This window comes from Desmodus rotundus, chromosome 6 (genome assembly GCF_022682495.2).
Source record: "Desmodus rotundus isolate HL8 chromosome 6, HLdesRot8A.1, whole genome shotgun sequence".
Classification (NCBI taxonomy): domain Eukaryota; kingdom Metazoa; phylum Chordata; class Mammalia; order Chiroptera; family Phyllostomidae; genus Desmodus; species Desmodus rotundus.
In genome coordinates, this window is record NC_071392.1 from 128,872,455 (window position 1) to 129,449,170 (window position 576,716).

Below are 576,716 nucleotides of genomic sequence, written 5' to 3' on the forward strand. Positions count from 1 at the left end.
AATAAGAAAATATGAGGAAGGTAGGGCAAAGGCCTCCTTTGCTCATAGCTATTGATCAGCTTCAGCTTGTCCCCTAGTCTTTCACATGTCTTCTAGGTATTTGGCGATATGACGATATGACCCTTTAGTCCTGGAGGCTTAGAGACCCGTTCATCACTAATCCAATACTTAAGATGTCATTTCTACTCCCAATTACTTTTCGGTGTGTGTTCTTGTCACAGAACATAAAGCTGCAAAAAAGCATTAAGGGAATTGTTAAGCAAGAGAATATGCCTGACACATGTTACACCATAGTGAAGCCAAGCAAAGCTTTTGAGTTGTTTCCACTGGGTGGCCAAAAGGTACTTTGAAAAGTCAGTCATGATTCTGACATGTCTGGACTAATCCTCCTATGTTATATATTCGAGGATGTAGAACAGATGGCCACCCAACATCAACAAAGACAATAAAGCACCCAAAAAGAATTCAGACATAAAAAACAGAAAGCATAAAAAAGTACTTTTGTTATTGACATTTTTTTGGAAAACCTTCAGGAAGTATAGTCTTGGGAAAAGTACCTTAGAAGGTAAATCCAGAGTGGAGTCATCTGAAATGATAATTAGAAATTCTAGTTTGTCTCTTTAAGACCACACTCTGTCTTTAAAAATGGGTTCTGAGTCCCAATGGACACTGCCTCCTGATGTCCACTTACTCAGTGATGGGCTTCTGTCCAGCTTAGCCACTTTTTGATCAATCCTGTAAGAACAGAAGACAGCTCTCCTTGGGACAACTTCATCATCGCTTTCCATTTTGAAGGTTTCATCAAAGCAAAGAAAACAAAGTTTTTTCTAGCTCATTACATTGAAGGTGACCTGAACAAAAAAAGAGAAAAAATACAATTCATGGGTTTTACTTTTACAAGCCCTCCTAAAATGGCCCAGGTCTTCCTGGGTAACCTTATCAATCACCACTGCTTGCCCAGGCTTGTGTTCTTGCTAGGGCTGTCTCATCAATTCCCCCGAACACATCTTGCAATTCCAACCAGAGTTTGCATTGTTCCCTTCCCATCTCTGTTCAAATGGTGTACATTGATCCCTTCCCATCTCTGTTCCAATAGTCTTCTGAGCTGGTTTGTGCCTAATACCTACCCCACTTTTGAGGCTCAGCTGATGTCCCATAATTCATGAAGCCCTGTTTCATCTTCTTCTCTGAACATCACCCCATTCCTCACAGTTATTTTCCTTTCAGGATTTTACCTGTGGCCATTCCCTTGGTTTCACAGCCATACTAGAGAATCCCTAGGGCAAGAAGTAGAACTTAATTTATATTTTAATCTTCCCAAGCACCTAGCAAAAAGTAGAGTTTATAAGAAGTATTCAGTAACGTTCCTTCAGTGGAAAGATGAAAACACTGAGGGTCTGAGAAGGGAACAAGTTTGCCCAAGAACAGAATTTAATAAATGACAAAGCCAGTAAGTATCCAAATCCATGTTATCCAACTCACAGCCCCATTTTTCACCCCATATAAAGTAGATTTATTTTTAAAATTTTAAAAATGCAATGAATCTACAGAGTTGGTTTAGGCAGTTAGAATAAGCAACGATAGTTCAATAGTTGTCCTTTATTGAACGCTTGCTATAAACCTGCACTATGCAAAATCCTCACAGCCCTTTTCTCCACCCCCTTCCATGCCTCAGCTTTATTACAGTATAAATGACAATTTAAAATTGCATATGTTTCAGGTGTACAACGTGACGTTTTGATACACATACATATTGTGAAATGTTTACCACTATCAAGCTAATTAACATCTATCACCTCATATAATTATCTTTTTTCCTTCCTTTTTTCTTTTTAGTGACAACAATTAAGATGTACTTTCTTAGCAAATTTCAAGAATATGATACAGTATTGTTAACTATAGTCACCATGCAGTAAATTATATATCCAGAAAGTTTTCATCCTGCACATCTGAAACTTTATACCCTTTGACCTATATCTCCCCATTTTCCCCACTCCCTACCCCTGATAACCACCATTCTACTCTCTGCTTCTAGAAGCCTGACTTTTTAAAAATATACATCATGCAGCATTTTCTTTCTCTGTCTTATTTCAGGAACATAACATCCTCCAGGTTCATCTAGGTTGTGATAAATTACAAGATTTCCTTTGTAATATATATAATCTCACATTAATATACATCTTTATATATAATCTCACATTTATAAATATATCTATTTAAATTACTATATATATAAAATCTCACATTTTCTTTGCACATTTATCTGTCAATGGACACTTAGGTTGTTTTCATATCTTAGCTATTGTGAGTAATGGTGCAGTTAACATGGGAGTCCAGATACCTCTTGGAGGTCCAGATTTCATTTCCTTTGGATATATATCCAGAAGTGAAATTACTGGATTACATGGCAGTTTTAATTTAACTTTTTGAGGAACTTCCATAGTGTTTTCCATAGGGGCTACACCAATTTACATTCCTACCCACAGCATACAAGTGTTCCCTTTTCTCCACACCTTTGCAACACTTGTTATCTTTTGTCTTTTTTTATAATACCTTTTATCTTGTATGAGGTGATATATCTTTATGGCTTTGATATGCATTTCCCTGACAATTAGTGATGTTGAGTACTTTTTTAATGTACTTGTTGGGCATTTGTCTTAATAACTACAAACTTTTCTGCTCCAGACATACTGTCTTGGCCCTCGGTTATACATGGGAGTTCCCCAGGTTACAAAAAGGATAGTGTCCCCAGGAACTTTGAATTCCTTCTGGGCTTAGCTGAAGTCCACTTTATTACAATTATTCTACAGACAATATAAACATAGTTGAGAATTTTAGATGACAATGAGGTTAAAAATAGAAACAAGATTAATAGCAAACATGGTAGAAAATAAATTCCTATAAAATGGATGGATGGATGGATGGATGAACAAATGGGTGAGTGAATGATAAAATGATGCCTTAAAGAAGAAGAACCATCTATGAGCCCCCAAATTATACTACCTAAGCTACTGTCTTCTTTGTTTTTCCATGAGGGCAAGCCTCCTCTAACTAAGTCTAAAATGATGACCTTCTATGAGCAGTGCTTTATTATTATAGCCAGCTCAGTACTGATCAATTATTCTATCTAAGATTTCTGTTGCAAGCTGGTACTGATGAGCAAAGCTTCATAATGCCTCATGGTATGTGTATGAATGCTCAGATTATAGGATAACAGGTTTACTAAACCCAGGCAGAGATTTCTACCAGAGGTCTATGATGCATTCCTCTGGTTCCCAGTGAGGCCCAGGTGGCTGGGGCAGCAAAATTCTGGGGTGCAGACACAAGGACTCCTTCCATTTCTGGACCCAAAGGAGAAAAGGCCCAAATCAGTCCTTCCTAATATTTCACTAAAGTTCTCAACCTCTAGAGACTTGGTGTATGAATTATCTATAGCTACAAAATAAGGCACCCAAAACTTTGTGGCTGAACAAAACCATTTATTTAGCTCATCATTCCATGGGTTGGAGATTTGAGCTGGGCTTAGTTGGCTGATTCTTCTGCTGGGCTCTCTCATGCATATGAAGTCAGCTGCCAGGTCACCCAGGAGATAGTTGATTTAGGATGATCTCTGCTGAGACAGCTTGTCTCTTCACATACCTCTCATCCTCCAGCAGGCTAGTTCAGGCTTGTTTGCATGGCTGCTCAGTAAGTCTCCAACAACCATAGGAGGGAGCAAGCACTAATGTCCAAGCACTTTTCAAGTCTCAGTCTGCATAGTTTGCTTTTGTTCCATTAGCCAAAGCAAGTTACATGGCTAAACCCAGGATCAGTATGGGAAGGCATTATCCATAGGTGTGCATACAAAAAGGCATGAAAAAATCAGGGTCAAATATGCCAACAACCTACCATAGTTGACGAACTTGATTTTCTAGCATATATTAAATATACTCATGCTCCCTCATTTCAGCTAATTTTTATGGGACATGGCCTGCAGTTCTTGCTTACCTCTTACTATCAAAATACTATCTTCTGATTGCCTAACGTATAGCAAGCATAATTGGAATCATTTTACATGTGTTAACATGACCCATTCAATAATCCCACAGGGCAGGTGTTATTGTATCCACTCCACAGATGAGAGGAACAAGGCTCAGACAGTGAAGTCTCTAGTCCAAGTCTGCCTCTATTCTGTAAATGGCAATTTTATCCGAGGCCAGTTTTTAAGCTCTTAAACATCAATTGTACAACCACCTCTTTCCATAAACCACTAAATGTTTTTTTTAATAATTTGGCAGATCCTTTTTCAATTATGAGGCATCAGGTGATTCATTAAAGAGGACAGTAATTACTATGCATTCATTGCCACAGGCAGATGTGTCTGCCTCCACAAGGTTCTTCCTCAAGGACCATGAAAGCCCAAAAGAGTGAAGACAATACAAAGGGCCAGAGCTGCCCTCAGGCCTCTGCCAAAATAGGGGCAGGTGAGCACATGGGACCCATGGAAGTCCAAACAGCTGTGGGTCTTCTGACAGTGTCAGGGATGCTGGGGGACTGCCTGAGGGTATAGCAGGACACTGAAAATAGAAAAGAGAAAAAAAGAGTCATTCCTTCATTTTCCAAGATGTAAAATCCAAACTCCTACAGTTTTCCTGCCTCAGAGAGCTCTGAAAAACTAACCAAGATTGGCAAAGAGCTTGGAAGGTAAAATTTTATGCCCTGGGACCACTCAGGGCTCTCATATCAGAATCCTAAAGAACTTTAGACTCTAAACTGCCTGAATCTGTCTGCAGAAAAGAAGCTACTGTTACATTAGTACCATTCTCTAAGGTGAGCCCTTGGGACCTCCCCTCTCTGCTCTGCCTATCCCAGCCTTGTGCTAGCAGTGGCCTACAAGCCATCAATCTCATAGCAGAGTCTAGAAATCAGACTGGTTGGCTCTATGGGAAAAAGGAGAATAAGCCTGCTGCCCTAATTCATTGCACTGACAAGGAGACTTTGATTAGCGCACTGCATCATGTAAGGTGTTTGACTTACAGCATTGTATTATATTTTTATTGCAGCCCTGGAAAAAAATATCAGGAAAGGGCAACCACCTGTTTTGGCAGATGAAGGTACAAATGTCAGTAAGCTCAGTGGGTAATTTGCCCAAGATAACTCGATGATTGGGTGACTGGATAAGAACCACAACCAGGTGCTTCCAACATTATAGTTTACGTTTTCTTTTGCTTTAAGTTTCCTCTTGTGGTTGGCCTTCCTTGGATGCCCTTCATTCTTGAATATTTGAAGGGAATGCATGTTTCTGTAAATCTAAGCATGCATCATTGGCCTCCTCACTTTAGTTCTGACAATCACAAATAAGACCCCCCCCCAAAATTGCTGCTGTGGCTGTGGGGCATCTGACACATGGGACACATCAGAATCAACACAGTAGCAATGACTTGCTTCTATTTTCAAGCATTTTCAACAATATTGTTGGATACCTCTGAAAGAATCACTGAGCAAATTGACCTGAAAGAAAGATTCAGTAAAAAGTGTTTAAGCCTCATTGATTTATTCCTGACACTCTAAAAGATTATGACATAAAACCCTCCAGTTGTCTTCCTGTGCACATAGGACAGTCACCAAGGTTGTCAGCATGTTCCACAAAATCTGCCACCATTTTCATGCAGTTTTTTGTTTATTTTCCCTACATCCTCAGCTTTGACCAACTGACTCCCAAAAGGTCTCCCCATTTCCCCTTTGTATGAACTTGACTTCCCATTTAGAATTCCCTATATCACCCTCTTAGGGAAATCCTGACTGTCCTCACAGTAAAGCCCAAAACAAACCTATCCCAACCACAGTCAGTGGTAACTCCATTGGTCTTGCGGCTTGGGCAAAAAAACCTGGAATCACTTTTGACTTTTTTCTCTCACACTCCACATTGGGTCCATCAGCGAACCCTTGGCTCTCCCTGATGGCCTAGCCACACTCACCACCCTCACTACCCTGCAGCTGGTCCAAGCATGAAGCCCCCTCAGGTTTTGTTGTTTGACATGATCACATGCTACATTTTGTGGTAGTTATTTTTCTACATTGGGTACTCTTTGATCACAGGACCATTTTATATATATATATAAAATATGTATAATAATGCTACTACTTCATGTGTGAATGGCAATTTATAGTTAACAAGCCTTTTAATTCTCAAATATTGTCTCCAACCATTTCACAGGTGAGGAAAGAGGCTCAGGGAAGTCACCTGTCACAGCTAAAGGCATAGATCTGTCAAGTGTCAGAGCAAGACCTCTGTTTACCAAGTCCCTTGCCTTATAATCAGCAAGCACTGGATAGTCACTGAAAATGTGTCTTTATCTTTTCCAAACAAGAGTGTCCCTTGGAAGGTAGACAGTCCACAATGTAAGCAGGCTTGAACCTTGAATCTATTTAGGTGCATATTCTAAAAATGTGCAGGAGGGCAATGTATTAAATTAATTAGCATGTTGAGCAGTCAAGATATTGGCAGAGGTTTTGTTTGCCTTGTTTTTTTAGACCCCTAAAAAGGCGCTGAACAATTTTTTCACCTCAGGAGTATTAATAATGGCTGAAAACTATTCAAATTTCCATCAACAGGCCAAAATATGAGTAAATTATGGTAGTGTCTCACAGTGGAATCTTACAAAGCATTCATTAATAATAAATATAAATGAACTACTACTACATGCAATAACATGGATGAATAGCACATACATAATGTTAAGTGAAAGAAAAACAAGATACAAAAGAATGTGTAATGTATGATTTCATTTCTATGAAGTCCAAGGGAAAAAATCAAATATATTGTAACAGATGTCAAAATAGTGGTTACCTCTGGATAGATGGGGAGGGTTACTGTTGATTATGAAAGGCTACAAGGGAGCATTCTGAGGTGGTAGGAATATTCTATATCAAGATTCGGAAAGCCATGGCCATGGGCCAGATCTGATCCATGGCCTGATTTTATAAATAAAGTTTTCTTGGAACACAACCACACCCATTATTTACGTATAGCAGTTCTACTTTCAAACTGTGATGGCAGAGTTGAGTGTTGCAGCGAAGACTGTATGGTCTGCAAAGCCTAAATTATTTATTATCTGCCCTCTAGAGAAAAAGTCTGCTGACTTCTGTTCTATCTCATGATCTGAATAGTAGCTACATGCATATTTACGTGTGAAAAACTTTATTGACCTATACACTGTCTATTACTACACTAAACACTAAACAAAGAAAGAAAGAAAAGAAAATGGAGGGAGGAAAGGAGAGAGAATGGATGGAAACTTTAAAAATACAGCAATATATCCTAGAGCAAGTCATTTGTAAAGGTCATGTCATGTATCATACTTGTGAATGAAAATAGATCCAACCTCCTCATGAATGAGAATCATATACTGAGCTACCAGGAAAGGGGAAGTAATGTTATTTCTATATGGGCTTATTCAAACAAGTCATCACAACCTTTTTTAGGTCACAGACACTGTTGTGGTATAACCTGAGCTTGACTCCTTGTTTTCCTGCTTCTTCAGTGCACAACCTTGAACAAGTAAATTTCCATCTGCAGTCTCAATTTCTTCATTTTTAAAATGTGTGTAAAATAATACCTACCTTAGTGTGTTATTAAAAAAATTAAACAGCATGAATGTATGTTAAGTGCTTAGGACAGTACCTGGAAAAAATCTTAGTAACTATAAATTAGAGACTATAATGAAAATGAACCATGCATGTTCTCACCACAAAAATAAACTCATTCTCATTCACAGGCTTTGAAACAAAATACAGGAGTCAGGATTGTCCCTTAAGCCCATGGTGGGCCCTAGTTCTTGCTGCTAAGGCATCATGAAGGCATGGCAGGCCCTATGCTGCCTCCAAACCCTTAAGAACACTCAGGGCCAACACACAGCATCCCATCTCACTGCAGACAACAATCAACAGCCCTGAGGGGGCCCTTGCTAGCCTCAAGGAAAACTAACATCTAATTGTACTGGCTTCAATGCTAACTTGCCAGGTAATGGGATCCAGGGAGAAATGCAGGGAAAGCACAGAATGGCACCTGCTGTGGGGTGAAGCCGATCCTTCACCTGGAGCCATGTCTGTGAGTGAGGAGTTGCAGACAGCAGAGCTGGCAGCAAGAATCCTGAGACTAGAGCAGCCAGGATAATGCTCCTCAAATTCATTCATCTCCATCGCCTTCAGGGACCCTTTGTCATTTCTGGAACACAGCTGGCCTCCCCAGAGGTACATTGTTTGTGAGAACCCAGGGCAGTCATGCACCAGACAGCTGGAGAAGGCCCAATCTCCACCAGACAGGTGCAGTGATGAATTCCTGGGTGTGGGCTCACAAACTTCTCCACACTGGCTTGGGGAAGCCATGAGCAGGTGCCTGCTGGTGCCTGCGCTGTTGGGAGAAGTGTGTTTGATGTTCCCTGGCACTGAGGAAAATCACATAGGAATGAGGCCACTTGTGGCTCCTGCAGCCAGGCCTCCCCAGCATCTGGATGAGGGACTGTACCAGGTGCTGTGTAAAGGCTGAGAATCTGACAAATTGCTGCCCAAGTGCAGGAGAGGGTGGGGGAAGTTTTGTGACTCCTCTGTGAAGTACAAAATTATCTCTTAAATTCTATTTCTCTAGCATGAATACAACCTGGGTCCCTTACTCTTTTCAGATGCCTTCTCCATATTTGAGCAGCAGAAATCAGATGAGCTTACCATCTCAGAGACTTTTTCTTGAAGGAGGAATTGTCTGTTTGTTTTATTGGGATTTGGGGGTCTTGTAAAAGTTATTCACTGCTGATGGATCTGCTTCCACAACCACTCAAGTTGTTGGCAGAATTCATTTCCTTACAGCCATAAAACAAGGCTGTTGGCTGAAAGCCACCCTCAATTTCCAAAGGTTTCTTGCCATATGGTCCTTTCCATAGGCCAAGTTGCACAACAAGGAAGCTTGCTTCTTCAAAATTATCAAAGGAGAAAGAGGGCAAGTCTAGTAGCAAGACATCACAGGGGTGACCTCTCATCACTTTGCCATAGTCTATTGGTTAGCAGTAAGTCACAGGTTCCACCCACATTCAAAAGGAGAGGATTATAAAAAACATGAGCACTGGGGGCAGAAATCATGGTGCCATCCTAAAGTCTGTTTATCACAGAGGATAAAAAGAAAAGCCCAAGTTTGGGAGCAATGAGGATCAAGAAGAAGTAATCATATATTCAGAGTCTTGAGATCAATGCATGCTGGTGTTATTGAACTTTGCCTTTAAGAGTAGGTAAGAAAAAGAAATAGCTTATGTATAAAGCTCTTCGAGTTTGTATTTGCAGTCTTCTGTGTCATTAAATATTCCCCCACATTCTGCAATGGAGCTTTATTTGACAGAGAAAAAGCTGGGATTCTGAAACGTTAAGTAACCTTCCCCAAGGTTACCTGCTGATAGATGACTAAGTTAGAATTGTTCTATAGGACTTCTATTTCTAAAGCCTACGTATTCTTGCAGTTAGGTTGAAAAGGTAAACCAACAGTGACATCAGCAGGAATAATGAAGTGAGAAACTCTAAAAAATTTTCTCCTCCATAAAAGCAATAAAAACACTGACCCTTCCAAACAATCAAAATAAACTTTTAAGAACTATAAAAATTAACCAAAGTCTTGCAACAATGTGGAGAGTCTTTATTCAAGATAAATGTCTAAATCTTGGTAAGAAGAGAAAGCTTTGTTTTGTTTCAACTTGTTCTGTACCGATGTCTCTCTCCCCAGCTCCATGGTAGCCTTAAAAACTAACATCCATGATCACAGTGAAAACCAGCAGCCTACAACTCACTGTAGGACAATACTCCCTAGATTGATCTACAGAATCAATATAATTTCTATCAAAACCCCATCTGCAATTTTTGCAAAGATTGACACACTGATCCTACAGTTGTCATGGAAATGAAAACTAAAACAAGCTTTAAAAGGAATAAAGTTGAAAGGTTCACACTTGCCAATTTTAAAACTTGTTATAAAGCAACAAAAATCAGGACTCTGTGATACTAGCATAAGGATAGACATATAGATCAATGGAATAGAGGTGACATTCCAAAAATAATTCTTGTGTTTATGGTCAATTGATTTTCAACAAGGATACAAAGGCATTTTAATAGAGAAAGAATGGTCTTTTCAACAAATGATATGGAGACAAATGGATATCCACATACAAAATAATGAAGTTGGATCCCTACCTCACATCATATAAAAACTATTAACTCAAAATGGATCAAAGACCTAAACATAAGAGCTGAAACTCTTAAGAAAAAACTCATAAAACTTGTGGTTGGATTAAGCAATGATTTCTTGGATATGACATAAAAAGAAAAAGAAACAATAGCAAAAGAAAAAAACAAATAAATTGAGCTTCATTAAAATTAGAAACTCTGTGCTTCAAAGGACATTAAGAAAGTGACTTCCAGCCGAGATGGAGGCCTAGGTAGATACACTTTGCCTCCTCGCACAACCAAAAGAAAGACAACAACAAATTTAAAAACAAAACATAACCAGAACTGCCAGAAAATCAAACTGTATGGAAATCCAAAAGCCAAGTAGTTAAAGAAGAAACATTCATCCAGACCCACAGGAGGGGCAGAGACTGACAGCCAGGGTGAAAAGGACTCGCAGCATGGCAGCAGCTGCTGGACCGGGCAAGGCAGCTGCTGGTGGAGCTACAGGTCCCACAATTGTGTGCACATAAACCAGGAGGCACAACTGGGGAGAAAGACAGACTGAGCAACCCAGCATTCCAGCATGGGGAAATAAAGCCTCAAAACCTCTGACTGAAAAAATCTATGGGGGTTGCAGTGGTGGAGAAAAACTCCCAGTCTCACAGGAGAGTTCATGGAGGATCCAAAAATGTACACAAACCTTCTCCCACCCCTGGGAATCAGTACCAGAAGGGCCCAATTTGCTTGTAGGTAGCCAAGGAAGTAACTGAAAGCCAGCCCAGAGCCGAGCAAGTGACATTGTTCCCTCTGGGACCCTTTCCCCACACACAGTGCCACAACTCAGCAACGTGGGTTGCCCTGCCCTTTTGAATACCTAAGGCTCCTCCTCTTACAACATAAGGGGTGTGTGGAAACAAGAAAATATGGCACAAATGAAAAAACAGATCAAAGCTCCAGAAAAAATACAACTAAGTGATGAAGAGATAGCCAACCTATCAAATGCAGAGTTCAAAACACTGGTAATCAGGATGCTCACAGAAATGGTTGAGTATGGTCACAAAATAGAGGAAAAAGTGAAGGCTGTGAAAAGTGAAAAAAAGGAAACCAACAGTGAAGGGAAAGAAACCAGGACTCAAATCAACAGTTTGGAGCAGAAGGAAGAAATAAACATTCAACTGGAACACAAAGTAGAAACAAGAATTTTTAAAAAGTCGGGGGGGTGGGCAGAGACTTAGGAACTCCAAGGCAACTTTAAATGTTACAACATCCAAATCATAGGGGTGCCAGATGGAGAAAAGGAGGAGCAGGAAATTGAAAACTTATTTGAAAACATAATGAAGGAGAACTTCTCTAATCTGGCAAAAGAAATAGACTTCCAGGAAGTCCAGGAAGCTCAGAGAGTCCCAAAGAAGTTGGATCCAAGGAAGAACACATCAAGACACATCATAATTCCATTACCCAAGATTCAAGATAAGGAGAGAATCTTAAAAGCAGGTAGAGGAAAGGAGAGAGTTACCTACAAAGGAGTTGCCATAAGACTATCAGCTAATTTCTACAAAGAAACCCTGCAGACAAGAAGGGTCTGGAAAGAAGTATTTGAAGTCATGAAAGGCAAGACCTATATCCAAGATTTCTCTATCCAGCAAAGCTATAATTTAGGGTAGATTAGAAGCAATGGAAGGGCAGATTAAGTGCTTCCCAGATAAAATCAAGTTAAAGGAATTCATCATCACCAAGCCCTTATTATATGAAATGTTAAAGGGACTTCTCTAAGAAATAGAAGAAAGTCAGAAACACTGAACAGTAAAATGACAACAAACTCACAACTATCAACAACCCATCCTAAACAAAAACAAAAACAAACTAAGCAAATAACTAGAATAGGAACAGAATCACAGAAATAGAAATCACATGGAAGGTTTTCAGTGGGGATCGAGAGGGGGGAGAATAGGAGAAGAGGTACATAGAATAAGTAGCATAAATGGTAGGTATAAAATAGACAGGGGGAGATTAAGAATAGTATAGGAAATGGAGAAGCCAAATAACTTACATGTATAACCCATGGACATGAACTAAGGTGGAGGAATGGTGGTGGGATGGGGGTGCAGGGCAGAGGGGAATAAAGGGGAGAAAAAATGGGACAACTGTAATAGCATAATCAATGAAATACATTTAAAAAGAGAGAGAGTGAAGAGACAACACACAGAATGGGAAAAATATTTGTATATCTGAGAAGAGACTTGTATTCACAATATATAAAGAACTCATGCAACTGAATAACAGAAAATCAAATAGCCCAATTTTTAAAAGGGATAAAGGTTTTAAATAGGAATATATACACATGACCAATAAGTATATTAAGTGATGCTCAACATAATTAGTCATTAAGGAAATGCAAATCAAAACCACAACAAGATACAACATTGTACACACTAAGATAGCTATAATCTAAAAGACAAATTGATGATAACAAATGCTAGAAAGAATGTGAATATACTGAACCCTTCACACACTGTAGGTGGGAAGGTGAAATGAAGCAGTTGCTGGGAGGATTGCCCGGCAGTTCCTCAAATAGTTAAAGATAAAGTTACCATGTAAAACAAAAACTCCACTCTTAAATGTACACCCCAGAGAATTGAAAACATGTTCATACATAAATGTGTACATAAATATTTGTATTAGCATTATTCATAATATTCAGAAGTGGAAACAATCCAAATTTCCATTAATTGATAAATAAGTAAACAAAATTTGGAATATTCAGACAATAGGATAACACTGAGCCATGTAAAAGATTGAAGTACTCATACATGCTACAACATGGATGAACCTTGAAAACATTTTCCTAAGTCAGTCATTTTTCAACCATTTTCATGTCATGGTACATATAAACTAATTACTAAAATTCTGTGGCACATCAAAAAATATATATACTTTTTGCTCTGACAAAAATAGGTATAATTTTTATTTATTCACACCAGACAACTATTGTTGTGTTCTTATTTTTTTTTGACAATCTAAGGGAAAAGAGCTCAGTGCCCCTGACTAAATAGTCAGTTATTGCACGTTTTAACCATTCTTTTGGCACACCAGTTGATAATTCCCATGCTAAATGAAAAAAGCCAGATCCAAAAGGCTACATGTTTCATAATTCCATTTATATGAAACATCCAAGACAAGCAAATCTACAGAGACACAAAACAGAGTAGTTGTCATCACAGGATGGGGCAGGGGAGGGAAGGAAGTGACTGCCATGGGTACTGCCACGGGTACAAGGTTCCTTTTGATGACAAAATGTTCTGGAATTAGGTAGTGGTAAAGGTTGTGCAACTTTGGTATCATACTGAAAACCACTGTATTGAGCACTTTTAAAGGGTAAATTGTAGGGTGTGTAAATTATATATCAATTTGTTAAATATTAATGAATTAATGAAAGGGAAAGAAACTTGAAGTGTGAGAAATAAAAAATCTTACAAATTTATCTTCTTCTTATTAGCATTCATATCTTTTCTGACATTGCTAATTAAATATTTGTCTGAATAGACCATAAGTGTACAGAACTCTATTCACAAATATTTAGAAGCATCTGACTGAAATGGGAGGACAGACGTCTCTACTTTTTAAAAGCTACCCAAGAAGCTTTTTGATGTACTTTTCATTGGGATATAAAATGATATAATCACTTTTTTGGCAGATTCTTCAAGTTCACTCTTAAATATTTACCTAAAAAGGAGTGAAGGACTGTGTCCACAAAGAGACTTATACAAAATTTTTCATAGAATCCCTAGGAAAAATAAGGCCAAATTGAAAATACTTTGTGTACATGAATGAGACTAGGTAAAGAAATTGTTATATATTCATGCAGTGGTACACCATTCAATGATAAAAAATGAATGAACTTTTACAACAATAAAATTGAATTTCACCAGCATTATATTGAGTAAAAGTCAGACCCAAGATAGTATCCACTGTATTGGACAAGCTAAATTAATTTACTGTGATAAGTTAGAAAGTGCTGGTCTCCAGGGGAAAAGACAATTGACTGGAAAGAAGCATACAGTAACCTTCTAGAATGACAAATAGGTTCTTTATTTTATTGTGGATGGTAGTAATACGATGATATGGAATAATCCAAATGTATCAACTGAACACTTATGAGCTAATACATTTTATTATATATGGTGTATATCTCAAGCAAAACTCTTACATGATGATACATGCTTTTCAAATCCTCACCCAAGAATATGTTTATTGATTTTAGAAGAAAAGAAGTGGGGGGAGAGAGAGAGAAAGAGAGAGAGAGAAGCATCAATTGATTGCCTCCTAAATGCACCCTAACCAGGGATAGAACCGACAACATAGGTAGATTCCCTGACTGGAAATAGAACCCTTAACCTTTTGGTGTATAGGACAACGTTCCAACCAATGGAACCACTTGGCCAGGGCCAGGGTGATTATAAGTTTGTTTGTTTTTTTATCAGATATTTCTGACGTGCAACCACATTGAAGAAACACCAATTTCACCAAAGAATTCTTTTGCCTTAAGTTTCAGGAGTATCCTACATAAAATTTTTTCTTCACCAACATTTTCTCCAAGGCTATAGTAATGAACTCTCAGTAGAATCGGCCTCAACAAACTTATGGAAGTTCCATTTTAAAGAATTAAGTAACATATTAATTTATTTTTTCCAATTTTATTGAGAAATAATTTACATACATCACTGTATAAATTTAAAGCACACAGCATGATGATTTGATTTATATATATTATGAAATGATGAGCACAATATGTTCAGCTAACATCCATTTCTCATAAGATACAATGTAAAGAATAGGAAAAAGAAAAGAATAAAAAAAAATATTCTCATTGTGTTGAGAATTCTTTGGTGTTACTCTCTTAACAGTTTTCATATATATCATACAGCAGTGTTAGCTATAATCATCATGTTGTACACTGGATCCCTAGTACTTATTTATCATATACCTGGAAGTCTGTACTTTTTGACCACCTTTTATAATTACAAATCCAGAATTCTTCTAAGCCTGTAATTTCAATAATCTGTCGCCTCAGGCCAGAGCCTGACTAAATTTCTAGCACAGACAGAGGATACAGCACAAGGACATGACTGATGTTTTAGGGAGCACTGACACTGTCTCCTTTATGACTATTGTTAGTGCACTTAGAGTGGAACGTGAGGTTATGTTTACAAGCTTGGCAGAAGAGAACATGAAAGTGTCTCAGCTAAAGCTGCTGGTTACATTTACTTAATGGAGAAGTTGGTGGTGCACACTGTGTGTGGAAGATTCCACTCTACATCAGAAAGCTCTCTATAATCTGCACGAGATACGTTTGTCAACAGAGGATTGCAGACAACCTCCCACACCGCAGAGCTGCCCTTGAAGGGAAAAGATTGAATAAGCACTGCAGATAAAACACGTCCCAGAGAGCTTGGAAACTATACACCAAGAGAATTTATAACCAACCCTGCAGCGCAAGTGACAACTTTAACCAAAAATACCGAATGACTGGAATGCTGAACAGCTAAACTTAAGAAGATGCAACACTCCCATTTTGAAACGTGAGGCACTAACACTTACTCACCCCAGTAACAATCGAACAGAGACTTTTGCTCTTGGTTTTCCCCCATGTAAAAGAAAAATTAAAAGAGTTCAAGTATGAGCCACTGGTATTACAATGCAGTAACTTCTAAGTGATATATATGAAGTCAACACAATGTATTTTCCAATAAAATATTAATAACTTTAATTTAGACCATACCATGTGGCAGGCATTGTTATAAGAGTTTTAAATATAGTGAATAATTTATTTCCTCAAACTAACCCTTTGAGTTCAGTACAGTTGTCATCAATGAATGTTCTGTAGTTAAGGAAACTGAGGCCCACATGTAGTTTAGTGACCCCCAAGGTCAGGCAGCTGGTAAGTGTTCAAGCTGGGTTTTAAATGGTGGTGTTCTCACAAATTTGGCTGCAAGTTGGAATCACCTAGAAAACTTAAAAAAAAATTCTGATGCTTGAGACCTACCCCAAGGTTCTGCTTTATCTGGTCCAGGGTGTGGCTGAGACATCTCAATTTTTAAACTCTCCCAGTGATTCTACCGACAAGCAGAGTTGAGAAACACTGTTCTGAACCCGATCTCGTCTCATAACTCTGACCTACTGCATTTTCTAAATTGTTGACTCACTCTAGTTTCTCTTCAGAATGCACAAATCTTCTGCCTTTTTCTAAATTGTTGACTCAAATTCTTCTAAAGCAGTTTTTCTTAATTCAGGATTTATGGACACCCAGGCTGCAAACATACCCAATACTTGGTATTTGGCATGTACAATTTGCTTGGTAAGATTATTGTATCAAACTCTTTGTAATAACCTTGACTCCAAAAAAGGTTAGGAACCACTCCAAAGGGTAATAAAAATCACAACATATTATAGCAAATGCTTCTTGAATATTTAATTGTTTTGTTGTTGTTTTAAATTCTCTACTTTAGTGACAGAAGAGCCAGAAAGTCACTTAGTTGTTTTCAGGAGAAAATCACAGAAAGAAACACAAAGATGTCTTTTTCTCCTAAAAGGGGAGTAGAACACTTAGAAGCAGACTGCATAGGTCTGTGGTCTAGAAAAGGGGGTAAGTGAGAGTTTACTGTGCTTGGGAGAGGAGAAGCTGCCATTCTCCTGAGAGGGCATGGAGTAAGAGGCTGCAGGTCCATGGGGGGCTGACAAGCAATCGACCTACTGACTTCCTACAGTTTTGGATATATTTAGGACTGGTAAGTTCAGCATTTTAAAACCAAGAAAGAGCATGCTTGCTGCAGCTGGACCTGATAGGGTAGATGACTGCCCCCTAAAGCCCCTTGCAGCTTGGGCCAGCATTGTCCTCCAGGCTGAGAAATTCTAAAAAAGGAAATGGAGCCAACCTGGTGTAACCAAGTGCTATCCAAAGATACTGGCAGACATAACACAGAGACTGTGAAACACCTCAGGTCTTCGGGAGGATTCATAAGGAAATAAAATAACTTCCTTTGGTGGCCCATCCAACTGCCAACCGCCAATTTTTGGCTGCCAGTCAATCAGCCTCCCAATAAAATAGAAACAAGAAGGACAGTGAGATTTCCTGTGGACATGCTGATTTGTAAGAACATAAGAATCAAGAGTTTGCTCTCCAGAGTACAATAACTCTAAAATCAGAAGTCCTATCTGCCACTGACAAGTGATGTCACTTTGAAAACATTCTTAGACTCTCTGAGCTCTCATCTGGGAAATGGGGTAATGATGTTATTTACCTCCTAAGGTTGTTAGGAACACTAATGACGATGCATATAGAGTGTTGCCAGTGTCTAGTACACAGCAAGCCCCCGACAAATGCTAGCTATTTCACCCTTCCCCTCCTGTGATAGAATAAAATTGCCACAAAGACTTTGTAGCTCCTCCATTAAACAGTGGGGTCTATTCCCTCACAACCTGACTCTAGGCTGGCTTTTTAACTTGCTTTGTTTTTATGTAACTTCTGAGTTTAAGGCTCACATGGTCATTCATTGTTTGCTTTTTCCTTTTAGAATACTGCTGTCTTGTGACAAAACCTGAGCTGACCTGTTCAAGATAGGTACCTTAGTGGCAAGTCAGCTCCACCCTGCCAGACATAGGAGGGAGGTCATCTCAGACCTTCCCACCCCGAGGGAACCTATGGATGACTGTAGCCACAGAGTGACCTCAGGCAACACCAGCAGAAGAACCACCTGGATGTACTAGGCCAGATGGGTGACCCACAGAATCGAGATAACAGAATAATTGTTGTTTAAGGCCACTAAATTTGGGGATGATTTTTTTATGCAGCCATGGATTACTGACACACCTTCCCCTTTTCTTGTTCAATACCAGTGAGTCTCTACGTCATTCAAATTCATTAGAAAGACTTGAGATCTAAGAGTTAGAAGACAATGGGAGAAGCCAGAATTTTCTAATAAGAGAAATTCAAATGCTTCCTGGCAGTTGCAGCAGACTGTTTCCACTAAAGAAATGGATGGATGTGTTTGCTTGGTTATCTTAAGTACGCTCAGTAACTTCCATCAATATCTCTGCAACTGACCATCATCCAAGCTGAAAAACAAAATGCAGAATTGAATGGAAAACAATCTATTTAATTGCACGGTACAGACATAACCTATAGATAACAGCAGTTTAAACAGCAAAATGCCAAGGTATCCCTTAGCACCACAAAAAAATGTGCACTGTGAAATTTCTATGTTAACCAATTAAAAATTCAAGCCCAGTTAAACCTATCTCACTCAGTTGTCTCATCAGGAATAATATAAATGGTCTCATTTATTAAGGAATTTGCATCAGACACTACCTAAATGCTTTATATGTAATTAGTCCTCCCAAGTAACCATGAGATGGAAGTACTCTTTTGTCCACTTTACAGATTAAAAAACTAAAATATGCCTCATTTAACTTACATCCCAAGATTCACAACTAACTGTTGCCTTAAGGAAAATATAAACTATCAGATTCTTTAATTAGAGCTCTTCATCACTTCTAAATACTTTGACCTAAAGGTCCAGATTAGAGGCTTTCAGGTTATTGAGCAATAAAAACACAGATGTTCACACTATACTTTCCATGAATAAGCTTGGAAATATGAGGTCTGTCTGAAAAAGCCCAGCCATTGTTAATATAATGAGAATGGTTTGCACAACATCAATGTAACCTGGCAGTCAAAGAGAGTAGCCTGGAATACATAGGTATGAACAATGACAACTTCATTGTACTAATCAGTGGAGCAGTAGTCACTGTTGAGTGAGCATGTGTACCGTGTGGCTGTCATGTTCAAAATGACTGAGCAAGTAGAGCAACAAATCAGCATCAAATTTTGTGTTAAGTTTGGACATCACTCTGTGGAAACTATTAGGATGATTCAGAAGGCCACAGCTATGGGCAACTGGTGACTGGCAGCTTCATCACAACAACATGTCCGCTCATGCATTGCATCTTGTAAAGAGTTTTTTGGTGAAACATCAAATCACCCAGGTGACTCAGCCCCTTTACAGACCAGATTTGGTGCCCTGCAATTTCTGGCTTTTCCCAAAACTAAAATCACCTTTGAAAGGGAAGAGGATTTTTTTTTAAGATTTTATTTATTATTTTTAGAGAGAGGGGAAGTGAGGGAGAAAGAGAGGGAGAGAAACATCAATGTGTGGTTGCCTCCTGCACACCCTCTACTAGGGACCTGGCCAGCAACCCAGGCATGTGCCCTGACTGGGAACTGAACCAGCAACCCTTTGATTCATAGGCCGGCACTCAACCACTGAGCCATACCAGCCAGGGCTGAAAGGGAAGAGATTTTAAACTGTCAGTGAGATTCAGGAAAATATGCTGGGATAGCTGATGGTGACTGGGAGATTTGTGTGAGGTCCCAAGGTGCCTACTTGGAAGAGGACTGAGGTGTCATTGTCCTATGTACAATATTTCTTATGTCTTATATCTTTTTCAATAAATGTCCCTATTTTTCATATTACATGCTGGATACCTTCTGGGCAGACCTCATTAACTCTAGGGCAACTTTTATGCCTCCGCCTTTCTGTCTAGAGACATTACCATACAAACTTCACTGTCAAATGGGTGGTAGTCTCTGTCTCCAACGTTTCTAACCTGTTTTAAGAGACAGAGGCTGAGATATGAAGGAAAGGATCCTTAAACAAGCAGTGTGCAAGCTCACAGGAGATCCCCTCCTGAAGATGAGACTGAACTGTATCCAGTGGATATCCCCAGAAACTCTGAGTACATGAGGATTTTCATTGGACCCTTGTTCTTTAAGGACTTGAGGGCCTCACCTTCCAGATCACTGTTCCTTAATCTTGACTGAGTGTTAGAATTAGTTGGGAATTCAACTGACTCAATTTTTTTTTAAATGTTTCAATTACAAATACATTCAATATTAATTTGTATTAGTTTCAGGTATACAGTATAGTGGTTAGATAACCATATACTTTAAAAAATGGGGCCCCCAATATTTCCAGTACCCACCTGGTTTTGTACAAAGTTATTGCAATGTTATTGACTATGTTCCCTGTGCTATACTTTATATCCCTGTGACTATTCTGTAACTACCAATTTGTACTTCTTAATCTCTTCACTTGTTTTACCCAGCCCCACAAACACCCTCCCCTCTGGCAACAATTAGTCTGATTTCTGTATCTAAGACAAACTGACTCATCTTTTCTCAACAATTCTTAATTAACCTATTCAAGTTTCTACTCCTGGTAATGTCCTAAGTCACTCTTACTCTATGGATTGGTTTTCCATTGGTAGAGAACCTACCCTTGGTATAAGTTTTGCCCTTGGAAGTGAGGAAAAGTGTGATTTTAAAAAAACATGGCTATGCTTGTAGACATGCTGTCTACTGAGAGATATGCACATTTCCTTAGAAACAACTGTGGACTTAGCAGGCAATGTCCTGTATATGATTGTACAAGATCCATTTTTCTACATCTTAGCCCACATTTATATGTTATGTGCACCTGAAGAACAAGAAATCCCATATTTTAGTAAGGAAGCTGAAAGTCATGGCTCCACTATGAATTAAAGGTCATTCTATGGGCTATATCCAAAATATGCTGTCTGTATCTAGCTTTAACTCGATCTCCTGGCATGGATCCTCCATCTCTAGAAATACTTTGCTCCAGATTAAATACAAGTTCTGCATTTAGCCATCCTTCAGACCCAACCATAAAACTTCACAATTATGCAAGCATCTATACATAATTGGGCCAGCCTTAATATATCCTATACATCTCAATTCATTATGGTAGACACCTAAGCTCTAATTAAGGGACACCAAAGTTCCAGTTAAGACCCATTGCCCAACAGTCATTGTCCATGCACAAGACTCTCCACCTAGTGCCTTAACATATCTAATACCAGACATTTAGGATGGTGCATGGAATTTTATGGGCACTTGCGAAATCATAAACCAGAGTGTTTCTCCATCTGCCTTCCTATCACACAGGGCCCCAAACAGAGTAGACACTCCATAAATATTTATCAAATTAAATACTATTGAACTACCATGCCACTAACTTCTTCACAAGCCAAAATTATGGTGCATTCACCAAGGTCCTGAACACAGGCACTGCAGTAGCCCCAGATACTTTAACAGAAGCAGCTGCCCCAAGCTAGAGTCCAGCCAGGCTCCATCCTCCCCAGATTCTAAGATAAAATCATTGCAGACTGTGAGCCCCTAATTTAGGCAACAGTATCTCTAAAATCTTTTTTTTTCAAAGTCTGGTAGCAACCCCAACTCACTCTCTTCACAGAGTAACCAAGAGAATAAATCGCATCTTAAAATGTCCATTTATATATCACTCACCATAGAACATTCATTCTGTCCCCTAGGAAACACCCACTTACCAGCGTGTTCTTGGATTTCCCAATATAGGTCAACTGTCTTGTAGAGATTTTTCCAGTCTATGAGGCTCCAACATCTCCATTTAAGAAGGTATTCAGAGATGTTAAGAACAACTTCTAAGACCACTCTGCTGATCTGCAGAAGCATCAGACCTGGCAACAAAGCCTTTTGACTCCTACTCAAAGGTCCTCTTGCCAATATCATAACTTGGCAAATTACCGCCTGGAAAGTGATTAAAATTTAAACTATGCAAGGGAGGAAAAAGATATGAAGTGTTTTTAGTTGTCATTTCCCCCTTTATCCTAGAAGAACACTATTCTAAACTGCTAGCTTTCCTAACTCTGGCAAGAAAGTGAGTCATCCCAGAATTTCTCCTCTTGTTTAAAGGAGAAAGGAACACATGCTTAGGTATCTAGTTTGAGTACAGGAAAATAAACAAGTTCAATATAGAAATGATCCATTTGATCAGAATTTCACCATGGAGAGCCTTTTTTTATTTTTATTTCACTGGCAAATGTTAAAAAGACCTAATATTTATCAAGTGCTTAACATGTGCCAGCCTTCTTATAAGTATTGTAGACATATGTACTCATTTTACCCTCAACATAACCAATGGTGTGGGTGCTGTCATTATCTCCTTTTTATATATGAGGAAACTGAGACATGGTATAGATTGTTTAACTAACCTAATAAAAATCATGCTACAAATTAGTGGTAACACTGAGATTCAAACTCAAGCTGTCTGGGTCCAGAGTAGTGCCTCACAGTGGCAAGGTTTCAACATGTCAGCGGTAATATTAAGGTCAAGACAGATGAATTGTTAGACACAGGATATATTGTTTCCCCTGGATGCATTTTGTCCTGGCAGCACAATCCAATATTTGATTACCAAAGTCTCATAGTCCTAAGACATGATTCATGGTGGCTTCCATCTGACAGAACAGATTTCACTGCCTTCCAGAAATATAGTCTGTAACAGGTTTTCTGAAGAACAGGATAGAAACTGCAGATGCACCCATTCTCTTCCTGCTGCCCACTTGTGATAAATTCAGCTGGTGCCATCTTGTCCTATGAACTTTTCCAGCTTGGAGTAGGACTGGGTGCCCACTCATAAAACCAACCCTAGTCACAGGCAGGCACCACTTCCATTTCCTGACACTTTTAAGCTTCACAGCTGAAGGCAGGTTTAGTTCTGTCATTGGTTATTAAATATATTGGTGACAACCAAGGAGAAAAAAGGCATCTTTCTGAAGGGAAATACTATAGAATAAGTAGAGGATTATCTTGAGAAATCATTGCTTCAGCATGGTATGGTAGACTGAAAAAAATTATCACAATTTGCAATTCTTCCAATCTTAATTGTCCATGTGACATGTTTTAGAACAATGGAACATTAGCAAGTGTGGCAAAAATTGAGGATTAAAGGGTAAATTGAGGCTTAACTTCTCTGTCTGTGCTTGAAACATTGAGAGCAGTATGTAAACAAGCCTGAGCTAGCCTGATAATATGAAGAATCTTGTGGAGGAACGGTGAGAGCCACCCCAGCCCATAGCCCCCAAACCATCAGACATGTGAGTAATGCCATTTTAGGTCAACCAGCTGTCAGAAGAGCCACCAACTGACCACAAATGCACAGTGGATCCCAGAGCAGCTAGTCTAATGCAGAAGAACCTCCTCTCCAACTCACAGAATTACTAACTAAATAAAATAGTTGATATTTTAAGCCACTAAGTTTTGGGGTGGTTTGTTACATAGCAAAAGCTGATACACAGGGCAAACCAAGGTAAGATAGTTTGAAAAACAAACTAACACAGTTCAAATAAAATCAATTTAACACATAAGCAAGAAATGAGAATGTAGCAAATTGTGTTTCTCTATACCTTGATATCATTAAAGTTTAGACATACATTTTCCAAAGCAGAAGAATGAAGTGATAGAAAATATTATAAAACAGAGCTTTCGTTGAAAGAACCATTGGTTTCTTTTGGAATAAAAAGATCAAGATCCTATATTCATCTTGCAGATTTTCAAAAGGTCGCCCAAGATATTCTAAGCAACACTACAGAGCATCTGTGACCTGTGGGACCTTTCCATTTGAAATATAAAAAACTCTTTTCAGCTTAACATTGAAACCTTTCATATTCTGTTGGGGTTTTTTTTTAAAACATTGCACCCTCATTCACATGATCATTCCACAAATATACATCATCAATGCATAGTACGTGTTAAAGCCCTGTGCTTCATGCTAGAGCAAAACCAGTCATGGTTTCAACCCTAATGAAGCTTACTTATCAGGGAGGGTATGAAAGTCTTCCCTTTAGAAATAATGCTTGAGCTGATGTCTCAAGGATGCATGGCATTAAGCGCATGAAATGTAAACACTTATATGGGCAGAGTGATCAACAAATGTAAAGGCCCAACATTGGGAGACAGAAAGTGAGCAAGAATGAGGGACTGAAAAAAACACCAAGATGCCTGTGTTAGTGAGTGATGAAAGCCACAACTCAAGAGAAACTTGGAATAGTATTGACTTCAGCTTAGGTAAGAAGGCCCACACTTAAGAAGTACCCACCTCTGGCAGGCTGGATCATTCCATGGGGCAAGGAACTTCTGGAGCTAAAGAGATGTTTCTCTAGCAGAGTCCATGCTCCCCTGATTTTAGACCACTTTTCAGGAAGAGAATGCACAGAATTTCTCCTTTAAAGAACACCCACCCTGCTTCTAAGGCCTGAGTGACCACTTTCCTTGGTCCATATTTTGGAGGGAGACCATGTTGTTGGCAAGGGACCTCTAGGTCTGAGAAGTGACCACAAGATATTTGTTGGTTGGGCTATGGGCAGATGTTGGGTGGGTGGGTGTGATGTCCATTCATGCTCAAACCTTGTTCAGTATGTTATGACATGGACTTACAAAGGAAACCTAGCTTTCTCAATAGTTATGAAGGTGTATTTGTCAAGATAGGTAGAAAGTATTTTACTTAGTAGCTATCTTGATTTATTATTGTTAAATATTTAGGCATTGGGCTTGTGGGCCTCCATTTTTTTTCTTGCCCAAGGACCCGCAGATGTTAGGCAGATTTGCTAGGTAGGTAGGTAGGTAGTGGCCAAAGAACAAAAATTCTTGCAGACCAGGACCTCTTACACTTTAATGTGCACATGAATTACATGGGGATCTTGCAAAAATGAAGGCACTGATTCTGCATCTGTAATAAGTTCTCAGAAGGTGCCTACGTTGCTGATTTGGAGGCCATAGTTTAAGTAGCAAGGCTGTAGAACATGTTAAGAAGTTTTATTTTTATTTTATTCTTATCCCAATAGCCCCTAGAAATTCTTAAGGGATTCCAAGCAACAGATTTTCTATTCTGGAAAGAGGAAAATAGCTGAGATGTGAAGAACAGATTAAAGGGCAAACAAATGTACTGACTAAATTGGACAGGACAGGAAGTAAACACATTTAAAGGCATTTGGGAGGTACAATCTGCAAGACTTATTAAATTGAATAAGGAAAGAAGAAAGACACATGACCCCAGAAAGGACAAAGTTCAAAAAAGTAAATGACTACATAAATGAATGAATGAATTGCCTCTCTGTCATTCTCTCAACAAAGGTTTCAGAATAGCAGGGCTTTAGTATAGTTTCCGTTGCATGCGATGTTAGAGAACTCAGAGGCATTACTCTGTCCCCTTACAGATAGTCATTTTCACCCAAATTACCTTTAACCTTTTTTTTCCCCACCAGACAGCTAAAATAATAGAAGTGATAGCACTTCTAATTGTAACCATACCATCTTTATTCATCTGCATTACTTTTGCATTTTTAAGTTTATTTTATTGATTATGCTATTACAGTTGTCTGATTATTTTCCCCTTTGCCCTCCTCCACCTGGTACCTCCATTCCCTTCAGCAATCTCCCCCTTAGTTCATGGCCATGGGTCATACATACAAGTTCTTAGGCTTCTCTTTTGCATACTAAAGTCATCTGAAAACTTTCTCCCTTTAATTCAGTGGTTATAAATGCCACATCTTCTCGAAGAGATTTTTCCAGTGCCCTAGTGATTAAACATAGAACTCCTACCCTTCTTTGTAGGCACATTCTGGATCCCTGAGAGCCCGAGCATCCCATAGGAAGATGTTCTCTCCCAGGGGGCTGCCCTCTCAAGAGAGGCTTATTTTCATCCATGTTGGGCTCTTGGGAATGTTTCCTGGCTTCAGAGAAACCTCCACTGTCTTTGGGACACAGAAGCAGCACTCAAGGTCCTACTGGGTTAATCACTCAGCTGTACTAGCTGCTGAAGTATGCTGTCCCAGGGGAGCCAGTGCTTGGAGAGAGCTGCACTCATCTCCAGCAACACAAGGCATATGGGGGTACGAAGCCTACAATGGCTTGCTGCTCTGCTACTCCCATTCCTGTCTTCTCCAGTGTTCTGCTGTGACTCACAAAAGGCATAAGAGGTAATACTTGGAGGAGTTTCCAGGTAAATTCAGGGAAGGTGTCTTAGCCTTCTCATAAATACCCAAGAAAAATTTAAATTCAATACACAGCTTTCTCAACCTCCTGTATCACATACTTCCTATTCTCTCAATGCAATGGTCCCAAATATGGCTGGCTTGATTTGCATACATTTCAAGAGTATCTTTATCTTTTTTATCTTTATTTATTGTCCTCTCCCTGTCCCACTTACTGCTTTAGAACTCTGTGTCAAATATTTATTATATGTTTACCTCCTGGCTTTAATGCACTTCATCACTCCCTTCCATGAAGCTCTTTACTTCATGAAAATTGTCACCTTACTATGTGCATGCTGTGCCTTCTACCTTCACAGTCACTGTGTGAAGCTACCAGCCTCCAATTTCATTCATGGGAGTCTTTGTTTCTCCCTCACTCTATAGAATCCTCAGAAGAAGGTAGTTGGGAGATTGCATTTACCTTGCCTGGTCACAATGATTAATATACAGGCCCAGATTCCTTGTGCTCAATGCCTCCTAATACAGTGTGGAGACTCAGGAGGCAGGCCATCAAGGAAGACAATGCATTAGCAATTCAGCAAGGAGTGCTGGGGCTGATGGCAAGCTGGAGAATACACATCCTGCTTAAATGGGACAGCCACCTCCCAGGTCCAGCTAATAATGTCATGTAGAAAGTTACTCTCATACCTTCCAGTTTTTCACCAGAAATTGGAAATCCAATTTTAATGTGAAATCTTCAGATTTTTTTATTCTGATTCAATTAATAAAAAATAATAAAATATCACATCTACAAGGTAGCAATTATGTCCTCCAATTTATAGTTCTTTGGGCTTCAAGCATCCCTTAAACACATTCCCACTTCCAGGTATTTGGAAATGTATTGTATTAGCTCACTTGGCACTTCTTACTCCTAACTTAATTCTCAGTTTTTCTTGACATGGAAAGAGGACAAATTTTAAAAGCTCAACATGTTCGTCTACATCTCCCAATATGTCTTCTATCAGATTGTAACATGAATACAGCAGGGCGAACTTGAGGCCTCTTTTTCCTTGTTAGGGCATCTAACAACAACAAAATCTGCCTTTAGAAGCTTGAAGAATAACATTTATCTTTGTTCTACATTACCTTAAAGGGCAGTGCAAAAGCATTAAAAAGAATATGGTGTTCTTCTTAAAACTAATGTTTAGATACTTATTTTTATACCCATTCAGCAGCTGCCAAGCATCTCTCCATCTCTCTCGCTGCTACATAATCCCAAAAACATTCATTTCTCCCTTTGAGTCCCTCTGCTCAGCAAATGACTCTCCTATTTGTGGGAGAATACATTGTTTTTTTTTTTCTCAAACAAATCAACACTTCCTTTTCTGGAATTGTGGCAAGAAAAATCACTCATATAGAATATGTGCTTTCTTCATTATTTAGATATGCTGCTATTCCTCCACACAACTATATGATCTCTGAGGAGATTGTCGCTGTCTCAAAATGCTTCACCATCATTCATAATCCCTGAGGCATTAGCCATGATCATGGCTCCCAGGAAATCTTCCTGACCTTGAGCTAATTCTCCTGAAATCTAGTTTGTTTAATGATTGATCTTATGATCGAGTTATCTAGTATTTAATCTCTCTCTCTGAATCTTTTCCACTCTCCATCCTTTTTTGAAATATTTTTGGCTTTATATCATTTTTAAACAAATTTGCCTATGGGCATTTCTGAATTACTCTTGTGTTTTAAATACCAAACTTGCACCATTCTGTAAATGTCCCCTGTGTGTATCTTTTGCTATTTTATGTGTAATTTAATATTTTAAGGTCATTTTAGCCAAGCATCTATAGGAGTATTTTTAATATATAATTGATAATTTATATTTAAGATTTCAGGAGTTCTGGCCAAGATGGAAGCATAGGTAGAAATGCTTCACTTCCTTGCACAACCAAAAGAGGGCTAACAATCAATTTAAAAACAATAAACAAACAGAAGTGCAGAAAATCAAACTTCATGGAACTCTGACAACCAAGGAGTTAAAGAAACATTCACCCAGACCAGTAGGAGGGGTGGAGCCGAGGGACAGGCAGCAAGTACAGAGAGGACACACAGCAAGTTGGTGGATCACACAGGTGAGGAGGGGCTGGCTGAACAGGAAACTAAAGATGCAAAGCTAGCTGTAAAATACTGCAGGGGTTGCAAAGGCGGGAGAAACTCCCAGTATCACAGAAGAGTTCATGGGAAAGTGAGGCTAGAGTGGAGCAAGTGAGCAGCATTGTTCCCTCTCTGTCCCCTCCCCCACTGACAGCACTACACAGCAAAGAGGGTTGCCCCGCCCTGATGAATGCCTAAGGCCCCATCCCCTTACAACATAACAGGTGCAGCGAAACAAAGAAATGTGGCCTAAATCAAAGAACAGATCAAAACTCCAGAAAAAGAGCTAAGCAACGAGGAGATACCCAACCTATCAGATGCGAGTTCAAAACACTGGTAATCAGGATGCTCACAGAATGGATTGAGCTTGGTCACAAAATTAAGGAACAAATGAAGGCTACTCAAAGAGAAATAAAGTAAAATGTACAGGGAACCAACAGTGAAGGGAAGGAAACCGGGACTCACATCAACAACTTGGAACAAAAGGAAGAAATAAACATCCAACTGTAACAGAATGAAGAAACAAGAATTCAAAAAAAATGAGGACAGGCTTAGGAACCTATGGGACAACTTTTAGTGCTCCAATATCAGAATCATAGGGGTGCCAGGAGGAGAAGAACAAGACCAAGAAGTTGAAAACTTATTTGAACAAATAATGAAGGAAAACTTCCCCAAACTGGCAAAGGAAATAGACTTCTAGGAAGTCGAGGAAGCTCAGAGAGTTCCAAAGAAATTTGACCCAAAGAGGAACATACCAAGGCACATCATCATTAAGTTACTCAAAATTAAAAATAAGGAGAGAATCTTAAAAGCAGGAAGAAGAAAGGAGAGAGTTACCTACAAAGGAGTGCCCATAAGACTATCAGCTGACTTCTACAAGGAAACCCTGCAGACAAGAAGGGTCTGGAAAGAAGTATTTGAAGTCATGAAAGGGAAGGGCCTATATCCAAGATTTCTCTATCCAGCAAAGCTATAATTTAGGGTAGATTAGAAGCAATGGAAGGGCAGATCAAGTGCTTCCCAGATAAAGTCAAGTTAAAGGAGTTCATCATTACCTAGCCCTTATTATATGAAATGTTAAAGGGACTTATCTAAGAAAAAGAAGAAGATCAAAAACTATGAACAATAAAATGACAACAAACTCATAACTATCAACAAGTGAAACTAAAAAAAAAACCAAACTAAGAAAACAACTAGAACAGGAACAGAGCCAGAGAAATGGAGATCACATGGAAAATTTTCAGTGGGGAGGGGGAGAGGAAGAATGTGGGGGGAAAGGTACAGGGAATAAGAAGCATAAATGGTAGGCATAAAATAGGGAGAGGTTAAGAATGGTATAGGAAACAGAGAAACCAAAGAATGTATATGTACAACCCATGAACATGAACTAAGGTGGGGGAAGGCTGGAGTGGTGGGTGTTGCAGGGAAGATGGGGGATAAAGGGGAGAGAAAAATTGGGAAAACTGTTATAGCATAATCAATAAAATATACTTAAAAACTAAAAATCTAAAAACAGGATTTTAAAAACTTTGTATTCTAGATGATCTGTAGGTAAAGTGATATACTATGGAACTTTCTACACTGCCAGGGGGCAGGGTAACTGTACTGCTGTGTGTACCCTGTCCCCTATACCAGCTCTGCTTACTGGCGTCCTCCCAGGCTGGCCCCCCTAGTCATAGGCACACCCAAGCTTCTCTCCACTGGAGGATATTTCTTGTGTCTTCTAAAAATACATTAACCTTGTGATCTGCATCACTCAAAGCTCTTTCTGGGAAACTTTACAGCTGTTGTGGAGAGCCTAACACTAAGTACAAAAAGTAGATAGGTTCTCCATCCTCAGCATGTAAATTATCCCATATAGCATGGATTTGATCCCCACCTCAATAGCTTAGAGCATGTGGCTTTGAGTAACTAGCTAACCTCTATGAACCTGTAGTCTAGAGGTTTCTTCATCATAAAATGAAAAGAATCATAACTACTCTCATAAAATTCTTGTGAGAATTTTTTTTAAAATCTATGTAACATGCTGATACACAGGGAAGCACTCAATGAGGGAGAAAGGGTAGCAAGACAAGGTGGTGTCATTATTATTCTACAGAAGAGAGCAGTGTCCTTGTCTAAAAATTACAAAAAACTACCCATATTGTGTGGACCTATGACCTTATTTAGATATATATATATATAATATATTATATGTGTATAATATAATTATATATATAAATCTTCTCTGGAAATATCCCCCAAAATCTATAAAAGCAATCTGTAAAATATTATTTATAATTCAATAAAAACTGTGGAAAAAAGTCAAACTTTAGCCCTGTTAATTATATTAATAAACTCTTTGCTCCACAGTCCATGTCCCTGGAAGTATTTTGGCCATGGTCTTGTCCAGGAGACCTCCTGAATTACTGAGTCCAGGTTATAAGTGCTTGTTCTTTCCTAGTTCCTTCAGCCAACATTTCACCTAACACACACATACACACACACACACAACTATTCTATTTCCATCTGCATCTGCCTCAGGCAACCCCTCTTAATTAAAAATTACAGGTAATAAAAGAAGATGTGAAAGGCCAGAAGCACCAATATGAGGCTTTTGCCCTAAGGAGATGGAACTTGAAAGTAAAAATGGAGAATATTAATGGGAAAAATACCCTGTTTTCAGAGATCTCATAATGCGAAGGGAAAATATGTTATGGACGGAGAAGATATGTTCTCTCTAAGCTGCCTTCAGATGCACCAATGCCATCTGGCCCCCTAGAAATCTTTAGAAACAGAGTTTTCAAAGCGTGAGGCTTCTTCTCCCCTGAGCCACCCCTAAAGCTGGATCTTTGTCATTTTCCCCTTAACCAAAGAAATTCACTGTCATTAAGCTTATTCCCACTCCTAACTCTCAAATTCAGCTTCTTACCAAATAAAATTTTTACCTGTCATTGAATATGCCCAATGACTGCTAAGTTTATTGCAACACCCAGTGCAATTACCATAAAATCACACTCTGCTTTTCCAAGCCAGAAGCTTCCAGGGTCCTCAACAGATACAGTGCTGCAGGCAAGACACCCACTGGGAGTAGAAATATGTCAGTCCTTCATGTAAGGCACAGGCAGCCTGCTGCTTGTCAGTTCACAGCCCACAGCAGCAGGTGGAGAGAAAAAAACATCCTGAACAGGGACTAAGGGGCCTGTGCTCTCTGCTGAGCCTTTCCACTAATTAGCATAAGTCACTTCCCACCCAGCTTCCTCCTCCCCAAAGCCAGAGCCTGTGCATGGAGATCTGAAGGTCCCTTCCAGTTTCACAGTATTCCTTAGTCTACATGACCACCAGATCCAGCTAGGCCCCAGAAGGTCAGTTCTCCACCACAAACACAATAGCTTGACCTCAATTTTTTTCTCAGTTCTTTGAAATTAATGCAAATGTTTTTCTTTTCAAAGTCCTTTTTCCTATCTGATTTTATCTTATTATGAAAGCAGGGGAATGGTAGGGGAAGGAAATGCAGACAACTGTAATTGAACAATAAAATAATTAAAAATAAATAAATAAAAGGGATTTTTACAAAAAAAGAGAAAGCATATGCTTACTCTTTTACTGTAAAAATATTCATACATAAGCAGAAGAAAACAGAAATCACTCACAAGGCCAAATTTTTTCAATCTATTTTATATATATATATGTATGTTCTGTATAGTATTGATAGCATTTTTCAACTTAATAATATATTGACACATTTCTTCTTATCTTACATTTCTTCTTATCTCACATTTCTTTTAATCTTTTTATATAATTTGAAAACTTAATTTTAATGGCTCTTCTAAAATTGTGCCATTACTTAATTTACCAATATAGACTTTTTCTTTTGTTTCTGTTTGAGTCACCCTGTCCTCTCTTCTTTGGGTAATATAACTAGTTGCTCTAAAGAATATTAATGCATTCATAAAATGTTCTTTACTCACTTGAAGCAGTTTTCAAATGGCTGCAAATTCTTTGAAACTCTTCTAGCTGAGAGGTTGAATGCGATTCCATTCCCCATAAATCTGGGCTAGATTTATGACTTACTTATAACTAAGAGAACAGGCAAAAATGATGCTGTGTGACTACTAAAGCTGGATCAGAAAAGAGCAACTCCCACCTGAGGATCTTGAAATACATGCTCTTAGGCTGATTGCTCTTAATATTATATTTTCTTGAATCTAGCCTCCATGCTATGTGGAAGCCTGAGCCACATGAAGAGGCCATGTGTAGGTGTTCAGCCAAAGCGGCAGACATATGAGTAGGGAAATCAATATGGAGATGATTCTCCAGCCCCACCTATCCAATCCCCAGATGTTTACATCGTCATCAGCCAGTCAAGTCTTCCCAGCTGAGTCCTCATGATAGGGAAGAGTTCTCCACTTTGCCATATTTAAATTCCTGGCCCACAGAATCTGTGAGCAAGTAAGAGCTGTTGATTTATACCCCAGTTCAGGTGGTTTACACCAGCAATAGTACCACAAAAGTGCCATAGACTAAAACCCACATGATTGGGAGGCACTATGGAAAAAACATTCTAAAGGACAGAGTTAGAACAGAAAAGTGGCTAAATAACTTCATCTTAACCTGCAGATGAAAGAAAAAGATGCAGTTTTAGGAGTAGTGACCCTTACACAATTCTGTTTGTCTCCTATGTAAATTCATCAGTAGCATTGTGTTTTTTGTTTGAAACAGATAATCATGAATGTTAAATTATAACTAAAGTTCTAAGAAAAAATGAGCACACAGAGAAAAATCACAATGAGTTAAGAAACAAAAATGATTTCAGTATCTCTATTTGGAAGGAGGATTGTGGCTTAAATGGGCAACATTGAAAAATGGTTTAGAGCAAAAGTTTGGAATTAGATTCACCTGCATTCAAATTATAACCCTATTACCTCCTCATCAATTCCCTCATCTCTAAAACAGGAAGAAGACCTCACTCACAAGGTTGCTGTGAGGATTTACAGGCATAATGAATGTCATGTAGTTGACATAGTGCCTGGCAGAATGGTGCTTGGTCAACTCTCATTGTTATTATTGCTGTTCTGTTATTGCCACTATTATTGTTAGAGTCATTCCAGCCTCACAGCTACTGTATATCTGACCCAAAGGACCATTTTATGATGCTGGCCACTTTGTAAGGGAGAGAGTTTATGGAGTACAGGGAAAGAAATAATGGGATTGGTGGATAGAAAAGTGAAAAGTAATAATGTTCAGTCCATGTAGAATATTAGGGTAGAGTCTTAAGGATTTACATTTAAGTCAGAAAGCCAGAGAACTTGAGTATGTTCCCCTTCTTTACTGCATTGGTGAGTTTTAAAGTAAACTCACTCACCCACCCATTGTTAGCAGATACATAAATATCATTATATGCAGGGATCCCTAGTAAGCAATTACAATGTACCTTGCAAGGGGGAAAAGTGTAAAAACAAAACAAAACAAAGCAAAAAAACTGTGGAAGGGGAATCTAACAATTCACCATCTCAGTGAATCTTTTAAAGAACTCTAAAAATATATTTTTATTATAATATTTATTTTACAGATGAGAAAACTAAGAAAATGGGGCTAAGAGGAGTATCCACACAGGGCTAGTAAGTAACAGAGCTGGACATTAGACTCTATGTCCTTCCCCTGTGCTGGGTTGGCAAGTGACGCATGTCACTGGAACTCCACCAGTTGCATGGCTTTTTTGCAGTGGGGCAAAGACACTAAGCCCTCACCAAAGGCTACCATGCTTTGAAGCCTCCCTTGCAATCACTTTGGCCCATGTGTCCAGAATTTTGAACTAAACTAACATAAATACTTCTTGTCTGAGGCAGTTAAGAGCTAGTGTGCTTCCACCATCTCTCTCTTCCTCTTGCAAAGGTACTATTGGGGAGCATGTGCTGAAATAGCAGAGCATCTGATGGAAGGAGCCGGGATGTCTGAGTGCCTGCTTGGAGGACAGCCTCTGCCAGTCCATCTCAGATCTTGCACAAGAGAGATCTTACAATCTTTATTATGTGAAGCCTCTGGAATTTCAGGGCTTATTTGTTACCCAGCAGAACCTCTGCTACCAGAAAAATAGAAAACCCAGTAAGTCTGTGCCCAGCATCATACTGGGTGGTGAGGGTAACTGGAATTGTAAGACATTTTCTGTTTTTGAGGAGCTAACAAAATTACTGAGCCATTATTCAAAATGAAGAGTTTTCCGAACAGATGGCCAAGCTGAGCCAGCAACTTAAGACCTTTAAATACCATTGACAAGCCCTGTCATCACATTTCAGAAGAGCTGTTACACAGTCACTGTTAGGTGGTGGCTGCCATTTGTAAGATGTTGCTGCAGGGTGAACTGGAAGGCCAGCACTGAATCTGGGCTCTTAAAATAACCTAAGTTCCCTGCGTCTCCTCCTGGAGCCCTCACATTTATCTTTTCTGATTCATGATTTTACTTCACTTCAGGCCTGTGATTGTAGTATCTCTCCTAGCACCTTTTGTCCAGACACCTAGTCAACAGTCTTTGCTTTATATCCCTCCTTTTGTCTTGGAGCTGATGTTTGCCCATGATGGCAGGTTTCAATCATGCTGTAACTCCTCTCTTGGCAACTAAGTTTTGGCACCATGTTCAGCATCCTGCTGGCTAAATGCTTGGTCACCTTAGTCGGCAGAAAGGGTCTGTTTCACCTCAACCAATACCTGTGTTTAAACTTTAGTAAGCCACCTACCTGATCTGGAAATCAGTCTGCTCATCTGTAAAGTGAAGATGTTAGACAAGATGGGCACCAAGGTGTCTCCTGGTTCAATAAAATAATCCCCAAAGTCACAGAAATAGTCAGCACCACAGAAGGGAGCAGACCCAAATTTCAACCCATTAGCCCTTTCCATTTGACACATTATAGGGCTCAGTGATTACATTCTATTTGACACATGGGAATTTCTCAGGATGGCCACTCAGAACCTGGGACAATTCCTGTTTCTTTCATAAATAGTGTTTGAAATCCTGGTCAGTGATTGAGAAAACATATACTCATAGCCTGACCTTTGATCAGCTCTGTTTTTTGCAGTTTTCTCCCTATTCAGAATATGCACTTTTATTCATTTACTTAATAAAATTTCATTGAGTGCCAACACTTCCAATGCTAGAGCTGGAGATACAAAATGAAGAAAATGTGATCCCTGAAGAATTTCTTCAGAAGACAAACCCACATTGAGGGGCACAATGGGAGCTATAAGATTGGGTCCTCAACTCATGGCTACTTAGAAAGAGCTCTTGGAGCTGAGTCTTAAGAAACAAGTAAGAATTCACCAACTCTCATATCCTTGTAAATTTCTTCATTCAATTTACTCTTCAAGGATAAATGGTCAGTTCTGCTCAGGAGAAAAAAAAAAAAAGGACATTGCTTTTCTTTCTCCATTGTCTGGTTCTCTCACCTGATGTTTGAGATGCTTGTCTTACCATAGACAAAATAGCATGTATCTACCAAGGGTGTCCAGCCTGCAGCCCATGGGCCACATGCAGCCCAGGATGGTTGAGAAATACGGCCCAACACAAAGTCGTGAATTTACTTAAAACAATATGAGATGTTTCTGTGATTATGGGTCAGAACACATTTAATGTGTGGCCCAAGACAACTCTTCTTCCAGTGTGGCACAGATATGCCAAAAGGTTGGGCACCTTTGATAGACCTTCAAAAGCCAAGATTTGAATCTTTGGTTTCCTCTGAGTAGTTTTGTATCCTGCTTTCTCCGGGGGAGTTAAACTCAGCTTTTCTATTTTTAAAAGTACAATCCCTGTGGATGAAATAACTTCCAAAAAGAATAATAGCAAGGGACAGTATTTCAAAATATTGTTCCTGTTAGAGTTAGGCCCAAATATCCATGCAGTAGCAATGTGCTCTTTTACTTACCCAAGGAACCAATCCCACATGCTAAAGAACTGGGAGGCACAAAACCAAAAATTTGAATCCTACTTTCTGTGAGAATGTTACGCAGGGTAATTTCCCAAAGTGAGTGATGTCCCCAGTGTGCTACCCATGGGCGTTGTGCTTCTCTCCTCCTCCTCTAAGCACTAATCCTCATTAAGGGTCTGAAGCAACCATTTATATTTTCAGTAATTTATTAATTTCTCAGGGCTATCTCTCAAAGAAGCTGCCCTCACTTCCATGGCTGTCTCGTATATAGCACCCAATGTTCCTCTGAAATAGCTATACCATTGTGATTCTTTGATTCTTAATTTTTCAAAGGAAACTTTTCATTTTTACTCACTATTGAGTCCTCATGCTTGGAACAACAGTGACTAAAACATTGTAAGGGCTCAAAAACTATCCTTGAGTAAATAATATTTGCAAATACAAGGATTTGTATTTGTAAAATCCTTAAGGAAAGCTTAGAGTTTGCCTCTCATCAGCCTGCCCCTGGATTCTGCCCTTAATGAAATAGTAAAAAATTCCAGCAAAAAGGCAGACGTTTTCTGATAGGATTAAGAGAGGAAGATATTATCTGTCAAATCCAAGTCATGAGAGTAAATACCTAAGAGGGTCTAGATCCAAAATGAACCCCAGAGAGTCAAGGAGCATATGGGATGTCACTCTTCATAACCAGGATGGACTGGGCAATGCCAAAAGGGTCAGAGACATGTTGCTGGCAATGGAAACAGGGGTTCTCATTCAAGGCAGTGGAAGGTGAGGGAGGAATGCAAAAAAGATAATTCAGAAACAAAATACTGGAAAGCTCACTTGAAGAGTCAGGAAAGTTGTTAAATCCCAGGGTAGGTATCCACAGTTATGCATCCAAGTCTCACCATGAATACAAGAGTCAGAATCTGGGAGGTGAGATCAGTCAAAACAAGGAAGGAGCTGTGTGGGAATGAGTGGACTGGGAGGGGATAGAGAAAGCCACAACAGAGCTTTGCCAGCACGACACCATTACAGCAGGACAGCAGGGGCTGCTGCCCTGGGCCCCATGCTTTACAGCAGCACTGGCCAAGAGAGCCACAAATGAGAGTCACACAGGAAATTCAAAGTTTTCTGTAACCACGTTTTAAGGAAAAAGAAGTAACTGCAACATATTTAATGAGATACTTTACTCTTTTTCTTTGCACTGTATCTTTAAAATTCAATACGCATTTTATAATTGACTCGTTTACCCATTTCAGTTTGGACTAGCCACACTGCAAGTACTCAAAAGCCACACATGGCTAGTGGCTGCCATTTTGGATAGCATAGCTTGAGGGGGCTCCACCCTGGTCCTCTTTTGGTTATATGCCTCACCCATGGGTGAAGAAACCTGTGACACCAAGGGGACCTGCTCACCCAGATCCCTCGCACCTCCTTCCAGGTCAAAGAACATATGTCTGAGACCTTCAAAGTCCCTGTCCAAAGGGTCCACAGCCCATTTGCAGGGTTTGCACAAACCCTTTTCCTGGGTCTATCACAGGGAAAGGTTTTCCCTTCTGAGAATAAACTTTACTGCTCCTCTGTTAGCTCCTAGACTTGAAGAGAACCAAAAGGATGGCCACTTGTGGAGAGGTATGGACAGAGAATGGACATGTGGGTTTAGAACAGAGTTGTGGTGGAAAAGATAAAAGAAGCTGGTCATTCTGTAGCTGAGAATTCATTGTTTGAAACTAAATTTGACAAGGTAGAATACACCATATTTTATTTAAGAATGTGTTAGCCTAATTTATAACTTTAAAATATTTAGCCATGGTATGTGAGCCTCCATTTTTACTCCTGCCCTGGACCCCACAAATGCTGGAAGCAAATTTAATCCTGAGTTTTTATTATTTACTGTAATATCTGGTATAAATTCTTATTTGTCTTTAGGAAAAATCTATGAGTAAAATGGCCCATCTTAAAAGATCATGGGTAAAACAAACTCCATGTAGCATGAAAGGAGAAATAAATTATTTAGCTTAAGGGTTTCAGGCTTAATTTTACTGAAGGTGGTATGGCCTCAAGAAGATGTAGTTATATCTCCTACACTGTGGACACTTCCCCAGTTACAATTAGCATAATTAATCACCCACTTCTCTTTGTTCACACAGAGTACTTTATTCAAAATTTAAATTTTACAGAGTATATTATGTGTCTATATTTTCTTCTGAAACACTTGTTCTTTATTTTTGAGAATCACAGATCATTTTGAAAATAGAAAGCCATGAGTCTTCTTCCCAGGAAAAAAATACAATATATGCACAATTGGGAATACAGTGTTAAGGAATTTATGAACTTGAGGTTAAAATCCCTGAGTTTGACTTGGCTACATCAGGGAAGGCACTGATTTCATTCTGTGTCATCTGTCTATCTAAATCAGAGTGAAAAGGCAACATCTTTCAGTTATATATTGCTGTATAACAAATTTGGTGGCTTAAAAGAAAAGCAACCTTTATTGGTCAGGATTTTTCTATTCCAGTAGGGCACAGTGGGGTTGGCTCTGCCCCAGGTGCATTGGCTTGGGCAGCTTGACTGGGGAATGGAGGAACCAAGAGGGCTTGCCTCACATGTCTGGTGCCTGCAACCAGCACCACAGAGGGCTGGCTCCTCTCCCTCTCTCTCTCTCATCTCATAGCCTCCAGGGCATCTCTCCACATGAACTCTCCAGCAAGATAGTCAAACTTCTTCATAATGATCCAAGGCTTCAAAAGGGAGCCTCTGCTTGTGTCATGCTTGCTAACAACCCATCAACTCAAACAAGTCATATGACCAAGCCTAGAGTCCATCTAGAGGGGAGCTAAACAAGGGTATGAATATCAGGATGTGTGATTCATTGGGGGTCACCAAATAAGCAGTTTACAACCCAGTCTTCCTGAAAAAAAGAAATGAACTATTATTAAAAGAGCAAACAACCCCTTATAGACACTCCACAATAAGGGAAGAGTATTTAATTCTTCCCACCATTTAGGCCTCAGATCAAAATCTTTCTCAGGGCATTTGATTGGATCATATCCTCCTGTTAGTCACTCTCCAAGAACTACATGTATTTCTTCCTAGATGCATATTATAGCTAGTAATTATGTGCAAATATCTTATTTCTTATCATCCAAACTAAATTTTGTGCTCTTTTAAGACAGCAGCCATAGGGCTTTGTTTACTATTACATACTAGGTCCTGGCCCAGAATCAGGCACATTGTAGGCTTCCATAAATATTTGAGGAAGGAAGGAAAGAAGGACGGAAGAAAGGGAGGGATGGAAAGAGGAAGGAAGGGAGGGAGGGACGGAAAGGAAAAGAAAATGAAAGGGAAAGGAAAGGAAATTCCATATGAGGTAAGTTACAGAAATTTAAGATATGATTTGTGTAACAGTAACATTCATTAGACAGTAGTATGTGCCAGATAATATGCTAAAGTAAATACCTCATTTAATCTCCAGCAACCCTATAAGAGTTAATATTACTCACTTCATTTGTGGATAAGGAGACTAAGATTTACAGTAGTTATGTGATTTGCCCAAGGCTGAAGAACCAACAAGCGGCAGAGTTTACTTTTGACACGTAGCAGCCTAACCTTAGAGCCCACACTCTTAACTGGTCTTAACAAGTATATCACTTCTAAGGACAAACTAATGTTTAGAAGCAAAAGGATAATAACTAAGAATGCAAACTAACTTGAGTGTCCTCTCAAGGACTTTCTAAGAAAAGATGAACACATAGTCAAAAGAAAATGAAAAAAATGCTTTGGCTTTTGAGAGAAAAAAAAAAGTTTCAAAAGGATGGTGGGGATCAAGCAGAAAAAATGGAGTGAAAAATGAAAGCATCGGGGAGATAATGAGGCAGAAAGAACTGACAGGGAGGGACACTGGTAGGTGGACCCAGATTTCATTAGACAGGAGGTGATGCAAACACCTCCCAGGAGGTGGGAAGAAGGATTACCTAGTTAAGGTATTAAAATTGGTTTTGCAAGAGGCAGCTCCCAAGATGAGTCATAATTTCAAAGATTATGGAAAATAGAAAATTTTATAGCAGGTGCAAATTTCTATTAACCATGAAATCCTCATCTGAGACTTCTGGTTTTCTGCTGCGGAGATAAAATATATTAATCTTTCTCTATAGAAAAGTCAAATAGCTAAAATGAGAAAAGATGGATAAAACCAAGCATTAGGTGGATACAGAACAATGGGATTCTCATACCCTCTTGGTGGTAGTGTCATCCAGTACAGCCACTGCAGAAAATGGTTAGCACCCATGGCAGCTGAGCATACATGTGTATGCTATGAACCAACAATGTCACTCCTGAGCATATACCCATCTGAACTGCTTCTGTATTCATCATAGATGTACTAGAATGCCTAGAAGAGCACTATTCATAATGGGCTCTGGCTAGGAGCCACTCAACTGCCCATCAACAGTAGCATGGATAAATCAATCATAGTTGTTCACACAGTGGAATACTACACAGTAATGAGCATGGACAACGTACAGTTACATTAAAAACTAAGGAAAAAGCTCACAAACATGAACATTAAAAAGTAAAAACAAAACAAGAGGCAAACTATGCTGGGAGAAGTCAGGATAGTGATTACCCTCATGCAGAGAGGGAGGAGTGCCTGGGGGGTTCTGAGGGAGACTTCTTGGATGATAGGTATACTTCTCTGTATGAATATTATACTTCAATAAAATTTTTCAGAGAAGTTATAGCCTTATTTAAAAAACAAGATAAATATCTTCAAGTACCTAAAACTGAATGGAAACACAAAGCAATGAAAGGAGCAGGGGACAGGAAAAGGAGCAGTGGAAGTCGGGTAGCAATCTTCCATCACAATCAGTTTAGGAAAAATGGCAGGGGTGGAAGGATCATTCTGGATGATTCTGAATGAACCCTATGGCCAAAGATCTTGGGAAAGTTCACATTCGTGTCTTTCAGTGTCATTGTTTCAAATCTATTCTAAGGAACAGAAAGGTACATTCCTCTCATTTCTTCCTCATGCCTTACACATGGTGAGTTCAGAGTTAATGTGTGGTAAATGAGTAATGAATAAACAGAATTAAGTTTTATTTTAAAGTTTGTGTCTTCAGTTAGACTCCTCTGGCATCTGTCTTTAAAAAATGTATATTTAGGTGATGCCCCCATGCAGTACCTGTAGCAGAGTACTGAAGTGAGACAAGGAAGGGAAAAAGCCAGTTCTGGGTTAGTTAATTAGATTTCCACTATGAACAACTAGGGCTCAATACCACTGGAGAGATCACAGTATGAACCACCTCAGAGTGGTCCCACCAACCTAAGGTGTGAGAAAGCTGGTGTATTCATCCTCTAGTTTGCATATATGTCCTTGGCTAAGGGTTATTCCCAGAGGGCTAATGCCTTGGTTTGTCTTGAGAGAATCACACATGCTTCCAATAGAGTATCTTGGAATGTATGGTGCTGAGGGGGAAAGGGAAGGGCAGAAAAAGCATCTGCAGCAGGTGGCCATAAAAAATCTTTATTGGAAACATAATTTTGTCCTCCTACGATGATGGATATGGACCTTGACTAAAGCATGGAGAGATAGAATTGAGGTTTAAGAGCTAAAAATAGAAATCATAAAAATCTCGGTAGGAAATAACTTGAAGACCCCCTTCCTTGGTCACTCTTTGATGCTTAAATACTTGCTCACACTGTTCACTCAATAAACACCCTGAAGTGACCCATCTCAGAAGCTTTAAGAATAACAATAACTGAAATCCACATTCCATGGTCCTCTTTACATCTCTGGAACTGCATAAGTAGTCCATTCTGAGGAGGAACATGGCCTGTTTTGTCTATGTCCTTATATGACTGAGAACATGAGCTACTATAATTTTCAACAATGAGACATTATACAAATCAGCTCTGTCTTCATTCTGAATCAATTAGAGGGTGGAAAGAATGCAAGATTCACTTTGAAATTTCCAGAAAAGTCATTCAGATGACTTTTAAGATTTTAAGATCAATATTTAGAAGATCTAAGCCTCAGCTACTTTGGAAGAAAAGAGACCCCCCCCAACCACCACCAGTGGTCTCATTAGGACTCTTCCCAACCATCCTGCTAATACTAATTCCATACTGACAGTGAAATACTGATGTAAAACTCAATGGTTTCTTAGTTAAGCATCAAAATTAGCTTATTAAGGTAAAGAGGGGAAGTTATACTGTTTCAGTGCTAAGTAATTTCAGATAATAAGTGAGATGATGAAAGAGGATTTTTAATGTATTATAACCCATAGAGGGCATTGAGACTGCTTGCATAGAAGTTTGGAAATGCCAGAGAAAGCACCCTCCCTCTTGCCCTTGCAATTAAAAAAAAAAGAAAAGAAAAGAAAAGAAACAGCAAAAACCTAGCTCCAAGCAAAGCCCATTTGGCTACAGTTTCCAGAGAGGAAGGCATCAAGGGCATAAAGATCTGGCAAGGGAAGATTATTTAGGGATGCTCTTTCATAACTGCTCCTTGGAGAAAAGCAAAGTCCTTGAACTACTTTTTAATTTGTGATATGGTAAAAACTTAAAGCCATCAAAGCTTTAACAAAATCTCTATTTTGAAAATATTATGACTGATTGTGAATCTAAAAATGGACAGTGTGAGAAATAACTGTGTATAGCTGTGTGTTATCAGCTTCTTACGGGACTGACCAAAGAGTAACAGTAAGGGTCATTATTTGTCACTACGTAATGGTGGCCAGCCAGCAGTGGGTACATAATAGGTTCTCAATAAACTATTCTAAGGTGTTTCCCATGGAGTTATATTAAAAAATCTGTATCTGGAAATAATTTTCAAACTTACCAAATTTGGAAAATGAGCTATACCTTTTTAAAAATTGAAATAGATATAACAGGAAACAGGAGTGACAGTTGCAAAATCCAGAAGCACATTGGTAATGCCACTGTTCAGGGCTGCCTCCTTGTGGTAGAGTAGGAGTATATTGCGATGGGAAGGAAATGGTTTAGAAGACATGACTTGCCCTGATAATCTACTTCTATTTCTTTGTCTTCATGCCCCATCTTGTGAGAAACTGCAAATGAGAGCATTTAAACTATGAGCAACATCCCCTTTCTTTTATTTTTCTTTTGTATTTAGCTTTTACACTAGCTGAACATAATTTTCCTATTATCTATAAACCTGTGATTTCTGAAAGTTTATAGACATTCAATCAGTTTCACGCAAAAGATCTGAAAAACGTGAGATGATAAGTGCAAGGTGAGTAAGATCTGGGTAGTCTCCCTGCTTTCTTCCTCCTCAGGGGAGTTGGACTCAAAGCTGTTATTTTGTTTTTTGTTTAGTTGGTTGATTGGTTGTTTTCTTACCTCAGTGCTTTCTCAGACTTCTGAATTTCCTTGTCTGTTACACAGAGCACAGGACTCAGTGAACAGCTAAAATCCCTTTTGTCTTAATTTATTTCACCTTTTTCCCTGGATACAGTGCTGGCTTTTTGTGCATTACTTTGTTGTGTAACTGACTTGTTGTAGGTGGGCATTAGTAGAGGCAAGTAGTGGAGAAAAGGACCTAAATGATAATAACATAGTGTCAGTTATATTAATGGACCAAAAAGAAAAAAAGGATCTAAGGTCGTCAGAGGTTTTCCCTTTGGCCATTTGCGTAGGTTGCATTGTTAAAGATGGCCACAGTGATATCTCCCACCTATTGCTCTTCTTGCGATAGGACTATGACACGCCTCCCATCGTGATGTGAGGTCCATACCTTCTCTTGCTGAGTTGGAGCTTATGACTTCTGAGTGTAAGTTATAAAAGGCCAGACAGCATTCTAGTGGGACACTGGCTTGGAGTCTTAAGCTGCCATGTAAGCAGTCTAACTGTCCTGAGTGGCCATGCTGTGAGGAAGTCCAAAACAACCCTTGCAGAGACCACACAAATGGAGAAAGACCTGACAACCACCAGCTGTGTCAGGCCCTTTTCCTGCTATAGCCACTTTCTACCCACGACCGCTGGACGCCTGAGACAGAGTCACCCAGCTATGCCCTTCCTGAACTCCTGCCCCTCAAAAACTGTGAAAGACAATTAAATGATTGTTGTTGTTTTAAGTCACTAAGTTTTGGAGTGATTTGTTACCCAAAAATAGCTATGTGGAACATTCTCCATATCTGAGAAAGCTTGACAATACCAAATTGAAGAGAAAATAGCCACCACATAAGACTGTGTTCATGTCACAATATTTTCTTAATGATAAATATTGTACATTTTTGAAAATATGGATATGATTCATCAACCACGTAATTTTAGTTCTTCTCAATTAATTAATTTATTTCCAAAGCCTTGGGTTGTAAAACCATTTTAGGGATATGAACCTAACATAACTAAACTTGATAGACCCAACAAACTGAGTTGTGATCTTGGTGTGTACGGAGGAAATCACTTTCATTCAGTCTGCCAGACATTCATGAACATGGCAACATATTATATAATTGATTTGCAACAAGAGTTATTCCCAGTTTTGACATTCTGATTGGATAAAAGATTAACTCAACAGGGAATTGGTTACATGAGTCAGATGAACTTGACTCACCCTAATCTGCATAGTACAAGGTAAAAGAACATAGCTGACATGTCAATTTCACAGTGAAAGGGGTTTAGTAATGTCCCTGATAAGAACATAGGACTCGAATGAAGAGAAGTTAACTTCTTCAAAGCCAAGTCCTTCAGCACATGGCTTTTTGCATTACTCAGAGACTTCTTGGCATAAAATGCACCTCATTCAGGTAAGCTGCCATATAGTGTGAGATGAAGGGAGTATATCAGTTATCTTTGGCTGTTACACAAACTATCCCAAAACTGAGTGACTTAAAATAATAACCATTTTATTTGTATTTTTAAAGATTATTTATTTTTTTAGTTTTAGAGAGAAGGGAGAGTAGGGAGAAAGAGAGGGAGAGAAACATCAATACATGGTTGCCTCTGACATGCCCCCCACTGGGGAACTGGCCTACAACCCAGGCATGTGCCCTCACTGGGAATTGAACTAGTGAACCTTTGGTTCAAAGGTTGGTGCTTAATCCTCTGAGCCACACCAGCCAGGGCACAATAACCATTTTATTAGTTTATGATTCTGTGGGTTAGTCAACAGTTCTGGTCTGGGTTGTATTAGTTATGTCTGTTCCATTCTCATGTGTCTACAGTCAATCAGCAGGTTGGTTGGTGACTAGAGGATCTAGGGTGGCTTCTCTCACTGCTTAGCAGTTGGCAGGCTGTAGGTCAACTGGGTTACTTTTGTTCTTTTCCTTATGGTCTCTCATCCTATAACAGGATAGCAGGCCAGGTAACATAGGGCCTCAAGGTTCCAGATGTAGCAAAAGAGAGCAAACCCTAAAGCAAACCCTTCAAGCTTCTGTTAAGTCCCATTGGGCAAAAAAAAAAAAAAAAAAAAAATCACACATCTAACCCCAGATTCAAGGCGTGAAGTACACATCCCACCTCTTCATGAGAAGAGTAGCAAAATCTCATTGCAAGGAGGTATGCATTCAGGGAAAGGAAGAATTCAGGCCATTTTTGCAATCTGCTATAAGGAGCTGGTCATGGTCAAATGATAAACCCCCAGCAAAAATCTGAGAAGCTCAGCTTTCATTCATTCAACAGGAGCCACAGAAAGGAAATGAGAAGAAAACCAACAATCCCTCCATACTTTCTCAATCTCTAACAGCCTGTCATCTTCAAAAAGGACCAGAGTATTTAGTTCTAGACAGTTGGCTCTGAGATACAGAGCATAATATATTTTTAAACACATAACGATACTGATTCAATGTAACAGTTATTATAGATTATAAAATGAGAAGTTAGGAAAAGGCCCCTTGGAAATAAGATTAGAGATGACATTTAAACTCTGCAGTTTCACTGGGCCTGGGAAAAGAAACACAGAAGAAAATTTTACTTAACTTTCACCCTCCTAATGAACATTATGAGGACAAATATTCTGTTCACATGTACCCTTTTAGCACATGGTTAATTTGTTAAGTCCAAATGGACAGGTAAAGAGATCCCCTTTATCTTCATTAAACCCAATGAGAATGAATAGCAAACTACAGCATCATTAATCTGACCTGATGGGTTTTATCAAAGGGTCCAGAAAGCCCAGACGCCTTTAGGGTTGGTTGGGTTAGGGTTTATTCAACTCTTGTCAGCTCTTACCCCGATCTATAGACTCAGATAAGCCATGATTAGCTTCCTAGTGCATGTAGCAGAGAAAAACATGGGTGCACACAAGGACACAAGAGCATGCACACACACAGATTGATCAACCAGCATGACAACCGGAATAGAGGTATAAGAGACACAAGGAAGAAGCAGGTGATAGTGTTCTCTCTCTGGCAACAATGACTGGATATGGATCCATAGGAGACATCAGATATAGTGGTTAAAAGCAAGAAATTTCAAGCATGCTGCCTGGATTTGAATCTTAGTTCTCCCACTTTCTGGCTGGGTGATCCTGGGCAGGTTACTTAACCTCATTATAACTCAGTATTTTCATCTGTTAAAACAAACAATAGCAAAACTCATGAAGTTATCATGAAGGTTAAGTAAGTTAATATTCTTAAAGTGCTTTGATTAATGCCATTCCCGGAGGTAGCACTATGTAATAATTACTGAAGGGCAGCATGAAACTGTTGAGTGGCTTTGCACCCTGAACTGCTTTGGAGCACAGGTGTCAAAGTGTGGCTGAAAGTTGGGGATGTGGTCCTCTTCCAGCCCCAACACTGAGTCTTCAGCAATGCTGGAATGTACTAGAAGCTTTGGTATCATTCTTCTTTAACAAAGACCTTGAAATGAGTGTGGGAGTAAAGGAAAAGGCAGGAATGGGGTTTTTCCAGGCACCATCACTAACAGAAGACAGACAGTGAGGATGATGAATCATGTTACAACAGCTGAGACAACAGTCAGAGATGGCTTTGTGAGTACACATGAGAGACCCTTTATGGACCTCCCAGAAATGATATACTAGTTGTAACTAGATGGTTGGCTTATGGATTCATTAGGACGTGTCTTTATTCACATTTCTGGCAATTGATGCTGACTTTCATCTGGGATCAACTAGAGCACCCATACACAGCCTCTCCATTGGTCTGATCTTCCTCACAACATTGCAACCTCAGAGTATTCAAACATCCTCCATAGCTATAGGGAACCAATCCACTTGGCATGGCAAACGTAGCCCAGCCCTATTGGAAAACTGACAGGTGCAAGTCAGCACACAGGAGCCAAACCCACGGATTGGTTTTCCCATGAGAAACCAGGCCTGCATTATACCTAGACTGCTTTGAGGCTTGCTCTTGCTAAAACTCCCTCACCCGAAGTTGAAGCAGCAAATACTTACTGCATATCTTTAAAGTAACTTCCTAAAGTCTGTGATAATTCTCCCAAGGACTGAGTAGTAACCAGACCAATCACTCTTATTGTTCCCTTGCATTCACAACATTTTTTCTTTTAATCTGTAAGAAGTAATCAGTAAATCCTTTCCTTTGTTATCTGTAAAAAGTAATCACCTAAAGCAAACCTGAGTGTAATGAATGAAAACCTTCTTTAATGTATGCTATTAGAAAGTCAATAAAAGACTGTCAAGGCAAGGTTCGAGGGGCTCTCTCTCTCAGAGAGTGGCTGTGCTGACCCTTTTTCTCCACAGGACTTCTGTAGTCTGTGTGAAGTTGTTCATTGCATCCACAACACATGGACCCCGCTGGATGGAGTCTGCATCACATAGCAGCTCAGCCTTCCAAAAGCAGGTGCCCCAGCTAGCAAGGTAGAAGCTGCATCACTCTCATGACCTAGCCCCATAAACCACTCAACATTTCTTCTGCTCCTTTCCACCCATTACTAATGAGAAACAAGTTTTCTTCGTTCCAAAGGAAGTGAATATAGACTGCACATCACAATGGATGAAGTGTTGGGGTCACATTGTAGAAAAACACATGTGATGGGAGCTATTGTTATAACTAAAATGCTAATCAGCAGCATGGCATATAAAGTGAGAAGATATTTATTTTAACTTTATCTAGATGAGTAAATGATCTACTTAGCCTACACAATCTTTGTCTTTTTCTATGGAAATATTACAAAGAACAATACTGATATTATGTTGTCATTTGTGCTTTTTTATGTGCTTTGTTAGAGAACAGAATTTGGAACCTAGAAGTCAATTGTGTCTTTTGAAGCATAGCAATTCTATATGGTAAAATGTTGACTGAACTTGTTATATTAGTAAAATTGGCTTAGTAAGCACAAAAAGAAATGTATAGGCTCTCGTGGCCAGGAAAGATGCTGAATAGCTCACACAACTGAAATAAAGACATATGTGACTCAGAATCTCCAGAACAATAACTGAGTTATTAGTTCTGCTAGCAATACTCCCTCTCTCTGCCATCTCTCATCTTTTCTTGTCTCTTTCCTTTTCCTATGTTGTCCTTGTTTCCTACTAAGCACATGGGACCTTCTCTGTGAAACTGAGAAATGACCAACCAGTAACCATACTATAAGGTAGACCTTTTTCAATGTCAATGTGTCTGTTCTAAGGAAAGACTGATTGTCTTTGCTCAGGTCCCATGACCTTGCTTGGAATTTCTCCTGATGGGGGGTGATGGCTCCTCTATCTATAATTGAGATCTCTCACTGATACCACGAAGAGCAAAGATGAAAGATGAAGCATCACACTTACCCTACCAGCCATGCCCAGATCCCTGACCCATGAAATACTGAGCAATAAAATAGTTGTTGTTTAAAGTCATTGAGCTGTGCAGTGGCTATGCATCAACAGAAAACTCACCCATGTTCTTGCTCCACTTGGAGGAATTGGGAAGGCCTACCAAGAGCTGGGCTATTGGAAGGATCAGAATGTGCTTTGTGTCATTATCACTGGGTACAGAACATTTCTCTCAGAAGACTAAAGCCGGAAGTGAATGAGTTGAGGGCTGGGCCATGCCATTCAAATTCAACCACCTTATCTGGTCCTAAAAACTTTTCCAGCAGCCCTTTGGGGTCAGAGGGCATCCCAGTTTTCTGAGAGCTACTGGCTGCCAATTTAGCAACTATTAATCTCTTTGACCTTTATTAATCTTCTTACTGAGCTTAACAAATGACAGTTAACAGAAAAATATTTAAATGTAAGGTTTGATTTCCCACTGGGTATAATTCTACAAACAAAGTTTCTATTGGATATTAATGGAAGCACTCAGGCTGCTAGACTAATTGTTTCTCATGTTAACACCTCCACTCTGAAAGTGATCAATTCTGCCATTGGTCTCCATGGCCTGAGGAGGATCTTCTGGCAGCTGAGGCATGTTACCTCATTATCTGGAGATCAATAAATCATTTGCCTAGGTACATTTTATGGTTGCCCAATACACCAGCATAATAAAAGTTTGTGTTAGGTAATGCTCCTTTTTATTATCAGAAATGAATTACCTCATGGGGCCAGCAGATATACAAATGCAGTGTGTCCTTCCACTAAGTGGAAGGTTTTTTTAATCAGCTTTCCATAAATGCAGAAAGCAAAAACAAAATAACAACATTCCAGGATTGCTCAGTATCAATATAAATTTATTTTACTGGATTCATTGTTGTTCTTCATTTAATAATAAACAATGTCATAGCAACCACGGCATACGATTAGGGCAGTATTAAATATAAACTCTAAACTTTCAATGTTTCTTCTGAGCCCAGAATGGGAGGCTTTCTGCAGGGCATGGTGAAATGTTCCCACTGGAGAAAGGTTCCATTTTTGTCCCTACTAGACCCTTGAATTCTTGTAAAACAACACATTGTGCTAATAAATATGTATAATAATACAAGCATTCATGTTCATCATAAAAGGGAATATTATACTTTGCTGAGTGGTACCATATTTAGTGACTTTGAAAGCTTATGTTTCATTTTTAACTTTTAAAGAAAATTCATCTCATAATGATTAAATGCTTACTGGGTACAAGGGATGGTCTCTTGATTTTCTCACTCTTTGAAGTCCTTGGACTAGGACCAGGACACTGGATATCTGGTTGGTGTGCTCCGCAAGGGTGAAGACTGACTCTTTATCTCTGCTCTGTCTCTAACACCAGGCAAACATTAGGCACTCAGTAAGTGCTTACAAATAAACAAACAATTTTTCCTGACACTGAGGTAAAGATATGGTAGGAAGCTTTCCTGGAAAAAAGACCCATAAATTGAGTCTGAAGAGATGGGTGGAGTTTAGTCCAGTAAGGGAAAATATGAGAAGAGCGTCCCAGACAAAGGGAGGAGGTGTGGACAGGGACAACAGGAGGCTGTAAACTCTGATGATCAGAGCATTGGGTCAGCGGTAGGCCAAGGACTGAAATGATGCCAGGGAAAAAGATACCAGCCAGGTCATAGAACACCATAGAGTGTGGGAATCATGGAGAGTTTTGAGGGCTATGAAGCAGAGAAGGGTCTTGGTTTGGTTCCTGATTTAGAAAGATTATTCAAGCTTCAGGATGGAGATGGATATCCAAAGGGTATGGCTAGCAAGGGGGAGATATTTCAAGTGGAGTGTGGGGCATCCTGAAACTCCTTCACTCCATGTGCATAGCACAGGCTGGCTTGGGAACTGCTTCCATGTCACCTGAGGCTCTCGGCAAGGTCAAACAACGTAGCTAAGGACACCTGTTTTTGAGGCATTTCAAGTCCTGGATACTGTGTTTTGAGAGAGCACTTTTTTCTGAAGTAGAGTATCACCCTCCTCTTCCCTTCCCTCTGTACCCATTAGTGGGTACAGCCAGGTGGGCAGGGCGGAGAAAGCAGATGAAGTGTCACCATCTCTTTTCCAGTTCCAACATTTCTGAGGACAATCTTCCCTAGGGGACAAGGAGTCTTGAGCATCTCCGAGAGGACACATCTTGGTTGGCATTTGCCAACCAAGAGCTTTGCACCAAACGAGGTGGAGGCAGCCACTTATTCCCTGATGATTGCCATTAGAAACAGATCCACCATCGCAGGTGTTCAGGCTCACAGACTTTCCCAGACTAAAGCACACAGTGAACTCACTTGAGTGCCAGGCATTGTTTTCAACCTGCTTTAAAGAGCACTATGGGTTTTGAAAAAAGAAAAGCCCAAACCTCGTATTGCTTTGTACACATCAGAAACTGCATACCTAATATGGCCATTTCCAGACTAGTCCATGAAAATAATACAATGTTCTGAAGAAATATTCAAGACATCAAAATTACTCAGAGTAGATGGAAGAAATGTCAGCAAGGACTCACTGAATCCTTTGAATTCAAGATACAGTTCTTATAGCAAAGGGAGCCTAATCGATTGGCCAGCTCCACCAAAAACCAAGACAAGGAAACACAATTGTTTAGTTGCAGATGGATTTAATTTTCACAGAAAGAAAAACTTACTGATAGGGAAGAAGCCTAAGAACTACAGCAGATTACAAAGAAAAACTTTTTCAAATTTATTTCTTGTGTAAATACAGACTGAGCACCCAATATGTGCTTAGCATTGCTCTGAGCTAAGGGAATTTATTCATGAGTAAAATAAAAATCCCTGCCCAAGTGGAGCTTACATTCCAGCATGGGATCTAAGGGAAGCCAAACCAATGAGGCTCAGATTGACTGAGAGCTGCCACACACCTGAGCTCAGTGTAGAGACAATGTATCGTGGAGACAATGCAGTTTGGGGACAATGCGTTGTGGGGACGGACAGCTAAGGTGATGAGGAGGACATGGCTTAACTACAGGAGAAACCAGGATGTGAATAAACCACTTGGCAGGTAGTGAAGGCAAGCCTGGAAATGAGGTTGCAAGTCTACAGCAGCAGAGGTGACTCAGATAAACTCTATGGCTGAGTCATCCAAGTGTGAAGTGCATGATCCCAGGTCTGATGGCTGAAGGTATATGAGGACCCTAGATATGGGTAAATGAGAGGACATGGTCTCAGAAGGCAGCAACACAAACCTTGTTTAAGGGAACTGTGGATGAATTGGTGAAATCCAAAATTGCTTACTGCCTTCTGCCTAGCCGAGGTGAGGTCATTCCTGGTGTCCAGCCTCTACTTAGAACCCTTTAGAAATGTAGTCTCCAAATTTCTCATCTCCAATATAAATCAAAACTCTGGCTCTGACTTTCCCTGGATGTCTAGCAATGGATTCATCCCAGGTCACCAGCAAGCTTAAAGGGGGCCCTATCTGAGAAGGTGCAGCTAATCCACCTGTGAGTGATAGAATTCAACCCTCTTGATGCACAAGCTTTCGAAAGAGATGCTTGCATGAGGCACAGTGACTAAAAGAAAAGCACAGAATGCCTTGTAAGTTCTCCAACTCCAGGCCCTCAATCCAGAAGGTGATGTGATTAATAACCATGGCTTCACAGTCCCCTTGGAGCAGAAGCAGGGGCTGCACTAGAGTGAGTTTCTCTCCAACCAGCCCTGGCAGCCTGGCCACTGCTGGACTTCACAGTTTCTTGTACTGCAGGAGAACACAGAGCTGGGTAGATCTCTACCAGTGCCTCCACAGATGTTCAAGAAGCAACTGTATTCACCCAACTCCTGGCTTGGCTCCACAACACTGCCACTTTTGTTCCTTGCTTCTTGATGTCAAAGGTGCAGGGGCAGTCCCTGACAGGTCAACAATCTATCATCCATACTCACAAAATCTCCTACTCTTCACAGATTCCTAATAAGGACCTATGGGTGTTATTGTTGTGCTTTAATACACATCCACCCAACATGAGACAACCTAAGACAAATCCCCATGAGATGCTTAATGAACTTTTCCCAGTAAGCAATACATGCTCCCATTTGAAATACCATGTAATTTCAAATAACACCGAACACCAAATGATACAAAGAATGCAATAGGAAGGCACATTAGAGATGGTTCTCCTTTTACAGAGGGGTAATCAGAGTCACAAGTGTTGTCAAAGTCCTTCTATAACGGGGCACATGGTAAATATTTTAGGCTTTGAGGACAAGAAGGTCTCTGTTAAAACTGTTCTGCTCTGTCATTATTGGAGTATTGACAACACAGAAACAACTGGGGGTGCTGTGTTTCCGTAAAACTTTACTGACAGAAAAAAAGCAGTGGGCCACACGTGGCTTGCAAGCAATAGTTTGATGTAGTACAATGAAATAGAGTAGGCAGAAAAAAGAACTAAGATGGCGGCGTAGGTAGACACACTGCGCCTCCTCGCACAACCAGAACTGACAGAAAATCGAACAGCAAGGAAGTCCGACACCAAGGAAATAAAAAATAAACATTCAACCAGACCAGTAGGAGGGGTGGAGACAGACAGCCGGGGCAGAGAGGACTCGCGTTGCCGAGGCAGGACCCAGACTGGCAGAGTGTGGGACCAACAGGGCAGGCAGTCTGACCACTAGCAGACCCTGCAGCCCCACATTCGCGCAGATAAACCAAGAGGGCTGGACTCAGAGTGGCAGAGAACGGGGCAGGCAGAGCAGCGGGCAGCACCCCGTGGCCCCACATTCGCGCACAGATAAACTGGACAAACGGCGGGGAGCAAAGCAGGCCGAGCAACCCAGGGCTCCAGCGCAGGGAAATAAAGCCTCAAACCTCTGAATGAAAACACCCGTGGGGGTTGGGGTGGCAGCAGGAGAGACTCCCAGCCTCACAGGAGAGGTCGTTGGAGAGACCCACAGGGGCCTAGGGCGTGCACAAGCCCACCCACTCGGGAACCAGCACCAGAGGGGCCCAGTTTGATTGTGGGTAGCCGAGTGAAAGATTGAAATCCGGTGGAGAGTGCAGCAGGCACAATTGCTCCCTCTCAGCCCCTCCCCCACGTATAGCATCACAGCGCAGTGACCAGCATTACCCCACCCCGGTGAACACCTAAGGCTCCGCCCCTTTAAGTAACAGATGTGCCAAGACAAAAAAAAAAAAAAAAGGCCCAAATGACAGAACAGTTCAAAGCTCCAGAAAAAATACAACTAAGCGAGGAAGAGATAGCCAACCTATTGGATGCACAGTTCAAAACACTGGTTATCAAGACGCTCACAGAATTGGTTGAATTTGTTCGAAAACCAGATGAAAAAATGAAGCCTATGCTAAGAGAAACAAAGGAAAATGTACAGGGAATCAATAGTGATGCGAAGGAAACTGGGACTCAAATCAACTGTGTGGACCAGAAGGAAGAAAGAAACATCCAACCAGAAAAGAATGAAGAAACAAGAATTCGAAAAAATGAGGAGGGGCTTAGGAACCTCCAGGACATCTTGAAACGTTCCAACATCCGAATTATAGGGGTGCCAGGAGGAGAAGAGGAAGAACAAAAAATTGAAAACTTATTTGAACAAATAATGAAGGAGAACTTCCCCAGTCTGGCAAAGGAAATAGACTTCCAGGAAGTCCAGGAAGCTCAGAGAGTCCCAAAGAAGCTGGACCCAAGGAGGAACACACCAAGGCAAATCATAATTACATTCCCCAAGATGGAACAGAAGGAGAGAATCTTAGAAGCAGCAAGAGAAAAGGAGACAGTTACCTACAAAGGGGTTCCCATAAGACTGTCAGCTGATTTCTCCAAAGAGACCTTACAGGCAAGAAGGGGCTGGAAAGAAGTATCCCAAGTCATGAAAGGCAGGACCTACATCCAAGATTACTGTATCCAGCAAAGCTATCATTTAGAATGGAAGGGAAGATAAAGTGCTTCTCAGATAAGGTCAAGTTAAAGAAGTTCATCATCACCAAGCCCTTATTACATGAAATGTTAAAGGGAGTTACCTAAGAAAAAGAAGATAAAAAATAGGAACAGTAAAAATGACAGCAAACTCACAGTTATTAACAACCACACCTAAAACAAAAACAAAAGAAAACTAGGCAAACAACTAGAACAGGAACGGAACCACAGAAATGGATCTCACATGGAGGGTTATCAACAGGGGAGTGGGAGGGGGAAGGGGAGGGAAGGTACAGAGAATAAGTAGCATAGATGATAGGTGGAAAATAAACAGGGGGAGGGTAAGAATAGTGTAGGAAATGTGGAAGCCAAAGAACTTATAAGTATGACCCGTGGACATGAACTATAGTGAGGGAATGTGGGAGGGAGGGGGTGGGCAGGATGGAGTGGAGTGGGGGGGAAATGGGACAACTGTAATAGCATAATCAATAAATATATTTATAAAAAAGAAATAGAGTACGCAGAAAGAGGAAAAAGCTTTCAGTAATTACAAATTTAAAGGATGGGAGTGTAGAAGGGGTAAAAGCCAGATTACAGTGGGTTAGAGTCATGATTACACATGCGTATATAAGCACACACACATATATTTCTGTGTGTACGCATGTGTACTGAAGTATTCCCATTTCTGGCAGTTGAGAAGATTGGATACACTAAATAAGGTTCCCAGTGAAAAAAACAATCTGATTGAAATAATGCTTCTCTGACCTGGACTGCAAGTAAGAAATGCTCAGAAGAACCCAGAAACAGAATGAAAGGAGAAACCCTGTGTGTGTGTGTGCAGCAAACTGTGAAACACATTGAGTTTCCCTTTGTCAGTTGCATAGGGCTCTGCAGAAAGGCCCAGAAGCCTCACCTGAACAGGGTGGAAACTAAATAGAAGCTTCTCTTCACTGTGTTTATTAGACAGCATTCACCTTAGGTATTCCATTGCTAAAAGGACTCACAAGACTCAGTTTATACTCATAAAACATCTGACAAAGAATTCAGGGCAGCAACACTGGATGTGCCTTGAAAGGGATCTGGAGACCATAGGCTGTGGTTTCTTTGTCCTCCCACAGTTGGTTTCACAGGAGAGCCTTGTCTCTACCAAGCATTGGTGTGAGCACAAGTGTGGGTGCATGTGAATATGTGAGTTCACATATGTGCATTTGTGTGCATGTGCATATGGACATGCATTTGTGCTTGGGGTACCTTGATACCGGGAATCCTATTCACCATAAGGTCTCTTATAGACACATTCTAGCTAAATGGCAAGTTTTAACCATTGAAATTCAACTACTCTCCTCAGCCTCTGCCAAAAGCAGGAACAAGTCATAAATCCAAATATTATTACTAAACAATGATGGCAGACCGCCACCTCATGTTCTGAAACAACTCACTGATCTGTGATTACATAACAGCAGTCACCGTTAGTGAACATATGCCAAAGCCCTGGCCAAGGATCAGTAGCACTGCAGATGAGCATGTGTTAGTACAGCCCAATGAAGGTGACCCCATGCTTACACCACCTCCAGCTGTGATTCTTTAGTGTTAGGAATGCCTATGTGGTCCAAGAAACCTCAAAAGATAATCTGACCTAATGTGGTCCCAAATTGATAGTGCCCAGGTAAGAGGCAGGACCAGATACAAACCCTTTATGGAGAAACTCAACTGCAACCAGAACTTCAAAGAACTCACCAGGTCAAGTTCAAGGGAAATTGAGCAGTTCACAGACAAGCTGCCACAAGTATGAACAATAGAGGGCAGAAACAGATCTCAAAGTATTCAGATACTCAAGTCATTAGGTCAAGTATAAAATGACTATTTTCCATGTTTAAAAAAGTAAATGAGAAATTTGCACATAGAAAAAAAGAATCATAATCGAAGGAATGCTCAAAACAACTTGAAAAAGGATGAAACAAAACTCAAAATGAAAACTATAATAATTGAAAATTTTGTAAAATAACTTAAATAAAACATTTGGCATACAGAAAAAGAGAATAAATGAAGATAGAATAGAATTATCCATTAGTTATCCCAAGGTGCAAAGGAATGGATCAAGTGAAAGAGAGAGGTGTGGTGAGCCATCTGCAGGGAAAAACTCAGGCACTCCCAGTGTTCTGCCAGTTCAGCCCAGTTTGCTAGATCTTCTGTTTTGTTTTCTTTGAGGTTTTAATAAAAAAACAAAAGTATCACTTTTTTGTGAAATCTCTTGATCTTTAAATTTTGGATAGAAATTCAGTTAAAACAAAACAAGTCTGTAGGCCTTGCAGCCAATGGTTGATCAATTTGTGACTTGCAAGTACTGAAGACAGGAAGAAGTACAAGTGTAGGTGAGGAGGGAGATAACCAATGGTGGGAAGTCATTACAGGACAGGAATGATTGAGCCTGGAATCCAGTTGAGCCATGGGCACTGAGTTGTCTTCCCTCCAAGACAAGAGAGACAGAGCTGCACATACATACCAGTTCATCTTAGTATGTCCCAACCACTTGAGAAGTTCAATCTGAGATCCTGCTGTTCTATGAACAAACTGCCCTGATCTTTAGGTAAGGACATTCAATCAGGGAGTTTCTGTAAAATGAAACTGAACCTTCATGTCCTTTGGGGACAGTAGACATACTAAGTACACAAAATATCAGTGTGCCGGATCTTATGTAGGTATGATAATATCAGGATTGTCAAAAAGAATCTTGGAAATAGAGCCTCTCTTGTTGCCAGGCAAGTTGACAGAAATTTCCTTCCAGTAAATTATCTTTAAATATTCACCAAAAACTTAATGGAACCTGGAAAAATGTAATAACAGAAAATATTTTCTGACACTGATTTCTGAAGGAAAACTATCTCTAGTTTAAGAAGACAAAGAACAGGAAAGCAACAATCAAGGTAGAAGAAAGAATGGGGAAGAAGTGAAAAGAAGGGATAGAATAATATCCTGATGTTTTGAAAGTCATTGAAAATTGGCAAGGTGTATTATGGGCCTCAAGTTTAAAAGTGATATTATTTACTGATGTCCTCAAAACTTCTGGCAAAAAGGTGAGATCTCACATCACTTCTCCACCAGCAAGGAGCATATCTTTGAAGCCACAATCAGCTTGCTGCCCTCTGTATACTGAGCATCCTCAATGGTGGGCAGCAAATGGGAGTGCAATAAAGGCAATTTCTATTTTCAGCCTAGACCTCCCTGTGGCTGGATGTTTATTTTGTACCCATTCTCAGCAGCCACTGACCTCTCTTGTCTGTTATTTCAAAGAACCGACACTCCGTGGGAAAAGGCCGTGTGCTGTGCTGAAGCCTTAAACTTGGGATAAGAATGCATATTTGATCAAGATCTATGTAAATTCCACCCACCAACAGAGTGAATATTTTCCTGTGCTTTGAAAGTACAGTTAACCTCTGTCTGTATTTGTGTTTCTACAAGTGGCAAAGCCTTCGTTTAATGTTTTTTATTACCCTTTTATATTCAACCTCTCCCATTTTAAATCCCTTCTTGAAAAAGTAATCTTTCCCCCAAACAGATACAGACCTTTACAACACACACAAAAGAAATCACAAAATAATTTTTGCGCCTTGTGTCCTATATGTGAGATGCTTTCAAGAGCATCATTGAGCCAAACAAAGACCAATCCTTGCCATTTATCTTGAATACTGTCTTGGGTACAGTTTGGAATCACATTTTGCTGGCAGAATTGTCAGCTTTTCATAAAATCTAAAATTTAAAAAAAATTGTAAGCATTTAAGTAGTAGTTTTAGCACATTAAAATTGTATAATAATATGGTAATCATTTTCACTTTAATCTGTCACATTAAGACAAAAAAATGTAGATTGCTTTTTTTTTCTTTGTCTGTGAAGCCTTGTTACTAGATTTTCCAGAGGGACAATAGGAACTATGTGGGGATCTTGTTAAAATGCAGATTCTGATTCAGGAGTTCTGAAATGGAGATAGAGGTAGAACTCTGTATTTCTAACATGCTGTTGATCCAAGGACCATCTTTGGAGAGGCAGAATGACTGGAGCAGTGGTTCCCAGCTTTGGTTTACCACGCAAATCCCCTGAGGAGCTGTAAAAGCACCGTGTTGCCCAATCCCACCCCAGAGATTCCAATCTAATTGACCAGAAGAGTGGCCTGGACATCAGAAGTATGTGAAAGCGCCCCAGGTGATTTCAAAGTGTAGCTTAGTGGTGAATAGTGGTCTAAGGCAGGATCCAGATGACAGACATTCCACATCCTCTACTGTGAACTCCTGCAGAGAGCTCTGTGGCTCTGACCTCTCCTTTCCATGAAAACTTTATAGCCAAATCATTAAGAAAGTGCACCATTGTTTACAATGCCATCAGTGTGCTTGAAATGAAATATGACCCCTGTGGAGTAAATGACCAGGCTCCCAACATAAAGAATTAGTACATTTGGGTCAGGGACTCCCATGGACACAATCTGAGTGGTCCAGTGTGAGAAGTTTCAGAGTCTTGCATTTTGATCTCATTCAAGCACCACATACCAAAACTCTGGGAGGAAGATAGTTTTCTGCATTATTCAGACAGAAAGACTGAGGCAAAGGTAAATTAAATACTTGAATAATTAGGAGCTAGTATAAGTCTGTGTTTCCCAAAGAGGAGCAGTATTCTATCTCCACCTTGCAGAATGACATAAGCACATTAAGTGCTTTGGCAAAGACTTAAGGAAGTCATGTTGGTGACGACTTCAGGGACAACTTGTGATTCTCAAAAAGCCCCAACGTTTGATCCAGCTGATTTTGAAGATGGGCAGTGTGGGTTATGCCCAGGCCTGGCTTAATGACCCACTAGGGTGTCTTCACACCTATGAAGAAAGATATGATGTGACTATCAAGGCCTAACATATGTTTAAAGGAGTACAAATACAATGAAAGCAATGTATTATAAAAAAAAAACAGATTTAGCTCAGGAGACAGGTAAAGAAAGAGATGCTAGATTCAGAACATTCCTTGAAAAAATTTAAACAGCCTTCAGGTTCTATTCCCCTGGCTTAGAATTGGTGATAGTGATACTCCTTCACTGATTGACTTGTAGAAAGCTGTCTCAGATCTACAGTTATAACCCATTATATTACTATCTGATGGCAACTGAAACCTAGGTTCTAGTGAATTTTTCTAATATAGTTGAACATCTACATGAAAAGTCATTATTTTCTTCCTTTATTTTTATATCCTCCCTGTGACCTCTAGGTAATTATCCATAAATACTATTGAATAATAAGATAAATCTGAGGACACCAAATAGTACTCTAGTGTCCAGAAAGGATCTAGCAGTTACAGACATGATAAGGTTCCTACTGCATACATCTCTGTTCTGTAATATTGATGTTGGTAAAATCAACTATTGCAAAAGGATTGACCCAATGAAGCATTCAAATTCAGGACTCATTGTGAAGGCCAAGTATAACCAATTATCATCAGCATGTGAATGTAGGTGGAGATCATGATATTGGGGTGAGCATTAATTTACAGTCAGACTTCAGTAAATCTATTCCATGTGTTTCTGAGTCTCCCAAGAGGAGTTCAAAAGCCCCAAAGTCCCATGTTGCTGTCCTGCCAGGTCTCACTCCCCTATGACATTGAGACAGTAAGTACCACTCTCTGCAATCTTGCCCACAGAGCACCAGGTTAATTGCATATTAGAGGGGTCCCCAAGACAGGGTGCTTGTATCCCAGTGTGTTCCGATATTTCAGCCTCTGTATCTAGAACCCAGGCATTCATGGGTCTCTCTGAAACAAACTATATATGTGAAGTCCAAGCCATCACATATATTTATAAAGTCTACTCTCCTACATCATCTCAGACTCTTTCAATCGCCCCTTTTTACGATGAGCTTTCTTCCAAGAGACTCCAAGTATTTAAATGTCAGTTATGCTCTCCAACGTGTTCACCAGTCATTCCCAAACCTTGGGACTCAAGCAGTGGGCACAACTGAGACTAAAACAAAGATCCATAATAGTAGAAAGTGTTTGGCCATAGAGCCAAAGAAATAGAGAAAATGTCATTTTTATTTAAAGTTCCTTTTTCAAAGTCTACAAGTACATGTTTAGGCTGACAAATGGTAGGGTATGCACTGAATCTGGCATTTGATATGAAGCCCAAAATTTTCAGAACAATAGGAATCTACAATGTGGTCTTGTTAAAGATATGACTGACATTAGAATAAACTCGCCAAATGGAAAAACCCAAATCAAATTATTATTCAAGTAAACAAATTGAAAATGAAGGCATTCCCAGATGCTTTTGACAAGGGGAAAATGGATTACTAAATCAAACATTTCATAAATAAATTAGCAAAACGCATTAGGTAACACTAACATTAATGATGCACACCAGGTTGCCAACGTTCTTAATCGAATCTTTTCAATCAAGGCCCTTATATTGTGAAAGGGTCGGCTCTTACAGACAGCTCATAACACAAAGCAAGTCTCTCCAATGACGTTTCTGCCATCACCAAATGTTTTTCTTCTGATCTGTCTCCAGGCCTAACATTTTTGCAAATTAACTGGATTACATTATCCTTGATGGCTTAAATTCAATTACCTAAATAACTAACCAGCCAACTCCTTTACTAAATTATCCACCTGCTGCCTGAACTTTTGGGTTTGACAACATGCTGGTTTCATTTCTATTTTGAAAAGTAAGTGTAGACCTTTATTTCTCCTGGAAAAAAAAAAACATAGACATTGTCTTTCCTTTTTAAATTACCTTAGGGATCATGAAAATCTTCATTGCAAAAGATTCAATAATACCAAAGTGTTCAGAAGCAAGGGCTGAATGATCTTCATCTCTCCATTCCCCCTCTCCTCCCAATGTTCTTACTCTGGTTTTATATAACCTCAAACAATGCCAGAATAGACATCTTCACTTTTGTGCAGATGTCTAGGTCAAAGGGAAGTTAGTTTTTATTTATGAAAATATTTTCATGTTTCCTTTCATAAAAGACTTCATAAGTTTACATTTCCTCCAACAGTGTATAAATATGCATGTTCCCCTTCACACACATCAAATTTCATATTACACATCATTTAGTTTTTTCTGTGTATAACAGATCAAAACAACTCATTATTTGTACTTATATTTCCCTGGTTACCTGAGATTGTACATCCTTTCATGTTTATTGGCCTCTTTTACACAAGTTTTAAACCTGATATATGAAGTTAGAACAGTCTTGCAAAATATAAACAAAAAAATCACAAGATTAAAAGCTGCCAAAATATGTATTGGTAGAAAACTTTCATGTATATATGAGGTCTGTCAGAAAAAAATGTGCAGCCATTGTTAATATAATGAGATCAGTTTGTGCGACATCAGTGTAACCTGGCAGCCAGGGAGAGAGGACTGGAACGCCCATGTGTGAATAATGATGACATCATTGTACTAGTCTGTGGGGGTGGTAGATGCCATTGAGTGAGCATGTGTACTGTGTGGTTCTCACATTCAAAATGACTGACTGAGTCAAGTAATGAATTTGCATCAAATTTTGCATAAAACTTGAACTTTCCTCAGCAGAAACTATTTGGATGATTCAGAAGGCTGTAGCTATGGGCAACTGGTGATTGGCAGTTTTATCACGAAATGTACCCACTCGCCCATTCGTGCATCACGTCTTGTGTAGTTTTTTGGCAAAATATCAAATCACCGAGATGACTCAGACCCTCTACAGCCCAGATTTGGCACCCTGTGACTTATGGCTTTTCCCAAAATTGAAATCACCTTTGAAAGGGAAGCGATTTCAGACCACAGATAAGGTTTAGGAAAAAACAACGAGGCAGCTGATGGCAATTGGGAGAACTGTGTGAGGTCCCAAGGTGCCTACTTTGAAGGGGAGTGAGGTGTAATTGACCTGTGTATAATTTTTCTTGTATCTTGTATCTTCTTCAAAAAATGTCTCTATTTTCCATATTACATGGCTGGATACCTTCTGGACAGTCCTCATGCATACATATACATCTATACACACGTATGCATATATAAATGTGTATATAAACACACATATATGAAAGACATATATATGCACACAATAAAACAAATAATCTACTTTTGTCCCCAAAAGTTCAAAACAATTTTATTATATTATTTATTCTAAATAGGTCTTTGTAGGGTATATACAAGATACACGTCATATAAGGCTATAATAAATAGTCTCATTTTCCAGATGCTAAAATTAGACCTAAGAATAAGTCTGTCAGTCTCATCAGAACAACTACAGTGCTGACCAGAAACGGGTCATCATTATGCTTACACACAGTTTATGCTGTAAGGAGACAACCCACACTATGTACTATGCTCTAAAGGAGACTTAGGTCTTGGCTCAGATGTCTTCATTTTAGAATCTATCCTAATGGTCTTTCCAAAGTGGAACCAGGTAAAAGCCTTGAGAGTAACAAAGCACATAGGGCTGTAGCTAACTTGACCTCCCAATAAACATTATCTTCCCCAACAACGGCATATTCTTCAATGTGGCAAAACTGCTAGGTCTTCTGTCTGGAGAAGAACTTATAGATTTACCTACTGTAGTCAGAATTCTACTGTAACCCCTGTTATACTGTGTGCACTGGGATAGAAAGCTAAGTGAATGATATTTCTACACCAGAAGTTCTTTGTTTTTAATTTTTTTTAATTTTTATTGTTGTTCACTTACAGTTGGCTCCATTTTTTCCCCATTGCTCCAACATGCTAAGAAAATGAAGTTGTTTTAATCAGCTCAGAATCCTGGGAAATTTAGATGTCATATACAATCATTTCAAGCTTATCTAATTCAAAGCCTTATTTCACAGAAAGTAAAACTCAGCAAGAGATAATGACTTGCTCAAGGTCATGCAGCTAGTTCATGTCAAAGATGAGTCACAAAACTCCCAGTGATTCCACTATGTTCTATGCTATGCTGCCTTTCTGTCAGTCAGGGGTTCCTGACTGTCAAAGAATGAAGTTAATAAGCTTCTGGTTAAAGATGACACATGATTCATACTCTTTTAAGACTCCCTTCCTCCCAAAACTCTACTAAAGCTACAGTAAGAACATATGAGAAGACAACAGAAATGAAATATTGGAATCTCACAAGTAGATGAATCAGTGTTATTTAACTCTAAAAATCTGAATTCGCAGCCAAGGAGAACTTTAAATACATTGCAGAACTCCCAAAAATGTTTAAGAATTACTTGCATCAAGTTCCTTTGGAGTGGGAAGGTATTTGTGTATTATAGAAAAAGAGAATTTCTTGGGAGTTTACTTAAGGGGCGGTTAGAGCCCAGACCCCTTCCATATGCCCGTGCAATAAAACCACTGCCCTCCCTCACTGCAATGGAAGAATGGGGGCAATAACTGAGAATTATTGTTTATAGATATTGAATAGCAGTCTTGACTGCAGAGCCAAGGGTTGATGAGCCCAGATCCAGAGCTAATAATATTAACTATAATATTAACTATTAATATTAACCAGTAATGTTAACTATAATATCGATAATATTAACTATTAATAATAATTAATATTTGATTAGCTATTAATAGCTATTAACTAAATAACTAATAATTAACTAATATTGTTATACTATTAACTATTGTTTTGATGATATTAACTATTAATATTAACTATTGTTTTCTTAAATTGTTTTTTCATGTATTGACTCTCAAATTAAATATGACACACATTAACAGTGAGAACCAGAACTACCCCTGCTGTAGATCCACCTGGGTACCTCAACAACACCCCTTCTGATGACTTTGACTTAATCAAAAGGAGGTTACCTTAGGTGAACCTGACTTAAATAGAGGAGCCTTAAAAGTAGGTGAAGCATCAGAGAGACATTCTCTTGCTGGACTGAGAGAAAGTAAGCAGCCATGCTATGAACTGCCCATAGGGCCCTGTGGTAAGGAATTGTGAGAGGACTGCACAGTGGTCCCAATGATAGTAGCAAGAATGAGGCCTCAATCCTATATCCACAAGGAATTAAATTCTACCAACAAGCAGTAACCTTGGCAGAGGATCCTGAGCCTCAGGTAAGAACCATTACCCTGGTCAATACCTTTACTCAGCCTGCTTGAGCAGAGGAACTAGCCAACCCATACCTGGACTCCTAAAGCGTGAAAACTTAGAAAGTGAATTTGGGTCAACTTAAGTTACTGTTTGTGGTAATTTGCAATGCAACAGTAGAAAACCAGTACCTTTGGGTAGTATCAATGGGAAAAAAAAATGGCCAAGAAAGAATAAGGAGGAAGTAGACCATAGGCCAAGTCCACTGTTACTTCAGCAGGAGTGAATTTTTCATCTTATATTCTTCCTATTTATTCCTCTACTTCTAATTGGAGAGGAAACTACTTTCCCCATTTTCCTGACTCAAATTAGAAACAGGCTTTGAACTTAATTCTCTCAGCAGAGAAGGGGAAAGTTCTGGCCAGGCTCTCATCACATTAACTCTGGGGTGACAGTGGGCTCATTGAAAAGTGACCAGAGTGAAGGCAGAGTGCTTGAGACAATCTGATCCTAAAGTGAAAATGGTCAGAAAAATGAGTCGGAATCATTCTCTCAAAAGTGAAAAGTCAAAGGTAAAAAGAATAAAACAAGGAGCTTTGATTATAGACACACCAAAGCCAAGAGCTGAAAATAGAGATCCAAAGCAAAGGATGCCCTGTGCCATTTCTGGTAAAAGCCATGGCACAGTGGGCACAATGGAGGTTAGCAGGTGAGTAGTCTGTGTATATGCCAGGACATTGTAAAAGTATAGAGTAAAGAGATGCACAATTAATGTGGGCCTTCACCAAGTGCTAGCACACAGGTTTGGGAAGCCTCTGAGTCAAGCCCACATTAGCTTCTCTGGAAAGCTTCTAACAGTCTACTTTGGAATTTGTGTGGGGAAGTGGGCCACAAACGGTCCATACACCTTGGCTGGGACCAGTTGTATGTTGGAAACCCCCTCAGAAGCCACCCAGCTTAAGGTAGAGACACATTGATGGAGGTCTGGATCTCCAAAGAAAGTCTCAAATGGAATCATTATAAAGACAATTCATGATTTTAGATGTCTCATGTTGTATGACAATTTGTCCTATTATAAGAACAGTAAAATAAAAGACCCAAAACATTTTAGCACAGGTTCACCCTTTTCACAGCCCATGCTAAAGTCTAAAAGTTGGGAGGTTCTTTAGTGAGCATCTGTCTCAATACCCCTACACATATAAAGTTCAAAGATGCTATGTGACTCTGGAAGAACCTAATACTTATCTTCAAATATCAAAACACCACTATAAGACAAAGTGACAAAGAAAGGACTGAGTTGAAATTTCCAGCACTGTGTTCATGAGTGGTGTGAGCTCAGGCACCACTTCTCCAGTGATCACTTCACTTCTCTGAACTAAAGTTTTACCATCTGCAAAATGGATATAATGAATACAAACATAGGGTTGCTATGAAAATGAACAATGCAGTCATGGACCCATAGCATAGTACATGACATATAACTTTTTTGTACATTTTCTTATGAGTCTTAGGAGCACCTGTTCTTCCCTCTCTACTCTTTGGACCCATTTCCCAGAATCTTCTTAGAGGAAACCAAAATTAATCAGTTTTTAAACCTGTAGTTCTAAATCCTGAATCCTAGAACAAACCCAACACACTCATGAGACCCAGTATACAATACCACTGGTGTTCCTTTTGTCCCACACAGCCTCCCGGCCTTGTGCGAAAACTTGTAGTCTGGCCTGCAGAGTACATCAGGGAAGATCAAAGCCCCAAGGCCCAGTCCTGAACACAGTCAAAGGAAAGCTTCCTTGAAAGCATTCGATCGCTGGATTGTGGATGTTTCCAGCATGTTAAACTGGAATTGAAAAGTAACAATGGAAACAAGACTCAGGGCAACAAAATTGCAACCATTAAATTTTCATTATTTCAGAGCTTAGGACATGTTTATCACTATGGCACTTTTGATATCAGTGACTTTATAATGAACATATCTGTTGAAAATCAGCCCTATTCACAGCAATAGCTTAGTGCATAATGCAGGAATTTTAGAAATTGTTATCAAAATTATTTCACTATTAAAACTAAAGAAACTTTTAATTAAGTAAAGGAGCCTAAATGTTCTAGCATCACTCCCTTTTTTCAACAGGCTAAGAAATGTTCACAGCTGTCAGCTGATGCTTTCTTATTATGGCACCTTGGTGAAGCCAGCTGGGCCATCTTTTTCTTCAAAAGAAATTTGATACAGAAAGTTCCATGATTTAATTCATGTGTAGTAAATTCTGGTTTCTAGCTCATATCCCCCAGTCCTGAGTCATTTTCACAGTATTTCAATCCCCAGACCACCATCACACAATATATGCACACAAACACACATACATTGAATAAGAGAAACTCCTTGAATGTGTTTTGAAATTTTTGTTACCTCTTTTATATCCAAGAGCACTCCTTTGACTTGTCATCTGCTGGCTTTGCAGTTGGAAGACCCTCTTTTCATGTTGAGCTTTATTAGACAACAGACCCTGAAACAAGAATTTGAGTACAAATGGTTTTTTGGGGTATGTGGAGGGGTGACCTTGAAAATCACTGGTGGGAGTAGGTAATGATACAGATTGAAAGGCAGCCAATATAGGATTTTCTGATGAGCAGGTTACCACTGTGAACCACTGGGGCTCAATCCCACAGTTGACCTCTGGGAGTCTGTATAGAATACATCTCACAGAAGTTCCTCTTCTAAGGGGTGAAAGAGCTGAAGTATTTACCCACCAACTTCTTTTTGATCATTGATTCAAGTCAGCTGCAGGTAAATTTCTCTGCATTTCCGGCCTGCCTGCCCTCCACCTCCCACACCCCAGCCCCATACACACACAGACTAAGAGCACTTCTGCAGCCAGAAGAAGCCCTCAGGATTTTTCAGGGGCTAGCAATGGGAAGCCATCAGCATAGCATACACAGGAATGGTGAGTGGAAAGCAAAGGTGGGCAAGGGGCCTGACAATGTCTGCTTTGTGCTATATATAAACATCCTCCATTCCAGACTTTCTCAAGTGGACTTTCTATCACTGGTCATCTCTGCCCCAATAGTCAGGCCACTTAGAAATGAACCCTGGAAGCTGTCTGTAGAAGACCCTACCTGTGACCTGTCCTTGCACACAGTCCTGACCAGGGCCAGTGCTGGCAAAGAAAAAAGGGGCAGATGCAGACAGGCACCAAATCAGACTCAGTATATATAGTGGCTAAAAGCATGGATTCTGGTAGCCCACAGCCTAGAACGGAGTTCAGATCACCTATTTCTCACTTCAAAGTTATTTCAACACTGGACTATAATATTTTTCATGAGCCAACCCTGTCAGCCAGATTTCTAATAAATGCCCCCAAAAGGAGTACCAAGGACATGTCATATTAATACTAGATTTGTACAAACACAAAAACCCAGCAGTAGAGGCTTGGTGCTTGAAGAGCCTAGCCATGCAGCAAGAATTTTTTTTCCTGGAAGAACCTGTAGACCTTCTGGGAGGAATCTGTAAGGAATAAGCTCAATCTTGGCAGACTAAAAGCAATGGTAGAGATTTCCAGATTCATTATAGTCCCACAGACCACTAGCCAGGGAAGTGGAGCCATGTGGAATTGATTAGGCATAAGCAAGGCCCAGAAGATTTTAACTTAAAAACAATTTAATTATAAAAAGATAAAAAACAGACCTTGAAAGGGAAAAAAATGTGAGAAAATTCTTGAGTATGTGTGTCTTTAAAAAGAGACAATGAGAAAAAGGAAGGAAATAAATAGAAAGGTAGTAACTAAGTGAAAAGTTGAGTGAATGAGAGAAACAATAAAAGGGGGAAGGAGAGAAATAAATTGTCAGTTGAGATTTTTAAGAATGGTATGGGAAATGGAGAAGCCAAAGACCTTATATATATGACCCATGGACATGAACTAAGGTGGGGGAATGATGTTGGAAGATGGGGTACAGGGTGGAGAGGAATAAAGAGGAGAAAAAAATGGGACAACTGTAATAGCATAATCAATAAAATATATAGAACAATAATAATTCTGGTTGATTCAAATTTAAAATGACTCATTGGAATAGCAGTTCATAAAGCAGGGGGAAAAGAATTAAATAAGCAGGCCTCAGGAGAACAGAATGAGGCAGCCCCCCAGATCTAAGCATCAAGACAAAATGGGCCATCTCTTCAGGTGTCTGCCCTGAGTACTCATCATTTTCTATTGATACCCCGGGGAAACTCAAATTCACAAGAGAAAGGTTCTGGCCTATTTTTTTATCATATGACCTACCTTTCATTGAGGGGTGAGGAAGGAATCTTGACTAACAGTTTCACACAGACCATGTAGAATGGGCATGGTGGGGGGTCTTCATGATAATACTGAAACAAAGAGCAATAGAAGCCAGGCAGGCAGAAGCTTCAACTGTCCAGTACCAATAGGGAACCCAAAAGAGAAGAAAGTGGTGGTGCTCAAAGGCAGATAGGAGAACCACCTACAAACCTGGAAAATATTAGGAAACAGGAAGGAGAAGAGGTGGATGAAGAGAAAAAAAAGTTAGGAATGAAAGAAAATGATACAAAGGAGAGAAGCTAGATTTAAAACAAGAGGGACTTGGAGGAAGAGGGGTAGAGGGAGGGGAGGAGGAGGAAGAGAAGGAGAAGGTGAAGGAAGAAGGGGGAGGAGGAGAAGGAGGAGAAGAAATTCAGCTTCTGCATAAACTAGGAGCCAGACAAGGGGAAGGAAGAGAAGAAGTGATATGAAGATGGAGATGATGGCAAAGAATCACCTAGGGCTCACTCATGACTCTATGGATCTATGATGATGTTAATTCAGACATACTACTTCCTACGCCTGTGAAGTGGACAGCACGTAGGAGGAGTCCCCAGCCACCTCAAGAGAATGAGATTTGACATCCACTCCATTTGGCATGGACACCCACTAAGTGATTTGGCATGTGAAGGGTTAAAGGGACTTGGAGAATTCTCCTTGTTTATGCCTGAGCTGTGACCTTCATTGGAAAAGCAAAATATAATGGTGTCTCCCAGGGAGAACTGGCCCTTCTCCCTTGGAGATTAGTACCTTTTGATCTTTAGCTGTTTCCTTGGGAGTATTGGCTCTTGTCCCAGAGAGAACGGTTAGTTAGTCAAAATCACACAAGGCCCTTGGCATGTAACCACTTGTGCCAACATTTAATCATAGCTCCCAAAGTGAGACTTTGGAATCCCACCCTAGGGAAGGGCGCTTTGCTCAGAACTGTTCCCAGATGAACCCCGAATGCTGCTGTCTCTGGGATTCCCCAGCATCTGCGTTTGGGTGTTGGTGATTTCCTGTCTGGTGATGTATGCTCTTGATTCTTACTTTTCTCATTGCTCTCGCTTAATAAAGTGCTTAACTATTCACCTTTGACTTGGGGTCTTTATTGTCTGTGAATCCAAACCTCCAAATTAAGTAGCCACAATCTGATACGTGCCCCTTAGCAGCACAGCATGGACACCCACTAAGTGATGGTTGCTCTTGTCCCGGGTCTCTGTTTCTGGGACAATAGTAAATTATCCCAAAAGTTAGTAGCTTGAAACCACGTATTGCCTCTTACAGTTCTTGATTTGACTGGACTCGCTGTAGTTTTCACACGATGTGTTTCATGAAATTCAGTTAGGTGTCAGCTGGGGTTGCAGTCATCTCAAGGCTGTATTATGTATGGAAGGGGTACCAATGGGTACCAGTGAGTATGGAATGCTCAAGTTGATGCAGTCACATGACAGGCAGTTAATGCTGAGGTTTGGCTAAGGCTGTCAATTGAAATACCTCCATGTGGCCTGGGAGTTCCACAGCAAGGCACCTGGATTCTGCAAGGGAGTGTCTCAAAAGTGGACATACCAAGTGGCAGAAAGAAGCAGCTGTCAATCAATTTAAGCTAAACCTGAAGTTGGCACAACATCTTATCTTTTCTGGTGAAAGTGGACACAATAGAATTGCAGTGATGATCCAGTTCCATATTCTGCAAGGCTCAGATATACCATGGATCCCCTGGCCCTGCTTGTTGAGATCTCCCACATTCATTGCTACTAATATGGCAGAGATTCCTGTTTTTCTAATTCATATATGTATTCTTTTAATAGAATTGCTTGAGACTTGTGGAATTTTTTAAATCCTCAAATATCCTACTGGTAAATGCCATTATTTCAAAAAAAATAATGGACACTATTAAAGAGTTCTTATTATATACCAGACATTCACAATCTCATAAATCCTATAACAGTTTGAAAGGATTTAGAGAAGAAGAAACTGAATGGTTAGACAGAAGGGCCAATACTATGGAATTGGTTAGATAAATTATTCAAATTCAGGTCCAAGTGGCTGAACTGCATTTAAAACTCAGTGTATTTTCACTAATATGTTCCCTAGAGCAAGGGACATAAAGGAAAGAATAAACAAATGGGATCTCATCAAAATAAAAAGCTTCTGCATGGCTAAAGAAAACAGTATTAAAATAAAAAGAAAACCAACCGTATGGGAAAACACATTTGCCAATGATACCTCAGACAAGGGTTTAATCTCCAAAATATATAAAGAACTCACATGACTCCATTCTAAGAAGACAAGCAACCCAATTAAAAAATGGGCAAAGGACTTGAACAGACACTTCTCCAAGGAGGACATATGGAGGGTCCAGAGACATAGGAAAAGATGCTCAGCATCACTAGACATCAGAGAGATGCAAATTAAAAACACAATGAGATACCAACTGACACAAGTCAGAATGGCCATCATAACCAAAGCAACAAACAATAAGTGTTGGAGAGGTTGTGGAGAAAAGAGAACTCTAGTGCACTGTTGGTGGGATTGCAGACTGGTGCAACCACTATGGAAAACAGTATGGAATTTCCTCAGAAAACTAAAAATGGATCTGCCTTTTGACCTGGCAATTCCACTGCTAGGATTATATCCTAAGAACCCTGAAACACCAATCCAAAAGAATTTATGCACTCCAATGGTCATAGCAGCACAATTTACAATAGCCAAGTGCTGGAAGCAACCTAGCTGCCCATCAGTAAAAGAATGGATCAAAAAACTATGGTACATTTACACAATGGAATTCTATGCGGCAGAAAGAAAGAAAGAAGAAGCTCCTACTCTTTGTAACACCATGGATGGAACTGGAAAGCATTATGCTAAGCAAAATAAGCCAGGTGGTGAAAGACAAATACCATATGATCTCACCTTTAACAAGAACCTAATCAACAAAACAAACAAACAAGCAAAATATAACCAAAGACACTGAAATTGAGAAAAGGCCAACAATGACCAGAGCGGCGAGGGGAGGGAATTTCAGGGGAAAAGGGTGAAGGGTTTGTAGGAATAATTATAAAGGACACATGGACAATAATGTGAGGGGGGAATGGGAGGGAGGTGGGGAGGGCTGGGGGTTAGGCTGGGGGGGGGGAAAGGCAGAGAACTGTACTTGAACAACAATAAAATTAGAGAAAAAATAAAAATAAAATAACCCCTCAGTGTATCATATTACAAATCCCAAATCAGTCTGATTCTTCAACACCATTTTGCAGTGACCGGAGTCTTTCCTGCAGGAATGTGTACCATCTTCACTACCCTTCAGAGATGGACAGGGGATTAGGTGGAGAGTCCTACACCATCTTAGTATCACAGTGTTGCACTTGGTTCTGAATTAGAAGCCACTAGCTGATTTTCAGGTGGATTTCCAAAGGCCACCACTCAGGAGAGTTTGCCTCCCAGTGAACTCCTTCTTGTACGGGAGAATAATAAGAGGACTGCTATGTAGGCCAACCCTGAGGAAGTTCAGCTGTGGATTCTTAAAGAAAACCAGACAAAAGACTGTAAAGAACAGTCATCCTTTACTTTCTCTGAAAGCCATATGGACACACAGAAACCATCCCATCAGGAATGGCCTATAAAAACTGGGTCTAGGCTGAAACTCATTCCCAACAGTTTCTAGCCAAGACACTGAAAGAACTTGTTGGCAAATTAAACAAATATCAATTTACTTGGCAGGCTAAAAAAAAAAGTACAAAAGTTTGCTATTTCCAGAGGCAATGTACATTTATAAATCTCAGTATAAACAAGATTATGGACTTATCCTTAATTTTAATGGCTATAAAACAACCATTCTTTTGATTAATTTAAAATGCTAAAAAGTCAGTTTAGTACTGTACAATCTACAGATGTTTCCTGATTGCATTTGCTAGAGATATTTTGATAACAAACAGCAGAAATGGGTGATGGCTACCTTAGGCAAGAAGAAAATTCATTAGAGGGCTTAGCAGGCTCTCACTGGATTATGGGAGGAAAGGGAGGGGATGCTGAAGGACCTGGCTAAAATGGATGGAAGCAGATCCAAACAGTTTTAGTAGCCTGAGGTGCTTGGCAGCACCATGCCTAGAATAAAGGCACTCTAACCCTTTCATCCTTCTCTGCATCCTTTCAGACCAGATTCAAAATCCTAGGGGAAGGTTTGGTTAGTCATCCTTAAAGCCATCCCTTAAATTGCTGCCCCTTTTTCCTACTGATCCTGTTCCTTGGGGTTACCACAGTAGTAGGGGGATGCCATGAGGGAGAGAACAGGAAGATAATGGTAGAAGAAAGAGAGGGGGAGAGGTTGGGAGGGAAAGAAAGAAAAAAGAAAGATTTTTAAAAAGCAGAAAGAAGGAAGGAAGGGAAGGAAGAAAGGGAGGGAGGAAGGGGAGGTAAGAGGGTGGAATGGAGGGAGAGAGGAGGGTGGAAGGGAGGGAGAGAGGAGGGAGAAAGAGAAGTAAAAAAGAAAGAAAAGAAAGAGAGAGAGAGAGAGAGAGAGAGGGGGGAGGGAGGGAGGAAAAGGAGTGAGGGAGAAAGAGAAACAAAGAAAAAGAGAGAGGAAGAGAAAATCACATGAATGGCCAATACTAAGGGATAGGTTAGATAAATTATGTTACAAATATATAATAGAATATTATACAATTAAAAGTTATAGGAAAAATATTTAGTGTCTTTCGGTATAGTAACAAAGTAGGTTATCAAACAGTATGTTCAATTTAATCCCATTTTAAGAAGGAAAGAAGAGAGGGAAGGAGGGAGGGAGGGTAAATAAATAAGAACCCATATATGCATGAAAAAATTAATGATGGAAATTCAGTCATTTTTAGTTTCTTGTTTTAGCTCACTCTGTGATTTAAGTTTTTGCTTTTGAGAGGATGGCAAAAAGCAAAAGGACTTCCCAGGTTTCGAAATCCCCTCTCATCTCTACCCCCATGTCCATCGCAGCATTATTCACAATAGCCAAGATATGAGAAAAACCCTAAGTGTCAATAATAGTGCCCTTATTTCACTCAACATGTATTAACATATACATATGTAGACATGCATGCATATACACACAAAATGGAATATTATTCAGCCATTAAAAAACCCTGTGACAACATGGAAGGGTCTCAAGGGCCTTATGTTAGGTAAAATAAGTCAGACAGAGAAAAACAAATACCGTATGATATCATTTACATGTAAAATCTTAAAAAATAAATAAAACTCATAGATAGAACAGATTGGTAGTTGCCTGAGGTACAGGTAGGGAGTGGGTGAAATGGGTGAGGGGGTCAAAAGGTACAAACTTCCAGTCACAAGATAAATCCTGGGGATGCAATTAAAAATACACACACACGCAAAATCCTCCCTCCCCCCACCATGAATCTCTAAGTACAAAAAAGTATTACTGCCTTGTTCCACAGACGGCAAAGTTGAGGCTCAGAGAGGATATTCTCAGGAAGAATGACAAAGCAGAACTAAGAGAGGAAACTAGGGCCATAGTCTCCAAGTCTTGGCTCTGTTTTCCCCTCCTTTCTAGGACTGGCTGGAGTCACCTGGATGTGACCTTTGACAAAGGGGTTAAAATGGACAGTCAACACCCTTTTTATGAATCAGGCCAGCCTCCCCGTTTTCTTTAGTTTTGAGAGCTGCCTTTAAAGCACACTGAGCTTAGGCTTTTTCTCCTCTTTTTTTTGTGAGAGAAGGTGATTACAGTGGTATCGGACATCCTGAGTGTTGTATTGGAACTGCTGAACGTAATCTTTCACATGCCATTTTGAAATTATCTCTGTGTCTGAAAGGTCACTACTGCTGGCTAAATGGCATTGATTTCTAGGCATTTATAGATGTACATGACAACTCCTGAAAGGGGATTTCATGGATCGAGGAGCCGAGCCAATGGGATGCGAGTGGTATCTCCTCTGAGCAGAGTCATTATAAGAGAAAATAACCCTAGAGGCTTGCATCACCAGCAGATCTGAAATGGAGCCATACTTTCCTCAGATGACAGCTGTCATTGCAACATCCTCACAGCCCAGCCTTCCCCAGGCCACAGCTTAGGGGCTGACGTTAGGTCAACCAACACCAAGCTGCCCACAAGGTCCTGTTTGCAGCTCCTCTCTCCATGCACCCAAGTGGCTGGTACTTTATAATAGAACTCAAACCAGGTTTAGAGCTCTGTGGGGGTGGGGCTGGGGCTGAGACTAAAGCACACAGGGTCCACAGATGCTGCTTTTCACTGTGGATTTTAAAAGCTCTTAGAAAGAGCATTGGGGTTTCATTTAAATGCTTTTAACTTGAGATAATTCTGCCAGTGTAGAGTGCTCATGGTAATTTCAGATTTCAGCAAGTCAGATGAGCTATGACTTACGATTTCCTAGCATCAAATGCAATGCCATAAAGCCAGCAATGAGTCTGTCTCATGCCATCCCATGTGCCTTTGTTCAGTGGTCAGCCCTCATGCTCCACAATCTAGCACTTGATAGCTTCAGATCAAGCTGTGTGTGAGGACACAGTAGACTTTTATCCCAGAAAAAAGACCAGGTTAGAAGCCAAACCAAATGTGTATGCCAAATTAACCCAAAGAAATCTGTATCTCAGTAGAGATGACTCTTGCGTATTTTGTGGGTTTCTATGGCTTGCTCTTTTCCAAGGCATTTAGGTAAAGATTCTGAATTCTTTCCCACACAGTGTCAAGTTTTTCATAGGAATAAAATGAACATTGGATCCTGTGTCAGACCTGGATTGAAACACCAGCTCAACACCTACCAGCCACATCAGTTTAGAACTACTTAATCCAGTAGTTCTAAAAGTATCATTCAAGGTCACACTAATGACTAATGGAATGTGTGCTTGTGTATTTTTAAAAAAATTTTAATTGAATTTATTGGGGTGACATTGGTTAATAAAAGTATGCAGTTTTCAACTGTACAATTCTATAATACATCATCTGTATATTGTATTGTGTGTTTATCACCCAGCCTCAAGCCTCTGTCACCATTTCTCCCCCTTTACCCTCTCCCACTTCCCCCACCCCCTTCCCTCTGGTAATCGCCATACTGTTGTCTGTGTTTATGAGGATTTTTGTTTTACTTAATCCCTTAACCATTTTTACACACCTTCCCAAACCTCATTCATTCTGACAGCTGTCAGTCTGTTCTCTGTGTCTATGAATCTGTCTCTATTTTGTTTGTCTGTTTATTATGTTCACTAGATTCCCCACATGAGTAAAATGATATTGTATTTGTCTTTCTCTGACTGTCTTATTTCACTTAACACGATACTCTCCAGGTCCATCCATGCTGTGGCAAAAGGTAAGATTTCCTATTTTACAACGACAGTGATATTCCGTTGTATAAATGTACCACAGCTGTTTCATCCACTGATGGGCACTTCCAAATCTTAGCTATTATAAATAACACTGCAATGAACATAGGGGTGCATATATTCTTTCAAATTAGTGTTTCAGGATTCTTCAAATATATTCCCAGAAGTGGAATTGCTAGGTCATAAGGCAGTTCTATGTTTATTTTTTTGAGGAAACATCATACTGTATTCCACAGTGGCAGCACCAAAATCCATTCCCACCACCAGTGCACAAGAGTTCTCTTCTCCACATCCTTACAAATACTTATTGTTTGTTGATTTATTGATTGTAGCCATTGTGAAAGGTGTGAGATGACATCTCATTATGGTTTTAATTTGCATTATTCTGATGATTACTGACATCAAGCATCTTTTCATATGTCTGTTGGCCATCTTTACATATTCTTTGAAGAAGTATATATTCAAATCCTTTGCCCATTTTTAATTTGATTGTTTGTTTTCTTATAGTTAAGTTGTAAAAGTTCTTTATAAATTTTGGATATTAACCCCTCATCAAATGTATCATTGACAAATATCTTCTCCATTTAGTGAGTTGTCTTTTCATTTTGTTGATAGTTTCCTTTCCTGTGAAAAAATTTTTAGTTTGATGTACTCCCGTTTGTTTATTTTTTTCTTTCCCTTGCCAAAGGAGACATATCAGAATAAACATTATTAAGAGAAATGTCTGAGATTTTATTGCTTATGTTTTCTTCTAGTATTTTATGGTATCAAGTCTTACATTTCAGTCTTTAATGTATTTTTATTACATTATCAATTTTTTAATTTCTTGATTTTTAAAAATATATTTATTGATTATGCTATTACAGTTGTCCCATTTTCCCCCCTCACTCCACTCCATCCTGCCCACCCCCTCCCTCCCACATTCCCCCCCTATAGTTCATGTCCATGGGTCATACTTATAAGTTCTTTGGCTTCTACATTTCCTACACTATTCTTACCCTCCCCCTGTCTATTTTCCACCTATCGTTTATGCTGCTTATTCTCTGTACCTTCCCTCCCCTTCCCCCTCCCACTCCCCTGTTGATAACCCTCCATGTGAGATCCATTTCTGTGTTTCTGTTCCTGTTCTAGTTGTTTGCCTAGTTTTCTTTTGTTTTTGTTTTAGGTGTGGTCGTTAATACCTGTGAGTTTGCTGTCATTTTTACTGTTCCTATTTTTGATCTTCTTTTTCTTAGGTAAGTCCCTTTAACATTTCATATAATAAGGGCTTGGTGATGATGAACTTCTTTAACTTGACCTTATCTGAGAAGCACTTTATCTTCCCTTCCATTCTAAATGATAGCTTTGCTGGATACAGTAATCTTGGATGTAGGCCCTTGCCTTTCATGACTTGGAATACTTCTTGCCAGCCCCTTCTTGCCTGTAAGGTCTCTTTGGAGAAATCAGCTGACAGTCTTATGGGAACCCCTTTGTAGGTAACTGTCTCCTTTTCTCTTGCTGCTTCTAAGATTCTCTCCTTCTATTCCATCTTGGGGAATGTAATGATGATGTGCCTTGGTGTGTTCCTCCTTGGGTCCAGCTTCTTTGGGACTCTCTGAGCTTCCTGGACTTCCTGGAAGTCTATTTCCTTTGCCAGATGAGGGAAGTTATCCTTCATTATTTGTTCAAATAAGTTTTCATTTTTTTGTTCTTCCTGTTCTCCTTCTGGCACCCCTATAATTCGGATGTTGGAATGTTTCAAGATGTCCTGGAGGTTCCTAAGCCTCTCCTCATTTTTCCGAATTCCTGTTTCTTCATTCTTTTCTGGTTGGATGTTTCTTTCTTCTGGTCCACACCGTTGATTTGAGTCCCAGTTTCCTTTGCCTCACTATTGGTTCCCTGAACATTTTCCTTTGTCTCTCTTAGCATAGCCTTCATTTTTTCATCTAGTTTTCAACCAAATTCAACCAATTCTGTGAGTGTCCTTATTACCAGCGTTTTGAACTGTGTATCTGATAGGCTGGCTTTCTCTTCACTGCTTAGTTGTATTTTTTCTGGAGCTTTGAAGTGTTCTGTCACTTGGGCCATTTTTTTTTGTCTTGGTGTGCCTGTTACTTAAAGGGGTAGAGCTTTAGGTGTTCCCCGGGGCCGAGCCTTAGGTGTACACCGAGGCAGGGTAACGCTGATCACTGTGCTGTGATGCTGTACGTGGGGGAGGGGACGAGAGGGAGCAATGGCGCCAGCTCCACTCTCCACCGGATTTCAATCACTCCCTCCACTACCCACAAATTGGGCCCCTCTGATGCTGATTCCCATGTGGGTGGGCTTGTGCACACTCTAGGCCCCTGTGGGTCTCTCCAACAACCTCTCCTGTGAGGCTGGGAGTTTCTCCTGCTGCCGTCCCAACCCCCATGGGTGTTTTCAATCAGAGGTTTGAGGCTTTATTTCCCTGCGCTGGAGCCCTGGGTTGCGCAGTCTGCTTTGCTCCCCACTGTTTGTCCCGGTTTATCTATGCATGAATGTGGGGCCATGGGGTGCTACCCACCACACTGCCTGCCCCATTCTCCGCCACTCTGAGTCCGGCCCTCTCGGTTTATCTGTGCTCGAATGTAGGGCCGCAGGGTCTCCTAGTGGTCAGACTGCCTGCCCCGTTTGTCCCACACTCCGCCAGTCTCGGTCGCCAGTCTCAGTCCCGCCATGGCAACGCAAGTCCTCTCTGCCCCAGCTCCCTGTCTCCGCCCCTCCCTAGATGAATGTTTATTTTTTATCTCCTTGGTGTCGGACTTCCTTCCATACAGTTAGATTTTCTGTCAGTTCTGGTTGTGCGAGGAGGAGCAGTGTGTCTACCTACGCCTCCATCTTGGTTCTCAGTCTTTAATCTATTTTGAGTTCATTCTTGTGTGTGGTATAAGAAGGTGTTCTCTTTTTTTTTCTTTTTTGTTTTTTGCATATATCTGTCCAATTTTCACACCACCATTTATGGAATAGACTGTCTTTACCCCATTGTATGTTCTTTCCTCCTTTGTCAAATATTAATTGACCATAAAACTGTGAGATTATTTCTGGGCTCCCTATTCTGTTCCATTGATCTATAAGTCTGTTTTTATGCCATTACCATGCTGTTTTGAATACTATGGCCTTGTAGTGTAGTTTGAAAACAGATAGTGTGTTTCCTCCAACTTTGTTGTTTTTTTCCTCAAGATTACTTCAGCTATTCTGGGTCTTGGTGATTCCATACAAACTTTTGAAATATTTGTTCTAGTTCTGTGAAATACATCATTAGAATCTCGATAGGAATTGCACTGAATCTATAGATTGCTTTTGGTAGTATGGGCATTTTAATTATGTTAATTTTTTCAATCCATGAACATAGGATATGCTTCTACTTATTTGTATCTTCCTCAATTTCTTTCTTTCAGTATCCTATAACTTTCTGAATACAGATCTTTTACACCTTCATTAAATTTATTCCTAGGTATGTTATTCCTTTGATGCAATTGTAAATTGGATTGTTTTCTTAGTTTCCATTTTTGATAGTTTACTTTTTGTGTATAAAAATGTACCTGATTTCTGGATATTTATTTTGTATCTTCCTAGTTAACTAAATTCATTTATTAGTTTAAGTAGGTTTTGGTGGAATCTTTAAGGTTCTCTATATATAGTATATCATCTGCTAATAATGATTTTTCTTTTTTTTTAGTCAGCAGCTAGAAATGAGAGGCCAGAGGGAAAATAAAGTTAGGGCCCTCACCTTTACAATCTAACAAAGAACTTAATGCAGGAGGCTAGAAGCAAAGGAAAACTGGTCTCACCAATTAACTCAGCGGTCCTGAGCTAAGTTGATAAGATTTCCAGGTGTCCCAGGATTACAAGCAAATAGCACAGGAGGAGCGGAGAGCCCTTGCAACTGTGCTGAGAAAGGGAGCTTCTGCAATACTTTCACTAAGACAAAGAGTCTTTACTAACTGAGAAAGAGAGCCTTTGTAGGTGTACATTATTCCCAAAATTTAGAATGGAGAGAAGGGTACCTATGGAAACCAAGGCATAACTCCTGAACCCCAATAGTCAGTCTACTTGGATTAGCTAAGTACCCACTTGTAGCTTTGGCTCAAGTGTATAGAACAAACTTACTTAGAAATTTACTAACAACTTTATTTGCTATATATATGGGATACTCAGATGAGCTAAGTGCCTGCTTTCAGCTTTTGCTCAAGTGTATAAATAAACTTGCTATCTCATTTCCACTAAATGTGTTTGTCTCTCAGTTGAATTATTCTTTTGTATGGAGACAAGAACTGAGCCAGGGGAGGAAGCCTCTTGACTCAGGTCTCTCTCCCATCTATAACAGTTTTACTTCTTCCTTCCCAATATGGATGCCTTTTATTTCTTCTTGTCTGATTGCTATAGCTATGACTTCCAGTATTATGTTGAATAAGAGTGGTCAAAGCAGACATCCCTGTCTTGTTCCTGATCTTAAGGGAACCACTCATTATTTTAGCCTATTGATTATGATGTGGGCTCTATGTTTTTCATATATGGCCTTTATTATGTTGACTTGTGTTCCCTCTATTTCAACTTCCTGAGAGTTTTTATCATGAGTGGGGGCTGAATTTTATCAAATGCTTTTTCTCCATCTATTGACATGATCATGTGGTATTTATCCTTCATTTTATTTTTGTGGTGTATTACCTTTATTGGTTTGTAGATATTATTCCAAACTTGCATCACTAGAATAAATCCCACTTGATCATGGTGAATGATCTTTTTGATGTATTGCTGTATTCAGTTTGCTAATATTTTGTTGAGGATTTTAACATCTATGTTCATCGGGGATATTGGCCTATATTTTTTTTTTCTTTGCATCTTTATCTGGTTTTGGAATTAGGATAATGCTGGCCTCATAAAATAAGGTTGAGAGTCTTCCCTTCTCTTGAATTTTTGGAAATAGTTTGAGGAGAATAGGTGTTAATTTTTTCTTTGAATGTTTGGTAAAATTTACCTGTGAAGCCATCAGGACTTTTGTATGTTGGGAGTTGTTTTTTTTTTTTTTTTTTTTTAATTACAGCTTCAATTTCACTAGTTTTGGTCTGTTTATTCAGATTTTCTGATTCTTCCTGATTCAGTTTTGGAAGATTGTATGTTTCTAGGAATTTATCCATTTCATCCAGGTAGTCCAGTTTGTTGGCATATAGTTGTTCATAACATTTTCTTACAATCCTTTGTATTTCTGTCATGTCAGTTATTGTTATTTCTCTTTCATTTTTTATTTTATTTACCTGTGTCTAATATCTTTTTTCTTGATGAACCTGGCTAAAGCTTTGTCAATCCTTTTTAGCTTTTCAGGGTACCAGCTCTTGGTTTCATTGATTTTGTGTTGTATTTTTAGACTCTATTTTCTTTATTTCTGCTCTAATCTTTATTATTTCCTCCCTTCTACTCACATTGGGTTTTGTTGTTGTTGTTGTTGTTTTTCTGGTTTCTTTAAGTATAAAGTTAGATCATTTACTTGAGGTTTTTCTTGCTTATTGAGGTATGCCTGTAAGCAATGAATTTCCCACTTAGGATTGTTTTTGTTGTGTCCCACAGATCTATGGTTGTTTTGTTCTTGTTTTCATTTGATTAAAATTATCTTTTAATTTCTGCCTTGATGCCATTGTTAACCCATTCATTGTTTAGTGACATATTATTTAACCTCCATATGTTTGTGTGTTTTTCAGATGTTTTCTTGTGATTATTTCTCGTTTCAAACCATTGTGATCAGAGAACATGCTTGATATGATTTCAATCTTCTTAAATTTGAGACTTATTTTTTGTCTTGACACACAGTCTATCCTGCAATATGTTCCATGTGCACTTGAAAAAAATGTAAATTCTGCCATTTGGAAGTGAAATGCCCTGAAGACATTAATTAAATCCATCTGATATAGTGTGTCATTTAAGGCCACTGTTTTCTTGTTGACTTTCTGTCTGGAAGATCTATCCACTGATGTCAATGGAGTGTTAAAATCCCCTACTATGACTGTACTACTGTCAACCTCTCCCTTCGTGTCCACCAAGATTTGCTTTATATGTTTAGGTGCTCCTATGTTGGATGAGTAAAGGTTTACAAAGGTCATATCCTATTGTTAGATTGCTCCCTTTATCATTATACAGTGTCCTTGTTTGTCTCTTCTTATAGATATTGTTTCAAAGTTTATTTTGTCATATATAAGTATTGCTATCCCAACTTGTTTTTCATTTCCATTTTCATGAAATATATATTTTTTCATCCCTTTGCTTTTAGTCAGTTTGTTGTATCTTTCATTCTGAGGTGGGTCTCTTGTAGATAGCATATATATGAGTCTTGTTTTCTATCCAATCAGCTACCTATGTCTTTTGATTGGAACTTTTAATTTGTTTATATTTAAAGTAATTATTGATAGGTATGTGATTATTGCCATTTTTTCTTTACAACTGTGTTTCTCGGTTTATTTTTCTTCTTTTTCTTAAAGAAGGTCCTTTAACATTTCTTGTAATATTAGTTTGGTAATAATGAACTTATTTAGCTTTTTCTCGTCTGGGAAACTCTTTTATATCTCCTTCAATTTTAAATGATAGCTTTTCTGGGTAAAGTTTCTTGGTGGTATGTCCCTTCTTTTCATCACTTTGAACATTTTATGCCAATGCCTTCTGTCCTGAAATGTTTCTGTTGAGAAGTCAGTTGACAGTCTTATGGAAGCTCTCTTGTGGGTAAATAACTTTTTCTTGCTCATTTTAAGATTCTGTCTTTGTCTTTAACCTTTGCTATTTTAATTATGATGTGTCTTAGTGTGGTCTTCTTTGGGTTCATCCTGTTTGTTACTTTCTGCACTTCCAGGACTTTTGTGTCTTTTTCCCTTCACCAAGTTAGGGAAATTTTCAGTCATTACTTCTTGAAATATGTTCTTGATCTCTTGCTTTCTCTCTTCCCCTTCTGGTATCTCTATAATGTGAATGTTGTTATGCTTCATGTTGTCCTAAATGTCCTTCAACGATCTTAATTTTGTAAAAATTTTATCTCTTTTTGCTGATGAGATTGGGTTTTTTCCTGCTACATTGTATTCCAAACTGCTGGATCCATTTGATCCTCTGCTTCCTCCAACCTACTATTTATTCCTTTCAGTGAATTCTTGATTTTAGATATTGCATTCTTCATTTCTGATTGGCTCTTTTTTATTTTTTCTATTGTCATTTATCATGCTGTGGATGTTCTCATTAAGTTCCTTTGAGTTGTCACTAAGTTCTTAGAGCACCCTTATAACCATTTTTTGAACTTTAAATCTGGTAAATTGTTTGCCTCAATTTTATTTAACTCTTTTCCTGGAGACTTCTCTTATTCTTTTATTCTTGGGACATGTGTCTTTGTCTCCCCATTTTGGCTGCCTTTTTGTATTTGTTTCTATGTACTAGGTAGATGTGCTATGTCTCCCAGTCTTGTCAGGGTGGCCTTATGCAGTAGGTGTCCTGTGGAATCCAGGAGCAAAGTCTTTGTGATAACCTGGGCTGGGTGCTCCAGGAAAGTCCCTTCTGTGGGTTATGAGAGCCCTCCTGTTGTGATTGAGTCTTGATTGCTGTTGGCCTGTTTGTGACTGTGGTCAACCCTCAGGCTGGCTGACTGTGAGGATTGACCCTGTACAAGCTGATGTGCAGGTACTGACCATATGAAGCATAATTTGCCTCAGCAGGGTCTGCTGCCTGCCAACATCTCTCTTTGGATTTCCACTGGTGAAGCTCTGAAGTTGTCTGAAACTGGCCACTGGGTGTGTTGGTTCTGGGACCTCTTGTGAGGAACTCTGGTGCAGCTCAATATCAGATGCTGCCTGTCACTTACCCTGGGCAAACTGTTTGGAGCTAAAAATGGTCTAATCTTTGTGGTTGCCTCTGCTGGATCTGGGTGTGTATGACTGTGCAAGGACCAAGATGAGCACTAAGGCTGGCTTCCACCAGCACTGAGCCCAGGGGCAGATAAGCAAGAGAACAGGGCACCCTGAGATCCACCTCTACCTATCTCCACTTTACAATTAACTGTTGGTGTCAGTCACTGAAAACACCTCTGATAGTGCTGGAGTTGCATGAAGTAGGTTCTCAGTGAATCACCAGGTAGGGGCAAGTGGTGCTCACCAGACTGATACAGGTACAAAGTCAATGTGAGTGCTGGGTCTGAGGCCACTCAACAAAAGTCTCAGGGTATACCAAGTCTAGCTGCCACCTGCTGGATGCCTTTAGACCTTTGTGGTATGACAGGGTCTCAGGGAGTAATCAGGGTTAGTCCAGCAGTGTTTATCAGGCCCAAACAGGCCAAGATTTGGCCACATGAAGGGAGGACTCTGAACAAGTTTGGTGTACAAGGGAAAAATAGGCCTCATTCTAGGGCCACACAGCTCAGAGTGTCCAAGATTCTGCCAGGAGCCTGAACTTAGCCCAGTGAGGCCACTGTAAGTTGGGTGGTTGAAGCTAGTGGATTTCCTGTGAGGAGGAGGTGCCAGTCAGGCCTTAGAGAAGGCTGTGGGAGTAGCCCCCACCCCATAGCCAAATAAATCAGTCTGTCCCAGATTCTTCCCAGACCTCCTGGAGTGCCCATACTCGGCCAATCAGGGACACCAGGAGCCAGAGAGTGGAGCAACCAGGATCCCAAATGGTGGGTTAGCAGATCTCCCATGGTGCGGGGGGTAGGGGGGGCATTGGTAAGGTTCACAAGAAATTGTGGACTTGGCCCCTACCCCAAAGTCACGCAACTCAGTCATTGACACTCCCTAAGTCTACCCAGACCTTTACACCTTAGGGCACAAGTTTTCAGGGTGGGCAACAGGGAGTCCAAAGGGTAGGGCTATTACATCTCCCCAGAATGATGGCTTAATGAGGGGAGTGCTCCACCCAAGAAAGATAGTGTCTGCTGTATGGGAGAGGGACTCAGCACAGGGACCCTAGAGACTGTCCTTTCAGCTCTCCTCCCAGAACCACAAACCCCAGTCTATCCTTACTCAACTTTAGTCTGTTCCACCCTTCCTCCACAGGAGACAAGGCTGAGTGGCTGCTAATGAAATTTTGTGTGCTGGGTTACTGGATTTCCAACAGACTTCTGTCTCTCCTTGGCAGACAGAATTCCTGATGATTTTTACTATCTGATATTATGTGGGTGTTTCTCCCCAAATCTGGTGTTCTGGGATGGGATGCTCAGCATCAGGTTGAGACCCCATGTTCCTCAGGGGGAAGCTTTGCAGCTGAAATATCCCTCCATATTCTCAATTGCTGTACATGGGTCAGCCCTTTTCTCATCTCTGCCCTTCCTACCAGTCTTCATGTGGCTTCTACTATAAATCGTTGGTTATAAAATTTCTGTTCAGCTAGTTTTCAGTTGATTATTCAGGTTTATTGTACTTATTTTAGTTGTAATGGTCTTGGGAGGAGGTTCTTAGATCCCCTCTGTGCTTATTTATTCTTGAATTTAATAACCCACATAAACAAAAGCTCTTTGAGATCCTTGGCAAGTTTTGAGAGTGTTAGAGAACTGCTGATATAATATCTTTGTGCCTCTGCTTCCTAATATAACAACAGGGTGTTGTGACAATTAAATTAGATAAAGTACATGACTTGGGGAGCAACACACCAAAATCTATCCTTCCCTGCTCAAATACAGGTGTTTTCCCATCTTGTTCTGAGCACTCTACCCTTTGTGAGAGTGAGTTTCATGCCTGCTTAAAAACACCCATTACCACCTCGCTGCACTACCAGGAGCTTCACAGTCTCAGATTGAGAGCTCCAGAGAATTCCTCTTAGATCCAATTTCCTGCTTCAGCCTCCCATTCCTGGCTTCTTTGTGTGTCATTTCTATAGATATTAAGTGCACTAAATCTTATTCAAGTATCTGTTAGACTCCATAAAACCATACCCCTATAGGATGAACACAGGGACTTTCTTAAAATGAGTGATCAATTGTTCCATTAAATGGAGGTTCTATGACATCACACAGAGCTTGGAGAGAAATTTCTCAGTAGTGTTTCTGGGTCTCTCTCTTGGGCTAGGATTGTGAGGAGTGTAGGTGGATTTCTGGTGATTCTTGGAACTAGAGGAGAGATGGCTCCTAGAACCTGAGAGACCAGGAGCCTTACAGAAAGGACTCTCACATTGTCAGGTTTCTTCATACCCATTAAGCTCCAAATCCTCTGTATTAACTTCTCATTTCTTCTTCTTCAAAAAAATACAATGCCCTTATTTACCATTCTGTCATATCTCAGATTTTGGCATACCCACTTCATCTAATGAGAGTTTGACTCTGGCATCCTATATCAGATAAAATACATCAGGAAAAGTTCAGTGACAAACAAGAAGCTTCAATTCAATAGATATTTCCCAGGTTAGAATATCAGGATTAATTAGATGTTAGGAGTGACAGAAAAAGAGGAATTGATAATAACTTCAAAGACTCGGGCTTGGAATACTGACATGAGAGGTCATTTACTGAGACAAAGAATAGTGAAAAGACAGCTGAAATAGAAGGGGGAAAGGAGAGTAGTTGGAAATTCTGGTCTAAAGGTCAGGTGCAAGGTCACAAAATGGCAGTTGAATCTCACAGAGACCTGGCTATGCCTTTGAGACATTTCTGAAGCAAGCAGAGCAGACTTGTAGCTGAAACAATGATGCTGGCAGAAAGACAGCAATATATTTTTCTCTAGAGTCCCTGTTGTTGGTTCTTATTGTCAACTGTTTTTCACGCCTGCACTTCTGGTCTCTAACTCCATTTCCCCATTGGCCTTCAGAGCTGCTTTTGTAACCCCACACTTTGACTTTCCCCTTCAACTCCCCAATCATCTGTCTTCTCAGACTTTGTCTTCCTGAATCCACCTGGAGTGCTTTGAACACCTAAAGCAAATACCCCATAGCTAATTCTGCTGCTCAATTCAGCAAATGTTTTCATTCTTCGCACAATTCCAAGACCAGCCCAGGGAATTCTTCATTCTTCATTTGCCAAGTCCCTTTATTAGAAATAGAGAGCGATATGAGTTCACATAAAGTGAACTTGTAGAGCAAGAAGAAAGAAAGATACCAGGAGAATGAAAATGATAAAGCAGCCATTAGAAAACTTGAAAAACTCTTCTTTCTTCTGTGGTGAGCATTTTCAAGTACTGTTTTCAAGGTGATTATCATAAATAGCTAATTTGAAGAATTTGTCATTTTGGTGAATTTGGATTAGAGCTACATCTCTTGCCCTCAAAATTATTCAATTCATTGCAACAAATATTATTTCACTCAGAAGTAATATATAGCAAACATGCAATTATAACAACATAAAATATCTGCAACCTGTACATTAGTTTATCGGTTTTTAACAACTGTTTATATGAATAATCCTTTATTTCTCAGATGAATAGACAATTACTTGTAATTAACTATTGATTGAATTCACTATTCACTAAATTTTTGTTTACTAAATATTTTTGCAGGAAGATGAGAAATGATACTAGTTTGGAACAAATTCTGTTTTGTTTGTATCACTTGCAAGTTTTTCCTTGGTGGTAAGTAAACTAAAGATCTATGGTAGCTGAGTTTCCTTCTACATGATATTACAGTGTCAGAGGTATGATTTACCTATCAATTCTGACCTATGTGACAATTAGTAAATTTCCCAAAAATATACTAGTCAATAATCATCTTGAAATGGATGGAGGAGGTTGTACTAGTCAGGATAGGCTAGATTATGCTGCAATGGGAATCAATCCCCAGCTCTCAGTTGTTTGAACAGCAAAGTTTCATTTATGATTCAAGTTCATTACTTGTAGATGGAGGGTTTTGCTTCACATCACCTTCACTCAGAGACCCAGGCTGATCTCAGTAGTGGGAGGGAGAGATAGTATGAAGAACCATGACTCTTAATCCTAGAAGTAATATGTTATTCTGTGCACATTTTTTAACCCACAAATTACATAAATTGGCCTACACTCAACAGGGAATTGATAATAGAAAACTAAGTATTTGTGAACAGATGTAAAATTTAACAGAGCAGGAATAATGATGTCTTCATTTTATAACTCTAAGCTCATCAGCAAAATATTTTGCATGAAGACAAAAGCAAAGAGAGTAATATAACGTTCCCAGAATACACATTGAACATTGGAATTATATAATGTTAAGAACAAGTTATTAGTGTTTGAAAAAAGTCTCACAGTAGTTGTATTTATTTTGCTGCATAATAGCATCATTAAGAACCACTTGATCCCTGCATGGTGTTGCTCAGGGATTGAGCGCCAGCCTGCGAACCAAAGGGTTGCCGATTTGATTCCCAGTCCAGGACTCTTCTTCCTGGGTTGCGGGCCAGGTCCCCAGGAGGGGACATGTAAGAGGCAAGCACACATTCATGTTTTTCTCCCTCTCTTTCTCCTTCCCCTCTCTAAAAATAAATAAATAAAATCTTAAAAGAAAAAAAAGAACAATATATTTGGGGGGAAAGACCTTATGATTCATATCTTATTTATTAATAAGAGTCAAACACTCAAGTGACTTGCCCTAGAGCACACAACTAGTTTGCTGTGGCCTTTTCACTTCTATCCGAATAATCTTTGAAGTAGGAACCCTGCAAACACTGAATTTAAAAACCACAACAATCATAAAGGCACTATGTACAGGAGAACTTTTTATGTTAAAAATCATTCAGTGCTTCCTTATTCTATTTGTAAGTAATTGCCACTTATTCCAATAGGAATAAAATCACATCAACACTCAGAGACCCCATGTGCTTTGCTGTAAAGCTAGACAATCTAGACAGTTAAGAAATTGGTTGTGACTTTCCCTATAAGCTTATCCTTCAGGAAGACCTTAGGGTAAATCCTGAATATATGCTTAAACATATGATTTGAAGTCAAGTAGAAGGATTGGCAAATGTAGAGATACCTGAGAGAGACTTGTTCACCCCAGAGTTCTCCAATAACCAGGTACTCTTAATACTCCACAGAAGAAATGAAAGATGGAAAATTAATTACATAACAAAATATCTTGACCATGAACTTTGGCATAATTAATTTTCCTTCTGAGTTTGCTTAATAATCAAAAATAGAAATGTCAATTTGACATGCATTTTTTTCTCACAAGATCTTTTTTGTTGTAACCAATGACATATTTAAGAATCACAGGGAAATATAAAGAAAAACAATAATAATAAAGGAAATCTATGGGGAAAAGAACACCTTTACTATGTCTGAATAAGCATAATTGAGGATCTTTTAATTATGCTTTGATAACATGTTTGAACTTCAAAGACTGTGATTGAGAAAGAGCCAGTGAGAACTCATCCATGCGACATCCTTGGAAGCAATTATGGGTCATCTGGCTGTGAGACTCCTGAAGAGCAGAGGTACATTAGTAGATAAAGGACTCTTTGAAGGATCCTGCTACAAATATGATACCAGTGTAGGACTTTCTTCTTCACCATCTACTTAATGGTTACATTACTACATGTCCTGTGATGCAGTAGCTTACAGCTTCAAGCTTTGAGAGTTATCAGATTTTTCTTTAAATTGAGTTGAAATTTTCCCCACTATATTTCTTCTACCATTGTTCCTAGCTTTATCTTCTCAAATGGAAGAGAAAAAGCTGTGCCTTCTTTCATTAGCCTGTCAAATATTTTTAAGTAGTTTTCATGTTCCTATGCAGAACTTCATAAAACATAAACTGCATACTAAGAAGAACCTTATGAATACCTCAAATGTATGAAGGTACTTACGTAACCAGACCATGTGTCTGCTCTGCTCACCTACAAAAAGTATGTCCCTCTGAGATCACATATGCTGTCAGTTGTCAATAGTTGACACTACTTGTCTGGTACAGATTGTTACCCTGAAGAGAATTTCTGAAAAGAGAAAAAATAAACTGAAGGAAAACTGAGATTCTAAGGGAGCAACCCTTAATGAAATAATTTTAATCTCCTTCATGTTGGGAGTGAGAGTTTCCCTGCCATAACAATGATTGAGAAGTCTTTGCCATGTTGTTGTTTGTGCTACTGCCTTTTAGTTGTGTTTGAAACAATAAGAGGGCTAACCAGAGACATAAGCATATTATTTCTTGTTTAGCTTCTCTTTAATAATCATACAATTCAATGTAAAGTTAATCTGGACTTGGAAAGAGGTACAAAAATATGCAACCTAAACAACTATAGCAAATGATTACAGCCCAAAGATTATAGGATATAAGAACAACTAGAATGGAAGGTGTTCTCTTTCACTAAAGAAGGAATAATTTAGTGGTTAAAGTAAAGCGAAATAATAAATCTATAAAAGTTTCTTGCACTTAGCAAGAGTGATCTTCCTACTGTTTAATCTATCTTAGATCCAATGTATGTCATAAATTCCACAATATTCATACAAATGACCATATATTATACTTGCCATTCAGCAATCAGTCTTAACAGTTTAAGTGAAAAACCAGGAGCCATTTATGTCTATATTTTCTCATAAATAAAATTTCAAAACTCATGTGATTCAGCAAAGTTCTCATTAGAAAATTTCTTTCCATGGATGGACTTGCTACTAGAGTGGGTTAAGTCTTTTCCCTAGTGTGTGAATTTCTAGAATAATTCTGTGAAAGCATAATCCTTAAAATCAAATCCTTTCTCTCCAGTGCCAAAAACACTGACATTTTCTGCTGTCTTTTGGAACTTGGACTGAAAACAACTTGAAGAAGATATCACCCAAGTTCTTTCTCAAATGGTATGCTGAATTATACAAATGGGTTGACCATAGTTGGTAATGGGGACAGAGGGGACTGCCAAGACTTTGGCTCTGAGTAATGTCATCTGCAAAGCAAGGACCCAAACATTTTTTTGTATAGCAAATTTGAAAGTACATACATAAAAAATTCTAGAAGTATATTAGCACATTTTAGATTTCAATGATATCCCTCACATGAATGAATGATGAATTATTGAACACATAACAGTATTTTAAAATATCCTAGCATGGATTTAGAATCCATGGATGCACAGAATATCTTACCATCTCAGTACTTTCATTGTTTTACAGAATGCTTTCACTTAATAGGAGTTGATAATCTAAATTTTGTCCAATTTATAAGTGAGTACATTGAGGCACAAACATTGACCAACCTACTTGATCTCTCAGCAACACTCAAAACTACTCACCTCTCTCTCCTCCTGGAAATATTCTCTTAGTGTGACCAGGGCTCATTGGAAATAATATAGTCTCAATTCTTGTAGATATTTAACCATAAACTCTGCTTTGTCTGGGGAGACCTGCTGCTGAGCTTTACCCTGTATAGAGACATCAAAAGATAGAGAGAGAGGCAGGACTTTCTTGATTTTCATGACTTGGCACTATTTTAGTTTCTTCCCACCTCCCTGGCCCTTCTTTATCTCTGCTATAGATTCACTTTTCTCTCTCTGGTCATTTAATATTGGTATTTCTAAAAGTTGGGATATTAACTTTTTTATTTTCCCCCTATTCTCCCTTTATTATAATCTATAAAATTGAGCATTCCATAGTAATCCACAACAGTTGGAAGCACTGTAGTCACCCATTCCCACTAATTCCATCCTCACTCTGAAACAAGACTGGTTCTAGATCCAAAGATGATCAAGTTCACATGGTAAATAATGCCAGCCCAAACCTTCTGCTGGACCACAATCACTGTCTCTGGCAAGACCTGATGTCGAGCTATAATCCTTGGAGAAAAATGAGGAACAGAAAACCAGATTATTCCATACACCCATAGGACTTGTGGTTGTGACTGACAATTTTTCCACTCCCACAGACAAGTGATACATTAGTCTAAATGTTATCTTTGCCAGCTTAAGTCCTTCTCTCTGCCTGGCTGCTATTTTGCTTCAAAGAATATGAGACACAAAACTCATCTTTCTTGAGTTTTGTTTCCATTTAATGCCTTTTCTATTGAGTGTAAATTGTTTTGCTGTTTCTTTGTATGTCTAGTAATTTTAGATTGTATTTTGAGCATTGTGAATATTATAGTGTAGACACTGGATTCTGATGTTACTCCAAAGCGTTTTGTTTCTGTTGTTGTTTTATTGTTTTTGTTTTGGCTTAGCAGTCAACTCAAAACTCTATTCTCCATGTAGTGAGTGGAAGTTCAAGTCTTAGATCAGTTCTTTTTGTTGTTGTTGTTGTTCAGGTACAGTTGTCTCCATTTTCCCCACATCGCTCCTACCCCCACCCCACCCCACCCATCCCCTCCTCCCACCCTTGACCTACCCTTTGGCTTTATCCATGTGTCTTTAATATATATTCCTTGACTGCCATTCCCCTTTGTTCCCTGTTATTCTCCTCCCCCCTCCCCTCTGGTTACTGTGAGTTTGTTCTTTATTTCAAAGTCCCTGGTTATGTTTTGCTTGTTTGTTTGTTTTGTTGATTAGGTTCCACTTGTAGATGAGATCATATGGTATCTGTCTTTCACTACTTGGCTTATTTCACTTAACAAAATGCTCTCCAGTTCCATCCATGCTGTCACAAAGGGTAGGAGCTCCTTCTTTCTTTCTGCTGTGTAGTATTCCATCGTGTGAATATACCATAGTTCTTTTATCCACTCATTTAGTGGTGGGCAATTAGGTTGCTTGCAGCACTTAGCTATTGTAAATTGTGCTGCTATGAACATTGGGGTGCATAAGTTCTTTTGGACTGGTGTCTCAGGATTCTTAGGGTATAATCCCAGCAATGGAACTGCCAGGTCAAAAGGCAGTTCCATTTTTAATTTTCTGAGGAAATTCCATACTGTTTTCCACAGTGGCTGCACCAGTCTGCATTCCCACCAACAGTGTACTAGGGTTCCCTTTTCTCCACAACCTCACCAGAACTTCTTGTTTGTTGCTTTGTTTATGATGGCCATTCTGACTGGTGTGAAATGGTATGTCATTGTGGTTTTAATTTGCATCTCTCTGATGGCTAGTGATGCTGAGCATCTTTTCATATGTCTGTGGGCCCTCTATATGTCCTGCTTGGAGAAGTGTCTGTTCAGGTCCTTTGCCCATTTTTTATTTGGTTTGTTTATCTTCCTGGTGTGGAGTCATGTGAGTTCTTTATGTATTTTGGAGATCAGGCCCTTGTCTGAGGTATCATTGGCAAATATATTTTCCCATATGGTTGGTTCCCTTTTCATTTTGCTGATGTTTTCTTTAGGCATGCAGAAGCTTTTTATTTTGATGAAGTCCCATTTGTTTACTCTTTTCTTTATGTCCATTGCTCTAGGGGACATATTGGTGAAAATATTGCTGTGTGGAATATCTGAGATTTTCCTGCCTATGTTTTCCCCTAGGACTTTCATTGTGTCACAACTTATATTTAAGTCTTTCATCCATCTTGGGCTATTTTTGTGTGTGGTGTAAGTTGGTGGTTGAGTTTCATTTTTTTGCATGTAGCTATCCAGATCTCCCAACACCATTTGTTGAAGAGGGTATTTTTACTCCATTTTATGCTTCTACTCCCCTTTGTCTAATATTAACTGACCATAGAGACTTGGGTTTATTTCTGAGCTCTCTATTCTCTTCCATTGATCTATGTGTCTATTCTTATGCCTGTACCAGACTGTTTTGACTACCTCGGAGTTCTTTTAACCTTAGCTGGGATACTTGGATTCTGTCTTATGTATTCATGGTTGAGGGGCCAACAAGAAAAGTGTGATAAATTTATACAAAAATCTGGGTCTTCCCCTTTCTGGTTATCACCTTTTCATGATTCTCCTTCTCTTTACAGTTGCTGGGTAACCCTGTATTCTTTTATCCAGTTTCTCTATTCAGTAAGACTATGGGTTTTATCAAGTTTCAGCCTACCCACAAGGTGCTGCATGGTGCCTTTCCTCAGGTTAAAAGTTGTAAGAATACAGGACACTCACTTAGTGCTGGTCTTTTGTTCTAAGGATAGAACCCACTGCAGTTTCTGCCTGGTCTAGGTCATTTTCCCCCACCTTCAGTAAGTGTATTGTCCAGAATTGCTTCATTCATGTTAATTTCCCTAGAACTAGCTTCAAGCAAACCACAGGGTTTGAATCTCCAGTTCACTAGCTGTATTAGTTGTGTGACTCTGGGACAGTTTTTTTAAAGTATAAAATGAATATAATATCTATCTTATAAAATTATTATAAATAATTAGTAAGAGAGTGAATGTACCAGTCATACAGTAAATCTTAGTTTATTCTCATCTCAGCCTCCAAATGAGATCATAATTATCATATATGAACCATTCAATCTATCAGAATCATATGAGGAACTTTTGTTTGTTTATTTGTTTTTGGTTTTTAATGGAGTGTTGCAAGATTGGCAGAGAATATTCTGAAGTTGGTAAGGGATGGGGCTTGTATTTTTAAAGATCTTACTGCATGGACTATTTCTTAGACAGCTAAGCTATTTTGTTAATCTAATTGATGATGATATACTTTTCTTTCCTTTGCTGAAAATATTCAAAAAAAAAATCCTGAATAACAGTTACATTCTGTAAGTGAGTAATTTGCTATAGAAGTTCCAGTGCCTATTTAAGGAAGAAAAAAGTAGTACCATGAAACTATTCATAATAACACCAATAAATGCAATAGCATATAACTCCTTTTCGAGTTTTCCACAGGACTGAAATGCAAAGCCATAATAATATATACAAAAGTAACTTAAAGTTTAGAGTACATACACAAAGGTTTATTAAAAGAAGACCAAACTAATGTACAGTTGAGCGTGAGAACCAAATTATAAATAGATTTATAATTTTGAAATGTCATTTTCTTATATCATATGCATAATGCTCTGATGAAGACGCAGACATAAGTTAGGCATGATATAATTAATTAACTTTGGGGTTGCTTGTTAGTCATTGTCCATGAGGGAAAAATATAAGACAGTTCTTGTTCCAAGAGTGGATATTTCCTGAAAATGTTCTTCCTTTTCTGTCTGTTATCTTGAAATTCCCTTTACAATCTACATTCCTTGGCCACCAATAAGAGGATTAGTCATGCCTTCCAAAGTAGTTTAGTGTTCCCTATGCATTTAATTAAAGTGGGCCTCATTCCATTATACTTAAGAGCAAAATTATGCGTAAAGAACTCTCTTATAGACAGACATTGACAGCAAATGTCTCTCACCTGGGTCCTTAAAGTGAACCAGTCAGCTGCAAATTTCAGAATTTCTGGAATAACATAAATTCAAAGCTTTTTCTCCTGAAAACAGAAGTTTCAGCTCTTCCATGAGTGGGAAAGAAGTCAGAAGTGTTATGTCCTTGATACAATGTGGATCTCACACTTTCTAATAAGTTCCCACTTGCAAGTAATTTTTTTAAATGGGAAAAATATTAATTTCCCCCTGTAGTCAATAAACTTGCAAAGAGAGAAGTCAAACCAGAATGTTTCTCTTGCTCAGAGATGGACTTGGGTCATTAAACATGTTTTCATTAGACCGAAAGATCTCAGGACTTGTTACTGCTGTAAACATCAGAATGAATTATTTCATAAATGGGCTGACAATACTCTGGTCTGCAGCCAAGTTGCCTTTATGTAGCCTTTCTTGCAATAGCAAATATTTCAACCCTGAGCCATTTTATGCCCCCAAATACACTTATTGCCTGACTCCTTTCATAAGGACCCCAACACAGGATCACAAAACTCCTACCCCAGTGGTGTGCAGCTATAGCTACTCATTAGAATCACCTAGAAGTCATTTTTTAAAATTACATACTTGTTCCTTATTTTTAGAAATTCTAATTTGTCTAGAGCAGGCCCAGACAGTATTTTTTAAAAGCACTGAAGGTAATTCTGCAACCACTGTTCTGTCAACTCTTTCTCTGTCTGGGGCCTGCAAAAGTGAGCCTTTATGTGTTCCGAGAAGATAAAATCTTTTTTGCCTTTTTGGATTAATTTCCCTAAAGAATATTTTTTATTTATACTAAAGAGAATATCTCTCTTGCATCTACACCTTGGTTTCAAAATGGCAATAGACAATGTGTGAAAACAGGGATCAGAGTAGTAAAGCATGTGGGACAGGAATCCAAGCTCACCTCATTCCTGCTGCTACTGAGTTGTACATATAAGGGAGACCACCCCCCCCCAAAAAATGAAATTATCTTCTGAAGGGCAGGCCCCTCGTAGTACAGGCTTCACCTGCTAGGTGAGTGTTCTAGGAACCCATCTGTATCAGGCACCAGCTGGCATTGTTGTGAGAGGCTGCCCTCAGCTTCAGTGAACTTTATTTTTTAAGACAATGCATTTGCCCATTTCATGATGAGTGATTTATGACCACACTGAGTGTTCAGCAGTTTTTGGCCAAAAATGGCATGACCCCCATGACCAACCCTCCCCATTCACCTGATCTCTCCCCAAGCCACTTCTTTTCATTGCCTCAGATGAAAAAAGTCCTCAAAGGGAAACATTTTGCTGACATGGAAGAGGTGAAACAAAAAAACAGCAGAAGCACTAAAACGCATCAAAATCAACAAGTTAAAACTGTTTTGAACAATCGAAAAAATGTCTTAATTGGAGTATTGCATAAAGTGGAGAATACTTTGAAGGTAACTGAAGTTTAAATATGTAAGAATAAATACATAATTTTTAGCCCTGGCTGATGGGGCTCAGTGGATTGAGTGCTGGCCTGTGAACCAGAGGGTCACCAGTTCAATTTCCAGTCAGGGCACATGCCTGGGTTGTGGGCCAGGTCTCCAAAAGGGGCATGTGACAGGCAACTACACATTGATGTTTCTCTCCCTCTCTTTCTCCCTCCCTTCCCCTCTGTCTAAAAATACATACATACATATATACATACATACATAAAACCTTTTAAAAAAAGAATAGATACACAATTTTTTACAAATAAATTCCAGGTTCTTTGAGGTCCCCGCTCATATACTTCAAGATAGATGTCATGGGAAGGCAATAGTACAGAATGCTACTATCCTAGTGAGCATCAGAAGTAGTTTGGGGGCTGGTTGGGGGCTAGTTGAGAGGGAAAAGTTTAACAATAAAGAATGACTGTGGACGTTGGTGACCACATCCACTGTATGGGCCAAGTAACCAAGGGATTCTCTCAAGAGCTATCTCTAACTTGTTGCTTCTTCGATTGTAACAGAGTCAGCAAAACCTCAGGGTATTTCCATTCTCCCCCAGCTTCTTGGGTCCTTGCTCTAATGTACCATTGTGTCAAATCTGAGTTTCTCTTCTATCACCTGCATGTGCCTCACACATACACAAAATCTTTACCCTAAAGACTGAATTGGGTTTTACAGATGTTTCCTCACTGCTCCTCAAAAATGATGCAATAACAGTGTCATCTGTGAGGGCACCTGGGAAAGCACAAAGATAACATAAATGAGATTCATCTTGAACCATTGATAATACCAAGTATCAAAATTAGTTCTGATTCAAAGTTTACCTGAAATATCAAGATACAGCCAGGGAGTTCTCCCTCAGAAAGATCCAAGACTATCAATACAGCTCCCCAAATGTCTGTTCTGAATTAGGACTATTCTGGCTCAGGTTTCACATGTGAGGTTTACGTACAGCATCTTGTATATTACCTGAACAGAGGATGAATTTCAGTTATGGAAATCCTTCTTTTACACTTACCTATACCTTTATATCTATATTTTTATACCTTTCCAGTAATGGCATCTGGCATAACATAAATATAATGTAAATGAGATTCAGCATGAATAATTGATCAGAACCAGTACTAAGTCTACTTCTGATTCAATTTACAAGCAATAGAAAGACGTAGCAACCAACAAATTACAAAGCTTATAAAACATTTTCCAGTGAGCTCTGTTCCATCAATGCATAGATTTCAGGCTTATTTACAGTAAGTAATGGACACAGCTTAGTTATAACCTACTAAAAGTAGCTCACAAACAAGGATTCTCCTTCATCTTTCTGCTGGCAAATGTCATTGGTGGATTTTCCAGGAAGTCTGCTTTCTATTGCATTTGCAAGGGTTTTTGTCTGGTTAATCACTTTCTTTCCCAGAAGTCCCAAGTAAAGGCCAAAAATAAGTGGCAAGCTTGATTTTAACCCTTCCATTTTTAGTATTTATAAATTTTTTAAAATGCTTCCATACCCACTGTCATCTTTATATCCCAAGAAACCTCTGGAGCAGGCAGGGCAAGATTCTTCTTCTGAGTGGGAAAATTCAAACTCAGAAAAATTAAGTGAGTCATTCAGAATCTTAAAAGAAGTTGGGAACAAAACAACTTGAGAAATTCAGCTTTTGTTCCTTTATATTCTCTCTTATATTTTGCCTCATGGATCATGATTCTCAATCAAAAATACGTGAGTCACCCCTGAAACTTATATATATATATATATTATATATATAAAATATATATATATAAATATATATATTATATATATATTTAATATATATATATATATAAAGGCATAAAAACTCTCAGAAGCATCATTTTCAACAATGATCATTGGACAATATACTGTGCTACTGTAACTACTCAGAGCAACAAATCCTACAGCTCTGAGCTGTGTGGGTGATGGAGGTGCTGACAGATGTCTTTTTACCGGCTGCTTCCAGGGAGAAGGGAGCAGCCCTCAAGGTGGTAAAAATAATTGTGTGTTCTCTTATGCGCTTGTAACATTTCATCATTTTGCCTATGCAGCATGTTCTTCAGGACTAACTGTATTCATCTTTGAGTCTCTGGCACCTGGCATAAGGTGTCCTACATATAGAAGATATAGAGTAAATGTATTTGTTGGACTAAATCATCTATATTTGAAAACTCACAATAAGTTTCTGAAGCAGGCAGTTCAGAAATAATCTTCACTCTGCAAATGAGGGAAATGATGTTTAAGGAAATCAAATAGTATTTTCAAGTTTCCAGGTGGTATGTATCAAAATCAGGGCTGATCCCCACATCTCAATGATCTCAAAGAAGGTTATATACTCCTCTCCCCCTGGGCTGTGTGAATACTATTGTCAGTGCCGTCTTGTCTCTTCACATTGTTACTGAATAATCTCCTCATTGATTGGTAACATTTACTGCTAATAATCTCCAGTTCAATTCTTGTTATTCAAAATGCAGACCCTGAAAATCTTCTGTACCCTTGAGGTCAATGATGTTGCAGAGTGAGGAGTGAAAACTGGGCACTTAGTGTTGTTGGCACGGAATACCCATGTGTCTCGAATAAGTCCCCTAACTTAATAGGCCTCTATTTACTTAACTGTAAAAGAAAAGAGTTAGTTAGAAGGATTTGTCACTGTGACTGCTTTGAGTTCTCACCACCTCACCTAACTCTCCTCTTGCTATTTTATTACTGGGTTATGCACTTACTTAGGTGTGTCTGAAGACTAGAATTATATTTACCTTTATTTCCCATTCTCATGGTGAAGCAGTCTAACTTCAGGACCTATAAGATCCCCAGGTGAGATGCATGGCCATAATCTTCAACCACGTGCTGGATTAATCTGGAGTAGAGTAATGAACCTCATCTGGACTCGGGGCATGACTGACTCAGTGCTGAATCACTTCTATGCCTTTTTGATAGGTCTCCTTTAATAGAGAAATTGCGGGGGGGGGGGGGACCAGATGACACCTTTAATACAAATTTTACTTCAGGATAAGCCAGAAAACCTGGTACTCCTACTGACTAATGAATACCTGGTTAAAGTTCACCAAAGAGATAAACATCAAAGTATCACAAAATAAAAGTGAAAAAAAGAGGGAGGTAAGTGAAAAATGGAAAGAGAAAAGGGAAAGCAAAAAAAAAAAAAAAAGGAAGCAAGAAGAGAAAGAAAAAGTGTTGATGGAGGGCTAACCCTGGGCTAAGGATGTTATCCACGTTGACGCATGAGATTTTCACCAAAACACTGTGAAAAAGACCTCATTAGTAATATAAGGAGAACATGAGGAGAATAAGGCTCGGGGTGGTGGCAGACTTATATTGCTACAGGGACAGTCAGATAAGAGACATCAGTTAAGTATAAGAGGGGAAGTTGAGTGACAGGAGGGTAGCAGAATGTGGTGGACTAGAGAAGACTTGTACCAAAAAGAAAAAATTCCATATTTTTACCTAAAAATATGATATTGTTAGCTAAATCAAATACACCTCTTGGCCAAATTCAGCCATGAACTGTCAGGTCTTGACCTCTGATAAATGAAAGCTGCTATGTAGAGGAACCACACTCCAAACATGTGCTTTGGCCACATGGTGCTGCATTTTTCATCAGCAAAAGCCAAGATCAATTTCAAAATAAACCAAGGTTTATTTTATTTCTGTCCCTGTTTCTAGCCACCCAGTGGAGTCCACATTAACAAATCCTGGAAGTATTCCACCATGAACTTGCCCATACCCTCAGTAAGTATTGGGGAAAATGGATGTACAAGTATTATTTTTTATAATATTTCAGTGCTGGGTCAAGCATGACTGGGATAAGAAATCCAGCAGCCTTTTAGGAATTGTCTCTCTGCCCACTTAGCCCAATCATTAGGAATGCAGGGTGTGGTCTCCCAGGAATGCCATTGCCTGAAGTGACGGTTGCTTCCCATAACTACCATGACTCTACACCCTCGGATGACACAGCATGAGCCCAGACCGTTATCCAAATACACCCCAATCAGCCTATGACTTAGCCAAGAGCACTGGAGCCCTGTGACATGCCCTCCAGTGGTTCAATTTTTCAAAAATGCATGTGACTCAGGGATATATATTTACAGGAATGCTTTGCTTAGCTAAAAGGCAAACAAGAGATGCTTTCAGATAATTCAAGTTACAAAATCAAACTAACAAAAATATGCATAAGACATCCTGAAGAGCTCAAGAAATTATGATTTGAAATTTCAAGATGGCTGTGGAGTAGGTGAAAGCTACACTCACCTCCTCCTCCCTTTTGGATTTACAGCTAAATTATAGAGCAATCAACCTGGATAACCAACTGATGGACAGCTGAACAGGAATATTATAACCAAAAAATCTACAGTGGAAACCATATAGAGACTGGTAAGCAGAGAGGAGATGTGGAGAGGGCTGGACCCTGCACCCACGTGTGGTGACTGAGAAGCCAGAGGGATATCTCAGCTGCAAAATCACCCCCACAGGAATGTGAGGGCTCAGGTTCAGGATGGAATCCCCAACCTAGAACATCTGGCAGTGAAAATCAATAGGGATTCTGTCTGCCTGAAAGAGAAAGGAGTCTGCTAGAAATCCAGGTGCTCTCTCAAAGGGCCAATACAAAGGATCTTGCTTTCAAACACTCACCCAGGGCTCCAAAAGAGGGAAAGTGACTCAGGGCATACAGGAGTCATAAGAGAAGATATGGGAGACCCTGAGGAGAGATCTGAGGAACTGCCACTGAGGTTCCAGTCATGAGTACCTATCCCACACTGCTCTCAGGCACCATTTTCACGGGGTCAAGCACTCCTATTCTTACAGCACTGGCCTGGGTAGTGCACTAACCTGGACCTCTGACTACTGGTGACACTGCACTGCCAAGCTGACATCCTGCAGAAAGGTCTGTTGGCTGAACAAGAACAGTGACCTCTGATGAGCTCTCTTTCTGGACAGGCTCTAGGCAGACACTAAGGCAAGTCATTGAGCTGTGTGACTTTGGAAAGGGGGACAGTTTTACCCTTCTTCCTGTAGGATTTCCTGGCACCACACCAAACAGAACACTGTTTTGATCTGTGCTCCTGAGTCCCGGTGGACCACGCTGCTGAGCTTGCTCTGGGTTATCATTGCACTCAACCTGAACCTGCAGTGCACTCCTCCAGGGGAGCTAATGTAGGAGAATCTGACAGAGACTGAGTGGTATGGCTCTGGAATAGAAGCCACTTTCCCTCATTGAGTTCCTGTCCATGCTACCTCCAAGCAGGAGACTCACTAGCTCTGTCCTCCTGACCCTAGATGTCCCACCCTACTGAGCTTGCACCTTGTGGAATGGTCTGTGGGTTGCAGCCAGCCTGAGCACACTCTACAGTCTCTCTTAGGAAGGCTCTGGAGGAAGATCAGGCAACCTCAGAGAGTGGAGAAGTAGCTGACAGGTAATCAGACTTCAGGGAGCCTTCAACCTTTCACTGATCTGTCCCCAGCTAAGAGCTGGAGAAAACTGACCATTATACACAGTTTGGCACTTCTCATGCATTCTCAGGTTCAGTAGACACAAACAGGGCATAGCATGGTAGCTCCAGACAGGTAGCTCAAGGCTGGTTACAAGCAGTATCTGATATTGACCTGAACCAGACTCCTGCCCAAGAGGACCCAAAACCAACACAACCAGAGATGGGCTTCAGACTACACCAGAGCTTGACCCAACTAGCCACCTAAGCAGCACACACATAGAGGGATTCTGGCAGGCACCAAAACATGATGGGAACAACTCTTCCTTGGAGGGCAGCTCTCACACAGTGGCTCATAAATGGTGATCAAGGTCTATCCTAATGGTCAGCCACCCTGAGGGTTAATCCCACTAATGAATGGACAAACAGCATTCAAGACACAACTACAACATGAGGGTGCACACAGCCCACATGAGAAACATTCCTGGACAACCTAGCTCAGGTGATCTGGAAGATTGTGCCATTGAGCCACACAAAACACATACATCATAAAGCCATCACAAGTTTGGGAGGCATAGCACATCTACCTAAACACAGAGAAAACAAGAAAAGGAGACAAAATAGAGAGACAAAGAAATATGCCCCAAAAGAAAAAACAAGAGAAATCCCCAGAAAAAGAATTAAGTGAAAGGGAAGCAACCAAAATAATAGATGAGGAATTTAAAACAATAACTATATGGATGCTCAAAGACATTAGGGAAGGAATGAATGATATCAGTGAGAACTTAAACAAGGACCAGTAAGCATGAAAAAGGACATCGAAATTAAAAAAAAAAACTGTCAGAAATGAAGACTATAATATCTGAAATGAAGAACTCACTATAAGGAATCAACAACAGATTAGAGGAAACAGAAGATCAAATAAGCAATTTAGGAAATAAGATAACAGAAAACACCCAAGCAGAACAACAACAACAACAAAATACTTTAAAAAATGAGGAAAGTCTAAGGGACCTCTGAGACAACATAATAAGGGCACCAGAAGGAGAAGAGAGTGACCAAGGGATCAAAGTCCTGTTTGAAGAAATAATGGCTGAAAACTTCCCTAACCTGGTGAAGAAACACACACACACACACACACACAAATCAAGGAAGCACAGAGAATCCCAAACAAGGGGAACCCAAAGAAGCACACACCAAGATATACGATAATTAAAATGACAAAGTTTAAAGTTAAAAAGGACCTTAAGAGCAGCAAGACAAAGACTGTTAGTTACCCATAAGACTGTTAGCTGATTTCTCAACAGAAACATTTCAGGCCAGAAAGGAATGACATGAAATACCCAAAGTGATGAAAAGCAAGGACAAACATCAAGGCTATCATTTAAAATTAAAGACAAAATAAAGACCTTCCCAGACAAAAAAAAAAAAAGTTAAGAAATTCATTACCCCTAAACTAGTAATGTAAGAAATATCAAAGGACCTTCTTTAAGAAACAGAAAGAAAAAAAGAAATAGAAAGAGATAGGTATAAAAAAAAAAAAGAAAAGTGTCAAGGAGCGACCATTAAACATTGAAACATTAAAAAAAAAAAGAATAAAATAGCAATAAATGAGTACCCATCAATAACTTTAAATGTAAATGGATTAAATGCTCCAATCAGAAGATATAGGGTAGCAGAACAGATAAGAATGCATGACCCACATATATGCTGCCTACAACAGACCCACCTCAGAATGAAATATACACAGAGACCGAAATAAGGAATGAAAAAGATATCTCATGCAAATGGAAACAATAAAAATGCTGGGGAAGCAATGCTGATATCAGATAAAATAGACTTTGAAGCAAAAGCCATAACAAGAGACAAAGAACAACATTACATAGTACTAAAGGGCTCAATCCATCAAGAGGATACAACCCTTGCAAACATATATGCACCCAACATAGGAGCACATAAATATATAAAGAAAATCTTGGTGGACATAAAGAAAGAGGATGACAGTAATACTGCCATTTTAGAGGATTTTAACACTCCATTGGCATCAATGGGTAGATCTTCCAGACAAAACATCAATAGGGCAAAAGTGACCTTAAATGACACACTAGACAAGATGAATTTAATTGATATTTTCACAACATTTCATCCCAAAGCAGCATAATATATGTTATTTTCAAGTACACATGAAACAATCATTAGGATAGGCCACATGTTAGGACATAAAACCATCTTCTTGATAAATTCAAGAAGATTGAAATCTTATCAACTATCTTCTCTGACCACAATAATAAGAAACTAGAAAACGATTACAAAAAAACCCCTGATAAATATTCAATCAATTGGAAGGTAAATAACATGTTATTAAAAAGTGAATGGGTTAACAATAGGATCAAAAAGAAGTCAAAAGTTACCTTGAAACAAATAAAAATGAACACACAAAAACCCAAAGTCTTTGGGACACAGTGAAAGCAATACTAAGAGGGAAATTCATGGCATGACAGGCCTGCTTCGAGAAGCAACATAAATCTCAAATATACAAGCTAAATTTTTACCTTAAAAAAACTAAATAAAGAACAAAAAACAAAGCCCTGAGTAAGTAGAAGGGAAAAAATAATAAGAGTAGAGTGGAAATAGATGACATAGAAACTAAAAAGGAAGTACAAAAGATCAGTTAAACCAACAACTGATTCTTTGAAAAGATAAACAAGATTGACAAACATTTAACCAGACTCTTAAAGTAAAAAAGAGAAAGGACCCTAATAAATAAAATTGGAAATGAAAGTGGAGATGATGTAACAACTGACACCAATGAAATACAAAGGATTGTAAGAACATATTATGAACAACTAAATGCCAACAACCCAGACAACCTGGACAAAGAGGATAAATTCCTGGAAACATACAATCTTCCAGAACTGAATCAGGGAGAATCAGAAAATCTGAATAAACAGACTAAAATTAGTGAAATTGAAGCTGCAATAAAAAAAACCTCAAAAAACAAAAGTCCTGGCCCAGATGGCTTTACAGATGAATTTTACCAAACATTCAAATAAAAACTAACACCTATTCTCCCCAAACTATTTCCAAAAATTCAAGAGAAGGGAAGACTCTAAAGCTCATTTCATGAGGCCAGCATTATCCTAATTCCAAATCCAGATAAAAGACAAAGAAAGAAAATTATAGGCCAATATCCCTGATGAATATAGATGCTAAAATTCTCAACAAAATATTAGGATACCAAATCCAGCAATACATTAAAAAGATCATATACCATAATTAAGGGAGATTTATTCTGAGTATGAAAGGTATTTTCAAATCAATAAAGATGATATACCATGAAAACAAAATGAAGGATAACAACCATATAATCCTATCAATAGTTGCAAAATAACATTTGATAAAATCCAACACCCACTTGTGATACAAACTCTCAGGAAAATGGAAATAGAGAAAACATACCTTAACGTAATAAAGGCAATATATGGCAAACACACAGCCAACATCATATTAAATAAGCAAAAGCTAAAATGTTTCCCTTAAGTCAGGAACAAGACAGGGATGTCTGCTTTAACTTCTCTTATTCAACATAATACTAGAAGTGCTAACCACAGCAATCAGAAAGGAAGAAGAAATAAGCCATCCAAATTGGAAAGGCAGAAGTGAAAAATTATTTGCAGATGGTGTAATACTGTATATAGAGAACCCTAAAGATCCCACCAAAAGAATACTAGAACTGATCAATAAACTTAGTAAAGTAGCAGGATACAAAGTTAATATTCAGAAATCGATGACATTTTCATTTACCAACAATGAACTACCAGAGACACTAAGAAAACAACCCCATTTATAATTGCAACAATAAACAAGGTACCTAGGAATAAATTTAACCAAGGAAGTAAAAGACCTATACTCAAAAAATTATAAGCTACTGATGAAAAAAATTGAGAAAGATACAAATAAGTGGAAGCATATGCCATGTTTGTGGATAGGAAGAATTGACATCATTAAAATGTCCATACTACCCAAAGCAATCTATAGAGGCAATGAAATTCCTATTAAAATACCAATGGCACGTCTCACAGAACTAGAACAAATATTCCAAAAATGTATGTGGAACCACAAAAGAACCTGAATAGTCTCAGCAATATTGAGAAAGGAGAATGAAGTTGGAGGTGTTACACTACCTGATATTAAACTATACTACAAGTTCATTGTAATCAAAACAGCCTGGTACTGGCATAAGAATAGGCATATAGATCAATGGAACAGAATAGGAAGCCTAGAAATAAATCCATTCCTTTATGGTCAATTATATTTGACAAAAGAGGAAAACACATGTAATGGAGTAAAGATAGTTTATTCAATAAATAGTGTTGGGAAAATTGGACAGATACATGCCAAAAAAATTGAAACTAGACCACCACCTTATACGATAAACTCAAAATGGATCGAAGACTTAAATTCAAGTTGTGAAACCATAAAAATCTTAGAAGAAAACATAGGTGTTAATTTCTAGACATTTCTCATAACAATATTTTTTGATCCTTATATCTCCTCAGGCAAGGAAATCAAAAGAAATAATAAACAAATGGGACTACATCAAACTAAAAAGCTTTTGCACAGCAACAGAAACCATCAGCAAAATGAAAAGGGAACCCACTGAATGGGAGAACATATTCTCCAATGATATAACTGATAAATGGTTAATTTCTAAAATTTATTTAAGAATTTTACAATTCTACACCAAGAAAATCCAATTAAAAAATTGGCAAAGGAACTGAATTGACACTTCTTCAAAGAAGACATACAGTTGGCCAATATGCTCCACATCACTAATCATCAGAGATGCAAATTAAAACTGTAATGAGATATCTCCTCACACCTGTCAGAACAGTTATCATCAACAAATCAACAAACAAGTATTGGTGACGATTTTGAGAAAAGGAAACCCTCATGCACTGGTGGTGGGAATGCAGACTGGTACAGCTACTGTGGAAAGCAGTATGGAGTTACCTCAAAAAACTAAAAGTGAAACTGCCTTATGACCCAGTGATTCCACTTCTGGGAATATATCTGAAGAAACCCAAAACACTATTTTCAAATAATATATGCACCTCTATATTCATTACAGATTTTTTTATAATAACCAAGATTTGGAAGCAGCCTAAGTACCCATCAGCAGGTGATTGAATAAAAAAGCTGAAGTAGAACCGGGATGGCGGTGTGGGTGGACACACTGTGCCTCCTTGGCAAAGAGAACTGACAGAGGATCCAGCGGCAAGGAGGTCAGACACCAAGGAAATAAAAGATGAACATTCGTCCAGACCGGTAGGAGGGGTGGAGACAGGCAGCTGGGGCAGAGAGGACTCACGTGGCTATGGCGGGACCGAGACTGGCAGAGTGTGGGACGAATGGGGCAGGCAGTCTGGCCACTGGCAGACCCTGTGGCGCCACATTTGCACACAGATGGACCGGAGGAACAGCGGGGAGTGAAGCAGGCTGCGCAGCCCAGGGCTCCAGCTCGGGGAGATGGGGCCTCGAGCCTCTGGTTGGGGACGCCCGTGGGGGTTGGGGCAGCAGTGGGAGAGACTCCCGGCCTCGCGGGGGAGGTCGTTGGAGGGACCCACAGGGGCCTGGAGCGTGCACAGGCCCGCCCGCTCAGGAACCAGCACCAGGGGGGTTTTGTGGGTAGCAGAGTGAAAGATTGAAATCTGGTGGAGAGTGCAGCAGGCACAATTGCTCCCTCTCAGCCCCTCCCCCACGTATAGCGTCACAGCGCAGTGACCAGCCGTTACCCCACCCCGGGAACACCTAAGGATTCACCCCTTTAAGTAACAGATGTGCCAAGACAAAAAAAAAAAAAATGGCCCAAATGACAGAACACTTCAAAGCTCCAGAAAAAACACAACTAAGCGAGGAAGAGATAGCCAACCTATCGGATGCACAGTTCAAAACACTGGTTATCAAGATGCTCACAGAATTGGTTGAATTTGTTCGAACACCAGATGAAAAAATGAAGCCTATGCTAAGAGAAACAAAGGAAAATGTACAGGGAACCAATAGTGAGGCAAAGGAAACTGGGACTCAACGGTGTGGACCAGAAGGAAGAAAGAAACATCCAACCAGAAAAGAATGAAGAAACAAGAATTCGGAAAAATGAGGAGAGGCTTAGGAACCTCCAGGACATCTTGAAACGTTCCAACATCTGAATTATAGGGGTGCCAGAAGGAGAAGAGGAAGAACAAAAAATTGGAAAGTTATTTGAACAAATAATGAAGGAGAACTTCCCTCATCTGGCAAAGGAAATAGACTTCCAGGAAGTCCAGGAAGCTCAGAGAGTCCCAAAGAAGCTGGACCCAAGGAGGAACACACCAAGGCACATCATCATTACATTCCCCAAGATGGAACAGAAGGAGAGAATCTTAGAAGCAGCAAGAGAAAAGGAGACAGTTACCTACAAAGGAGTTCCCATAAGACTGTCAGCTGATTTCTCCAAAGAGACCTTACAGGCAAGAAGGGGCTGGCAAGAAGTATTCCAAGTCATGAAAGGCAAGGGCCTACATCCAAGATTACTGTATCCAGCAAAGCTATCATTTAGAATGGAAGGGAAGATAAAGTGCTTCTCAGATAAGGTCAAGTTAAAGAAGTTCATCACCACCAAGCCCTTATTATATGAAATGTTAAAGGGAGTTACCTAAGAAAAAGAAGATCAAAAATAGGAACAGTAAAAATGACAGCAAACTCACAGGTATTAATGACCACACCTAAAACAAAAACAAGAGCAAACTAGGCAAACAACTAGAACAGGAACAGAACCATAGAGATGGAGATCACATGGAGGATTGTCAATAGGGCAGTGGGAGGGGGAGAAGGGGGAAAAGGTACAGAGAATAAGTAGCATAGATGATAGGTGGAAAATAGACAGGGGGAGGGTAAGAATAGTGTAGGAAATGTAGAAGCCAAAGAACTTATATGTATGACCCATGGACATGAACTATAGGGGGGGGAATGTGGGAGGGAGGGGGTGGGTAGGATGGAGTGGAGTGAGGGGGAGGGGAATGGGACAACTGTAATAGCATAATCAATAAATAAATTTAAAAAGAAAAAAGAAAAGATGCTCAGCATCACTAGCCATCAGAGAAAAAAAAAAAAGCTGAAGTACATTTACACAGTGGAATACTATTTGGTCATAAGAAAGGGAATATTACCTTTTGCAACAACATGGATGGACCTAGAGAGTATTATGCTAACTGAAATAAGCAAGTTAGGGAAAGACACATACCATATGATTTCACTTATATGTGAAATCTAATGAACAAAATTAACAAACCTGCAAAATAGAAACAGATTCAACTACAGAGAACAAACTATCAGAGGGGAGGACCATTGGGGGACTGGGTGAAAAAGGTGAAAGGATTAAGCAAAAAATTTAAAAAACAGACCCAGATAACTGCTTGGTGACTACCAGAAGGCAAGAAAGGAGAGAGGAGGTGAAAGAGGGGAAGGGGTTGGTAGATAGTGACAAAAAGAGACTCATCTTTGGGTAGTGGGTGCACAATGCAGTGTGCAGATGGTGTTCTATAGAGTTGTACACTCAAAACCTGTATGGTTTTATTAACCAATGTCACCCTAATAAATTCAATAAAAAAGGAAACTAATAAATAATTTCAGATAATAATAAATGTTGTGAAGAAAAATAAAGCAAGATAAACTAAAAAAATAAAATAAAATTATGATATTATCCCAAAATTCCAGTCACACAAGTATTTGTGTGGTTACCCAAGTATACCCACAGTGGTGACTATCTATCTAGAGGTACCATTTACATATCATTTATTCATGATACATACATGTGTGTATTTATTTTTACTTGTTTGCTTATGCTCATTGGCAAGTTGGGAAGGAGGAGAGGGTCCTTCAAGTATCCTCTGGGGTGATTTCATTGTTCTTTGTCCCAACTGTGTAGCTGATGCTCAAAGCATCAGTGTCAACACATCTTTCTTTGATAGACTATGACTTTTGTCTTAGCTCTGTATACAGTGTGAAACTTATTATTCTTATATGATAGATTGGATTGTTGTTATACTCCTTCATGTCTTTTCCCACAATAAAATTATATGTCCACTTGCTTCATCACGTGGTTTTGGGAAACTTCCCACTACACTAGGCAGAGTATACTTCCTCACCTTCTTGGGCTTGGCCCAATGATTGCTTTGGCCAATGAAATCCTAGAAGATGAGAAAGAGACAGAGACTTTAAAAGTGCTGTCATGGTTTGGCCTGTGACCACCATGAGCAGAGCATGCCCAGAGATCCATTGCCCCTTCAGACTGGATCTCCGAATGAAGACACATGAGGAGACCTGAACCCCACTCATTTTGAAGCAAAGCCATCCATCTGACCCGAAGTCACCTAAGCAAGAAAATAAACCTCTGGTGTAACTAATAGACGTTTTGCTGTTAGTGTTATTGAAGTGATAGTGATTAACGCACATTTCCAGTAAACATACAATAAATAATATTATGAGGCCTCTGTTAGAGATTACAACCAAAAGCAATTGCTACCTAGAAGACAACAGGACACATGTAGAAAATGAATTTGGCCCTCAAACCAGCAGCCAAGCAATGCCTGTCTAAACATTAACTATCTGTAAGTCTGAAAGGTACAGAGCCCCACAAGAATATAAAAATTCACAAGTATGGGCCCCATATTTTGTGCTGTCATCATTGAGGAGGCTGTGGAAAGCACAACTCCAGTAAGAAATTGGAGCTTTTGTAATACAGGTCTTGCCTCCTGACTGCAGGCTCAAAAAAAGAAATGTTTAGTGAATAAGCAGTTTGCTATTGTTCAAGTATACATGGATATTATTGACATGCAACTGAATTTCCTGACCATTTCTTCCTACTTAACATAAGCAAAACTATTTGTAATTAAGCTATTAATTAAAACAGTTACAATTATTGATTACTTACTATGTGCTAGCCCTTACATCACGTACTTAGTATGCATTATTTCATTCAAAACCCACAGCAATTCTAGGAATTAGGGACAATTACAATTCCCATTTCACTAAAAAGGACATGAGGCTTAGAGGGGTTAATTTGTCCAAAGTTCTCATTTAGTTTGCATCAGAATTTTGATCTGGGTTATCTGAGTCCAAAGCAATCCCTATTTCTAGCAACTGCCCATCTTTTTGCCATCACTCATTTTAGGTAATTTCTTGGGCATCTAAGACCAGTGCTTGAGCTCTACCATGGCTCCCAAAGATTATCTACCCTTAGGCCCAACCACTTCTTTTGCAAGCAAATAACAATGGTGGGATAAAGACAACGGTTGCCTGACCTCTAGCTTTCAAAGGAAAAGCACACAAAAAAGTGTCACCTCACTATGCTATATCCCACTTTGCAATGTCTTGTTGGCGTGAAAGAGAACTGGGGTATAGAAGAAACAAATCCACCTATAGGAAAAGTGTCTTTATGGGTAATTCCATTGAGGCAAATTCATGGACCATTGGATTCAAATTTTACAAAAAAAAAAAAAAAAAGAAAAGAAAGAAAAAGAAATACACCTACTACGAAATTTGTACAATTCAACTGTATTCTTCCCTAAAGTTGCTGCTAAAGGTATCTTGGCTTTGACCAGCTCTTGGTCCCACAGGCAAAAAGTACTCCTGAAAACGAACAAAAGTATGGCAAAAACCATTAGCTTTTCTCCAAGTTTTCAGTATATCAATGCTTCCTCTTTGGAAATAGGCTCTGTGGGTGATGTAAACAACAGGGGTTGTGGAGTCAGATAGGACAGGCTGTTAGTCCCGGCTCAGCCATTTATTTGTGTGACCTCAGCCATTTATACATAGAGTGACTTCATCTCACTATAGGTTTTGGTTTTCCAACTTACAAGTCAGCGATAATGCCTTAAGTTAGGTTTCCCAGAAGCAAATCCAAAGATGAGGCTTTGTATTCTTAAGGAAGCACTCCCAAGGGAAACTGGAAATTGAATGAAGAAAGCAGAAGAAGAAAACGAAGGAAGCCAAGCAGGATTGTAACCTCAGGGAAAGGTCCTGCAAAGGGCAGCTTCAGCCTAATACTGAAGAGGTACTCTGGACTGTAAATTATGCCTTGGAGTTGGCCCTACCCAAAGGATCTGGGCTTTCATATTTTTGCATTTGTTTGTCATTGGATAGGGGATGTAGAAAGGAGGGTGAATGTAAATTCTGAGGCATTTGCAGTTCTGCAAAGCAAGCTACATTAGCCTGAGGGAAATCCTGTGAAAAACAGGTTCTTACTGTTGGAGGCAAGAGCGTACCCAAGCCTGGGCTGCACAAAATACAGAACAGGTGAAAAAGGATCCAAGGTGATCTGGGTGGAGAATCAGTATTTTTCACCACAAAAAGTAATACTTCTGGACTCCCAATTAAGATGAAGTTGTAGGTAGACATACTTTGCCTCCTTGTGTAACCACAAAAAGGATCATGATTAACCTCAAAATAAAAAACACCTAAAACTGCCAGAAAATCAAACTGTATGGAAGTCTGACAACCAAGGATTTAAAGAAGCCATCATATTCATCCAGACAGGTAGGAAGGGCAGAGTCAGGGAGCTGGGGTGGAGAGGATATGGTGTGGCAGTGCTGAGGTGGCAGTGGTGAGGTGGTAGCAGCAAGGACCTACAACCTAGATTACTCTATCCAGCAAAGCTATCATGGAGAATGGAAGGGCAGATAAAGTACTTCCCAGACAAGGTAAAGGTGAGGAATTCAGAATCACCAAGTCATTATTACATGAAATATTAAAGGGACTTATTTAAGAAAAAGATGAAAACCATGAACATTAAAATGACAACACGCTCACAACTATCAACAGCTCAATCTAAAAACACAAAAACAAAAACAAACTAAGCAAACAACTAGAACAGGAACAGAATCACAGAAATGGAGATTGCATTGAGGTTTACCAGATGGGAGGATGAGGGGGCACAATGGGGGAAAAGGTACAGGGATTAAGAAGCATAATTGGTGGGTACAAAATAGACAGGTGGGGGTTAAATAGTATAACCTAAGTTATACTATACTGGAGAAGCCAACGAACTTATATGCACAACCCATGGACATGAACTAAGGGTGGGGAATGCTGGAGGGAAGGGGGTAGTGGGTAGACAGGGGCAAAGGGGGAAAAATTGGGAAAACTGTAATAACATAATCAATAAAACATACTGAAAAACTAATACTGCTCTCGCTGGGTAGATAGATAGAAAGATAAGATATAGATAGAAGATAGAAAGATAAGATATAGATAGATAGTCTGTCACATAGAAGGCACTTAAATAATAATAATTATTATTATTGTTATTATTATCATTATGATTCTAATCTTGCCTGTAAAATCTTCTGGAGGATGGTTTCTCCAGGTTCACAGCTAGAAGTCTCGTCTATTCTACATTGTGAAGCCCAGGTGTTCCATTTGGCAGTCTAGTTGATGCCTAAATGCTGATTTCATATCATTAATTTACTCTAGTTGGCACCATGTCTGTTGCCCATTCTCACTATCCCTTTTAGGATCTCCTCTTCTCTGGCCAGAAAGACCCCACCTCCTGTCAGGTGGGATGTTTGTAAGGGAGGCTGGCAGCAGAGCACTAAGGTTTGAGCACTGTTATCTCTGTCTCAGCAATGTCACTGGGCCTCTGACAGGACGTTAGAAGCCCAAATCCCCTCTCTCATTAAATAAATCCTTGGCCTTTTTAAGTTTTGCCTATTCATCCTCCCTCCCCCCATCAAGGGCTTGGGATTTCTTGGAATGACCCACAGTCTATAAAAAGAGCTTCTTTTCTCTTTGTGCCTAAAATCCTACCCTAAGAGACTTTGTGCAGCCCTCCCTCCCTAGGAGCCTAGGACACCCATAGGAACAATGCGTTTTATTTAATTAATCTTCCTTAACAATCGCCTTTTTCTTGTGCCAGCCCAGTGAGCTCATCTATGAAGGAGGCTCCCCTCTGTGACTAATCCTCTATGTTAAAAGACTGTTCTTAGCTCCAAAGCTACCCTTTACATACATCAGCTCACAAGAGCTGCATCTTCTCACAGTGCCAGACAGCCCCCTTGGCCACACGACTGCAGGGTCTTATTTTCCAGGCTGCCATCATCCCTGAAATTAATCTAACAGGGCCCCTTTTACAAGCATGGCAGCAAATATCCAATTCAATTTGCTTTCACCCAAGATTTCCCAGGAGTCATACCAAATGAGATAATCAATGATGATTATAAGACTTGGCCTGCCTCACTGAGCCAAAGTGTTAAAAGGAGGGATAATTTCTGCTTCAGTGCTCACCTAAGGCAGGTGCTAATTCAGGCAGATCCATTACTGTTCTCAGCAGCTCCAAACCGTATGTGTTGCAATAATCACACTGAGTAGGTAAAGACGAGGTCTTCCTACCTAAGAAAAGAGATTTTGTTTTTGCTTCTCCTCCCACCCCAGAACAACAACAATAAAAATGTATAGAGCATCTGGAGCAATAATAAGTAGGCTGTTCGAACCAATGATGCCGAAGAGATTTAATTTAGACAGGGTAAACTTTCCGTCTCTCAGCTAGAGACTTGTCAATGCCTTTGCTACTAATCCAATCAAAAAAGTATTAAATTACTTGTTGCTGCCATCTTAACCCTGAGAAGACTGTTTTCTGCTTAGCTGATGGGTCTGAAAGACCACAACAGGGAATGGGGAGTGGGGGCAAATGGCTCAAAGGGACCAAGGCAATCCTCCAGATTCCCCACTCCCTTTCTTCCCTCTGCTAGTCCTATACTTGCTGGCTGGGTGTGGGGGCCCCTAGGCTCTGCACACTTTTCCAAGGCTGAGGCCCAAAGTGGGGATGTAGTTGTACATGAGTTACATTAGCTACCCATTGTTGTGTAAAAAAACTACCCCAAGCGTAGCAGCTGGAAACAGCAAACATATATAATCTCACAGTTCCTGTGGGTCAGGAATCCAGGATCATCTCAGCTGCCTGGTTCTGCCTGGAGGTCTCTTGCAAAGCTGCACTCAGGTGTTAGCCAGGCCAAGGTCCAGTCAAGTGCTGTCTTGGTGAGAGTCAGTCTCTGAGCTCGCTCACTCACAGGGCTATTGGTGGAAGGCCTCAGAAGACCAGCTTTCAAGTTCAGGAGTGTGGGGCTTTCCACCAGGCTGCCTACAAGCTGGCTTCTCCCAGAGGAAGTAACCCAAGTCTCTTTATAACCTGGTCTCTGAAGTGAGGTCACCTCACTTTGCTGTATTCCATTTGTGAGTATGTCTAGCTCCCACTCAAGTGAAGAGGATTACACAAGGGCATGGATACTAGGAAGCAGAGTCATTAGAGACCATCTCAGAGATGACTGTGACAGAAGGGAGACCTGCTTGCTCTCTTGGAGAGATCACCTGAGCATGAAAATGGAGGTGGGTTGTCCTGTTTGGCAAACTCCAAAGGGGCATTTATTTCTGTGGTGCCGAGTATAACCTCTGACTCTAGGGAAAAAGAAAGGGGTATCTGCATATGCATAGAACTGGCCTAGATGCTCAAGGTCAGAATGAGAGCTGGAAGCAGGGCCTGCCTTCACTGAAGGAAATGGGCTAAGGATGTGCACATTGGCCTAGGTGTTGCCTGGGTCGATTGTCTATCACCCCCAGTCAGCAGCTCACACAGGGCTGCAGGTGGGAACTACAGTGGAATAAAAGTTAAAGGAGAAGAGACAGAGAACCTGGACTCAGGAGGTCTGGTTGGTTGTCTCTTCCTCTGTGCAGGATGGTTACAGTCAAGGCTCAGCGAGTCACACCTTCCGGTGTCACAGCGTAATATACTGTTCCCCTCCCACACCGACTCTGGGCTTTCCCACAGACTAGCTTTGGCCAAATTAACAGGATGTAAGCATTCAATAGGTGCTGTCCACTTGGGCTTGCCATCCGGGAATGCTGCCCTGAGACCATCATGCCATGAAAACGACTCCTCTAAAGAAACTGCAATGAAAGGCCACCTGGCAGGAAGTTCCAGACATCCTGGCTGAGCCCAACACCAGCCAACCTGCCCCACCAGTAGGATGCAGACCCATGTGTTGTTTCAGACAAAATTGGCAGAGGACTGACCCAGTCAACTCACAGTGTGAAGAGTGATAAATTCTTGTTGTTTTAGGCCACTAAGTGTAGGGGAGATTTGTTACACAGAAATCATTAACTGATACACTCTCGTTACCGCCAGAACCATCAAACCTACCTGGGCAGGCAATGATGGAATTTGGAACAATTCCATGGTCCCAGAGACCCTCAAGCTAGAAATTAGCAAAGTAGCACCTACCCAAAAGCCTACTCTCTCTCTCTCTCTCTGTCTCTCCTTCTCTGTCTCTCTTTCTCAATCTCTCTTCCTTCTCTCTCTTCTCTCTGTTATGTCACGAAAGTAGCTAATATCAAATATCTGGTGGTCCTTTCATTGCCCAGAGGGTATCTGGACTTAGCAAAAATAGGTGAATTTCACCTTAGATAATTCTTTGACTTAAAGGAGGTTATTCTAAAAAATCACAAAGCAAGGCCCTTTCCAAAACGGCTTTCTGTGGGTCCAGAGAAAATTGGACACAGGACCATACTGTGTTCTGAAAAGGCATTATGGGGAAAGTAGGCCATCAATACATCCCATGTGTGATTCCCGTGGGCAATGCTCAGTGCAGAGGTTGTAGTGTTGTAAGGTCACCTGCCCACGTTGCTTACTCACAAAGGAAATTGTTTTCCATTTACCACCAGGTGAGCAGATGGGATCACTTGGATGACTCAAATGTCCTGGGATGCAGTCTGGCCATCCCTCTGTCTGTTGAGACTCACGTGCTATCTAAGCAACATGCCTATCACAAATAAACCCTTATCCATATTTCCTCGGGACCAAGCCTGCCCCCTGAATCAGTATGCAGAGAGAAACCCCACTGAGACAAGAGGGACAGCTCTGGCAACCTAGTCCACTGCCTGGTAAAATTCCAATCTCTTGTTGCTATCCAGCCCCAGTGTTGCGGCTCTGGGAAAATGTCATTGCTTTAATGCCACTCTCCCACATGGTAGAACAAGAATCCTATGTGTGTCCTGCGAAAACTTAAAGGTAAGAGGAATTTAGCCAGGTGGAGCTAGGGACAGTGTTCTAAGCACAGGAAACAGCCATTGCAAAGGCCCTAAGGGAGGGGTATGCCTGGTTCATCTGAAGAATATCCTGGAGGCCTGAGTAGCTGCAGCCATGTGAATGAGGGAGCACCTTTTAGGAAATGAGACTGAACTGGAAATGGGGGTGGTTGCAATTTGTGTGGGGTTTTGCTGAGCAGAATAAGAATTTCAGCTTTTATTCTGTGTAAGAAGGGAAACTCCTACAGGATTCTTGAGCAGAGAGGTGACATGGTCTGACTTAGGCTTAAAAAGGACTGATTTGACCACTCAATTAAGTGAAAAAGGGGCTGTAGGAAGGTGTGAGTGGAAACAGTTAAGAGACAACAATAATAATCCAAGTGAGAGATGTTGGGGACTTGGAACAGTGGGTGAAAAGTGGTCAGATTTGGAATGTATTATGAAGAGTATTTTCTAATAGATTTGAGGTGATGTGTGAAATGGGAAGACATGAGGAATCATGAGTAACTCCAAGACTTAGGATCTGAGCAACTAAAAGGGAGGACTTGCTGTTGGCTGAGGTGGGTTGGATCATGGGCCCTGCTTGGACAGGTTGAGTATGATGTTTCCGTTAATGGAGATGTTAGAAGCAGTGTGGTATTCGAATCTGGAACCCATGGAGAAAGTGTGGGTAGGGACATGAATTTGAAGAAATTAATAAACCTGAGTGCCTTCTTTTACTGTTTTGACTTTCCTCTTCTCCATAGCAATTGGGGTGAGGGAGAGGATACTAGCAAGATATTAGACCAGATGATTATCTATAATCCCTTTTGGTGCTATTACCAGTCATTTAGATAAAAGACAATGTCATGTTCCACACTCTAGCATTCTGACTCACTGGACTCCTCATTTCTGATTCCGTTTTCCATGTTCCTGCAAGACATCACTCTTTCAAACCAAGAGCGCAGGTGCAGCAGAGGAGCCAGCCTACAGCTGCAGGTGAGCAGCCCATCTTCCAGGGCCCCCAGCTCTGGCTGATGAGGGGCACTGTCAGCAAAGGAAGGCACAATGGTTCTATCATCAGACAGCAAAGGACAGGCGTGCAGCTACCCACCTTGCAAAAGAAGCCAGGGCCGCTCACCATGCAGAGGCACAGATGACTTTAATTCTTTCCAACACTGAGCAGGAAGCTCCTTGCAAGACTGCTTTAGAAGTGAGCAAGTATGTGTCCTGCCTGGATTGGCATCTTCTATTCCAGCATAATTATCAATAGGGTACCCTTTCACTCTAAAAATTATTCCATGCTGGAAATATCAGGGGGAACACCTTGTAAAGTATATGATTATCTAACCACTATGCTGTACACCTGAAACTAATACAAAATAGTATTGAATGTCAAATGTAATTTAAAATAATTATTTTTAAAAATAAAAACAAATGACCCCAGTTTGAATGATCTATTACATAGTTGCCTGTATTACAGCTTCCCTATAGACATTCTTTTCCAAATAGTCATTCCCTGATGACCCTGAATTTTCTGACTTTTGAGTAGTTATGAACTAATTCAATCTGCATGGACCAACCATGGAAATCTAGAAAAATTACTAAATTTTATTCTCCTTGCTTCCCTCACTTGGACAACAACCCAGGGAGCAATCTTTGCATATGACCCCCAACTTAGAAATCACAAGATCACTGTTGCTTTCAAGGCCCCTGGAATTACCTTCTTTGAGTCCAACCCTCCTAAGAGTCCTGAAGCTAACAGTGTCAATGGCTCAGGTCACCTCAGCAGTCATTAGGGCATAGAACCCTAGTCCCTGGTTCTACTTCCATTCATATCATTGTTCATCGGTAATCTTTCTTTTCACTCATGCAACAATACTTATCAGATTGATATTTCCTATGTGCAAAGCAAAATGGGAGCTACAGAAAAGAGTCATACATTAATTCTGCCCTTGGACTTGGTCTAGCACAAAACATAAATATGTGCATAAATCATGAAAGCTCGTTGTAGAAAGTGAAATACTGAAAAAAGATCCTGCTGTTCAGAAGGCAATCTGATGATATAAAATCCTCCTGTTTGTCAACCAACATTTTGTGCATTGATTATTTACTCTACAAATATTTGCTGAACTGCCATTTATCCAATGCCAGCCACTTCACATACTTTATCTCTTTTAATCTTCACAGCCATGGTCTGAGGTCAATATTATTTCAGCTTTGCAGATGGGAAGCCTGAGACTCAGGGAAGATGACCTGCTGGAGCTCACATGATTGCAGATCAAGAACTACAACCGGCACGGAGGACCAAGATGGCAGCGTAGGTAGACTGCCTACGCTGTCGACCTCCTCGCACTGCCCCTCCTCGCACAACCAGAACTGACAGAAAATCGAACGGAAGGAAGTCCGACACCAAGGAAATAAAAAAATAAACATTCATCCAGACCTGTAGGGGGGGCGGAGACGGGCAGCCGGGGCAGAGAGGACTCACGTTGCCATGGCGGGACCAAGACTGGCGGAGTGTGGGACGAAAGGGGCAGGCAGTCCGAGCACTAGCAGACCCTGCGGCCACACATTAGCGCAGATAAACCAAGAGGGCCAGACTCAGAATGGCAGAGAATGGGGCAGGCAAAGCGGCGGGTAGCACCCCGCAGCCCCACATTCATACACAGATAAACCGGACAAATGGTGGGGAGCAAAGCAGACCGAGCAACCCAGGGCTCCAGCACGGGGAAATAAAACCTCAAACCTCTAAATGAAAACACCCGTGGGTGTTGGGGCGGCAGCAGGAGAGACTCCCAGCCTCACAGGAGAAGTCGTTGGAGAGACCCACAGGGGCCTAGGGCGTGCACAAGCCCACCCACTCGGGAACCAGCACCAGAGGGGCCCAGTTTGATTGTGGGTAGCAGAGTGAAAGATTGAAATCCGGTGGAGAGTGCAGCAGGCACAATTGCTCCCTCTCAGCCCCTCCCCCACGTATAGCGTCACAGCACAGTGACCAGCGTTACCCCGCCCCGGTGAAAACCTAAGGCTCCGCCCCTTTAAGTAACAGACGCGCCAAGACAAAAAAGAAAAAAATGGCCTAAATGACAGAACACTTCAAAGCTCCAGAAAAAACACAACTAAGCGAGGAAGAGATAGCCAACCTATCGGATGCACAGTTCAAAACACTGGTTATCAAGACGCTCACAGAATTGGTTGAATTTGTTCGAACACCAGATGAAAAAATGAAGCCTATGCTAAGAGAAACAAAGGAAAATGTACAGGGAACCAATAGTGATGCAAGGGAAACTGGGACTCAAATCAACGGTGTGGACCAGAAGAAAGAAAGAAATATCCAACCAGAAAAGAATGAAGAAATAAGAATTCGGAAAAATGAGGAGAGGCTTAGGAACCTCCAGGACATCTTGAAACGTTCCAACATCCGAATTATAGGGATGCCAGAAGGAAGAACAAAAAACTGAAAACTTATTTGAACAAATAATGAAGGAGAACTTCCCCAGTCTGGCAAAGGAAATAGACTTCTAGGAAGTCCAGGAAGCTCAGAGAGTCCCAAAGAAGCTGGACCCAAGGAGGAACACACCAAGGCACATCATCATTACATTCCCCAAGATGGAACAGAAGGAGAGAATCTTAGAAGCAGCAAGAGAAAAGGAGACAGTTACCTACAAAGGAGTTCCCATAAGACTGTCAGCTGATTTCTCCAAAGAGACCTTACAGGCAAGAAGGGGCTGGCAAGAAGTATTCCAAGTCATGAAAGGCAAGGGCCTACATCCAAGATTACTGTATCCAGCAAAGCTATCATTTAGAATGGAAGGGAAGATAAAGTGCTTCTCAGATAAGGTCAAGTTAAAGAAGTTCATCATCACCAAGCCCTTATTATATGAAATGTTAAAGGGAGTTACCTAAGAAAAAGAAGATCAAAAATAGGAACAGTAAAAATGACAGCAAACTCACAGGTATTAACGACCACACCTAAAACAAAAACAAGAGCAAACTAGGCAAACAACTAGAACAGGAACAGAACCATAGAGATGGAGATCACATGGAGGGTTGTCAATAGGGGAGTGGGAGGGGGAGAGGAGGGGAAAGGTACAGAGAATAAGTAGCATAGATGATAGGTGGAAAATAGACAGGGGGAGGGTAAGAATAGTGTAGGAAATGTAGAAGCCAAAGAACTTGTAAGTATGACCCATGGACATGAACTAAAGGGGGCGAATGTGGGAGGGAGGGGGTGGGTAGGATGGAGTGGAGTGAGGGGGGAGAATGGGACAACTGTAATAGCATAATCAATAATATATTAAAAAAAAAAAAAGAACTAGAACCAAGGTCTGTATGCATGCTCTTTCCAGATGCTGTCTCCATGTAAGGCACCACTGAATCCTTCCTCAAGCTCTGCCAAATGTGACAGTCATTTCCTTGGAACACACAGCTGAGCCCTTGAGAAGGACACATGGCCACTTCCTCTCTGGCTGAAGACCAGGCCTCAGGCTAGAGTAAGGAGAGTGAGACCCTGGCTTCAGGCTCAGCAATGCCAAAAACCTCAATGATCAAGATAAATAATATTTTAATATAATATTTAAAATAAATCAAACTGACAAACTACTTGGGCTGACTGCCTTGTTTTGTAAATACAGTTTTATTACACTTCACATGTCAAAACAGGCCACATCCACTGGCATAGTGTGCCTGGTTTCATTTGTGGAAAAGAGACTTTCTTTTGCTTTTGTAGACTGGAAGGGAGAGCACCTGTCTTATAATAAGGGCCATGTGCGTTGGGTCCTGGACAATCACAAAGAGAGACACCAGAAGGCATATTACTCTATAATTTCTACTGAGAGCCAGAGCAATCCTGATGTGACTTTCAGACATGAACAGGAGGAAGTAGCCAGTGCCTGGGGAGCTGGGCGAGAGTACCGAGAGGCTGGAGGACAGTGCAGAGAGCTGAAGTTCCAATTCCCAGGAGGGATTAATTCTACTGTGTGGTATGCATGTAGAGGGACTTTGGGCCACATCTTCACCTACACCTCCTCCCCCATAAATGTGATGGAAGCTGTAGTTATTTTTAATTTAGAGACCTGCAACTGCCTGTGCTCCACCATACACATGCAGTTGCTCCAGCACCAGCACGGAGCAATTATTAATGAGAAAAGAGAGTGCTGGGGCCTCCCACAGACATTTTTAACTGTGGACATTATTGCTCAATTTTGAGCTGCACCCAGGGACTCGTAAAAGGAAGACATAATGCTTGTTTGTGGAACTTTTATAGCTAATTGACATTTTTTCAGTGCTCCCCTGACGGCTGTAGTTACTCCTGATTGGAAGGGTCATGGAAAGCATCAAGTAGTGCACTGTCTCCAGATGGGGCCATATTTATGATTTACCACTGGAAAGAAAGAATAAATAAAAGGCCATCAAAATAAAAACACGCAAAAGTGATAAAGAGGAGCTGAAGTGATTGGCAAAAGCAGTTTTCTTTGTGCAAAAATAATGCATGTTATTTTCATACTAATTGAAGATGTTTGACTATCTGAGACTGTCAGATTTCATTCCTTCATGAGAACATTTTCCTCCTTTCTATGTCTGTTCCTTGCTCAATGGAGAAAGGGGAACACAAGTGAATGTCTCCTTTCCCAGTCTTTGTCTCTTGGCACAGGTTCCCAGACTCTGTCCCTGGTGCAAGCAGAAGTCAGTGCATCAGATTTTGGCTGCTCTAAGTCAAATTCATGAGACAAACAATTAGAATCAAGCTGAGAAATGAAACCAGTACTAGGAATTTCACTTTCATCTCTGGACATATTTATGTACAGAGTACCCAGGATGATTAGTAACTAGGATAGCACAGGATACACCAACAGCAGTTGGGGATCACTTGGCATAAATGCCAGTTTCGGTTTGTAGAAATTGATAAATGTATGTATGGATACAATTACTCTAGGCTTCATTTTAATATTCTTGACACAAAAAAGTTACTGCTTCATGTGCAATGAGTTCATTTGAGAACATTATTTTCAGAATAGAACAATGTCCCAGATGGAGGTCACCCTATGCTAACCAAACATTCTGGTTGCATGGATGAATATCATATTTTGCCTATATGGAGGTCTCCCAGCTTATACATTTCCCAATTAAAATATATCTCATGACAAGTATAAAAATTCTGAAATGCAATGGAATGGCCATATTTAATATCCAATGTCCACAAATCAAAAACTTAGATACTTAAGGCATAAGGGAGTCTCTCTGGCATTTGCTTAAAACCTATGATCACTTACTTTAAATAAAGCTCAGATAATCTCAGAGATCATATTTCTAAGTCAAAATAGCAATTAAAGAGGAAGAGAGGTTACTAGAAGCAATCATAATGACAACAGAGAGAGATGACAGAGACCAACAGCCTGGCAGCAATGGGGGAAAGTTTTCACTCAAAATAATTAGACATAAGAATACAGTGAGCTCTATATAGGAAGTCTACTTAATGCAGATGTAAGGGCCCAGAGTAGCCTTGTGGACATCAGTGTCAAATTCCAGCCAGTATGCTAAGGAATGTTCTGGAGACATTTAGGAGAAAGTTTTGTTCTGGAGGTCTGTTTAAGAAGCAGGAAAGGACACATTGTAGAAAATATTCTAACTCAAAATGTTCATTATCTTTGATATTATTATTACTAATTGAGTGCAATTAAAAGATAAACCCTCTGTATTAGGCAGGACTCTTCTGTTCTCAGATAAGACAAATAAGACAGCTACTGAGTGAGCAACGGGCAGTGTAGATCGCTGGACAAAAGGGTAACTGACCTCCCAGGTGGGATGGAGTGGGTGGGTGGGAAATTTCGTCACACTACTCAGAATGATGTACAATTTAAAACTTATGACTCATTTATTTCTGAAAATTTCCATTTAATATTTTTGGACTGTGGTTGACTGCAGATAATTGAAATAACAGATAAGGTAGGAGTACTATACCAGTTCTTATGCAGCTTCCCAAAAGTATTCTCTATCTTTATGTGTATGGTGTTTATATTATATAGGCAAATATACATACATGTACACATTACATATAGTATATGGGCATGTATATGTAGATGAGATATATAGTACATTATAATATATATTTAAATATTCACAGCCCCACACAGTGGTAAGCAGTGTGGTCAACGGGCATTCCTCAGAGGGAGGTCTCATTTGAATTCACTATTTACCTATGTTACTAATTTTCTGTAAACATTTTTTCCAGTGTGTTTAGTTACATCCTTTATGATGCAAACACCACCTGCATCCTTTCACATCAACAGCACTGTCACATTCAGGCCCAGCTGGTCTAGATTCTCTTGTGCACTCTGTCTTCCCAGGCACATCCTCAGGGTAAGTTCCTGGACTGACCATCCACCTGTGAAGTACCTACAGTGCTGGTTTAGGAAGCTCACTGAGAAGAATGTGCTGGGTAACTCCGCTCATTGTGGCCTGTGTTTCTGGAGTCAAAATTCCCACCAATAATATATATTTGAAGAGTTCAAATCTCGGAAAAGGAAAAACAAGCTCAGCAGAGTTATCACAGACAACCAAGACTTTTCATCATTGGTGGGGGCCCAAGTTAAGCTTGCTGCCAAGTCCTGGGAATGACAGTGTTATACTTCTTTCCTCCGTGCTTGAAGAGCTTCCCCTCACCAGCAGCAGAGCCCAGCCTTGGGCACCTCAGGAGAACATCATTCAAAGGCCTGCATTAAAGTCAGGCTTTTTTCCAGGTATGAAGCAGGTTGAGCTCTGGAAGCAAATCAGGCCTCCGTGATGGGTTTTTGCTGGTGAGGCTGCAGTCCCTAGTTATGCAATCAAATACTAAGCTAGCTGTTGTTTGAAAGTATTTTTGCTCATGTAATTAAAACCCCTAATCAGCCAACTTTAAGAAAGAGAGGTTTTCAGGGATAACGTGGGTGGACTTGACTGAATCCATGGAAGGTACTATAAGTAAGGCTGAGATTTCTGAGAGAGAGAGGAAATCATATCTGTGGCAATAGCTTCAGTGAATCCTGTGGAATTCCAATCTTCTCATGGTCTCCCTTCATTAATGCTATCTTATGGATCTCAGACTTGCTTAGCCAGCCCACAATCACATCTATGTCTTCTTTGGGAGAGGATCTTAGCTTATTGAAACCACTCCAGTGGCCAGGATGCCTTAGCTAGTTCTGCACTGAGGGACTCCATGGGTCTGAGTTTTAAATTTTGTCCTTGGGTAGATCAATGAAGGGAACAAGCAGAAAGGAAAGGATAAATACGAAAAAGTAAACTTCAGGCTGAGCCAATCCTAAGCCTACTGAGGATAGAAAGTGAGGAAAGACAGATGACTCATTTCAGAGTTTGACTGACGGTAGGTCATATAAGACAGGATGAGCGAGTGTCTGGAGTTGAACTGGCACTTTGGGAGGACTTTGCACCAAGACACTCACTCCAGTGAGGACCTTCCCTCACCCCACCTCTGTCTCATTGTTTGTAAACCTAGGCCGTCCCTGCCTGTTGCTCCTCACAAACCTCTGGCTGAGAATCCCTTTCCAGGCCTCTGCTAAACTGCACCCTCCTCTCCTTCCAAGATCTGATTTCATGCTCCACTGTGCCATGACCGTCCTCCAGGTTGGGGCCATCTGGCTGCAGTTTGCTGTTTCCAGACTTCGAAGAAACCCAACTGTCTCCTTTCTTCCATTTCTGACAGACACACATGGGCATCTGCTGCATCTGGAATGTCTGTGAGCCCCTGGCTACAGACCTGCCCTTTGCTACCTGCTCTGGACCTTTATAGAACAAGAAATAACAACAATTTAAGAGCCTAGAAGTATCTCTTTATCTGAGGTTTTAGAGTAGCACAGCCAGGCTGTTTGTGTTGGAGCAAGGAAAGCTGATTAACCCCAAACTTGATTTTCCTTTTCTTCCAAACACTGAAAGGACCCAGGATTAGCCCCGTACCCAGTTTTAGGTAGCAGAGAACGTTGGAGTCACCCTTGTTTGGAACCACATTTAACACCCATGCATCGCACCTCTGTGGACACCAGGCTTTCTTTCTGTCTCTGCAGAAGCTGCCCCAGTGAGGCTCCCATCACCTGTGATCCCCTAATTTTTCTCATATCTGCTACTTCGGTCCCTCCAGTCCATTTCCAAGCAGTAGCCAGAGAATATTTTTACACCATTAGTCATCACTATCCCCCAGCCCCAAGCACAAAACACATACTAGTTCAACTCATTAACCACTGAAAAGGCCAGGCACTGAGCTAAGAGAACCAACAATGAACAGAAAAATGGGGTCCCTCCTCTCAGAAATCACCACATTAGAAGGAGTCAGGCAGTTGTTAAATGTCCTATATTTCCCACTAAATTTGGAATAAAGTTTCACCCCTCACTGGGGGCTTTTCTAACTTGACCCTAGCAGCCTCAGCATTCACCCTACCCCTCCCTGCAGACTCATCACACTGGCCCCACCGGCCCCTAATATCCCTAATACACTGATCCTTCTGTCCTGTGAGCATGCTGCTCCATGTGCCTGGAGAGTCCCTCTGTCACTTCCCCAGTGAATCACAGGCGTGTCCAGATGAGTTCCCATATATTGCTTCTAGAAGTCTTCCTAGAAAATGGTAGGACTGTGGAAAAAAACCTTTGGATTTCTTTTCCTATAAAAATCATGATGACCAAATCTGGGCCAATGGTTTTTTTTCTCACAAGATGGTAGAAACACTTCAGACATTCGCAGGGATAGGGCTGGAGAGGGAAGGAAGAAGGGAGGGAGGGAGAGAAGGGAGTATGAAAGGGAGAGGGGAGAGGGCTTCAGAGCCTGTGTCGTGGATGAGCCACCATCCTATCATCAATTTCACAACTCTTACTGAGCACCTGCTCTTTGTTGAATGAACCATGGAATGCTCCCTGCCATCTGATGCTGACAGGCTGGTGGGAGGAGACAGACAGACGTGCCATAGCCCAGGTCCCCATGCTAACCAGGCCCTGAGAGGCCTAAGCTCACCAATGGGATTTGGGAGACTGTTTGTTTTTGCTTTTCTCCCACAGATCTTTGTTATCTGTCTCTTTTACAAAGGAAAAAGAAACAAGCATGGTATGGAATAGTCACTCAGCCAACATGCTTTATAGAACAAATTGCTGAATCAGGCTTAATTTACATACGGTAAAATTCAACTCTTACAATGTACAGTTCTATGAGTTTTTACAAGCAGATAGTCATGTAACCACCTACACAATCAACATATACAAGTCCCCGCACCCCCAAACAGTCCCCTGAAAGTTGCGCTTTCATAGACAGCCCCACCCCTATCTCACTTACCTCCCAACCCTGACAACCACTGGTCTGTTTCCTTTCTGTGTGGGTTTGCCTTTTCAACCTTGTCATATAAATGGAATCATATAGTAATTATATTAAAGAATTATTACTGTTATTGTTTGACCTAATTCTATAATACTAATTTCCTAATTTCTTTTGCTGTATTTTCTTTGATTACCTCTACATCAGAAAATGATGTAACATCATCTTTAGAGAGGATAGAAAGATAGACTTTCCTTGGAGTCACAACTTAACACTGGACATGCCACATCTCGTGGGCAGTGATTTTGCCTAAAGGTGGGTCCTAGGAGAGCACTAGTTCTTTGATCACCCCAGAACCAGTCCTTAGGGCCTTGGCCTTGGCAGTGCTGGCCCAGCTCAGATAGATCCTCTCCTCCCCCAGCTCCACCACTCTGCGGCTGCAGTGGGTGATGGAGGCAGCGTACTGGCCCCACTAAAGTGCTGGCACAATCCCCAGGTTCGAGGGTGTGGAGTGATCCCCAAGCAGAGGCTGAGCTGCTGCACAGAACCCAGGGAGCTTAGAAGGAGCCTATGCATATTAAGAGGCTTAAGCTAAAACATCTTCCCAGAAAGCCTGTCTCTGCCTTTCAATTTCCCTTAGGATAGCAGGGGATTTTCAGAAAACAGCATTTCCCCCAGGCTTTAAAAGAAAGACACATTCCTCTGTTCATAACTCTTTGACACTGGGGTGCGAAGATGTCTCATCAGGCCATTCTGTGTGTTCTTAATGTGTTTTTGAAACATCACTTCACAGAAACATCACATCACTTTGAAACATCACAGAAAACAGGGAGGCACGACTCAAATTAGTAGATGCTGAACTAGAGATTTTTGTTATAAGGGTAGTGGAGGAGAAAGATGAACCGAAGTGCTTGAACAAATTACCTATATTTTGTCATTCCCAAGTGGATTTATGGCTAATTATAGAGATTGCTTGAAATATGTTTTATCTATTCAGACTTTCCTTTCTGATAAAACTCACTTTTATTTGAGTTCCCCTAAATTCATAGGTGTGGTTTTGGCTTGTCTCCACTGATAAGCTCTGTGACAGTGTACATCTCAGATGGCAAACTGTGACAACTCATACTCCTGGCACCTTTACAGAAGCAGCTTTCTTTGTGATCAGATACACTCACAACCACTTGTCATCCCCCACAACGAGGAGCCAGTGGTCTGTCATGGATTCCAGGAAATATAATGAAAACAAATGAAGTTCTTTGAGCTTCCGGGACAGCATTCATTTTAAAAGGAGGACAGACAAACACCAGACCAGCTATTGTGGGCTGGCAGGAGGGGTGAGATATAAGCGTAAGTAGGTATTAAATGTTCATTTTACTTCTTGAGGATTTTATGACGGCATTTAGATAAGTTTGAGCTCCAGAGCCAGAAAGCTTTTCTATGCCATCGAAGTCATTTCTTGTGATCTAGATTCTTTGGCCAGTTCTCTATCAGAACTCCTTTCTTACATGACTCCTCCACTTTCCAACCCGGTCCACTCCTCTTTGATCTACCTCCTGGCATAGATGAGCAGAAAAAAGCTCAAATGGGAAGACAACCTTGGAATCATGGCTTAGACCTGGCCTCCATATTAGAATAGTCGTCAGATAGATGGGCCAGCCAGAGCCTGGGGAGAGCAAGATCAAGATGACACCTGTCCCACTGATGCTCATGGGGTGTTAAATGTCCTCAGAAAATAGTTATTCCCAAGTTCTGAAGTTCAGAACATCCAGGAAAACAGCCGTTTCAGGTCTCTGGAGGCCATTGTCATGGTCCAGTGTCAGGAATGTTATGCCTGATCTTGCTTCACATGGGAAAAAGCACAAAGTAATTAAATTGCTCAGGTGAGTAGCACTTCAGATTACTCCAGCAGAAGGGATGAAGTTTCCCAACTCAAATAAAGAGTCCATGGGGAATAGAGGCAACTCCAATATAGATTAGTAAGGGTGCTATTGTCAGCCACAAAACCGCCACAAAACCACCACAAGAAACCACACATTTAATCAATAGCATATAACTTTGCGTCCTCAAACCTTTGACCATAAAGCTTACTCCCCTGCCAGATGCTCTAGAAACATCCTCATCTGTGCCTGGAAGGCCTGAACAGACTGTATCTCACCCTTATATAGTCATGAAATTATAGCAAATCCTCCTAAATCCATTTTCTTAGTCACCAAAACAATTTTCTTGGTTACATAAGGGAAGAATGCAAAACTAACTATTCCTTTGGTTGAGGGATGGCTGTCCTCAGATGTTTTGGTTCCTCGTGTTTGAGCAGTCTTTCAACAATTAATTTCATTTCCAGAGAACTAGCCTGTAGCAAAGCCCAGGAGATGCAGAATGATGCTTGTGGCACCATTTCCCACTGGATGAGCATTGTACTACGCAGGCCCCACATGGCCATGGCTGCTTTGAAAGAGAAGTTTTCAGTCTCTTGGGCCACCTAATAGAGTTTGGGACAAATTTTACCTTTGCAGGTAAGCTCCCAGACTGACTCCCAAGTTAGAGTGGCCTTGCCCAGTGATTGACATAGAGCAACTCAAGGACGTCCAGTGAAGGGTTGTGATAGGGGATGGGGGACATAGATTCTAGGTTGTTCTTCCAGAACTGATAGCTGATGAGTGTTAGGTCCAGGCTTGAACTGGAGCAAAAGCTCAATGTGCCAGTTTGTGAGCACTTCTCTCCCTATGCCAAAGCCCACTGTTCTCTGCTCCACTTTGGGATGTTAGGGCTGGGACTTTGCAAACAGATTTCTGCTTTGCCAGCTGTCCCCAGTTAGCCTCTGCTAATACAGGGCACTAGAGGGAGACCTCAAGGCTGGAGGAGAGAGATTTGTTCCTTCTGCTTTCTGTTCCTGTGAGCCTCATCCCAGCAACACTTTCTGCCTGCTTCCTCTTCCTAATTGGATTACTTCCTGTTCTTGTCAGCATCACCTCAGCCTTACTTCTTCCCCTTAGTGTCAACACCTCCCAGTAGCAGTAGCTCAGTCCAGTTTGCAGTTTTCCCAACGTTTGCCAACAAGCCTCGCTGAGGCCTCTCAGAGATGCCAGCACCTCAGAGGCCTGGGTCCCAGCCCATTTCCCCCATTTCTGATATAAAAGTTCTATGACCTTTCCCCCAGCTCAGAGAAAACAGCACTAGTACCAGTGTCCCCTACTCTTTGCAAGCTGAAGTTTTAGCCCTGTGGAAGCCTTTCTTGCATGCTTCTAAATTTTAATAATTCTAGCCTCTTCTCATGCTCCCCCAGCCCTCAGGGTGGCAGCTGCTTCCTGTAGTTCTACCTCATCACATATTTGAGTTCTCTTTTTACCCTTTTAGTTAACTATAATTATCTTTAATTCTCTTTATGAAAATAACTGGTATGATCACTATGTTGACTCCCCCCCCCCGCCACCCCCCACCCCGACTGATGCATTCAGTGTTTTCCTTCAATCCAGGCAGTGGATGGAGTTGTTAACATGGGACATTGAGACTCAGGCTGCAAATAGCTCTGTGACTTGAGTAAGACACAACATCCTTCAAGTGGCTTTGCCTTTAATAAAATTAAGAGATCAACTGAAATCAAGGATTGCAAACAGTAACCATGGGGAGTGTACAGACCACAGGTGTAATAGGTTTGCCTGGTACCTGGGCATAGGCTTCTACAGCACAAGCTGAATGTCCTTCATCCTCTCCATGCACGTCTGTACCGTTTGTCTAGCTCCCAAATGACCCTGGATCCACATTATTTCCAAGGCTCCTTCCAGCTTTGATATCCTTGCATCTCTAGCCAGATGAAAGTTGTTCTCCTGGTGACCTGCCGTGTTTTGCTGGGAGCTTGAAGAACGTCCCACCAGGAGGTTGAACTGACGTAATTTCTGCCCAGCCACGGGGCACAGGAAAAAATGCAAGAACTGCGCCTTCTTGTCTGGTCGCTATAGACTCACTGGGGGTACTAAAAGCATGTTAAAGTTGTGCTCTTTGGGGTCTGCATGGATCGTAACCCACTCCTCATCCACAACAGATGCTGACTTACAGGTGGGTTTGCCAGAACAGGTGGAGACTTCCTTTCTATGCTTTGAATGTGTTGCCTGGCTCAAGAAAGCAACAAGAGGCTTGGCTGCTGGTAGCCAAATGTTCATGGTTTTCTGAGAAACTAGCTGGCTCCTGCCATCCCCACGGGTCTCTGAGACTCTCAGCAGCTCCACACAGCTCACTGAGATCACAGCCACATGTGTAAGGAGGTGGCACAGGGAGATGGCATGGCACTTGGTAGAGGCAGAAGGAAGCCAAGTTACCTGGAGTCTTGCGCAACTAGAAGGCCCTAGATGTCCCACATCCTCTTTCTTCTGGCTTTAACTTTGTAGATTAGTTCCTGGACAAAAATTACTTAGGGAGACTGACTTTGAAGGATCCCTTTCTCCAGCAAAATAAACTCTTGCCACACACACACACACACACACACACCCCTGTCCTGACTCTGAGGAAGAAGGCCTCTGAGCCAGAACAGCTGAGGGGCAGCAGCAAGAGCAGCAGCAGCAAGAAAAAGGTTCCTGGGTCTGGCTGTTGAGATCCACAGTGCCTCCTGTGTAGCCAGGGTGCCCCCCTCCCCGGCCAGGGCAGCACAACCTGTCTCCCTCCACCTCTGCTGCATCTTCTCCTCACCTGAGATGTGTCCTGGCCCCTGTGGCCTCTTGCTTTTATAAGAAGTTATCATCCACTGCAGCCTATTGCTCCCTATTGGTGAGTGTTGTTGGTAGAGATCAAGGAGGACCCTTTCTGCTCACACCCAGCAGAGAGACAGTTCACTGTAGAGCCTAGTGAATTCATGCATGAACGGCAATTGTCCTTGTGAATGACAGCGTATTTCTTACCGACTGGAGCAGACTGAAATTTTGTGGAGGCCCTGGGTTAGAAGCATCAGTCTGAGTCACCAAATCAATAGAAATTGACCCGCATCACTGGACCACATTCTCTGGGTTGCTGAAGGGTTTTTGCTTTATTTTCCAACAAAGGGACTTCTATGTACATCCAAGGGATGGGTTACATGCTATAAATTTAAACTAAAAAAAAAAAAGCCCTTTATCCTGTGGAGGAGAGTAGAATGGTTATGTTCAGGCCCCCCAAATAGAGAGATGACTTGATGTGTAGTCCAGGCTGCAGGTCCTGGAATTCCCAGGCTTAAAGAGGACATGGTGTCCCTGTCTAAGTCGCAAAGTGAGCCCCACAACTAGCACGTAACTTCATGACATCTGTGCCTGTGTGGGACTCCCTGTTCTTCTGTTCCCAAAACAAGGGTTAGGTAGGAGCCCAAAGAGGCCACGAGCTTCACTTGGGCCTGCTGGCTAATGTAGTATGAGAATTTGGACATACCCCAGCTGGACTTTGGAGGGTCTGGGGGGATCATGCTTCTTGATGGCAAGGGACCCTGAAATTTCAGGACCCCAAACATAGCAAAGATCAAAGCTAAGAGTCATCCTCTAGATGGCACAGGACAGAACTCTTGACCCTGATCTTGTCCCTTGGTCAGTAATATTTAATCAGGTAGTCAGGTTCTTCCTGTTACATGGGATTTTAATGGGTGAGCCCTAGTTGTCACATGCTCTTAACTTCCTCCTTCCAAAAACAGTGGTAGCTGATGGGAAACATGATCCCATTTACAAAATTCTGGCCAGCAGCCTTCTAGGTGCCTTTTCAGCTGCTCCATCTCCCTCTGCACCCCGTCATTCCCCCAAAGTCCTCTTCATGTTATAGCTGCGATGGGCGTTTTCTCTCCTACACGCTTTCCTCAGCTTGGGGCAATCTCTGCCACCTTGGCCCTCATTTCTCAAGGCTCAGGTCTCAACTCAAGTGTCACTTGCTCCTGGAAACCTTGGAGCCTCCCAGATTAGATTATTTCTCCAGTATGTGCTCTCCCAGCACCCTCTGCTCTTCCTTGAAACATCACAATTTGCAGTCACACAATTGTGCAATCATTGGTCCCTCTCTGAGTGGAATGAGACCTCCCTCTGAAGAATGCCCACTGACCACACTGCTTACCACTGTGTGGGGCTGTCCTGTGTGTGACATAGAAAATTCTCATGAGGATGTGCTGAACAACTAAATGGTGAAGTGTGGGGTGCTGTAGAGCAGGGTGGTTCTCTAACAACCAGGAACAAGAAGAACACGGTGAGTTTGTTCTCCATTCTCTGAGCCATGTTCTCTCAGCGAGGGCCTCCACACAGCTTGTGGCCAGCAGAGTCACAATAATGGTCAGAGTTTATTCGGATCCTCCCTTCACCACCTCACTGCAGGAGGGGGCTGGAGCAGTGGCTGGGACATGACAGCAAACATCATCATCACCTATGAACTTTCTGAGGCTTATTCACTCTGCTCATTCCTCCAGGGGTACAGAGTAAGAGAGGGGCCAGTAGGGTGAAGGACAGCTTACCCTGGGTGCTATGAGGTGGGGAGGCCCTGTGTTGGTGGGGTGCATAGTGCGGGCTGGGCTACCTGGCACCAATATTCTGATCAGACTTGCACATGTGGGCACCATGTCCAGAACAGTGAGCCCGGTGGACTGCAAGCCCTTCAGATGAGGAATCACCCAAGAACACTGTGCTCCAGACCTGGAGGAGCACTGCACGCTTAGGCCATGAGTTCTTTACCAAAAAACCTACATGTGGGTGCCCCCAGGCTGCTGCCTTTGAATTGGAAGGCATGGAAAATCCTTTATAAATGTGAATGTGACCTTCCCCATATGCTTATAGATAGCTAGTATTTCAATAATCCTTTGCCACCGAAGGCTTGTGTCCTCTGTGAACCAGCTTTTCTTATATTCATTGAAATTATGACTTAAAACATTATACAAAAAAGGTCATTTAAGATAGTAAGCCACCTTCTCCTTTTCCATGGCTTCTACTTTGCTTTCCAGAGAAAAGCTAACAGAGTTTAGAATCAACCGAAGTACAAATATTAAAAAAGCTGGTAATCACCTCAAACTGGTATTAAAGTTCACTGTGATTCTTGTCTCAGATGATTCCCTGGCAGCTGTGAAGAAGCAGCTGCTGGCTTCCTCCTTCCCTCCCTCCCTCTCACCCTCCCTCCTAGCTGCCTGGCTGAGAGGGAGCAGGGGCGTCAGGAAGAGCAGACTGCAGACTGTTCCTTAGTGAGAAGCTCTCAGTCACAACTTTAAATGCTACTGAAAAGACACAGACACTTCTGCAAACATTAACTGTGCATAAGGTTTCATGACACTTTGAGGAAATAACTACTTTCAAGTAATGAAGATGTTTAATTATATTTTCATGGTTTTTTCCCCTCTACTTTTAAATTCTGCAGAAACATTTCTCTCTTTCTGGTGACCTGCTTTAATGGTACCAAATAGCGCAGTCATGCTAACCCCATGGCTTTGTACATTCTGCTGGTGCATTTTCCTCTATGCATTTCCAATTTTGTACCTAGTGCACTTCCTCATCTCCAAATTTTAAAGAGGGATGGCGTTTGCAAACATATCTACTTGTCTCTCTCTGAATGGGGACGATTCTGTCTTTTGAATGGAGAAGAAGCAAAACCAAATTGATGAATCTCAAACTCCCACAGAAGAGAGTCAGTTTTTGGAGGGGTAACCCTTAGGGAAAAAAGTCTCATTATTACACTTTCAAATAAAATGGTACCAAATGAGTATATCAAAGAAAGGACATTTGGTATTCAGTCATTTTGCAAGAGATTCACAGAAGAGAGAACTTAATAGAAAGGTGTGGGGTAACCTTAGGAGACAGAGCTTAAGTGTTTGTAATTCCTCAGTGAGAAGTGCATGCAAATGCTATTTAAAGAGAACAAGGATGAACTCATACCCTTGTACCCCTTCAGTTCAGTCAACTGCCTTTCTCTCCTGTCCCTCTCATCATTTAAAAATATGATAGTGTTCCCAAATTTAAGAAACAGCCATCTGAAGGTAACAGCCTGGACAACACCAACATTGTCCCACTAATTCCCAGGTACCACTGATTCATTTGAAATATGATAATGCTTTAGAATTTTATAAGAAATGTGTGGATTGGTTTCAACTTGGAAATAATTTTGTATGGGTGAAATTCAAAAGTTGGGCATCACAGAATCCTTTTCAATTAATGTATTATCATCAAACAAAGCACTCTAAACAGAGGAAAACAAAATAGTGAGGTCCTTTTCCTGCACGTGCAAAGAGCCCCGGCTTTAAAAGGAGGCATATACCAGTTTAACTTGTCAAGAATGAGTCTCCTTTGATGAATGGTCTTTAATTACTTTCCCTAAAACATAAATCGCCTGTCATGATAATTTAAACTGAAGCAGTTGATTTGGCTGTGGAGTTATTTACCCAAATTTCCTCAATCTTCTTATTTAAAATGGAAAAAAAATCTTTCCAGTAAAAAATCCAATTTGAATGACTCCTGCAGGTATGTGCAGGAATGTGGGAGGACCAGGGTCTCATGTGGCAGGAATGTTCCACTCTGGACTAATGACAACTCAAGGAATCATTTAAACATCTGTGAAAGTGTGTATTTAAAAACCTCTTGCCAACACCACTGTTTAGAAAGCGGGATGCTACTGAATATTCTTACGCTAGGCTGGAATTGTTACCTGGGTTGTCTGAGAGGCAAGGCTTGCCTTGTGGTAGGCTCAGAACAAGTAACCACAAGACATGTTATGCAATACTGCTCTCCCTCTCTGAGAGCAGTTAGAGGAGACAGTGGAGCATGCGTGGGACTGTGTGCTAAGGGAGATGTGTCCTCCAGGAGGAAAAATTGTGCCTTTAAAAGCTGAACCCAGAATACTAATGTGCCCCAGCACTGAGGCTGGGGACTGCAGCTCCAGAGCAGCTATACTTCTGAGTGCACAGATGTTCTAGGCTCTGAAAGCTTCTGCATGCTTCTGCCCAGACGCTGAAACACAAGCTGTCTAGAGCTCTCAGTAAGTAGGTTGGGGCCAAGGTGAGCAGAACTAGCTCTTTCTTCTTACTAATATAAATGGAAGTGGCTTGGGGCCTGGGTACCCTGTTCATGAATCTTGAAAGCATCTGTACATTAAGGGCCAGACAATCTTTTAGATGTCCATCATTAGGGAGCCAATATGACTTGGTTATTCCCTATTCACAGGCCCAAATTAATCACAGAAATGAATTCGAATCTAATTCAGAACCAGCATGGTCTGGGTGGAAGCCAGGCTGAAGGTTACTATACCACTGTGATTATAAACAAATTTGCTGCACATATTTTATTGTGTAAGCAAGACCTAGCAGGACATGTTGAAACGACTTAAAGAATTCTGTTAAATTGCTTCAAATTGTCCAATTCACTATAAATGTTGATAAACTGATGGCACCTCAGTCTGAACTGCCTAAACTGGTTGGCTTAACCTTTTTTATCTGATGCACTTGAAAGTAATAAAATACACATTTACTAATTTTCTTTCACCCCTTTGAGTGAGTTCAAATTACTGAAGCTCCAATTCTGTCATCCTGACTCTGTCACCTGTCTTATCTGCACTCCCCAAAAGGATTCCATTATTTGTTTAGATGAAACTTTTCATTGGCTTTTTGAGATTTCCTCATGCTTTATTCAGATTAAGGAAGCTGCCTTCAATTAGAAGTTTGTATTTCACATCCACATGCCAGTTATAGTCCCTGTAACTGAAGTACAGGCCCAACTGAAGCATTTACTTCCTCTGCTTGTAACCATGGGCTAGCATGGAACCCAGAGGTCATCCGATGCAACAGTTTCATTTTCAGATGGAGAAGACTGAGGCTCAGAGAAGTTAAATGACTCACCTGTAACTGACTTTACCCAGAGCCAGCTTGTACTTGAACTCTAAACTCAACACTAATTACTTAAGATGAGCGCTGGAATCAAAGGATCTTCTGATTCCTGCACTTTTCACAAACATATGTCTATTTATTCTTGCCAAGTTATTGTTGTACCCTGTGTAATTTTAATGAAATGCCTGCCATAAGCCTGGCCTCAAATACAGATCCAAAAGGGCAGGAGACAGATTATCTGGCCAGATGAGAAAACCATAAAACATTCAGTTCACTCAGCAAATGAGTGAAATTTAGCACTTTGGCTCCTTTTAAATAAATGACCCTATGGTTAATTATTATCTCCCAGCTCTTTTAATCCCTACGTCTAAAGTCTCCAATAGTAATTGCCCCCAAACCTATGCATGTAATCACAACTGCAGACCAAAGCTACTTTTTCTGTACCGAGTTAAAAAAATTCCTCATATTTTTCCAAGCTAAACTCTGATATCTAATTAGTGCAATAATAGTTTTCTCCTTATTGCGATAATTGCATCTTTAAATATATTTTCCAGGTTGGAGAGGTCTGTTTCGCAGGCATATTCTAGAAGACTGAATGTAAACATTTGTTACCCATTCATTTGTGACCCCTACCATTAAACTGCATCTTCTGCAATGCAAATGACGAATTATATATTTTGTGTTTTCCCAAGCACATTAGGTAAGTTTTTGAACAGACCTGTAGAGTTGATCATGTTGCACACTCACAGTAAACTGATCTACATGGTGGATTCCGTAACTTCATTTAATACTGACAGCTCAATTTAAATTTTGAAAAGCAAATACCTTTAATAAATTGGTGTGAACAATCATATACTTGATGAAACTACTGTACAGGAGTGTATACATATATAAACCTAAAGGCAGAATTATATACATTTCCATATATACCACATATATATTTTTTCTACTCACATTCTTCTCTTTAGTAAAGCAAAGCAGTTTTACTATACATAGATGTGCAATGCTACATCAAGTCCTGAGTGATTTAAGGGATCATTGATAAGCTACTGTGAATTCTAGTTTCTTAGCTAAAGATCCAGTAGATTCGATGACAATAATGTAAACAAAATTATGTTTAAAAATATGCCTTCAGCTGTGTGCTCGTTTTGTGCTTAGTGGAGAAAGCTTGAGAATGCACAGTAGACATTTTACATTTGGGAAAACTTCCTTGAATATTCAAGATTAAACAAATATCCTATTTGTATGGATTTATAGAAGTTTTAAGTGATGTCACCTACATCCAATTTGTCAGGCATGGAAAACTCCAGTCATGGTTAGACTGAGAATCTCTTTTGCAGAATATGAAATTCTGTGTAAACATCAGTGTTTGGGTATATACAAAAATTCTGATTCAAACAAGGGGAAAAAAATAGAACAGAATAATTTTAAATGTTTTTCTTGGGATATAGTCAGCAACATGGAAGGAATATAAAAAAATAAGAGTGTATTTTGGTGAAAGAGGAAACCAGATGAAAGTCATTTAAAGGAGGTCTCATGAGCCACCCACTTGGGACGGTCCCCTGTTGGCTTGTTTCAGAGAACCCAAGATAAGCAAGCCACATCCATCGTGCCACAGGGGATGAGTTCCACTGTGCAATGAGAAGGAAGCACTATGCAGAAAAGGCCACAATTCAACTGCAATGGGACAGTAACCGTTACCATTTGGAGTCACCGTCAGCAAGGAAAGCATCCCAGCTCCACACTCAGGCACTAGGTACGGACTGGTGAGGGTGGGCAGGCGTTGCAATCTGCCTGCAGCAGCAGGAGGCAGGCCCACCCCGCCTGGGAGGCTGCCCTGCACCAGAGGGCCCGCTTCCAGAGAAGGCACTGCATTGGGGGTTCCTGTTGCCCCAGCTCTACCCAGTCCCATAGCTGCTGTAGTCAAAGACTCCTTTCTTGAAGAATGGTGAGAACTCACAAATGGTGTGTTTTGAAAGAGTCAGCCCCACTTTGTTGATGTGTAGGGGAGATGTCGCAGATTGCAGCATCACGTTGAAAAAGTCCCTGAGGTATTTCTGAGGAAGAAACAAAGTTAAAAACATGGTCAAGACATTGTTGGGGAGAGTTGGGGAGGACAGCAAAAATGTCCAGGCACAACTTCCCATCCAGCTGTCATCATCATTAGAAATGGCATTTGTGAAATCTCCTTGACTGGCTTTGCTACCATCATTCGCACCAAGGACACAGGGCTGTGATGTCCATTCTGCAGGTGCAGGTGACACATGTCTTTGGCTCAGAGCTCTGACTCACAGCAACACAGCCTTCAGGCTTATCTGCAGACAGTGCCCAGAGGTGTTTGCACATGGCTCTGCTTTTCAGCAACATTGTCACTATTCAATATGCTATATTTTGAAAAAGCCATTTTCCCCAACTTACTCATTAAGTAGAAAGATGAATAAAAGGGCGGGGGGGGGGGGGGAAAGGCTAACTATCTGTACAACGCTAAACATGCTGCTGACTGATATTTTTAAATGAGACAGTCACTATCTGCTTTGGATCCTTCTTATAAATAAAGGAAAAGGAATACTGGGGACAAGAGGGTCAATTTCAAGTACTAATATTTATAGATCATTTTGCAAATCTTATGATCATTGAAGGAAATAAATTCTGACTAATTACTCTGAACCCTTCTCACTGCCCTCCAACCCTCACACATGTCTGTCACAGCATCATCTGCCTTTCCTGGTACCAAACAGCAAAGTATGGTCTGGGGCTAGGGTCCGAAGTACTGGGGATGAGATCAGATGCGGGTGCTGGCAGGATGTAGTAAAGGAAAAGAGGACATACAAAAACAGTTCCTGTATTTCAGGTCAGGCAAACCTGAGCCATAACAGAAAACAAGATGGATGGTGGCGAAGGGAGGGAATGGAGGAGAGGGTGTGCTTAGGACTAAAACATTATTACTGTCTCAGCTTCTTTAAAAACATAAACAGTCCTGTCACAAACTTAGAAATAAAACACAGTAACTACAGACTTTGATTAACAAAAAGAACTTGTCTAAGCAACATGGCCTAGGCCTATAGCAATGATTGCCCCATATAGGAGATAAGCAGCATTGTCTGCAGACAATGTTAATTGTCACTGTGGACAGGGTGGGGCGGGCAGGGTGCATCCAGTGTGGTGGCAGCGAGGGATACAGCTGCCATCCTACAATGTAAGGACAGAAACATTTGGCTCCGAATGTCAACTGCCTCAGCCAAGAAACCTTGACCAGAGGAAGCTGAATTCAGCTACCTCTGTGAAATGCCAACCTAAAATTTACTTCTGAAAGAAGACACTTTGCTCAAGGAAAATCTGTTAGCTACCTTCTTAAAAACAATTGCTAATAATTATTACTAAGGATTACTAATAATTAGCATTTATATAGTAACTACCAGTTTCTAAAAATCCTCTAACCTCTGATTTTTAGGAAGTATAACTGATGCACAAGAACTGCGCATTTTCCAAATGTGCAATCGGATGTGTCCTAGCACATGTGCACACCTGGGAAACCACTGTCAAAGCGAGATAAGGTGAGCAAGGCTAGGGATCAAGAGAGGGGATGTGTTTTTAACTCAGACTCTGTTTTCCTTGTTCAGTGTTCCTAACTTACTGGTCTCATGGAATCTCTCATGAGAGGTTTTTTTTTTTAAATTTATTTTTATTTATTTTTTAAAAATATATTTTATTGATTATGCTATTACAGTTGTCACATTTCCCCCCCTTCAATCCCCTCCACCCTGCACACCCCCTCCCTCCCACATTCGCCCCCTATAGTTCATGTCCGTGGGTCATACATGTAAGTTCTTTGGCTTTTACATTTCCTATACTATTCTTATCCTCCCTCTGTCCATTTTCTACCTACCATTTATGCTTCTTATTCTCTGTACCTTTCCCCCCTCCATCCCCCTCCCACTCCCCTGTTGATAACCTTCCATGTGATCTCCATTTCTCTGGTTCTGTGGTTCTGTTCCTGTTCTAGTTGTTTGCTTAGTTTGCTTTTGTTTTTTTTTTAGGTGTGATTGTTAATAACTGTGAGTTTGCTGTCATTTTACTCTCCCTATTTTTTATCTTCTTTTTCTTAGATAAAACCCTTTAACATTTCATAGAATAAGGGCTTGGTGATGATGAACTCCTTTAACTTGACCTTATCTGAGAAGCACTTTATCTGTCCTTTCATTCTAAATGATAGCTTTGCTGGATACAGTAATCTTGGATGTAGGTCCTTGCCTTTCATGACTTGGAATACTTCTTGCCAGCCCCTTCTTGCCTGTAAGGTCTCTTTGGAGAAATCAGCTGACAGTCTTATGGGAACTCCTTTGTAGGTAACTGTCTCCTTTTCTCTTGCTGCTTCTAAGATTCTCTCCTTCTGTGTAATCTTGGGTAATGTAATGATGATGTGCCTTGGTGTGTTCCTCCTTGGGTCCAGCTTCTTTGGGACTCTCTGAGCTTCCTGGACTTCCTGGAAGTCTATTTCCTTTGCCAGATTGGGGAAGTTCTCCTTGATTATTTGTTCAAATAAGTTTTCAGTTTCTTGCTCTTCCTCTTCTCCTTCTGGTACACCTATAATTCGGATGTTGGAATGTTTAAAGATGTCCTGGGGGTTCCTAGGCCTCTCCTCATTTTTCCGAATTCTTGTTTCTTCATTCTTTTCTGGTTGGATGTTTCTTTCTCCCTTCTGGTCCACCCCATTGATTTGAGTTCCAGTTTCCTTCCCATCACTATTGGTTCCCTGTACATTTTCCTTTGTTTCTCTTAGCAGCATAGCCTTCATTTTTTCATCTAATCTGTGACCAAATTCAACCAATTCTGTGAGCATCCTGATTACCAGTGTTTTGAACTGTGTATCTGATAGGCTGGCTATCTCTTCATCGCTTGGTTGTATTTTTTTCTGGAGGAGCTTTCATCTGTTCTTTCATTTGGGCCATTTTTTTTTTTGTCTTGGAGTGCCTGTGATGTAAAGGGGTGCAGCCTTAGGTATTCTCCAGGGTGGGGCAACCCACCTTGCTGCACTGTGATGCTGAATGTGGGGGAGGGGTCCAAGAGGGAGCAATGGTGCTTGCTCTGCTTTCCGTTGGTTTTCAGTCACTCCCCCTGCTACCCACAATCAAATTAGGCCCTTCTGGTGCTGATTTCCTGGATGGGTGAGTTTGTGTATGTTCTAGGACCCTGTGGGTCTCTCCAAGGAACTCTCCTGTGAGGATGAGAGTTTCTCCTGCTGGTGCCTCAATCCCCACAGGCGTTTGTAATCAGTGGTTTGAGGCTTTATTTCCCCACACTGGAACCTTGGGTTGCGTGGTCTGTTGCTGGTTCTGCCAGCCACCGCCTTGCTGTGGGTGCTCTCCACCTCTCCTACTGGTCTGGATGAATGTGTCTTCTTTATCTCCTTCGTTGTTGGACTTCCATACAGTTCGATTTTCTGTTAGTTCTGGTTGTTTTTTGTTTTTAAATTGTTGTTGTCCTTCTTTTGGTTGTGCGAGGAGGCACAATGTGTCTACTTACGCCTCCATCTTGGCTGGCAGTCTCATGAGAGTATTTTGAAATGGCCATCAGGTTGAGGTAAGAAGGTATCAAAACTAACTGCTGAAAAATAAGATCTTACTCCAGTACTTATTTGTATCAGAGAGGCAAAAGGGAACCTGACTTCAGCTTTTCTGGGGAAAGGGAGGCTGAAAATATCCACTTCACAGGGACCTGAATTCCATCCAACATAGTTTCTAGGAAATAACATAGATAACACCTGACCAGCCAAAGCTTGCAATGTGCACAACTAACTGTTTTTTGGAAGGGCAAGAGTGAAATGATTTAGAAGGAGGAAGATGAGGAGCTGGTCCACGGTGCTGCCAGAGCTGGGCGGCCATGCAGGTGTCATCTCAGTAGCTCCTACTAGGTCGGTTCCCAGTTCCTGCTTCAGGCCTCCCGTTGGCTACAGTACATGCAGACTAACGCTCATGGCAAACTTGCCTTCAAGATGAATTCTGACAGAATAGAAGGTATTTAAATCCAGGAACAGATGTTATGTCAACATTTGTCATAATTAGTTCACAAAGCAGAGGTCCCTTAAAGGACCAATAGAGCCTGAAGGGTATAATGAAAAAAGAAGTGAAAGTTAAAAATATAAAAGAAAAGAAAAAGAGAAGGGACTGGAGACACCTTCCCTGCCAGTGCACCACCATAAAAAGAGAACAGTAAACTAGCTGCAGGTAACGCCTTCTTCTTTATATACACTCATTAGCATGCCTCAGTGAAAATTCCAGATAGAAGGATCTGCTTCAGTTAATTGTAAACATTACAGGACAGTTTTTTTCTTTGCTTTGCTGAGTTCAGCAGCCTTGGCTCTCTTTATACAGAATGTTTCCTTGTTTAAAGACATGCTCTGAGTAGGAAATATTCTTTGCTGAGCCCTCAACATACTCAAATATATGAGGTGAGGTGAGCTGTGACCTTGGTTGGCTGTGTCCAGAACCACGTGCTTGAAATGGGCTGGGAAAACTCTTTCTGATGAATTACAAAACCAAAGGACTAGGCCCAGGGGTAGGGAGAGAAGACAGAACTAAAATTGCAAAAGTTTCTTGAGTTCACAGACAGCATCTCATTCTTCTCTGTAATACCATATCATCCCTGGCACACTGGCCCTCCGTACTCTCCCTCACAATCCCTCCCTCAAGGATCACTGCTATTCTGACCTCTTGAACTATCCATTAGCTTTGCCAGTTTTTGAACTTCATATAAATGGACTCACTCATATTAATGGAGCCAGTCACAAAAAATACACTCTTTTGTGTCTGGCTTCCACTGCTTACCACAGTGCTTGTGAGATTCACGCACAGTGTTTGGTAGAGCTGTACTTTGTTCATTGTCACTGCTGTGTGGTGTTCCACGTGCGAACATCCTACTGGCCGACTTTAGCACAGGGGCATGCAGCCATGACTGACTTGGTTCTTTTGCCTAAGCTCTTCCTCAATAATAAAATCTACTTCCATATAATGGTGTCTGGTGAGTCAAGTTTATTACTATTCCTCCAAAAAAAAAAAACACCTGTAGGGTTTTGGGCTCAGTCCAAGATCAGCCAATGTACTAGTACTCTATTATATATATTCAATATACACTGTAATCATATATAAAATACATACTTAAACATACACATATTTATATTAGTAATTTTTGTTGCCTGCACACACATTATTTTCCAAAGCACCTATAGCTGAAGGGAGAAAATGAAAGTTATTCTTGCCAAAGCCTTCCTTTTATTGTTAAACCAAAGACATCCTAGCCCTTCCTGGTCTGTGAAAGGTAAGTCCAGATGTGGCGCTGCTTCCCCAGGGCAGTACACTTTGTAACAGAGTGTTACAAAAATTGAAGAACATTAGGAGTTTAAGTGACTTATCACAGTTATAAGGACAAAGTAAGAAAAAGGTTTGTGAAATCCAATATCTAATTTGTTTCTTTCACATGGCATTTTCTCGATTAATAAAAGAGTAACAGCAGGCATATTTAAATATCAGTAGCCATTAGGGACCACAGAAGGCCTGCAACCCTTGCCCACTGAGTCTTTGCTTTGTTAGGCACTTTGGATCTGGGCCACTGAGAAAGGCAGTCATACCCCCTAAAGTTGTGCAACATATCAGCTCTGTCTCAGATACTTGGAGGATGAATGTCAGATTAAAACAAACCTCCTTCAACAAAATTGCAAATTGGGAAATGGAGTAGCAGAGAAGGAGGAGGTCTAGGAGAGGGCCTGTCAGACTGTGAGGGATGAAAGGAAAGGGAAGAGGCCAAGAGGACAGCAAGCCACAGAGAGCTGGGAGGTCTGGACGGAGAGGGCAAGAAAGGGTAGAGGGGAGAACAGAGGACATAGTTGAGAGAAGGAAACAGCACAATGTTGGAGATGAATGTCTATGAGTTTTTTGTTTATCAAGTTGGCAAAAAAGATTTAAGAATAAAAAAATATATTACACACTTATCTAGGTTATTTATTTTTTGCTGCTTGGATCAACACTGAAGTATAAGGTGTTTTCTTATCAATAATTTCAGAAAATCAAATTTAGATGGCTAATCTTTAAGGCACATTTCAGTACTGACGCTGTGTACCTTGCTGTCAAAAAATGCCTTTCTTGTACAGGCTGCAGGCATATTTTATATTTTATTTTTTTAAAAAGCCAATTATGTAGGTGCAGTGAGCAGGGGATAGAAGTAACTGGGAGAGATGGGCCCCATGGGCCTTTTCCAAACTGTTAAACTGGCATGTATGTGCCTTTAAAAATTCCCTCAACACAGACAAAATCTTGTAGGGACCACTACTTGTTAAAGGAGAGACCAAGAGACAACAACAAAAGGACAAGGGATACACAGATTGTCAGAGACACCCCGCACCAGGCTCCTGATCCCTTCTTTCCAAAGTGGCACTTTTTCTCCCTTTAGCACTTACCTGCCAAGATCCCTCCGAGTATTTCCTTAGGGCTGTCTCCCATGCGCACATACCAGGCTGACTAGCTCTCACCTCATCACTCTTACGAAGAGGCCATTTAGACGTGGAAGTTAAGAACAATCTAACAATAGCCAGGGGGGAGTGGGGACGGGACAGTGAGAAGAGGGGATTGCAGGAACTACTATAAAGTACACGTGGACAAAATCAAGGGGGAAGGTGGAGGTGGGGGAGGGAGGGAGGTTCAGTTGGGGTGGGGTGGAGGGATGGGGAGAAAAGGCATACAACTGTAACTGAATAACAATAAAAAAGAAAAGAAAAGAAAAGGCCATTTAACAAGGGCTTGCAATGTTCTGGGCATAGTGAGAACTTTCAATGGCGCATCTCATTTAATTACCACAACAACTTTGTAAGGTAGGGACTAGGCTTATCTTCATCTTCTAGATGAAGAAATTGAGGTCCAGTTGCTAAATAATGTCCCAAAGGTCACAGAGCACCGAAGTGGGAGTTCCAGGACTGGCACCCAGATCTCCTAACCCCAGAGGCTGGGTCTCTATCAGTAGGCTGCTGCCCACCTGGTCCGCCAGCCCCTCTTCCCCAGCTGGGCACCCCTCTCCTGAGCACTGCTCCCTCTCAATGGACAAGGTTGTCTACACTGGGCATCTCAGCTGCTCGGGTCAGATACACTGCCTTTCCTGGGACTGATGGTGCTCTCATGGAGAGGATACCAGGGGCACTGGGTCCTAGAGTTAATGTCCATACAAACACTGGCATCTTCTACGAGGTTACCCTCTTCCGCGCAGAGTGCTAGATAGCTCTGCTCATTCTCTGATTCCCTCCTCACAGTGCCTTGGTGGGCACTGGCCATTTTTTTGACTGCCCTTCCTCCATTTCCCTTCCCAAACAGCACTCAGATTCCCTTCTGAAAAAAATGTTTTTCCCTTCTTTAGGATTGGTCGCCTGGCTGACATAGGGCAGAGAACTGGTGAATTTTTCCCATTCATGTTCTGGGATGAGCATCTCATAGCCAGAGGTCAGGGATTCCTGCTGGGACCAAGGGTCTACTGGGGCAAGCCTCTTCCACATTGAGACGGTGGTGCCATAGAGCATTTTCAAGTGTAAGAAATTCAGCGGCCTCCCACAGTGGGGGGGCTTCAGGAGAGCCTTTGGTCTGCCCATTCCCAAGCCTAGGAGTTGATGAGCCCTTTTCCTACCCTGGGAGGCATCAGCCAGGAATCAGAAAAATACCTTCCATCTACACCACACCCAGGCTCCTGTGGGAGGCTAGTCTGCTGTCAGATCTAGGCATCTGCCCAGGGCACTCACCTCTTAGGAAGAGGTCAATACAAGGAGGCTCTTGTGAATAACTTTCCAATGGGTCAGCACATCCTAGTGGTCCATCCCAGTCAAGTGTAAAGCTGGAAGGATCCTGCCCCAACCCTGCTATACATACAGGCCAATCTTTAAAATTCCAACACCACTTCAAAACACAACTAAACATTACAAATCTTTTGAACCAAACACAGGCTAATATGGTCTATTGACTGTGTTAATGAGTTCTTAAAAATGAAACACACTCCCCACAGCAATCCAGGGTAATTCAGCCAGAATTTGGTCAATTATTTTAGAGTTTTAGCCTGATACCTCAATCAATACACTGCATTAGGGAAAAAAATGGAATATAATTTGCTGGTATATGCTATTTCATTTTAGACATTCTTGATGAAGGTCATTATATTAACATGACTCAAGGGTGACCTACAACAAAATTTCTGTTTTAGTTCTAGCTGAAAGGGAAAGTACTTAAGTTACTGGAACAACCTGGGTAAAAGCTGGCCTTTAGACAGCCTCTGCTGGGTTGTTCTTTTCACCTATGGAGCTTCTAGATGAAATTCTAATCAGGTCATAGGGACTGCCCATGCTGCATATAGTCCACCCAGGCACAACCCTGTGAGATTGGAGGGGACTCAAATGGTGTGTCCCCTCCCATCTTACAGTCATTTCCTTTCATGTCTGGGATCTGGAAAAGAGGAGGAGTATCTAAGACCAGCAAACAGTGTGAACAAGGAAGCAAGGCCAGCATGTGTAGAGCTCTGGGTGGGAACAGTGGGACATGAAGGAGAGTGTGGTGGGCCTAGGATCTGGATTTGGGTCTGCAGGCACTTTGTATAAAGCATTTCCTTGTTCATGAGCTTATATGACCCCTAAGATACACTGAGGAGGAGGAGGACAGGTATGGGTATACTTTGTTTGCAGATGCAGAAACTGAGATCTCAAGAGGCAGGACCTGGACGAAGTCAACAGTCTACAAGAGGCCAACAAAATGACTAATGCCTCATTCAGGAGAAAGTCAGGAGGGCCTATTATAATTCTCATAGTGCCACCCTTTGAGCATGAAATGTAACGTGTAAGTGTAAATGCAGCCCCTGTCTTTGGAGCTGTCCATGCCATCCTCAGGTAGGCTCTCAGAATTTACCTTGAATTTCAGTCAAGCACCCTGTGTATGTGTTCATGTGTGCACATGTGTGTATAGAAGATGTGGTTATGACAATAGGCCTCAGAAACATTAGAAAGACCTTACCTCCCCTTCCTTCTATTTCAATTAGCAGGGGGATAAAATCATGGTCATTTTATGTTATTAAAAAATTTCTGTTTTAATAGGGTACACGACTGTTGTGCAGCCTACTGCTTATTTCATCTGCAGCAATGTCACACTGGTTGTGTCACTCTAATGATTTTCCCCGCCATCTCACTGTCGAGGGACACTCGTTATTTTTCAAATTTTAACGTAAATCCTTAATTTAATTTAAAGTTACTGAAATTATTAAAATTATAATGGTCTTTAAAAATCAAATAGGTCTTTATCCACCTTTCCATTGTGACATACTGACAGGGAAGACGGTTCAACGGCATTCCTTGTTTCCAGAAGTCATTAGCCACAACGGCAGCTTAAGGACAAATGTCCATCTAATAAGACTTAGAGGTTTCTGTTACAGTGAAGCACTAGAAAAATTCATCATGGGCTGCTGGGCTCTAAAGAGAGATCAGGCTCAGATGGGGACACACTAGGATATTTCTAGACCTGAGAAAGGCGTGGTCATCACTGGCCATGTATCAGGAATTGACCCAGTAGAATCAATATTATTTTCTTGGTCAAGTTTTCCTCATTCTAAACTCTCACAAATTCTCATCTGAATTCCTCTCTCTGGCTGTTCAGGAATCCTAAAATTTGTCTCCACTAATCAGATATGCTAGATAGCTTTCCCAACATGCCCCAAATGTCCCCCACACTCTGACAAAATTAGAATGGTTTGATTCAAGCAGCTCTTTCATCCTGCACACAGTTACTGCACACTTGTGGTACATGAAGCACTGTGCCAGGCAGGCACCGGGTATCAGTGCTGAATAAAACAGACAGTGCATGCCCGGACAAGGTGCCTGGGCTGGCCCACATCCGTCTCCGTCTTGTTCAAAATCATTCTTATTGGTGCTTTGCTCCCAGCATCTAAATCCTACTTATGTTTTAAGGACTGAATAAAGGTTTGTTCTTTGTTGTTTCCTCTCTCTTCAGATTTCATTCATTCACCCAACAAGTATTTACTGAGAGCTTTCTACATGCTCTCAATAAGACCAATTCCTGTCCTGAGTAACTCACAGGCCTTTCGGAGAGATGTGGAGGTAAAGCAGCAATTAAAATATGGTTATAAGAAAACAGGAATGAGGTGATTTGGAGGACACAGAAAAAAGGCATCCAGGCTAGTCCTGGAAATTGGTGACTTTTAAGACCTGAGGGGTAAGTAAAGCTTCAAGTGGGAAGATACTGGAGAAGCCCTGTTCAAGCCAGTGGGAAGAGCATATAGGGAAGCAGAGCTTGGAGCACCACCAGGAGTCCAGCATGACTGGCCTGTGTACCAAGTGTGGACCACTGAGTGGGGTATGCATTCCTGGAACACACTGGTCATTGGATCAGCTCTCTACCAGTTCTCACACTGGGGTCCTCCCTGCGCCCTGGGGATCTCTCTTCTCCTAGACCAGAAGAGTACTACCAGGCCTTCTGGGTGGAGCCTGTTACTTGTCTTAACCAAGAGAATGCACTGGAGGTAATGCTGACAGTGAAGAAGTTGCCTTGCAGGTTCCAGTGCCCCAGCTGAGACCAGCCTCCAAAAAAGCTTTCTTTGGTTTCTATTTATAATTTATGACCACCCATAAATTACAGTACTTTTCCACTACATGCCAACCTCTCCCAAACTTTTTAGTATTTCTAATTAATAATTCTGTTTTAGCAGGTACTTCTTTTCTATCTATATCGTAGGTTTTAAAATAATACTCGAAATAACTAGTCATCAAAATATGGCATTTATGTCTTGATGTTATAGAGAATTCTGAAAGTTCCCAGTTAAAATTCATCAGGGTGAAATGTTTGTCCATGATTACAGAATCAGAACTATTCATTACAGCTATTCACAGAATCTTCTTTATGAGTTTAATGACATAAGCATATTGTATTGAATTATTATGGTACAGCATCAATTGGGCTCATAAATTTAATATACTCAGACTGGTTCAAATATTCTAATAAAATTCAGGAAGCTTTAAAAATTTTATAAGAGATGTGCATTTCAAGTCACATGATATTCAATTTTCATAGGTTGATGTTCCAGCTCAGGTTATTAAGTTATTCCAATGACTATGACTCAGTCTGGCTGACAAGCAAACTTAGGGTGGAACCCCAAAAACAAGCCACATGAGAAAGCCCCAATCTGCTTCAACTGTGAGGCTGATTGAGTGTTATCCACAGCACAAGTCAAGAGCAGTCCCATCTTTTTGGCTCATGGAAGAGAAGAGAGAAATTTAGTTTATGCTGCACATACATCAGCTAAAACAGAGTAGGCAAATAGCCTCCAGACAGTCTGATAGGCTCTGCTCTAAACTTCACTTGTTTGAAGCAAAATATGAGAGGACGCTCGGGAGAAGCCCAGGTCTTAGGGCTCGCCCCAGTTCTCTGACATTTGTTTATTGGACCCAGATAAGAGATGGATAATAGGCTAAACACAGATGCATAGCAACTCAACTTCCTCAGCCCTAAAGTGGAGGTCGGAAGAGAGTCCTGGAGGCATGCCCCACCATTGGAACCACCAGCTTGGTGTAGTCCAACTGCACTATGAGCTAGTTCCCAGGCACTCAGCACTGCAGCCACCATGCTGGGTGCAAGGGACATTACAGCACAGGGGTGCAAGGTAAGTCCTGGAACTCTGCATTGCAGCTTCTTCATTTGATTATATTGCAGTTTTAGGATTAGAAGATTAAATGAGCTCCTATAAAGTGCTTAGGGAAGATCCCAATTCACAGTATGTGTTCTATATAGCTTTTTCCTCAGGAAAATTAATCTGCAAATATGTTCATTTTTTCCATGTTTTAGTTGTTTAAAAACACATGAGCTTAAAATGTGGAAGTATTTAACTTGAATGTTCTCCCCCTTCAAAGGAAAGTAGAAGACAGCAAGAATTCCAAAGTCACCTCATATTAGATATTGACAGACCCTAAAGAGTTGCTTTAAAATAACTAACCTGTTTTTCAAAATGATGAATCATACTAAAAATCTAATCTATACCAGGTTAATCCATTATCCTTCAAAGCTCATTTTAAGATACATTTTGGATACTGAGATTCTCCATCTGGAGAAAAAAAAATTCTCTTTATTTCTAAGCTCATGATTCCTTCCTGTACTGTATAAACCTTCATTGAGGGTCCTGACATTTTGAGACAGAATGCCTGCTCCCAGTAAATGATTTGACTGACAGACTTTCAAATGAGAATCTTGCTGTGTGGTAACTCTTGGCTGTAATGTACTTAAACTCAAATTCAAAGAACCAGGTCCTGAAAAACCTGAGAATCAAGAAGTAGTTCATATTAATTACTGGATCACCAAATTTCCCTGTTAGTAGAACCAGGAACTGGATTCGGTGCAAACAAAGCTGCAAGGACCCTGATGATTGTTTAAATCACCAGCCATTCCTGTGGTTGAGCAGAATAATCCTTCCCTTTACTGTCTGACCTAAGATTGTTTGCACACGGCTGGCCTTGCACTGGGCCATCAGAATAGCATTCAAGGGCAAGAGGGTAAGCTCTTGAGACTCTAGGAGAAAAGACCCAGTGCCCCCTTTTGTTGTCTGGATCAGGGGCTCCTGATGATCCCTGTGGGACTATTTGCTTTGCAGATTATCCTCCTGCCTCGGGACTGATTCCCACTGTCCCCATACTACCCTACATCCCAGGGAGCCATGGTCATGCCCCAGGCTGATAAGAACTGTGGCCTCAAGTGGTGGGCCTGTGACCCCACCCCAGGGAGAGGATTAGCTGGGGATTTGGATCATCTGCACCAATGATCTCCTTCACTGGGGACAATGACCAAGACTGACTACATCAGGGAAGGTGAAGGCAGGGAGAAAAGCCAGATTAAAACTTCTCTAATATAACATCTCTAATTCTAAAAAAAGGATGAGGTAGGTGTAGATTTCATACCAGAAAATAAAAAATTCCTTCACCAAATATATTATCTACAGAATTAAGCAACTAAGTTAAAAAATATATACACTGAAAGCATACACTTCCTGCTCAGTACTTTGCTCACAAAAGACACTATCCCTTAGATGACTGATGTAATGAGTGGCTATTAGGTAATGTTAATAAATGGTGATGAACAATGAGAAGCATGAATTTTCCTTCCTTAGGATCTTACCTCATAGCAAAATTTCACAGTTTTATAGTGTCTCCTTTCTCCTGAACGAGGCAAATTTACTAAATTACTAGAAAGAAGGAAGTCTAGCAAATCTTAATTTATTCTTTAAAGCCAAATATTAGAAACTCTTAAAACTGTCCTGGCCCTCTCACATTCTGAGAAGTTGCTGTAGAAAAGAAGTGAAGAATGTAGCTGACTGGGCAGTTGATCAGACATGTGCTTCCTAGGATACTCGTGTCTGGCTGCATTAATACCAAATGAACCTGAAACTGTGTAAGCATCAGTCTTTCAGTTGTCCGAACTTTCAGCACCCATGGATGTTTTCAAGTGAAAGCCGGTAAAAGTACAGCAGAAAAAGCTAAAAAGAAATATTGGCAAAATGTGGACACAACAAAGATCTAAAAGATCAAAGGGAAATCCCACTAGCTAGGGGATCTTGGAAAATGATCTGAGGCATTAAATCAAGAAATAATGGGCTAATTTGATACCCACAGATTTGCCACAAGGAAACTGCCTTTCAAAGTAAGAAATGTCAGTTTATATTGGCTGAGCTATTATTTGGATATGCCCAGAGTCTTTCAAAGAAACTGCAAGTAAATGCAATTTTGTGAAGTGAAAGAGAAGCACTATAAATGGAAAAGAAAGGGTGAATCATTAGCGACATATAACAAGAGCATAAATGCCCCAGACTACGGAGGTAGTAGGAGCAGACCAGAGGCCTCTTGCTGCTCATAGCACTTACCCACAGAGCTCTGGGATGAAAGCCCTATGACCTGCTCTGTGGGCTCTGTGTCCAGTTGGCTAAACAAAATCCATTGAGAAAAGGCAGTGGCTTAATTTACTACCATTTTCAACTTTGATTAGCAAAGACTTTACTGATTTCATTATCAGTTTCCAAACTTTACCTATATGTAATATAATACAGGTGATCTCAATCAGAAAACAGATTAGAGAGTCTTAATTTTTCCGTTGCCTGGAATGAATATCATATACGTAAATGTAATGACATTGTAGTGAATTCTGAGAATAAAAGTAAGTCTATCTAAAAATGGATGGGAGCTTTACATGGGCAAACAAGAAAGATAAAAAGTTGTAAAGAATTGGAACAAACCTGTTTTTATCCATTTCCCACCAATATTGTCTCAAAGGGCTGCAACATATGCTCAGATTCATTACTGTTATGAAATATGTGATACATATAGAATAAAAAAGAACTAGCTGAATCCTGAAATGAAGATGTGCTTACAAAGTCCATAAAGGGCAGTATGAAGGTTCACTGGCAAAAGGCCACCAGGAGCACCTTTTATCTAAGAAAAGCACAATTTATTTGGGAAACAAATCTGAATAAGTGGGGTTAAGGGAATTGAAGACTTTTCAAGAAAGCTTAATTCATATTTACATGAGAAACAATGATTCCCAAATGTTGATATAAACAGTGAGCAGAGAACTTAGTGGGGATAGGACTGAGACTGTGGTTCTTAAAATATACAAATTCTCAAGAAGAATTTTGAACATGTCTTTCGGGCTGTTACAACAAGGGACGTGTATGAAGAGGAAGTGTACCAATATCAGTGGAAATGAATATAATTGATTACTTCAGGAAGCATGAAGCTAGGCCTTCAGGTTTAAAACAGCACTAGAAGATGCAAAAGTAACAAGTGCAATGTTAACACAACAGAAGAAAGAGTGAGGTGTACCATATAGTATGGGGCTTCTCAAACAATCTCGGGGAAGGAGTAATTAAGGGATGGAAGAAGGGAGTGGGGAAAGGGGGAGAGAGAGAGAAATGGAAAATAGAGGAGACAGAAAAATGATTGGAGAACCAGACCAGGAAGTTCAACACAAATTTTCAGAACAAAACAACAGAAAAAACCTCAAGAGAGGAAATCATCATGAAAACCTCCCAAAAGATGAAGGACATGAGAGAGACAGTGTATATGAAGTTGAACTGAGGGACTGCTTCCCACAGTAGACTGTGAAAGCTCAGAGCAATGGGGGCAGAGGGAATCAAAAGTGTTGAGATCCATACAAAGGATCAGGAATCAAAATGGCTTTGAACTGCTTAGCAGCACTGGAGTTAAAAGACAACGGAGTAATCCCTTTGAAATTCTGAAAGAAAATAATTCCCAACTAATATATTCTATCCAGCCAGTGTGTGGGTGAAGAAAGACATTTTCAGACATGCCTCTAGAAATTTCTCTCTTACACATCCTTTCTCAGGAAGCTGCTAGAGACGAGCTCCATCAAAATAAGGAAGAAAGAGGAAAACAGGGCACAGGAAGCAGGGGGAACAATTCAACAGAATGCAAGGGTGATGGAGAAGGGAGATCCAAGTAGACGTGACTCAGACTGACTAGAAGAGGCAAGACATTTCCAGGAGTTCATCAACAAGGCTGAATTCATGAAATACCTGATGCTCTGAATGTTTCCGGAAGAGATCTGTACAACTGACCAAGCATTTGAAGTTCAATTAGCAATCAGTAAGTATGTAATAAACTAAGCAAACAGACCTGTAGACCTGACATGTCGCATGTTTTAGGAGAGCAGTGAGGCTGTGGGTGCATGTGGGGGACCCCTGTTGACAGTAGGTTGTTAAGAGATAGCACCTCACGTTCAAGCAAAAATCAAAAGAAAGCAATATATTGAATGCAATTTCAGTTTGAAGAAAAAATACCAAAAGGTATTGAAAGGTCACTGCTGGGGAAAGGAAAATTGGAGGGTATAAACAGAGGGCAGGGACTCCTTTTCAGAAAGAACTAATAGGACTGTAAGACCATATCCATAATTGATATTTAAAAAATGTTCATGTATATGAACAAAACATTAGGTGTGCATGCACACACATCACCTCTTTCTCCCTTCCCCTTTCCTCCCCCCGCACCCCACAAAAATGGTCAGAAGGATATATGTCCAACCTGTAAGAGCAGTTACCCCATCTGAGGTCCTCTGAAAGCAGAGGCTGAGGAAGGTGATGTGAGGGTGATTCTGGACATAGAAGCAAAGGGGCAGAAAAGCAAGAGAAGGAGGGCCCAGTCAAGGCTGGAGGGAGCTGCCTGGACTTTGGAGAAGGCTTAGGGAGGAAAGCTGAGAAACCCCGTGGGACACTGCCAGCACACACTGCCACTGTCCATCAGGGTCATGGCCAGTATCGCTGTAGGTCAAGGGGCTGTGGAATAAATGCACCATTGGACAGGATTGGGGTTGGTGGTGATTAAGGGAATCCTAGCTTTAGCTGTAATGAGGGAGCCCTTTGCTTAGTGGTAACTGCTATACACTAGGAAGCCAGTATAATGGTGGAGTTAGTCTTTGCTCTGGGCTCTAGCTGCTTTGTTTCCTCCACAGTGTTCTTAGTATGTCTTTAGCATCTAATTTTCTGACAAGGTCTTTCTGATTCACAACAAGCTTACTCATTATTTTCCTTGGAAAAATAAGCATCTTTAAAGTATTTAAAATACAAGTTTTATTGCAACCTTAGGCAATAAGAACTCAGGTGAATGTGATTCACACACTGGGTCTTAGAGAATCCATCATCAAAATGATTCCAGGGCATTCAGAAGATAAAGAGCCACTGATAAGCTCCCAACTTTTAGCTAATACCACTCAGCCCAACTTGGCACCTCCATGGGGAGCAGGTCAGAATGGCTGCCAGTGCCAAGGTCCCCAGGGTCTCAGCTACGCTGCAGTCACTGCAAGGATCTCCTGCGTTTTATGTTTTTACAAGAGTGAATTCTTATTTTATTCTATTATACAATGGTTCTATGTATCTATATAATTATACTTAAAATATTGAATTATATCTATAATTGACATCTTAATCCATATCTATGCCATACACAGCTATAATCTACATTTATGTTAAACTTATATAACATAACTATATTTATAATTATAATTTTATCTATATAGTTTCTATAGAAATTACATCTACATAATTAAATATTATAATAGCATGCCTAGTCTTATTTTCTAATTAATATGTCATTGTGTCTCTCCTCTGCCAGTGAGTGTTTTACAAGACTGTGATTCTTTACAACAATGCCATCTGGAGGCTCTAGATGACTATGTGGCCGCCCGATAGTTCCAGGAAGGGACTAAGAACTTTGCTGACGGGCCATCTCTTTATCTTCACCCAGAACAATATGTGCACACTGGGGAAAAGAAAAAAATAGTAGGCTCTAGCCGAAATGAGCAACTATAACTGAATAAACACGAATTCTAGTAGAAATTAATGACACAAACACGACTATTGTATACATGACTCAAAATGGTCACTAATTCCAAAACTATTTTAATAACAGAGGTGCCAACGGAACATGGTCATTATTTTTTCTACCATCAACCATCACATCTTGTGTAGGGCTATTCTTTTTCCCTTTCAGCTGTATTTCTATCTGACACTAACCCCAGGGGCCCGGGAACTAATTAAGTGCTTCAGTTTAAAAGACCTTTCCTTCTTACCGGCATTGTGCAGCAGCATGAATGTGAGATGTAAGGGGTGGCAGAATGAGAAAATATTAAAATGGAATTTGATTAAGCAGAGTAAACAATAAGATCAATAGTGACTTGAAGCTAACATCTGTCTCTGAACAAGGCAGGCAGGCTACCTCCAGGTGTGGGCAACAGAGAAGTAAGCTCATACTGCACGCTCCTTTGTCTATGCCAGTTGTGACATCTACTTCTGTTTCAGAGGCAGTGAGACATTTCATAAAAGACAAATAGTGGTGCCTTGGTGTATCCAGGTAGAGAGGAGGAACAAGCCTCCAGCTGTTTAACACTGTGATGTTCCAGCTCCATTTCATTTTGCCTTTAAAAGTAAGCAAGCAAATAAACTGTTCTACACCTACTCCATAAACAGAACATGCACAGCTCTGAAGTCTCCCACCTTCTTCATCTGATGCTATTTCCATAAATAGGAAAGGGTTGAAGAATCTCTATTATGTATTTGTCAAGCCCCTAACACTCTGTAAATGAATATGGGAGCTGGGGAGAAAACAGATGTTACAGTTTTAACGCTAGGACTGCACATGAGGTTGGATGATAATTTGGCTTGATATTAGAATACCAAAAGCCAAAAAAATGGAAGAAGTACCACTGCTGCTATATCTTGGGTAAATAGAAATGGCTTCTGTCCTGGTTAATTTGTGTGTCAACTTGACTGGGCCACAGGATGCCTAGATACCTGCTGAAACATTATTCTAGTATGCCCATGAGAGTATTTTTGGTTGAGATTAACATTTGAGTCAATAGATTGAATAAAGCAGATTGACCTTCCTAATGTATCAGTTGAAGGCCTCAAGAACAAGGGAACTCCTCCTGCCTGACTGCTTTGAGCTGGGGCATCAGTCTTTTCTTGCTTTGGGTCTTGAATGAAAATATGGACTCTTCTTAGGTCTCAAGACTTACAGTTTTCAGATTGGAATTTATACTAACAGTTCTCCTTCAGACCATAGTTATTTGTTACCTGAAAACAGTCTGGTCATTGTCCTCCCTACCTCCTGTTTCCCCTGCTCCCACCCATTCTCTCTACAGTAGTACAATACTCATCCCTCCACTCCTCTGCTTAAAATACTCCATTGGCTCCTCACAGCGCTCTGAATCAGGTCCAAAGTCAGAGAGACAGTTTCAGGATCTGGCTTTTCCTTCCCTGTCTACCACCACAGTAGTTTGATCTTTCTTTCACATGCTTGCATGGGTCTCATCCTTGCCCTATTGAATCAGAATATAGTGGAAGAAGGTTTGAGCATCTGTATTTTCCAAAAAGCTGCTCAAGATAATTTCAGAGATGGATGAGACAGGTTTGGGAACCACTGCTTTGGGAATCATGCCCTCTGATAACCTCAAAGGTGGTTATTCATTTAGTTATGACAGTTCAGTTAGTTCGACTATTCATTTAGTTATGACAGTGGTGAGTAATTACTTATTGTCTCTGCTCCTACAGATCTGTGAGGTTTTTGATTGGTGCATGTAGGACAGGCTCAATCCAAGCATGGGAAGTGTTCCTGAGCATGAACAATGACTGTCATAGTCACTGGATTGCTTTAACAAAGACAGCAAAGACTACGGAGAGACCACCAGACAACACATGCTTCCTCTGAAATTTGAGAGAACGATAGCAGAACCTAAACAGTGTCTTGCCAAAAAAAAAAAAAAAAAAGAAAGAAAAGAAAATCAAACCTGAACTTGATTGACTCTTAATCTAACTACTGGTTTTTCAAAAATTCTGGACTAGAAGAGCATAGTGAATGACACTATGGGGATGCAATTAGCAAAATCCAAAGTGTGAGAATTGAATAGATAAATGACATAGTTTCATTGACAGAGGTTGAGAAAAAAAGAGGGAAGAGAAACCTATAGACTCTAATACTATATAGAGACACATCAACCAAACAATGCCATGTGTGGATATATTTGGGTCTTGATTCAAGCATATTAACTGAAAAAAGTGAAAAAATTGGTGTGGATTGAACACTGACAGAATATTTGTTTACATTGAGAGATTAGTTAATTTGGAGTGTGTGTGTTGGCGTGGAGAGAAGGAGAGAGAATTAATGGCATTGTGATTATGTTTTAAAAAATAAAGTCTTGCATTTTAAGAGATATAATCCTAAAATATTTATGGATAAAATAATGTCTGGTATTTGAAATCATCTCGTGTATGTGTGTGTGTACATGAAACAAGACTGGTCACATGCTGATTAAATGTTAAAGCCGGGTGATGTGGGAGGGTACATTGGGGTTTATTACATTATTCATTCTGGTTTTATATATAGTGTCATAAGAAATAAAGTAGAAAAAGAAGATACAGCTCATTGATTGCTGTATTATGATATCTCAAAGTTCTTTTAATGCACTGAAGTTCAGAAAGCTGGATATGGTTGTATAACCCTTTGCATAGTAGAAATTTGCTAGTACAATAACTGTGTTCTTTGATTCTAAGAATTCTTTTAACACCAGATATTAACCACTCCAACGGATTTAGGCAAAGGCAATTTCTCTTTTGAGCTAGAATGGGCTGCAAAGAACTGCTAAAGATGAGTCACTCAGTAGGAAGGAGAAGTGGGGACATGCCCTTAAATGAAGATGTTCTTCCCTTCTCCTTGGGAAATTCTAACCACATTTTGATGCTAAAGTTAATGTGCTCATGTCCTTTGGGCTCCTTGTACTAACTTGATAGAAGATCATTTCAACTTTTTGTCTGACAAAGAACTGAAGGGAATTTAGTTTCCGTATAGTATAAAGTTAAGTGGCAGAGGAAGGGGCAACTTACATTGAGATTTCTTAAGTGACCCTTGAAAAAATTTTTAGAAATTATACTGTGTAATTAAATGTAATAATGGGTCACTTAGATTACAGGTAATATACAAGATAGAAGAACATTAAGGTCCTTTGAACTAAACATCAGTGTGGAGAGGTCTTTGTAGTAATACGGAAAAGGATCTTTACAACTCTTTGTTGATTATATCAGGATTCCACCTAGCCTATAAGCTATTTTATGGTTACATGTGATTACAAGAGATTTCTTTCTTGGTTTCTGTGTTCAAATGTTTTAATTTGTAAAGAGAGTCTGCTGGGTGACTATTTCATTATTTTGAAGATTCTGAAAAGCATCAATTCATATAGACAGGCATCTGAAAATAAAAATGGTGCTTGGTAAAAACATAAAATAATGATTATCAAATTTTAGAGTAATGAGTGAGCTACTCTTAATGAAATATAAATACATATGCTTAGCAATGGAGAAACTATGTATAAAAAGTATCATCTGTTTAGGGGATTATTACCTTCATTTTAACAGTACTTTAACCTCATACTCGCAAGAAAAATGGGTAATAGTGTCAAACCTACTTACCCACCAATCTATCCATCCATTCTTCTTCCCTCCTTCTGTTTAGCAAAGCAATAAAGGGTCAATGGAAAAATAAGAGAATGTAGGGAGGGCAGAAGTGAAAGTGGAATGAAGAGAGACAAAGAGGAAAGGAAGGAGATTACAATGCCATGGTGACTACATGATGCCTTATTTTTAAATGATTTTTATGAACTATTTTTTAGGAGAAGTTATAGGGTCACAAAAATTGAGAAGAAGGTACAGGAATTTTTCCATATACATCCCTTCGTTCACTGTTAACATCCCACACCAGACTGTTGTATTTGTTATAATCAATGAAGCGACACTGACATATCATATAACCCAAAGTCTGTAGTTTACATGTGTAAGTTTTTGTGTGGACATGTTTTTACCTCATTCGGGTAAATACCAAGGAGTACAACTGCTAAACTGTATGGTAAGAGTGTGTTTAGTCTTGTAAGAAACTTGCAAACTGTCTTCCAAAGTGCCTTTCTCATTTCTGCATTCCCACCAGCAATGAATGAGAATTCTGTTGCTCCACATCCTCACCAGCACTTGTCCCTGGAATTTTGGATCTGGGTCATTCTAATAGGTGTGGAGAAGTACCTCACTGGTATTTTAATTTGCAGTTCCCTAATGGCATATGATGTTGGTGAGTATCTTTTGTATGCTTATTTGCCATCTCTATATGTTCTTTGGTGAGATGTCTGTTCAGGTCTTTTGCCAATTTTTTAATTTTTTAAAATTTTCTTATTGTTGAGCTTTTAAAAGTTCTTTTTATATTCTTAATAAGAGTTCTTTATCAGATGTGTCTTTTGTGAATATCCCCCCCCCCCAGATTATGGTTGGTCGTCTCATTTTCTCATCATTGTCTCTTGTGGAGCAGAAATTTTCAATTTTAATGAAGTCCACCTTATCAATTATTTTTTTCTTGGGTCATATCTTTAATGTTTTATCTAAAAAATCATCACCATACCCAAGGTCATCTAGGTTTTCTCCTCTGTTATCTTCTAGTTTTATAGTTTTACATTTTACATTTAGGTCTATGATCCATTTTGAGTTACTTCTCGTGAAATGTGTAAGTAAGGTCTATATCTAGATTCTCTTCTTTCTTTTTGGTATGTTAATGTCCAGTTGTTTCAACACATCATTTGTTGAAAAGATTATCTTTGCTCCATTGTATTGCCTTTGCTCCTTTGTCAAAGATCAGTGGGCTATGTTTATCTGGGTCTATTTGTGGGCTTCCTATTCTGTTCCATTGATTTGTCTCTTTGTTTAACAATAGCACATTGACTAGATTACTATAGCGTTATACTATGTATTAAAATTGGGTAATACCAGTCCTCCAACTTTGTTCTTTTCTTTTAATACTCCATTAGCTGTTCTTGATCTTTTGCTTTTTTCCCCCCCAAGAGCTGAAACGACATGTTTTGTGTGTGTGTGTTTAAATTTTTATTGTTATTCAATTACAGTGGTCTGCATTTTCTCCCCATCCCTCCACCCCACCTGAGCTGAACCCACCTCCCTCCCCCACTTCCACCCTCCCCCTTGATTTTGTCCATGTGTCCTTTATAGTAGTTCCTATAAACCCCTCTCCCCACTGTCACGTCCCCACTCCCCTCTGGCTGTTGTTAGATTGTTCTTAACTTCAATGTCTCTGGTTATATTTTGTTTGCTTTTTTCTTTTGTTGATTATGTTCCAGTTAAAGGTGAGATCGTATGATATTTGTCCCTCACCATCGGGCTTATTTCACTTAGCATAATGCTCTCCAGTTCCATCCATGCTGTTGCAAAGGGTGTAAGCTCCTTCTTTTGCTTTACTGTATAAAATTTAGAATCAGTTTGTCCATACTCACATAATAATTTGCTGGGATTTTGATTGGGATTGCAATGAATCTATAGATCAAGTTGGGAAAAACTGACATCTTGACAAGATTGAATCTTCCTATCCATGAACATGTAATATCTATTCATTTGTTTAGTTCTTTTTTTTTATTGAGTTTTATAGTTTTCCTCACATAGATCTTATATATATTTGGTAGATTCTACTTACTTAATTTTTGAGGGGACTAATATTAAATAGTACCGTGCTTTTAATTTCAAACTCTACTTGTTCATCGCTGGTATATAAGAAAATGATTGGTGATTATATGTTAATCTTGTATAGTGCAATCTTGAATTCCGGGGAGTTTCTTTGTAAATTATTTTGGATTTTCTACATAGGTATTCATGTCATCTGCAACACAGTTTTATTTTTCCTTTCGAATCAGTGTACTTTTAATTTCCTTTTCTTGTCTTATTGTATTAAATAGGGCTTTAAATGTTTAATTTTAACAGTATACTCTACATCACTATATAGCAACTGCCATATCATTTCTAGTGTTTGCTATGTACCTGGCACCTGTCTAATATTTTGTGTGAATTATCTCACTTAACCCTCACAGTCACTTTATGAATTGGGCATTGTTATTATCCCCATTTTTAGAGGAGGAAACTGATTCACTGAGAGGTTAAGTAACTTGTCCAAGGGCACCAGGTCAGTAAATAGCACAGCAAAGATTCATTATCAGGTCTGCTGGACTCTATAGTGTATGTTTGTAACCATTATCCTATATTAATTGAGGACGTATTATGGGCTATATCTTCTATTAGGTGTTTTTATACGCCATCCTCATTTGATCCCCTCAGCATCTCTGAAACTTAGTTTTTCTTATCCCTATTTTACGCTGATAATAATGAAGTTCAGAGTGGGTAACTTGCCCAAAGGCATACTGTGAAGTGGCAAATCTAGCATTTGAACCCACGTTTAAGTACATGCTCTCATTTAAAAATGTTTAGTATCAGAACAAATATGTGCTACCTGCTATTCAACACAGCTTTAAATGGTTGTTCACCAAACATTTATTAAGGACCCATTAAGGTCCAGATACCATTCTAGGCACTGAGGAAACAGAGATGAACAAGACAGCTGAAATACCTGTCCTCATAGAACTTATCTTTTAGTAAAATATAAAACACTTAAAAAAAACAAAACCAACCAACCAACAAACAAATAATTCTTTCCAACAAATTCTAAGTGCTTTAACCAAGAAATAATAGGGGCATCCTGGGGGCAGTCATGGGGTAGGACTGCTTCCCCTTGGGGGCAGGTCTCGGAGCAGACTATATTTGAGCTGAGGGCAGTGCACCAAGCTCAGAGATGTGTCAGCTGACTTAAATTACAATCAACAAAGTAATGAAGATCCTGGTTGCCAGCTTAGAGTTTTAGGTTGGGAGCACAATGATGGAGAATATTTTTTCCACTTTCCTGTGCATTGAGTGCCGGAGTTGTTAGCCATTACCCCACAGAGGATGCCATTTTGGAACAAAGAAGGTGGCGAAACGGCAGAGAGCAAAACTGTCTGAAGACATAGGGTGGGTGCTCCCCTTCCCCCTCCAGGCTTCCATGTGGGTTTGGCAGTTGTTACTCTCCTTGGAAACATTCGTTTTGATTTTGGTTTCTTCTTAAACCAGTAAACTGCTCATGAAAACCAAAGTGGGATGTTCCCTTCAGTTGGAGACTCACACTCTTTGATGTGCTCATAAAGCACCAAGTTACATCGATGCTGTAAGAATTTTTGTTGTATAAAGTGATTTTTTACTGGCAGTTTGTTTCTAGGGTTCATTCTTTCTCATACTTCCTGTTCCCCCTTTATGACATTGCTTCCTTCCATATAGTATGTAGCTTTCTCATGTTAATTCCAACAATTTCACAAAGTAGATAATTATTTCTGCCATTTAATAAGTAAGATGCTGAAGTTCAGGGAGGGAAACAACTTGCTAAGGTCACACAGACACTGGTATGTCATAGAGTGGAGTTCCAAACTCAGGTCTTACTCTAGAACCTTCCACATTGTTCCAGTAGCACACCGAGTTTCCTCTCTCCTTCCCGAATTCAGCCCAAGGATCACAGCATTTTCAGCTCCTCTGACTCCATGAAGCACCAAGATGGATGAGCCCCCAAACTCCAGCTCAATCTCCTCACTCAACTCCTCTAACACTTCTATAGTCACCTACTCCCTTCGAAAATGCTTTGCTACTGACAATGGTGAATATGGACTAATACAAATAACTAGATAACCTAAATGTACACATAAATATAAATAACCAGATAACCAGAAACAACATAAGTGAAGAAGAAAATGTTTCCTTCTTCTTAAGGTATTTAAGGTGAGGTATTTCTTAAATCTCTGCATGTTTGATAATGGTTCTATACCATTATCTATTTTGTCACATCTGCAGAGAGTAGATAGAATGTTAAACTAAGCACAGAACTGCTAGGTAAATTTCATACAGCCAAATGAATGAAAAAATTCAAAGACTTTTAACTCCCAAAATTAACTTTGAAACTGAAAGGTCTCAAACAGTAAAATGTATAAACCAAATGATTCTATTGTTGTAGATTTAAGGTTTGAAAGTAACATAAAGATAAAGTAGAATGAGACACTTGTTAGAAAAGCTACACTGTGTGTTATAGGAACCATAAGTCAGAAAAGTAACTCCTGGCAGGGGTAGGGGGCAGTCATGGAAGAGATATCAACATAGGCAGCTTATACTAATACCTATATTTGCCAGATAAGACATTTGATCTATTAAGACTTTATTTTGAAGACAACTCTTCATTTCATTTATTTCATTGTTCCCATGTAAAGAATACCACCTATAAATTCTGAGCATCCATTTACTTTAAGAAAAAGGAAAAAAATAGCTTTATTGTGGAAAAAAAAAAAGGGGGAATAAAAAGCAGCTGGGAGCTGTCCTGGTACTTGAAGCTAAGCTACAGTGTTTTCCTGCCAACCTTAAACAATTTCAAAGAATAGCCCACACCAAGCAAGGCTACTCTGTGACTGTGAAGAAGCATGACAAAAAAAAAAAAAAGCAAAAAAAAACCTCACTAAATAATCAAGTCTTAACACAGACAAAAACATGAATACGGCATAAACCATGACTATGACCAAATACCCCCTATTCTGGCTAACATGGGGCACTGCTACTTTTTTTTAATCAGTCATAGTTTTAACCTTATTGTATTCTTTTTGCCTTCTAGACAAGATTAAAATACCCAATCACAGAACTAGTCCAACATCCAGTCCAGAGCAAGCCCAGGTTCTCTGTAACACCTTGCTGAGATGACCCTATGATTCCCATGGTATGTGGTTCTCCCTTCATGAGTCAATAAATCTAACAGTGTTAAAAAAATTAGGTGTATTCCTGGGATTTTCCTGACAGGCGATGATACTTTTCTGTTTGTTCCCAGGCAGAAGCTCGGGGGAGCTGGGGACTCCATAGTGGACAGTCCTACAGTCAATGACCAGGGATCCATGCAAAGGTAATTAACCAGCTGTGAATAATAGCTCCACAAATGCAGAGGAGCTGTGCTCGCTTCATAATGATACTATGCCTCTAATCTTGGCCACCATGGACAAAAGCTCAATCTTGCTAAAATTATCAGAAAGCATTTCTGCTTTCCAAATTACAATTTTACAGGTGAATAAAAAGCTGGTACTAGAGCAAGAGATCCCTCGTATCTTCCAGAAATCACCATGAATAAGAATACTTACATAATGTTAGTGTCTTTGCCCTCAGAAATTGATGTGCCCAACTGAGAAACTCACATTGTTCCACTTTGCCTGTGGGTGGGTGGTGCTCTTTGCCTTTCCTTGATTCTTACAGCTCCCTGGCTGCTATTGTTGGCACCACCCCCACTACTACCATCTTTACTATCACCAGCTTACCACCTAACATTTTTGAGTGATTTTTCTCTGTGCATGGTCTCATTTAATCCTCAGGTCAACTCCAGGAGGTGGTGGTATTGCCGTTCCTCATTTTACAGGTAAGGAAACTGAAGCAGTGGTAGTAAATAATTGGAAAGGAGAAGAACCAGAATTTAAGATCAGAATGATGCTCCAAGGCCCACACTCTTACCTACCACATTCCTTTTTATCCTCTTTAATAATGTTTTAGCTCTTTGATGAAAATGGGGAAGAGAGAAAGAGGTGGCCTAGGGTTGCTGCGTGCTCTAGTACCTTCAAGAAAACTTCCTAGAAATTTCTCAGGTTCAGTAATTTCAGTTATTTCAGATAGGAAATAAATTTGCATAGAAATAATGTGACACTGAGCATAAAGATAGGCTTTAAAAATAAACAAAGTCATAAGCAATTGAGATTCAGAACCTCCGATATAAGGGACGTCACACCTGGGAAGTGTTGCTGTCATAATCCTCTGACCACCTGAGGGCAGGATCTGCCCACAACACACACACTTAACACCGAACTGGTTCCAGCCAATGACAGCGGCAGCAACAGGAAGACCTGCCCACATTAGAAATCTTCAAATATTCTATGGCGTGAATCTTTGATTTGAGCATGAGATGCAAATCGGAACAGGCCAGATTGTGGAAGAGCTGGCTCCAGGTATAAAGTTGGTTTGATGACTTTGTTTGGGTGGAGCTGATGCAAGTTTATCAATAAGAGCGCTGGAGGCCCGGTTTATACTCCTTCATTTACCATCATCTTGTTCTCACTCGCTCCTGCCTTTTATGGTGCAGCGAGCGCAACGCTACCGTCCTCGGGTCTCCACCCTGGACCACCACCACCACCACACATACAACTAATATTCCTCTCTTTAAAGTAAGAAAATTAATCTCCACGATATCTCGTGAGAGTTGGAAATTTCTGCTACTACCTATCATTTTTACAATCACTATTTTAACAGATTTAACTTGGAAAGTCCAAACGTGGTGTCTGTGTCTTTAACGTGAAACCATTTTATACTGTTTGGTGAAAAGATCAAACATAAGGTCAAAATCCTGGAAATATTTTAATAGTGAGGAAGACTAAAACAACTGAATGCTTAAAATACTGCTTTATATAGCTGACGCAAGGTGAGGAGGCTTATAATGTTGCACTTCTGGATTTTAAAAACTGTCAGAGAGCTACTATAAAGGACACATGGACAAAATCAAGGGGGAGGGTGGGGGTGGGGGAGGGAGGTAGGTTTGGCTGGGATGGGGTGGGGGGATGGGGAGAAAATGCAGACAACTGTAACTGAATAACAATAAAAATTAAAAAAAAAACTGTCAGAGAATTCCTTTTGAGCATATAGTATGTATACCAGTGTGTATCAGTGCAAATGTGTTCTAGTGAAAACCACCTTTCTGTATGTGTTTATGTATTAAGTTTTACCTCTGGATAATTTCATACAGGAGTTAAAACATTTTCTTCGAGAGAAATCAATGTCTATTTATATTCCATATAATGCCTAGTATTATCTTCAGCATGTCTTAGGAATTAAAGACATGTACAATGAATTAAATCAAATAGGAAGCTCAGGGAAAGTAATTTTGTTAATTTTCACATAAAATTGTGAAGCTGAATTATGCTTTCTCCTCGAAAAAACCATAATATTCTAAAATTGTCAATATTAGATGAGATACATTTAATTTAAAGTGTAAGTGCCTATTTCCATGAGGTGTAGAATCATTGTACGAAGGCCAATGCCACAGGCAAATAACAGTCACAGACAATAGAAAGGATCCTTGCATGGATACAGCCATTAACATAGGGCTGAGTTCATCAACAGTTGACAGCTAAGTGATTAGGTAGGAGATACTGAAAGAACAAACAAGGCACCAGGAATGAAAGACAGCCCTGAACTCTGCTCTGACGCCGGAAGCTGGAATAGAAGGACGTAAGTCACTCAAAGCTGTGCTCACAGACACACAGTACAAAAAACACCCAATCTGCTGTGGCACAGCTAGGTAGCTAGGAATGACAACGGTCTATTTTCTGTTGTTTGTAAACTTGTTTTTATATACTATTATTCTCCCTGTTTTCATTGTAGATAAGTCTAGATCACTGAGGCAGGTGAGGGTTAGGTAAAGAAAACCATCACTAGTTCTGTTGTTATTAAATTTCTTGCATGATACAATCAAACCATTAAGAAAATTTGAACAGCAGGCTCACCATGATAATCCTTCCCTTGCAGGCAAATTCTTCAGTTGGATAATAGGGTCATCCCATCTTACAGGATGACTTTTAGAAGCTTGCAGTGACCCATCCAGAATTCAGTCTTAGGAGTTCCAGGACCTCTTCAAATGTGTAACTTTATGGTTTAACTTAAATGCCTGCTTATAAGCATGGCCACACCCTGAAACGTGTCTGTCCTCAGAGCAGTTCTGTACTGAGGTTCTCAAAACTCTACAATGCCCCTCACAGCTTGCAATCTCTGAGTCTTCTGTTTCTCCATGTCCCTCACTTCTCCCCTTTGGCTCTCACTGGAATCTCCAGCCTCTGGAAGTTTTCCTAATCCCTGGTTCACCGGCATGAGGTGGACCTCATGGCTATCACTGGGAATGAGGATAATACTTAATTTTTATGTAGCACTTCACAATTCAGAAATGACTATCGTAGGCCTTCTCTTAGTTGATTTCACCTGCAAAAGGTCTTATTATTATTCCTCTTAAAGAAGCAGCAAAGGGGACTTTAAGAGGCCCCCTGAAAGCTTGCTGACACATTGTAGTGAGCTATTTGTAACCTTAAACTGTCTTGCCTAAATGCTGACAGTGGCAGGAGAGCAGCCAACAATTTAGGACTGCTTGTGACCTGTGACCGTGCCTCAGCACACACACTCAGCACACTAGATCCCAACTAAGTGAGCAATTCTATCCTGAAAAGAAACACATATTATCTGTAATATATAAAGTGGCCCACAATGTGTATTGGCAGGGAGGTCTTCAGAAAAACAAGTTATCTTGAACCAAAGTTCTACATGTAGCTGTCTCAGAAGACTAAGTTAAAGTCAATTTTTAAAAAAACACCTAACCATGACTAAAATAGGTATGTGTCTTTTTGCTTCCAATTATCTTGAAAAAGTAATGATGCAATACTATCTTCAGTTAATTAATTCAAGTTTTTTTTCAGCAAACTTCATACCTTCATCCTTTCTTCATACCATCTGTCTATGGTGAATATTTAGTTCTCACCCACAACCTGCTTCCTAACCCTCAGAATAAAAGTAGCTCGTTAAAAACCAGAAAAATGTTTGGCTAACCTACAGGGGGATAAGGACCTATTTTAAATAAATTGATATCATTACTTTATAATCTACTGCTGCCATCTTCTGTGTCAATGAAGCAGCACCTTCACATTCATGGAACAAGGTAATAGTGTTTAACAGGATCAGTTCCCACTGGTCAAACAGATGCAAATTTTCTATACACAGGGAAAGAAAAGCTTTATTCTGTTACCTCTAAGTGACTCCGCCTCTCAGCAATAACACGTTCATCTTTGTTTCCAAATAGTTTCTTTGGAGGGAATTCAAGGGTAGCAAGCTGAAACACATATTTTACAAGAGATGCATTAATATCACACCTGTGATCTCTGGGCCATTATTAACCTACTACATGGAATGTCTCTCATGGGGTGAAAAGATGGTAGGCCCTGCCTTGCTTTGCCACCAATCAGCTGTGTGACCTTGAACAGATCAGGCAAGGATCCACAACGGTCAGATGAGAAGGCAGGCAATGGGAACTCAGAGAAAGGACAGACACGAGTCTCAATTTTTTGTTTCAGACAATATTAGACTCTTTGCCAAATGATGTTTCACAACTTTTACTTTCAAAATACAAGTTTGTTCTTCTTTTTGCCTCCTTCTTATACCAGAACTGTTATTTTTGTGTTGAGATGAGAATTGGGAAACTCAACTTGCATAACCACCTAAACATTTTGTACAATAGTTCTAAGACCTTTGCTAAGGTTCCTTAAACATTCCATACAACCTTTTTCAACCACCACTGCAAATGAAGCCTGTCCCTGTAAAAAGAGGACTTCTCTTCAAACCTTTTCACCTCGTTTTCTAAAGAATAAAGGTTCAGGATTTGTTTTAGCCACGTCTTATGATTTCACAGTTATTTTCCTTATGCTTTTCTTCTTGGCAGTATAAGAATCATAATAAAAAGATAAGTTTTATTTTAGACTCCAAGGCAAGAATGAGCCTGCAATCTGGTAAAACCCTGACAAGTCAGTGTTGCTTTGGCTGAATGAGTGCTCAACGTCACTGCTGGTGTTGATGGAATCCAACATTTTCTTCCTTCCTCACCTTATGAGGTTCAGACAAATTGAGAGTCCAATGAACCATTATCGAGAAAAAATTAACAACCTTTCTCCCACATGATAGGTCCACAATATGCCACAAAATTCCTATTTTATACATATGCAGATCCCCTTGTACATTTAAATTTATATTGCCACAGTAGGAGTCAAAAATTAAGAACTAGCATCTGTACATACAGTACCGTATTTTTTGGACTATAAGATGCACTTTCCCCATCCAAATTTGGGAGGGAAGGGGGGAGTCCGTCTTATAGTCCAAATGTAGCTTACCTGGCTCGTGGAGGGGGGTGGGGTGTGTGGCAAGTGGGGTGGGGTCACAGGAGGCAGGAGCAGGACCACATTTTTTTGCTTCAAAAATTTTTTTCCTATTTTCCTCCTCTAAAACCTAGGTGCGTCTTACGGTCTGGTGTGTCATATAGTCCGAAAAATATGGTACTTTAAAAACAGTATTAAAGTAGAATATACATACCGAAAATGCACATATCCTAAGTGAATATAACTTGGTGAATTTTCAACATCTCAACACACTGTAACCACCCATATGGAGAAACAGAACATACCCAGCACCCTCAGGAAGTCCCACGTGCTCCCTCCCACCCCATAAAAAGATTGACTTCTAACAGCTTAGTTTAGTTTTTCCTATTTTTGAACTTCAGGTAATGGTAAATTACATGAAGTAAAATGCTGGGTCATGTGGTATGCAAGTGTTTGCATTTGAAATTATTAAATGGTTTTCCACAGCGGTTTTACTAAGGGACGCTCCCACCAGCAGTGACTGAGAGATCACACCAGATCCTCACCTACACTTGGAACTGCGGTCTTTTTCATCTTAGCAGTTCTGGTGGGTATGCAGTGATTTCTACTGTGGCTCCGATTGGCTTTACTCTAATGACTAATGATGTTGAGCATCTTTTCACATGCTCAATGATCATGTGTTTAGTTATTCTGAGGAAATGTCTATTCAATTCTTGCCCATTTTTTATTAGGGTAATCTGCCTTTTTCTTATTAAGATTCATTCTTCCTTTTAACTCTGCTCAGTGTCTTTGATTACTTTATAGTCCTTTTTTAAAGTTAACTGAAGTCAGGCAGATGCTTGCTTCTTTCATACTCTGAGGCTATTTCTACCAAAGCAGAAAAACCTTGTGTGGCAGGGTATATAGAGCCTCTAATCCTTTTCTTACCAATGTTCCAATTTCATTACTGGCATTCAACTTTAAAACCAGTGCGAGGTAAAGTAAAAGGCCATGGGTACTGAGGTAAGACAGACCTACGGTGGTTTGAATCTTGGACTGACTGCTGACTAGTTAACTACATATGTTTCTCTGAGCCTGACTATTCTCTGCTGAAAATAAGGCAGACAATAATACAAAACTTCACCAGGTTTCTGTGAAGATTTAGTGAAGCAATGTCAAATGGACCTTAGCTCCTATTATTTGTCAGAGATCTGGTAATGACTAAGAAAGCAGCATGCCGTATTTTCTTGTATCCTCTCCCCATCCCTGGAATGGTGATGTGGCTTCAGGGAGCAGAGTTTTCTGGAACCCTGGCCTCACGGGCACAAACACACTTTCCATATATTGCAGCTTAGAGAAGACAGGTAGGCCAGAGCTTGTCGTTTAGGCTTCATCCAGCCTCAATTTCATCCTGTACAAATGTTTCCCCACCTTGATGCAGTGATGCTAAAAGCTTGGCAAGTGTGCTTTCACATTGGTTGTTTTGTCATTTTCTTATGTGGCTTATGAGGTGATGTAGTTTCTGTTGGGGGAACTTTATAGTCACACTTGCACGCTCCATCAGAAATGGTGCACTAAAAGGACTTCAGGAAGCTGAACTGGGTGGGTACCAAGCATTTAAATATCCTCATAGTAGACAGTAGTATTGCATTCTGAGATGAAGGCTAATATTTTATGCTATTAATATTCACCCTGTGAAATAACTATGTAAAAATTATGTGTAATACTGTTGTTTACATTTTAGGAAGGAGAGGGCAACTTTAAATGGCTTTTAGGCACATAGGACTCCAATATTCAACCATCTAACTTTAGAAATGAACACAGGTCCAGAGTTAAGTGACTTAGAAAGGTTCAAAGTCATGGATGGCAGGGTAGACTCCAGACGAGGAATCAGAACTAACTCCAGGTAAAGGATGTCTGCTATGTATGGAAGAGCCTCTTCTGAAGTGCTTGGGATCAGGAATCAGATCAAAGCATCTGAAAAATGATACAGAGCTGCTAGGCGTGATCAACAATCCAACAAGAGCTGTCAGTGGAACCTCACTGAGGACCTGTACCCAACAAGAGAGTGACAGGGGTCAGCAACAGCAGCAGGAATAACAGGAAAAGGGATGAGCCCGGAGGCAGGCTCCCAGAAATCCCTCTTAGGACACATAAGATTAGTTAGTTCCTATCACCTTATACTTCCCATAATAAAAGAAAACAATAATGGTGGATATCCTTATATATAGTTGTACAGTTGAAGCAAGAGTGAAAAAAATGGGGCAAGTTGCAATGTGACCCATGATAGAAATGCATGCTACCGAGTGCACGTCCTAGTGGTGGGGACACGAACAAACTGAAATAGAAGGGCAAGGCCACGAGGCCTCCATCAAAGTAACTGTACTTACGTTGGAAACAGCTTTCCAACTCCCCTTTCTGACAGAATGGAAACTACCTCCATTTCTCCTTTTTAAAGATTCTTAAGAGTGCTATTTAGGCCTTGCTATCTATCAGCTCTTAAAATGAACAAAATGAAATTTCCAACTTTGTAAGTTAAAAATGGTTGAATATCAGTGATTTCATCTGCTTAAACCCTGTATCAAACGTAGACATTTTTAAGAAACCACCAGGGCAAAGATATATTTCTACCTGCTTTACCTGAAAAGTATAAATATTCTCATTTGATAGATTATCAGTTGGTTATATCTAAACCAATATTTGTTCAAAAGAACATTTATTAGAAAGCATTTAAAAATAACAACTAAAAATAACAAATTAAAAAATATATCTAATAGTGGAAGTTTGTAGTTGAGGAGCTGGGACTGCAGGAGAGGTGGCACAGGAAACCATCTAGGGACGAATAGTTGTTGACATAGCACAGAGTCACTCTCAGCCCTCTGACTCGGCCCATCTTCCAGAAAGAAAAGACCATCATAGTCTTTACCTGGTTTAGAGCAAAGAGGGCAGGAACTGCTGCTACATTCTTGAAATAGTAATATTATAAAAATTCTTAAAGAGTTTAGAAACCTGACATAGAAAGAGGCCTGAACTTTTTTCTCCCCACAAATGCAAAGCAACTGCTTCATTTACTTTAAATAGACAGCAAAAAACAATCCTCTGCAAGTTTCCAATCTGGATTGTGAATAATTTGAACTATAAAAATATTTTTTTTCAAATGGGCAATTTGCCAAGATCAGAAGGACCAATGGTCAGGACAAATAATGTGTTTACAGAGTCAAAATAAAAAAAAAATCTCTTCCATTTTGTTTAAAGTGTTCCTGTCTGAAAAGTACTATTTGCAACAAATTATGGACACAAGAGGCTCCCAGAGAGGGTGTTGCAGGACTGCCACTACCTTCTCCACTCATGTCCTACAGACTCCCACATCTTCCATGTAACTGCTTGGCTACTTTCTCAAGTGAACTGAAATTTTAAAATCAATTATATTACCTGGATATTTTCATTTCTTCTCAAATTCTTTATATTTACAAATTTTCATTTTTGTGGCCTCATTTTTTTAATCTAGCAGATGGTCTAGATTTGACTTCCATGAGATGTACTGACAGGCACAGTGAATTGCCATCTGTGGGTGGAGAATAGCCTCCTCTTTGATTTCCTTTGTAACCTCTGACAAAGGATATACACTGCCCTACATTTCTAAAAATTAAAGTTCCTGAAGTTCTATATTCTTCACAATAAATAAATTCTAAAGGGGCTCAGGTAAATATTTCTGATTCATATAAAGTTATCAAGATACTTGGCATTCATAAATGAGAACAATAATTTCTTTCTTTCTCTAAGATTTCATTCTCATAAAGAGCAAGCATCATACTTCCCCTTATAGCATTTGTCACATGTTGAAAAAATGTGATTCCAACAAAATAATCTTTCTACAAACCATAAAAATGGATGGAACAGCTCTGCCTAAAGATGATAGAGCTTTCTTTTCTTTCTCCCTTCATCTCCTTCAAAAGCACCAAAACAACAAAAGAGATGAAAAGCAAAGGGAACACCATCTCCAAAGTAGGAAATTGCTGCGGCCCCACATCACAGGCCAGGCAGCACCCAGGGAGGGCACCACGGGGACGGGATGAGATGGAGGCTTCTGAAAGCCTTGCTCACCTCACCTCCAGACCATAGCACCATGAGCCCAGGAGTTGTCCACTAAATTCAGCCTGTAGACTCTGAGGCCTTCCACTATGTTGTAATTAAAGATATTAAATCTGGGGACAAGGAAAATATAAGGACACCCTCAGCCGTAGGAGGAGGCTGTGATAGGAAGGACTCAGAGGAGCTCACGGTGTTAGAGGGAGAAAAGGCCAGAGGGCAACTATTGGCTTTAGAGCCACAGCCAGTAGTCCCACAGCCCTTTGGGCACCAAAAAATAAGAAAGAATGTGTCTCAAAATGAAGAAAACAAATGGTGGAGAAAAATTCAGAAAAATTCCAGGTAGAAGTTGAGGTATGTAGCAGCTTGCTGACTTTCTCCTCCCCAGTATCTGTCCCCTCCTTGGCCCCATGCCACACTGGTGTTTTCTCCCAACAACTAGTCCTCTTCACTTAAAGATGAAAAATAATAAGCAGCAACCCAAACTGGAACTTGAATAAAAAAGGTGTGGAGAGGAGAGCTGAATGAAACATAAGTAAAAGGCAGAAAAAGCACATGTATCATAAGAAAGACTGGTCAAAGACAGCCAGAAATAATTCAGACAAAAAATTATTCATAGTCTTGTAGAAATCACAAAAAATATTTCCAAAAAAGAGCCAAAATAAAAAGTGATACACAGGTTGAAAGAAGAAGGTACAAGGGGAAAAGGGGGTATGAAAGTGAGTTAGCTCTTAGAGAAATGGCTGATTCTAGCATTGGCACCGGAACATATAAAATAAGCCTGAAGCAACTACAGTGCCAGAAGTAAGGAAGTGTTCAAAACCAAAAGTGCCATGATGGGAATGTTACAAAGGAACACAGGTGACCACCCAAAGAGCTCCTAATAGCCAACCTATAACAATTTCAAAAACAAAGTTAAAGAATTATAATATTGGCCTATAAACCAAAACACAATGATTGGATAAACAACTGAATAAATAAAGAAATGAGGAAGGACAGACAAGCCTCCCGTGCAGAAAAATTCCAAATAAGTTATGAAGACACTTTGCCCTCAAGGAAATAGAACACATCTCCCTGTTACTAAAATGTGTGCTGTGCACAGTGACTGCCTCCAAAGAACACAGTATAGAAAGGCAGAAACCTGAAGAACCCTGAGCCCAATGATCAAGGTCAGTGTGGACAGTGGTAAGTCATACTGCTGTGCACGTATCCTTTACATGATGTGCTGAGAATGGCACTTTACTTACCTCTGTGGTCCTCCTTCCCCAAACCCATAATCCTAATCTAATTGTAAGGAAAACATCAGACAAATCCCAATTGAAGAAATTCTATAAAATACCTGATCAGCATTCCTCAAAACTGTCAAAGTCATCAAAAACAAGGAAAGCATGGGAAACTGTGCCAGTCAAGAGGAGGCCAAGGAAGCTAAGGCTAAGGACATAATGACTAAACGTAATGGTGTGCCTTGAATGGGAACTTGGAATAAAACACATCAGGTAAAAACTAAGGAAATCTAAAATATATACTTTAGTTAATAATAATGTATCAATAGTGGTTCACAATAATGTAGCAATCATTGTGACAAATGTACACACTAACATAAGTTGCTATTAAGAATAGCGGAAACTGGGTATTGGGTATGTGAATACTCTCTGAGCTAATGTCACTTTTTTTTTTTTCTGTAAATCTAAAACTATTGAAGTAGAACTTCTGGTTTCTGACCAGATACTTAAGGACCTTAGAAGCCACCACTCCTGTACTCACAACAGCAACACAGAAAGCTGAACAAACTAAAAATCAAGAACTCTTCCTAGATCCATCAGGGAATTGAGGTCACAGAGTAAACTACTATCCTAACACTAAAGAGGCAGACACAAGGAGGCAGAAAATCACAGCTCAGCAGGTGAAGAAGACCAAGCCGGAACCAATATTGGTAGGAAGGCTTTGAAGTGTAATTGATGAACTGCTAGAAGCTCACTGTGGACAAGTATGAGGGTTAAAAGCTGCGGGAGGGTAGCACTGGAGGGTGTTGGGGGTGTCTCCACACTTTCATGAGTTTTACCTCCAGAGTCGCACGAGATTCTCATTGTGAAGATGGGAGAGAAATCCCCTCAATTCTGGCGAGAGAAAAAAGTAACCTTTCTGAAATACATGTAGAGTTCTCTATTCTCCTTAACAAGGCCTGCCCTCAAGGGGAAACTGTTTTACCAAAATCTAACCACTTTGGACTTTACCAAAGCCTAACGGAACTGGGGGAAGTTAAATGCCCCACTCAGGCTCACTAAAAGACTGGGACCTATCACAGGCCTCTGGAGCACCCCTCCCCCCACACCTCACCACCACATTGCTACAGCTCCTGTATTATAGCTAAAAGGACTGACCCTTAGACTCTGCTGAAGAAGACTCTAGGAAACAGACTGACAGACAGAGAACAGAGAGGTTAGGGCTTGGGAAGCTGGGTTAAAAGGTTCAAGGAATTAAGATGTACAAATTGGCAGTTACAAAATAATCACGGGGGTGCAAAGTACAGCATAGGGAATATAGTCACTAATATTGTAATAACTATGTGCTAGATGGGTACTGGAAATATCAGGGGGAATACTTTGTAAAGCATGTGATTGTCTCCCTACTATGTTGTACAGATGAAACGAATATAAATTAACATTGAATGTAAAATATAATTGAAAAATAAAAGAAAAGAAAAGAAGTCTCCAGGAAAACCCAAAGACAACAGGGGAAACCAAAACAAGGGCAGTAGAGTAAATTTGAGCCTTTGATATTAAACTTACAGCAAACAGCAAACACAGCCTCTATTCTAGCCAATTAGACATAAAACCTCACACTCACAGGCCTGTATACCTCAATTCCTTTTACCCAATACATCAGGTCTGACTTTTAGCAATAAGTCATAAGGCACAGTGAAAGGCTAAAATATAATCTAAAACTTCCCTGGCTGGTGTGCTCAGTAGATTGAGTGCAGGCCTGTGAACCAAAGGGTCGCTGGTTAGGTTCTCAGTCAGGGCACATGCCTGGGTTGCTAGCCAGGTCCCCAGTAGGCGGTGTGTGTGAGGCAACCACACATTCATGTTTTTCTTCTTCACTTTCTACCTTCCTTCCCCTTTTTCTAGAAATAAATAAATAAAGTCTTTCATATATATATATATATATATATATACATACATATATATATATATATAAATAAATACATATATATAGTTCTAAAACTATTCTAAAAGAAACAAAGCTGATTGAAAAAAGAAAAACTAGTTACTACGAATGCCCCAGTAGACAGAACAAAACTAGAATGAAAGCAAGAACAGAGATTACATGCGGTATGTAGCACAGAGAAAATAACAACTCAAAATGAAATGTGCTTAGGGAAAGAAAGTGTGACCCCAAAGACATTTGTTTATACCAAAGCATCTTGAAAGTGTGCAGGCCACAGACAGACATTCTTAAGCAGGTAAGAACTCAGGTAAAGCACATCAAGGTGCATTTTTCAGAAACACACTATATAACCAAAACCAACCAGGAGACAGAACAATATAAAGATGTCAGGAAGAAGAAACCATGGGAAAGCCTCTATTTATACCACCACTAACATGGAATTATGTCTGATTTATGAATAAAAGAGTGTGAATGCTATATATCTGGACAGTGTAAAAATAATCATATAAAATAATAATATAATTAAAAATTGGGAGATGGGAGTAAAGGTTGCTAGTGTTACCTTTGTTAGGATAGTCAATCGATCATTTATAAAAGGAAAACACAATCGATAATTTGTAAAATGAAAACTAGCAACTAATATATACATGTTTTTTATAATCTTTTTCATAAGTCATATATTTTAGATATCTTAACGTAGATTGTGGTTAAGAAACATTCAACTTGAAGTTCAGCAATTTCTTTAGTGTTACTGTATATTCTTTCACTTCTGTTAAAGTAAATTAAATGTTTTTAATCAAAATAGCATATCTAGAATAAAAACAATGTTATGAAGCTATTTCAGTCTTTCTTCCTATTCTGCTTTTTCATATTTTAATTTTTTAAAAATTTATATATCCATCTATTTATCTGGGCCTATTCACTGAAGAACTTATAAATAATCGCCATTACCCTTGCCCGGTGGCTCAGCAGGTTGAAGCATCATGCCCTACACCATAGGGTTGTGGTTTCGATTCCCAGTCAGGGCACATACCTAGGTCAGGCACCTACGAGAGGCAACTGATCAATCAATGTGTGTCTCTCTCTCTCTCCTCTCTCTCTCCCTAAAATCACTAAGCATATACTCAAGGTGAGTATTAAAAAAATAATAATGTCCATTAAATAACAACATTAATTGTATTTAAAGAATGATTTTGGGTAATCTGTTTTCTTCTTATATTATGTGTAATTTTTATAAATGAGCATGCATCATTTTTATAGAAATAATAAAAAGTGATTATTCTTTTTACAAATCTAATGAAACAGTAAAATTAATACCATATGTCTTTTCATTTTAATAACCTGGGTTTGGGGCAATCATATTTCAAGTCTCAGCTCAGCAAAGAGCTGGTTGTATAATCTTAAACAATGAATAAAATCTCTCTAGTTTCTAGCTTTGTCATCTATTAAAATGAAGGAGTTGAACTAAAATGTTTAAGTTTCCTTTCAGCTCTAAAGTTCTGTAACTCAGGTACTGATGATTAAAATCTCCCTATACTGAGTTAGAAGAAGCCCTTTAGATACCATGGAGTTTATTTATTATCTTGGCTATATTGCTTTTGAGGCATGTACCTTACTTCCTGTAAAATCTTTACAGCATTCTTATTTGAAGGCAAAGATGTATAGAAGGAAAATAGAGCCCAATGTCATAATAAAACATTAACTTTCAAGAGGTTGCAGAACAGAAAAAGGACAGATACAAATGGGAATGCAATATATATGAGAAAACCCTTAAAATGATATCCTTTCCTGCTATAGCCATTACCTTTACAGCAAGAGTGGGAAATGATGCAAAGATATTTGAGCTTATGGGAAAATTGTACATTAAAATTAAAAGTGATGGTTGAGGTTAACTATATTGGGTATTTGTAGGAGACACAACAGGCCTAGAGAACACTGGAAGAAAATTTAACAACAGCTCTATGGTCTACTTTGTGTAATTATGAACTCTGATTCTGCAGAATAAAACACAGGAAAAAAATAAATGAGAAGTAAACTAGCACATTTTTTTGGCCTAAGAGAAACATAATGACAAGCTTATTCTGCAAATCAGTAAATAAAGCATATTCTAAGGATGAAAGAACTGAAATAAAAGCCATTAGAAAAATATAATCAATAATTTTGGGCTAATAATTTCCAATGAAATTTGTCAAATGTCTTTCTCTTTTTCAGTGCCTGTGAAGTCTAAAAACCCAAGTTCTTATTTTCTTTTGAGTATTCAACCAAATAAGCCTCTAATTTTTAGGTTGAACAAGAGGCCTATATGAATTATCAACAGAGTCACATAGGAGAATCAGTAGTTGCTTACAACTAGCATAGGCATTTTACAGAGTTATTTGTGAATCTCAGTTTTTGGAAAATGAAGGCATTGAGTATCCACCCATTTATCCATCAAGTTAGCTACCTATATGTACATTAGGAATATAGTCAGCATTCTCTACTGCTTTGTAATATTGCTTAATGATCTGAATGATCTCAGAGTGAAATTTCCACCTACAAGGTGGTTTTCCCTTTCCTGATTCCCAGTGAACTGATGTAGCCCAATAATCCTTTAAGAACAATCACACTCAAATCCTGACTTCAAGGTTTATTGCATTATAATAAGAAAGGTCAGCCAGTTGCTGTCATCAAGAAGATAAAACTAAATGTAATGGAAATGTTTGCTTTTTATTAGAAGCCTTTCTTTCCTGGCTTAGTCCACTTTTGTTAGTTAGACAGACCCCATATTAAGTCCAGGTGGTCTCAGAGGCAACGGACAGCATAGGTCCTAATAAATGACATTATTATTCCTTTGGATATAAGTAAGGACAGCCCTAATATAGAAAAGAAATTAAATTGAGTAATAAAAAGTCTTCCTTATCTTTTATGATTGTGTAACAATTAAACAGCTAAAATGAATATAAATCACTGAAAAAAAAAAGAACTATTAATAAGGTATGGAATCTTTACTAATGAAAACATTTGACTTCTGTTACCACCTGATAAAAGTGTACTTCATTGTCATTCCTCATTTACTAGGCATTTTCTTTAGTAGTGTGATACTTGACTGCCTAACGAGTACCCAGTTTTCAAAGATTAGAGGGAAAAATCCTCCATGGCACTCTAATCGCTCAAACCCACTGTAAACTCTTTTGCAAGTAGATGCACCTACATGATAACTGGCAGCATTTCAAACATCCACACCCTGCAGGTTTGTGCCTGTAAATTCCGGCCACTCCAGCTTTTGAGAAATGCAAATAATGAAAACTCATCAAAAGGCCGCCATAATTCTCACAGCTGACTCCATGGAAGCATTTCTGACTACTCAAAATTAATAGCAGCTCCCAAGGTCTTATAAGAACAGCTGTCACTGAGAAATACACTCCAAACAAATAAGCAATTCACCTCCAAGTTTGATTTGTTAGAGACATGAAGCAGCAACTCTTCAGGACAACCGAGGTGAATTATTAAAGGAGCACCTTTGATATGGCAACTTGAGTATACTACACAATATTTATGAACACCTGCTATGTGCCTAGCTCAGAGCTTGGTACACACTGGCCGCTCATTAAATATCTACTGAATGAGTGAGCAAGGCAGAATTCTTTGCTGGTGGTCCATGTGGAGCAGCCAGTGATTACAATTAGGACATACCACTGATGGAAGCTGCTGTCCTGTTGGCACTGAAGTGCTAAACTTAGAGTCATTGTAGGTGTAAAACCACAGTTGGAAATGTAGTTAGGACGGTACTGACTTCCTTATATTTAGTATAAAGGTTGCAACTTCTCTACATACAATGTCACTTCTCCCAAAGCTAGTGTCAATTTTATTTAGGCAAAAGCCAGTGAAAATAGATTAGAGGACATTCATGTATGTCACAACAATTTATTAAGGTAACATTTCAGATATGTGACAATTTAATATTGCATTTTAAAAGAATAATTATGCAGTTGAACTAATTAAAATGTTTGTATTTTCCATCTCTTACTATGATGCTAATTGTCTCTTTCAGAAACACAGAGATTACAGAAATCTGTCATTGTCATGACATTCAAAAGAAGGAACCCAATTTTTAGTTACTATCTGTGGGGTCTTGCTGTTCATTAGATTTGTATAGGGAATGTATTTGCTTCTCTTTGGTCTCATTTGGAGCACTCTGAAAACTACCCCCTCTGTTTTTTTTAATTTTTATTGTTGTTCAATTACAGTTGTCTGCATTTGCTCCCCATCCCTCCACCCCACCCCAGCCAAACCCACCTCCCTCCTCCACCTCCACCCTCCCCCTTGATTTTGTCCATGTGTCCTTTATAGTAAAACTACCCCCTCTTGAATGAAGTCACAGAGAGGGAGACTCAACCAAAAAGGACTATGAGTCAGGAGATGTGAACCTTGTCTATGCCCCCCAAATTGATGTGACTTTTAATAAAAATCTCTGTGTGTATATGATTTCTCTTTCTAAAACGAAAAACTGGACTATACACCTTTCAGTACTGATGTTTCATGGTGAGCAAATGGTTCCAAACCATTACTACTGAAGTTTCCTTGCTGGCTGCAGAGGAAAGCCTGACGCAGTCTATGTTGCACAGTTTTTGGTGATCAAAGAAACAATCTACTTGTTTTCATCATCTAGGTTTAAACTAGCCTGTTGTTAATTCTGTCAAGAGTATTTGTCCGTGGAAATCACCATCTAGATTTGGTGATATCTCATAATGAAAAATCAACTAATGCTCCCAAGGTGGATGCAAAAGAAATGGCAGGCAGTGTCTTAACCAGTGGTCCAGACAGTATCATTTTGGGGATACTTCTTCCCCAGCTCCATACTCTCAGGCCCCACACCAGATGTACTAAACCAGAATTTCCTAGTTTACGGCCTGCGTCCACATATCTTGGAGAAGCTTCCCAGCTAATTCTGATGCTTTTTTGCACCCCCATCCAGCCTTGAAAACAGTGATTTAAATACTATTTATCAAGTGGAGAGAACAGTGTGACACAAATCAAACCGTGAGATAGCTGGGCCTCTGATAACGTACCAGGTCAGGAAGCTGGTAGCTTTCTATTTTTGCCTACATAGCTGTTTGCTATTTAAAAATTCAAGCAGGCTGATGGCTTGATGCAGCTGAATTTATCTAAGGTTTACTGGATGTTCCTTGTGGCTATGGTTGGTAGCGTTATAATTTGGGTGGTGAGTGGATTTGCAATTTTTATATTAAATTTGGAATGTTGGTTACAAAACTGTTTTAAATGCATTTCAGTGATGGATGATAAAAAGCTGTCCAAGACAAATACAAGGCCAATGGCCAGTTTCTTTTATTTCCCTTTTCTGGTGCTGCTTTGGGGAAATTACTTGGAAAATAAAAAAAGATGAGAAATAGTTCTATCAGCACCAACTGAAAGTCTCATATACAAATTAAATAACCTCTTGCCTAATCATTTTCTTCAGTCTCACTGGTATTTACTGGGCACCAAGACACTGCCAGATGAGAGAGAGAAGAGCTGCTCTAACACAGCATCTTTCATGTTTTACTTGAAGGCTTTGAAAATCTTCTCCCCTCAGCTCTGCAGGAAGAAGGTAGCACCTCGGGATGAGGCTGATGGAGGCTGATCGTGTTTCAAACGCGGGGACTCTAATGACATCATAACCAAGTTATGATGCAGACTGGCTACGCGGCCTGTTCCACTCACCTATGTTCTCACCCCACATAGGTACTGAAAGTTCCTTTAGCATTTATTTTGTTTGTACATTTTAATACATAAAATATCCCATTGTCATGGTTTGTCCTCTTGACTCTAAGCAGACCAACACAAATCTGCTTCAGAATCCCTTAGCCAAGCTGATAAAAGGGCCCTCAACAATGGATTCCAATGCTTACCTGCTTTCACATTCCAGAGAGGGAAGGTGCCCCTTAGGTTCTAGCACTCAGGAGGGAGGGCTCCTTGTTAAACGCACTAAAATAAATTCCTCTAAAAATCTGACAGAGGTTGGCATCTCAAAACCTCTCATTACCCTCTGATCTTCAGCCCTATGTCCTACTTTATTAAACACATTCACAGCCTACTAGACACTCATTCAAAAGGGGAGGAGGGGGAACGGATATGCTAGGTTTTCATTGTTCATTCTGGTGGTTGAAGGGGATGTGGCTTTAAAACAGCGTTTCTTGTCAGTTCCTTGATGAGCTATGTTTTTGGCTTGATAGACTCTCTGAACTGGACTTCACAGACACTAACCATAAACAGTAACTCTGCCTCTTCCATTGAGAAAAGAAGACACAATGAGGCTTTGTACGTGAGCACATACCTTTACTGATACTCAAAAGGATCACACTGATTTTAACAGAGTCTTCACATAGGTAAAGAGCAGAGTGAAAATGATTTGCATGAGAAAATTTCAAAGATATGCTCTCCAGCAGATGCTGCACAACATTTCAGGGTACCTTCAATAACATAGTCTGTCTGAGGCTCTCACAGGTTCTACAAACTAGCTGTGGCACTATCATCTCATGGATGTGGAATTTCAAAACATAGGTTTTAATTCGATTAAGATTCCATACAAGGTCAATGAAGGGGGATGGAGAAGGAAAAATAGAGAAGAGATTATTTTGCACAATATATCAAGAAGACAAATTAATTCAAAACAAAATGGAAACCTACTTAGAATCCAGAAGAAACGGCTAAAATTAAAGAAAATAAATAAAAATAAAACACTAGTTTTAAAAATCTTGAATAGTGCAGCACATCTGGTGAGAGCTCAGCTCTCTTATACAATGACTCTGAAAACAGAATGAGCGTAACACTTACATGTGATCTAAGATCATGGGCAGCCAGTGAATTCTTCTTTAGTTTTACAGAGAACAAAGAATTTAGGGTTTTTTATTCTGAAATTTGTCACCATACAAAAATAATAAAGTAAATTTTTCTTTGGTTTCTGCCTTTCCCAGCCCTCACTCAGCTGCATGCCTGAGTTTCATGGAACACACTGGCTTCTTGCTCTTTTGATTCAAAACTCATTTCACTTGTAATAACCCTAAGTTCCTTCTATTTTCTTCACAAACATATGTTATATCTAATAATCGAGTTCTTCTTGTTTTAATTGGTTCACTACCCACGTGTATATAAAGTGTCCCTGAGAGGGTCTTCATTTGATATCATTCTCCTTAAGGAAACACCATAGTAAATAATTATGCAAATACTTATGAGTAAATAGGGAGATTAGAAGGTTTAACTAAATTGTGGTTAAGGAATTCTTAATACCTTCTCACTAATGGGGGTGAAGGTCCTACGGGTTTTCAGCCTACCCAGTTTCTGTGTGTTCTTTCTTATTCTTGGTTTTTTATAAATTAAATATTTAAGAATAGTTGAGCAATTATCAAATTGCTTCACAGAGATAGTCTGCACATATCAATCACAATACATGTAGATATCTTCAAGAATGTCCATAAACAAACAGTCGCAGGAAAAATATTTACAAAGTACCCACAGGGTATATCCATCATGAAGATTTTGGAAACCTGATAAGGTGATATGCCAACTTTGTTACTAGGCACCATTGCTCACAGTAAAATGATAAATTGATTAATTGTTTGTGGACTATCATAGGAAGCCATAGCTTTAGGCTTCTCTGAGTGAGGTGACTTGTAACTCAGTATGTACCTTATAGAGACTCTCAAAGTTCTAGCCGTGGAATTGTTCCCAAAGACACTGATTTTCTTGATGCATGGAATGCTCTCTCAGAGTAGTTCTCTAATCTGCCCCATGTAGCTCTCAACTCCTTGCACCTAAACTAATACCTGGGGGGAGGAGTAAAAAGAACAGCACTGGACAGCTGTGGGCACTGCTGAGGACAGCTGTGGGCAATGGTGGGGAGCAGTGATCTCTGTCCTAAATGCCTCCTGGTCACCTGATCTGAGAATGGTCTACAGAAGTCCTATGAGGCCAATTGCCTAGCTGACCTAAGAAAAGTACACTACACATGGTTACTTCTGAGGGTTAGATTAAATGAAACCTTCACACTCAATGCATGTATCTTTGAAAATTTTCAATCTGTTACCATAAATATGTAACTCATTATTTGAAAAAAAATGAAAGAAAAAAATCTCCATAAAAGGAACTGTGATAGCAATCCACCAAGGACACATGGGTAACATTCCAGAAGGAAATGTGAATGAACAGGTATAATTTTAGACAAAGTTCCAAAAGATCACAAGCTACAAGCAAAATTGAAGTTTTAAGTAGAACAAATATTCTCTATCTTGGCAAGTATATTACAAACTCTATATATTTTGTACTCAAGCGTGTTTTTTCAATATTTTTTCAGCTTGATTAAAATCTGGACTAGCACTTTTATGACTAGGCAAATTTAATATATATCATGAAAAAATTACCATCAACCATGTTGTTACCCTTGCAATTAAGAAAGCAAGAGTACTCTGTTTTCTACTTACACAGAAATAAAGAGCCCAGTTTGGTAAAGCAGTGAGGTAAATAAAATGTGTTCCCATTTGGCTATGAAACAGTTGTCCATGAGAGGAAATTTTCAGCATTCATCTATGAACCCTTTGCTCTCAGTTTTGTCTTTAACAAGTCCAGTGATTTCTAGGGTGCTCTCAGGCCAAAAGGACCATTTGGAAATAGTTGACTACATCAAGCAGATTAACATTATATAGAGAGCCTGTGATAGTATGCACAATAATAAGAGCAATCATAATTGGTGAATACCTAATAAACATATTATTGATCTCAACTGCCAATAAACACTTAGCAAGTGAGATTATGTGAAGTTAGGCTACACAAAAGAAAAATCAACTTTACAGGAAATAAAATATAGCTGATATTCAACCATATATAAGCTTCACCTTGAAAATGTTATATAGGCAATGTTGTTCTCTCACTGAAGTAAGATTTATCTAGATCTATGATAAGATGCTACTGTATATTTAAATATTTTTTCTTTCATTTTTATTTCTATATTACTGTTTAGAAACAGGAAACAGAATCAAACTTCCTGGGATTCTAAACTCACTTTTGCTCACCAACTGTGTGACTTGAGGCAAGTCTCTTGCTTCAATCACAGGGGAGCATGAATGTCAAAGCACAGCACCACACCCAGGGCACAGTGAGCACTCAGTAAATGCTGAAGAAATCAGAGTAGTGGCCACGCAGCCAAAAAGTCAGTGCATCAGCGCACCCCTCACAGTGTGTAATTAGCAGCTTCCCTTCCTACACGCAGTGTTTGTTGCAGGATCTTACACCACATGGTTTCAAATCACTACTCATATTATCTCTTCTTTTTCAAACATACACACACACACACACACATGTGTCTGTGGGTTCTCTTCCATAACTAGCTTTTTTGTTTTGTTTTGTTTTTATGAGAAACAAACTGTAAGTCACAAAGTTGGGCTCAACATGGAAAAGCGATTTTCAGTCTCTGTCATCATTCAGGGGTGTCCAACCTTTTGGCATCTCTGGGCCACACTGGAAGAAGAAGAGTTGTCTTGGGCCATACATCAAATACATTGTGAGACATAATCACACAAAAATATCTCATAACATTTTAAGTAAATTTACGATTTTGTGTTGGGCTGCATTCATAGCTATATCCTGGGCCACAGGTTGGACACCACTGAAAGAGTCTGTCTTCGAGAAAAGTGCATCTGTGAGAAGTCATCTATGAATAGAATGAAAATTCTAGCTGAGTTTCAATGCTCAGATCTTCCAGTGGCTTCCTACGGCACTAACAACAAAATTCACAACCCTGTATGATGATGATCAAGTCCCTACCTACTTCCCTGCCTTTATTTCTACCACACTTGCCACTTTTCACAGGATTTTTTGTTCTTGGAACTTGCCAAGCTTCCTTCCAACCGAGGGTCTCTGCATTTGCTGTTCCCTCTACTTAAGATGTGCTCACCTCCAGATTCTCATGCACAGCTCCTTTCCAACATTCAGATCTCAGCTCAAATTTCACCCCGCAGGAAGCCTCTCCAGGCCTGCCCCTTCTGAAGTGGCACACGGACCAGCTCTCCTGTCATGCTTTCACATTCACTGTTTTATTTTCTCCGTGGCACCAAACACTATCTAAAATTACCTTTATTATTATTATTATTTTTGTTTATTGCTCATTCTTTTTGCTTCCTGAGAGGAGGGAAAGTGGCTGTGTTGTTCACAATTATATTTACAGTGTAAAGATGCTCAATACATATTTATAAATGAATATATGAATGAAATCAGCTCAATTATTTTCATGTGAAGGTCACCTATCACCTAATTTCAGCAAGTGTGCAATGTTCTCTCTTTCTCCTTGAAAACGATTTTACATGTATAATTATCGCTGTTCATTATTTTTGCCTGGTACCAGGCAATCTCTTTGATTTATAGGTTCACATATTTATGAAACTTAAGAAAGTTTTCTTCTATCTTTAAAGATTGCTTCTATTTGTTCTGAAGTTTTCTTTAAAAACACCAATTAGCACTGTTGGTTATTACTTTGTAAACTCATTTAAATTCTCTTATCTGAGATTTCAACTAAAATGACATTTCTTCAAAGAGCCCAACCCTGAAATAAACTTACAGTAGAAGTGCTCAGCATTTTCTGCTCCATCACATTTCACTGATATTTTTCCTACAAAGTCAAACCTCACTTAACTGTCACATGGCATGCTTACCCTTTAGTGCTAGTTACTACAAGTTCCTTGTTTACTGTCAGTCTGTCCCCATATGAATTAAGATATATGAGAAGACATTTTTGCTCTTGTCCAGTACTGTATTACTAGAATCTAAAAATTGTGCCCACATAGAATGGTACTACACTGATCACACTGAAAGAACTAATATTAAAAAAACATGAGTTATTAATATATACTATATATCATATGTGCAATATATAACGTGTATGTGTGTCTATATGTATGTGTGTGTGTGTATTTATATATATATATATTTTTTATATATATATATATATATATATATATATATAAAATCCTGGTAACGTTTTTGGCCTTCTGTTTCACTTTTTTTCCACCTATTAGTGTAGGAACATAATATGTTAATATGAATATCTGTACAGCATTAAAATACTGAGGTAGTAACTTAAAACCAAGCAGTTAATGAACTGCAAAGCTCGCTTTAAAAACAAGTTGCTTTGCACATTTAATGCATACACAATACTCCCACTTTTTGTTTATTATTGTTTATTGTTTATCATTATTAACTTGGGGCATGAAGAGTACATTGCAGAAACGAACTTAACAACTTGACTTTGAAGAAGTTACTTCTGGAACTAAAGCCTCTTAGGAACACTGAACTGTAATTCATAGCCGAAGCCTCTTCAATTTTAAATATAATACTATTATGATAGCTTAACAACAGAATTCAGAGATAACTTAAATTTAACTGGACTCAAGATTTTTCTACACTTCAAGGGACCACTTTATTTACAAAAAGATATTTCTCTTTATATTGTGCATCAGATGAGAAAGAGTGGAAGGCATGGGAACATTAAGGAAATATTAGTTACTTAATGTAAATCAAATTAAGGTCACATATCTCACTAAATTACTTTTTAGGATGTCATAAGAAACTATAAAACAGCACTGAAAAGAAGGATTTAGGGAAAGCAGCCTAATTAGGCAGAGACTGTTGACTGTTTTGCAGTCAGTTCAACCCCAGATTCCCATAGAGCTATGCCTTGCAAGGTTTCCTTTAGTTGAAGTAAATTATTATTTAGTGAACTAATAATAATGATAATAATAATAATAATAATAATATAATACATTCTCTTAAAGGTATGCATTAATTTAAAGAATATTTTTCTTTGTTTAAAAGTATTTCAAAGACTGATCTTTGTCCAAAAAAACTACCAATGTATCACACCGGATCGCTGATCAAAGCATGAAATGCCCCCTTGCTTCTAAGAATGCCATATTTATTGTCTCCCCTCCATGTTTGATGGAAAATTAACTTTTATGACTTTACTTCTCATTAAGTAGAAGTCTAAGCATGAACATAGTCTTTTTTTAAGAGAAAAGAAAGGTAAATCTATAACAAGGAATTTATTACTACTTTATTTTAATACGTGTCACAGTTGAGAAGTTGTAAACTGATTACAATATTTATTTAAAATTTATCATAAAATTTATCAAAAAATTCATTTATTATCACTTTACTATGACTTTCAAAATCTTATACTCAGAAACTTCTTAAACTGTGTAGAATAGAAATGAAACAAAGGAGAAAAATTAAAAAGATATCTCTGACAGATGAGTAATTGAAATAAAACTTGGTGACACTTATAAGCTCATATCTAAAGGGGGGCATTGATAATGTAATAAACTTATTTACTTTATAAAACAAATGCTCTTAATTGGAGATAATTATTTCATAACTTACCTCCGCATACTTTAACTTCAATGTTTTATGCATTTCTCGAAAACGACTATAACGCCTGAACACAGTCCATGTTTCATCGAGGACAGTAATCTATTAACCAGGAAAATCAAAATAAATCAGTGTTAATTAGAGAAAAAAGTGACTACAATTGTTTTAAATAATTTAAAAATTAACGAAAAGTGATTAGCATGTAAAATTTCTCCAGGATTGAAGACAGTAGTCTAGCTTCATAAGTAAGACGTGTAAATAATAATTGCTCTCTACTTAAGCATGCATCTCTGGTTTTCAAATATGGTTAGAAGCAGCACTGTGACTATGTAAAGTGAGGGACTGATGGTTACCTCTCAATGGCTTGTGAAAGTATCCCTTAACCCTCCACTTGGGTCATAGAAAGAAAATCCCGCAGGGTGACCTCTCTGGGCAGTGATGTGCCCATATAAAATGTTGGTACAGGCCACCAGATGCCATCACAGTGGACAGGAGCGGGGAAAAGTGAAAGAAGAAAAGGCAGAGGAAAAAGAAAGATAGGAAGAGGAGGAAGGAGAAAGGAAATGTGGAGAAAGTAAAAAAAGGAAAAAAATCATTCTGCATCTCAATGATTTTTAATACTAAAACACAACAACATATTTTGCTTTATTTCAGAGGAAGAATTCTCAACCCAGCCTTTCACCCACAGATCCTGTTGAATGAGCTGATTGGGTGGAAACTCTGGTGCACATCATCTCACATACTGAGGTCACAGTGACAAGCAGAAGCTGATAGGCAATGCCAGCCTTAAGAATCACACAGCCTAAAGCACAGGATGGAGTCTCAAATTCCTATGCAGTTCCTACCTTTCTTCCGAGCTGCAGACCCAAGCACCCAAACCGGAGACATTATTTTTAGATGTCACATGGGAACCTCAAATTCAGTATCTAAAATCAGACTTGACATAGACTTGCTAGAGAATACCTAGACTATGCCATCTCAGTGCATTTCACTGCCTACCATGCTATGCCAGACAGATGCTGAAGCCATCTCTGTCCCCTCCTGCCCACTAGCGTGCTCACAGTAGAACAAGTGCCAGATTCCGCTCTCCTTTTACGTCCTAAACATTTCTTAGAGCTCTTCACCATCACCTACATCTTACTCTAAGCCATCAGGGCTCATGTGGCCTCTGCCAGGGTCCCTCCCAGTTGTCTGTATCACACTACCCCCTCCAATGCCTACTCTGCACAAATGACAGAGGAGCTTTAAAAACTTATATCTGATCAGTCCACCTCCACTCTTAAGACCCTTCCTAGTAGCTTCATACTGCTCCTAGAAAAAGACTCATCATATCTTTGGCCCTGGCCAGGTAGATCAGTTGATTAGAGCATCGTCCTGATATGACAAGGTTCTGGATTTGATCCAAGATCAGGGCACATACAAGAAGTAACCAAAGAATGGTTCCACCTATTTATATAGGTGGAATAACAAAATCAATGTTTCTCTCTCTCTCCCCTCCCCCCCTAAAATCAATAAATAAAAAAAGACTCACATTTTTAACCTTAAAGACCCCAATTTTTAACTTAACCACTGCCTGCAACAGCTTCACCTGAAGCCCTTCTCCCCCTAGGTGTCTTCCCTCATGCTGCATTCCCTGAATGAGATGACTCCTTTCCATCTCAAGACCTCTTCATGAGCTGAGTCCCTGTCTGGGAAATCTCACCCCACACTTTAGAGAAACACCCTTCTCAAGCACAATTATTCCACCTGGTTCTCCCGCATGTAAGCCACAGGGGACCACGGGAAAGTAGAAGCAGGAGTGGGGAGAATACACATGTGGATCATCTCAGGGAGGAGTGAGTCTGGAGTTTTAGCTATTCTCTGATTCACTCATTTCCCATAGTGGCAAATGAGATCATTTGGCGTATATAAGGAGGGGCATTTTTTATTTTCATCCTTCTGGTTCTGTATTCATTATTCACAATAACTGTTAAATCTGTGAATAATGTTGTTAAATTTGTGTTAAATTTAAATTGACAGGCTTCTTACACTTTCCTTTAAAAAGATATTTCTATCAGATTTACAAAAAATTAACTAAAAGTACAGGCATCTGCAGCTCTAAGTTTTTTTCAGCTGGTTTTGCAAGTCACTCAAGACTTAGGAACACTGCTGCTGGGAGATAAGCTGGGGGAGCCTTTCTCTCCAATTCTTTCCTCAATGGACCCCACTGAGGCACCCAAGCAAGGCCAGCACAGTCAGCAAGGGAGTGACAGCTTCCTCAGGGCAGGAGCACAGCAATATGCTGCCCTGGCTGGTCACAAACCAGGCGTCAAAAGGAGAACTGGAACAAGGGTGGCCATGGTGCAGCCTACTTGCTAGGAAAGCTCAGAAAATTAATGGAATCACACCCATGACCTAGGAGTAATAAGATGCAGGATGCTCATAGGTGAGACCATCCTGCACTGGGACTTTGGATTCCAGAAAATGTCACCCAAGACACCTAGGTCGCCCTCATCTCCCAGATTCTAATGGTCCCTTGAGCTTTCCTTCTTTCTCCTAAAATTCTTCCACTGTTCCTCATGAACTTATTGTCAATCACCAGGAAAATCCCTATCCTACTGTTGAAATTCCCAGGACTATGCCAAACCACAACCCTGGTTAAATCCAACTGTCTATGTACTTCCAATGTGGCTGAAGGAAAACACACTGCTGAAGGGACTGGTCTCATTTTAAAGACACAATCACTGTCTTCAGGTCAGCCTGGATGCCTCCCCACCAGTCATACCACATTTCCCAATTCCATTCACTCTTTTCTTAGATAATAGTATCTAAATAGTTTACTCTATCTTTCTTTTTAATCCCTCATCACTTCCTTCCCTGTTCTCACTATCAGCAGATAATTTAATCCCCAGTTCACAGAGGAAATAGAAGCAATCAACAGAACATTTCCACAAGTACCCCCAACCAAGTCTACTCATCCACCACCATGTGCCCTGTATCTCATCTTTTCTCCTGTTAGCAAACATGAGAGATGTACCAGTGCTCCTAGTTAAGGGCAGCCAACCTATTCCACTAGAGTTTATCACTCTTCCCTTCCGAAGGGTACTGTAATTAGCAATTTTCTCTTCTCTCCCAATACCAATTTATTCCATTCTCTACTAGATTATTCCCAACAGCATTTAAACAAGCTATTATTTCTTTCACTAAGCTCCATTTTGACTTCACTTTCCCTTCCAACTATCACTCCATTTTTTCCTTCCCATTATTCAAACCTCCTTGAGTTTATTCTTGATGTTGTTAATTTCTTTCCTCCCATTACCGCTTAAATGCAGTCTCATCTACTCAGCATTCCACTCACACTACTCTTACCTACTCTTAACAAGGTCACAAACAACCTCCATTTTGCTAAATCCACAGGCTCTTAGTCTTGATCTTACTCGATTGATCGACAGGATTTGGCGTAGTTGACAGCACCTCTTTTTAACATTTTTTTCATTTGAATTCCAGGTTGCTATATTCTCTTACCTGAATTCTCTTTGCTGAGATTTCTCCTCATGTCTCTGACCTCCAAACATCGAAGTGTCCCAGGGTTTAGTTCTTGAACATGTTTTATTTTTTACCTGCACTAACTCCTTTGGTGATGTTGTCCCATCCTGTAGCTTAAATTTTATTCTGATGACTCCCTGGATGCTTATATCTCTCCCTCGAACTCAGACTCATATATCCCACCACCTACTTGATATGTCTGCCACTTGGACATCTAATATGCACCTCAAATTATTCTCATTCAAGTCACTCCTCTTCCTGCTTCCCCATCATTATAAATGACAATACCATTTTTCTACTTGCTCGGCCCACTAACTTTGGGGTCATCCTTGATGCTCCTCTTTCTCCCATATCTCACATCCAATCGTTAGCAAATCCTTTCCACCAAATTTCACAATATGTATCATGAGAATTTGACCATTTCTCACTATCTCCACTGATAACATCCTGGTCTTAACCATCATCTTTTTCTCAGATTGTTTTTAAGAACCTTCTACTTGGTCTCCTGGCTTCTGCTTTTGTTCCCCTATTTTCCCCTCATTTTTTTGTCAACACAGCAGCCAAAGTGATATTAAAAGTTAAGTTAGATGAGGCTTTTTCTTTGCTCAAAAGGGACGTTGTCCTAAAGTGCCCCTTCGCACCCAGGGTACAAGTTCAAGTTCTTTGACTGACCTATAAGGATCTCTATGATCTGTCTCCTCTTTGTCTTCACTCCAACTACTCTCTCCCTTGCTCACTCTGGCTTCCTTACTTTTCTAGAATACATCAAACATGCTACACAGTAAGTGTGGCCTCAGAAACTTTGTATATATTTTTCATCTTTCTGACATGCTCTTTTCAAATGACTGGCTCACTCACTTCCTTCAAGTCGCTGTTCAAAAGTCACTTTCTCCCTGAAGCCTTCTTTGGATATACTATCTAAAATTGCACCCTCCTTTCCCCAACTCTACTAAATAGTTCTTATTACCTAACATAAATTATATATCTTGTTTTTTTGTATCTCTTTCTCATTAGAATGTAAACTCCAGGAGAGCTGGGATTTTTTGCTGGTTTTTCTCTGCACCTTAGAAGAGTACTTGACACACTATGGGCATCCTGAACAGAGAGTTTGGAAGATGGAGTCCCAAAGTGGACATGTCTTAAATAAACTCAGGCTACTTGTGGCAATAAGCCAGCAACACATTTTTTCATCTCTCTGGGTAGGAAAGCCCTCAGGAAGGCCTCAAGCAGAATTGGGGTGAACTGGACACCTAGGCTGTGGGGACTTTGGCCTGCAGCTCCACATCTGCAGTTTCTACAGATCGTTAATGTCGAACAATTTTTGAAATCTCTGATGAATGAAATGGCTTATCCAAATTTACCTCACAAATTTGGGTTTCATTCCTCTTTCCCAGAATAGTGTCTTTATAAGGAATATCAACTTTTCTACCACGTACATACCAAATTCTGGGGAGGACATGACACAGCTAAGTGATTTCCTGGGTGGTAGATATCAAGGGCATTTGGGTGCAAGATGATAAGAGAGCAAAAAGAAAATAAAATCTCTGAGAGAGCCCCCAAATAACCCAATATACTTCCTCTGCTTGACACTAGCCCCGTGCCTACACTGCGACATGGGAAGCTGCAGTGGTAGGGGTGAGGACCTGGGAGAAGACAGAGAAAGATGGCCCAACATGGAGAGGGCTATTCAAAGTTTCACAGGTGTATATTCCTTTGAACTTGACTTAATGAAGTCAGTAATCGTATCAGAGGGATCTTTGTTTTCACTGTGTGACCCTGGTAACTCCAGGAGTCACACCATTAATGGAGAGAGAGGGGACTCTCTTGAACTATTAACACAGTGTACATAAAAGTTCTCTGAAATGTTGAACATTGAAGGTCATTATTGGTATATTCCAGGGAATGATTTATTTTGTTGCCTCACATCTTACTTGATATTTTATTAAATTCACATTAATAAACTCGCATATAAATCTCAATGACTTCTGCCTTCAGTGTTTCAGTATTTCGTCTAAACCAGTGGCTCTCAAAGTGTGATGGCTGACCAGCAGCATCAGTTTCACTTGGGAACTTACTAAAATGCAAATTATAGGTCTTACCCCACTTACTTAATCAGAAACTCTTGGGTGGGACCCAGCAACTTTGATTTAGCAAACCCGCCAAGGAATTCTGATGCAGGTTAAATTCTGAGCAGCGATGCTACAAATCGGACATGGTCTCTTCCCAAGACTCCCACCCCCTCCCACGCAAACGCCCTTAGCATGGCATTCAGGGCCTTTTCCAGGCTGAGCTAACACTACCTTCCTAACCATAGCTCCCAGGGAATGAAAAAATCTCACACTTCAGGCAACTTGTCAACAAATCAATATGGTGTCTCCACTGATCTTCAGAAGGGTCTTTTGAACGTGAATACCCGGTCCTGACTGGAGAACACCTGCTTGGCCACAATTCCTCCATTGGCAGCATTCTCACTCCTACTCCTTTCTTCCTGGAAGAATCATCCCCGCCTCCAGGATTCATTAGCATGTATTTCACACTTTGATAAGAAGCACACATCACAGGATATTAATTACACAGTTAATGTTATATTAATTAATTTATATAACCAATACTAATTATATAAATGTCTCTGCGCCACAAGAGTTTAAGCCTTTAAGAGAATGAGCCTTTGGTACTAATTGAAGTGGAGGTGAGAGGACTCTAGTTGTAGAAATAAACATTTACTCAGCTGCCGCTGTGTGCTAGGCACAATACTAGATGTTGGCAGTTTTCTGAGAGACGTAGTTAAGATGATTTTGTTTTTTGAATCAGGTAAGGGTTCCAGGTTTAGCCCAGACCATTCAAAAGGGAGAACAAGGCCTGCTGCAACCTTGGTTCTACTTACTCTGTTCTGGTGATTTCCATGAGGTTCGCCTGAATCAGATTTTTGAATTAGTGACACAAAAGAATGATTTTTTTTAAACTACACTGAGAATACGGTGAATTCACTATATTATTAGTAACACAAGTCTACGGAGGCATAGGCAGATTTCCGAATTTTTCATCCTTAGATTTTTACCTGAGTTTGGGTTAAATACAAGGATTACAAAGGGTTGTACTTCCTACTTTATATATACAACATTTATATCTCCCCTTTGTCTGTCAACATGTAAACAAGACAAAGAACATGATGATGAATAGACCATCAGATAGATGATGCCATAGTGGGCAAGGCAACCACAGGTGTGATCTCCCCATAGGAAATGGTCAAACCCCTTCACTATAATAAGGAAAACTGCACACCTAGAGCTGGAGAAACAGTGCATATGAGGTTTGGAAAAACTACACATAAAGGAAAAATAGGTATCAAAGTCCTATTTTGCCCCAGATTAAAACTAGGCATGAAATGAGGGGTTGATGCAGAGAGCAGAGACAGAAGATCACTACAACAAATAAATCAGATCGAAATACTCTATTTTCTTCGATGCTGAGAATGCAGGGCATCATCACTACACATCTTTGAGGAGCAAATTCATTACTTCTCTCTCACGGAATGATTCTGCTGATACAAATCCATCTTTTCTGGGCCATAAAATGATCAAGCCCAACTTAAACACCATAAACTTATCCACAAGATGAACTGCATTTACTTATAAACAATTCTGAATTGAGTGCTTTCCACAAACTTATGTTATATACATATTTCGCTGGTTTAATGGATTGTCAATTTTAAGACCGTTTCTCAGTATATATTTGCTGTGTATATCTAGCTGTGTAAGGAGGAAAATCAACACTTTATATACAAAGAAAAATATTCTGGCCCTCATTTAAACAGTTACTTATAGAGTTCCCTTCAACAACACTTATTTTTTAACAACATTTGGAGGGATTATATCAAATATGTAAAAATAAATTTCCTTCTACTAAATAATAGTTTGGAGGAAATGGTCTAATATCAACCTAGTATATACTAAATAAAGAGTTATGTCAGATTTTTGCAAAATACAATCTTACGAAGCAACATAACTATGAACATGTTTGAGGAAACATGAAATATTTTTCAAATGTTTATATGTTTAGTAATATTCATTAATGCATTACATTTAATTAAAATTTCTTTAGACAACTGTTGCAAGTGGAACTACACTGGAAGTGATAGAAGAAGCCAGCACCCCATTAACCACAGTGATACCCCATAGATACCACAGACTGCCATTCAATTACTCCTGGCTCTGGTCAACCCCTAAAATGGCCAAATCTTTCTGGGGACAGACAACACTGACGATTTTGAATTTCCAACAGGCATGTTCAGCCTGCATGTGCTGAATCTGCTGTCTTTAGCTCACCTGCTCTCTTCTGATCACTCACCTACAGGCCCAGGCTGGATGCCAGGTCAGTCTTTCTGCCGCTGGGAGATAAGCACATCAAAACCCTAATTGCCTAGACCTTCTGGTCCCCATCAGAACAATCCCCCAAATCAGGCAGCAGCCTATGGTGTCAGCTTGCTTTCCTGCATGCTGCTCCTTAAGGAATAACCCCATCACCACTACCCATACCTGGAAAGGCAGACTGCATTTTTATGAAATTCATACTATTCCATCTCAGCAGGTTCACTCTCATTTGGAAATTCTTCCAAACTACATTCTCTCTGATGAGTATTTCCAAATGTTCTCAATTTCCAATCCTAGTGGACAATGATCTTGTTTCACTGAGAAGACTAGGGTCATTCACAACCAAATCCCTGAACATCCTTTCAGTCTATCTCAAAATGATGCTGTTTCAACATATGTTCTCCTCCTTCCTTCAAAACCTCTTCATCTTCCTTATTCACTTCTTCCTGAGAGGAGAATCCCTCCCCAGGTTTGGCCCCAGACTGTACTATTTCCTATTACCAATACATCATCTGTACCTGTCTGCCCTTGGGCCTCTGTCCTGGTGTTCCCATTGCCTAGAATGCCCTCTTTCTCTTTCATCTCCACCATCTTTCTCAGACAAACAAACATGTTAAATCTTCTTAACTGTCTCTTCATGACCCCTTTCCTCTGCACTGACCTAATTTTATCCATGTTTCTCTTCCCCTACTTAGTGGACCCCTGAGTACATGAACTGCTTATTCATATTTCTTATACCTTGGCTGTAAAAAAGAAGACAATTTTACCCTTTGTGACAGTATGATGGACCTGGAGAAATTATGCTAAGTGAAATAAGCCAATCAGAGAAAGACAAATACCACATGATTTCACTCATATGTGGAATCTATGAACTGAACTAACGAGGAAAATAGGGACAGACTCATGGAATGGATGGAGACCAGATGATAGCTAGTGGGGAAGGTGGGAGGGATTAAGCAAAAATGAAAGAAGGACTCATGCACGTGGACAACAGTGTGGTGATTGCTGGGGGGAGGGAGGTATAAGGGGACTAAATAGTAATGGAAAAAATACAATAAAGATTAAAAATATATAGTATTTAATATATATATATATATATACACACATACATGCAGGTACCAAATATTTGTTAAATAATAAATAAATGAATAATGGAGAGAGTAGGGCCCAAAGTCTCTTTTCAATAAATATTTTCTTACTTTGTTTTCCAATTCACTTTCTATCCTGAAATGTGGTCAGTAGAGTGACCTGCATTTTTGTCCTTTCCTGACTTATTAGTAATTGTTTAAAGTTTTTAAAATGTAGGTATTAGGGGAGAGGATAAAGAATTGTAGAACAAAGGAAGGAAAAAATGTTATTTGCCAAATTCCTTTTAGAGAGTCTGAAGAGATGCTGGTTAAACAATATGGGGGTAAAGTGAGTGCAGGTTGTGAAACTCCTAAAAAACACAGCAAGAAACAAAAGGCGGTCTCTAAATTGCCTTTAGAGGGTAGGTCTATTAACTTAAGAGCCTTTTGTTTCTAAGTGTCAAGGGCCTTTGTTTTTTTAATTAATTTTAAATAATAGCTGAATTACAATATACTAGTTTCATACTGATTCAACATTTATATACCTTATGATGTGATGATCACCATGATAAGCCTAGTAACTATCTGTCACTGCACACAGTTATTAAAATATTATTGACTGCATGCCCTATGCTGCAAATTACATCCCTGCAACTTATTTTATAACTATAAGTTTGTACCAGACCCTTCACCTTTTGTGCCCGTCTCCCTACTCCTCTTCTCTCTAGCAACCGTCAGTCTGATCTCTGTATCTATAAGTCTATTTGTTTTGTTTGTTCATTTGTTTTCTTTTTTTAGATTCTACATATAAGTAAAAATCATACAGCATTTGTCTTTCTCTGTCCAACTTATTCACTGAGCATAATACCTCTAGGTCCATCTATGTTGTCACAAATGGCAAGATTTCATTCTTTTTGGGGCTGAGTAATATTCCACTGAATATGAAATATACATATATATATCACATTTTCTTTACCTACTCATCTATCAATGGTCACCAAGGTTGTTTCCAGATCTTAGCTATTGTAAATAATGCTTCAATATGTGAAGGGTGAATATATCTTTTCGAATTAGTGTTTTCATTTTGGGGGGATAAATACTATATGCCATGGTCCTTTGGGTATTCAAGCTTGAGGACAAAAGCCAATGACATAAGCTGGAGCTGAATTCTTCCACTTGGCAAAGGAACTCCCAAAGGTTATCTGGGGCATGCTTGGGCTTTTAGGAGAACATGATTGCCTATTGGGGTATTTTCAGTCATTGCTATGAAATGCGCAATGTGCCTCCTTAGCTGGTTTCCCTAGGGACAGTTTAGAAAAGTTTATATACCTTTCTTTTGGGGAAATCCAAAGGAGTGCTGAGGTCTCAAGACAAGAGGAGACAAAGGAAAAGAGACTGTGTCAGTGACCATCCAGGGGTACTATTCCCTCATTCAAGGGAATAGCTGCCATTTGAATCACATCCAAGACCTGCCTAAAGTGTTCCTGAACCAAGCAGAAATCCCCCCCTCCCCCACTGCAGTGGGCTCCATGAACCAACAGCCCAACTAACTCAACAAATTCTGTCTCAGTGGCATGTGAGGGAAGGAGCTGGGTCCCTGCAGGAGAAGCACTGTGCAAGGACAGAGGAGTCTAAGTTCTGATGCTAGATCTGCCCCTGTCTGCGGGTATCATGGGTGGGAGGTGCATGGAGTTTGAAGAATGAAGATTCCTGAAAGTAGCAGACCCATGCAGATTTTCAGCTGTATTATCCACGCAACCACCCAGACATTCATCTGTGTAGATGCATCACCAACAAGCACAGAAAGTGCCTTCATCCTTTGGCATCTGAACCTGGTCTATATCTGGTGTGCCACAAAGAAAGGAATGCAGCCATTGACTACTGAGTCACACCATATGTTACAGAACTACAAAGTAATACGAGATCAAATAGGGCTTTCTAGCTGACTGAAATCTCAGCCTTCTACAGTAACTAGAATAACGGCTTCCCTATGCTTCAACTTCAGCACCTTCAAAATAGGGACACTGCTTATTTTAGCATACTTATTTAGAAGTTTGAAGGTGAATCTGAAAGAATGCACATAAACCCTAAGATTCTGATAAAATGGATGCCTTTCAAATCCAAGATGACTACTAATAAGTACTTCTCCCTTCCCCTAATACCTCTGTGAAGCAGGCGAGGAATACAGGGACTTATTCTACTCTGAAATTGTGGGATACTGTGAGAATGACAGCCTAAGCAATTTTCCTTCAAATTATCCAAATATCCAGCATAGCATGAAATGCAAACTCTCTACCAATCATCAGTGGAGAAGGAAATAATCAAAAGCTCAGGATTAAGGTAGACCTGGATCCCAACTTCAGTCCAGTCAGTAATAAGCTGTGTGACTTTGGTTAAATTTTGCAACTTCTCCAGGCCTAATTTTTTCATCTGTAAAAAGAACTCATGATACCTAACCTGCAGATGAACTAAAAAAAAAAAAAGTGAAGCAACCAGCAGAGTGCTTGGTGCTCAGTACATGCAACTCTTGGCACTGTGGTCATGTCCCTAAAAAGAGGTCTTGCATTATGCAGTAGGGAAAACAAGGGTGTCCATGGGCAGCAATTACACAAAGGGGAGTTTAAACAATTTTGTGATTTATTGTAAAAGAAATTTATTCTAGGAAGAATGTGAAACTCCCAAAATTATGAAATTAAGAAAAGTAAAATATTAATATATTCTCATAGAGGAAAACAAGATTGAAATGGAAATTCAAGTATGGCCACAAGGAAATAAATGACTGCTCTTCTTCTGTGCTTGTGACTCAATCTCTTTTCTTCTTCATCATTTCTCAAACGTGCAGCAATTACTTTGTGAAGATAAACACACTGCTCAGGTAAAAGTAATACAAAAGATTAGTTGCTTTGTGTGAAAACAGCGGAAAGGATTTTTGTTTCTTAATTTTTTTTCTGTGAAAGGTAATGCTCTCAAAGAGATGGGAAGGGTACTTAAAAAAAAAAAACTAAGGATAAAATATGATTCTTTGAGTCCCAATGTTATTTCTGTCACTCGTTATGTTTAAAAATAATACACAAACTGAGTATTTGAATCTAGATGGACCATGGCATATGCAACAGTCCATTTGTCTCAGCTATGCTAACACATGTGCAGGAATATAATCTATCAAGTTACTAATAAGCAGAGATTCAGAAGCCAAGACAGAGATCCTTTTGAACATGTATTTTACATCAAGTTGGGAGTATTTCTAAAAGATGTGTAACTGCACAGTTTAATTAACAGGCGGGAATGGCTCTCGTTTATGTTCTGCCTAATAAAAAGAAATTTCTCTGACTATAAATTTGATTGCCTTAACTCCCAAACTGCAAATTTTCTGGGCATTTCCTCTTCATGCTCTCTGGCAGATCTATCTGCCATCAAATTCTCAAGTTTTATCAAGGCCTTAGCAACAGCCCCAGTTTATGAAGTGCCTGTTACTTGGCCAAATTTAAGATAAGAAGTTAAAACACACACAAAAATAACAGCAACTTTTGAGAACAAGCAAGGATTTGGAAAAAGCTACCATGTCTAGGACAAAACTAAAATATGACCTCAACTTCTAAGAAGTGCAGAAACCTGTGACATTTACAATGTGCAAAATGAGTAAGGGAACCAGTATGGCTCAGAAGACGTAAGAGTTGACATGGACATTCGGTACCTGGATCTACTTACTGGCTGCATGGCCTTTGGCAAGTCACTCATAATTTATCTAATTCATTAAATGCAAGTGAAACCCCCATTTTGCTACATTTTGTGGAAATGTCTGGCAGAGTGCCTGAAAGAATGAAGGTGTTTGACAGATGTTAGTGTGCTCCCTGGAAAAGATGTTGCAAACTCAACTGCCTACAGAGATCAGTTGGGAAGGAGACTCTAGGAGGCCCTGTGACAGTAAGATAACAGGGAGCATAGCGGATGTCTGTGTATTATTTGAGCACATTCAATCCTGCTACAGAGGATGGATGAGGCTCGTATGAAGGGCTAAGCACAGCCAGTAAGTAAGCTGGAAGCTTATGCAGTAGAGGCAAATCTCACAGAGTGTGTCAGAACAGATAACAAGTAACCAAGCAGCTGTGAGACTCAACAGAATTCATGAAATTTGCTTAATTAAATATAGGCCTATAACCTATGAGATATGCCAAACACAGAGTGAATAAATATGATGGAACAGAATGCTACTTAGATATAGAAAGTATTAAGTCATGGTCAGGCCTACTCTGGGCTGACATTATGTCAACTCTGAATTAACGGCCCTTACTGACAAACAGCCTGGTCCCATGCTGGCCCCACATGTGCTCTACCCAAGAAATGCATGTGAGAACCAGACCTATTCAGCAGGCCACCAGCCAACCATGCTCCCATGGAATGAGCATGCGATGCTCTGGACACTGTGTCTGGCCAAGGCTCCTTGCTCAAATCTCCATCCTGGTAAGCACAGAGGGAAAGGCTGAGGTGGCAGAGAGAGGACAGGTGAGCACAGTGTGTCCCTGGGGTCAGGCAGTGTGCTCTGCTACCTTCCCTCCCCTCCCTTGGCTTCTCTGTGTTGGTTTAAACTGATTTAATCAAGAGCATCATCAGAGACTTCCTGTGGTCCATGAGTCCTTCTGTACAGTGCTTTTGGACTGTGTTTGAACCCACAGGCAGGTGACCTCCTCTGGGACAGGGAGCTCTGAGGTGTGTGACAAAGTGAGGCACAAGCCTGATGTGAATGAGCCGTTGCTCTGGCCAGTGCTGTCCTGTGGGCATGTTGGCCGGCGGTTCCCATGCTTTCTGACATTTTACAGAAACTTGGAAAATCTAAATTTCCATGTTAAATCTCCCAAGTTTTAAATGTTGACATCTTAATCAAAATTTTAAACACCTTTTCAGGCCAAATAATAAACATCATCCACTACCAGTTTGCTCCCTCTGCCTTAAGTTAAGAAATGCCACCAATCTTGGTACCATAGTCCCTATCATGTGCTCCTTCAGTTATAAAAACAAGATACCAAACTTTGAAGTTTTGCAAGTTACAGCCTCTCACTTTCAGGGGCTCCTTTGGTTAGGGAGGACCCTGCAGATCTGAGGGTGCTCAGCATCTCCCCCGCTCTGGGGCCACAATGACTGGAATTAGAAGGAAGGGCTTATTCCATATTTAAATTTGCATGACTGAAAAGAAAATGACCCCCACTACCTCAGGTACTCACAAATTATTGGGTTGGCCACAAAACTTTAGTTTTTTCCCTACAATGGCTCTAGTAGCACTTAATTTGTCTTTAACTTCCTTTGAAACAATTTTGTTAGATTGTATTGTGACAGCTGTCATACCACCATGCATTTAAAAACACTTATCAAAATTGGTGAATTTTTGTGTAGCCATTTTAATATTGAAGATGGAGGAAAATACACAACAATTTGGTACATTATGCTTTATTATTTCAAGAAAGGTAAAAACACAACTGAAACACAGAAAAAGATTTGTACAGTGTATGGAGACTGTGCTGTGACTGAGCAAATGTGTTAGAAGTGGTTTGCAAAGTTTCTTGTATTATTGACCTTTTCGCCAAATAATTCTTTGCTGTGAGGCTGTCTTATGCATTGGAAGATATTTAGGAACACCTCTGACCTCTACCCACTAGAAACCAATAACAGGAGATAGCCAATATACTCAAAATATCCAAATCAATAAAGTCATTGGTAAAAATGAAAAATGTCTTTATTTTACAGAAAAAACCAAAACAGACTTTTTTGCCAACCCAATATTTGCAGGTGGCCTGCAAGTTTGTACTGGAAAACTTCCTATAGGTTATACTTTCATTCTATCATTTGTTATCCTTGTTTTCTCTCTTTTCGAGCCCTGGCCAGGAGTTACAGCAAAATGAGGTAGCATTTGGGGGCAAAAGGAAGAGACTGTTACTATGGTATCTTTAACAAAAATCAGATGGTTAAAATCAGGACAGGTTGTGTTTCGGACGTCATATATTTGAAGTGAAATAGGTAGCCCTGGTTAGCAAGTGGTCCAAAGTGATTCTGGAGAAAAGGGCTGACGTCCTGTAACCACATGGGAAAAAGGAGCAACCTGCCAAGTACTGAACAGCATGAGGGGCATATAACTAGTGTGCCAGAAGACTCCTTAAGGGAGAGAACACTACAACATGTAGTCCCATGAGCAAGGGGCTGGAGAGTATCCAGGAGCTCAGGATAATGCCCAGAAGGTGAAGAGTGGGCAGAGGTCTACTCCTCTCTGCAGATACGCCAGGGTACAACTAAACTACACTCTGGTTGCTGGAGACTGCCAGAGCTGGGACGTGCATGTGTGTGCTGGTGTGTGTGTACATACTCACTGGTACATTGGAGGGCAGAATGGAAAAGGTGGGAGGGAGGTGGGGAGGTAGGAGGCAGCAGCTGTCTTAGACTGAGACACAGTCAAGAACCTTGATTTGCCCACATCTTCATTAGATGACTAGAGATCCAGCCACTGCCTGAGGAAGATGAGGAGCAACATAACTAACCAATGACTGAACCTGTCAGCATGGATAGAGCATGAGGAGCTCGTGGCAAGGAAGAAGGGGTGGAGGGGGGCTGTTTACAAAGGACACATGGTCACAAAATCCCTGACTCTAAACAGGCTACTTCCAGTGAGAACACCTTGTGGCAGGGCTTGCGTGGCTCGTGTTGATGAGTAACCTGTATTGGGTGACCATTACCAGGTAGGCCCTGCGTGAAGACTGGGAACTCAGTGCTGACGGACTGACAGGGCCCATGGAGTGTACATCAGTGGAGAAGACTAGCAATAAACATGACGACGACTGAAAAACAAACCACTGCGACTGCGGGCTGTGACAGCTGCTGAGGGAGAGTACACCAGGTGAGGGATGGAGGTGGTGGGGGACACGGCAGATGTCACCACTCTAGGAAGGATGGGAAGACAACCTGAAAAGATTACTTTCAGTTTTTCTGGGAATAAAAACTCTCCAGAAACAAAGTATTTGAAAATATATAAAAGTTGTTGGCTTGTTTCTTTATATTACCATGTTAATATGTAAATTAAAAGGCAGGGAATTTAAAACAGCGCTGGAAACATCAGCTTATTTCTATAACAAGACTATGACAGCCTCTACTATTAGCCTTAACCATAGAGTTCCTAGGTTGGTGTTTTGTATTATGCGGAAATGTAATTTAAAAATTAAATTCTACCCATTCTGGTCCTGAGTAACTGAAAATGGCAAGGAAAACACAGTGTAATTGATTTCACATACCAATCACTAAAAAGCACTTGAAGCAGGAATTTTAAAATGACTGTTATAGTCCAGTTAGCAGTATTACCTGCTGTGTAGGGTAGGCACATATTGTACAGGTACACTTTGCTGACCAACAGGTGACAGTAAATGACATTCAACACAGAAGGTGCTCTTCTCAGAGAGCAGCCAGACTGGCACAACCTGAGCTTCTCCTCTTGTGTCTGTCACTGGCTGGAAGGACCTTATCTCTTGAGGTGAAAATGCACACAGACCCAGAAGAGTGTGCTATTGGGATTTGCTAGAAGGCGTTACTGTAAGGACAGTGGGAATTGTGTCCTCCAAGGATCGGTAAAATAAATAGGGGAGGGGACAACATGGAGATGACAACTTTTGTATTGTCAAATAAGGACAATGAAACAAACTCCAATCTACAAATTGTGATTCATCCACACGTTAGGATGCAATTTAGCAATAAAAAGAAACAAATTACTGTTATACTCATCTATGTAGATGAATCTCCAAAACATCACATAAAATGGGAACAGCCAGATGCAAGAGAGAAAATGCTGCCTGTCCCATGTGCTTGGCACATGAGAACAGACACACCTGAGCTCTCCTTACAGAGAACAGATCCATGCTCGCTGGGAGGGGTGGGTGTGTGCGCCAGCTATAAAGGGGCACCAGAAACTTTCTGGAATGATCGAAAAGCTTGAAATCTTAATTGGTTATATGGGCGTATACACATGTCAAAACTCATCAAACTATACTTAAAATGTATGCATTTCATTGAATGCAAACCATGCCTCAACAGAGTTGATTTTTTAAAATGTGACAAAAAAAAGAAAAACCCTATGTGTTTATCTATTCTCACAGTTATTTCATAAAAATTATCTTTAATCCCTAAAGTAAAGAGGATATGACAGTCCTTTTGAGTTAAGTATCTTTCAGTTTAATGAAAAGCACTGTTTTTCTCATTTTAAAGCCCAGTGATGGAAACCTCCTCAGGATCCACCAGGAATTGGAAGATGAGCTTTTGAGAATCACTATTGTCTCATCTTTTCCTCCCAAATTCCATTCCCTGAGCCCTACCATGAACATTTCTTTAACATTCCTGAAACATGGCTTTCCATTACTTCATTCTGCAATGAACAGACCTCTGAAGCTAGCAGATTGAGGATTAAAATGAAAATGGCCAGGAAGAAGGAATGATTTAAATAACTAATAAATCCTTCTAGATAAAGGTGGGCAGCAAAGGACAGGAGGCAGAGGGAACCAGAAAGGTTTGGGAGAAGATGAAAGAAAGTGAAATCCAGAGCAGCCACACCTCTGTGTACTGTCTCTCCCCAGGCTCTCTTGGGCCTGCCCTCTAAGTTAGTGGAGACTCTACTGAGCGGGCCCTGTGTGTTGACAAGTCAGCCTAGTCCCTGAAATGAGCTGCCAGTGACTACCACCAACTTGCACAGTCAACAGGGTGTTAAGACCCTCCCCTGCTGGTCACAGAAGGCACAGTGCCTTGCTGAGTGCCTTCAGGGCCTCAGAAGACCATTAAGAGCTTCATGGGAAAATGGGGGAAAACAAAATTAGATATTTTAAGGAGAAGTCACAAAGATTTTTCAAAAGTATAAGATGCAATAACATATCTGTGTACATTAACAGCAGATTTTCCTTGTAAGAAGATCTAAGATGAAATAGAATGGACTCTTAGACTAATACTTTTTACCTTAGCCTTCTTAAAGCCACTGGCTCACCAAGAGAATAATTTAGGAGTAGACCAACTATCTCCTAAGTATGACTATTTGTTCTAGAAAACATTGCCTCTGCATGACATAATCAAATGATGGATGGAAAAAGTTGACATACTTAATTTTAAAGGTCAGAATGTTGAGGGGGAATGATAGAAAAGAAGCCCACAAAATATAAAACCATTAATAAAGACACAATTGAATACTAGAAGTCATTATTAGGGTTCTCAGGGTAAAATCTTGTTTTAATTAATTTATATCTAATATCAAACACTTATCCAGCACTTAGTACATGGCCGGAATTTTTCTAAGCACTTTATGTACCTAAGCTCATGCACCCCTCATACCAACCCGGCAGGGCAGGTTTCATTATTGCCATTTTACATAGAAGGTTGCCCGACTTATTGAGGTTACCTGGAGGAGACTGGAAGGGACATCAGTGCACCCAACACTACTCTAATAGCTAAACCTGTGCTGGAGCTCGGCCATTTTTGTTTGTTTTGTTCAGAGGAGGGACCGTGTATTCCTGTCATGTTTATTTTTAGTTCTGGACTCTGATACTTCCATGACTGGGTAGCCCCCAGAAAATGTGAGGCCCTCAGCACACCCGTGAATGCCTCAGGAGGCCCTGCTTACATGGGAACTAGGAATTCTCCAGGTAACTGCCAACAGTCTATTCCTGGTCCTAATGATTCAGCACCAGGGATAAGCATAACAAGGAAGTAGAACAATGATATGCTTTCAGAACTTCACCTTGGTAAGTTCAAAGAAAGCAAAACTCTCTGAATTTGGACTTAATATATTTTGAAGTAAAAGCCTAAATTCTGAAAGACCCCATAAAATTTTTTTGTATTTGGTTTCTCTAACTTGCCTTTACAGTAGCATCTTCACAATTTTGGCCAGATTTACATATAGCCTGGACTATTATCTGCTTGCCATTTTTATTTAAATCAACTTAGTTTCTCTTATTTTTTCTTTTTTAGATATAACTGACACACAACATTGTATTATTGGCAGGTATACAACATACTGATTAAATATCTGTATATATTGCAAGATGATTACCACATAAGCCTAGTTAATATCTGTCACCACACAGCTACAAATTTTTTTACTCTCTTAGCGACTTCCAAAATTTGGAATACAGAATTAATAACTATAGTCACTGTGCTGTCCATTACACGCCCCAGGACTTATTTATTTTATAACTGGAGCTCTTTGACTCCACCCATTTCTCTTCTCCCCACCTCAAGCCTCAGTTCCCTCTGGTAGCCACCAATCTGTTCTCTGTGTCTATGAGCTTGGGTTTTGGGTTGTTTTTTAGATTCCACATATAAATGAGATCATCCTAAATCAACTCAGTTTTAAACAATTAAGTATCTTTGTTATCCATGTCTTCAGTTTTAGGCATGACATTGATTTAATAGTTATATATTATTAGCACATTTATCTGTTAAAATAAAACAAATCTATGCACCAATTAAAATCACTGCATGTCCTCCAGTGCTGTGAGTTCTGTTTTGGGGAATTCAAATTTTGAGCTAGTAAAACCCAGTCTTTACCCTCTACTTAAAAACATGGATATAATACAAACACACATTCAGAAATTATTTTATGTATGTATAGACCATTACATATATGTACAAAAGGAACTCTACACACACACACTACACATGTATACACACACAATTTCAAATGGCTGAAAAAGGAAGTGACCAGCAAGGAGGCATTAAGTCAGGGGCAGTGAAAAGTACTGGATCAAGGACACAGTATAACATTAATCACCTGCACTGTTTCTCCATGAAGACTGAAAGAACATGCATGTCTAAAGGGAGGAATCACCTCAGGGCCAGGGGTTCCAGAGGCGCATTGGAGCAGGGAAGTGGGGAGGGCTGGCTTCAGGCTCCCTCCCTCAGCTTCCCCCAATAGCAGCTGCACAAAGGGCTCAGCTAAGAAGAAATTTGGAAATCACAGGTATTATCCAATTTCCTCATTTTACCTATGAGGAAACTGAGGCTCAGAGAAGCTAAAACACTTAGGGTCACTCAGTAAACCTCAGCAAAATCAGTGCCTAAAGAAGCCAGCATCCAGATCCCCAGTCTTGTGTTTATCTGACCAAGACAACTTCTGAGAACACCTTCTTGTAGCCATATATACTGGTGACTTTGGTGAATGTCAGTACCTCAATATTTAATGAAGTGCTATGAGTCAATGGAAACAGATTAGGAATGAGATGAAGTCATTATTTCGGAAAGCATGATGTAAGGAAACAGGCGTATCTCTTCTTGAAAAGTTGTATAAATTGAATAATGCCTAAAACAGATTAGGGAAGCTTCCTAAATAATGATCTTAGAAACAATAAAAACAGCAGTAGTAATAAGAGTAATAGCTATAAGTGTTTACCATATACCAGACACTAGATTCAATACTTTATATGTGCTGATATCCCTGTGACATAAATATTAATCCCATTTTTATAGACAGGAAACGTGAGCCCAAGCCCATGGGTAAGGTGACCAACTATCCTGGTTTGCCTGGCACTGCGGGGTTTTCCAGAGCATGCAACTTTCAGTGCCAGATGCAGGAAAATCCTGGGCCACCTGGGATGGTTGGTGGCTGCGCCTGTGGGGGCTGATGAATGATGGCAACTTGTATGTCTTCCTGACTCAGCAACCACCACTACCTTCTATGGGATAACTTCTCTCCACGTGCTACACAGTTGAGACTTTCACATACTGGTGTAAGGAAGGGTGTGACTGATATCTTACAAAATATGCACATAGAGCTCCTTCTCTTTTCACACACACACACACACACACAAAGACAAAGAAAAGCACTGCATAGCCTCAAACCTCCATTCCTCAAGAAGAGTGAAGAAGCGACACTTACCTTGACCTGAAACTCGAAATGCTCATCCTTTCCTTGCCCGCAGAGCACATAGCGTGGAATGCTAATTTTAATTGGGTCCTTCAGGTCATCTGGATTTGCTCCCAAAGAGCGAGAAACCATCCGCTATCAAAGGCACATCAGATGGGGAGAACAAAGAGAACCAAAATCACTCAATAGCAAATACCCTGCTTGGGCAGAGGAGAAAATGTGTTTCAAGTAGAGAAGAGAGCACCAAACCAGTAGTTTATTTAGAAAAATGATGATTGCCTTTGAAAGAAAAATGCTAAGTCTCTCTCATAACAGAAGACCAGTTCTTTAGGTATACCATTCCCAGGAGTTAGGGCAAAAGCACTTCAAACATTGTTTGCCTTTGAAGTTCCTTCCAATTTATAAGAACAAGTGAAGAAAGGGACAGATTACACATACTGACTTAAAAAAAAAATCAGTTTAAACCAGATTCCTTCCTGAAAAGTCTTTATCATCTGACTTCTTTTTTACTTCACAGACTATCAGATTGCTGTACATAATGCTCCAAAAGCTGGAAATTTTATTTAAATTTACTTCATTTTTAACTTCTAGGCATTTTTATAAGCCAGTGTAGCATTGAAAGCTCTTTAAATACCAATTAAAACAAATCCCAAGTATTTTCTTTCGGCTCCATTTGATTAATAATCTACTTGGCTCTGATAAATATTTATGGTCTGGATGGTGGGAAGCCAGAGGGTTTGAGGAAAAGGCATTATAAAAAAAATAAATCTTCAAAATGTATTCTCTTGAGAGTGAATGGGAGGAAATCTCTGAACAATCCTTATCATTTGTACTAACATGGGGCTTTAGAAATCATAAGAAAATGTTTTTCAAGCAATAGAGTAATAATTATAATCATAATTATAGTTGCATTTATTGAGTACTTACTATATACCAAACGATTCAGTTAACAGTTTATAAACATGGTTGTACCTAATCCTCACAATGCCCTATGAGGTATTAACCTTATTAACCTTATGTATCAGAGGAGAGCCCAAACTGAGAGTTTAAGTAACTTGATAGACGTAAGTGGTAGACCCAGCATTTGAACTCAGGCAAACCTAGAACTCAACTACATAACCACTATGCCATTCTGATATAGTGAAAAATAATTTCTTCCATCTCAGATAAATTTAGCTAATGAACACTTCAATATATGAAGAATTTAAGGTGAAAACTCTGCAATTATGGAGTGTAATCCACTATGGCTTCAAAAAAAACAAACAAAAAATTATGAGCAACACACTCCCTTTCTCTCAGAGAGAAAGCATTCCTGGATCCTTGGATCCTTGGTCAGGTATAACACAGCAGACCCAACCTAACTCTGTGAGTGTGTGTGTGTGAGAAAGAGAGAGAGAGAGAGAAAGCACTGATTTCCGAATGACACGGAGGTGTGTACTTTGTCTCAGATTACTGCTTTCATCTAGCTGATGGTGTAAAGATTTTGGCATAATATGACATTACAAAAGCCTTTTAGAGCATCTTAATTTTTCCCTGCATGGCTGGCCACCCAAAATAAGAACCATTAATTTTGTCACAATGGTGCACCTATTTAGCTGTCCCTGATGTCAAACCCATAGTGGAAATTCTTAAAAAGTGAGTTTCTCAACATGTGCATTGCCAAAACCTTTCAATTCACTGATAGTATATTTCAAAATTACTTTAAGTGGAAACATTTCCTGAAACATAAAATGTATTTTTTCTATTTAAAAGTGAAAAGGCAGAGAAATAATTTAGTGGTTTTACTTCTTTTCAAAGAACACATTTAACATAAGAAATGTTTTTGATCTACAAATGCCGTGAAGTTCTTGCTCTCCTGTTCTAAGCTCTGAAATCTGCTATGTCGTGCATAATAACTGTGTTTTTCAAGTAGGAACATAATCTCTTTTAAATCTGACACAATCACTTGGGAACTCAACTTGTTGTGTGTCTGTGCATGTGCATGCGTATGCGTGTGGGGTGTTGGATTGGGGCAGGGGGCGCATTGTAATTTGGAACAACTTCAGTGGAAGGGAATGCTGCCAAAGGGATTTTAAGCAACAACTAGTAACTGCTAGTACCAACTGAGAATTAAAGACCCACTTGCTCTAACTTAGGAGGAACCTGGATCCTCCCCACTGATTAGACCAGAGGCCAACACTGCAGCTGATCTGATGAGGAGCCATCTCTACAGTTACAGGCTCTTTTCCTAAGAGGTGAGAATAAACAAAAGGAAGAAGAAGAAACGCAATTAAGTAAATATAATTCCTTCAATCAACTAGGAACAGTGTGTTATAATGTGTTTTATGGGTTCTCAAAAAAGTTGTGGATGATCAACAAGGGTAACACGCTTGGTACTGAAACTCTGCTTCCTTGAAGCAATCACAGAAAATGGACATGGGATTCCATGTAGTGCTGAGTTCAAAGACTCAGAATCAAGTTCCGACTGGAGGACTTGGACTTTGTGCAACAACACTCTCCCACCCCTCTGCACCTCAGTTTCACTGTCTCTATGGGAAGGCGCACATTTACCAAATCCCAATCACATGGCAGGAACCCAACTACGAACAAGGCAGCGTCCTGCCCTGGAGGACTTGTGGGTAGAGACAGACTCTGACAAGTAAAGTGGTCATTCCAGCAGGATTAGAAAGTTGTGATAAGGACACTGAGTGAGAAAAACTATGGATGTGTACTTTGCTATTAAACATCATGACTTTTACTGAAGAACTGCAGTCAAAATGGCCCAGGTATACTGTTGACTAAGCAATGGATAATTAGCTTTATCTTTCTAAATGCCTTTCCTCATAGGCACCCTAGGGCATACATTCAGCACTGGTTATCTTTTATTGAGCACCAACTACGTGCTATGCAGAGAACCAAATCCTGGGAGTATAAGGTAACTTTTACTAAGTATCTGGAATTTCTAAGGCTTTCAGTTTTTTTCTTTAATTGCATTAAGTTTTGAAGAAACAATTGGTTTTTCCACTGTAGATAGATTACATTCTAAAGTTAGCGAATGCTACCTTAACTTTCTTTTTTTATAAGTCAACTTTCAAAGAGGCATAAGACTGTAACTGATGCTCTGGTTACTACATAGGCCTTTTAAGACTAGAAAGTTCTCTATTTCTAAGAATGTATGATTGTGAAATCCAACCCTAATGTAAAGAAAGTTGTGTGAAGCTCAGGGTCATATATCCTCTAAAGAAAAAATTCTGTGTAGTTGTGGCCAAGTGGTTAAGGCAATGGACTAGGAAAAAATCCCTGCCTTTAATACCTGGGTATACAGATTAAGCAGGAACCAGTTATCCGCGAGGAGCTGGATCTTATAATATTTATGCAGTTTGCCTATACCTAGGACAGCCCCTTACATACCAGCATCTGCATGTGTAGCTCAAGAATTGGTTCTAGGTGGGCTAAAAGAGATGCTGCCCCAGTCAGGATCAGACGGTGAAGTGTAACAAAATCCTTTGCTGAGATGAAGCATATTCCTCTTCATAATCTTACATGCTGGACACTCTAAATATTGTTAGAGTCCTCTTCTATCATCAGTGGCCACAGTTTGCTTCAATCTCACTGATTTCAAAGGAACTAAATAAAAAGTGCAGTGAAATGACAAACTTCAGATATAAAGAAGTGAAAAATAAAGCTAGAGATCTGAAGGCATTAGAGAATGAAAGTATAAACATGTAAAATAAAAATCAAACAAGTATGTGTTTACATCTAATCGCTGCTGCAATGTGAGTTTTAGAAGCTACTCTTTGAAGTCAACTGCACGGGAAATGTAGCTCTCAGGATATAGTATGAAACGCTCCTGACCTTTTCCCAAACCATGTTTATGTTGGGCAAGAAAGAAAACTAACATAACTGTCTCCTAAATTTATGTTTATTTGAAAGTTGCTATATCTTGAATATCTTGAGTTTTATACTAGGCAAGTAAAGTGTGCTGTATCATATTTTATCCTATTGTTGATGGAAGCTTTTAAGCTTCCATGTAATTATTTACTTTGGAATCAGTCACAGTTTCCCTACATGTAGCAAAGAAGAGTCTTAGACTTAAAGGTAAGCTGGGGACACATCGTAGAGGGAGCAAAGGAATAGGAAAGCCTGTATGTTCAGAGGCGTGTCTTACAGCAGATCCGGCAAAGGGAACCACATAGGACACTTCTGGGAATTTTAAATGAACTGTGGAGTGGTTCTATTTAGAAGTGAAAGGTCAAGGAAAAGCACATAATTAGTAACTTGGATTACATTTCTATACACAAGAAAAATTATCATTTAAGATACAAAGAAATATCTTTCAGAAGCTTTTAATGAAATAATGTTCTGTGTCCAGAAATGGGCTATTTTTCAGTTGTTGGGGAAACACTATAGTTGGGACAAAAAAAAAAGCAGGCAGAACACAGACTACGTTTTAAATATCCAGATTAGAATCTTCTCTTCCTACACAGGCTGTCTCCTTCAAAAGGGGAAGATTAAGAAAACTGGTAAGAAATGGCTTTAATATCCACTCAGATTACTGTCAGCAGTGCAGAGGGCATGGGACAGACCAATTCTCCAGGGAATCACCAGCATTTCTCCCTAACACTCTAATTATGTACTAGAAGGCTGAATGAGGTATATACTTTAACCATGTCAAGGTCAGACCTAAGAACTGTTGTCTGATAACCTAGAGCCAAATATCCAAGCTTTGCTTCTACAATACTGGTTTGTATCAGATTTAACAAAGTTATTTATTCTCCTTTCTCTTTTCCCAGCATAGCACGTATTTCAAATCCTTCCTATTTTCAACCATACACACCACAGTTACAGTTCTAATTAGGGCTACTATGTATCAAGTACCTACTATGCTGCAGCAGCTTGAAAACTGGCCTGGGGCAGATATGGTAAGGATCTGTTACATTGTCAAATGTAAGCTATGTTACAAGAAACCAGAAATAACGGTTATTTGTGTGAACAGGTACAAATTATGAATATGGTAAAAGGCCAAGATGTTTATATTTATCTTTAGAAGGTGAAGCCTGCCTATGCCATGAAGGAACGTTGTGCTAATACCAAACTATTTTGAAGGCTTAGTACATACAACTGAATTGGATTTTGCTATGACACTTGGCCACACATGCTACAGGTACACCCTGACCATCCCATTCAAGGTGAGGACTTAGTAGCCTGGCATGAAGAAATAATGCTAAATTTACCTTGTTTTGAAGCAAGTTTAGAATACTCATATCAGGAAGCAGAAATAAGGGTTTTCAAATAAAAAGTAGTTCTTTAATTTATATATGTATTTATATATATACGTGTGTGTGTGTAGACACACACACACAAACAGAAATATGGGATTTCAGAAATAGAGGATACATATATAGACACACACAAAATAAAGGTTTTTAAATAAGAGTATTTCTTTAATATATTTTACTTTACTGAACTTTAATATATTAAAGTATATTTAATATACTTTAAGGATAAATTACCCAGAAAATGATACCATGTTGGATGTAGATGCTTGTGGAATATCTTACTTATCCTAGTGGCCTCTGGGTAATCTAAAAGGTTTGGCTAACATTTCTAATCCATGATTCTTACCAGAATAGATTATTTCATCCACACAGATCTGAGTTGATCAACATTGTTTCAGGATTTGAAAACAGTGGGTATCTGATGAATGTTTCAACCTGAAACTATTAAAATTGTTGCCATTTATCTGTAGATTGCCAAAGACTAGTCCCTTTAATGGTCATCGTTTCTAGATAACTCATCATTAAATGGATAATTTAAAGTAGATTAAAAAATGGGCCTAGAATGACTGAGAACATGGAGATAGTGCTGTGTGGCTCTCATTACCAAATAAGATTATAGACAGTACAGAAGCCCCAGGAGGGAAAATCACGTGTCCTCCCTTCTAGTTCTACAATATCTTTCATTAACTAGGAAAGTGCCACTCATTTTCACTCATTGAGTTTTGCTGAGATCTAGTTTTGGTTCAAACTGTACTGAAGTCTAAGGTTCAAAGAAATGAAAGTGGGGAGTGGGGATTCTCTTCATCCGGTTTCCGTAGAATATACTGTTATGTAAGAAACAACAATGACCACATAAGATTATCTGTACTATATTCATGCTATGACTGTTTCCAGACTTTTCTTCCATAGGAATTAATAATGCAGAGAGCAGGGGGGAAAAAAAGACTGAAGTCCATACAAGGAAGCATGGAATTACAAAGAAACATGTAAAGCTTCAAGAAAAATAACTCTCATGAAAAGAATAATCTCGAATGTGTGGAAATTCCAAGAAAAAAAACTTATAAGTCAGAGAAGAATTAACATTTCTTCCAAATATTTGTTCCTAGTATAGTCATTTTTACTTTTAAAAAATCAATTAAAAAATTTACCAAAGTCAAGAATAACCATCATTAGAAAGTGACTTTGGCACTTTGGAAAGGCTATAGATGTTATGGAATACGATGTGGGTTTGAGTTCCAAATCTCAGTAAAGTGACCCTTTTTGAGTTAAATTCCCAAGTATGAAATGAAGATTGAGGGTAACAGGTCCTCCACCCCAGGAGGATCACTGTGGGCTCCCAAGGAACAATACATGAAAAGGAACTGCACACTGTAAGCCACAATACAAAGGGTGTTGGGATTAGTATCACTGTAATCCACTGCAGCTTCCGCAACGAAAGATTTTAACCATACTTTTTTTTAAAGCAGGAAAAATAATTTACAATGAATCTCTTTCCAGCCCACCAACTGGATTATTCAGTTCCATTCTTTGTAAAGGCTTTACAAAATTACAACGCTGCATCCTTAACAAGAGACCGGATGGTGGTGCTTTGGAAACTGTTGTGTAAGAAACAGCAGAGGGACTGAGGGTGGAACAGACCTCTTCTATTCGGCTACAGATGAGTGCCATGGCAGACTCTGAAGGCGGAGATCACAGTTGGTAAGATTATGGAAAGAATGGTCTAACCACGACAGCAGTTCCCGATGAATAAACCACTTCAGTGGTAGAGAGCGATCACCCCACCCATGGCCAAGTCAAGCAAAAGCTGAATTGAAAAGCAAGTTGAACTAGGTTAACTTTAAATGTCTTATAACATATGTTCTTCCTATGACTGCCTGTTTCTGTTAGGGGAAAGTCCTGAAGACGTATCTGAACTTTTATCTTCAGTGCCTTGGGAACCTTCACATAATACATCCATAGTAGAATGAATTACTGGTCCTAACTCTTGTCTCCCTTGCAGTAGTAGTATACAGTCTTAGTCACACTGTGGCTTCTTGATGGGTGGAGCGTATGCCTTCTCTTTGACTCTGGACTCAGTCGCGTGACTTGTGTTAGCCAATGTGGCATTAGCAGACATGAGGCATGGTTGACCTTTTCTGCTTCTGTCTTCATCTGTCTGTGTGGCCACTGTCTGCATGGCCACTCCCTCTTCAGCACAGAACATGAAATGAGACATGTGGAGCAGACCAACCCCAGCTGACCTCAAATGACCAGATTTTTAACAGCAGAGCTGCCTCAACCAATTCGTAAACCATCAATGAGAAATAAAAGGGTTTTTTTTTGCGTATGTCACTGAAACTTTAGGGGTTATTTGTTATTTGGCAATAGCTGACTGGTGTAACATGTGTTACAAAATATATTTTAAGGAATGATTCAGAATTGTCCAACTTTCATACTGGAGTCTATGTAAGTAAATTAAAATGACCTCATTAGAAACTAGTCACCAGTGAGACTGCTTGACCATCAAAGAAGTATTAATAAAAGTGTTCTAAACTATTTATCATTCAAAACATTAAGTCATCTAGGAAAAGAAATGTAAACAAAAATTACCATAATTACTATTGCTGGAAGACATAAGTATTCTCTCCAAAGGATTCACATGCATTTTTTAAAGTAATGAGAAAAGGGAGACAAAGTGTTTTGAAATGTTTTTCAACAAAGCCTAAATAAATTCATCCTACCCACCACAAGTCTGCAAAACAGGCAGCTGTGAGCAAAATGGAGTTTAATCAAATTCAGACAAAATCACTGTTTTAAAAGTATTCAGGGAGGTTTTATGCAGAATGCATTAACAAGCCCCACAATGTATATGTTTATTCCTATATTACAATGCAAAATGCCACATAAAGTATGTATAAGCCCTCCCCCCCAACCCCTGCCCAATGCAGGAACTCACTACAGTGGAGATGTCATTTTAAGCTGGATGCTGAGACCCATGCCAGCCCTGCTACAGTAGCTCCATGGGCTCAGAACTGAAAAATGAGCTGCTTCAGCCAGAGGGAGGCTGTTGGGATTGAAGCCACAGTGGGTAAGGGCACAGATACTACTCCACTGGCTTCTACAGGCATTATGACGACTTTAATACTTTTCAGGGACAGTAAATCAAATTTTCATATCAAAAACCATATTTGATCTCAAGGCAAAAGGTGTGTTTAGGTCATAGAAGTGACATGTAAAATTTGAATATCGGCGGCTACTTCTTTTATGTACTGACTCCCCGTGCAATCCTCATTGTGGCCTGCTTGGATCATAAAGCAGACTGAGAAGTCCCAATGAATCTTATGGTTTTTATTCAGTGCTTATATTTGCTGCATGCTCCATGTATGAACAATATTAAAGACCATAATTTATCACACAACAGAATTATGCTTTTTAACCGATGAGCACAAGAATGTCTGTTTAATATTTATCATTCTTTATCAAAATCTTGTACTACTTATGCATTACTTCCTTTCTAACCAGTGTCCCTACACAGGCATTTGAAATTCCTGTGCTCCTCATGATCATGAAGAGAAAATATTCAATAGGACAGTATTTTAAAAGCTGAAAAAAGTGAAACAAGTGAAAATGAATTAGGGGAAATATTATTAAGATATTAGAAGATTATCATGGTTTATTTTTTATTTTTTTCATGGTGAAAGATCTACTTGGCAAGAATGCGACAAACTAATTTTAATCATGTGCTCATCACAGACTCGAAAGCCTTCCTGTACAAGGCAATGGGGTGTGTACACGTCTGTATGTGTTGGGGGGAGGTGGAAATAATAAAAGCATGCTCCACCTAAAAGCATTTGGATTCTATGGCCTCAAAAAGCATCCACTTGGCCACCTCAAATAAGGCTGTAGCCACCAGAATGTGGATCCTCACGTACTCTCCAGTTTATTGCCTCCTCCTGTTCACTTCCCCAGAACCTGGGTAGAGGAATATTAATGTGGAAAATACAGCTTGTTGTTAGCTCTGACAAGGGAAAGAGGGAAGATCTGCATTTCTTGGCCAAAAGGAGATGGTAAGTACTGGATGCGGTAAGCTCTGACATTCTCCCTATCATCAATTAGGAACAGAAATGAAGAGGGAGCAGGCTACAACATTCACACTGACTGTTATCCAAAGATCTGACTAGAAAAGAAAATGACCCCTCCACACCAGGGGTAATACGAATGGCTTAAGGGAAAAGCTGATTTTGACTATGTACGTCATTCCGTGAGTAGCTACTGTTGTCAGATTGGCATGATCCCAGCTGGAAGGGGGCGCCATGTGGATGGAGCATTGGAGATGTCTGCCTCCTTCCGTCCAAGACTTGGGAATACAGCAGAGCACACAAACTTGAGAAACAGGAGCACACTGGTAGAGCAACCCTGGGTCAGATAACATGAAAAGTAGGCACAAAACACACAATCTGATTCCTTATTGAAATGTGAACACAGGTGGATAAAAGGGTCAAACAGAGGAAAGGGAAATTCTAGAGAGGCTAGTTTTAAGCCTCTAGCAGAGAAGGTGGGAAAGTGACTTTTGGATGGTACTTCTGAGGAGAGAAGACCTACCTGAAGCTGACATGGGCATGAATCCATGTCAGAAGGGAGGCCAGCAGAACACTTGGTCAGAGATTATGAGTGATGGGTTGGGAGAGAGGAAAGAGGACAGCCAGAGAAAAATGTTGAATGCCTTCTGAGGTGACCCTATATCTGATAAGACAACATACTGAAGCTGTCAGAAAAAAGACGTGGACATGAAGAGCATTCCTAGGACAGAAATACAGGAGCTCCGAGAAAGAACTGGTAGGAGGGGGCACATTGCATAGGGGGAGACAGTTGAAAATAAACCAACAGGTAAGAAGTTGAAATCACAAAGGTTGGAAAGGAATAGTCACAGAGTCAGGAAGAAGAAAGGAAAAGGCAATTAATTGAGAAGCCACCGCAGGGCAGGTAGTATCTTCATTCTACTTATTGCAGTGAGAGGAGGGCATCTGCAACCCCTGGGTCCTTTGGGAAGCTGGATGTATCACTGATGTGCTCTGTTACACAGCTGCCCTAGTCACAGCTAAAACGGAGGATGTCAATGAGGGTCACTGCCAGACTGGACACTTTTTTAGGCAGCACAATTAGTCTGCCAGAATCCAGCAGGCAGAGACAGGCTCTAACCCATACTCTAAGTCAACATGAAGCCAAACACAGTCAGAAATGCTTTAATCGCTTCACAAATAATGAGGCGGACCCAAATTCACAAGGCTAAGGTTCCAGAAATAAAGCAAGTGGTGATAAACACAGTTTATGAGCACTCTGCTATGACCTACTTTATTTTATTGTAGATATTTAATATATTTACATCTTTCATTTTAGAGGTCTGCATTTTTCCAGTTTCAAATCAATTCGTTACATGGAGATATTCATAGTCCTTGACTGCTTTCATAATGTTCGTTTTATTATAGATCTCAAAAAATATGCAGTGTTTTCATAAGTCTTCTCCCTAGAGCCTTGTCAAGTGTGAGATTAGCCACAGAGCCTCATCCTGAGAGTTGAGTGTCAGCTTCCACACCTCAGGGGCCACATTCCAATTGCCCTGAAGACACAATGAGTTGGTGAAAGGCTGGACATTCTGGGCTTCTCGAGAGTGCTCAGACAGACTATTTCCTGAATCTGATGGAACTTCCAGTTTTTGAAAGAAGACAAGTTGGACTGCTGGTAATGTTTTCTTCTCTGGAACAATGATGCACCTGAATTCACTTAAAGCACGAAATTTGATGACATCAAATTGTGCTCGTGGAGGAGGTGTGCTTAGGGACCGAATGTGTGGATAGAAAACTCGGTCTTCCCTCACAAGGGCGATGTGGGTGTTCAGAAGGACCAGTGACTGACAGGGGTCTTGGCCAGAATCATCTTCAACTCTGACCGTTGTATAGAGCAATAACTGAACCTCTGCCAGAGATGGGATGTTGCCTTCCATATTTGCATGAAGAAAGTAAATCATGTCAACCATGGTATCCTGGAATTTGGATGACAACCGAACTCCATTTGACAAAACTAAATCAGGGATTTCTGCTTTCCAGTCAAGAGACAGCTGCACCAGATCTTGCTGGAGCAAAGGATGACTAGTGCAGGCAGCAGCATCAGACTCAGGCATCAGGACACACAGGAGGTCATGGCATATTTGTTGACAGAGGTTTTTGTTATAACTAAATACAGTCAGCAGGAGACTCTCTGCAGAGCCCAGGAATCGAATGCTCTGCCCACCAAAGCCGATTTTAATCTCCTGTAGTTCAGAGAGAGGTAGAGCATGAAAAATGCCCATGGAGCTTGAGGGGTTATCTGACAGAACCAAAGCATACAATGTGGAAGGAAGCAGGAGCAAACACACTGGCTGGGGGTCAGGTTCTGTGCAGTTAGCAACAGCAAGCCAGTAAACGCCTCTGACTTCATGCATGCCACCCAAAAGTTCTGGTAAGAAACAAGCCAAATGCTCGAGAAAGTCTTTTAAAGGGCACTCCTGAAGTTTCAGCATTTGATCTGGGAATTGCACAAGGGCCTGCTTAAATGCAGAGATCCTTCCAGCATCTTCACATTCCAGGCGGACAACTGAACTCGGTGAGGGACCTGGTACCTCTGCAGCTATAGAGCCTGGTACTCTGTAAGGCACCTCTGCCCTCTTGCCGGCCCCTGCCTCCTGGCTGTTGCTGCTGCCAACCTGATCTTCTGCAGGAAAAGAATGAAATTCTGATGATACACAGTGTGACTTTAAGGGCATGTCCAGCAGTAAGTGTTTCACAAATGGCAGTCTTCTGATAAATGTTGTTACTTGAGAGGGGAGCCCACTGGGGTCCCATAGGTGTCCCACGTGCCTGGCTTGGCTGATCACCTTTGTGCCAGCCTGTAGCAGGTGACTGCTAGTATCTTTATAAAGGTTGGAGAACCTGTGGTAAAAGTATCCCAATCCACTGTTTCCTTCTGTCCTGATATTTATCAGCGACTCTGGAGAGCTAAGTTTTTTAGAAGCTAACTCTTTCTCAGTGTGCTGCTCTCTACAAAACTTTGAGGCTGGTGAATTCTGAAAAATGCTGGCAGATGCGCTCTCCTCACTTGAAACACTTTCAGAGAGAAGATAGCAGAGTAACTTGCTTTTCCTGGTCTGTTTATTTCCACTGTTTATAGACACTTCTTGGCATGTATGTTTCAGCGAAGTCCAGCTGGACTCAATTCCCAAATTGTGTTCATTTTTATGAGTCACTGGTTCACTGAAATCTTCTGAGTTAACCTGAAAATGTTTTGTATGACTGGTGCTGTTTTCATTAAGAAGAGGGATTTTAGACAGATTGAGACATGATGACTGAAAACCACCTATGTACTCAGGATGACTATATTTGCAATCACTGTCCTGCAGCACCTCAGGCATTGAGGGCTGATCCCTTCGCTGGCGGGTTCTCTCTCCTGATGCTGGACAGAAAGTTGTGGGGCCTGAGATGCTCCCAGCCATGGGATCCCTCTGGTGGTTGTTCTGATCCACCTCCCTCCTCTCTTCTCTGTTGGACGTGTCAGTGACATTTTTGGGCAGCAGCGGAGCAAGACACCCTTTCTGTTCAAGATGTCAAAAACAGTTGAAACAGGGGATGTGAGAGCAGCTTTTGTGATTCTTTGCAAATGAAGGTTTTGGCAGTCATTGGTTTCATTGTGTAGATTGATTCAGAGGTTAAATCAAAAGCCTAAGCCATCAGTATTGATTGATACATGATTTAAAATATAAATAATCAGATTCACAGATAGAACATCAATTTCCATATTATATATTTAAAAAATTGCCAAGTACTTTTACAGAAATACGTTCGATAGAATTGATCCACAGTATCCACTTCTTGGTCTAAAATTTCATTCACTCTAAGTTAAATCTTAAGACCTTTGGGTCAGTTTTCAAAAGGTCAAATTTAATTATAAAACTAAATATATGACCATATGTCCAAAATGTAAAAGTAATCAGGGTACAGTTAATGAAAATCAGACAGCAAGGCCAAAAGAAACTGACAAGCATTCTAACCTGAGTAATACTTCTCTCACCTCTTGATTTCTTGTATGACATTCCTCAATTTTATCTGGTTAGATTGCTATTACCATATCTACAAACCAGCACCAAGAAAGGCCAGGCACTACAGATGCAAAGAAATGAAAGGCAACACCCTGCTCTTCACAAGGCTATTGGCTAAAGAGATGGCTGTCCAGAGGAAGATGCCATTACTGGATGACTGGAGGGGGACACGGCCGTGGTCAGTCAGGTAAGCCTGCTGGGGAGCACCCCCTTTTTCATCGCTCACTCTCTGTTCAGTGATTTAGAAACTGCATCTGTAAGATTTATGTTGCCTTACTATTTTTTTTAAATTTAGTAATGAATGGGAAGGACAAGATCTTCAGTCGAGAATAAAAGTAAACCTTTACAAATCATATGCCCAAATAAACCTTGGTTTGACAATCCACTAGAGAAATAAGCTAATTGACCAAGAATTATTCCCTTTGTACTACTGCCAACTCAGTCTATAAAATAAGCAGGGTTTTTAAAACATCTAGAAGTACTGTTACATTTCCAAATCCCATACCTGATTCTGATTATACAATTCTGCTTTTTAAATGCAAACCAAGGGAAAGGATACTGTTACCAATGAAAAACTGGGCAAAGCGCCTCCACCAGTGCTACATGCCAGTCAAGTAAAGTCAAAGCAGTTTTCAACCTGCAGGATTCCATTTAATTTTTAGTCCATATAATAGCTTGCCTTCCCTATGAGCCATTAATCTCACTGGGACTTCAAAATTCTAATTATGCAACTAAACATTAAGAAATTTTAATCATATGATCATGCCATAATTTAAGGCAACCCTATCAATCTAAAAAGTCATTACCTACCTCATATTTTAGCTTACGTTGAATGGTACCATTGTGAAGTTTCTCATTATTCTGAAAAGAAAATAAAAAGCCCTTTATATTAAATTATAACATGTTCACAGAGGAGGAAACAACTAATTTGATTAGAAATGTTTATGGGAACAAAATTCTGAAGAAACATACTTGTCATTCAACAATGACAACCTTTCTATAGAATTTATATTCCATAGTAAACATGACTCTATCGATCCATCTCCCTGTAAGATAACTCAACTATTTATTCTGAATTTTAAAACTGCAAGAATAATATTAAAAGCAAGATGTCCTTAGGGCAATTTTTTTAAAATTTTTTATTGTTATTCAATTACAGTTGTCTGCATTTTCTCCCCATCCCTCCACCCCAGCAATTTTTAAATTTTCAGGATAGAAAGGCAATGCTTTTATTTTATTATTTTTTTATTTTTATTTTTTAAAGACTTTATTTATTTATTTTTAGAGTGAGAGGAAGGGAGGGAGAAAGAGAGGGAGAGAAACATCAATGTGTGGTTGCCTCTTGAGCAATGCTTTTATTTTGATAAAAATCAACTTGTCACAAATATGTATCTTCTCAAAGGCAAAATTATATTTCTACTTTGAATAACTTATCAAACAAATTAGTTATGGAAATTGGTTGTATTTTTTATATGTTTTTTCAATTACAGTTTACATTTTATATTTAATATGATTTTTGTATTAGTTTCAGGTGAAATTGGTTGTATTTTGGAGAAAACAAAAAAAATGTTACATGTAGAATTTTTATTTTTTAATATTTTTTTCAGTTGGGATTTTATTTTTAAAATCTTTATTGTATTTTTTCCATTGCCCTTTAGTCTCCTTATACTCCCCACCCCCAAGCAATCACCAACCACACTGTTGTCCATGTCCATGAGTCCTCTTTTCTTTGTGCTCAATCCCTCCATCCCCTAACCTCCCCCCACCCCCACAAGCTGTCATACTGCTCTCCATTTATGAGTTTGTTCCCATTTTCCTTGTTAGTTCAGTTTGTTCATTAGATTTCATATATGAGTGAAATCATATGGTATTTGTCTTTCTCTGACTGGCTTATTTCACTTAATATAATGTTCTCCAGGTATATTGATATAATTGCAAAAGGTAAAATTTTCTTTTTTATGGCCAAGTAGTATTAAATCAAACAAAGTAAGTAAAACATTTAAGAAACTTTATATCCACTTAAGAATTTCCCCCAGAACTTAAAAACTTTAAAATAAATAAAGTTACTTTTGAACGAATATTATATGGAAACTGTTAGGCTCCTCCCAAGCGATGCTTAATTTTTCTAGAACATTTGCATCTCAATTTCTCACTGAGACACAGTAACAAAAGATCCTGCATCCAGCACCACCACCACCAATAACTTATTGAAAAATCATCTTTAAAATGATTGTGTTACTTTGGTTTCTTCAGCTCACCTTCATCATAGTTGCAGATGTGTTGCTATTGTTACCAGTCACACGATGCAAAACCTGAAGACGTCTTTGGACTTCTTCTTCAATGTAAGCATTGACCCTGTGAAAGGTGGGGATGGGGGTACGTGAACACTTCTAACCACACAGAGCACTGGAGATACTTTTTTTTACTATGCCCTTCATAACACTAAACTTTCTCATTTTAAATGCCAAACAGAACAACAACTCTTGGACCTTAAACATTTTTTGACTTTCTAAGAAACCTAGCACCATTTTACTAGGCACTAGGTTTCTTAGTTTACTATCTGTGTTTTCTCCAAATGAAAGAGAGCTGGCCAGGTAACAGTACCTTGGGAATGGAAGGGAGACTAAGTGGTCCCCTGCTGGCAGGTAGGGGAGAATCACAGACCCTGGTTTCCCAAGGCTCCCCAGATGCCAGCCATGAGTCACTGACTCAGACCCAACACTTCATTCAATGAGCCCTGGTTTCCTCACACAGAAAACAGTGATAGTTTTTGCTTACATCACAAGGTCATTTAAGAAGATTAAAAGTAAAAAACAAGAAAAGAAGAAGCAAACGTAATCTCCATGAATCTTCACTATCTCAAAACAATGTCTTGCATTGTTCCTGCTCTGTCTCTTCTCTCCAACTGCGTTACCTACACCTGGCTAGGAAAGACCACATTCTGATGGTCTCTACCTTCCAGAATGCTTGTCACAGGGCCAAGGCACTGGAAACCAGAAACAGTTGACTTTTAAGGCAGTTGTCAACTGAATATTTCATACCTAATAGAATGTAGGTGAAATTGTATGAATACAACCACCCAGACAGAGAAACCAAGCAGACTGCAGAATTTTATTTCCATCTACAACATTTCTGAGGGCCAGAATGCTCAGATAGAAGTCTTAGTCAGCTCCAGGCAATCCTTCCCCCAGACACTGATTAGATGAATTAGTTAAAATGAACTGTTTTGCATGGTTTTATGTTACCACACTAAAAAAATCTGGTTTTACCTTTTAAGTACATGCATAGTCCTACAAATACTCTTTGTAGTACTGACCATGGTGAAATGATTTTCAGAAATGCTGGGTAAAGAAATTAATATTTTAGGTAAGATAGCCCAGAAGAACAGAGTTTACAGTAATAAAGTGCAGTATTTACCTTTCAGTATTGAAAATAAAGTCAAGTGCAACTGAACCTGAGTCAAGGCCACAACAAAGTTCTTTTACTTAACTTTTAAATTAGCCCCATACTAGACCTATCTGTAAAGGGCTACACAGGCTCATGCTATTCTGAGTACATGTTCATATCCAAATACATATCTCTATGTCATATCCATGACATAATGGGGTTGAAAAAATAAACAAGTTTCTTATAGACAAAGACCGATTGGGTCAATTTATCAGAGCGCTAAGCCACAGAGCATTTGACAATACCACCCAAGTTGAGAGTCATTTTACTATAGCAACACCAGATATACAGTTACATTATTCATGATCATCTTGAATATACTGGTAGAGTTTTTGTAATAGACTTCATCTATTTGTAATAAATGACTTCTATAAATTAACTGTCAGTATAGGTCCTTCTTCTTGGTACAACTCAATTAACTCTATTTCTTTGTCCCTCTCAACTTGGCCTTGCATCACTCCTTTCTGGCTGAGATGGTTTCCCAGGATCTTTTACTTCTACCTTCTCACACAAACTACTTGACCAGCATTCCTTGGATTTAGCTGGCCAGTACTCAGGTCTTCGGTTCCCTTTAAACGAAACTCAACCCACCACTGGCCAGGCAGCAGTTGATGGAGACAAAGCATATCTCAGGGTCATGAATTACTTGTCACTTTTAACAGACCCCTCCATATGTAAATTGGCCAATAAGAGGTACAGTGACTCTCTGAACCACATCAGAAATGTAGGCGTGGTATCATAATGTCTAGTACCTGGCATCCACCAGAGGAACCAGGTGAGATTTTTCAGCATTAGATGACAAGCTGGAAGAAGCAGCCTTTCCCTCCAAGGTACCAAAATGCCCTTTTTGAACTCCATCGACCTCATAGATCTTCTGCTTTAACTGCTGGATTTCATGTTCCAACCTACAGAGATGGAAATTACATGAAGTCACTCATTCACAGTATTTCCTGAGCATCATCACTGGTTGGGACATTGGTTTAGAAACCATGGGGAATTTAGACAAAAACTGTGCAAAGAGATTTACCTTCTAAAAGATGTTACATACCTAAAAGATAAGGTATAAGGTGACAATGGGCCACAAAAGTGGTTCAGATCAAGTGTTGTAGGCATCCAAAAATTGGAGACTTTTACCATCAAGGGCAAAGATGTTTCTACCGTGCTCCAAGCAAATCCTCCAAGCAAATTCTGAGCCCTCTACCCTGGCTTCAATAAAACAGTTGCTTACTACATATCAAGATCCCACTTAATATTTGTTTGACCAAAGAAATATAAGCTTGAAAGAAGTCTTTTTTAAAACCATCAATCTAGGAAAACCTTCAAGGACAAGGCAGTTCTAAGTTGAACCTTCAGAGGCCAGTAGGAATTTGGAGCTTTGGGGATGATGGTAGAGGGTTCTCCAGGTAGAGTAAGCAATACTAACACAGAAGCTAAGCCACAAAAACCAGAAATCCACTTTGGCTAAGCCAGAGAGTATAGAAAAGGCAAAAAGATGAGAGATGTAGAAAGCAGGCTGGCTGTCTCGAGAAACTCATATAAACCATAAACTGTGGAACCAAACTTTTATTTCTTATGATAAATAATATGTCTAACATGAGGTCATTTGTCTGTAAGGCTGCTTTCCCAATGACCCAGGGTACTTGAATCTGGAGACATCAGGCTACAGGACCAAGTTTGCCAGTGAACTTGGTCCCAAGGAACACAAGACTCATCTAGGGGATGCAGCCCACTTGGTGTGTGAACTAGGGCAAGTTAATGAAATCTGGGTCTCAATATCTTTAGGTATCAAATGAAATAGTAGATTAGTCTCTAAACTCATCCAGATCCAAAAATCAGGGATTCTAGCTTCAGATGTTAACACACTATAATACCACCAGCTCTCTGATGTCTCCAGCAGCAATTTGACTGCTCCACCCCAAACATGAAAGCCACTTTCTAAACTGTTGAAATGAGATTATGGGGTCACCAAGGGTAGTACTCATGGATTCCTTGGGAGGCAATGCCCTGCTTAATTCAGTGCTTCACCTGTGTACTGATTGGCAAGTCCTTATGGAGCATCCACTTGCAGAGCATACAATATTTTCAAAGGACAAGGCAATGTGCATAAAAGAGTGATGCTAGGGGCCAGGTGCTGGGGCCAACAACCCAGGAACAATATTAACAGAATCTCAGAGATCATAAGGAAAATGAGCCGAATAGAAGTAGGTAACTGCCAATGTTTATAATTAAGATGTTGCCCAGTGGAGCTGCTCAAAGACATCTTTCAGGGCTGGTGCCATGTAAATGACTCCACAGAGCAAAGGGGTTCAAGTGAAGCCTTGAAGGCTGAGCAGGATTTGTAGAAGGGGTTGCCGCACACGTGAAGAACCAGTCTGCCAGGGCAGCAACTCTGTGTCAACGGACAAGAGGTTCAGAGTTGGGAGGTAAGTAGACCTAGATTCAAGCTGTTGCTCTGCCACTTTCTGCTTGACACTTGTCCCCAATGGTTATATAACCATTAAGTAGAAAGAAAGACAAAATGGATTAAATTTTGTTCACAAAGCAACCAACAGGCAAAGCCAAGTTCAGTGCACTGCTGTCCAATCTGTTTCCACGTGAATTTAATATTGCACACTTGTGCATTTCATGAGTGGTCAACTCGGGCTGCTTGGCAGGCCCTGGCTTAGCCATGAGAACCTAGGGAGATAATAAAAAACTAAAATAAACCACAAGAGCATCACAGCCAGAGCAAAAAGCTCAGATTTGTTGGCATGAATTAGGTCTTAGAAAAGTCTACTCCATCAAAACACATGACGCTAAAAGCCTCCTTCGCATGGTTGCTGGAGGAATGCTGACATTGGGAAATCACTTCCATGGAAATCACGATACTGTATCCACTATAATAGAGTATTAATACTAACTGGCAAGGAGCAAAGCCAGATGATGAGAGCCAGGGACATCAAACTAAAAGCTTACACTGCGTTTTTACTGCACACTGCAGGATACAAATTGAAAACCTGCCCTCCACTACTTCAAATTTCCTGGGGCTGGAGTTTTGTCCTGCAATTTCATTTATATAACATACCTGCAATCATATTCTTAAACCTCCAACCTATTTCTCTGAAGTAATAGCATTACGGTTTTTGATTGTTACTTGTTGCTGCTTTGCCTGAGGGAATTACTAGAAAGTAATTGTAAGTAGAATCCACAGTATAAGCAGATCATTTGAAAGGAGGTTGTCCAGACCTTTTCAGTCAAGATAATGGGTGGAGGCTCCAGCAACACCTCAGAGTAGGCCTTGCCTGGACATTAGCATGGATCCCAGGCCTCTGCCAATGTTGAGCTGGGCTCCTACAGGCCAGATGACTAGTCTTTTGTTGCAGCCCCTAAAGAGGGGCTATGGGTGGGAGGAATGCTGGGGAGGGGGCGGCATTCCAGGCCCTCCAACCTGGGCTTACAGTTAAGATCTCAACTGAACAAAGGTCTGGAACTAAGATAATGCATAGACCCCTGGTCTCACCCTCCCCTCCCTATGAGGGTGAGGACACTGTGCCTCAAAGAAGAAAGATCCTGCCCAAAGTCAGCTTGGCAGAAAGGGCTGAACCAGCAATTAAGCCCCGTGCAGGACAAGTCAGGTGATGTACGCACACCAGGGGGCTCTCGGGTCTGAGAGTCTTGGCATTATGTCTCGAGGTTACCAGGAAAAGCATTCTCCAATTCATGTATTTATTCGTTTTGAGAACCTACTGTATGGGGAACAGTGATAGGGGATAGGGAAGGAGGAGAATATTCTCCCTTTATCATGAAAATAGTGCTACTTCCTAGTTTTATTTTTCATAACACCAACAGTAATATCAGTAAATAATCATCAAACATACTTGAACATACTACTGGGGGTTCAGAAACATATAGAGATTTCGTTTGGTTGTTTCTTTTTAAATATGGAATCCTGGGGCCTCCCCTCAAATACATACTGTGAATCATCAGGGTGGGAGAATTATGTTTCCTTCCATCTCGGGTGTGGAAATCAGTATCTGTGAAGGCAGTGGGGAGTGCTTTACTATAACTCAGGCTAGTCAGGGAGAAGATGCAAAGCCAATGATGAGGAAGGGGAGATGGAAAGAGAAGAGGGAGCTGAGTAGGGAGGAAGAAGAAAACAAAGAAGGAAGGAAGGAAGGAAGGAGAGAGGGAGGGAAGGAGGGAGGGGAGAACAAGGGGTGGAGAAGAGGGAAGAGGGAGTACAGAGGGAAATGGAAGGAAATGGAAGGGAGGAGATAGGCCAGGACAAAGAAAGGAGGAGGAGGAAGGACTCAAGGCTGTAAGTTTCCAGTCTCTCATATTTATCAAATATTAAAACATACACATTCCATAAGTCAATGAGGTAATGGACAAGGGCTTTGTTTTGATTTGTGTGGTCTTTCCAACTTTAGGCCAATGTTTCTAAAACAAGATTCCTAAGGAGGAAGTAAAGGATGTTTAGGGGTATTTTTCTCAGGCAAATAAGTATTTGCCTGTGTACTAGAGAATATAAAAGCTCAAAGAATTACTTTAAAAAAAGAGTGAGAGACTCGCTATGAGAGGCAGGAAATGCACAGTGTACTTGGCACCAGTGCTACACCGTGCTCTCCTTTCCCTTGCCTCACCTCTCCCGGTCCTTCTCCAGGGCCTCCTGCTCAGCTTCCAGGCTGGCCTGCAGCCCTGACTGCTCACTGCTGCTGCTGTTCAGAGTGGCCAGCTTTTGCCTCTGCTCTTCGATCTCCAGGCCCAGGGTGGAGCGCCTCTGCAGGGCTGAATGCCTCCTCTCCAGCCGGGCTACAGCCCACTCCAGAGCCTCCCTCTGCTGCTTCTCTCGGGATTCTAGAATCTCCTTTTCCTTTTTTCTCACTTTTTCTTCCTGCCGTGCAATGTTGGCAGTGAATTCGAAGGTGGCTTGGAGCTTCTGCAACTGGCTTGCATTGGCTTGGTACTGTGCAAGCTGTTCTTCTTTTTCTTCCATTTCTTTTTCTACTTGGTAAAGAGTGTTGTCTAGGCCAAGAGGGCCTCTGTCAAGGATTTCAAACGCTCTCCGCTTTTCTTCTAACAGAGTTGGCAAATGATTCTGCAGGAGGTACTGGAGCTGGCGTTCTTTATATTGCAGCCTGTACTCTGCTGGCTTTATTTTCTCTAAATCTTGAGTGACCTGGGTGACATATGTGACACTACCATCATTTTTTTCCAACAACCTAAATTCTTCTTCACTCTCAGATTTTAAACGCTCTAGGATTTCCTGTTCTTCTTCAACTTCTTTCTTCAGGAGGTCCTTCTGCTGTACCAGGTCCTTCTCCAGGTTGGCTAGCTTGACCAGCTGCCTTCTCTTGAACTCTAAGAAATGTAACTGAGCCCTTTCTAACTCCTCACCATCATCGTCACCCTCAGCCCGGGCTTCCTTCACCCGCAGAAGGGACTCGCGGATGCCTTCCAGGTCTCTCCTCTCCTCCTCCACCCGCTGCACCTCCCCTCGCCGGAGGAGCCGGATCATCTCCTGCTTCTCTCGGAGCTGCTCTTCAAGATGGGCCACCAGCATGACCTGCTCCTTTTCTTGCTCCTCCAGCCGCTTTTTCTCCAATTCAAGCTTGGCATATTGCTCATCCTTTTCCCTTTGGAGCCGGTCCAGTTCTTGAAATATCTGGATCTTCTCAGCCTTCTCATTGTTGTTGAGTTCCTGGAGCCGCTGCAGTTCTTCTTTGACCCGGAGAAAGCTCTCTTCTTCTTGTTTCCTCTTCTGCAGTTCAATTTCCTGCTGCTCCCTCAGTCTTTCCTCTTCAAATTTTTCCTTCTCTGCAAGCAGATCCTTCAGCCTGCTCTCAATGTGGAAGCTGCGGCGTTTGAGGCTCTCCTCCTGCTTGCGGATCTGGAGCTGGACGATTTCTGTCTCCTTGCGCTGACTCTCTACCTCTTGCTGCATCCGCTCCAGTTCTGCCTTATCTGATTTTTGCTTTTCCTCCATTTCTTCTATGAGTTTCCTGAAGTGCAAAATGTTGATTAATCATTATTTGATCACAGTGTTCAAATGTTTCTCTTTCCCCTGAAATGCTCTGAAAATGAATATACAATATATAAAGCCAAACCCTTCACTACAATAAAAATGAGGGAGAACTGTTTGCCTTTCCATTTCCAGTAGCAGGCTGTTTGATTTTTTTACTCTATAACTGTCCAACATATCATTTCATATCATTTGCCTAATCTCTCAAAGTAGCCTCTGATATCATTTCTTTGTAGAGTCTATAAGCATAATGTGTTATGAATGATATAATTTTAAAAGCCCCATGAGCTCAAAGAGAAAGAACCATGCCCAATTTAAATTTAAATGTGAATAATTTTATTCAGCCCAATGGCTAAAATGCAACAGAAATTCAGTTATGAGATGACATTAAATAAAAATGCTTATGCTGTCTTCAAATCATTGGGGTCAAATATCAAAGTCAAGATAATCGACAATTCATTGTTCCTGCTCAAATAACTACATGCTATTTAGCATTTAATCACTAGTTTAGGAAAAATGATAATCACCAAATGGCCCAAAATATTAGCTTATTAATACATAAAACTGAAAATAACAGTCTTCATTAGAATACTTAAATGCATGATCCCAGGGGTTGCATGTTATGTTTTGTCCAGGAGAACAAATGGTCTCCACTGGGTGCTAACTCAACATTTTGAGGTTGGTATGGCCTTCAAAGCAAGAACACATAGTGTGTAAGAGCACTGATACGTGGCTTCCCTCTCCTGACCCACCGAGGACCTATCTTACATGACGCTGGAAACTAATTCATTTGAAATATCTACAGTCCAGATTCTAGAAAATAAATATTCACTTTGTAGACTTTCTATGGCTTTAGTTTCTACTCCAATATCTTAGTCCATTCCTTGGACTATTAAATAGAACAGAAAAAAGGAAAAGGAAATTTTTTAATCAAATAATTGTATTCAGAACATATAAAAATTCTCCAAGTCAATAAAAAAATCAGACACACACACATGCACACAAAAAAATGAAGTGCAGAATACTAAGAAGTGGATTATAGAGGGTAATACAAATGGCCAACCAGCATAAGAAAAGATGTTTAAAAGGGGGGAGGCATAAGGAAGGGAAATTGTCATTCCTTCAGCTTTTTAAAAACTCAGCTGATATTTTTAAGAAAAATACATTTTTGAGTTAAGTTTAAACAAGCATATATTTGGTATATTAAATTTAATAAGTGTATTAAATCTGCCTACTAACTCAATTCCTCCTTTCTCACCAGTATTTGAAGATGAACTATTTGAAAAATTCAAACAAGAAGTAAAACTAACCAGCTACAGAAAAATGGCCTAGAGTCATTAGATGTGTGCATAACAGACCCAGAGCCAGAGGGAGGTACTGACACAGACACAGATGAAATCAGTCTAAGACACTAACACAACGACCCACAACTACAGCAGTGTTAAAACTCAGTAACCCATGTAGCTTACCTTTTGCTTTCTAATTTTTCAAGTTCTTCACGCTGTTGCCGCTCAAATTCAAGTCTAAATAAAATCAAATGAAAAGGAGTCACTTCTCTACAAAGCTTTCCTCTCTCTTAATCTTTGTATACATTTTATAAAGAGCATCAGTGACTCAAGTATGGTTTTTCATTACTATGAATTAGCAAGTTTAAAATGAATACTCTGCTCTATGACTATGATTAGAAATTAGACATTCTTTTATGGGTGCTTGAATTCAGACTAAATAAAAACATTTTACTGAAAGGAAAACAAACAAAACACCACTGTACTGAAAAAGCATAGTGAAAGGAGACTTCTAAATGAAAAGCATGTCTACTCCATGCAGTTTAGTGACTGATAAGTATATAAAAATGAAGAATCTCTACCTTAGACAGATGGGTCCTTTTATAGGGAAAAGACTGCCAGGGAGGTAGAGAGAGAAAGTACAGACATCAATTAAGAAAAGAATTAACTGAGGAAAATATTAGGAGAAAAGCAATAAGGTATACAAAAGCCAATAGCCAAGCACAAATTGATGTCTTTTTATAAATATTACATTTCCCAATAATCTCTTGAAGTGAACACTCTAAAACTCCAAAGAGTTAGCTGTAATGCACACTTCCCATGATAATTATAGTACTAATAATAGCTGAGTATGAGTAATAATTGCAAACAACAGTCAAATTCATATTTTCTACTTTGCAGATAGTTATGTGGCAGAAAGTTTGTCAAAAACCTCCTTAACTAGTAGTTACATGAGGCTACATAGATCAGAAACAGATTTACCACAATGGTAGCAAAATAAATGGGGCTGAGCCATTGGGAATTCTGAAAAAATAACTCACTAAAATGTTGATAACAAAAGCTGATTTTTTTGTCAAACACTAGATTAATTACTGCAAGATTTCACTATTTCTAATAAACAGCATGAACTGTAATTCACACATTTTCCTGTTGTGGTAGATGGCAGATACATCTAAAAAGTTGAACTATGAAAAAATTCACCATGAATTATTTCCTTGGATAATGTGCAAGTCCAAATTGAACACAGTTACCTTTACAATGAGCTAACAAATATTTCAAATAGATGTGTTACCAATTTAACTTGGTATAATATTGAGAATAAGATAGCTAATGGACTTTGTAAGCAGAAATGAGTGTTGTGCTTAGTGATTCACACGTTAGCTTACTTTATCTTCCTTGCATATCCTAAAGGTAGCAAATAGTATCTCCAGTTCACAGAATAGGAACCAAAGCTTGGATAAATGAATGAACTTGTTCAAGGTCATAAAGGTAAGATATGGTGGAGTCAGGATTTGAACCCACGACAGCCTGCTTCCAAAATATCTTCAATTAATGCATTTTTAAAGCAATGCTCAAATTTGTGATATGCAATAAAAGTATTAAATCCTTCTATTGAAACTTGTCATTTAGGGTTATATTTATTCTTCTATCAAATGAAAGTAATCTGTAGATTATAGGCACTACCATCCATGAGAAGTCAATGATACACACACACAAACACACATGGTTTTTGCCAGTTCCTGAGCCCAGTACATAAGTAATTCACTAAGTAGGCATAGGGCTCCATTAAAGTCAATATATAATCATTCTCTTTTATATAGCAATGAACAAACCTTGGGAATTTTTCCTAGTAGGTTATTTTTTAGACTTTGGTACAGTTTGATCTCTCTACAGATATTTATACAGTCAGAAAGAATCCCTGGATAAAACACGTTCAAACTCAGAGAATTTTCCTAATGGAATTATCTTTATTCTCCAGTTTTATTTTTTGTGAACAATAGCTCAATGTGACTATTAGTAGACACTGCTCTGACAATGTCACAAGTGCATGGTCATAAGGCAAACGCTATTCTGAAAGTTGGGAGAGCCAAGTTCAAATGAAAACCTATCACCTGAGGAGTGTTTACTATGTACAGGCACTGGGCGGGGCAATCGGCAAGCAATGCCCTCGCTCTGTTCCCCCGACCCCAGCAGGTTGACAGATTTCTCATCCTTATTTTATAGAACAGGAAACTGAGGTTCAGAGCATGTAAGTAGCAGAGGGAGAACTTGAATCCGAATTTGATACTAAAGTCTGTACTGCCAACAAATATAATTGTTGCTAACGAGTTGCATGGTCTCAGGAGGTCATAAATCTGAGTTTTAATACCTTCAATTCTCTAAAATGACACTCTGAGCATCCACTTTTTTAAATGAGCACAATGTCTAGCAATGGACTAGGCACAGAGAATTCAGAAGTCTATAAGGAAGATGTGGGCCCTGTACCCAGAGGGCTCCCAGTCTGTGACAGTCAAATAAACACAAGTGTGTCACGGGCCAGGCCTGAGGAGGGACACTGTTATACAGAGAAGGGTACTAACCTTAGAATTGGTAAGTATGTAGAATGAAGGAAAGCTACGTGAGAAAACCTGTATGTGAGCTGCACCGTTCTTCCTTGTGCATGATACAGAAACTCAAGAGAAGCTCAAAATAACCAAATCTTGGCTTGCTATGGGGGAAGTGGCAAGACATGAAGCTCAATAGGATACCAGAAGCTGGAGAGCGAAGGGCCTTGAAGTTACATTTAGAATTTTGAACATGACCCTAAAGATGATGATAGAAAAGTGTCTTGGAATAGGGTTGTTTAAAAATACATAGACCCTGTGTTCTGTAGAGAACAGGTGAGAGGGGGACAATATGAGTAACCAAAAAACAATTTAGGAAATTAGGAGGTTGTTGTGGTCATATAAGTAAGAGAGAATGGAGGCAGAAACTAAGATAATTAAGAAAAAGAAGATATTCTCTGATTTTCAGGAGGGTGGGTTGACAGAACTTGATAATTGGTTGCATTTTGTGGGGGTTGTGATGAGAAAGGAAGCTGACCCGCAGTTCTCTGGCAAGGTTACATACAAGGTGGGAAGGCGGTACACAGAGAAGCTGAGCTAAGAAGTAAGCAAGTGTGACCTCTTACAAATTCTAGTGGTTGTGAGACTGTAATGAATTATTTAACCTTAGATGCTTACTTTTTTATAGAAATTGAAGAAAACAACAAGCCTTACCTCAAAGGATTGTAGCCAGGATCAAATGAGATAACACATGCAAAATATCTGTAGACAATCTGCACATATTAGGCCCATAACAACTGCCTCTCCTTGTTATGATCCACTAAGATAAGGAGGAGCACCATGGATGGAGCCAGTTGGGGAAGGGGGAGAAGTAGCAGTGGTAGCTATAGTAGTGCTAGCACTCACAGTGGTGAAGGTGAGGGCAGTTAATTAACATCCACTGAAGATTCAGTCTATACCTTGTTCTGAATACTTTGTATTTAACTCTCATAATGGCCCTGTGTGATATATTTCCCGTATTACCTATGACAGAACCAATATTGATTCTGGTGCCCATAATTTCTTAATTTTATTTTATTGATTATGCTATTACAGTTTCCCAAATTTTCCCCCTTTGCCCTTCTCCAACCAGAAACTCCCACTCCCTCAGGCAATCACCACACCACTGTTCATGTCCATAGGTCATGCGTATAAGTTCTTTGGCTACTCCATTTCCTGTACTGTACTTTATATCTCCATGGCTATACTCTAACTAGCTAGTTGTACTTCTTAAACCCCTCACCTATTCAACCATTCCCCCACACCTCTTTCCCATCTACAAACATCAAAACACTATCTGTATCCATGATTCTATCTCTGTTCTTGTTTGCTTAGTTTGTTTTTTAGATTTAATTGTTGATAGATATGTATTTTTATTGCGATTTTATTGTTCACAGTTTTGATCTTTTTCTTAAGTCCCTTTAACATTTAATATAATAATGGGTTGGTGATGATAAACTCCTTTAGTTTTTCCTTGTCTGGGAAGCTCTTTATATGCCCTTCGATTCTAAATGATATATCTTCGCAGGGTAGAGCAACCTTAGCTGTAGGTCCCTGCTTTTCATGTCTGAATATTTCTTGCTAATCCCTTCTAGCCTGCAAAGTTTCTTTTGAGAAATCAGCTGACAGCCTTATGGGAACTCCCCTGTAGGTAACTAACTGCTTTTCTCTTACTGCTTTTAAGATTTTTCTTTATCTTTAAACTTTGGTACTTTAATTATGATGTGTCTTGGTCTGGGCCTCTTTCAATCCATCTTGTTTGGGACTCTGTGCTTCCTGGATTTGCACATCTATTTCCTTCACCAAATTAGGGAAGTTTTCTTTCATTATTTTTTCAAATAGATTTCCTATTTCTTGTTCTTTCTCTTTTCTTTCTGGAACCCCTATGATATGAATACTTCAAGTTGTCCCAGTGGCTGATTACACTATCCCCATTTTTTTTTGGATTATTTTTTCTTCTTGTTGTGGTGATTGGTTTTTGTTTCTTTATGTCCCAAATCTTTGATTTGATTCTTTGCTTCATCCACTCTACTGCTGTTTCCCTGTAAATTGTTCTTTATTTCAATTAGCGCAACCTTCATTTCTGACTGGATCTTTTTTTATGCTGTTGAGGTCCTCCCTAAGTTCCTTGAACATCCTTATAAACAGTGTTTTGAACACTGCATCTAATAGATTGCTTATCTCCATTTCATTTAGCTCTTTTCCTGGAGTTTTGATCTGTTCTTTCATTTGGGCCATGTTTCTTTGTCTCCTCATTTTGGCAGCTTCTTTGTGTTTATTTCTATGTACTGGGTAGAGCTGCTATGACTCCCTGTCTTGGTAGCTTGGCCTAGTGTAGTAGATGTCCTGTAGGTTCCAGTGGCACAGCCACCCTAAAATTCAAGCTGGGTACTCAAGGAGTCCCCTTTGTGTGTGCTGAGTACACCCTCCCCTTGTAGTTGAGCCTTGGTTGCTGTTGGCAGATCAATGGGAAGGATTTACCCAGGTCAGTCACCTATAAGGACTGGCTGTGACCACGGATCACCAACCTCCACCCTGTGTGGAGGACCAGCTGTGCAGGGGAAGGGTGGTGGTGCTCCAATGTGGTATGTAGCTGTGAGATGGGTACACAGGCTGTGGCATTTCCTGGGTGGTACAGGCCAAGGTCAGCCCCCACCTATGTTTTACCCAGGGCCACCCTGCATGAGCTATAAAGCAATCTGAGATGGCTGCTACTTTGCTGGTCTTGGAGATTCACAAGAAAAGCCAAGCTGTGAATTTAGTCTGGCTGCAGCTGATCCCATGCCTAGGACCACTTAGCAAGAGGTGTATGGTGGTTGGGGGCTCACTGAGGCCAGCTGTTGTTTCTTTGAGAAGATTTAGGAAGTTGTGAAGCATGAGTCAAGACCAGCCATTCATATGGAAAAGTCGCTCTTAACAGCTTGGATGGGCCAGTAAGCTGAGTGGGACAGAGGCTCAGGGGATCTCCAGGGCAAACCAAACAGTGTTAGCCAGGTTGATAAGAGTCTCAGATATGGCACCCACCTGCTGGCTTGTACAGCCCATAATTTTAATCTCTTCTCTATCCTGTTTAAGAAGGTAACCTCAACTTTATACATGTTGTATCTAATGATTCCAGAAGGCCATCCAAATTGAGTGTCCAAAAGGCAAGGGATACAAAGATCTGGCTGTCAGGCCATTTATCAAGGATAGAGATAAACTTGCAACTCACCAGCATCTAGACAGAAATTGAAAACACAAGAGTAGATGATGCTATCCAGGACATATGTATAGAATGAGAATAAAGGAGCTTAGTGTACAGTATGGAAGTCCACAGATAATGCAGCAACTGGCAGAGAAGGACAGTCCTTCCAACAAGGCAGGAATGAGCAGTTAAAGACAGAGAGAGAAGACCAAGAAAGGATAGGCATAAGGAAGCAGAGGAAAGGGGTGTTTCAAGAAAGAAGGAATTGGTAGCATGAAATGCTTCCGGAATGTCAATTAAGATAGAGCCCAAGGAGAACTCATTGAATTTAATAACATGGAGCTGCTCACCAGTGACTTTGGAGTAACCTTTGTGGGTTGGGGCCAGACTGCAGTGGGCTGAGGAGTAAATGGGAGGAAAGTAGAAACTGAGTATGTAGATAGGGTAGAGAGCTTTCCTAGTAATTTTAGTTACAAAGAGGAGGTAGTAGTTTTAGGAGGACGGATGCTCATTTTAGTAACTGAAAGAAATGTGTGTATTTGTTAATAAATCCTCATATATAAAACCAAAAGAAAGGGAGAATAAAAAAATTGGGGAGAGGCTATAGATACTTCAGGGGACCCTGATGTGTAGGAGAAGAAATGATGGACCAATGGCTAAGAGCAAGTGCTCTGGAATTAGCATAACCCAGATCAAATGCTGACTCCTCTGTGACTGTGGAACAAGTTCTCAACCTCTCTCGGCTTCAGTTTCCTTATCTAAAAATAGACTCAAATGACACTAGTCCCTATAGGGTAGAAGATCCAGTGAGAGGACAAACTGAGAAATCAGCTGTTAATAAATATTAGCTATGAATCCTACAGGGTCCATAGTACTAATAGAGGAAGGTAGCCTAAGAAAGGCAAAAGCACAGTTCAGCCACTGAAACGGGAGGAGAGGAAAGGATGAATGTAAAGCAGACATGAGATTTAATGGTGTTGTTCTCTTAGGACTTCTGTATTCTCTATGCGGTCAGAATCAAGGTCCTCTGCTAAGATTGAGGAGGAACAGTGGTGGGCTTAGAGGCTTAAAGAGCACAGAGATTATTTGTAACAGGTAAAGAGGCCACTGGGCAAGAGAACTGACAAGGAAAACAAGCAAAAAGGGGTGACTGGGGATCATTCAAACTTAGAGACCATCAATTTACAGAGGCACAAATCTCTGTGTTGATGTGTTTTTCTCTTAACAGCATTGAATTGAGATGCCTAGATGCATGGCTATAGTTTCAGGTCAGAAAGACAGTTCAGTGGTTATAGCTGGGACTCTGGCAAGGAGAATCAAAGGAACATCCAGCATTTAGGAAAAGGACGGCTCAAGTGTTGGGAATGAGGACTTGATTAAAAAGGTAAGCAAGTGGGGACAACACAAGACTTACAGGCAAAGGTAAGAAATCAAAGATGTTCCCAGAATGAGTTATCCACAGGGAGTCATAAAGTTAGGATTTAGAAAGATGGTAAAGCTTTGAAGGAAATGCCTGGAAAGCAAGTAGATGACAACTGTGAGGAGAGGCAAAGCATCGGAGAGGCAGATTACCAGACATGAAGAGATTAGGAGTGGTCTACAGGTCAGAGAAAGTGTGGCCTGACAGCAACCAGGGGAAGACCCAGGAGTCTCTGGGCTGATGGGCTCACTGGTTCCTCCCTGGGAGATTTCATTTCAGAACATGGGACTGGGATAGGGAAGGGAAAAGTATTTTGGATCAGTGGTAGCTGCCAACCTCAGATGTATGAGGCCACAGCTCTGATCCCTCCAAAACAGTAGCATCTATTGAAATGTAAAGTTCTGAGTCAAGAAAGTATAACTATGTTGTACCCTTGAAAGTAATATAAAATTGTATGTGAACTGCGATTGAAAAATTGAAAAAAATTATTAAAAAAAGAAATCAGAGATTCCCATTTTAATTCTTAATGAAGAAGTATTTCATTTCTGCTACCTGTTTTCTAAGTAAGAAAAATATCTGATTGCTTTCTACTGAAAGCAATATGCTCCTTGATAAATAACGACTCCCATTTCCTCAAAAATAGAGTAAAAAATAAATAAAACAAAATGAAAACCATAAGGATGCTCAGTCTTAACATAAAATAAAGTCCCAAACAGTCTGAGGAGAGTATTGCAATTAAAAAGTTAGGAACAATATTTTAAATATGAGCTGATAAGCTATTGTTGGTACTTTATAACTTCTGTAAAATATATATTTTCTAATCATACTTTAAAATGCCCGTCTTTCTATTATCAATGGTAATTATTTCAAATAACAAATCTCAATAGATTGTATAATATTAATGTGTTAATATCAAGGAAAAAATATCAACTGTATTTGTATTTTGATGTGGCTTCATTTTCCATAAGTGTCATTCACTATCTTACTTTACTGGAATTAACTTGGCCCCAAATGCTAATTTCCTAAATGTGACAGTTAAAAGGAAAACTACAAAAAGTTATAGTTTTCGCAGCTGTTTTTAGCATTTTAAAATGACATTTGGAACTACATATATTGTGTTGGTCCAACACAAAAAGCATAGCACACAAATGAGTTTTACAAGAAATGGCTGTTTTTGCATTAAAAGATATCTAGCATTTTTAGGTATAACTGCACATCATGCAATTTATATTCCTGTTATCATTGGAAGTGAAAATTAAAGGGGTGGAAATTTCTCAGTTTGCCCCATTGCACTGAAATTAAGACTATGATTAACAACAACAAAAATTAAATGCACTAAAAGCATAAATATCTGAGTCCTTGTGTTGTCCCAATGGTGACTAGTGTTATAACTCTGATGTCACTCCACTTTCTAAACGAAGAACAGTGTCTCCTCAAGTCCAGCCAACACCAGAGCCAGCAGCTTTAAGGAGGGTGGGCAAGAAGGTAATAGAAGCTGAGCTCCAGACCACAATATGACTGGAAAGGAGTTCTCACCTGGCAATGCAGGTGAGCTGAAGGTCAGGCAGTCCCTTACATGGAAAATTAAAGTGCATATGTGAACAGGCAAGGACAAAATTTCAGTCCGTGGGTAGGCCTGAATTTTTCCTATGTGACTCAGGTTGTAATCAAATACAGAAATGACTTCATGGGTGTGCAATCCATGAAGATGCACAGGATGCTGCATTTACTTGATGCTCTACTGTTGTCATCTTGAATTCTTAATATATGAACAAGAGGCCCCATATTTCATTATGTATTGAGCCCTGCTAATTATGTAGCTGGTCTGATTGAGTATATGTCGTCTTTTAAAGAACTCCCAGCCTCTTTTGGGGAGTGCTGGGTGACACTCCAGTCCAGATTCTGGTACAGGATAGATGGAAAGGAGCTAAGAAAGACCAGAAGTCAGTGTAAGATGGTTCATCTCTCCCTCATCCTTCATGAGGGATTAGGTTTGGACCACGATAGATTCTGTAATAGTTTAGACCAGAATGACTGACCTTCTTACCACCCTACCACCCTCAGAAACTTATGATCAGTCTCAAGTTCCCTTATGAATGAGTAAATCCCAAGGAACCTTAAAGACTAAAGAGAAAGTATGAATTTGGAGGCTGGAGTTTGCTCAGGTCCTCCCTGACCTTGAGAACCTTGACATTTTAATTGTTCTTTAAAGGCTGAGCAGAAAGCAGTTACTATCCCAAGGGAGGACCAGGAAAGCATGAAAGGAAGAAGTATCTGTTCATCTGGATGCCAACTCTTCACGGAAGGGCCTTGCAGTTGTTCCTATGTCCATCAGCTCCCATGTAAACTTTCATTAGAAAGCTAAGAATAGCTAGCTACTTTGTAGAGTCAGCTAGAAGTGCTACTCCACTCGCTGCCTGTCTCTCTCTTCCCCTCCCCCCAAATCATGGTGTAACACATCAGGTTATCTTATAGTAGAGTGAATTGCAAGCAAGTGTAATTCGAGGTGTGTGTATCAAGATGGGGGTCTCACAATGCAATTTAATCTAGCAGGTTGTGAAATTAAACCCCATTTAGGTAAAAGTCAGGGTTTATAACTTAAATATCCCTAGTACTCTGGGAGGGGTTTCCTAATAAACTTTCAAATCCCCGGTCTAAAGAGTACTCACTAAAGACTTTCCAGGAGCCAGTCTTAAGCCTTTTGTATTGTAAATGAAAGTGCTCAAAGAAACAAAGATCATTTTCTTAAAAATAGTAAAATTTGATACCAAAGCATTTTAATAGAGTTTCTCTTCAGCCTACTTCTCCTAACAGTGGTATAACTTGCTCTAATAAAGAGCCAGGAGTACATATTAAATCCAGGAAATGGAGACATACCTGATCAAGCCATAGGGTCACAGGCAGAATTACATGCAGACTCAAGAGATCATGCATTGAACTCAGCACACACCCCTACATCCTGCTCCCCACTCCCTTAACTTTACAGGACAGGAGATGGAGGCCAGAAGACTTTTAGAGAGAAGTCCAAGATGATTTCTTTAGAGGAGTCAGTAGTAAAGCCCACCTCCTCCTACCCCTCCTCCATCCTTACTTCAACTCTGAATTTCATCTTACCTCCTCAACCAAACCACGGTAACTTTTACCCCAGAAACAAGTTTCCAAAAGTTAAAGATTAATTCATCATCCCAAGTTGTACCTCTCCCTGTTGGACCAAACAGAACAGTGCAGCACAGGCAATCTTCCTGCCACCTCCTTCAGCGATGCATGCCACATACCCAACAAACCTTCAACAGCGCCTACTACGTATCCGACTCTGAGGGCAATACAGATGGACAAGGTGCATTTCAGTCTTAACAGTGAAGTAAGTGAAATCAAATACACATGTGTATCAATCACACAGAATGTGATGAGCCCACCATGAAACTTCCATTTTCAACTGGCAGTGAGGTGGAGGGAGGGTGTTTATAGCAGCAGAAAGAGAGGAGGCCTTCCAGAAGAGCTACTGTCTGAGCTGGGCATGGACAGATGGACCGAATAACAATGGAGAGAGTGGGGTAAATTGGGGGAAAATCTAGTGGAAAAAATAGGAGAAGGAAGACAAAAGATACAAGCAAAGGAAGCAGCAGAGAACCTTGTTTGGCCATTGTTTTGAATAAATAAAGGAAAATAGTAAGAAATAGAACCCAGACGTTAAACTGTACAGAATGTCAAAGGAGGCACTGTTCTGGGTAACATTGCCTTTCACTGCCCTAGGCAGTCCTCTGCACAAGGCATTGAGCGCAAGGCACGGGACCCAGTGAGTGGTTCACGCATTCACTAATTCTTCTGCTCAACAGATCACCAATATGCCAGGTATTGTACTGGGCATTTTGGTGCAGCAAAAGAGGCCTCCTGCCATCATAAACTTCCCATTATAGTGAGGGGAACAGCTAACTAACAATTGGTGTGTTTTGTGATAAGTGCTATGAAAAAGAATGAATCCAGGAAAGAGAGTGGGGAGAGGAAGGGATATTCAGAAAAAATATGAATGAAGGAAGAGGGTGACCATGAGGACATATCTGGTGGCAGTGTGAGGGAGAAGCCAGACCCATGACCAGGAGATGATGTGTATGGCATGCTGGGAACACAGCAAGGCCAGCATGGTGAGAGCTGATGGAACCAGGGGGGAGTGATGCTATGAGGACAATTTTGACCCAAGAAGGAGCCAGGGCCAAGACCACCTGGGACCCTACAGGTCACAGAATGCAGACAGAGCCCTGCCTTACTTGACTATATGTATACGGAGGGCCATCTGCAAGACACATAGTAAGTGTTCAACCAATGAATGTTATGGATAGTGCTCTGAAGTCAGTGAAATGAGGCTCAGGGCCAGACCAATGACACAGTCACAGAATAATTGAAGGAGGAGGAGATGGTGTCAATCAATGCAGTACTCTCTTTGCCTAAAGAAATAACAACTTCTGGCATTTCCCACCATCTCAAGATGAAAGCAATTAACTTCTACAAATGTAGAAAAAAAGAGGTAAGCCCCTCACCATGAACACCCCATCGTGGTACACAGCCTTCAGCCTTCACAGCTATACACATACACTCAACACTGAGAATCTACAACAGAATCTGTTTTGTAACCCAGATCATCAACTGTTGTTCTACAACATAGCATGATATTATGTAAGTCTATAATAGAGATGTTCCATGATTTATGTAAGCAATCTCATACTGTTGGAAATATACATGGTAGATGATTCTGACAAAACAGTTTGGTGGGATCTACACTGGGTAGCCCAAGGAGAAGTTAGTTAAAAATAAATAAATAAATAAAGGCTGTGCATATCTGTAGGCAGAGAGAACACAGAGACCAGAAAAGGGAAGTTTGAAGTTGCAAAAAAGACTTATAATGTACCATGCAGTTCCTCTGCCTTGAGGATACATGGTTGAAGGGAAGAGCTCACAAGTTTGCTTCACATATCTGTACTAATGATGATACCGCATGATGAAAGACAGAATGGCAACGTGCCCAACTGGCAATGCTTGATATGTGCGTCCACGTATGGGACTAAGGCTCAGTGGAGGTCTGGGAACACATTTTATACCTCCCTGGGCCCATCTGCCCCCTCCCAGGTCTGCACTGTCATGCTTTTTCTCTTCTAGAACTTCCAACCTTCCTTTCCCTTATTTCTCTCTCGGACCTCTCTTTCTTTATTCCTCTCCTTGTTGCAACTCCTGTCAAATAAAGAATTCAGGGGGGGTGTAGATTTAGGTTAGAAAATAACCAAGTGGGAAAGATTTGTGTAAGTGGATCAATTGCAATATAATCAACAATTTATGTGAAAAAGGAAATATTCCCAAAAAGTATTTAATGATTAAGCAAGAGTTACATTATGATATAAACACAGAAATAAGGTGTGTTCAATGGCATGGGGAAAAGTTCACAATAAAATGTTAAAAGAAAAAGCAAAATAAAGAACTGTACATCTAATGTGATCTTGATTTTATTTTTTAAATACTCTTTATAATGCATAATGACAATATATGATGTACAATTAAATATATACTATAAAATATAAGTAAATATTACAAATATAAACAAATAATTATTTCTTGGTGGAAGGACTATGAATACTTGTGATTACTTTATTCATTCCTGAATGTTTTATTTTTTTGCAATAAGCATTTAAATTTATAATGAGGCAAACTACCTGTTTCAAAATTGTTCTCAATCTACTGTGATTATAGCAACCATTTCACTTCCTTTTCACTTCTACGAATCTCTGGTTCATTTCCATTTATTTTCAACAACGATGATGATTAACTTTTAGAAGATCACCAGGTATGGGGATTGTTAATGGTGACAAAACATCTGATGTCACTGACATGGAACATAGCTATTCAAGGTTACAATTTTGGTCTGTGATAAAAGAAGTGGCTGGAAGTACCTCATCAGCGCACATTAATTTACACACACACACACTCAACAATTATTTTTCAAACCACCTACTTAGAAGTGGGGATACACTATTAAGAAAATCAGACCCACCCTGGCTGGTGTGGCTCAATGGATTGAGCACCAGCCTGCACACTAAAAGATCGCCAGTTCAATTCCTAGTCAGAGCACATGCTTGGGTTGCAGGCCAGATCCCCAGTTGGGAGGGTGTGAGAGGCAACCGATTGATATATCTCTCTTGTACATCGATATTTCTTTCCCTTTCTTTCTCCCTCCTTTCCTCTCTCTCTAAAAAGAAATGAATAAAATCTTTTAAAAAAAAGAATAAAGGAGGTCAGACCCTTTCAGTTCACCACAAAATATACAGACCTGGAGTTGACAAACAGTTGTGCCAACAGATGCAACTACCAACTATTTAAAGGGCTACCAAGGAAAAATAGAGGATGCTATGAATGAATAGCCAAGGAGATGAAATTTGGATTGGGGTTAGTAGGGCCTCTACGAGGAAGTGAGATTTGAACTGAGATTTCAGAGACTATGAAGGATTCAGGCATGTGATGTGCTGGTACACACCTGGATGAGTGTTCCAGGGGAAGGAAGCAGTGTGTTCAAAGACCTGAGAGCAAGAATGGAGAGGTAAACTGGAACCCGTGACTGAATCAGCAACAAGCTCTAATCAAATGAGTTAAAGTATAGAGGGCCTGTGGCATGTAATCAAGTTAATACAATATGTTACTTGAAAGGAAAATTGTGCTGTCATGTAGGACTCAAAGGAAAGCTGCTAACTATAACTACCGTGCCAATAACTACCATTCATCATTTCACTAGGAAAAGTCTCATTTCCTCAGTTGACCTTTACAATTCATCTTGAGACTGTGCAATTATAAAATGAGTGAAGCACAATACAAATCTAAAGTGATAGAATAAAAAAATTATTCCTTGAATTCTACAGCTCATCTTTCTTTCTACTTTGAAAACAGAAAACACAGGGAGCTCATTATTTTAAATGGCTCATAGTGAAATAATTTTCAAGGACAAAAAAAGAAAAAAGCAATGTCAGTAATTAACATTAATTTCTGATAATAGAAGGAAGAAACCCACTTCTTTCAGTTGCTTTCATCGCAAGTTCCCTATGACTGTGCATCTTAACAAGCTATTTAAGGCACTCTACAGCAACTGTAAAGTTAGTAAATGGTTCGTAAAAAAGCAAGACAACTGGGACAAAAAGCTGGAGAAGAAATCAGCCTTGCAGCAAAGCAAACTTTTAAAAAATAGTAAGACCCAATAAAATAAGCCAGCAGTGATAAACACAGTAAACAACCATTAATTAAAACACAGGCTAACTACCAAATCACCAGCAACATAAATATTGCCAGTCATGTGTGTGTGTGTGTGTGTGTGTAAAACCTTCATGTTCAAGGCCACCAAGAAAAAATAAAAAAGGATAAAACAATTTATAAAGTAGCAAAAGTGAGAGAGAGGAGGAGAGAACGTAAACCTAACAGGACACTACATTTATAGACAATGTGACCACTCCTCCCAAGACATACAGTCAAGACCATGACCTCATCCAAAAGTGCAAAATCTTATGAAGAGTATCACCAGCTATGACCAGACTCTGTTTCTGAAACCCTTTCTATGTTAGTATGAATCAAAAGGGTAAACTGAATTCAGTTAGATCACAATTATTAGATGTCTATCAAGTTCCAGGTATGAAGCTGGACACTGAGTAAATAACAAATTAGATTCTGTGCCTGTTCTCTGGAAGCTTATAGTCATCTATAATGAAGCTAAGACTCAATACAACAGAGGATGTAACCCTGTTATTGATGTCTTTTTACATTCTCCATAATGTGAAATATTCATCCTTTCAGCTGAAGGAAGGAAGGGAGAGAAGGGGGTGAGGAGAAATGGAAAGGGAGAGCATAAGGAAGAAATAGAGAAGGGGTGGAAGACAAAAAGGAAAATAAAACTTTTTTTACATATAATTATTGACAGTTGTGATTTGGGCCTTAGTTCCTTCCAGCTTTATATTCTGACATTCCATCCCTACCTTTAATCTGAAAGGACCAGGAAGGCTGAAGCTACCAACATGCAGCATTCTAGTAAGGCATGTAGCTCAGCACAGGACAAACAAGGTCTTTTAATGAAATTGGTGGTGATCAGGACGCCCAGGACACAGTTCTAGAGAAAGCCAGTGAAAACAAGATTCCCTGGTCTCTAGTTCCTGCAAACAGAGCTCAGAGCTGCAACAGGAGGGTATACTTCTATTGACACTGTCTATACTTCAAGAAGACTTATTTCCAGTTTGCAAGCAGATAGAAAGTCTCATACGTTATCAATGGGAACTGGTGGTGATATGTATAGCCACCCTATAGAACAATTTGTAAAAATTATCAAGACAGCCTTAAAACTATATGTACCTTCTAGCCTAGTAATTCCATTTCCACTTTATTTTTCTCCCCAGTGGAAGTAATCATGAGTAAACAAAGATATAGCTATATGTTCACCTCAACTGCTTGCGATAGCTCAAAACTAGATAACACAATACCTAACAATACAAGATAAGTTAAATAAGATACGGAATATTCATATAATGTACTACACATGGTTATCAAAATGATGTAGGAAAATATATATGAAAGAAAAAGATCTCTCAGTGTGGAAAACTCTTACAAGTCCAGTTTGAACCCATTTTCATGGAAGAACTCATAAACACAAACACACACACACAACACAGACACACGAGGTCTGTCTGGAAAAAGCGCAGCCATTGCTAATACAAGAACAGTTTCTGTGACATCCATGCAGCCTGGCAGCCAAGGACAGTGGACTGGAATGTGCATGCATGAACAATGATGACTTCACTGTATTAGTCAGTGGGAGTGGTAGACGCCAATGAATGAACATGTGTACTGTGTGGCTGTCACATTCAAAACAACTGAGTGAGTAGAGCAACAAATCTGCATCAAATTTTGCATTATACTTCGACATTCCTTCACAGAAACTATTCGGATGATTCAGAACACTGCAGCTATAGGCAACTGGTGATAGGCAGCTTCATCACAACAAAACGTAAGCTCATGCATCAATTCTCATGCAGAGTTTTTTGGTGAAACATCAAATCACCCAGGTAACTCAGCACCCCTAAAGCCCAGTCTGGAGCCCTGCAACTTCTGGCTTTTCCCAAAACTAAAATCACCTTTGAAAGGGAAGAGATTTCAGACCATCAATGAAATTTAGAAAAATACAATGAGGCAGCTGATGGTGATCAGGAGAACTGTGTGAGGTCCCAAGGTACCTAATTTGAAGGGGACTGAGGTGTCATTGTCCTATGTACAATGTTTCTTGTATCTTCTTCAATAAGTGTCTCTGTTTTTCATATTATATGGCTATCCTTCTGGACATGTGTATATGTGCATATGTGTGTGTGCACTATGGGGGGGGATGTAGGTAAAAGATAATACAGTAATTAATAAACAATAGTGAACTCTGTTTCATGTACTCACCAAAACCACATGCCTACTTTTGTCCTACCCTGTGTGTGTTTGCATATGCAGACAGAGAAAGTCTAAGAGAGATGTAATAGACAGAGGTACAGACTAGAATATACATGTTTAACTTTGCAGTAATTTCTTCTTTTTTGTTTGTGATTTCTAAAGTTTTCCATAATGAACACATTAAAATAAAAAGTTAGGTTAAATGTAATTATCCCTCCTTTGTCTTCATCCCCTGATGGCTGATGAATTCAGACCATCTTCAGAGTTAAGGGGCCATCTATAAGCACTGAGGTCTGTGCTGGCTGACCAAACACCATCTCAGACTATTACACTCCAAGACGCTGCTTGCATGCCTTACCGAATACGGGTCTGACTTTTCACTTTTGAGATGATTTTGGTCCAACTGAATTTGAAACCTGGGTGTTCCTCCTCTTCAGAATTTAATTATTCAGATACATCCATTTAAATGAGCTTGTCACTGCTTAGTATTTAAAAGGAAAATAGTGCACAAGTGAAAATGCCTTCCTTTATTTGCAAGACTGAAATGAACTTGGATTGTAGATTTGCTTAGAACACTTTCAAGAAGCTGTGAAAGCTTCCACATACTGCCAAATGAGCTACCTGTTTGCAGTCTCAGAGCAAGACAGAAGAGGCCCAAGCGGCGGGCCTGGTTTCTTCTCAAAGACACTCAGCTGATTGAGGAGGAATGTTTCCCCTGCAGCAAAATTATTTTCTGGCAAAGACCCTGCCTGGGCTCTTCTCCAAAGTGAAGCTAACTCTCAAAGAAGTCACCAGGCTGCATTGTCTCATCCAAAAATTTTCTGGCACCAAGTACCACACACATGTGTGTGTACAAATCCCAGTTTCCAGGGAGCTTGGGATGTAGACCAGGAGTGAGTTCCAAAACTATGTTAGAAACGAAACACCCAAATTTATGTGCCCAGATGGGCTGATAAAATGTTCTTGGGTAACATGGGTTTCACTTTTAAAAACTCCAACTCCTACTATAATTCAGAGCATGCTTTTTTCTTTTCCTTTTTTTTTTAAATTGCTCTTTTGAGATTTAGTAGGTTGCCTGCTAAACAAAGACAAAAAAAACAGTTGCTTTGAACATTGGGTCTTACTGGATACATTATTTTGTAAGGGAGACATAATTGTTTAAGAGTTTTTCTCTAGGAGGAACTGAGTACAGTAAATTTTTAGTCTATTGCAAAAACATGCTTGGGTGTATACAATACCAAAGAAACAAAAAGATATACTTTTTAATTCCCAATAGTTAAGAAAGCCACAGAACATGTATAAACTACATCTGTGTGAGTGAGAAACTGAAAAAGATAGGGAGCAGCCAACCTGGGGATACTAAAAGTGCACAGGACCCCTGTGAAGCGCAAGGCACCTGCAGACCTATGAGCTGACATCCTGTGTTCTAAGGGCACATCTGCTGGCCACACCACACCCCATAGCTCACTGCACCCACTGCGTGCAAGCCTCTGAGACTCAAAGACAGGAAGGAATGGTTCCTACTCACAGGAAGCCTGCTGGGAAAGCAGGCATAAGCATCAGTTAAATGAATTTTGAAAACCATATAGTAAGGGTATGCAAAAAATGCCAACCAGAGAATAAAGACAAAACCTTTATCTCAAAATGGAAATGCACATGACACCTCCTGAGGAGACAATTCCTATACTTAGCTTAAAAGATAAAGAGGATTGGCCCAGGGAAGATGAGTGGGTAGGTTTTATAGACGGTATTACAAGGTTGGTTTCATACATAGCCTTGACCTGGAGAGGGGTGTGAATGATCTGTTTCGTCCATATAAACCCAAGCACAAAGTTCAAGGTAGAAAGTGACAGGAGACCATGCTGGAGAACAAAATCATGGATGAGTGTGTTGGAGTGTGAAAGTCATCCCTTAGGTACTGAGGGGCCAAACCGGATGCTGGGAAGAGAAGGGGTTACCAAGAAGCTAAGGAGGTGTGATGAGCTCCACCTTCTGGCGCAAGACATCTTGGCTATTGTAGATATTCCTGCAATGAACACGGGAGTGCATATTATCTTTTGTTTCCTTCAGATAAATATCCAGAAGTGGAACTATTAGATCGTATGGGTTCCATTTTTAATTTTTTGAGGAAACTCCACACTCTTTTCTATAGTGGCTGCACCAGTCTACATTCCCACCAACAGTACATGAGGCTTCCCTTTCCTCCACATTCTCGTCAACACTTGTGATTTCTTGTCCTTTTGATGCCAGGCATTCTAGCAGGTGTAAGGTGACATCTCATTGAGGTTTTGATTTGTATTTTCCTGCTGAATAGTAATATTGAGAATCTTTTTGTGTGTGTATTGGCCATTTGTATGCCTTCTTTAGAAAAATGTCTATTCAGATCCTCTGCCCATTTTTCAAAAGAGTTTTTTTTTTTATATTGGCTTTGAGTTCTTTATAAATTTTGGATATTAACCCCCTTTTCTAGTAAATTATTTGCAAATATTCTGTCCCATCCCACAGGCTGCCTTTTCATTTTGTTGAAAATTTCCTTTGCTGTGCAGCACATTGGACATTTAAAGAAAAAAACCTTTCTTGCATGTTCTTCCAGAGTAATACACAGCAAAGTGCTCAGAGTAAAAAGGACCTACGGATTTACTTTGAGGCGAAGGGGAATGGGGACAGCAACAGGGGGAGAGCTGGGAGGAGAAGAGTCCCTATGGAGAGCCAATGTGAGGAGAAAAAAAATTCCCAAGGGATAGGGTGGGCAGTGATTTTCTATTAAAAGACTGCATGGGGAGGGGGGAGGGGCGGGGAGAAAATACAGACAACTGTAACTGAACGACAATAAAATAATTTTTAAAAATAAAGGAAATGTTAAGGTAAAAAAAAAAAAGACTGGAAAGCAGGCTGGTGCTTAGGAACCTAGGGCAAGAAAGGAAAGCAGCTGTTGAAATTCAAGAAGAATCCAGTATCTTTAGAGAAAAGTGGTCATAAGGGTTTAATTTTTTAAAAACAAGAAAGGTACTGCTACCATTTATTAAACAAATACTTTGCATTAAACAAATACTTTGCAATAATTAAGAAGGCTAAAAGCTAGTTGCCTGATAGGGGAGAATATTAAAAGCAGCAGCAGAAAGCTCTGAAACAAGTCTGAGTAGGAGGTGCCTCATCAATTGTTTTTTAATTCCTGTTTGTTACAACTGGTCCTAGAGAGGTGACATGGAAGATACGGGTTAAGGGACACCACGCCCTACACTTTTCACCAGAGCTAACCACCTGCTGATCACAGGATGGATGGACAGTGGGTGCTCTGTCAGAGGACTAACTACAAAGAGATGCAGCTTTCCTTACGTTAAAGACACCCCAGAGTAAACGAAGTTTGTCATGTGCTAAGACAATGTTCCATGTAATAGAACCAGAGGCATGGAAACATGGAACAGACTGACAGTGAGCAGAGAGGTGGGGAGAGGGGGATAATGGTGGAAAAAAGGGGAAGGGACTAGTCAAAGAACATGCATGAATGACCCAGGGACATGGACAACAGGGTGGGAATTGATGAGGAGCTTGGGGGTAGGATGGGCAGAAGAGGGCAAAGGGGAAAAAATTGGGACAACTGTAATAGAATAACAATGCTACTGGCATCCTGATTTCTGAGAAGCCTTACAAATGTCTTCCCTGTAAACTAAATCCTGCTCTGAGCTGACTCAGGCCCTGTATGTCTCATTCGGTGGAGCCCCAGCACAGGGCTGGACAAAGATGGGCCCTCAGCCACAGCGAATGGATGAGGAAAAAGTGATAGAACTTGTGAACATCTATTTGATTAAATGGGGAACCACCTGTATCCTGTTGACAGGCCACACAGGCCCCAGCCTTTTCCACAGGGCCTGTGGTGGCTGACAAGAGTTCTCAAACACACAGTCCCATACCAGAGACGGTTCACCTGGAGCCAGGTTTTTTAAGGTTGTACTCACTATGTTCTGTGCCTCTTGACAACCTGCTCTTTCTTCCCCTATACGTGTGTCTCAGCTGAGTAGTATGCAACCCTCAACCAATTATTTAAGCCAAAGAATAGAACACCTGTTCTGAGCACTGCCATCTTCTAGGTTCCTTCAACTGCTGCTTCAGTTCAAGCCTTTCCTGTTGTTTCCTCAGGGCCCGTGTTACTCAGTCACCAGAGTGATCCCCTCAGTGCAAAGATGACCATGACTCTCCTTGGCTAGAAACAGTTCTTGGGTTCCTACCATCAATTAAATTTTGAGATACATGTGAATGAGCTGGTTTAAATGAACTTGGCAGGGCTTGAGAGAGGTCATTACGCAACTGATCCATGTTAGATTTATGCTATTTGTTTACCACATTTATTAGGGAAACTAAATTTTGATATTTATTTCCTTCCTCCCTTCCTCCCTCTCTTTCTTTCTTTCTTTTTTTCTTTCTATATTTCCAAACACTATTTTCTCGATTGGACATTCATGAGAAAATGGAAAAAAAAAAGTGAAGATGAAGCACAATGAGGTATCACCTCAAACCCATTAGGACGGCTACTATCATTTTAAAAAAAGTAACACAAAACAAGAGTTGGCTAGGATATAGAAAAATTGGAACCCGTGTTCACTGTTGGTGGGAACGTCAAATGGTATAGCTGCTAGGGAAAACACTATGGCAGTTTCTAAAAAAATTAAAAACACAATTACCAAATGATCCAACAATTCCACTTCTGAGTATACACTCAAAAAATTGAAACCAGGGACCCAAACATTATTTGTACACCTATGTTCATAGCAGCATTATTCACAACAGCCAAGTGGTAGATAGAAGCAACCCAAGTATCCATTGACAGATGAACGGATAAACAAGGTTTGGTATAGACATACAATGAAATATTACCCTGCCTTAATAAAGGAGAGGAGAAGTTTTGATATACGCTACCACATGCATGAACTTTGAGGACATTATGCTGGGTAAAACAAGCTGGTCACAAAGAGACAAATACTGTCTAGTTTTACATCTACATGGGGTACCTAAAGTAGTCAAATTCCTAAGATACAAAGTGTAATGGGGATGGCCAGGGATCAGGTGAAGGAAGTTAGTGTTTGACAGGTATAGAGTTTCAGTTTTATAAGGTGAAAAGAGCTCTGGAGAAGATTAGTTGCACAACAATGTGAATGCACTTAACACTACTAAACTATATATCTAAAAACAGTTATGTTGAGGAAGGGTAGTCAAGGAACATGTATAAAGGAACCATGGACAAAACCCAAGGGGGGTAGGATTGAGGGTGGGAGTTGGAGGTGGGTGGGGTGGGGGGAAGCAGTGGTAGGAAAATGGAGACAACTATACTTGAACGACAATAAAAAAAGAAAAAGAGAAAACATAAATGAAATAAAACTTTTTAATTTTAAATCTTTTAAATTTCCACCTTTATTCTTTTTTATAATAACGTATTTATTTTATTTTAATAAATCTCCTTTGCTTTTAAAAAATAGTTATGTTCGTACATTTTTATACCACACATTTTTAAAAAGTAAAATAAGTTATGAGTACACAGAAAATAATTCTCTGTTGTATTTGTGGCCATACATTTAATCATAATCACAAATTCTGAACATGCTAACTGAAACTTCTAAAAACTGTAACATATACATGTAGCAAAAAGGTACCTATGGAACCTGACCTGAAATCTCTCTCTTCTAACCCATCCTGCCCAAACTCCAAAGTGTATGTCCCCAAAGAACAGCTCTGTCTGTTTATCAAAAGCGAACTATAGACATCCATGCTTGGCTTACAGTGTGCTCACAAGCCAGGCCTTAATGTGCAAATTCCTCTTATTTCTTCCCAACCCTCAGCACGACTCTCTCCGTCTAGCACTCATCCTGCTTGCTCATAAAAGATTCCTCCCCCAGACTATCTCCTCTTCAGCCTGCTGGTCCTCCTTGCAAATCCCGCAGCGCCCAGAATCCAGTTTATCTGTGAATCTTGCATAGCATTTTCAAGCACAGTGGAATTAAGTTGGGGCTCCTCAAGGGTGGGTGACCAGGAACAATTCTTTGGTTAGTATTCTTCTCTGCTTTATCATTATTATAGACTTCTAAAATCTTCATGTTGTAACTGCAGAAAAGAAAGTTCTAGACCACAGGCTTCCAAGAGGAAAGTTCCTTATAATCCCTACAATCCCCTCCAGAGCACCCTTCTCCTGACAGGGACTCTGGCTATTTACTATTCACTGTGTTGCTACAGCACTGCGAGTGAGCCGAGAAGGAGGAAACAGGTGAAGATGTTAGGACAGGAAAAATGCCTGGCTTCCCTAAGGTTTGAGGACAAGTGGGTTCCTGTGAATTGGGTTTATGAGATCATGAGTCCATGGTGCCCACAGGATGTGATCTCATTGCCAAGAAAAATTCTTTCTAGAAGTCCCTGGTTTTGTTACTCAGCACTTTACAAGACATGGCTACAGGAAGAGAATCCTTTCCCAGGCACAAATGCCACCATTCCCTTCCCCCCTGGACCTCCCGGGGGGGAAGAGCTGCTTCCCACACAGCTCTGTGCAGAGTCTCAGATGGCCTTGCCTTCACTCTAAATGGGTTCATGTGCATGTCAGTTTTCCTAGGCAGAGAACAGTGCACTTGACACTCACGGATGCTCCACACACAGAAGACTAAAAATGTGCTCTGGACTGTTAAAGCATCGCAGTCCAAGTTTTCCATCTTGAGAAACTAACATGCTCTTGTGTCTAAGCAGCTTATTATCCAGATTTAAATATCAAGTATTTAGTCAGGGTCCATAGTTCTCTCAATGTTCTCTCAGTTTTATTGCATGATGCTTAATTGAGGCCGAGGGTATTTACACCTGTAACATCAAAAAAGGTATAAAGAGCATCGCTACAGCTTTCTTTCTGCTTCCATCTGCCAGGTTGCTGAGGCAGTCAACTTCGCAAGGTGTCTGCTTCCTATAAATCAGAGTAGGAAATTTTTCTCCAATTATGTTTTAATTCATGGGCTATCATTCTCTGCAGCAGGTGGCAAGTTGATGGGAGTGTGATGTCAGGGAGATGAAGTATAAAGTAATTTTCATCTGAATTTTTACAAATGAGTATTGCAGGGGTGGCAGAGACAAAATATGTCTGTTAACGGAAGCCAGGTGAACAGGAGGCATAATGGTATCATCAAATGCCTCTAGAACCATCTCCTTAGCCAACTGTAATGCAAACTAAAAGGGACTGTTTCTCACTTGAATTCTCTGACTGCCTTGGTCTAATTTCTCATTTTGTCATGAGGCCCACTTCCTCTCTTTTGCTTGAGGATTCTGAACATGACCTTGGAATTATTCAAAAACTGCAGCATAATTTGGGAATTGACCCATGCCACAAAAATGCATTCCTTTGCACAAGATGCCATTTTCCAATATTTGGAATATTGATACTCAAATAAATTAGTAAAAAAACTTTCCAAAAAAGACCCACGTATCTCATTAAAATTTCATTCTTAACCTGTTTACTAAACATTTACTAGGCATATTTAATGAATGATACTTTAAGATACATAAATTAATAAGTCAAGCCTTTAAACTTGAAAAGCTTCCAATCTAACAGGAAAGACACATAAGCCAAACTCTTACCCAGATGCCAGCCCAAGCTGGTCCTCCCTGTGCTCCACATCGCAGATATGGACACACCACATACTAAGTTGTTTAAACCCAAAACCTGGACATCACTCTTGATTCCATGATACTCCCTGTCTATGGCTACCCCCCAGATCCAAGGCACTCTTGGACTAAGGATATCGCTATCTAAATGGTATCTTGCGTCTATGCCACTTTCTCCAAATGACATTCACCCTACCTCTAGTATGCACATCTTCAAGTTACTTTTCTTCTTAAGGACCTCAGATGCTTCCCCAGCACTCTTACAAGAGGCAACTCTTTCCAGTGGCCCACCAGGCCCTGCCCTAGCTGTCTAGACTCACCCTCAACCACTCTTCTTTGTGCTTACTATTCCCCTACTCTGGCCCTCTTTCCGCTTCTGATTTTGAAGCCATTGTGCTTGCTTTGTCCTCTGCCTGAAATTCTATCCTCTCTAGGCCTTCCTGTTGCTGGAGTGTCATCTTCTCTACACTCAAGTCTTAGATTAAATATCCCCACCATGGGGAAGCCTTCCCTAATCATTCCATCAAATACTGCCCCACTTATTTTATGTTAATTTCATCACTTTCTGTATTTATGTGTAAATTACCTGTAATTGCTTCTCTCCTCCAGCTAGTGTAAACTCACCTTTGTGGTTTTGCTGGCAACAGTGCCCCAGTGCTAGAACCTGCCTGCTTCACAGGAGGTGCTATGAAAGAACTTGTTGATTAATAGATGAGTGTCCACATGGACAAAACCAAGGGGGAGGGTGGAGGCAGGGGAGGGAGGTGGGTTTGGCTGGGGTAGGGTGGAGGGGTGGGGAGAAAATGCAGACAACTGTAATTGAACAACAATAAAAAAAAAGTTTAATTAAAAATAAATAAATAAATAAATAAATAAATAAATAGGCTTGGCCTAAAAATGAAGACAGAGCAAAAATAAATCAATAAACAAATTTTAAAAAATAGATGAGTGTCCATTACAAAGAACAAAATAAAGATGACAGAAATGCAGCAATGTGCCCTGAGGAAGGGACACATCTTTAAATTGGGAGATAATAAAAAATGGAAATAGCTTTCAGAGGGGAGGTGGTTTACACTAAGCTTTAAGGACAAGTGGGTGCATCTTAAAATGTATTTCGGGCTCTGAAACTAGCAGAGGATGAGCCCCAAAGGCATGGCTATTCCTGGTGAGTCTCAGCGATGAGCACAGCACCAGACACAGGGAGCGATGTGCCGAGAAGGGCACAGCTGGAGGAGAGCCCAGTGACATGGCAAAGGGCTGGAATTGTATTTTTTAGATCTTGGGAAGTCACTGCAAAGTTCTGAGGATGAACATAAGTGCACTCTGACCTATATTTTATGAACACTGAGGAAAACTATTTTTACATAAAAACAGCAAATGACAACAAAAAGTAGCATTGCTTTTCAGAGGACTACATATTCTCCTGGGTTAAGAGGAAGAAAGAAGGACTGAGATCCCGTCTTTAAATACAAGGGAAACAGGGGCCCGCAGTTTGTGACCCTGTGTCTCAGAGGGATAGGCTGACTGCAGTTTTTGGGTTTTCAAAGGCTCTGAACAGCCACATAATATTCCCAAATGGTTTCAAAGTAAAAGGTACCACCCTTAAGGATGATAAAACAAGACACCTAGATTCTAGGATTGGAACTGGGCCCTGGACTGGAAGATGACTCCAAGCAAGCACTCTTCATATCCCAGCACAATTAAATTGTCCCAAAGCATCAAACAGATGGATGATATTATGTAAACTGAAATTAACCTGAAGACCTGCATAATATATTAAAGTTAAACAAAGTGAGCATATAAATGATTCTCACTTTATATGTAGTGCATGGGGGTGCAGTACATGGGTCCCCTGATAATAGGGGAACACCCCCACAATCTTGACAACAGGTAGGATTGGTTGCAGGAAAGAGAGGAAGGCACAGCATTTAAGATACATTGTATAACAAAGGCAAATTAACAGCTGTGTCTTCCTGAAGGGAAGAAGGCTGCTCCCCGGGGAAAATGGTGTATGTGACTATGAGAACCTGCAGTGACTCATGACACAGCCAGGGGTGGATACCTGTGCATCACTGGGAACTCTTGCCCTGACTAAAGATGGCAGCCGAAAGAGGGTGAAAGACACTGTGGTAGGCACTAACACACCATAGGAAGTGTCACAAAGGAAGTTCTGAGTCGAGCATTTAAATTAGGATGGATGTAGGTCAGAATGTCAGTCAGACTCGCAGTCAGAGGAGGCTTGCCGAGAGGTCTGCAAAGAGATCTGCAGTGAGTCAGCCATGAGGTCTGTCTGCCTGGACGTCAGTCTGCAGAAGACGGCAACAGAGCTCATGGAGCTGTGGGGGCCTGCCTGGCCAAGCACAGATGCCAGAGATGTTCGGAGCTGAACTGTGACTGGGAATGCTGAGCTGCAGACTTCTGCATCTCTGAAGGACATATGGAGAAGTTGCTCTCTTGGTATAGGGACTCTAGGTACAGGACTTTAGAGCTTGGTGTAACCTCCCTCCCTCTGGGTTTCTGGCATTTGGACGTTCTGGGCCTCTGGCCCTGCTCCCTATGTGGATGGGAATGCTCGTGGGACCAGGAGAAGCAGGGCCCACCAGGAACTCAGACCCCACAGTGGGTCTGAGTGTCCACTGTGGCACTCAGGGCATGTAAGTCCACTCCCGGAAGCAGGGTCCCACACTGGAACATGTGCCTCCCTGGGCTCCAGCATCTGGGACAGTGTAACATGGCACATGGTTTCCTGAACTGCTCCATGGAGGCTGAGAGCACTGCACCCCAGATCCTGAAGGAGAGAGCTGCCGCGAGAGGATGGCAACTCTGAAACCCACAAGTGCACATTCCAGGGAGGATGGAGATCTGTTTTCGTGACCACTGATGGACAGATAAGGAAATGGGGGAATTTCTGGCCATGGTTTTGGCTTATAGCCTTTTCGGGAGCAAGGGAAGTTCTGGGTCTCATGGGAAAGGAGGGCTCTGAGCAGGAGTGCTCTCAGCCACGCCCCAAGGTTGGAAGCCTGTTAATAAAAAACTGTTTCCTTTAACACAAACCATTGAGTCATGTAAGCTCAAGGCACCAAGTGGCCAAGCCCCAGTTTGCACGGTTACAATTCAACTCAGTCACCATAAGAGGCAGTTGCTGAAACTACTGCAAGGAATTAAAGACTTACAACAAAGCATGTCTTCCAAAGTAACAGCAGACACTGCTCTGAGGGGCGTTTAAAATATGGCTTATTTCAAGACAGACTTACTTCAATAAGCACACCTCTCCTCAACTGACACAAGGGCGTCAATGGCTTGCTGTTACTTCCAGAAGGACTGGAAAGAGAGAGAGGCCCAGGAGCCTGCCGCACTGCCGGTGTTGCACTAACTGGCTTTTTTTTAAAACTCTAGCAAGGTGGGCTGCCGCTTACCTGTAACGTAAGAAATCTAGAGACATGGTCAAAGGCCCCTCTCAGGTTTAAACTCCTACGGCAATAAAGAAATTCCTTATAGGCCTGCCTGCTTTCCATGAATCAGAATACTGACTTGAGCTGAAGGAGGGCATTCCATTGCGCCCAGTGTTTGTGATGAGTGCTGAGACAGGGGACATGGGCAATGGAGCAGGCTGCAGGTCTGAATCAGCCCCATGGTGGGAGCATGGGTTAGAAATCAGAAAGACCTAGACTTACACCAGAGCACCAACCACAAAACTGCAGGCGAGCAAAGCAATATGAACATTCAAATGTTTCTCTGTAAAATGGGGATAGAGTCCTGAGAATTAAGAGATGGAAGTGAGGTGCTTAGCACAGTGCTTGGCATACAGTAACTACCAAATAAATGATAGCTCTAGGAGATGTTGGCAGTTTTATCTCATTTAGCTATTAGATTTACCTTCATTGTTTTACATATTTTCTTATAGAAACATAAACTTATGGAACCTCACAAAACTGGAAAGGTTCCCAAAGACCTTTCTTTCAGTTCCCTGTTTTAAGATATTTTCATTACCACTACCATTTCACTGATGAAACCATCAAGCTTACCTGAGTAAGGTAAGTTGCTTGCCCAAGGTCACCCAGCCATGAAGTTCACTGAAAACACTATTGTTGGTGTCCTCAGAGGCCCCCAGTCCTTGGGATTTGTGAACATAATTTCCTGGGCTAGGCTATGCCCAAAGAATCAAAGCTGTCACTGTTATTACAATAAATTTACAACATGAGAAGAAAGGGCCTCAGCCAAAGAGAGACTGCCCACTGAGTAATCAAAGCCCAACTCTCAAATATCAGTTATGGAAATAACAGTGAGTCTTGCAAAATCTCTTAGTAATGCTTATTATGCTGTTTAGCCAAAAAAAAAATCAAAATATGTAATCTTATTTATTTTGTGATTGTAAGTAAAATTAGGTACACCTATAGCCAGAGCTGGAAAGGAACCTGGAAAACTACTATGGCTGATCTGATTGCAAAAGGGTTACTTTTATCCAGTGATTTTAATGGAGTTGACCCAATACACATCACAACGGTGATGATCACAGGGCAGGAGAAGCTTGCTGCTCACTCACCCTGGGTTGTATAACATGACGGCGGAGAGGTTCTCACAGGACTTCGAGAGGTCAGTCATGGACAAGCTGAAGGAGGACAGAAGGCCACTCTAGGAGCAGACATAGGGCAACACAGTTACCTTAGCAGGTAGATACCTTCACTCATTCTCACTCAATGCTTTCAATGAGTGAGAATGAGTGAAGCACAGACATTTCTCATGCATACCAGCTGGTCTTTCTAAGGATGGCAAATCCAGGGCAGTCTCTACCCTAAGCCCTCAGCTAAAGACAGGAGGGACCGAGAATGCTTGAACTGGGAAAACCAACCAGCAACTGCACACCCTGCTGGTCTCCCTGACCATGCTGCATTCAAGTTGAGAGAAGGGGTCCTGACATCTCTGTCACCCTCATTCCCTGGCAGGAGCACTGTCCCATCATCAGCAATGTTTAGGTAGACTTACTGAGTGATGGAGATGGAGCAGGGAGAGGGAAGGGAAACCAAAAAATAAGAGTTGACCTGTTTTGCTTCCATGGAAAGCTATTAGCAAACATTTTCTGCAACTGTGTATCAAAATGGACCCTCCAGGGAAACCCTGGGCTGGAACAGATAAGAGGCTTCACTGGCCCGAAGGAGAAGGCTGAGGTTTTCAACTTTCTTGTTTCCCATCTACAGTACTGGCATCCTCAGGCAGTCCTTACAAATAGGCTAAGATGTGGGGCTATGTAACTCAGAGGTAACAGAGGCAAATGCATCCAGGTCGGCAGGTCAGGGCTATCACCCTGACACCCCACTCAGTGGCTAGGGAACAAGTTTGTCTTAGTTTCTCATCTCCATCACCTGTGAAATGGAGCTCGTCACAGCTGCTGCACAGATAAAGTAGAAAATATGGGGGAGTTCCCTGCAGTGCCTGGATCACAGAAACGCTAGCTGCAGTCTTCATTATCTTCCTCGGTCTAAGGACAGCACAATGTCCCTAGACAGATCTCTCTCCCTCTCACTTCTTCCCCAATTGTCCTAAGCTCACTCTCTGCTTCACACCCCAAGAAACAACCAAATAAACAAACAAAAAGTGAGCAAACTTTTGAACGAAAGTGATTCTGATATTGGGTTAACTCTTAACAGATGCTCATAAGTGGAAGTCACTCTCCACTTATGCCGTGACACCCAACTCCTGTGAGAGCAAAGAGTTGGAGAGAAGGGTCTAGAAGAAGCTAGTCTCCTTCTACTCTGAACTTTACTTGCTTACCCTCCCACTTCATTGGCCAATAATGTGCTATGAAACAAACTCCCCACAATCAATCCTGGCTACAGAACTTCTGTGGTTCTGTACTCCAGAAAATCAAACTTTTGGGGTCAGATGGAGATCCCCCTGGCCACAGCCCCATCCAGATCAGAGCTGGCTCCTGGCAACTGCATGCAGCTCACCTTCCTCTTCTCCCTGAGCTTGGCAGCTTCCTTTGGATGGTTGAAACGAAACATATTGGTTCTTCCTAAGAGTATCACAGCACCTAAGAGCACATAAAAATAGTAATGAGTTTACAGTACACAACCTGGTCAGTTGGTAACATCATAACATAGAATTTTATAGTTGAAATGCAATTTCCAGTGTACTATAAACCAATAATAATAAGGGAAAGATTTAGTCTCAAAAGTCTGCTTTCATAAGCCACTTTTAAATGTGCAAATACTTTTACTTCTATAGTCAAGCATCACAATGCTCATGTTACCCAAGGCAGAAGTAATGGATCCAAGCATTAAAATATGACATTTAAAACTTAATATATACATAATTATATTTTTGATTGTTGAGAAAAAAAGGAAATTAGTTCTTCAAAGATATCTAATACCTAGCAAAGCACATGGTCACAAATATAGGAAATATTTATTAATGCCAGTAAAAGTAGGAATCTCAAAGGAAAGTGCTTTCAAATGAAAACACAGTAAAATTGACAAAGTACTGGTAACTATTATTAAAATCTTCCTCAGAATGACAGAAAAGAAATTGTGTACATGTAGTGTCTTATTTCCATGTAGAAACCACTGCTTCTTGTTAATCCTGTTAAAATTGAGATGGTCAAATTAGACACACAAGAAAACCCCTTTTGGTTGGTTGGGATCCTGCTTATTCAGAAAATGACTGCACAAGGGGTAAAAGAAGTCAATGTAATGCCCAAGAGTAACAAAATCACTGGGGGTGGGCAGCAAATGTCCATGTGATTAAGCAAACACTTTCGAAGGTTGGAGCTGTCCAAAGCTGGCACAGGGGGCAGGGAAGAAGGTAAGCTACCTGCCACTGGACGCATCTAAGGGAAATGATATTCCAGAAGAGATTCACTATCTTATCTGGTCTTATCAACTCCTGAGAGTCTACTACGCCTCAGAATGACCCCCATATTCAATCTTTGCTCCGAAAAAGAATGCAACTGATTTGTGAAGATAAGACACACACACTAGAAGTCAACCATGAAGGATGTCATGTGATGAGGTGTCGAGCATCTATGAGACAAGTCCAGGCTGCAGTAGGTGGGGCAGATTTTTGCACCCAGAAACTAATAATCTGGATCTCCCTGGAGGGCTAGAGGGCAAAAGAGTTGTTACAATTTGGGGTAACCACAGGGAAGGGCTAAGACTTAGGAGAACAGGCCTGCTACATCTGGAGAGGGGAGGGAGCAAAGCCCACTCAAAATGCTGGACACCGGAAACAGCAGCAAGAATCCATATCAGACAAATGAAGAGAAATGGCCTGTGAGGATGTGGAGGGTCAGGATGAAGAATCTGCACCAAAGGTCAGAAACGGGCGGCCAGAACAAAGACGCAGCTCACATATGTGCTTTATGTTTTATGTGCGATGTTTAAATAAATTATTACTTGCCAGCAGTTCTCATATAAACATCTGAATTTATTTCTGGATTCCCTTCAAAAACTGGAAGACACAATATCAGTAAATCTGTGATGCCCCTTGGCAAAACTCCCCGGGCTCAATGGCTGCTTCCTTCAGACAGAGCGTGCTCCCTCTGGTGGAGCACAGTCACCCACCTCTTGCCTGCAGGTGAGAGCACCCCCCCAGGCAGCATCCTGGAGTTTCACACCAGTACATCGGCCTGCGCATTCTACATATTACCTCTGATTCTCAGAGATGTTTCAAATTCATTGCGGTTAAAGTCTAACAGGCTTAGATCATAACCAAGGCACAAGTGAAGGGTTGGTTCTGGTGGTAGTTATCACTTAGTGTAATGGAGTCAATACACACAGGGAGACAGTGTCAGGAGACTCAGAAGGGCAGCAGCAGACATTGTCCACTCTACAATCTACTTATTCCCTCATATAAAATTGCATTCATATAGTTTCAAATTATGGAAAAGCATCATTACCATAATCAAGAAAGGTATTTCCTGTGCCTTTTATGACTGGGACTCAGAACTGTGTGCTACACAGAAAGTCAAAAGCAAGCAGCCATGTCTAGCATACACGAGTATATATATATGAGTATATATATACTTAACACTCTTAAAGTAACATAAGAGATTAATAAGGCAATGGTATTCGAGGTGTTAACTACCTCTAATCCGACTCTTGTTTTTTCCTTAAATCAAATGCCCAGCCATACAAGTTGAAAATTGCTAAAATATGTTAATGGAAAAAATGGTATTTCACAGACATACTTCATATCATATTAAATCATTGAAAATAATATTGCCACCCGGGTCATTCATGTAAAAACCCCTTTAAGGAACTATAAAAGAAAACAAAACTACCCATGACCATTCCTGTTTCCATCTAAATGTGTAAACCACCTGGCACATAAAAGGGGCTCTGTTAAGTCTGGTTTTCTTCTACTTCCTCTACTGTATCCCTTTACCCAACAAACCTACTGACTTTACAAATTTGCTTCATTTGGACATGATGCTGCTGTTCATTCATTCATCCATTCAACAAATACTTAATGAGCACTTACCATATGCTAGTCATTGTGATAAGCACTGGGATACAGAGTTGAACAAGTCAGACATCTGCCTTGCCCTTATGAAGCTTATAAACATGTAGGAGAGAGAAGTAAATTATCAAAGAATTCCACAAATAAACGCAAAGCAGAAATAGAAGGAGAGCAACCCTGCCCACTGTTCCAAGAGTGCATTAGAAGGGGGTTGATTGCAGGAGAGGTTAGGAAAGGATGCCCTTAGGGAGCTGGTGCTTAAGACAAGCTCTGAACATCAGCAGGGGGTGGGGGGGATGAAAAAATGATGGTGATGATGATGATGATGATGATGAGTGATTGGAAGACAGCTGTATGTCCAGTAGAGGGAACAAGGGAGAACACTGAACAACCTAAGGCTTGAGACAGAGGGAACAGAAGACAGAGAATCTTTCAGGATATAGCAAAGCATCCCACCGTGCAATAGTGCAACGCGGAGACACTGAAGGGCTCTGTGCAGCAGCATTACATGATTAAGTGTCAGTTGCAGAAAGACCATTCTTTCCACTGTTGAAGAATTAATCAAAGATGGAACAAGCAGATGTGGATGAACAAGGTAGGAGGCCACTGTAATAGTGCAGGTCAAAGATGATGGTGGCTCAGAACTGGGGAGGAGGGATGGAGAAGAAGGGAGCTAAACAAATTAGGAAGGTGTTTAGGAAATACTGATCAACAGGACTAATGATGGGCTAGATGCAGCAACAGGGAGGTAAGGAAGGCTCATGGGGTTTGTTTGACCTGTCATAATTAGCTGGGTGGTAAGTTGTTCACACAGATTGAGGATACTAGAAAAGACCTAAGATTGGGTTAAAGGAAAAAGCATGATTTTGGTTTTAGAGACAATGAATTTGAGAAGCCTTTGGCAGGCAGAAATATAGGTCTGAAGCTCCAGAAGAAATGCCTAGGATACCTGTCAATCTATCTATCTACCAACCTCCCTACCAACTTACTCTCAGTCTATCTACCAACTACTTACCACCTACTTACATATGTACATATGACACAAACACACATATACACATATATGCATACATATCTACTTAATATCTCTGTATGTGTATATACACACATATATAGGTATCATACATGTGTATACATATCTGTATGTATATCATTCTTTATATATTTGAGAGTCATCTCTAATAAAAGAAGCCATGGGTGTGGGGAAGTCACCTTGAATACTGACTTTTAATGGCCAACTAGAGGAGGATGATTCTTCAAAGGAAACAGAGAAGGGGCCATCAGAAAGGGAGAAGGAAAACCTCAAAGCCAAGGGAAGGATTGGTCAAGGATACAGAATGCTTCAGAGAGGTCAGTCAAGATACAAGGATTGAAAAAGGCCATCAGGTATGGTGGCATGGAGGTAATGAGTGGCCTCAGAGTGAGCATTCTGAGTGCGGTCAGAAGCCAAATTGAAGGGGATGCAGAGTGACTGAGAGCTAAGTATCTGAGTGCAGGCAGACAACTCGTTCAAGAAATCTATGTACAAAGAAGAAGACAGAGTTGATAGCTGGATAAGGACAGTTCTCTGTTTTTGGTAAAAGGAGACTCATGAGTATATTTTAAAAAGAAATATGAGAGCTGAAGGAAAATAAGTGAATGGATGAACGAGAATGACGGACGGTGTGAAGTTTCTGTGTGACCCAGAGTGTGAGTCTTGCCTGAACTCTTGGTGTGGCCAAGGACAGGTCACTGCTTAACCCCTGCAGCATTCAGTCTCCTCATTTAGTCATCAAAATGGATACGGTTCCTTCAAGATCTGAAATTCTCTTTAACTATGAACTTGATCTGAGGTTAATGTGACTAATCACAGCAGGTGGACTTTTTGTGATGCACTTAATTTGTAACTTTTAGAGTATGCTTAAACCTTGAAATTTATGATGGCTTCTTTGAGATTACTTCAGGGCCTGTTAAAATACTGGAAAATAGACAAATTCCAGATGGTCTCAAAAAGGGAAATGACATTGTAAAAGGGTAGACAAAGACACTTGTTAACAACAACAAAAAAAGCTTCATTTAAATCTCAGTGAATGAAACTGCTGAAGGCTGGTTTCACATGAGACCTTCTATATTAATATTTTAGGTACACTGAAAAATATACATATCTAGAGATTTTTAAGATGTAGAGTGATAATCATCAATATCACTATTAATTACTTTTTCAAAATTTATGGGAGATATTCTAATTCTGCTATTACACAAATTTTTTTTTCTATTATAAATGCCATATAAATATTTCTGAGATGATGATGTATGAATATTTCATTCTGAGTTACAATTAATACAAACATAAAAGACAACTGTATTCTCAAAAGTGCATGGTCCCAAGCAGTGTGAGTGTAGAGGCCAAAAATGGAGCCCTTTGATAACTGTGCTTCAGCGCTCCACATTCTGAATCTCTTTTCTTTTTAAAGATTTTATTTATTCACTTTTAGAGAGGGTAAGGGAGGGAGAAAGAAAGGGGGAGAAACATGGATGTGTGATTCCCTCTCACACACCCCCTTCTGGGGACCTGGCCTACAACTCAGGCATGTGCCCTGACTGGGACTTGAACTGGCGACCCTTTGGTTCACAGGCTGGCACTCAATCCACTGAGCCACACCAGCCAGGGCTGAACTTAATTTATTTAGAATGCCACCCCCCATCTCCACTCCCCCACACACAGACAAGATATATCACACTGCCAAAGTATGTTCAGAGAAAGAGACATTTCCATTTTAGATACTATAGTCAGAAAAAAAAAAAAAAAAAGAGTTCTATCTGGGAACACATCACTCCCTAGAATGGTGCTGAATAAGAGGCTGGTGTAAGGTAGGATGGGTGAGGTTCTTATTTCGTCTCCTGACTCAAATGAAAAGAAACTTGCTTGTGTATGATATTTTCCTTCTGATTTAAAATGTCTTAAAAATATTTATATTAAAATAAGTTATGATGATGGTACCATTTTTGGGACCTGATAAAGAGAAAGGCTAATTTCAACTAATATATGCCAGCACTGAAGAACACAATAAGTAGTATGTTCTAGGGCCTTGAACTCTTGTGACACTGACTTTATTATTTATGACATCTAAATTACAGTAATTTTCTCTACATGGAGAAACTATATAATTTTTCCCTATCACTGGCTTTGGGCAGTGATAGAGAAGATTAAGGTTTGCCATGGTGTTGGTGGTGGGGAAGAAAATTTCCTGCGAATACTAATGAATTCAAACAAGGACACGTGGCTGGGGTTGATGGCTGGCTCAGACCAGACAGGCACCGGCATCAAGGGCGGCAGTCACCTGGATAGCAGTATGCCTCAGATCGTCAGCTAGCATTTGTGAATGACATAACGCACATGACAGCTCACCAAATAGATACATAGACCGTCCCTTCCTTTTCTACGTTTGGAATGCAAATATGGATTTACAATTTCCTGCTGTAGATAAATCACTTAAAGCCTGTTTAACCTTGGTATCATAAAAATTGCAAAATTAGATTATTGGACCCTGGAGAAGAAAGAAGAGATCTTCAGTCTTTGTTATTGAGGTTTCCAGCCAAATAACTCATCAAAAATTATTTGTCCAATTGTGTGAAACAGCTGAACTTGGAGCTTTATAAAATTTCAAGATGCTTCAGTTCCATCCCTAAAGAAATTTTTAGGGGTGTGTGTGTGTGTGTGTGTGTGTGTGTGTGTGTGTGTGTAAAAGTGCAGATGAGAGGGAGCTGATTTTTTTTTCTTCTTCAAGCATCAGAGGAGATACAAAAGAAAAGCATATAAGAACAGGTCTCATCCTTCTGAAAGTAAATGTAGAAAGTGTCTGAAGTAATTAGAGGGGATACCAGATAGTGGCCAATAAAATAAATTCAAAGGTACTGAATGGGAGGCATTACACTAACTGCTCAAGCTATTAGTAACTTGCTTTACTTCATTTTCTTTGTTACCAACAGTACTACTTATTCTGCTAGTAACAATCTCAAAGGTTCATTTCAAGCCTCCCCCACACTACTCACTCTCAATATTCCATTCTTGCTCCTAAAGTAGCTCTTTCAAAATGTGTCCCTTCTTCCTACGCTCCAACAGTCTCTTACCTTCATCATCCCCTTTTTTGTTCCTGTTCATCTCCAAGCCTCCAAGTGAGCTACCAAACACTGCACTATCCTTCACCTCTGCTACCACATTACCCATCCACTGAACAGGAGCACCTTCCACAGAAAATTCAGGCCACCAGTCTGGGATTCACGAGCCCACACACCTGCTATGATTCAGCAGGCTTGGTCTCCCACTGCTCCTGCTCTCCACCTCGGCTGCTTCCCAGTCCTTAGACATTTCTCCACAACACAGTTTGGTCGAAGCATATCTAAGACACTTTTTCAACATGTACCATTATGACAAATACATTTGTTCACTTCAGAATTCAACTTTGGGTAAATTAATCCTTTTTCAGCAGTCTAAAGCCACCCTATGAGAGGAGTTTTGGTTCCGCGTGAGATGAAATAAGTACACTTGACCCTGTCTCTCCCACCAAATGTTACCCACCATGCAGGCAGCAGGGATTTAAGGGACCTCAAAAGTAAACAGTAGCTGGTGGGTTGAAGAAGGCCAGCATCTGAAGCACCACTGAACCTGTGGTGAATTTACCTTTTTTTTTTTTTTTTTCCCTCCAGGATTCCCTGGCTTGGTCTAGGAGGAGGCCCAAAAGTTAACATCTGATGATGTCATGAGAGAACTTTAGGAGAAGCTCTTAAGTTCAGGTTCAAAGAGGGAGAAGGTCCTCTGGCAGCAACAATGGCAGCAGCAGGGGACCCACAGATGTCTCCACCTGTGAGGGAGGGAAAAATCCCTTTCTAATCACAGGAGCTATGGTCCCCAAGAGGGTGGGGTGGGGCAGACCTCTGTTGCTTTTCCCTCTCTCTGACCTTTCACTGATGGGCTCTGGACATGGGTACAAGTGCAGAAAGAACATGAGAAGTAGCATAAAGCTCCATAATTCTAGCTAGATGACAGAAAAACAAAAGCCCATCTGGAAGATGGTATAGAGGGAGAAGTTCAGGAAAGCATCCTCACAGAACTGTTTATGAATTCCTGGGACACGCCCAGCTCTGCAGGCATGAATCTGACATCCAAGAGCACATGACACCGTGGGGAACTGAACTAAGATGCAGACCACTGCTCAAGGCCAGACTGGCCGCCGGGTAGTGCATGCACAGGACCGACTGGAATAGCCTGCAAAGTCTTTGAAAACTGAATTGGCATTGGAACTAGATCAGAACCCACAGAGGCTGATTCTAACTTATGGTCTGAATCCAATCAGGTCAATTGCCTACTACAACAAACGAAATCAACATTTCCCATAAAATTTAAACAAGACCCAGAATCTCAAAACATGAGGTCAAAAACATTCAGGCAATCTAACATTACTCAGCATGTGAAGAACTGGGAAACTTTCAATTTGCACGGCAAAGAAAAAAAAATAGTCAACAGATGTTAACGCTGAAATCAGAGATGGAGTTATTTAAGGCTTTAAATCAGCTATTATAAAAGTGTTCAGACACTCTTGAAAGATAAAAACATTTCAACAAAGAAATAAAAGATATACGGAATCAAGTATTAGTAAACTAAAAAATATATTAACCACAATGAGCAAGAATGGAGATGTCAGAGAAAGAGATTCAAGGAACTTGGAAAAACATCAATTAAAATTATGGAAACTGAAAAGTGAAGGGGAAACAAGTTAACCAAAAAATAAAAATAAGTAAACAGAGCCTCAGAGACCTGTGAGACAATACTAATATTTAACAGTCATATAATTGAAGTCCCAGAAAAAAAGAGTATACTGCAGAAGAAAAGTTTAAACAACTAATGGCTGAAAATTTCCCAAATCTGGAGAAAGATGTACGTACAGATTAAAGAAGCTCAGAAAACCCCAAAGAGATAAAGGCCAAGAAACCTATGCTAAGACACCTTGTGAAGCCATCCTATGGGATGTAAAGCTGCAAATGAAATTTAAAAAGGAGCACAAAGATCATGAAAACTAGATGTGATGAACCATACAAGAAAAGAAAGGGTTAAAGAGATTGACAAAGGTTGTCTCATGTGCCAAAGTCTAGGGCACCAAGAAACTGACTTCAGCATAATTAGCTTTGGTCAGTTATTCTCATATTTGAATGTGCATCAGAATCGCTTGTAAAAAAAAAAAAAATAGACTGCAGGGCTCCATCCCTATTCAGTAGGTCTGATTCAGTAGGTCTAAGATGAGCATGTCAAAAACCTTCCAGGTAATGCTGATATTGCTGACCAGGGACACACTTTAAGAACTACTGACTTTGGGAATAGTCTTTAAGAATGGTTAGGGCTTTGACATTAGACAGTATCTACTGAAACATCCATATGTGAGCCAGATCTGCAGTCACAAATTTGAGTACAAAATCTAGTAAGTGTTTATGGGCAAGCACAGGTACATTAAATGGGGGGTTAGACATTGATATCTGCTGGCTTTCTGTAATGTGTAAAAGGCTGCTTCTGTTCCCTAGATGCCTTGGCTAAACTCCTGGGAGATTTATTTTCCTTTGTAGTTCCACTAAAATTCTTTTTTAATTTGCTTCTGACCAACTCAGACTAGAATTTCAGCACATTAAAATTTTATCAAAGGCTCGTCAGCTCCACTCCCCAGACAATCACCTGTCCCCTCTTTTTTGAGTACTTGAATAGATGCAAATCTATTTTGGCACTCAGGCATAACACATTCAAATGCACCTAAGTGTAAATTCCCCAGCTGTAGTTTCTGCAGCACTTCTAAAGAAGAAATGAGCATTCAATGGCTCTGAGAAACTAACAGGAAAACCAAAGGAATCCACTGATATGAATAGAAAAATCAATTACATTTAACAACTATCAGCTTTAAAATAACACATTACAGTAAAAATAATAATAATCAAAATGAGAGAGAATACTTCCTGGTCATTATAATCATAGGGAAAATCCTGAATTACTTTCTAAATTATAACTAACAGATTTTTTTACCATTTCATATTAAGTACATTAAAAAAGAGAGAAAAATCTAACATCTGAGTTTGTACCAAAAATTACTCAAGGACTATGGACTAGACACCACAGTCAAATTCACACTTTCTTCTCTAGCAACTGCCTCCTCTTTCTGTGAAATTGTACAATGAACTCGTTCTATGAAACAATATCATGGAGTCGCTAGTACCATGGGAGTGAAGAAAACTAAGTGTCAGAGAACAAGTCAATTAAAGAGCATGGTTAGATGAAAATGCTACATATCCCATGCACTGTTTCTGGATAAACTCAACAAAGGGGAGAAAAGTTTCATACAGTAGGCTTTAGGCAACATGCATCATATATGTGACCACGTTGAATTCTCACAGCATTAGCAAATGCTTTTCATGTTAGTGTTATTATCAGATAAAAACATTCCTGTAATTTAAGGCGAAGGAAGTACTGTTTATGCAGTCTGAAAGGAAGAAAGCTGTTAACTGATACAGGCACAAATTTCCCCCCAATGTTGACAATCTGCTAAATATTGATAAATCTCCTATTAGTTGACATTCACAAGCATCTTAAGTGATTTGGATAAAGAAGCGGTCATTACTACATGTGCTTTGTAATGGGGCAGCCCGAATAACACATTTCCAAATGAACAGTAATTTACTAATAAAAAGAAACATTTAAATGCCAAATATCAGCAATAAACTGGAAACTGGTTGTAAAAAGATAGGAAGCTGCTGGCAGTGCAGAGTGAATCAAGAATCCAGTCAAATGTAAAATTACAATGATTAGGTCCTTGTGACTGGGTAAACAACCGTCTGTATTCTCTGTCCTTGAAACCCTTACTTAAATTGCTTCATGAGTAAAAGGCCGAGGTAGCTTTTGGAGTAAAGATACAGTGCTTTGTGTAATCCTATTTCCCAATTATTATTGTTTAAATGAAGTCCATACACTTGATTTTTGCTTTAGTCTTTTTTCCCTTTAAAAAGTAAAACCTTACAGATAAGTAGAAAATTCTTTTGTAGACCTGCCTAATCAAAAACCAAAGGTTTTCTTTTCCAGAGGTTAACACTACACTGAAGTGTAAACCCAAGGTCATTGTTACCAATTTAATACCAATAGAAGTCCCTAATTTGGCATGCAGTGGGGGAGGGACTTTGTTCAGTGGAATCAGTTCAATTGTGATACATTCTGGCTATGGAATAGCACAGCTGTGAGACAGATCAATCGTGAAACAGCCTAGCTGTGGAACAGCTCCATCGAGGTGGCCCAGATGAGGAAGTTCCAGTGTTACTCCAGCGTCACAGCTCAGGTGGCACTGTTCAGCTCCACTGGTGGTTGCAGCCCATCTCCAGTGTTGCAGCTCCAACCAGGGAAAGGCAATTCAAAGGAAACTGTAAGTGTGCTTCACTGAGGCACAGGTGAAGCTGCCTTGTACAGAGAAGAGTTCCCGCCCGAAGCCCCTGATTGGTCTGTTTTAATGCAAATGAGGATTCCAAATCTTCACTAATTGATTAGACCAAAGAGCACCATCCTGACTGGTCCAAGTGGAGCTGTTGATTGGTCTGTGAAGATGTAAATAAGTATATAGCTGTGCAGCCCCGACTGGTCAGGGCAGGTCTTTAGCCCATTGGTTGATTTAAGAGCCTAAGAGCTCCTTTATATTGGTCAACTCAGACAGCAGGAGCACAATGCAGGAGGCTTGGTAGCTCAGTGCAGCTTTTCCCTGAAGCACAGAGAGCAGGAGAGCCCCTATTTAGCAATGACTACTATACTCTGTTAACATATTTGTGCCCTATTGGCCACCAGGAGTTCTTCACAGGCACTTAACATTCTCGAGGTCAATAGTAGGCATGTGGCAGTCCTACTCACATTTTTTATTTTCACTACATACAGGGGGCAGGGGGCAAAAGTAGGCTTACAGTTATTTGTATGGAAAATAATACAATTAATAAACAATAATGCAAGAATAAAATGTGTTTCACATACAACTGTAAACCTACTTTTGCCCAACCCTGTATTTTTGTTACCAGAAAAAAACTGTCTCTCATATTTTTTGTTTTAAAAAGATGTTCAAGTTCTCATTTTAATAAGGCTCAAAAACCAAGAAAGGTTAAGTTGAGAATTCTAATCTTTAATCTCAGAAGGACTGTACATGATTTTGTTTTGATGGAAATTTCAGACTTAAAAGTATGTGTATTAAAAGTCTTATGCTTCTCTTATGTAATACCTAGAAACATGAAGTCATCTTGCATTTCACTGGCCTAAAAGTTACAAATGCCATTTATACTCAGTGCGTGGTGTTTTAACGTTAGAACATAGCATTTTTATGTCAATTTTATTAACAGTGATAGTGAGAAAGCTGTTCGGTAGCAGAGCAGAATGCCAGAGGAAGTCGAGCCCATCAGACCTGCAAATCACGGCACTGTGGTAATAAAACAATTAAGAGTACCCCACAATGAGAGAAAATTCTGACAATTAACCTTGAATGCCAACTAGTACTACTACTTTCTTAGGACAAGTTGTATCTTCAATATAAAGTTCAAAAATTTAGTTCCAGTCATCACTAATTTGAACAGTCATATTTTTTTTTCAAATGGACTTTCAATTTTGGTAAAAGTTCAGGACAAAAACTACTTAATAAAAAATACTGCATGGGAAATATATTTATTATATATCTACCATGCCTCAAGCACAAGAGAATTCAAGACATAATCATACCTACACAAGCAGATGGCAATGAAACGAGCAATTTCTTCAAACTCAATAATCAATCATATTTTTTTCAGTGATAACCCCAATTTAAATATTAAATTCTAGGCAGTTCCCACATTAAACAGTGTGTGCTCTAAAAGTTCCTTTTTCAGTATGTTTGTAACTCAGGACTGATTTTCTCACAGAAACATCATTACGCATAACAGTTTCCAGGCAAATCCACAAGAGAAGTGTTTAACCCCTAACAGAGTAGGATGATCACTGTCTGTAACCCACTCAATTTTCTCAGCATCTAGTGGCCAGGGCTGCGGGTGGTCCAGAAGCTCCAGAGAAGCATGGCTGGAGTGGGGAAAGCACACAGAGGAAAGTCTGATGGCCAGAAAACACGGCCAGGTGCACCAGCAGCCAATGTTGCAGTTTGTGGGCTAGCTGTGATTCAGGCACTACTCACAGCAAAGAAGGGCCCCACATTAATCCCAACCGTAACTCCTCCTCTACTTCCACAAGAACACCAGACTGCAATTCTGGGTATCTGAGAAAACAATGCACAAGGCTCAGAAGTCCTAGAGTCCAATTACTGGATTTTGGGGGCCCCACCTTCCCCATATGGTTTTAAATTGATAATCTTAAAAGCCCTTTGTACTTAGAAAACCTGCAACAAACATTATAATGAAAATAATTATAGAATGAACGTTTTTTTCTCCCCATTTTTGAGCACTTAATATACATATATATAGCTGTGTTCAGAATTGTGTATACATGAATAAACACAGTGTTGATCAAGTACATGTATTAAATGCTTTCAGTCTTAGCAGAAGAAATAGATAAAAACTTAAATACAAAAAGACACATACAGAATAAAAAGAAGTCCCAAGATGAAATATATTTTTTAAATAAGAACAAACTGATTGTAGAACAAAATGACTCTAAAATTGTGTTGAAAAAATTAATAGTCATGAATAGAGAAAAAGGTCACTCAGATGAGAAAAAAATTAAAGCATGTTGTAACACAACAAGCTTTAAAACTGTGTGATACTGGTGCAAAATTAGAAATACCTAGGGCTAGAACAAAGTGAAAGCCAATAAGTATATATATATATATATATGCTATATGTGTTTTCATTTTTGGTAAACAAATTGCTTCAAAAGGGAGGTGGGTGTAGGGTACGAACACCTTATAATAAATGATATACTAATGTTGGGAAATTAAATTAGATCTATACTTTATATATCAGTGAACCCCAGATGTATTAAACAATTAAACATTTCAAACTGGAATCCTGGAAAACATAATTAAATCATGAATAAATAACAGAGAAAAAAGATTAAAATGCTTACTAGTTCCATGGCTGATTTTGAAACTATGAAAGAAATCCCAAAGAAAAATACAGTCAAGTAAAGCAAATAAATAGTAGACTTAAAAGATAACAAAATTATATTTAAACAGAAAACATAATATTGGGAAAATAGCTACATCAAATATGAAAAAGTGGTTATAAGGAGTTATAAGGTTACATGGAACACAGATTCAAATTAATCATGGAAAAAAATATGTGATTATTTCCCACAATTCTGGCAGACAATAGTGTAACTATTCTACTTATGTGTTAAGGATGACAATAAAAACCACCACAACCTCTTGTAAAAACCTGTAAAAATAAACACAGTCATCAAAATAAGGTCACCTCCCTGTGACCTGAGAGAGAAGAAGCCAGCACAGTGAGATCTACTGGACAAGATAACATGTCTCTAATCTTTCATCATGACACCTGCCCCACCCCTATTGGCTAGAAGAACAGTAGCAGGAACCTCCACTTGAGGTCCTAACAGAACAGACAGGTGGTCGGCTGCAATCTAGATCCAGTTACCTAATTCACAGGTGGTGCCATCTCTCAAATGTATACCCTCCAATCACCCATGTTTTCTGCGCTACAGTCTGTGTGTTCCCAAGCAGGGCTGCACTGAAGATCCCTACATTATGACCTCTTGTCTGCCAGCCAATTATGATAACTTTCTAGGTTCAGAGAAGAAAAACAGCCTCTCACTATGACTAACACTGCTGCCTGACAAGAACCAGCTTCTCCATCCAATATGGCCAGGGCCCTTGACCCAGCTGCATAAAAAAAACCAGGAAATAGTGCTTTGGTAGTGAACACTGAATGCTCACTGCATCCTCGGTTTGGGCTGGTCACCTGCTATTGCTGACCTCTGAACTTCCTGGCCAGCTCCAGGGCACTCACTATGTTTCCCAAGCTCAAATTACCTTGAAACTAAAAACTGAAGGTAAAAAAAAGATGGAGAGATCAAAGGATGGATGGATGGGTGGATGATGTGCAGGTGGGCACATAAGCTGCTTTTAGGATGTCTTTCATGGAACTTATGTACCTCTTATAAAAGCATGATTGTCCTGGTCCATGCTGTGTCCTTCGTTTTTGAGATAACTCTTTGCAACTGACTTCTGTTTATGATTTGGCTAACCCCATTAAACTGCATGTTTTCCAGTCCCCGTCTATCCAATTCCTATGTCAAAACAGGTATGTAACCATGAAAAACTGTAATTATAAATACTATATATAATATATAAAAACAGCTTAAAATATATTATCAACTTCTTTCTTTCTCTCTTGCATGAGTCAGTCCAAAAGCCATCAGGCTGGGCTGAGCAAAGTGGCATCTGCTTGAAAATGGTAGGCATGGGATGAGGAAGGGTTCTGCACTAAGAGAAGGGTAAGGGCACCCAGCACGAGTGCCACAGCCTGAGCAGGAAGAGGAGGGCCCCTGCATGAAGAGGGAGAAGCAGTGACAGGATACTAGCTACATAATGGGAGTCAGGTTTGTCACTGTCAGAAAAGGGAGCTACAAATAAGAAAAAGGAGAAAACTAGAATGAACTCTGCTACTGAGTTGAAATTAGAGGTGTTGGTGTGAAATTCCTTGTTAGTAATATAGGTAGTAAAATATATTTCAGTATACCAATATAAATAAAAATATAGTTATGAATGTTCACACACACATTTTCCTTAACTCTGTTGACTGACAGGACCCAGAGGCAAGGACACTTCAGTAGCAATGAGTACACCAAGTGCCCAGATCTTGGTTTCTAAATCCTGTTCTCTACTAAAAGAAGCCAGGGTCCTTGGAGAACTCACAATTCCAAGGAAGTGTAAGATGAGCCTGGGAAGTGTTCACAATGGGACAAGCAAAAAGGACAGAGAAACCAGCTTAAAAGGAACTCACATTGGCCAATCTGGGACACTCTGAACATCAAAATAAATGATAGAAATAAACCAAAACTTACCAAAGTAAATAGCAAGCCATAAGACCCTGTTGATTTAAATTAATTAATGGGTAAATAAATGGCAAAAAAGGAGATCTTTCTTAAAGTAAAAAGCCAACTTACTGTAAAAGTAGTTTTTAAAAAATTATAAAATATTGTTTTATAGTAAAGAGAAAATAAATGTAGAAAAAAGGAAATCACCATTCAGCATCCATTAAAATTTAAATCAGACCAAACAATCAATGGATTCTAAAAACTACTGATGATGAAAGTATGATAAATAGAATTTTTTAAATCTCAAAGTATTGTACCTTTCCACTATCTTTATTAATAAAAAAGGGAGAAAAGAGTAACTTCATGTATACAATTCTATAATACCTCATCTGTATATTGCATTGTGTTTACCATTCAAAGTCAAATTTCCTTCCATCACCATATATTTGACCCCCTTTACCCTTTACGACCTCCTCCCATACTCCTTTCCTGCTGGTAACCAACAAACTGTTGTCTGTGTCTATAAGTTTTTATTTGTTTATCTTGTTTGTTCATTTGTTGTTTTCGGTTTTATATCAAAAATGCAAGAAAGTGAGTAATTTCACAGTGAGGAAGTCTAGCAAGCTCCTCTTTAGTCAAATGGTCACAGAGAGCATCATTAGTAATGGCAAGAGACACTGTGTAATGGGACAGAAGAAAAGTACAGCACCATTTCTTCAATATCCCTGTCAAAATGCATGATACTAGTCTAATCATGAGACATCATCAGATAAATACTACATTTATGTAGAGGAACATTGTATAACATATCAGACCTGCAGTTGTCAAAATTGTCAAAATCATAAAAATCAAGGAAAGACTAAAGATTTCTTCCAGACTGAAAGAGACTAGAGGGACGTGCCAAACAAAGGCAACACAGGATGCCGGACTGAATACTGGACCCATAACAAACATTGTTGGGACAAAAGGTAAAGGGGAGCTGAGAATCAAATGGTAGAGATGTTTCTGGGTCAGTTTCCTAACTTGGATGGTTGGATGGCAGTTATATAGAAGACGCCACTGTTTAAAGAGTATTCACGGCTGGCAGGGCAGCAGGTCAGCAATTTACTTTCAAATGCTTCTGAAATTAAAAAAGTTTTTTGTACTATTCTTGCAACTTTTCAATAATACTTGAATTCTTTCAAAAAGAAAAGAGGATATGATTCCAGATCCTTTATGTTATAATTATAACTTTTCATTTAAAAATATAAATAAGGTGATAAAATTATTAAGAGGCCATTGTGTTAAGGTTTTGTATTTGAAGGCTACTCTTTAACTTAAAAAAAAAATCTTTTAAAGCCATATATCCTTTACAACATTAATTTGTAAAACAACTACATACATGTTCCTGTGTAATTCAATGAGATTATGGGGATCATAAAGAAGTTCTTCAGCAAAATAAAAGAGAAAACAGCATAATGAAGCAATTTCCCTCTTTTCATACTTAATCGGTAAATAATTCTAAGATGTACATGTTCCCCCAGTACAGAGCCAACTTGTTTTCTAGGAACACTATATACAACAAACACTGAAAACCAAAACCCAAATACCTTGATTTAGGTGTGTGGCCTCCATGATCTGAATACCATTCACAGAGCACTGAGACCCACTCAGGGGTATCAGAGTCACCGTCCCCCCGACATTTTCAAAAATACAGTGCTCACTCTCCAAGTCAAGGCCATGAAGAACTAAGTTGGAAAAAGAAGACAAAGAAATTTTTTTTCTTTGGTATCTAGTTCAATGATTCCTATCTTTACTTATTTTTCCATATTGCATACTTTTCCTTTTCCATGTAAATATTGTGAACATTTATGTTTAATGACAAAATTGAATTTCAGGTGTGCCATGGGCTGACAGAACTGAAGGAACCCCTTGAATGCTACCTTAAAGCATCTGAATATCACCTCTATAAGGAAATTAGTTCTGGGATGTTAATTTTCTTCATCTTTAGGAAAAAAAGTAATTGAGTAACTTGTCTTAACTGAATACCATTGAGCCACTCTGTTTGATCCTGAATAAATTTCCTTCATCAGCCAACCAAACTTCTCAGTAAAATGGAGGGAACAAAAGGGCTCCATGGGTCACTAACTTATTGTAACATCCATATTTACAGATCCTCTGTTCCAAATGCAGAAACCAAAGGTGAACCTGGCATGGCATGGATCTTGGCTGGTGCCAGGAAGTCTCTAGAAACCGTACCAGAATGCACACTGCCACAGCCTGTACCAATTCTGAGAGAACTTGACCTCACAGACCTCTCAGAGCATGTGGATGCTAAGATTTCCCTAATCACACGTGACCATCCTGAGTTATTCTTATTTAATGAATGGCCAGGCATGGAGGTGAATGCCTTTCAAATCAACCTACACAACTTTAGGCAAAGATCTTGGCCAGCTTCTCAGGAGTACAGACCAAATTTAGCTCCCGCTGTTCTCCACAGACCTGCACTACTGAACTTCTTTGCTCACAGAAAACGTGTTTTTACCACTCATCATTATTGATAGCAACCTCAAAGGTCAAACACATAATTTAACAATAGAAGAAGAGGCCTGATGCCTAGTTCTACTCAAAAATAATTAAACCTCAGGACTTCTTAGAATTGGTTTCAGCTCTCCCAGTTTCACAGCATATAGTAAATACATGTAGGAATTCACTAGGGCTAATATGCTAGGGTTGGTTTGATTAATAGTTTATACTTGGTGGGAAAACAAAGTTCATTGCCAGCAATTTCAAAAGCAGCTGAGAAGATACGATTCTTCCCACACCAATCCTCACCTTGCCACACACACATATACACACCACCACCACTGCCACAAATTCCTGAAGTTCTGCCTTTAAAGTCTGGCAGGTCCTCACCTGCTCAGGCAGAATCACTGGTTGTCTACGTGCCTCAGGAAGACTTTCTGGAAACCCAGGCAGTCGTACATGTGGACGCTGTGTATGTGTGCATTCTGTTTTCTTTTATCATCTTTGTGCAGTTTAAGTGTCCATATCCTTCCCATTAAGGGATCTTGTATCCTTTACCCGTGTCTGTTGACATATTTTATCAATCATTGCCCCATGTGACAAGAGTAGAGTGATTTAAATAAATATACTCTTAAAAGATGTGACAGACTATAGAATACATGTAGGGTGAGGGGAAAGGACTCAGAGTTTCATTTTATCCACTTAATTAAATGTCCTGTTTTATTAGAGTTCCACATTATAAAATATATATACTGATCAATATTGTATTTGAAAAAGTTTCCTTTTTTGTGATTACTTTATGTCTGTTATTCAAAAAAAGTTCTTCATTAAAAGATTTTTAAAATCATTGGGAAATCACTGGGAAGAGCAAACTGACAAAGATTCTTACCAATATCTTGTTCTGTTGAAGCATCTTCTCTACCAACATATGTCTGACCTTCCTGAATAGAAAAGACAAGTAATATTTATTAGTAAGGACATGAGAAGCAGACTGTTTCTCCATTTTTCATTTCAGTCCAAGCAACCTGATGACCTGATGAGCAATGTCCCAGGAAAGACCACAGATCAGGACAATTAGAGTTCAGAGGCTCTGAAACAACACCGCGTGTTGTCTGGAAAATGACAGCAGAACTCCTGGGGTTTACTGTCCAACAATGGGCATGCACCTATTTTGGCATGTATCATGATCTGCCTGTGACATTCCTGATCTTTGCTGAAGAGTTCCCCCCCAGTAGAGAGGGGTCTCTTTGTGTCTAAAGATATAGTTTATGGGAGCCCACAAAGTATGGTGCAATACCATGTTCCTTAAGCCACTGATCAGAGAGAGGATACTAAACTCAAGGTTACAGAAGCAACCACTGATGCTGATATGGAAATTCTCCTCTCTTGACATGAATAACCTGTTCAGGACCAGGTCCAATAATGTAGGCAGGAGACACAATTTCAAAATTAACACAAGGGCCCTGCCTGGTGAGGCTCAGCTGGTTGAAGCATTGTCCTGTACACCAAAAGGTTGAAGGTTCAATTCCCTGTCAGGTCACATACCTAGGTTGTGGGTTTGCATTCCAGTCAGGGTACACAAGGGAGGCAACCGATGAATGCTTCTCTGTCACAACAATGTTACTCTTTCTTTCTCTTTCTCTCTCTCTTTCTCCCCCATCTCCCTTCTCTCTCTAAAATCAATAAGCATATTAAAACAATTCTTTTTACATTAACGTGAGGGCCCAGGAAACTGTACACACAGCCAATCCAAGTACTTGTGACTTTTCTTCCTTAGTCTGTCTGCCTTTTTGTTCCTTATCCCCCTCTTACTGATTCTGTAAATTAGAAGGTAAAGTAAATGAACTTCATTTAGTTTTAGAATTCCATGAAAATGGGAACCTCTAACAGCACAGAATCACAATGTACTGTGAAAACCCCCACTGGGCCCCAGGACTCCTTGCATATCCCTTATTAATCTCTGTGTTCATGGACACAAAGGATTATAACAGACCTTGCTAGTGTCTAAAGGGAGAACTGAGAACAAAATTAGAATGTTCCACTTAGGCAGTGTTTACCTTCAAATGATATAAAATAATTCCAGTACTCAGAAGGTCGTCATCAATGCCAATCAAATGGGGCAGTTCAGAATCCAAAACGACACCAATCCCTTCTTTCCTAAGGGCTAGAGTTTGTTCCTGAAATCAAGAATGAAAGAAAAGGAAAAGGTTACTTTGAAGAAAGAGAACATTGTATTCGGTGTTCTTTTCTTTTATGGTAAGTAAAGTGACTCTGAAACATATAAAACTTCAACTAAAATGGATTAAACTTATTGTCTGATTTATACAACCTCTTTGAAACCAAGCTGAAACCTTGCCTTCTTAGGTTCTATAACCACCTGACTACAAAGGAATCTTTCCCCCTCTTCAAAACCTTTATTTCTCTTAATATCTAGATGTCTCCTGATTTGCTGGCTCTTCTCTCCAGTTACTATGGACAAACTGTGCACGTTCCTAAAATGACTACTGTCCTGTGCATTAGTTCCTCCTGCACCACAGCTACTTGACCCTCTGTCTCCTGCATCATCTTCTCCTATCTATGGATCACACAAATCTGCTTTAGATTTCCCACCAACCACTACCACCACCACTTCCCGTGGCCCAGTATCTCCCTCCAGCTATCACCAATTTCTCTCTGCCCCTTTAGTGAAAAGCACCTCTGGAGAGTTTCCTACACTTGTGATTCTCCAATTCCTCCCCTCCTGCTTTCTCTTGAACGCACTCCATGGAGATTTTACCTGCAATCTGTAAACTGACTGATTCTCAAATCTAAATCCCTAGGCAGACCTCAGTCTCTCTCTCTCTCCTCCCCCTGCATCTCACACACACACACACACACACACACACACACCTGCCTATCTTGACATTTCTGTGAGGATGGCAAACAGGAAGCTCAAACTTAACACACTGAATAACCAACCCTTATTTCCTCCTGCCTCCCAAACCTGCACATTATCCCTTCTCAGTGAATGCCAACCTTCCTTACAGTTACTAGAACCCAAAACCATGACTCTACTTTCTTTCTCTAAACCCTACATACTTAGTGTTGACTCCACCATCAAAACACACCCCTCATCTGATAGCATCAAGCCACCTGTGCCATACTCCTCCCTGGCCCCAACCTTTAGCATCTTTTACCTGGATCACCACAACTATCAATTATACTACCACTCAAGTCCCAGCTATGGTACATACTCTACTTGATGGCAAGAGGGATATTAGGGCAGGCCACTCTGCTCAGATCCCTTATGTGGCCTCCCATTTCACTGAGATAACAGCCAAATCTTTGTAACATTCTACAAAGCACTACATGATCGCATGCTTTGCCAACCTCTTGCTCTCATCTCCTGCCACTCTTCCCCTTGCTCACGCCTGTTAAGAAATCCACAAATCCTTGCTGTCCTCAAACTTGCCAGCTTACCCCCAACCTCAGGGCTTTTGTTTTTCCTCTTTTTTCCTTCTGATTTGGGGGTTGCTGTGTATTCTGGCATTGTCAATTCCTTCACTTCTCCAAGAGCAGGGTTTCTCTACCTTGGTACTACTGACATTGTGAACCAGATGATTCTTTGTTATGGGGGGGGGGGTATTTTGTGTACTGTAGGAGGTTCAGTGGCATCCCTAGCCTTTACCCACTAGATACCAGTAACATACTCCCTCCTCCCCAAGGTTGTGGAAAGCAAAAATGTCTGCAGACACCAGCAAATGTTCCTTGTGTGTGTGTGTGTGTGTGTGTGTGTGGTGTGTGTGTGGAGGGGGGCAGCAGTCTCAGTTTTAAAGAATTCCCTATATACATATATAACTTGGCCCTCACTTCCTCAGATCTCTGCTCAAAAGCCACCTTCTCCCATCACCCCATACAAAATAGTAATCACAAACCTCCCTTATCCTGAGTTTGTTTCTCTCCTCAGTAATTATCATCATATATGTTATATACAAATGTATTATACAAATACTACAAACAAGTGACTGATTTCATATCTGGCATACAGTGGCTCCTCAATTAATATTTTTCAAATAAATTAGTATTTAACTCTGCCTTGACCAGTATGGCTCAGTTGGTTGGGTATCATCCCAAAAAGCTAAAGGTTGCCGGCTTGATTCCCAGTCAGGGCACATGCCAGGGTTGAGGATTCAGTCCCTGGTTGGGGTGAGAACAAGAGGCAACCAATTGATGTTTCTCTCCCTTTCCTGTTCCCTCCCTCCCCCTCACTCTAAAAATAAAACCTTTAAAAATAAATAAACAAACTCTAATAGCTCCCACTCCAACTAGAATGATTTCAGAGAAATGCAGGAAGGAGGGTCAATGGCAGCCCCTCTAGGAAGAGACTTGCAGGCCTATGCCTTAATATCAGGCCCATTTGACCCAAGACAAAAAAAAAAGTCTATAAAATTAGGCTTCTGGCAAGTCCAAGGGAAAGTAGACATACTTTAGCAGAAGGCGAAAGGTGAAAATTCCATCCTTGTGGTTGGGCTGTGCTGAGTTCTCGCTGAGTCATACACGAGAGCATGACATTGTGCTCTGTGATTACTGGCATAGTGGGAACAATGGAGCAAGTTCCAAGCTACCAAGTAGGGCTCCTAGTCAGAGACACTCCTGGTGAATCCCTTCCCCACCCCACCTCAACAGTAAGATAGCAGTAAGCAAGGCACAGTTCTGGCACTCCAATGCCCAGCAACGTCTGAAACAAAATGGGTACCCCCTACATTCCTGGAATGGATAAATGTGTTTTATGTCATTTAAATACTAACACAATGTACAAAATCTGCCATTCTCTAAGTGAAGGATTCAGAACTTCACAGCCTTGCTGACAAGGAAGCTCCTATGAGGCTCTGGGGAAGGGCAGTGGAAACAGAAAAGTCCTTCAGGCCTTCATGACTGCAGGCATTTGAGTCTCAAAGGTGCACATACAGAGCTAAAGTCATGCCAGAGGGCAACAGAATGAAGTGGCAAAAAGGGATGTTAAGAAACAACATAAAAACTACCACCTGAAAGAAAGCAATTTAATTTAACAACCATTAAATAGATGCAGAGAAAATGGCCAATGCATAACTTAGGTTCAAGAAAAGGAAATGAAGTGTGTCATTGTTCTTCAATTACTCCTATCAGCCACGTTCACATCCCAGGGTTCAGAACCTCAGGCTTCCAGGTCGGAGCTTCAGTCATCTTGACTTGCTACACCAAGGCCCTTGCAAATTTTACTACAATTAGCACTCTAAATAAACCAACCCCTGCTCCTACCTCTGGAACATTGGTAGAAATCATGCTTTTTCTTCTGCCCAAGGCATTCAAGTATAAGTTAAAAGTATGCAATTTTTTAAGATACACACACACACACACACACACACATAAATACTACAGTGGAGAATTTAATCACATAGTTCCATTTCATAAAGCAATATCCTCACTGGAAGGCCTCACAGCTCAGAACTGTGCCAGTACTGCACACACATTAGACAGCCTCCTGGCAATGAACTATCCCAGGCCTCTAGGCCCGTGAGAAAAGGAGAGTGGCCATTCTCACAAGTCCAGAGACATATGTACTTTCTCCATAAAAGTGGACAATACCTCCCCCAGCCCCCACGAAAGGCAATATTTTAAACTCTAATAGTTCCCACTCAAATTTGAGAAATTATTTTGGACCACATCCCAGTCTAGTTTAATACCCTTTTTTTTAACCACTGAAAAAAATTTTTTTTACTTCCTTGAAATAAGTCTTACAGACTTTGAAATTCATAACTCCAGGGGCTTTAAGCCAAAGTATTGCCTGTCCCCACCAATTCCCAACACACTCACTACACACTAACATGTACCCACACATACATCCATACAAAGAATGGATAAAACCAGAATTAAGAGAAAGTTTTCCAGGATTGGGAGTGGGGTCACATGAATTTATGATTAAAGCTGCCCTAGAGCTCTATGACATTCAAGCTGCATTCACTACATGATATTATAAAAGTGTCACCTCATAAAACTAAAAACAAGGGTTTAAATCATTGCTCAAGTGAAAAAGTGATTTCAGACAAAAATATCTATCACATATAAAATATTTACTGAGTGGCATCACTGTTATACATAATTTATGAAACACTCCTTTCATAAGATGGAATATTTAAATGGCAGAGTTGACGATCCCTCCACCAACTCCAGGCACTCTGGGTCCGAAATAATGAAAGTGATAAAATATGTATAGCTGCACATATTTTGTATTGAAACAAATCTTTTGGCAATCAATATTTGCATCACAGGGAAACTATGGCCTGACTAAAAGTGTCAAAACATAGAATCAGCTTATTTTAAACATTATGCTCATTACATTTGCAAGTAATATGTTCAACATGTTTTTATTCAACCAGTGAATGTAAAACATGTGTCCAGTGCTAGGACAATTGCAGCATCACCTCCTGTAGATTCCAGAGGTTCAGGTGAGCTGAGGCAGGGCTGCCCAGATGGGAGGGAAGAAGGCCAACCACACATGGGCTTGGCTTACTGAAGTGTCCCATGTAACCACTACCCTCATTTATAAGATCCAGCAGGGATTCAACCTCTTAGTCACAATCATACCCTTTGTATCTAGCACTGTGTCTAACAAAACTCATTAGCTGTGCTAAAAAAAATAAAAATAAAAACACTATTTTTCTCTCTGAAGAAACTTACCTGAGAGCTAGATCTTGCTTGGGAAATACTGGGAAAACTTGGGCAATGTGTCTGTGCCACCTAAAGTAAAAGCTCTAGAAACTGAGTTTCCTCCTACTGTATTACACCAGGTACAAAGTAATCACTCAATAAGCACTGATTATTTGGCACTGTAGGGAGTAAGTGATTTTAAGTAAGTGGGGGGACAGCAAAGAATCACATATCAGAAGCTTCCCGTGGAATAGTCTACAGAGAATTATGTGTTTGAGTAACTAGTGGACTTTTGAAGTGATGCCTCACAGTATAGAGTGCACTTAATTTCAGCCAACTTGACTACAACACTTATCACAACAGAAGGAAGAATGCCACATTCTGAGCTTGGAGCCACATGCCCAGTGTGGGTGTGAGAGGGAGGGAGGAGGTCTGGTAGGCAGGAAGACTTTTAGAAAAAATAGAAGTATCCTCTAGCAAAACTATTTTTTTAATTTAAAAAAAATGCATGTGATTTTATCTGAATTTAACATTAGGAAAAATATTCACTGAATTTCAATGAAATGTTTTTTTCATTACAAGAGATATTTCCTAAAATATCCTTCTATGTTAAGACATTATGAAATATACTTAGAGGCTGCCAACACTGCATATTTTTTTCATACATGTTTTGGTCTTACATATCAGTACTCGAGTTTGTACATGTTTGAGAATATCTGCCTCCTGTCCTTATACCTGAATGATACAGGAGCTACATCAATTGGACCATGTACTATGTCATAACTTTCCTTTTCCCAGGAACTTTGAAGACATGGTGCCACTGTCTTCAGAACTTGAAAGCTGCTCTAAAGAAATATGAAGCTAGTCTTGACTTTTAATCCTGGAAGATAATCTGGTTTTCTGCCTGAAATTTTTGAAAAATAATTTTTTCTTTATATTTGAAATTCAATAGTTTAATTAGGACAGATCTCAGTATTAAACATTCTATATTCTAAATTTTCCTGGAAAACAATATATTCTTCTAACCTGAAGACTCAGTTCTTTTCTTTATTTTTCATTACATAAAAATTCATTTGTTTTTATATTCCATTTCCTGTTTTATTTGTTGACTATCAACTTTGTAGAAACCAATTATCCTTAAACACATTTTCTTTGTCTTCATTTTTCAGTTGGTGATTGCTTCAGTATCTTGATCATTTCATTTGTGTGCAGTGAGATTATCAAGTCTTTAACTTTTAGTAATTTGATTTCTATTGTTATCCTTGATAGTTCTAATTTTATTTATGAGTCCCGCAATAGATTTTGCTTTAGACATCAAAGTCTGTCTTTAGGTCTGTGATCTCTCTTTTTTTCATCTCATTCTGCTTTTGATTATTATCTTGCTTTGTCCATTGAATTCCTGTTTCTCATTAACTTGTTTCACAGAATGAAGCAATTGTAAGGAACTCCCTTCTATGCCTTGAGGTATGTTTTCATCTAGATCTGGATATTTTGTCTTTTGTATACTTTACTCCTTTTCTTGCACTCTGTCTGTCTGTCCATCTATCCATTTATCCATCCATCTACCACTAGGCTATGTTTATGTAACTGCCCTACTCTTTCTCTTCATCGTACTTATGCTTAGGTGTGTCTGCCCAGAGATTCTGTATACTCTAACACTGGATGGGCAAGTCCTTGACTCTTGTCCTGCCATATCTGTCATCTTGTTCAAAGACTGAATACTCTGCATTCTCTTCTCTAGCTAGATGGAATGACAGTGGGCCGACATACTAGAAAGCAGCCGACATACTAGAAAGACTTTGAGTTCCTAGGCTCTGCATCCACTACTGGGCTCCTTCCTTCTGCTTGGCAGGAGATCCCATTCTTGGGGGAAGGTTGCTCTCAGGAGTCTCATTCTTTCACCAGGCCTTCACTTACGGACACACTCTGCTCTGTGTTTCACAGCATTCTAGTTACCAACATCAGCCATTTCCAGGATTCCTCAATGCGAACAGCAAAATCAACTGGTTCCTCCCTGAAGAGGGCTTATGAATCCTCACTTATTCAGCTTCTAATGCACAAGCCTGAATAAACCCCCTTACAACCTTCCTCCCTCTTCCTCAGCGGCCAGCTCAAGACCTTTTCCATCTGCTTCCTATTAATGACTTCATGGTGGTGTTTCTGCTGCAGGATGGGATGTTTGTTTTGTTTTTTATTATCATCTCCTCATTTCTTTGAAATCTGTGATGTCATCTCCAACTGTCTCTTTAGCATCAATGTCAAGAATAGGATTTCAGCAAGCTACAAAAAAGGAAGAAAACAAGGTTTGGGGGATTTCTTAAGTAAAGATATGGAGATGGATACAGAGGGAACTGCTGGATATTCAGTTTAACTTACAAACTTGGAAAAATGGTCTGAAAAAACAGGCAGATTGATCACTATCTGATTCAGAAACAGGGAAGCCATTGAGAATTCTGAACAGGAAACGGTTGGTGCTTCAAAAGATGAATCTGGCAGGATGCACAGAAACAGAGGAAAAAGAGAGGTAGGATTAGAAAAGAAGTGGTAACTGGAGAGACACTGCTGAGGCAGATGGACTGCATGTGACCATTAGTTTAGACTGGTTCATCTTAAGTAGAGACATTCTTCACAACCATTTTACATACTCTTCTAAATAAGACATAAGAACATTAGAGAGGTTGCAAGACTTGCAAAAATATGATAAATATCCAAAGATTTTTATTGCTAGGGAAAAAAAATCCTGACTTTTCCAGTTATACTCTGTAGATAATTCAGCAAGTGGATACTGTTGACTTATTACTCACCAATTTGACTAGCAAGTGTTGTCAAGTAATTTACATGTTTCTTTTATCATATACAAATGATAACCAGTCATTTTTGACACAAACCAATTAGCTCTGAAATCCTGAAAATACAGCACAAGCTGGCATGCACCCAGAAGTGAAGCACTGTTTCCTGCACATTCTTTTGCACACAGAAAGAATCCTGCCTATCAAAAAGAGAAAGGAAATAGTTGCCAAGATTGCCAGGAAGTCAGTGTACCAGTCAACTGCCTCAACCACCATCCGGTCTTCTTCCCCGCTGTGCCCATGAAACCTGAGCAAGCTCTGATGAGAAGGAATAAGAATCTCCATCATATTCCTCCAGGAAGTAACTTTTTATTTTTGCTGTGTTCCCAGAGAGAATGATGAAATAAAGGAAAACAATATTTGCTGGCTAGCAACATATTCAATGTCTCTGCAAAGCTGATTGGTAACACGTAATCCTTCATGTGAGAGCTTTATTAATTATGCTCTTTGTATCATAATCAAATTTAAAAACACACACACAGAAAGAAGGGAAAGAACAGTCTGGAAATTAAAGACTGGAAATCTACCTAAACTAAAAAGATCTGACAGATAACACACACCTAGGTAGCAAGAGAGGACTAAGGATCAGCCATCAGAAGGAGGCCCCAGGAAGGAGGAGGATCAAGTGCGAAGACAAAATTAGAAATCCACAAGTTGGGGGGAAAAAAAGAATCAAGTGGGTAAACCTAGAAGCGACCATCGATCCTTTTCTTTGCCTCAAATCCCGTATCTATACCACCAGTGGGTCCATCAGCAGCTCTACATGCAAGACTGTCTGAATCATCCACAGCTTTCCATCTCCACTGCTACTGACCTGGTCTGGCTACCAACATCTCCTGCCTGGAGACTCTGAGGTGCCCAAATAGTTCTTCATGCTTCTTCCCTTACTGCCCTACAACCTATTCTCCATATGACAGCCAGAGTCATCCTTTCAAAACATTAAGAAGTCATGTATAAAACCCTACAATGCTTTCTCATGCATTTATATTGAAATGGCCCCACATCTACCTTAATCTGTACCCACCTACCTCTCCATTACTATCCCCCTCCACTCCCCACTTACACAACTCTCTAGCCACAGTGGCCTTCTCATTCCCACTGCAGGCCCTTTGCACATGCTGTTATCCCTGCCTGGGAAATTCTCCTCCTAAATCTTTGTGGTTTGCCCTGTCTCGTTAGTCAGCTCTTATTATACATGCTCTCTAGAGATCAAAGACATCAGTAAGACAGACAAGGTCCTTGCTCAGATAAAGTTTACATTCCCTCCACCTCTGTTCCAGCACATTCTACCACTCCACCTGGCTTACTGTTTTCAGTCTGTCTGCTTCTCAAAAGCAAACAGTGGGTCCAGGACAAGTAAGCCCAAGGATAAAGAGATTGGGATGAAGACATCAAAATCCGCCCCCAGGTCTACGACTGTCTCTTATCAGTCCTGATTTTACTTTCCTTGCTAGTCAAATCAGCTCTGAAATCACAAATGAATACTTAAAATGACCAGAATAAGTCAAGCTTTTAAGAGAATCTTCTGTAAAGGTAAAGATTGGGTTCTAAAAGACTATCATCATAAATAATTTAAGTATACAAACTATCTGTACCAAGAACCACAAAATTCACATCAGATTGGAACCTATTAATGATAAAAAGTGACTGACTTCTGATCAAGATAGAGGCATAGGTAAACACACTTCACCTCCTTGAGCAACTACTGAAAAGAATTACAACTAGACCTCAAAACAACTAACACACAGAGCTGTCAGAAAATTGAGCTGTATGGCAGTCTGACAACCAAGGATTTAAAGAAGCCACATTCATCCAGACAGGTAGGAACAGCAGTAATGGAAGGAGAGGCACAGAGACATGGTGTGGCACAGAGAGGCCAAACATTCACACGTGGAGGACAAAAACCAAGAGGGATACCTTGGGAGCTAGTGATCCCAGCCCCAAGCCAGACCACACAGCTCTGGGTTGCAGCACCAGGAAGATAAGTCCCCATAACTTCTGGCTATAAAAACCAGTGGAGGTTGGGGCAGTGGACAAAACTGCTGGATTTTCAGAAGGCTTGACTTAAAGGGCCCACAGGGACTTAAACTGTATGCAAACCAAGCCCCTCTGGGACTCAGCACCAGGGCAACAGCTGGAAGGGCACCAGCCGCACAGGGCCAGTGCCAGGCAAACCTCCAGAAGCCAAGCAGTGACGCTGTTCCCTCCCAGAGCCCTCCCCGCACAGAGAGTCACAAAGTGGTGAAGTGTATTGCCCTACCCTGGCGATTACCTAAGGCTCCACCACACAAAATTTATAGGGGCCTTTTCTACAATAGGCCATGCTACTAAGACAGGGAGTCAAAGCAGCTCTACCTAATACACAGAAACAAACACAGGGAGGCTGAAGAGACAAATAAATATGGCCTAAATGAAAGAACAGAAGAAAACCCCATGAAAAGTACTAAATGAAACACCAATAACCAACCTATCAGATGCAGAGTTCAAAACACCAGTGATCAGGATGTAACAGGGTACAGCCAAGAGGGGGGGCTCCAAATAGGGATTTGTAATGGGGTCCAGAGCTCAAGGTGTCCAGGAAATATTAGAAAAATATATACAGGATGTCCTCACCCCCACAAGCCAGAGCTGGGGGAAGGGACACAAGGAGTATGGCCATTCAGAGCTGTTTTATATAGCAACAGCTGTGCAGCTAACCTCTGGCATGGTCATTTAACATATCTATAACCTTTAACTGCTTTCATAGATATGTTAAATAGCTGTGGCCATGCTTTGAGTCAGGGGGATGGGAGTGACTTCCACCCAAGATGTAACTGGGAGGCAACTCCCCCTGGTTACAGCACCTGCATGAGAGCTTGGAGAAGACTGGCTCCACACCATGGGGCCACATCTGCCCAGACTTACTATGGCAGCCCAGTAAAGCTAGAAGAATACGGGAATGCTGGCAGGTGTAACTGATTGTAGGAGGAGTCGGAAATGGGGCTGCAGAGGAAGATTGGCATGGGGATTTAAACCCAGGCACAGCAGCCATACCCGGGGGAGAGGACCACGCGGCTTTGGCAGAGTGGGACCCCATGGCGGCGACACAGCCAGTGGTGATGAGAGCCTGAATCACAGACTTCTACTTCTTTTCCTGAGATACGGTACTCCGGACTGGGCAGAGGGAGAAGGAAGGACCGTGCGTGTTTGTGGGTATTCTAAAGGACTAGCAGTTTAATGAAGACATTAAGTCACTACTCTAAGTCTGCATAACTTTTAAATAAATAATTCCTTTCCTTTTCACCACTCTCTGGCATTGAGAGACATCTCTCCCTGGCGGCAAGCAAGGTGAACCTAGTAGGTGGGGGGACCCCCAGAGAGGAAGGGGGGTTCCTTTTGGTAATAGTATATTGTTCACCCTCCCCACTCCGGTCTGTTCTGTAACAAGGATGCTCAAAAAACTCATTAAATACAGCATAAAAACAAAAAAGACCCAGGAAGAAATGAAGGTTACCCTAAGTGAAATAAAGAAACCTCTACAGGGAACCAATAGTTGAGTGGATGAAGCCAGGATTCACATCAACAAATTTGGAACATAAGGAAGAAATAAGCATTCAACCAGAACATCAATTAGAAAAAATAATCCAAAACAACAAAGATAGTATCAGGTGCCTCTGGGATAACTCCAAACATACCAACATCCAAATCATAGGGAAGCCAGAAAGAGAAGAGGAAGAGCAAGACACTGAAAAACTTACTAGAAAAAATAATGAAAGAGAACTTCCATAATTTGCTGAAGGGAATAGACATACAAATCCAGGAAGCATTGAGAGTCCCCCAAAAGTTGGACCTAATGAAGATCACACGAAAACACATCATAATTAAAATGTCAAATGTTAAAGATAGAGAATCTTAAAAGCAGCAAAAGAAAAGGAGAGAGATACCTACAAAGGAGTTCCCATAAGACTGTCAGCTGATTTCTCAAAAGAAACTTTTCAGGCAAGAAGGGATTGGCAAGAAGTATTCAAAGTGAATAAAAGCAAGGACCTACAAACCTAGAATACTCTATCCAGCAAAGCTATCGTTTAGAATGGAAGGGTAGATTAAGTGCTTCCCAGACAAGGTAAAGCTAAGGGAGTTCATCATCACCAAGCCATAATTACATGAGATATTAAAGGGACTTAAATTTAAGAAAAAGAAGATCACAACTATGAACATTAAGACAGCAACAATGCCCTGACTTGTGTGGCTGAGTGGATTGAGAGCACCAGCCCTGTGAACCAAAAAGTCGCCAGTTCGATTCCCAGTTGGAACATGCCTGGGTTGTGGGCCAGGTCCCCAGTTGGGAGTGTATGAGAGCCAAATGATTGATGTATCTCTCACACATTGATATTTCTGTCCCTCTCTTTCTCCCTCCCTTCTCCTCTCTCTAAAAAGTAAAAAAATAAAATCTTTAAAACAATTTAAAAAAATAAAATGGCAACAAATTCACAACTATCAACAATTGAATATAAAAATACAAACTAAGCAAATGATCAGAACAGGAACAAAATTATAGATATGGAGATCACTTGGAGGGTTAATTGGGAAAGGTGAGGAGGAAGGGTGAGAATGGGTGGAAAAGTACAGAGATTGAAAAGCATAATTGGTAGGTACAAAATAGATAGGGGGATGTTAAGAATAGTATAGGAAATGGAGAAGTCAAAGAACTTATATGCGTGACCCATGGACATGAACTAAGGGAGGGTATTGCTGGAGGCAAGCAGGGTACCGGGCAGAGGGGGGCAAGGGGGAAAATTAGGACAACTGTAATAGCATAATCAATAAAATATATTTTTTTAATTAAGAAAGAAAACAATTTAAAAAATGATAAAAACTAAAGTAGGAACACAGAAGCCTTTGCATTTGTCCATTGCATTTTCCATGACTTTGAAACAATCCACATTTCAGTACCTGTGGTCAAAAGAAACACATTGAGAACAGATGGTGAACGGTCCCAGACTCACCAGGGCAGAAGCGGCAAGAGAAGAACCTGGCCTCTGACTACTCCATAGTACTAAGAAACCTAAATTTCCTGGCATATTGATAGTTGGCCCCTAAACAGTAAACAGAATTAATATTGTCCTTTTAATGAACAGAAACTCATGGGGTAGTTCAATTTCTACTACCCTCTCCACTGCAGAAACATCATTCTTTATTTAAATGCCACAAAGCTAACTGTTGGCAGGCAGTTCAGAAAAGATGCTGTGCGGATTTTACTGATGAAACAGTCCTCTCTGCCAGGAGAGCAAATCACCCAGATGTCTGTATTTAAATTATGCAAAATGCATAATACCTATTAAAGAAATTATGTGTGAAAATATGCAAGAGCAAATTTCCTCACATTAATATTTAACTAGACTTTTTAAGTAGAACAGGATCTTGTGATCACAAGTATTTTAGTATATTTGACCTAAATGAAAGCCCAAAATACTCAGGAGTTCGCGAGAAGGTTCTACAAGGGCATTTCTATATATTACAAACTTTAATATAAGGTAAGAAAGCAAAGTGAAAGGATTACTTTAGGTGGCATTTTGTAACCCAGAAAGCTTCAATCTGACATTGGCCTTAAACTTTGGTCTGTGAAGCTCACATACTCTTGTTTCTTACCCCCCAGAATGTCATGCTTATGTCCACCTCCCAGGCTTTGCTCAAGTGATCATGTGCAGTTGAGATAGCCCTCCAGTTCCTTCCTCTACCTGAATCTTGCCCACAATCCCTGCCCCCTGGGGAACACTTGGAGCCTACTTGGGTCCAGGTAGACTGTTCTTCTGTACTGGCCACAGTTACCTGGCCTATTCAGTCAAAAAAGGACTAGTATCTTTATATCCATATATTGCTTATTTCTCCCGCTAGACCTGTGGATCACCAAAGATTTTTAAAAATACCATGCCTGAGTTTCCTTGGGACCAAGGGAAGGAAAATGATTCCTGTCCATGGCCCTGACCGAGGAGGGGGCTTTGCTGCTGTTTCTCCTGAACATTTTTCTAAATAGGCATCCCTATAGGAGGGTATATCATCAGTTACTTGATAGAAGAGTCTCAGGTTGTCTATCAGAGCAAGGAGGAGTGGCATTTCCACATCTTCTACCTGCTTCTAGAAGGTGGCAAAGAGGAGCTCCTCGCTTACCTGGGATTGGAGCATCTCCCTCAGCTGTACAGATACCTCTCACAGGAGAGAGAAGATCTACACTAAACTCCTCCCAGGACCAAGCTGGAATTACAACTGAATTATAGAGAAATCATCCAGAATAAACAACTGAGCACTAGCTGGAGAGAAGCCTTACAATCACATATAGCAGAAGAAATGGCTTCACCACAGCATGACTGGAATGGAGTAAAGAGGAGATGCAAGAGGGCTGGCTGGGCTCATATGGGCGGCAGCTGAAGTGCCAGAAGAATATTTCAGTGGCCAGGGGGTTCCCTCTGAGAACTGTGGGATCTAAACCTCAAGCTGAGCTCCCCAGCCAACAGCACCAGAGCCCAAAAAGAACCCAGATAACATCCAGCTGCAAAAAAGCGAAAAGGTTTCTCTGCCAGAGACAGATAGCTGGAGTCACAAACAACCTTTGAAAGGGCCAATGCATAAAATTTCACTTCTAGCCACTTACCCTGGGCTCTGGTAAAGTGAGGGAGGGAGGACTACAGACATCTGAGGACAGACCAGGGCTGGTGGCTTTAGGGAGAGAACTGAGAGAGCAGCCACCAGGATCCTGGTACTGAGTCATTACCCCATACTGCAGGCGCCATCATGCTCAGGCCAACCACTTCACTCTGAGTGGCATCAGCCTGAGAGGAAGAAATAGTACTCTATTTCTTTTGCCCCCAGGAATTACTCTGCCTCTCCCAGTGGTGCTTAAGCTTGACAACTGATTGCAGAGTGACTGGATTAATAACTCAAGGAGTCAGACATAGACTGTGGATCCCTGGTAGTCTTAAACAGACTGTCCCATTCTAAGGCTAGAATGGAACACTATCTGACATCACCAGAGGCAGACCCAGAAAGAAAACAAAGTGGTAAATACTAGATGCTACCAAGATGAATTCCACCGCAGTCTTCTTCATGATTTGCAATATTTTCTCTCCTGCATAGCTTTTTAACACTCATTTCTTGTCCTTCAAGTTTGTGCATATTAAGTCACTAGATTTTATATTATAGTTTATTTCAATCTCATACTTTAATCCTCCCTTTGCTTACTCCATTTTACTTTCTCCTTTCCTCTTCTTATTTTCATTTTAAATTGTGTTTTCTCTTGCTACAACTTTTTTCCATTCTGCAATCTTACTATTTCTGCCCCCCACTCCAGCCTCCCAAATCCATTTTTCTTGTCACTGGTCAACTCATATTTTTTATCCTGCTCTTAAAATACCTTTGTTCTTTCTCTACCTTTATCAAACTTTGCTCATTGGTTGTGGATAGGTGTTGGTTGTTGCATTATTTCCATTTTATCTCTAGATCTTCATTATTTTGGATTTCAGATCTCAAATTTTACTGTTCCCCTCTCCTATTTCATTCTTCCTTCCACTTGCCCTTTCTTTTTTAAGTCTCAAATTTTAATTTTTCCCTGTCTTAGCCTAGTTTTTTTCCTCATTCTTAGTATTTCTTCTCCCTTTACCATTTCGAAATCACTTTCCTTTCCTCTAAACATCTCTTAGGCTTTTCTTTCTTTCTTTTTTCCCCTCTCATTCCCATCCCACCTATATTAATTTTAGCTCCTTTGTTGTTAATAGGGCTGTGATGGATATTTTTCTCCAATTTGGTTCCTATTTTTTTATTTATTTCATTTTTTCATTTTTCTTTCTCTCTTACTATATTTTTTTTAATTCTGTTTAAATCAAATACTCCATGCTTCCCTGCACCTCTACTTTCTTCATTCCTTTTTATTTATAATGTGAATTTTACTTTCCCTCTTTGCCTTGCCCCAATTCCCTACTCTTATTATTGATCTTCTCTCTACCCTCTCAAAATCATTTTTCTTTCAGTTAGTTATATCTCATATTCATTTCTCCATTCTTATAATAGTCTTAATCTCTTCACACCCTTATTAATACTGGCTTATTTGCTGTTTATAGTGTGATTGGTGGTAGGGGTTATTTTTACAGGTGTCTTTTTGTTTCCTGAGCTGTGTGGTTTCATTCTGGCAGCACATACACAACAGCATACAAAATGTGGTAGGTGGAGAGACAGTCAGCAAGCCAGAAGAAAGGACCCATCAAAGAATGACCCAACAATAATCAAAACCCAATTACAACCAGAGAGCCAACATAAATGGCATAACGGGCATCCCAGGAGCATCACGTTCAGGAGGGCAAGGAGACTGCACCACTGAATCTACAGTTCTACTATAGGAGGTCACACCACAAAGACAGGGAGTCAAAGCAGATCAATTGAAGAGGAGGAACAAACAAGAGTACCTGAAATGGGGAGACAAAGAAACAACTGCCAATCAAAAGGAATCCACAAAAAACATGCTAAATGAAATAGAGGCAAGTAAAGTATCAGACATTGAGTTCAAAATAATGGTTATAAGGAACCTAAATGAGCTCTGTGAGAACTACAGAAAACTACAGGGAAGTTACAAGGAACTTACTGTGAATTATATCAGCATGAAAAAGGACATAGAAACGATAAATAAGAACCAGGAGGAAATGAAGAATGTAATTTCTGAATTGAAGAACATAGTAGAAGGAATTAAAAGCAGGATCAATGATGCAGAGGATTGAATCAATGAGCTGGAGGACAAGGTAGAAAAAAATTCCCAGACAGAGCAACAAAATGAAAAAAGACTCAAAAAGAATGCAAAGGGTTTAAGGGCGCTACAGGACAATATGAAAGGTAATAATATCCGTATCACAGAGATACCAAAAGAAGAATAAAAAGGCATAGAAAACCCGTATCAAAAAGTAATGACAGAAATTTCCCCAACTTGATGAGAGAAAAAGCCATGCAAGGCCAGGAAGCACACAGGATCCCAATCAAGATGAATCCAAAGAGGCCCAATCCAGCACACATCATAATAAAAATGGCAAAATTTAAAGGAGAAAATATTAAAGGCAGCAAGAGACAGCTAGTAATATACAAGGAGCCCCAATAAGGCTATCAGCTGATTACTCAACAGAAACACTACAAGACAGAGAAGAATGGCAAGAAATACTCCAAGTAATGAAAAGCAAAGGCCTGAAACCAACACTACCCTACTCAGCAACACCCACCAACCTTTAAAATGGACAGTGAAAAAGGAGTTTCCCAGTCAAAAAAAAAAAAAAAAAATGGAGTAAAAGAACACATCTCCACCAAATCAGTATTACAAGACATGCTAAAGGGAATGCTTTCAGAAGATGAAGAAAAAGAGAGAGGAACACAAGAACAAAGGGGAAAAATGGCAATGAACAAGTGCCTATCAATAATAACCTTAAATGTAAATGGATTAAATGCTGCAATCAAAGATATAGAATAGGCCCTGGCTGGTGTGTCTCAGTGGATTGAGTACCGGCTTGCGAACCGAAGAGTCGCTAGATCGATTCCCAATCAGGGCACATGCCTGGGTTACGGACCAGGACCCCAGCTGGGAGTCCGTAAAAGGCAACCACACATTGATGTTTCTCTCCCTTTCTCCCTCCCTACTCCCTCTTTTTAAAATTAAATAAATAAAATCTTTTAAAAAAAGATACAGAATAGCTAAATGGGCAAGAAAACACAACCCATATATATGCTTTCTACAAGAGACCCACCTCAAAACAAAAGATCTACAGACTGAAAGTGAAGGGATGGAAACAAATATCCCAAGCTAATGGACAGGGAAAAAATACCAGGGTAGCAATACTTATATCAGAAGAAACAAATTTTTTTTAAAAAGCCCATAAAAAGAGACTAAGGATGAGAGTATGTAATATTTAAAGGAGCAATCCATCAAGAAGATATAACCGTTGTAAAACATACATGCACCAAATACAGGAGCATCAAATATATAAGGAAAATATTGGAGAACTTCAAAAAAGATACCGACAGCAACACACTCATAGTATGGGATTTTAACACCCCACTGTCAACAATAGACAGATCTTCCAAGAAAAAGTCTACAAAGATATTGTGGCATTGAACAATACTCTAGATCAAATGGTCTTAATTGATATAAACAGAATCTTTCACCCCAAAGAAGCAAAATATACATTCTTTTCAAATGTATATGGAACATTTTCAAATACAAACCTCACAGAACATCACAAAACAAGTCTCAACAAACTCAAGAAAATGGAAATCATATCAAGCATCTTCTTGGATCACAATGGCTTGAAACTAGAAACCAACCTCAAGGAAAAAACTCAAAACATTCAAATACATGGACACTGAATAACAAGCTATTAAATAATGTATGGGTTAACAATAAGATCAAGGATGAAATCAAAAATTATCTGGAAACAAATGTAAATGAACACACAAAACCCCAAAACTTATGGGACACAGTAAAGGCAGTCCTGAGAGGGAAGTTCATAGCAATACAAGACTACCTAAAAATGGTAGAAACATTTCAAATAAACAACCTAAACCTACATCTCAAGAACTAGAGGAACAACAACAAACAAAGCCCAGAGCAACTAGAAGGAAGGAAATAATCAAAATCAGAGCAGAATTAAATGAAATTGAGAGTAAAAGAACAATTCAAAGGATTAATAAATGCAGGAGCTGATTCTTTGAAAAGATAAACAAAATCAACTAGTCTTTAACCAGACTTATCAAGAAAAAAAGAGAGAGGACCCAAATAAATAAAATCAGAAATGAATGAGGAGAAATTACAACCAACACCACAGAAATACAAAGGATTGTAAGAAACTACTATAAACAACTATGTGCCAAGAAATTTGACAACTTGGGTGAAATGGACAAATTTCCATAAACATATAACCTTCCAAAACTGAATGAAGATGCAGCAGAAAGTCTGAATAGACTGAGATAACCATTAGTGAAACTGAAGCAGTGATCGAAAAACTCCCCGCACACAAAAGCCTGGACCAGAGTTTCACAGGCAAATTTTACCAAACATTTAGGGAAGAGCTCACTACTATCCTACTCAAACTATTTTTTAAAAAAACTAAGAACAGGGAAGACTCCAAAACTCTTTTTATGAGGCCAGTATCATCCTAATTCCTAAACCAGGTAAAGACACAAGAAAGAAAGAAAACTACAGGCCAATATCACTGATGAACACAGAAAATCCTCAATAAATATTGGCAAATCAGATCCACCAATACCTTAAAAAGATCATACACCATGACCAAGTGGGATTCATCCCAGGGATGCAAGGATGGTACAATATTCACAAATCAATAAACATAATACATCACATAAACAACAGCAAAGACAAAAATCACATGATCATATCAATAGATGCAGAAAAAGCATTTGATAAGATACAGTACCCATTTATGATAAAAACACTCAGCAAAGTGGGAATAGAGGGAGCACAACTCAACATAATAAAGGCCACATATGAGAATCCTACAGCCAACATCATGCTCAATGGGCAAACACCAAGAGCTTTCCCACTGAGATCAGGAACAAGACAAGGATGCCAGCTTTCACCACTTTTATTCAACATAGTATTGGAAGTCCTAGCTACAGTGATCAGACAAGAAAAAGAAATAAAAGGCATCGAAATTGGAAAGGAGGAAGTAAAACTGTCATAATTTACAGATGACATGATAGTGTACACAGAAAACCCCATAGGTTCCACCGAAAATTCCTCGACCTAATAAGTGAATTTGGCAAAATAGGATACAAAGTCACTATTTAGAAATCAAAGGTATTTTTGTATACCAACAATGAAATATCAGAAACAGAAACTAGGAAAAAAAATCCCTTTACTACAGCAACAAGAAAAATTAAGTGCCTAGGAATAAACTCAACAGACAAGGTAAAAGACATGTACTGGGAAAACCACACATCACTGAAAAAAGAAATAGAGAAAGATACACACAAATGGAAGCATAACCCATGTTCATGCATTGAAGATCCAACATCATTAAAATGTCCATACTACTCAAAGCAATCTATAGATTCAACACAATCCCTATTAAAATACTAATGACATATTTCCCAGATTTAGAACAAATATTTCAAAAATTTATATGGAACCATAAACAACCCCAAAAACATCAGCAATCTTGAGAAAGAACAAAGTAGGAGGGATCACAATACCTGATATTAAACTACACTACAAGGCCACTGTAATCAAAACAGTCTGGTACTGGCATAAGAACAAACACATAGATCAATGGAACATAATAGAGATCCCAGAAATAAACCCATGTCCTTATGGTCAATTAATATTTGTCAAAGGCAGGGCAAAAGCATAAAATGGAGTAAAAAATAGCCTCTTCAACAAATGGTGCTGGGAGATCTACAATGGTACATGCAAAAAAATGAAACTAGGCCATCAACTTACGCCATACACCAAAATAAACTCAAAAATTGATAAAAGCCTTAAACATAAGCCATGACACCATAAAAGTCCTAGAGGATAACATAGGCAGGAAAATTTCAGATATCCCACACAGCAATATTTTCACCTATATGGTTCCTGGAGCAAGGGACATAAAGAAAGAATAAACAAACGGGGCTATATCAAATTAGGGGCAGGGAAGAGCAATGGGGGAAAATTGGGACAACTGTAACAGAATAATAATAATATAAATAAATAAATAAATAAATAAAAATAAATAAAATATGCCATGCCTGAGCCCTGTACCAGTCCTTTAAATGAGCACCTCACGGCTAGGGCCCAGGCTTGGGTGTGATTTTAAGCTCCCAGGTTTTTTACATTCAGCATGGTGCTATAATTTTCTGTATCCTCCAAAGGACCAACACCTCTGTTCTGCTGGGTGCATTTTGAGGATGCTCAGAGGAATAAGTGCTACTGTTTATCAAACTGACCCTCCCCACCCTCCACTGAATTTCTCTTACAACTCATTCAACTAATACTTACTGAGCATTTTCTACTTGTCAAGTGCTAACCAGTCTATGTTAGGGATGTATCAATGAATAAAATCTACATTCCTTTATATATTATCTCTATCTCTATATTGTTCTCTCTAGATCTGAATCTATACCTATGTTACATGTAAAGATATATCCATATTATATAAGCATATCTATAGCACATCTATGTATCAACCTAACTTTAAACAGATTTATCTATTTCTACTTATCAATATTACAGATAGTAGTTATTATCACTAACATATATATCTTGCTACCCTCAATTAGCAAAATTAGAATTGCCCAGAAAAAAAGAGAACTGAAACAAAAAACCTGAAATTCACAACTAGCCTTTTTATTTAACCAAAAAGTTTCAAGATCTTGGTATATGATAGAGTTCCTCAAATAATACAAAAGTGGGCAAAATTAGGTTTACAGTTATAATACAAATAAATACAACAATTAATAAATAATAATAAAAGAATAAACTGTATTTCATGTGCTCACTACTATAAACCTACTTTTGCCCACTCCTGCATTTAATCCAACACAGTTCTTGCTCACAGACTCTCAGAATTGTAGCAAAAGTCAACTCCTCCAGGCCAGACTGGACACCAGTGAGCTACCAGTGTCTAGTCACAGATTGCACATCTTCCTCAGTTCCATCCAAACACTGAGCACAGTACTCCAGATAAGAACATACAGTGCCACAGAAAACAGTAACACAACTTTATATCAATGTCTTAAGAAAGGTTGTCTTCTCCCTTTGGGCAGTATAATGAATTAGCTTGACAACAGTTGTTCAAGGAAGTTGTTATCATCAGACGCACTTTACAAAGGCAATAGCCTGAGTCAGAGGGTGACCCCTCCCCACCTCAGCACACTGTTGTCCCACAGAGTCAGCACTCTGGAACAGGCCAGAATGAAGGAAAAGGGAGCTCTGTGCAGTGTTTTAGCTAGGCCTGCCAAAACAAAATACCAAGGATTAGGTGGTTTCAAAATAAAAATTTATTTTGTAAAGTTCCAGAGATTGTGATCCAAGTACAAGTTGTCTCTACCATCTCACTATGTGCTCACATTCCCTTTCCTCAGTGCACACATTCAATGGGAAAGAAAAAGAGTTCACTTTCTTCTACTTACAAGACCATCGGTCCTATTGGATTAGGGCCCCAAGCCTAATGACTTTATTTAACCTTAATTACCTTCTAAAGGCCCTGACTCCAAATACAGTCACATTGGGGGTCAGGGCTACAACATGAATTTCGGAGGCCAACAATTTAGTCATTGGTGTATGTATGTATGTGTATGTGTACTACAAACAGTATATGCTACTGAATACAGAATATATCATAAATACAATCAATAAATATAAGATAGGGAGAAAGACAAGAGAGAGACAGCCTGCCAGAGATATCTCATGCAATACTCAAGAATACGAAGAGATTATCTCTGGGAAATGTTTTTCCTTATGTTTCTTAACTTTCCAATTTTCTATAAAACAAACACTCATAATCAAAATAATACAGGTAATAAAGATTTTTAATATAAAGGGATATCCTTTCATATAATTTTTAAAAATTATTTCAGTTAATGTATTTCATTTTATTTTGTTTAAAATGTATTTTACTTATGTTAAGTACACCTCCATGTTTGAGTATTATTGTATCTCACATAACATTCTGAAAACGGAATGCTAAAATGATGAAACAAAAATGTATCAGACTAAATGAAAGCCCAGAGACTATTTCTCCAAAAGCCCGCAATTAAAAAAATTATATATATATATAAATATATATATATATATATATATATATATATATATATGCCCACAGCTAACATCACACTCAATGGCAAAAAGCAATAATTTTTTCCTCTAACATCAAGAATAAGAAAGGAATGCCCACTCTTTCCAGTTTTATTCAACATAGTACTGAAAGTCCTACTCAGTGCAATTAGGCAAGAAAAAGAAAAGTCATCCAAATAGAACAGCAAGAAGTAAAACTGTCTCTATTTGCAGATAACATATTATACATTAAAAACCCTAAAAACTCAAAGAACTTCGAATAAACAAATTTGGTAGTTTTAGGACATAAAACCAATATACAAAAATCTGTTACATCTCTATACACTAATTATAAACTATTAGAAAGAGAAATTAAGAAAATAGTCCCATTTCCAATTGCATCAAAAAGAATAAAATAACTAGGAATAAATTTAACCAAGGAAGTGAAGACCTGTATACTGAAAACTGTAAAACGTTGATAAAAGAAATTGAAAGAGACACAAATAAATGGAAAAACTCTCCATGCCATGAACTCAAAGAATAATATTGTTGAAATGCCTGTACTACCCAACACAATCTGCAGATTTAATACAATCCCTATCACAATTCCCATGGTATTATTCACAGAAATAGAACAAAGAATTCTAAAATTCATATGGAATTACAAAGAACCCCAAATAACCAAAGCAATCTTGAGGGGGGAAAAAAAAGCTGAAGGCATCACACTTCCTGACATCAAAATATATTACAAAGCTATAGCACTCAAAACAGCAGGATACCAGCAAAAAAACAGATACATAGATCAACAGAACCAAATTTAAAGCCCAGAAACAAACTCGTACATATATTGACAATTAATTTACCACAGCAGAGCTAAGAATACATAATGGGGAAAGGACAGACTCTTCAATAAATGGTTCTGAGAAAAATGAACAGCCAGCCATATGCAAAACAACAAAATTAGACTACCTTACATCATACACAAAATCAATGATAGGTGAATTAAAGACTTGAATGTAAGACCTGGAACTATAAACCTCTTAGAAGAAAACATAGGCAGTAAGCTCCTTGACACTGGTCTTTTTTTGTATTTGGCCCCAAATGCAAAGGCAACAAAAGCAAATCATTAAGTGAGACTATGTCAAACTGAAAAGCTTCAGCACAGAAAAGGAAACCAACAACAAAATGAAAATGCAACCCATATAATGGGGGGAAATATCTGTAAATTATACATCTAATAAGGAGATAATATCCAAAATTTGAGTATTTACATGTGTGTATGTGTATACGTATGTGTATATATACGGAACTCATATAAGTCAATTTTTAGAAGTTCAATTAAAAAATGGGCAGATGAACTGAATAGACATTTTTCCATAAAAGACATACAAATAAATAGCAGGTACATGAAAAGATGTTCAACATCACTCATCATCAGGAAAATGCAAATCAATACCACAATGAGAAACCACCTCACACCTGTTAGAACGGCTATTTTATTATCAAAAACACAAGAGATAAGTGTTGTGAAGAATGGGAAGGAAAGCAAACCCTTTTGCACTGTTGGTGGGAATTTAAATTGGTGTGGTTACTATGGAAAACAGCATAGAAGTTCCTCAAAAAGTTCAAAATGGAACTACCCTATAATACAGCAAGTTCACTTCTGGGTATATATCTGAAGGAAATTAAGTCACTGTCTTGAAGAGCTCTCTGCATCCCCATGTTCACTGCAGCATTATTTATGATGGCCAAGACATAGAAACAATCTAAGCATTCATCGACAGATGAATGGGTAAGGAAAATGTGGTATAAACATATATAATGAAATATTATTCACCCATAAAAAAGAAAATTTTGCCATTACAACAACATGGATGGGCCTTGAAGGCATTATGCTTAGTGAAATATGCCAGACAGAGAAAAACAAATATTGTCTGATCTCACATTGAAATAAAAAAAAAAAAAAAAAACTTCATAAATATGGAAAACAGACTGGTGGTTGCCAGAGAAGGTAGAATGAAATGGGGAAAAGTAGTCAAAAGGTACAAACTTTCACCTATAAAATAAATATGTTAACCAGATGCAACTTACAGTACAGTGCCTGAAGTTAACAATAATATATTGTATAATTCAAAGTTGGTGAGTAAATCTTAAAAGTTCATATTATAAGAAAAAAATTATAACTATGTGAAGTGGTGAATACTAACTAAATTTATTGTGTTCATCAATTTGCAATATGATGCAAATTTGTGTTCATGTGTGTGTGTGTGTGTGTGTTTCCATATATGAGAGGTCATTTCAACCAGGGACAAGAACTAATTTAAATATGCTTTTAAGTGAGCGATTTGAGTAACAAACAAAAGTCACAAATGGTTTAGAATTCCTACTGTTCTCAAATGTCACAACCAAGGAGCACTTTCAATGAGTCTTTCCTGAAAATGAAGACCATAAGGGCATGTCATGTTTTCCCACATGTCAGCATTTTTAATGGGGTGAGGTGCACCAGGTCCCTCTCCACAAAATCATGGGGTATTTCTCGGTGAAATGCGAGTCCAGAGCAACAACTCAGAGAGTACAGTCTGCAAACTCTTTGCCACTATTCTACCATAACTACAGAAATTAAATGCAAGTACTCAGAAATTTTAAGAGCAATTGGACAAAGTAATTTTATAACTTTGAGTCTAATAATACAATGCTGGGACTTGTTTTCTGTGTATCTCTTATGTGTCATTTTGTTATTCTAATAATTCATTTTAGTATATTTTACATACACAATGTCCAATGGATTTTTTTTAAAAAAAGAAAAAACAACCTGCGCCCTGGCCAGGTGGCTCAGTCGGTTAGGGCATCATCCCGTTCACAGAAAGATCATGGGTTCCATCCCCCAATCAGGGCACATACCTAGGCTGTGGTTTGGTCGCCAGTCATAGCGCTTAGGGATGCAACCAATCATGTTTTCCTCTTACATCAATCTTTCTCTCTCTCTAAAGTCAATAAACATATCCTTGGGTGGAGATTTTTAAAAAAGCAACACCCTGCATTGGACCACTGATGGTGTAGACTGCCTCCTTTTCCTGCCAGATTCTGCCAGAATGGACAGCCAGTGGGAAAGGAGAAGCCTGCTGTCACTGCCTTTATGTCACCAATGCCTCCTCATACAGGGTGGGAAATATGACACAGGGGAAAAAAGGCTGTCACCTTCCATAAAAACACAATTTACCCACAATTTACTGTGGATCAGTTATACATTGAAAAAATAATCAGGGATGTTAGAAGTCCCCTTCGTTATTAAAAGGTAAATTCAAAAGTTTACTAGAAACGATAAGGGCAATTCCATTGTGGTTTTAATGAGAAAAATGTCAAACATTTGGCTGATTCCAACTTCAACAACCCTGTGGTCCTTATCAAAACATCGGATCAGGGTTAGTTTGTACTTTAATTAATCCAATGAACCGCTGTCTGGCTTCAGTAGACGTTATTTAAATGTCACTGCACGCTGGGGGGTGCAACTGAGCCAATGGGGAGCTCTCCTGCACCATCTTGATTCCATTAATGCTTCCCTACAGGAATATTTTACATCTGCATCTCATACGCCATGATAATGTTGGCGATTTATGTCTTATTAACTCAATTAAAATACAAAAATGTTAAGTAATGGAAATCTGCAAAATCCAAACAATTCCTTAAAATAGACTATACTCTTAATTCAAAAAATATATAGGAGTATTTGTAATATAGCTCCCAGGCCTCAGCTACCTAAAAGGTCCAGGGACTCTAACTGCAAAACAGGGAAAATGTTGATCTAATTATTAGAGATGATACTGTTTAAATCCTAGGTTTTGTATCAGTTTAGGCTAAAAACATCAGTAGGCACACTAGGTAGAACAGTGGATTTTTCAAGACTTTACAGACTGAACAGTGTTCCTAAAATAAAACTTGCAGACAAATTCAAAAAAATATTCTGGTTCTCACAGTCTCAGCACAGTACAGATACTCAAACATGAAATGAATGCTCCCTTGCAAACTAAGTGAGGACTTTAAGTCCTTCAAATCATGGACTGTACTTGAAAACTGAAGAAGAAGAAGAAAGAGTTTAATACATATCTTTAGGAGTTGATCTGATTTACATTAGATACGGGCCACTTAGAACATCTTTTCATTTTTCTTCCCCTTGTTCTAAAAGACTTTACTATAACCTAAAATCTTTACCCAAAAATAAGACCGTCTAAGAAAAGTACAGGTAAACAGAATAGAGACTGATTCTGATGTGAAAAATACCTTATGTTTTTAATCGCCTTCCTGAATTGAGATCAGAGACCTACCACTGACCTCACTAATCATGGGAAAAGAGATAACGGGGTCCTACAGGGTGACCTGCAATTTCATTAGAAAAAGAAAAGGCATAATAGAAACTTACACTGAAAAGGGCCACTAAAAAGGTTCACCTCAAGCTAAAAGCTCTAATAAACCGTTCTGGCCCACGATGGTGAGGGGGAGCAAAGGTTGCCATGCCCAAATATGCTCTTTTGGGGATATTGATTATATTAAGCTAGTTATTTTAATAAACAGAAGACTCATAAAGAACCTTTGACTTTCACCCTAACTGAAAAGAATTTAAGACAGCTCTGCTCCAGAAAAGAAAGTATCATCACAGATAACTACAGTTTAATATGAACTAAGTGTGTCAGGGAGGAACCTAGCAAGGTCCCCCTCTCTGTGTCCCACGGTTAAAGATGACCTAGTAAACATCTGTTTGCCATCTCCATGTCAATTGTCTCCCTGCCCTTTGAAGTCTCAAACAGCCCCCCTCCTCCCAATTCTTCTTAGCTCAAGATGGTATATAAGCCTCAACTTGCCAGGGGTTGAAAATATGGAGCCCCTATATGAACATACATAATACATTTGGTTAGTTTTTTCCTATTAATCTGTCTTCTATCAGTTTGATTATTAGACCAGCCAGAAGAACTTAAAAGGCTAAAAAAAGCATTTTTCCTCCCCTACAATAGTAACTGCTAAAACCAGAGGCAGCTGTTCCACCCTCAACTGTTTCTTAATAGAAATACTAATGAAAACATAGAAAGAAATGCAAACTAACAAATACTTCGTGATTTGGAAATATGAGTGATAATGGGCCAGGTGCTAAGAGACATTTCTATCAATAAAACTGCAGACAGGTATGTGTCTATGAAAACAATAGCACGGTTAGATGGAAAGAGAGATTTCTACCCATGCCCCTCTATACCCCTGTTGCCTATTCTTTTCGGGGGCCCTCCTTTCTGAAGTAGCCTATGCTATTTCATCATCTCACCCCAACCATCCCCATTGCTAGTGTCCTTTGTGCATCAACTGTCACTCACAGCACGGATGGAAGCAATGAGCCACGGTACACTGTGTTTTGGCACATAAAGGACATAACAGAGAGAGGCAGAAGGAGGGAGAGCTAACCACACAGTGTCCTATAACAGACAGTTTTTCATGCTGCATTTATGCCAAGGTAAAAAAATTCAGATGTTTCTATTTATTATGAATAAATCTTCCTTTAACATAGTCCTATAAAAATACAATGGGAATGGACCATCTCTCTTTAGAAAAGCAAGCTGAGCTAGACTAATGACTGAAAGATACCAAGAATTTGACAAAGTTTAGTCTACTTAGACCAGTTCTTCAGCCTGTGACTGGCAAAGGAAGGTAAGCATTGTTGGAAACCAAAGAAAATCTCCAACCAGGTAAAAGCCACAAACAAGCACAACTATGAACATGAGTAACAATACCAACAACATTAAACAAACACCAACCAGCATCACTACCAACAAGCAAGACCAGTGGTCAACAATTTAAACAAATAACAGTAGTCCACAAGAGCCAACAATAGAGACTTTACAGGCAAAGTTATTTTTGCAATGCAAAATAAGAGGAATGGTGTATTCAAGATACCAGAAATAAAGTATCACTTATTAACAAAAGCTAATACAAGAAAATGTGACCTTTCGAGAAGTGAAAAAGAGAGATAAAACAGCTGAGATGTAAGTGCAAACTCAGAATTAAATTCTGTATTAGAAGAGAAAAGAACAAAATCTGCACTCCAAATAAGCAAATGAGGGAAGCATAGTACAAGCAGGAGATATAGCCATCGAATGCAGACTGTAAAGGATATAGGGATGAAAACTATGCAGGACAAGATGACCAATACAGAGGAAGGTAAATGGAAAATCAAAATTAAAGAAAAAGGGTACCTGAGAGGAAGAGAATAAATGAGAGAGAGAAGCTACAAAGACTCAAATGGAAAGAAGCTGGGAAAAGGCCAGCATCTGACAAGGAAAAAGAGTCTCTCTGACTAGAAAGGCAAAAGGAGAATTTTTAAATTTTAACTGAAAATTTTAAATTCAGTTAAAAATTTTTAATTAAAAAAATAAAATTAAAAATCTACAGGTATAAAAATAAAAAGGCGAAATACTTACAAAGAAAAACATTACGCTGTATTCTTCTTGGCAATATTGAACCAGAAAATAAGAAGTTACATTCATAGCTTTTTGAGGGGAAAAGATCAAGAGCAAAATAATTCTACACCCACATGGTTTTCCACTTGCAAAAGTAGCAAAGGCACCAAAAGACAGTCTTCAAACTTACTCTGAAAAGAATTACACTGAGATGATAAAACCAGAGATGATGTTAAACAAGAAACTTAAGAATGAAGGTGGGCATGGTGGTATGGTCTAAAATGAGTGGTAGGTAAGCACTGAAACCATTTCAAATTAAACACTATTCTTAATAATTGTTGGAAATAAAAGTTATAAAAATTAATGTAAATGTCAAAGTGGAGAGGAAAATTAAAATTTTTATTTATTTTTCTAGAGAGAAGGGAAGGGAGGAAGGGCGGGAGGGAGGGACAGAAACATCGGTCTGTTGCCTCTTGTACATACTCTGACCAAGGGGACCAAACCCGCAACCTAGGCATGTTCCCTGACAAGGAATCAAAACTGGCGCCTTTCACTTTGTGGGACAACGCCCAACTAACTGAGCCATACCAGTCGGGGTAGAAAATTAAATAATACTAATAATGGCATAGAGTAAAATGGATGGCAGAGGGGTGAAATAACTTCTAGAAAAATAGCAGCTGGAATTGAACTGAGTTCACATAATTTGGTTCAGCAAGTATTCATTTAGTAACTCTATGAGCAAGGAACCATGGGACATACAGGTGAACCAGATACATAGTTTTTAGGAGAGGAATTATGAGACTGAACAGCAAAAAAACTGAAGGAAGTTTAAATAATCAAGGGGAAGAAGAAAAAGATAATTTCTACCTTTCAGAAGAGCAAGTTTTATAATTGATAGATTGTGAAAGGCTGGCCCATAGCACAGGAAGGGCAAACATAATTTTTTTTTTTTTAATTCTAAATGTAATCCAGCCTACTTCAGTACTAATCTATGGTAAAGTTTACTTGTGTTTGAGTTTTAACCACTTCCTATTCCATAGATTTTTGCTAATCTAGATCACAAAGGAAATGAAGCTAGAAGGGACACACACACCTCGGTGTTGGTGTTCATACACCTTGGGACTGGCATCTCAACAGAAATAAACTTTACAAATAAGTTCCAACTCTACCATTCAACATTTGCACATAGAGCTCAAAGACTCACTAGGTTTCTTCCAGTTTAAAATATCAAATTGCTAGGTTATTGGCTTCAAGTTGGCAAAGTTCTAATGGAGAAGCTTTCCCAACATAAGATAAAGGAGAGCCACAGAGGACTGAGAACTATGTGACTGCATTTGCAAACACACACACACAGACGGACATACAACCCCTGCCCAACATGCTCTTCCTCTGCTCAAGTTCCCCACGGTACACATTTTTCCTGTCTGACTATTACAATCACGTGCTGTCTCACTCCCTGGGCCATGAGTCCTTCGACAACAAGGACAGCATCTCATTCTGGTTTGTAACCCCAGCAACTCACAGTGCCTGGTATATAGAAATGCTCAACAAATGATGTGGGGCTGAGCTGAGCTCTAAGTCAGAAGAGACAGGTGACACTTGGAAACAAATATATCATATTTCAGATCCATATTTTAATTGACAGGAGCTCAATTCTGAAGAGACTTGAATGTACCACTCCTTGGAGAGATAAATAGTAAAATGATGTGAGCAGGTTATATCTTATGGTGTTCCACCAAAGAATACTGCAATTTGTTTTGAGTGACAAGTAATATGTATGAATAGAATATGGGGCAGCATGGATAATGACAAGGTCATCTACATTCCTGCATATTTCACACAGGTTTGGTCAAAAAATCTTTTCCTCCACATTACATAGAAAATAAACTTGTCAGAATATATTCTGCAAGCTGCCTGCAAAGCTCACATAGGAAAAAAAAATACAAATGAAAAAGACTGAAATAGAGCAAGCCATTTAGCATCTCAAGTGGCTAATGTCTTTAAGGGAAAACATTTCCATAATTGTAAGTTCCTTATTTGGCCTTCTGATGGGAAACAGTTTTAGCAGCAAATGCAAGATGCTGCTAGACTTAGGAGACATAAAAACACATTTCGTAAGATAATGAGGAACAGAAAAAAAATGGGGCTCCCCAAGCCACCAAGAAAGTTTATAAAGCATACACAACTACACTTCTCTTAGTATTGAAAGTTTCACTAATGGTGATTCTTAATAAATCATAAATGACCCAAAATAGCTCTCCTAAATAATTTGAAAACTTCTTTCTTTAGATCACTATGTCATTTCCATTAAACTGAAACAAATATCACACTGTCCAAAAAATTTTATTTTTTAGAATATTTTAGCCAAGTTTATTTAAATCCCTCTCTTGTGAATTTAGCCAAACAGAGGACAAGAAAGAAAGTAATTATTAAAGAAATCTTATCTCATGTCCATACTCTCCAGTTCTGGCAAAGATTACATACCAAATGCATGTGAAACATTCCCACAGATGTCTGTAGAATGGAGTGAGAACCAAAATGGTTTAGTTAACTTTAACAGTCGATATTTTTAGAATCAGCTCATTACCTATTTTAAAAGAAATACCTAAGATCTGTCCAGATTCTGGTAGAAATATGAGGAGTGCTCACACTTGAATCCTCCCACTTCTCTGGAAAACCATACAAAGCAACTGGTTGAACAGACAAAACCTTTCATGATACCTGTTTCAAATGATGTGGAAATGTGAGGGTATACCACACCAGCAGAACTGATGGTAGGGGAAGTGACAACTGTGTGCAGGGGAAAGGATGCAACAGGGAAGAATGTGCAAGGGTGGAGAGTGAAGAACATTAGTACCACACCCAGAAAACACCAGCAAAAGGTATTCACCACAAGATGAAAAGGAGTTCACCCTTTGTGGGAAGTCTTCTGGGCAGGTCTGAGAATAAACAGGGTAGAGCCAGAAGCTCTGGGGAAGCTGTGAGAAAAGGCATGGAAAGCAAAAAAACTGCTTTTCCCAAAATCAGTAACAGAAGATATTCCATGCGAGAAACCAGGAAGGTTAAGTCCCCTACCCTGACAGGACCTGCTACTAGTAGATAATTCAGGAAAACACAAATAATTCAAACAGAAACAAACAAGTAAAATAACCATATTCACTGTAAGAAGCAAAAAATTATTTCTCAGTAGAACAAAATTCACCAGAAAATACAGCCACTAGCTAGAAATCTGCAATAAAACCTTCCAAGAATTCAAAGATATAACCAGACAGCAAACGGAGAGAAGAAAATGTACAGAAATCAGGAAGGATGATACAAAAACTAATAATTAAAAAAATGAACATTAAAGTAAAAAGAACACTAGGAAAAAACAGAGATCCCTGAAAGTACAGTCAAGGACACAAAAAAGAGAAAAGCTATGAAAATGAAACCAAGATAGGTAGGTAGGTAGGTAGGTAGGTAGGAAGGAAAGAAGGAAGGAAGGAAGGAAGAACAAAAGTTGATAGATGTAAAAAAGTAGTCAAAGGCTGCCCTGGCTGGGTAGCTCAGCTGATGAGAGCATCAGCCCACTATGGCAAGGTCGCAGGTTCGATCCCAGGTTCAATCCCTGTTAAGGATACACAATAAGAATTGAGTAAGAATTAATCATGAAAGCATCTATAAGTGGAACAACAAATTGGTATTTCTCTCTCTCTTTCTCTCCTTTCCCCTCTCTCTCTAAAAAATAAAAATGAAAATAAGTAGTCAAAGAAATATATATATATATATATATATATATATATTTCTCCATCCAAACAAGAAAACCAAAACAATAAAATAGATCAAATATTTGAAATCTAATGGAAGCACACATCCCTGAAATAAAGTATCACTCTCAACGAGGGGCTGGCAAAGTGGAACCCAGACGCTAAATCCAGTCATGTCCATTTGTATACGTATCATCTGTGGCTGCTTCCACACTACAACAGCAGAGCTGAGCAGCACAACACTCAGCAGCCTACAAAGCTGAAACTATACTCTCGTCCTTTACATAAAAAGTTTACTCATCCCTGCTCTAAACTGTGAACTGAAAGGCATACCACATGCCTGGAAACATCAAGACATTCCACTAGGAAAACCAACAGACTTTAAAGATGAAGAGTCTTTCAGGCAACCAGTCAAAAAACCAAGTCACTTATACAGGAAAATAAATCAGGTTAGCAATTGACTTTAACACCAACATTCAATGCCAGAAAGTAGTAGAGCTACTAGTACCTACAAAGAAAATATAAAGGAACAAGGTAGGCTGGCTTTCAGGGAGTATTTACCTGAGAGCTCTTCTGGAGAAAAGGACCAAAGAACAAGCACTGCCTAACCAAGAGATGAAACTTCAGCAAGGACTAACGAAGAGGCAGAAGTAGTATTTCACTGTAGAGTGGAGGTGTCAAGAGAAGCGGGGCTGGAGATAAGTGAGCAGTATGCACATGTTAATACACTGACAAGACAGCAGCAGCACAAGTCTGGCCACCTCACAGGTAACAGCTGAGGCAGAAAGGATGGCATTTTAAGCTGATAAATCTTAATTAAAAATAAAAGTTAAATGTTAAGAAATGTCACACAAATGACCAAAAGTGGAGGTGGAAGAGAAGAGGAGCTAGAAGAAGAAATTACAGGTTAATTTTATTGTTGTTCATTGCAGGGAAACAATAAATGTGACCTAAACTAATAAGAGTCTTTTGTGATTATACTGTCATAAAAATAAAAACTATTAACACAAAAATACAGACCTACCCCAAACATTGGAAGTATAAAAAAACATATTTCTAAGCAAACAAAGAGTATAGGGAACATCCTTTAAAATGCACGCAAATGCATACAGCCCTGGCTGCTGTGGTTCAGTGGATTGAGTGCCGGCCTTCGAATCGAAGGATTGCCAGTTCAATTCCCAGTCAGAGCACATGCCTGGGTTGCAGGCCAGGTTCCCAGTAGAGGGGTGCACAAGAGGCAAACACACATTGATGTTTTCTCCCTCCCTTTCTCCCTCCCTTCCCTCTCTCTAAAAATAAATAAATAAAATCATTAAAAAAGACTTGAACTCAAGACCTGAAACCATAAAATGCATACAGACATGCCTACATAAGCAAGTCATATGTCAGTATCACATAATGAAACCCATCTTATTGTTCATATCTGTAGGCATATATCTATATACCTGCTTAATTCAATGATTTTCAGAATAACAATGTAAAACACCTTTTTCTGTAAGGTACAAGAGACACACAAAATCCACCGGAAAGTTTCAAAATGAAGATAGAAACAGTGATATACAAGACTAATGCAAATCAAAGGAGTGTAGGGGTCATGACCTTGACATTGAACAATATAGAATCAAATCATGTAAACAGCGTGGCATAAGTGAGTGAACAGGCAAACAAAAGAGAAAGTCTAAAAGTTCAGAAACAGACCTAAATACATTTGGGAAGTTAACAAATGGTGGCATATCAAAACAGTCGGGTAAAGATCAATTTGTAGATATATGTGGTGTGACAACTGGATAGCCATTTAGAAAAAGATAAAGTTGGCCCCATACTTGACAAAATTTACACAGGATAAGCTAAATGTGGATCAAAGATTTAAATGCAAAATATAAAACTACATAGATGCTATGAAAAATAAAGTATACTCTTTTATAATCTCAAGTAAAGAAAGCCTTTCTAATTATGATTCAAAACTTTAATTTGAAAGAACATAAGCACCTCCATGTTCACTGCAGCATTATTCACAATCGCCAAGATACGGAAGCAGCCCAAGTGCCCATCAGTGGATGACTGGATAAAACTACGGGACATTTACACATGGAATACTATACTAATCAGCCATAAAAAAGAAGAAAATTTTACCCTTTGGACAGTACAGATGAACCTGGAGAACATTTCACTTAGTGTGAAATAAGCCAGTCAGAGAAAGACAAATACCATATGATTTCACTCATACATAGAATCTAATGAACAAACTGAACTAACAAGGAAAACGGGAACAGACTCATACGTGGAGAACAGGATGACAGTTGGTAGGGGGCGGGAGGCTAGAGGATGGATGGATTGAGCAAAAAAGGAAGAAGGACTCATGAATATGGACAACAGTGTGGTGATTGCTCAGGGGAGAGGGTATAAGGGGACTAAATGGTAACAGAAAAACAACACAACAAAGATAAAAATACAGAAAAATAAAATTAAAATTAAAAAAACCCAAAAGCCATAAAAGATTAATAAAACTGACTATAAAAGCTGTGTGACTATATTATATGCTTTTAACATATGTCCATACATACATTTATAAACACAAACATACATAATTTACATATAAACACATACAGAGATACAATGAAAACACCAGTTAAAATTGGAGGAAAATATTTGCAATGTATACTACTGAAAAGGATTAGAATATGAAGAGCCCTAGACAATTAGGGAAGAGAAATGATGAAAAAGCCAATAGAAAAATAAGAAATTTATAGAAAGATAATTCATAGGAAAGGAAATACAATTAACTGACCCTTAAATAAAGCCTTCTCTCACTTTCATTCATGAGAGAAGTACAAATCAAAACTACCATGATCCGTTTCCGATCTACCAGGCAAAATTTTACAGTTTGACAATATGTTCTGCTGAGAGTCTGTGGAGAAAGAAAAATGATGCAACACCTACAGGGAAGAATTTGGCAATGTTTTCCTCAATTACAGAATTCTTGTCCTTGACTCAGCAACTTCACGTCTAGAATTGTGTCCTATGAATTTGCAGGAAAAGTATGAAATGACTTTTAGACATACACACACACACGATCATTCAGTTATTGCTTACAGTGCTGTTTATGTGCCCAGCAATAGAGAAATCTTGGTGCAATCTATAGTAGAAACACTCTTATTCACACCATGATGCATCATACAATTGTAAGGAAAAAAAAAAAGAGGAAATCTCTAAGGAGAGTTAGAGGATATATTGGTAAGTGAATAAAAACAAGATATAGAACAATGTATATAATTTCTTGACTTATTTTTTGCAGCAAGTGTGAAGAATAAAAAAATATTCAAAAGCATATTCCCATTATTCATGTTTTCCAAAATAAAAACTTAAAAATAAACAAATGACTAATAAAATGGTTATCTATGCAGGCAAGAATAAAAGTAAGATTTATTTGTATATACCTTTCTATACTGGTATAGCTTGTAGAGCTGCATAAAAGTAATATATATAATATATCATCTACACATATAAACATATATACACATGTTTATGTATAACATGTAATATACAAATATATAGAATTTTAAATGCTAAAAGTGAAAACAAACTGAAATAAATGAATCCAAGCATTCATCAAAATGAAAGCAGCCACATAAACAGTTATTATTTCAGTGAGTTTATAGCACAGCACTTTTGACTACATATCCTCCTAAATAAAGAGAACTGAAGGAAAAAAAGTTAAAAATTTATTTTCAGCTTCATTCATTATTTTCATATTAGTTATTAGTAATACTGTTTGAAACAGCTTGCAAATATATTAAACATTATAATCTGTTAATTATCTTAGAAATCAAGATTTTCAGTTAAGAAAAAAGACATATAGTCGTATCAGAGCCCAATACAGGCAGGCCACCTCAAGATACACCACTATGGAATATTGATGACTTAAGTTTAGTTAAAAAGTTACCTGTTCTAAAGAAAACCCTAACCTCTGTCCTCCTAAAGGCAGGAGGTGAATCTCCCATGTGATAGGTGCCCTCCCTGCTCCTGAGGGTTAAGAGATAATCTTCCCACAAGAATTAAAAGAATGCAGAGTCCAAAGTCTGTATAAACAGATGTACTGCTTTTACTACACAAGCCCAGCCTCTACTTAGATTCCTTTCTTATGAGCACTAACTTTCTTTGCCTGTCAATTTCTCACGTATTTATTGTTTCTTTGTCTAAAAAGTATTTTTAAATGCCTGGTACTAACATTTCTTTGACTTTCATTTCATAATCTAAGTATCATATTACATTTCTCCCATGCTCACATATTAAGTTTGTTTTTCTCATGTTAATTAATCTTCTGCCAAGTTTATTATTTTATTATTAGTGTACCTGTAAGAACTAAAGAAGAGGAGAAGGTGGAGGGGGTCAAATCTTCCCCTACCTGACAGTTATGAAATCAAATAAGTTAAACAGAGATTGTATTCATGAAATGATTTAGAAACCACAGCACCTCAGCAACAACGAACACCTCAGTGTCCAGAGACTGATCTCTAATGCTGTTCCTTCTCTGATAGGAACTAGCTCTCCCAAAGAAATGGCTGACTTCAACTCTCAGATTAATGAAGGTTGTTCTGGCAGAAAGAAAGCTTTCAAAGACTGATAAGGTTGTATAGGGACACAGGTTGAAAAACAGCCTCTAAAAGTTGTGAGAGTCTGTACAACAAAAAGAATAATAATTGTAGTTAACTGAAACTCTGTATGCAGCAGGAAATTCCATGATTCTATAGTAATAATCAAAAAAGAAAAAGTTAGAAAATAAACCCTCATTTGTCATCATTTAAAGTAGCTATGAAACTCTTTACCTTAAATTATATGATAATTAAAGAAAAAAATTAAGCATTTATTCTGCCTTTTCAGAAGCTCTAACCAGACACTGGTGATAAGGTGAAACTCAACTTTACGAAAGAATTCTAGCTAACAAAGGAGGAAGGAAATGATGAAATAAGAATATCACTATTCTACAACTTCTAATAAAATCATTGATTCAGGCAAGAATTTATCAACTGTCATCAAAACCACAGATAAATACCTCATAGAAACTATTGTGACAACATATATTCTTTTTCTTTCCTTTTATTTATTTATTTATTTATTCATCTATCTATTTATTTATTTATTTTTAGAGAGAGAGGAAGGGAAAGAGAAAGAGAGGGAGCGAAATACCAATGCAAGAGAGAAACATAGATTGGCCACCTCTCACGTGTGCCCTGACTGGGGACCAAACCCACAACTCTGGCATGTGCCCAGACCAGGAATCAAACCAGCAACCCTCTACTTCCCGGTATGGTGCCCAACCAACTGAGCCACAATGGTCAGGGCACAACATATGTCCTTTATTATTTCTACTCCAGTATCCAAACAAGAGCCTGCAGACAAGAAAGATTTTTTTAAAAAACCCACTAAAATAAAGGGTAAAAACAAAACAAACAGACAGAAAAAACAGATCAAAGGACAGTAGGGTAAATAAAGTGAGAAAAGGCTACAAACCACCTGCCAAGAAGTCCTACATATACCGTATTTTGGACCATAAGACTCACCTAGGTTTTAGAGGAAGAAAATAGGAAAAAAAAAATTTGAACCAAAAAATGTGGTAAAATGTTTAATAACATCCTTTAACACAGAAATCCTTTTCTGCTTTGACATCTTTCCACAATTACGGTAGATTCAGCAGGAGACTATGGTACGCTATCATATCTTTCTACAACAAAACACAGTAATGACAGAACTATCAGCAGTGTGTCGTTCATGGTGATGGGGGCACTGTAGCTGAGAACATCAGTAGATGATGTGCTGTTATGGGGAGATCTGCTGCTGACACTGTTATGGGGGAGATCTGCTGCTGGAGGGCCACAGGTTGTGCAACACTCTTGTACGGGTACAGCAGTCTTGCACAACCTGTGTGGCTCTGCCGCTGTTGCCAATTACAGCTCCCATCATCCCAACCTGTCCAAGCATGATGGGAGTTGTAGTTTTGCAACAGCTGCAGGGCCACACTGACAGGTGACCCTGCTGTGGAATTTGCCTATGTTAATGTTAATGGGGGGCACACCAGTCACGTGATGGAGGCACGTTCAGGAGCCACAGGCTTTCTTCTCCTAACGTGCCTGCACCGCCTGTACCCTCTTCCCTAGTACTATAGTATGCCATACTGGGGACTCTGCTTCTGCCTCCCTTGCTTCATACCGCCGGGACACCCCCTCCTCCCAGCCCAGGGCCCGCAGCACTCCTGCTGCTGCTGGCTTCCTGCAGCAGCTACCCTGCTCCTGCCTAGTGAGACCCCATTCCGCCACCCACCACCCTGCCTCCCCTCCCAGCGAGCCAGGTAAGCTACATTCGGACTATAAGACGCACCCCCATTTTCCTCCCAAATTTGGGGGGGTGCGTCTTATAGTCCAAAAAGCATGGTACATTCCTTTAGGGTGGACAAACCTCTCACTCTAAAGGTGGCTGTCAATAAAAAGAGAGAGCATCCTTGTTTAGGTGATGCGCAGTGTCTGTATATTTAAAAACAAAACCTTTCCTCAACACAGTAGTGATCCTCTCTGATCCCAAGAGAATGCCCACATAGGTTCTCACAAAGAAGCAAGGACTAGGCCTTAACAACTCCTCAGATTAAACATGGCTACCTGCTTTCCAGGGCATGTCCTTCTGGTTAATGGGACGTTGACAAAGTTACTTCAACGGAAGCAATTCTACTGGGAGCTATTATGACCCAGTCCAGGCATGTAAATTCTGATAGTTATCTAATCTAGCAAAAGATGTCTGGGTATCTAAAATCCAACTCACCATATTTTACTCGTATAAACACATGGCAGCTTCACATTTCCTACGAAACACCCAATTTGGAATCCAGACCCCTCCAATGCTTAAATTCTCACATTCAAACCAATATTAAGGACTTTGCAGTACACTGCTTTTCTTTGAAACAAAAAAACGCAAGCCAGAAAGGGACAGAAAAGTTCTTACATGATCTTGCTAAAAATCGTCTCACTTTTTTCATATTCCAAACAAGGTACATGCATACACATTCATTCTGTATTTCAAAATATACAAAAATATACACACTTCATGTGCTCTTTAACCAATGTGCTGATGGAAGGTGAAACCCTCCAATGCCCATACACTAATCCCAAAGAGGAAGAAGAGAGGCACTAAAAAGATAGTTAATATCCTAAAATGTAAGTTATCTTAGCCAAATTACACAAATAAATGCACTTAAGACTGGACCTTACGTAACTTGACTTTGGAGACCATGATATTAAACACTATACTACCCCTCAACAAGCGCATTCTCCTCCATGCATCTTTTTTCTGTGTTTTTCCCCCACTCGGCTGGCTTCAGGAAGAACATAAAATGGACCTGAACTCACTTACCATTTTTAATGGCCTATGAATGCTGCAGAGTAGACAAGGCTCATTCAATCATGGTAGGACATGCCTCACCACACTGCTCTAGGCTTCAGGGGTACAACTGTCTATTTCTAAAGCCTCAGGGTCAGAGAAGATCTAGATGTCTGAAAATTCCATCCATGTATCAAATTGAGACAGAAACATAAATGAAGGTAATCCCCTTTCTCCATGCTATTCTCCAACTACTCTCATTCACAAGCTAGTCCAAGCAAGACAAAATGGGTTCAGGGTTAGCATCTCAGCAGCTCCTTACTCCTGCTGACAACACTGATAAACAGCCCTTTATTTTGGTACATGTCCTAGGAGAGCTTTGGTCAAATTCCACTTGTACGAAATGCCATGCATGTGTTTCCTTTATGTGGAAACAGAAACAAATAAATAAAAATGGGCAGACTGTGCCAGTAAAATGGTATTTCTGAATCTGTGTGCATTGCTGTCAAACAATAAACTATATATATTCTGAAAAGGACAGAAAACATGTAATGCTGCAAAAATTCTGTGAGCAGGATCTCAGCCCAGAAATCATACTTGTTGTTTACGTAATAATGAAAATTAAAACTCAATGGTTGACTTTACTCAAATGAAGTCACAGGCTTATGATGTAATGTCATCACAGCCCTTCATTTCTGTTCCAGGAGATGTTAAAGGCGGAAGAGGTGAGTCCTAAACATCCCCTGTCTTTTGAAGCCTTTACTGCCTCAACCCTGCAAAGCTTGACTGTGGTTTGTAATCCAATACTCAAAAGCTGGGCAGGTCATATGTGAATACTACCTAGCCTTGTATTGGATAGAAAACAAAGAAGACTATGAAATAATGCCATGAAATGCCTTTGCTTCATGGAATCTTGAAGCTTCCAGCTCAAGGTGTTTATACTCACAGTAAGGCCTCACCCAGATAAGGAACTGACCCTTGAAATGAATCAGAACCTGAAACAGGCATCATCACAACAGAGGAAAGCTCCTGCAAAGCCACGCCTGCATCACTGGTTCAAGGTCCCAGTAAGAAAGATGGATTGTGGGGTTTTTTTGGTGGGGGGAGAAAATATATACAACCTGCACTACCCAAGTAAAACACAACCAAGAGGAAACTAGAACAGAGTTTCTGGGGGTTGGGAGGAAATAGGTTTCCTTTGGCTTTGTGAAGCCCTACTTGTTTAATCAATCAAGAAATCCATCAACTATTCTGTCACACAAGATCAAAACAGTGTAGTTTTTCTGTGAGCCACTTTCCAAAAAGCAGCTGCTGTGGAAGCAGCCCACAAAGGCATTAATGGCTACAGAAGATGAATATCAATTAAAGAAATGACAGATGCAGCATAAACAACTGCTAAACAAGCAAGTCTGGCAAAGAAACAAGGACCACAGAAAATTAATATAGCTGCTTTATGTAAAATGTTGTATTAGGAATATCCTCACCTTCTCACAATTCTCACTTTTCCTATCAATTACTTGCTTTAGTCACTGGGCAATTGCTCATCCGAGGGTGAGCATGAAAAAAAGCAATTATTAAGAAAATAAATTCTATCATAAAAGTCAAAACTGGAAGCCGCTGTAGAAATTCATGTTCTAATAGCATTTCTGATAACAGTATTTGTTTAGTGGTCTTATGTGTATGGGTAGTATACGCTGGACTTTATTTTTCTCCAGAAAACTCCATCTTTCTAAATAAATGTGGCTTAATATTCTAAAACTGGTATGCAAATGTTTGAAACACAGGCTTAACAAAATGCCAAGTTCTAGCCAAGATACATTCAGAAAATAGCTTACATTAGTGGAATGAAAAATGAAGGAAGAAAGAGGTGCAGAGAGGGAAAATGGGAGAAAAGGAAGAAGGAAGGAAATGTATGTACAAACAATACATACACACAAACACACATCCTGATTAATAACTACTCTGCAGGAAAATCACAGATTAATTAGATGATTTCTGGAAAGTCCTTTGACTATTTGAAAGAAAGGTGCTATATAAATGGAAGGTATTAGTTTTCTTATTATTCTAAAAGGCATTTTCATGAACTTCTGGATGAAACATCATACAACTAATACACAGTCTGCTTTAACAATGAAAATTAATTAAATCAGAAGTCTTTTTAGATTTTTATTAAGCAAACACCAATTCTCCATTCACCAACTCTAATGTTTATATGAGTATCATTTTTTAATGAGTTCCTGGAGTCATGAATTCTTGACAAACTATTTTAATATAAATTTAATTACAGGCATACAGATATTACTGACTTCTGAGAATTACACCCTCATCACCAAGACTACTATGCACATATATTATACTATCTACCCTGAGTAATAAGAGAAGAACAAAATGTGGTCCCTGACCTCAAGAAGTTTGCAAATGTAAGAAGATGATAGATACATAAAATATTAAAAATATCCACAAATGTCAAAATTATTAACCAACAGTGTGGCATGGGGTGGGTGCCAGGTGTTCTCCACAAAAGAATTTTCCTAAAAGCCTTGGCCTTCTTTGATAAAGTTCTAAATCTAAATCGTTTTGTAAAATGGAATTATATTCGAGGGAAATGGAATAACACATTTTATTTTGCTGGCTCATGAGTTGAGTACACTCTCATCTACCCCTGGAACTCTGGGTTATCATTATGGCCTCAAATGACTCAAGTGTAACAGAACTCAGTCTGCAGAAGTCTGGGGCCCCTGAAGGTGGTGTGGCAGCTGCTTTCATCCTTACCAAGGAGCCATCAAAGTGCTTGGATTTGTTTAAATTATTCTGTCTCTTTTCAAATCAGCAGGTTGTCATTTATCCCTGCTATCTAGACCTGCTCCTCACACCTCCTACCTCACTTTAAATTGCTTTCTGCTAATCTCCTGTGGGCAAGGAAACTCAGAAACCCTAAAGATGTGTGCACAGAAGGGAATATCGTATAAGTTGCTGAAACGCGCCAAATACTTTCCAGACTTTCTTCGACATGTGACCTGTGCTGAAAGAGCCTGCCATGATTTAGTGCTCCTCTATTTTCTGGACAACTGAAACTGACAAATTCACGTATCTCACTACTCCACTCACAAATGTCTAACTAGTTTTAAAGAATAATGGTTCTTATCTCTCCTTACCCCCGAGCTCAGCCAACACCATTCCCCCAATGGGAGACTTATTTGACTTGTCCTTCCGACAACTCGGGGCCCATCCTGCTTAGCTCAGTCCTGCAGGGAAATCAGAGTGCTGCACAGAGCCAGGACCTTCAGAGGGCATCTCCCTGGGAGGCTCTTGTCTAGGACTCAGACAAGCTCTGACTTGTGCAGCTTCAGCCGCCAGGGAGCCATAATTACCTCCACGAAAGCTCAGCCCATTCCACATCCCCAATGGGAGGCTCATTTGACTTTCCCTCTGATTCCCAGAGGCACCGCCTGGCTAAGTCTGCTCCTACAGATGGGCCAGCTGGTTGCACCCAACCTGAACAGGCAGGGGCTCCTTCTGGGAGAGCGAGGGTCAGAGACCGGGCAGAGACTGAGTGGTATGGCTCTGGAGTAGAAGCCATATTACCCTCATTGAGTGCATGACTACACTACCCCCTAGCAGGACACCCACTAGCTCTGTCCTCCAAACCCCAGTCACTCCACTCTATCGAGTTCAAACCTTGTGGAAGTGTCTGTAGGTTGTGACCAGCCTGAGCTAACTCTAGAGTCTTTCTATGGGAAGCTCTCTAGGAAGACCAGGTAACCTCAGGGGTTGGTGAAGCTGCCAAAAGGTGGAGGCAGACCACAGGCTGCCTTGGACTTTTTAATGATTTATCCCAGGCTCAGAGCTGGAGGAAGCCGACCCCTATACACAGCTTGGCCCCTTCCATGCACACTCAGGACAGTAGAAATAAATAGTGAATTGAGTGGTAGCACCAAATAGGTAGCCCAAAGCCAGTACCAGGGAGCATCAGACAACGAGCTTTACTGGAACCCTGCCCAAGCGGACCAAGAACCAATATCCGTGGTGGACTTCAGACCACAACAGACCTGAAACCAACTAACCATATATGCAGCACACCCAAAGGCATATCCCAGCAGGTACCAGACCCTGCTGAAAACAACTCTGCCTCAGTGGAGGGCACAGTCGCCCCACTCATAAGTTCATACATTGTGATTAAGGTCAATCCTTAGAGTCAGCCAGCCTGCAGATTAACCCCACCCATAAATGAGCCAACAGCATTCAAGATTCAACTACAACGGGAGGGTGCACATAACCCACACGAGACATTTCCAGAGCACGTAGTTCAGGGGGTTTGGAAGACTGCCCCACTGAGCCCCACAAGACACCTACAACATAAAACCACAATAACGAGTTTGGGAGTGATAGTAGATCTACCTAATACACAGAAACCAAGACAAAACGGCAAATAAAAGGGGGGAGACAAAGAAACACGCCTCAAATGAAAGAACAAGAGAAAACCCAAGAAAAATAATTAAATAAAATAGAAGCAATCAAGATACCAGATGCAGACCTCAAAACAATGGTTTTAAGGATGCTCAAGAACCTTAGAGGAAGACTGGATGATCTCAGAGAACATAAAGAAAGAGATAGTAAGCATGAAAAAGTATATAAAAACCATTAAAAAGTACCAGTCAGAAATGAAGAATGCAATATCTGAAATGAGTAATACACAAAAAAGAATCAACAGCAGGTTAAACGAAGCAGAAGGTTGAATCAGCAATTTACATGACAAGATAACAGAAAAGACTAAAGAAAGCAGAGCAGCAAAAATAAATTATTAATTTTAAAAATGAGGAAAGTTTAAGGGACCTCTGGGACAACATCAAGTATCACAACATCTGCATCATAGGGGTACCAAAAGGAGAAAAGAGAGAGCAAGAGATGGAGAGCCTGTTTAAGGAAATAATGGTTGAAAACTTCCCTAACCTGGTAAAGGAAGAAGACACAAGTCAGGAAGTACACAGAGTCAAAATAGGATGAACCCAAAAATGCCCACGCAAAGAAACATCATAATTGAAATGGCAAAGGTTAAAGATAAAGAAAGAATCTTAAGCAACAAGAGGAAGTTACCTACAAGGGAGCTCCCAAAAGGCTGTCAGGTGATTTCTCAACAGAAACATTTGAGGCCAAAGGGATTGACATGAAATACCAAAAGTAATGAAAAGCAAGGAGCTACAACCAAGAATACTCTACACAGCAACACTATCATTTAAAATTGAAGGAGAAATAAAGAGATTCCCAGACATTAAAAAAAAAAGAAAACTATTAGATTTCATTACCATCAAACCCAAACCAGTATTACAAGAAATGTTAAATGGTCTTCTTTAAGAAGAAAGAGAGAGAGAGAGAGAGAGAGAAACATAAAAAATAAAATGGCAATAAAAAAGTACCTATCAATAATTACTTTAAATGTATACAAATTAAGTGCACCAATCAAAAGGCAAGTGGTAGCTGAATAAGAACACAGACACATATATATGCTGCCTCCAAAAGACCCACCTCACAACAAAAGACACTCACAGACTGAAAGTAAAGGGATAAAAGAAGATATTCCATGCAAATTGAAATGAAAAAAAAAAAAAAAAAAAAGCTGGGGTAGCAATACTGATATCAGACAAAACAGACTTCAAAAGAAAGGCCATAACAAGAGACAAAGAAAGACATTACATAATGCTAAACGATCAATACAACAAGAGATTATAACCCTTGTAAAAATACATGCACTAAACATAGGAGCATCTCTAAATATATAAAGAAAATCTTGGTGAATATAAAGGGAGAGATTCACAGTAATAAAGTAATAGTAGGGAATGTTAACATCCATGACATCAACACATAGATCTTCCAGTCAAAAAAATCCCCAAGGAAACAGTGGCCTTAAACAACATACTAGATCAGACTAATTTAACTGATATTTATAGAGCATTTTACCCCGAACCAGTAGAATACACCTTTTTTTCAAGTGCACATGCAAAATTTTCCAGGATAGATCACATGTTAGGACACAAAATAAGTCTCAAGAAATTCAAGAAGACTGAAATCATGTCAAGCACCTTCTCCGACCACAGAGGTATAAAACTAGAAATCAATTACAAGGAAAAAAAATTGAAAGGCACACAAATAGGTGGACACTAATCACATGTTACTAAACAAACAATGGGTCAAGAAACAAATCAAAAGTTACCTTGAGACAAATGAAAATAAGCACACAACAAACAAAAATATTTGGCACACAGTGAAAGCAGTTCTAAGAGAGAAAAAGCATAGCAACATGGGCCTACTTCAGAAAGCAAGAAAAATCTGAAATAAACTAACTTTACACCTAAAAGAAGTAAAAAAAAAAAAAAAGAGAGAGAGAGAGAGAGAAAGAAAAACAGACAAGGCCTAAATTAAGGAGAAGGAAGAAAATAAGATTACAGCAAAGATAAATGACATAGAGATGAAAAATATATATATAAAAGAGCAATAAAACCAAGAGCTGGTTCATTATAAGGATAAACAAGACTGACAAACCATTAATCAGTCTCATCAGGAGAAAAGAGGACCCAAATAAATAAAATTAGAAATGAAAGAGGAGAAATAACAATCAACACCACAGAAATACAAAGGATTGATAAGAAATATTACAAACAACTATATGCCAATTTGAACAAAATGGATAAATTCTTAGAAACATATAATTTTCCAAAACTGAATCAGGAAGAATCAGAAAATCTGAATAGACCAATTATAATTGATAAATTGAAGCAAAAATCAAAAAAAACTCCCAGAGAACAAAAGTCATGGATCAAATGACTTCACAGGTGAATTTTACCAAACATTTAAAGAACTAACACCTATGCTTCTCAAACCATTCACAAAAAATTCAAGAAGAAGGAAGCCTCCCACGCTCATTTTATGAGGCCAACATTATTCTAATTCCAAAACCAGATAAAGACACTACAAAGAAAGAAAATTACAGGTCAGTATCAGGCCTGGTATAGGCCAGTATAGGCCTGGTGAACAAGGATGCTAAAATCTTCAACTAAATATTAACAAACTGGATCCAACAATATTGCAAAAAGAACATGCACCATGATCATGCGGGATTTATTCCAGAGATTCGAGGTTGATACAATATTCACAAATCAATAAAAATGATACACCACATAAACAAATTGAATGATAAACATCACATGATCATATTAATAGTTGCAAAAAAGCATTTAATAAAATCAAGCATGCATTATGATAAAAATTCTAAGCAAAGTGGGATTAGAGGGAACATACGTCAAGAAAATAAAGGCCATATATGACAAACCCACAGCCAATACCATACTCAATGAGCAAAAACTAAAAGTGTTTCCTTTTAAATCAGGAACAAGAAAGGAATATCCACTTGCACCACTCCTATTCAACATAGTACTGGAAGTACTAGCCACAGCAATCAGAAGAAGAAATAAAAGGCACCCAAACTGGAAAAGAAGTTAAACTGTCATTATTTGCAGATGACATGATACTGTATATAGAAAACCCTAAAGACTCCACCAAAAAAACCGACTAAACCTGATCAATGAATTCAGTAAAGTAATGAAATACAAATGTAATATTCAGAAATTGATGGCATTTTTATACCATGAAAATGAACTATCAGAAAAGGAAACTAAGAAAACAATCCCATTTATAATTGCACCACCACCAACAACAAATAAAATAAGGTACCTAGAAATAAATTTAACCAAGGAAGTAAAATACCTGTATTCAGAAAATTATAGGATACTGAAGAAAGAAATTGAGAAGATACAAAAAAGTAGAAGCATATACCATGTTCATGGATAGGAAGAATTAACATCATTAAAATGTCCATACTATCCAAAAACAACCTACAGATTCAACACAATCCCTATCAAAATACCAATGGCATTTTTCACAGAACTACAACAAATATTCCAAACATTTATGTGGAACTGTGAAAGAGACCCCGAATAGCCACAGCAACCTTGAGATGTTGGAGGTATTATACTACCTGATATCAAACTATACTATAAGGCCATAATAATCAAAACAGCATGGTAATGGCATACAATAGGCATACAGATCAATGGAACAGAATAGAAAGCCCATAAATAAACCCACATCTTTATGGTCAACTAATATTTGACAAAGGAGGCAAAACATACAATGGGATAAAGAAAATCTATTCAATAAATGGCATTGGGAAAATTGGACAGATGCATGAAACTAGACCACCTATTTACACAGACACAGGAATAAACTCAAAATGGATTAAAGACTTAAATGTAAGCCACGAAACCATAAAAACCCTTAAAGAAAACTTAGATGATAATATCTGAGATATTTCTCATAGCAATATTTTTTCTGAACCTTATATCTCCTCAGGCAAGGGAAATAAAAGAAAAAAAATGAACAAATGGGACTAAATCAAACTAAAAAGCTTTAGGAAACCATCAACAAAATGAAAAGGGAACACACTGAATGGGAGAACATATTCTCCAATGATGTACCTTATAACGGGTTAATTTCCAAAATTTACACAACATGAAGTGAAGGGGTTTTAATCCAATATAACAAAGACAAAAAAAAGAGTTGTTTTCAGAAGTTAAGAAGGCACTTTGACATAAGAATAGAGTAAGTTGTATCAGGATATGTCACCATCCCGTCTGTCTTCGATTAGCTGTCTGTAGCTCAGCTGCTGAAGGGCCCTCTGGAGGCTTATGGATAAAAACAAGTGGAGAAGCAACAAAACAAAGGGGCATTTAGTCTATGAACACTGAGAGTGTGAGAACTACCATAAATTTCTTTCCAGGGAAGGCAATCTTTGGTGACCTTGAAACTCTCTGAAGACCTTTGGGGCATTAGTTCCTACCCTGGCCAAGGCTACTTGGCTTGGCAGTGGTAAGAAGCCCTTCACCAACCCCATGAAGAGATCAGCTGGCTGCCATAACTATCACCATCACCATCGCCTTCACCATCACAGCATCTTCATTCCCTAGCAATGAACTCTAGCAACTTGCATTTCACTTCAGCATCAGAAATCAGCGCACACTTCGTTAAAACTGTCTCTCCAAGTGCCTCCTCCTATAAAAAGATACACCTATAAATTTGGAGTTTACCTTTTTCATCTCCCCTTGCCTAGAACAATAGTGGAATTAATTGGTTTTTTGTCTGGAATATGATATTTATTTGTTTCATTAAGAGGTATTATCTTGTATGCTATTGGCTCATGAAATTATTATAATTCTCACAGCAAACCTGTGCTAAATAAATGGCTGGCAAACAAAAACACAGAATCTGAGTAAAACACTACCACCTCCCCCAAAACAAAATAGCAACAAAATTATGTCACTTCTGCTTAAAATAAATAAGAGTAAAATACCCATTTTACTCATCACTATGTATGAAAAGATTAAAAAATGTACAACATAGTACAAGTTCTGTCCAGAAAAAAATCCAGCAATTGTTAATACAATGAGAGCAGTTAGTGCCTGACACTGACATAACCTGGCAGCCAAGGAGAGTGGACTGGAATGCACATGCGTGAACAATGACAACTTCACTGTACTAGCCAGTGGGGGCGGTAGACACCATTGAGTGAGCATGTGTACTGTGTGGCTGTCACACTCAAAATGATTGAGTGAGTAGAGCAACAAATCTGCATCAAATTTTGCATTAAGCTTCAACAACCCTCCATGAGAACTATTCGAATAATTCAGAAGGCCACAGCTATGAGCAACTGTGACTGGCAGCTTCATCAAAACAACATGCCCGCTCATGCGTGCAGAGTTTTTGGGCCAAACATCAAATCACCCAGGTGACTCAGACCCAATACAGCTCAGACTTGGTGCACTGTGACTTCTATCTTTTCCCAACACTAAAATCACCTTTGAAAGGGAGAAGATTTCAGACTGTCAATGAGATTCAGGAAAGTATGACAGGGCAGGTGATCGTGATTGGGAGAACTGTTAAGGTCCCAAGGTACCTACCTGCTTTGAAGGGGATGGAGATGTCATTGTCCTATGTACAATGTTTCTTGTATCTTCTTCAATAAATGTCTCTAATTTTCATATTGTATGGCTGGATATTTCTGGACAGACCTCATTATATTGATCACAACAAATCCAAAGTAAAGGTAATTTATCATGTATATGTTAAAAAACCTAGAACACCAGTGACTGAAAACCACCATTGACTCAAGCCCACGTGGAGGACACAGTGAGGACAGCAAAGCTCTTCCTGAAAATTACAAATCTTAATAGAGTGCTGGCAAGTAATTCCCAATTTATACTTATAAATTCCAAATTGTAGTGACTTAATAAGTTACTAACAAGTAACAGTTAGGCATAAAAACAAAACCCAATAGAATTGTGCATGATATACTCAAAAAAATTAGAGAACATATCAATTTTTAGTAAGTTTCTGGCCTACTTTAGAACAAAGGGGGAATATTTGAGAATCACCGCCGAAAAGCATAAATCTCAAATTGAAAGTTTTCTAAGGACAGCAACTTTCAGAGGAGATTAAGCACGGACAGATTTCAGGAAACCAATTTCCAGATTTGTAGTTCGACATGTACCCTTTTCTACATGGATCTGCCCGAAAAGATGCCTGCAATTCCCAACCCCCTCCCTCAACTATGCTTTTCTTCCCCACATCCTCTTTCACAATTATTCTTCCATTTTACAGCAGAAAAACATACTTGCTATCCATCTTAATTTTTCTACAGTGCACTTAAGGTACTGAAAAAAGAGGAAGTTTGAATGTTTTGTTTAAACCTAATCCCTCCTTTCTCAAGGCATATGATGGAACTTGTCTTTCCCTATCTTACACAAACTTCTGTTAAAGGCAAACATAGTGATAGAATCTGGTACTCCGGACTATGGTGGGAAGCTCTGATCTTAGGAATGGAAAACAGAAATGACATAGATGCCACAGAAATAGATATTAACATCTTGTTTGAAATGAAAAATGAAGTCAGATATTTTTAAACAAAAGGCCTGATTTTTCTAACTGGAATGACAATAGTTGCAACTCCAGTTTTCACCACACACACAACTACAGACAAAAATACATTTAAACCCAGTAATATAAAAATGCATTCTCTACCTTTCCAGAGTATATGGAATTGTAAAAGGTGCCTTACAGTGAAAAAGCAACAGGTTTGACTGATAGTCTTCTGATAAGCTGAGATACAGCCTTTCAGGTAAACTTCCCAGACACTGGAAGCAAATGATTCTAACAAATGGGCAACAGTCTTTTTGGAACTCAGGTGGTTTCCAATTCTTGACTTTCAGCAAAACTGAAGGATGACCAAATCTCAGATTGGTGGTACACAGAATATTAAGGAGAATTTTTGATGACAGATCACCACATGACCTTTTGCTTATTACCTGGAACCATTCTGAAGAACTGAAGGGCACTGTTAAAGCAACTCTCCTTCCATTCCCATCAACTCATCTACATGACAGAAAGTTGTTGATCAAGGGCAAATTTTTGTCCCTTTATCAACGTCCCTGGGAACAACCACCAAATTGAGGGGGAAATTCCACACATTTTGTTAAATGATACATTTCTAACAGCATTTTTAATGTTTAATAATTAGTTATCAAAATGTGTAATACTTATGTTGCTTTCATAAAGTGTGGACCACTAACAACTGTAATTGTAATTCACTCTGGAAGAAATTTTCTTAATAATTACAGCCTCATGATTATAAGAAATATTTTAATTACATTTAAATTTATTTGCATGGTTTTAGTATAAAGGATTATGTAAGATGATCAAGAAAACTTCCAAGCATAAAGATATATTAAGCCAGAAAAAAATTTGAAGAGCAAATTGGATGTGCAAATTCACAGTAAAAAGAGAATGATGTAAAATTTCCAAAAGTTATAAAGAACTTTATTTTCACATGAATGATGATGGATTTAATCCCTGTGGTTTTAGATTCCACTGGATTAATTTACAAGACTTCTGTAAATTTTATTTTTAAATGTCAACATTTAGGCTCTGGCCTGGCAGCTCTGTTGATTAGAGCATCATCCCAATATGCCAAGGTTGCAGGTTTGATCCCTGGTCGGTACACATACAACAATCAACCAATGAATGCATAAATAAGTGGAACAACAAGTCGATGTCTCTCTCTCTCTCTGTCCCAAAATGAAATAAAATAAAATGTCAATATTTAAAAACCACCAAAAATCCCATCTTGTGTAGATGTTAAATGTGTGACAAAACACAGTTAGATACCAACTTAATTATGCACGAGAGTACAGTTTTGCAGAAGTTCTTTAGCAGATATGCAAGTAAAGAAGTCCGAAGGCCTCTGTCCTCCAGTTCCCAGCATGGCTGCAACTTAGGACAGGCATGCACTCCCTCCGAGATTCAGACTCAACCATTTCTCTGTGGCACACTGGCACCCACTGCTGTTCTTCAAATAAACTGGACTCTGTTTACACCTTCAGAATACTTGTATCCAAATTGCCTACCACAATGGCACAGGACAGTCATGCAAAAAGTGTTGGTTTTCAAAATGAAATAAAATGTCATTTACCAAAGGTTAGAGAGTAATCCCTTGTTCTCTGAGAACCTGCTCAAGCTGAACATTTATCAGACACAAGAGATTGGATGGGTTGAACTTTGGACTACATGAAAAGAGGACAGGAACTGAGCTTCAAACCACCATGAATTCTAGGAGTGACCTTTGATAAATCATTTAACTGTTGGATGCTTCATGCAGGTTTCCATCTACTTAAAAATAAATGTGGAAGAGATAAATACTCTTGCCCTATTGTAAAAGCTGCCTCAAATAGGTTAATATATGTCTGGAAAAGCATTTCTAGCTCCTAGAAGAAATGCTTAAACTGGGACAAGACACGATTTCAAGTACTCATTCATTCCAGTGTATTCTCTGCCTCCAGATAAAACCAGAACAAATGCCAAACAGAGATGAGGGCAGCACTAGTATTTAACCATAATAAATGGGAAATCAAGAAGTTCTTTAATAAAAAAGATTCTTTGTTAATGCCTCTCACTTCATAGGAGGTGGTCTGACAACCTCAGTCCATCACACAGCCTCTACCCATCACCAGTGAAAGCATTCCACACATCTCCCAAGTGCATGCAGCTATTTCTGAATACTTTTTTTATTTTAAATCATTTTAATAGATGTTATTTTAAAGCATGCAGCTGCATCTAGACACATTCCTATACATAAACACACATGCATATGCAAAGTCACTACATGAATTATTTTACATAGCTCAACATCTAAAGGTGAAGGAAAAAATTGATTTTAAGTTTCCAAGAAGCCAACACACACACTTATGTATGTGCATAACATTTATTTAATCATATTACAAATTAAGTTCTACATAGCCAAGGCTAAACAAAGTGATCTATCTTTTCTCTCACTTAAAAAAAATTCTAAGTGGAATTCTTAGTGAACAGACAATTAAATCATTCCACCTGCATTTCTCTTCCTTTTCTTTTTCTCTTCAACTTAAGGAATTTGTTTAAGATCACAATGATGGAAGCTCCGCAAGAGCAGAGCTCTGGTCTTTCTTGCTCCACATCCCCAGTGTCTAGGACCCTACCTAGAGCATAGCAGGCACACAGTAATTACTGCTAAACAGTGACACAACAATCCAAACAGAAAGGATGAGGTATCACCACACACTTTAGACCTGCAAAGTAGTTAAACTATAGTTTCACAGCTCAGCAGATTTAAGTGAAGTCAGTTTGGCTTATTTATATTGAAACATCAATTTTTCCAGATTTATGGAGATACTGTTGACATGTATGTAAGTTTAAGGGGTACAACTTGATGGTTTGACACTCACATATATTGCAAAATGCTTACCACAATAAAGTTAGTTAACACCTCTGTCCCCTCACATAATGCCTTTTCTTATATGTGGTGATAATATTCAAGAGGTACTCTCAACAACTTTCAAGTATATGATACAGCATTAATTATACTCACCATGCTGTACAGACATTAGATTCCCAGAACCTCGTCATCTTATCACTGGTAGTTTATGCCCTCTCTCCCAGTTCCCCAGCCCCATCTCACAGCCCCCAGCAACCACCATTGCACTTTCTACCAATGTGAGTTCAGCATTTTTAGATTCCACATATAAGTGAGAACATGGATATCTGTCTTTCTCTAACTTCTTTCACTTAGCATAATACTCTTAAGGTCCCCCCTACACTGTCAGAAAAAGCAGGATTTCCTTCTTTTTAATAGCTGAATAATATTCTGTTGTGTATATACACCACATTTCTTTTATCCATTCCTCCATAGACAGGCACTTAGGTTGTTCCCATGCGTTGGCTATGGTAAATAATGCTGCAATAAACATTGGGGTGCAGACACCTCTTCAAGACAGCGATGTCATTTCCTTCAAATATGGTAGTTCTATTTTTAATTTTGGGGAAAAACACCATACTGCTTTCCCTAGTGGCTACACCAATATACATTCCTACCAACAGTGCTTAGGGTTCCCTTTTCTCATATTTTTGTCAACACTAATCTCTTGTCCTTTGAATAACAGCTATTCTAACAGGGGTGAGGTAATAGCTCATTGTGATTTTGATTTGCAACTCCCTGATGATTTCAGTGATGTTGACCGAACACCTTTTCATATACCTACTGGCTATTTGTATGTCCTCTTTGGAAAAATGTCTATTCAAGACCTTTGCCCATTTTTTTGATGGGTTTTTTTTCGATTTTTTTTTTTTTTTTTTTTTTTTTGGCTATCAAGTGGTGTGAGTTCCTTACATATTTTGAGTATTAACACCTTACCAGATAGATGGTATGCAAACATTTTCTCCTATTAATTCTGTTCATTGTTTCTTTTGCTGTGCCAAAGTTTGTTACTGTTTTGTTTTTGGGTTTTGGGGGTTTTTTTTAGTTTTTAGTCCTGAAGCAGGGTGCAGCCAAGAGGAGGGCCCCAAGAAGGGATTTGTAATGGGGTCCAGGACTCAGGGTGTCCAGGAAATATTAGAAAAATATATGTAGGATGTCTTCACCCCCACAGGCCTGAGCCAAGGGGGATGGGACACATGGAACAGGGCCATTCAGAGTTGTTTTGGGTAGCAAGAGCTTTGCAGCTAACCCCTGGCACAGTCATTTAACATATCTATAACCTTTAACTGGTTTCATGGATGTGTTAAGTAGCTGTGGCCCTGCTTTGAGCCAGGGAGATGGGAGTGGCTTCCACCCAAGATGGGACTGGGAAGCAACTCCCCCTGGTTACAGGGCCTGCATGAGAGCTTGGAGATGATTGGCTCCAAGCCATGGGGCCACACCTGCCCAGACTTACTATGGCAGCCCAGTAAAGCTGGAAGAATACAGGGATGCTGGCAAGTGTAGCTGACTGTAGGAGGAGTCGGAAATGGGCTGCAAAGGAAGATGGGAACTGGGATTTAAACCTAGGCCCGGCAGCCATAGGTTTTAGGAGAGGAGGGGAGACCATGTGGCTCTGAAGGAAAGGAGAGACCATGTGGCTCTGAAGTAAAGAAGAGACCATGTGGCTCTGAAGGGAAGAGGAGAGACCATGTGGCTCTGAAGGGAAGGAGAGACCATGTGGCTCTGAAGTAAAGGAGAGAGACCATGTGGCTCTGAAGGGAAGAAGAGACCATGTGGCTCTGAAGGGAAGGAGAGACCATGTGGCTCTGAAGGGAAGAGAGACCATGTGGCTCTGAAGGGAAGAAGAGAGACCATGTGGCTCTGAAGGGAAGGAGAGACCATGTGGCTCTGAAGGGAAGAAGAGACCATGTGGCTCTGAAGGGAAGGAGAGACCACGCGGCTTCAAAGAGTAGGGAGGACCACAAGGTTATGGGGGAGAAAGAAGAGACCATGCAGCTCTGAAGGAAGGAGTGAACCACGAGGCTCTGAAGCAAGTAGATAGATAGAGGTCCATGTGGTTCTGAAGTGGGGAAAAGGACCACGCGGTTCTGAAGGAGAGTAAAGAGGACCACGAGGTTTTGGAGTGCTTCTTCTTGCCACGCGGCTTAGGCAGCAGGAGAGACTTTGTAGCCATAGAGAAAGGGGAGAAAGGACTCTTGCTGCTGGGCCATGAGAAGGTGCCACATGGCTTTGGATTAACTGGAGATCGCAGCAGCCACACAGCTGATGGTGCTGGGAGCCTGAATCACGGACTTCTACTTCTTTTCCTGAGACACGGTACCCCGGACTGGGCACAGGGAGAGGGAAGGACTGTGCATCTGTGGGTATTCTAGAGGACTTTAGTATCTTACTGAAGACATTAGGTCATTATTCTAAGTTTGTGTAACTTTTGAATAAACAATTCCTTTCCTTTTCACCAGTCTCTGGCATTGAGAGACGTCTTTCCTCTGGCGGCGGGCATTGCGAACCTAGCAGGTGGGCGTGGGGGGAAGGAACCTCCAGAGACAGAAAGGCGGAATCCTTTCTGTAATAATTTATCGTGAACCACCCCCACCCTCCTGCTCTGTAACAGTCCCACATTTATTTTTGCCTTTACTGCTTGCACTTTTGGTGTCACCTCCAAAAACTCACTGCCAAGACCACTGTAAAGAAGCTCTTTCCCTATGTTTTCTTCTAATAGTTTTACAGTTCATCTCTTACACTTAAGTCTTTGTTGGGAACTGCCCTGCCTGGTTTCAGAGACTATAACCCCTCATGGCTAAGGCTGAGTGAGAGATCTTGGGACCATAAGCCACTAAGGAGACAAAGCTTATCTCCCTGGCAGGAGCACTGCCTCTGCCCATTTTACTTCACCTGGCCTGGCCCCCAGTGCATGACCGGTTAGCCAATGATGGGTAAGATTCCTCAAGGGAGGAACGGCGTAAGACAGGCATGGTCACGAGGGGGCCCTCAGGGAAGGACTTGGGGGGGCTATGGAGAAAGGGGGTGATGGACCCTCACCCCTCGGCTTTGACATAGCCGGAGTCCTCATTCTGTATGCAAGAAGTCTCCAAATCTCTTGGCTGTCTTACTTCCCATGCTCGACCAGAGCCTGAAACAATGCTGGAGTTGGGTGCAGCCCTGTTATGGAAAGGGCGGGTTCCCCGGGGAAATCAGGCCTAAGAAAGAATGCATAAAATCCTGTGAAACCTGCTTTGCTAATACCCTCAATTTAAATGATAAGGGTCCAAGCATGAAATGAGCTTGTTTCCCCAAAGTTTTATGGTCCTTTAACTATCTGACCCTGACTCAAAATAAGCCCTCAGAGTTCTTTGAATGTTATCTATTTGATTATTACTGCCTGACAATGATTGATGAGCTTTCCATATACACCCTGTATTCCTATGCAAATTAAGCCAATGAAAGCCTGTCAAGGCAAGGGTCCAGGAGCTCTCCCCTTGAGCGAGTGGCTGTGTTGTCCCTTTTCCTCCACAGGACTTGGTAGTCCATGTGAACTTGTCTTGTCTCAGCCACAACACCACAGACACTGCTTGCCGATGACAGCGTCAAGTCTTTATTCCATTTTAATTTTTGTAAGTGGTATAAGATAAGAGTCTTATCTCATTCTTTTGCATGTGAATTTCCTGTTTTCCCAGCACCATTTTTATTAATGAGACTATCCTTTCCCCATTAATATTCTTGGCTCCCTTGTCAAACATTAGTTGATCATCCATGTGTGGGCTAATCTCTGGGCTCTCAAGTCCATTCCATTGGTCTATGTGCCAGTTTATAAGCCAGTACCATACTATGTTGATTAGTACAGCTTTGTAACAAAAGTATAAATTATTATAATGAGCAAACCATAACTAAACACAGATGAGTGGTTGAATGAGAAAGGGCTCTGGAATTAATTTCAAAAATAAAAAACAAACTGAGACCTAAATTCCAGTTTCTAGTCCACCACGTAAGGAGGTGAGATGTAACCACTTCATCCAAACAGGTAAAAAGCTGAAACAACTGAAAAATCAGTAACACTCCTAGGATCTACAGAGAAGTAAGGCCACAAGGCGAACTGCTGCCCCCCAAACTGGAGAGACAGACAAGTAAATACAGAGATCACAACCTACCAGAGCAGAAACCTATAAGAAAAGTGTCAATGTAGGAAAACCTAAATGGTAATTTGACAAACTACTGGAAGCTCAGTGTAGACAACTCTAATAGTTAAAAACTCCAGGGAGACTCAGCCTTAGGGGCATCTCCAAGTTTGTAGGTCTCTTCCAGGACTTCTACCAGCTCCTTATATTGAATATCAGAGAAAAATTCCCTTGTGCTTCTAGCAGGGGGTGGGAGAAAGTAGCCATTTGGAACTACGCCAGAGCATTTTGCTCTCTTTAATAAGGCCAGCCCTCAGGAGAAATTATTTGACCAGAGTCTCACCTGCTGGTTTTATCAGGGCCTAAACTATCTGGGGCAAGGGAAGTACCCAGTTCCAATTCACAAAACCATCATGTCCCACTTAAGGGGGTGTGGAGGTACTGACTGAGAAGAATTGTTACATTCAGTCCAGGGGCACAGGTTCACCAAAAAACTTGAGACTTAATCGTAGGACTACAGAATGCTTCCCCTCCTCCCAAACCTTACCATTACATTGCTAAAGGCCTACTTACCTCAGGTCCTCTTAATCTAGTACAACATGTCCACCTTTCAACTAAAAATTACAAACCATACAAAAAGGTAAAAACACAATATGAAGAGACTGAAAAAAGCATCAGAACCAGAGTCACATATGGCAGGAATGTTAGAATTACCAGATTAGGACTTTTTCAAAGTTATGATTAACATGTAAGAGCTTTAATTTAAAGAGTAAATAACATGCAAGAACCCTTCACAAAACATTAACTTCAAATGGATCCTAGATCCAAATGTAAAACGCAAAACTATAAAACTCTTATAACAAAGGAGAAAACCTACATGACTTTTGGTATGGTAACTTTTTAGATATAATATCAAAGGCACTATCAAAGAAAGAAATAATTGCTAAGTTGAATTTCATTAAAATTAAAAACTTCTGCTCTTCAAAAGACAATGTCAAGAGGATGAGAAAATCAGCCAGACTGGGAAAACACATTTGCACTCTTGGTGTTATATTGGGCTGGCCAGAAAATTTGTTTATTTTTTTCCATAAGATGACTCTAGTAGTGCTTAGTTGTCTTTAACCTCACTCAAAACAATTCTGTTAGATTATATTGTGACATCTATCACATCAGCTTGCATTAAAAAAAAAACTTAACAAAATTGATGAATTTTTTGCAGACATTTTAATATTGAAGATGGAAGACGATACACAACATTTTCAACATACTATGCTTTATTATTTCAAGAAAGCTAAACATGCAACTGAAACACTAAAACTAAAAAAAAAGATTTGTGCAGTGTATGGAGAAGGTGCTATGACTGATGGAACATGAAGGGCAGATAAAGTGCTTCCCTGACAAGGTAGAGCTAAAGGAGTTCATCATCACCAAGCCCTTATTATATGAAATGTTAAAGGGATTTATCTAAGAAAAAGATCAAAACTATGAACATTAAAATGGCAATAAATATATAACTATCAACAATTGAATCTAAAAAACAAACTAAGCAAACAAGCAGAACAGAAACAGAATTACAGATGTGGGGAACAATGGGATGGTGGCCAGTGGGGAGTGGGGTCTGGGGGAATGGGGGAAAAGGCACAGGGATTAAGAAGTACAAGTTGGTAGTTAGAGAATAGGCAGGGGGATATTAAGAGCAAGTATAGGAAATGGAGTTGCCAAAAAACTTACATGCATGACCCATGGACATGAACAAAAGAGGGGATCACTGGAGGGAGAGGAGGGGGCAAAGGGGGAAAAATTGGGACAATTGTAATAGCATAATCAATTTTTAAAAAGAATTTTTTTTAAAAGTTGTCTGTGAAGTTTCTTGGTACTTCTGACATTTTGGCCAAATAATTCCTTGCTGCGGGGCTGTCTTATGCATTGGAAGATGTATAGCAGCACCCCTGGCCTCTACCCACTAGAAGGCAATAGTGGGAGATAGCCAACATACTCGAAATATCCAAATCAATGAAGTTACTGGTGAAAATGAAAAATGTGTCTTTGATTTTACAGAAAAAAATGATGGGTAAGAGACTTTTTGACCAACCCGACATATTCCATGGGCTTTGATATGCACCTACCATTGTAGGATAGTTTCACTGCCCCAAAAACCCTGTGTGCTACCTACTCATCCTTCCTTCCCCCCCACCTAATCTCTGGCAACCACTGATCTCTTTACTATCTCCATAGATTTACCTTTTACGGAACACCATATAGTTGGTTTCTTACAGTATAGAGTATTGTCAGATCAGCTTTGTTAACTTAGTAATATGCGTATGGTTCCTAAAACAGTTCCTATCTGGTCCTTTACAGAAAGCTTGCCAACCTCTTTTTATGAGCACTGTGCAAAGCAGTTATATACATTACCTCTTTCTACACATTATTCCAGTGAGGTAAAAAAGATTATTATTATCCCTATTTTAATGAGGAGGAATCTGAGGCTTAACAGGATTAAGTAATTCAGCCAAAATCACAGATTGTCAAGCCAGGCTTCCACCCCAAACTCACTGGCTTCAGATGCTCTGAACCACCCAGCCCTACTGAGTGAGACCTAGGAGGATACTAATGTCACATAAGCAAAGAAATCTTCCTGGTGCAAAGGGGAATAATGGAAGCCGATCTCAGGAGCAGAGGGACTCCCACACATCCTGGAGAGACATCTCCTGAATTCCATTATACAACTGATGCCACAGTATTACCCTTCCCATGATAAAGCCATGCATACTTTTTTGCTCTTAACAAGCCAGTAGATCAAGCTAGAACCTCCCAGCAGATTGACCATCAGCCTACTAATTTAGCATTTTGCCCTTGCTAACCTATTTTAATCCATGGTCATGGATTGCAGTGACTGTTCTGATCCCTTCTCTAAGAACAGCCTAAGTCATTATCTCAGGGCACCTCAGTCCCTGAACTAAATAGACTTCAATGGGCCAACTTTAGAACCTATCCACAAATGAACAGCAATAACTCAATGGACAAAACCAAGCTCCAGATTCTGAGAAACTAAGTATCACATTCACTAGAATTTAGAGTGCAACTATCTTCTAAGATAACAGGTTTTTTTAAACAGAAAACTTTTCACTATTTTAATATCAAAAGACCAAAGGCAATCTAAAAATAATAAAAATCACTTTTGTTCAAAAGAATCCACTTAGGCTAAAAGTTTTCTTAAATTCTGAACACCAAAACTGAAAAGGAACATTTGGCTTAGAGCCAAACAGGAATCCCCAGAACTCAGTAAGTGTGAAGTGAGCAGCTCCCTCCTTTCACCCAATTTAGGGCCACAGAGCACAGGAGTATATCAAAGGCTCTCCTAATGTTCTTTTTAAAAAGTCCATTTAATTTTGTTTAACCCAGTATTTCTCAGACTTATTTGTACAAGGATTTTTTCCTCTCTCTCAAGAAACTGCATTAACACTGGAATAGTCTTGTCAACCAACAGTCCCGAAGTGTCTGCTATATGTCAAGCACGCAACTAAGGACTGGACCTAGAATCCAGGGAGGATTCATGTTAAACACATACTAACAAATTATTAACTGAATATCAGTGCGCCGTGAAAGAGATATGCAGGGGCTAGACAACACATTTTGGGAAATACTGTACAACAGAAGGACACTGGACAGGAAATCAGAAAATTATCTGGCCTAAACTTGGATACTGTCTCCTTATGTAATCCCAAAGATCCTCAGCGAGAGAACACTGCACGCAGGCTCAACTACTCCCAACTAAGACATAAAAGGGTTGAATAAGAGCAGCTCTAAGGCTCCATCCATTTTGAATATTCTATGTCATTATTTCAATATGAAATGAGAGAATGAGTAAGAAATTTCACTGCACTACTCAGACACTTCAAAAGACAAACTGATGGCTCCGATAATAAAACTGGACTGGAAAAATGTCTTCAGAATATATGTTTGGAATTTAAATTAGCTCTGAGTATTTTTCCTGAAGCAACAATGAAGCAGTAAAAGCTTTAAAGAGGAAATTAAGTGTTCCATGATTTGACCCAAGCTCCTTCTCCAGCCTTGGCACCTCCACCTTCCCACTTCCTTGCTCCAAAGTTCCCTCATTTTCCCCTGAAGCCCCAATGCACCAGGATAATGGAGTCTTCTGAGCATAGGACATTAGAGAGCCTATATTAACCAGGGCTCTCAACATCAACTCAGTTCTAAGGTTAGCTTCAAGGTCAAATCTTCTCTGAATCCCACCCCCCAACAGGCTCACTAGCATCTTTTCAAAGGCCTGACCTATTTGACCAAGTCTTCCTCTGTGTCTCTGCCAATCCTCAGACTGACTTCCAGTCAGCCTGGTGACTTACTAGCTGTGTGACAAGTTTCATTCCTACTCCAGCCTCCATTTCCCATAGTAGAATAACGAGAGTCCACATGGCAGGGTTGTTATGAGGTTCTAATGAATTAAAATATGTAAAGTGCTCAGAATAGTGCCCAGTGTACAGCAAGTGCTTATAGTCAAGACAGTCTTCTGCTTTCTCTTTCTTCCTTGTGAACAGAAAACCAAGTGAAGAAACCATTTCCTAGCCCTCGGGGCAGCCAGAAGAGGCCATGTGACACAGCTTTGCAATAAGATACAGGCCGAAGTTATTGAGCTGAGCAAACTCAGGAACATACACCCCTCTGCCATGCCCCATTTTTCTTGACTGAATCTCAGAGTGATCACATGGTTGCAGAAACCGTGTAGATACCATAAGGGAAAGACCAAGAAAATTATACAGAACCCAGCTCTGGCAACTATGAACCACACTAAACCCATGCCATCAGCAGCTTAGCTCTGTAGTTCTTATCCAGAGGGGGGGGATTGGGAGGGAGGACAACTCTTAACTGGCTTAAGGTACCTTTTCTCAGGTTGCTGTTATCTGCAGCCAGATGCATCCCTGATACAGTCACCTCTTAAAATTATTAACCTAGCACCTGTAACAATTTATTTCAATATTTGTTTAAAGTTTGGTTTCCCTAGCAGATGAAAAGTGTCTTATTCACATTCATATAACACCTCTCACCAAGCAGGAGCTCAAAAATGTTAAAATGAATGAATGAAGGGACAGTAATGGCCATCACAGTTTGTCTCTAGTTCCTTCATAAGAAAAAAAAACAGATTTTTTTCCTTCTCTAAACTGACTACATGTTAGATTACCTAGTATTTATAAAGTCCCAATTGAGTGCCTCAAGCTTGTTATTTAACAAGCCCTTAAATAACATCTTCACTACTTTCAGTTGCTCTCACAAGGACTCATTTAATCTGCATAACAAGCCAATGAGCCAGGTGCTGTTATCTCCATTTTGCAAACGAGGAAGCTGAAGCACGTAGAGGTTAAATAAGCCACCCAAGGTCACATAGTGAGAAGCCTGCAGAGCTGGGACGCTAATTCAAGGGTTCCAGAGTTCACACCCTTAACTGTTGTTCTTAGCCTCTCAGTCACCAACAGGGGCAGTACCTTCTTTTTCCTATTTCTACATAAATGAGGAAAAAGCTGGAAGAAAATTCCATCTGAATATCCACGCAGTCTTGGCTCCACAAACCAGCAGACACCAACGAAGAGAACTCTGCATCCACTATAGCAAGATCCGAAGTTATATATAATAAGGGTACAGCCAAAGGGGGCCCCAAATAGGGGTTTGTAATGGGGTCCAGAACTCAGGGTGTTCAGAAAATATTAGAGAAAAAAATATATGATGTTCTTACTCCCACCAGTCTGAACTGGGGGAAGGGACACATGGAGCAGGGCCATTCAGAGCTGTTTTGTACAGCAACAGCTTTGCAGCTAACCTCTGGCATGGTCATTTAACATATCTACAAGTTTTAACTGGTTTCATGGATATGTTAAATAGCTGTGGTCATGCTTTGAGCCAGAGGGATGGGAGTGACTTCAACCCAAGATGTAACTGGGAAGCAACTCCCCCTGGTTGGTTACAGCACCTGCGTGAGAGCTTGGAGATGACTGGCTCCACGCCATGGGGCCACGCCTGCCCTGACTTATTGCAGCTCAGTAAAGCTGGAAGAATACAGGAATGTTGGCAGGTGTAACTGATTGTAGGAGGAGTCGGAAATGGGGCTGCAGAGGAAGACTGGCAGGGGGATTTAAACCCAGGCGCAGCAGCCATAATAGAGAGAACCACGCGGCTTTGGCAGAGGAGGTTGGGACCACACGGCTTTGGGGTGCTCCCTTTTGCCACGTGGCTTAGGAAGCAGGAGAGACTTTGCCGGGAAGAAAAGGGGTGAACGGACTCTTGCTGGTGGGCCATGAGAAGGTGCCACATGGCTCTGGATTAACTAGAGATCGCAGTGGTGACACAGCTGATGGTGCCAGGAGCCTGAATCACAAACTTCTACTTTTTTTCCTGAGATACAGTACCCCAGACTGGGCAGAGGGAGAAGGAAGGACTGTGTGCATCTGTGGGTATTCTAAAGGACTTTAGTATTTTAATGAAGACATTAAGTCATTAATTACTCTAAGTCTGTATAACTTTTAAATAAATAATTCCTTTCCTTTTCACCAATCTCTGGCATTGAGAGACATCTCTCCCTGGAGGCAGGCAAGGTGAACCTAGTAGGTGGGGGGGACCCCCAGAGAAAAAGGGGAGGTCCTTTTGGTAATAGTATATCATTTGCCCCCCCCAGGTCTGTTCTGTAACAGTTACGTTGATGAAACAGGTATCAAATGTACAATTGGCGATAGAAAAAGACAAAAACTGTGTATTTTAATTCTCTTAAGAACTTCTAGAGTTAGAAATGAGGAAAACGTAAGGTAAAACAAGAAATGACATAACAAGAAAAGTCTTTTAATTAGCAAATATAAGTGAATTATAAAGAAAGCTTTCTTTTCTAGTGTCAAGCTAATCAAAATGACCACCTAAGACCCAGATTACAAAAACTCTTTAGCTGTAAGGTTTTATCCAGGTATTCTGCTCTCCAAGAACTTTTTTTAAGATTTATTTTTAGAGAGAGGAGAAAGGAGAGAGAAAGAAAGAGACAGAAACATCGACATTTGAGAGAAGCATTGATGTGTGAGAGAAACATGGATTGGTTGCCTCTCTCTTGCCCCCAACTGGGGACCTGGCCCGCAACCCAGGCATGTGCCCTGACTGGGAATTGAACCAGCAACCTTTTGGTTCGCAGGCCACACAAGCTAGGGCTCCAAGAACTATTTTTAAAACTGAGGAAAGAACCTCCAGAAACATGAAGGTACATTTACATCTTTCAGCAGCAATTGTCAAGTTGCTGCAAGAAAACATTGCATTTAGTAAATTCTTCACAATTTCTCTCTCACACAGATTCAGCATCCAGAAATCGGAAACTAGGCCCAAGCCCACTTTAGCAATACTTGTCATGTCCTTTCAGACAACTTCACTGCCAAGGACCCTAGAATTAAATATAGGCAGGGTCTGTTTTCTCTATCTGCAGTGACATCTAGTGCTGAGAAACTAAAACACACCCTACTGCACATTTATTCCAATTATTACATTATCTGCATATTATAAAATAGAAATATATAAACTGTAAAATATGCGACATTTCTAATAATTGGAAGTGCAAAATGTCAACTTTAAAATATTTCATAAGATTAACCCATTCAAAGATATATTTGTTTGGTTGAGGTAAAGCAATCATTTTGTCCTCCAATTTTTTTGTTTGTTTTAAGCACAAACATATCTTTATTAACAGTAGACTGAGATATTAGGAGATTCTGCAGACATTAAAATACTTCCCCTTAAATTTAACCAAAAAGCACTCTGGCTTAATAGAATCATAAATACAAGCCATTTATACAAAACTAACTTTCAAAATGTGTGAAGGAGAATAATTTAAATGTAGATAAGCTCATTATTGAATGGTTTGCTGATTTAAGTATGCCATGGCTAAATCTTATCTCCAAATTTTACATATTAAAAGCATATTCTAAAAGATGCAGGCTAGCCATAGTCTCTTCAAAATAAAGTACCATTTTGGTGCTAAGAATATGGATGTTTGGAAACCATTTTAAAAGAGAAGTAAGGTAGAAAGAGCATTACATTGGGAGTGAGAAAAACAGAATCCAGCCCTAATTCTACCTGTAGAGCTTTGAGTCCAAGTCCTTTTATTTCTTAAGTTTCAATTTCCTCATTAAAAAAAGTGGGTTGGGACAAGGAAAGAATTTAGCCAAAATTCTTTCTTGAGTTCCTTGTTCTAACAGTCTGTGCTATGAACAAATCAACTTTTAAGATCTCTTTGAGCATTTCTTTTTACACTCCTTATACCCATACAGCACTCTGAGGAGAAAAGTGCTAAGGACAAGACTGGGGCAACAAAGGAGACTGAATTGAAATGGTGTGAAGTACACAAAAACCTCTTTAAGATATTTACTGTAATTTTCAGACAGTAAGACGCACCTACGTTTTAGAGGAGTCAAATAGGAAAAATTTTTTTGAAGCAAAAAATCTGGTAAAATATTTAGTAACATAAATACCCCCCCCAGCAAGCCATGTATGGTACATTCGGACTATAAGATGCACCCTCATTTTCCTCCCAAATTTGGGGGGTAGTGTGTCTAATAATCTGAAAAATATGGTAATTAGATAATGACTCCTGGTCTGGATCAGACAAATTAAATCACATCCACCTTGACCTTGTACTTTCTAAACCTCAAGTATTATGTAAAGCCTTTTAATAAAGATGTTCAGAAATAATGTAATTTAAGTAGTGGGCTTTGTTGCTAAACCAGGATATTCATGAACATTCTGGTTAGGAGAGGTTTTGCCACCGAAGTCAGTCTAGGTCTTATTTAGTTTACAGGGAATGTTCACTGCAAAGGTTTTCTAAGATGAGGAAAGACATCTAAGTAATTTTAAATGTGCCTGGAGTTTTCTACTACATTTTGACCTAGCTAAAATAAACAACTATGGCTTAGAACAGCTAAGAGATTTGGGGGGCGGGCAGGGGTGGGGAGGGGAAGGGGAGGAGGAAATCAGCAGAATGAATAATCCAACTCAACAAAGAAATTAACTGAGGTTAAACTGAACCCAAAAGACCCACCAGATTTGGGCGGGCTCCAGATCACTGCACTGGTATGCCCCGAGAATCTCAAAGTCCCCTCGGGCTTTGTGGAGAGCTGGTAACTGAGGGAATGTCGACTCTCCAGAATGACTGGGGGGGCCAGCTCCTGCATAAACAAAGTTGGAGCAAACTGCAGGAGCGCCCGATGACTGCGGACATTTAAACACTGGAACAGCTCACCTGTGGACAAAGTCTAAGGTGAAGTCACTTGGAGAATGAGCCTAATTAGAAATAATGAAAAGTTTTTTTATACCATCAAGAAATTCAAAATAGAACCACAGTGTAATACCACTACACACCCAATGCAAATGGCTAAAATGAAAAAAAGACAGAAAACTGTTAGTGAGCAAATGTTAGTGAGGAAAAGCAGCCAGTGGGCCTCTCATCCATGGCAGGTGAGAGTGTAAACAGTCCACTTTGGAAAACTATTTTCCGTTTCTACTAAAGCTGAATGCACACCTGCTCTATGGCCCAGCAATTCTACTCCTTGGTACAGACCCAAAAGAAATGTGTACACAAATTCACAATGTGTACACACTGTTCTAGAATAAAAATAAATACAACTATGTGCAAAAGCATAGATGGATCTCACAAACACAAGGAACAAATAAAGCCAGTCATAAAAAAATACATTCTGTATAATTCTATATGTATCAAGTTTAAAAGTAAAATAAAGCTATGTCTCTAGCAATCAGGGAAGACATCTCCCTTAGAAGACGGAGTAGAAGGGGATAAAGCAGGGACCCTTCAGGGGCTGATAATGTTCTGTTTCTTCACCTGTACGGTTAGTTTGTGAAAATCAAGCAGTACACTCGTGATTTCTATAATGTTCTGTATGTATGTCATACATAAGTGCCATGACTGAGAACAGGCTCCTAAGGCATATTCAAAAATGAAGAATGTCACATACACACATGCACACAAAAAGTCCAGCAACAGGAGACAAAAAGAAAGTAGTCACTGAAGACCCCTGAAGACAGAGAAACAGGGAGGGTCCCCCTACCCAAGATGGGGGCCCATGAGATGACTATGCAGCCTCTTGTGGAAGAACCCAAGTCCTTCTCAAATAGAAGGAATCCTTAGAGCTCACATAGACCAGCCCACCCCATTTACCATATTTTGCCATATGTAATGCACAGCCCACATTTTTGTACCAAACTTTCAGGAAAAATATTTTTTGTTTTAATTTTTTAATTCAATTTTCTATTTATTTATATTTAGAAACAAAACCAATTATTGTATTCCAGGATATTATTTTGCATATGGGTATCATTACTGCTTTCTAGAATTGCACTTGTAATGCATAATCATAAATAAAAGAATTAAAAACATTTATGTAGGTATAGAATTGGTACTACCCATGTATAAATGCACATCCTTATTTTTCCCTCAAAAATTTGGGCAAAAACATGCACATTTTACACGGCAAAATATGGTATGATTGGAAAACCTGAGACACAGAGAGAGAGGGTATGCGACTTGCTCAAAGTCAAGCAGCTAGCTGGGGATAAATCCAAGTATAAAGCCACATCATCTCAGTTAATATGACTTAAATAATTATTACAAAATCAAGTTATTTCAAAAGAACAAATTAAGTAACCACCCCAAATGGGAACAAACTAAAGAGAAAAACAGGGCTTTTGCCAACCTCATTCCAGTGAGATAGGCAGTGGAAAGGTGAGGTGATGCACACCGCATTCAGAGAGAGAAGGGGCCCCTCAGAGAGAGGAAGAGAGAAGGCAACCTGGGAACACAGCACACCGCAGATGAAATGTAACCAACTATCACTGTATCTCCACACGCCCCTTCTTCAAATGCAGCACTCAGTGATACCTTGCATGTCTGGACCACTTTTCCTTGCCAATGAGCACATTTTAGATCTGTTTTATAAATAACCATCATTGTCGTAAAGAGCAATAGAACAATTACATAAAAGCAAGTCTCATATGAAGTAAAATGCTACCTACAAAGATAGACAAGCACACACAGCTGGTTAGATACATTTGAAAAATAAAATCTGTAAGGTGTCCAGAGAAGTCATCAATATAAAAACAAATGCTAATAACATATTAAGGGGAAAAAATGATATCCAAGGAAATAACCATGACTCTGCTTAAGAAAAAGACTAGAAGCAAGCCAAAGCAAGAAATGACTAAGCCCAACCTTGGTGGAAATTTAAAAATCAGAATCATTATTAAAGAAAGCATTGCCAAACACAAAAAGGAAACTTGGGCCACTATTCCAGAGAAAGCAATCTTGCCTCAACATTTACAGAGATAACAGAGCAGATGGTGCTTTAACAGTGGCCATCATCTATTTTGGTTTTTAAAACACTGATGAACTACCAGATTCACTGCAAATCACAGTCGCTTTTAAGACCACTTTTTGCATCAATCTTGATAAGATGAAAAGCAAAAAAGACAAAGGTCAGAAAAAGACAAAATAAAAGCCAATGCAGTTGAACATGGGGAAAAAAGCGAGGTCAGTTTCAAACAATTAACTAGACAAGATTGTGGGGTCATGAGCCCAGAACTCCAGACAGAGTTCGAATTCTGACCTCACCTCTTCCTTCCTTAACTGTGTGCCCTGCTGGCCCCAGTTTCCTTGTCCGTAAAGTGAAAAAAATAATATACCCCCAAGGCTGCTGAATGGGTCAAATTAATACATATAACACTCAAAAAATCTGTGCAGTGCACCTGGCTACTGAGCACTTGAAAAGTGGCTAATGGAATGGGAAACTTAGCTTTTAACTTTATTGATTTAAATATTTAAACTACAGTCAAGTTACTGGAAACCTTCTAAATATATTTGGAACAAACACAACTAGTATGAGAATCTACTTTTCAACTGTAAATTTTATAAAATCAAAATACAGATCAAGTGTACCTGATGCTAACTGAGCATCTAGTTGAGATGCAAGGTAAAAGTAAAATTCATACCGTGTCAAATACTTTTTAAGAAAAAAATATTATAAAACATCTCATTAACAATTTGGTATTGATTATATATCAAAATCATATTTTTTTACATAATGGGTTCAGTAAATTATACTGTTAATATTAACTCAGCTATTTCTTTTTAGTTTTTTAATGTGGCTACTAGAAAGTTTCAAATCCCATATTTGGCTTGCATTACATTTCTATTAAACAGTGCTGACTTAAAACAATGCCCAGCACATAGCAGGAGTGCAAAAATATTATCCATTACTATCCTTATTCATATAATTATTATTGATTGTGGGATACAAAGCAGTCGGGGAGAAGGGGGATCCAAAAGCAGTTAAAACATAACTGTGGACCTCAGATTTTAGCAAAGGAAAACCAGACAGACCATAACAGTTTTATAGGACACAAATTATTAAATATCTAGCTATGGGAAGAAAAAGAGCACTTACAGGAAAAACATCCACAAAGAATGTATTAAACTTATTGAAACCTTTGATATTGCCATTCTAAAAACCTACAGAGATAAGAATTTATTTGTGTTAATCACCCAATTAGACTAGATCCAGACGAAAATAGAAAAGAAATATTACATGAGGTACCGCATAGACTGAAGGCAAAGAACAGCTGTTTGGGGATGGGCAGTTTTCATGCTGCTGGGCCCAGACCTGATCCATGGGGTGAGGGGACCTCACCTTGTTCCCTTGGCCCAGCTCACACTGACAGACAGCTGGGTGGGGAGTAAAGGATGTTTGGATAAGGGATACAATGGTCATAAAGATGTGGCAGACATATGCAGGAGAAAAGCAAGTCGGGCAAACTCTTATCAGGATAAGAGCCTGAAAAAGGGGCCTAGTGAATGCATATACCCAACAAAACAGGTTCACGAATGTTCACAGAAGCACTATTCATAACAATACAAATGGAGATAACCAACAGTAGAATGGATAAGAAGAGTGTGGTATCGTCACATAAAACACGAAACTACTGCTAAACAAAGCATAGATGAATCTTGGATACGACCCGATGCACAAAAAAAGACAGACAAAAATAGAACATACTGCATGATTCCATTGGTATGAAGTTCAAAAAAAGGCAAAACTCATCCACATAATAGATGTCAGAGCAGTGGCTACTTCTGGGAGAGGTGGGCAGGAAGTAACTGTCTGAAGAGACATAACGGGTACCCTCTGGGAAGCAGGAAATATTTGTATCTTGATCTGTGGGTTACATGTGTGTATACACAGGTAAAAATTGATGAATACACTTCAGATTTGCCCTTGTTTACATATGTTCACTGAGCTGCACACTTCATATTTGCACACTTAGTGTATATTGAACTTCAATTTAAAAAATAAATTCAAATTGTGTTTTAAAAGGTCCTATAACACTCTATTTAACCAAAAAATATATATGAGTGTATTCAGGTAAAATTTCTTTTCAAACGCTATCACTCAATGTCTCCAAATGCTTGCATAAATATACAATTTGGGGACTATAAAACATTGTAAGAAGTTATGGGCACCATTTCTGTGTGTTTGTTTGTTTTTCTGGGAGCATATGACCACGCAATAAAATGTCAACATAGGTTTTCAGGGTTGATGTTCCACATGCTCTAGAGCTGTGGGTCCCAACTCTTGTGAGGTTCAGGGTACTTATTTAAAAACAGAGATTTGGGGGTGCCAACCTAATAATTCTCCTTCCATGAGTCTGCAGAGGCCAGAAAATGGTCTTTTCAAAAATGTCCCCAAGTGATTCTGAGTGGAAACCACTACTATATGGATAATCAGCTTCTATGCCTTGCAGAGTAACTGATATTTAAGTGGTTTTGGATGAGAATTGGACTTAGCATCATAAAGAAGTGTCATAGCAAGTTCTGTTGCTTGATTTCAGCCCAATCTGCTGGGAATACAAGTGTAATTTGTACTTTATAGCAAGGACAAAAGGCTGAAATATAATATATTAGTATATAGTGTATTGGAAAATGACCATATTCAGTGATATCTGTGATATCAAGGAGAAAGTACAGCTATTTCAAACTAACTCCTCTCATCAATGAGACACACAGCTTGCTCAGGAAAGCTGTCTTCAGCGGGTAAAGCTGCTACAAAGCATTGCATAAGATGTTAGAAATTTACAGCCATCTTCCCCCTTGCAAATATCAGAAAACCCTGGTAATAAATATCCCCATGCAATATTTTTTGTGGATATTTCTTTTCCAACAGATACCCACTTTCTAATTATACTCTTACAGATGCATACTTCTTAAAACTATCACTTAGTTTCTAAGAGACTTGGAACTCTGTTGTCTGGAGTTAAGAGAAACTACTGTTATCCTTAAATAATACAAAGGCAAAATCAACCAGGATGCTAAGAAAAAGTAATTTCAGACCTGCTGTTGTGTTACAATGGACGGCAATGCCAAACTCATTGCTCATAGTAACTGTTGCTAGGTACACTGGACTGAGAAACTCCACGCTAAAGGGGTCAATTGGAAATTAAGCCAAATTCAAAACTACATGCAAAAAGCTGGAGAAGAGAACACACCCACATTTAGAGTGAATTTTAAAATATAATCAATTTTAAAGGAGAAAAAGAAAAAGCATTTACATACATGGGATTCATTGTGTGCCATCTTTCAATTCTAACACCAGAAAAGAGCGATTTCTCCTGTATAGAATGTTCACACGACAATACACATATAGCTGGACCTTTTATAAAATTTTCCAACTGAATATAAGAATTGAGTCATAAAGGAAATATTCAAAAATATTTTCTCTTAAATAAAAGAATGCTTCAATTAATTTGCATTTCCTGTTTGCCTTGAATGTATCTTACACTACAGGAAGTGACCAGGTTCCACGTCTGGGGTGGAAATGTGGGTGTCTCCGAGACTCACCTGCATGCCCTCAACCCTAAAGTGCACAGTGGCTGTGGCAAATGCACCAGACCTCACCCAGCTCAAAAGGTAGGCCCTGGTTCGTCTTAGCAAATTAGGGTAATCTACTCCCCATCAAAGTGACCGGTTTAGATAGCCCAGTGACTAGTGTAGGCTAGTCAGCACAGGGCCTGAGGGATTGGTTCAGAAATGCGCCAATCAGTGCAAACTTGAGATTTTGCTGAGGACTAAAACACAGGCTCTTTGAATTTAGATGGTGAAGGGAAGCAGTTTGCCACCCGAAATGTATCCCAGAGTTTGCCTTTTGGGTGACTGATTTTTAAGCTAGTTATTAAGGAACAGAAAACTTAGAAACAACCTTTGACACCCCCCCCTTTACCTGCTAAAGGAATTTAGATAGAGGACCTGCTCCAGGAAGGGAGATATCACAGATAATTCCAAGTTTAATATAAACTAGGGTGTGGATACAGAAGAACCTAGCAAAGCCCATTTGTTCAAAGTCCCTTATATGTCCCATTATTAAAGATGGCCCAACAAACATTTATTTACCAAACCTTTGCTTTTCTGTCTCCATGTGAATTACCTACTTGCCTCTGAGGTGCTAAACCACAACCCCCGCCCCTGCTCCTTAGCTCCAGATGGCATACAAGCCTCAACTGCTCCTTGAGTTTCATATCTTATGGCACCCCTAAATGTACAGCTATCAAATAAACTTTGGACATTTGTTCCTGTTAATCTGCCTCATGTTAATTTGATTATTAGCCCAGCTAGAAGAACTTAGAAGGTGGGAGGAATGTTATTTTTCGCCCCCCCACAATGGGGCAATAGGTAAATATAAGCAATAATTGCTTCTCTCACTTTGCCATTCTGAAAGCAGAATGCCTGAAGCTGAAGTCAATATACCACAAGGACAAAACCAAGAACAATCCCAGGGAACCAAACCAGAACCAGTGTCCTGATGAAACCATGCCCAAATCCCACCACACCTCCACACCATTACTCCTCTGTCAGTTACTAAACCCCTTTACCATTAAATCCAGCTTGGAATTGGGTTTTGTTATTTGAAATTAACAAACAAATATAAAATGCTATGTGATAACAGGTCTTAGAAGTAATGACATGTTGTAACTGCATAAACCTATACTTTTTAAGAGATTTCATACACATATTTTCTGGATTCTTCTGCCCAATTGGGAAGACACATATTACTGTCTACCCAGTTTTACATGTAAGAGGATGGATTCAGAGAAAACAAAATTAGGTCTCTTATGTGTGGAATCTGAAAAAACAACACAATTAAAAAAAAAAACAAAACCCTGAGCTCATAAATATGTCCTAAGAAACATCTAAACCTGGAGAATTTTTACAAGTTTATTTGAGGCAAATTGACAACATATGCCAGGAGCAAGATCTCAAATGTTCTGGAGAATAACAGAAGATTCTTTTGAAGCTTCTTTTATGCCTTTGAATTAAGGGAAAGTAAGGAAGATTACATGGAGGTGGTAAAAAGCAAATCAGGAAGTAGTAGATGACAGAGTAGTTAACATTACGTGTTCTCCTGGGGGTAGTTACAGCTTATTGCAAAGGTATGTTAACCTATATTCACAGAAATAATGAAGACTTTGCCTGAGGCAAATATAAGCCTTTACCAAGGAAAAAAGATACATGCCTGGGGTGTGCCTATTCACCATGACCTGCCCAGGTAGGAATTTATAATCAGATCACTGTGTGAGATTACTCTCCACACAACCCTTTTTTTTAATCCACAGACACAGAAAATAGATAAGTGGTTGTCAGAGGCAGGGGTGAAATGGATGAAGTTGGTCAAAACTGACAAAATTCAAGTTTTGCCCTGCCCTGGTGGCTCAGTTGGTCGGAGCGTCATCCTGTACACCAAAGGTCACAGGTTTACTTTCCAGTCAGGGCACATACTAGGTTGTGCTTTTGATCCTTGATCAAGGAGTGTATGGGAAGCAACCAACTAATGTTTCTCTCTCTCTCCCTTTCTCCCTGCCTCTCTCTCTAAAATCAATAAACATATCCTCAAGTGAGGATTAAAGTAAAGTTTTTTTGAAGGTACAAAATTCAAGTTTTAAAATAAGTAAGTCATAGGCATACAGTGTAAAGTATGGTGACTATAGTTAATATTGTATGGGATAAGTTGCTAAGAAAGTAGATATAAAAAGTTCTTATTACTTGCCCTAGCTGGTGTGGCTCAGTGGACTGAATGCCAGCCTGTGAACCAGAAGGTCGCAGGTTCAATACCCAGTCAGGGCACATGCCTGGGTTGCAGGCCAGGTCCCTGGTTGAGGCATTTGAGAGGCAACTTATGGATGTTCCTCTTGTACATCTGTGTTTCTCTCCCCCTCTTTCTCCCTCCCTCCCCCTTCTCTAAAAATAAATAAAATCTTTAAAAAAAAAGTTCTCATCACAAGAAAAAAAATTTTTGTTAACTATGTATGGTGAAGGATGTTAACTAGATATACTGTGGTCAACATTTTGCAATACATACTGTGGACAAAAAGGGGCCACATACTAAACCTGACAAGCTCAGGGGAGGCCTGTACAGTGGCCTTACAAACTCAGAGACAGAAAGTAACCACATAGGATGGTTTGAAGTTAAAACTTTATAACTAAAAGCAAGTCATGGTGGGTAGTACTGTCCTAGGCCAGCATCTTCCTTGACAAAGGTTAATCTTTACCTAAACAGCCTGTCTATTGTCTTTTGGCATCTCAGATAACATACCTTTGGAAGGTCTGTGTAATCCCTTTTCCCAGACCCTTCAGGGCACAACCTTCCACCACGGCTCAAAACCAGGGAACCCCTCACTGTTATCTTGATCCCCCGAATGAATTCCATCTCTATGTGCTATAAATAAGCTATCCTATGCCTACCAGTGTAAAAGAAGTACTTGTCTCTTCATTTTCCTCAGTATCCAATCCCAGATGTTGCCCTGCTTTGCTTTCTCCTGCCTCACTAATCTATCACCGATGAACTTCATGTAACCCTCTTTATTCCTCCTCCTCTGATGGTAATGTATAAAATAAGGTGCAAAACTGCCATTCTCTGGAGCGTTTTCTTAATCCATTAAGATTTTGCCTTCCAGCAACTGACATCAATTTGGCTCAAATAAACTCATAAAAATTCTTACAGGTTGGGACATTTCTTACATTGACAATACATGTATCAAATCATTGGGTTGTATACCTAAAACTAACATAATGTTATATATCAGTTATACCTCAATAAAAAATTAAGAAATAAAAAATGAATAACATTACTGTAACGCTTAAAACCCTGACTATGTGCTGGACACAGGTTTAAATACAGGTACTCATTTCTCACCTTAGATGATAGGTACTATTATGTTCTACATGTCACTGTGAGGTTCTGAGAAACAAAAAGGTCAATGTGACCAAGGTCAGCGTAACACACAGGCAAAAATCATAGGCTAGGCAGGGCAGAAATCATCACCGGGCTCCCAGGCTCACTCCACCACCCACTCCTCTCCAAACTCACAACTCTCAGAACTCCTCCAAGGTGAGCTAAATGTGTTTCTGGTCAACATGAACAATAAACTGACTGCACCATGAAAAGGTCACTTTACAAGCTTCCCTGACAACGAACCCAAGTTCCTACAGTTTAGCATACCCGGTGTCAGGTGTACATAAAGCAAACTTCCTTATGAGCAGGCAATCTTTTCCTCCCTGACCGTGGCAATAAATATGCAGTAAGAGCCATCGGCGCACATGCCTCACTGCAGATCAGAAGGAAAATCCCATATGCATTCAAAATAATTTATTGCATTGTACTAACATTTAGCAGGGTGCATTTGACTTCTTTCTGAGCCTTTTGCCCCAGAAACATTATTCAAGAGAAAGAACCAACATATACTTGCAATGCCTTTATTTATGAGTGGTTCCCTCAAAATGAAAACTGCCGTGGAAAACATGGTAGGCTTGGCATTATTAACATCATCAGAGCCGGTTCTGTGAATGGCTCACTTAGCCTCCGACCCCACCGAGTTCTTCAGTCAACCTCCAGTGCTGCCGCACGGACAGTCATATCCCCTATTAATTATCAAGTTCTAGTTTCAGAGAACAATGAACTTTATTACTTTGCCTTTCATCTTAAAAACAAAAGAAACAAAAAACAGTTGCAGGAGAACTTCAGAAAAGGAATAACACACAGTATGATGAAAATTAAGAGCCAGAATCTACCTTTAATGAAAGGTTGACAAATTAACAACTGCATACTATATAAAGCACAGTCATGTCTTTTCGTTTTCATTTAGATCAAGGAAGAGCCAATGACATAGTATGTGTGGATGCACTAAAAAAAAGATAACGGGTTTTGCACATGGGGACACTGGCAGGGACTTTTGTTCAAATAGATAAGAAGTCAGCCACATTAGTCTACAGATTAAAGCAGGGAGACAAATAATTTCTTATAATGTTCTCTCAATTCACCCTGATTGCAGTCCCATATCACACATCCTCTCTCCTTTCTACACTCTCTTGTACAGAGACACAGGAACACACACGCACATGCACAAACACAGCTGGAAATCACTAGGGCTAGTTGGGAAGACAAAGAAGCACAGAGACAAAGATTCTTGTGGTTCTTTTTTTTTTTTTTTTATTTTTTTTTATTTTGCAAAATGGAAAGGGCCCTGACCAGTGTAGCTCAGTTGGTTGGGCACCGTTCCACAAAGCAAAAGGTCAGTGGTTCAATTCCTGGGCAGGGCACATGCCTGGGTTGCAGGCAGGACCCTGGTTGGGGTGCAGGGTAGAGGCAACCATTTGATGTTTCTCTCACACATTAATGTTTCTTTCCCTCTTTTTCTCCCTCCCTTCTCTTCTCTCTAAAAATAAATAAATAAAATATTTTTTTTTAAATGGAAAGAATCATTGTTCTCCCTGTACTCATGCCTTTGGGTAATTCCCTCATACCCAATCCCCAAGCCATATGACTAGCTTTAGCAAATGGAATGTTAGCAAGTGAGATGCAAGTGAAGGCTTGAGAAACGCTTGGACATTGAGGTGTACCTTTCTTGTTCTTCCTAAGACCCTGAGACCCCATATAAATGAGCCTGAGGATGAGAGACACAGGCCAAATCATCCCCAGCTGATGCTGAAGCAACCACTGGCCATGTGAGTTAGGCCATCCTGGACCATCCAAGCCCAGGGCATGAGTGACAACAGCACTAATTCACTGTTTCAGCCTGGTCCACAACATAATGTGAAATAATTACAGTTTCTTTAAGCCTCTAGGGATTAGGGCAGATGGTTATGTAGCCTCAAACTTCTCCTGAAACTTCTCAGAAATGAAAGAACACAGTTGAGTTCAACAAGTATTTACTCAAGACTTCCTATTTGTAAAGAACTAGCATATAAGACACTAGAATTTATGAGAAATACAAAGATGAGTGAAATGTAGTCCCTCCAGGAGTTTATAATCTAACAGAAAGGATGATAAGCATACAGATAATTACAATGCAACATAAAGGAGCAAACATCATTTCCTCCCATTTCCAAATATGTCTGACATTCACAGTGCATTTAACTAACTCCTCCAAACAACTTCCCCTATAACATACCGCCATCTGGGGCCTTTATAAAATCCATCCACTCCATTCAGTGTCCAGACCTAAGCAGTGAAGAAAACAGACAGAAACTATGTCCTTCTGGACTCTATATCCTAACGAATAAAAAATTTTAAAAATGCTATGTTTCAGGGACTACACTATACTATAGACAGATATATTAATTGATTTAGCATACTTTTTAAAGTAAATTTAATTAATAAAATACTAGAACTGAAAAAGTAAGACATTTATTTTATATAATCTGATGCCTCAAATATCAAACAGTCTAAGAGGTAAACTATATTGTTTTATTAGCAGACCCATTTTTAAAGAGAAAGAGCTAAGAAAAGGACTAGATTATGGGAGCGTCACAAAAAAATGCCCAATTGTGTGAAAGTCTTCTAGCTTTAGGATGTGATCTCCATAATGGCAGTTTTTTCTTTGCTCATTCTATATACCTGGTGTCTAGAGCTGTGTCTAATACCTCACATGCTCTCAGTCTCTCCATAAGCATGTGTTTAATGACTGAGGGAAGGAGAGAGGGATGGAGGGATGGGTGGGTGAGTGGATGGATGGATAAATGAAAGAGATAAAATGAGCCAAGCTGGGCAAACCATTACAGGGTGATTATTTTTCAAACTCACAGTAATACTAGGAATTTTTTATTGTATTTTTTCCATTACCATTTAGTTCCCTCATACCCCCCCCCACAAATACCACATTGTTGTCCATGTCCCTGAGTCCTTTCTCCTTTTTGCTCAATCCCTCTACTGGCTCACCTCCCCTTCTTAGCTGTCATCCTGCTCTCTATCTATGAGTCTGTCTCCATTCTGCTTGTTAGTTCAGTTTATTAGATTCCACATATGAGTGGAATCATATGGTTTTTGTCTTTCTCTAACTGGCTTGTTTCACTTAGCATAATGTTCTTCAGGTCTATCCAAAGGGTAAATGTTTCTCCTTTTTTACAGCCAAGTAGTATTCCATTGTGTAAATGTCCCATAGTTGTTTTATCCACCCATCTACTGGTGGACAGTTGGGCTGCTTCCATAACTTGGCAACAGTGATTTGGAAGACAAGGTAGAAAAAAAAAAAACCCAAGCAGAGAAGCAAAAAGAAAAAAGAATTTTTTTTTAAATGAGGAGAGCTTGAGAAACATTTTAGACAATGTGAAACATAACAACATCCACATCATGGGAATACCAGGAGGAGAGAGTGAGCAAGATATCTAGAACCTATTTGAAAAAATAATGACCAAAAACTTCCCTAATCTGGTGAATGAACTATTAGGAATTTCTTTATTAATACAGGCAGCAATCCTAGTTTTTATCAGAACATCAGCATGCCAAAAAGATGCTCATCAACTTTTATCCCTTCTTTGCCAAAAAGCTTCCAAAAGTTTAAAAATAAAGTTTCTTAAAGTTATAAGAATGAAACTCAGGAGGCAGACACTAAGATCCTAAAGATATCACCTGCACATGGACTGCAGGTACTTAGTTGGGCTGCCTCATTTTTACAATGAAAACCAAAGTGGAAAGAACACTGACTTCTAAAATTCCCACTGCAGGCAATCCCCACTTGGATGAACACCTGGAAATTCAATGTGTTATCTTCATGCAGCCAGATGAGCTCTAAAGACAATACTTGGCATGCTTAAGATGGCTACATCTAAACAATGAACAGTATGTGTGACTGTTCTGCAGTCAGAATTTTGAACCAGCAAATGTCCAAACAGGTGCTGATAAGGATAGTAGTAACCTATGGTGGAAACCCAAAATCTGGGCAAAACTGATGTCCATAAATAAAATTCTAACTTAGAACCACCCCCAGGTTCAATTTCTGTACCAAGAAAAGATCAAGATTAACTGATTCTAAAAGAGGCACAGTCCACAAAAAAAATGTTGTCTTTCCAATGCTTTGTGCGTAGGTTATCTAGAAATCAGTGGATTCAGTGCCCTGGGCAGCAGGAATCCAGAGGACCACAAACATGGCCCAAAACAAGCCTGATAAGCAATAGCTCCAGCTCCCAGTGCTGCTTCCAAATCAATTATACTCCCCAATACACATCTTCTGTGTGAAATGAAAAACCACAGACAGCAGGAACAAAATACTTTATAAGTTCCCATAACAGTCCAGAGACAAAAGTTCAGTTGACTGATTCTATCATAAAAAGGAAATAAGTTAATTTATAATGCCTCTCCATGAAATGTAAACTCAGAAAATCTGAAGCCAATAAAGAATTCCACAGTCATATGATCTCACCTTTAACTGGAATAAAATCAACAGAAGAAAAAAAGTAAACAAAATATAACCAGAGACATTGAAGTTAAGAACAATCTAACAGTAGCCAGAGGGGAGGGGGGAAGGGATAGTGGGGAGAAGGGTTTTCAGGAACTACTATAAAGGACACATGGACAAAACCAAGGGGGAGGGTGGAACCAGGGGAGGGAGGTGGCTTTGGCTGGGGTGGGGTAGAAAGGTGGGGAGAAAATGCAGACAACTGTAATTGAACAACAGTGAAATAATTTAAAAATTGAAAAAAAATTTCCTGCTTTTTGAAGTAAAGAACAATAAATATTAAAGATATAGTTTAATACCCTCAAAAAAAAAAGAATTCCATGTTCATTTCACTATTATTTCTTATTAGTCAATTCTGAAACAGTACAAAAACTTTCTTCCATCAATAGTAGCCTGTGTTTTCTCTTCCCCAGAAATGGAATATTAAGACACCAGCACAATTTAAACTTAAATCATTTACATTAGTATCTCATCATCATATAGATTCAAATATGTTCCGTCCTCCAAATCCAATTCAACAAACATTGTTTATTGAGTGTAAGAAAAAAAATCCATATAATTAGTGACTAAAAAAAAATAATTCAACTTGTACAAACAGCTCACTGATTTTCAAGGACAAGTCTCTCCAGTTATAGATTCTGCACATGAGCAGCCTGCTCCCTCCTCTCCTATCCCTATGGCAAGTCACAGCTGAGGGCAATGATAACATAAAAGCAAGTCTGGCACTGGAGTAACCAAATGATATGTTTTCCATAAGAAAGAAACCCTATAGATTATAAGATGAGAAGAATAACCAATGCTGGAGGGATGCAAACACAGAGCACTGTCAGGGCTGTGGGCACCACTCTGCAGCCGCTCTGGACTGACACTGTACAGAGTCAGCTCTCCCTTCTGTCGCACCATCTGTCAGTCACTTGAGAGTTTGCTGCAGTCCAAACTCTGTGATTTATTTTGAAGCACAGAACTTAAGGAATTATCTGGAACTTAGATAACATTACCTTCGAGCTTTTTAAAAGTCATTTATAAAAGCCTAGGACAGAGAAACCAAAACGTGTACAGAGCAGACAAACAGGTGCATAGAGGATGGGGTAGGGGGACAGAAAGGGTGTGGCCAAAGAATCTGGGGACTCCTCATTACAAAAAAACTCACTCACAATAAAACATGTATAAAAAGCCAGGCCAAAAGGTGCATGAGAAGGGCATTTAGTAGTTGCTTTATAAACCACTTCAATCACAAAGCAGTCAGTGCAATACTGAAGCTATGCTAAGGGGGAACCAATAGCAAGGTCTTTTGAATGCACTGATGCCAGGGCCCAGAGAAGCTAGATTTATCACAACATTAAGTGCCAAGTCCAAGAGAGATCGCAGTTTAATGCAAATTCAGCCAGGATGAAAACACTTTGGGGCGGCATTCTAAGAGATGATAAAACGATAAACCAAAAGGAGAAGAGATGTTAACATAGACATGGAGGAGCTGGCAGCACATGTCAAGAGACCAGGATGTGGACTTTGCTATAACACAGGTCTAACAAGGAAAACAAGCTACTCCAGTGTTTAAGTCCCAGAGGCTTTAATACAGGGGATAGGTCATTCAGTTGAAGGAAGACAGGGTAAGCCATCTTGATGGTGAGGCTGCCCACAAAGTGACAATGGCAGGAAACTGGCATTCACCCCTCGGCAGGAGGGACAAAGGGACTAGAAGTATTTTGGAGATGAGAGCTGTGTCACCAGTCAGAACTACTCAAAGAATGGGCCATGTAGATGCAGCAGGAGACCAGTGGGGCAGGGTCCATCTTCTCCCCCAGTCACCCACAGTGAGTCCCACAGGAGCCCAGCAAAGGGCAGCCCACAGGGCCAGTTCCTGACTATTTAGGGCAGAGCAGGAGAAGGGGAAGAAGGGATCTGAGCCCAAGACTGCTCCACCTTTCCTCAGCTCTTCTAATCCAGCACTCAAATTTTAAGGTGCACAAACATCACCTGGGAATCTTACTACAATGCAGATCTGACGTAGGAAGTCTGCAGTGGAGCCCCGAGAGCTTGCGTTTCTAACCAGCTCCCAGATGATGCTCATGCTTCTGGTCCAGGAACTACTCTTTAAACAGCAAAGGTCTAACTGACCTAAATGAATGAATGGGCTACACAAAAAAGGATCCAACAACATTCTTTCCAAGAATAAAAATACACAAGCATATGTAAGCCTTTCAAATAGGAATGACGAAAACAAGATGGAAGGTATAGGTAGGCTCATTATTAGGGCAAGACTACTGCCTGCACAACACTCCTCGCTTCTTTTCCACCTGGCTCATCAGATTTGTACGGTTCAAGGTTGTTATGGGCTGAAACCCATCCCCCTAAAATTCATACATTGAAGCCCTACCCCAGTACATCAGAATGGGGCCATATTTGAAGAGAGGACCTTTGAAGAGGTCATTAAATTAAAATGAAGCCCTTAGGGTAAGCCCTAATCCAATCTGACTGGTGTCCTTATAAGAAAAGATTAGCACACAGAGAGGCAGGCCAGAGTACAGCAGGCACACAGAGAAAAGGCCATGTGAGGACACACAGACAGAGAAGCGGCCATCCACAAGCCAAGAAGAGAAGCCTCAGGAGAAACCAACCCTGAAGACACCCTGATCTTGATTTCTAGCCTCCAGAACTGTGAACAAATAAAGTTCTGCAGTTTAAACCACCCTGTCTGTGATATTCCACTATGCTAGCCATGCGATTGAATAAAGGTTCTTGTTTTTGTTTCTTGACACTACTTTAATCCAGCAAATTTTCACTGCATGCCTGCTAGGCAAGAAGCAGAGTTCTAGGAGTAGGTGTACAGAATGATAGAGCCAGTCCTTGCCTAGATCCTGCTCCTGATTAGAGGAAAACACCAAGACCACCAAACTCAGATGATGATGAATACTATGATAGAAGTAAAACCAAATGCTGTAAAAACCAGAGGAAAATGAAATCATTCTACCTGGGAAGTGGGAGAGACAAGTTATAAGAGAGAGCTTCACTGTGGATTCTGACAGGCAGAGAAAGGGGAACTATCTCGAATGATACAGAAACACAGGCAAAAGCCCAAAGATACCAAAACACCTAATGCCCAGGTTCATGCAGGGACCAGTGAGACATCTGGCAAGGCAGGGAGGGGATGCAGGGGTACTGGGGTAGAGAGAACTGTGTGACAGAACAGGTGAAACTGAGGAGGACATCAGTGCCTTTGAGAGGCCAGGAAGAAAGTTTGGAGTGCAATTTATAGAAAATGAAGATTAATGAAAAAAAAGGAAGGTAGATTAAAAGGCAAGAGAGTACACTGTAGAAGATAATAAAACTCATTTTCTAACCGCCTAAGAAGTGCCTCTTGAAGATAAACACTTTCCACTGTCATTAGCTACTTTCAAAATAACTCCAAGCACTTTATTATCTCTTACCCTGTTAACTTGGATGTAAGGAAGAGGTTGCCATCTGCCCTGATTTTTAAACTGGGAACTATAGTATGTGACGGTTGTGTATTAGCGGCATGACTCAGGGAGTCAAAAAGGCAACTGAAGCCTAAGATTCAAGTTCCACAGAACAAAGCCAGGAGCTCCATCCTTTTCACCATAGTGCCACCAGCTTGGCTGAGGACAGCCAGTGCCTTTTGTCAGAGCATGTGTCTACTCAGCAGCCTTTCACACTCCCTCCACCCCCATCCAACAGGACCTTGGATTTCAGTCATGCAGAGCAAGCAAAGCCACAGCTTAGATTAAAATGAAGGGAACAAAGTTATTCCTTGGCTTTTGAGAACCCCAAGAGCTCAGGATCTGGTGATTTCCTGGGAAATTAAGGGACTTTCAAGAGAAACTCTAACTTTAAGTTATCTCTGCCTTACACACCAACTTAAGACTCCAACCCCTGCATGAGATGGGCTCTCGTAACTCCTGAAGCAACTGCTCATGATGTATGCTGACGAACTAATGAAGTCTTGTTCCTGAAACAGGAAATAAAGCACACATCACAGACAACTTAACAATGACAAAGAAGATCACTCTGATGACTGAGAAGATGGGTTATACTTTTTCTTTAGTCCTCTTAGCCTACGAGGCTCTGCTGAAACGACTTGTTAATAAAGTTGGGCAATAATACAAAATAATATTAAATGTAAATTGTAATTATAACTTACAAATTGAAATTTATTTTTCAATTAAAGATAAAATTTAAAAAATAAAAATGTTAAACTAGTAAAAAAAAAAGTAATAAAGTTGGGCAAGAAGAAGTTAAGTCATGTTCTTACTGTGCCAAAAAAAACACACCAAACTTGTACCACCCTTCAATCCTCTTGATATTTTACTCTCTTCCCATCTTCTCCCCTAAGGTCTCTCCTTGGATGTTTAGAATTTCGGGCTTGGAAGGGATAATAATTAACAAACTGGCAGAGTAAACAGCCTGGTCCTGATAAGAAGCTAATCCTGGAAACATACTGCTTCATTGGGCCAGTCTCTACAAAATGCGTCAATTAAGTAGAAGAGCAAGTTTCCAGAACTGAAAAGATTCGTATTTTAACATGAGCATGTACAGAGTAACCACTGAGCTGAAAGGAGGCTTATACATTTACACCCTTGCCACGACCTTATTATGGGCGAAATATACTTCTTTTCCCCTTGACTTTCGGTTCAGCCAAGTGATTTGCTATGGGATGTTAGCAGGCATGATAGAAGCAGAAGCTTGAAATGTGCTTGCATGAGGCCTGTTTGCTTGTACCGTGGCCCAGACCATGAAAAGAGCATGCTCCAGACAACCAGCTGGTTAGAGGATGAGACTCACGTCCAGCTGACCTGGAACTACCCACAGCCTGGATCCAAACCTAGCCAAATCTACTTGACCAGCTGACCCCCAGCCAATCTGCACAAGCATAAGAAAAATAAATGTTGTTTTAACCCACTGGTTTGGAGTGGGTTGTAGGCAGCAGTATTGGAACGATAGCTGACTGAAGGGTCAAATGGCAGAAATATGGAAAAGGAGTACACAAACCACACAGATACAAACTCATCCAGTAAGGGTCTCTTTCCCCATCAACTTTCAAAGAATGTTTTCAAAAGTACTTGAGTAGCCCTCAGGCACTGCCTTCCAGGGAGAGATGGAGAAAGCCTTTATCAAACATGAGCAGAAAACAGCTACAGATTTAAAGCACAAACACCAGCAGAAAAATCTAAAATGGGCTTGCAAGGTCAAAAGAAAGGAATAACTTGAAATATCATTAGGCTTTCTCATAACCTTTGTCACCTAGCACATATCACATTTCTATGTTTCTCATCTGAAAATATAAAAAAATAAAAATAATAAGGTTTATGAAAAAAGGAATTGGAATAGGAGAAGAATTCTAGCTTTAGAGCCCAGAATTATCATATGAAAAAAGAAAGAGCAGAGGGGTTCACCACGGTGGCGCTCAGTGTGCTGTCTCTGCAGAAACGTCACAACGCCCCCGCTGCAGTGACAAGGAGAGGCACGGAGCAGGGCAGATGAGGCTGAAGTCCCTCAACTCACTGCTGAGGTGCCTCCTGTGCTAACAGGCGCTATGTACACTAATGACTTCAAATAGCTATTTGAGTTCTCTTTTCCTTAAATGGAGCAGATTTAAGCCCTCTCTCTTTGGCAAATTTACTCAGGAAAGTGTATATTGTGCCATGAAAGGTCAAACAACTTGGCTTCACAAGCCCGGGGCTGCGGCACCACTTGGTACAGCTGATACAACTTAAAAAATGAAAAAGTCACTTTGGTGGTGCTTATTCCACACCCGACTATCCTAAAATGCAAGTCAGGTCTTCGCTCGGTTTCCTGCACAAAAATCTCTCAACAAAGGAAATGTTAAGGAAGTACCACAAAATAACGTACTATCATCATAATCAGGAGGAGAGAAAAGAAAGTCTAGCGCACACACGATCCACAGCACAACCTCTGACTTCATGAGCAGTCTTTTTAACCCTCAGAGCACACTGAGCTGCCAAAATGTTACAAGAAGCACAACTGGTAGGAACAAAATAGAGAGGGAGATGTTAAGAATAGTATAGGAAAGGGAGAAGCTAAAGAACATACATGCTGCAATAACCCATGGGCATGAACTAAGCGGGGGCGGGGAGCGGGGACATTGCTGGAGGGAAGGGGGTTAGCAGGTGAAGGGGGGCAAAGGGAAAAAAATTGGGACAACTGTAACAGCATAATCAATAATACATACTTAAAAAAAATAAAACTTTATATAACGTGATGCTGACCACACTCTCCAAGAGAGTTGGCAGAGGCAGAACAGAACAGCTAAGCCCGGCCTTCAATAGTTTAACCCCATAAATGGTAACTGGGTGCCCCATTTTCATGTGCAGGGGATCTGGGTTAGGGTTTCTGCTCAAGTTAGAGATGCAGCTAAACCTCATCTACGGGCCTTGTCAATATTAGAGGGGGATTTTAATCCTTTTACCTCGACAGACCTCACAAACAAGCCTAGGATTCAACAGCCTGTGGATCACAGTCTCTCATGCATAAAGTCAGACAGACTCTATCAAAGGAGAAAACTACATTCTGAATCGCAAACCTGGTGCTGCTGTCTCTCAACAGACGACACAGGTTTCTGATCAACTCAGCAGTAAGTGGGAACACAAAGAAATGTGTATTTTGAAGCGCAGAGTAGGATAACTTGTGTCCTTTCACAGCAAGTCTGCCCAAAATGCAGACCATCACTGCCTAACCCTTGACATACAAAAAACATTCCAATAAGAAATTACTAGTTTAGAAATACCTGAAATCTAGTCATGCTATGCACACATATTCTACAATATTGCCATGGGAAGTTTTTTTTTTATTTAACATAATCACTTTATACTGAGTTTAACAAAGCAGAAAGGCAAAGTAGATTCCCTTGAATATTAAATGGAATTTAATATGTGCTGAGTCAAAAATGGAAAAACTCCAAGTGATAGCAAACCCATAGATATCAACATCACCTCTACGTGTTAAAATACACACAGCTTCAATATCTAAGAGCACCTTTCCCATGTCTTAAAAATCAAGCCAGAACCCCAGTACCCCAAGAGTCCTAATCCGTTCTATGATCTCACCTTAAGCAAGGCACACATAGCCATATTGGAAGGAAAAAGAAAAAGTTTTATCTATTTAAGCCAGCAAAATGAAATTAAGACAACCTTTTTATAGTCCTTACTTTCAAAATATTTTGGGTTTCATTCCATTTATTTGTCCATTCTTTGGTCAATTCTTGAACCTAAAAGGAAAAAGACACATTTGTGATTGCTCCATAAAAAAAAATATTGTGATTTTCTTCCAGGGAGTTTCTAAATCTCACAGCTTTATGAAAGGATGTATTATAATTTTTTTAATAGATAGCAATCTATGCCTGAAAGAACCATCACCAAATAGAAATCAAACAGCTGATCTCTTCCTACCTCCTACATTATGGCAAAGGCAAGAACAGAAAACAATGTGTCAAGTTGCCTAGATTTTTGCATCTTTTTCATGGTATACTTAAATAAAAGCTGCTCCCTTGGATATTAACCAAAACCACAAGTTCAAGAATGGCAATGTCCTGTTAAGTGCATTAATTTTTCCTGATTATACTCTAGCTCCTAAAAAATAATGATTTATTTTTCTTTCTCATTACATGTGTAATTAAATTACCTAGAATGCTGCAATATTCTTTTAGGAGATAATCTGCTTTTGTAGCTAATTAACAGGGTTTATAAATCTCATTCTATCTTTAAAAGTTAGGGGGACTCTTTAATTGACTCCCTGAGTAAAAGCAAAATCTTTTGATACAAATCAGCTTCTTTCCAGTCTGCTGATCTTAGGAGAGAAAATGTGCCCAGCTGTTAAGCATGGTACAACTGGAAGTTACGTCTCAAAGTTAATAAAAATCTCCTGCTACTTCCATAAAACTTTTAAAATAATCCTAGTAATTCATTAAAAAGCAGAAAGTGACTCCTTAGAAGAAGTGGTAAAAAATGAATGAACAATGTGTCTACAAAAAAGAGTACACCTATGGCTAAAAGAGAGACTTTCGAGAGGCAGAGTGGTGGAGTGCATGCTCCCCAAGCCTTTACCCTTCTTTACACTAGCTCTCCAGCCACCTCCCCACCCCCAAGAGCAGACACTGCCCCATGGACACTTCCTGGTCTTCCCTGTGATAAGCTATCTTATTGAACCAGGGCAAAACTGAATGTATGGAGTACATGTGTTTGTACTCTCACTGCTAGGAGGAAGATACTTTTTCCCCACACTTAGTAGTAACTATAGTAACAGGAAAGAGCACTCATGTCTGCAACCTTCCTGAAAGTGTTTGTAACTGATGAGAAATGGAGGAACTGGACTGACCATTTATCCCAGAGGAAAACGAAAACATCTCTCTCACTTAACCTGAATAGGTCATTTCCTTTTACTCCTCTGTTTCCCTCTAATAGGGCTGTACAACTTCTAAGCTAAAGTAATGCCTCTTCTTTTTTTACTAGTAATGTCAAAATTCTCTCATCTTCTTTATTAAAAAAAAAACAAAAACACCACCACCATGGCTGAACCTCTCTAACTTTGTTTTTGCTTGTTTTTAATGGTTTGGAAAGACTGGCCTGATCTACCTGGAACCGGTTACACACTCCAGTCTTCCAGCTCTTAAGTGATGCCAACCCCACGGACTGTAAGGGCAGCAATAAATGCCACACGGCTCTCCAGGTTTTTATTTTGGAACAGCCTTCAAAGAGGAAATATTCTTACACCTTCTCTTCCTACAAAAGGGGAGAGACTGGTGTGTTGAATTTACTAATTTATAGTAATCAGTTAACAGATTCTCACCAGCAATTTATGTGAGAAACACAAAGTATTCAACAATAAATGTTTCTGTGTTCACCAACACATATGTTCTGCCTGAAGAAACATAAGCCAATCAATCCTTTTCCAATTCAATCAAATAAGTCCGGCTTTAACCAAACTATAATTATGCCTTGGATTTACTTTACTACTGAATTTAAAGCAAATAATCTTAATTTATAAAATCAAGAAAAATGCAAACACTTGGTATCTCCACTGACAATGTGATCAGATAATAAAGATTTATAGCCAACAAATGGCAAACAATTTTCAAAGGTCTGCAAAAAAATAGGTGAAAATTCAGAAAATGTTATGAACAAGACAGGCAGTCGTTTCTGTCACACCATGTACCATGAATTCAAATTAAAATGCTTATTGATTTCCATTAACTTGCTAGGTATTCCTGAAAACTATTATTAAGAAATAATTTAAGACTAACCCTAGACATCTCAAAGCACTCAAAATTAGAATCTGAAGTACTAAATACACATTTCATGAGGAAAATAGGAATTAAGAAACTAATGATTTTACTAATGCTATTACCATCAAATTATCCAACATAATTATCTAGGGAAGTGTCAACAAGTTCCTAACAACAACTCAATTTATATTTTGAATATCCTGTATGTTTGAAAGGGCCTCACCAATAAAATTCAGTATTTTTTTCAATTTGTTTTAACCATTCAGCACAGTGAACAAAGTCCAAAAAATGTTCTTAATGCCCAGTTATCTCTTCAAACAGGGTTACTAAAAAGAAAAAAAAAAAAATACTGTAGAGCCAGGTCAGGCATGAAGCTGGTTTTCAAAAAGCACCAGCACACAAACACTGGCTTCAGCCCACAACATCTCCAGGGACAGGCTCTCTTCTGGTCACTCACTGCCACTCTCTCTCCCTGCCGCAAAGCTCATCTAGCTTAAGAGAAACCAAGCATCTACCAAGAGTACCCCCCCGAAAACAAAATAAAAGAATGACAAAAAACTAAATGGTGAGCATGCTTAGCTATGGTTAAGCTCTGGGGACCATTGCTACTTCATGAATGTGGAACACGGCTGCTTTCCACCCAGGACTCCCATCTACTCTGCAGCCACAGAGACCTGTTTCGTCAGCATGGACTGCATGTGGAGTTCAGCTCAACTTGATCATCACGTGCTAGACAGGCCCCATTAATTCAGTCATAGATCGTGATAAGATACATAAAAAGTCAATTATTGTGGTTCTTTAAAAATTATCAGAGGTGGGGGCAGGGAAGGGAGTGTTAAGTGTAAAGAAGAAAGAAAATAAGTCTCAAATGGCAAGAACTAAAAAGCATATATTTAAAATAACAGTGAAAGTTGTGATTTTAAAATAACAAGGAATCAAGCTATCACTTACTCTTGCTTCATTCTGCTGAAGTTTTTCCTCCATACTTAAGGCTGTGGGGGAGTCTAAAAGGGCGATCTATAATTTAAATCATAAGAGAGAAGCAATTAGTGAACAGCAATAATCTAGAGGAAGGTTGCTCCATGACACAGTAAATTACCAAAAACTGCCAAGTAAACTATTAAATACAGGTAAAAAGTATTGTTACACACCCCTAAAAAGTGTCAATCACTCCACTAAGTCTTTACTCCATGGGCTACATATCTCATAATATTCAAAACCAAATGTAGGCAGGCTGATAAACCTACATTTGCAATGCAAACCAGCAAAGTGAGAAAAAGATAAATGTAATACAACTGACATTTATTTTACCAAAATCTAGCATGATCTACATACCTAGATCCTAAAGGATTGGTCCATTTTGAATATGCACAAACTACAAAATTCAAAATGTAAAAAGCTTAAGTCTTGCCCAACCACAGGCTTCTGAAATCCAACCATGCTGACACATACAAAGAAAACTCATTTATTTGCACTGCTGGGTGATACTCTATCTGTGGTATGGCTACACGACAATCTATCCATTTCTTTGTCCACGTTACAAAGGTATAATGATTGACATAAGAATGATAAACACTAAAATCAGGTTAGATCTGGGAGGGACAAGCACATAAAGACAAGAGAGGCCCGTGGAGCCAGGCAGGGAGCAGCTTTGACTGACAGGTAGGACACAGTGCTCTTTCTCATTCCATAAGAAAAACAAAAGGGAGTCCTGCTCCCTCCCACCCCACAGGCAACCACCTTTATCCAATTTGCTATGTAAACTTGCAATTATTCTCATCATATACAAGCATGTTTTTGTTTTTTAAACATAAACAACATGAACACTATTCTAAACATTGCCTTTTCACTAAACAACGTATCTTGGGAGAAATTCAGTATAAATAAAACCACTTCATTCTTTTGAAAATTCCAATTCCACTGTTGATAGAATTGTATGGATATTCTCTAATTTACGTCAGTGCTTTCCTTTTAATGGAAATGCAGTTTTTCTAATCTTCTGCTCTACCAGCAATGCTACAATGACTATTCCTATACTAGCTGCCTACAGTATACTTGGTTGAGTCAATAGAATAATTTCCTAAGAGGGAATTTGTGAATCATCTATATGCACAATTTTTTTAATAGCTAAGTTGCCCTCCCCAGAGGCTGAGCATGTTTTTCATTACTATTTACTTCTCAACTTCTATTCAAACTAATATAATCCCCATGAGGAGCTCTTACTAGGCTCAGTTAATCTTTCAGACTAATAAGACTACAGGGGCCACACTCGGCATCTGTCTACTCAGCAAAAAGCAGAGCTGCGGCAGGGAAGGACCGTGTGCTCTCTGCAGCAGTCCTCACAGCTCTCCAGGAGTATTCCCTCTGGCCCTCTTCAGTGGAGGAAATTCACACAGGCATTTGCGGGGCCCATCTTGGCTTAGAGTCCCATGCCCGTGGGAACCAACATCTCTTATAACAATGTCACAGGCACATCCTTCAGGATCCCCACAGGGACACACCTATTACAAGATTCACTGCACTCAGGGAAACGCAAAACTATGGCTTCACGGCAGCACATTTATAGCTTATACAGAATTCATCCTAATCCAGATGCAATTCACCAATTACAGGGTATTTTTATCATTATGAATGTTGCTTGGTTATACAGCTGACATGTCACTGTTACCCAGTTAATAGAGAATAAAATCAGCAAGTTAACTCGTGATCAAATTCATCCTTAGTAGAAGAAAAGGAGCTTTACTAACATATTAGTTCAATACATCACTGCATCTAGCATGTCATCTTACACACAGATGGTACTCAATAAATATTTTTCACTGAAGAAATGCAAGTGGTACACGTTATAATGACCGCATCATTATATATGGTTGCAATTTTCAAAACAATTAGCAACATCCTTTATGACATGTTTGATTTTAAAGACTCCACTGTGAGAACTTTTCATCTGTAATCAAAGGTGAAACATTCCTATCACATCATCAGCTCAGTGGACAATAATTGATTAAATACACTCAAGTGCATGCAGGCTATCAGGACCACCATAATTTTTGGAAAACTACTTTAAAGCACACATGAGAAAGCACACTAAAGAAAGACCTAAGTCCTTTTAAAAGAAAACTTTGGTAAAACTAAAACATTTGCAATTAAATTACTCTTTTCAAGGTGTCTTTATAGAAAAAAAATGTTCAGGATTAATTAATACTCAAAGTTTATGTGTTAGACCAAGAGTAATATTACATCAAAACTTCAGTAATATCAACTCCACTAACATGTACAAGCAATCTTGGCTCCAACTCTTGCCAATATAATGTGCAATCAAATGTTTTGATTTTTGCCCACATGAGGTGAAAAGGACTTCTCATTGATTTTTAAGAACATTGAGGTATAATTTGCATACAGTAAAATATACAGCTTCATAACTATGTATCTATGTATCCATATACATATTCATTTTACTAGTCTTAATATTTGCATTTACTATAATTCAAATGACAGTGAGCATACTTTCATATGTTTAGAGGCCATTTGAAACTTTTTTTCTGTGAATTGTACTCACATTCTTTGCTCACTTTTCTCTCAGGTCATAATATTTTTCTTATTTTTAATAGCATTTCTCAAAATAAGAAAAGTGGTCTTTTGTTACATGATTTGGCAATCTTTTCCCTGGTTTGTATTGATTTTCATTATGTAATATACATATGCTGTCTTCACTTATTTTTGTCTACGTGAACTCTCATAAAATGAGAAAGAGGAGTTCAAGTTCCCTGTGAAAAACGTGTGCACGGCTTATCTCCTGCTACTTCCTGAAGTTTCTTTAGTTTGTTTTCATTATTATTTTTAATTTTATTTTTCAAGTAGAGTTTATATTCAATATTGTTTTGTATTAGTTTTAGGTGTACAGCATAATAATTAGGCAATCATACAATTTACAAAGTGATCCCCCCTGATATTTCTAGTACTCACCTGGCACCACACACAGTTACTGCAATAGTATTGACTATATCCCCTAGGCTCTACTTCACATCCCCATGACTATTTTGTAACTACCAATTTGTAGCTCTTAATCCTTTCACCTTTTTCATCCATCCCTCCCAACCCCCTCTTCTCTGGCAACCATCAGTTTGTTCTCTATGAGTCTGTCTCTCTTTCAATTATCTTGTTCTCTACATTCCGCATAAAAGTGAAATCATATGGTATTTTTCCTTCTCTGATTGCTTTCAATTAGCATAATACCCTATAGGTCCATCCATACTGTCACAAATGGTAAGTGTTCATTCTTTTTTATGGCCTTGCAATATTCCACTGTATACATGTACCACAACTTTTTTATCCATTCATCTATTGTGTTGCTTCCATATATTGGCTACTGTAAATAACTCTACAATAAACACAGGGGTGCATATATTCTTTGGAATTAGTGTTTCTGGTTTCCCTGTATATATAACCAGAAGTAGAACTGCTGGGTCGTAAGGCAGTTCCATTTTTAATTCTTTGAAGAACCTCCAATCTATTTTCTACAGTAGTTAAACCAATCTGCATTCCCACCAACACTTATTGTTACCAACACTTGTTGTTTGTTGATTTATTGATGACAGCCATTCTGACAGGTATGAGGTGATGTCTCATTGTGGTTTTAATCTGAATTTCTCAGATAATTAGTGACTTTGAGCATTTTTATATGTCTCTTGGCCACCTGCATGTCCTCTTAGGAGAAACATCTATTTCCTGCAGTTCTGTTGTTCTTTTTCCTTTATGAAAGCTGACATCATATTTGATTTTTATTAGGAATTGCACTCTTTGTTGTGATAAAGTGCTTATTTTAGGCTCAAATAATGCTGCTTTTGCACTGCTGTCTTTCCCTTTGAATGAGCGGGCAGACTTTTGCCTATCCTTACAAATATTGTATAACTGAGGTTTCTTGTGTGACCCTCTCTACGAGTTGTCTAGTTGTCTACCTTAAAAGTTTATACATAGTGATATTTCTATAATCTATCTATTATTTAAAGTTTATATATGACTCGAGCCACAAAAATGAGGAATTCATCCTGCTTCCATGCTCTCTCATTGTGTTCTTCACTTCCTGACTTTTGTTGCTCATTTCCTTTCCATATTGTTTAATTTTCTTATTACCTCCAGCTACATTTAAGAGAAAAGAATAAAGAGACATTTTTTGTCTGCCAAATTCAGAGCAGAAGTCTGAAAATATGCTTTAAATATAATAAAAGAGAACACCTGAGAAGACTAGATATCCAGCACTGTCAGGTGTGGCTCAGCTGATTAGTGCATCATCCCACAGACAGAAAGGCTTCCGGTTCAATTCCCAGTCAGGGCATGTACCCAGGTTGCAGGTTCGATCCCTGACTAGGGCACATGCGAGTGGCAACCAACTGATGTCTGTTTGTGTGTCTGTCTCTCTCTAAAAGCAATGAAAAAATGTCCTCAGGTGAGGATTTAAAACAAAAAAGGCATGATATCCCAATGCTGGATTTCATTAATCATCTGAGAAGTACAAACTAAATCATTAAGTGATACCACTATTCATCCACCAGAATAGTTACAGTTAAAAGTGGGCAATGTCGAGTGTTGACAAAGACCTACAGGGACTACAACTGGTCCTTTCACATACTGATGGTGGAGGATAAACTGGTATAACCACTTCTAAAAATTGTTTGGCAGTATCTACTGAAACTGGACATATGTACACCTTCTAACCCACCAATTCCACTCTTAGGTATAAACCTAACAGAAATGCATTTGCAAGTTCACTAAAAGAGACACAAAAATCCACAGCAGCACTAATAGCACCAGAACAGAAACTCCCAAATGCCCATCAGAGAAGAACAAATGAGTCGGGACACAATATAAAGATGAAAATAAACAGGTTTACAGTTAAATACACCAACACAGATGAATCTCACAAATATAACACTGAGTGAAAGAAGTGAGGTCAAAAGAGTATATACTGCATGATTCTATTTATATAAAGAAAAAAATAGGAAAAATTAAAAACTAATCTATGACTTTAGAAGTCAGGATAGTGGTTATCCTTAAGGAGAAGGGTGGGTAGTACCTGGAAAGGAACATTTTGGGGACTTCTAGGGTTCTGATAATGTTCTGTTTTCAGATGTGGGTGTAGGTTAGATGGGTGAATTTATCTGGTTTAAATTCACTGATTTGTATACTTATATAATTTTTGTGCATATGTAATATTTCAGTACAGTTCATAAATATACAAACACCTACAAATATCTATATATCTATATCAATGTAGGAGAAGTAAATCCAATACATGTCAAAATATTTTGTTTTACTTAAATTGTGCTTTTGAAACTCTACGCCCATGATATTTTGCATTGGCAAATTAATAAAATTATTAAAATTAGGAGCTGATTTTTATTTAGCTGTACCCAAATAACCGTAGAAATAGAACTCTGACTCGAGTAACATTCTCAATGAATCATGGCAGCATTTGGAATAAAAGGTTGTGGAAATAGATCAAAAACATTTAAACAGAAGTTTTTAATGGGCACTTAAGTACACCTGCTTATTTTATTGGGCATCACAAATTTAATTAATTGAGAATAAGTCTGTATTCTCTCACAATTTATAGTTTTATAATGTGATAAATTATTTTAAGTTGGACTCCTATTTTTATTGTAATGTATTAAATTTATCAAAGAATTTTATCTTCAGTACGTTCTAAAATAGATTTAGCTATCTTTTCCATCCTCAATCCAAAAGCTACAGCAACAGAAACACTCCTTTACATACAATAGTAGTTGTTGGTCATGAAAGAAACAAAATAAAAGACTACAAAGTGTAAGGTAACTGGCACACACAATACCTCAGAAGACATTCCTTAATAGAATGTGTAAAAGCTTCAGTAAATGAGAGGTTTTTCTGTCCATGAATAAGGCTCCTTTCAAAAATTTCCTCAGTTTAATTTAAAACACTGATCTTTATTTCCCTTCATTCTCTTAACTTAGTAAAACATTAAATAAAGAAGATGCACTAGAATTTTCCAAATACTTTCCTTCACATATAGCAATTTGGGTGATCCCGTAAAATCATGCTTACATGTTTACTTCAGATAAATAATGTTTTAAAAACACTGAAAGAGAGATCCCAATAGCAAGGTGTATCAATAAAAATGACTAATGGAGTTCAAGTTATAAGTTACATAAGCCTGATTGCATCACATACAGCTAAACTATTCATTCTGACAACTTCCTTTCACACACAGGCAAGCTCCACACCAAAAAGTAAAATGGAGCCCTGCCCAGGTGGCATAGTTGGGTGGAGCATCGTCCCAAACATCAGAGGGTTGTGGGTTCGATCCCTGGTCAAGGCACATACCTAAGCTATAGGTTCAATCCTCGGTCAGGGCTCATACAGAAAGCAATTGATCAATGTCTGTCTGTCTCTCTCTCGTTCTTTCTCCCTGCCCCCACCTTGTCATTCTCCCTTTCTCCCTTCCTCCTGCCTTCCCTCCCCTCTTCTCTCTCTAAAATCAATAAGCATGTCCTCAGATGAGGATAAAAAAATTTTTTTTAAGTAAAATGGATGTGGACGTATTTTTCAGTACAATAAGCAATTCCTATGCAAATACTGTCCACCATCTTATGGGAAAGAACTGTCAGTTGTGTTTCAAGACACAGGACACTCAGTGAGATTTTCACCCTGTCAATACTCTCCCAGGTCGAACCACTCATGGATGTCAAGGGCTTCGCGGGCCGTATATTCCCAGATAGAAAACAACTCCAGAGAGGCAGAGCACTTTGCATTCAAAGACAACTAATTTTTTAATGATACAATTAAGATATCTATTCATAGGTTAAGAAAATGGAAAGAAACGTATCTTTGTTTATTTCTAACTCTAATGTAAGTCAAGCACTTTGAAAAGCTATCTTTGATTTTATTCTAAGAGTGGCCTTTCATTATAAGAGTATCTAAGCCTATAAGAAGCTAACTTGGACTATTCATCAAGAATGTAACTCTGCATGTATGAGAAGCAGATTATAAGGAAGTTTACTGTGAAAAACACAAAGGACAAGGCTCCTTCACTAGCATCCTAAAAGGACTTGAAGTGAGGAACATCGTCTCAACCAGACCACAAGTATGTCACCCATGTCACTCTATCACCATAACCACCACCTCTGTAAAAGGCAATACAAAAGTTCAGCCCCAGCTGGTGTGGCTCAGTAGACGGAGTGTTGGGTGGCAAACGAAAGGGTTGCTAGTTCGATTCCCAGTCAGGGCACTGGGTTGCCGGCTAGGTCCCCAGTAGGGGATGCGTGAGAGGCAACCACACATCGATGTCTCCCTCTCTCCTCCTTTCCCCTCTCTTTAAAAATAAATAAATAAAATAATTAAAAAATTAAAATAAAATAAAAGCTCAGAAAGGTGTTCAAAGTAGTCTTTCCTTCTGCTAAAATACATTTTCAAATCATAACATGCACAAACAAAATTTTAAATATAACTCCAACCATCTAAATTTCCTTCTACTAATGGAGATTATGCTGCTCATCCTATTGCATGCTAAATTTCCATCCATAATTGATAACTATTAGATAGTTAATCATTTCAAATTTAGTGGATAAAATCTTACATGGAGCACATAATAAATGTAAAGGCCAATAAGAGTGTGATGTAAAAGAGACCAGCCACCTCATTCAAGCTTTACTTAGCACTTATTTACTCCAATCAATACAATAAGTGAGATAATTGTCTCATTAAGATCTAGAAACAGATGTCACCACTACTCAAAGAAAAGTATCCATGAGCCTCAGAAAAACCCAACCTGGTTCCCTTGAGCAAGCAGCGTTTTCAGTCTGGCTATTTCAGCTCGCAGCTCACGGATGAGTTTGACGTTAGCGTCCTCATTAATGGTAGGCTTGTTGATGATATTTTTGGCTCTATTTGCATAGCGAAGAGTACTTAGGGTTTCTCCGTAATTGACATCAGCAGGTGAAATGGCTGTGAAGAATGAATTCAAAAAATGATTTATCTAGCACTCCCTGTTTCATTTAACACAAAGTTGGTTTGCAATTTAAAAGTCAGATCAACCCCAGGTCATTGGATAGACTAAATATTCATTGCCACAGTAATGAATGTTAAAAATTATCTAAGATTTATAGGAAAGATGCTCACCATACTACATTAAATGTGATTTTGCTTGTCTAAAGTGTAGATGCAGCCATCTAAACAATTCTAAAATATGATATGAGATACTCATTTTAGTTTAGGGAGCTTCCCCTGTTAAAAATATAGGAGGAACAGGAACTCAAGACTATGGTAGTCCCCCTTATCCATGGAGTATATGTTCAAGCCCCACAGCAGATGCCTGACAGCAGCGATAGTTTTAAACCCCAATCAACTCCTTCAACTCTGGAGATATGACAGCAGCTTCTTCATAGGCAGACACAGCCTCTTCAGTCATTTTTATAGATTTTAGTCCAAACCTATTCCTAAATCTGTGTAACCATCCCTTACTTGAAGTAAATAGCTGGTGTCACTCATTTCAGGGGACATTTTGCTGAAGTCTGTATATAGGCTCAATGCTTTCTGATGTGACAGGTTCCCATCGATTGAAACACATTTTCTGTTCATGTCTTCCAGCCACAACTGTAATTCCTTTTCCATCTTAACTATGTACTTATCACACACAGTGGCCATAACTTTTGTAATTTGAGTGCAAAAGCAAAAGTGGCATGGATTTCTTTTTTCCTTCTTCACAATTTCATGAACACAAAGAATATCCATTCTTATCGTAGACATTAGCAACCTCAGCATACGATTTATTTTTCTTATTGAGAACTCTTCACCTTTTCACTTAAAAGAAGGACTTTATGAAGTCTACCTGGTATGCCCAAATTACCAGCCTCAGTACACTTGCACTTTGGGGCATCATTAAGTAAAATAAGGGTTACTTGAACACAAGCACTATGATACCAGAACAGTTGATCTGGTAACCAAGATGGCTACTAAGTGACTAGCAGGCAGGGAGCATGTGCAGTGTGGAGCTGCTGGACAAAGGCATGAATTCACATTTGGGTGAGAATGAGTGGGACACACTACTCAGAACAGTGTGCAATATAAAACTTATGAATTGTTTATTTCTGGAGTTTTTCATTTAATATATTCAGACCAAGTAGACCACAAGTAACTGAAAACACAGAGAGCAAAACTGTGGATTACGAGGGACTACTATATTTGTACTTCTCAATATTAAATAGAAATTAAAATTTTTTTAAAGTTCTGGAAAAATCCAGAGCATGAAAATTTTGAGAAAAGTCAATGTACCAGTTAATTCTTTTCCTCATAAAACTGTGGTTAATTACATCCCCACCATCACCACGAACTTTAGGACTTACTTAGGTGGCTCCACAGTTGCATCCGTGGTACATACCCCAGGATAGATCCCTTGCTGAGTTAATACAAGGTGTGGAGATAGGGGAAGGGAAAAGGACAGTGAGGGGGTGGGAGGAGGTGCGGGGAGTAGGGTTGGGAGGGAAACAGTTTTTGATTTCTCCTCAAATAGTTATCTTCTCTTTGTACATTTTTCTCTATTCTCCTTCTTTCAGTTAATTAGTGAAGATATAGAAGTATATTACTGTTACCATTTGTTATATTTATTGGATCTTTTCCCTCTCAATTCTTAATATCAAATTCTACATTCATTGCTTTATAATAAAAGAAAGAGTTGGGTTATTTTTACTTTATGTTCCTATAATGATTTTTATCCTATGAGTTAGTGGAGTTAAAAGTTTCTATCTCATACTTTAAGCAGAGAAAAGCTGAGATTCGTTCTGCATGAATCCCAGCTTGCATAACCATGAACATGGCAAGTTTGCAGACCTAGTAAGAGGGAAAAAGGGTAATATGATACTGTGGACTAGAATAGTAAGTGGTTTTCTTCATGATAGAAAAACTGTTATTTTTTTTAACATAAAAAGATACTATTTCCTGCCCTGGCTGGTATGGATTGAGCACCGGCCTGCAAACCGCAAGGTCACCAGTTCGATTTCCAGTCAGGGCACATGCCTGGGTTGCAGGCCAGTTACCCTGTTGGAGGTGTTTGAGAGGCAACCAATCAATATATCTCTCGAACACTGATGTTTCTTTCTCTCTTTTTCTCCATTTCTCCCCCTCTCTTTCAAAGTAAATAAATAAAACCTTTTTTAAAAAGATGCTATTTCCTAATGAGACTCTTTAAACTTAAATTTTTGCAATTAATTCACATGAAACACTATGTTGAAGAAAAGAACTTAAAATTCTTACTGGCAATCATGATAGTTTTAGAGTTTCCTCCAAGGCTATCTTTCAACAACCAAGTCAAAACAGAATCCCTGTAAGGCACAAAAACTTGCTTCTTCTTTACAAAAGGGTTTGCTGCATCCTGAGATAAATCAGCTGCAGAGAAGAAAAAGAGACAATTATTAAAGTTCTTTTCCTCTCATTTGACTTCAGAAAACCTCGAGGATATAACCTCAGTCTGTAACACAAACATAATTGCTTTGTGCTATTATGGACCACAAAGGACCACAGGACCAAAGAATAAGAGGGGACGGGAGACAAATATAAACCTACCTAAGGCAGAAATGACATTTCCCAGAGTCACGAGGGATTTGTTAATATTGCCCCCTTCCTTTAGTCTAACCCCGGTGGCTCCAGTGGCATCGGCACGCTCACTTCCAGCAAGATCGACTAAGTGGATCTTACTCACGGTTTCACATGGCATTTCAGAATCAAATTTTGCCTATAGCAAAACATAAGAGGAAAGTTGAAGAGATATACACAGCTCTGATGTTGTTTATGATACAAATTCTAATTATTTTGCACTCCTCAATATGATCTCTCAGCATGGGATTTTTTTTTTTTTAATTTGGTTGTTTCATTGGCCTTCGCGCTGATTATAAAAATTGCCAAAATTAAACTGAATACATATGTGGTTCTTAAATTTTCTGAAGAACTATTCCGTTATTCAAATCTTTCAGTGTTTCTCAAGAAAGGCTTACTGAGTCTGACTGTAACAGAATAGAAACCTGGGCACTGAGGGGCACTCAACAAAGAAAAATACAAGGAAACAAGTAATTAGTTTTGTTTTCATCTAGAATCTTCAGCATTCTGAGCACAATGGCTCCCCAAAATATGATAAATGTAGACAATTATGTAAAAGATCATTCAACCATTATTTGATATTAAAACATGTTTCAAAAATTATAAAAAAGTAATAATCTTAAATACTGTATTCCTTGATTCTGAATTCTACCAAAAATTCTTTCCCAAAGACTTATAACCTATATTTTACAATCTGAACCAAAATACCAAAAGGAAATTACCATATTTTGACAGAAATGTAAGCCCCTTAGAAATCAGGAATGGCTATATCCTATTCACATTAACTAGAAAGGAGAAAAACCAGCAGAGTAAATCAAAAGCAAAGGTCTCACAAAAGGTAAAGATGGGCAGAACTTATCAATTGACCTTAGAGAATTTTTTTGTTTTTCATTTTTTTGCTCTCTGATCCCCTCATTAAGAAAATGTAACCTTATTCTATGTGATATATTCAGTGGTTAATATAAGCCAGGACACCCCCAAACTCCTAACATATTAGTAAGCCATGAGAGGGCCCTACATTTGTTCATTCATCTGTCCTACTAGCCTAGGTATTAAAATATTTACCTTCAATAATTTCCAGACATGCAAAATGTACTCCACCTCTTGATTAGAATTATTCTTGTATTAGTGCTTAAAAATGTTCGTTGTCCTTTAATATCATTCCAACAATCATAATCAACACTGTGGAGTGAGCTCCATGGAGCGATAATACACCACAACCAATCACTTACCTTGGCCTCCAGCTGTTCCGACTTGCAATCCCTTTCTCCCATAGAGCTTGTAACAATGAAAACTTTTGCTTAATTAAGCACAAAGCAAGATTTTTTATGTCCTGAATAGGGAAGAAGCCTGCTAAATATTTCTTAAGAGTACACATCAGGACATTTCAAATTACTGTGATTGTAACCACAGAGAAACTCAGCACAAAGCACATGTTCAACTCTCATTAACAAGAAAATGACAGTCAGTCACCTTTGCCTGCTGCTGCTCCTGGTTCAGCAATGATGGGTTCTCAGCTGGTGCTAATCAGCAAGTAAAGACCTCAGGGATGGAGCCAGCCGCTCCCTGAAACTGCCCTTACCTGAGTGAACTTGATGGTGAAGATGGCATGAGACCTACTACTGACATCGTTCATTCCAGTTGCTGCAGTGGTACGATTGATATTTCCTGCATCCATAAGTTCTTCTACATCACTATAATTCTGTACTAAATGTTTGGACAAATCTGCAAAAATAAAGAAGGGGTGAGAAAATCTTCCTAATAATATAGTAAATGGAATATGAAACTTACCTCTATGAAATAATACATGACTGAACAAAGGTCTTACATGTTCCTATAGAGGGATAGTTAATAACTCACTCGGGAGCTGGGCCTCCTGGGGTCAGATCCCAGCTCTGCTGCTTACCAAGTCACATAGCCCACCACGCCTCAGTCATCTCATCTGAATAATGCATGCCTGACGTGGGGATAAATGTTAGCCATTATCATCAGCCTCATTAGCTTTAGCCATAGCACCCAGAAGGAATACGTAAACACTGACTTCAGGCAACACACAAAAGCATTTTTTAAATCCTCTTCAAAAACTTTTTATTCATTTTCTTAGGAACATTCACATAGTTCCAAAGTCAAATATACAAAACGTGTAAAAAGTGTCCCCCTCCCCCTATCCTACCACTCACTCCCCCATGCCCTCTGTCAGGCAACCCAATATCACCAGTCCCTCCATGCCCTTCTAGAAAGAACCTGTACATATACAAAAAATTATATATGTTAAAAAATCTTTTCCCCTTTCACACAAATGGCAGCATACCAAAAACACAGTTTTACATCCTGCTTTTTTCTATGTAATAATGATTTAAGAATATTCTGTAGCAGTTAAGGTGATACCTCATTCATTTTTATAGCTGCAGAGCATTCAACTGTCTGAACACGCCATAACCAATTTAACCAGTTGCCTATTGAAATTATAGAGGCTGTATGCACTTTGTTTCCAATTACAAGTAACACTGCTATAAATAATATTGTACATAGGTCTTTTCAAGTGTGTGTAAATATTTATGCAGAATAAATTCTTAAGAGGTGGAATAGCCTGATCAAAGCACATTTGAAATTTTGAGAGATAATGCAAAAATTGTTCTCCACAGAAGGCAATTAAGACCCAGCAGCAGCGATATATAAGACTGCCTATCTCCTAATACTGTCCTGTCGGGCTTACTTACATATACCAGAGGTAGGTAACAAATGTAATCTTAAAAGATTTTTATTTGGCTTTTCTCTATGAATGAGGCTGAATGTTCTTTCCTCCATTTAAAAATCATCCATATTTCTATTTCTATGAACAGTCTATTGGCATCCTTTGTCCATTTTTCTACACAGAGCTCTTTATATACAGTAAGAAAATTAGTCCTTTGTCTGAAACTTGAATTGAAAATACTTCCCCATTTTATAAGTTGTCTTTTTACTTTGCTTATGGTATTTCTGCCAAGTGTAAAGTTTTATTTTTTTACCACTTCAAATTTAACACATTTAGTTCATGGTTTCTGGGTTTTAAGTCAAATTTCTAAAAGCTTTCCCTTCTCCCAGCTTCTGGAAATAAGTTACTTAATAACTCATGTTCTCCCAATGTTTGAATAGCAAATTTATTAGAAACTAAATCCCCATGTGCACCTACATCAGATTCTGGATGTTTTACCCAGTTTGATTATTCTGTCTCTTCATAAACCAGAGTTATAATATGTTTAACATCTGATAAGACAATTAAAGGGAAAACATGAAAGCACAGTTAGGCTAAATCTATTAACAATAGTAGCTGTTATAAACTACAGAAACGAAATACATAATTACACACCTTACTTTGGGCATAAAAGGCAAAAGTTCAACTGGCAATTTAATAAAATGCAGAATGGTGCACCTGATATCTGCAGGTAAAAAGAATAACCGTAACAGGAACATCTTTCAACTGATGACCACTTCTCAGTCTTGCCTCCAAAGAGACACACACAAAAGACAATCACACAAGAGCACATTTGTGTGTATGATTCCTACAAGCCAGCCATTACTTGGCTGCCTTATTCAAAATAAGTGAGGATAGCTTTTTTATAAAAAGAGCCTTAAATCCAGCCTCTTTTTAAAATAATTAACACAGGCCATCCCATCACTCATCTATACTTGTCACATTCCACACAACTGACTGTAACACAGCTAACTGAAAACAAATGCTAAGAACCACAGTGCAGGCTACTCTGCAAATGACCTTCTCAAAAGGCAAGACACCTTAGAATCTCCTTATGGTCACATGTTAGCATTAGTGTGAGTAAAAATATACAGCTAAAATGCAATGCCATTTAAAAGGATAGGTTATAAGGTTGCTTATCTTGCCTGAGAACATTGGAAAACAAATTACCAGAGAGTTCTTAAAGCCAGAGGACATCTATAGGCAAGCCTCAGAAAATGAGTGAGTGCACAGTGAAGTATGAATTCAGGAAATAAACACTGAAGACATAAACATGGATCGTCTCCTTGCACAACAACCACAGCAAAAATTACAACTAAACTACAAAACAACTATCACCTAGAATCATCAGAAAATCAAGTTATATGGAAGGCCAACAACCAAGGAATTAAAGAATTCACATTCATCCAGACAGGTAGGAAGGACGGAGACACAGAGACACTGTACAGGTGATCCCACACCCACATGTGGTGGGTAAAAACCGGGAGGGATACCTTGGGAGTGAGGAATCAGAGCCCCACACCACACCACCCAGCCCAGGGTTCCAGTATCACGAAGGTAAGTCCCCATTACTTCTGGCTATAAAAATCATTGGGGGGTGAGGCGACAGGAGAAACTGCATGATTCTCTGGTGTCTCCTCTTAAAGGGCCCACAACAGACGTAGGACTTATGTAGAATCACTCCCTCTGGGCTCTTGCACTAGGACAGCAGCTGAAAGGGCTCCAGTGGCATACAGGGAGAAACTGAAGTGTCTAGCATCAGGGTGAGTGCCAGGGGACAGCTTCCTCCAGGACAAAACTCCAGAAGCCAGGCAGCAGCACTGCTCCCTCCTCCACTCAGAGCCACAGAGCACTGACACCGTACCTGAGACTCCATCAACATGGTTCACACAGGTTGCCCCGCCCTGGTGATAACCTAAGGCTCCACCCCATCCAACTTAGCAGCACACTTTTCTATAATAGGCCATATTACTAAGGCAGCAGCTCTAACTAATACATAGAAACAAACACAGGGAGGCTGCCAAAATGAGGAGACAAAGAAACATGGCCCAAATAAAAGAACAGAACAAAACTCCAGAAAAAGAACTAAACAAAATGGAGATAAGCAATCTATCAAAACACTGGTTATTACGATGCTCAAGGAACTCATCAGGTACTTCAACATCATAAAAAAGACCCAGGCAGAAATTAAGGTTACATACACTAAGTGAAATAAAGAAAAATTTACAGGGAACCAACAGTGCAGTGGATGAAGCCAAGAATCAAATCAATGATTCTGAACATAAGTAAGAAAAAGACATTGAATCAGAACAGCAAGAAGAAAAAAGAATCCAAAAACACAAGGATAGGCTATGGAGCCTCTGGGAAAACTTCATACATACCAACATTCTAATCAAAGGAGTGCCAGAAGGAAAAGAAAAAGAGCAAGAAATTGGAAATGTATTCAAAAAAATAATGAAAGAAAACTTCCCTATTTGGTGAAAGATATTGGCATGCAAGTCCAGGAAGCACAGAGTCCCAAACAAGATGGACACAAAGAGGACCACACCAAGACATATCATAATTAAAATGCTAAAGGTTAAAGGTAGAGAATCTTAAGCAGCAAGATAAAAGCAGAGAGTTACCTACAAAGGAGTTCCCGTAAGACTGTCAGCTGATTTCTCAAAAGAAACTTTTCAGGCAAGAAGGGACTTGCAAGAAGTATTCAAAGTGATAAAAAGCAAGAACCTACAACCTAAATTACTCTATCCAGCAGAGCTATAGTCTAGAATGGAAGGGCAGATAAAGTGCTTCCCAGACAAGGTAAAGCTAAAGGAGTTCATCATCACCAAGCCCTTATTATATGAAATGTTAAAGGGACTTATTTAAGAAAAAGAAAATCAAAACCATGAATATTAACATGGCAATGAATTCACAACTATCAACAACTGAATCTCAAAAACAAACTAAGCAAACAAGCAGAACTGAAACACAATCATAGATATGGAGATCATTTGGATGATTATCTGTTGGGAGGCGGGAGGGGAAGAATGGGGGAAAAAGTGCAGAGATTAAGAAGCACTAATTGATAGGTACAGAATAGACAGGGGGATGGTAAGAACAGTATAGGAACTGAAGTAGCCAAATAATTTATACGCTCGACCTATGGACGTGAACTAACAGAAACTGCCAGAGGGAATGGGGGCTACTGGGTGGAGGGGGCAAAGGGGAAACATTGGGACATCTGTAGTATCATAATCAGTAAAATATATTTTAAAAATACATCATGTAACAACAGACATCATTTTTACAATAATAAACTGTCAAAAAAAATTTTAAAGTCTCAGTATTATCCTTTGTTTTTTCCTCAAAACTATTATTTTTGCATAAATTCCCAATGAGAATAGGGCTTCAAAATATTCACTCTTACCCTCAACATATGGTCCTTCTTTTGGATGCTCACGGACTCTTAAATTGAAGGTTTTGGATGACTTCCGCCTAAGTAGATCTCTCACATGTTCATTATAAATTTCTAAGTAGCTAAAAATTTTAAATACAGTTGAATTCAGATAAATGATTTTAGATATTAAGAATAACAACACCAACATGCATTTATGGTTGCTGACTAAGCACCTTAGCAAGTACTTTGCTAAGCACTCATGGAACATTTCATTTAATACTGACAATGACCCAAAGGTAAGTACTACAATTATCCCCATTTTATAGGTTAGGCAATGGAGGACTAAGGTGATTTAAACAATTTGTCCAAGGTTGTACAGCTACTAAGGGGTCAACAGCCATGAGGACTCTTAATTGCTTTCTTTATCTGTCCTCAAAACCCCTGAAGAAATGGGCTCCCAGAAACATTTAATTTCAAGAAGGAAAAAACACCTCAACTATCCAGATTTATTTAAAAATTAGATTTATAATGATGTTACCAACATAAAGAAAAACACAAACCTTATTCAGCTAAAAGAATAAGGTGAGTAAACTGGGTATACACTTAAAAGTCAAATGCTCACTCCATTTCAGCAAAACATCCATTAGTGTTTCTGACCAACCTGGGTTATTTCCACCAGCCTCCCAAATCCTAATTCAAACTGTACCCAAGAAAGTCATTGAAAACCAATGTTTTTAAAGCTTTATGTCCAAATACCATAGTTCAGGAAGGTTCCCTTCAGGGACCCAAAAGCTTTATGCACTCCTGGCATCTAAAAGCAAGCTCCAGCCAAGCTCACACTTACTCCAGCCATGGGCCCTACCTGACTTCAGTTCGAAAAGACGCTTCATCCCATTTGGTGGTTTCATTTATCCTACTGAAGAGCCCTTCACATATCCGAGGTATTAAACCAGAATCGCCCTGCAGTGGGGAAAAAGGAATGGTAACAGCTGTCACTTGAAACAAAAGCAACTGGTGATTGAATAGGTAGGTAGTTTGCTGGAGGGGCCTGCAGGTCAATCCCAAGCCTACCACCCACCCCCAACACACATCATTTACCACTCCAGAACTGCTTCCTACTCTCTCAGATAAGAGGATTGAGCTTTCTAATTTCTACGCACCGCAATTATGGTAATATATGGTTAGCAGCTGCTAATCAGTTAAATCATGTCTTGAAAACATAAGAAAACTTATTCTTTAACTTTCAAACAAGACACTCTACAGCTATACAATAAATGTTAAAAACCTGATGTAGTCAAATAACCAGAGAAGGTGAAATGTATACTGGACAGAAAAGAAACACTAAGAAAATCTTAGTAAATCCTCAAAATAGCTAATAATTATCTTTAAAATTACGTGGTAGGACCACATTAAAACATGTAGGATATCCCCCCTTTGATGCACTAATCCCTACACTGGCCTTCCTACACATGAAGTGCTTTATATGTTACATTACTTATATGAAACGGGTACAATCAATAATTTCCATGTTTCGGTCAGCATTGACAAGCTGATGAACATCTGAACGACACAAGAGAGGAGGCACATGGTGTTAGGAAACTGAAACTTCAAAGCTTCAATGTTTTTTTCTAAAATCCGTCCTCGCCCTGGCTGGTGTAGCTCAGTGGATTGAGTGCGGGCTGTGAACCAAAGGATCACTAGTTTGATTCCCAGTCAGGGCACATGCCTGGGTTGCAGGCCAGGTCCCCAGTGAGGGCCACAAGAGAGGCAACCACACATTGATCTTTCCTTCCTTCTTTCCCCCTCCCATCCTCTCTCTCTAAAAATAAATAAATAAAATCTTTAAAAAATAAATAAATAAATAAATAAATAAATAAATAAAGTCTGTCCGTCCTCATGTTCACTCACTTCCATACCCAAAAATTAAAAGAAATACCATCACAGCTTTAACAGATTTTTTTCTTTATACCATTAAATATGTACCAATCCTTATCAAGGAAAAAATAAGCCTTTCACCATGTATTTTGTTCTTTAAAAAATATTTTTTTAAAAAAAATTCACAAATAGTACTCAACTATAAGGTCATAGCAAACAGCTTTAATTTAAGAGTGCTTTATACAGGTGAAACTTGGAGAAAATAGCTCCAGGGTAATTTAACTTTCAGATAAGGTTGTTGTTTTTCCCCCACAAAGGCACAGTAGTAGAGTAGAAAGAGAAACGTAATGATAAAAGGAAATGCATCTGTTTGCTCTTTCCTATTTATTCTTCCCCACTTTCCAGCGCTGAGGACTCTCCCACACAGCATCCTTCTACTAATCACATCAAGGAAAGGCCTGGAGTTAGAAGCTAGGACATGTGTACTGAAATGCTTTCATCTGGAGTAACCAAGCCTCCTGTACTGCACATGTGCCCCCAAACCCTTAGCACTGAAGGCACCACTGTGCTCACCAGCAGGAAGCTTGCTATCTGCTGCTTCTGTTTCCATCCAGAACACACCACAGGTCTCAGAATCAGTGAACAGGTTTCACCACAACACAAAAAAAAGTAAAACACACAGCACTATCTAGATCTAGAGAAAATACAGATAAAGTTCTAGCAAAAATGCCTAGTTTTTTTACTCCTCATATTTGGGGGCACATATGACTTGAAGGTCTGTCAATTTATATAGCATAACTACTAACCTCTACATCCTATGTTTATAGCCATATACACTCTATACAAACTGTATAATTCTAACCCTTTTTATGTATTTGTTCAATTTCTGTAGTACATTTCTACCAAAGAATTAGAATTTTTTTACATTTTTCTTGGGGAAAACTGTTTTGAATAATTTTAAATTGAAGAGAGTTCAGTAATTTTATTCAAACTGTTGTGCTGGCAGAAAAGAAGAATAAATTACTTGAATGCCCAGCATACATTTTGGATATGATTATAGAGCCTTTAAAAATAGAAAATGAACTCAGACTTGCATCCATTATTCAGGCTTATAAACTTAAAACTGTTTCTAATTTAAAATCTCTCAAAGGAAATTTAGTCCAACTTATTACTGAGTTTTATCTTACTGTGAAAGAATGATCAGATCATGAAAAGCAAGTTGGTACAGAAAAGTAGATAACAGAGACAATTTTATCAGTTCAAAGAGAGATAATGAAAAATTTTCTTCCCACGGTGTATAAACAACATACAGAATTTCCCATCATAGTGTATGACTTTCCCGATCCAGTCTGTCCATATGCAAAGACACAAGCATTATAACCTTCAAATGCAGACTTCACAACATCTGTCCCAAGGGTTTTGAAAACCTGAAAGCCAAAAAGAAAAAAGATACAATTACCATGGATTTAAATAAAAGTTCCTTCAGTGTTTACAATATCTTGAATGCTACTTTTATCTCATAAGGATTACAATACATTAATAAATCACTGCAGAACCATTAACAACAGAGTATGTATTTTTTATATGCGTATATATATGTACATATATATATAATCCCAGATTTATAAAAAGGAAACTTTTTAAACAAGCAAAAAGCAACCTTTATCCTTTTTCCTACTTACATTAACAAAAAATTCCTTAAATATAAAAATGTAAACAATGCAAAGTGACAATCACATATAGAAGCAAAGATGATTTTAGAGCATAATGATTTACCATTTGAGAAGTAAACTTATAAGGTTATTCATTCTATCAGAGGTTCCAGAAACTATTCAAAGCCCAAAGTCACAGCAGCCAGAAGTTATTGCCGAAAACATGCCAAATCAATGTCATCATTTTTAGGGTCCAGCTATTCATCAAAGTAAGTGCTTGAGGTGGATGAAGCAGCATGGCTGGACTCCCCAAAGTCAGAGACCAGATGCCTTTTCCTACTTGGATATTTGCCCAAGATGGAGAGGATGTGCAGCCAAGCTGTGTGGGGCCTGTGCCCATGTCTGCTGCTCCACATAACTGCAATGGGGCACTCTGAAGTAAAGGACAAATAGTTTGCCCACAAAATTGATGTAAATGAAGCAAATCAAGATGCCTGGTCATCCTAGATACAGCCATCTGGGAAGAGGACCAAACAAAGCTTTCCAAATCCCCACAAGCCTTCATGCCACCCTTGCCCTCTCGAACTAGCATTCCAAGGGCACATAAAACATCTCCCTGCTTTATAACAAGGCACATCAGGACTTCCGGCCAAGATGGAGGCGTAGATAGATACACTTTGCCTCCTCACAGAACCAAAACAAGGACAACAACAAATTTAAAAACAAAAAACAACCAGAACTGACAGAAAATCAAACTGTATGGAAGTTCCACAAAGAAGGAGTTAAAGAAGAAACACTCAAACAGACTAGTAGGAGGGGGAGGGATGGGCAGCCAGGGCTGAGAGGACTCACGGCAAGGTGTGGCTGGCGGACCAGGTGAGGCAGAGTCCAATGGAGCAGGTGGTCCCACATTTGTGTGTGGATAAACCGGAAGGAACAACTGGGGAGTGAGACAAACTACTCAACCCAGGGTTCCAGTGTGGGGAAATTAAGCCTCAAAACCTCTGACTGAAAAAAACCTGTGGGGATTGTGCCAGCAGGAGAAACTCCCAGCCTCACAGGACAGTTTGTTGGAGAGACCCACAGGGTCCTAGAATGTACACAAAACCCACCCCCCCAGGGATCAGCACCAGATGGGTCCAATTTGATTTTGGGTAACAGAGGAGATGCCTGAAAGCTGGCAGAGAGCTGAGCAAGCAGCATTGTTCCCTCTTGGGCCCCTCCTCCACACACAGCGTCACAACATAGCTACATGGTTGCCCCACGCTGGCAAATACATAAGTCTCTACCCCTCACTATGTAACAGGCATACAGAGACAAAAAAATATGGCCCAAATGAAATAACAGATCAAAGCTCCAGAAAAAATACAACTTAGCAATGAAGAGACAGCCAACCTATCAGATGCACAGTTCAAAACACTGGTAATCAGGATGCTCGCAGAATTGGTTGAGTATGGTCACAAAATAGAGGAAAAAGTGAAGGCTATGCAAAGAGAAGTAAAGGAAAATGTACAGGGAACCAGCAGTGATGGGAAGGAAACTGGGACTCAAATCAATGATTTGGACCAGAAGGAAGAAATAAACATTCAACCAGAACAAAATGAAGAAACAAGAATTCAAAACAATGAGAAGAGACTTAGGAACCTCAGGGACAAATTTAAACATTCCAAAACCCGAATCATAGGGCTGCCAGAAGGAGAAAAGGAAGAACAAGAAGTTAAAAACTTATTTGAAAATAATGAAGGAGAACTTCCCCAATCTGGAAAAGGAAAAGGACTTCCAGGAGGTCCAGGAAGCTCAGAGAGTCCCAAAGAAGTTGGACCCAAAGAGGAACACACCAAGGCACATCATCAGTAAGTTACCCAAAATTAAAGATAAGGAGATAATCTTAAAAGCAGCAAGAGGAAAGGAGACAGCTACCTACAAAGGAATTCCCATAAGACTATCAGCTGATTTCTCCAAAGAGACCTTGCAGGCAAGAAGGGGCTGGGAAGCAGTATTCTAAGTCATGAATGGTAAGGACCTACATCCAAGATTACCCTATCCAGGAAAGCTATTGTTTAGAATGAAAGGTCAGATAAAGTGCTCCCCAGATAAGGTCAAGTTAAAGGAGTTCATCATCACCAGGCCCTTATTATATGAAATATGTTTAAGGACTTATCTAAAGGACTTATCTAAGAAAAAGTAGATCAAAAATACAAACAGTAAAATGACAACAAACTCACAACTATCAACAACTGAACCTAAAAAAACAAAAACAAACTAAGTAAACAAGTAGAACAGGAACAGATTCACAGAAACAGAGATCACAGGGAAGGTTATCAGCGGGTAGAGAACGGTGTGGGGGGGATATAGGAAAAAAAGTACAGGGAATAAGCAAAAATGATAGGCTTAAAATAGACAGGGGGAGGTTAAGAATAGTATGGGAAATGAAGAAGCTAAAGAATTTATATGTACGACCCATGGGCATGAACTAAAGAGGGGGAATCCTGGTGGGAGGGGGATACAGGGCAGAGGGGAATAAAGGGAAAAGAAATGGGACAACTGTAATAGCATAATCAATAAAATATATTTGGAAAAAAACAAGGCACATCAAAGGGAGAGAGTGTGATCAGACTCTCAGTCAGAGGCAGAAAAGAGTGAGGCACTGCTTTGCATCATCACAGTGCGTAGTGGGAGCCTCATCAACTTCTCAGGAGCGCTCAGTCTCTGGAAGTGATGTGAGGTTCGCAGACCCATCATCTCCCCCACAGTGACCTAAGGCCCTCTGGCCAGAACACCCACTCCTTAGAAAGGGCTGATAAACACTGGCCACCTCAATCTCAGCCCCACAGAAATCACCCCTGCTAACAGCACAGCCTGTCACCCAAGGCCGAGATAAAGATACAGCCAACTGGACTTCTGCTTTCTTCAGGCACCATTTCCCCACCACCTTGTTTGGACTCTGTTTCCCTCAATCTCGTCAGTCAGAGGTTTACAAACTATCATTTCAATTGAGTCCTTTCCACAAATGACCAGTCTCATTCAGAGTTAGTTTTTATCCATTTCAGTTTTTAGGAGCTGATATTTTCTGATCTTATTTTCAAATTCTAATGATTTAGCTCTCAACTATAATTGCAGCTCACACTGTGTTATGTACTCATCCTCGTAAAAATGCTACAGGGTGAGGAGTGTTGCTAGATCCATTTTTCAGGGGCTGAAGTTAGGTCACTGGGCATGCACAGTGAGTGGTGGGATTGGGATTTGCACTCGGGACCTTCTGACCAAAAAGCCTGTGCATCTGAAGGCCTCATAGCCTGTGTCCTCTTCCCATGCCCTTGACATCAACCACAAGGCCCCTATCCTTCCTGGAAAGATCCCCTCCTTCCACTAACTCCTATAAAGAAGCAAAAGGCAGGAATCTCAGGGAGACTCAGGGCTCCAGACCACCCATTTTAGGTTCATTTTCACCACTATATAAGGAAGATGAGGAAAAATTCTTTAATTCTCTCTGATTAAATAAAAGGTATCCATCATTTTAACCATTTCAGTGCCAATGGATATGAAGAACAGCCTTCCATAAACTTCCCAAAGAATAAAGAAAGGAGTTTCCTTTATACTTTTGTCCAGGATAAAACAAAGTCGTGGAAAATATATTGGGTTAGCTAAAAGATCCGTTTGTTTGTTTTTTTTTTCAATATAATGGCTCTAGTAGTGCTCAGTTGTCTTTAACTTCATTCAAAAAATTTTTGTTAGATTGTATTGTGATAGCTGTCATAACAGCATGCATTAAAAAAAACATCAAAATTGATGAACTTTTGTGCAGCCATTTTAATATTGAAGATGGAAGAAAATATCAACATTTTCAATGTATTATGCTTTATTATGTCAAGAAAGGTAAAAACACAACTGAAACACAAAACAAGATTTGCGCAGTGTATGGAGAAGGTGCTATGACTGATCAAACGTGTCAAAAGTGGTTTGCAAAGTTTCTGGTACTATTGACATTTGGGCCAAATAACTCTTTGCTGTGGGGTGATCTTATGCATTGGAAGATGTATAACAGCACCCCTGGCCTCTGCCCACTAGAAGCCGATAGTGGGAGACAGCCAACATACTCAAAATGTCCAAATCAGTAAAGTTATTGGTGAAAATTAAAAATGTGCCTTTTATTTTACAGAAAAAAAACTAAAAAGACTTTTTGGTCAACCCAATATTTAAACCAAACCTAAAAGTTTTCAAAATGAAATTTTTGGCTAGAGTTAAAATCCACACCCACCATTTTGCTACTATTTTATTTTCCACAAAGTTAATTCAGCTGGACTTATCTGACTGAGGGGCAGGGGGCAAGGGTGTGGTGGATAAGAAGTTAAGGGGGCATCACAGGTGGTGCTAGGGGCATGACTGTAAAACAGGGCTACAAAATGCAGGTCTGGAGACACTGAGACACAGGCTTGGCTCAATCTCAGCTTCAAGTAACCCACCCAAAGATGTTTAAGGACCCAGAGAAGCGCCAGACACTGCGCACATCTCTGAGGTCCCTGGTAAGGAAAAGAGGCCACCCATCACAACTAACACAAAGGAGGTATTTACCATCATCTACCAAACCGGGTAGGGAGGGAAGAGCTGATTTTAAGAGGCTGCTCTCCCCACTGGTATTAAACCCCACTGAGATCCTCACCTGGCCAGATTATCTGAAAGCCACCTTGCTGCTTGTCTGAGCAGACTTGAAAGCTAATTTGCAGAGTTATCCTAAGTATCATAGGGCCACACTTGATGGGAATTGCCCACCAGAGGGCACTGTTAAAGTAAAGACTCTTCCATCTAGCTTGTCAACTGGGATATTTTAGGTTTCAGGTTTCTCCAGGGTTGAATCAAATAACAGGTTGTGTGAGATCAAAGCCTCCCTCTGGAGTTTTGAAGAATCATTAAGAAAATGAAACCTTATCTAATGGCCTTTAATTTACATGAGTTTAGCTTTAAATAGCTTACTAATTTTTTTCTAAATCTAAAATTAATTTGTAAGGAAGATATATTCATGGTCATCTTACTTCGTGTTCATTTAACATTAAGGGAAACTCAACTTTATAATAATAGGCACGCTGTATTTTCTCAAGATGTCTTTTTAAATTAAATTTATTAGGGTGACATTGGTTAATAAAATTACATAGGTTTCAAGTGTACAATTCTATGATACATCACCAGTATACTGCACTGCGTGTCTACCACCCAAAGTCAAATCTTCTTCCATCACCATATATTTGACCCCCTTTCACTCTTTACTAACCCTAACCTCCTTCCCTCTGATAACCTCCCTAGTGTTGTCTGTGTCTGTGATTTTCGTTTGGTTTTTTTCTTGTTTGTTCCTTTGTTGCTTTCAGTTTTAAATCCCACATATGAGTAAAATCATATGATTCTTGTCTTTTTCTGTCTGACTTATTTTGCTTAGCATGACATTCTCAAGGTCCACCCATGTTGTCGCAAATGGCAGCATTTCATCTTTTCTTATGGCTGAAGTAGTACTCCACTGTGTATATTTTATGTACCAAATTTTCTCTTCAGATCACATACATCTTTCAAGATGCCTTTATAGTCAAATGAAAAGAAAAAGGAGGAGGGGACGGAGAAGGGGGAGAAGGAGACAAGAAGGGGGGAGAGGAAGGGGAAGAAAAGGAGAAGGAGGAGGAGAGAGAGGAAAAAGACGAAGAGGGAGAAGAATGGAAAAAGAAGAAGACCACGACAGACATCGTGCTAAGTTTGCATCTTCCCCTGTGTATGGCAGGAATACAACCTGTCAGCTCAATTCCTATGCCAAGTACGGCAGCATGAAAAAACTTGAGTCAATATTTGAAATTGAAGCCACTTTTAGAACAGCTATTAATTAGGGATGAGGGAAGATTACCTTTTCTTTAATAGTGTGTTTAAAAATAGGTATTTTCCTGTATCTATGCTGGTTTTATAACACGTGGTTGTACTAGAAAATAGTGTTTAGTTTTGTAACTTAATGGAACAATCTCAGATGATTTTAGAAAGTCAGAGAACTCAAAGCATCTGAGAAGAGATGCTGCACATACACCTGAAGCATGAAAACTATCCTTATCAGCTGAAAACTTTCACAATCTAAAACTATTTTTAAATTTTGGGCATTTATTTTATCTTCCAAAAGAGCTAAACCCGTTACTGCTTTCCTAATCTTGACTCTTGAAGAACTGGAAAATATCGTCTGTTCCCTCAATTTATCACCACGAGTAACAAAGTTCTTTCCTTCAGCAAACGTTTACTGAGTGTTGTCTTCAGTGTGCCAGGCCACGCCGTCACACACCACTCTACTCTTTGTCCTGGGCCTTCCCTCGGCACAGCCCTCTGTCCCCAAAAGGCCTCAAATTCAGGTTAAGAAAGGCGGAAATCCAGCTGCTCACCAAGTTAAGTAAAAAGTGAAGAACTTCACGGCTCTTCATTCAACCTCTGTTGAAGACATTCTAAAGACTGTACCGTGAACTGGCTGTTCTCCCTTAACAAATTCCCTCATACCAGCCACTCCATTCCCATTCCCACATTAAAGCCATGATCTAGACCCCAATATCTATAACATTCAATTCCTCACCAGCCTCCTAGCTAGCAACACTGATTAATCCAATTACCTAAACACTGAAGTCATCATCACTCATTCATTTATTCATTCAGCAGGGCTTCCCAATCCATCTTTCATTTAGAACACATCAATCCTTTTCTCTTCCACCTTATACATCTGCCCAACGTCTCAGCTCTACTACTATTATATCAATTAGGTCTATGGACTTAAGCAAATTATTTGAGCTCACTGAGTCTCTTCGAACAAAGAAAAATGGAGCTCAAGTTGACTTCTTTTGGGTCCTGTGAGGATTGAGTGCGATTGTGTACATGAGCACGAAGCAGAGTTTCCAACACCAGCACAAACTCACGCAGCATAGTTTCTTTCATCTTTCCTGTCCTGGCTCCTCTTTCACACCAGGCACTTCATCACTCTTTACAGCTCTCACTCTTACTGCCCTTTCTATTTTTCCCTAGTGCTGAATCAACATTTTCTGGAAGACAGATTCAATCCAGTCCTCTCCTTTGAACAACGTCTCTAGTTCACAACCTATCTTATGCCAACATTTACATTGCCTCAGAAAGCCAATCTCTTCCACAATCCATTTCTAAACCAACTAAATTTCTCAAACATTAAGGTGTATGTAAATAACTTGAGGATCATGATACAAAATGCAGTTTCAGATTCAGCAGATCAGGGATAGGTCCTGAGATTCTGCATTTCTAACACGTTCCCAGACAGTGCCGATGATTCAGGTATGTAGACACACCAAATTGCAAGAAACCAGACAAGACGCCACCACATGGGATTACAGCCCAGGACAGGCTGGAATTCTTATCCTTGTTTAAACACATAAAGACCTGAAGCAGTAACAAGCCGAGAGGAGGCCCAGCCATGAAACCCATGTTCTTCCCCCAACACTGGTGCTTTCCCTATCACCACTCAGCCCAAAGGTGGGTCACCACTCTTGACCCACCTATGGAAATACCCTTCTCCTGCTCACATGAAATGTCCGAATGCGATAGTGTCCTGGGAGGCTCTCTGAGTCTGTTCTTTCCCGCCCATGTCACATCTACATTTCAGACTGTAAGAGCCTACAACACAGGTTTCGTGTTACTCGAGGTTCTATAAATATTTTGGACAAAATGTTCTTTCTTTCTAGAACCTACAACGATCCACTCCAGCAGGAGAGATGTGACTTGTGTTTGAAGTCCACCTTGTAAAGCTCTGCACAACAGCAAGACTCAAGGCTACGTGGCTTAATTGCCAAGTTCAACAGCATATAAATGTCCCCCTAAAAATGATTTATTTGCAGAGCTCCCTCAAAATAGTAGTGTCAAAGTTTTGAAACAAAAGTTATGGTCATCATGCTTTGGGCTAAAAGAAAAATCAGCATTTTAGGGACTGAATTCTTAGGCTTAAGATAAATGGTGCTAAAGAACCACCAAAAAGCTAAGTTAGCAAAGACTAATTTTATATAAATTATATTTTTTAATTAGATGTTTTAAGAATTTTAGGGTAGGCATGTTTTCCTCAACATGAAAATAAACCAAAATAAAGATTTTGAAAATATCTTACCATTTCTTGTGAAACATAATCTGGACTTTTTGTATCAGCAGAATAAAAAGAAAAGTCATAAGTGAAGGTCTTGGTCCGTTCTCTTCCAGAGTCCCCAGTCCCTCCTTCTGGTATCTGGAGAGATAAGGTTATAATAAGAAGAACACTGTTGGTGGACAAGTGATCTAACTTAAAGTTTTTCCTTCTTAAAAAATATACAATGATCACCATTTTTCATATTTACATCCTAAGAAACATTTAATTCCTCTTGACCACCCCCACCACACCAAAAATAAATAAATCTAGAGTCAATCCATGATATGACCCAAAGCTACTTTCCTGGACTTGTTAGCATGATTACTTTATATGAACCCAACACTCCAGCCTGACTCTGTTTTATCCTATCCTCAATGCTTTTACTGTTCCCTTCACGTGAAACCACCAGAGTTGGGGTCTGCGTAACTCCAGGGGCAGCTATTCACATAGATCCTCATGTAACTGAAATCCCCTAGAGTGTGTGATTTTGTGGTCCCTGTGAAAACTCCAGGTAAGAGGCTTCCTCTTTCATGAAGCATCCCTTGGATACTCCATCCAGAAACACTTCCTCCCACCTCTGAGAGACTAGACTCTCCCAAGACATATCACATTCTTGCAGATGGCTGCATATATCTTGTCTACCTTGCTCCATACCTAAATCAAACCAAAAACCATGTTTAAAAATCTTCATATGCCACCAAAGCCTTACACAGCTTCCTAAATAAATTCAATGAGCAACATATTTTCCCAACATAAATCAGACACTGTAAAGAAGATTTTTTAAGGTTCTTCTTATTAAAATGTTAAAAGTGTGGGTGTTTATGTTCTGGTTATATCAGTCAAGGAAATGTTTCTAAATCTCAAAAAGCAACAGAGTAATCAAGGAAAATTGATTTCACCCTGCACAAAGAAAAGTCTCTCACTCTGTTTCAGTAAATACAATTTTTTAATGATTAAATTTTTACCACAGTACTGTGAGTACACAAAGATACACGAAGCAAAGCGAAGCAAAGCAAGGGTCACTAACATCAGGGAAAGGATGAGTGGTGGCTGGCAGAAATGCGAGAGGATGGGGGAGGTCAAAGGAGGGAAAGCTAAGTGTGGGCCAGTCAGAGCTAGAATGTACAAGGATTGTGGTGGGTGGGGAAAGAAAGACATTCCACTGGAGAATGCCTCAGGCAAAGGGACACCAGAGCCTCAAAGGAGGCCTATCAAATTATCTAGGGCACAACCCAACTGGAAGATAGAAGCCTTCCCCACCTTCTACCATTGGAGTTCAAGTTGCACCACTATGAAATTAGATTTCAAAGTGTCCAGTCCCTTGAGCCACAGATGAAGAGAAATCCAACCTGAGACTGATCTGCACTTGGCCATGCAGCAGCAGGCCTCAGAAATGCAAACCTGTAAGTCTGTGACAAATATCTAAGGAAAAGGGGGATGAATCCATAAAGCATGTAATTTATTATTAATTTTATACCCTTATTTCCTCCCTAAGTAAAAAGTATTCAGGGACTTAACAAATTCACTGATCAAAGAAACTAATAGGACATTTCAAGTGCAAAAGGAAAAACTTGCCATCTTAGAAAATTATTTTTACAATTTTTTTCAGAAAAAATTCACTGTTTTTATCTTTTATCCCCTGAATTTTGAATAGTACCAGCTCCTCTTGCAAAGTTTAAAAACATCATTATTTTCATTAAAAATAAATAGGGCCAAAGCTTATTTAATAACTCAGAAAATGCAGTCAATGACCAGGCAAAGGACACAGGATACAGGATAAAAATGCCTGGGTCTAGACTAAGCCAATGAGCTCACTACCAACGCTACAGCTTGGGTCTGGTTTTCAGATCAAATGAAACCAGGGATGGGAGAAGAAACAGGCTCAACCCCTTTGCTTGCTGAGTCCAAGCCAAGAGCCAGCTGACATGGCTAACAACTGAGAAAGGAGTGCGAAACGGCAGAAGCGTTTCATTCATCCACAAGTCACTGCAATGAACGTGGGGCTCACGGAAAGGAAACGAGACCAGGTTACTACTTGCCTTTAAGTTTGTGATTATTGTTTTGCTTTTCTCCATTTGAATAATGAATTTGGCTTCCAAGTCCTTTTCCCTGCAACACAAATAATTCAGTTGGGTTAGGAGAAAAAAGATTGTTATAAGAAGAATTCTTACTTACTATTTACATTTCTAAATGGCATCTGAAGCACAATCCCTGACACCACTATTGCCAAATCCTTACTAATATAAACAAGAAGACACATAAAATAGCTACTACCATCAAAAACTGACAAATAATGTGTTGTCAAAATCTGGAAAAATTTCTAACTGTAAGTCAAAAGGAGTGTAAATGAAATGACAGAAACTATGAAGAGCTGTGAATCATGAAAAAAGCAGCCCCACTCAACTAATTATAAAAAGAAAGACACTTTATCCCTCCACCCAGGATGAGACCTAACAGGAAAAGTGGACCAAGTGGTCACAAAAGTTCTGCTTCGAGAAGCAGCCAGGGCGCTACTGCCTCCTCCCTTCTTCCTTCCATATCCATTCAGAACAGGAAGCCAAGAGAACTCCTACAAAAGTATCATTCTCTAAAACCAACGACCATGTCTATACAAAGGAGTGTTATGTCACTGAAAAAGGAATGAAGATCTCTATACACCGCCATGGAGTGGAAGCTAGGATCTATTGTTAAGTGGGGAATACAAGGTGGAAAAAAGTATATGCCACCATTTATTCAAAGATATAAGAAGGATAACCTAGCACTTTTCAAAAACCTACCAATGGAAAAAGAAGAAAATGTAGTGGAGCAAACAGGGTTGGAACCTACATTTTTTAAAAAAGAAACACTTTAATCTGTAAATCATCTTTAGAATGATGAAAATAATTTACACAAAATGAAAAAAGTTATATAAATTTTTTGTAAGAGTATATTAGAGTTCATTTGAGACAAACAGGATACACCTGTAAGTGAGATGTCAACAGACTAAGAAAAATGCTTCCCCAAGTTATATATTAAAATAATCTAAAATGCAAACTTTTAAGTTGAAGCAAATAAACCTAACTGTGTACTGCACAGTAGGAAACCATTTCAATCATGACCGTATGGAAGAATTTGTACAATGTGATGGGACATAGCCTAAGGGGAAAAAGAGCTATAAAGAAATCTCACAGCATTTTCAGTAATCAGGCTTTGGGTGGTAAAGCAGGCATCATCATTGTGAGATTTCTGTTTGTGTACTGTGGGATAATACATGAGTAATTATGTAGGTGCCACTGAGAATGAAGGTTTTGGGTTGAAAAGAGATACAAACATAAGATTTATGAGATTAAGTAAAAGCTCTATAATCCTAAATCTGAATGAGAAAAAACTAGCATGAACTTCATTTAAAACTGGTAGAGAGAGAGAGCCCTGGCAATGAATGGGGAAAGCCAGCTGGCCCTGTACTGGGGAACCGAGGCCTGCAGGCAGCAAGGGCAGCCCCACCCTAGCCACACCAGGCCCTGGCTGTGGAGCAGGCTGCCACCTAGAGTGCAGCCTTGAGAGACAAGGCTCTTGACCCACAGAAACTGTGGGATAATAAATAGTGTTTCAAGCCGCTACACTGGGAGTAATTTGTTACATAGTAAGAAATAACTGACACAAAGGCCATGTCAGAAGGACCCAAGAGTCAACCTGAGTAAGTTCCTACTGGCCAAAGTTGAGCAGCAAAAAGAATAGTAACTGCAAGAGAAACAGATAGAAATGCGTAAGTTTATGAACGCATAACTGAAAAATAAAAACTGAATGGTCTCCTTTACAGGATCAAGAGAATCACCTCATTATTTTAAAAGCTATTAGATAAAGGGAAAAAAATCAAGCATATCCCCTGCATTTCCTAAACAATTTGCAGTCCAGAGTAGCCAAACAACTTTCATAGTTATGGGGAAGTTTCTCTTTCCAAGGTATTCCAGCTAATAAATGAAGATGGAATGAAAGAATTAGAATATCGACATTTTGCAAACCATGTTGAATTAATGCCTCTAGAGAGTGACCATTAGTAGCTGCTAACCCCAGCCTCCAGGATACAATCAGACATGGGCACATCCTAACTCCGGGGCCAGCACCCCAGCCTCAGCAGTCCTGCCCTCAGCAAACCACCAGGAGTTCGGAGGCAAGGGCACCAACCAACAGGGCAGGGAGGCAATCGGCACCATCCAGCCTCTGGGAAGGCCGGCAGATAAATGAGCAGGTTTACTCAATGATAATAATAACAAATTGCAAGGAATATAAAGATGGAAGAGTAACCTATTAAAAAAGACTTGAAAGACATAACCAATTAGATCTCAACTCAAACAGAAAAGGCTTTTTGAAATTTTATGTAGAGAAATGTTAACATTGACTAGGTATTTGATGATATTAAGGAATTACTATTACTATTTTAAGTGTGATAATGGTACCATGATGATTTCTTTGTCTTAACCTTTTAGAGATACATACTAAAATATTTACAAATAAAATGATATAATGTTTGAGATTTACTTCAAAATAATCCAGGGGTAGAGGAACCAGGTGCTGGTAGCATCCTGACCACCTCGACATGAACAGACAGAACACATAAACCTAAAGAGCACGTTGTAGTCAACACCATTCAAAAACTACAACGGAGTCACACAGAACCCATTTAACTTTTGCAAGCCAGGGTAAAGAAGGGTGCGGCTGGAATCCCGCCCACGTGCAAGCCACTTCCACTCCCACCCTCCAAGTCTTGGGCCTGAAAGTGAGATGTGACTCAGGGAAATCCCATGTTCTTGTGGCCCACAAAACAAATACACCACAAACTGGTCCCTTTCCTGAAGCATTTAACTGCCTGCCCATCAAGAAAACTGCATGGATGAGTTTTAATACCCCAGACTGCCCCGTCTGGATTCCTCCAGTTCCTTGTGAGTCATTTCTCAGTCACTCACTAATTTGTCTAGAGCTCTCGTTTTAAAACCACTAATATCAACAAGTACCTGTGCGGGGTGCCGGGGGGGGGGAGCAGGCACAGGCACAGAATTATCCAGGGATGTAAGATTAGAAGTGACCCTGTCACTTCTTGTTTATAAAACATGAAGCAATTCAGCTGCTACCATGCCTGTCACTTGTGTTGGTAGCCAAAGGTTAAGTAATGCCACAGGTCCAGAGCCTTATACCTTCGAAGGTATAAGGGCCCTCTACATGATCTTTTAGTCTAAGCTGTAGGTAACCACAAAAGTACTTTCCTAGCTCTAAATCAACATCCATCCTATAAAAATACTAGGAAAGCTACTGACTGAAAGACCATTATGTAATATGAGAGTGCGTTTCGATGAGCACTTCTGAAATCAAAACTGAACGTGCTAGGTGGGTTTCAAAGCATTCACCTCCTCACTGACACTGCATGACTCAAGTGTGGTGGTGGGAAAGATGGGGGGGGGGGGGCGACAGGTTCACTGTCCTGAGGAACCCTAGCCTTCCTGTTTCTCAAAAAGTTCTGTGCCCCAAAGACAGGTACCCCCCCTCAGACCCTTATTAGTCAAAACGTAGCCCAGGACCCAGCAGCATCATCAGCCCCTGGGAACTCGTTAGATTTGCGGGATCTCAGGCCGAACCTCAGACCTACTGAATGGGAAGGAACCTGCGTTTTAACAAGAGCCCTGGGTGACTCCAATGCATGCTGCGTTGGACAAGCACCGCTCTGACACTGTATTAATGTGGCAGGGTACGACTGCTCTCGCATTTACGCTCATGAAACAAACTCCACAGTGTTTGTACTTCGTACACTGGGAAACTCACTAACTTTTTACTTTGACCTTTAAGTTTATTTTTAATTGCATGCAAGAATATGGATATAACCTAAGTCAGCTGAAGCTGTCTCCACCCCTTGCTCTTATATTGCACATTAGCCTCTGACCCAGAGCAGTGACTGTCTGACGGAATCGGATCTAAGCTAAGAAGTCACCTGAGGGTCACCACACCCAGATCCCTCACGCTCAGCACTCTGCCCAGATGCCAGCTTCCCGCCCTTTCCACCTCCAGGCCACTTCCCCATGCCAGTGTAAGGTTGCCAACGACAGTTCAAAGTCATTTCAAAAGTAATCACATGTCATTAAGAGAGCTTTTGCAAGCTTCTGCCCTGTCCCCTCATTACATGGACCACATGTTTGTCTCACCTGCCAGACTGAGAACTTAAGAGCAAGGACTCTGCCAGCCTTCATTTACATCCCCAGGTCCTGGCACAGTACCTGCAACTTTGAGGAGCTCATAAAATCGTTGCTGAGTGTGATGGGCTGACTGAAATGATGAATGAATGTTTCTTACCCCAGCCTACTCCTCACCACATGCATCTTCTACTGAAAGCCATGTCCCTTACCAGCCCCCTAGAATCCTTTGTTCTTGCTGCCTCACAAACTATGGTATCTTCCTATCTTCATTCTTAAGCAAGCCTTGTCTCAGGTCTAGTTTGATTCACCTACCCTTCCAATACCTACCTACCTTATCCCACTTATACAGGTTTTATTCCTACTGATGTCACCCCTCCAATTAGTCTAGAGTAGGAGCGTCAAACTCATTGTCACCGGGGGCCACATCAGCCTCGCAGTTAAATTCAAAGGGCTGAATGTAATTTTAGGACTGTATAAATGTAACTACTCCTTAACAGTTAAGCAAGAGGTCGGCACTGCCGCTGGGTAGAAACAAGGTGCCAGGCCGGATAAAACAAGGTGGAGGGCCGAATTTGGCCCACAGGCCTCGTGTTTGCCACCTCTGGCCTAGAGAATCCCAGAAAAGCAAGAACCCAGATTCCTTCACCCTCCAACCTGAGTCCACTGAGCACAAGGGGACAACATTCACAATCCCTGCTCAGTGCTTTGTCTTAATCCTTTGGCTCAAAACTATAAAACAGCAGGTACTGAGGGTTCCCCCAGCTCAGGTCAATGTCCTCTGACATTTCAGAAACATGGGAAATAAATCTTGACATTCTTCTCATATCGAGAAAAATAAATAATCCTAAAATATTATTTGAACATTGATTTGATAATAGAGCAAAATGAACTATGTCTTACCCTAGACACTCTGGTGAATTGGGTTTCTCAACTGAAAAGTCAATTATGGTCCCTTCATATAAATAGGTAATTTATTTGCAAGACCTGGAAACTAGTTCATAAGATGCCACAAATGAACCAGCTAGATAAGTAAACTGAGTTACAGATCAATATTTTCGTGGAGGGAAGAAGAAAACAAAAATACTTAAAATATCAAATCAGAAAAAAGAGACAAAAATATGAGCTTTCAGACATGTGAGTAAGAGAAAGCTCACTTGACAAAACAACCCTATGTTAACTGAAATATTTTGAAAATGTTTTTGAATTGTTCAGCAATTCAAATTGATTCCATTAGTTCGCTGATGGCATTTTCGGCCATTCCATAATAAACAGCCTGACTAGATAGTGTAAGATCCCCAAACTGAGCGATCCGCTTGGAAGATTCTAAAGAGTGGCTTACTTACCCTAACTTCTAAAGTAAATCAGTATCCCCCAAATTCACTTTAAAACTTACAGACTAGGAACCAATATTTAACTGCCTTCATATCACAGGACACTCAACAGCAAAAATAAAAATAAAAAAGTCTATTTTAAAAAAGAAGGTGTCCTGGCTGGTGTAGCTCAGTGGATTGAGCGCAGGCCTGCAAGCCAAAGAGTTGCTGGCTCAGTTCCCAGTCAGGGCACATGCTTGAGTTGCAGACCAAGTCCCAAGTAGAGGGCGCGCGAGAGGCAACCATGCTTTGATGTTTCTCTCCCTCTCTCCCTCTCTTCCCCCTGTCTAAAAATAAATAAATAAAATCTTAAAAAAAAAAAGAAGGTGTGACCTCCGTATGTACTACTATGCAAAGCCCAAGGAACACTGTAAGTGGAAGAAAGAACAGGAGCAAAACTGTGTGCTGACCATGATCCAGTTTGCAGTTCAATAAATGCAACAAGGCGGCATATGCACACACGTGCTTCCAGATGCACAGAACATCTCTGAACATTTCTGAAAGGATAAACAGGAAGCTATTAACCGTGGTTACCTCTGGACCTCAGGGGATAAGAAAATAAATTGAACATCTCACTGCTGAAATTTATTTTACCATGATTTCATATTACTTTTATAATTAAAGTAACTTTAGTTAATTAATAGACAAAAAGCCCCTGAATTAAAACTTTGGGTGCTCCTCAGCGGTCTAGGGTTAAGTCCACATCCTTACACAGCGTGTAACATGAGGGCAGGCTTATTACCCTCCTCTCCTGACTCTCCAGCCACAGAGAGCACACCTCACCTTCACCTTGAGCTTCCACACCGCCTCTGCCATAGGGCTTGCATTCCTCATGCACCAACTAGATGTGCCTCACCCCAAAGCTACCTCTCTGCAAAACGGTGCTCAACATTCAAAACCAGGCCCAGACTCCCCTCCTTGGGGAAGCACTCCTGAACCCCTATGCTCAATGATTTGCTCAGTCCCTCCACTCGACCCAACAGCACTTTTCTTCTTTCATTCAGGCTCCAGATAATATACAGGACACCCAATTAAATCTGAATTTCAGACAAAGAAACAAATTTTCAGTATAACTATATCCCAAATATTGCATGAGACCTACTCATACTTCACTGTTGGTTGCTAACACTGACAGCACCATCTCTTTCTTACCCAGGGGTGTGCACCCAGCAGGCGATTCCAGTGAAATGCATTTGTGTCAGCCTCCATTTCTCAAGCCCAGAGAATGACTGAGCTGAGTCTTCAATTACACCCTCAGCAACCAGTGGAGTACTGGAGGCTCCATAAATATAATGTGTCACTTCACTTATGTTAAAGTGTGGAAACAAACTTAGGGAGGGCTGTTCTACGGAAGCCATATTTTCCTTATCCTTAGGGCCGATTCTAAGCATGCAAAGATCCTAGGGCTGCAAACTATACTTAGTAGCTCCTCATGGAATCCCTAAAAGCCTAGAGCACAGTTTTTGAGAAAAACCCAGGGAAGACAGATCCTGAAAAATACATGCTGTGGGTGTCTTAGACAACCACCCTGACTTCAGTTCATTTCAGATGCTCAGGATGCACCTCACCACACAGCAGGCAGGTGGGAGTCAGCAGCACCATGACCTACATCCAAGCACCAACCTTGAGTGGCAGCCAGTCTGCATGGCCTCCACCCCATTCCCCACGGGCTACCACTATGAATGAGCCAAGGACAGCAGCGCCGCACAGTCTCAGATGCTATGAGCATCACATGCTAAGTGAAATCCTTTGCTGACCCCTGCTAAAACAGGAGGGAGGTATTAAGATGAGCCTTTTATTATCTTACCCTGGTTTAGTAAGGGTGTAATAAACCTAAAACATTAGGCAAAGAACCAGCTGTTAGAGGTTGGGATCTCAGAGAGGCAGACAATCTGCGTGAGTTTAGCATGGAGGGTGCTTGCTCATTAAGGTGTGCCCTAGAGATTAACACCTGGAGGAGGAGGAGACAGAAGCAGGACTGCGCAGAGGGAACCATGTGGCTGCCTCGGTGGACCCCACAGGCAACCCTGGAGCTATAGTGACCCTGCAGAGTTGCCCAGGTTGAAACAGGATGACCAGGTCTTTATCCCCTTCTCCTCCCCCCAGAGAAGGGGAAGGCTTGGTTGGGGCCCTGAGGTGCTAACAGTGAAGGCCAAGCCAACAGCCCTCCAGCAGCTGGGCAACAAGCTTCAGCAAAGGAAGATCTGGGCAGTAAGCATGGGGTCCACCACACTACCTCCCCTGAACTGATGCCATAGGGCACACTGATAAGTGGCAGCTATCACCCACCTCCCCAGCAGACAGAGATGGGCAAAAAAGAAGGCAGATACTGTTTTTGTTTCCAGCTGAAGTAAAGAAAGCCTAACAATCAGAATTGTCTCAATGCAAATAAGCTGCCTTGAGACTATGGAGGTTTAGTTGTTGACTAACAAATCCTTACCTAGGTCACTGTATGGGGAGATTTGTGTGTTCATTCCACACAAGTTAAGCCCACAAGTATTTAGTGAGTACCTTGGACATGCCAGATAATACTCTCAACGTACGGAAAAAGTGGCAAAGGATACAGACTGTGTCCTCCTGGAATCTGCATTTCAATGAGGGGGTTAGAAAAAATAAATGCAATTACATTTTAGATACTACTAAATACTATAAAGAAAGAAAAGGGTGCCCAGGGCAGAGGCAGGGGGAGGCAAATAATCAGAAAAGACCTCGCCATCGGGAATGTGTGAGCAAAGACTTGACCAGAACAGGGCTGAGGGCCCAGCAAAGATCTGGGGAGAGCATTTCCCCAGGTAGAAAGAACAGCAGGTGCACAGGCTCTGGGGCAGGAACCAGCCAGGGGCTTGGGAAAGAGCAAAAGGGCCTGTGTGACTGCAGAAGAGAGAGAGGAAGCAAAATGGAAGATGAGGCCAGAAAAGGAGGCTGGGGCCACACTACATCAGGCCTTAAAGGCCTTGGTTCAATGGCTAAGCCTTTGGAACTAAAATGTGATCTGAAGCCATGGACACGGAAAGCTTCTGAGTACAGGGGAGCGGCACAATCACACTTAGGTTTCTAAATGATCCCTCCAGCTGCTGTGTGGACTCCAGAGGGGAGAAAGTGGAGCAAGAGCCCAGTGAGGAAGCCACGCAGGAGGCGCTGGGCCAGGGCTGAGAGTGGAGATGTACCCAAAAGACAATGCAGCCAGATTTGAATTCCCAAGACCTGCTGGAATTCCCAAGTCACCTGAAGAGCCCAATCTATACCTACCAAGTGAGAATCCCAAGACAAGGGACCAGGAATCTGTATATTTAACATAGGAGATGCTGACGACCAACCAGGCTTGAGAGCCACTGCCTTGGTCTGTAATCCCTCCTCACCACAGAGGAGCTGGGACTCTAGAGAGAGTGTGGAAGCTTAAGTGCCTTCAGCTCCCTCTGAGATGGTGCTTCACTAGCTGGTCTCAGCCCATCCTCTACATGAGCCCAACCCACCTGTCCCCAATTCCAGACAAAAGTCCAGAAGAGACCTACACCTTTCAGGTTACCACTGTTGCCCTCCCAACTGGGGCCTCTCATCTGAACTCTAAAACAACCGAAGTCATTGAGAAACACTGTGAAGTGGGGAGAAAGAGCAAGTAGCAAAGCAGTATGAAAACTACAGTCCAGCTTGTGGTAAAATAGAAAGCGGGGAGGCGGGGATAATATACACATTATTCAGTAAGAACCTAAAGAAGGTCATAATTAGTACCATTCCAGAAGCATAGGAGTGAAGTTAATTCACGCAGAACATTAGGCTTCATTCTGTCATGCAGGCCTGGTCCCAGTTGAGAAAAGCTGGTAGAAAGCTGAAGAATTTCAAACATTGCAAAATTCAAGCCCAAAACCATAAATAATTAAATTTTGCTCAAGACTAAAGATGATAATGACACTTTTGGTAATTTTGGATACTCTGCAGGGGCCAAGACGGTGAAGGGCTGGAGATCCGAGATGAGGCTCAGAAATGGAGCACTTGACAAAAAGAGGATGAACTCAGAAGTGAGGAAGGAGCCTTGCCCATGACCTCACCTCACGCAGAGAAACTGAGGACCCAGGAGGTTAGGTGACTCATTCAAAGTTGCTACTACAGTCAGCACTACGACAGGTTAGAGGAATTAAGCAAGAAATCAATACTTCAAAGGCACAGAGAACTGCTGAGGGCAAAGCTAGCCCCCTAACTTGATTTCAGCTGCATCCTCCTCAAGGTAGGGGTTATTTAAGTTTGGGCTCCCATGGTAACGCAATGGGCCAGTCAGCACATTTAAGGAATCCATACAAATACTACTCTCTGAACAGGGTACAAAGTCAGTCACCCAAGCTCCCCATCCCATTCCAAAGTACTCCTTCCAGGACTCACAAAGACTCTAATGCTGGTCCCTCTGCCTCAAATATATTTTTCTCTTCCTTCTCACTTTTCCTTCAAAGCTCTTAAAGATGCATCTTCCTCTAGGAGGCCTTCCCAGATGCCTCCTAGTCATTATCTTCTGTGTGATATTCGATAACACACCACAGCGGTTTCCACATTCTGTTTAACTGGTGGGTGACATGTTTGTCTCCCCCACCAGTCCAGATGCTTCCTGGGGGCAGAGTTCATGCCCTACCTTTTATATATCCACAATGCCTACCAGTCCTTCCACATGGGCAAGCACTTGGATGAATGAACGAATAAGCAATCAAAGAATAAACAGTTGAACTAAAAACATGATACTATTCTTAAACTCAAATACTAAAATAAAGTTAATGCTTCAACATTTATTATATTTTTAATTTTTAAATGCAGGTGTGTTTTTCCTATAAATACTAGTTAACTTGGCAGACATTAACTCCAAAGGCAGAAACGAAGCTGAGCTCTTCCCGCAGACCCACGGTTGTGACTCTGACTCGAGGCCCCAGGCACAGGGAACTTCTGTCCCTTCTGAGACACAGAAAAGGGTGGGCATATGGCAAATCTTCTTCAACACGCTTCTCCAAAACTCACAAACAACATATTCATAAAAGAAAAATGGAAGTTTAAGAGGGGCATAAATATAAATATTAAGAACAATAAGAACATATATAATAATTCCTTTTGTATTCCTGTGTTCAGATATTAAACCAACTATTGAATGCCCCAAGATACTCATTCCAGTTTAGTGCTAGAGCACCATGAAACACAAAGAAATGAGTGTTCTCTGCTCTACCCCACACCACCACTACAACCTTCCTTCCAGATTTATCTGTTTTAGAAAAATGTTCTTAGTGACAGCTTTTGAAAAAATATATATATAGCTGGCCTATAAAAAGAAAATTGATTCCTTTTACTACATTGTCAGCCAAATATACCACATAGGAGAAAAATATGCTTCAAAATACTAAATTGAAGAACTTTTTCCTCCAAAGACTCAAGTCAGGGCAGGATAAGGTGCAATCATCATCTAATGCAGCTTTTTCATCAAGCACAGCACCTGATGCTGCCGAGCAGAATGGTTTCATAATTGCGGGGGAAGCAATGGGCCCCGGGGGCCTGGGTTCTAATTCCAATTCTCAATCACTCTGTGACATGGCACCTTATTTAACTTTGCCAAGCCTTGGTTTCCTCACCTGTAAAATGGCTGAATAAAACCTATCACACACGGCTACTGAAAAGTACTAACTGTGCAGCAATGCTGTGAGCATTAAGCTATCTCAGTGTACATATTTTTTTGAAAGATGTGATAGAAGAAAGCAGGTGACACAAGACCAGGTGTACAACAGACAATCAATGTGTTTATTTCCATCACAAATCCAACTTCCGTCCATTCATTCAGCAAATGCTTATTATGCCTCTACTGTGGAGGTAGTTTTCATTCAACTGTGAACACAACCAGCAAAAAAGCCCTGCCCTCTTGGAGCTTACAATCTGGTGGGGAGATTTATTGTCACAAAACCTTTCCAATGTTTTCCCAAAAAGTGTAGAAATGGAAGAAATCCAGAAAATACATTTTGCAAATTTTCTAGCCAGCTCTCAAAAAAATGAAGAACCACCACAGAGTTGATTTTCATAAGTTTTGCTTACACATGGTTTATCTTCATCAGTACAATCTGGAGGCCACAGTTCATTAAAAAGATACAAATATCAGAAACTCCAAAATTCTTTCACTTATTTTTAAATACCAGTGAATTACATCTGATAATTCTGACTAGATAATGAATGTCCAATTTGAAGATGTCCTGCCCGGTGCCTGGCAGCCCTCCCCCAGCCCTCCCCTAGGGCAAGCTAGCAATGCTCACTGCCGTGTTACTTAAAGAGAGTGGCGGGAGGCAGGAGTGGGCCAATGGGCAAATGCAGATGTGTCCACTTTACAAGGCTCTCTGGGGGACACAGAAATTTATCATCATGCTCTTGCCCTTCAATAACCCAGCATGACGCCACACGGCTGAGAACAAACAAGCCAAAAGAAAGCCCTACAAAAGCCCCTTTGGTGGTGGGATGGGTGGCTCCCCAAACCCAGGCATGGGAGGCAAGGCCAAGGAGAGACCTGATTTCAGCTGACGCGGTAGGTGAAACACAGTCCAAAAAAGAAGCCCAGTCATTGCCTAACTGTGCACACACATTTTGTATCCTGGGAGAGAAGGGCATACGTAGGTCACCAGAAAGTTCCTTCCCAGGATGTTCTCAGAACACCAAACTGAGCCACACTGCCTCCTCAGTGCCTGTTCCCCTCTTCCTTTTCTCTCACTCCTTTCCAGACCCCACTGGTCAGACACAGAGAATGTCATTCCTCCCCCATGCTTTCTGAGCAGTGATGCAACTCGAACAGCAGCAAAGAAACAAAACAGGAGGAGGAAGTCACACTCTCCACTTGGGCAGATTTTTCATTTTACCATGACCCAGGAAACATCATCAAGAGGAAAACATGCCAACCATTATCCAGGGCATCCAGTACCTGGAGCACGTCCAGGAACTCAAACTGCCAACAAGGACTCCCCCAGCCCACGACGTCTCCAACTTGACCACACACAGCATCTCCTGGGGCCTTTAAAATTCCTGATGCTCTACTCCTCACCAGTTAAATCTGACTCTCTGGGGTGAGAAGCCACCAGCTGAAGCATGAGGCCAGGGTCCTAACCTCCTGGTTTCTCTATCTCCCCATATTAAAAAATGAAACAACAGGCCCAATGGAGTCACATGTGCCAAGCCCCAGGTCAGCAAGCCAAGACTTCATATCTAACCTACCTACAGTGTCAACCTCTCCCAGGAATAGTCTTAAACCAGCCAATCTGGAGTTTCCTGCTCAACAACAGTAAGGTAATGTGCCTGACAGAACCCTGCCTGCCATCCTGGCCTCTAAGGAAAGGTGACACCAGTACCTCAAATAACTGCTAGTAGCTTCCTTGTCCCACCTGCTACTGCCTGTAAAAGTCTTCCATTTTTTACAACTTCTTGGAGCTCCTTTCTATTTCTGAAATGGGATCCTACCTGATTCATGAGTTGGTAAATAAAACCCAAGATCTTTACATTTACTCAGTTGAAGTTTGTTTTGTTTTTCAACACCCATTAAATGTCTCAATCAGAGGGGTAGCCTGGGGCTCCCGCATAATAGATGCCACTACGAAAGCCCAAAGGAGAAACAAACGAACCATGATATGGACCTGGGTTAAGTCACTTAAGAGACAGGGAAAAGGACCAAGTAGGCCACCAAAGCCATCAGCAAAGAAGGCGGAGAGGGCGGGCAGGGTGCACAGAACCAGAGCAGTGCCGCCACGCCGCTGAAGAGCCAGTTTGAGGCTCTGCATCTCTGACTGATCGGTGCTTTGATAACCACTGAGCATGCCTACCCATGCACAAAATGGGACTGAGTCCTGCCTCAGAAGGGGTGACAATGCAGAGGATGGATGTGAAGCACACGGTGAAGGACAAAGCTTACACAAACACAATCACCATCCTTGCTTAGCACTGCCAGCGTAATTTGCAGGAGCCCGTTTAGACCTTATCTTTTAGGGGCCCCGTACGTATCTCATGGTGCCTCTTTCCTGATTTTTGTGGCAACAAGGAAAGAACCAGTCTCTGCAAGCATTCTGTGAAATTCAAGGATGCTGGGGACAGAATTATGAAATGAGCAAAGGGCACTCAAAGATGTTACCTCCCCAAAATATTGTAGGAAAGTGGTAAGAGGAAATGGTCTAAAGTAAATAAAGTTTTAAATGAAGCAAACAAAGGAGAAAGATTTTGAAATATTCATTCTAAACCAGAAGTTTTACAATGGTATCCGGGCTACAACTGTTGCATTCCATGTTCTAAAACTCTTTAATTAGTTGTCAGTGTTTTAACAATGAAATCATTCTACATTGAAATCTGGATTTCTGATTCTCTTGAAATATGGAAGGACAGGGCACTCCTGTGTCCCACAGGACAGAAGGTGCGACTTTGTGCCACAGTCCCATCCAGCCCACTGCTACCCACCTGTCTCCTCAGACACTGGGGTTAGGGCCCAGGTAGGAACCTAACTAGCCTCATTCAGAGATGGGATTATGTATTTAACAGCAATAAACTTTTTAAGTGACTAGATGGCAACCAATTTAAAGGATCTGATTGTCGCTTCTCAAACTTCATGTACTTTCTTTTGAATTTTATTATCTTTTCCCACCCATGGTACCTCTAAGAGACAGGAAGTAATGAAAATGCTGGCTAAGGTGATGGAACTAATCAAGCTGAATTTCAAAATAAACTATGATTTAATCCAGCTAGGACAAATAAGGCTTGATTTGTTCGGGTTTTCTAATTTCTTATTTAGAATTTATTTAAGAAATCACCAGTGAGGGGCTTTCTCTCTCATAGCTCTCTGTCTTTTCAGCATGGGCTATACCTCCCTAATTTACAATCCCTCTGACTCCTAGCAAGTCCTCTCCCCTCCTGAGGCCCTCTAGGTATGAGGCTTTGCAGAATAAAGCTGCTATTCCCCAGAGCTGTAATGCAGAGACACTATTAGCAGGTTCTTAACACTTAAGTATTCATCCATCCCAGATTCCTTGAAATTGAATATACTTCCACAATTTACAGGCAGAAATAAAAGAAATAACCTTGTCATCGAGCCAGAAGGGCCTGAGGTAAGAAAGCCCTGTGATATCACCATGCTCTTTGCAATAAAAGAGACAGAACAAAACACTCTGGCCTCATTTCTGCGGCTCAACCAACCAAATAGTCTATGCACAATAACGCAGGCCCCCTCCTAGGACAGCCATATGAGGGAGAAGGAAGTCTCGAGTTGCACCTAGCATAATACTTACACCTCTAATTTGGAACTCATTTCAAAGGAGGAGAGGGGGAGGGGGAGGGGGCCAGCACAAAATGTAATGGCACTCACTGTTTGAGGCCAGAGGGCCTCAGCTTGAGATAACAAGATGACATCAAATGACCAGTTCTATTTGTTTCACTCAAGTCCTAAACTCTCAAATGTTGCCTTTCCATTCTTTTATTAGTCATGCTTTTAATTCAGCCTCCATTATCCTGCAAGCCAAGGCTTCCTCTGAGTGTGTTTCATGGCTTTGCTCTATTTGCATTTCCAATGCTTGACAAACCCAGTCCTTACCTGAAATGGGAAGCTCTCCAACAGCAGTGCAAAGAGAGGAGACCCTTAACTTCCTACAGGAAAGGGATTTGAGGACAGCTAGGAATGCCTCTGAAAACAAACAAGTGGATAAAACCACAGCACACTGAAGTCACGGAGAAAGTAAACTGCTGTTATTCCAGCAAAGGCAATATTAACAGGCAGCCATGATGAACTCCTTCTAATGCCCCAGTCTGAGTTACACCCCAGCCCACCACAGGCTTCTGTGGCACCACACCACCTGGTCCAAGAGGCAAGGGCTGTGCCTGACTTGGGCATCACTGTATCCCCAACATGTCTCCCCAGTGGCTTTTAAAGGTTTGAGGGGGATAGTGGGTATCTGCAAGATCAAAACTATTTTCATATTGATACCAGCTGTTATCTGCCTTGTTCACTCTCATTCTCTCCTGAGTGCACAGCGGAGTTTCCCAGAGGCTGCAAGAGTGTGATGACGAATCATTTCGATGGCTAAGGGAATGCATGCTTACATATTCCTATGTTTTAAATTTTTCTGTTTTAATTCTACTGTGGTAAAAATATATATAGATATAATCCACAAAAGCAAAGGCTTTTTGGGGTCCTCAATATTTTATAAAGTAGGGATCCCCAAAACCAAATACTTTGAAAACTGCTGGCCTAGTACAAAGCCTGGCATACACCTGTCAACGTTTGAACACTATGTGAATACTCAATCAATGGTGGGTAGATGGAATTCTTTCTATCAATAGACTAATGTGTAGTTCATGGTCTGTTACAGATAAAAGATGGAAAGAAGAGGTTCCCAGGGACCAATTCACTCTCTCTTGGCTCAAGAGGAAAAAAGACAGATTTGGGGAAATCATCGAGTGAGAAAGAGCCAGGACCATCGCAACATGTCCATGAATCCACACCAGTTGCTCCCACGGTCTATCCAGCATGTTCTAGTGTAGTGAATACTACCTACCTTTCACCAAAAATTGGTGAAAGACAGTTTTACTCGGTCCATTCCCAGCCACCCAGAGTTGTTACCCATTCCTTCCCCGACCTGTATTTTGTCAGTCACTATTAACTCTTATATCTCTTGAATCCTTCTGGATTTAGCTTGGCTGTCCCTGCTCCAGGCAGATTTCCTGGGCCCATATCCCTAGCCAAGTCTACTACAGATTTTTAATAGAAGCTGTTCCTTTTATTCCAGAGCACTTCCTTATGCCTCTAACTAAACACCCATTTGTGGAATTGTCATACCTGCCTCTCCAACTAGATTGTAAGCTCCAGAAGCACTGGAATGTGCTGGCCTTGCTCACTAGAGTATCCCAAGCAATTGCCCCAAGAGTCTGGGACACAGCAGGAGTTTAATGATGAATGGTATGGTGGGTAGGTGAGTGATGAGATTTCCGTGATCAGACACGTAGCTGGTTGACTGAGTAGGTTGGTAGTTGGGTAAATGAGTGGATGGGCGAGTCGGTGGAAAGGGGTAAGTGGGCAAATGAAGATGGGTAATGGGTGGATAGATAACTGACTTGCTGGCTGGATGGTGCCTGAGTAGCTGAGTGGGAGAGTGGATCCGCTCCAACTGCCATGCACTAGTTCAGGTCCCTGTTTGACCAGTTGTATGTGATGACCTCCACAATAGGTTGGCAGCTGTCTCACTCCCTGGCTTTCTAATACGCAAATCTCATCATGTTACATGTTACACCCATTTATAAAATGGCTTCCATTACCTACAGTATCGGCTTAAAGTTAAATCATTTTTAGAACAATGGACAGGAAGAAACAACAATAAAGTTCAAACTTCACAACTGGTCAAACCAGACAACCCTGTAATCTGAACCTCTCATTCCCCTGCCCCCACTCTCCCCAGCCATCTGGAGTTTCAGCAATGCCGTAATACCTGCAGCTCCCTAATCACACGGTACAGTCTACGGCCTCTGTACCCTTTCTGCTTAAAATGCAATTGCTCACCTTGTGTGTTTGACTGACTTATTCTGCAGAGTCCTACCCTCAGCCGTGACATCCTTTAGGATGTCCCTCTCAGGCCTCAGAAGGAGCTCCTCTCAGCACCTTCCTAGCCCCACACTGTCATTCACCATTATTACCTAGAGAACCTGTGAGGCTCTCTTTGTTCCTGTTGCTCCCACTAGATCATGAGCTGCTGGAGAATAGGGATCATGCTCTCAATTCATCTCTAACCAAAGAGGGCAAAAAAAAAGCTGGATGGCTGGGCGGATGTCAAAGTCACCAGGAAAACATCTGCTCTTTACCAAGCTAAGCCTACTCGGACTTCAAAGCTTAAGTTCTGCCATCACACCTTGACTGTAGACCGGAGTTCACATTGATCTTCCTTTCTTCAAACACCTACTGTACTTTATTACCTACAGAGCAGGACCTAATACTTGGTGACTAGTGAGCTGTGTCCATTCATTACTGAGTTATCAACCCAAATATTAATGTAAAATCCTAAGAGGTACAAGACAAAATCACAATAGTTACCCTTGATTGTACCTACCCTGTGCACGTACTTTACAGCAATTAATTCCTTAAAATATCAAAATAACCTTATGAATAAGGTTATCATTATCCCCATTGTACAGATAAGGAAAGAAGAGATCAGAAGACTAAAGTATCCTTTAGAAAACCATTCAGGTAATTAGCAGCAAAACCAGGATGCAATCCTAAGACCATCTGATTTACCTACCCTTTCTTATATGTGCCTCTCTCACATCTTCACTCTACTGAGCACTGTGAGAAAGTTTGGGATTATGAGACAGCAAAATCTCTGCCTCCCTAATCTAAACAAATTATAGTCCACAGGCATCTTTCTAAGGGAAAGCTCTCATTTAAAAAAAATGGCAATTTCTCATATGCAGAAAGCACATAATGTCTGCTGGATGGATGGATGGATGGATGAATAAGAAATGAAAGATCAATAACCACAAGCATGCCTCAATGCTAAGGAAGACAGTACAGAAAATAAATCAGATTTATCCAGAACTGATTAGCAATAGCTACCTCTCAAAAGTCAGAGAAGAATAAAAGGGAGAGGGGAAAGATGGCAAAAGCAGAAACAACCACAAAATCCTCTTACTCTTCAAAATTCAAAGAGAGGAATTCTAGCCAAGATCAAATTAAAGACAATCGGATCAATTCCATAAGGATTTATGCTTCAGGAAAGGAGGAATGAATTCCTTCCACTGATTCTTAAAATCATTTATTAGTCATTAGAATAAGCAGAAAATCTGCAAAGTATTTGGTAGTATGGGTTAGCCAAAAAGTCCATTTAGTTTTTTCTGTGAAATAAAAGATATATTTTTCATTTTCACCAATTAATTTTACTGATTTGGATATTTTGAGTATGTCGGCTATCTCCTGTGTGGTCTAATGTTGATTGTCCTCAATTAATGTCTCAATTTGATCACTGTCAACTTCAACTTGTCTGCCTGACCATGGAGCATCATCCAGCAAGAAATCTCCGGCACGAAACTTTGCAAACCGCTTGTGACATGCTTGATCAGTCACAGCACCTTGTCCATATACTGGACAATTTTTTTGTATGTCTTTCAGTTTAATTTCTACCTTTCTTGAAATAATAAAGCCTAATACACCAAATATGTTCCATATTTTCTCCCATCTTCGATATTAAAATGCCTACACAAAATTCACCAATCTTGATAAGTTTTTTACATGCACACTGATATGACAACTGTCACAATATAATCTAACAAAATTGTTTTGAAAGAAGTTAAGACAACTAAGTGCTCCTAGAGCCATCTTACAGGAAAAAACGAACGAACTTTTTGGCCAGCCCAATAGAAAGTGAAGGCTAAAAATCAGGGTCCTTAAAGGAAAGCCTGCCTTTGAAGAGTTCTGATCTTCCCTTCTCACCATCCTCCTCCTTCCAACACTGGTCCACTGACCAGACACAATGAATATTAGCCCCTATCTCTCAACTTACCTTCAGTAACTGTCCACTGTCAACAGAATAAAAGCTGTAGATGTCAGAGCTACTAAGGTCTTTCAGGTCACTCAAATGCAAGCCCTTTAAGCCTGACACTCTAGCCTGGTGATCAGTCCAACAACACAAAACAAATGAACAAGAACAACAACAAAAAAAAACCCCCAGCACAGCCAGGGGGCATCACACCTGCCACTTCAACAGAATGGCTTCTCCCACTGCTCTTTTCTACTCGACCTTTCAATTATAAACCACTTAGTCACTCACTTGCTAGCCTGAGCTTCCTAAGGACAGAGACCATGCCCATTATCCCCAAATGCCTCACACAATGGTTGGCACTTGGTAGTTGGCCCATCAATGCTTGTAGGATGAATGACCATAGGAATGAATGATCACAATCATATATACTCATGCCTCTTGCCAAATCATCCATTTCAATTCTTGCCCCATTAGAGTCCATTCTCCACCAACAGCCCAAGTGACCTTCTGATGTTAAGTCAGATCAAGTCACTCTCCTTCTCTTACCCTTCCAACGGCCCTAACCACATTTAGAATAAAGCCTACTGGACCCTACATGATCCACCACACTTCCATTCTCTCACTGCACTCAGGCCTCACCGGCCTCCTGTGTCCAGTGCACATTCCAGGCTTACTCTTGCCCCAGAGCCTTTGTACTTACTCTTCTTCTGCCTAGAACATTCTCCCCAAATATTCCCACAGTTCATTACCTTCCTTCATCAGCACAACAAGCCCTTCCCTGACTACTATTTTCTACAGATATCTATTCCTTTACTCTGCTTTATTTTCTTTATTGAACTTTCAACCGCCTGTCATTATATATGATCTACTGTTTCCTCACCAGACCTATGCTGTCCCATATGGCAGCTACTAGCCACATGCAGCTAGTGAGCACTTGAGCTGTAACTAGTCCAAATTGTATTGTTCTGAAAGGGTAAAATACATGCCAGACTTCAAAGACTATCTATGAAATAATCTACTGATTGCATGTTGAAATGATAACATTTTAAATACATTGGGTTAAATTAAATAAATGATTAAAGTTAATTTCATCTATTTCCTTTTACTTTTTCAACATTTTTTATTTATTAATTTTTGAGAGAAAGAGGAAGGGGGAGAGGGGAAGGAGAGAGGGAGGGGGAGAGAGAGAGAGGGAAAAAAACCATCGATTTGTTGTTCCAATTATTTATGTAACCACTAGTTGATTCTTGTATGTGCCCTGACCAAGGATCAAACCCACAAGCTTGGCATATCAGGATGATGCTTTAACCAACTGAGTTACTGGCCAGGGTAGCTTTTTAATTTGGCTACCAGAAAAATTCTAATTTATATACGGGGCTACATTGTATTTCTGTTATACAGCAGTACTACTAAAATATAAGCTCACTGAGGACAGCCACTTTATCTGTCCTATTCACCAATGAATCTCAAAACTTTAAACAGAACGTTGTACATAGAGGTGCTCAACAAATATTTAATGCTTGAAAGAACTTTCCCCTGCTATGAATCTTTCCCATCTTACAAGATGTGTATCACAGCTCCCCTCTTCCTGAAAGCTTTCTGAGATCACCCCACTTGACACTTGTTCCCCCAGCACCTAGCATAGGGTCCAGACCTAAGTCTAATAAATAATTTAGCAACCATTAACTGAGTAAGTATCTATGTACCATCTACCTCATTCAATCATCATAGTAATACAGGAGGAGGAGGAAGATGAGGGGGGACTATTAGACTCATGTTTTAGAAAAAGGATATGAGGCCCAAAGAAATGAAATGACACATCCCAGCTTGCACAATGAGCAACTGGCAGACCAAGAAAGCAAACACATGTTTTCCAGCTCCAGTCCTGGGTACTTGACCTCCACCCAAGGCCCAGGCTGGCAGCCAGCACCACACCTACAGACATGGTCTGCTTGACCTGCATGCTCTCTGTTTGCTTGTATGTTTTAGCTTTAATCCTTGCCAACACTCGAAATTTTAGGAATTTTAACAGTCCAGGTTCTCATTCTTATTTAACACTTGAACATGCTACATGCAAAGCACAAGGAACATACCCAAGAACAAAATAGAAATGGCGCCTGTCCTCATGAAGAGAGTCAGACAATAAACCAATAAATAAGGCAAATATATAGTAGAGGAAGTTGTGATAAGGGCTGTAAAGAGAAAAAGAATGGGGACAGGAAACATTAGGGCTGAGGGATGCTATTTCCAATAAAATAATTGAGGGGCTGACATTTGAGCAAAAAACTAAAGAAGGAAGGACATGTGGACATCTGGGTTTCTACACCTCCAGCAGATGGAATGGTGAGTGCAAAGGTCCTGAGTGGATCACTGGTTGGAATGAAGAACCATCATCTCTCTAGACATAGGGTGCAGTAGAAATAATTTCCCCTTTAGGTGTGACAATTTCACTGGAAAGTGGTTTCCCAGGCAGTAAGTACAGTTCTTAGACTTCCTTGCATCCAGCTGTGGCCAGGTAAGCAGCAGCAATCTGTCCCTCCCACACCAAGGCAGCCAAGAAGCAATGCAGCGTCCCACACCTCTAGCTACCTCCCACTGGCTGAGAGACAACACTGAGGCCCTAGGAGTGGAGGGCTCCAGGAAACAGGAGACAAACCACCTGCTGACTGGAAATCTGCTTACATAAGCAACGATAAATTTCTTTGGTAACTTTAGTGCTAAACCATTAAAATGTGGGGGTAAATTTGTTATAGAAGCTAGGAAGTGCCCCTCCACACAGGATTCCCTCCCTGACCCTGAAGCTGATAATCTGAGGCTACTCATCCTCTCCTCGTGCTCAGTTTCTAATGTGGATTACTGCAGGCCTTCCTGGCCCATGCAGGCATTGAGTCTGAGGCCCCTGCACTATAGGTTTAACTAATTCCGCCTAAAACTAATCCTTGACACACCCGAGACCTGCTTTCTCCCAACTCACTCTAAACTCCAACCCTTTCTCCCCGTCAAGGATTAAAGGTCCCCACCTGTCCTTTCCATTTGACCTGTGGAACTGAACAATTAACCCAATCAAGGTGTTAACAGCTCTAAGTGCCTATTTATATTCCAACATTCCAACAAGGGACACCAGAGCCATAATTCCTAAACCTTTTGACTGAATAGAGCTGTTATGGAGGAAATGCTATCTATTCTTACCCCTAATATCTTATCAGTATAGGCAAAGTTCCCTAAGAACAAGAAAAGCTTAATTAAGAAGGAAATATTTTATAAGACAACTAAATGCATTGTGTGATCTTGGACTGGATCTTGGACTGGATCTTGGACCAGAAGAAAGGACATTATTAGGGCAATTTGAGGAATCTGAATAGATCAGATCAGTGAATAGTACCATATCAATGTTACTTTCCTAGTTTTTAATTATATTATAGTTATATCAGATTATGACATCTGGAGAAGTTGGCTGAACACACACACACACACACACCCCTCTCCTCTGCTAAACCCAGGTCTGTGATGCCCAGTGGGAGCTGTGGTTCAAAAAAGGACAGGGTCCCTGTGCCTCACAAAAGCAATGAAGGAGAAAGGAGCTTGGGAAGATTTTATATAGCAGCCAACTTTGCACAGGCGACTAGGGGTCAGCTCTCTTCTTCCTTTAACTCCCTCAATTACTGGAAGGGCAGTCAACAGGTCCCACCAACATGCCCCCAGCCTCCTGCACCCATGAGACAGGAGACAACAGGGGCTCCACCTTCGCAGCCTGCTTATGCTGGAGAGCCTCTCTCCTTCACTCTTGTTGATAGTGACCTTCAATCTCCTGCTTTTCTCCCTCCTCTCACTGCTTGGCCCTCCACTCCTGCCTCCTAAGTGTGGCTGTCAGCACTCCTTCATCTAATCCCCTCCACAACTTGTGCAGTATTATTTCACAGCAGCATCTTCAAACCTTGTAGATTCAGGACCCTTTTATACTATGAAAAATTACTAAAGAGCCCAAACAGCTCTTACCAATGTAGACATATCCATTTATAGTTACCATATTAGAAATTAAAACTGAAAAAAATTAAACACAATGCACAGCACACGGAGGCACATCATCATCACACATCGTGTAGCTTCTGGAAAACTCCACTGTACCTCATGAGAGATGAGGTTAAAAGGCAAAAACAGCCCTGGCTGGTGTGGCTCAGTGGATGGAGTGCTGGCCTGCAAACCGGAAGGTTGCTGGTTCGATTCCCAGTTCAGGGCACAGGGTTCTGGGCCAGGTCCTAAGTTGGGGGCATGTGACAGGCAACCAATTGATGTATCTCTCCAACACTGATGTTTCTCCCCCTCCTCTAAAAGTAAATAAATAAAATCTGTAAAAATTTATAAAAGGCAAAATATCCTAGCAGTATTACTGTGAAAACAGTTCTGACTGAAACCCCCACTATAAGAGTCTCAGTGATTCCCAGGCATCCCTGGACCGCACTTTGAGAATCACTGTTCTACCAGCAAAGAAATTGAGCCTTAAAGAATGAAATCAACTTGCCAGTCTCCTGAGGAGCTGTCTTAACCTGGGTTACCCAGTTCTGCTGTCCCCTCTATTCCCTTTGTTCCCCCTCACCCTTCCCTCTTTCTTTACTATGGTCTTCCTCAAAAACAACAATCACTCCCACCACAGCCACTATCACCTCAAGTGGCCCACCCCCAAATGTGCATTCACAGAGCCCACAACATACCTGAGCTCATCCCACCTGGATGCCCCAAGCACCTGAGCCAACTCAAGTGAGTACCACAACCCTCCACTCCATCCAGCTCATCCCTGGCATTTAACTTTTTCAGAAAAGTCATTCTTCCACTTAATATGGCCCCAAACCCCTCAGTCAGCTTCAATTCTTCACCTCTCTATGTCCTGCTAATTGGTCTTCATAATGTCTTTTGCAAATGCAAAAAAAAGGATATTAAAAAGTGTATACATTATGTCCCTACTCAAACTGGGGGAAAAAGACTAAATTCAAATGCACCAAAACTTTACAAGGAGTTATCTCTGGATCACGGAAGTATCAGCAATTTTTTATCTGATTTCTTCAATACACTTTTCTGCGTAGCACATACTTTGTTAAGCATACGTATTTTCACAATCAGAAAATACTATATGGGGGGGAACCCATGAAAAGGAATTTATTGATTTAAAAAATTGTGTATTTATTCTTACATGCTTAAACTTCAGTCCCCTTCAAAGCACTCTCCATTTATGAAATACACCTGTCAAGACTTTTTTTCCACTTCCGCTGCTCAAAAGTTTTTGATCTCATGTATTTTGATGCCTTTTAGTGCATCTGCCATTTTTTGTTCCACCTCTTCCATAGGCAAAACCTTTCCCTATGAGAATTTTTTTCACCTGGGGAAATAAAAGGGGTGAGATCGGGTAAATAGGGAGGATGAGGCACAAGTGTCATGCCGTTTTGGGTCAAAAACTGCTGAACACTCAGTGCGGTGGGGGCAGTGCGATGGACAACTAGGTTGTTTCCGTATTTTGCTGATGTCAATAATTCTGCAATAATCATAGGGATGCATATAGTTTTTTGAATTACTGTTTTCTTTTGGAGGGTGGGGGAGTGAACACTCAGAAGTGCAACTGTTGGATTGTATGGTAATTCTACTTTAAGTTGTTTGAGGAACCTCCACAATGTTTTCCATAGTGGCTGCACCAATTCACACTCCCACCAACAGTGCACAAGAACTCTCTCTTCTCCACAACCTTACCAACTTATTTATTGTCTATTTTATAATAACCATTCTAACAGGTCTGAGGTGAGGTCTTCTGGTTTTTGCATTTCCCTGATGATTTGCAGTTTCTCACATGCATTTCCCTAATAATTAGTGATGCTGAACATCTTCTCACATGCCTGCTGGCCAACTGTATATGTTCTTTAGCAAAATGTCTATTCAGATCCTCTGCCCATTTTTAATAGGAATCCTTGTTTTTTTGCTATTGAGTCACATGAGTTTTTTATATAGTGTGACTATTAACCCCCTATCAGATATATGATTTGCATACAGTGAAAGCTTCCATGGGCTTATTTGTAAGTTTTATCCCTGGACCATGTCCTTTCCTATTACAATGCAGACCTAGTCCAGAATCATACTGTCACAGTTCACATTTCAGTTCTCTTTATGGTTTTCTTGCCCTGGCCCCTGAGGCCCTGGGGTTTTGCATCACAGAATATGGCAGGAAAGTCAATGGGATACTAGTGCTTTGCAGGCACTTAGCACAGCACTTGGCAATTAGCAAATAAATGTTCATTACTGCTGTTAGACAAAACTGCTATTCAATGAAACTTCTGAAAACACTAACTGGCAAATGACAACCCTATTTTAAAACCGTCAGTAGCTCCCAGTGCCTAATAATAATAATAGCCAATATTTATAAAACCCTTACTTTTGGGCCTAGCACTATTAGCAATTATTGCCTCAGTCAATCACCATCTCAGCCCCATGAGGTGGGATCTGGGAGACCTTTTACAGATGAAAAACTGAAGCACAAAGAATGAGCTAGGATGTGGTAGAGCTGAGACTCAAACCCAGTTCAGTCTCACTGTCCAGCAGAACTTTTCATGAAGACAGACATTTCCTACATCTGCAGGATTAAATATGCGGCTACTGAGCATTAGAAATGTGGCTCTTGCAACCAGGTAACTAAATTTTTCTTTATTTCATGTTAATTTAAATAGGCACATGCAGCCAACAGCTACCACACTAGACAGCACAGGACTGGAATATAAAAGCACAAACTCCCAAGCTTAACAAATGAAAGTCCTCATGACACCTTGCCTACTTACCTCTCAACTAATTCTTGCAAAAAGCTGCAGTACGTCTAAAATCCCCAGTAACTGCACTCATTCCTACCTCCAGCCATCCCCTGCCCTCCTCTCATCCAAGTCCTCTGTGAATGGAGGGGCTTTAGAAGTTACAGTAAGAGAGACGAGGGTTCAAACCCAGGCTCCACAAAGACCTGGCTGTGGGACTCTGGGCAGGCTGCTTTAGCCTGTGAGCTCCTGTTCCTCATCTGTGGAATGGGGTGAGAGTGCCATCGTCCAAAGAGCATCTGCTGAAGAACATCTGCCTCTAAATGTTTGCTAGTAATACACCCTCAGGGTGCAACTCAAACTCCACCCTCTTCTCTAAGGGGCCGGCTGAAGCCCTGGAGACCTCTGCCCCCCTCACCAAGGATCCATGTCTACTGCACACAGATTCAATGGTTATTTTTGTGTGTCTGCACCTCCTCTGCCCCTATACCAGCAATCCCTTGAGCCCAAAGGCTTCTGTCATCAGTGAGCCTGGGGGCAACAAGTCACCATACAAAGGGCTCTAGAGGGAACTGGGTCAGCTCCGCCAGTGCTATCATTGTACTATCTTAGGAATCTCCAATTCTCTCTGTAAACTGAGAATAAAAATCCCTTAGTCAGTCAGTTAGTGGGAGGAGGAAACGAAGGTGCCAATGGAAAACAAAAAATGAGCATGGTGCCAGGTGTGGGCAGCACCCCAACAGATGTCCCTCGCCTTTAGTGTAGTGTAAGCAACATCTGCCATCACCATTACAGACCTAAGAGACAAACCGTGAACTGTATTTGCTGATACTACCTGCTCTCAACAAGGGAAAACTTCAGTATACCCCAAGGATATCAATCCCAGTCAAAACACCACTGGCATTTTTTTTTCTTCTCTTTTTAACTTGATGGACAAGACACTGAATTCCACCCCAGAGGTTAATCAGCAAGAGAAGCTAAAAACAGTCAGAAGATGGAAGGAATGGGGTGGACTTGACTTATCTAATAAAAAAGCACATTATAAAGCTATCACCTGGCCCCTTGCCAGCACTTGGCAAATTATTTTTTTTGGTAAAACATTTTTAAATACTTGTTACTAAATACAGTTACAGTGATTGAATTGTAAAAAGAGAAAAGCAGTAATAACCAATCATTAGCGAGCTCTGGCTAGATGTCAGGATAAATGTCCCCACACACATCCCATCATCCGAACCTCACAACAGTGTTTTCACACTGCCGGCTGCAACTCCTCAGCGGGTCCTGAAGTCAATTTAGCAGTTCTAGAAATAGCATTTTTTAAAAAATGAGACAGAATGAGAGAATGAGAAATATAAGCGTAAACAGCATGAAAAACCCCATGAATCTTTTACATTATCTACAGTTTCAATTTAAAACATTTCTTATTGTTAGTCATAGTAGAAAAAAGTATATATACTTGAAAAAAGACCTCTTCTCACAACTTCTGAGGTATACAAAAATTACTATCACCATTTTCAGATGCAAAAACTGAGGCTTACAACAATTAAGTTGGTGCTCAAATTTACCCGGCTCATAAATGAGAGCCAAACCTGGGACCTAGGCAGGCTGCCCTCAGACCCTGGCCCTGGGGATACTGTCAGAGCAGTGGGGCCGGGCATGGCCCTGAGGAATCATCTAGTATTTCCACGAAAAAATAAGCACGTGACACCAACAGGAAACAGGCAAATTAGTTACCAAATTATTTTGCTTGTCTCTTCAGAGTGAAAAGAAATTGTATCTTGTAAAATTGTAAAAAATGAAACCAGTAAAAGGCATCAGACTAGGCATCAGAACAATGGAAGAAATATCACACACACAAAAAAAATAAAAGGTATACAGACAATATATAAATAAATGTTAAACGTCTGCCCATAAAAGTTTTGAGTGATTACATTTCTGCTACAGTTTTACTCATTTTAAAAATCAGAGCTGTGACTGCCCTAAGAAATTGACTTTGGGCAATTAACTGTGTTTCCCAAACTGTAAAAGGGTATGGCAATAATAGCCTCTACCTGCTAAGCCTGGTGCAAATATTAGATTTTGTACCTCTGGCACAGAGCAAATTCTCAATAAAGGTAGGTGCTATTATTACGTGATACAACATAATGACTCTTTAAATTTGAAACTAATATTTGCCACAAAACCAAAAGTTACAAGATAACAGAAACAAATTAAACACATCTTGGCCTGAATCAAGCATCGGATGTTCCTAGCAAGGACTGGTTACTGCCAAGGCTCCTAGCTCACAATCTCAGTGTCTTAAGACCTTGCCCCGGTTCCTTAAGAGCCTCGCTGCAACAGCTGCCCACGCTTTCCAGGCACTCCAGGCCTTTCCTTTCTGTTGGTTGCTTCCTCTTTGCCTGAAGCTCCTCTACTCTAAAAATTAACATTAAAAAAATTTATATATGCACCCCTATGTTAATAGCAGCATTATTTATAGTAGCCAAGACATGGAAAACAACCTAAGTGTCCAAAACAACCTAAGATGAATGGCTACAGAAACTGTGGTTGATACATACACACATACATATACACACAAGCCATGGAATGATTATCATTCCACTATAAAAAGAGAAATTCCTGTCATCTGTGACAATATGGATGGACCTTGAGTACATATACTAAGTGAAATGAAGTCAGACAGAAAAAGACAAATACCATATGATCTCACTTTTATGTGAACTCTAAAAACAAAAATAAACAATCAAAGAAGCAAGCAAACAAACGAAACTCATAGAAAGGCAGATCAGACTGTGGTTACCAGAGGCAGAGGGTGGAGGAATTGGATAAAGGTGGTCTCAAGGGACAAACATGCAGTTATAAAACAATTAAGAACAGGGGATGTCAAGTTCAACATGATGACTACAGTTAACACTGCTGTGTGGTACAGCTGACGTTGTTAAAGAGTAAGTCCTAAGAGCTCTCACCTCACATACACACACACAAAAACTTCTTTCATATTATATGAGATGATGGACGCTAACTAAACTTATTATAGTCATCATTTCACAACATATGTAAGTCAAGTTATTATGCTGTATACCTTAAACCCAATAACCGGAAGAAAAAAATTTAACAGCTTCCTTCAGTCTTCCCAAACAACCAGCTAAAAATTCATTCTCCAGTGCCAATGAATTTTTAGGTAAATTTTAAAAATACATTAATAATTTTTAATTATTAAATATAAAACTATGCCTGAGCAAAGTAAAAATTCAAGCAGTAAAAAGAGAAAAAAGAAAAGCTTTCAGTTGTCACCTAACAAATTCTTCATCGGTCCTCTTTGGAGTTACCACTGCTAGGCTTCTTATGCATCACTCCATGCAGATGTAGTCCTGTGTGTGTACGTGCGCATGGGTGTGCATGTTTGTACATGTTTTTAACACAAATCCACGCGACTCTACCGCAGTATGTGTGGATCTCTTGCTGGATCCCCTGACTTGGACTGTTTCATCAACACATTCTTTGGTAAGTACTGCATCGCACTCCAGCAAACGAACAGGCCATAACTTAAATCTCCCAACTTTGCACATTTAGGTCACTAATGATTTTTTGTTGTTACAAATAATGATATAAACAAACATCCATACACACATCTTGGTAGGTAGGAATAGAACCCATAAAATAAACTCTTAGAAATAAAATTTCCTGATCAAAGGGTTTATATAATTCTAATCTTGACAATTACTATCAAATTTTTCAATACAAAAGTTTAGAGCTTTTGACCCTTATCCTTCTGTTACCCTCCTTCACCTGCACGTGATGTTCTGTTTACAGTCACCAATCTCACCGGTAAAAATGGTTTCTTATTGCCATTATAATTTGTATGTCTTTCCTTATGAGTTAGGTCTAGTATTTTTGGTTGGCCATTTGTGTATCTCTTTCCATTTCATTGCCAATTTCTAGATCATTATCTCTCCCTGAAACTGCTCTTTGAAAGGCTGTCAACACCCTTCTCTCCTAGACCACGGACCTCATCTCACTCAAACCATCAGAGCACCATCCTGGCAAAATCTGACACCGGCCACCACCTCCCTCTGAAGATGCTTCTTTCCCTGCTGTGACAATTTGTTGTGCTAGTTCTCCATGAGGTGCAAGCCAATCTTCTCCCTGGAATCCTAAAGAGGAACAAGCTTATCTCCATGTCCAATCTCTGGTTCCCTTTTCTTCTTACTATAACATTCTTAAAATGTCATCTATGTACAAAGACTTCCCAAAGTCAGTCCTCAAATAATCTGAGACCTAAACCTACGGGTCTGTCTACTGAAGACCTCAGAGAGATGGATGTCCGTACACACTCCAGATAACAAGCAGGGTCAATGTGCGAGCAGCACTCACTCTGTGCTGGACACTGTGCTTGTACTTGACACTCACTGTATCTCATATAACCCTGCGTATCCGAGAGAACATAGTTACCTTACTGTCTACCTTGCCAAACTTCTTCCACTTCCTTCACCATCAAACCTCAGTCAGTGACCACATTCTTCACCCCTCATTCTCACCCAAGAAGCTGCCAAATCCTGTCAATTCTGCCAGTACATGTCTTGGTGTATCTACCCAGCCTTCCCATCCCCACCTCTGGCCCAAACTGCTGCTTCCTCACCTTTTGCCCCAATCTTGATGCCACCAGAGTTCTCTGCTGACAGCACAAATATCATCACTTCAATCTACCTCCTTGAGCACATGAATTTTGGACGTGTTTCCTGCCATCTCACCATAAACCCGGGCTCCAGGCCTACAACAAGGCAATGCACTAAATGTTTTACAGGAGTTCTGCCAGCAGTGTTGTCCCTCCCTCACCTTACAGTAGGCTCCTAGCAGACATTCATCCTGCCTCATTCACCTTGGCCCCCAGAGGGCACCCAGGACACTGCTGTGCATTTGGTAGGTGCTTAATAAGTGTTTTCTAAAGTTACTGGATACAATCTTCCAGCAGGTTATTCCAAAGAAGGAAAGGAACATCTATATAGTACATGTAAATCCAAAACAAGAAAAAATCTTTTTAAATCATCTAAATGACTTTGGGGTCTGTTTGTCTTGTGTGACTGAATATATAGAGAAATATACATATTCTCTTAGAATTCACAGAAAGGTCAAACTCCTTCCCTAAAAGCCTTAGAAATAACATGAAAATCACTGGTTCCCAATAGTTATAAACCATAATAAAAAATCCCTATTCGCCAATAGAAAAAGAGATTCAGATGAGTCAAAGAAGGTTCTGGCAATCTCCTGATTTTATGATCTTGTGATGCTCCAATCACCTGTCAGAACTACCAAGCAGTGATGGCCTCAAATCAATATGATGAAAGGGGAAAGACCATTCGGTTAGTCAAATAACTAACAACTTCACTGAGAGCCAATACAAACAAATGGCCTTGTGTGAACTGTGCTTATGAACCCGGAGGACACTTAATTCTTAAAAGTTAAACCAATTTTAAAAGTAACTCTTCTAACACATCTTTCTAAACTGATTGAAAGAAGTCAGAGAAAAGGAAATTCAGATTATTTTTCAGTAAATGAAGAGTCAAAGCATTCTGATGAGCATTACTTTGTAGCAATACAGAAGATAAATTCTACATGTGTTTGTAACTCTCCCCCTCTGTTACTGTCAGCATATTTCAAACACGTGGACTTAAGTGTCCTCCTCCTGCCCCAGGAGTCAAAACTTTGTTAAAAGTTTTCCTATACACTCGTTAATCTGAAGAACTGTAAATTACTGATTAGAAGTTAGGGTTCACGTTCAGGGAATCAAAATCATCTCTTATTAAGATTTTTTTTTAAGTATCATTGTTAATACTGAAAAGAACTTCGGACTTGGCTTAACTGAGCAGAGTTCGTCTGACAGCTCGTGGAGTCCCGTGACTCTCCACCCCCTGAGGATTTTACACCTTCATGAAAGTGATCCCTTGATTTTTTTTCTTTTTTAAAGGAGAACAAGCAAACCTCAAGTGAATGGAATGGGGAAGAGTTTATAGGAATCTCCTCCGTGCCCTTTGAACTCTTTACCCCCAGGATCTCCGGGGCAGGGTGAAAGGGACAGCAAAGCCTAAAGTGTTCTCTGGACCCCCATAGGCCACAAGCAGGGCCCAGTGGGCCAGACACCATCCGGTGACACTTAAGTCCAGGCTGGCCTTGGAAGGGAGTCGGAGACTAACTTCCTCCGAGAGGAGGTACTTAGGGGAGCCGCCTGCACTGCCCCCAACTCACCTCCGATTCATGGGCCGGACCCTTACGGCCACCTTGACTGATGCCATTGATCATCCCGGACCAGCCCGAGCTTGGGATCAAACCTGCTCAGCTCTCCAACGCAGCAGGATACTCGGGACTCCGGCCGCCTCTCCCGCCCACTTCCCTCTAACCCGCCCCCGCCCCTCTGGCCGGACTCGGCGCCCAGCAGCGGCTCCACCTGCCCGGCCACTGAGCATGCTCAGAGAGACTCCGACCCGCGTGATCCGCGCGCTGGGCTTGGCTGCGACTGGGAGGCGTGGTAGGGCGGGGCCGGTAGGCTAGAGCTCCGCTGCCTGAGGTCACATTCTTGGGAAAATCTCATTAAAGACAGTGGCTTGGAAGTCACCGACTGTGACCAAGACAGTGTGATTTCAGGAAAACTGGAACCCCAACCTTATCCCATTAAAAACTGGGGAGGAAGAAGAGGGAGTCGCAGTAATTCAGGGCCAGAGCAAGGACCAGTCCTGGAGGACAGATTACTAAAAACAGTATTTCAGCCTTAAACAGGGACCTGGCTTTGCCCCACAGTGCAGGAGTTAGCTTATCCAATATAGAGAGGAAGAAACAGGCACAGCGATGATCACAGCTTGTTAGTGGGGAGCCCCTCTAGGGCCCTCTCTGCAACTCAAAGGCTGTCCAAGCATGGGTTTTGGGCCCCTCCATACAGGGCTACCGAGAAATGAAAATTAAAAAGGTACTAGATCTTTTTAATGTGGGCAAAAATAGCTATTTTGGCTGAAACCAGATCTTAGTTGAACTTTTTTGCACTTATTTACAGCTTAGTAGTTTAGTTTTAATCATAAGGGTTTAGGGATGGGGAGGACCCTCTCTTTAGCAAGAGTGTCCAACCTGTCTCTGGGCTACACTGGAAGAAGAATTGTCTTGGGCCACACATTAAATACAAACAAAAACTGATAAACAAACAAACAAACAAAAGTTTTAAGCAAATTTACAATTTTGTGTTGAGCCGCATTCATAGCCATCCTGGGCTGCATGCAGCCCACAGGCAGTGGGTTGAACACCCCTGCTAAGGGTTAAGGCTTCTAGTAGAAGTGAGGTACTACCCCGCCACTTTTAGTGAGTCCACCTTCCCCTATGCACAGAATGTAAATTCATTCAGTCAGTCAGTCGTGCATGCATTTGTGCATTCGTTCACACATACCCAAGAGCCCACCTATGAGCCACAGGATTTCCTGCAGCCCATATGTAACAAGGCATCTGCTCTGCCTCCTTCCTGCTCCCCTATTCAGGGAGGCTCAGCACAACAGCACCCCCTCCCTGCCCAGATTCCACTGTTCCTGCCCCGCAATTAACACAGGGGGACAGGCAGTTTCACTAAATACAGTGCTCAGCCCTCAAGATCCACTTTGGCTTCCAAGTCCCTAATGAGGCCACAAAGGGATGCTCTGCCCTATTCCTCCCGCTCCCTGCCAATATTTCACACCACCAAGACACCCAGAACTGACTGGCTGCAGCCCTAGTTCAAATAAAGGGGACAGGACCAGGTAAGAGGGGTTGCTCCTCCAGGAAGCCAAGTTATAATGGAGGTCGAAAGAAGTGCAGGCTGGGCTCCAGGGTTTGAGCGCTAGCTCCAACACTAGCTTTGGGGCCCTGCAGTCTGAATTTCGCAAATCAGCGAAATTCAACTCCATGAGGAGTTGGTTAATGCATAGAGATGATGCCTGCAAACGTGTAACCCACTCAGAAAAGGAATCACTATATCATCAGCTTCCCTAAAGCCCCGCAGGTAGCCCAGTATCAGCGTCCCTTTGGTTTCTAGAGCACTGAAAATCCTGAGTATTCTTTCCTAATGTCCGGGCACAGAACTGTGTGCAGATTTCACCACAGGGCTGCGGTAAAACCTGGAGCGACAGACTCTGGAGAAGGCGGGGCATGCGCAGTAAGGGCAGGCTGGCAGGCAGCCAGGGGAAGAAGCCAGCATAGTGCCTTTGCTGCCCCAGACAGGGGCGGACCTACCTTATATGGGAGCTGCATGGGGACAAACTGAGTGGGCCTTTGCCTGCAGAGCGTGACCCGGCACCCTCGCTAGCCACCTGCTGGAGTTCCGGGCTTCAGCGCACGGGACACCAGAGGACCCCATACCCGAGCTGAAGTACCCCAATTCTTAAGGACAACAAATTAACCTTTGTAGGGAGAGTTCTAGTTTACTCATTAAAGGGATTATCTGTTCCTGGGGTTTTGGGGGTTGGTTGGTTGGGGGATTTCTTTCACTCATTCATTCGTTCATTCGTTCGTTCCTGTATTTCCAGCGATCTACACGTGCCTATAAACCTCCTGTCCTTCCGTGGCATTGCTTTTTGACACAAAGACCATTGTGGACCTACAGACACAAAAGACCCCAAACAGCGCTCCTGGAGCTTTTTAGTAAGCAGGAGGAAGTAGGGCTTCAGCTCACCCCTGGTGGGATGGAACATATAGTTAGCCAGAGAATATTTCTAATGGAGAATAAAAGTTTTTGAAAGGAAAGATTAACTAGAAAATACGGGGTTGGCTCATCTTCTCAAACTTTAATATGCATACTTCCGAGTGCTTTGCACACTTTAACACTTACACCAATCTACTGTGGATTTTAAACTGCAGATTCTAATTGGGCAGATTTGGAGTGGAGCCTGAGAAGCTGCGTTTCCAACTGGCACCTGGAGGTGCGGATGCTGCCGATCAGGGACCCACACTTAAGAGGGGCGAGGACTTGGTGATCTCTAAACTGTGAGAGCTTTCAAATGCTAATAGTGAAAAACACAGGTCTCAATCCAGAGTCCAAAGGGTCAGTGAATAGAATTCAGGAGTTCATATCAGTTATGTATCCTAACCTAAAAGTCCAAAACTTAGCGGCTTACAACAAGAACCATTTATTATTTCTCAGTCTCGTGAGGGTTGCTGGTCTCACCTGGGCTAACAACTTGCCTGTGGGGCTAAGGGCTGGAGGTTGGGCTCAGCTGGAATGACTGGGAAGCCTGTGCCTCTTTCCCTTTTTCAGCCTCAAAAAGGTTAGACCAGGTTTTTTTGTTTGGCAAAGTAGCCTTCTGGGAGGACATGCCCAGTGATTGATGTCCCACTAGCCAAAGGCAGCAAGCCTAGCATCAGTGTGGGAGGTGTCACCCACTGGGAGGGGGTACTCATGGGAACCACTAACATTACAAATTGATCAGAAGGTCTCACGAACTTGGATGAGAAAAAATATATTTCTGTAATAGCTACTAACTAAAATGTATTAGTTTAGTAATATCAGAGATTTTGACACCTCTAGAAATCACAGATACTTTCGTGTCAAATTAGAATTGCTGCAGCTTGCAGAAATGTTAAAATTATTAGTTTGAAATTATGGGAGTCATTAGACTGACACTAAGTGCTATTTGTCTTATCTTGCTATTTAATATAACCACATGTTGCTCAAAAACAAATTAATTTTTCTTGTATCTTGATCATTGTATTTCATTATAATTGATTTTCTTTTTAATCTCATGTATTTTATTTTATGCATTTAAAAGTTATTCTCAAAATGTCCCTTTCACCAGACAACCAAAAGTGTCCATGGCACAAATAAGTTTAAGAACCCATAATTTCGAAATTCATTTCGGTGAGTGAAGGGCATTTCTATTTTCCTAAAAAGATTGAATGGTGATGGAAAAGATTCTGTGCCTGTATTAAAAACCTAAATGGTATTAAATGAGACTAGAGTATTAATCCAGTCACCAGTAAGGGGTGTTTGTGTATGTTATTTTTATTTTGGTTGCTTGTTTTGATGTAGTTTATTTGGCCCTTCATTTATTGTTGAATTCTTTCTTTTTCTAATGTTTAGCAATCTTACTACTGCCAAATAGTTGTGATTTAAACTCCCTGAGTCTTAGCTTCTTCATTTCAAAGTGAGATAGCAACTGAAATAGAATGTTCACTCCACCTCAAAATATTTGAATCATCGTGAAATACCATTATCAGTAAAAAAGGACTATATCCCTATCAGCTATATACGCAGCTATGTACTTCCCCCCTAGCCTCTAAGGATAAAACTGATTACTCTCTCACAAGCATGACTTTTAAAAAACCTTGATAAACAGCAACCTGGCACACTGAAATTGGAACAAAGAGTACAACTGACATCTCAGAGACTCATCTGTTTTCCTCTGTGCTGGAAGCACTGACCTCAAGCAGTATATCACACTGTGCACTTAATATCTCCTTGTGGGGTACCTTACACCATGAGACTTACGTTGAATTTGGGAGCCATGAAGTGAGACCAAAACCAAAAGTAAGTGTTCTCCCGGTTTTCAAACAAATGCATAATAGTATCAGAGAAAGAAATCATAGATATTAAATCTAAACCCATTTTCATTTTCTAAGTCATAAAATTTAAGATAAATTTAGGATCTTATAAATACTAAACATTGAGAGCAAAGATAATTTGAAAATGTGTACTTTAGGGCCTAAGAGTGAAATCTGAGCTCCAAAGTAATGGTAAAGACAATCACAAAAGTCATACATAGTAATTTTGCTACAAAGCTAGAGGCAGGCAGCTATGAATGCCATCTTTCTATTACAAAAGAAGTGAATATAGAAATCACAGCAGATTCAATTTAATAGAAACTATCACCCTAAATCATAGTCATTTTATATACTAAGATGAAATAAGATTGTTTTCAATTGCATGTAACTGTACCTATGGTCGCAAATAGTTCAGAATTGATGGACTTTGTAGAGTCTGTGGCAGCCTTTCAACTTCTTCAGAGTGAGATATCACATTTAGTTGAAGTGATGAGGAAAGGATTTGTGGATGGATTAGTTTTGGAGATGGGCCTTGCAGGAGGGATGGAATTCAAACACCAAGGTGGGTAAGGAGCTGATGTTCTGAGCAGAGAAAATACCTTAAACAAATGTTGGAAAAGCAAGAGTTTTGCTCTGGGAATAGTGGGAAAGCCTCTTTACCTAAAGCAAAGTGTGAGTGATTTAATGATAGTTATTGTTGACCTAGGAAACATCCAAACCTGTAGAGAATTTTTATGAATTTATTTGAGCCAAACTAATGACAATAGCCAAGAAGCAAAATCTCAAGGAATTGAGAAAATGCTCTGGAGAATGACAGTATTACAGCTTAGTTTCTGCATCAGAATCAAAGGATAAAACTTAAAAAGAGTTACATGAAATCTATTGGTGGTAGATCAAGGGAGTGGGAGAAAGCTAAGTGGTGAAATCTCTGGTATTGAATAAAAACTAAAATGTTGGAACACATACTTCTTTTACATTGGTGGGTACAGGAGAGTTAACATTTACAGCAAGTAGAGATAGTATTCAGGGAACCAAACAACAATGAGGGGTTCTGTGGGCTCGTGCTATGGTGCAGTGGGTGTCCCCTGAGACAGTCTGAAGAAAGAGATTATTCTGACATTTCAGATGTATGTTATCCTAGATGCAAAATGACAAAAGTTTCACTTGAGGTAAAGATGGATATTTGTCAGGAAAGCTGTAGGCCTAAGACATGACTACCCTCCATGACCAGCTTACTTTTACAGTAGGCAGTTAGACAGACATGAGCAGAACAAGGACATTAGGCCACGTATAGGAGGTCACCAGGGCTGAAAGCCCCCAGTATAAAGCAATGGGCAAAACCGGGCTGGGACCTCGCCCACAGGGTGATCTTTTCTCCCCCAGCATATTACTGGTCATGTGGTTCCAACCCTACCTTGACCTTTACTCCTCTGGGCATGTTGTTAGTCATGCAGGTTAGACCCTCTCTAAGGGGGCTGGAAAATAGCCCTCAAGCATTAAGCCCCCAGGACAGCGACATTCTGATCTGCATCAAATATATCTAGGCCCCTCAGCTGTGTTTCAGTTCCAGTCCCAGAAAAGCAGCAAAAACAGACAAGCGATGCCATGGCCAACCTCACGACCAGCTGCATTGACTAATAAACCCCCTGCTCTGGGACCCACCAATCAGTAGAGACCACAACCCTGAAAGGACACACCTTGGAAGCTGGAGCATATTCTACTGGGATTCTCCCCTGAGACCTCAAGATAAATACCCTCAAGGAGGACCCATTGTGGCTCTTCCTCTCAGGAGCATGCCAGTGACTTTCCCCTTTTACTCTTTCTTCCCTGCCAGGTACACTACCTTCACCTTTCTCTCTCCTAAGCAGCAAAGACCCTACTTTTGCCTCTCTAACTTCTTTCCTGAATCCATTACTTGTACCACTAACTTCTACCTCTGTGACTTTCTAAATAAGTGTTTTCTTCGAGTTTGAATCTTGATTTTGAATTCTTTCTTAGCCAGAATTGAAGCACTGAGGTTGCTGAACCAAGGTCTGGTCTGACTCCACCATGCAGGCCTCCCATGAGCTTGTCAGGTTGATATATGGCTCCTTTTTTGTCTACATTAAAATTTTTTCCTTGCGATGTCACTCTGCAGCAACCCTCAATGAGGGTAGGAGTTTGGTTCTCTTCCTCTTTAATATGGTGGACTTTGTAACTTACTCTTGCTCATAGAATGCAGCTGAATTAACTTTGTTATTTCCAAACCTAGGCCTCAAAGGCGTTACTTGCTCCAGGGTGCCTGCTGCTGTCATCTGAGCAAGCCCAGGTGAGCCTGCTGAATGATGGTGTGACCCAGTTAAACTTGGTGCCACAGCCAGTAGCCAGCATGGGAGTGAGGCCACCTTGCACCAGCCAACCCCAAGCAACTCATTGGCTGATCACAGATGTATGAGTGAGTGCAGCCCAGAATGACAGAGCCCTCCCAGACCAGCAGAACCACCGAGTGACTGGTAGACTGAATGACATCAGACTATAGCATAAGAATTATTTCAAGCTGAAGGCCATTAACAAGAAGCACAGACAGAAAAAGCTGTTTGCCCTCCCCATCTTTCTAAAAGCAAGACATAAGTTTCCCTTTGTGAAAGTATTTTTCCTTCCTCTCCCACACCAAAAGAAGAGTAATTCCTACTACTAGAAACAGAAAGTCAAAGCTTACTAAAATAACCCTATCTTCCATTAGTTTCTCCCATATTTTTACCAAAATATACTGTCACTAGAAACCCAAACCCCTTTTCCTTTGTCTAGTCACTTCTCTACAATTTGTCACTCTTTGCTAAAATGGTATATAAGCGCCAAGGTCTAATCACTTTTGGGGTTTTCCTTTCTTTTCTGATGTCCTTCATGTGCATACAAAATAAACCCTTTCTTCTGTTAATCTTTGCTGGTTTAATTTTTGTGCTTCAGGTAGTAGATTTAAGAGGCTAGAGAAAAGGTTTTTTTCCTCCCTAACAAGACTCATAAGCAATAAACCAATGGTTGTTGTTTAAGCCATTTGGTTCAGGGTATGTGTGTATTATTATTGCTTGCATTCAAATGAGAAAAGTTTAGATGGATATGGTAATTCATGAGCCTTTTCAATTATGCAGCAATATGTGTGACTTAAGAAAAAACAACACTTGTGAACTGGGCCATATACAAGAGCCTTAGAATTGTAGTTCGGCATTGGAAGAGTCTTAAAGATCATTTCATACATTTCATATGTGGGGTAACTCAAGACATGGCCCCTCCACAACCTCAGAGAACAGATGGCTGCCTGGCCAGCAGCCATAAGGAGCAAGGGAAACAGTCTGTATCTGGATGTCCCAGCCCTGTGAAGGCCTCCATGTCTCAAGACTCCTGTGTTTATCACAAAAGTACAGAATTTTCACATGTAGCCCCCACTCCTTCCACTGCCACTACCTCTTCCCTATAAGTAGCGCTGGAAGCAGTCTGCCACCACCACCATTAGTTCACTCCTCTGTAAAGTGAGTAATATACAGCATGTCCACCAGATCTGCTGGTCCCCCAGGTATTCATTCCCCCCCAAATATCAGGAGCACAACTGCAGCTCCCCACATTGGAGCTCCTGCATTACAACATATAAGGAGACCAAGGCACAGGCAGGCAACATGACTGCAGATACCACTCTCCTCACCGAGCACCTTATTCAGTGGAACTTAAAGCAGTGGAGCAGATTTATGGAAGAATGACTGCTCTCTGAACACATTGTCTGTGTCCCCACCGCCACACCTTTGCTTCTGTTGTGCATCCAGCAAAAAGGCCATCCTCTCTACTTCTGTGGCCAATTCTTCCTTTGAGTTATACTGTCCCTACTTTTTCCCTGCTGCACCAATTGCTCTCTCTTCCAAACGCTACCATAACAAGGTCAATATCACTCATTTGTTATCATTGGAGAATTTTAAACCTTGATTTTCTGTGTCTCTTTTCCAATCAGATTAGAAATCCTTTAAAGGTAAGGAGCGAGTATTACAATTCTTTGCTTTCCCAGTAGCGCCAGATTGGTAAATGCTGAAGTTTACAATTAGCAAAACTAATAAACTCATTACATTATTTGGATTCTGCAGATAAGCAATATATAAATATGAATTTCTATGTGATGATTCTTTGGCCCATTTTCTCCTTTTTTGTCCCTCTAATCAGGTCATAACATAAAGGTTATGCCATTTGTTACTGTCAAGCTTAATTAAGTCCATTATAATTTGTTAACCCCATGCTTGCTTTGTAATTAACATCGATTAACACAAACAAGTACAAAATAAGCCATCAGCACTTTGCAAAAGTGCTGATTAAAATTATATCAGTAATTCAATACAATATAGAAGATGATATAGAGTATGTTGTACTCTCTACACAGAGAAAAATAGTACCAGACAAAACTAAGACTAAAAACAAAATGCTTTGTTCATCAGGTTCACCTGATTAGACATTCACCCCATGAACCCGCACTACAGCTGTTTAAACCTCCAGTAGGATTACTGAAGACACAGCTCTAATTAACTTGCTTCATTTCATCACTGGACCAAAAGAGGGGGTATTTCAAAGGTGACAGACAGATGGAGTGTCTAGTCACAGCAAAACAGCTCCCAAGGTTTATGACAGACAATTATGGGGTCAAGATCACTTTTGTTCTGAGATAAGCCCAGGGTTTTAGGTCAGCAGGTTAAAGATGCTCAACAATGAGCACTTAGAGGCATTGGATCAAAAAAAGATCAGAGTGACTAATAACCTGAAAATAAATTCCATCTACTACTCAAAATACAAAAAACAAAAACACCTCCCACCATATTCTAATATATTAGAGATTGTGTTTAAGACCCTTTCTTTCTGACCTCAGAGGTCAGGTACTTGATCTTGACATCCACTTTAAGAGGAGTCTACCATACTCACATGTGACTACGGTCAATTGCCAGTAGGGATGGACACACATTTGGACTTTTGCTTATTTTTAGAAATAAAGCTGGGTTTCATAGGAGCTGCAGAAGTTTTTGTTCTGTACAAAATAAGTGGGGTCTTCTGACCAAGATGGAGGTGTAGCTAGATAGGCTTTGCTTCCTCACACAACCAAAGGAAGGACAACAACAAATTTAAAAACAAAAACAACCAGAACTGCCAGAAAATTGAATTGTATGGAAGTCCAACAACCAAGGAGTTAAAGACAAAACATTCATCCAGACTGGTAGGAGGGGCAGAAACAGGTAGCCAGGGCAGAGAAGACACAGAAAAGCCACAGACAGGGCAGGCAAGGTGATAGTTGGCAGACTATGTGGTCCCGCATTCACATAAGCTGGGATAAGCTGGGAGGAACAACTGGGGAGTGAGACAGACCGCGCAACCCAGGGTTCCAACACAGGAAACTAAAGCCTCAAAACCTTTAGCTGTAAAAACCTCTGGGGGGGTGCAGTGACAGGAGAAACTCCTAGTTTCACAGGAGAGTTCATTGGAGAGACCCACGGGGGTCCTAGAACATACACAAACCCACCCACCCAAGAATCAGCACCAGAAGGGTGGGTAGTAGGGGAAGTGACTGAAAGTGGGGCAAGAGATGACAAGTGCTATTGTTCCATCTCTGACTCCTCCCCCACATACAGCATCACAATGCAAAGTGGGTTGCCCCATCCTGGCAAATATTTAAGGCTCTGCCCCTTACAATGTTACAGGTGCACCGAGACAAAGAAATATGGCCCAAATGAAAGAACAGATCAAAACTCCAGGAAAAGAACTGAGCAACAAGGAGATAGACAACCTATCAGATGGAGTTCAAAACATTGGTAATCAGTATGCTCACAGAAATGACTGAGTATGGATGCAAAATAGAGGAAGAAGTGAAGGCTATGCAAAGGGAAATAAAGAAAAATACACAGGGAACCAACAGTGAGGGGAAGGAAACCAGGATTCAAATCAATGATTTGGAACAGAAGGAAGAAATAAACATTCAGCCAGAACAGAATGAAGAAACAAGAATTCAAAAAAATGAGGAGAGGCTTAGGAACCTCTGGACAACTTTAAACATCTCAACATCAGAATTATAGGGGTGCCAGGAGGAAAAGAGGAAGAGCAAAAAATTGAAAACTTATTTGAAAACATAACGAAGGGAAAGTTCTCCAGTCTGGTGAAGGAAAAGGCTTCCAGGAAGTCCAGGAAGCTCAGAGAGTCCCAAAGAAGATGGACCCAAGGAGGAACACACCAAGACACATCATAATTACATTACCCAAGATTAAAAATAAGGAGAGAATCTTAAAAGCAGCAAGAGAAAACGAAACAGTTACCTCCATAAGACTGTCAGCTGATTTCTCAAAAGAGACCTTTTGAGAAAGACAAGAGGAGCTGGAAGGAAGTATTCAAAGTCATGAAAGGCAAGGACCTACATCCAAGATTACTCTATCCAGCAAAGCTTTCATTTAGAATGGAAGGGCAGATAAACTGCTTCCCAGATAAGGTAAAGTTAAAGGAGTTCATCATCACCAAGCCCTTATTACATGAAATGTTAAAGGGACTTATCCAAGAAAAAGAAGATCAAAACTATGAACAGTAAAATGACAACAAATTCACAACTATCAACAACCAAACCTAAACAAACAAACAAACAAATAAACCTAAGGAAACAACTAGAACAGGAACAGAATCTCAGAAATGGAGATCACATGGAATGTTATTAGCGGGGGAGGGGGGGGAGCAGCAAATGGAGGAAAAGGTACAGGGAATAACAAGCATAAATGGTAGGTACAAAATAGACAGGGGGAGTTTAAGAATAAAATAGGAAATGGAGAAGCCAAAGAACTTATACATATGACCCGTGGACATGAACTAAGGAGGGGAATGCTGGTGGGAAGAAGGGTTCAGGGCAGAGGGATATAAAAGGGAGAAAAAAAATGGTACACCTGTAATAACATAATCAATAAAATATACTTAAAAAATAAATAAGTGGGACTCTGCCCACTGTACTCCTGCAAAAGATTAACAAAATTGATATGATCCAAATCAACTGGCCCTGTGCAGATGACTTGCTAATGAGGCCACGAAGTTCTTACAGTTCTCTGTTACTGCTCCAGAAAGTATGCTATGGAAATCATTCAAAACAAAGGAGTGTTAGTACAAAATAGGGTGTTTCCCAGTTGTTGCTAAATGATTTGTAATGTCCATGAAAATCCCTTAGATACCAAGTCTTCTGTATAAGACTGTGAATCATAGAGACAAAATATCTGCCAGATGAGAAAATAGGGAGAAATTTGCTCTAAGTCCTGTAGCTTCTAAGTATTGAACCTGGGGGTCTTAACCCAAATGTATGTGGCCTCACAACTAGGCCTTCTCTTTTCACCCCCTTCTCCTCGGCGAAGGATTTGTTAGACAAAATGCTAGAAATTAAAAAGCACCTGTCAGAAGCAGAACTGAATAGATGGAAAACAAGAAAACTACAAACACACACTGATACCATTGATAGAAAGGATCAGCCTTAAGGAAGACTGTGACGTGGGTGACATTAGTCTTTGGTGTCCATAGCTTTCCTTCCTGCCATTATCAAACACCATACTTAGGGTCTTATATCAATCCCAACAGGGTTGTACAAGTCATTTAGTCCTCTCTCATCTCGTGTCACCCCTGTCTCTTTCCTCTCTCTCTCTCTCTCCTCTCTCGCTCTGTCTCTCACTCTGTGGTATGCCCAGACATTTTTTCTTCTTTAATTTTTAAAAATAATTATAAAATACATTCAGCAGGACATAAACTATACAAATCTTAAATGTACAGCTCAATAAATTATTTTATATATACACACGTGTAACTGCCCCCCAGATGGGATTCAGAACATTTCCCCCATCCCGTAAACCTCTCTCGAGCTACAGGCTTCTGTTTGAAAGGCATTCTCATACAGTCATATTCACCCTTTTTAGTGTGTGGTTCCAGGAATTTTGACAAGTTGTGTGGCCACCAATACAATCAATATCTAGAACTGTACCATCTCCCTCATTCTCACCAAGTTCTCCTGTGTCTTCTGCAGTAGATCCCTCCCTCCATCTCTAACCCCTGGCAATCACTAATATGTTTTCTGTCCCTATATGTATTTCTTGATTTCTAGAATGTCATATACATGGAATCAAACGGTATGTAGTCCTTTAAGTCTGATTTCTTTCACTTAGCATAATACATTTGTGATTCAGCCATGTGGTTTTGTGTATAATTCCTTCTTTTTTATTCCTGAGTAGTACTTAATTATACCACAATCTTTATGTCCATTCATCAGTTAAAGGATATTTGATTGTTTTCATTTTTGACAATTATGAATAAAGCCACTGTAAACATTTACATTAAGGCTTTTTCATGAATTTAAGTTTTTGTTTTGGGGGTGGAGGGTAGAAACCCAGGAAGTGGATTTTTTGGTGTATGCTAAATGCATATTAGAAATTTATTTTTTTTTAAAAGCCAAACCACTTTCTGGAGTGCTTGTACCATTTTGCATTCCCACCAGGAGAGTATGAGACTTTTAGTTGTTCCATATTCTCACCAGCACTTAGCAATGCCAATATTTTAAAGTCATTTCACTAGGCATGTGGCACAGATTTTTGAAGCTGAGCAAGTATGTTCACAAGATTTATTGCTGTCTTCAGAGTAGACTTAAAATTAATCTTAAACATCTAACTATGTATATGAGAGCTACTTGGCTGCATACTAACTAGGCAGTTGATACTAATGATCCTCACTGGAGTAACTTTTTCCTCATTCAGTCTCATGCATCATTGATGCCAATTTCCTTAGCGTACTTGTTAAAGGCGAGGATCCTGGATGTTACTTGCAGTTGTTCTATAGGTTATGCCTAAAGGTTATGGCTCCTCACCTCCTTTTGCCATTTTTAAAATAATCAACTCCTACTTCTCATCACCTTAAGTGTCTTTTCTGTACCCAGAATATCAAACATTCCTCCAGCTTCTACTTTTAAGACTATATCTATCAAAAACACTCTAAGCTGGAGGAAGGGTAAAAAAATGCTTCACTGCAGTAAACAAATCGTCACACTCAGGAGATTGCTAGAGAATTTCAATCACTTTCCTGCTCTGCCCTCACTATTACAGTACTGCATGCTGCTATTCTCTGGAACTAACTGCTGCTGGTTTTTCTGATGGGCAGAAAGCACAAATCAGAAAAATTGTGCTGAAGGTGGCTCTAAAGTAGTCAGAACCTGGTCCTCTCCGACTTGTCACACAAATGCCCCCCAGGCCTGTCTTTAGATTCTCTTTGAATCTCAGTGCTAATGCCTTATTCATTTGCCTCCATCTGCCCCATCTGCTGGTTCCAATGGTGTGCTGTCAGCAGCTACACTGTGATGCATGTGCCACCTCCTCCACATTACTTATGATGTCCCTCCTCCCTCCCCACCCGACCCTGGCTCTTTCCATCTTTCTGCCTCATCCCCAAATAAAGGAACACACCACACAACTTCAGCTGTATCTTTTTATTTTTCTTACTTTAAATAGAAATATGCACAGAGCATAAATTCATAATGTACCAAAGGTCATAGAGCTGGAAGTCTCTTTCATTCTCTTCCTTAGTTCCCCAAGTTCCTTGCTCAGAGGGACCACTACTGTCACCAGTGTCTTGTGCCTTTCCAGAAAGATACATTCCATAATCAATAAACATACAATTTATTTTTATTCTTTGCAGAAATAGTAACAAGCTATAACACCTTTTGCACCTAGCTTTTTTCACATAAAACACGTTGTATAAAGCATTTCATCTCAGTACATCTGCATGTACTTCACTAGATTTGCCTCGATCTTTCAAAGAGTTGTTAAATGTTACACATTGTATATATACTCTGATTTATTTTTACCAAAGACTTTTTAAAGTATCTAAAATAATGAGTGAATGGCCTAAATGAGATAGAAGCTTATATCATGAAAAAGATGAGCAAAGTGGCTCAGGGCTGGTATTGGAAGCTACAGTTTCAGAGCCTAAAGATCTTTCTATCTTGTTTGTTTGTTCTTAGCATATGCATTTCTCCTTGTGCTTAAAGGTGGCTGCTAAAGCTCCAGCATTCAAGTCTGCATTCCAGCCTCAAGAAAGATCAACATATTCCCCCTCAAGAAGGGCGTGTTCTGGCTCACAAACTCCTTTCAGTTATATCTCATTTTCCAAAACCTAGTCCCAAAGCCACACCTAGGTGCAAGGGAGGATATAGAATGTAGTCATAATTTAGGGAGCCTGTAAAAAATTGTGGATCCTATTAAGAAGAAAGGAGGGCAGAATGGTTCTTGGGGTGCCACAGTCAGTTTCTGTTCCAGAATTATTGCCAGTCCTTTTGCTCCTAGATACAACACTGAAACAGTGATCTGTGAACATTCCACTTCATACTATGTGGGAAGCTCTTTAGAATTCCTGGATCACAGAGTATGTGCATTCTTATTTTCATGAATATTATCAATTGTCATCCATTGACAAGGTAACAATTCACAACTCTACTGACATATGAGAGTGCCTATTTCCCCACACCCTCAACAGCCCCGAGTGTGCTCTCATTTTTTGATATTTTGTTCTTTACCATATGATAGCTAAAATATAGTATCCTGAATTGACTTAATCGGACTTAATGGAAATTTTATGTTCAGTGAAGTTGAGTGCTTTTTCAAATGTCTAGAAACCATTTGGATTTCCTTATCTCTGAAATGTTTCCATCACTTTCCCATTTGTTCATCAAACTATTTCCTTGTAAATCTGTAGAAGTTCTAGAAGTATTCCCTTGTTAATCTGTAAAAATTCTAAATTGGGGAAATTAGCATTTTCAGTGGTATTTATTATAAATAGTTTCCCACAATTTTGGCTTTGTTTGTTTTTGTTCCATGCAGATTTTTGGAAGAGAAGTAAATCTTTCTTTCTTTGTTTCACAAATAAAGCTGGCTGAGTCTGTTACTTTCTACTGATTAGTCAGAGACCAAAGCCCATGTCCTCTTCCCGCTCCTCAGGCTCTTCCTTGGCACCAGCCTTGGCCCAGGCTGTGTCAGCAGCAGGAGCAGCCACAAGGGCAGCAGCCACAAATGCAGATGAATCAGACAAGAAGGCCTTGATATTTATAGAAAGTGGGAAGGTGTAATCAGTCTCCACAGACAAAGGCAAGAAGGATCCTTTTGTACCCATTGATGATAGAACAGAGTACCGATGCAACAGGTGGGGAATCTATCTGCAGATATATGCTGTTAACAGGGCAGACACCCTCCATGATGTCAAGCACCTGTCTTGTAAATAGATGCTGCCTTTCTCAAACACCTACTGAATGATCAAGGACAGGGAAGGTATTTAGCATGTTCGGCATTGTGGCTTTCTCTCCAGTCTTAATCAGCTGCACATCGCTCAGGATATCAAGGGTAATTTCTTTATGTAGTTACCTTTATTCCTTTAAAAAAATTGTTACTGGGGTTTGTGACATTCTTGGGAAGGCCGCTCCCATATGGAAATTACATTAAAATTCTCTTATGGTTTTCTTTTTCATACTAGTAACAGTTACAAAGAGGCTGTAGCTTGATTTATTTTAACATGATTTCTCCTGGTGCCAATGACCCGTGCATCTCCCCCTACTAACCTGATAGCTTGGCTGCATCTTAAAGGGAGGTAGCAGTCTTTTTCACTTAAAATGAGTAGTACATCTTAATCCCACTTTCTATTTCATACATTTTATACTGCCATTGATATTATTTATTACATTTTAGTTACATATTGCAATTGTATCCAGTTTGCCAACAAGTGGGGTTAAGCACTTTGATATTCAAACATTCAGACTCATCTGCTCACACTCTAGAGATTGACCATATAATTCTGAACTTCAGGAAGTTGTGCGGGAAAGGATTCAGGCTTTGGAGGGGGTTGTGGGCTGACATATATCCTCCTCAACTTTGTAAGTTGATATCGTAGCTCCCAGTACCACTACTGAATTTAGATTGTCTTTAAAAAGGCAATTAAATTAAAATGAAGTCATGTCGGTGCACCCTAATCCAAAACGACTAATGTCTTTATACAAAAAGGAAATCAGGACACAGGTGTGCACAGAGGGAGGACCATGTGAAGAAACAGGGAGAAGACAATGACCTACAAGCCAAGGAGAGAGGCCTTAGAGAGAACCAACTCTGATGACACCTTGATCTCAGACTTCAGGCCTCCAGAACTCTGAGTCAAAAGTTTAGTCAGCTCTGCTGTGTTAGATCATGTCCCCTGGACTCTGCCATGGGGGTCTGCATGTGGCAAGTACAACAGGAGTGTTCATGGAGCCACAGCTGTGAGGGAGTAAAAGAAATGGGAGGAGAAGTTGAACTGTGATGTAATTGCAGCAGAGGACTCAGTTGAGCCTAAGTGAAGCTCTGGACCTGGGGTGGCTTTCAGGGTTGTCCAGATGGAGTCAAGGGGCTTGGGCATTTGTCCACCAGCAGGCTGTCCCCCGGAAGAAGGTCTAAACTTAGGTGGGGAAGCTACATGGGGCTAAGAGCAAGTTCGCAGAAGACCTCAGCTGTGGGCCATCAGGGGCCAACACTGCGGGCAATGTGAGAACAAGTGTCCTTAGACTTGAGTGCTCCTGCACCCACCACACCGACCCGTGCAGAAGAGAAGCTCACAGCATGGAGGGACACCCTGAAGAAGCAGAACTCAGGACAGACATGGCCCAGCGTGGCCATGAGGGTTTGGAATGCAGGAACAATGCAGCAGTTTCTCTAGGCAACCAGGCAACAACCATTGAGATGAATCAGCCCCAATTAGCAATATGCCACTCTTTTCAGGATTCAGATTCTTAAAAATAAAAGTCTACTTAATCTCACTTTGATCACCAACTTGCCCTTTGGGCAGAGGAGGGCGTGGCCCATTGACTGTAAATCCTAAGAAGGCAGCACAATATGGGAAAAGGGTGGTCCCCCAAAAAGGCCAATTGCAATGTCATCACCAGAAGAAAGGAGATGGATACTGGTCAGAATAAAACGACATACATCCATTGGGCTCAGGCCATCTGAGTTGGAATCTCAGTTTTGGGTGTCCTTGGACAAGTGGCTTAAACCCATAAAACAGTTTCATTGTAAAGTAGAAATAATATTACCCACCTCTTAGAATTTATCCAGCTTAAATTATATGTCCCTATCTATATGTGTGTACATAAGCAAATTATGCATATGTACATGTACATGTACAATTATATAATGTATTTATGATTTCCATATAATGATAGCCACCATTTATTTGAGAGTATACAATTGCTAGGACCTCATCAACTATTTTCTATCAGTTTATCTGTGTGCATTTAATTCCCTGCCTCTTTTTTGAGAGGAAGAAAAATATTTTGTCTTTTTGAATGTGCTAGTCCCCAAATTCTAGACCAGGAAAACCTCTTAGAGTTGCCACCTCTTTTAACAGAGAGAACTGTGGAGTTGCAAAGTTTTACAACTTTATATTCCTCATAAGGGCATGGGGTATACTTAATTTTGCATTTAAAAATATAAATTAAAAATAGGAGTGGAAAGAGAAAACCAAAAGGAGAATTTGGCTGATAGATCATCTACTCACTCAGCTGAGCCTCCTCAAGGGGTTCTCAGGCAGGAAGACCCGGATTTCAGCTCACATAGGCTGCCTACAACAATGATCAGACACAAATGAAGTTCCAGAGGGGGGCGGCCAGTCCTGTTTTTTCTTTGCTGATTACAGATACTGGATATGTCACACGACCAGGCAGAACTGGAATGGAGGAAAGAGTGCTGAAGAGAGAGCCGAGTGAGGAAGGAGGGTGCTGGCATTTTCTACCATTCATTTATTTTCAAAAATAGATCTAATTCCAGCAATAACACGTCAACTTCATGACCACACACAGCCACTAAGAGAGATGGCTCCTGTGGACACTTCTCAGCTTGCAAATGTTTCCTCTCTGAGGTCGCACAGATAGCTGGCACATCTATTTCCCTGAAATAAATGCCATCATGGAGGTCTTCTTGTCTCTGTCAGAGGTTACAAGCAGCCTTGATGGAGTGGGGTAATGACATTGCAGAATGATTGAAAGGGTTTGGGATGTGATTTCCTATTTGGTTCAGACAAAATAAAACCATTATCTGTGCTTCATCTTTTTTAAAGAGATTGTTTTCTGAACTCTTTCATGCTTGAAGCCTGTTGCAGCACCAAGGAACAATATTAGCCTGTCACAATTATAGATCAGTTCATCACCACAGTCAGCCTCCAATCTCCTTGAACTCTTTCCCAGGGAAAGGATTTTTCTATGTCTACCTTATCCCTGGGTGTTTTGCCTTTTGAAAAAGATGGTGCTGTAATTATCCTTTAGCCCCACAGAGCAATCAGGTGGCACACAGACCCGGGCATCCTGGGAAATGTGCAGGAGGCCACTTATGAGAGACAGAGACCCCCATTTGCTCAGGGGTCAGCAGAAATGAAACACTCAGACACGTGGATGCGATGAGGGCAAGTGTTTGCTTAAGCAGGTCAATGATATACTAGATGTTAGCACACACCGGGTCCCCGGTGCATTTCTTATCCATTGCTAAGGCATGCTCAGGTCAGTGGGCTCCTGTGGCTTGGCCACAATAAGGATATCAGGAGAGCTCTAAGTAACCTCTCTCTTACACCTTTACCCCCTGCTAAGGTAGGGAGCCATGTTATTAATATCCTGACCCCTGACCCTGCTTTACTCAACAGCAGCCTGTCACTGGACCTACTAATACCTTTCAGGAATCAGATTGTTGACTACAATGAAAAGCATTTTTCCACCCCAGGGGCATTCCAAGCACCAGGCTTCAACCCAGCACTGCACATCTCCACACAAGGAATAGGAGAAGGACCTGTGGTCTGTTGCTTCTCCCAGAAAAAAATATCCTTAATTCATTTCTATAGGTAGTGCATCAAATATATATAGCCACCAACTTGTCTGTTGGTTCTTTTTCATTGGTAAAATACACACAACCCAAAATTGACCATTTTAACCGTTTCTATGTGCACAGTTCAGAGGCATTAAGTACAATTCACATTATTGTACAACCATCACCACTATCCACTGTCAGAAATTTTCCATCTGCCCCCACTCAAACACCAACTCCTCATTCCTCCCTTTCCCAGACCTGGCAACTACCGTTCTATTTTCTGTCCCTATAAATTTGCCTATTATAAATTTGTTTATTCTAGGTAATTTATATAAGTAGAAGCATACAGTATTTTCCTCTTATCACTGGCTTATTTCATGTAGCACAATGTCTTCAAGGTTCATCCATACTGTAGCACATATCAGAATTTCATTTGTTTGTAAGTCTGAACAATATCTTGTTGTATGTATATACCACATTTTGTTTATTCATTCACCCATCAATTCTCAGGCCATTTCCCCCTTTTGGCTATTGTGGACAATGTTGCTCTGAACATATGTGCGTAAATATCTGTTCAAGTCCCAGCTTTCAATTCTTTTGTTATATACCCAGAAGTGGGATTCCTGAATCACATGGTAATTCTATGTTTAATTTTTAAAAATATTTTATTTATTTATTTTTTAGAGAGAGGGGAATGGAGGGAGAAAAAGAGGGAGAGAAACATTGATGTGCGAGAAAAACATCAATCAGTTGCCTTTCACATGCCCCCAATCAGGGACCTGGCCCACAACACAGGCATGTGCCGGGACTGGTAATCGAACTGGCAACCTTTTGATTCTCAGGGCAATCCTCAATCTCCTGAGCAATACCAGCCAGGGCCATGTTTAATTTTTTTTTTGAAGAACCACAATACTATTTTCCACAGAAGTTGCACAATTTTACATTCTATTCAGCAATGCACAGGGTTCCAATTTCTCCACAACATTCTCGTCAACATTTATTTTCTGTTTTTGTTTTTGTTTTTCTGATAACAGGCATCCTTGGCCCTAGCTAATGTGGCTCAGTGGATTGAGTCCTGGCCTGAGAATCAAAGGGCCACCAGTTCGATTCCCAGTTCAATTCCTGGGTTGCAAGCCAGGTCCCCAGTAGAGGGATGTGGGAAAGGCAACAACACACTAATAACAGGCATCCTTACAGATGTCCTCTTAATTTTTTTTAATGCAGTGATCACTGTTAATTTACAAAGTTGCTTCAAAATGAAGGGAAAAGAAGGAATATGACAAGAAAACCAATGACAAGAGGCCGCTGAGACTTAAACTAAAAAATTAGTTAGAGGAGCGTAATGCGTACATGTGTCTGTATGTGTGTGTATTGTATGTATACATTTTACAAGAAAACAGCAACCATCATTGGAATCTTGCTGCTGGTGGTGAGGCCTCTTTTGGATCTGAGAGGATGGATGCTCCAATCTTTCATACTCCTAAAGTGTTTTGTATATTCTCAGACAACAAGCTTAAACCACTGTTATCACTTAAATCTATATACTTTATGAACTAAAATGTATTTATGAATAATGATATCAATAAAAAATAGACTGGTTGCTACCTGGGAGGAAATATTTCCACTATCTAAAATTAATGGAGGTTAATATTTAAAATATATAAGCAACACCTGCAAATCAATAAGGAAACTCAAGAAATCAAAAGAGAGTGGGTAAAGCAGTGAAGAATATGGATAAACAATTCACAGACAGGGAAGCTTGAAGGATGATAAGAAAGAATACCCAATTTCACCAGCAATCTGACAAATAATAGTTAAAATAAGTAATACACATTGTACTTCAATGAATAACAAGACTTAAAAAGCTTTAGAAAGAAAAAGGGCAAGTTGTACCTAATGACACTACAGAGTTTCTCAACAGCTGGATAAAAATGTCAGAAAGGTACTTATTGTACATTGGATGTATCAGATTTCAATCCTAATATTTCAGCTGTGCTTTGAATACTCAGTATATTAGGGGATGGAGTGTTGAAGCTCTCCCTTTTTTGCTTTACCAATTTATAAGACTTAACAGATGTACTGGCTTTCATGTTAAGAAAGCTTACACATGGTTTATGAAAACATACACATGGTTTACAACTTTTACTGTATATCTTTTCTGAGCCACCAAGCATTTTAAAATTGCGCTGCCTTTTAACTTTTACTTTTCTAAATTGAAGGTGATACTTCTTCTATACATGATGAGCGTCATGTCAACTGAAGTGAGTGTATTATTATATAACAACATAATTATATTTTAAAATACAACATCTCGAGGGGGCTTCCAGCCAAGATGGAGGCGTAGGTAGACACACTGTGCCTCCTTGCACAACCAAAAGAAGGACAACAACAATTTAAAAACAAAAAACAACCAGAACTGACAGAAAATCGAACTGTATGAAAGTCCGACGACCAAGGAGATAAAGAAGAAACATTCATCCAGACCTGTAGGAGGGGCGGAGACAGGCAGCCAGGGTGGAGAGGACTCATGGCAAGGTGGCAGCTGGCGGACCTGGCGAGGTGGCGGATTGTGGAACGGGGCAGGCAGTGCAGCAGCTAGCAGACCCTGCGGCGCCACATTTGCACATAGATAAACCAGGAGGAACAGCGGGGGAGCGAAGCAGACCACACAACCCAGGGCTCCAGCTGGGAGAAATAAAGCCTTAAACCTCTGATTGAAAACACCCATGGGGGTAGAGGCAGCAGTGGGAGAAACTCGCAGCCTCACAGGAGAATTCGTTGGAGAGACCCACAGGGGCCTAGAGCATGCACAAGCCCACCCACTCAGGAATCAGCACCAGAGGGGCACAATTTGATTGTGGGTAGTGAAGGGAGTGACTGAAAACCGGCACAGAGTGGAGCTAGTGACATTGCTCCCTATCGGCCCCTCCCCCACATACAGTGTCACAGCATAGCAACCAGTGTTACCCCACCCTGGTGAACACCTAAGGCTCCGCATCTTTACTTAACAGGCACGCCAAGACAAAAAATAAAAAATAAAAAAAAATGGCCCAAATGAAAGAACAGATCAAAGCTGCAGAAAAAACACAACTAAGCAACAAAGAGATAGCCAACCTATCAGATGCACAGTTCAAAACACTGGTAATCAGGAAGCTCACAGAATGGTTGAATTTGGTCACAGATTAGATGAAAAAATGAAGACTATGCTAAGAGAAACAAAGGAAAATGTACAGGGAACCAATAGTGATGCGAAGGAAACTGGGACTCAAATCAACAGTGTGGACCAAAAGGAAGAAAGAAACATCCCACCAGAAAAGAATGAAGAAACAAGAATCCCCCAAAACGAGGAGAGGCTTAGGAACCTCCAGGACATCTTGAAACGTTCCAACATCTGAATTATAGGTGTACCAGAAGGAGAAGAGGAAGAACCAAAAATTGAAAACTTATTTGAACAAATAATGAAGGAGAACTTCCCTAATCTGGCAAAGGAAATAGACTTCCAGGAAGTCCAGGAAGCTCAGAGAGTCCCAAAGAAGCTGGACCCAAGGAGGAACACACCAAAGCACATCATCATTACATTACCCAAGATTAAAGATAAGGAGAGAATCTTAGAAGCAGCAAGAGAAAAGGACACAGTTACCTACAAAGGAGTTCCCATAAGGCTGTCAGCTGATTTCTCCAAAGAGACCTTGCAGGCAAGAAGGGGCTGGAAACAAGTGTTCCAAGTTATGAAAGGCAAGAACTTACATCCAAGATTACTGTACCCAGCATAGCTATCACTTAGAATGGAAGGGCAGATAAAAAGTGCTTCTCAGATAAGGTCAGGTTAAAGGAGTTCATCATAACCAAGCCCTTATTATATGTTAAAGGGATTTATCTAAGGAAAGGAAGATAAAAAATATGAACAGTAAAAATGACAGCAAACTCACAGTTATTAACAACCACACCTAAAACCAAAACAAAAGCAAACTAAGCAAACAACTAGAACAGGAACAGAACCACAGAAATGGAGGTCACATGGAGGGTTATCAACAGGGGAGTGGGAGGGGGAGAGAGGGTGGAAAGGTACAGAGAATAAGTAGCATAAATGTTAGGTAGAAAATAGACAGGGGGAGGGTAAGAATAGTATAGGAAATGTAGAAGCCAAAGAACTTATATGTAGGACCCATGGACATGAACTATAGGGGGGGAATGTGGGATGGAGGGGGTGTGCAGGATGCAGTGGAGTGAAGGGGGGGTGGAAATAGGACAACTATAATAGCATAATCAATAAATATATTTTAAAAAAGAAAAAATAAAATACATTATGGATGTATCACCTGCATTCTTTCACTTGTCAGATTTACAGTACTTTTTTTCTTTAACATTTAATATTAAATAAAAATAAAATTGTGAGCATTGAAGAAAAAAAGGCAAGCCCTGGCCAGATGCTCAGTTGTTTGGAGCATCATCCAACACCAAATGATTGCTGGTTTGATCTCAGGTCAGGGTACGTACCTAGGTTGCTGGTTCAGTCCTTGGTCAGGAAGCATACCGGAGGCAATTGATTAATGTTTCTCTGTCACATTGATGTTTCAGTCTCTCTCTTTCCCTTCTGCTCTCTCTAAAATTAATACTTTTAAACCCATTAAGTTCTTTACAAATATTAATGATCATTAATATTTGGGGCAGACATGGAAGTTGTCTTTTAAATTCAGTCCTTCACAACGTGCCCTAATCACTAACACTTTTTAGTAGCTTCATCCATCTCTTTGGCTGAACATCCCTTCCCTATCCCCACTGCTCTGGAAATTTTAGATGCTACCTGCCCCCCCCAACACCCAGACACATATATGCAGTCCCCTACTCATACAGCCTGAAACATACACTGCACAGAAGTAGAACCTGGCATAGGCCCCTGAAAAATTGGCTTCTGATTCTCCGAACAGCTGGCTTCCCTCAAGATTACTTTAGAGAAGTCGGAAACCAGCTTCTTTGGAGGGCCTGCTAGCATGTTGTTGGGGAGGATCCAAGCACTTTTGAGGAATTGCCAAGTTCAGTTTTCAAAGAGTGGCACATCTGTAAATATCAGTGTCTATTACCAAAGGAGAAATTTGATACTTTCCTGTCACAAAAATCCCTTAGAACCATCAATGTGGCCAGAGCCATTTCCATTTCAAACATGGAGTGAGAATCGTGGAAATGATTCTCAACACCTAAGCTGAGAGGTATGAGGCAAACATATGGGTTGTAATGCAGGGACCAACATTTCTAAGAATAAGAGGACAAGAAATGTCAGTGGAGAAAGACAAGTTCTCCAAGAGGACTCTGGGAGCCACACCATTATTAGATATGAACCACAGGATTGAAGTATCTTGGGGTTAATGTAATGAACTCACTTAATGTTGGGGGGAAGTTGTAGATGAATCTGAAATTCATGCCATAAATGCTGATGAGAGAGCAGGAGAGAAAGAGAAGATGGGGTAAGGGAGATGATGAGTTTGGTCCTCCTGAATTCAAAGGGCTGGACAACGTTAGATAGAGGTGTCCAGAAGACAGCCAACCACTCATGCCTGAAACTTCGACAAGGAGCTGAGGTGAGAGGACACCCAAATGGAAGAGGCTGTAGAAATGGTGGAAGCAGTCCAGGTCGCTCAGGGAAAGCCAGGTGCCACTTCAGTACCAATAAGATCGCAATCTTGCTGCTCTCCCAAGCCCACCTCTTGTGGAACAGATTGAACTGTTACCACATCCCTGCATTTCCATATAGGTCCTACACACCTCTGCCTTCCACAGGATCTATTCCTCTACTGTGTCTGAAGGGGTCAGGCAACAGCAGAGGGCTGAAGACACCAGCTGCCGTGGCTGACTTAGGCCGAGGTACTGAACTCAACTTGATGCAGTCCCTCATCTGAAAATGGGAATAATGGTAGTATCTGCCTCAGTGTTTCGGGGAATACATAAGATTTTAAGAAAGTATGTGTTAGTGCTCAACAAATGTTAACTATTATTAATAGTTGGAAAGGAGCGAGAGAGGAATATACGCAGAGAAAGAGTGGTCATCTATCTTCATACCAGTATTAGATTCAAGTAGCAGTTTGGTTTAGATTTTAACTGTTAACCAGTAATACCCATGACACCCTCACATTTAAAAACACGTGGACATTTGTGCATATGCATATATGTATGTAAGGATATGCATGTGGGAACACACACACATGCAGACATCCACATATATAGATATACATATGCCTTAGTTCTTTAGGAATCATTACTACAGCTGTTTTTTTTCAGAGCCCTGGTTGCAGTTGCAGTTTGGCTTTTCTTTGTGTGATTATCTGAAGTGTATCTTTTCATTAAGTTGTAAGCATCATGAGGGCATGAAACATGCATGTACTTATGCAGCACCATGGACTCGTTGCCAAGCACTGACAGTGACATACACAGTAGGAGTTTAGTGACAGTTTGGCACATGAATGGATGGGTGGTTGGAGAGGTTTGTAATGAGTAAAGAATGGTATCTAAACATTAGCTTTCCTAGACAAATATTATGCCAGCATCAATAACTTGAGGGAAAAGTAGATCCGTTTACTTCTCTAATTCCTTAATAGACTTTTAAATGGTTTTGTTATTAAAAACTTGAAGAATAAAATGAATCATGAGTGAGTCGAAATGGATTTCTGGATCATGAATATGTGCTGTAAAATAAGGAAAACCAAATTTCTCACCAGTCCTGCTTCTTTCCAATTTTATATGTAAGTCAACTTCTTTAAGGGCATGTTAAACACAACCAACTTAACCAGCAAGTATTTACTGAGCACTGATTATATGTATATTATACTTGCACTGTGTGAAAATGGCAAGTGCGTGCCCATAAAAAAAAGCTATAGTGTTCTAAAAGTTACAGATATTTTGAAAATTAACATTTACAATAACAGTCACTAATTGAGTTCTTTTTATATTTTCAACACTGTTCCAAGCACTTTTCAAGGCTGATCACTTTAAAATTCATGATGACTCTGTGAAGTAGGTACAAATTATTACCATTTCATATTGAAGAAATTGAGGCACAGGGAGCCTTAGTTACTAGCTCAAGATCACACAGCTCTTCAGAGCCAAACCTTGGGGGCCTGTGTTGTTTACCACCACACTGCATTTTCTCTCAGAAGAGCAGCCAAAGGTGACAGTGGGATGGGCATTCAGAAAGAAAGTGTGCTTTTTTTTTTTTTTTTAAGTTTTCCTTTGGACAGTATACTCAAAAAATACAAATAATCTCCTGTTTGTGTTTAGAAATTGCACAGCCTTCTTGGGACCTCCGAAAGTAAGATGATCAGAATGCAGAATGCAACATTGACCCAAGAACATTAATTTTTTTTTATTATTTCCAATTATATCAATAATTACCAGATGCAAATTGATGTATATTGGTTTCATTTTCTGGCACTTGAGGTGACAACATCCCAATGGGTTATTGTAAAATGAAGTCAAAAATAACATTATTGGTATAATCATGGATTAAGATACTCCATCACTGACCAAGGTGTAGACATTTCCAAAATCAGCCTGGAACTCTCCAAGTAGTTCTTGACCATTTATATGTTACTTGGAGTTTCTCTGTGCCTCTTTATTTTAAGATTTGATTTATCTATATTTTTAGAGAGAGGGGAAGGGAGGGAGAAAAAGAGGGAGAGAAACATCGATGTGCCAGAGAAACAGTGATTGGTTGCCTCTCACACCCCCTCAATGGGGGACCTGGCCCTGCCCAAGCATGTTCCCTGACTGGGAATCAAACCAATGACCTTTTGGTTTGATATTATGCCCAACCCACTGAATCGTACCAGTCAGGGCTCTCTGTGCCTCTTTATTCACTGGGATACAAAATAAGGGGAAATTTAGTTACAATTTATTAGAATAAATAGTAAAATATTAATGTCCTACCTACCCTACCTCTTCTAACTTCACTGAAGTATTGTTATTTTTACTTCTGGAATCATCAAATATAAATTACAGCTAGCATTACTCAAGAGCCATAAACACATTCTCTTTCTCAAGAGGAAGTTATGAAGTGTCTTTACCACAAACTTTTCTACTTCTTTGACATTTTAACCATATTATTCCTTTTACATGGAATGTTCTTCCTCACACTGTTCACTTGGCAACCTCCTACTCAGTTTAGCAAGCACTTATGAAATTATGACTTTATAAAAATAAATGACATTTCCTCCTTTCTGTGACTCTTTCTATCCTCTGTGTCAGTTAGGGATTGATTTTAATGACCAAATAAAAGCCAAATAAGAGGCTTGGTTTTCTCTCTCATGACATGAAATTCAAATGTAGAAGTCAGGGTTGGCATTTTGGCTCCACAGTGTCTACTAGGAGGGCCCAATCTTCTTTAATTTTTGTACTCTGTAGTCCTCTTCCATCCTTAAGGTTGTCTCGTGATCTCAAGGTGGTTACTGGCACTCCAACTATATCATTCCAGATGGGGAATATAAAGAAATGGAGGAGGGAACAGGGATACTTTTCAGAAAAGTATAACCTTTAAAAAACTTCCCATGAGGTCTTATCCAATGACTTCTACTCACCTTTTATCGGACACCATCATCGTCAAGAGAGGCTGGGAAATAAATATTTAGAAAAAGACATAGTCAACTGTATAACAACATAGAGGTTCTGTTACTAAGAAAGTAAAAATAGGACCAAATTAGACAACTAGAAAGCTCTGTAACTCCCTTACTTTGATGGTTTTAAAACATGTCTACTCATTCTTGGACATATCCTTCGAGATGCCATTGAAAGGTGGCATCTATGTCCTACCTTTGAATCTGGGCTGGCCTTAGTGACCCACTTATAACCAACAGAATGCAGAGGAAGTGACACTAAAAGACTTCTGAGTCTAGGTCACAAAAGGCCTACTAAGTGCTCCTGCTTCTCTTGGAACACTCAATCTCTTGAAAACCCTTCTGGAATGCTCTCTCTTGCGACCCAGTTTTCATACTACTGAGAAGCTCAAGCCACCTTGAAAGGCCATATGTAGGTTCTCAGTCCTAGCTGAGCGTAGTCTTTGCATCATCCCAGCTCAGGCACCAGACATGTGAGTAAAGGAACTTCCAATGACTCCAGTCCTGAGCTGTGAGGTCACCTACAGCTTTAGTGTCTTTCAAGACGTTGAGAAGCAGAGATAAGCCACCCCCCACTATGCCCTGCCTGGAAGTCCACAGAATCTGTGAACTTAATACAATGGCTTTGTTAAGCCAGTAGGGTTTTGAGTGGTTTGTTATGAAACAACAGTATCTATAACACATCCCTTCCCCCATAATGTTTCTAACACATTCTAATATGATATTTACAGTTTCTATAACTTCTACTATTTAAGACTTGATGGTTTTTGATAAATGCTTATTGAATGAATGTACTCATTTTTTGTTCTAGTTATTTTTAATGTGCAATCTTCTCTGGTAGGCTGTGAATACCAAGGCACACAACTTCTGTAAGGGCACATAATGGGTTCTTAATAAAACTCCGTGGAATTAAATTTACAATGAACAACTTTGGGGCTCTGTTTGAGAATATAAAGAGATGGATTGGCTTCTACTTATAACACTGATTACAAAGATTTATGGTTTATTTGCTAAAGTAAAAAGGAGTACATCGATTGTTTACAAGGAGAGACAAAATCAAGGCAAAGAAATGCCACTTACAATCCAATAATGTACAGATCTGGGCTTATAGCCCATTCTATATCATCTCCTGGGCCTGACCAACAGTCTTTGTCTGGCCATACACATAATTGGAGGTGTCTGGCCCAGGTCTGTACATTATTGGGTTGTAAGTGGCATTTCTTTGCCTTGATTAGGTCTTTCCTTGTAAACAATCTATGTTTTCCTTTTTACTTTAGTAAATAAAGTATAAATGAAGCAGGCACTTGGGCTTGCTTTCTGACACTTCTTCCTCTTTCAAGTCAATGAGTGCCCCCAATAAATATAGTTGAAATGCTGGGTATACTGCACATGCCCAAAACTGTGGCTTTGTGCATGGTGGTTATAGAAGAAGTCTTGGGCACAATGACTTAGCCCATGTTCTCTAATCATCCAGTGCTCATGGGCATGCAGTTTTCAATGTCTGGAGTTCCACAGCGTATTTATCAGAATGGATATGTTAAATTATGCCACAGTATCAAACATCCCTCAAATCTCAGAGGCTTAATCCAAAAAAATTTATTTCTCACTCCCTTACAGGTCTAACATGAGTCCAAAGACCCACATTGACATATACTTTCAATTGCTGAGGAAGGGCAAAGGAATGTGAAAAACTCACACTGGTTCTTAAAGCTCCCATCAGAAGTGACACATGTCACTTCCACTTACATTTCATTAGTCATAGAGTGTCATGTGGCCACACTTGATTAAGCAGGGATGGATCAACCTACCATGTGCTGAGATGGCAAGAAATCAGAACACTATAAATCCCAGGAATGCCCACTCGAGCTGTGTGCATATCTCTACCCTTGCGGAAATGCAAATCCTCTTAGGACTGGGACTCCACACTACCCATCAGCAGCCAGTTATAGCCTCATGTGGTTATTGTACCATATTTTTCTTGAAAATAAGTCTTGACATGATCAGGAAAATAATTCACAGGGTCTAGAAGCAAACAGTGACTTAAATCACAGAAAGATGATAACAGAGACCTCTTACCAGGAAGCTGCTGAAAAATAAACAGTAAAGACACATTTCAGTTTAGGAGAGAAGAGACACTGACTTCTGAAACTCTCCAGTCCTGATTCTGCCCCCACATAGCTAGAAGTTTGTAGACAGACCCTTCTGTTTCTCAGGATCTTGGCTCCCGATCAATAATCTAAGGCTACTGGAGGATGTTATTTCTAAGCCACAGGCAACCTTGCCAATATATAAGAAAATCAGACACACAGATAAGGAAACTCCCAGAGTGGAAAAGGGAGAGTGGGAGGGATAGGGAGAGGGAGAGGGGCAGGTGGAGAAATCTGGCAAAGCAGTAGATTACCCACAAAGAGAAAGTTAATGCATATTTTGGGGGCAAGGAGTACCTGTCTTTCCGGACACCCTGGGCTACCACTGCTCACAAGGCACTCAGTCGCACAGGATTTACATAAGTCCATTCAAATATCAGGTCAAAACTCAAAACATCTCTACTGTCAATTTAAGAAAGTACAAATCTTCATTCTAGGTGGAGAGGGAAAAGGGCCAGCTCTCTTTGCATCTAGAGCTGCCCTTGAAAATACGAGCTTATTAACCTCTGAATAGGTGAGGGAAGGAAAAAAGGGCTCCTAGGACCAAGCTCAGCCAAGAGAGACTCCAAGGGTAGGTGTTATTAGTAATATAACATCTTCCTTCAGGAATTGTATGGGGCGCTGTCAGGCAGCATGGACCTTGGCAGAAGAAGCTGCCTGACTGCTCGGTATCTGAAGGCCTTTGATTTGAAAGCATATTCTCTGCAGGGTCTTGATGTATTCTTAAGAAGACAGGTGGGGATTACTTATTCCTCCCAGTGTATGATTTCTCATTTTTCTTCCAGCAGAAATAGAGAATGGATTGCTTTGGGATTTGCTAACTTCCTAAGCATTCGAGAGGGTGGAAGTTAGAATGACAGTAATGACTTAGGTCTCCTCTGAGGGTGGTCCTTTCATTACTGGGACAGCCTGAGCTCTGGCTCCATCATTCACACCCTGCCACTCTACCCACAGCTCCACTTCCTACTCTGTCCATCACAGTTATACACCCTACAACCCAGTCCCTCTCTCAGCCTCACTTGCCACCCTCCTAATGGGGAACAGGTTAGAGCAAATCCTACAGAGTTCTTCCCTTCACCCCACCAACACACATGCACACACACAAACACACATGTACATAATGTGCATACATGGACATACAGGAGCACTTAAGTGAACACTGTAAGCTATCTAAGAAATGAATAAGGAGTCTTAAGGAGAGTGGTATGGAAGTGGGGTGAGCCAGTCCCACCTATTTCAATTTGGTGAAGGGTAAGGAGCCAAGGCCATTGGTTAATTATATGTACCAGGACTGTAAAGCAAGGGAAGGAAATGAGTTGCATAATACACTCATTCACATCTTTGTCACATTTTCCTAAAAGACAATTCAGTGAGTTACCGACTACTGCTGTACGGAGATTACAGAAGAATCTTGCAGATGTAATGTCAAGCAAAATACTGAAGACACAAATGAGTACTAATACTCTTTTTTATGTAAAAAATAAATAATAAAAACAAAAAGAACCCAAAAGGAATGGGGGGCAGAGAAGTCATGATAATGGTGGGCCAGTCACTGAAAAGAGACCTGAGAGACTTTTGGAGGCTGGTCATGTCCTGTTTCTTGATCTTGGGGCTGGGTATGTGAAAAGATTGTTTTCATAAAAATCCATCACTTTTAGGTATAAAATAAGGGTCTGATCATATCACTTCCCTGTTTCAAGGGGTTTCTTGGCTGGCCTTTCATTGTCTATATGTCTGGAAATCACAATGTATTTTCTCATTGAAACAATGTAAAGAAGTTTGGCTGTAGAGACCCAAGTTAAGCCAAATAGTGGCTGGGCTGCTCCATGTGTGGAATCACTTACTTTCTGGTCTTCCCTGAATCTTGCTAAATTCTATGGACTGAGCTCAGGAATCAGACGGGGTACAGAAATATATGAGGGACAGGGAATCAGCCTATGGACAACTCCCATAGTAAGGAGAATGGGGTGTGAGAAGAGTCAGGGAGTCAAGAGCACAGGGCTGGATGCTCTGAGAGTCATCTATGATTTCGTCCTGCAAAGCATATTCCTGCTGCTTCTGGTACCAAGGCCCCATTTTCTTGGCGCACTACCCTTTCCCCAACTGCAGCCTATTTGGAGTAGGTAGAGCTGGCTCCACCCCCATTCAGCAGCCTGGCTGAACACGTGACTTTGGACTGGCCAATAAGAGCAGACTCTGGCTAGAGGTATTGGTATGTGAACCAATCATAGCCCAGGAAGGGCTCAGTTCTAGAACTTTTGATATCATTAGTATTAAGGCAACTCAGTGGGGATTGCTTGAAGGTTCCATTTGGTCACAATGGGGATAGCTTACCTGGAGATGGAGCCAATGTTGAGGACAAACTGGTCTCTTTGGGGAAGAGAAGAGAACTGAAGCCTGATGACATCATTTGAGTCCATGCATTTGTTACCTCCTCTGAAATGTATGATTATGCCATCCTCACCTGAATGACCTCTCTTCTCCACAGCCTTTCCAGCAGAGCTGCTACAACACACAGCCATTCCTCTTTCCCTCTCTAGAATCTCAGTGGCACTGCCTAGAGCTCCCAAATTAAATCTCAAAATGGGCAGTTAGACACCTTAAACTTCTAAGACAAAAATGTGCCAAAACGCACTCACTGTCCTTAGCCCATAGCCTGGTAAAAGGGAGAGAACAAATATAGTGGGTTGAAGAAACAAGTACAGAAAGGTAAAGTAACTTACTCAAGGACACACAGCTACTTAATATTAAAGTTTGTATTCAAACCAGACTCTGATTGCAAAGCTTGGCAAATTTAACTCCTACTCCCTGAACTACGAAAGTTGTTGATATAGACATTTTCCTCAGTGGATTTCCTTTGGAAGAGAATTTTTTGTTGGTAAAGTTTTGCCCAATGGATTACAAAGATGTGGGTGAAGGTAGGGGCTGGAAAGGGCTTGTATTTACGCAAACCTGCCTTTCACCAGCCTGAGGCTGTGAGGTGGTTCCTGGAGACAATTATTTGTTCTGCTGGTCTAAGCATTGCAGTCTAAATGGATTCGGAGACTTTCAGTTCCCACTTTGCCTTTGCCAAGTTCAGCTGATAGTCAAGTTGGATGAATGGCATTCCTGACTTGACCTCTAGCCCCTCCCTACTCCAGCATGGCTCCTTGAGAAACTGGGAGAAGCCATAGCTATTGACTCTGGTTTCCTTTGGCTGACAGCACAGCAGCAGTTACATAAAACTGCTTCACTTCTCCATCATTTTCACTAAAGTCACTCACCCTCCCCCTTGTCTGCCTTGCCCTCACTGTGTCACATTCAGACTTAATGCAGCAGATACATTTGATGCTAGCAGAGAGACAAAAACCTCTCTAAAAATCCTAAGCTGGCAGAACCCTTGGATGAGCTCCCTCTTAGGATTTCATTACCTAAGCCAAGAGGAAAGCAGTCTATCCTAAATTATGCCTACTTCAAAACTGGCCCATTTTTATACTGCCTTGGCTTCAATGAAAAATTAAAACAATGTCCTTTTGATGCCAGGTGGCACCTGGGAAGGCCAAGGGAGGCCTCAACATGACACCAGGGTCCAGGTTCTTATAACAGCCCAGAAAGGAAAGCATGACAGAGGATTAACTGAAGCACAGAAAATTTATTAAAGTGATAGTACACATTTGACAAGTGAGACTGGAAGACCTGGGAGAACAAGGTACATCAATGGGGTCTGGGTGGAAGGTTTTTTATTAAATCTGAGTGGGGGAGTGGGAGTAGGGCAGGTAAGAGCCAGGGGAAGGGGTAGGGGGCAGAAGACTGAGACAGGGGGATATGGGTGGTCCTTAGCTTCTAATGCTGGTGGGGTGACTGCCAACTTGGCTCATCTCTGTCCCTCCTCTCCAATAGCAATTTCTTATTTGGGGCAGAATGGCCCCAAATAATAATGCAAATTTATTACAAAGATATTATAATGGCCCTGTTGGTCACTCTTAGGTGAGTTTGGCTACAGAATTTGGTTAAGACCAGTTTTGTTTATCTCAATTACAGGAAACTGGGGAGAAGGCAAGGGAACAAGCGGTCAGTGAAATGCACATCTGTTATGTTCCAGCCAGGATGGAAAAGGGAATGGGTAGAGCTCGAGGCCTTTGTTCCCTATTCTAACTTTCCTGCCTCACTTTGAAGAATGCCACTAAATTGTCTCTCAGCCTTCTGGAGGCTGAAGCAGTCAGTTCCTTGATCTCTCCCTATAGAAATTGTTTCTCCAACAACAGTTTCTCTTGTCTAGACTCTTGCTACTCAAAGTGTGTTCTATGACGAGCAACAGCAGCACCCACTGGAAGCTTCTTAATGGCACTCTCCACCCTCACCCAGATCAACTGAATCAGAATCCCCCCCCCTTTGCAGGAACCTCAAGGAATGTACATTTAAGTCTGAGAGAGACAGTTCTATACACAAACTTTAAAGGGCATTAGAAGTCCTAAGAGGGCTTTTTAAACCCAAATTTTTGGGCACATAGTAGGTGTCTCATGCATATGTTAGCAAACTGATTGATTCTGCACTGGGATTGCAGGGATGAATTCTCTTGCAAAACAGCTTAATTCCTTGTGTCTAATATCCTTGCCATCAGTAGCAAACATGGCCATCCACCTTTATTTTCCTCTGCCCACATTGTTTGGCATCTTCTCCTTCAGCTGCCTGCCCAACTTGCCCTGCCATATTTTTCCATGAAACTTCAGAAGTACCACACAGAAGTGAGCAGAGTATTGTTCCTGGATGTTCCCTCCACCTCTGGCTTAACTGAGCCCTCTCTGGCTCTGCCCCAGGTTGGCCATTTCCCAAATCCTATCATATCATTGCTTCTCCTTCTTGCACAACCCTTACTCTTCAGGGCTTGGATGCGGTATGGCTCCTGTTCCCTTTCAGACCCTTTCACCTTTCCGGAATCTCTCCCCATCCTGTGAGGCTCTTGCTTACCACCTCCTTTCTCTTGCAGGACAGCATCAGTAATTCTTCACTCAGGCCTACCTTCCCCATCCATTTTCCATTGGAGTGGTAAAATATTCAGACTGAAATGCAAACAAACTGCTCCATTGTCTTCAGGATAAACATCTGGCTCCTTGCTTTGGTTATAGTATTGAGATTTGTACCCTAAGCCCCATCTCCTGTCATCCCTGTTCTCTTTCTACACTACTGTTCTATGCTCCAAGCATTGTAAACTGCCTTTCCCCAGAACCATTGACACTCTCCACCTCTCTTTGTCTCCTTACTCCCTACTTACTTTTCATGACTACATCCAAATGTCTTCTCTAGAACATTCTTTCTGATCCCTAGCCTCTTATAGGTTGCCCTTGAAATATGCATCCAGAATACTAGGTTATCTCCCTAGGTACTGCTACTAACACCATTTTATAATTGATTTTTACTTACCTGCTTTCTGCCCATACACAGTTTAGGGTTTATGACTTGTTCTCTGTTTGCACCACTGAGGATTCTGTTGAGTTGCAAGTTACAGAAACTGTTGGCAGTGAAAGAGCACCAGGTGCTAGAGATAAGATCAGCAACTGGCTAAGAAAGAATTAACAGCCAAGACTCAAACTATAAGAGAAAATTTAGAAAGTGACATAGGTAGAAGAAGTGAACTTTAGAAGAAATGGGCTCAGGAAATAAGTTACGCAGGCAAAAAAGGAATCTTGGAGCTTAAGGGAGAGGAAGAAATAGAGGGAGAGAGAAGAGGAGAGAGGGGGAGAGAGCAGGAAGGAGAGGGTGGGAGGGAGAGAAGGGGAGAGAGGCAGGGAGAGAAGGAGAGAGGGAGATGGAGATGAAGGGGAAGGGAGAGGGAGGGGGAGGGGAGGGGAGGGGAGGAGAGGGAGGAGAGGGGAGGAGGGGGAGAGGGGAAGAGGGAGAGAGGGAGAAAGAGGGAGATGGGGAGAGGGGAACTCGAGGGCTCCCTATCTTAAGGGCTTGTATCTGGAGGGCTCAGGGAAGGATCTCAATAGAACATTCATCAGCTTTCCGGGTGTGCCCCCTCAGGGTCATGATCTCCACTAACTGGTCAGCACCAGGGAAGGGGGTCATTAGTCAATGCAGGTGGACATGATGTCAGCCATGGCATCTCTGTCTAATTTTGCATTTTCTCTAAGAAACCTGGCTGAGGCCTATGTCATCTCCAAGGGTTAATGCTTAAGGAAGTGGTCATGCAAGGACCTGTAGTTTTGCTCATTGCTAAGTAACCAGGGCTGTCTGCCCTTGTGACCATCTGCATCTGACCTATTATTCCTACTCTGCTCATGCCTATCTACCTACCTACTACAAAACTACCCTAACAGTGGTTTAAACAGATTATGAAGTTTGTTCTTCTCACATAACTAGAAGTTTGAAGGAGGTCCATTCCAGTGGTTTGATAATGCCTCCAGCAACTGATATTTCAAAATTTTTGCCCCAACATCTTTAATAAATGGTCTTTGTTCCTCATATTCATTTCCTGGTCCTAAGGTGGCTGTTTGTCAATAGAGTATTCGATACTCTAACTATTAATAAGTCAATAGAGTATGTAATAGTTGGCATGCACAAGTCACATGACAATGAGCTGATAAATATCATATACATGATATTTATGCCAACTATTACATACTCTATTTCTAAATGTGCAAGTTTTGAATAAATACAAATGAAAAGCTCTCTAACATATTTAGTGGACTCTAAGGCCTCAGCATCCCATCTACTTCCCAGAGATGCTTAAGGGCAAAGGACAAAGGTGCCTGAAATGGAGCCACCCCCTGCCAGCTACAAGGAGGGCTGTGACATATGCTTTATAACCAGACACCCTGACGCCTGAACAAAATCAAGATAATTTTTTACAAGGAAAAAGAAGAGAATGGATATTGAGAGGCAACTGTTAGTGTCGGTCACATCTCAGAATCCTTAGACCTTAATAGCTTTAAGGCCTAGCTAAGAATAGGGCTCAGTAAATATTGGTTGAATGAATGAATGAGCTATAATCCATACATGTAGCAAGATATGGGGACATAAAAGAAAGACATTGGAATCAGATAGGAGGGATAAAAGTAACTATAATTGACTAATTCATTCTTTGACAAGGGAGGGAGACCCCTGCAATCCTCTGAGGCCTTCCCTCAGGTCTTCATGCTCTCATTTCTTCAAGTTCCCATCTCCCTAAGCCCTTGGTGCTCCCTGCTCCTTCATGGGGCAGTCTGGGGCTCTGTGGAATCACATGCCAACATGATCCTCCCAAAATGCTCTAGGCTATAACTTGCTCCTCTTCAAGACTGAAACAATTTATCATGGGGTAATCTAAAAATGCAAATGTTCAAAAAACACAAAAACACAACTCCCGCAAACCAGTCTTATAGCTTGATGTAGAATTGCCTAAACTTTTTCTATATACACATTTTCAAAAAAAAAAAATCTGAAATACACCCTACTTACTGTTTTGTAATGCCACCATTTACTTTATTATAAACAGCTTTCCATGCCAATTCACAAATGCTTGCCACAATTTTAAGGGTTGCCACTTGGATTCCATTGAAATGTCTTGTTTGTACTTGATCTTTGCTTTCCACACACAGCTTCACAGATCAGACCTGAGGGCTGAAATCCAATACGTTAGCTTGGGTTCTATGAGAAGCAGATGCCAAGATGGAATGAGAAATGCAAGTAATTCCCTGGGGGAACTGCCTTTAAAGGATAAAAGGGAGAGGGAACAGGAGTAGGCAGAGGCAGTCTTCAGAACAGATACAGGCCTGAGTCTTGTGAAAGGATGGAGGGAGAAGGAGGGGGGATTGGGTGGATGAGCCTCAGACTGCAGTGTAGCACTGAGAAAGTAGCAACTGGGACAGTGGGGAGCCTGCAACCCCATTAGGATAATCCTGGCAGAAATAACATGGGTCTAATCCCCCCACCATGCTTCATGTTTTGCTGGCAGCAGCATGGCCTCAGTGTGAACACTGCAGCAGGTGGAGGTTCTCAGCCAATGCCATTCCTCAGTAGGTTCTTTTAGAAACTTCATGGATACCATACACATGCTCTTGGAGATTCAGTCATTTCCAGCAGTGTGTGACGATGGAGCATTACCTAATTAGTCTAAAATAATGAGCTAACCATTCTGTGCCCAGAGACTAGGCTTTTCTGCTAGGCAAATGTCAAGGAAGACACCCTCATGGGCTGGCCCTTCCCAGCAGCAGTTGGGGGTCATGTTTCTCATAGTGTTGACTGTGGATGAGTTGTTTGCGTAGCTGATGCTAGAGGGAGGAAACCCAAGTCAGGGTAAGCAATAATTAGAACATAGGTGAGCCCATGGTGTATGGTACAAAGAATCATGTGCATTCTCAGAACAATAACTCTTGCAGGCCACTGCAGGAATGCATTCTGGGTTCCTTATGATACTCATCAATATGACAGTCTGTATTGATCTCTGAAGATTGACTGTGACTACTTGAAGCATGCCTCTTCTGAGTAGCTACTACAGTCCTGCTTGGTGGGAAGTTCTGTAACTTTTTCAGCACATGTCAGTTCTACCTTTAATCCTAGAATTGAGAACTCACATTTTTATGAGGGGCTTGTTTCCTAGAAGCTGAACTTGGTACAGGAATGTTGGTGCATTTACTCTGTTGGAGGAGCACTCCAGGAGAGAGGAGGGAAAGATGCTGAGCTAGGAGTTGGCTTTAGCTGGAGTAGACCTTCAGCCTGTTACCACAGAGAGCTGTGAAGTGTGAATTAAACCAGAGTGTGTCCCACCTTGAGGGAAGGAGATCAGCCTTTTATATACCTATGACAGACAATCAGTGGTATGACCTGACCCTAATGGGAAAGGACATACAGCCTCCCAGAGAGACTACTCCCATTTGGCTAAGAATAATGATTTGTAGTACTCAAAGGAGGTGGAGGATGGAGAGACTTGATTGGGTCACATTCAATATCTACTAACCATGTTTAAATGAGATATACCCATAGTAGGGTTTTTTTTTTTTTTTTTTGCTTTTTGTTTTGTTTTGTTTTTAAGGAGAGTAGGGAACTGTGGCAAATGGAGAATATAGGTGCTGTCTAAAGGGACCACCTGGACTTCCATCTCAGACAATTATGGCTGGCTCAGCATTCATAGTTCATCTGATATTTTGTAAGAAGCTGTAAGTCTGAATTTTTAACTGTAAAATTGCTGATTTTAAAATGTTGAGCAAGCACTGGGAAGGCCAAACAAAACCCTGATGTGGTTCTGTAGTATACCATCTCTTTGAATTCTTCCTGCTTAGCACAGCAGAGCCATCTTCCCTAAAATGCGTGTTTCAGATCAGGGCTAGGAGCTGAATCGAGATACAGGGAAAAACACAGTGGAGTGATCAATTGGAATTCAGTTCTGCTATAAGTGGCAGAAAACCAAAAGTAGAGGTAAGCTACTCACTGCTGGAAGGTCAGCTCCATAATATTCAGGGATAGGCATGGTCAGTCTCGTGAAAGTGACAAACTGTTACAGGTGCTAAAATGGACATTTGTAGAGGGAATAAAAGCTAGAATGGTCAGGTTTTTTTGAGGAACCAGAAAATACTCATCAAGGTGGTGATCTGTGAGCTGAGTCATGACAAAGGCTTCAGTCAGAAGAAATAGTGTGAAAAGCTGGGAGTTGTAACTAGTGTGGTCCATTTTACAAATGTCAAATCTCTGATGAAGTGAGTGAGAGCCTTTGATGCAACAGGGCCGGAGGTAGGAGCTGGGAGCTGAGCTGAGGAGGCAGACAGAGACCAGCCCCTAGAAGACCTTAATGCCAGAGTGAGACTTGGGAATTGACAGCTGCCAGCACCAGCATCTTTCTTTTGAGGGCTTTATGGTCTGGGGAGTTTTGCTTAGGGCATGTGTATGGCAAACTAGAAATGCTGGAAAATTATTACCCATCCCTTCCACAAGCAGCTTTCAACCAGTGACTGAAAGGAGCTGGTGAATAAAAACCCCCAGCTTCTTCCTATCACATGAGATGACATTGAGACAGGTTCTTCATTATCTAAGAGTTCCCTGCAAGACTGAGACCCAACTGGCCAAATGGTAACTTACTGGGTGTGATACTGTGATTTATAAGAAATATATATTTGGTCTTCATTCTAGTTCCTGTTACAAAGCTCCTAAAACACTCAGAATTTCCTAACTGATGAAAAAAATAGAGGTATTATTTAATATGTTAATGAGGTGACTTTTGGAAAGCCCCCAGATAACCTAATCTAGGGGCTTGTTGCCAGAGGAGCCAACCATGTGACGAGAGGTATGGAACTTTCAGACTCACCCCCTTGACCTCCTGGGAGGGGAGAGGAGTTGGAGGTTGAGTTCAATCACCATGATTTAATCAATCCTGCCTATGTAATAAAGTCTCTATGAAAAAACCAAAGGACAGGGATCAGAGAGTTTCTGGGTTGGTAAATCTGTGGATATGCAGGGAGTGTGACCTACTGCAGAGGGCATGGAATCTTCGCTTTCTCACATATCTTGGCCTATGCAGCTCTTGTATCTGGCTGATCCCGAGTTATATCCCTTAGTGGTAAACTGGTAATCTAGTACGTAAAATGTTTCTCTGAGTTCTGTGAACTGCTCTAGCAAATGAGTGGAATCTGAGCAGGAGTGGGAACTTCTGATCTATAGTGGTGGGTCAGAAGCACAGGTACTGACCTGGATTTGTGAATGGTATCTGTAGGGGATAGGCAGGCATCTTGTGAAACACAGCCCTTAACTTGTGGGATCTGATGCTGTATCTACATAGATAGGGCCAGAATGAAGTTGGTTGCTTGATGGTGTGAAAAACAGACACACAGTGTTGCTGGTAGAAATGGGGCTCTTTCAAAGGGTTGTGACAAAAGTTGGGAGATCCATGCATGGGAGGTCGAGGTCTAGTGGTGAGATTTATTGAAGAAGCTGAAGCAAACACAAAGGACTATACCAGGTTTGGCTCCAGTGTCTCATCTCCATCTGTACCACAAGGGCCAGTCCAAAAATTCCATGCTGTTGGCTCAGTTTAGTCCAGTCCATGCCACCATCTGGCTAGCTTAGTTTGTATTCCTGACTGCACTCTGGCTGGCTATGCCTAGGCCCACACTTGGAGCCCATGAGGCTGGGCCACATGCCCCAGGCTGCTGCTAGGGCCACATTGCTGCTATGGAGAGAAAACATGTGAGTGAATGAGCAAGCATGTATTACTGAGAGTGGGGGAGAGAGAGAGCCAGTGCTCTGGACCAGGCACCCTTTCAAACTAACTTCCCCAAATCTTGCAGGTTTCTGCTGGTTTCTATCCCTAACCAATCCATTTTCTAGATTTTCCAGAGTTTTGTGTCCATTATCCAATCTGATTCTTTTCCCAGCCTAGACAGACAGGCCTTTATGGGTGCCATCTTTGTTCCTACTGCACATGCCTCATAGTAGAAGGACTTCCCCCTGTGTCATTTTGGCTTCTACTGGGCATACGCCCAGCAGACGAATTTGCCCTTTGTTGTTTTATTCCTCCCCCCATAATCTTCAGGGAATGGACTGGTTGTACCCAGGGGGAGATTGAAAAGCTTGTGCCTTCTCCGTACATGGGGGAGAAAGGGATGTTAATCCCTTTGGTAGGGAAATGCTCCGATCCCCTTGGGTGCTATGAATGCTACAACTTCCTAGTGAAGCAGGCTTATGCGCCTTAGTTTATTAGACTTCTTAGTGTGTGATTCTCTTTGCACCCTTCTTTTATTAATATCTAGCTGTCTTTGCTAAAAATTGGGCTTGGTGACTCATCCTTTATTGGTTTATGTCTCTTCCCTCTTTCATTTTTCTATTTGTGAGCATTTTCTGGAATCTATCTCCAAATATATTCCTTGCATTAGAATCCTGACTCCAGGTCAGCTTTTGGGAAAACCACACAAAACAATGTGTGACTTTTACCAATGGCAGGTTGGTACCAGTGGGATGACTGTATCTACTGACTGTATTAGCAAGTAAGCTCCTTAAAGCAAGGACTTGGTCTCCTTTGGAGTAGGGTATGGCTGGAGGAGTGGAAAGAATTAATTTTATTTTTTCTTATTTTACATACATTTTTAAGTGGTGGAAATTATAAGTGGTTTTACTTAATTTTTTGTGGGTTTTCTATTTAAAAAAAAATAGAAGTACTAAAAATTCATTATGAACACATTTGGTAGAAGTGCTTGCTCTCTGTACCCTTAAACTTCTGCTGTTGTAAAGGGTTTGGATGTATTGAAAACAATGTGCACCCAGTGCTAGAGCTTTGGGTCTTATTTTTATCATGAGGAATGTTTGTCACTTAAATTAGACCATGAGTGTTAAGTTTCCTGAAAGAAAGATAAAAATTACCTCTCTCAGCTTTACAATTTCAGGCAAGAATGTTGACGAGAGAAAAATACATAAGGGAATAAATGAAGAATAGGTATTTGTGGTTGACATCTAATTGCTACAGAACTAGGGAGTAGAAAAATGAGAATGTCTCTGTGGAATCTCTTTCTTCTTCCCCTGATTCCCTGCCTCACATAAGCTGAATGGAACAATTTGTTGGCTTTTTTTCTTAACTGTACCAGGGAGATATTTTAACAACTCTTTGTTGATAAGCTCTTGCCCCCCACCCCTTATATTTTCCCTATCAGCCAATTTTGTCTCCATTGTTTGCAGAACTGTTGCTATGTCTTTTGAGAAATGAGAAAAGTGTATGGTTAAGTAATAAAGAGATAATGCTGGATGACACATGCCTGTTGCATGCATGCATGTTTTTGCAGAAGTCCATTTCTTTTAGTTGCAGAATAGTATTTCTTCATGTGGATGTACAGTAATTTTCCATTCAGCGATTGAGAAACATTTGGATTGTTTCAAGTGTGGAGCTCATATGAATAAAGCAGCTATAAGCATTCATGTGTGGATTTTTGTATGAACATGAGTGTTTATTTTTCTTGGGCGAGTCCCTAGACATAGGATTTCTGCCTCATGTGGTAATTGTATAGTTAACTTTATAAGACAAATGGCCAAATTGTTTTCCAAGGGGCCGAATCATTGTGCATTATCAACCAAAGTGTATGAGAGTTCCAGTTGCTCCACATCCTTGTCAGCACTCAGCATTGTCAGTTCTTGGTTTTGCTTTTGTTTTAATTTCAGTCATTCTGATAGGTGTATACTGATGTGGTACATTATTAAAGCATGTGGCTGGGACTTTGGAGGACATAAGTTCAGCTTGAAAGGCTGTACAGCATTGTGTTGAAGAGTCCAGACCCTGCATCCAGCTTTGGTATTCTCTACCTTCATGAACATGAGCCTCAGTTTCCTCATCTGTGAAATGAGGGTAGTAATAGGATATCTACCTTAAAAGGTTTTTGTGCAGTTACATGTAAAGCACTAGTACAGAGTAAGTATCACCGAAGTATTCATTAGTATTGCTATTTTCTTTTTAGAGCTGATCACTCTGCTTAGCTACATAATACCCAGATTTGCATAAAAACAAAGCTGCGAGGTCATCCTTTGGACTGCACACAGCAGATCCTGAAGTCTTTTGATTGAATTATCCTTCTTCTCAAATCGCTGCACCACAGTTATTTTTAGAAGCCATTCCATGTATAATGCAATGCTTGCCTTTACTTTGTAAAAGTCCAATTTTAAAGCCAGCATTTGAACTTCAGTTATTGAAGAAAGCATTTTAATTGTTAAAGATTTCCATCTCTGTCCAAACAATGTGCTTTTAATAGAAACACAGCTTGTGATTTGTACTATTTCACTTTGATCTGCATTGCGGTATGCATTATCAACATTAAGATGAAATTACCCTGCAATCACACACAGAGCTCATACTTGTGTAACTGCACAAAGAAAACCTCATTATCCTGCAATATGTACTTCAAAAACAAACATACAACCTTTCCTCCCTCTAGTGGCACATTTAAAAAGCAACCTCAAGTATCACAGAGGGCAGTCTTGCCTATTAAAGCAAGGAAAACAAATAGAGAGTTGACACAAGAATTGGGAGAGTCATAATATTTGTTTATTATTGATTGTGGTGAAGTTTGCATTTTATTTATGCAAAGTGATATTGCTGTCAAGATAACAGGCTAGCTCATAGCCGTAGGAGTTTTGTGATTTATTCTCACTTGGCACTTTATTTTTTATTAAAAACAATAAACTAGAAGTCTACAAATACTGAGTAATCAGGGATTCTGATTCCTGGCCACCTTGGGAGAATGAGTTACTCTTCCACTCCTCCCTTGCCCTTTAAATGTTTATGAGAATTAAAGCTGAATATTAATGCCTTACTGCAGTGGGTTGAATAGTGTCACACTCCCACCCACCCTTCAATTCAGGTCCACCTGGAACTTCAGAGTATGATATTATTTGAAAGTAGGGTCTTTCAGATATAATTAGTCGAGATGAGGTCATACGTGCTTGGGGTGGGCCCTGAACCCAGTAACTGGTATTCATACAAGAAGAGGACACACAGAGAGACACACATACAGGGAAGACGTCCATGTGGAGATGGAGACACCTATTGGACTGACAAATCTTTTAAAAGATAAACTGAGGCATATTAAAAATTTGACAAGTTTATTTGAGCAAAAATCAACTCCAATCAGGCAGCACTAAACTGGAAGTGGGTAGGAGCACCATGTTTATGGGGGTGGGGGCAAGAGGAAGACTGATAGAGAGGTGCAGAAGCAAAGAAAGGGAACTGTGTGCTTGGTGGAGCTTAAAGTCTGGTTGACTAATTGTGACTGGTTGTTCCTACCTTTCCATTTCTTAACCTTGAGGCATTTACAGGCTGAGGTTCTCGTTTGCTTACATAGATGACCAAAGCATTAGAGCCACTGCAGTTTAATGGCCTCCTTGTTTAATTAAATCAACAGTCCACAAACCAGGGAATTCAAAGCCCTAGAAGAGAGAGAAACATAGAACAGATTCCTCTTAGAATCTCCAGAAGAAACCAACTACGCAGACACTTTGACTTGGGATTTCTGGGCTCCTGAACTGTGAGATTATAAATTTCTGTTGTTTTAAGACATCCAGTTTGTGGTCATCTGTTACGGCAGCCCTAGAAAACTAATACACTTACTCTGATAGATAAGAACAATGACTCTCTTCACAGTTACTGTGTGCCAAGCACATAGTATTGTATATAAATTAACTCATTTAGTTCTCACTATAATACTAAGCTAGCAAAGTATTATCATACCTCTTGTACAGATGAGTAAAAATGAGTTTCAGAGAAGTTGAAGAACTCGCCTAAGGCCACATAACTTGAAATTATTTAGGTGTGGCCGCCATGTGTTCAAACAGAAAAACAGAGGTTTGCTGCCTGCCACCATAAAATCAAACTTATAAGGCAGATGCTGGTACAAACAGGAAAGAGATTTTTATTCAGGCGCTGTGCAATCTGGGAGCATGGCAGACTCCCATTTCAAAGCCCATCTCCTCAGTAAGAGCAAGACAAAAGTCAGAGTTCAAAGTTCCTGCTCCAATTTAAATTATAGTCCTTGGGAGCCCACAGGTGGCTGCTAACTGGTCATAGTCCCAATCCAGGTAGCTTAGCTTGTCCCCAACTGCTGTTCCTTTCAGGCTTCCTCCTGGAGCCTGTGTGTGGAGCTGACACGGCCATGGGTCATGCAGCTGTGACAGCTGCCAGGTCACATACTCCTGGGACAGTGCAGGAACACACTGGCCAGTACATCACCAGATGGACAAGAGAGACAGAGAGGCTCTCTTTTGGAGGCCGTGGGCCATGTGGCCCGTGCAGAAACAGGCAAATGCCACATGTGAGTGCAGGTCAAAAGCAAGCCATCCATGAGCAAGAGAGATTCAGGAGCTCCCAACCTCTTAGTTCCCCTGGGATTATATTAGTTTAGGTGTGGGACAGGACAGGTGTTTTCTCAAAATAACCAATTAACTTCCCAAACATTTGTGGGCTTTGGATGGGTCCACCTCAACCAATCCTTTCTTTCTCCAGGCTAGATGGACAGGCCTCTTCAGTCCACACCTCCCCCTGCACCATTTTGACCAATGGGGAGACACCCTGGTGCTGTGCATAGATTGTCTACCAGTAATAATACCTTGCAAGTGTCTGAGATTGTTATATCCTTTATATATTTCACTTAAGTTGGTTGTTTTTTAGTTTTAAACTTTGTTTTATTAAAGAATAAATCACAGTAAATTATGCAAATCTTATGTGCACAGTGAATTTCTATGTGTAATGAATATTTATGTATGTAGATACCGATGTAACCACCACACAGAGCAGCACTGCAGAAGTCCCTGCCACGGCTCTTCCCAGATGATATGGTTTAAAAACTTAATATTAAAATATTACAAATAGTCATATAGATTCTTTATAAGACTTTCAAAAATTACAAAGCTATAAGAATTGAAAACTTCTGTCTCACACTATCACGTATTGTTACCTCCAGAGTTAATCACTGTTAGTGGGTGGGGTGTATATCCTTTTAGACCTTTCTGGGTTATACTTTTAATGATGTATGTGGGTACATAAACATAATTCTTCTATAACCATATGTTTTTGTACATGTATATGTGTGTGTTTGTGCTCACATATACAAACACACACACATATACACACACATAGTTTTTCTAATATGGTATAATATTATAAATGTCCTAAAGCTTGTTGTTTTTTTTACTCAATAAAGAAAGCCTACTATTTTTCATTTTCATATTCGTCCTGGGAAGAATAACTCTTTGTCTGCCATCAGTCATTTCTACCTCAGTGTGAAAGAAGTTTGCAAATGAAGATATCATTGAGCAAGAAAGGAACGTGGAGTGGACATTCCAGTCTGGCCCACTCCACTCCATTCTACCTCATAACCTTATTGTTAGAGGCTGGCAAGAAAAAGCTTATATTCACCAGACTTCCTCACATCTTGGGAAACCAATTTATTTCTAGGAGACACCTACAGAATGTGGAAAGCAGCAGTGACAGACTCATGCTCTTTATTCCCCTCTGACATTTCTACACGGAAGTGTGGTCATAGATTGTACTTTGCCTACAGCTATGGCAGCAGAAATCCCAGGCTCTCAGAAGGTGGGGCATTGGAGAACCCATTTATCAGCATGGGTCAATGTGACATGTTCCTGGAGTTAATATATGGTGGTGGCTTTCTGACCCCAAATCAATACAGACTGTGGTAGGGTCTATGGTTTCCTGAACATGGCCAAGACAGAAGTTCCTTTGGGATGTCTGTTCTAGGAGTCATTACTGCACCTTAGTCAAGAGCCCTCTTCCTGTCCTTCCAAAGTTCTATAAGCACCTACTTCCCCTTTCTGTTTAAAATAAGGTGGTTTCTGACAACCACAATTAAACTACCACTGGATCAGGAAAGAAAGAGGAAGAATGGCGAAGGACAAAGACTGGTAAGTTCTGCTTGGGGACAACAACTCAATATTCACATGTATTAATGGAAATGAATCATTTCAATTCATTAATTGATAATGAAATGAATAATATCCAGAAGAGGACAAACTGAAACATTTACATTTGGCTTTTAATATAGTGTTAGACCTTCTAATTTAATATAAATGTTTCATACCCCAAAGTTTATATTGCTTTTTGGAAATAACAAAGCCACACTGGGAATGTGTGACATCCCTGTCCCCCAATGCTTCTCCTCACTGAACATCTCCCTGGATAATGGTGACCAAAGTCATCTCTCAGATTAACTTCTCAGCTCAATGAGACCGTAGGTGGATTTCTAACAAATATGGTATCCCAGTATCCCAGGTATCTTCTCAGCCAGTTCTGTCTTTTTGTTCCTTTTTTTTAAATTTTAAAAGGGAGTCCATTCCACACCAAAGCATCTGGGTGCTGGGAATATGCTAGACTCACAATCCAACCCACCTTTATTTCTATTTCTTCCAGCCCTATACAGCAGAAAAGGGGAGAGGGAATTTGCTGGACCAAACTTGAAGATTTTACGAAGTGCGTTCTTCAGTACTTAGGTCAACACATGTGCTATCTACAATGGCTTGAAGTGCTTTTGAAAACCTCTTGAATCCATTTAAGCCTCTGCAGCTTTCCAAAAGACTGTTTTTCCCTTGTCTAAAAGTATGAAAGCAAAAACAATTTTCTGAAAGAATAGCCTTAGAAAGTTAATAGAGTATAACAACAGCAGAACTGTTCTCTGTAAGAATTCTACACGTGTAGAATTTTGTCTCATTGTGAATCTCCTTTCAGAGAGCAAGAGCAAGAGGTGGAGGTGGAGGGCAGAGAAAGATAGATGATAGAGAGATGGATGGATGGATAGATAGATAGATAGATAGGTAGATAGATACCAGATCCTAGGCCTGCTCTGTCCAGGGGCCATGCTTTAAGTATAGAATTTTTGAGTGCTCTGTATTCTGCACAGTCTTTGAGTCAGATCTAGCCTAATTTCTGGCACTAGAAAGAAGGAATCCATCTTCTCACTGCATGGCCCCCAGGGTCATTTCTGGAGTCCAGAATCCACCAATCTTCTTTCTTTCCCAGTTAATTTCCAAGGCTTATCCTTCCCTGTGTGCTTTGGCTCTGCCTTTACCCATTCTGTTTACCCATGTCTCTCTGCCCCTGTCTGAGACTTGGGGGACAGAGACATATGGGCTTCTCAGCCCTCTTCTTCTCTGGGGCCCTTAAAGACAAAAATGTAGATCTCTTACTGGTTTTGCCACTGATCTCACAAAAGAGAAACCAATAAGGGAAGACAAAATGACTGACTGACAATGCTAAGTTGTTGGCACTATAGTCTCTGGACTATGGCTTCCAACTTTCCCATTGACGTGGTAATTGGTATTGAAGCATGCTGACCCATGAGTGTGCTGCTCACCAACCACCCTCACTTTCTGTGTGGGTGTACACTCTGCCAAACCCCTTAGGTCTTAGTATCTCCAGTCATGGAAAGCACAAAATATTCCAAGTTGCTTCTAGTGTCCAGCTCCAAACTAAAGGAAATCCATTACCTTTTGTTTGGCTTTTATTGACTAGAGTTTTAAAAATAACTTTTAAAAATAGGGCAAGGATGGAAATATCTATGGCTCCCAGGTCAAATTTGACCACAGTCTGTTTTTGTACTGTCTTCAAACTGAAAATGATATGCATACCTATATTTATCTATATATCTTATAATATTATATATAATATATATCTAATATAGACATATATTTTATAAATATAGTTTATAGATACCTGCAGATAGATATATATGCCTAAAACATATCATCTCATGTACCAACGCCAATAATTTGGTAGAATTTTTGGAATGAGGTATTAAGTTGTGTTTTGGCTTGACCTAAATTATGTAGATCTGGGATCAATTAGTGATGTCTGAGAGTGTTTCTTTCCTCCAGGACAAAACCTATGAAAGGCATTAAATTAATTTGGAAGCTTTTCCTCCATAATTTATTCTATGGAACTGGTTGCCCAGTGAAATTGCACATCATGAAGGACTGGATGCTGACAGTTGCCTCACTGTGACTGGAGTCATGGCTCTGAGCTCTGCTGGCTACATTCACCTGGGAGAATGACTAGTGTGCACTGCCAAGAGTCCTGGGCTGACCCCGCCAGTATGAGACACTGTAGAATGTTGTATTACCATGATGTGCCCATGACATTATGTAATGCTTGCACACACTGTTTTCCCTTTCCTAGAATGCCTACACAGGGTACTTCTAATGTTCCACCTGTGTCCCCTCAGTACTCTCATTATGTGCAAGGAGACAGCTTCCTACTTCCTATTATAAGCACTTGGTCTCTCTTCCTGAGGGCTCTCTGTGGCTTTATGGGTTGGCTTGGTCTACAAGCTAGGGTGGGAAGTGATGGGAAGTAACTCAGAGCCAGTGAATACCCAAGCTTCCTCATCCCTTGGATGTGACATCTCTGATGTGTGCTCTGCACAATCTCCTGGAGTTTGCCATTAGTTTTAAGCTTTATTTGACCACATCTGTAACCTGCTCATTAACCTCACCCTTTCCACTCTGAATTCTCTTCTGTGGTGTTCATGAAAATGCACCTTCCAGAGCTCTGAATACATAGAGTATGAAAAACCCATGTCCAGCTAATGCACTCTGAAATCCATTACTGCATTGGCCAGGCCTCTGCTGTTCCCATGGGCTGAGCACTGTCCGTGTCTCAGCACAGCAAGGATAATTAGCCAGGCCCAGGCTTCGGAGACACCAGGCTCTTCTGACTGTTTATTGTGGCTAATGGGGTTGCCATGGACTTTGTCAAAATTTTCTTAGAACTTCACTGCAGTCTAGGAGTTTTTTCTAGCCAACCCTTTTCTTCTCCTTACTCCACTGGAGTGAGGATACTCTCCTTTTGCATTTTTACCTTACAATTGTCTTACCCAACAAACTTCTTGCACATCTAATCTCTTTCTTAGAAGACCCGAACTAACACAGCTTCCTTTTTTTCCTTCTCTCACTTTCCCCCTCCCCTGATGCTTCCTGAGGTCACCTTCCAAATAAACTACTTACATCTTGTGGTTGGCTTCTTTGGGAGTTCAACCTACATCATATTCCATGAATGTTTTTCTTATTATGTTTAAGAGGCAAGCTTAGGCTGACCAACTCCTATACTTCAGATGCCCAACCCAAGCTTCCCCTGGGAAAACCCACATGTTGATGGCGCTGATGAGACAGATAAAACTAACAGCATTCTGATTTTACTGCTGCAGTGTTTCCTGTGGTCTTAGTTTCAGGTTTTGCACAAACATGTTAAATCAATTATGGCCCTATTGTCATTTTCTTGTGTGCATTTAATATGAAAAATCATTAATAGATGACTTCCAAAGTACTCTTTTTTTATGTCACTCTAAGTAATTGAATGACAAACACTCATTGTCCATATTTGCCTTGCATCAAACTTACGGGCATGGGACAGAGAACCCCAAAATATTCTGTACAGGACAGACCTGTGGATATTAAAATCAGGAATATATTCTCTCAAGAAACTCATGATTATTTCCCCCTTTTTAATGGTTCATAGAACACTGGCTTAGTTGCAGACATAATAAAAATAGCTGAAAACTATTGCTCTAGCTGTATTATGTTATTTCCCATTGATTTATTTTTATTGAATTTATTGGGGTGACAATGGTTAATAAAATTATGTAGGTTTCAGGTATACAATTCTCAATACATCACCTGTATATTGTATTGTGTGTTTCACACCCAAGTCAAGTATCCTTCTGTCACCGTTTTGAGCTTTCTCTCAATACACCTGTCTGGTACTCAAAATCCCAAGTGTTGTGAATAAACTGAAATGTAGCAGGAGCATAAATCTTGCATGGCATATAAATTTCTAAATAAGAAAGAAATTATAATTAATGAGAAAAATGGTATTTGAGTATCAAAATATTATCTGATGTTACCTCTAATACTTTTTGGAGTTATTGTTAATTCTCAAGCATTTAGCCCCTAATTTAAAGAAACTAATAAAATTCTCTTGTTAGGTGAGAACCAAATATTCACCCCTGTGACTGTGGGGATGATATAGGTCTTAACATGGCTGATTTCTCTCTGTGAGTTGGCATGATTGTTCAACTAACTAGCTTCTCTTTGATGAAGTAGCAGTGCTCTTAAGAACCAGAAAAACTCCATTAGAGCTGTTGTGTGTGTGTGTGTTTTATTAGCCAGGATTGCTTAAATAACTGACAAGATTCCCCCTTTTCCTGCTCTTTGAAGGTCACTTGCCCTGTGTGCATAGTCTTGCACAGAAAGATAATTCAAGAATAGACTCAGTAATATTGCTTTAAGTCTGAAAAGGAGGATAAAGAATGGATTAGATAAAGAATCAACACCTGGGTCTGGAATCCTGAGCCCAGGAACCTTCAAGATGGAAGCAAAGTTTACTCCAGAATTTGAGGATAAATTGAGTAAATGTAGAAGCATAGCATAACTAAGCAACAGTTGAAGAGATGTGAATGAAACTACAGTATTTTCCAGGACTTCTGGCCAAGATGGAGGCATAGGTAGACACATCGTGCCTTCTCACACAACCGAAAGGACAACAACAATTTAAAAACACAAAACAACTAGAACTGACAGAAAAATCGAACTGTATGGAAGTCCGACAACCAAGGAGATAAAGAAGAAACATTCATCCATACCAGTAGGAGGGGCGGAGATGGGCAGCCGGTCAGAGAGGACTCACAGCAAGGCAGCAGATGGTGGACCCAGTGAGGTGGCGGATTGTGGAGCAGGGTGGGCAAAGCTTCACCTGGCCAGTGAGGCAGCAGCTGGTAGACCCGGTGACAGACTGCACAACCCAGAGTTCCAGCATAGGGAAATAAAGCCTCAAACCACTGATTGAAAACACCTCTGGGGGTTGAGGCGGCAGCGGGATAAACTCCCAGCTTCACAGTAGAGTTTGTTAGAGAGACCCACAGGGTCCTAGAATGTACACAAACCCACCCACTCAGGAAGCAGCACCAGAAGGGCCCAATTTGTTTGTGGATAGTGGAGGGAGTGACTGAAAACTGGCAGAGAGTGGAGCAAGTGCCATTGCTCCCCATTGGACCCCCACACATACAGCCTCACAGGGCAGCAACGAGTGTTATGTCACCCTGGTGAATATCTAAGGCTCCGCACCTTTACTTAACAGGCACACCAAGACAAAAAAAATGGCCCAAATGAAAGAACAGATCAAAGCTCCAGAAAAAAACACAACTAAGCAACGAAGAGATAGCCAACCTATCAGATGCACAGTTCAAAACACTGGTGATCAGGAAGCTCACAGAATTGGTTGAATTTGGTCACAGATTAGATGAAAAAATGAAGACTATGCTAAGAGAAACAAAGGAAAATGTACAGAGAACCAATAGTGATGGGAAGGAAACTGGGACTCAAATCAACAGTGGGGACCAGAAGGAAGAAAGAAACATCCAACCAGAAAAGAGTGAAGAAACAAGAATTTAAAAAAATGAGGAGAGGCTTAGGAACCTCCAGGACATCTTTAAACATTCCAACATCCGAATTATAGGTGTACCAGAAGGAGAAGAGGAAGAACAAAAAATTGAAAACTTATTTGAACAAATAATCAAGGAGAACTTCCCCAATCTGGTAAAGCAAATAGACTTCCAGGAAATCAAAGAAGCTCAGCGAGTCCCAAAGAAGCTGGACCCAAGGAGGAACACACCAAAGCACATCATCATTACATTACCCAAGATTAAAGATAAGGAGAGAATCTTAGAAGCAGCAAGAGAAAAGGACACAGTTACTTACAAAGGAGTTCCCATAAGACTGTCAGCTGATTTCTCCAAAGAGACCTTACAGGCAAGAAGGGGCTGGAAAGAAGCATTCCAAGTCATGAAAGGCAAGGACCTACATCCAAGATTGCTCTATCCAGCAAAGCTATCATTTAGAATGGAAGGGAAGATAAAGTGCTTCTCAGATAAGGTCAAGTTAAAGGAGTTCATCGTCACCAAGCCCTTATTATATGAAATGTTAAAGGGACTTATCTAAGAAAAAGAAGATAAAAAATATGAACAGTGAAAATGACAGCAAACTCACAGTTATTAACAACCACACCTAAAACAAAAACAAGAGCAAACTAGGCAAACAACTAGAACAGGAACAGAACCATAGAGATGGAGATCACATGGAGGCTTGTCACTAGGGGAGTGGGAGGGGGAGAGGGGGGGGAAAGGTACAGAGAATAAGTAGCATAAATAGTAGGTAAAAAATAGATAGGGGGAGGGTAAGAATAGTGTAGGAAATGTAGAAGCCAAAGAACTTATATGTATGACCCATGGACATGAACTATAGGGGGGGGGGATGTGGGAGGGAGTGGGGGTGCAGGATGGAGTGGAGTGAAGGGGGGGAAATAGGACAACTGTAATAGCATAATCAATAAAATATATTTAAAAAAAAGAAAAAAAGTGAGTAAATGTCACTGGATTTCCAGAACAATGTTTTTGGATGATGAGGCTGAGATGTTTTCAGAATTACTGAAAGGACTCAAAGTTTTCACATAGAATCTCATCAAGAAGGCATCACAGCCACTGTGGAAAACAGTCTGGCAGTTCCTCAAAAAATTAAGAATAGAGTTACCACATGACCCGGCAATCCCTCTCTGGGGTATCTACCCGAAAATTTATTTGCAAAGATGTATGCATCCCTATGTTCATGCAGCATTATTCATGGTGACCAAGACATGGAGATAACCAAGGTGTCCTTTGATAGGTAACTAGATAAAGAAGATGTGGTGCATTTATACTATGGAATACTACTCAGCCATAAGGAAGGATTAAATACTGCAATTTGCAACAACATGGATGGGCCTTAGGAACATCATGCTAAGTGAAATATGTCAGTCAGAAAAAGTTAAGAACCATATGATTTCACTCATATGTGGAATATAAAACTGAAACTTGTGGACACAGACAAGAGTGTGCTGTTTATCAGAGGGAAGAGGGTGGAAGGGTAGTGGGGGGTAGAGAGAGCTAATATATGGTGATGGAAGATGGTTTGACTTTGGGTGGTGGGCACACAGTGCAATATACAGATCTTGTGTCATAGAAATGTACACTTGAAACCTATAAGATCCTATTAACCAATGTCACCCCAATAGAGTTAATAAAAAAATAAAACAAAGTAAAATGACTAGCCAGAGTTACACTAATAAGAAAAGACATCACTTAACCAAACACTTTGAACTATTACTAGATCGGCGAGGGATTGAGGGAAAGGGTGAAAAAGGTAAAGGGATTAAGAAGTATAAATTGGAAGTTACAAAATAATAATTGGGATGTAAAGTACAGCACAGGGAATATAGTCAGTGATATTGTAATAACTATGTATGGTATCAGATGAGTACTAAATTTATCAAGGAGATTATAAGTTATATAAATGTCTAATCACTAGGTTGTACATCTGCAACTAATATAATATTGTACATCAACTGTAATTGAAAACTAACTTTTTATTAAAAAATAAAATTAAAACTAAAAAAATTAAAAAGGCATCACTTAAATTAATTTGAGATAAGCTACATCTTGGAGACCATAGCAAGTCCATGACTTCGGACTGTTTGTGGCTGATAATATATTTGAAAGTGAAAGAGTAGAAATTCTTCCAGGTTTCACCCATATGAAGGACAGAAGTGTGCCTACCTAACTTGTCTTGCTCCAGGTTTGTCCCTGGAAAAGGGCCGTCTGTGACAGGCTAAATCTGCTAGTCTCTTCCATGTACAGGATAAATGATTGCATAAGACCTCCCATCCCTCTTCACTCTGATGCTCTTGGCTCCCGCAACAGCTATAAGCAACCTTCTAATGATTACTTTGGCTTTCCAACTACCTTAATTCTGGGAAGGTGGTGTCTTGGGTGGAGAACTTGAGTACTTTGAATACTGAAAAGACATCTTTTCTACTGAAAATTAATAACCTAGCATCATCTGACACACATGCTTGTCTTTGATGGGCTGGGTTTGTGATCAGAAGTGGACAATAAACAAGTAAAATCTTGGACATCCACAGGTAAGGATCAGATCACAAAACTATGTTGTCCATGCCAATGGCAGAAATTTTGGGAGGTGCTGAGGGCAATCAGCCTGCCACCCCATGAGTCTGGTTTCTTCTATTGCTTCTGTTTCTTGCCTGATTGCTTGGCCATCACTGCATCTTGGGAGAAAGCTCTGAGAGCTGGTATAGATCAAAATTGAGTTAGCTGCTGGTGGGCAGGTTTCTAATCCCCCTCCTGCCACATTTCCCTCTGTCATTCTGGTGCCCCAGCTTCAAACTCCCAAGTCCCCAGCCTTGTGGGTTGTGCAGACTCACAGATCGATGAATTCTCTGGGTGGTAGGGAGCCCTGCAGAGCTCTGGCCCCCTGGTGGACAATTGATTTGGCTCTGTCATTTCCCTTTAGTGTAATTGAATGTCAGGAAAATAGGTGGATGGTCAGGAGAATGAAGAGCAGTCTCAATTTCAGCAAGTGGGATTGGCTTTGTGGAGAAAGGAGAGTTAAGATTTCAAGATTTTTAAAATTTTATGTCAGATTGGTGTTCGCTTTTCTTAACAATTTGGAGAGAATTTGGCAAGTAAAGAAAATGCCTATTTCTCAACTCCAGTTTCTAAAATTTTCTTAGTTTGGGAATTGACACCGACTCATCCAAGAACGAATTTTGAGACAGTGGTTAAAGCACCTGCTTAGACATTTACTCACCATTAGACTTCTAAGTAAGTCACCTTGACTTGTCCAGAAATACTAAAATATTTGTTCCATTTACATTATCATATGGGACTTTAGTTAACTTGATCTTCCTATTATTCATCCTCCACTAAGTAAAGCATTTTTTTTTAGGAAACCACCTCTCCCCAACTCTTGGCCCATGGATTTAAGAGAAGATGACTCCCTTCACCCCTGATCTTAGCAGCGGGTGGATGCTCCAGTACTGGCCAATAAATGTGTTTTGTGGATTTCCCATGAGGTTGTAGGGGAGGAAAAGGTTTTCTTCAATCCTCTCAAGGTCACTGGTTAGCTCTGAAAATTAAACTGACAAATAAGGGAAAAACATACATATTTTATTAAGTTTTTATGTTTACATGGGAGCATTCACAAGAGAATGAATGACAAGAATAGAAAAGTTTTATATCTTTTAGACAAAGAAACAATAAATTTGGGAAGAACTGAGAAGACACAGTGGTTAGGGCTCAGAGTAATGAATGGTGAAGGAGTAACTAGGAAAACAAGGGTGAGTTTAATGAGGTTTGGGTGCAGATTCCTCTGGCGCCATCTTTGGGCTGATAAAGAGTCTGTCTCTATCTAGTATATGGAGAAAATATTCCCTGCCTTTAAGCAGGATGTGGGAGCTTTTTCTGCATTGACTGTTTATTAATTGCCTTCAGCTCAACATAATTTTTATATCAAGCATATTTAGGAGTGACATATTTTGGTTTCCTTCAAAGTTGGCACAGCAATGGGAGCAGGACCCAAAGTCTGGCCTAATTACCTAATTCTAGGACCACCTGGAAAAGAGAAAAGAGAAACCTTCTTTCCTATGGTATTGTTAGCTGTAAAAAAGGATGTAAGCCTGAAGATACTGTGGCAAACCTGAGAATGCTATTATGGAGGATGGCAAGTTCAAAATCTGTGGGGGGTGCTGTTAGGCAGGAGACCCACGGAAGAGCCCATGACTCATCAAGTTCAAAGGCTGTTTGCTGGCAGAACTACCCCTTGCTGTGGGAAGTCAGTCTTTTTCTTCTATTTAGGCCTTCAGCTGATTGGCTGAGGCCCTGTCCCCATTTTGGTGGGTAATCTGCTTTACTCAAAGTCCAGAGATTTAAGTGTAAATCTCATCCTAAAACACCCTCACAGAAACATCCTGAATAATGTTTGACCAAATACTTGGGCACTGTGGCCCAGCTACACTGACAATTAACTAACCCAAGTCCTTATCAAAGCCTATAGGACCGCCTGTGATCAGGCTCCCTTCTCTAATCTTCCTTCTCACCACACTCTGGCTGGATAATTGTGCTCACTCTAGACCACTGGCTCTCAAACTTTCCTATGCAGCAGAATCACCTGCAGGGCATTTAAAAACAGATTTCTGGACCCCATCCCCAGAGTTTCTGATTCAGTAATTCTGAGGGGGAGGCCAAGGTTTGGTAATTTCAAAAATTTTCCTGCTGATGAGAACCATTATTCTAGACATGATACTAGTCTTGATATTTCTCAACAAATAAAGCACTCTTCCAATTTAGGGCCTTTTGTACGGGATGTTCTATCTGCTAGGAAGACTCTTCAGGTATTTGCATGAAATTGGATGTTGATACCTTAATGACTGACTCTCTAAAAACAGAAGTCCTGATTCATAGCATTTGCTGATTTCTGGTGTGCAAGTCCTCCCACCATAGCTGATTTTAATGTAATGTCACTAAACATGGAGTCAAGAAGAGATGTGCCCCATCAGTTCGCGGGAGCCAGCAAGAGCTGGCTCCGTGCACCCGTGTTTGGGTGACTTCTAGTCTCTGTTTAATGTCACCTCCTCTGAGAGGGCTTTCCTGATCACCAGATAAAATAGCATAACCATTCTTAATCATTCTCTCCTCTTGTCTTAGTGTATTGCATTAATTTCCACATATGATAGATTTCTGTTTTTGAAAGAGTAGGAAATTATAATAGTGGGGAATTGCAACCCACTCTACCATTCTCTTGACATTGTTTCTGTTAGTATTGATTCTGAGTAGTATGTAGCCTGTGGATAAACAACATGTTTGTATAAGAATCCTAGGAACTAACTTTAAAATATACAGACTCTCACCTTCAGGCATCCCATCTCTGGGAGATTTGCAAAACTTAAACTGTGGAGGTGGGATGAGGTGAAGCCAGATGACTAAACCAGGATGACGCACACCAGACCATCACTTGCCTTATCAGAATGGACTGAGCTCTTCTGCACATAGAGAACTTTTCAACCCTCTCCCTTGATCTCTTTGTTCTGTTTCCCCTCCCCCTCTTCATAAAAACCTCTACCTGCACTGATGTTGAGATGGGCTTTGAGGTGTGAATCTCCCATCTTCCAGATGGCTGGCACTTTCCTTTACATCACCACTTGCCTATAAGAAATAAACCACTTTCCTTTACATCAGTACTTGCCTATTGAGTATTGGCTTTTGAAGTGACAAGCAGCTGGACCTGCATTCGGTTACATTTTAGAGTTTTCATTGTCCCCTACTGAGTCATAATGTCCAAGAAGGAAGAATTTCTGTCTCATTCCATGCCATATCCTAAGTATCTAGAAGAAGATAGTACAGAATAGGTGGTTAATAACTATTTGCTGAATGTATAAATGAATGAATTGAATTCATGCTTGTATTTGTCCATTGTCTGCTCCCCCTCTATTCCACTGGAATGTAATACCACGAGGGTGTGGACTTTGTCTAGTTTTGCTCAACACTGTGTCCTCACCCACACATAGCAATTATGAAAATAGTAGCTTTTGAATGATTTAATCCACCACGTTGTAACAAGGATAACATGAAAGCATGTTTTTAAAAGTGCTAAGAAAGAAGAAAATTGTGATGCCAATGTAAAAGGAGCTTCACATTTACTGGGTCCCTAACCGTGTGTGAGGATAAGTTCTGGCCCCATTAGGGAGGAAGTAGAGACAGACAAGCTCTTGAAATATCTGTCCCATTTAGAATCCCTTTAACCATGCGAAGAAACGGACACTTTGTTTAAGTCGAATCTTTGTTTCAAGGTCTGCTCCTGGGAGAACCTACATGAGACCCAGAGCTAAGAGGTTATGGTTCTGAGTTTTGCTTGCTGATACTTAGGAGCTTAAAGTTGGGGAAGCTAAGACATTCAAACAAGTTTTGAGAGTACAAGACTGATAAGGCTAAATGCCTCCAAAGAAATGCCTATAGCACATATTTGGAGGGAAACCCAATCTAAGAATATAGAATTTTGCAATGTATTCTGAGGGTCAAGAGCCGATACCCAGATCCCTCTATCCCTGGATGAGTTTCCTTCTCAGGCAGTGTCCCTGAAAAGGCAAAGCTGTGTGGGGAATCTGGTGGGTGTCAGCTCAAGAAATATGGGCATCTCATCTGCATATCTTTTATTGACCTTCCGGAATGACAGCCAAGCCACCAATGCTTCTCTGTTTGCAAATGATAGAGATCTCATTTCTGGGATGGCAGGATTGATGTGGCAGCCGCAGTGCCATTAGACCTGGAAGACATTCTGTTCTCATTACTGTCTCCTGGCAACATAGCACCAGATGCTGCTGTGAATATTAATGACCCTCATTCATATAACCTTTAGAGCCATCCTCCAGCTCCTCCAGGCTGTAGCCAGGGACTGCTGCTGTCTACTTCTGCAGTCTTCATCTCAACAAATCTCTCCTTTCTTCCTCCTGTTTGAGAAGATATTATTAATGAGATTTTTATCTAAGGAGAGTATTTCTACCTTTCTGTGGAGATGCTCCCTTTCAAAGCCATATGCCATTTTCTAAGAAAGATAATGGCACTCCCATTACGCTGGAGCTTGTTGCTTTCATTGACTTTGGGTGGAATATGTAATTTGTTTAATATCTTTGCTTCTTTATGAGCAGGGTTTAAAAATAAACATGGGATTGGGCAAAGGGAGGGGGGCCAAATATTACTTAACTCTCATCTGGTTTTATAGTTCTTATCAGCTTCCAACAAGTTCGGAGCTACAGGAATATGTATAATAGCAGTAGTAACTCCAGCATTGCCTGTCTGACTTCCTTTGGCTTGTTATGCTAAGAGGTATACACTTGAAGAGGCAAGGCATATTGAATTGCTCCAAGCTGGGCTGCCTAGTTCATTTAGCTCTTTGTTTTGTTTCTTTAGACCAGATATGGACCAGAGGTTGTTCTTGAGAGTAATTCAAGGCACTGCAGAGAGTAGAATCTTCTACGTTCCTTCCCTTTCTCCTCCCTTCCCCTAATATATAGTGAGAGGCATAATTAGTGGTTTCAGAATACAAACTTGAGAGAAGCCAGGATGATGTGTGGCTCCTGGCTCTGTTATTTACTAGGTGTGAAATCCTGGGCATGTTGCTCAATCTTGTTCAGCCTCAACTTCATATCTGTAAAGCTAAAGCCAACAACCTCTCCAAGTTGTCAATAAGTTAAATGAGATCACATATGTGAAATACTTAGCACAGTGCCTGGTATATAGTAAGGACTCAATAAATGGTGGCCTGGTATGGTAGGTTGTTTAATCAATGGCTTCCAGTGGAACATGTCTCTGGTATAGACTCCTCTCACAGTGATTCTAGACATGGCCATGTGACTTGCTTTCATCAATGGAGTATCAGCAAATGTGACCGAAGTAGAGGCTTGATAAGCACTAGTGCATGGGGGCATTCCCTCTGAAAATGCGGCTACCTCCATATAAGGCGTTAAATAACAAAAAGTCACCTGAGTAAATTTTAAAGATCTGACGGGCTTTTTTGAATGATTGATAAATCAGGCATTATCCCATCTGGCAAACAAAAAGGAGTTCCATACAGCTGCAGAAAAGGAAAGGTTTTTAAAGGCAGAGAAGGAGCAGAAGAAAGGGAAAGCATTAGCAAAGAATGCATTGTTTTAGGCCAGGTCTCCATCCTATGGAGATGGGGTCTATTAGAGGATTACCTCCTAGTGCTCAACGGGAAAGTCCAAGTTGGCTGGTTAAAGGTCACATTCCAGGAGGAGGTTAAAACTAAGTTAGGCATTAAGTCTTGGTTTGCTGCCATGGGGCTTAAGACAAGGGACTCTATTTGGGGCCACTTGTCTCCTTTATAACACAGGAAGCCCAGTTTCCATCAGAAGGAAGGACCATATGGAGACAGAGGCCCAGCCCATCCTGAAACTGAATGCATTTGAATGAGTGAGCCCAAGAAAAACCAACCCAAGGCAAAAAAAAACCATGAGGCTAATCACAACTTTTTGAGAAAAAAATATGTTGCTTTTATATCTGTTGTCTTATTTTTTTCCTTTTAATTGAATTTATTGGGGTCATACCAGTTAACAGAATTACAAAAGTTTCAGGTGCACATTTCTACAACACATCATCTATATACGGTATTGTGTGTTCACCACCTGAAGTCAAGTATCTATCACCATTTAGCACCCAATACCCTCCTTTACTATTCCCCATTCTCCCTCCCCCTGGCAATCACCACACTGTTATCCATGTCTATGAGTTATTTCTCTTTTTTTCTTTTTTGCTTAGTTCCTCCATTCTCCCCACCCAGCTCCTGAACTCCTCTCCCCAAGCTGACAGTCTGCTCTCTATTTATGAGTCTGTTACTATGTTACTAGTTAGTACATTTGTTCATTAGATTCCACATATGAGGGAAATCATGTGTTACTTTTCTTTCTCTGACTGGCGTATTTCACTTAGCATAATGCTCTCTAGGTCCATTGATGTTGTTGTAAAGGGTAGGAGCTCCTTCTTTTTTATGTCCAGCTTGTATTCCATTGTGTAAATGTACCACAGCTTTTTTAGCCACTCATCTACTGATGGCCACTTGCTCTGCTTCCAAATCTTGTCTATTGTAAATAACACTGTAATGAACATAGGTGTCCATGTTTTCTTCCAAATTAATGTTTCGGGTTTCTTTGGATAAATTCCCAGGTTCCTTTGGAATGTCTGGGTAATAAGGCAGATCTTTTTAAAAATTTTTGAGGTAACTCTGTATTGTTTTCCACAGTGGCTGCACCAATCTGCATTCCCTCCAACAGTGCACAAGTGTTCCCCTTTCTCTACATCCTCACCAGCACTTGTTGTTTTTTGATTTATTGATGGAGGCCAGGTGTGAGGTGATATCTAATTGTGGTTTTAATTTGCATCTCTCTGATATTAGTGATTTGGAGCATCTTTTCATATGTTTATTGGCCATTGCTATGTCCTCTTTGGAGAAATGTCTGGTCAGGTCCTTTATCCATTTTTAACTGGATTTTTTATTTTTCTTTAGTGTTAAATTTTATAAATTCTTTATAAATGTTGGATATTAATGCCTTATCAAATGTATCATTGGCAAATATGTTCTCCCATTTAGTGGGTTGTCTTTTCATTTTGTTGACGATTTCCAATGCTGTACAAAAACTTTTTAGTTTAATGTAGTCCCACTTGTTAAATACCTTTTATTTCCTTTGCTCCAGGAGACATGTCAGAAAAAATATTGCTACAAGAAATGTTTCAGATGTTACTGCCTATGTTTTCTTTGAGTTGCTATGGTTTTGAGTCTAACATTCAATTCTTTAATGCATTTTGAATTTCTTCTTGTATGTGATATAAGAAGGTGGTCTAGTTTAATTTTTTGCATGTATCTGTCCAGTATTCCCAATGCCATTTATTGAATAGATTATTTTTACCCCATTTTTATGTTCTTGTCTCCTTTGTCAAATATTAATTGACTACAAAGACATGGGTTTATTTCTGGGCTCTCTATTTGGTTCCAATGATTTATATGTCTGTTTTTATGCCAGTACCATGCTGTTTTGATTACTATGGCCTTGTAGATAGTTTGATAACAGGTAGCATGATTCCTCCAACTTTGTTCTTCTTTCTCAAGATTGTTGTGGCTATTCAGGGTCTTTTTTGGTTCCATATAAAGTTTTGGATTATTTGTTCTAGTTCTGTGAAATATGCCATTGTTATCTTGATAGGAATTGTGTTGAATCTATAAATTGCTTTCGTAGTATGGACATTTTAATGATGTTAATTTTTCCTATCCCTGAACATTATGTGTTTTCACTTATTTGTATCTTCTTCAATTTCTTTCTTCAGTGCCTTATAATTTTCTAAACACAGGTCTTTTACATACTTGATTAGATTTATTTCTAGGTTTTTATTATTTTTAGAAGCAATTTTGAATAGGATTGTTTTCTTATTTTCCCTTTCTGGTAGTTTATTATTGGCATATAAAAATGCAACTGATTTCTAGGTATTAATTTTGTATTCTGCTACTTTACTGAATTCATTAATCAGTTCTAGTAGTTTCTTGGTGGAATCCTTAGGGTCCTCTCTGTACAGTACCCTGTCATCTGCAAATACAGTTTTACTTCTTCCTTTCAAATTCATAACTAAAAAGTTTTTGCACAGCAAAGGAAGCCATCAACAAAATAAAAAGACAACCCATTGAATGGGAGAACAAATTTGCTGATATATCTGATAAAAGGTTAATACCCAAATTTATAATGAACTTATAAAATTCAACATCCAAACAACATACAATCCAATTTAAAAATAGGCAAAATGAGGAGTGGGGGCAGTGACTCGGGGGGCGTGGTCCAGAGGCACATTTCTGGCAGGGGCAGTGCACCAACCACAGAGAATGAGTTTTCACAGACAAGTTAAACTGGCATTCAAGAGCAAGGCCCTTGACTTCAAGTTCAAGATGGCGGAGTAGGAAGATCCTGTGCTCACCTCCTGTCATTGACACCCAAACTGCAACTACATATAGAACGACTATCTCTGAGACCACCTGAAGACTAGCAGAAAGATTCTCTACAACTACAGATATAAGGTAAAAGCCACATTGAGAAGGGTAGGAGGGGTAGAGGCTAACCCTAGTCAGCACCCACCCTACTCCTCATGCAGTGACTCATGAGTGGGAGGGTTATCACACCGGCGGAGGTCGTCCCTGGAGAGTGAAGGGTCTGAACCCTAGCCTGGTTGACCTGAATCAGGAAGTGGAGCCCTCATAACATCTGTCTTTGAAAACCAGCAAGGCTTACATCTGGTAGAACCAAAGGGCTGTAGGAAACCCAGGTTGCCCTCTTTCTGAGTTCTGGCACAGAGGGAGCAGTTTGAAAAGCAGCTAGGCCATTCATGAAGATGATACATTGACTAGTTTTAGGGTGTGTTCTGGAGGGACAGGGATATGTTGGAACTTGCTAGTGCCACAGGTGCTGGTGGGTACCATTTTTCTTCTTCCTTGAACCTGGCTGGTCTGACACTGTCCATTAACCTTGCTAACACTGTTCGCCCCACCCTGGCATTTCCCTGAGGGCCTACCCAGGGTAGCACCCCTCTAAAGCACTTCCTGCCCTGCCACACACAGTGGGCAGCATCACTCAGCACTGGCACACAGCAGTGTGTCTGCAACAGTGGTGGTGGGCTTTGCAGCCAGCCACATCAAAGCCTCGCCCTGCATTCCAGTGAGCCTGCAACAGTTGTGGCCACGCCTCACAGCCAGCAGGCCAGATAGCAGACTTGCCTGCTAGTGTGTCCACAGAAGTTATGGCCCAGCCACAACAGGAGGCTGTACTAGTCTCCCCTCTAGACCACCTGGCTCTGGTGACAAGGGGGACATCAAAATAAGGGCCCCACAGGAAAATAAGGACACTTTTTCCAGACCAAGAGATTTAGCTTACCTACCTAATACAACACATAGAAACAGACAGGCAAAATGAAGATAGAAAAGAATATGTTCCAAACAAAAAAAAAATCAGGATAAAACCCCAGAAAAAGAACTACATGAAACTGAGGTCAGCTGTCTACTAGATGAAGAGTTAAAAGTAACACTCATGAAGATGCTCATTCAACTGTGCAGATAAATGAAGGAACTCAGTCAGAACTTCAGCAACTTGAACAAAGACCTAAACATTCTAAGAAAGGACATAACACAACTGAAGAACATAACAGTTGAAAATCACGGCAGGGAATCAACAGAAAATCTAATGACACAGAAGAATGGACCAGCAATCAGGAAAACAGGATAGTGGAAGTCACCCAACTGGAAGATCAAAAAGAAAAAATTAAAAAGAATGAAGATAGCATAAGGGACCTATGGGACAGCATCAAGTGTACTAACATTAGAATCATAGGGGTCCCAGAAGGAGAAGAGAGATAGAAAGGGACAGAAAACCTATTTGAAGAAATAATGGCTGAAAACTTTCCTAATTTGGCACAGGAAACAGATATCCAAGTTCAGGAAGCACAGAGTCCCAAACAAGATGAACCCAAAGAGACCCACACCAAGACACATTATAATTACATTGTTGAAAGTTAAAGATAAAGAGAGAATCTTAAAAGCAGTGAGAGAGAAATAACTAGTTACATACAAGGGTATTCCCATAAGACTGTCAGCTGACTTTTCAACAGAAACTTTGGAGGCCAGAAGGGAGTGGCATGATATATCCAACACGATGGAAGGAAAAAACCTACAACCAAGAATACTCTACCCAGCAAGGTTATCATTCAGAACAGAAGGAGAGATCAAGATTTTCTCAGACAAGCAACAGTTAAAGGAGTTCATCACCATAAAACCAGCATTACAAGAAATGTTAAAGGGAATTCTTTAAGTGGAAAAGACCAAAACTAGAAATAAGATGAAAAAACATGTACTGGTAAAAGCAAACATATTGTAAAGATAGTAGACCAACCACTTATAAATGTAGTATGAAAACAATTAAAATGGCAATAAGCACATACCTATCAATAATTACTTTGAAATTGACTAAGTGCTCCATTGCAAAAACAGGATGTCTGAATGATTAAAAAAAAAAAATCCAAGACCCCTACATATACTGCCTATATGAGACTCCAGATTGAAAGTTACACAGAGACTGGAAATAAATAAACGGAAAAGATATGTAAATGGAAATGAAAAAAAAAAGAGAAGCTGGGATAGCATTATTTACACTAGCCAAGTCATTGAAGCAGCCTAGGCATTCCTCACTGGATGAACGGATAGAGGTGGGGGGTGTGTGCGCACAACACACTGGGGTGTCACTCAGCCATAAAAGAAACGGATCCTGCCATTTGCAACAACATGGATGGACCCAGATGGTATTATGTTAAGTGAAATTAAGTCATAAAAAGACAAATACTGTATCATTTCACTTAGGAGTGGAATCTAAAAAACTAAAATGAACAAACAGAACAAACTGACCCATAGATAGAGAAAAACTGATAATTGCCAGAGGGTTGGGTGGTGGGGGTATGGACAAAAAGACAGGGGATTAGGAGGTACAATGTAAATAGTCATGGGGATGTAAAGGACAGCGTAAGGACTGTTAATATCACAATAATTTAGTATTGTGACTGATGGATAGTGGAATTTTTGTGGCGATCACTTTGTAAGGTGCATAAATGTGAAATCTCACTCTGTCCTGCACCTGAAACTAATATAACACTGTATGTCAACTGTACTTTAATTCAGAAGAGCTCTACATTTCAGAATAAAAATTAGACATGAAACCAAAAAAAAAAAAATGGGCAAAATACCTGAATAGACACTTCTCCAAAGAGGACGTAAGGATGACCAATAAACATATGAAAAGATGCTCAACATCACTAATCATTAGAGAAATGCAAATTAAAGCCACAATGAGATATCATCTTACAACCATCAGGATGGCTGTCACCAATAAATCAACAAACCACAAGTGCTGGTGACGGTGGAGAAAGGGGAACTCTTTTGCACTGTTGGTGGGAATGCAGATTGATGCAGCTACTGTGGAAAGCAGTATGGAGATACCTCACAAAGTTAAAAATAGAACTGCTTTATGACCCAGTGATTCCACTTCTGGGAATTTATCTGAAGAAACCTGAAACACTAATTGGAAAGAACATAAGCACCCCTATGTTCATTGCAGTATTATTTACATTCACCAAGAAACTGAAGCAGCCTAAGTGAATATCAGTAGATGAGTGAATAAAACAACTATGGTACATTTACATAATGGAAAACTACTCAGCCATTAAAAAAGAAAGAAATTTTACCCTTTGTGACAGCTTCTATTTATCTGGAGAATATTATGCTAAGTGAAATAAGCCAGTCAGAGAAAGATAAGAACCATATGATTTTACTCATATGTGGAATCTAATGAACAAACTGAACTAACAAGCAAAATAGAGACAGACTCATAGACAAAGAGCAGGATGACTGCTCTGGGGGTGGTCAGGGGCTAGAGAGATTGAACAAAAAAGAAAAAGCACTCATGGACATGGACAACAGTGTGGTGATTGCAGGGGGGAGAGGGTATAAGAATGATATATAGTAATGGAAAAAATACAATAAAATTTTTTTCAAAAAACTGAAAAATGGATAAAACCAGGTAGAATTAATTTAATTTTTATCTAATTCTATTTCAACTTCTTTATTTCATATTATCAATATTTAATTTTTAATAATTATTTTACATCTTTTTTTACCAAGTCTTCAAAATCTTGTGTATTCCAGACTTATAGCACACCTCAGTCCTATCTCACAATTCCAGTGTTCAGTAGCCACAAAGGGCTAGTGACTACTGAGTTGACAGCACAGGACTAGAGACCCAGTTCACTGGATTATAAAGTGGGGACAACCAGACACTCTCATGGCGGTGCTCTGTACACAGTAAATGTGATCATGTGTGGATGTTGTGTGTCATCCCTGCAGGATCACACAGGGGGTCCCAGAAGTCTTTTTTCAGTTTTAAGCTTAAATAACTGTAGAAATATCAATGCTACAAATCTAAAAAATCTTTGAAGAGTTAAATTACTAGTTTTACTTTACACTTGTTTACTTTTAAAAATATTAAACAATACCTTTTAAATTTAATTTTTCATATTTAAGCATTTCCAGGTGACAATTTCCCAGGCAGGTGGATCTGTAGTGTGGTTCTCTTGGCAATGTCATCACCTGATGTGGTTATAACATGTTTCATGTGAGGGGCATGTCAAACTATCATGTATGTATTAAAGCCTCAGTTATTGGATGACCACTGAACAGCTGCTGATTAAGTTTTACATTGTTCAAAATTGACTAGAGTGATACATAGCACAGGACAGTGGTTAGGTTGAAGTTCATAAGAATCTATTACTATTTTAAAATTAACCTTTCAAATGTTATTGTTGTAAGTTAATAGTGTTTATACTTCTGAAATAATTAATGTTTAAACCGGTACTAACCTTCTGGACATCTCATATTTATGTTACTCACGGTCCACGTCAAGGTGACAAGTATTGCTTTCCCCCAACCAAACTAACCTGTCTCCACAGAATTGTCCCCCAAAGAGCTGTGCTGCAGAAGTTGTTATGCCAGCTCTGACAGGACAACTGTGGTGATGAACAGTCCTTACATGGCCTGAAAAATTCTTCACCCCAATTAGTCCACGAGAATTAAAACCTTCTACTTGCCTCAGAGATCCAGCAGCCATTTTTCCTGCACTGTGGAACAACTAAACTGTTGTAGTTTCTTTGCATATTTTTGGAGGCATTGAGGGGAAAGGGCCATGCAGCAATTCACAGAGATCCTGGATAGTATCATTTATAAACTGCCAGGTCTTCGTGAAGCACAGTAGTGGAAACACTAAAAGCAAAAATGCTGTCAAGAATGCCTAAATAACTTGTTTTCAAAATTAGCAGAATCCATGCCTTTTGAAGGCTATGGCTAAGATTTTTATTAGTCCATTTGGCCACTTTTGTGCTTTTTGAGGAAAAGCATCACTTCCTCTGAGAGAGAAGTAGCCCTACCCCAGGCTTGGTAAGTGGAGAGTGGGTGGATTTCAGCCACAGTCCAAGTCCTTGTAGACAACCTGTGTAACTGCACATAGTGGCCCTGTTCACATTGCTTCTCAAGACAGAAATGGTCCAGTGGCAGAGCAATCTAGCTGGCACTTAGACTAGTTTGGACAGACTATGGTTTGTTGTTGGGCTATAGTTTATTACTCTACCTTTAAAAATTAATCAAATAGGATATGCATCCTTTAAGGTGAGGGAAAAGAAAGAATCCAAATGTCCTTAATGTTATTTAGGAACAATGAAACTCACCTTCCAACCTCTGCCACGCCACAAAAAGACATTTCATTTTATTAATATTTTATGCCTTTTCCCTAAAGCAATTTAATATATCACATGTCACAAGACAAATTTACATTTATTCCCAATTATTTAAAACTGGAATGAGCCAAGAGAACCCATAAAGGAAGTAATGATTTCCGACCACTGTCTAAATGAATTGTGTTGTGCCCAAGTGATGCCATGACCCTTCAGATCAGAAGAATGCATACATTTACCAAATGAATGAAGAAATAACACTGAAATTATGACTAGTTCATTTTTTTCTGGTTTTGATTAGAGATTCAATACTTCCTCCCAAATGGTAAAAACAAGAGAAAATATACATTCCCCATGTGTTAGAGCAGATGGCATATGAAAACTCAATGAACTGATGATAAAAATACATACTCATAGTATTGACATTTATTGGTGTAAAGAGAATTTTGAAAATTTAATTGGCTTTGATGATGGAGAGACTATGGCTTTATTATCCGAACTGAAAATAGGGAGAGAATTCGCTCCATAGTTTCAGAAAGAATTTTAGAAATACTCAAACACTTTCTATAACTGCCTTAATCACTTTAGGTGAAAGTGGCAGGTTAGAAAATCTACATTTTCTTACACAATTTCTGGAACAGTACACACTGCCTTTCCTCTCTCCTTGTCACACACATAGACACACACACACATACTCACTCTTCAGTCTGCCATAATTTAATGTAATAGTTCCTTTCAGCCTAATTCTCTCCTTCACATCCTGTGGTCATAATCTGAACTCATGCGGAGAAATGAGTAAAGACAAAGTTGCCTTTTCATCTAACTTTGCTCTCAGGAGTTCACTAAAGCTCCAATTTTAGCTGCTGAATGTAGCAGAGCCACTGGTGTCCTGCGGGTATGCTGTTGCATTCAATATTCCAATACCTGTTGAGAGCATTCTTGGGCAAGACTACTGCCCTCTACCTGATGGCTTTCTCTTTGCCTGTCTCTGGTCCAAACCAAAAATGTCAAAGAATTAATGCCATCAGGAATATGACTTAGTTGACGATAGACTAGAGTTAAGGGTAAATACTCCAACTTCCTCATCCTTTGAGTAGGATGGCTTTAAGCCATGATCTAGAGGCCTGCAGAGAAGGGTTGCTAGACAAAATATAGAATGCCCAGTCAAATTTGAATTCCAGATAAACAATGAATAATTTTTTATTTCAGTATACCCTAAATATTGCATGGGACATTCTTGAACTAAAAGAAATTATTTGCTATGTGTCAGATATTAAAAAATTTTTAAATTTTTATTGTACTTTTTCCACTACCATTTAACCCACTTTTACTCCCCTTCCTCCCTGCAATCACCACGCTGTTGTCCATGTCCATGAGTCCTTTTTCCTTTTTGCTTTATCTTTTCACCCCCTAACCTCCCCCTCCCAATAGCTGTCATCCTGCTCTATGGAGTGATTTTAATTTGCTAAATTTGGCAGCTCTGCCCCAGAGGAATTGAATCTTAGTTGCCTACATAGTGACCTGCTGTTTCAGCCTCCTTACCTGTATTGTTTCACTTCCCTCCTACCTAAGCTTCCTAGGATCCCCTCCCACCACTTCAGGGCAGATTTCCCAGAAGTAGAGTCTGAGATGGGTTTTCTTACACAAGTGATTTATTGAGAGAGCACTCTTAGGAGAAACCTGAAAACCTGAAAGGAAAGCAGGATAGGGCAGAGAAAGGAGCTGAGCAAGGATGTAGTTTCTTGAGAAGTGTAGCTTCAGTTAGATTCCATGGGGCACTCTGGAGCATGATTGATATCACAAGGTTGTCATACCTTGAGTTCAAAGGCACTGACCTTTTATTACCTCCCTCCCATCCCCAATATTCAGTCATTGGCTGTGGTCTACCCTGATGGGTACAAGTTTAAGGCATGTGGGAAAGACACCAACATCTACAACCCCTCCCATGCAACTTGTCCTCATATATTTGTCTCAGGGTTTATTTCTGGGCAAGCTGAACCCCAAAACACTAACTTCAGTAATATCCTTGATGGCTCCTGATTCTTCAAGGATAATCATTTCCTTAAGGACTACATTCTATAATTTCCTTAATGGCTAGATCTGCAACTTACTTGCAACACTATACACATATTAATTGGTCAATAAATATTTGTTGAATTGAATTAGACACAGAAGCAAAACTGATATATTTATAATATAAACATTAATAAAAATCATACATTTGTTTAGTACCTACTACTATAAACTAAACTAGGCACTCTTATTAGGTTACTCATTTTTAAATTTCAATGAACAAAAAAGAATTGCAATTATATCTCAAAATAATACCCCAGAACTAGCCCAACCTTGTTAGATCCTTAGTGAATTAAGAAATTATAGGAACTGAGAGTCTTGATGAGTGTCATTGAAGCACAGAGGCAGAAGCTAAGAGATGGAAATTGAGGGATGATAAAAGATCTACCTTCTCAAAGTATTTCCCTGGGGATCTCTCCTTTTTGTGTAGGCAGCTAAGTATGTAAAGGAAGTACATAGCATTGTAGGAATGCTTGGTGAGGGCCAGAAGCCCACTCATCAAAGTTGCCATTGTATAGATCTCAAAATGCTGCCTCTTCCAAAGAAACCACCTAGTCTCACTGACTCTCCTTAGTGAGCGCCAGGAGCAGAAGGCCAACAGATGGGACACTGAAGCACCACATATTCTTACACTCAGCTTGGACAGGGGAAATGCAACCTGGCTCTTGTAGGGCACTTGCAGAGGGCTAGGGACACAGCACACTCTAGCTTTGATGGAGCTTAGTCAACATTGGATCAAGTCAGACACAAAAGAGGATGATCAGAACTCCAGGCATGAAAATCACAGCAGGAAAAATACAATATGCCCTGGAGTCTTCAAGTGTCGCCTGGGGAAAGTAGACTTGATTCTAGAGGCAACCAGGCAGTCTTTTGGGGGACTGGAGGCATAGAGTCAGGTTTTCAGAAAAGATATCCTTTTCAAAGGAAAAGTTTCAGACTATCTGACTTTGTACAAGGTTTGGTGTGTGTATATTCAATCATACCCTGAGGCAGTAGGCAAGCTTGATGTTCAGGGGTATGGGAAGTGGGTGATGGGATGGGGTGAGGACTCACAAAAATATGGATGTTAAAGCAGAAATAAGAGCGCATTAAAGAGAAAACTAATAGTCAATCACTTTGGAAGATTCTTGATAGTATCCATGAAAACTAAGCATTTGCAAACTCTGTTATCCAGAATTCAACTCCTTTTTATGCCCAACTGAAATGTTACATGTGTTCAGCAAAAGTCATATGTAGGAATAATCATAGCAGCAGTATTTGTGAGAGCCCCATATGGTGTATTCACCTAATAGAATACTACACATCATAGAAATCTACAGTTGCAGGCAAAACAGGGATGAATCTCATAAGAATAATATTGAATGATTCTGAATAATATTGAAGAATCCAGGCACCCCAAATTACATAATTTGTTATTCATTCATATAAAGTGCAAAAGTGCTGGCAGTGACCAAATGTGGGCAAGGGGACTGTTGGCTATCTGGTGATGTTCAATTTCTTGATCTGGCTTTTGGTGACTTTATAACATTGATGGATTCAGTTTGTGAAAATTCACAGAGCTATACACTTAAGATTTATCCTTCAATAAAACCTTAAATATAATGTAAAAATAAGAACTACTGAATAGAGAAGACAAAACTCAGCTAGGTCTTAACTTTGGTAAGTGGCAAACTCTACCTTATTCTGTCAATATTTTCTGTTGGACATGCAAAGGGGGAATGTGAGACTGAATTAAGGAGTCAAACAGTCACTGACTTTCAGAGGGGTCAACTTCTTCTAGCTCACTGAAAGCAGACATCGCCACTCTATCATTTTGGACAATCCATCCTAGAGATACCTTTAGATCTTCTGTCATTTTAGTGATAGTCACTGTTTAGAGATCTGCACAAGAAAAAACGCAGATTCATGAGACTCCTCCAGAGACACCAGGAGCAGGGTTCCCAGATCTTTATACTGCCACTGACATGACTCAGTTATGTTAATTTTCCTCAGATTTTCTACTCCCTTTTAATTTCTGCTGGAACATAGCCCAGTAAGGCTTCTTTGGCTTTAGTTCTATTTTGTAAAATAAGTCTTTCTCCAGAGTACTTTCTTCAAGTGCCCCAAAATTCCCAAACTCAACTTTTCATAGGTTGATGACAAGTCTATGAACTGACAGCCCTTGAATCAGGTGACTTCCCCTGGACTCAGCTGGGGTGCTGGTGAAACCTTGTCATGTGATCAAAATCATCTGGCTACTTTAGCATCATGGGTCTATGGGAGTTTTTTCTAGAAGAGGATGGCCTGCCCAGTGCTCGGACCCACTATTTATTCATCTTCCCTTCCTGCTTTAGTCCCTAAAGTCAAATTCTCAAAGCAATCACTTAGTATAAACTTACTTTCATGTCTGGTCTGAGTCTTGCTTGACTTCTGACCTATGTATAGTCAACTGTCAAATTTCCATGAGACCATGACAAGATGAACTCTTAAAATTCTCAGAATATTCAGAACCTGGGGCATGAATTTCTGCCTCCCTTTCAGCTCAATCACCCACCAGTCTGCTCAGCAGTGGCAATAATGGCAGGTTCACAGTTTAACTCCTTTAATTTCCCCTGCTGCCTACTTCTGGCAGCAATGTCAGCGAACAGTGAAATGGCTCAAAGTGGCAGAGTGGAGGCAGAAGCAAGAGTACTGAATAATGAGCCTTTGAATAGCAAGATTTGATGAGCTAGGGGCTTCCTGAGCAGACTGGAAGGGGAGGATTGGCCCCTTGGGTGGGAGCATGGATGCCAATCCAGCACCATGGCATTCACTGGCCTTGGCAGAATTATAAAAGCTCTGGTTTCACTTGAATAAACTCTTCTTGAACACCATCTCCAGTGTATTTCCACAAATCTGTTTTCTTGGAGTGTTCAGAATTCATTTTTTCTTTGGTTCTACTGCTATTCAAAGCAAGTAGGAGCCCAAGGGATCCAGCTCCTCAATACAAAATAAACATAATTCTTCCTGGACCAGCTGAGCCAGACGAAAATGGGACAAAAAAAGAAATGAATAAAACACAAGGCTAATGCAAATCAAATTGTTATGAGTTCTCTATACACTCTTCTCTGTGGTTGGTTGAGAGAATGGATAGACATATACCTTCTTTCTTCAGTTACCAAGAGTTGGTCTATATGCTCTTACTTACATGTTCTTAGTTGCATTTTCATATAGTTTTGCTTTCAAAGGCTTACCTGTCCAAAAATCATTGATCTTACCCTTCACCTCTACGCCTTTGGGCTTTCTTTATCTGACCCATATCCCCTCTAATGTCAGTGATGGTCTAACATACATTTGTATTCAAAGGTGCCAGTGATTGATGTTGTTGTAAATGGTCACTGCTTCAGGGTCACCTCTAGCATCCTAGCCACTGCCAGTTGCTATTAATGATAAGCCTCGACCCTCCAGCCTATACTAGACCACTCTAACAACACAAATGTTTTGGACAGAGCCCACTGGAATGCATTGCCACCAGCCTGGGATTCAGACACCAGTCAAGCTCTGAGCACCCCTAAATCTCCCTAAATCAGAGTATCACCTCCTTCACCATAGACAATGCCCAAGGACTGACCTCACCTTCATCTCATTTGCCCCATCAGTCAGTTGAAAGCTGATGTCTGGAATCTTCAGGTGCAGCACACCCATTTTCTGAGCCAGTTCTGGCTGAGGGCAAACAGGTTGTGAGCAGCCATGTCCTACTAGGGGCATGTGGTTGGTTTTGTGGCCCTGGCCACATGTAGCTTGAGGTAGCTTAGCACCCAAAAGTGGAGTACACTGGTGATAAAGCAGTGAGTCAAGGAGACATGCCTCTGTCCTCCTAGAATTGTCTGATATAAATCTATTGAAAACTTGGGCTATGACGGGAGGTATGTGATACCAAGGGAGTTTAGAACAGAGGGATTTGATCTGTTCAGGGAGGTCAGAGGATGTTTTACTGTAAAAGCAGAAATTGAGTGAAAGTTAAATAAAAGGATTAAGAGGGAACAGGGAGGAAATAAAGCACCAAGCAGAAGGAAAAGTCTGTCCTATGGAGGGATGAGCACAGTTATTCCAGGAGCTGAAAGACATACCAGTTGGTGCACCCAGAGAGAGAAAGGTAGGGAAATACCACAGAGGACCCTTTTCTTTGAGGCACCACAGAGGCTGGTCCTAATCATAAATACAATGGGGTTTGGCCAGATGGAAAATGACAGAGGGTTAGGGGAGTTTCCGGCATGGCCAAGAGCATCATCATGATGATTGATGGGTCATGGGATCTAACCTGGATAGGGAGCAAAGTGAAACAAAGTCTGTCAGGAGAGAATGGAGGGGCTGTGGGCTTGATGTGCTCATAACAAATAGAAGTCATAGGGAAATAACTCAAGAAGTGAGTCAGAAAGGCAGGGCATTGGCAGAATCTCTTTGGCCTCCTGAGATGGTCTACTAGGAATTTCCTCCTGGAAGCCCAGAGCTGGAAAGGGAAGTGGGGTCAGGAGGCATGCATTGGGAGGTCCCAAAGGAGTTAGCACCTAGAAGGAAGGGCTGAAAGAGTGTGGGTGGGAAAGGGAAAGAGATTTTAGCAGGTATCCATTTGGTTGGCTAGCTGGAGCTAGGGACAAATTTTATATCCTGCATATTTTTCTCTTATATTATTGAAAAATATAAAAATACTTCTTTCCATTCACGTATTATTTGTCACTATCATTTTTTCCACTGAGGAGCATTATTTTAAAAACACTTTGGAGGTTATATCAAACTTAAAAATGTTGAAAAGTAAAAATATCACAGGGAGGATCCATGTACCCTTTATCAAAATTCATCTGTTGTTAACATTTTACTTCATTAACTTTATGTTTTGCTCACTCTCACTCTGTAGATAGAAAAATACAGGTATCCCCTGCTTTTTAAAAGTTGCTTTACGCCACTTTGCTTTTATGAAAGACCTACAGTAATACCTGTTTTCACTAGCTGAGAGAAATCCCCAGAGGATTTCACTTTTACAAAAAGTGAAAATAGTGTCCAGTGTTTCTTTTGCATGGGTCATTACAGGGGCAGCCCTGCCAAGCTCCTTCCCTGGCAACCACACTCAACATTTCCGCATCGAGTGGCCAGAGCTCTGGGCTATGTCTGTGAGCATCTGTGCTCTATCTTGATTTATTCTGTGCATCATTAACAAGATGTGTTCTAAAGTAATTGTTTCTTTGTTTTATGCCACTTTGACTTACAAAAGTTTTCATAGGAACACTTGACTTTGGAATAGTGGTAGAAACCTGTAGATGATAGCTGGCTAGCTAGACAGGTAAAGTCTGAACCATATGAGGTCAATTATGTACACCATGGTTCTTTACTCCTAGTACTTCAGGATGCACTCCCTAAGAATAGCTATATTCTCTTCCGTAACCATGATAGAGTTCTCAGTCTGTGAACATACATTTCCATTGTAGCATTAGTTTTCCCCTCCAGTATTGGATCCAGTCTAAAGTGTAATATTGCATGTATATGTCATGTTTCTTAGCTTCCTTTAATCTGGATAACTATATCCATATATTTTGAGCTATCCTTTTTAATATCCCAGTGTTTGCCTAGTTATCTCCCTGCTGTGTAGACTTATTGGACAAAGACCATGAACACTGAAGCATCTTTTGTACTATGGCCTGTCATGTTTTCCCCCAAATAGCTACCAGTGCGTGCTGTATGTACTACCTGACTGCCTTCGTATTAGCACACATCTCTCAGCAGTGGGTGTTACCACACCCTTGTTGGTGATGTCCATTTGGCAAATGTAAAATGAAATAGTGCCTTACCTTTACTCTGTTTTACATTTCTTTCCATATGGGTATGTTTTCCCTCAGTATTTGTTACTGGATTTTCTCTTGTGTCTGTACCTTTTGCTGAGGTTTGGCTTCAAAAACAGAAATTGTTTTGTTTGTTTATTTTTTCACTCCCACCCAATTGCCTAACAGAGTATTACAAAAAATATTACAAAAACCGTTTTTGAGAGATGAAAATAGAATATGAGGGACATAGGGAGGAGATCAGTGGCTGCTGTGAATGAAAAGAAAGAAACAACACAAAACATCAAAACCAGACACACTTCGCTTTTAGATTTCAGTTGTAACTGGTCACCAGTGACAGTTTAACATAATTGCAAGCAAAGTGGGAGAAAAATGGAGCCGTCATAAACCCATGGGTATTGTTTTGGTAGAAGTGTTACATATGCAGTTAAAGATAGCTTTTAAAAATTCTCATCTGTCAAACAGTTTATTTCTCTTTTTTCACCTCTTTCTTGAAATTCTGTCACTTGTTTCCCCAGAATCCTTTAAAAGAGATGTCAAGAAATATAGAAATTATGTGGTCAGAGACTGGGGAGAGAGGTTTACCTCAGAAACCTTCTCTGGTGTTTAAGGACTACTTGATGCATACATGCTATTTTCAATGATAGCATTCCAGGGAAATGCAGAGTTCGGAAAACATAAAATTAACATCTTCAGAATGAAAGCTATTTCTCTTGGACTTGGATAGACCCTGAAGGATGTTCCATGAAGTTTCTCAGCCTCACCACTCACATCCTTACCTAGTTTCCTTCTGCTGGAAATTTAAAAAATATATACCAGGACAAAAAAGGAAAAGAATAACTAAGTGACTGATATGCTTGTGCTGTAGGGCTTTTATTTCTACACAACTGCATCAAAGGGTATAAGAATTTTAAATTCTAATAAATATTCTAAATTATTCTTCCTTTCTCCTAAATTCATAGAAATTTATAATTTTATCAGACTTTTAATCAGAGTGCCTGTTTCATTGTACTCTTGCTGGAACTGTATGTTTTAAATCTCTTTATTTCTTACTAATCTAATGGTTTGGTTGGTAAACTAAACATTTATTCTGAATTTTGCCTTTCTTACTGATAAATTTGCTAAATGCTAACTAGTAATGAAGATAAAAATAAGCAAAATAGTTCTATGATATTGTTTAAGTTAAGCCACCTTTCTGAGGTATAATATTTTAATGTATATGGCGATCATAACACATTTGATCATCAAATCAAATACCTTTTATAAAATTAGAAAATATCAAAAACTTGTATGCAATTATAGTATTAGATGGGATTATTGATCACTGCTACTCCCTGTGACAAAGAGACAACAGAGACAAGTGGCATAGTTCTAATCAATAACTAAGGAAGTATCACACATCCGTGGCCAATTTCAGACTAGCATACTTAAAGCTATTTATCAAGTGCCACCTAGATATTCCAATCTATGTAACACAACAGGATCAAAATGAAAAGATGACAATTGTGAAGATGAGTTCATTTCACTGAAAAATGGAACAAGCTATTGACTTTTAGCTTTATTTTTTTTCTTATTTATTAATATCAGCAGCAAATACAGAGAAAAAAGTCAATTTTCTGTTTCCTTCCAAAATGACTTGCAGGGAGGTTGGTTTATTAAAACAATGTCAGTGGATTTATTAATAACAGTATGAGTTGAATTTCCAAGTCATCAAGATAAGTACGTTCTTTAACATATTAAACTACATCTATTGTTTGTTCATGTTTGGTATATTTGATTAATCAATTTTGTAAATGCTTCATGAATGGTTTTCTTTTTACAAATTTTAATGTCTTTTAATTTAAACTGAATAGCAATATTTAATAGGATATTAAAATGATAATCTTTGGGTATAAAATGGATATGACATTTTTTCCTCTTCAGTTTTCACCAGCACCATAGGGTGGGGGTGTTGCTTGCCCCCATCTCCAGCCTAGGGAGAAGGGTACTGAGGAGATCCTCTGAGAACTTTACATCTTGTAGAGATTGAGGGTAATAAACATATAAACTATGACTTAAAACTCCCAGTTCTGGTCATATCTTTCTGTCAGTACCCACACTTTAGAACTACCTACTTCCTAGTTAGGTTTGCTGTTTCACACATCCACAAAACACACATCCAGTTTGGGAAGTTAGGTAGCACAGCCATCATATGCACTAATCATATTTAGGGTCAGGATATATTAGGGTTGGCTAATTTGCATCTAGTCCATCACAGAAAGGGTCTGAGTAGTAAGACCCTTGAGGAAACCAATCATAGAGAAGTTCCCAAATGCAGAGAATAACAGCCATGGATATTCACAGCTTGGTGACACTAGTTCTCACTACAGGGGCAGGTGCTGTTTGCTTAATGCTGGGTGGTCAAGTTAATGGTGAGAGCCTTGGAATTCACTCATAGAAGAGTTCTTGAACAAGACTCAATCCACAGGTGTGGTCACGGCAGACACCAGGGGGAGGGAGGGAGCATTCAAACTTCAAGCTGCCTGATTGCCAAATGCCTCAAATTGAACAGTTTGTGATGTAAGCATTTGGAAAATATATGGAAACTGTATGGAAAATATAAAAAAATACTATGGTAATTGAACACCAATAAAAAAATTAAAAATAAATAAGTAAAACCTTTTTAAAAACATAACACATATAAAGAAATACAGGGTGGAGCAAAAGTAGGCTTACTACTGTGAGTACACAAAACACAGTTTATTCTTGTATTATTATTTATTAATATTGTACTATTTTCCATGTGAATAACTTATAAACCCACTTTTTTCTGCACCCTGTATCAATGCCTAGCAAATAATGTTCAGGCTGAAGTGTTTGGGGGTAAAGTGTACTAATATCTGTAACTTACTAATAAATGCATCAAAAAATGATAGATTGGTTTGTAATAAAGAAAATAAAGAATAGTGTCAACAATTGTAGAATATAGATGGTGGGCTTCTGGGTTCTCATTGAATAATTCTTTCACTTTTTTATATGTTTGAAGATTTTTGTAATAAAATGGTAAAAAATGTAAGCAAAGTAATTATTGTGGCAAATAAAGGACTTTGGATGTATTGTACTTGAAAGGAATCAACATATTTAGTGATGAATAATACATTTGGCTATGCATAAATGTTTAGGAAAACAAATTAGCAAAATAGACTCGATAGAGATAGAAAACTTATTTAAATGGATAAATTATTTTTAAATTATTTTTAAACAATGCCAAATATGAGTTAAATGGTTATCTGCAAGTATGGAAATATAAACTGTGGGAGGTTCCAGAAGAATGGAAGAGAAGAGATTTGGTGTATTGAGGACAGAAAAGGAAGTGGGCTCAAGAAACCTGACCATTGTTCATAGTTTAGCTTCCTGGTATGTAAGAAAGATGACAATCTTAACCTTATTTGATTGCAATAAAGACTAAGGCTGTGGTTCTCCAACCTGTGTATGCATCACATTCTGCTGGGGAACTTAACACACCAATTGCTGGGCCGAGACTCCAGCTTTTCTAATTTAGGTCCCTTGTAGGACCAAAGCATTTATATTTCTAAAATGTTCTCAGATGTTACTACTACTGCTGGCCCAACTTCACATTTTGAGAAGAAAAGGCCTTTAGTTAGTGATTGCTACTACTTTTGTCATTTAACCTACATACACTTTCTCTTTTTATTGTCAGCAACTCAACAAATAAACAGATCATTTGTATAGGCAAGAGATTATAGGCAGAGACTCAAAAGTGAGGAAACCCACACAGAATTAATCTCCAAGTAGCATGTATATCATAATTTTAGTCTGTTTTGTATCCTTCCATTTATATTAAAATTTTATAATTTTTCCTTTTTTGAGGAGTAAATATAATATCTCTTATGTGAGAAGGTACTTATTCTTACCAGATATATATATATCTTGAAGAGATTATATTTTATATTAAAAGATTAATCATTCATGTTAATTATATTAAAAAGCATTTTGAGAAGCTGTGATTTGTTTTGAAGGGCATATCTTTCCAAAAATGGCAAAAGGGGAAAATACGCACTTATGCAATCTTTCATAAATACCACATGTAAATAATCTCTGCATGCCTGTGATACACACACACACACAATACCTTATAGGCAGAGAGCCTCCATGTTTAAATGTTTTCTTTTTCACATTTTAATTTGGAAATTTAAGAAAGTATTAAATGTGGGGCCTATTCCCCCACACCAACACACACACACAGCCCCTGCAATGGTGACTCATCAAGCCGAAAAAAGACAAGGGTCACTGCTGACAATTGAGTTAATGGCTGGGAAGATAAAGTACAAAATGAAAAAAAATCTATCTCAGAACAGAAATAATAATACAGAAATAGAAATCACAAGGAAAAAAGATTTGGAGGCCAGATCTAGGAGACTGAAGTGAGACTAATAGGTATTCCAGATGGAGTAGAGGGAACAGATGGAAGGGAGTTAATCACACACATAATTGAAAAATTTGCTCGTTTGTCAAAAGGTTTGGTTTGCCGATAAAAGTGCTCACAGAGTTCCAAATGTGATTAATGAAAAAAGACACACACTTCAGCATATCCTGGCAAAATTATGAATTAAAGATAAACAGTAAAATGTTACTTTTCTAAGCAGAGCAAAAAGGATGACATCAGCATCAAACTGTTGCTTCAGCCCTGATATAGGCTGATCCCACATTTGCTCTAAGTGAAATTTCTCCTCTACTTGGCCTCACTCTGTGCAGTAGATTAAAGAAGACTGCAGATTCTTTGTCACTCTTTTTTCTCCCCTACAATCTGAGCTGGCCCAGGGACTGCTTAACCAGTAGAATGTGACAGAGTGATGCTGGGACTGTTCCAGGCCTTGTCTGCAAGAGGACTAGCTACTTCTGCTTCTTAGAAAGCTTGCTCTTGAGGCAGTCATTCTCTGAGTCCAGCCACCATGCTGTGAGGAGGCCCAACCCACATGGAGAGGCCACTAGTTGGCTTTCCTGTTGACAGCCCAACTGAATTTATATTCTGGGTAGTATAATGAGTGGCCAGAATGAGCATCTTCATTAGGGGACTGGGAGGGAAAATTCTGAAATAGATAGGCTTTAACAATCCTCTCACATTTCACCACCTTCATCACCAAAATGGGACCCCTTAAAGGAGGTATCCAATAGATTCTTTACAGTTAAGAGAATTGCCTCCTCTTCCTAGTTAATCCTTTATAGTGGAATTATAAATAGTAATTTTCTTGGTGTATCTCTGGAGTTCTTGTGATAGCATTTAATCCTCTTCATTGCTAAGACCTAAATCTTCTGTCTGGGTATTACAAAATATTGTTTTGGGGCAAGCAGCCAAGAGATGCCCCTGCTAGCCTAACATAAAGGAGAATATTGGGCTATTAGACCATGAAATGGTACGGGATATTAGCTGAATGAGTAGACTGAGTGAAGGTTGTTACCACAATGAGATCTTAAAATAAAACCTTAAGGACATAGACCTTATGGAAGTCTTGTATGAATTATTTTTTGTATTCTGATGCTTTGCCAGTTCCTAGAGATAGTAAACAATTCACCCATGATTACACTTTTCAGTATAAACCAAGCAACCCAGAGCTCATACGCCATCACCTCCTTTATCAGGCTTTCACACTCAGGGCCATTATCCACCTGCCTAATCATCCCATGGCCAGGTACCAGACAACCACAGCACCTCTGTCCCAGAGCCCACTGAAATTACTCAAACCATCCAATCTCAAACCTGCTTATCTTGCCTTTTTTATTTCCTCCTGTGGAAACCACAATGAAGGCTCTTGCCTAAGTTCTCTTTCTCTGCCAGTGACCAACTTGATGTTTTCTCCTGTGGTCGCCTATGATGTGGCATTTCAACTCTTTGGGAACTGTGAATAGCAAATTATCTTTTTAATAATGATTGTCTCCTCAATAATGATAGAATCTCCAAGCTGGGGAGCTACACTTGTGTTTGTGATATTCCGAAAAGCCACTCAGAGGACCAGCAGATATGGACATGTCATTTATTAATCACATTACAGGAGAGTGCCCAATGGTGGCCGATTGGGCAAGAGAGAGCACCCTGCTTCCAGCCTTGCTGCTACTTATAGGGTTAGGGGGGCAGTAGCAGTGGTGGAGGAAACAGTGGTTGAGTATAAAAATTCTATACTTTCATGATAAACACAGGAGTCTTGAGATATTGGGGCCTTGACAGGGCTGGGACATCCAGATACAGACTGTCTTCCTCATTCATTAAGGCTGCTGGCCAGGCAGCCATCTGTTCTCTGAGGTCATGGATGGGCAATGCCCTGAATTACTCCACACTCCACCCTGACATTGTTCCTCCACATCACAATTTTCATATCAGTCCTTCAGGACAGGGAATCCCTGCGTGGTAGGAGCACTGGTGCATTGCATGCATATGCCACAAATACAGTATAGGCACAGGCCAAGGAGGACACAACACCACCAGCTTTCCAAAGAATTCCACCAAGACGTGAAAGGGTCCATGGCCAAAGCTGAAATGTGTGTGATTTTATCACCTAACTTGGCCAAGGCCTGAGACACATTATGGGAGTTATCAGGAATGTATACATTTATGAAAACAAAACAGATATAACACAAAGATTAATGAATACAGTAAATCATAACCCAGGTTCTGAGTCTGCAAGAGTGTCAGATGAAAAGACTTCCAAATGCAAGGCTTTTGCTAGAATGAAATTAAGCAGTGACAATGTGATAGATCCTCTTTTTCTGTAGTTTAAGTGTCTCTGGTGATACCAGCAGGTGCTTGGGTAAATTCTGTATGCTTTACACTGCAGCGGTAGTTCTCAATAATTCCAAGTCAAAAGATGAAAGAAAAATGAAACATTAGTTTGGAAGAAAACTAGAAAAATTCAGAAGTCAATCTCAATTCCTTTAGGTTTTCTGGGGACATCCAGAGTCCAGGCATGTCTGTTTTGATCATGACATTCCAGACAAAGACTTGGTTAATAAAGTTGCAATTGCAAATTGGCTTTATGTGACTTCCTATGAAGAAATCAGATTCCTATTGGGTTTATGCACATAAACATATTGCCATGGAAAAAATAATACTCATTCATCAGGAGTTGCCAAATACTGCAGGGATCAGATAGGAAGAAAAGTATAAATGCTTCAATATTGCTTATGAGAGTATACTTTTACCAAATTGCTTTATGGAAATAAAGTTTTCTTATGTCTGAAAAACAAGATTAAAAATTAGCAATATTTTTCAACAAAAATTTATAAAAGTCATAATTATCTTCAGTTTATTATGTCCCATAATCAATGTCTGTCCATTCTGATCACCTGTAAGCACCTCTATACATCCAGTTATATCATAGAGCTCCAGTAATATTTACTTGGTTCAAAGGCATGATCCAAAAACCCATTTTCAGAAATATTTAATCCAAAACAAGTCAGAATCCTCTCCATGAACCCCTCCAAAGACATACTATAATGATGCAGGTACATTAGAGTAAAATAATGGCTGTTTATAAATGATGAAACTTAAAATTACATGGTAATAGACATGATTTAATGCAATTGATAAAAAAAATGCTTTCCTGTAACAACATTTTCAGACAATAACTAAAATTACAAATGAAATTATATCATAATTTTCTAGAATCTTGGAGATTTTTATATAATCTCTAGGACATCTACTCTAAGGATAAAAATATGTGTATACAAATAAAACACTTATTACTTCCTTATGTGACAAAGACTCCCATGTACATTAAGCACATTAAATAGGGCTTCTTAGCTCAAAATTTCTTCTTAATAAGTAGAAGGAACAAATCCTTGAGGTATTCCAGGGAACCATTGGAATAACTCAAAGTCATTTATCAGTTACAAAGTCACTTAAAACTTAAACTTTTGGAAGGTATCAAATAAAATTGACCAAAAGAGTATAACATAAACTTTTTGTAAAAAAACACACCTTTTGTGGTAATAACTTAAAAAAACCCATTAAACTTAAAACCAGTTTTAATATCAAATAATTTGTCTTGGCCACATGATCATGGTTAATTTATGGGTTTCCTTTCTTCAGGCCAGTAAAATATTACCCCCTCATTATGCCATCCAGAGGCAGAGAACACACCACATGTACTACACAGATGAACACATATCACATAAAGACCATACACATGAAGACTGAACATATAAGATTATACACATAATTTGCATTACTAATTTTTTTTCAATTTTTAAATTATTTTATTGTTGTTCAATTACAGTTGTCTGCATTTTCTCCCCTCCACACTACCCCAACCCAGCCAAGCCCACCTCCCTCCCCTGCTTCCACCCTCCACCTTGGTTTTGTCCATGTGTCCTTCATAGTAGTTCATGAAAACCCTTCTCCCCACTATCCCTTCCCCCTACTCTCTGGCTATTGTTAGATTGCTCTTAACTTCAATGTCTCTGGTTATATTTTCTTTGCTTTTTTCTTCTGTTGATTATGTTCCAGTTAAAGGTGAGATCATATGGCATTTGTCCTTCACCACCTGGCTTATTTCACTTAGAATAATGCTTTCCAGTTCCATTCATGTTGTTGCAAAGGGTATACCTCCTTCTTTTTCTCTGCTGTGTAGAATTCCATTGTGTACATGTACCATAGTTTCTGGATCCACTCATTGGATGATGGGCACTTAGGTTGCTTCCAACACTTGGCCATTATAAACTGTGCTGCTATGAACATTGGGGTGCATAGGTTCTTTTGGACTGGTGATTCAGGGCTCTTAGGGTATAATCCCAGCAGTGGACTTGCTGAATCAAAAGGCTGTTCCATTTTTAGTTTTCTGAGGAATTTCCATATTGTTTTCCACAGTGGCCACACCAGTCTGCGTTCCCACCAACAATGTAATAGGGTTCCCTTTTCTCCACATCCTCTCCAATATTTGTTTGTTGATTTGTTTATGTTGGCCACTCTGACTGCTATGAGATGGTACCTCATTGTGGTTTTAATTTGCATCTCTCTGATGGCTACTGATGCTGAGCATCTTTTCATATGTCTCTGGCCCTCTGTATGTCTTCCTTGGAGAAGTGTCTGTTCAAGTCCTTTGCCCATTTTTTAATTGGGTTGTTTGTCTTCCTGGAGTGGAGTCGTGTGAGTTCTTTATATATTTTGGAGATCAGGCCCTTGTCCGAGGTATCATTAGCAAATATGTTTTCCCATACTCTTGGTTCTCTTTTTATTTTAATGATGTTTTCCTTAGCCATGCAGAAGCTTTTTATTTTGATGAGATCCCATTTGTTTATTCTTTCCTTTATGTACCTTGCTTAGAAGACATGTCTACGAGGATGTTGCTGCGTGGAATGTCTGAGATTTTCCTGCCAAAGTTTTCCTCTAGGACTTTTATGGTGTTACGACATATATTTAAGTCTTTTATCCACCTTGAATTTATTTTTGTGTATGGTGTAAGTTGATGATCGAGTTTCAATTTTTTGCACGTAGCTGTCCAGATCTCCCAACATCATTTGTTGAAGAGGTTATTTGGGCTCCATTTCATGCTCCTGCCTCCTTTGTCAAATATTAATTGACCATAGACACTGGGGTTTATTTCTGGGTTCTTTGTTCTGTTCCATTGGTCTATGTGCTTGTTTTTATGCCAATACCAGGCTGTTTTGATTACAGTTGGCTTGAGTATAGTTTGATATAAGGTATTGTGATCCGTCCTGCTTTGTTCTTCTTTCTCAAAATTGCTGCAGCTATTCAGGGTCGTTTATGGTTCCATATAAATTTCTGAAATGTTTGTTCTGTATCTGTGAAATATGTCATGGGTACTTTAATAGGGATTGCATTGAATCAATAAATCGCTTTCAGTAATATGGCCATTTTGATGATGTTAATTCTTCCAATCCATGAGCATGGTACATGCTTCCATTTGTTTGTGTCTTCCTTAATTTCTTTCTTCAGTGTTGTGTAGTTTTCTGAGTACAGGTCTTTTACCTCCTTGGTTAGGTTGATTCCTAGGTACTTTATTTTTCTTGTTGCAATATCAAATGGAATATTTTTCCTGATTTCTGTTTCTGATGTTTCATTATTGGTGTATAAGAATGCCTTTGATTTCTGAGTATTGACTTTGTATCCAGCTGTTTTGCCAAATTCATTTATTAGGTTGCGCAGTTTTTTGGTGGAGTCTATAGGATTTTTCATGTACACTATCATGACATCTGTAAAGAATGACAGTTTTGTTCAGTCCTTTCCAATTTGGATGCCTTTTATTTCTTTTTCTTGTCTGATTGCTGTGGCTAGGACTTCCAGTACTATGTTGAATAGGAGTGGTGAGAGAGGGCATCCTTGTCTTGTTCCTGATCTTAGTGGGAAAGCTCTAAGTTTTTGTCCATTGAGTATGATGTTGGCTGTAGGTCTCTCATCTATGGCCTTTATTGTGTTGAGGAATGCTCCCTCTATTCTCACTTTGCTGAGTGGTTTTTATCAAAAATTGGTGCTGTATCTTATCAAGTCCTTTTTCCACATCTATTGATATGATCATGTGGTTTTTGTCTTTTTTTTTGTTTATGTGGTGTATTATGTTTATTGATTTGTGAATATTGTACTATCCTTGCATCCCTGGGATAAATCCCACTTGATCATGGTGTATGATCTTTTTAATGTATTGTTGGATGTGGTTTGCCCATATTTTATTGATGATTTTAGCATCTATGTTCATCAGCAATATTGGCCTGAAGTTTTCTGTCTTTGTTATGTCTTTATGTGGTTTTGGGATTAGGATGATGTTGGCTTCATGAAAAGAGTTTCGGAGTCTTCTGTATTCTTGAATTTTTTGAAGGAATGTAGAGGATGGGGGTTAACTCTCCATTAAATGCTTTGTAGAATTCTCCTGTGAAACTGTCTGGTCCAGGGCTTTTGTGTGTTGGAAGCTTTTTGATTAGTGTTTCAATTTCATCAGGTGTTATTGGTCTCTTCAGGCTTTCTGCTGCTTCTTCATTGAGTTTTGGGAGGTTATATTTTTCTAGAAATTTGTCCATTTCATCTAGGTTTTCACCTATCTTGGCATACAGTTCTCTGTAGTGATTTCTTACAATCCTTCATATTTCTGTCGTGTCAGTTGTAGTCTCTCCTCTTTCATTTCTGATTGTGTTTATTTGGGTCCTCTCTCTTTTTTTCCTGATGAGCCTGCTTAAGGACTTGTCAATTTTGTTCATCTTTTCAAAGAACCAACTCCTGGATTCATTGATCCTTACAATTGTGTCTTTAGTCTCTATGTCATTTAATTCTACTCTGATCTTGGTTATTTCCTTCCTTCTACTTGCTCTGGGTTGTCTTTGTTGTTGTTCCTCAAGTTCTTGTAGGTGTAGGGTTACATTGTTTATTTGAAATGTTTCCATTCTTTTTAGGTAGGTCTGTATTGCTATGAACTTCCCTCTCAGGTCTGCCTTTGCTGTGTCCCACATGTTTTGAATGGTTGTGAGTTCATTTTCATTTGTTTCCAGAAACCTTTTCATTTCTTCCCTAATCTCATTCTTCACCCATTTGTTGTTTAATAACATGCTATTCAGTCTCCATGATTTTGAATGTTTTGGTGTTTTTTTCCTCGAGGTTGATTTCTGGTTCCAGTCCCTTGTGGTCAGAGAAAATGCTTGATATGATTTCAATTGTCTTGAACTTGTTGAGCCTTGTTTTGTGTCCTATCATGTGGGCTATCTTTGAAAATATTCCATGTGCATTTGAAAAGAATGTGTTTTTTGCTTCTTTGGGATTAAAGACTCTCTATATATATATCAGTTAAGTCCATTTCATCTAGGGCATTGATCAATGCCACAATATCTTTGTTGATATTTTGTTTGGAAGATCTGTCCATCTTTGACAGTGGGGTGTTCAAATCCCCTACTATAATTGTGTTGCTGTCAATATCTTTCTTGAAGTCCTCCAAGATTTTCTTTATATATTTGGGTGCTCTTATGTTGGGTGTATATATATTTACAATGTTTATATCATCTTGGTGGATTCTTCCTTTGAGTATTATAAAGTGACCTTCTGGGTCTCTCTTTTTGGCCCTTTTTTTGGAAGCCTATTTTGTCTAATGTGAGTATTGCTACCCAGGCTTTTTTTCCTGTCCGTTTGCTTGGAAAATTTGTTTCCAGCCCTTCACTTTCAGTCTGTGCAGGTCTTTGTCCTGAGGTGGGTCTCTTGTAGGCAGCATATGTGTGGGTCATGCTTTCTTATCCACTCAGCTATTCTATGTCTTTTGATTAGAGTATTTAATCCATTTACATTTAAGGTTATTATTGATGGGTACTTATTCATTGCCACTTTTTTGTACCTGTGTTCCTCTCTCTCTTTCTCTTTTCCTTTCTTTCCTTAAAACAGTCCATTTAGCATCTCTTGTAGAACTGGTTTGGTGGAAGTGTATTCTTTTAGACTTCTTTTGTCTGGGAAACTCTTTATTTGGCCTTCTATCCTGACTGAGAGCCTTGCTGGGTAAGTATTCTTGGTTGCAAGCCTCTGGTTCTCATTGCTTGGAATATTTTTTGCCATTCTCTTTTGGCTTGGAGCGTTTCCCTTGAGAAGTCAGTTGCTAACCTTATCGGGGCTCCCTTGTATGTTACTTCCTATTTCTCCCTTGCTGCCTTTCAGATTTTCTCTTTGTCTTGGAATTTTGCCATTTTAATTATGATGTGTCTTGCAGTGGGCCTCTTCAGGTTCCTCTTGCTTGGGACTCTCTGTGTTTCCTGGATTTGTGTGAGTTTTTCTCTCATCAAATTAGGGAAATTTTCCATCATTACTTTTTCAAACAGGTTTTCTATCCCTTGCTCTTCCTCTTCTTCTTCTGGTGTCCCTATTATATGGATATTATTATGTTTCATGTTGTCCTGCATTTCCCTTAATCCCTCTTCATTCTTTCTGAGCCTCTTTTCCTTTTCTTGATCATTCTGGGTTTTTTTCCTACCTTGTCCTCCAGTTCACTGATTTGATACTCTGCCTCATCAAGCCTGCTTTTGATTTCTTCTATTGTGTTCTTCAGTTCAGAAATTGTATTCTTCATTTCCTCTTGGCCTTTGTTGATAGTTTCTATTTCCTTTTTCATGTTGATATAGTTTGCAGTGAGTTCTTTGTAGTTTCCCTGTAGTTTTTGGTAATTCTCTTTGAGCTCATTGAGCTTCCTTATAACCATTGCTTTCAACTCAGTATCTGATAGTTGACTTGCATCTATTTCACTTAGCATTGTTTCTGAGACTTCCTCCTTTCCTTTCATTTGGGGATTCTTTCTTTGTCTTTCCATTGTTGGTGAGACTCTTCTTGTTACCCCTGGGTTTATGTTGTAAACTTCTGTGGTAGAATACCTGTGAGATTCAGTGGTACTGTCTCCTTGATCTCCCAAGCTCACTGATCTTGGGCTGTGGTTTATGTTGGCTCTGTGTATGTCTTTGGTCTTTGGTTGTTGTTGGGTCTTTCTTTGGTGGGCCCTTCCCGCCATCTGGTTGTCTGAGGGTCAGTCTGTCCCCCCACCTCTTGTTTTCTGTTGTGCAGGTGTGGGCAGGTTTTGTTGGAGCTGGTTTTTCTGTGTGTACAAGGTTTTGACGCTTTTCTGTTGCTCTTTTTCACTTGTTTGTTCTGAGTAACTTCTCTACTATTTAGTTGTTTCCAGATAAGTCCTGGGTTGAGTTAGTGTGACTTCCACTCACCGCTTCACCTTCTCCTCTTCTTAGCTGTTGGTGGTTCCTTTGTTGGTGGGTTTCCTCTTCCAGGATGTATCCTGGTGTTCATAGCTTCTACCTACTCTTTTTCATGATATGTTGTAGGGGGAAGGTGAAGAGGTTTAAGAGACCAGGAGTGTATTATATGATATTTAAAGTACCAGCCCTTAGAGAAGAGATAGTAGATCCTTTGGATATATATAGTTTTAACTATTATAATTCACCCACCTAGCCACTTTTTAGAAAGGGTGGAAAGAAGATAAGACTCTTGTTGTAGGCGGGGAGGATTGTGAGTTGGATCTAGAAAGCTGTGAGTTTGTGAGAGGTCAGATTATGAGGTAAAGTGAGAGTAAAGGGTAGAAAATAGGTGTAATGTATGAGAGAATAGAATTAACCACACCAGTAATAAAGTTCAGGAAACAGTGAAGTGGACTGAGATGGGAGGGGTTCTGTGTAGTATTTACAAATGTATGGAACAGCTATTATTTACAATAGTAATGGAGCAACAATCATATGACAGAATCAATGTGATCTGGATAACTAGTATAGGGAGTATAGGTCCTAGAGTAGTGTGCTAATGGAACACAAGTGAAGTGAAAGACAGTTAATTAACAATACACTATGAAAGAGAGAACAAGGGGAAACTAGTCAAACAATGCAAATTAACCAGTCAAGGGAAGAAGACTAAACAGAAAGAAGAGAAATATAAGAATACTAATAAAATGAGTGATGTAAGAATAATGAAAAAATAATAACACAAATATACAATAACTTGCAAGTTCTCTGGAGTAGCAAAGTGAAATTTGTTTCACTGTCTCAGCTGTTGGGATGCCCCCTCTTTGGGTCCAAGTCTGGTCTTTTCACATTTCCTGGTTTTATTGTCTCTCTTGGGGGGATTTTTAAAAATGATGGAAAGAAGAGATATAAAGGGAGAGAATGAAGGAATAGAACAAGAAGGAAGAAAAGAGAGGAAGAAGGTGTTAAAAGAAAAAAAAAATAATGAATTACTTAAAAAAAAAAAAAAAAAAGCCTGTTGGCTTCAAAGTGGCCAAGCCAGTTTTGCTGGTGTTTTTGGCTGCAGCCAACTCAGGGGGCCTAGCCCAGCTCTTGTCCATTCTGACCAGCAGTTGGGCAGCCTCCAGCCCAGCTCTGCAGCAGCCCCTGGACCCACAGGTTCAGGCACTCACCCTCCTCCCCACTATGGGTGCGTGCATGGGGCCTTCTAGTAGTGCTTACTCCCAGGTGCCTGTAGTTTCAAGTCCCTCCGTGGTGCGCACACTCCCCGGTGCCTCGGATGTGGTCTCAGGCCCCTTCGAGGTGTGCACTCTCCCCAGTGCTTTGGATTTGGGCTCCATGCCCCCTCCACAGCCCCACAGGAGTGCCAGGTGGTGGGGTGGAGAGGAGACTGGAGCTGCTGCTGCAGGAGAATTCCCCAAACTGCCCCTGAGTGTCTTCTTCTTTTTTAGAAAATCCTCCTGCTCAATCCTGCCACTCTATACAAGGAAGGGTCTGTCCTCTTACACAGCCCACCTCTCCAGCTAGACTGGGGACTGTCCAGGTCAGGGCCTGACACCGCCCAATCCTCAACTCTCCCCAGCCAGTACCCATGTGTCCTTGGGGTTACCACTTCATCCTTATTCCCCTCCCTGTGACTTCAAGCAACCAGGTCTCTCTTGGTGCTGCTCAAGCCTTGTTTGGCAGGGGAGGGAGCCATTAACTTGACTCTTTCCCAGGAGTCCTGCAGCAGGCCTGGCAAGTGTGCACCTGGGTCTGCAGTCGCCCTTGTCCCTGTACTGGTCCCAGGGAACTTTTTGTCCTTAAGCAATCCCCTTACCCTGTTTTTTCAGTGTCCTCTATACTTTTTGGTCTCCTATCTTCATAAACACTGGGGTACTGTCGGTTGTTCACTTAGTTCCTCTGTAGATCAGCTAGGTGTTTCACCCAAGTGCAGCGGGAAGTGGACTCCGCTCCCACCTATCTGGCCACCATCTTGAGAATCTGCATGACTAATTTTTATAGAGAAAGCACAAGATTGTTTCATTTGCTGGTATTTTTGCTTCTTCCCTTTATGCAATCCTTCCTCAACTTTCCTAGTCCCTTTTAGTTTGCCCTTTTAACTCATCCAGAAATTATAACAATTTACTTTAAATAAAATTTTCTTCAAAATATATTGCCATAATTTATACTTTTTATTACCAAAACCATATATTCTTTCCCAATTAAGTTAGAGTTTTCAATTTTTAGTGACAACTAAAAGTAATTAGCATGTTTAGATTTACAAATTTATGAATATATTTCATAATTTTCAGGAACAATTTTTCCCCCTTTGGCAAACACACTTACATTTTTATTCTTGTTGATTACTGCATTCTTTTAGTGAGCTCAAAAGTGAGCTGTTTCATTGTCTAGTGTCGTTGACAACTTTTACAGAGGCTGGAGAAGAGGCAGATAGTGTATCAGCCTTGGGCTTGTTCCTGGGACTGCAGCTCCTGGGTCTCCAGAAGGAGAATTCAGTGTTTAAAAGACTCATTTTCTCATTTCTTCTTCCTTCTGAATTTTACAGTCTGAGAGGGAGTGATATCTTTTCCCCTTCTTTGAACCATCAATTTAAATCCTTTCTGAGTAGAATCCTTATGATGTAACAACACAAAAGTTTGCACATTAGAGATCTTATCCCATTTACTAGACTTTTAGCAAAACAATTGTAATTAGTCTAAAATGCCACCTAATGGACTTTCTGAAGGAATAGAGACCAAAATGTTTATTTTCAAAACAGAAGCAAAAACCAAATCTAAAACAAAGACAAAATTTCAAGGAGGAACTGGGACTAGCCTTAGAATCTTATCTCACACCAGCTAGTACCCCAAACGACACTGATGAGGTCCAAGTTGTATGAAGCTCAAACAGCAGAGACATCATCCCATCATTTTCTTCTCTAACTTAAGCTCACCCTCTAACCACCATAGTTTTGCTTCGGCCACCAGCTGATTGGTAATGCAATCACGCAACATGTGCAGTTGAAGCCAGTCCACTGCTACCACTGCAGTGCATGCTTTCTCCTTCTTCCCCCAGTAGCAGTGTTCCTCTGACACCTCTAACAGTTCTACAAGGCCCATGGGAGTGCTGGGGGAATCCCCCCAATCTCAAGGAGGGCCCCAGGAATGTAATAGCAAATTAGATTTATACCCCCACTAATCTCCCCGGGATTTCTCTTGGTGACCACTCCAGGATTTCCTTTGGTGACCTCCCCTACTCTGCATATTGGCATTCTAGTTTTTCTCAACAGGGGTGTTTTCTGGAATATCCTGTTTCTGACACCAATTGTAATGCAGGAGCTCCAAGCACTTGTGTTTGTGATATTCCAAAAAAACCACCCAGACAACCAGCAGATGTGGACATGCTGCTTATTGCTCATGTTACAGGAGAGTGCCCAATGGCATCAGATCAGGCAAGAGAGACCACACCCTGCCTCCAGCCTTTGCACTACTTATAGGGTTGGGGGAGGGGGAGTCACAGTGGTGGAAAGAACAGCAGTTGTATGTGAAAATTGTACACTTCTGTAATAAACACAGGAGCCTTGAGACACAGGGGGCTTTAGAGGGCTGGGACATCCAGATACAGGCTATTTTCCTTGTTCCTTATGGCTGCTGGCCAGGAAGCCATCTATTCTCTGAGGTTGTCCATGTCCCAAGTTATTCCACATGTGAAATGATGGCATTTCTATATCTCAAATTTTCCACTGATACAGTAATTTTAAAACAAGTCTCTAGATATTGGAACCAGGCTTTACTTTCTTCTGGATATTGAAAGATTTTTTTATCATAGTGCTGATGCTGATAGAATAGCTCTATCACTGATCAGTTTATCAGTATACATACATGTTCTAAGTGGTCTGTGGAAGATCATATTTTTCAAAGATGGCTACAACACTGTCCTTCATCTATGATGTTCTTTTTTATACTGTGACTTTTATACTCCTCCCACTAATTTCTTCCTCTTGAATCTTATGATTATGGCAGAAGTGATTCAATGACTTCTGGAGCTAGGTCATAAAAGGCAGTATAGCTTCTGCCTGACTCTTTTGTGGAACACTCACTCTAAGAACCCAGCTAACATACTGTGTGGAAGTTCAAGCAGCCCATGGAGAGGACCACAGTGACAGTAACCAAAGCTTCCAACCTACCACCCTGGCTGAGCTTTCAACTAACAGAGAGAAACACCTTCCCAACTGTGTGAGTGCACCATCTTAGAAGAGAATCCTACAGTCCCCAGGTGAGTTGTCCCAGCTGATGCTGATTGGAGAAGAGATTAGCAATTCTTGCTGACTCCTGCTAAAATTGTAGATTCAAGAGCTCATGAGTATTTGTTGTTTCAAGCCACTGAGTTTTGAGGGTAGTTTATAATGCAGCATTATATAAGGGGAAAGCAATCCTATCAAAAAGGCTCCTTTCCGCTCACACAAAAATACACAGGAGGTGTGTGGAACTTGCCCACGTGTCTGGGCCTGGAGTTGAGGCAGAGTTGCTAAATCAAAAACCCACTGCCAGCGATCCTGATTTAATTGGTTTGTGGTAGCACTCAAATGATCTTAATGAGCTATCAGGTGATTCTAATTTGCCTGTACCTAGAACAGGGGGTATCAAAGTCATTTTCACCGGGGGCCACATCAGCCTTGTGGTTGACTTCAAAGGACCGAATGTAATTTTTGGACTGTATAAATGTAAATACTCCTTAACTAGGGGCAAGGAATTTGGCACTACTGCTGGGTAGAAACAAGGTGCCGGGCCAGATAAAACACGGTAGAGGACCGGATTCGGCCCTCTGGCCTTGTGTTTGCCACGTGTGACCTAGAACAATTAAATTAAAAATTGTGAGGTCGGAACTCAGGTGGCTCAAATTGCATAGCCAGAGTTGAAGACCTTGTAGCTCAATTATCTACAGGAAAATGTCAGAGCAGTGTTTCTTGAACTTTTATTTACATACAATCATCAGGAAATCTTGTTTACAATATAAATTCTGATTCAGAAAATCTGAAGTGGGGTTCCAGGTCTGTATTCTATCAGGTTTCCAGGGCATGCCAATGCTGCTGGTCCCAGGACCACACTTGGAGCAGCTGAGAGTGAAAGCACCCATGAAAGAGTGAAAGAGAAATATCTGGGTAAGTGTCCATCAAGGCTTATTAGCATCTTCCTGAGGGCCTCATATTGGCCTTAGGCAGAGCAAGAAAGAGGAGGCATTGATGAGGGGTCTGGAAACTTAGTGGTTGTCAACTCACAGACTACAATGACTGGAGAAGTGACCTCCTGGCCCCTGGGGTTAGACTCAAGCAAAAATATCACCATCATGAAGTAGAACTAGGCTGTAATCTATGATAATCTGAAATGAGACATCTCTGTGTTGATAGCAGAGCACCAAGGATGTGATCTGCTGCAGGGGGGCTTTAAGAAATTATATTTTGTGGGTTATGTGTTCCAAAGAGACCTACTATGAGGTAACAGCTGTCAAAACCATGAAGCTAGACCTTTGGCTATTGATGTTTCGTCACCAGTAACGTCACTGAAAACTGCTGGACTAAGAGGCTGGAAAATAGCTTCTTTCAAGTCTCCAACAACATCCAAAGGATTCTTGAGTCCTGTTTAATTTTGCTCTAGGTTATGGATTTGAAGGCAAACTTTCACCACAACGGCTCCAACCACAGAGGGGCCAGGGGCCAGATCAAAGTGACTAACACTCTAAACAAGGGTCTCTAGAATATGACTCACAGCCCAAACTAGCTTTTGGTTTTATTTTTATTTTTATGTCCTTGAGTTAAGACACCTTTTACATTTTTAAAGTTCTTTAAAACAAAAAGAAAAACAAAACTAAAGATGAATATATGAGAGACCTTATATAATCCACAATGCCTAAAATATTTATCTGTCCCTTTACTGAAACTTCTTGTTAGCCTCTGCTCTAAATTAAAAACTCTAGTGCCCTTGTCACTTGTCTTCCCTGCCACAAAAGAACAGTGACTTACAAGGAATTTTTTCAGGAGTAAATAAGAGGTATACTCATGGGAACACTGGAATAATCTCAGAACACACCATCATCCTCAAGTGATTTAGAAATAAACATCTAGGATAGAAAAATTCCTTCTCTTTAAATGCAGAGGAAGTAAAAAGTGGGTGCTTGGGGAGACTTACAGCCAAGATGGAGGTATAGGTAGACACACTGTGCCTCCTCGCACAACCAAAAGAAGGACAACAACAAATTTAAAAACAAAACACAACCAGAACTGACAAAGTCGAACTGTATGGAAATCTGACAACCAAGGAGTTAAAGAAGAAACATTCATCCAGACTGGTAGGAAGGGCGGAGACAGATAGCTGGGTGGAGAGGACTTGTGGCAAGGTGGAAGCAGGTGGACCGGGCAAGGTGGTTATTGGCAGAGCCAGTAGTCCCACATTCATGTGCAGATAAACCAGGAAGAACAAATAGGAAGCAAGATAGAATGAAATAAAGTCTCAAAACCTCTGACTGAAAAAAACCTACCACGGTTGCAGCTGTGGGAGAAACTCCCAGCCTCACAGGAAAGTTTATTGAAGAGACCCACAGGGTCCTAGAATGTACACAAAACCACCCACCTGGGAATCAGCACCAGAAGGGCCCAATTTGCTTGTGAATAGTGGAGGAAGTGACTCAAAGCCGGCAGAGAGCTGAGCAAGCTGCATTATTCCCTCTCAGACGCCTCCTGCACAAAGCAGTGGCTTGAGTTCCCTGGCCCTTGCAAATACCCAAGGCTCCACCCCTTATTACATAACAGGTGCACCGAGACAAAAAAAAAAAAAATGGCCCAAATGAAAGAATAGATCAAAGCTCCAGAAAAAAATACAACTAAGCGATGAAGAGATAGCCCAATTATCAGATGCACAGTTCAAACCACTAGTAATCAGGGGGCTCACAAAAAAGGTTGAGTATGGTTGTAACGTAGAAGAACAAGTGAAGGCTATGCAAAGGGAAATAAAGGAAAATGTACAGGGAACTGCTGGACGAGAAGGAAACTAGGACTCAAATCATTAATTTGGAACAGAAGAAATAAACATTTAACCAGAACAGAATGAAGAAATAAGAATTTAAAAAAATGAGGAGAGGCTTAGGAACCTCAGGGACAACTTCAAACATCCCAACATCTGAATCATAGGGGACCAGAAGGAGAAGGGGAAGAGCAAGAAATTGAAAACTTATTTGAACAAATATTGAAGGAGAACTTCCCTAATCTGGCAAAGGAAATAGACTTCCAGGAAGTCCAGGAAGCTCAGAGAGTCCCAAATAAGCTGGATCCAAGGAGGAACACACCAAGGCACATCATAATTACACTCCCCAAGATTAAAGTTAAAGAGAATCTTAAAAGCAGCAAGAGAAAAGGAGACAGTTACCTACAAAGGGCTTCCCATTAGACTATCAGCTGATTTCTCAAAAGAAACCTTGCAGGCCAGATGGGGCTAGAAAGAAGTATTTGAAGTCACAAAAGGGAAGGACCTCCATCCAAGATTACTGTATTCAGCTATTCTAAACTATCATTTAGAATGGAAGAGCAGACAAAGTGCTTCCCAGATAAGGTCAAGTTCAAGTAGTCCATCATCATCAAGCCCTTATTATATGAAATGTTAAAGGGACTTATCTAAGAAAAAGAAGAAGATCAAAAATATGAACAGTAAAATGACAAAAAATTCACAACTATCAACAACTGAACCTAAAAAGAAAACAAAAACAATAATAACAAACTAAGGAAACAACTAGAACAGGAACAGATTCACAGAATTGGAGATCACATGGAGGGTTGTCAGCAAGGAGAGGTGGGGAATGGGGGAAAGGTACAGGGAATATGAAGCATAAATGGTAGGTACAAAATAGACAGGGAGAGGTTAAGAATAGTATGGGAAATGTAGAAGCCAAAGAACTTATATGTATGGCCCATGGACACAAGCTAAGGGGTGGGGAGGGGAATGTGGATGGGAGGGGGGTGCAAGGTGGAGGGAATAAATGAGGGAAAATGGGACAACTGTAATAGCATAATCAATAAAATATATATTTTTTAAAAGTGAGTGCTTTTCATTGTAATATAACCTTGTGTTTCTCAGTTCTTTCTTATATTCACCTTTTTTACTCCTCCATTTTATAGTGCCACCCTCCCCTCTTATTCTTCTGAATATTTAACTCGGGGGGACTCAGTTTTCTTTTTCTGTGCTGAAAAAAATTTTCTTTAAGGGGGAAAAGGAGGAAAAAGTACTCCTTGGTGAAATTGGACCTCTTTCTATGAAACTTTGTCCTGTAAAAGAGATGGAACTACAAAGTCAACTCATCAATCAGCATAGTCTTGCTATTATAACAAATATTCCCCAATCCTTCTGGCTCACTACAATTGAAGTTCATTTCTTGTTCATGAAAAAAGTAAGATGTGGATTTTACCATTCAGGTTGCCTTCCTTATCTGAACAGTATCTCAGGAGTTCAGGCTCCTTCCAGCTTGAACACCACTAGTCTCACTACAGGCCCTCAAGGGTCTTCACACAAAGCATGGGGAGAGTATGGAGGAGGCACACCAAATGCTCCCCTACCTAGAACTGGTAGTGATACATTTCACTTCTTCTCCAATTCCATTGGTCAAAACTACTCACCTGGCCCCACCTAGCTGCACGAGAGCCTGGGATATATAGCTTCTGGCTGAATGAATCCCATAATATAATATTTGATAAAAGAAGCCAGACAAAAAGTAATACATTTGTATAATTTCACTTATATAAGGTTAAAAAAATAGATAGAGCTAATTCCACTCAGATGTTTAGATAACAGTTGCTGTTAGGTAGGTAGTAACTGAAAGGAATATGAGGGGACTTCTGGAGTTTTCATTTATTTATTTATTTTTTGAGCTGGTTTCTGAGAACATGAGTGTGTTCATTTTGTGAAAATCTACTGGGCTCTGTATTTAAAATGTTTGCACTCTCTGTTTGTTATAATTCATTAAACATTTTATTCTTAAAAAGTGACACTAGACAGGATGTTTGGGAAATAAAGGGAAAAATAATCCATTAAACTCACTTTTAACTCTATTACCATGGGTAAGGTACTTTATGTCCTTAATGTCATTTTCTCATGTGTAAAAAAGAGGTAATAATAGTTACTTTGCTTGGATTTTTTGAGTAACATTAGGTCATGGCAATAGTGCTTAAAATATGGTATAGTCAGAATTCTCAGCTGCTAGAGCCAGGCCATCTTTGTTAAGAAAATGGGTAGAAGAGCACTAATCAGGGCTGCTCAGACAGAAAGGAAGGTGACAACAGGAGGGATTAAGGCAAACTTCTTTTGTAAGAATCTTGACTTTGAGGACTTCAAGGCTGATTAAGTTTAGTAAGTAGGCTTATAATTTAAGGGGGGAGAAACATATAGTACTTAAAAATAACAACTATAAGAAATTTTATATCATGCATCATATTTTCATTTCACTTATTTGAGTTCAACTATGAACATTTGGTATATATACACAAACACAGAGTTCTGGAAAGGAGCATGAGTTAGGAGATGTGCATCATCTGCTCCCAACTCCCACTCAGCTCTCTGTGTGAAACCTCTCAGTGACAAGTATAATTCAATGCTTAAAGAAACAAGTATTTGGGACTTCCAATCAAGATGGAGGCATTGATAGACATGCTTCACCTCCTCACACAACCACAGAGAGAATTACAAGAAATCTCAAAACAAATGACACCCAGAACTGTTAGAAAATGGAACTGTGTGGAGGTCCAACAACCAAGGATTTAAAGAATCCACATTCATACAGACACGTAGGAGGGGAGGAGATGTGGAGATGGCTGGAGAGATGAGAAGATGTGGTTTGGTGTGGAGAGGTGGTGGTGGCAGTGGAACGGGCAGCCCCACATTCATGTGTGGTAGATAAAAGTCAGAAGGGATACCTTGGGAGCAAGCAATCGCAGCCCCCGGCCAGAGTACACAGCCCAGGGTTCCAGTGCTAGAAGGATAAATCTCCATAACTTCTGGCTGTAAAAACCAGTGACATTGGGGGTGACAGAAGAAAATGCTGGATTTTCAGGAAACTCTGCTTAAAGGGCCACATGGTCTTCAAACGTATGCAAACCCACCTACTTTGGGACTCACCATGCGGACAACCTCTGGAAGGATGCCAGTCAAATATGGGGATATATGAAGTGACTGGAAATGGGGTGAGTGCCAGGCAGGCCTCCAGAAGCCAGGCAGTGGTACTGTCCCCTCTCTGAATGCCCCCCACCCCCCACACACAGAGCCACAAAGTGGTGAAGGGGGTTTCCCTGCCCCAGGTGATTGCCTAAGGCTCCACCCCACACAATTTACAGATGCCTTTTCTGCAATAGGCCATGCTATTAAGACAGCAAGTCAAAGCAGCTCTACCTAACACACAGAAACAAATATAGGGAGGCTGCCAAACTGAGAAGACAAAGAAATATGGCCCAAATGAAAGAACAGAAAAAAACTCCAGAAAAAGAACTAAACAAAATGGAGATAACCAATTTATCAGGCACAGAGTTCAAAACACTGGTGATCAGGATGCTCAAAGAACTCAGTGAGTAGGGCAACAATATAAAGGAAGAAATGGGGGTTACAATAAGTGAAATAAAGAAAAATCTACAGGGAACCAACAGTGAAGGGGAGGAATCCAGGATTCAAGTCAATGATTTGGAACATAAGGAAGAAATAAGTATTCAACCAGAACAGCAAGAAGAAAAAAGAATTTTAAAAAATGAGGATAGTGTAAGAAGGCTCTGGGACATCTCCAAATGTACTAACATTGAAATCATAGGGATGCCAGAAAGACAGGAGGAAGAGAAAGAAACTGAAAACTTATTTGAAAAAATAATGAATAAAACTTCCCTAATTTGGTGAAGGAAATTGACATAAAAGTCCAGGAAGCACAGACAGTCCCAAACAAGTTGGATCGAAAGAGGACCACACCAAGACACATCATAATTAAAATGTCAAAGGTTAAAGGTAAAGACAGAATCTTAAAAGCAGCAGAGAAAAGCAGAGACTTACCTAGAAAGGAGTTCCCATAAGAGTGTCAGCTGATTTCTCAGGAGAAATTTTGCAGGCAAGAAGGGACTGGCAAGAAGTGTTCAAAGTCATGAAAAACAAGGACCTACAACCTAGATTATCTCTATCCAGTAAAGCTATCATTTAGAATGACAGCAGATTAAGTGCTTCCCAGACAAAGTAAAGCTACAGGAGTCATCATCACCAAGCCATTATTACATGAAATGTTAAAGGGACTTATTTAAGAAAAAGAAAATCACACGTATGAACAATAAAATGGCAACAAATTCACAACTATCAACAACTGAATCTAAAATAATAAACTAAGCAAACAACCAGAACAGGAACAGAATCATACATATGGAGATCATTTGGAGGGTTATTAGCTGGAAGGGGAAGGGGGAGAATGGGGGGGAAAGTACAGGGAATAAGAAGCATAATTGGTAGGTACAAAGTAGACAGGGGGGTGTTAAGAATAGTATAGGAAATGGATAAGCCAAAGAAGTTATATTCATGACCCATGGATGTGAACAAAGGGGGAAAAATTGGGACAACTGTAATAGCATAATCAATAAAATATATTTCTTAAAAAAGAAGCAAGTATTTTCGTACCACACAGCCTCTAAATGCACACTAATGACTATTTCAATCACTCATGGCCATGTGGTAGCAGTGAAATGGGTATCATTGTCTGGTGCATGCATTACAACTTGCAGTATTGGTAAATAAGAGAAAATTTCTTTTTATAAAAAATCTCAGCCATTGAGTGAAGAAAACTATAGAATTGGAATAGCACTTTCTTTTGCAACTGCTAATGAACTAATGGATTTTGGCATTGAACATCGATGGCTACTAACATCATAAGAAGAGACAATTAGACATGTGTGTTTACTGATAGAAGAATTCAACTCTACCTATGAAGTGTTCCTGACCTCCCCCTGCTCAAAAAAAAAATCAAACCTGTGATCAAGACTCTAGATAGAAAAAAAAACAATTTACAGGAAATACAAGGGACAAAGGGACACTTAAAATTACACCACAGGGATAACATCAACAAAATTCAGATGGTGGCAAACCCTGCATAAGCAAACAATCCAATTTCTTCAATGAATAAATCACAAGGAGAAAAGGAGAGAGAATGAAGGGGAGCCTGTAGATTTAAAAATAAATCAAAAGATATAAACTACCATATGTAGATGTTATTTGGATCCTTATTTTTTTAATGTTTTTTAAAAGTTATGACATACATGAGATAATTGGTAATTTGAACATTGCCTGGATATTTGATGATGTTAAGGAATTATTAATTTTCTTTGTACAAAAAGGTATTGTCACATTAAAAATAATCCCATCCTTTACAGAGACCATACTGAAAGATATGTAGATGAATATGTTCAGAAGTGCATTTGAAGATGATACAGGAGGGAAGAAAAGGATGTTGGTGTGGGTGGGCATGGTGGTTGTTGATGGTTGTTGGATTATGGATATACAAAAGTGTAGTTCATTATTCTATTCTGTCGTTTTTGCCTTTGTTCAAAATTCTCCATAATGAAAAGTAAAATACCAAACCATAAAAGAAACCCGCAAACCTTAAAATACGGTGTTAGTGGCTTCGAGGAAAATCCTATAGACAATAGTGGTGTACATGGTTTAGGAAGAGCTTCATTACTCATGCTTTGGCACAAAAGCACTGGTAAAATGGAGTCAAAAGTGATTCAGAATTCAACTTCAAATGTGAAGAAGAATTAAGAATATTTTAAACAATTTTTCTTGTATACTTTTTTTCTAATTCATGACAGTAATAGATGATAAAAATGTACTTAAATGAATCTAATTCATTTAATAGGGATAAAAAATTCAATAGGGGGAAAATTCTCTATCATTAGGATAAAAAATTCTAACTCATAGAATGCACCATGTCTGAGTGGGAATTGATGGAGGTTTTTTTTTTTTTTTTTAGTGGTACAAAAAATAATAGTATGTTATTAACAACTTTTTAGTTTTGATGAAATACAAAATTTCATCTAGTGGTCCAATTAGCTTCAGTAATCTGTTTAAATGCCAGATTGTTACATAGCAAGGCAGGGGGTGGTTCACAATAAATTATTACAGAAAGGATTCCCCCTTTCTGTCTCTCTGGAGGTTCCCCCCCCCTGCCCATGCACACACCTGCTAGGTTTGCAATGCTCGCCGCCGGAGGAAAGACGTCTCTCAATGCCAGAGACATATCTCAGGAAAAGAAGTAGAAGTCCGTGATTCAAGCTCCTGGCACCATCAGCTGTGTGGCTGCTGCAATCTCCAGTTAATCCAAAGCCATGTGGCACCTTCTCATGGCCCACCAGCAAGAGTCCTTTCTCCCCTTTTCTTCCTGGCAAAGTCTCTCCTGCTGCCTAAGCCGCGTGGCAAAAAGAAGCACTCCAAAACCACATGGTCCTCTCTACTCTCCTTCAGAACCATGTGGTCCCTTTCCCCTCAGAACTGTGTGGCCTTCTCTTTTCCCCTCAGAACTGCGTGGTCCCCTCTCTATTTACTTCAGAACCTTGTGATCCTCTCCCTTTCCCTCAGAACCACAAGGTCCTCCTCTCCTATGGCTGCCGCACCTAGGTTTAAATCCCAGCGCCCATCTTCCTTTGCAGCCCCATTTCCGACTCCTCCTACAGTCAGTTACACCTGCCAGCATCCCCGTATTCTTCCAGATTTACTGGGCTGCCATAGTAAGTCTGGGCAGGTGTGGCCCCATGGCATGGAGCCAATCATCTCCAAGCTCTCACGCAGGCCCTGTAACCAGGGGGAATTCACTCCCATCCCCCTGGCTCAAAGCAAGGCCACAGCTTTTTAACATATCCATGAAACTAGTTAAAGGTTATAGATGCATTAAATTACCATGCCAGGGGCTAGCTGCAAAGCTGTTGCTACCCAAAACAGCTCTGAATGGCCCTGTTCCATGTGTCCCATCCCCCCTGGCTCAGGCTTGTGGGGGTGAGGACATCCTATATATATTTTTCTAACATTTCCTGGACACCTTGAGTTCTGGATCCCATTACAAATCCCTTCTTGGGGCCATCCTCTTGGCTGCACCCTGCTTCAAGATGAGGAAAGAAACTGGTTTAATGGATTAAGTGGCAAATGTTCTGTGCTATTCTTACTTGGCAATTTAATAGTTTTTAAGGGATTCTTTTATTAGTTACTGATTTGAGTATATATAATTCTCCTACCTAAAGCCTGGTCAAGATCGAAGGCTCTGGGGGACTCCATGGTGGCAACCTTGGTGGCAGCTTTTACATAGATGCTTATCATTTCTTTTGCTTAGCCACTTAAAATAGGAGAAGAAAATATAAAAAAAGATGCTTGGTGTCAGCTAAGAACTCCCATTCTATAGCTATAAGTTTTACAGTGTACGCATTATTTACAACAGAAACGTTAAGGTACTGGCTGGCTAATAGGAGACATACATACTGCTGTCAGAGCTGGTAAGGACTTTAGAAGTCATCTGATCTTTCATGGTCATTTTATTGGTGAGGGAAATGATACTCGGATTTCTCTTAAACAGCAAGGTGAACCATAGCTAGAAATTGGGTCTCCTGGATTCTAAGAATCTGGTTTGCACTAAAGAACGTGCTTTGAGGTTCCCTAGAATCAGAGCCTGAGATGGGTATTCTCATGAAAGTGATTTGCTTGGGGAAGAGTTCTCAGGAGAAAGGAAGTGAGGGGAACAAGACAGGACAGAGAAGAAAAGCTAAGCAAAAATGGGAAGTGCTGGGGTACAGATTCACCACAGGATTGGTTTGACCTTGAGCCAAGGGGGCCGGCCTTTTGAGCCCTCTGTCAGCAGTTGTCTCTGGGCAACTGTGATTAGGCAGCTATGATGCTATTTAATTGTGGGATAAATTATGCCCCCCATATGTTGAAGTCCTAACCCCAGTACCTTAGAAAGTGACTGTATTTTCAGATAGGCTCTTTAAAGAGGTAACTAAGTTAAAATGAAGTCATTAGGGTGGGCTGTATGGGCTCTAATCCAATATGACTAGTATCGTTGTAAAAAGAGAAAATTTGGACACAGACACACACACAGAAAAAAGACCATGGAAGACAGCAGAAGAAGACAATTATCTACCAGCCAAGGAGAGAGGCCTCGGAATGAGACCAATGCTGCTGACCCCTTGATCTCAGACTTCTAACCTCCAGAACTCTGAGGAGATAAATTCCTATTGTTTAAGCCACCTACTTTGTAGTACTTGGTTATGTCAGCCCTAGAAAACAAATGCACCTTTGATGGAGGGCAGTTCTCTGGAGAAGGGAGCAGCTGTGCATAGTGTTACCCAACCACACTCCCAGAAGCTTGGGGACAGATGCTCTCATTGGTAAATGGATTTACTATCCAAGGTTATGGAGCAGTACCAAGGGATCTTTAAGGGGGTGGTCTGTAAGCCTTTACAAACTAGCATTTATTTAGCTTCTGCTCTGGGTCATTCTCAGAGGATACAGAGAGAGAAGGAGAGATGGGGGTTGATGTAGATCCCGGCCCTCAGGATCCGTGTTGTGGCTGAGATGAGACAAATTCACATGGACTACTGAGTCCTGTGGAGGAAAAGGGACAGCATGGCGACTCTCTCAAGACGAGAGCTCCTTGGCCCTTATCTTGACCTGCTTTTATTGCTTTTCTGGGCACATTACAATGAGAGTGATCTTCATTTACCATGCACAGGTTAAAGTTAGGTGGTTACAGAAAACAAAGAAGAGGATGTTGCTAATTACATAAAAAAGGAAGGATATTTGCAAATGTAAAGGGAAAAGTGGTTAAACTGGTTACACTTGTCCTTGGAAGGTTTAGCATAGATTTTAGGAAGTTACTTGTAAATGTTTGCTGCCTGCTGCCTCAATTTGGGGTGAGGGAGTTTTAACAAAAGCAAGCTTCATAGAGGCCTAGGTACAATGCAAGCCTGATTCCCCACGGGAGAGCCTATCCGTGGGCACAGGTCCTGTGTGCTGGACCTCGCTCCCCACTGGCCTTTCTGAGTGGGAGCAGGGCCCACGCCACACAGAAAGGTCTCCTATAAGGCGTGGATGACTTGATGGCTGTGATCTTGCAGAGTAATGCTTCCAGCTTTTTCCCAAAGCAAAAATGGAAGGAAGATGGGGTCTGATGTGAAGCAGAAGAGGGAAAGGAGGCTATGGCTTTTTTCTTAATTAGGAAGTAGCAGAACCTGCTGGGTAAAGAAGGGCTTTCAGAACAATCTGCTACCTCTCTTCAGATCACCAAATAAAGTATGATTCATATTAATGACACAAGTTGGGCATTACGAGACAAGACTGCCTTTCCTCATTACCACAATTCACTCTTTCCTCTAATGTTTTTACCATATTTTTTATTCTTTCCTGCTGGGTGAAAAATTTTCAAGAAGGCAAATTAAATTATGGCTGAGGTTCATCAAGTTGATTTTTCCACCCACTCACTTTTTGTACTTAATAAAGCAAAGGGAAGGTTATTGATTGCAAAACTTCTGCAGGACACTTTATGAGCAGGGTAGTGAAACGTAATTCTTCTTAATAGTCAGAAAGCTGGCTTCTTCAAACCTGCTGTGATTTTCGTCAGTGAAACGGAACTCACTTTTTCAAGTATTAACTCTATTTTACTTCCCACCAGCTGTATTAAATTGCTACTATGCAAGAAAAATTCCTTCCATAGTTTGGATAGCATATTTTTGGACAAGATCACATGAATCTTACTGCAACAAGGAAGCTTTCATCACCTGATACAGCAAGGCCTTCATAAAAGAGAAAACAATTATGCTGCCTGAGTGGGGAAGAATGCTCAGTGGCTACACTAATCATAATTGAGTCTTTCTATGTATGAATAAAACAGGCAGAATACTAAGACTTTTCCTATATTTACAGAAGTGGATCTATTTAATAAAGCAAATAAAACTTAACTTAGGGGCCCTTCACTTACACAATCACTTCCAAGTTTCTGTACCTAATTTTGTGTTTATTAAAGTTTTTTATTCCTTCTAAAATGGACCCCAAGTTTAATCATCACCAGAGTCCCCAGACTGAACTGGGTATGACACGTAGACCAGTGCCTATGGGGCACCACAGCCTGAAGGGGAAATATTCAGTAAATGTCCCTGTTGCTTTGAGGACACACACAACCTTCTCTCATCTGTGATTCCCCAAAGTGACTATCCTGTGGAGCCCTCTGCTGACTATGTTACAGAACAGACCTGGGCGGGGGCATGGACAATATACTATTACGGAAAGGACCCCCCCTTTTCTCTCTCTGGGGGACCCCACACACACCTACTAGGTTCACCCTGCCCGCCACCAGAGGAAAGACGACTCTCAATGCCAGAGACTGGTGATTTATTTAAAAGTTATACAGACTTAGAGTAATAACTTAATGTCTTCATTAAAATACTAAAGTCCTTTAGAATACCCACAGATGCACACAGTCCTTCCTTCTCCTTCTGCCCAGTCCGGGGTACCGTGTCTCAGGAAAAGAATAGGAGTCCATGATTCAGGCTCCCGGCACCATCAGCTGTGTCGCTGCCACAGGGTCCCCACTCTTCCAAAGCTGCGTGGTCCTCTCCCTTCTCCTCCAAAACTGCGTGGTCCTCTCCCAGGTATGGCTGCCACACCTGGCTTTAAATCCCAGCACCAGTCTTCCTCTGCAGCCCCATTTCCAACTCCTCCTACAATCAGTTACATCTGCCATCATTCCTATGTTCTTCCAGCTTTGCTGGGCTTCCATAATAAGTCTGGGAAGGTGTGGTCCCAAGGCACGGAGCCAATCTTCTCCAAGCTCTCAAGCAGGTGCTGCAGGTGCTGTAGTTGCTTCCCAGCTATCTTGGGTGGAAGTCACTCGCTTGTCCTCGGCTCAAAGCAGGGCCACAGCTATTTAACATATCTATGAAACCAGCTAAAGGTTATAGATATGTTAAATGACCATGCCAGAGGTTAGCTGCACAGCTGTTGCTGTACAAAACAGCTCTGAATGGCCCTGCTCCATTTGTCCCTTCCCCCAGCTCAGGCTTGTGGGGGTGAGGACATCCTATATATATTTTTCTAATATTTCCTGGACTCCTTGCCTTCTGGACCCCATTACAAATCCATATTTGGGGCCCTCCTCTTGGCTGCACCCTGTTACACTTAGTCTATTTGTTGACTAGTGTTTCCCAAATGAGGGTGATTTGCTTTTCAGGGTGTTTTGGTAACGTCTGGAGACATTTTTGTTCACTATGACTGAGGAAGTGCTTTTGGCATCTAGTGGGTAGAGAGGGGCCAGTGAGGCTGCTGAGAATCCTACAATGTGCAAGACAGCTCTCTGAACCAAAGAATCATCTGGTTCCAAAAGTCAGTGAGCCACACTTGAAAAACTCTGCTGTAGACTGTAGAGGTGGTTAAAATTCTGGCATCAAAGTTCATAGATCTAAACTCAGGCTCTTTCACTTGCTGGAAGCCTTGAAGCCTTGGTTTCCTCATCTGAAAACAAGGATGATATTAGCATCTATCTCACAGGGTTGCTACCAGGGTTACCTGAGGTAATAGAGGTATAATAAAGGTAGGATGTTTAGCCTGCCTGTGGCACTCATAAAATGCTGGCCATTATTGCTATTACTATATTTATATCCTAATATTTTATATGCTCTAACAATAACAAATCTGTACTTCTTTCTAAGCATTAACCTGTTAAGGAATCAATTTATTTGAAAGAATAAGAAGGAAGTTGATAGTGTATTTAAACTTGGCTCAAAGGAGTCAAGGGATTTAGTAATGACACCCCTTCTCCCCTCACCCCAGAAGTTTCCATGGGGGTTGAGGCAGAGGGAATCCAGTGAAAGGAGTTAGAAATCTCTAGCTCTAAATCTGATAGATGACTCAATTTTTTTTATTGTTGTTCAGTTACAGTTGTCTCCATTTTCCCCCAAATGACTCAACTTATCTGTTTTGTCTTTGTTTTGAGTAAGGGTTTAAAGAAAACTTTGAAAAATCATTGAACTAAAAGGGTCATTTCAACTAAAACATTTTATGATTATGTGATAATTTTAAATACTTTCAACCTCTGTAAACACAAATAAATGTCTGAAACATTTGGGTAAGACAAAACATATTGAGGGAAATCTTTTTCCTGGAACTTTAACACATTTTTATATGAAGCATAATAAATGCATAGAGAAAAAGAGATCATTAAATTGATTCTGGAAGGAGTGTCCTTTATCTGGATTTTTTCACTCTTGGCCAAAATCTTGATTCTTATCTTCATGTAGGAGCCTCACCCACATAACCATGTAGAAACACACAGACAATGATTCATTGACACATGGACCATTGTCTGGAATGAGGAATCTGCCTTGTGTTGAGTAAACATGCATGTCACTAAATAAAAAGATCCCACAGTGGGTTCTGATAGGCATCTCCAGTCTTTAACCAGGGACATGCTCTGGGGTTGAGCTGGACTTTCTGGTGTACTTCCCAGTCTCAAAGGTCTGGTCTTCTCTGGAGCATCTACTTTGTTCTGTTTATCATCCATATGGAGTGTGGTGCCTGTGTCTCCAAGAAAGATTAACTCTACAGATGCTGACACAGTTCTGTGTATGCTTTCTTTGTGGAGGGACATCTATTCTCTGGATCTGTATCTTCTCAGTGTACAATACTCTAAAAACCCTCTTCTGGGAACAATTTTTTCTTCCCAAAGACTGAACAGGGGAAGAATCATACATTCATACAGCACTTGACACCTCCTGAGCAGCAACATTAATTACTTTCACAGTCACACTGGCTCAGGGTGAACTGGTCATTGGTCCAATACCTCATCCCTGTGGATGGCCTGCTTTTCAAATTTGTAGAACTGCAGAAAGAATACAAAAGAAGGCTCTCAACCTATGGTTGGGCCCCTTCTCTTCCTATCCCTGACTCCATCCTGCACAGAAATGGACCTTGTGCTCACACCCATGGATATTCCCACCTACAAGTTTAAGCCCCATCCACGCCCTCCCTTTGTGCCTAGGGGTGCATAACCTAGCATGGTCACCCTTGACAGCAAGGACCAAGGGCAGAAGTCCATGTGACCTTGAAATTGGGCTCAGGGCTATTTGGGTAAGAAATCACAGGAACCCAAAATCTGAATGAAGGCACAGGTGCTCTGGGTGGGCATGTTCCTTGAGCCCTGCACACAACCACAACCTGGAAAAAAAGCCAGAATGAAGTCCTCTAAATCATAAGGTCCAGGACAAGGGAACTTCTTGCCTAGGTCTAAGGATGGTACTGCACTCCAAAAATAGTATTATATTCCTACTTTTTGCTTCTTACTTCACATATTCAACAATACCACAAGGGAACATACATGGCATCTTTTATAGCTCTAATTTTTTCTTTTACATGCCTATATAATATTTTATCACATAGATGTATCATAATGTAGGTAGCCATTTCTTTGTTAATGAACATTGGTCATGTATCTGAATTTTGGCTATGAACGCTGCTGCTATAAATATAAGTATTTACATGTTATTTCTTTGTGTTATTTCTTTGGGATGTATTTCTGGGGATGAAATTGGTACATGAAGAATATATAATTTAAAGTCTAATGGATGCTGCCAAATAATCAACAGGCATACAAAAAGATGCAAATTCACTAGTTACCTGGGAAATGAAAATTAACCTAACAAAGAAACATTATACCCTGCAGATTGGAAGACTGTAAAAAAAAAAAAAAAGAAGAAGAAAGAAAGAAAGAAAGAAAGAAAGCTATAACATCGATGTAACTCTGGAGAGAAGCATGATATCATGCATTGAGGATGTAAATATGAAGTGCACCAGCCTTCCTGGCAGGCAGCTTAGATTATTAATAGGGTCACAAAAATGAAACTGAAGTCCCTTATCTTTTCATGTTTCTTTCCACTTCTGTGAACTAGTACATAGACAATAACACTAAGAGTGCACTCCTTCATAGATAATCCCCTACTCACAAGGAGGGGAATAGAAAGGCTGAAGAATCATGGAACTTGTGTACCTTCATCCAACCTCATGTGGACACTTAGAAGCTCATCTCCTAGCAGTGACTGATGTTGTTCATGTGGGACACAGAGGAATGAAGTGAAAGTGAGAGGCTATTGAGGAATGGGGATTCAACAGTTAAGCTCTGAGGAAAGTCCTCCTTTCTGTGGTTCTGCAAGTTTTCTGTGCAAAGGCCCTCTCTGGACATGCAGAAGGTCATGATCATTTTCTGGAGGACTCTCCAGCTGACTGAGAAATTTCAAGCCATAATTTAAGTGTCTTGTGTTTTTTCTGGGTCAAACAGGCTGCCAACCTTGGAACCACCCACCCCTACCCCTTTCTAGAAATGCTATTGATTTTCAGCATGGTTGATAAAACACAGAGATAAAAGGCCCAATTTCCTCTTTATGGTAAATATGACTAATTAACTCTAAATGTCAAGTGTCCACAACTTAATTAATTCCAGTTTATTTAACTAATATAATTAGATTTTCTCACAAACAAAGCAACAGTCTGTTTTCCAAGGTCATAGACTAATATAACAATGAATGAGGCTGAAAGGCCTACTCTTTGGATGAAAAGTAGCTGACGGCTGGTGCCTGGGGGGGAAATAGCCACACAAAATAAAAAATAATGTGCAGGCTGATTAATAGAGTTTGTTTGAAATGTATACACAATGCATCTTTGATTAATACTACCAATGAGCACTTGAAATTAAACCTTTAAAAATTTTAAAGACTTTTCATTATAATGAGAAGATTGAAAAAAATTCTGACTGGAGTTTGAGTCAGATGGATCAATAAGAAGCCAGAATCCCAATTAGTGATAAACACTTTTTTGTTTGTTTCAAAAAAGCAACTGAAATGGGCATGTTTTACTACATAAGTCAAGTCCTCTGGGACATAATCTGGATAGAGAGAAATTTAATCAGGAAAGGGTTTATTTGTTTGCCTTAAAAAGTAAAAAGCTTTACAAAGTTTGAAGAGGCTAGTGGGGACTTCTGGTGGCTGGGAGGGAGCTTTAGGGGATATCTGAAAAGGGGCAAAAGAAGGGGATACCTGAGCTACATGGATAGCAGCATTGAAAATCTGCAGAAAACAGGAGAAATTTCCCAAGGAGTGAGTGTAGTCAAAAAAAGACAACTTGAAAATAAGATGTCTTTTATTCAATTTAAATTAGGTTGTTTTCTGAACTGCTTTCTGCCACCACTTCCCCCAAAATTCAATTAAAGTCTTCCAAATGGAACTGGCTTGCACAAACACCAGTGTGTTTGGCAGAAGAAGGAAACAGGCTGCATCCAGCATGGGCTGAAGACATGTGGAAGGAAGATGGCAGCTGTGGGAGCCAGAAGCAGCTGGGAGCATAGGCAACAGTGGGGAAGAAAAGCACATAGCAAAGAGGACCAGTTCAGTAGAAAGATCACCTCCCCAGCACCTTCAGAGTTAACCAGCCAGGATCCTGACCCTCTGATAGTGCATGGCATGGGTCACAGAACTTTTTCCATACCTCTTTATTGACTCATTCTCTTATTTACCAGTTTTTAAAAACAATGTGTTGGTTCGCTTCTATTCTTCAATCATTTCCAGTTAATTATTTTATTTTATTTTTTATTAAATTTATTAGGATGACATTGGTTCACAAAATTATATAGGTTTCAAGTGTACAACTCAACAAATCATCATCTGCACTCTGCATCATGTGCCCATTGCTGAAAGCAAAGTTTCTTTCCATCCCCATTTACCCTTCTTATGCCCACTTCCACCTACCCACACCCCCTTTCCCTCTGGGTATCACCACACTGTTGTCTGTGTCTTAATCTCATCATTTTCTATCATCTAGCCTTCCAACTCCCTTCCCTTGTGACACCATTCAGTCTATTCCATGTCAAGCCTATGTAACCATGTAATCATGATTATTTCTATTTTGTTTGTCAGTTTATTTTGTTCATTACATTCCACATGTAAGTGAAATAATATGGTATTTGTCTTTCTCTGAGTAGCTTATTACACTTAGCATAAAACTCTCCAGGTCCATCCATGCTGTTGAAAACTTAGACCCAACATCATAGTCAATGGGCAAAAACTAAAAGTGTTTCTCTTCAGATCAGGAACAAGACAGGATGTCCACTTTCACCACTCTTATTTGACATAGCCCTGGAAGTACTAGCCATAGCAATCAGACAAGAAAAATAAATAAAAGGCATGCAAATTGGGAAGGAGGATGTAAAGCTGTTATTATTCACAGATGACATGATATTGGCTATAGAAAACCCTAAAGTTTGCACCAAAAAAACTACTAGACCTAATAAATAAACTTGGCAAATAGCAGGATACAAAATTAATATTTAGAAGTTGGTGGCATTTTTATACACCAACAATGAACTATTAGAAAGAGAAATTAAGAAAACAGTCCCATTTACTATTGAAACAACAACAAAAAAATAAGGTATGTGAAAATAAATTTAACCAAGGAGGTAAAAGACCTGTACTTGGAAAAGTATAAGATACTGAAGAAAGAAATTGAGGAAGGTAAAAATAAGTGGAAGCATATAATTCATTCATGGAGAGGAAAAATAAGCATCATTAAAATGTCCATACCACCCAAAACAATCTACAGATTCACCACAATTCCTGTTAAAACACCAATAAAATATTCCACAGATCTAGAACAAATATTTTAAAAATGTGTATGGAACCACAAAAGACCCTAAATAGCCTTAGCAATCTTGAGAGAGAAGAACAAAGTTGGAGGTATCACACTACCTGATATCATATTATACTACAAATCCACAATAATCAAAACAGCATGCTACTGACAGAAGAACAGGCATATAGATCAATGGAACAGAATAGATAACACAGAAATAAACACACACCTTTGTAGTCAATTAATATTTAACAAAGGAGGCAAGATCATACAATGGGGTAAAGATAGTCTGTTTAATCAGTGGTGTTGGGTTTCCAACTAATTTTTATATGATTATGAATTCACGTACTTAAACATATTTATTAAGTTTTAATTATTTGCAGTTACTGTATTATATTATTAGTGCTCAGATTATCCTATCTCTGGCCACAGGGGGCCACTTGGAATTAAAAAGGTAACTGTATAAAGCTAGAAACTCAAGGATATCAAGGCATTAGACACTTGGGTTATCTTTTTTTTTCTGTGAACTGCAATTGTTATGGGTATTTCTCATCAGCTCTTTTCTTCATCCCTTAAAAAAAACACACATCACTTGACCTTAGCTCAAGAATTTTATCAGATGTAAAAGAAAACCGTGACTCAGGGTTTTTTTATGTATACTTATTAAGTGCCCACTGTAGTCCCAGGCTGTGCCAGGCAATGCTCCCTTCTCTGGTGGAGGGACTTTTGAATCCCATTTTCTGATGTGTTACATTGTTTCGGAAGGCAGTCATGACTCTCAATTTGTTACAGTAGACTGTAACATCTAAATAGGAGTTGACACACCAGATTAAATTGGGCAAGTCGTCAACAATAGAAGCTACTGTGAAGGTAATCAGTCTTCAATCGTTTGGGTAAATAGTTTCTTCCTGAAATGGCTTGCTGTAATGGATGTATAAGGGAACTTCATCCCTGCAGGGAGTTTCTAAGTACAGGTAATTAGGTTTATGGCCCATGACCAGAGTGGGCAAATAAAATGCCGTTGTTGATGGCACTACTGTAATTAAAGTAGTGAAGCAGAATAGAGTATCTTCTCCCTAACTACTCTAGTGGTTTATAGAAGAAGCCACCAGGGCTGCATTCTGAGCTATCAAAGATGAGTCATGTTTCAAGTTTCCAGAAACCTTCCCTCCAAACTGTTTGTGGATTCTCAGGAAAGGTATCTGTCTGTCATACTCACTTTCCTAGATGCTCAAGGGCCAAGAAGTCTTCCTGTGGCATATTTCCTATGGGCTGTGCTGCCTTTGTAAGAATCAGATCAAGGCCCTGGAGGCCCCTAGGGCTCATTAGTGAATGACTTCCTGCTCTAATCTTTCTTCTCTGTGGCCTGTTCAATGTCTACCACAATGGCATGGAATGGAGACAAGAGACCATTTGAAAATTTTCTCCTCCTTGATGTAGGAAGTATAGTCAGACAAATATGAATCTTGGCACTATCATTTGTTGATTAGAAGGACTTGAACATTGTCTGATGATGGGTTCTTTCTGAAGTAGATTTTGAGGGGGAAAAAGTTTATCTGGGAGGTGATTCTTGGATTCTCAAAACTGGAACGGAAGTGGGGAAGTGAGGCAGGGAAGGGAAGGGAGTGCAACTTCTACAATATATATTAATAAGCATTTACTTCTGTGGACAACTGTGTCTTATTCACACTGGAGAACTCTGGGAGGCTATATAGAGCATGCCTCAGTGTTACGCCACACAAGAAAAGAGGAAGCTGACATCTCTCTATGGGATGACTGATGACTACTCTCAGGGCCATTAACAGCATCTCTAAGCCTTGATTTTTTTCATGTGAAAAATGGAGATACATACTAGCTTTTATTCAGGGTTCTTATAAAGGTTAAACATCTAATGTGGAGGGGAAATACTTGGCATATAGCACTCAAAGTAGGCATATGATGCATATTCTTCTTTTCTTCCTTTTTCTTGTAGACATTCCATGTCTATGACACCATAGAACACAGGTTCCATGTTTTACAGAATTGGGTTGTAGGAGGAAGTGATATGGGAGCAGTGGGTCCATGCTGGGTTCAGCAATATTGACAAATAGGAATTAAAGCATTAGGTACAATATTACATACTTGTCCAGGGGGATTCTTCAATATATTTGCACAGAAATATAGGATTTCTGCATTTTCTTCACAAAGTTTTCCCATTAGCATCTCTTTAATATAATATGCAATGTATTTCAAAAGCTAAATTGCTGCCTGGCATTTTAAAATGGAATCTTTGCTTTGGGACCAGGCAGCAGAGCTTGAATAATAACTTGTCCCAATATATTTTTCATTTTTTAAAAACTAAGTACTTTTTGTCATTAACCAAACACATCCCACAAGTCTGCTTGGGAGGGGAAATCATCTCATCAGCATTTGAGATACTTGTTATTCTCCTTGCTTCCTCCATTTTAGAGTTAGAGAGACCAAGATGTTTACAGGTACATTCTGGTAAATGGTGTATGAACCTACCCTGGAAAACAGGTCCAGTTACACTACTCTGCTCCTCACGAAATTATAATATACAGAGCTTCATAAAAGAAAATGAGAACATTATACTCTGCTCCTAAAATTGGGCTATTGTAAATGAATTATGCATGGCTTCAAATCTTGTCAAGGAAGTAAGGCAGAACAGCTTGCATGCATTTAAGGGATAGATGGGGCTGCACTGTATTTTTTTGTTTGTTTCTTTTTTATTACACATGCATGTGGATTCGAGTGAGTGTGTGATGAATGATCAGAGCTAAAGAATAACTAGAATTAGAGACCTAGGCCATCATGTCTCTTTTTGTTCTTACCTTAAAATTAATGTAACAGTTAGGATAAGATAGGCTATGCCAAAATAACAATCAGCCCCTAAATGTCAGTGGCTTACCCAAAGATTGATGTTTTTTTCCCTTCTACCTGTCCATCAAGAGTCAGCTGGGACATGTTCTGGGGCCTCTGTGTCATGTAGTTATTCTCCCTCCAGGACTCAGGCTGATCAACAGCCGTTACCTGGAATGTTGCCTATAACGGGAAAAATGAAGAGAGCTCTGGATGGTTTCCCATCAGTAATTATGTGTCCAACCTGGAAGTGACATACATCTCTTGTACTCATAGCTTATTGAGCAGAATTGGTCATGGTTCCCAATCAACCACAAGGCCTTGAGGAAGTGCCGTGCTAAAATGTGCCCAGAAGAGAAAGAGAACTAGAAGGCATATTTTCACTATCTTCAAGATATAAAATTTCAATCACTTATTTCTAGACCAGCTCTGTCCAAGAGAACTTTCTGTAGTGATAGAAATATTTTCTGTATTGTCCAATACAGTAGCCATTAGTCATGTATAGTTATTGAGCACTTGAAACATGAATGTGGCTAGAATGACTGAGGAGCTGATTTTTAAAATTTTTATTTAACTTTAATTAAGTTTAAATTTAACTAGCCACTGGTGGCTACTATGTTGGCCAACACAGTGCAAGAGTACTGAAATTACATTGTAGATTTATTTTTGTGTCTATCAGCAATAATAACAAATAGCAATACCTACTCCCCATATTTGCATTGCTTTCTATAGTTTTTAAAATGCTTCTATGTATACCACTCACCTCATATGATTATAGTAATACACTAGAAGATAGATGAGGAAGGTAATATTATAATACCCATTTTATAGATTTGAAAACCAAGATTACTAGAGTTTAAGTGATTTGCTCATGATAATAAGATAATTAGGGTACAGGATAATTAGGGATCTAGAAACAAAGTCTCTAGGCAGAAGTAGGTATGCCTTGTTTGACACTATACACCCTGCTCAGAACTATGCTTGTCCTTCAATAAGAAAGTGACTCAATATTTGAAACTTCTGAGAACTTCAAAGAAAACCCATCTCTCCTTCCTTGGATGCACTTCTTTTCATAATCACTTCTATAGCACTTCTTTTCAATAAAAAACCACATTAACCACAGACTAAGCTTATATTAATCACATTCTTTTTTGAATTGGTATCTGTCAGTATCATGTGTGAACTTTTTTAACCCAATTAAGTTGTGACCTCCTTAAGTTTAGCAACTTTTCTTTCTTTGCTAACTTCCTCAGTCCCTGGTAGAGGATCATTGTCTCAGTTTTCCTGAGAGTGAGGGATTTCTCAGGATGCAGGACTTTTAGTGCTCACACCAGGACAGTTGCAGATACACCGAAATAGCTGGTCACCTTGCACAGGCTGATTTCACAGGTTGAGCTGAACTGAGTTAAAATAGCAAAGTTGTGTTTCAATCACAACTTTTACTATAGTCACCTGAGTATTGTAGATACTCCATAAAATGATTTATTTTAATTTTATGACAAAAATAAAGTGTAATACATTGCATATGCTTCCTTATGTCCAAATAGCAAAGTAAGCAAAGGGATTTCTTAGAAACTCTGTGATGCTCCCCCTGCACACAGGTGAAACAGCTAGCCAATCTACTGAGGAACTAAGCGAACAGCCAACAGTAGCCCAGTGTTTATGAAGATAGGAGACCAAAAAGTATAGAGGACACTGAAAAAACAGAAGGTAAGGGGATTGCTTCAGGACAAAAAGGTCCCTCGGACCAGTGCGGGGACCAGGGTGACTACAGCCCCAGGCCTGCGCCCGCAGGGCCTGCCGCAGGACTCCTGTGAGAGAGTCAGGTTAACGGCTCCCTCCCTTGCTAAACAAGGTTTGAGCAGCACCGAGAGATACCTGGTTGCTTGAAGTTGCAGGGAGGGGAATAAGGATGAAGTGGTAAACCCACAGAGACCATGTACACCTGCAGGGGAGACTTGAGACTTGTGCGGTGTCAGGCTCTGACCCGGACAGTCCCCGGTCTAGCTGGAGAGGTGGGGCTGTGAGAAGATAGGCCTTTCCTTGTATGGGGCGGCAGGATTGAGCATGAGGAATTTCTCAAGAAGAAAAAGAAAAAAAAGAAGAGACACTCAGGGGCAGTTTGGGGAATTCTCCTGTAGCAGCAGCTCCAGCCTCCTCTACATCCAGTCACCTGGTGCTCCCATGGGGGTGTGGGGGCACCGACCTCACATCTGAGACACCGGGGAAGTGTGCACACCTCAGAGGGACCTGAGACCACATCCAAGGCACTGGGAAGAGTATGAACCATGGAAGGCCCCACACCCATAACCCCGAGAAGGGTGCTCACCTGAACCTTCGGGAGAGGGGCTGCTGGAGAGCTGGCCTGGAGGCTGGCTGAGTGCTGGTCTGGAATGGAGAAGAGCTAAACTTAGCCCCCTGAGCCCGCTGCAGCCAAAAAGACCAGCAAAACTGGCTTGGCCACTTTGAAGCCAGCAGGAGGCTTTTTTTTTTTTAAGTAATTCTTTATTATTTTTTTTATTTTTTTCTTTTAACACCTTCTTCCTCTCTTTTCTTCCTTCTTGTTCTACTGTTTCTTCCTCTCCCTTTATATCTCTTCTTCCTTCCTTCTTATTCTTCTTCTTTTTTTAAAATTCCAACAAGTGAGACAATAAAACCTGGAACTGTGAAAAGACCAGACTTGGACCCAAAGAGGGGGCATCCCAACAGCTGAGACAGTGAAACAGATTTCACTTTGCTACTCCAGAGAACTTGCAAGTTATTGTATATTTGTGTTATTATTTTTTTCATTATTCTTACATCACTCACTTTATTAGTATTCTTGTATTTCTCTTCTTTCTGTTTAGTCTTCTTCCCTTGAATGGTTAATTTGCATTGTTTGACTAGTTTCCCCTTGTTCTCTCTTTCATAGTGTATTGTTAATTAACTGTCTTTCACTTCACTTGTGTTCCATTACCACACTACTCTAGGACCTATACTCCCTATTCTAGTTATCCAGATCACATACATTCTGTCATATGATTGTAGCTCCATTACTGTTGTAAATAATAGCTGTTCCATACATTTGTAAATACTACACAGAACCCCTCCCATCTCAGTCCACTTCACTGTTTCCTGAACTTTATTACTGGTGTGGTTAACTCTCTCTGTGGTTAATTCTCTCACACATTACACCTACTTTCTACCCTTTACTCTCACTATACCTCATAATCTGACAAGCTCACACTTTCTAGATCCAACTCACAATCCTCCCCACCACCCCCAACAAGAGTCTCATCTTCTTTCCACCCTTTCTAAAAAGTGGCTAGGTGGGTGAATTATCACTGTTAACACTATATATATCCAAAGGATCTACTATCTCTTTTCTACAGGCTGGTACTTTAAATACCATAGAATAACTCCTGCTGTCTTAAACCATTTAGCCTTACACCTCCAACCTATCACAAAAAAGAGTAGGTAGAAGCTGTGAACACCAGGATACCCCCTGGAAGACGAAACGCACCAACAAAGGAACCACCAACAGATAACAACAGGAGAAGGTGAAGGAGGGAGTGGAAGTCACATTAACTCAACCCAGGACCTATCTGGAAATACTACTGGAAATACTACTGGAACTCTGGAAATACTACTACCTGGAAATACTACTAAATAGTGGGGAAGTTACTCAGAACAAAAAACTGAACAAGAGCAAGAGAAAAGCCTCAAAACCTTGTACACACAGAAGAACCAGCTCCAACACAACCTGCCCACACCTGCACAACAGAAAACAAGAGGTAGGGGGACAGACTGACCCTCAGACAACCAGCTGGTGGTAAGGAACCAGCAAAGAAAGACCCAATAACAACCAAAGACCAAAGACATACACAAAGCCAACATAAACCACAGCCCAAGATCAGTGAGCTTGGGAGATCAAGGAGACTGTACCACTGAATCTCACAGGTATTCTAGCAAAGAAGTATATACCATAAATGCAGGGTTCAGAAAAGAGCAACTTAAGAAGCAGAGCTAACAAGAAGAGTCTCACAAACAATGGATAGTCAAAGAAAGAATCCCCAAATGAAAGGAAAGGAGGAAGGCTCAGAAACAATGCTAAATGAAATAGATGCAAGTCAACTATTAGATATTGACTTGAAAGCAATGGTTATAAGGAAGCTCAATGAGCTCAAAGAGAATTACCAAAAACTACAGGGAAACTACAAAGAACTCACTGAAAACTATATCAACACAAAAAAGGAAATAGAAATTATCAGCAAGAGCCAAGAGGAAATGAAGAATACAATTTTTGAACTGAAGAATACAGTAGAAGAAATCAAAAGCAGGCTCGATGAAGCAGAGGATTGGATCTGCGAATTGGAGGACAAAGTAGAAAAAAACACCCAGAATGATCAAGAAAAGTAAAAGAGGCTCAGAAAGAATGAAGAGGGATTAAGGGAAATGCAGGACAACATGAAACGTAACAATATCCAAAAATAGGGATATCAGAAGGAGAAGAGGAAGAGCAAGGGATAGAAAACCTGTGTGAAAAAGTAATGATGGAAAATTTCCCTAATTTGATGAGAGAAAAAGTCAAAGAAGTCCAGGAAACACAGAGAGTCCCAAGCAAGAGGAACCTGAAGAGGCCCACTGCAAGACACATCATAATTAAAATGGCAAAATTCCAAGACAAAGAGAGAATCTGAAAGGCAGCAAGGGAGAAAAAGGAAGTAACATACAAGGGAGCCCCAATAAGGTTAGCAGCTGACTTCTCAATGGAAACACTCCAAGTCAGAAGAGAATGGAATAAATATTCCAAGCAATGAGAACCAGAGGCTTGCAACCAAGACTACTTTACCCAGCAAGGCTCTCAATCAAGATGGAAGGCCAAATAAAGAGTTTCCCAGACAAAAGAAGTCTAAAAGAATATACCGCCACCAAACCAGCTCTGCAAGAGATACTAAATGGACTGTTTTAAGGAAAGGAAGGAAAAGAGAAAAGAGAGAGAGGAACACAGGTACAAAAAAAAATAGCAATGAATAAGTACCCATCAATAATAACTGTAAATGTAAATGGATTAAATGCTCCAATCAAAAGGATAACACATAGGATAGCTGAGTGGATAAGAAAACATGACCCACACATGCTTCCTACAAGAGACCCACCTCAGGACAAAAGACTTACACAGACTGAAAGTGAAGGGCTGGAAACAAAATTTCCAAGCAAACGGACAGGAAAAAAAGCCTGGGTAGCAATACTCACATTAGACAAAATAGACTTCCAAAAAAAGGGCCATAAAGAGAGACCCAGAAGGTCACTTTATAATACTCAAAGGAAGAATCCACCAAGATGATATAAACATTGTAAATGTATATGCACCCAACATAGGAGCACCCAAATACACAAAAAAAATCTTGGAGGACTTCAAGAAAGATATTGACAGCAACACAATTATAGTAGGGGATTTGAACACCCCCTGTCAAAGATGGACAGATCTTCCAAACAAAATATCAACAAAGATATTGTGGCATTGAAGAATGCCCTAGATGAAATGGACTTAACTGATATATATATATATAGAGAGAGAGTCTTTCATCTCAAAGAAGCAAAAAACACATTCTTTTCAAATGCACATGGAACATTTTCAAAGATAGCACACATGATAGGACACAAAACAAGGCTCAACAAGTTCAAGACAATTGAAATCATATCAAGCATTTTCTCTGACCACAAGGGACTGGAACTAGAAACCAACTTGAAGGAAAAGAACACCAAAACATTCAAAATCATGGAGACTGAATAGCATGCTATTAAGCAACAAATGGGTGAAGAATGAGATTAGGGAAGAAATGAAAAAGTTTCTGGAAACAAATGAAAATGAACTCACAACCATTCAAAACATGTGGGACACAGCAAAGGCAGACCTGAGAGGGAAGTTCATAGCAATACAGACCTACCTAAAAAGAATAGAAACATTTCAAATAAACAATGTAACCCTACACCTACAAGAACTTGAGGAACAACAACAAAGACATTCCACAGCAAGTAGAAAGAAGGAAATAACCAAGATCAGAGCAAAATTAAATGACATAGAGACTAAAAGCACAATTATAAGGATCAATAAATCTAGGAGCTGGTTCCTTGAAAAGATAAACAAAATCAACAAGCCCTTAAGGAGGCACGTCAAGAAAAAAAGAGAGAGGACCCAAATAAACACAATCAGAAATGAAAGAGGAGAGACTACAACTGATACCACAGATATATGAAGGATTGTAAGAAATCATTACACAGAACTATATGCCAAAATATGTGAAAACCTAGATGAAATGGACAAATTTCTAGAAAAATATAACCTCCCAAAACTCAATGAAGAAGCAGCAGAAAGTCTGAAGAGAACAATAACACCTGATGAAATTGAAACACTAACAAAAAGCTTCCAACACACAAAAGCCCTGAACCAGATGGTTTCACAGAGAATTTTACAAAGCATTTAAGAGGGAGCCATCCTCCACATATTATTTCAAAAAATTCAAGATTACGGAAGACTGCAAAACTCTTTTCATGAAGTCGAAATCATCCTAATCCCAAAACCACATAAAGACATAACAAAGAAAGAAAATTTCAGGCCAATATTGCTGATGAACATAGATGCTAAAATCCTCAATAAAATATTGGCAAACCACATCCAGCAATACATTAAAAAGATCATAGGCCATGATCAAGTGGGATTCATCCCAGGGACGCAAGGATGGTACAATATTAACAAATCAATAAACAAAATACACCACATAAACAAAAACAAAGACAAAAACCACATGATCATATCAATAGTTGTAAAAAAGTATTTGATAAGGTACAGCACCCATTTATAATAAAAACACTCAGCAAAGTGAGAATAGAGGGAGCATTCCTCAACATAATAAAGGCCATAGATGAGAGACCTACAGCCAACATCATACTCAATGGACAAAAACTTAGAGCTTTCCCACTAAGATCAGGAACAAGACAAGGATGCCCTCTCTCACCACTCCTATTCAACATAGTATTGGAAGTCCTAGCCACAGTAATCAGACAAGAAAAAGAAATAAAAGGCATCCAAATTGGAAAGGACTGAACAAAACATTTACAGATGACATGATAGTGTACATGGAAAATCCTATAGACTCCACCCAAAAACTGCTCAACCTAATAAATGAATTTGGCAAAACAGCTGGATACAAAGTCAATACTCAGAAATCAAAGGCATTCTTATACACCAACAATGACACATCAGAAACAGAAGTCAGGAAAAATATCCCATTTGATATTGCAACAAGAAAATAAAGTACCTAGGAATCAACCTAACCAAGGAGGTAAAAGACCTGTACTCAGAAAACTACACAACACTGAAGAAAGAAATTAAGGAAGACACAAACAAATGGAAGCATGTACCATGTTCATGGATTGGAAGAATTAACATCACCAAAATGGCCATATTACTGAAAGCGATTTATAGATTCAATGCAATCCCTATTAAAGTACCCAGGACATATTTCACAGATATAGAACAAACATTTCAGAAATTTATATGGAACCATAAACGACCCCAAATAGCTGCAGCAATTTTGAGAAAGAAGACCAAAGCAGGATGGATCACAATACCTGATATCAAACTATACTACAAGCTAACTGTAATCAAAACAGCCTGATACTGGCATAAAAACAAGCACATAGACCAATGGAACAGAACAAAGAACCCAGAAATAAACCCAAGTGTCTGTGGTCAATTAATATTTGACAAAGGAGGCAGGACCATGAAATGGAGCAAAAATAGCCTTTTCAACAAATGGTTTTGGGAGATCTGGACAGCTACGTGCATAAAAATGAAACTCGATCATCAACTTACACCATACACAAAAATAAATTCAAGGTGGATAAAAGGCTTAAATATATGTCGTAACACCATAAAAGTCTTAGAGGAAAACATTGGCAGGAAAATCTCAGACATTCCACACACCAACATCCTCACAGACATGTCCTCTAAGCCAGGTACATAAAGGAAAGAATAAACAAATGGGATCTCATCAAAATAAAAAGCTTCTGCATGGCTAAAGAAAACAGCACCAAATTACAAAGAGAACCAACAGTATGGGAAAACATATTTGCCTATGATACCTCAGACAAAGGTCTGATCTCCAAAATATATAAAGAACTCACATGACTCCACTCCAGGAAGACAAACAACCCAATTAAAAAATGGGCAATGGACTTGAACAGACACTTCTCCAAGGAAGACATACAGAGGGCCCAGAGACATATGAAAAGATGCTCAGCATCACTAGCCATCAGACAGATGCAAATTAAAGCCACAATGAAGTACCATCTCACACCAGTCAGAGTGGCCAACATAAACAAATCAACAAACAAATATTGGAGAGGATGTGGAGAAAAGGGAACCCTATTACATTGTTGGTGGGAACGCAGACTGGTGTGGCCACTGTGGAAAACAGTATGGAAATTCCTCAGAAAACTAAAAATGGAGCAGCCTTTTGATCCAGCAAGTCCACTGCTGGGATTATACCCTAAGAGCCCTGAATCACCAGTCCAAAAGACCCTATGCACCCCAATGTTCATAGCAGCACAGTTTATAATAGCCAAGTGTCGGAAGCAACCTAAGTGCCCATCAGTCAATGAGTGGATCCAAAAACTGTGGTATATTTACACAATGGAATTCTCTGCAGCAGAGAGGAAGAAGGAGCTTATACCCTTTGCAACAGCATGGATGGAACTGGAGAGCATTATGCTAAGTGAAATAAGCCAGGCGGTGAGGGATAAATACCATATGAACTCACCTTTAACTGGAACATAATCAACAGAAGAAAAAAGCAAACAAAATATAACCAGAGACATTGAAGTTAAGAGCAATCTAACAATAGCCAGAGAGTAGGGGGAAGGGATAGTGGGGAGAAGGGTTTTCAGGAACTACTATAAAGGACACAGGGACAAAAACAAGGGGAAGGGTGGAAGCAGGGGAGGGAGGTGGCTTTGGCTGCGGTTGGGTAGAGGGGTGGAGAGAAAATGCAGACAACTGTAATAGAACAACTATAAAATACACACACACACACACACAAACTGTGTGATGCCAGTAGACCTCTCTTTTTATATATCCACATCTGGTTTGAATGTTATTTCAAAGACATGAGTAAGGAGCAATTATGTATTGCTGATCTTGGATGTAGCACGCATTCTTAATAACACGCATACACACACACACACAATCAAATGATGGGCCATTCTCAAAAGCTTCCATTGATTTACGTCCTTTCTGAAGTTCAAATGTTTGTTTTCAAATTTTAATGCCTTTTCTCATTCCTTCAGATAACCACAAGGGTCTGTCTCTCTGGGGAAGAAGGTTAAGATCTTGCCTTGCAGACTTTTTTGAAATCTCTACTAAAACTAGGAGGACCAGAGCTTTGGTTTTGATGTGTGGATTTCTTTTGGAGGAAGGGACTCATTCTATATGTACCTTGAGTCCCTGAATGCCTCAGTCACTACAGCATGTTAATTTACCCAATTTCTTCAAATGAGGAATAGCCTTTTGAATAGCAATAAGGTAATTTTTTGCACACTTCCTGAATAACAATCTTTTTTGCATTTGTGTGCAGAATAGTAATATGTTGAGTGTTTCTCATAACAGGCAGCTTCACTAGATTCCACATCACTACCACCTGGTGAACTTCATAAAGACATCAGATGACCAGCACTTTACCCAGTTGTTCGAAAAACTGGATTTTTGAAAAACTGAGGGTTAAACTAATTTATGTAAATCAAATGCTTTGGCCATACAGATATATGCAGAAGATTCAATCAGAGTGGAATTTTTCAAGCAAAATGAATCCAAGGATGTTGTTTAAGAGAGTTTCTGCAAGGTACAGAGGGATTGGTTCAAGTGACTCACCTGCTCCTTCCAAACATCTGAGTTACTATGAGTTCAGGTCTTTTTTACTGATAAGTAATATTATAGATTTGTCATTTTCATTATTTAGTAATATTCAATGCACAGTGACCTCTAATAGTTTAGCTTTAGTTCAGACTTATTTCTACTGCCCAGAAGAGGATCACAGTTAACAGATATGACATTCACATGTACAGATGGATATCTGTGATGGAGAAAAAAATAGTGTTGCCTGGATTGCCAGCCACAAAGTTGGTAGAGGCAGAAATTGCTTTCTTAGGTCCTTTAGACCAAACCTTAGTCTTATGGACATAAATATGGAGATGGGAAAGGGAATGGAAAGAATGCAGGGTACCTTTGGCCATGTAGAAGATGCAATCAGAGTAGAATTTTTCAAAATGAATCCAAGCAATGTAGAGTATTGACTTGAAGAACAACATTAAGACTCATTGATGAGACAGTGCTGAAGAGTTTGGCATTTAAGCATCTGTAATCACAACTCAAACCCTCCTTTGAGATCAACTGATGTCCAGGCTGAACCCCAAACAGACAGAGCCAAAATCACTCAGGAGAGACCTAAACATCATCATCATCATTATTTTATAATTCTTTAGCTGATTCCAATGTGCAGCCAAGTCTATGGTCCAGGTTTGAGTAAGAGAACATTCTAAATTCCTTGAGAAGAGGTCATTAAGGGAAACTTCTGTGGTAAGGAGGACAGTTATTTGTCCTTGTTAAGCCTCAGTTTCCTGATCCATAGAATGTGGAGAGTGGACTGTCAGATGTTCTTAAACTTCTGGATTCCATGGATCTCTTTAGCAGCTGGGTGAAGGCTATAGATTCTTTCTCTGAATAGTGTTTTTAAACACATAAAATTAAATATATAAGATTATCAAAAAACCCCACCATTACATCACAATACACTAATGAAAATAATATTTGTGTGTATGTCTCGCAAAATCTTCACTCATATCTTCAATAACTGCCTGTTTAAGAACTATTGTAATATCTAAGTAGTAATAATGTTACCAAAACAGCAATTGGGGTTCTACTGCCCACCACCCAATAGGCAAACATTGGAGGCAGAGGTTTGGTGAAAAAGGTTGGGGTCATTTATTCAAAAGCTATGTAATTTTGGAAGAGTAGCTTCTGTCTCAGTGCCCATTTCCTTTAAAATTCCCAAAGAAAAGTCACCGGGCAGCCCTTTGCCAGGCCAGACCAGTCCTAGGCTGTGCCCATAATCCTCCCATTTAAAAAAATACCCTCCTTGGGGAAACACAGGCAGCTGCAACACCATCATCCAGGCAGCTTAGCTAGTTCTAGTCATGGTCTGCATTCAGGCATCTTTTGGAGTCTGTGTGCAATCACCATACTCCTATTTGTTGCACGCTGCCCTTTCCTCCACTCCTCCCTGCCACCCAGCACGGGCACCCTGTTCCTCCAGCTATCAGCTTGCCAGTGCGTCAGTGTGCCTGGCTGGGCAGGACAGCGCGCAGTAGTGCCAAGTCCCGGTGACGGGGCCACTTCTCACCTGAGCAGGGCCTGAGAATGCTGCCAGAGCACACAGTGTCCAGGGCTTGCCAGCCAATGAACACTCTGGCCCTTGGGACCCGACAGGACAAAGGAGGAAAAGAAATAAAAGGACCGAGTCTTTATGCACCCTCCATTACAAAATCTGGGCCCAAAATCCCATGCACAGAGAGTCCAAATTCCCAGCCAATCCAGGCTAGTGTCCATCACACCCATCATGCTGCAGCATCTCTACCCTTCCTCCTGCTACCATGATAACCTCCACGGTACACGTGTGCTGCACCAGCCCACCCATATTCTGTGCAAGCTTCCTCTGCCTGTGTCACAAGCCACACTAGTTTGTTTACCCTTACCAGAGGGTATGGAAATTTATCAAGCACCAGCCATGGTTTCAATCCTGCCCCCTTCAGCTCTTGACCCATTTGGGGGTTTGGGAGTCCCTCCCCTCTGCCCAGCAATCTGGCTAGATCCACCCTGTAACAATCAGAAAAAAATGCTATTTGGAGACACCTATGAAGAAACAGTCTTGAAAGCAACTAGGCTATAACGCCCCAATTGAAATAAACAATGCTCACAAAATAGAAATGATGATAAGACAAGTTCACTGTGTGACAATATTTTAAATAAGTCAGAGACAAGCACACTCTAGAACCACAAAAATGACTACACTCCCCTCTTATCACTAACACAAAAGAAGGCAGTTTCTTTATTGTGTACAACTTTAACCTTGCTTTAGTACTCCTATCTCTAGACAAAATGATCTAGATACTCAATACCTGAATGACCCCCTGGTACTGACAGCACTTGATGAAAAACTGAACCTTCCCCCACTTTCTGAAAACTTACTAGAAACAAAACAAGCACAGTCCTGCAATAATCTTATCCTAATTCTGTCTTCCTTGGATGTCCCATGGCTTCTCCAGAGTGTACTCTCTCCTTTGCTTCAGGGAGCTAAATCAACCTAAATGTTTGGACGATGGTTGTATTCCTGGTGGTCTCTGGATGGTGGGCTTTACCTTCTGCAACAACCTTAATGTGCTATGAAAATACTGTAGTTTATACCAATGACAATAAAACTGTAGAGCTGAGATTCAAATCACATTCTGATTCTAGATATTGAACTCTTAACCACTATTCTTCATAGCCCCTAGGCATAAAGAATTAAAAGCATAAAACATAAAGCAGGAGAGGGAAGTGGGTTTGGCTGGGGTGGGGTAGAGGGGTAGAGAGAAAATGCAGACAACTGTAATTGAACAACAATAAAATAATTAAGAAAAAACACATTAAGTAATGACATACCACTGATGGACTTTTACATACACAATATCCCAAAGGGCAAATATAACTTAGAGAGATATTTTAGCTAGTACAAAAATAACATCCATAACAACCAGTCATTGTAGAAAAGGAAATAAGTAACTGCAACAATAATCTCCCATTCGTACAGCCCTTTATACTTTACTGGACTATCTGCATATGAGCCTGAGAATAGGGAGGGCAGGTCCTCAGGCAAGGTTTTCTTGGTCAGTCTAAATCTTTTCTTTACCTACAGTATCTAACAAAAGATGTAGTTTCCATAAGAGAAGAAGATGAATCATTCTCAGCTCATTGTTGAAGCTCTACTATTTAGAGTCACACCCAACTAATATTTACTAAATGCTGTTATTGACTGAATTGTGTCCTCCTCCCAAATTTATATTGAAGCTCTAATGCTCAATGCTACTGTATTTGAAGATAAGGCATTTAAAGAGATAATTAAGGTTAAAACAGGGCATAAAGGTAGGATCTTAATCCAATAGAACTAGTGTCTCTATAATAATACACAAAAGGAATACGCATGCAGCAAAGGCCTTATGAGGACACAGCAAAAAGGCAGCCATCTGAGAACCAAGGAGGGATGCCTCAGGAAAAAACAAACCCTGTCAGGCTGTAGAACTATGAGGAAATAAATTTCTGTTGTTTAAGTCATACCAGTCTGGTATTTTGTTATGGCAGCCCTAGCAAACTAATACAAATGACTAATGAATGTGCTAATAATATTTCATTAAACCATAACAAACAGGAGTATGCTGGAACCACCTCCTACTTGCTTGTGAGTGCCCATTTTAAATATTTTAGGAATTCTGTGGGCTAGTTTTTAAAACATCCATTGTTCAAAATAAAGGTATATCAATTGCTTTTGCACATTTATCACCTTTAAGTTTAAAGGTGATTAAAAACCCACTTCCAAATTATTTTGCTATTATCTAGGTCTTTGAAATTATGTCTATTATATCTAAATGGTGGAAATACTGCATAATAGCATGGTACTGTGGGTTTGGCCAGTGAGGTACGTAGCTTGAAACAGGCTGTGTTAGGAATTTTTACATCAGGGACCTGGGCAAAAGGTACAAATTGGGATTTTTACCTCCTCAAGGAAGCTAGTTGTTAAACATTTACCAGCATATTCCTGATCACAACAATCCCAAAGGAGGCAGTCTAATTCCAGAATTACAAATGAGGAAACTCCGGCTACTAAAATAAAGACTCAAGCAAGAAATGGGTCTCCTGGCTCCTAAATTAAAGCGAGTCTCGCATTATCCCAAACAACCTCTCTCTCTACTCACACAAGCTCTATTTCTATGTCAGCCAGGCAGCCCAGCAGAAATCAGATTAAAAGGGACTTGTGTATTTGGTGAGGGTCTACACCCCGCTTCATAAATTCCTCTGTACAGAGTGGGCATCATGTAATTCTGATGCCCAGTAGAATGAAGGCCACTTGCTATAAACCCCAGGGGATGGGAGAAAGCAGTGGGGCGAGTGCTTTTTCTGGACAACAATTCGCAGTGTTGTAAAGTACTTTAGCTGTACTCAGTGTAAGATTTGCCTGTGTGTTCTTCCAGCAGGGTAAAGACTATTGAGGAGCAGAGGGCTGAGTCCAGGTACTTGCTAGAGTTGGGAGGAGAAACCCTGATCATTCAGAAATGGATTTACAGAAATGTGGACTGAAGACACAGCAGGAAGCCTTCAAAATAGCTCTCAGAGAAGCTTCTTTGATGAGCTGAGACAATTCAGCATCTTCTGCACCATGCATTCATGTTCATAAATCAGCAGAATTTGCAGGCGTAGCAAGATGTCTCCTACTCTATGCAGTTAAAAAATGGACTTGATGCAGTAGCATTAAAGATCTACAGTCAGTTATTTTGCTCTGGTACCTTGCATCTTATGGGACAATTTGATATTTGTTATTTATTGTTGGGTGCACATCAGTTTAAAAAGGCTAAATAGTGAACCACTCCAAAAAAAATCTTGGGGAAGTCATTTTCCCTAGAGAATATACCCAGAAAACACTTGAAGACTTAAATATGTTATTTTAAAAAATAATTCTTATTTTTAAATTACAATTGATGTACAACAGTATATTAGTTTCAGGTGTACAACCCAGTGATTAGACACTTACATAATTTATGAGGTGATCACCCTAATAAATTCAGTGACCATCTGGCACCATACATAGTTATTACAATGTTATTGACTATATTGTATATGCTGTATTTTACATCCCTGTGACTATTTTGTACACCAATTTATGCTTCATAATACCTTCACCATTTTTACCCATCCCCTCAGCCCCCTCCCATCTGGTAACCATCAGTTTGGGCACTTATCTATGAGTCTTTCTGTTCTGCTTGTTCATTTATTTTGTTTTTTAGATTCTGCATATAAGTGAAGTCACATGGCATTCGTCTTTTTCTGTCTGGCTTATTTCACTCAGCATAATACCCTCTAGGGCCATCCATGTTATAAATGGCCAGATTTCATTCTTTTTTATAGCTGAGTCATATTTCATTATATGTATGCACCACTTCTTTATCCATTCATCTATTGATAGACACTTAAGTTGTTTTCATATCTTGGCTATCGTAAATAATGCTGTAATACACATGTCTTTTTGAATTAGTGTTATGGGTTTCTTCAATACACAGAAGTGGAGTTGCTGGGTCCTTCTTTGTCTCTTGTTATAGACTTTATTTTAAGGTCTATTTTGTCTGGTATAGTATTGTTATCCCAGCTTTTTGTTTGTTTTAATTTTTATAAAATATGTTTTTCCATCCCTTTACTTTCAGTCTGTGTGTGTCTTTTGATTTGAAGTTAGTCTCCTGTAAACAGCATATGTAAGGGACTTCTTTTGTTATCCATCAGCCACCCTCTGTCTTTTGACTGGAGCATTTAATCCATTTGCATTTACAGTAATTATTGATAGATATGTGTTTTATTTTATTTTATTTATTTATTTTTAGAGAGATGGGAAGGGAAGGAGAAAGAGAGGGAGAAAAACATTGATATGTGAGAGATACATTGACTGGTTGCCTCTTACATGCCCCCAACCAGGGACCTGGCTTGCAACCCAGGTATGTGCCCTGACTGGGAATAAAACTGGAAAGCCTTTGGTTTGCAGGCAGGCACTCAATCCACTGAACCACACCAGCCAGGGCAATAGATATGTATTTATTGCCATTTTGTTATTCATATTTTTATTCCTCTTCTTTTCTTCCTCCTCCTTCTCCCCCTCCTCCTCTTCCTCCTACTCCTTCTTCTGCAAGAAGTCCTATTGATTTCTTGTAATGCTGGTTTGGTGGTGATGAACTCCTTTAGCTTTTTCTTGTCTGGAAAGCTCTTTACCTGTCCTTCAATTCTAAATGATAGCTTTACTGGGTAGAGTAATCTTGGCTGTAGGTCCTTGCTTTTCATCCCATTAAATATTTCTTGTCAATCTTTTCTAACCTGCAAAGTTTCTGTTGAGAAATCATCTGACAGTCTTATGGGGGCTCCCTTGTAGGCGACTAACTGCTTTCCTCTTGCTGTTTTTAAGATTCTCTCTTTGTCTTTAACCTTTGGATTTTAATTGTGGTGAATCTTGGTGTGGGCCTCTTTTGGTTCATCTTTTTGGACTCTCTGTACCTCCTGAACTTATGTGCCTATTTTCTTCACTGGATTAGAGAAATTTTTTTATTGATTTGAGAGGGAGGGAGTGAGAGAGAGAGATACAGGGAGAGACATCAATTTGTTTTTCCACTTGTTTACGCATTCATTGGTTGATTTTGTATTTGCCCTGGTAAGGATCAAACCTGCAATCCTGGTGTATCAGGACAATGCTCTAACCCAGCAGTCCCCAACTTTTTTGGCACCGGGGACATATCTTGTGGAAGACAATTTTTCTATGGACTGGGGTTCATGAGATGGTTTTCGGGTGGTTCAAGCACATTACATTCAAGCTCATCTCCTCCTGTGCTGCCCAGTTCCTAACAGTCCCAGACCAGCACTGGTCCACAGCCCAGAGGTTGGGAACCTCTGCTCTAACCAGCTGAGCTACCTGGTCAGGCCCAGGGGAGTTTTCTGTCATATTTTTCCAAATAGGTTCTCAATTCCTTGTTTTCTCTTTTCTCCTTCTGGCACCCCCATGATGTAAATGTTGGTACACTTGATGTTGTTCCAGAAGCTCCTTAAACTATCCTCAATTTTTTTGGATTTTTTTTCTTCTTGCTGTTCTGATTAGGTATTTTCTGCTACCTTATCTTCTCAGTTGTTGATTTTATCCTCTGCTTCATCTAATCCACTGCTGATTTCTTCTAGTGCATTCTTTTTTTCAGTAATTATCTTCTTCATTTCTGACTGGTCATTTTTTATATTTCCTATCTCTGCTGAAATTCTCACTAAGATCATTGAGTAGCCTTATAACCATGTTGTTTAGTACTTTTTCTGGAGTTTTGTCCTTTTCTTTCATTTGGGACACATTCTTTTGTTTCCTCATTTTGACTGCTATCCTGTGTTTGTTCCTATGTATTAAGTAGAGCTGCTATGTTTCCTGGTCTTGGTAGAGTGGCCTTATGAAGTAGATGTCTTGTAGGTCCCAGCAACACAGCCTCTCCAGTCACCTGAGCAAGGTGCTTCAGGTATTCCCCCACAATGGGCTGTGTGCACCCTCATGTTGTAGTTGAGCCTTGATTACTATTGGCACATCAATGGAAGGGATTGACCCCCGGGCCCATTGGCTGCGTCTGTAGCAAAGAACCTGTTGTGCAGGGGCCAACCCCACAAAGCAGGACTCCCTTTGGCAGAGCTGTGGTACCCACTGAGTTTGCCCCTTGAATGTGTCATTCATGGAGGTAGTTGGCTGGTGCTCTGGCATGGTCTGAAGCTGTCCACTGGGTGGCCAGCCCTGAGTCCTTTAGGGAATTACAGTCCAAGAGATCAGCTGTTGCCCATGTCTTGCCAGGTGCGAACCAGCATGAGCTACAAAGCAATCTGCTGATGGCTGCTACTTGTGCTGAGCTTGGAGGTGCCCAGGGGAGGTCACTGAGCTGCACACTGAGGTCAGCTGCCACTAGTGTCAGGCTTTGGTTTGCTCAGAAAGAGGTATGTGTCATGCTGAGGCCGGATGCTGCTTGTTTGAAGTTTGTGGAACTTTGAGAGATTTCAGGACGTCACAGCTTGAGCCAAGATAGGCTGTTTTAATGGAAATGCCACTGGAAGTGGCTTGGTGAGCCTGAAAGTTGTGTTGGACAGGATCTCAGAGAATCACTGGGGTAGGTGAGCAGTGATAGCCAGGATGATGGAGATTCAGGTATAGAACTAGCCTGTATCTGCAAGGGAAGAGTTCAGTAAAGGAACATTGGCTTCTGCCATCACTTCTGTCTGGGAGAAAGTTGCCCCTCTAGCCCCTGTCCCAAAGCCAGACAATTCAGTTTCTCCCCGTATGTCCTTGGCACCTTTAGAGCTGCTGCCCCAGAGTTAGAGTTCAAAGTGAGTGAATCTGATTTTATGTTCTGGTCCTTTAAGAGGAATACCTGGGACTCCAGAAGCCCTCTGTTTCACTCAGCCACAAAGCCACAATCACTGCTTGTTTTCATAGCCAGGAGTTATGGCAACTTCTCTACCAAGTACTAGAACCATGGATTGGGAGGCCTAGTGTGGGGCTGAGACTCCTTGCCCCTCAGTGGGTCCTCCCTGGCTGAGATATTATTCCTGATTTTTAACTGCCATGCTTGGGCAAGGGATCAGCCTGTTCAGTGTCTTTGCCTCTCCTATGTGGCTTCTTCTATATATCTTTAGTTATAGGACTTCTTTTCAGTTAGACTTCATGCAGTTTTCAATTATGGTTGTTCTATAATAATTTTGATGTAGTCATTGAGCTATGCAAATACTGTGTTTACCTATTCTGCATCTTGACTGGAAGACTTAAATGTGTTCTTTTCATCTATGAAATGAGAGGATTTAAGCTGAATCTAAGATGTGAATGTGAACCCTGGAGAGCTTCAGAAATCCTGAGGCTGTGTCCTACCACCTCAGAAATTCTGACAGAAGTGGTCTGGCCTAAGAGTTTGGATCTTTAAAAGCTCTCCAGGATTTCTTTGGATAAATTCCTGGAATCACTGGGTCATGACGTAGTTCCATTTTTAATTTTTATTTTTTGAGGTATCTCCACACTGCTTTCCAATGTGGCTGCATCAATCTGCATTCATACCAACAGCACAAAGGGTTCCCCTTTCTCCACATCCTCACCAGCAGGGTTGTTGATTTATTGCTGAGAACCATTCTGACAGGTGTGAGATGATTTCTCATTGTGGTTTTAATTTTCATTTCTCCTATGTTAGTGATGTTGAGCATCTTTTCATATGCCTATTAGCCATCTGTATGTTCTCTTTGCAGAAGTGTCTATTCAGGTCTTTTGCACATTTTTAATTGTATTGTATGATTTCTTTTTGGTATTGAGTTTTTTAAGATTTTATTTATTTATTTTCAGAGAGAAGGAAGGAGAGTGAGAAAGAGAGGGAGAGAAACGTCAGTGTGAGAGAGGAACACTGATCAGCTGTCTCTCATACATGCCCCATTGGGGATGAACTCCACAAGCCAGGCGGGAATTAAATGGACAATCCCTCACTCTGTGGGGTGATGGTAAGCCAACTTAGCCACACAGTCAGGGACTGGTGTTGAGTTTTATAAGTTCTTTATAAATTTTGGATATTAACCTCTAGTAAGAGGTATCCATGTATTGGTAAATACGTTCTCCCAATCAGTAGGAGGTCTTTTAGTTTTGTTGATTGTTTCCTTTGCTGTGCAAAAACTTTTTAGTTTTATATAGTCCCATTTATTTATTTTTTCTTTTGTTTCCCTTGCTTAAGGAGAGATATCAGAAAAAATATTGCTGCAAGCAATGTCTGAGACTTTACTATCAATGTCTCCTTTTAGGAGTTTCATGGTTTCAAGTCTTACGTTTGTCTTGAATCCATTTTGAGTTTATTCTTGTGTGTGGCATAAGAAGGTGGTCTAGTTTAATCATTCTGCACATATCTGTCCAATTTTCCCAACACCATTTATATGTTAAACTATCTTTAGCCCATTGTATGTTTTCGCCACCTCTGTCAAGTATTAATTGACTATAAAGGCATGGGTTTGTTTATTTCTGGGCTCTCCATTCTGTCCCATTGATATGTGTCTGATTTTTGCCAGTACCATACTGTTGTGATTACTTTGGCCTTATTGTATGATTTAATATTAGATAGTATGACTTCTCCAACTTTGTTCTTCCTTCTCAAGATTGCTGTAAAGAATATATGTAGCCCTATGTTCATTGCAGTGTTATTTACAATAGCCAATATTTGGAAGCAGCCCAAGTGTCCATCAGTAGATGAGTGCATAAAACAGCTATGGTACCTCTAAACAATGGAATACTACTCAGTGGTAAAAAAGAAGAAATTTTACCCTTTGCAACAACATGGATTGACCTGGAGACCTTTATACTAATGAAATAAGCCAGTCAGAGAAAGTCAAATACCATATTATTTTACTCATATATGTATTCTAATGAACAAAATGAACTAATAAGCAAAATAGAGATGGCCTCATTGATAAGAGAGCAGGCTGACAGCTCTGGGTGTGGGTGGGAGGTTGGGGGGTGAAGGGATAAA

General features: G+C 40.0%; 1 protein-coding gene across 5 annotated transcripts; it reads right to left on the reverse strand.

Annotated features, from left to right (window-relative positions):
* Positions 1-138,287: 138,287 nt before the first annotated feature.
* Positions 138,288-439,336, reverse strand: KIF16B (kinesin family member 16B). Of its 5 annotated transcripts, XM_053926360.2 has the most exons (27): positions 439,119-439,276; positions 407,112-407,181; positions 405,058-405,171; positions 396,588-396,704; positions 394,265-394,362; positions 393,433-393,542; positions 388,872-389,014; positions 387,260-387,428; positions 386,951-387,082; positions 384,471-384,646; positions 376,619-376,684; positions 373,595-373,654; positions 285,806-285,925; positions 284,638-284,689; positions 282,833-282,970; positions 265,720-265,802; positions 264,315-264,403; positions 236,097-236,129; positions 235,699-235,752; positions 232,851-234,209; positions 228,981-229,133; positions 227,040-227,136; positions 225,592-225,642; positions 211,429-211,551; positions 190,595-190,684; positions 169,837-169,920; positions 138,288-139,576 (listed from the first exon to the last, which is right to left on the reverse strand). In XM_053926360.2, the coding sequence occupies exons 1-27, from the start codon at positions 439,163-439,165 to the stop codon at positions 139,418-139,420; spliced, it is 3,987 nt and encodes a 1,328-aa protein (XP_053782335.1). In that variant the 5' UTR covers positions 439,166-439,276; the 3' UTR covers positions 138,288-139,417. The 5 variants fall into 5 exon arrangements, with proteins under 5 accessions (XP_053782335.1, XP_024415103.2, XP_045050654.2 ...); XM_024559335.3 differs by lacking the exon at positions 236,097-236,129 and having other exon boundaries at positions 439,119-439,336; XM_045194719.3 differs by lacking the exons at positions 138,288-139,576; positions 169,837-169,920; positions 190,595-190,684; positions 211,429-211,551 and adding an exon at positions 219,604-224,277 and having other exon boundaries at positions 439,119-439,279.
* Between the last annotated feature and the right edge of the window lie 137,380 nt (positions 439,337-576,716).

Coding starts and splice junctions, on each gene's coding strand:
- KIF16B (XM_045194719.3), bottom strand. CDS start 439,165: ATGGCATCAGTCAAGGTGGCCGTAAGGGTCCGGCCCATGAATCGGAG. Junction 236,130..264,314: donor GTCATGTTATACAACCCAGG/GTGAGTGAGCAG, acceptor CCTCCCTGGCAG/TCTTTTCCCTATAAAAGGAC. Junction 235,753..236,096: donor AAAGGACCCATCTGTCTAAG/GTAGAGATTCTT, acceptor GATTTTATTTAG/ACTTGAATTTGAGCGGCAAC.